Source organism: Phlebotomus papatasi, chromosome 3 (genome assembly GCF_024763615.1).
Source record: "Phlebotomus papatasi isolate M1 chromosome 3, Ppap_2.1, whole genome shotgun sequence".
In the NCBI taxonomy this organism is placed as follows: Eukaryota; Metazoa; Arthropoda; class Insecta; order Diptera; family Psychodidae; genus Phlebotomus; species Phlebotomus papatasi.
In genome coordinates, this window is record NC_077224.1 from 83225232 (window position 1) to 83801947 (window position 576716).

General features: G+C 33.0%; 7 protein-coding genes across 23 annotated transcripts in view; 3 read left to right on the forward strand and 4 right to left on the reverse strand.

Moving 5' to 3' along the window:
* Positions 1 to 10084: 10084 nt before the first annotated feature.
* LOC129806789 (uncharacterized) lies at positions 10085 to 76348 on the forward strand. Its single transcript, XM_055855563.1, has 8 exons — positions 10085 to 10349; positions 20225 to 20977; positions 47224 to 47341; positions 47532 to 47695; positions 50304 to 50414; positions 59734 to 59928; positions 60162 to 60297; positions 69645 to 76348. The coding sequence occupies exons 1-8, from the start codon at positions 10085 to 10087 to the stop codon at positions 69691 to 69693; spliced, it is 1791 nt and encodes a 596-aa protein (XP_055711538.1). The 3' UTR covers positions 69694 to 76348.
* A 17665-nt stretch (positions 76349 to 94013) lies between these two features.
* LOC129806089 (thioredoxin reductase 1, mitochondrial) lies at positions 94014 to 100838 on the reverse strand. 3 transcript variants are annotated; one of them, XM_055854422.1, is made up of 5 exons: positions 100468 to 100838; positions 99174 to 99522; positions 95423 to 95652; positions 94424 to 95183; positions 94014 to 94324 (listed from the first exon to the last, which is right to left on the reverse strand). In XM_055854422.1, exons 1-5 carry the CDS (start codon positions 100481 to 100483, stop codon positions 94195 to 94197), a joined length of 1485 nt encoding a protein of 494 aa, XP_055710397.1. In that variant the 5' UTR covers positions 100484 to 100838; the 3' UTR covers positions 94014 to 94194. The 3 variants fall into 3 exon arrangements, with proteins under 3 accessions (XP_055710397.1, XP_055710395.1, XP_055710396.1); XM_055854420.1 differs by lacking the exon at positions 100468 to 100838 and adding an exon at positions 99915 to 100086; XM_055854421.1 differs by lacking the exon at positions 100468 to 100838 and adding an exon at positions 99625 to 99920.
* Positions 100157 to 117834, forward strand: LOC129806090 (C-factor). The gene is made up of 2 exons (XM_055854423.1): positions 100157 to 100438; positions 111782 to 117834. Exons 1-2 carry the CDS (start codon positions 100310 to 100312, stop codon positions 112397 to 112399), a joined length of 747 nt encoding a protein of 248 aa, XP_055710398.1. The 5' UTR covers positions 100157 to 100309; the 3' UTR covers positions 112400 to 117834.
* Positions 117835 to 121916: 4082 nt separating this feature from the next.
* LOC129806091 (insulin receptor substrate 2-B) lies at positions 121917 to 448188 on the reverse strand. 9 transcript variants are annotated; one of them, XM_055854426.1, is made up of 10 exons: positions 447093 to 448188; positions 376276 to 376809; positions 169623 to 169929; positions 165208 to 165359; positions 163828 to 164007; positions 138720 to 139334; positions 129478 to 129772; positions 126928 to 128540; positions 124833 to 125418; positions 121917 to 124763 (listed from the first exon to the last, which is right to left on the reverse strand). In XM_055854426.1, exons 2-10 carry the CDS (start codon positions 376739 to 376741, stop codon positions 124172 to 124174), a joined length of 4806 nt encoding a protein of 1601 aa, XP_055710401.1. In that variant the 5' UTR covers positions 376742 to 376809; positions 447093 to 448188; the 3' UTR covers positions 121917 to 124171. The 9 variants fall into 9 exon arrangements, with proteins under 9 accessions (XP_055710401.1, XP_055710399.1, XP_055710402.1 ...); XM_055854424.1 differs by lacking the exon at positions 447093 to 448188 and adding an exon at positions 401548 to 403202; XM_055854427.1 differs by lacking the exons at positions 163828 to 164007; positions 447093 to 448188 and adding exons at positions 158228 to 158365; positions 401548 to 403201.
* Positions 448189 to 466110: 17922 nt separating this feature from the next.
* LOC129806092 (protein argonaute-3) lies at positions 466111 to 477568 on the reverse strand. The gene is made up of 4 exons (XM_055854434.1): positions 476637 to 477568; positions 470465 to 471854; positions 466690 to 467086; positions 466111 to 466618 (listed from the first exon to the last, which is right to left on the reverse strand). Exons 1-4 carry the CDS (start codon positions 477478 to 477480, stop codon positions 466532 to 466534), a joined length of 2718 nt encoding a protein of 905 aa, XP_055710409.1. The 5' UTR covers positions 477481 to 477568; the 3' UTR covers positions 466111 to 466531.
* A 189-nt stretch (positions 477569 to 477757) lies between these two features.
* Positions 477758 to 576716, reverse strand: part of LOC129806093 (cGMP-dependent protein kinase, isozyme 2 forms cD4/T1/T3A/T3B) — a 214912-nt gene continuing 115953 nt past the window's right edge. For 3 of the 7 annotated variants that reach the window (XM_055854441.1, XM_055854442.1, XM_055854439.1), the window contains exons 2-9: positions 562425 to 563221; positions 554926 to 555092; positions 494615 to 494834; positions 486656 to 487042; positions 486188 to 486392; positions 485862 to 486064; positions 482188 to 482589; positions 477758 to 478042 (exon numbers count right to left, since the gene is read on the reverse strand). In XM_055854441.1, coding sequence (XP_055710416.1) covers positions 477877 to 478042; positions 482188 to 482589; positions 485862 to 486064; positions 486188 to 486392; positions 486656 to 487042; positions 494615 to 494834; positions 554926 to 555092; positions 562425 to 563059 — 2385 coding nt within the window. In that variant the 5' untranslated portion in view covers positions 563060 to 563221 and the 3' untranslated portion in view covers positions 477758 to 477876. Of the gene's footprint in view, positions 478043 to 482187; positions 482590 to 485861; positions 486065 to 486187; positions 486393 to 486655; positions 487043 to 494614; positions 494835 to 529510; positions 533133 to 537943; positions 539799 to 554925; positions 555093 to 562424; positions 563222 to 576716 lie in introns of those variants that run through there. The other 4 variants (XM_055854437.1, XM_055854438.1, XM_055854435.1 and 1 more) reach the window with 3 other exon arrangements.
* On the forward strand, positions 566524 to 575105 carry LOC129806094 (tektin-3-like). Its single transcript, XM_055854443.1, has 4 exons — positions 566524 to 567642; positions 570379 to 571098; positions 571611 to 572131; positions 574743 to 575105. The coding sequence occupies exons 1-4, from the start codon at positions 567499 to 567501 to the stop codon at positions 574969 to 574971; spliced, it is 1614 nt and encodes a 537-aa protein (XP_055710418.1). The 5' UTR covers positions 566524 to 567498; the 3' UTR covers positions 574972 to 575105.

Here is a 576716-nt window from a genome sequence, read left to right on the forward strand (position 1 = left end):
CGAGAAGAATTCTAGTAATTTTGAAACTTAGTGTGAGTTAATTAGTGTAAACCTTTAAATATTTAATATAAAAAGATCGCTATGTTTGTGTGCAATTTTTGAATCGCGTTATTGACCGTAATGTGCAACAGGGACAGTTCACTTTCTGAGCAGTTTCAGAAAGAATTCTAGTAGTGTTGATATTTAATAATATGACTTTAATAATGGAAACGTATAATAAACATTAAAATAAGATCATTAACTTAGGATGCAATCTACCAATATCATTGTCAACTGCCATAATTTGTTTTGGTAGCACCTTCGAAAAGAATTCTAGTAGTTTTGACATTTAATAATGTGACTTAAAGAGTGTAAATGAGTAAAAATTTGGTCGTTATGTTAGAATGTATTTTTTGAATAGCATTTTTAATGTAAAATTCAACAGGGACAACTTATATTTGAAGCCCTTCCGAGAAGAATTCTAGTAGTATTCAATTTTAATGTGAATAATAGTACAAATGGTTAAGAATATAAAATAAGGAGGTCGCAAAGTTAGAACGCAATCTTTAATTTGCATTATTGAATTAAAATTCAACGGGGAGAATTTATGAGCAATCTCGAGAGGAATTCTAGTAGTTTTGACACTTAACGCCAATTAAATAGTGTAAATATCTAATAATTTGGAAGAAGAGGTCGCTATGTTAGAATACAATCTTATAATTGCATTTTTGAAAGTACATTTCAATACACAATGTACTTTATGAGAAATTTCGGGAAGAATTCTAGTAGTTCCGACGTTTGACGCTAAATAAATAGTGTAAATGTCTAAGTCTAAGAATTAAAAAAAATACGGTCGCAAATTTAGGATGCAATCTTTACATTTCATTTTTGAACGTGCATTTCATCAAAGATAAGTTACTTCTTGACCAATTTCGAGAAGAATTCTAGAAGTTTTGACGTTTGAGGCCAATTTAATAGTGGAAATGTTTAAGAATTCAAATTAAGGATGTCGCAAAGTTAGAATGAAATCTCTGAATCGCTTTTTTAATGTAAAATTCAACAGGGACAATTTATATTTGAAGCACTTTCGAGAAAAATTCTAGTAGTTTTGTGACTTAATGTGACTTAAAATAGTACAAATACCTAATATAAAATAAAGTTATCGCAAAGTATGCAAAGTATTTCGTGAAGAATTCTAGCAGTTTTGAAGTTTGAGGCCAATTAAGTAGTGTAAATGTGTAAGAATTCAAAATAAGCAGACAGCTCTAAGATAATGCTATAAATAGCTCAACAATCGTTAGAATAAGAAGTATTAACGTTTGTTTTATATCACAGATATACATAAAATTTTAGTATTGCGCTATCCCGCTGTGTGGCGCCAGATGCTGTATAACCATATTATCTGTCAAAACAATTTTTTGAACGTAAACAAAGCGAAACCTCATAAAAATTTGAAAATTTCACAATAAGCATTTATTGGGTGTAACTTTACGCACACAATTGAGATCATCTCATAAAATTAATGAGATATTTTATGAAAACCTCATTAAACAAGTGAAAATGATGGTAAACACCAAAAAAAAATGTGCCGAAAATATTAACAACTAGATGATGTAAATATTTATTTTAAAACCACATAAAATATTTCTTGTGATTCTTTTCATGTGATTTGTTGTAAATTGAAAGGGTATATCGTTGAAGAACCTTGACCCAGCTTTACAAATATTTCTTATCTGAGAGAAACCCTTTTTCCGAAGACAAATTTCAGAGCCACAATGATAATTCCTTAGCTCAACAGAAATGTTGCCTATACACAAAGTCCCCATCAAGTCAACAATCATAACCAATCGTCTGGAGATTGTTAAACAAATTGGTAAATAAATTTCAAATCATGTGCTATAAATAAATATTTTTTCTACCCCAAAATGGACAATAAAATGAACAATATATTTATATTGTGCTATAGTTGGAGATTTTTGTGACATTGGCTCCATTTTCTTATCAAACATCATATCTTTCTGTGGTCAAACTACAATTTTATGTGCACACAAATCGCAAAGAAAATATGGGACAGTAATTTGGAGGGGCACAGAGGGGTGCACAGCAAGAAAAAATTGATAATATTAGCCAAGAGTGGAATATTTGTGTGAAAAGTCCTCATTTTGTCAATTTCTCATCATCCAGGAGCTCCTAATATCGCACAGTTTCAATAGAAGAGACATAACTTGATTTTTATGATAACATTCGTTTATATCTATTGGTAGGACTTGCTATAAATTTTGCCATAATTATGGCACAGCTGGAAGTTGTACCCGTTTGTGGTATAAAAGTCAAAGAGATGTAGGGGAACTTTTTCAAAATACCGGACAACTTGCAATACCGGACACTTATTGCCTCTCTAAAGAAAATTGTAACAATGCCAAAGAAACATAAGAGTGTCATCTCTGTAAATGTCATGGAGATAGCTTTGGAAGTGCAATAAACTTCGTGGATTTTGATCTAGCGAAATAGTAGGTCTGCTCTGAGGTAAAGTCTCCTCCATAATAGTTTGCGTAGTTTTTCTGAGGAATATTTCTTCATCCATGCGTTGAACTTGATTATACCATCGGAGTTGTGCTCTTGAACACAAAGAAGTAGCGAAGAAGCGACCCTTAGCTTCTGACGAAGGTTACGTTCCTCCCTCGATCTCAACGAGTGACCCCTTTAGCTTCCGGAAATCTTTTCTTTTCATATGACAGAAGCGAAGAAGCGAAGAACCTTGGCTTCTGACGAACAGTTACGTTCCTCCGTCGATCTATACGAGTGATCCCTTTAGCTGCCCGGAGATCTTCTCTTTCAGTATAGCATAAACGAAGAAGCGACCCTTAGCTTCTTACGAACGGTTGCGTTCCTCCTTCGATCTCAACGAGTGATCCTTTTAGCTGCCCGGAGATCTTCTTTTTCGTATGATAGAAGCGACGAAGCAAACCTTAACTTCTGTCGAACGGCTATGTTCCTTCCTCGATCTTAACGAATGATTCCTTTAGCTGCCCGGAGATCTTCTCTTTTTGTATGGCAGAAGCGAAGAAGCGATCCTTAGCTTCTGACGAACGGTTACGTTCCTCTCTCGATCTCAACGAGTGATCCCTTTAGCTGTCCGGAGATCTTCTCCTTTCGTATCACAGAAGAAGATCTCCGGATCTCCTAGCGAGTTTTCGTATAATAATCCTCTCGTTCAGTAATAACCTTCCCGATTTCAGAGCTCTCTCCGGTTGAGGTTTTTTCTCTACCGATTTGAAGGTATATCAGAGAGAAGTGCTGTTGGCTTTGTTGATGATTGGCAAAGCGCCGAATACAGTAGACTCTCTCAAATTCGGGAATTTGGGACTGAAATGTCAGCCGAATTAAAGAGAAATTTGGGCAGCAAATTGTTTGAAATGCAACAATTTTTTGTTCATCTGCATACCCATATTGAGTTTACATGCTCATTGCTACTATAAATTTCATGAAAACCTCTTAATAATGCAAAATCACATCAAAGCTAAGACAAATCATGGTAGATTTGAGCATATTTGCTTCATTTGATAATCATAATCGAACTTGAAAAATGTCAACAAACTTTTTTCGAATTGAACTGCCGCCCGAATTAAAAAGTAGCCCGATCTTAAAAGAACCGAATTAGCGAGAGTCTACTGTACATGAACTTGTACTTTAGGCTTCCGGTAGAATTTCGAATAGGTTTGGCTTGACTTTGGAGTGACTTTGTCTCTTCGAAAGGTTATTACTTAACGGTACTAATCTTGTATTCACGGGGAAATGTTGTTAGGCCCTCGCCCAACCCCAAGTGATTTGTACCGTTCGTTGGCTTAAAAAGCTATCCTGTTTTTTCGCACTCTTCTTCTTCTTCTTTGCAACATCACACGAAATTTATTTTAGTTCAGTCCAATTTTGAGACTGAAAGAGTGGGATAGACTTATGCAAATCTTTTGAGGAAGAAAGAAGAGTGAATTTTTACTTTATGAAATTTTCCTGGGGTGACATGATAACTTATTTTCGATACTATCGACTGTCGATTCTGGAAAATTTAAATGTTAGCTGCACTTCCTGCAACTAATATAAATGTTAATCAACAGTCTCATTCTTTTACGGATGTGGCAATGAATAACCCAACAATGCGCAAAAAGTCCGTATTCACTTAATCTAACAGATATAGATTTATCGATACTATCGATTCGATAGTGTCGAAAAGTTATCATTCCACCCCTGATTTAAAAGGTGTGACAGAGCTGTCACAAATGGATTTTTTCCTAATGGAAGAGACGTTTGGAAATTTATTAAAAAATAATTTTACACTTCTCATTTCGTCCGCGTGGTGGCTGAAATGCTTCTTGTTCGAATTTCGAAGTCGTTGAAAGTCAAAATGTGTCAGTTTTCACTTTATGGTGAGCATAACAACAAAAGCAACGACTTTTACTATTCATGTTCCATTATCAAATGGCTTTATATGATCACTTGAGGAAGTCTTTTGCCTTGTGCGAAAATTTGAATTCGAAAATTCGAAATTACATTTGAATTTTCGAACATGAACGGTGTTTTTTACAAATAGAGTTTCATTTCTGCTATTTTTTTAAATGAAATAGGATGTCTTTGCCCTTTCTATAGCAACTGTGCGATCTCTTTTTTGCATCTACTTTTTTTCTTCCTTATACATTCTCCTGACACTATTTATTCATCATATTTCAAGGTTTCACATCATAATCTTTCACCATCTACTCCCCTTTTTTTTTGTGCAACAACAAGAGGAAAAAAATCACTCATTTCCACTGCAGGGGGAAAAGATCAAACCAATCCCACATTTTCTCTCAATGAGAAATTTCCACCCATCTTGGCAAGTGCTCCTGACCTCACTTTTGGTGTCGCCTCTTGGAACGGAGAAACAAAAAAGAAAAAGACATTTGAGAAAATGAAAATGTGCCCCATATCAATTCCTTCGCCAACAGAACACTAATTCAATTGACATTATTATTGCAACATTAGGGCTCCCAATACTTTTTTGCAATTTCGCAATTTCGCAATTTTACTTCACGTACAACATATTTCTGGCAGGAAAATGTAACTATATTTTTCTGTTTCCATCAATTAGAATGGCAAAAGGGGAGAGAGATCGATTTTGCATACAGAATATGAGAAGAGCATCTCAAGAACTTTTCTGTCCATGCGAAAAAAAGCTCTCTCACATTTTCTTTAAAAGAAAATCCCTACATGAGTCCATCTACTCGAGGAAATATGACTGAAAATATGTTACTAGAAAATGCCTGTCTTAGAAATTTGAGTAGATCTTTTTTTTGCTATCCTCTATGAAAAGCATATTTTATTTTTTTTCCTTCAAAATATGACTGAACATTTGTCTTCAGAAATATTCACATGCAAGCAACCAAGTGCAAATATTTTACTCAAATATATCGTGCAAAATTTATTCAGTTTATGACAAAAATATTGCTTAATGAGTCAATGGTCATTATCATTAGGCACAAGTATGACCGAAAAAGCGGTGGAATTTTCCGTGAAAGACAACAAGTTTCCAATTTCGTATTCAGAGGTCATTCATTCATTCACAAAGTTTCTTTTTTTTCATCAAAATAACGTCTTAAAGAGCTAGTGAACTTTAGTAAAAGGAAAATAAATAATACTGCTAATACAATTCTCTTCGGAGGGTACAAAGAGAATTTTTCATCAAATTCATGACTTTTCTTATGTACGTAACGTTTCTCAATGCTCCCAAGAATGCTCCCTTTAAGAAAATTATTTAAATCATATTGCAAATCTTGTTAATAGTAGAGTGCTATGAAGAAGATTTCTAAAATTAATAGCTCCATTAATTTGCATAAAACGGAGATAGAACAATCCGAAGGAAAAGCTCTTAGTGATCCCATTTCTCAATCCCATTTCATACAGTTTTCCCTTGAGCAAAGGGCGCGAGTGTATTTGCAGTAATGCATTATTTTAAAACTACTAGAAATTCTAGTACTTTGAAGTACTAGACGCGTCATCTTGTCAATTAAAACCTAATTTTGAATCTGTCAAAAATTGATATATGCAAAAAAATATATTCACTAAATTGTAAAAAATGCACAAAACTGCACTTTAAGTTTCCATTTCAGTAGAAAACACTGATTCTAGCAGTCTAACTGTGTTATCACACTTGCACATTAAAATTTTAATACGATTCACATTAATTGTCGCTGGTGAGAGTCCAAATGTGTAATTTGTGTGTTTGAATCATTTTATATTCAAAATTTGATCTATTTGTTGATAAAAAGGTAGACTTGGCCCGCAAAATTTGATATAAATTGATTTATAGCATTAATGCGAAAAATTAATGCGATTTTCTCTTTAATTTTTTAATGTGAAAAATATTTATGCTTTAGGTAAATTTAAACTTATTTTTGCAGGCCAAGTCCACTTCTTTATCAATAAATAGAAAAACCCCAAAAATTAAGTGACTCAAAGACACAAATAACATATTTGGACGGTCACAAGCGACAATTAATGTGAATCACTTTAAAATTTTAATGTGCAAGTGTGATAACGCCGTAAGAGAAGTTTTTTTTTCAAAAATGAATATTTATATGTAAAGAATTTCGGTCCGATGGGGTGTAGCAAGAATTGACGGAAACACTAGACCTTTCTTGACTTTCGCAATTTTATTCTTTACGACGTTTCGACGTTTCGATACCTGATGAAGAGGACATTCATCCTCGAAACGTCGTAAAGAATAAAATTGCGAAAGTCAAGAAATGTCTAGTGTTTCCGTCAATTCTTGCTGAATATTTATAAACAATTTATAGCCTTCGCATTTCAATTTCAACTACTAGAATGACTCGTGAAAACTACAAGAACCCTAATTACTGTACCATTGTAGAAAATATTTCAGTAAAATGTCAATTAAAATGCAACACTTTCAAATAAGTTTGTTAAATTCTAAAGCAATTAATCATTAGTTATTTCTAGCAGATTTCTAGTCGTATTTTTTTATACTCACAAAGAAATGTTGCTAAATTTCGCAATATTTTTGTTCCATGGGGAGGTTCAAAGGTTTTGTTGTTGATTTTTCAACAGTGATGTTGCGATTTTTGCAACAGAACTGTTGCTAAAACAGCAACAAATTGTTGGTAAAAACAGAAACAAATTTGCGAACAAAGGACGCAAAATTTGTGATACTCTTCATGCGACAATATTTAATGTTTCTTTTTCAGATTTAATTTATTTTAAAAGTGAAGTTCCCTCTCTTCCTTCTGCAAGCACTCGTTTATTATGAATTTTTTTTAAATCCTGAAACCCATTTCTACTGAAGTATAAGTCTTAACTGTAAGACAAAACCCGTTAAATATGGGAACTTCTTCAGACTTTAAAATTGCAATCAGTCAATTGCATTCAGAAATAAGAATTTGGTGGATTTACATCTGAACAAAATTCTGTTAATTATTTAAAAGTACTAGAACGACGTTCCATGTAGAGGAACTAGGCCTTCCCGCAAGCACATCACTTACACAGATTTAGGGTTCGTTGCCCTGTGGAATCAAATGCATTGAGGCTCATTGGATGCACTTTAAACATTTTTCTTGGGTTAGGAATTCTCTGACTCTGTGAACGCTTTACTAGTGAACGATAGTTAAAAGTTCACGATCTTCCCTTCACGACTGCTAGAAAAGTTATTCTGTAACTTTACGTGAAGCGGAGAGGGGAAGTGTGTTGAAATTTTTATTAAATTTAAGATTTTCATCAATATTTCAACAAGCGTAGGAATTCTCTAATTCTGAACGCTTCATTAGTGAAATATTCACGATCTTCAATTCACGACTGCTAGAAAAGTTATTTTTAAAGTTACTACATTTATCAAGACAAAAAAGCCCTGTCCAAATTGTACCATTTATTGTCCAACTTGGACCACTTTACCCTACACCTTTGCAAATGCTTTAGAAGTAAAGATTAATATTCCTAATAAAGAGTGACCATTTTTTTTTTTTTGTTTTGGTAGAGAAGTTCAGTTGTTGATAATGTCAGAGTTCGCTTGTTTGTTTTCCAATTTTTCTCGTAATTGACAAAAATAGGCAATCCGTAGATGATGGACTATTCTCAGGAATCCTGGAACTATTTCCGTCATTTAGTGGGGGTGTCCTTTTCAGATGTCAGCTAAAATTTCGAAAGCTGAAATCCCGAATGGTCAAAATCCTGAAAGGGATGAAATTATACGAAGGATAATATTATATGTGGAATAATTTCACAAAAGAAAGGAAATTTGTCCTTGTGTCCAGGGGGGGAATTCTGTAACCCTGTGAAGTGATCACCTGTCAAAATTGGTGAACGCTTCACTAAAGTGATCGCAAAAGAGATTCTGTAACTGCGATAGCTTCACGTGAAGGGATCACTTTGAGGTTATGTTTTTCACTTGTCAATTTTTCGGTGAAGATGATGTTATCACTCGGTGAAGCCAATGAAATTTTTTTTCATAATCAGCTTGAAAAACAGCACTACATCATTTCTAATACTCAATTCTAGTGTTTTCCATTATTATTTAGTTCAAATATTGATGAAAATCTTAAATTTAATAAAATTTTCAACACATTTCCCCTCTCTGCTTCACGCAAAGTTACAGAATAACTTTTCTAGCAGTCGTGAAGAGAAGCCCGTGAACCTTTCACTAGTGAATCGTTCACTAGTGAAGCGTTCATCGAGTTACAGAATTCCCTCCCAGGAACCACCGGTGAAATCGTGGGAGTATAATTGTGTTGTTTTTCAGAATTTGGAATTTTGGCGTTCAGGATTTAGGTTTTCGTTCGGAGTTTTGACCGGGACCCCTTTTTCCATGTCCCTTACATACTACCAAGGGTCTTTGGTTACTGAAATTGGAAAGTTGTGTTTCTGGCTCGCATTTTAGACCAGGAATATTTCATAAAATACAAATTCACATTTTCTCAAACGTTTTGCATAAGTCTGTCGTACTCTTTCGCTCTCTTCTTCTTCTTCTTTTGAATATCATAACAAATTTAATTTTGTTCAATTGAAACACTGGTAAAAATAAAAGGATCAAATTGATCCAAATTTGATCCTTTTGCAAAGGATGGATCAAATTACGAACTCTGAATGCACATTTATCATAATAGAACATGTTAATATGATCCATCCTTTGCAAAAGGATCACTTTTATCCTTTTATTTTTACCAGTGAAACCTTATTGCCCCGGCACACCTTTTAGATCAAGAAAATTTCATGAAATCAAAATTCACATTCTTTTCTTTCTCATGAACTTTGCGTATGTCTGTCTCATTCTTTGGCACTCCAAATTCGATTGAGCCAAATTGAATTTGGAGTGATGTTTAAAGGAAGAAGAAGAGTGCGAAAGAATGAGATAAACATATTCAAAGTATGTGAGAAAGAAAGGGATTCGAATTTCGATTTAATGAAATTTTACTGCTGTAACGGCGTTATCACATTTGCACATTAAAATTTTAATGTGATTCACATTAATTGTCGCTTGTGAGCGTCCAAATATGTTATTTGTGTCTTTGAGTCACTTAATATTTGGGGTTTTTCTGTTTGTTGATAAAGAAGTGGACTTGGCCTGCAAAAATAAGTTTAAATTTACCTAAAGCATAAATATTTTTCACATTAAAAAATTAAAGAGAAAATCGCATTAATTTTTCGCATTAATGCTATAAATCAATTTATATCAAATTTTGCGGGCCAAGTCTACCTTTTTATCAACAAATAGATCAAATTTTGAATAGAAAATGATTCAAACACACAAATTACACATTTGGACTCTCACCAGCGACAATTAATGTGAATTACATTAAAATTTTAATGTGCAAGTGTGATAACACAGTAAAAGGTGTGCCAGAGGCGTTAGCCTTTTTTTTATGGGAATTCGAATTTATATAGGATCGAACCTAGGTCCCCTGCATTAGAAACAGTATTGTATATCGTTAGGCTACCATGAATATTATGGTACGAATGGGGGTTTTCTTTGAATATTGTTGCATATATTGAGTTGTTTTGGGTTAATATTGTTTAGGTTGTATATATCCATATAGTCCAAAATGTTGTTGCACAAAAAGGTGAGACAATGTATTGCAAAATCCTCTACCTTTCTCATACAAAACATGCAGCAGGAGGAGGATATAGAGCAAATAATCTGTATTCGACGGTCTACATTGGACCATCGTATGTATATGTGGGTCATCCTTTTTCCATAACCTGCACTGTATCGATAAGTGAATCAATTCAGTGGATGAAAGATGGTGAATTAATTGAAAAATACAGCAAGTTATTGGGGCGACATCATGTGAACGAGGAAAATTCCTATGTTCTCACCGAATCTGATATCGAAGGTATAATTTTATTAATTATTTGTTTTTTGTAGAAAGAAAAAATAAGTTAGGCTATTGCTTTACATAACTTGAAATGTTTTCTTTATTTAAAATTCAGTGAATTTGATGAAGAAACCTCAGTGTTTATCAAACCTATATATACCCATGGAGAGAACCAATTAAAATTCAACTCCTGCTTCTCTCAAGTTAAAGACCAATTTTGTGTGGATTATGGTCCAGAAAAGTTGGTTTTAAACTCTATTTATAAATTTATTATCCCACCCTTTTTCCCATCAACAAAATTTTCCCTTTTTTGTGGTTTTATAACACTGAAATATTTCCTCACTCAAATTTATATTACTTATAGTTATTAATATTTTTTTTGGTTAAATTTTATACAACAAAAATTGCAACATGAACAATCTTTCTCTCACAGAATTTTTCCTCTCAAAACAGAATTTATTTAGCAAATATGTTGTCTATTCTGGTATTTTAGCATTAAAAATGCACCAGACGTAAAATGTCGATTTTATTATAATTCACTGTCTGCGGGGATGCTGTATAGGCAAAAGAATTTAAGTATATTCTGATGTAACAGTGTAAAATTGTTGCATGAACAACGATAAAAAAAAATCATGAATGAAAACAGATTAAAAAAAGAAGACTGTTCAAAGAATTTTCTCCTTGAGATTATTCTCATTTTCTCCCGGGTTTTTCATTGTTATCGTCTGTGTTATCTTTTTTTTTCGGAGAAACTCAATGAATGCATTTCTTAAGTGCAAACACAACAAGAAAAAAAAAGAGAGAAAACTTTGCAATAAAATAGTTATGCATTTTTAATTATGTTTACATGAAGTTTAAATCCGCCAGAAATTCTTCTCGATTTTTAATGTATTTTTCCCCAACTATTTTTCATTCACGCAGGCATTGAGATTAAGTTCTCAATTGATAGATAAATGCTTCTGTCTGGCGCGAGGCTTTTTTCCGGGAAAATCTAACAATTCGCATATATCACGTTATGCTTTAGAGCAGGCCTGAGCTAAAAGTGAATTTGGTGGTGCCTGTTGGCATTTTTCGAAATGCCGCGAAAATTCACGTAGAGTAAATGAGAGGTTTTTTACTGTGAAAATTGTTTTAATTCCTTAGAGTTAAGTCATTTTCACAAGAAAATCCTTTAATTAATTTAGTTGAATACAGTTATTTGAGTTAATTGTGAATAATTGTCGATATTACAACAAAAACATTGGGATGAAATTTTGATCTGGAAGATTCATATTCTTTTGAGCTGTCCCAAAATTCAGGATAAGTTTGAGAAAAACCCTTTTGTACAACACTATTTTGATTAATAAGGAATGCAAAAGTATATATTACAAGAAGGGACACGACCTGCTGATAAGGATAAAATAGAGAAGAAAATATTTTGTCATATTTCAAAGATTTTTTGCAACCGCAGCGCCGTCAGACGTTTGTCAAGTGAGTTATTTGTGTCTCTATCTCTCTATTTGCATTTAATTTCTTTGTATTTCTGAAAGATTCAAGTATAAAAGGATGTGTAGTGAACAGCTATCCGTCTTCCGACAAAGATATCAAGAAGATAATTTCTTTCTTTATGTCTTTTTGGCGCAAAAATATTTATCATGGCACCGCGAATGAGCGGGATTAGTGTTACCAGTATGGCTATCTGTAATTTCCATTAAAATTATCAACACAAAATTTCCGATATTACACGACTTTTAACGAGCACAGGTCTGTAAAATCCCTTGTACCCCAGGTACAAAACCTCATTTTGGGTGTGCATAGTCTCAGAAAATTGCTTCGGAAGGATTCCCGGGCAACTTTGGGCAAAATGAGGTTAGCATTTTCTGAAAGTTAGATTAAATTTGAAGGAAAAAAAGCTGTTCAGAAAAGCGTAAAGTAGCGGCTTCATAAGTAGGAGCTTTGATGAATCTCAATAATTTGAAATTTATCTCAAGTAATACACATTATATGAATTACATGACTTTTAACGAGCACAGGTCTGCTTTAGTGAGTAAGATGGGGTAATTTGTAACAACGTCCACTTTGGAATTTTGAAATTTTCTCACTGTTTCAAGTGGTCAAAGGCAAAAAGAAAATCACGAAGAAGTACAAGACCAAAGAGCATTTATCGTTATAAATGAGTAGATATGTCTGATATCTATACGAAAATTATGGCGAAGATTTTATAAATTTCTTCTATAAAACCGTATAAAAGAGGTCCATATTTGGGTGAATGGGGAATTTTTACATCCGAAATATAAAAATTTTTCCTTTTATATATAATCACGGTATTATGTACGGTAAAATATATCGATTATAACTAAATAAAATATAATCACTCTGTCAATATTATAACTATGGACTGAAAAACTGTCATTTCCTTTAAATTCAATTGAGCCAATTGAGCATTAAGATTTCTAGAATTTACTTGAAATTTTTCACAACTAGGACATATTTTGCAAGAAATTTGCTCAATTTTAAATAATGTCGCGAGATTTTTGATTGTGAATGATTCCGAAAAATGTGTGATAGTCCCTAAAATGTCCTATAAGTCACTTATCTGTTATGCAGAAGGATCTACAAAGCCAGAAGAAAGATTTGCCATACAAACAGGAAATTTCTTGGCACAATAATTTCTTTCGACTGGCTCTGGAGGAACTTTGCAAATCGCTCCCGATACTGAAGCTTCACTTCCGTACAAGTTTATCACTAAATCACTGTACTTATCTTATTTTTTGGCCAGAAATAATATTAATTACGAGTAAATAAATTTGATAAGAAAAATTTTCTTCAAAAGACTATACTTGTTTAACTGCAATAAAATAGAAATTAATGAGCAATTTTAACATTTGAATTTTCTGAATTCAAATTAATTTGAGCAATCACATTTATGTAATTTTAACATATTTAAACAAGTTTTTGTGGACCAAGTATTAGCTTATGTTAATAAATAAGTGAAGATCTATCATTTTAATTGGTTTTTAATGTAAAATAACGCATAGGATCAATTCATCTGAAAATTAAATTGAATTTACAAATTGAAAAAATCCTAGTATGATAAAGTTATTATAACCTGAAAAAGTAAGAAATATAGAAGAAAACACGTATGTACATATATTGGTTATTTTATTTACATTATCCCGTGCATTGTATACAAAATATAGATTCTTTATAACAATTCTATCACTACACAAAAAAATATCAAAACACTGAAGGATTATGTTTTTCATGAACTTTTTCTGCATTCTGGGCACTCTTTTTGCAATTTAATTTCACGTCAAATGGTCAGGAAGCTGTTTTATTGCTTGTATTTTCGATACACGGCAATTAAAGACAGAAAATGTTAGCTTTTACAAAGTATTAATTCACTATTTTTCCGTCAATTACACTTACTTTGTCAAATTTAATCCCTTTTATCTATATACTCGATGGTACTGTACACGCTGGCACACTTCAGGATTCTGATTTATGTTAAACGCCACTTTTTTTTTAATCAATTTTGACAATCTGGCAGCATTATTATACAAAAAGAACATAAATTGTGCACAATCTGTGTATTTTACGGAACAAATCCAACTAAAATATATCAGAACACAATGTTCATACAATTTCAAGACATTATGTGAACATAACAGCAAGAATATGTAAGATAAATATATTATCGATATTTTCGACATAGATTTACCCACATTTTCACTCAAAAATGGATTATATTATGACTTGTTTATGGATCTAAAAACATTAGTCATAATTTTAAGTGGAAATACCAATATATTAACTGGAATTCATCAAAGAAAATATATTATTTATATTAATAGAAAATAACTGATATTTTCTATACATTTTTTAGATAAGTTATTTTTGTGGTATACAACACACATAATTTTCAGATAATATACTTCCATTAAATATGTTAGTTTTGAGACTCACATTATTTGGATATGAAATGTCGCTTGGGCGACAGCATTCGAGAGTACTTCTTCGTTGTTGTTCCCTTTTGCCATCTAAAACGTAAAGAAATCTCACCGTTCCAAATTAGACATCATTCCAAATTACCCCATTTTACCCTAATTGAACAATACACGCTTGAGAATTTTCTACTTTGAGTCATTTGAAGTGCATAGTGACAATTTTCTATTTGCACTTAATTTCCAGAATTTGTATTTCGCGACAGAAAACACAGTGGAAAATCCTTCTGTTGAGCTTAAATAATATTTCCAAGACACTTTAGATATTTGCAGATAAGATATGAAGAATATGCCGGAAATTGTAGGCTCAGAAAAGAGGGGAATGTTGTGCCAAAAAAGAATAAAATGAGAAGGGAAATTGCTGGAAAATAGAGGGGTTTCTATTTACTTAAACGGAAAAGAGATCTCTGTAAGTGATAAAGCGAAGAATGCGAATAGCAACCTTGTCTTGCATTTCAAAGCCATTTAATAAATTTACAATCATTTTTAATCTTATTTGCAGCAATGGAACCATGTCAAGTTATTCATTTTTGCAATTTCAATTTAATTTATTATGGTGTGCGCACATTGTTTCCGTTTAATTTAGTTTCAATTTATTAAATTTAAGAATTAATCTATAAATTAATAGTTTAATTGTTAAAATGATGTCCAAAGAGAAAAGGAAAGCCAGGAAGGCATAAAAAAACATAAAATGCGAAATTTTGAGAAGCAATGACAGTGTCCGATATTGCATGCTGTCCGAAATTCGCCCCTATTCCTCAATTTGCAATTTTTATTTTGTTTATTTTTTGTTTTTTTTTTATGAAATTCCGAGAAAAAAATCTTTTGTGGTTTAAAACCTAATTTAAACCTAGTCTTAATAAAAAACACGCAGATTTTGTAAACTGAAAGCTTTTTAAAGACATCATGAAGACTTTTTCTCGAAGTCTAAAAAAAATCTATCAAAATCTTTAACACTGCACCGATTTTGATTATTTTACGGCACATGCAGAAAGCTAGAAAAATTCCCTAAGAGTTCTTCTAAGACAAGATTTCAGCTTTTTCGAGAGAAGTTGATTAAAAGCTTCCTCAAAAGCCCTTCCTTCTATTTTGAAGTTTTTATATTAGATTTTTTGCAACGGTTTTTTTTAATGATAAGAATCGTTTTTTAATGCAAATCAAATGATTTTTTCGGCTCTTTGGAAAGCTTACAAAATTCAACAAAAAAGTAAAGGTGTTTTTTTTTTTTATTTTCTAAAATTGTTCGTAAATGTTTGTGAATTCCCATTCAGAACTTACGAAATGCTTGTAAATCGTGTAATCCACAAAAATGTTCGTAAAAGTTTGTGTTTTTCTCACAAACATTGTTCGTAACATGATCACTTGACGTGCATTCTTTGTTGTTTTACAAACATTTGTTTGTGTATGTTTGTAAAATTTTGTCATTGTTCGTAATACTTTGTCAAACAATGAAAAACGTATGAACAAATGTTTGTAAGAAAAACAAAAATTATTGGTAAAGTGATCACGTTTCGAACAATGTTTGTAAAATTTTGTCATTGTTTGTAATGCTTTGCCAAACAAAGAAAAACGTACGAACAAATGTTTCTAAAAAAAAACAAATTATTGGCAAAGTGGGTCATATTACGAACAATGTTTGTAAAAATTTTGTCATTGTTTGTAATGCTTTGTCAAACAAAGAAATATGTACGAACAAATATTTGTAAAAAAAAAAACAAAAATTATTGGTAAAGTGATCATGTTACGAACATTGTTTGTAAAAATTTTGTCATTGTTTGTAATGCTTTGTCAAACAAAGAAAAATTTACGAACAAATGTTTGTAAAAAAAAAACAAAAATGCTAGTCAAGTGATCACGTTACGAACAGTATTTGTAAAAGAAGTGCATACTTTTACGAACTTTTTTGTAGGAATTCACAAATATTTACGAACAGTTTGACAAAATATTTATTTTCTGCGTGAGATTAGTTAAATATTTGTGTCCTTGAATTATTTTTAAAGATTTACTAAAAGACAATTACGATCGATTTGAAGATATGCGCACACCATAAAGATTTGTTTGCAAAAGTAGTTGCAAATATAGCAGTTTTTTTATTAACTCTTGGAGGATTTTTTTCCTCAAGGAGAAGAACCTGTTCATGTGAAAAATTTCATTCTCGAGAGATTGTAAAATGCAAAAATTTTCACAATATGGCACATTGTGGATACTTTTCACATTATCACATTTATTATTGCAAAGTTTTCTCTGCTTAACGATAATCCCCCAAACGTTATTTGTCTGGAAACAAGGAAGGAAGAAGAAAAAGTGTCTCCAAACACCGACACGTTATTTATTTTCGTCCTTAAGACATCTATTAATAATTTTCAGACATTGAACAAATTCATTCATCCTTTTTTTTGGGAAGATTTTTTACACTTTCTCTTTTCACTCTCGCCACATAGCAGAAGGTGATAGGGTTAGGGAATTTTCAATGACATGGAAATGATTGCCATTCCAATGAAAAGAGTTAAATTATGCTGAGGGTGTGACAGTAGACAAAAAAAAAGAGTATAACCCAAATATCCGGATTTAAAATTTGAATATATTAAATTTCAATCTAATTTAGAACTTAATTGATGTTCAATTTGAATTAATTTGGAGTGAAAATCATGCTGAGGTACAAATAATGTTTTTATTGATCAACAAATTCATTTTTGGTAGAAGAAGGATTTTTAAAAATTGACCAAAAGGGAGGAAACCCTTTTTTGTGTATGGGGTAGAAAAAGTCGTCTACAATGTAAATAATGGGTCAATGGAGGGATTTCCTAGCTTTTGTGCTCGACAATAATTGGTTTTTAGACTCACGGTTGTGCTGAAAAGTGCAAGGATTGTCCATGCGGATTTTAGGGATTGCTATGTGGATTTTATTTTAGCACAGAGAGATGAATATTTAAAATTCTCTATTTTTGTGGTATTAAAATATAAATTTTGTGGTCCAGAATAAAATCTGAATTAATGGTACTATTCTTTTGAAAAAATGAAAAGAGGAAATTTTTTCTCTTGAACATTTTTTTTAGTACATCACTGTTCTCATATGCTTCTGCATTACCGACTTTTCTTTTGGTAGGTTCCTGTCTCGACTGTTTTTCTCAACTCTCGTCGTGTGCTAAATCCACAAAACAGTCGTGACAGGTGCCAATTGAAAGAAATGTCCTGGGTACAGTCATGTACTAAACAGACATGTACCAAAAACAAATGTTCAGGAGAAAGATTTCTTCTTTTTTTTCATTTTTCATAGGAATAGCACTATAGAAGCTTTTTTTGTATGTGCATAATCCCGTCAGGTGCATAATCCCCAGACCTCATGTATAAAAAAATATCATGTTGTTTTTTAGTACAGGATAATGAACTTTGCTTAAAAATGTACTAAAATTATTTTAAAGTCACTTGTGCATAATCCTGTTAAGTCCACAATCCCGAAGGGCATTATCACGGTACCCGTATATAAAATAAGGTCATGTTGTTTTTTAGTACAAGATAACGAACTTTGCTTAAAAATGTACTAAAATTATTTTAAAATCACTCGTGCATGATCCCATTAAGTCCATAATCCCGAAGGGAATAATCCCGGTACCCCGTGTATAAAAATAATGTCATGTTGTTTTTTTAGTACAGGATAATAAACTTGGCTTAAAAATGTAATAAAATTATTTTAAAATCACTCGTGAATGATCCCGTTAGGTCCATAATCCCGAAGGGAATAATCCCGGTACCCCGTCATGTAGTTTTTTAGTACAGGATAATAAACTTTGTTCATAAATGTACTAAAATTATTTAAAAATAACTTAAAGAAATTCAATAAATAAAACAGAATTGCGTTGAGAGCAGTATTAATGGTAATAATAACAAAGAAAAAGAAATTTCCTCAATTTATCCTTTTTATAATCAATGTGAAAGTTCGATGTACTAAAATCTATTTGACACAAAGGATTGAATGTGTCAGGAAGTCTTTTGAACAATAACTCTTATTTTGTTTTTACCCTGCTCATTAAATAAGATTCTCAGGCGAATTGTTATCCTCAGAAAGTTTTATAATTTCGAGTATTTACTTAGAAAAATACTATGTCAAATTTTAGTACAGAGATTGCTAAAACTATCTTCTTTAATTAGAAAAACTTGAAACAATTAAATTCCTTGAAATCTCGTAAAGAATTGATATTTCTTTTTAGGAATTATAAAATGGATTATTGGAATTCGTGTATTGTGTACTAAAATGGATTTAGCTCATTTCTGGCTTCTACATACTAAGATGTCTGTCAATATTTTGCATTATTGGATAAATTTTGACAAATTGATATTCTGACATGATATTTCTAAATATCATTTACTAATTCCCAAATGTGTTCTATTTAGTTTTGATAGCAAATCCGTTTAGTACAAACCAATTCTTTCATTCATTTCAATTCAAACTGTTTGTCCCTCAGATTTTTCAGAAAGGTATTTAAAGAATTTGTTTTAAAACTTCCCATTGTTTTAATCTGATCTAAAAATCATGGTGTATTAAAAGTGTTTTTCAATCAAATTACCTGGTAGTAAATTAATAGAATTATTTCCATAAAATGTTCATCTTTGGAAAAAAATGAGTGACTGTTTTGCTGATTTGTGAAATGTTCTAAAAAGCATTTCCATTACATGTTTTAATTTTTTTGACATGTACTAAATTTTTTTAATGATGAATTTTTTTTTTAAAATATCTTTCTGCAAATTGCAAATTATGATTTGGTGTTTTTTGTAGTGATTTTGGTACAGTATCTGTTTTGTTTGCATAAATTTCGAACATGTACTAAAAAACTACTATGCAATAACCATTACAGTCCCTGATACAGGATTACATGTGACAATTAAATCATTACCGAACATATACTAAACTTTGTTGACTTCTCAAATGTTGTAAAAATGTTTACATTACATGTTCTAATTTTTTTTGATAAAAATTTTTAACATATCTCTTTAGTACACTGTGAGTCCCATCAGTCCTATTTGCATAAATTTCGGACATGTACTAAAAAACTACTATGCAATAACTATTAAAGTCCCTGATACAGGATTACATGTGGCAATTAAATCATTACCGAACATGTACTAAACTTTGTTGACTTTTCAAATGTTCTAAAAAAGTTTACATTACAGGTTCTAAATTTTTTGATGATTTTTTTTAAAAATATCTTTTTAGTACACTATGAGTCCTATGAGTCCTGTTTGCATAAATTTCAAACATGTACTAAAAAACAACTATGCAATAACCATTAAAGTCCGTGATATGGGATTTAATGTGACAATTAAATGATTACCACTTTGCTACCTATTTTGATTCATGATACAGCACTCAGTGGTTTTATCTATTTAAATTTAAGCTATTAATGTAGAGAAGTTGAGCATGGGAAATTGAATGGTTGTAAAATTTGCCGTGTGTGTGTGTGTTTAACTTTATGCTCAGTGAATTTTCATAATAAAATTGAGCGGTAAAGTCCACAGGCCACATGCCTAAAAGTGATGTTGAATTATTTTGAGAGGGAAAAGGGAGGAAAGTACAATTGAGGGAAAGTTTGATGTTGCAAAGTTTTTTGGTTTTTTTTTTTTTTGGAATGGGGTGGGTTCTAGAAGAGGGTGTATTAAGAATATATAGTGTTTTGTGTATTTATCTGCAATATAGCAGAAATTTAACAATAACTAATTGATAAATTTCTCTCTCTCTTCTTCTCTATTGCTGGCAATGTTTATTATTTTTGGATGTTATCCTTTTGTTTCTGTGTATGGGGGATATTTTTGGGGTATAAATGGTTGTGTTGTAATTGAAACTTTTGGTGCGCTCGTCTGTGTCTCTCTGGGATGGAATTATGCGGGTGGTTTTTGGGATGGGGACTGAGAAAGATGGTGAGAATATACTTCAGGCTACGCTGAGTGTAAGTCAGGCTCAGCCATGGCATGAGGGCAAATATCAGTGCAATAGACTCCATCCCAATTATCACTTTTTGGAGGTTGTGGTGAATAGTGAAAGAAAGGATTTGCATAGACATCGCCAGAGGGAGCACCATGGGAAGTTGAAGATGACGACGACGATTGGGGTTGAGATGGATGTCGTGGCGACGGAATTGACGACATTGAGGCCAGAGACGACACAAGATCTGGACAGTGAAGATGGTACCACGAGTGAAATTGGTAATGATGATGTCGACAGTCAAATTGACGCCGGCACGACCACCAAAGCAGATGATGAAGTTGGGGGGGAGAGATGGGCGGAAGAGGGGGAGGAGGACGAGGAGAATGGGGGAAAACTGAAGATGGAGGAGATAGAAGTTGAGGAGACAGTGTACAATGGAATAGACGATGATTTAGTACTTGATATGGATGATGGGAAGAAGAATGAGAGGAAAATTGAGATGGAAAATGTTCAAGTCAATGAATTAGTGGAGCATGGGAATGAGATGGAGACGAGCGTTACAATTGAGGTGGATGAGGATGATTTTGAAGAATTATCGACACTATCCACCACTCATGTTACCGTTCGTGCCAGTGAGAGTGATGTCTGGAAGGTGACAGGAAATGCTGGGGAAATTGGGGCACGTGAGATTTTCACAGAGGCCACTGTTGAAAAAGATAAACAACCGGAGAAAATTGTCAAGGGTGAGAGATTAATCATCATCAAAACAACATCAAATGCATGCATAGGGTATTTTCTGGCTCAGGAATTATTGTGGGTATTTACACAAATGATGGTATGGGGGGGTTTGTCCAAGAACTTAACAGAAAGTTTCTTTAAAGATTTGGAGCTTAGAAGAGCTCTGCACCACTTAAAATATTGCCGTACCGTTTGGGGAAGTTGACATGTTTTGAAAAGCTTTTGAGCTTTGTTTTGTTTGCCATTGGGAAACACTCAAAAGCCGAGTGTTAATAAGGAGAAATGCTATTTAAAAACATTTTCTTCTATACATTGAAAATATCTTTGATAAACCTTTAGCACAGGCATGTACTAAAAAATTATGACAAAAATTGCATTGATGTGAAATTGACAGGAAACTCTTTGTCAGACTTCTTAAATGACTTTATTTTTCACCCTATGTTGTCTGTACTAAATTTCAAGCCAAGAAGGGAGTACTAAAATTATTGTGAGAAGGGCTAAAAAAAACTCAAGTTGAGAAATTCGATCTACTGCCTGATCAATTTGACGTTTTATTGGATATGATTTATATTTTTGGAATTTGAGTAATCTAGAAAAAATACTACAGGAATTATGCAAATTTCTAAGGGAGTACTAAAACTACCCTGAGAAGTACTAAAAATGTCAAAGTGAAAAAATCGGTCTACACCTTTATTCTTCAATTTGACTTTATCTTGGATATGATAAACTGCAGGAATGTGTCAAAGCTGTTTGTGCTAAATCTCAAGTCTGTTCAGTGGTTTACAAAGATGGTAGCTTTTAGTACGAACACATGATTTTTCTTTTCATGATTTTTCTTTACAATCCAGAAAAAAACGACAGAGTTTATGCAAATTTCTGAGGGAGTACTAAAACTACCCTGAGAAGTACTAAAAATGTCAAAGTGAAAAAATCGATCTACAACTTTATCAAAGTGGTTTTTGCTAAATCTCAAGTCTATTCAAAAGGCTTACCAGGATGGTAGTTTTTAGTACAAAGGAAACACATGGCCTCTTTTGAGGACAAACATCATGAAAAAAGTAGAAAAATACTACAGGGTTTATGAATATTTCTGAGGGAGTACTAAAACTACCCTGAGACGTACTAAAAAAACTCAAGTTGCCATTCAGTCTACACATTTATTCTTCAACTTGACTTTCTCTCGGATATGAAAAACTGCAGGAATGTATCAAAGTTGTTTGTGCAAAATCTCCAGTTTATTCAGAGGCTCACCAGGATGTTAGTTTTTAGTACACAGGAAACACATGGCCTCTTTTGAGGACAAACATCATGAAAAAAAAAAACAGGAAAATACTATAGGGTTTGTGGAAATTGCGGAGAGGGTATTAAAAGTATCCCGGGAAGTAATAAAAAAAACTCAAGCTGGAAAATTCGTTGTACACATTTTTGTCTTCAATTTGACTTTATCTCAGATACGATAAACTTCCGGAATGTGGCAATGTCGTTTGTACTAAGCCTGAAGTCTGTTCAGTGCCCCACGTGAGAGGTAGTTTTTAGTATAAAGGAAACACATGGCCTCTTTTGAGGATAAGCATCATGAAGAGAAACAGAAAAAAATACTACAGGGTTTGTAGAAATTTCGGAGGGAGAGCTAAAAGTACCCTAAGAAGTACTAAAAAAACGATCAAAGTGAAAAATTCGGTTTGAGTCTTTGTTCTTCAATTTGACTTGATTTTGCCAACGCTTTTATCCTGAATGGGATGTTTTTCAGGGCATCAAAGTGCTTGAGGCCACAAACGCCAAGGATATGACACAAAATGCAGTACTTCTACTGTAAAGATATTACTGTAATAAGTAGTACGTTTTGTGTTTTCCTTGATGTTTGTTCTCCTAAGCAGTTTAATGCTCTGAAAAAGATCCCCCAGGATTGAAACGTTGGTAAAATAAAATTAGATTGAAGAACAAGGGCGTAGATCGAATATTTCAGTTTGACTGTTTTAGTACTCCTTATGAATTTTAATACTTTCCAGGATCGAGACGTTGGTAAAATAAAGTCAAAGTGAAGAACAAAGGTGTAGATATAATTTCCCAGTTTGACTGTTTTTTTTTAGTACTCCTCAGGAATTTTAGTACTTCTCAGGATCAAAACGTTGGCAAGATAAAGTCAAAATGAAGAATGAAGGCGCAGGCCGATAGAATTTCCCAAGTTGCCTGTTTTTTAGTACTCCTCAGGGATTTTAGTACTGCTCGAGATGGAAACGTTGGCAAGATAAAGTCAAATTGATGAACAAAGGTGTGGATCGAATTTTCCATTTTGATTTTTTAGTACTCCTCAGGAATTTTAGTACTTCCCAGGATAGAAACATTGGCAAGATAAAGTCAAATTGAGGAGCAAATGCGTAGACAGAAATTCCCAGTTTGTCTTTTTTTAGTACTCCTCAAGGATTTTAGTACTTCTGACGATCAAAATGTTAGCAAGACAAAGTCAAATTGAGGAACAAATACGTAGATCAAATTTTCCAGTTTGATTTTTTAGTACTTGTCAAGAATTTTAGTACTTCTTAGATCCCAAACGTTGCCAAGATAAAGTAAAATTGAGGAACAAATGCGTAGACAGAAATTCCCGGAATTGTTTTACAATTATTAACACTAAAATAACAAAGAGAAATATCAATTAAGAAAGTTTTGTTAAACAAATTCACTTGCTCGAAACCAACATGAATTTACCAAATTGGATACTTTAATTGCTTTCTTCTGCAACTTCTTGAGTTACTCAAAGAAGTTTCGCATTTGTTTGAGAAATTCACAAAGATCTATACTCAAAGATTTTGTATCAATCAATTTTCGTCAAAAATTAATTTAGTACATGCATGTGCTAAACAGTAAATTTGACAGAATCCTTTTAGATTAACACTAAATTCCAAATTATTTGGAAAAGAATACTTATTTAGTAAACTTTTAACAAATATTTACTAACATTTTCTGAAAGAATTTTTATCCAAGAAAAATTGAATGTGCGTTGCCCATTAGTTGTAATTCTTCTAAATGGTTGGTATTCTGTTGATGAATTTCTGAGCCAGATCACCCTGTGCATAAGAATATTCCAAGAATATATAGCCGTCTTCCTTGGGAAAAATCATTCCTCACAGAGATTTTTATGAGGGAGAAAAGTGGAAGGCATATGGACATAAAAAAGTGGGATATCATGTGAAACATCATCCATACATTTTATATAATACAAAATTACCCTTCCTCTAACCCCGAAGCTTCTTTTCTCTCTTTTTCTCTCTCTCGATTTTTCCCTTAAGCTCTGTTTTGATTGAGACTTTATTGATTAATTGTGTACATTAGAATGTAAAATGTTCTTTTATGTATAGAATAACTTTTATAATTCCAAAATATCCTTATAAATCATTTTAGTTCTGTATAATGTATTAGTTCTTTTTTCTTGCTGTGGCTACTTTAGCAATTTTTCTTATTATCCTCTCTGTGGACTTTTTTTTTTGTGAAATACAATTTCATTTATAAGATGTATAATGCCTGAAAACTTGCTCATCTAATCAATTTTATATGGTGTAAACGTTTGTGAATTGATTGCTGCAAATACTTTGTGATAATAAATATCAAGTTCATTATTGACCTCTTTCAATTGATTTTAATTGATTTGGAGAGAACATACAAAGTGTTCAATTTAATTTATCATCCCTTCTTCGTTATATTGTGTCTTTCTTTTGTTACCCGAAATGATCGAAAGAGCAATTAAATTATTCTTAGACGTGATGGTAATTGAAATTTTTAGTACTTATTACGAAAAAGCACCTCATGATATTAGTTCGTTTGGTCGTTAGCAGAAATAGTGGCCAAACGGTTAGAGACAGGGACTTGGAGTCATTTAAGGATTGTATCCTCTAGGTGAATTCTGTAACAGTTTGACAATGTCATATGACAAGCTTAAAAATTTTTATGTGATAAATTCCGAAGTACTAATCGAAAATTCGATTCATATCCCCTACTAAGAACTTCATAGAGCTCCTTACAATGGGCATTCGATGCTCATCGGGCTCTAAATATTATTCTGGGATGGAATGATAACTTTTCGACACTATCGAATCGATAGTATCGATAAATCTATATCTGTTAGATTGAGTGAATGTCGACCTTTTAATGTATTGTTGGATTATTCATTGAGACATTCTTAAAAGAATGAAACTTTTGATAAACATCTATATTAGTTACAGGAAGTGCAGCCATCGTTTATATTTCTCAAAATCGATAGTCGATAGTATCGAAAATAAGTTATCATGTCACCCCCTGCTTTCGATTTTATCAAGAAAATTTGTCATGACATTGTCATATTGTTATAGAATTCCACTACTGGTGTGGAATGATAACTTTTAGAGATTATCGAATCGATAGTATCGACAAATCTACAGTTTTTTTTTCTAAAGGGACATTTAGTAATACTTTAATGTCCGTCAACTTACCTTTCTAATTGGTTTTCAAGGTCAAAGGTCCAAAAAAGACATAAAAAGTGCATTTCTTAATTATTTGGTACAGGTTTTAATTTATTTGAAAAGTATCTGAGTCCTATTAAAGCTTGAATCAGCTGTAAAAGAAAATTTAAGATTACACAGGCGGACATTTAACGATTATACGATAATGACCGCTGAGCTTTAATTTTTTAAGGCCAAAGCTTTAAATTAAAACGCGATGTCCCAAAATCCAAAATAAATTATCCCAAAATAGGATTTTGGGACAATTGAACCTCATAATTTCTGATATAAATGGCTAATTGAGGCCTTTTATTCGTAAACCTCATTTATTCGGCCATGTAAATGGCTTCAATGACCCACTTACATCGGGGATCTTTCACGACTGAACTGTCCCAAAATCGGATATTTGGACAACTAAATCTCACCCTAATACGGGTTTCAGACCTAAGGCTTAGCCATATGGCTTAACTTCTCTAATTTCTTATCAATTAAGATTTCTTGGAAAGTTATCACTTCACATTGGATAACATAGGCAAGTGATCCATTAAATTTTGAAAAAGCAACAAAATTGATTACAATTTTGAATTTCGAGATCATCGGGAACTAGGTTAAACCTTAGGTCTGAAGCCGGCCTAATATCAATCAAGTGCAGATTTAGTTTTAATGTAATATCAATCTGGCCTCAATAATCCAATTACATCTGGGATCATATTAGATTGACTTGTCCCAAAATCGGATTTTGGGACTATTCAATCTCATTCAAATGCGGCGATGTAAATAGCGAATTCATGCCATTTTTATACTTTAGAGTAAATAGCATTTACGAGTAAGTGGCCTCAATGAGCCATTTACATCGGGGATCTTCCACGACTGTACTGTCCCAAAATCTAAGTTTTGGACAATTAAATCTCATATGATCCCTGATTTAAATGGGTCATTGAGGCCATTTACTCATGAACGCCATTTACTCGGCTGTGTAAATGGTTTCAATGAGCCATTTATATCGGGGTTCTTTCGATACTGAACTGTCCCAAAATGACATTTTGGGACAATTAAATCTCATATGATCCCCGAATTAAATGGGTCATTGAGGCTATTTACTTGTAAGCACCATTTACTCTGTCATGTAAATGGTTTCAATGAGCCATTAATATCAGGGATATTTCAAGACTGAACTGTCCCAAAATCACATTTCGGGACAATTAAATCTCATATGATCCCCGAATTAAATGGATCATTGAGGCTGTTTACTCGTAAGCGCCATTTACTCGGGTGTGTAAATGTTTTTAATTAGCCCTTTACATCGAGGATCTTTCAGGACTGAAGTGTCCCAAAATCAGATTTTTGGAACAAGTAATTCTCATATGATCCTCGATTTAAATGGGTCATTGAGGCCATTTACTCGTATGCGCCATTTACTCAGCGTTGTAAATGACACCAATAAGCGATTAACACCGGCGATCTTTCGAGACTAAACTGTCCCAAAATCAGATTTTTGGGACAATTTAATCTCAATCTATTGCGGCGATGGAAATAGCTTATTGAGGCCGAGTAAAAACGTTTACACCGCCGAGTGAAAGTACGAGTAGGCGGCTCAAATGAACTATTTACATCTGGGATCTCATGACATTGAATTGTCCCAAAATTGAATTTTGGGACATCTCATTTTAAATTCAGTTCGGTGGTATAAATAGCCTCGATATAAAAACAATTAAAGGTTATCCAGACGGATATCTCGTTGTCTATGTACTGTAATGATCGATAACATGGTTTTGGAGGTCAGTCAAAGGTTAGGAAAGATGTAACGATTCTATTTCTCAGCTGATTGGTATACATTTTATTGCGTCTGAAAGGGTTCTGAATCCTGGATAAATTTGATTTAGCTATGGACAGAAAAAGCAAAATTATCCAGATGAATGACCGCTAACTCTCCCTTATAACAGTTTTCAAGATCAATAGTTAAAAATGGATATAAACAGTGCATTTCTGAACCGATTCGAACAAGTTAGGATTTGTTTGAAAGGTCTTTGAATTCTAGACAATCTTAGATTGTCTTAGATTGTCAGGGCGCCAATTTTGGTGTGATTTCGTTCGATTTCTTCTGAGAATTCATGAGTTCTAGTGTACTGCAAAGTCTTAATCACCCTTTTTCAAAGAAGAAAAGCTGTCGATAGTCATTGAGAAAAAGTTGAATGTTGAAATGGTGCGTGAATGGTAAAGTACATTATAATGTTAAATTTGAGTGAAGTAGATGACTGTAAAGTTCTTGTAAACTAACCCACAAAACAAATGTCCTCCATACTTACTAATCAATCAATCAGTGGGTAATTAATTGATAATGTTCTGTATTAATAAACACCCAATGTGATGGGGGTTTCTCAAATATAGTGGGCTGTATAGATGAAGAAAAGAATTCCTCACAGAGTAACCGGGCAGTAGTGTGTTTGTCTTAAGCATTTGGGATTTATTCTCTGTTTAGGAATGTTAGGAAGAGTTTGAAAAGACATCGACACAAATTCCACTTCATAAACTTGAAGCAGTTTTACTTTTAATTTATGGATATTTTCCAACTCTCTTTCTCTCTCTGTCTACCCTTTTTTCCCAAAGCTCCGTTCATCAGAGTTAATAGAATAGAACCAAGTTTGAAAAGCTTTGCTCTGCTGCTGTATTGAATTTATCGATGGGAAATCTAAAGTGGAAATGGATACATTTCGATGGGAAAGTATGGGAAAAAATGTGACTTTTTCTACATTTTATTTCGTTTCCTGTGACGCAAAGGGATTGCTAGCACTTTTCGCACTATTTAAGTTTATACTTTTTTTCTTCTTTTCATTGACTGTTTCTCTTGTGACTTGCTAAAATTGCAAAAATTTTCAGTGTTGGATGTGTCAAGAGACGTTGCAATCGATGGTTATTGCACTTTTCATTGAATCATTCATTCAGTAGATATGTGAATGGTTTGATCTCAAAACAAGACCTTGAATATCTTACAAATGTTCTACTTTAAACTTAGAGTTATTTCAAGTCGTTTCGCAATGAACAAATTCCTATTTATTTGTGCTAATACTTTAATGAATTTTGCGAAAATGCAAATAAAAAAAGTTAAAGGGGATATATCTTTAATTCTCGGTGCTCGGAGAAAAGTGACCTAGTTCAGTGGAATACTACTGTGTTCACAAAAATACTCAAGTAGTTGCTGGACAAAAAGATTTATTGACATGGATGGACTGAGAAATTTATTGGAAGGAGTTTTTGGAGCAGTTTGATAACGTAAAGAATTAATAAGTTTAGGGGAAGTAATTTGAATGACGTCTCCATTACGTCTCCATTACTTCAATTTGAGTAATTGTAGTTAAGTAACGTAGTAATTCAGTATTTTCTAGTTTAATCAATTTCTTGGTGTTCTAAAAAAATGAATTAAAGAATTAAATGACATTTTAAAGAGTAATTTACATTACTCTTTACGTTAATACATTTTACATTACATTTTACGTTAATATAACGTGAAAATTACCTAAATTACTTTAATTAGTAAATACAGAAGCAATTCAGTAAATTAATAGTAATTTAAATAAATAGAGGAAAAAACGGGGGTGAGATTAACTTTTTTTCCTTATAACTTTAACACTTGTTAGGTGTAAAAATTATGAACATTTTTTAATGTTGATTTTACACTTTTTTAAGGGTAAAATTAACAAAAAAAGGCTGATTTTAACCCCTAATACACCTGAAAAGGGTAATATTTACACCGATTTTGGATCAATACTTCAGGGTAAAATTAACATTTCCGGAATGTTATTTTAACTTTTTCGGATTTCTCTCAGTGATTGCATATAAAGTTGAGCTGTTTCTTAAGGGGTGAGATTTACCAGAAAGCCCAAAATTAACGCGTTTTTCTTGATTTATTTTTGACTTTGCTACTCTGAAAAAAAGTTTAATTGAACGGACAAATGGATCTTGTAGAAGCTTTGTAAAAAAGGATGATATTTACCAATTTGACAAAACTTTTTCTTGTATTTTATATAGAAAAACATTCTTTTGACAAACTTTTAACAAGATTGAATTGATCGATCAAATTGATCAATACGAGATTTTCAGGACTTTAGAAGTCATCAACGATTATAGCTATACAGAAAAAAAAATATTTCGTAAAATAAACAAAAAAAAAATCATAAAAGTTTGTATTTTTTCACAAACGTTGTTCGTAACATAAACAATTGCCGAATATTTTTCTTCGTTTACTTTGTTCATACATTTCTGTTTATGTGACAAAACTTTACGAACAAATAACACAATTTTACGAGCATTTCCGAACAAATATTTGTCAAAAAACAAAAAATGTTCGTGAACTGATCAAATTACGAAAAACCTTTGTGAAAAAAATAAATCTTTTACGAACTTTTTAGTGAGTTAAGCGATTTACGAACATTTTGTAAATCGCCAATAGGAATTCACAAACATTTACAAACAATTTTACGAAATATTTTTTTCACAGTATAATTGGGAAATGAATTTGTTTTGCAATTTTGGCGGCAATTTGATTTTAAAACTGAACGAAAATTTCAATTCAATTGGATAAAAAATACTTAAGGTTTGTAGTTAGTCGCTTTTGAAATGTATTTTCAAGAAAGCGTGTTTAAAGTTTGGTTAGGAATGTGTGGAAAACTGGGTTCTAATCAATCCCCAAAGCCAAAATCCCGAACGCTAAAGTCCTGAAAAGCCAAAATCCCGAAAAAGTTTCATGCCTAAAGGCAAAAACTCCGAATGGGCCAAAATCCCGAAAGCAAAAAAAATAAGACCTGGATTTTGGATTTTGGCTTTTCGGGAATTCGGCTTTTCGGGAATTCGGCTTTTCGGGATTTTGCCTTTTGGAACTTTAGCCCATTCGGGATTTTGGCTTTTCGAGGTTTTGGCTTTTCGAGATTTTGGCTTTCGGGATTCTGGATTTTCGGAGTTTTGGCTTTTCGGGATTTTAGGTTATTCGGAACTTTGACTTTTCGGGATTTTGGTTTTCCGGATTTTAGCTTTTCTGGATTTTGGCTTTTCGGGATTTTGCCTTTTCGGGATTTTGGTTTCCGTGATTTTGGTTTTCCGGATTTTGGCTTTTCGGGATTTTGCCTTTTCGGGATTTTGGTTTCCAGGTTTTTACTTTTTCGGAATTTTGGTTTTTCCAGATATTACCTTTTCTGGGTCTTGGCTTTTCTGGATTTTGGCTTTTCGGGATTTTGGTTTCCCGGATTTTGGCTTTTCGGGATTTTGGTTTTCGTGATTTTGGGTTTTCGGGATTTTCGCTCTCGGGTTTTTGGTTTCCGGGATTTTACCTTTTCGGGATTTTGGTTTTCCGGATTTTGAATTTTCAGGGATTTTGGCTTTTCGGGATTTGGGCTTTTCGAGATTTTGGCTTTCGGGATTTTGGCTTTTCGGGATTTTGGTTTCCGGGATTTTGGCTTTTCGGAATTTGGTTTTCTGGATTTTGGCCTTCCAGGATTTTGCCTTTTCGGAACTTTGATTATCTGTATTTTGGCTTTTCGGGATTTTTCTTTTCTCTAATTTGGCTTTTCTGGATTTTGCTGAATGGAGCAGCTGATGCTTCGTTCGGAGTTGCTTCCAAAATTCATCGTTTTGAGGCACTTGAATTTTTTTCCTACTATATATCATTTTCTACAAAAAAAAAACGATAATTAAAAAATGGCCGGTAGATGTTACCCCTTAAGTGTCCGTCTTTCCAAATCTTTCCATACGTTCAAACTGGAAATGACATAAGAAATTACTAGTCTGAGTTATTTTTTGGTCAGTTTAGGGTAATTTGCTCAAAGTCGGACACGCCGAAGTGAAATTGAGCTGTTTCTTAATTGTTGCCTTTCGAAATTGCACTTCTGTGACAGTATGACAATGTCATATGACAAATTCGAGTAATTCCGGAAGAATTGATCATAAATCCAACTTGTATCAGTTACTAAAAGTTTCATAGAGTTTCTTGCAATTCCCTTTCGATGTTCATCAAGCTTTTTTGTTGTCCTACTCCCGAATTTTACCACGATAAGTCATATGACATTGTCATAGTGTTACAGAATTTCCCTTCTGATAACACAAGAAATCAATACTTTTATATGTGATATTTTCTTATTCTTCTAGAAAAGTAAAAAAAACAGTAATTTTAAGACCCATTTACATAACTTCGTTACTTCATTCATCAAGTAGTAGAAGAACTCTCTTTAATTTACAGTGTACTTGATGAAATGAAAATTAAATTTTTCCATTCAAATTGTGTAGAAGAATTATGTCAAACAATTTGCATGGAAGAGATAATTTTTAAAAAAAAAGAAGAAATTTCTTCCTGGAAGTGACTGTGATTTGAATGTGAGAAATTGTTGGAGAAAAAAAAAGAAAGAATATGCTTTCCAGTTAAGGAACAATTCTGATTTTGCCAAAAGCTTTTCACAATGAATTGTACTTTTCTTCGTACATGAACATTCTACTCTTCATGATTTTTCTTTGTCAAACAGTTAAATTATTCACTGAGCACACGGAGGGATGTCGTCCACGGGAAAAATTGAATAACTATAATAATAAGTTTGTCACATAGTAAAGGAAAGGATATAGGGAAGCCAAAAAGGAGGAGGACAAATTACAAAAGAAAAAGAATTCTTTGAAGAAGTAACAACAAAAAAAATGTTGAACAGAAGAGTTGAAAGTTTTCTTTTACTTTTTTTTTGTCTCTCTGTTTGATAAAATTCCTTGGGACTTTAGTCCTTTTTATCCTCATGACTCATAAGTTGTTGACAAGATCTCAAATTTCCAAAAGCTTCAACCCCTTTAACTGTGTTGTGTCGAAAAGTTAAGGCAGCCAGTGTCTTAAGTGGTTCAAGAAGAAAATGCGGAAAATGGGAGAGAGGAAATGTGCGGGAGATGATTTTTCCGATGTATCCAAATGATTTAGAGATGGGGGAGTATTTTGGAAGTAGGGTAAAATGGGGTAATTTGGAACATTGTCTAATTCGGAACTTTAAGATTTCCTAACAGTTTTCGCTGACAAAAGGAAAAACCAACGAAGAAGTAGTCTCGCACGTAAAGTCTTGCACTTCTTCGTGGATTTCTTTTTCTCTTAGTCCATCTGAAACAGTGAGAAAATCTCAAAAAATTCCAAAATAAACATTGTTCCGAATTACCCCATCTTACCCTAAAAATATTTTGTGCATGCTGAGAATTGCTTGAGAAGAGGGATTGAATTGAATTCACAAGATTAAATTGATGAGAAAAAGTTAATGTGTGACCCATCAATTTGGGGGAAAATCGCCTTGACCAAAATGGAATAGAATTTGGATATAACAACGTATATTTTTGCCCTTTCTTCTTTGAATCCTTTTTTTTTGTGGCCAATTTCAGAGCTATAGTCCACAAATATACAAAATATGCCTCAAGATATAAATTATAACACGAAAATTACGTTTTACGCATCATTATTATGTATTTAGCCAATTATCGCAATAAATAATCCTAAGTTTGTGAGGTAGAAAAAAAGAAAAAAACAAGGAGTCAGAATGTGTTATGGAGAGAATCAAGGAAAAGTGGGTGGAAATGATGAAAGTATTTATCAATTGGGTGTGTATTCGTATTATGTGGTTAAAGGATAATGTCGTTAGCAGGGATGTTAAATTACGTGACTTTCAATTCTGCTTATTTTCTGAGTGTTAAATTTTGACCATGTTGGTCGAGAAAGGAAGCTTTTATCAAGCATTGAAAGCTCATAGAACATATGAGCTTTGTGGGATAATCGTTTGTGGCGCGATAAACAGTTTTGTTTTGGTAGCATAACCTCAAAGATACAAGAATACCCATGTAGCACAACGTGGCGTTAGGTTATGAGAATGTCGTTTAAGGCGGTTCCCCTAGGAGGCCAAATATCAACTGTTTTTCGCGTTTTTTTTTTAAATAGAATGGAACAGCCAAGCTTCATGTGATAAGGTATTTAAATTATTATAACCCAAGGAGCATATATCCCTATAAATGAGTAGAGATGTCTGATATCTATACGAAAATTATGGCGAAGACTTTACAAATTTCTTCAAGCTATGATTTCTTTTGAATTTTTCTTCAAAACTTTCTTAAATATTTTGCTCGAGTCCTCTTTTAGTTTAGATGAAATAAAATCAAGATTTTATAACCTGATAAAGTTAGAAATGCAGAAGAAAATACATCTATATATTTTTGCTATTTTATTTACATTATGTTTACAATACAGATTATTTATATCAATAATATAACTACACAACATCAAGTGTCAAAACAGCGCAAATTTATGATTTTGGTGAACTTTTTGGCATTTTTGGGCACTTTGTGCAATTCAGTTTTACAACAAATGATCAGAAAAGTGTTCTAACGTTTTCACTTCCGCTATTTAGATTTTTTTAGGTAGTCATGGGCCCCTGGAGATAAGCGGTCCAGACTACTAAGTTCACCCACAAAGCCTCTTTCTTCTGGGATAGTCGTTCACGATGTGATTCGTCGTTTGTACACTACCGCAGTCACATTCAGGGGACTTGGTCATTTCCCTGAATTCATTCCCCTGAATTCATTCACATTCCCGTGAATGTGACTGCGGTAGTGTACAAACCACGAATCATATCGTGAACGACTATCCCAGAATAGGCTTTGTGGGTGGACTTAGTAGTCTGGACCGCTTATCCCCAGGGGCCCATGACTACCTAAAAAATCTAGATTTAAGTCTATGACAACTCAGGAAGGCTTATTGTTTCTGTTTTGTAATTTGTCTTATATTATAAATGTATCTGTTGTTTTGTTTTGTCATACGAAAGAAGAAGACTTCCGCTATACACTGCAATTAAAGAAGGAATTTTTTAGCAAACAAATACAGTATTAATTGACTATTTATCCTTGAATTTTCCTTATCTTGCTAAATCTTATCACTTCTAACTCAGTGTTCCACTCTACTGCTGACATTAATGCACTTTCAGACTCTAATTTAGTGTAAAACATAACTTTTTCACAAATTTCAACTCAGGAATGTATCTCTGATTATTAAATAAAGCAGAATTTGACAATCTGACAGGGTTATACAAAAACACCACAAGTTGTATACAAGTTGTCTCCTTTGCGGAACAAATATAACAGAAAAAAAATCAGAACATAATGCTCATATAATTTCACGACATTATGTGAACATAACAGCAAGAATATGTAAGATAAATATACTTTCGATATTTTCGACATAGATTTACACATTTTCACTCAAAAATGGATTATATTATGACTTGTTTATGGATCTAAAAACATTTGTTATAATTTTAAGGGTAAATACCAATATATTAACTGGTATTTATCAAATAAAATGTATTTTTTATATTAATAGAAAACAACTGATATTTTCTATACATTTTTTAGTTAAATTATTTTTCTGGCATACAACGCATATAATTTTCAGATAATATACCTCCATTATGTTGATACATTATATTTTATAGAAATAGCTTGATTACGTTGATAATATGTTGGTTACATTTGAGACATACATTATTTAGATATCAAATGCCGCTTGGGAATTATTATTTTTTAATCTTAAGTGAAGTAAAAAGTCTTGAGTCTTTTCATGCTAAATTTTAAAAATAAAATTAACACAGTTAAGTTTATGCTATATGTGCAATTTTATTTGTTAACTTGTCCATTTTGAAGGTAATTTCATAATTCCACGATCAAAGAAGTTGTCGTCCTTACTGGTGGAAAACTTTACTGGCTCATTTTTAAAAGTCTTTGTTCAGAATAGTTTCGCACCATGAGGGAATTTTTGCAAATGCCCAAATCTGAACTATACGGCGAGTTTGACAGATCCTCCTATCGGAGATTAAAAATGTGTGAGACCTGGCGTTGTCTTGATAAAACACGACATCCTTTCTATTGGCCAATTTTGGGCGCTTCTGGTCGATTACCTCCTTCAATTCTTGTCAGTTTATGACAATAGAGGTCCGAATGGAGCTTTTGGCCATTGGGGATCAGCTTATAGTGGATGATTCCCTTCCAATCCCACCAAACTCATAGCAGAACTTTTTTGGTTGTCAATTCAGGGTCAATTCAAATAATATAAATTATTTTCCATACTATCGACTGTCGCTTCTAAAAACTTTAAACGATCGCTACACTTCCTGTAACTAATATAGATATTTATCAACACTATTATTCTGTTAAAAATGTCCCAATGAATGACCCAACAATCCGTAAAAAGTCGACATTCACGTAATCTAATAGATATAGATTTATCGATACTGTCGATTCGATAGAGTCGAAAAGTTATCATTCCTCTCCAGGCTTGGCGATCGTTTGAACCAGCTAATCACGGTTGGATCATGATTTTTTCCAACTATTGTTCTCGTATGTGAACTCTTTTTCATTGCTAGTTACCATCCGTTTCAAAAATGGGTCGATTTCGTTGCATTTCAGCAAAATAGAAAATCGCAGACATCAAGTTGGTCCGAAAAATTCTTTTGTGACAATTCACGTGGCATCAGATATAATTAAGTTAATAAATTACACTTAGATTTACGTCGTGACGACTAGTAGTTGCTACTTGGGTATCTTTCGTTCTGTTACATTTCGTCTAAATTTGAATATTTTTTAATTAAGCAGGACCTTAGAAGGAAACCCAGCTTCCTTTAGAAGCAGAGTTTTCGATATAGCCCCAGTTCAATGTAGTCTCACCTCTCCATATATTTTATTTCTAATAAATTTGATATTAGAAGAACGTAGTTAGAATCAAATGTAAAGCGGTCTTCAGACTAGAGGTTTAGCCCAGTTCCGGAAGGTCTCAAAATGCTAAATAGCGAGCAATTTTATTGTTTATTGAGAGTCTAATAGGTCATTTATCTTTAATAACCCAATCCTAAGTTTAATTTTTCCAAAAAATTGTGATTGATAAAAAATTAGAACAGTTAAGCCATATAGCTAAGCCTTAGGTCTGAAGCCGGTATGTGATTCTCGTCTGAATAACACAATAGAGTTTTAAGCTGTCGAAAGTTTTAGAACATAACCTCAAACATGAAGTTTTTGACTATTGTCTGTTTCATTTCAACTGTAAATAGCTTACTGACATAAAAACTTACCTGCAATAGTTAAAAGTCAGTAGAATGTGTAAACTTTGTTAGGCTATAATCAGAAACGCTGAAGCTCCAAACACATTTTGAACATAACCTTAAAAAACCTCAATTATTTTTATTCCGGATTCTATTAGTTTGTTTATTCAAGCCTCTAATGAGACTTAAATAAAATACGTGTAAATAAATCAGTATATTATACACGGTCAATGTATTTTATTATCATTGTTTGATGGATTTAGAAACGTTCCTTAATACCCTCATTCTCTCGGTAACATCAAATTTTTCGTGTTGGTATTATATTTGCGGAAAAAAAACTGTAGAGAGAAGGACTTTCCAATGGCCAAACCTGTGAATCACACATTAATTTATATAATACGGAGAATGAACTAAAGGAATAGGATGAGTCAGAGGGTGGCGAAAAAAAAGCCGTCAGCATCGGAAAAACTTTCACACACTAAACCCGTACCACATACAAAAAAAAACTAGTCAGAGGTGTATTGTAACAGAAAAGAGCTAAAAAAGACAGGTGGGTGCGTGCTAACTTCGTGACACACCGATTAAATGAATTTAATTTAGTTTTAGTTGTACGCCAGAGTATTTGAACTCTGTGATGTGGCATTTTTAATGACAACCTGTCCAATTAACGTGGATAATCTATAAAAGTTACGTAAATGACGGGCACACAAAAGTATACGCAGTTAGGAGAGTTAGGTATAGAAAACTTGTAAATAATGCAACTCCATTCAATGTCTTTGATTTTCTAGTCTCAATCCATTCAGCAGCACTTGCAGTTTTTATTGATGCTCAACCTTTTAGCAACAATGTAAATTTATTATTCCAACGTGTCACAGTTTTAGTGCAAAATTGCTCAAGAGTGATGAGATCTCAAAATTTTCACAAAACGTGATGGGAATATGTATAAAGTATTTAGGAAGAACTTCTTCGTATAGCACTTCTGCCAGTACAATGTACTAACATTCAAATATTTTATTTTTAAAAGAAACCGTCACTGTTATGGTAAATATGCCAAATTATGGTCAGATTGCAATTCCGGCCACCTTTTTTGTTCCTCGAATTTCCACAAATTTTTAGTTTTTACAAACTAGAGATTACACAATGCAAAAGAATAATAAAAAATATAGCGTCGATAAACGAGATGACGAGAAAACATTGAAAGAATTCCCGAAGGGCAAGGAATTATGAGAATGAAGGTGTCCGAATTAGGGCACCAAAGCTATGTCTACATTTTTATTCATTTTAAAATATATTAAGAATAATTTTAGACTAACTATATACAATAAACTGTCTACAAGGTTCCAAGGAACACTCCTTGAGAAGAAGGAATAAAAAAATCAATTTGTATTAGAAATATTACATTTCAAACTTGAGACTTTGGCGCTTGCATATAACTATGCCGAAATTTGGCACACTTACCCAATTTTTTGTTAATTTATAATTTAGGTTAAAATGGCAAGTTATAGGAAGTTAAATGAAGGGAAATTGTTCCGACTCAGAGAGTTGATAACAGCATTATAGGTATTCTGATAGTGACCTCATGACTAACTGCTCCAAAAATTCAGAACCAATTGGTTACTGGTCGGGACACAGGCCCGAAATATTACAAAAAGCAAACGCAAAGTGAGAAAAATGGTAAGAATGGTTGGGTATTTTTATTCTGGATTGCATGGCTAAGCATAAGTCCAATCTGATGTCTATTTATTCACTCTCCAAAATAGGTCAGGTTTTTCCCATAATCAGGATTTTTAATGAAGCCTACAAGCTATCTAAATTAAAAATGAGCAAGTATTTTAATTGTTTTAAAAAGTTTTTAATGGTGTTCCTCCATTAAAAAATTAACATTTTTTGGCACTTTACTGTTCTCAAGTGCTTCTGCATTATCGACTTTTCTTTTTGTTGGTTCCTGTCTCGACTATTTGGTGGTTTGGATCATGGCGAGGACTGCGCAAAACAGTCGAGACACGAAGTCGATAATGCAAAAACACATGAGAACAGCCATGTATTTGTTTTAGGAAAAAGATTTCCCCTTTTAATATTTCATTGGAATAGTACCATAAAGGACTTTTCCAATCATTTTAAATGTTTTGATTCGAAAGTTCCAGTTTGAAAAGGAAGTTTTGCTGAAAGAAAAGCACCACAGGGAACACAATAAATTCCATTTGTAACTAAATAAATCCCATCGACTGTGTCTCTACTGACCAAAAAGTTGAATGAAACATTGATGTTTATTGTCGGTCACAAAATCCTCCAGCTCTCCGTCAGTCGATAAGAAAAGTGTGGCAAGAGTGAGATATATGGGCGAAAATGCAATTATGATTATAATTGAAGAGAACCCCAGACAGACATTCACAGAGTAGAAAAGTAATAATAAAAGACATAAGCGAGAGAATTTCTCATTGTGGGAAAAAATGGGTGTATTTTTAGGAGAGTCTGAAGTCATTTGTGGATTTCAAAAAAAAAAAACAACATTTTCCAATCAGCAAAATTAAAACGAGTGAAAAAAGACTAATTCGTGATATTGGAACAAAAAAACGAAAACAGCAACGATAGAAGGGAATATGAGAACAGAGAATTTCGCAATCATTGCAATATCAATTAATATTTGTCAGTTTTCCTCTTAAGCTTTGAATTTCCTCCTCCTACTTAAGACTCCCCCAGAAATTTCCCAAGTAGACTTTTCCCGCCAAAAGTAGCTAGACACAAAGAAAAATGCAAAACTTTCCACGCTCTTACTCAAACACCAGACACTTCCTTCATTGTCTTTGTGATCATATTTTTAAATTTGAGCAAAAATCCAACATCCGACCCACAAATACACACAAAAAAGAGAAAATATTTGGAAATTTACCTCATAAAACAGTTTTTCTTAAGCGGCTTTTCTTTTAGTCTCACCTTTTTTTTATTTCTTCTTTCCAATCTCATCAAAAAAAGCAACAATAACTATCATCAAATGAACTTTAACGATTATAAATAGTTATAAAAAAAAACCAAAGAAATTTCCTTCACAAAGTTTGATTGAAACCCTTTTTCCCCTCATCCCCCCGCCCCCGTCCAACAAAATATTCATAAAATATTGTTGGCAGGAGGAAAGAAGAAAAATGGTGAGTGATGAAAACACTTGTCGGAAGCACTATTAATTTCTATGTCGATTAATTTAAAGAGAGAGGAGACTTCTCACACAGGAGAGTAAATTGTGTTCCCAAACTTTATTAATAAACTTACAAATAGACCAATTAAAATGTTATGTAGAACTCAGTTTTAATTAGAATGATGGCTAAAAACCTTCAACAGCTTCGGGTGCATTTGTTTTTAGCTTTAAAGAGAAATTTCAAGCTCCAGAGAATTTGATATCTAAGAGTTCTTTATTCAAGACATAAACCTATCTCTTGAAGTTGTTGCTGTCATTAAATGAATTATCTTAAAATATCATTAATATGCATTTTTCTGGACTAACTTTAGTCGGAACAACCAGATATTTTTCAGGTGAATAAAAATCGAAAGGAATGTATCAGTATATGATACCTAGATCCCCTAGACTACTCCGTTTCCTAACATCATAACCTCAAAAACATTTACACCTTTAACTGTCAAAGAATTAACAAATTGTTGTGGCGTGGAATATTCGGAAAGCAACCCCTGAGACGACCCGCAAAGTTCCCTGAGGAAAATCCGAGCATTTGGTATCAAAATAGCACATTTGCATCAAAGACTAAAATTCATGCGAGCAACTGATATGCCAGTGAAAGACTTTCAAGCGTTCTGAAAGACAAGAGGAAGCTGAGTTGGGAGTTTAAAGTGACTCATGCTCAATGAGCGCCCTAAATAGGTTGCCGATTGAACAGATACCGTTGGTACACAATCACATCGAACAGACTGGGCTTTTTTACATGGTCATAGCTTTTTTACTCCTTCATTGCTTTTTACACGTGGAAAAAATATTCAAAAAATTGCGGCATCAAACCAATTTTTGCATATCAATTTAAGGGGCAGCCTGCCCCTTAAATTTATGCTTAAATATTTTAGATTTAAGAATATACTTCAGTTGAGATGATATCCTTTTGGCGGATTAGATATGGAATTTCAAAAAGAAATGTCCTTAAGAGTGTTTCGTAATGACATGTGACAAAAAAAGCAAAATAAGTCACCTAAAAAAAATAAAAAATATAAGAAGAAAAAATAAATAAATGAAATATTTTCATATTTACTTTGAAAGAAGTTTAAAAAATCTAATTTTACATTGAATTTTACTCTTTTTCTGAGCATATTATATCAAAAAATTATTATATAAGAAAGAAGTGGCAAAGTGTCGGAGGCTTTGCGAGATGCTCGAACACCCGAAGAAGAGCTCTACTGTAAAATTTTCGAATACATGTCAGTTTAATATTTAATTACCATAAATTTGTCTATAATCAAATAACCATATCAGATTGAAAATTGATCAAGATGAGAACTTTTTCAAAATCATTGACCAGTAACTTTGAAACAGCAATTTGTTCTGAAACAATTTTATAGAACTGTTTTCTTAAAATGAATAGGGGTAATTGAAGATCGGAAGTCGATATCTCTTACCGTTTGAATTTTATATTTGTCAAAAGAGTGAAAAAATGTGAAAAACAATATTTTTAAAATAGGGCTATTACCGTTACTTTATCGATCCATCACCGATTGTGACCTATGCAGTCGGGTTCACAATTAAAAGGGCTTTCAAAAAAGTCCAAATTTGTCCAAATCCGTTGAAAAATAAGCCCTCCAGGGTGGTTGAACTTTGACCTTGAATAATTCAAGATGGCGAATTAACCGATCAAAAGTGTCTAAGAACGAAATGTTCAGACGGACTAACTACAAGATATCTCAGAAAATCATTGAAATCGCTAGGGACAATTTTGAGATAAGTTGAAAAGTCAAGTTTTTGGAGGGCTTGAGAGGGGAAGACCCGAACCGGAAGTCATTATCTCTTACCGTTTAGCAGCCAGGATGGTTAGAATTTGAAAAAAAAATTGTGAAACTGCTCTCTGTTGGAGTTCAAGCATTTAAAATCGTTACACTCAGAAAAATTATCGAGTAAAACTTACTCTAATCGATGTTGAATTGACTCTTTTTCGTTCTGACTTTCGATTAACTATATTTTAGAGTTGATTTTACCTCTATTTAGGTGTAATATTCGAAAGAGTTGTTTTAACTTTTTTTTCTAAAATTTAAGTGACAAAAGAGTGCAAATAACTCTTTTTAAGACTGAAAATGACTCGTTTTAAGAGTTAAAATAACACTTTAAAATCCCAAAAAGGATAGATTTTGCAATTTTATGTTTTTTTTTATTTTATCATTTTCTTTATTAATATTTTCTTGACCTCAAGTTCCCTATGTTTCGTGCGAAGTATCACGTATGATGCACGCACATGTCTTCATGAAATTAGGCAGTATGAAGTTAGGTATATTTCTAGTTGATGTTCCATATCAACTTTGTCACACGAATTTCTCCTTAAGTGTATTCTTAAAACGAAAACACTTAAGCATATACTTCAGTCGAGATGAAATTTTACATCGAAAAAGAGTAATAATTACATCGATATTCGTAGAGTTAATTCAACTCGAACGAAGAGATGTTTCAACTCTATTTACAGTAGAGTCTCTCAATTCTGAATCTCTCAAATTCGAACGCCCGCCGTTTGGATTCAAAATGCCAATTGTGAGGTTATGTTAGAAAGTTCGTATTCTTGGTGAATGAAAATCATATTTATGTGCTTCTTCCTGAGTGTTTACATACATTATGATCGTATAAAATGAAAAGGAATTATGTTACCACTAAGACTTGCGAGAAAGTACGGGAATTTGATTCAAAGTACAATTTAATCTCACACAAATTTCGTTAGTTTTGAAAAAATCTTTCGAATTTGGGAGGTGAGAAATGTCAAAAATACCCCCCAAGCGTTCGAATTTAAGAGACTCTACTGTACTAAAATTTACAACGAAAAAGAGTAACAATTACATCGATCTTCTTAGAGTTAATTCTACTCTGCCATAAGCCATAGAGTTGTTTTAACTTTTTAGGGTTTTTCTTAGTGTAGTAAAGCCAAGGGGTAACTCATTCCAATATTTTCTGACAAGGGTTTCTGGTTTCTTGGGTTGTGCGATACAATTTTTAGGTTTTTTGGGTTTCGCGAAGCGTTTCTCGGACAATTGACAAGGGTTTCTCAATATGAGTTACCCCTTGTAGTAAAGCTCATTATTAGGGATTTATAATTTGTTTGAAATGTTACATGGTCGCTTGAATCAACGATTGTCGTAACTTATTTTGTCATCTAAATCGGCAGCTAGTAAAATCGATGAATTACAGTAGACTCTCACTCAATCGGCTCTTTTTCAATCGGGCGACAAATTCTGTTGACTATTTTTACGTTTAATTATGAAGCTAATTCGCTCAAATTCGCTATAGTTCTTCCTATTTTATCGTGATTCTTTATAATTGAGCGCTTTTTATGGAATTTACAAAGGCTTTGACGCTCAATTCTATCGCTAAACCGGATGACATTTTGCCCCATATTCACGATTGAGAGAGAGTCTACTGTACCTTGTTACTAAATTTTGTGACGAGAATTACAACAATTTGCAGTTTCAGGCAGTTGAGCTACATCTAAGAAATTTTAATTTTTTTTATCAAAGTGCATACAGTTTGGCCTTTTTTATTGCATAAAGGTTCATAGGTTCAGGAAAATATTGTTGTGCATTTGCTTCTGCATTAATATCACTTTATTATTCACTGTTTTTCCAACGAAGTGAATGTGGTAAAAGTGAAATATGTATTCTAGGTGGAAATTCCATTGAAAATTGTGTCTCGCTGAAGGAGAGATAAAATATTTTTCATTAAATTACTATTTCTAGCTATAGAAGCTTCGTTTTTTTTTCATACTCTGTGCAATATTTTAACAAGAATTTGATTTAATTATTTCCTTCATGCAACATTGTTTAGTGAGATATTTAGAAGTCAATTGAGCTTGAGACCTTCTGCAGATTGTGTGCTATATTTTTGTGGTATTAGAAGCTATTTGAAATCTATTTTTCTCTCAAATGGAAAATAATTGATTTTCCTTCAATATGTGCTTGATATATTATTTTGCTCTTTGAGAAAAGTGCGTGTCAATTTGTAAATTCTCATGCGAAATGCAGTAATAGATTGCATCGGTATTGACCTGGATTGTCTTGAATCGACAATTGATTGCTTCTCCTTTCCAAGTTTTTCTTGTTTTAGCTTTAGTTTTTTGAGGAAGGATAGAAAATTCGTGGACATGTAATGAGGAGAAAATCACAATAATTAGCTAGTAGATTCATTCGTTAGCAATATCGTTTGTGGGCACTAAAAACACCAACTGAATGTGAATCAAGTGAGAATGTGTTGGGCAAGCAAGAAAAATAGTAACGAAGATATAGGAAAAGTGCTTTAGTATTTTTTACTTGGTATTAGAGATTCTTCTCAGTTAAGAATGATGTTATTCTTCTTCCACAGAGACTCCATAAAAAATCATTATAGACATCCCACAATGTTTCTGTTTCCTTTCTTTGTTCATTCTCTGTAAAATATTCTTTAATAGCTTTTTGGTGTGAAATATTAAGCTGAAAATACTACATTTTTTAAGAACCACGTCACAATGCTATATTTTTTTGTTTATTCCAGTATTTTGCAGAAAGTTTTATTGGGCTTACTAAGCTCCTCCTTTTTATTACTTTTAGACACGCCCCTTTCTTGATTTTCTGTGTGAAAAGGACAAGGTGCTCCTCCAAATTGAATTGTGGGAGGAGCCTAAAGGTCTTTTTCGTTTACTCTAACGAAACAAGTTTTGTCAAATTAACAAGAAAAGTTTGTCAAAAGGATATCCTTCCATACTTTGCTAAAAAAAAAAAGAATTTTGTTATGTTTACAAATGTCAAAAAGAGGTTATTTCCCAATTTAGCAAAACTTTTTGTCACGTTTTACAAAGAAAAACATCCATTTGACAAACTTTTAACAATAGGAGAGACTGGGGCAAAGAGTCACAAATCGAAAATTTCAAAATTCAATATCTTCCAAAATAAATAAGATAGCGGCTTAAAATTTTTACCACAAATAGCTTCCATAAACCTTCTTCGATGTTGTATGTTACTTCGAATTCGAACAAGAAATTTAGAAAACAAAAAAAACAAAATTTTTAGCCCTGTTTTTAAAATATTTTCCTTGAAGAATATGTCAATTATTACCTACTTATTATTCAAAATTTATGCACTGATGATTATTTCCTTATTGACTTGAATTCTTTGAATACGAAGCCGCTATCTATTTTAGAATTTTGCAAAGATTCTTCACTCAAGAAATGTTTTTTTATTAAAAACGACCACTTGGGGTAAAAAGTAACAAAAGATATGAAGCAAAAAGTAAGAAAACTCGAAACAATTTACGATGTCTCATGGCAAAAAAAACGTCAATGCCATGTGTCGCCGCTTTTTGTTTGCATTGGTCAAACGATTTGCAGTCTTTTGTGTTTTTTTTCTAAAATAGCTTGAAAATCGTTTTTATTGTTCAGTTATGAAAAAATGGTGTTAGTTCAAAAAAAATTATCAAACATAAAGTTTTCAAGAGGACTAGAAAATAAGGGCATAGCATTGCATATCAGGAATGATGGACTCATAGAAAATCAAATATGGATATAATTTGCAAGGCCTTTTCCTATTTACTCAATAAGCCACGCCCCTCATATAAGTTAGTTTAAAATAAAATAACATAGATTCCCCGGAAAAGCTATGCAAGCCATTGTGAGGAGATCTCAACCTCAGGGAACACTTCGGATAAGGTGGCTGAATCAAATTCAGAATCTTTCCTTGGAACACCTTGAGATCGAAACCGAACATATTCCTGAAGTGGCTCATAGATCGGCAAACGTGGGCTGTTAAACTGGATGTCATAGGTCAGCCACTCTAATAGGGATAATAAAATTATCGAACACCTTTTAAATAGTTCCATATATTAAATTCCTTGGAATTAGTAGGGCGATATCATTTAGGCCACGCCTCCTTGGATGCCACTTCAATTTACGTACTGTTTTCTTATAGAAAGTCTCTAGTATTCATCATTTCCTGCGTAAGATTAGTAAAAGTACTGGAAATCTGCATAAGTTTTGGAGTGATTTGCTTGACAGCTTGGTTGTTTTTAGCTTTTGACACTATCATTTAGGCGTGGCCTATTTTTTACTTGGTTGAAAATGATAGATACCTTCGTTTTGTCCCCTTTTTAAACACTGAAAATCGCAAATGTAATTATTAACTCCAATTAAGTCTACTCAAGAAGTACTTGAGCTCGATACAAGCACAAAATTGTTATTACTATGAAAGGGGCGTGGCCACTTTTTATTTGTTTTAAAAATATTAGGTAGCGTAGTTTTATCTCCATTTGTAAACTCTGAATATTGCGAATGTAATTATTAGTCTTAATTATGTTTATTATTCGAGAAGTACTTGGCTTAGATACAAGAACATAAGGGGCGTGGCTTAGTTTTTACTCGGTTTTAAATGGTAGATGGCGTAGTTATATCTCCTTTTAAACACCGGAAACCTCAAATGTAATTATTAATTTAATTAAGTCTACTCAAAAAGTACTAGAATTTGATACAAGGACAAAATTATTATTATCTTTAAAAAGGGCGTGGCGTATTTTAATTTGGTTTAAAAATGATAGATAGCGTAGTTTTATCTCATTTACTAAACTCTGAAAGTCGCAAATGTAATTATTTGCCTTAATTAAGTCTACTCAAGAAGTACTTAAGTTTAATACAACAAAATTATTATTAGTATTAAAAGGGGCGTGGCCTATTTTAATTTTTGAAAATGATAAATAGTGTTGTTTTATCTTCCTTTGTAAACTGAAAATTGCGAATGTAATTATCAGTCTTAATGAAATCTTCTCAAGAGGTACTTTAGTGTGATGCAAGATCATAAGGGTCGGGGCCTATATCTTATTTGGATGAAAATAGTAGATGGCGTAGTTTTATTCCCTTTTTAAACATTGAATTTCACAAATGTAATTATTTGCCTTGATTACTTCTACTCAAAAAGTATTTCAGTTTGACACAAGCTAAAAATTATTATTATTATTATTATTATTAAAAGGGGCGTGGCCTATTTTTATTTGGTTTGAAAATGATAGTTGGCGTAGTTTTATCTCCCTTTGTAAGCCATGAAAATTGCACATGTAATTATTTGCCTTAATTAAGTTTATTCAAGAAATACATGACTTTGATACAAGTACATAAGGGGCGTGGCCTAATTTTTACTTTGTTTAAAAATAATAATTAATTTTTCTTAAGAAGTATTTATTATGCCCATGCTTAATATCCATAAAAAGTTGATAAAAAGTTTACAGCTTTGTATAGTTACGTCCAGTTTTTTCTCAGATTCTTTATTGATAGCTGTCCTTTTAAAGTATTTTAGCTGTGACAATCTTGCTGGAAATATTTGCTAGTTTAGCCCATTTTCTCCAAGTTAGATGAGATTATTTTTCCTATATTCTATTTTAAATTTACATTGCAAAACTTCCTTCTCTACTTCCTCAAAAAACCTTTCCTCTTTTCAATCACACTCTGAAGGAAATATCCAACAAAATCTAATGCGAATTTTGATTTTTCCCTCTTTCAGGTGATGTTATAGTTCCAAATTACGATATTACAGACGCTAAATTAAAAGTATTTGAAATAAAACATCCACTGGTACTGCATTGCAATGTAACAAAACCAGGAAACCACGAGCTTCAATGGTAAGTTTTGTGGCTATAAAAATTTATATAAAAAATCTATATTTTTATTATCCTCTGAGTGAAAAAAAAGTGATATTCAACTCTCCGTGTATTCCAATATTGTGGTATTTTCATTAATGCTGTTTTTTTATTCTTGTTTCTCGCTATTTTCTTTGCTTTCCCCACAATTGCCATTATGGACAATATTTAGGTTCAGAAATGGCACAAGTGTGGAAAATTTAGCAGATTTAAAGGGCAGATACACGATACTTAAGTCTGAACAGAAATTCGTGATTGATCGAACCCAGGAATCCGATGCTGGATTGTATACATGTAGGCTGTCGCCAGAGGAGAGTAAAGAAATAAATGTAGTCGGTAAGTTTTTCAGCTGTTTTTTTTTCTCTTTGTCACTTTGGAGGTTTCATTGGGTAAATGGTCTCAGAGAGAAATGCTATGTATAAATTTAATGATTTACTTTTATGCCATTTCAACCCCTAAGAACTTGGATATTTTGTGGATTTCTTATGACACAATTAAAGTCATCAATTTTTATGTTACAACTCCTAATTTATTTTGGTGTTAAGAATGTGCGACTTTTTTCCTAATACGAAAATAATTGCTAAATTAAATGTGGATGGCGATTGTGAATTTATCTCGACGGGTGAGATGAGGAAAGCTAGATGGAATACATGCACTGAGTGAAAAATCCGAAAAAGTTAAAATAACATTCCGGAAATGTTTATTTTACCCTGCAGAATTGATCCGAAATCGGTGTAAATATTACCCTTTTTAGGTGTATTAGGGGTTAAAGTTACCCTTTTTCATGTAAATTTTACTCTTAAAAAGGTGTAAAATTAACATTAAAAAGTGTTGATATATTTTTACATCTAAAAAGTGTTAAAGTTATGAGGAAAAAACGTTAATCGCACCCCCGTTTTTTTCTCAGTGCGGTGAAGGAGAATTTGAGGTTTATGAAGAGAAATCCGATTTATAAACAAATTTGTGAAGGAACTTTTAGTTAAGAACTCTTTAGCAAGAATTCTCCGAGGAGATTGCTCAGTATTACTGCTTGAACTCCACGGAGAAAACAGTATCAAATCCCTCGATTTTCCCTCAAAATATCCTGGGGACCACTTTTCCCAACAAATCCCTACATTTCAGACGATTTCTGAGAAATGTCGTCCCGGTGTTTGTCTGTCTGTCCGGCTGTCGCCAGCTCTAGAGGCCAAACGGTTAGAGATATAGACTTAGGAACTTCGGGGAACTTCCTCTTAAGTCGATCTTGGGACCATTAAGATGCTCCTCATTTTTTCCCTTTCCCAACTATCTCCTTTCCCTCCAAAAATCATGTTCTTTTGAGATTGCTCGAAAATCTGTTCGTGCGATTTTGTTCATTTCATTTTTGGACATTTCGTCTATGTACGATAATACCCTTGAATCATTCCTAATACCGGTGTTTCAAGGTCAAATGTTAAAAAAAGGCTCAAGAGAGCGCATTTATCAACCGAATGGAGTTATATTTGCGCTCGTTGGCAAGATCTTGGAATTTCTGATAATTCTGAACCGGCTAAAATCGGTTATTAATCGATAATGAACTGGCTCATAACCGATAACTAATTTTGAATTGTTGTATTTTGTGAGACTTTCCATTTAAAACCCTATTTTAAGTGTCTTGGTGGAGTAGAGGCAGTCAAATTGGCATCTGAGTGGTTTCAAAGCGTTATTATGGGAAAAATCAATTTTTTCTCACTTAAACGACAAAATCGGACAGATCGCATTATCTGATCGAAAAATGATGTATGGACGAAATATAGAGACAAATGTTCTCTACAATTATGTCGAAGTAATCATCAAAATCGGTTCAGCGACAGTCGAGATAATTGAGGTTATGTGATATTGAAATTGGTTTTTCGACTGTGGCGCCCCTGGTGTTGGTCCCACGAAGTTCAAGTGTTCTTGGAAGTTGTATCATTTGGTGAGATCTTTCGTTTAAGCCCTCACTCATCAAAATCGGTCATATAGAACCAGAGATATGATTTTTTGAATTTCGTGAACTTTGACCCCACATATCTCCGGTTCTATTGTAGCCACAGCTAACCCACCTCACTTTTTAGACACGTCATAGACTAGACTACAACACTCTAAAATTTGATTAATTTGCACAAAGGAATTTTTGAGAAAAATGAGTTTGAATTTTGACGCTATCGCAGCGCCACCTGTGGTGACTTTTTGAACTTCCATCTGAAAGTGCTCATCGAGACGAAACCAGAAACCCAAAACTTAGCTCAAAATGTTAATTAGGACCGGAGATATAGGCCGGTCAATTTTCTAACTTTGACCCCTTATAGCACGGGTCAGAGGTTATCGATCGACTTAAGTATTTTTTTGTTTGATAGGTATAATCAGCGGCTACAACATACTAAAATTTCAGCCCGATGCACAAAGGAATTTTTGAATTATTTAACAAAAATTGAAAATTTTTCATTTTAACAATTTTGACAATTCTAACAATTTTAACAATTTTACAATTCTGATTGAAAATACTTTGCGAACAAATAAATTGGAAAACCTCGAAAGTTGAGAGTGTTTTTACAATTACCAAGATGCAATACACGGAATGGTAGAACCTGTAGAACTCTTATTCTTTTCTATTTATTGACAAATATCAATATATTGTTGTATTTCTAATAATAATCATATAATCAATTTTGTATCTCGATTTTCGAGATAAATTTAATGAGACAATATTCACAATTGCTATTCTACTATTTGATCTTAAGAATTTGTTTATTGAACCGAGATTGGAGACATTGATATTCGCTTCTCAATATAATAAAATCGTAAAATGAAATGAAAGGACATCTAATGGTACTACTATTCATATCGTTTAATTGAATGCATTTCTCTTGAGATAGAAACTGAGTTCCATTGTCGGAATAACTTAATTATTGGAATTTATCAAATAAATTTGTTTCTTCTGCAGCAAATGTCGCTGTTAAATTACCATCTAATACGGCTGTAGTTGAAGGAGAGAGATTAGCAATTCAATGTGTAGTCGTTGGAACGGATCCAATAATTAATTGGACAATTCTCGGTAAGTAATACTAGTATTTTGTAATTTTGTTTCAGATTCGAAGTTTTATCCTCAAGGAATTACATTTTGGTTTAGATGGAGTATTAAAATTTTAGAAATCTGTAATATACTACGTGAAACTGTCCAAGAACGTTTTTTTTTTTTGAAGAGTGAGATATTAAGAGACAGCTAATTGACTGTCAGAATGCAGTGAAAAAATGGTTTTCCAAGTGTCATAAAAACATGAGTTAGAAAAATAGCATTAAATTGATTTTAAAACGCATGATATCTTTTACAAACGGTTAAAGCAAGTAGATGAAAGTTCCATCTAAACGGCGATGCGCAAATTTTTGTATCCGGTGCAATGTGTCCGGTGAAAATGAATCGTACATAAGTGGAAATAATTTTGTACGAAGCTGAGCAAACCAAGATAATTGGGTAAAAATCGCCGCTACATTTTAATTTTCGTCTAGAGGAAAATCTAAGGATTTCCAGGAGTTTTGTGAGGTGGAATTATGAACCTATTAAAGTAAAATATTGTAAATTTTAGACATAATTATCTAGCCATCCTTATATGCAATACTGTTAAATGCAGTATTTGTCAAGATTTTGGCTAAAACTGTTGATTGGGTTGTCAGAAAGAAAATGTGCGTTAATTATTCATAGAATAATTTGTATTTACCGTGGATGATAGAAGCGTATTAAATGAATGCAACACAATTGCAGAGCTAATAGTTTAACGTGTCAAAATCCCTCTGTAATTTATTAGCGTGGGGAAAATGCGAGTGTAAATTGAATAAATATGAAAATGGGAGGAAAATATAGATATGATCCAACATACTTTGCTTACTTGGGAGTCACAATAAAAATCTCTTTTTATTATTGCCTCTGTGCAGAGTTTCTGTCTGTCTCTGGTTTTATTTTTATTATTATTATTTTTTTTTTGGAAGAATATGGCACTAAAACTATGACTCACTCTGAATATTTCTACGGAATTTTTTTCTCCATGAAGCTTTTATCTGCGCTGGAGAAGCTTATTGTTCATATATAGACAGAGTGTTAATTTAATTGTAGTCCAAGTCCGTCATATCTGCCTCTAACTTATTTGCACAAATAAAGTGACAATAATCTGAGTACGTGCAGTTGTGTAAATAAAATACCCTAAACTCTTGGCTATAAATAAATGAAAGTTAAACCTCTGTTAAACATGATATGAAAAAAATTAATTAGGAAAATGACAGAGTAATCAGTTTTAGCTACAATAAACTAAAATAGGTAATGAGCTTTACAGCTTATAATATTTTTTACTCATCCTAAATCCTCCACTTTGTTTTTAAAGTCTGACTGAGAGACAGTGAAATGATTCTCGCGAAAATACCCTCTGTCCTTCTGCGTGACATTAAAATAATTAAGATGATTGAGATTAAGTGGAAAAATTGCAAAAACTCATTCATCTTCCGAGCTCGGGAAAAATGTGTAAGTTTTCCAGGTCAATCATTCACTATTCTGCTACTGTTATGCTACGAGCTGTAATACCATTTATTTACACGTAATTTATTTAATGGTAAAAATTACAGCTGCGACTTTTTTACAGTTAAAAATAGGTCATAATTATTAATATTTATCTAATGGCAGAAATACATTGACCGTCAAATATTGACACAGATACAAAAATTTCCGTAAGTCGTAATAAATTCGTATAGTTTAGTTGAGACACTAACCTCACATACCGTTTGTCAATTTTATCTTGTGTTTTTATTATAAGTACTAATATATTTTATGAAATTTTATTATGCTGGGAATCTTGAAGATTAAACGAATAATGAAACGAATAATTCTGAGACCAAGATCTTCTTCTTCTTCTTCTATTTTATGTAAGGCTGTCGGACTCACTCGGGTCCATATAGCCAAAGAGAACAAGATCAATATCCAAATTTCAAGCTGTCAAATATTTCCAAAATCAAAATTTCATATTCTTATGCGAAGCATTTATGGAACTTAAAATGTCTTGATAGTTAAGCGGTCTTCAGACTAGAGGCTTAGCCCAGTTCCCGAAAGTCTCAAAATCTTAAATAGCAACCAATTTTATTCCTTTTTGATAGCCTAATAGGTCATTTATCTTTAATAATCTAATCTCAGGTAGATTTTTCCAAAAAATCGTGAGTGATAAAAAATTAGAGCAGTTAAACCATATGGCTAAGCCTTAGGTCTGAAGCCCGTATTAGGAACGAAGATTTCAAAAGATTTTCCACAATAAACGAAACGTCACTTTTGACAAATATCTTCATTTCAAATGAATTATAATAGGACTATTAAAGAATAAGAGACCATAAACGGAATTACAGGAAGTGTAAACTAGATTTGTGACCTGTGATAAACCTTGAAATGCTTATAAAAGATACGATTCTATTGCATGTACTCTCAGCGTAATGTACTTCGATATACTGAGAGAAAACCGAAAAAGTTAAAATAACATTCCGGAAATGTTAATTTTACCTTGCAGTATTAATCCGAAATCGGTGTAAATATTATCCTTTTTAGGTGTATTAGGGGTTAAAGGTACCCTTTTTCATGTTAATTTTACCCTTAAAAAGGTGTAAAATTACCATTAAAAAATGTTGATATATTTTTGCACCTAAAAAGTGTAAAATTTCTGAGAAAAAAGTGTTAGTCGCACCCTCTTTTCTTCTCGGTCTACGAACATTTAGAAAAATGTACCATTTCGATTGAATTACGAGACAAGACACAGTATTTTTCCTAGTAATTCTCTTTTTGTATTACCTCTTATAGAAATACTCCTCAACAGGAACTATTTCCGTATGAAACATCAATTTGTTAGTATCTTGAAAATTCGAATTGGCAACTAGAATTCAAATCAGGAAAGAGGAAAGAGGCCAATTTTAACAAATTGGACGGGATGTCGCATTTGTCGTTCGCCATTTTGAGCAAAAATTTTGCATGACCTTCCACGAAGCGAAAAAAGAACAACAAAATGCATTTCTATCTCTGTCGGACTATTTTTCCCAAGTAATTGAAGAACTAAAGTAACTAAAAATCCATTCCCGACAGCAATTCTGTTAAAAGTTGCTCAGGAATAAATGATCTAAAATCACTCAATTTGCGTATGATGTATAATACCATGGTAAGGAATGGGTTAACTACACAAAAAATCTCTTTTTGCAGCATACGTTTACACACTGTTGTTGACGTTGTTAACGATTGAACTGTCAAGAATACCGAAATTCGAAATGGCAGAACAAACACTGCTAAAGCGGCGAATACATGAACTTGTACTTTAGGCTTCCGGTAGATTTTCGAATAGGTTTGGCTTGGCTTTGTCTCTTCGAAAGGTTATTACTTAACGGAACAAATGTATCTGTTTTTGTTTTATTGTGGGGAAAATCGATGAGAAATGCATAAAGGTATCTGAAAAACTTTGAAGTCGATTTTCTCGGAAATTGTGAGAGAGGGGCCACAAAATTTACATACTTTTAGAGCCTCTGACGTGCTCTAGTGCTCTAGGAGATAAATGCGAAATTTCAATTGCGAATGGATAGAATGGAATTGGTCTTAATATGGTCATAATATAGTCACAATGTAATCATGCAATGTAGTCACATAATGTAGTAATATTGTGGTCATAATGTGTCGTAATATTGAGTCCCGTGAAAATTCACGAAAATTTTGCAACCAACGAAAATCCGCGTAAAATTTCGCGACCCAAGAAAATCCGAGAAAAATTTCGCTACCAGCCAAATTTCCTAAAATCACAATCTTCACCTAACTTGAAATGTCTCGATAAGTCATGGAGAAATCTCCAGTTTTTTAAAGTTGGTATACTGAAGGTAGCGCTACAGCATGAAAATAAAATGGTTCAAGTTGTATAAGCCGATTTCGAGAAAACCCATAAAAACTGGTTTTAAACCGGTTTAGAACCGGTTTTTCCCAACCAGATATATTGTGTACTACGAAAAGATGAAATTGGCTTGCAGCATATGCTGCGGTCCGGAAAGAGTTAATATTCAAGAATTGCATATTAAATGTAAAATAACAGATTCAGCACTTGTCTGTAATTTATATAACTTCAAAATAATTTGAAGCAAACACGCGCAGTTTTGGAAAATGTCTAATATATTTTTTTAGGTTATGTTTGCAACTTTAAAATTTGCTTTACTCTCCCTTTAAGTGAGATAAATTTTAAGCGTTATACAAATTTTGTTCATTAATACAGGTTTTTTTTTAAATGTCTAAAATCATTAAAATTTGCTGAAATTTGAGGTTATATTCCGTTAAAGTATTAGATAGCTTTAGCGTTTCTAGTACACGATGAACTCAGTTTGAACATTTTCCTAACTTTCAGTCATTGAGTAGAAATTTTTGTTTAGTTTAAAATTACCTAATTTTAAGAAAGAAATACTTATTAAAAGAGAATTGCATCTTTGAGGTTATGTTCAAAATATTTCTCTAGATCTAACCTTAAATCTGACTCCTCTGATGAGTTTGAAGCAAAATTGAAATATTCTACCACATTTTAAATATTGAGGTTAGAGTTTTACCTAAAAAGAATTGCGAAATCTAACAGTCAGAACCGTTTTTGAGGTTATATTTTGAGTTCTGATAATTGCGAAACTCTAGAACTTGCAATGAAGCCTAAGCATAGTACGAATGTTAAAATTTTACGTGAATTGCAATTGAGGATAATTTTACAGTCATTTCAATTTGTAAGGTTATGTTAATTTTAGTGACTTACGTTTTCAGTCGTATTAATTTACTTGAAGTAAGAGTTACGTCATAAAATCACCGAGTCAGAAGAATTATTTCTTGGAAAAATTCTTTCAATGAAATGTGGAAGTTTTATTCAGTTGAATATTCTGAAAGATATTATCTGGAAAAAAATATTTCATTTTATGGTTAATCAAGCATTTAAATACACCAACTGCAAAAATTAATAGTCACTATCATGAGGGACTTTATGAGTTTATTTTGAGCATCTGTTTAAAATTAATTAACCGTGATTTATGCAAATTTTAATGACCCAATGAACTCCCTATGCATTTCGCGGGTGAGGTTTTTGGCGATTTTTTTTACAGATCATTTTACCTGCTGCTTTAATAATAATTTTAAATACAATTTACACATCAAATTATTGATTTTGTTCACTATTTCTATTACTACAGATAAGAACTTACATATTCTGGCTGTTTTTGGGTTATTGTGATAGACATAAGGATGTAAAAAATCACATAACCTCAAAATTAAATTTTGAGGTTATCTTTCGCCCAGTGAACTTTTACTGGCCGATTTTAGACAAATTACTGAACAGAAAAGAATTACCAGATAATTTTTTGATTTCATTTTGTGAATTATAATTGAAAAATTGAACACCTTTCCTTTCTGGGTTGAAGCCCGACATTTTAGCTCTCCTTTAACGTCAATTGCTGAATAGATTCCTCGTAAAATCCACCTAGAGCTTTCGACTTTCTTTGTGACGAATTTCATAAAGGTAGATAATCAATGAAATAGAAAGGTGAATTTGGGTCACACACAAGGCATTTCTATTGCAAAAATATGTGTTTATTGGCAGTGAGGAATGGGGAGGGACAATCCACAAAATCATCTTTAATTGCTTAGCTTCGTGATGGGTTTTTTTTGTTGTTGTTGTTTGATTGAAAGAATGGAAAAAGCCAAAATATCCTCAATCACTTTTCGAGTATGTTTTCCTCGTGTTAATCATTAGCTCTGTGCGTAGTTTATTCTGCAAATATCGTCATTGATAAGGCATTGATAATGTCGCGACTGATGGATATATTGAATAGGAATGATTAGTAACTTATTCAGCACATAAACTTGAGCGTCAAATTGCAATAAAAAAAGGACGACACTTAAGACATATTTTCAGATATCCCTTCATATTATTTCTACGAAGTAAATTTCGTGTAACTTAAAGAGAGTGACTAGCCGTACTCACTATGGCGTTGTTATCTCGTAATCTCCGTAATCTGTTATCTTGTTATAATTTTTCAATTATAAAATACATTACGAGAACATAACGAGATAACGAGATAACGATATTACAAGATAACAGCGCCATAGTGAGTACGGCTACTGTATTGATTGCAATAAGTAATTGGAACATTTGCGAATGAACTGATCCATCCCTGATCCAAAAAAAAAAATTCTGACTTAGGGTAAGTGTGCCAAATTCCGGTCAGCTTGCAATTCCGGCCACCTTTTTTTGTCCCTAGAATTTCCATGAATTTTTAGTTTTTACATACTCTAGAGATTATACAATGCAAAAGAATAACAAAAAATGTAGCTTCGACAAATGAGATGACGTGAAAAAAGGCATTGGAAGTATTCCTGAAGGGCAAGGAACTATGAGAATGGAGGTGGCAGAAATAGGGCATCAAAGTTATGTCTACATTTTTATTCATTTTAAAATGTATTAACAATGATTTTAGAGTAAATAAAGACGATAAACTGTCTACAAGGTTCTTAGCAACACTCCTTAAGTAGAAGGAATGAAAAAAATCAATTTCTATTAAAGATATTACATTTCAAACTTGAGACTTTGGCGCTTGCATGCAACTATGCCGAAATTTGGCACACTTACCCTGTTTAGAATGAAACATAACTTAACATAATCGAATAGAATTTATTTAAATCGGTAACACACTCTTTCTTAAAAGATTGATCCTTTGAGACCTCTTTAAACGAAGGTACAGTGCCCGCTCTATAACCCGGATCGGCGTAATCCGGACGAGTTATCGACGGTTACATTTAAAATAATTTTGAGGTTATGTATGCATGTCCGATGTACCGATATTTAACTTAAATTCTATGAAAACCCTTCATAATGCAAAATAACAGCATAACCACGAAAAACCATAGAAAATTTGAGCATATTTGCTTCAATTAGCAAGAATAAACAAATGTGAAAAATGTCAACAAACTTTTTTTCAATTTTACCTGCTGCGCGAATTAAAAAGTAGCCCGATCTTAAAAGAATCGAATTAGCGAGAGTACTGTAATTCATTTAATTGCTTGGTCGAAATTACACTCAAAGTGGCGGAAATATAAAGCTGGCCGAAATTTGGCACACTTACCCTATTATTTAACTACAAGTATTCTTTTGATGATCTTTGTACACTACCTGGTACGTAATATATCCCTATACACTCTAACGTGGTAAAGAGCATCGGCTTAGTGCTGGAATCAATGAAAAGTCTTACTGTCAGTAGAGTGCAAAAGTCACTCTCGGATTGCAAAATCACCCGCAACGACAGCACCTTGTGTTACCCGCGAAGAGCCGATTTATTATTCGTAGAATATTTTAAGGTTATGTTAAAAATCTAGAAGTCTCCGTAGTTTACAATATCTAGAAAGTATAAGCTTTATAGTGACTTTTATTTGACTATTTGACCTTATATCCAGTACAAACGATAGCAGCAGATCTTATTGAACGATTAGGAATTTGAGGTTATAATGCAAAAAGTTTCAGTGATTTAAGTTAAGCAGGAAATTTTTAGGTTATGTTCAATGAATTCAGAGATCTGTGCTCACTTTGAGTAATAAGGGTTTGTTTTATTATTATTTCATGGCAAACTTAAACATTCGAGTGTCTAATTCCGCTCCGGTGTTCCCTATAAACTTATTATGTCACATAAATCGCGTAATTTAGCATCATTGATTGATGAAATTGAAGAGATTTTTATTTCAATGGAACTTATTCAATATCTTCTCCATCATTCAACTTTCTGCAATTTTATCTCCATTGCTTTATACACTAAGAAAAAAACATAAAAAAGTTAAAACAACTCTATGGCAGAGTTTAATTAATTCATCGGATATCGATGTAATTATTCCTCTTTTTCGATGTGAAATATCATCTCGACTGAAGTATATGCTAAAGTGTTTTCTTTTTAAGAATATAATTCAGTCAAGAAGATTTTCGTGTGACAAAGTTCATATGGAACATCAACTAGAAAAATGCCTAAAAGTGTTTCATGAAGACATGTGCGTGCATCATACGTGATACTTCGTTCGGAACATAGGGAACTTGAGGTCAAGAAAATATTAATAAAGAAAATGATAAATTAAAAAAACATAAAATAGCAAAACTTTCATTTTGGGATTTAAAAGAGTTGTTTTAACTCTAAAAAAGATTTTTTTAACACTTGGTATGAGTTATCTTATCTCTTATATTGAATTATTTTCAGTCTTACCGTGGTATCACACTAGAGAATTTTACATTCAAATTTTAATGTGATTCACATTAATTGTTACTGATATGTGTTCTAATGGGCAATTTTTGTCAAGAGCTTTTAGAAATCGATCCATTAAATTAAATAGATTAAAATAGCATAAATACGATTGATAGTTAATGAGCAAATTAAAGTGAATTGAGCAAATTTTTGAGCAAAATTTGCTCATTAAATTTTCATCAGGTACTACTTTATTGCAGTCATTCGGGTAGTTTCTGCACCACAATTTTCTCACCGATTTATTAGGACAAAAGACCTTGAAAAAGATCGGTGCACAGGATAAGTAAGAAAAAAGCTAAAGAAAAATGTGTTAGATCTACATTTTATATTCCTTTATAAACTTCTAGGATTTCGTGGTCAAATAAAATGGTGGTCGAATTAATTGAGGCTGTGCATCAGCCTCACTATGTGGAGGTCGCATTACGAGCCAATCTCTCGCCCACAATCTCCTTCTTCTCGCTTAGCGGGTCCTTTTGCAGGATATAAAAGTAGCGTACAGGAAGAAAACTTCCTCTTCCTCACTAAAATCGCACATTTTCGCTCAAACGACAGAAAAGCTTCAAAAACAAAAACACTCATCTGACAACCCGTGTGCCATCGTGATATTGAGCAATTCTAGCAATTTTAATGAGGAACTTTTCACTTTAACTTTAATGTGAAATTTTCTAGTGTGATAATTCCGCTAAAAAGAGTTATTTACACTCTTGTTATGTAAATTTTAGGGAAAATTTAAAGCAACTTTTCCGATACAGCTAAATAGAAGTAAAATCAACTCCAAAATATAGTTAATCGAAAATCACAATGAAAAAGAGTTATTTCAACATCGATTCGAGTAAGTTTTACTCGATTATTTTTCCGAGTGTAAAATGTATTATTAATTTTTTTTTATTCGGTAAGAAAATAAATCTCTGCGACGGATGAAAAATGAAGATGACGTTACAACAACAACTCTGCGAAAAATTAATGCCATTTGTTGTTCTCAATATTATTCCATCTTGAATTTTTCTTTTGCAGTGTCTCTGGGATTGAAGATATTCAATATCAATTGGTCCTTTTGCATTATTTTTTTCTTGCAGATAATATAACGTCACCTGAAGCAAATAGTGAATATTCATATTTACCAGATGAGAGAAATATTAAAAATGCAATTTTAGTGATTGAGAGTGCCCGACTCACTTATCGTGGGAATTATTCATGTGAAGCAACTAACTTAGCGACATTTCATCGCATTACAAAGCCCGCGGTGGCTGTAACGTTTTTGCGAGTGAAAGGTAAATATTGAAGATATACTTTTATAAATTATTTTTTTAAGATGGAATTTTTGAAAAACAAAAAAAATGTGTTTCCTGTATAAATGTACGTTTTTTTCGAGGGGGGAATGTTTTTGTGTTGTGTATAAATGGAGAAAGAGGAAGAGGATTTGGCATGTGTCTTCCTTTGAAGGAGCAGAATTTCTAATTAAAATCTACATATTTAATGCATCAAATGAATAAATTTTTCACAGGTAAACTCGCCGCACTTTGGCCCTTCCTAGGAATTTGTGCTGAAGTATTCATTCTCTGTGCCATAATTTTAGTCTACGAGAAACGACGAAATAAGGCAGATCCCGATGAGAGTGATACAGATCAGAGTCCTGAACAGTGAGTACAAGAAAATGCCTTTTTTTTGGATTTTTTGCAAAATATATTCTAAAGAAATGGGAAATATTAATTTTTGCACAGTCAAAATTGTGGCGAAATCACTAAAAGTCAAGAAAAGTTTCCTGTAACGAAACATGAGTCATATTCTTTGGGTAAAAGCCTGTCATTTATTTTTCTCTGCCAAATGATTATTTCAAACTATTGTTTTACAACTTTATTCAGTGTTATCTCTTGTAAATTTTCCAAGAAAGCAAAAACCATCTTTTCCCTTAGCGATTTTAACCGTCATTTTGAACTTTTTACTGTTATGTCTTTCTAAAGATTTTCTCCAAAGGAAAAATCTCTTTAAAAAAAAGATTATATTAAACGACGAGTAGGGCATGAGAAAAAAAAATGTGACATAGAACATAGAATATTGATTATTCATCCTACGGATATTACTCAACTTCAACGATGAGTAATCAGATGAAGTATGATTGCAAAAGTGTTCTGTAATAAATAAATTTGCATTTAACTCGATGAAAATGCTGATGGGAAAGTGATCAATTTGATTTTGTGAAATTGTACTCTACAGCAAATTAAAACACTCCTTAAGAGAAGTTAATTCAGAACAGGATTGTTATTTCCAGCATTTTCAAATTGTATGTCCAAATAGAGGAACCTGAGGCAGAACCAAACAGAAAATTCGCATCGTTTGAAGCGTTTGAAGGTTTATGTACGAACTATCCCCATACCAAAAAATTGCGATAGGGATCTAGCGAAGAATTCCTCGGAATTTTCCAGTATTTTTTCCTTGGTAAATTCTCCGTGGTATATTTCCAAGGAAATTTCCGTGGATTTAATGTGGATTTTCCACCTAAATAAAGCATCCCCATAGCGAAAGAAAGCGGAATAGGAATACCAAGCGGAAAATTCCTCGGAATTTTCTTGTATCTTACCTTGAAAAATTCCAAGGAATTTTCCATAATGTATTCCAAGGAAATTTCCGTGGATTTATGGAGGATTTTTCCCGTAGGATACATCCATGGAAATGTTCGTGAAATTTTTGTGGGTTTTTCCATCTAAATAAGGTATCCCCATAGCGAAAGAAAGCGGAATAGGAATATCAAGCGAAAAATTCCTCGGAATTTTCTTGTATCTTTCCTTGAAAAATTCCATAGGAATTTTCTATAATATATTCCAAGGAAATTCCCATGGATTTATAGAGGATTATTCCTGTAGAATACATCCATGGAAATGTTCGTGAAATTTTTGTAGATTTTTCCATCTAAATAAAGCATCTCCATAGCGAAAGAAAGCGGAATAGGAATAACAAGCGAAAAGGTCCTCGGAATTTTCTTGTATCTTTCCTTGAAAAATTCCTTAGGAATTTTCCGTAATGTATTCCAAGGAAATTCCCATGGATTTATAGAGGATTTTTCCTGTGGAATACATCCATGGAAATGGTGGATTTTTCCACCTAAATAAAGCATCCCCATAGCGAAAGAAAGCGGAATAGGAATACCAAGCGAAAAATTCCTCGGAATTTTCCTGTATCTCTCATTGAAAAATTCCATAGAAATATTCCAGAATGTAACTCGATGAAAATTATCATGGAGTTATAGAGGATTTTTCTGTGGAATACTTCCATGAAAATGTTTGTGGATTTTTCCACCTAAATAAAACTGGAGGAAAAATGATAGCTGTCACATGAATCTCATTCGTTTACTTCCAAATATAAAAGAAATAGCAAAGATTACAAGGATTTTAACATGTTTTAATAAACCAACAATAATGAATTACCACTTTGTCTTAGATAATAATAAAAAAAATTATAAAAAAAATAATTCTTCCTAAAATACACGTTAAATGACATAAAAATAATCTTATTTTAGGTTAGCAACCTATTTAATCTAATCACTTCACTATTATATACACGTAACGCAATGTCGCTTAATTAATCTTATTATAATTGTCGCAGGAATCACTAAAAATGTTTTGCGGAATATTTGCTAGACTTTTCAGAAAAATAGTGGAAAAACCATGGAAATCCCTGTGGAAAGACAATGGAATTTTCCATAGGAGTTTTCAGCTTGTCCCGTGGACTATTTATGTCTGATTTTCTCTATAAATGTTCCGTGGAGTTCCGCGGAATTTAACGCTGGAATTCCAGTGGGTCGTATTTGAAATTCCATAGAGAGCTATGATTCCAATGGAATTTCCAACTCCAAATTCCATGGAAAACTTCCTGGAATTTTAGCGTCAAATTCCGCAAATTATTCCAATTTAGACGCTAGCTTCCCACTGGAATTTCCGTGGAATTTTTTTATGGGATTGGAAACAAATTATCCATGTTATCGCAACACAATTTTATTCGATAGACTTTTCAGAAAAATAGTGGAAAAAAACATGGAAATCCCTATGGAAAGACAATGGAATTTTCCATAGGAGTTTTTAGCTTATCCCGCAAACGATTTACGTTTGATTTTCCATATAAATGTTCCGAGGAGTTCCGTGGAATTCCAGTGGCTCGTACTTGAAATTCCATGGAGAGCTATGAATTTTAGCGTCAAATTCCGCGGATTATTCCAATTTATACGCTAGCTTTCCACTGTAATTTTCGTGGAATTTTGTTATGGGGATAATTCATAATATTATAAGTACCACAGAAATCACTAAAAGAGATTTAAAAATTTGCGAGCAAAATAATTCATCTATTTTGTAGCGACACAAACATATTCTAGCGGTAAAGCGAGAAAAAAACGTGTGGAATTTTCTTAGAAAACTAACCGGAAAGATAGTGGAACTTTCCATGGAATTATTTCTTGAATTTTCGCTAGGAAATAAGCAGGATTTTTTTTTTTACAAAATAGAGACCGTGTTGCAGCAAAATCCATGGAAAGTCTGTAGGAAAACTTCTGGATTTAGCCATGGAATTTTCCAGCGAAATCCGCGGATATTTCACATTTGATTTTCCATACAAATCTTCCATGGACTTTCATGGAAATTGACGTTGGATTTCCATTGTATGTTGTTCAAATTCTCCATGGAATGGCCATTTTCCATGGCCTCTCCTAGGAAAAATTCCATGGACGACCTCGCGGAAATTTCTGCGAAAATTTGCTATGGGGTAATTTCTTATTAAGCATTGTCAATGAATTTTAAGAACCTGAAGGAAAAAATTCTTAAAGAAATAAATCACAGGCTAGAATAAGTTCTAAAAGAGACCTGTAAGTAGCTAGCCTTATCAGCAGGAACTAACTTCCCTACCCGTCCACTTTTATTATTCAAATTGCATATACGTTGCTCACATGAATTATAAGCTTAAGGTGAAAAATCATCTTTTTAGCGCAGAATGAATATAAAATTGCGATATTCGGTTTCTGTTAGTGAATTTAAAGAAAAAACAACGTGTTTGAACAATGTTACGTATAAGCATTTGGTTTTGGGCATACTGTGCTTATCTCATGAGTTTCCAATCATCATTCAGATCATTCCTGGTAGCCAATTAATCCAGCAATCGCTGGTAAAGCATTAAAAATTCTAATCTTCAACCATAAATCTGCGTAGAGATTTTCAGTTGGAAAATTCCAATGATATCTTTCCCATGAGAGATATTATTTGCTCTCGAATATTATTGGTCAGAGAATAATCCCATGAGTTCGATTAAAAGTGCAAAATTATTTCTATCACGTTCTATGGAAGCTCTTCAACTCTATGTAATGGGAAAATTCTTGAATGAAAACTGATGGAAACTTTCTCATGTTATATTTATGTTAAATATATAAAATAGAGAAAAATATTTCTCTTCTTTTTTTTGTGTGTTTTAAATGTAATTTTAAGGATATTTGCGTGGCTGTTGAGTGTGCAAAAATTAATAAATTCCCACGAAGCAGATAACGAAGGAAAATGTTGTTTTTGGGGGTGGAGGGGGCAGGGTGGGTGGTAAAGGGTGAGCTTTTTAATTGTTTAATGCGCCAAAGGTGGTAGACATTGTGTGCTGAGAGAGACATTCATAAGAAAAGGAGTTACTTTTGTAAATACTTGATGTATTTGTTGTTGCTTCTCTTATGGGAAAAAGTTTTTCACTCTCACCGATGTTTGATGAATGAGAGTCACGTGCCAATGAAAAGTGTGTATAGTATTTGGGGTTTTTTTTTGCTCTGTTTTATTTCTTCTTCCATTTTGCACCTGATTCAGGGTAGAAAAGTTTGAGGGCATTTTCCAAATGTGCTACAGATCTAATGAAGATGTTTTTAAGGGAGGGTGTTTCTTGGTGTTTTTTTTTTAGAGGAATGGTAGAGAGATAAGGCAATATACTCTTCTATCCATTTGAATGTAGCACTTTGTGGTTTTTGGGAAAAAACACCCAAGAAAGAGGAAGAAGTTGTAAAGTGCAGGAGAAAGAATGATGGAAAAGATGAAGAGTCAGATTAAGGAACAAGTTGTAATGTTTTTTTCCTCCGTCTTTCTCTCTACGCCAAAAACAAAAAGAAAAGAAACAAATAAAAATAAAAGAAAAATAAGGACACTCTCTTGAATGAAAAAGAACCTCAACGTGTGCATTAAAATTCGTTTTGGAAAATATTGAAAAAGAAAAAAAAACAGAAAGAAAAGGAAGAAATAGTGGAAGAAATGAAAAAGAAGAGTTTCACACTGCGTCTTTAATTTGTTCTTCACAAAAACTCATATAGCAATGTCACGTTCTTTTCACAATTTTCTTTCTGCTTTATTGGTTCTGTTTTTTTTTACTCCAACACTGCCTTTTCTCCTTTTCATTTCATTTTTCACCGGTTTTTCCACTGACTCATTCTCGTTCTACATTATTTAAGGTGTATATGTGCCTTTTTTTTAAATCAATTCACAGCTTTTGTGATCCCACAGGAACTGAGTTAATACTTAAATTCATTCGAAAAAAATAGGTTTTTGAAAATGTTTTTGGAAAATACTGCGACTTTCCAGAACATTGTTACTTTACTGAATTTCCGGTAGGGGCGCTGAGGTCGATAAGGAGACTTGTATATTGACATTCAAATAAATCAAGAATCTTCCGGAAACTTGGAGCAAAATGTGGCAGAAATTTTTCCAAAAATCGATCACTTTCAAGACAAATAAGAATGAGGCTTCAAATTTTTACCATATGGGATTTCCTTAAACGAAAAAAAACAGCAAAAACTTAAATTTGGTCAGCAAAAATCAATTTTTTTAAGTAATCACTTCTGTACATCCCCTTCTTTCTCAAATGTTTTCCATTATGTCCATCTCACTCTTTCGTACTCTTCTTCTTCTTTTGAACATCACAACAAATCCAATTTAGCTCAATCGAAATTGTTGTGTGAAAAAAATGAGATAGACATATGGAAAACGTGTAAGAATGAGAGGAATGTGAATTTTGATTTCACCAAATTTTCCTGATCCAAAAGGTGCGCCTGAGTCATAATGGCTCCAGCACACCTTTAAGATCAAGAAAATATCATAAAATCGAAATTCACTTCCCTTTCTTTCATAAAAGTTTAGCATATGTCTATCCTACTCTTTCACACTCTTCTTCTTCTTTTGAACATCACACTAAATCAAATTTAGTTCAGTCCACTTTGGAGTCGAATTAGTAGGATAGACTTATGCAAATATTTTGAGAAAGAAAGGGACGCAAATTTTGATTTCATGAAATTTTATCGATCTAAAAGGTGTGCCGGAGGCATAAAGCTCCTTTTTCCTATACTGAACTGCTCTCTAAATTCACTCAAAAGCGTATTTAAAGTTCCTTCGAATTTTATGTATGACAGAGTAGGATAGATACATACAGTTTGTGGTTATTATGGCTCTGACACACCTTTTAGGTCAGGAAAATTTTATTAAATCAAAATTCAAATCGGTTTTTCATAAACGTTTTGCATATATCCATTCCACTCTTGCGCATCTTTTTTTTTTAAACGTCAAAGCAAATCTCAATTTAGAGTGAGAAAGAGTAGGATGGACACAACCAAAACCATTGAGAGAGAAAAGTTGAATTTTGAATTCGTGAAATTTTCCTAATAGAAAATAAAGTGTCAGAAGCATTAGAAACCTAAATCTTTACGAAAATGGGTTGAATTTGTACAATCAACACTTAATGCGATAGGAGGTAAAATGAAAAACTACTTTTATTTGTCAGAACTTTTATAAGAATTTCACCTCATTCAAAGTTCCAAATTCGGTTACTATTTCAAATTAGATTTTTTGCTGACCTAATTTGACATTTGTACAGTGTCTCCTCAATACTGACATCAATAATAAGTTAAAAATTAGTTTAGTTAAAATATATTTCCAATTTTGAGAGTGTTGTAGACTTTTTACATGATAGATGATGTTATGTTAACCAAAAATCTAATTCAATTTAGATTTGAAGGCAAAAGAGTGATTACTGCCCAATTTTCTGTAACTTTTAGTATTGAATGATAATTTTTTGAAAGAACTCGCAAGTATCTGAAAGAGAGATGGCATAAAGCATATCAACTTTACGGGAATGCTTGAACTCACGAATTAGAGCGCTCTGTGATTCGCGCGGTTTTTTGTCTATAGGGTGGCGGCTTTACTTATGGCCAGTCTATACTTGTGGCCGCCTCTCAGATATCTTCAGTTTTTCCCCACAAATTAATTTCGAGGAACCACAAAATTAGGAATATTTGATGTGCTATCATTAAACGAACATTTTAAATTGATTTAATTTAATATTTCGGTACAATACTAAACAATTTATGGGAAATATTTCACTGATGCGGATGACGATTAAAAATACGTCAAATCGTTAAGAAATTTACTAACGATCTCAAAAATTTTAACAACTAAATATTGTATCTTCAATCGAAAATATTTAGTACTATTTTTCAAAACTTATTTCCTTAATAACTATATGTTCTTTTACTATTAAATTTTAATAAATTTTTTAACAAAAAATATAAAATTTAGATGCGGCCATAAGTTATGTCCAAATTGATAGGATTACGAACTTATGGCCACGGTATTTGACGTGTGTTACTCTCACACCATATGTGTAACTCTTTTGATTTGGAGAGTTGTCAATTGTATTGTTTTTATTCAATAGTTCAGTGTTTTCTGGCAAAAATTTAATTAAATTCTGTATTTTTGTGTGTGATTATCCATCATATGTGGATTTTTCATCATGAAAAACAGGTTGCTGGCCTCAGTGAAGAGAAGAGAGAGAAATTAATAATGTAATGCTACAATCATGAATAAAAACTATAAAAACTTAACAAAAGAATAATAAAACCTTTGAAACTATCTAAAATCCTTTTCTTTTCATTTGCACTAAAAATATTTTGTTTTTTAAGTTTATTTTGCATTATTTTACAATGTGGCCAGTAAGTTCGTAAAAGTGGTCAAAAGTTATGAATTTTACATTGTTGGAAAAATCATACTTTTTCTGGGGCTTAAGAGAATTTTCTACTAAATTACTTGGATATATCGAAAGGAGATACTTTAAAGAAACTACAGTTAAAATTTTATCTTAATTGGTCAAAAAGAAAAGAAGCTGTGAGTAAATATATCCTTAATGTGGCCATAAGTAATGCCGCTACCCTATAAGTTTATTTCTATTTTGCTTTCCGTTCACTATCCAAATTAAAACAAACTGCTTGAAAAATATGCCATTTAAAGTGATTTACGTTTGATCTTTGAAAATAAGCTATTTACCGGTTCCTCGTCGATATATTTCCGTTTTCTTCCGATGCAGTAGGATTGGAAATTTTAAGATATTTCAAAAAGAATCAAAATTTAAACAGTTCGTCAACTGTTCAATGTCGTCATGCTGTTTGTCCGTGTGTTTAACTGTCTGTCCGGCTGTAGACAGCTCTAGTTGTCGGTTATGAGTCGGTTCATAAGCGATAACTAATTTTTATACGAAATTTAATTGTGTAAATGCTTACACGGTAAGAGATATCGACTTCCGGTCTTCGATGACCCCTCCTCAAATGACATTATCTCGTACCCAACCTCTGTACTTCCCCCCACCCCTTTTGTACGTTCCCTATCCCTCAAAAATAGGTCAAAAATGAGGTTTTTCCAATTTTACAAAAAATTGGCCCAAACTTTTTCAATGATTTTTGGATATGTTTTAGAGCTGGTTCTGGCGAACATTTCGCCCAAACATACCTATGACCGGAAAATTCGCCATTTTGAATTATTGAAGATCAAATTTCAACCACTTTGGAAGGCTCATTTTTCAACCGATTTGGTTAAATTTGGATTTTTTGGAGTGGTATTGAAATTTCGAACCCGGCTGCATCGGTCTTCATCGGTAATGAACCGGTTAAGTACCGATTTTTGTATAATTTTACATCCCTAATAATTAATATTCCCTAAAAATAATGTTTTTTCGATTTTTCTCAAAATTGGTCGAAGCTTTTTCAATAATTTTTGGATATGTTTTAGAGCTGTTCCAGGCGAATATTTCGCCCAAACATACCTATGACCGCAAAATTCGCCATTTTGAATTATTGAAGGTCAAAGGTCAAATACTTTGGAAGGCTCATTTTTCTTTTTGGCTAAATTTGGATTTTTTTAAGAAAAGTATTGCAAATTAGAACCCAGCTGCATCGGTCTTCATCGGTAATGAATCGGTTAAGTACCGATTTTTTTGATTTTGAAATGCTTTTGTGATTTATGAATCAATTTGATCTCTAGTAGATCGGTGATTCCAAAAGATTATGCAGAAAAACTAATTCACGGTGAGCTCTATCTCGTGAGTTCGAGCATTCCGCAAAGCTGGGACGCTTTGCCATCTCTTTTTAGGCTATTTTAAATAATTCTACGATAAATGTGGGATCACAATTGTAATTTCTTGATTTTAAATTAATTAAAAAAGAAAGAGAACTAGGAGAAGGTTTTGAGGCCTTGCACGTATTCTGGCTTCGTGGACTTCATATTTTTCTCATATTCTTCGGAAAAGTACGAAGTGTTCGAAGGCAGAGTGTGTGCGTGTGCGAAGCCTGAAGCCTTGTCCTAGAGTTATGCTTCAGATAATCTTAGAGTGTACAATTTATTGTAAATCTCTAAAGAATCACAGCCACTGTAAGCTGATCTAGCTTTCGCACTTTGAGGAAAAACAGCTGGAAAAATGAATGAAAAACTCTAGGGAAATTTACACATTCACATTCGCTTTCTCAATGCATTTACATAATAATTTTTCATCCTCAATTGAGTGTCAAATGGTTTGGTTATTTTATCCTTTTAATTTTTGGATTAATGTCTTTCATCCAAACGAATATGGCCAATATCACTAATTTCTTTCCAAAAAAAGAAAAAACGAACCTAAAATTTATTCAGTTTTCACCCCAAAATTTTTCATTTTGCTTTTTTTTTACTTGCAGAAAACTCGATCCACATGGTAAAGAGTCTGATGTGAGACACAGAAAATAAGAATAAATTATCAAATGAGAGAGAATAAAGAAAAAAACAAATATACATAAAAGTATATGAATAAAATAAAAATCACGCATGAAAAAGAAATAAAGATTAAAAAGCGCGAAATGAAAAGAAGTCACAAGGAAAATCATTTCAGTGAAATAAAATTAAAGACGATGAGATAAAATGTAGAAAGTTAGAAATACATTGAATTAAAAGAAAAAAAGATCCATCAATGATCAGACAAGAAAATAAAAACACTTTAAAAAATAACACTAATAGAAAATTAATATAAGAAATGATAACAAAAAAAATCGAGCGATTGAAAAAAAGTGTAAATTCTTACTTTCTTAGATGAACAGAATATAAAAAAAATTAGTGAGATAGAAACTTTGAAAAAAAAAATCATTTGAGAACAAATTTCGTGAATAAAAAGTGTAATTAAGTAAAAGAAAAATAGATGATTTTAAAAAGATTAGAACCCACGAAACACAATAAAAAAAGGTAAGAATTTCATGTAAAAAAAAGAATATAATTCCTAAAAATTAATAAATTTATCTTTTTTGATTTCTTGTTATTATTTTTAATCTTTCTGTGTTTTCTCTACATGTAAGTCATTAAAAGAAACTATCTAGGAATTAAAAAAAATAAAATTTATTAAAAAAAAAATTGTGAGAAAAGCGAATTGATGAAAGATGAAGAAAAATCACCAGAGCGCTTTGTAAGAATTTTAATAAATATACTTTTTTATAGTAAAAAAAACGCGCCTGATTAATAAAAAAAACTTACATAACTATTAATTATATTCATTATAAAAAAATTATTATATTGCAAATGAAATCCTAATCTTGTTGAATATTTCTTGTTTCTTTCATTACACTAAATACAAAAAAATTGTACACAGCTTTGATCAATTTTTTTTTAATTTTTTTGTATCATACAATTTATTGTACCTAATTAAAAAAAATATTTATCTACCAAAACTGAGAGAAAGAAAAATGAAGAAACAAGAAAAGTTTATTAAAAAAAAGAACTACAGAAAAGTTTTACGTATATATTTAATGTTATAAAAAGAACAAAAAAAAATGAGGAAAATAATGACATGAAGAACAAACCACTAACAATCTGTTAAAAAAAAAGTTCAGCAAATAAAAATCAGACGATCAGAACATTTACACTGAGATTTGGTTAGAATTCAACCTAACCTCAATGTAAACGGAATTCTGAGAAATGTTTTTTCGTGAAATTTTTAATTAATTAAATTTGCAATTGTTGATTGGCTTTTGGAGGAGTTTTAGTGACTAAAAATTAGAGAGAAAAATCGTACTCGTTCTCTCATTTGGCTGTGAGGTTTTGTCATTTCGGAATGTTAGGTTATGTTGGCCATAACCTCGAAATAATCAAGTCAAAAAAACGCTTCGAAGTTTGTTTGAAAAGGACTGGCAAATAGCTTCTCATACCTTTCCAAAAATACTAAGTTGCATCAATTTCTAACCTCAAAAACTTCAAGGATTTTTTTTGGTTAGAGTTTGTGTCATTCTGAAATGCAAATCAAATGGGGATCTTCAATAACAAAAAAAATCAGTAAGCAATTTACTTCAGGATGTAAGGTTATATTGAATCTAACCTCAAAATACCATGATTTTGGGCAATAAATTCCGGACTTGAAAAATCTGGCAGGAAAAGTCAAGAAAAAAAGGTTTTGAATATAATCTGGGAAGGGTTTCTTATGAAATTCTTACAAAAAGATAGTCATGTAGTCTTCGGAGCCACTGAAAACTCTGGGAAGAAAGACTTTATTCTGTTTTGAATTAACATTAAATTCTAACCTAAAAAACCGTTCTAGATATTTTTGAGGTTAGAAATTTTGGAACCTAAAAGGCAAAATCTAGGTTGAAATTGTTAAAAAAGCAAACTAGATAGTGCCCTGAGATACCCCAAAAAATGATAAAGTAATTTCAGAATGTGAGGTTATATTGAATCTAACCTCAAAATGCCTTGACTTTGGACAAAAAATTCCGGACGTGAAAATCTGGCAGGAAAAACCAAAAAGCTTTTGAATATAATCTTCTGGGAAGGGTTTCTTATGCTTATTGCAGTTTTTCAGCTGTTCAGAACGTAAGAAACCGGTAGGACGTGGAAATTCTTACAAAACGATAGCCCTGTTATCGTCGGAGTGACTGAAGTAGGGGCATAGGGCACTGACAATCATCGTACTTCCGTTCTGTAAATCGTGTTCCGCATTTTGAGTCACATCAAATTCTTCTAACTTAAAAAATCATTCAAGATATTTTGAGGTTAGAATTTGTAACAATTTAAGAGACAAAATCTGTATTGAAATTCCTAAGAAAGCAAAGTAAATTGATAATTTTCATAACCAGCCAAAAATGTTCATAATAAACTTATTTCAGAATGTGAGGTTATATTGAATCTAACCTCTAAAATCTGCGAAAGTGAACATTTACGAAGTTTTACACAAACAAAGCTATTTAAGTTTCAGCTGATTATAAACTGGATTGTGCCTTCTTATGGATTAAATTCTAACCTAAAAGGGTAATGAAAATGTTTTAGCGTTAGAATTGTCCGAATTGACACATTTTGATGGATATACAGTCCAGAGCGCAGTCTATGAAAAGTAATCTGGATATCTCTTTTAGTTTTGGTGACTAGTTATTGTAAAAATTAAGGTTATATTGTGCATAACCTCAAAATACTTCACAGAAACAACTGAAATATGGCTCCTTTTGTCAATATGACTTGGATATTTAGATTACAAAGCTATTTGGCTTGCTTTTCTTACAATCTTGAAGACCAGAATCTACCTTGCAGGCTACATGAGTCTTATAACCTAAAATATGAATTAAAGAGCTCTGTAAGAGTAGCAGACGTTACGATAAAGTCTTTTGCAATATAAAATTTTATGAGGACTAAAACTATCGAGGTTTTCCACAAAAATAAGGCTTGATTTGTGAGGTTATGATAAACTTAACCTCACTTTCCAGGTAACCCTTAAGCCAAATGAGGGCACGAGGCCCACTATTTTAAAGACAAAGAAAAGTTATGCAATCGCCTAAAACAACAAATTCTAGATAGAAGTTACTAAAAACAAAATCAACAAAAAAAATAACACACTGGATCAATGTATACATTAATTGGCGTTTGTACTTAACGATTAATTAAAAAAAAGAAACAAGGAGGTGAGTCGTGAGAGCAGAAAAAAGCGAAAAGTGAATTAGATGAAAAAAAAGACATAATTAATTGCTGGGAAGAGGGGACAAGTCCAATTGCTGAATCAACCTTGCAATTCTAATTACTTGTTAATTTCCAGTGTGTACAAAGTTGTAGGTAAAATAGGGATTAAAAAAAACAAATGAAATAAAATTATCTCTAAATTTTTTCTAGGTATTGTTGAATTGTAAAATTGATTAAAATTGAGAAGTAAGACGCAGAGAACTAATTCACCTCCTTTTTTTTCAAGAAAATTTTATGGTTAACAGAAGAGAAATTGTATCTTAATTTTGTGGCGAAGAAAAAGAACCTCTGAGTGAATTCTTTTTTGAAGAAATTAATTTAAATTTACTCTCAGTACTTACAGAAAATTCCGTCAAATTTCTTGGTTTTTGTACTTAATAATGTATTTCAGGTACGATTTGGAAGATGTTTAACTGTTCCTAAAGTGTTCTAAGTCTTTAGAAACTATTTCTAACCTTCAATATTGATTTTTTATTAGTTCTTTGGTCGATTCTTAGTAGAAAGTTTAAGTAAGGTTTCAGAAAACTACATAAAACATGCCAACAGTGTTTTATTTTAAGGTTATATTTGATATAACCTCAAAATATGAAAGATTCTACAAAAAATTGCAGTAGCAAGCAACTTTATAATCAGGTATAGTCATTTTCAGCATTAATATAGAAACCTGACGCATAATTTCAATTTATTGCAATATTTTTAGGTTAGATCTAACATAACCTAAAATTTTACAATAACTTGATACATTTACTAGATTTTCCGAACAAAAACCATTAGGTGTTCGAATTTTTGGAACAAAAATGAAGCCCGATCTACCTTTCTGTCCAGTAAATATCCGTTGATTTTCGATTTACCCTTTACTAATTCGAAAACATAAACTAAAATATTAGAACATCAAAAAGGATTTAGGAAATGCCGGAAAAACTTCATGCGCTCTTCGAAATCACATTAAAGAATTCAAAAGAAATTTCTAAGATTAGTTTGACTTTTATTTTTAGTCAAGTTAATTGTTAAGAACATCAAAAATTTGAGCAAAAGTACAAATAAGTGCTCCAACGGTGAATACGTGAAGCTGCCTATGGATTTCCAAATGATTTTCGAATATTTGTGACATGACAAGCACTTCGAGACTTTATTTAAAAACTCATCGACGTCAATGAAATCCTTTGTCAAAATTCAAACAGTTTATATTCTCTTCGGAATTCTATTTAAAATTCCGAATAGACAATATCAAAATAGAATTTTATGACAAAATGAAAATTTGTTACAGGAAATAAAATATCGTAGAAGTGAAAAGATTGATTACTTGATTTACTCTGTTAATTGACAAGATCATCAAAAATTTGAGAACAAGTACCAATAAATGTTCTAACGGCGAATACGTGAAGTTGTTTTTGGATTTTCGAATATTTGTGACATATCGTTTGTCAAAAATTCAAACAGTTGCCATTCTCTTCGCAATTCCGTTTAAAATTTCGAATAGAACGTACTAAAGGACGGTTCAAATGTTCATATTTGAGGAACTCGACTGTACTTAAGTGTTCTTTTGTTTCTTTAAGTTGTCAAAAATAACAAAGTTTCGAAGCAAACTTCGAAGTAACGAATATGTGAATTTCGACTTCGAATTTCAGTGGAAATTCGATTGGCTCAGTCTTTTTGGAAATTTCTTTGAAGATTATTCACGGAAAATTAGAGGGAAATAGTTCAGAAAACATCGGAAAAATTACAAAGAGCGTTTTGTTGCCTGTCAAATATACGAGTAATATATTCATTCTGTTCGAAAAATCCAAATTGAAAGTACTATCCGCGCTCTAGCGGGCGATACGTCAGGTGTTTGAAGTTCCGTTTTGGTATTTCGAAAATCTAGCCAAAGATGTTATTAGATGTTCGAAATTCCGAATAAAAAGTACTATCAGCGCTCTAGTGACGAATACGTCGATTTGACGTTTGAACCTCCATTTTGACATTTTGAAAATCCACTCAAAGATATTATTCTATATTCGAAAGTTAAAATAGAAAGTACTATTCGCACTCTAGAAGGCGATGCGTCAGGTGTTTGAAGTTCCATTTTGGCATTTTCAAAATCTACTCTAAATCTTATTGGATATTCTAAAGTCTGAATAGAAAAAAACTTACAGTGTTCTAGTGACGAATACGTCGATCTGATATTTGAACCTCCATATTGACATTTCGAAAACCTACTCAAAGTTGGTACTGGATGCTCGAAATTCCGATTAGAAAGTACTATCTGCATTCTAGTGGTGTATACGTCAACTGGGTCTTTAAGACTCCATTTTGACATTTCGAAAATCCACTCAAAATGTTATCGGTATTCGAAAGTCCAAATAGAAAGTACTAAAAGCGTTCTAGTAACGAATACGTCGATTTGATGTTTGAACCTCCATTTTGACATTTTGAAAATCCACTCAAAATGTTATTCGATATTCGAAAGTCCAAATAGACAGTACTAACAGCGCTCTAGCGGGCGATACGTCAGGTATTTAAACCTTCATTTTGACATTTCGAAAATCTTGTTAGACGCAACCATTTCATTTTTTTTTTTCGAATAAAACATCTTCCGAATCGTAGTTTGTGTTCACTTCAATTACCAGTCAAGAGATCATCTTAGTCAGCTTCTTCAAATGTTCAACGTACACCAAATTTATCTCAAGAGGTTGATTGTGCATAAATTATTTTGTTCAGTTTACTAGAAATTCTTAAAGAAGAATTCACTCATGAAAATATATTTGTAGAAAGAGAAATCGACATAGAATTTAACAAAGTAGAAAACTAAACAAAAAGTGATTTAAAAGTCTAATTCACCGTAAAGAGCAATGCTAGGACAATTTTTGCTAAGGAAAAAAGCATCAGCCAATGGGATGGCAGGAACGTTTTCGACTGGAAATGGGCTTTTTCTATTGGCTGATTCGTTTTTTTGTTTGGAAAATTGGTCATTTTGTTGCTGTTTTGCGTGAAAATAAGTATATCCATTTCTTATATTTTTTTCAAGTTAACCAACAGACTTTTTTTTTTGATTATTATCTTAAGATCATTGAAAAGTAGATGAAAAATTTCTAAAAAATAAATTCAAAGTAGATTCTCTCTAGAATGAAAAAAATATGAAACAAATATTAAGGAAAAAGGCGACAAATCTGTATAAAAAAAATCTTTTCAGATCATTTTATTACTTTTTTTTTAAGCATTATCCATCAGAGAAATTTATTTTATTTTCGAAAAAGCTCCAATTGTTTATTGAAAAAAAAATCGATTTTTAGTGGAAGAAAAGAAAGTTAAGAAAACTATAATTGTTAATAAAAGAGCTGTTCTTTTCTTTTGTATAAAAAAAAACATTATATTACCATTATATTCTTTATCAACTTTTTTTTTTGAAGACGTATAAGAAAAAGAAAAGGAAAAATCATACAACAGACTTTTTATTTGATTTTGACCCCTCAATTGATTTTTGTTGGCGAAAAGTAATTTTTTTGTTTTGTTTTAGGTAGTTCTTTTGCAGCTTTTTCCACAATTTTTCACCCAGTTTTTTTTCGGGAGAGGATTTTGTGTGTCTTTTTGTTTGGTTTCATCATCGAAGCATCCTTTCACTCATTCTATTATTTTTACCATCACCAAAAAAAAAAGAAAATTCCTGCACAGGATTTTTATTCACGGTGATTTATTTTCATCGTCGTCAACGTTTTTGTACATTTGAGGAAGATTTTAAAAAAAGAAAAGCCGATGGTTGTTCACGAAGAAGGCACACACACCAGATTGAAGGCAATTTGTAAAGAGATCGTCATCATAAAGTTGCCAAAAACAATTAAAGCCGTGTGCAAAGATAAACATTATAGATTTAAAATAATTATGATGAAAGTGAAAACTTAAAGATAGAGGCGTTGAGGTGCTATTAAGTAATTAACTACGATTAACAAATTAACACTAAATTAAATGCAGACATTATTCTTAAACAACAAAAAAAACAAACGTGGGAATGCTAATTGTGAAGGTGAAAAAACACGCGGAAAAGTCAATCAGACAGAATAAGTGGGGACTTTTTTTCTGGCCAGGGGGCGGGGGGTGGAGAGAGGGATAAAGAGGAAGTTTTTGTAAATGAAATGAATTTATTTTGGCATATTTTAGCTTTTAAGGATTGATAACATTTTTCTCAATACTTTAGGAAATAAATTAATAGGGGCAATTGTACGGGGAAATTTTCACTGATAATGGCAAATTCTATCGTTTCAGTTTTGTGATAAATCCATGAGTCTGATAAGAATGGGAAAATATTCACAATTTACCCTACCTTTGGATCCTTTGAACTGTAGAATCCATTGCATGTTTAGAGAAAGGTTTATCCTCTTGATTTTTCTCCGTAGAATTAAATGTACAAGTAAGTAACTCTCCATTATTATAGGCTGCGCACGGAGCTTTTTCTTTCAATCAGGATTCTATATTGCACTTTTAAGAACGCCTTATAAAAGGGGTGTTTCGAAATGCGTCCCACTGTGATACATCGGTGAATTTCGAAAAATCCCCTGTAGGGGAAATATACTGTAATTTTCGTAGCATTGTGACACATGAGTTCGAAATCTCACAATGCCAATCGAGCTCTTTTTTTTTTTTTAAATATCACAAGAGTTAAAAACGCAATTTTTAATGTTTTTTTTATTCAAAATCACATTTTCGAAAAAAGCTCAACTGAGATTCGAACCTAATTTGTCATATGGCTTTGTCAGAGTTTTACAGAATTCCCCCACTGCTAATGTCATATGACAAGTTCGTTCAAATCTCTAGAGATTTTTCGAAAATATTCCCGTCAAATCATTTCGACAGATATCTTTAAGATTTCTGCAGAAAATATCTACACCTCTGCCGAAAATCTGCCGAGAAATCTGTAGATCAGAGAAGTGCAAGAACGGTTTGAAACTGAAAAAAACGTCAAAAGAAACTTGTACGTCAATGGTCAAAACACTACTTGAACAAACTTATTTTGACGTTTATTCGGTTTCAAACGGTTCTTGCACACCTCTGCTGTAGATATTCCTACAAATTTTATTTGGGCTTGGGACAAAATTCGTCAGAATTTTTCACAGATTTTCTGACGAATCCTGGTGCATACTCTGACGAATTTCTGTAGATATTTTGCCGATTTTCTGTAGATTTTTCTACATTCCAGACTTTCCAGACAGTTGCGTCAGAAAAGATGTAATATTTTTCACTGAAGTTTGCAAAATTCAATAGAGCTATTCTTGGTGATATCACAGTGTTTATATAAAATAAAGAATTCTGTGACGCCGTGTTATAAGTAGAGAATACTGAAGTGAAAACTTTAAGCAGAGTGTCGACCTAAATTTCGTGTTTTTGTATCATTTGATTGGCGATTTTTAAGAAATTAGTATTTTTGCTCGCATCTTTTTAGTTATCTAAAATAATTGGTAGTGCTTGTTGAACAGAGCATACCATTTTCTTTGTAACTTCTACACAGTTTCTTGGTAAATCAACAATATTTTTGTTGAGACAATGGAGACTATGCAGATTTCTTATGCAGAAATTCTGCCGAAAATCTGCAGAATTTCTCTAAATGTAGTAGAATATACCGTTACAATTCAAAAAACCACTGAGTAAAATCGGCAAGTAGAGCAATGATTTGACGGGTTATTCTCTAACAGTGAAATTTCCAGCTCACCTGGCAATAACATAACTAACGTATAGAGTAAGAGCTCACAATTTTGGACAGTTTCTAAATTTAGACACTTTGAGGATAAAATTGGACACTAAAAATAAATCGATTAAAATTATGGATTTTTATTCCAATATTGGATGAATAATGAATTCTATCTAAATATTTGTTCTTTTTGGAAGATTTTAACACTAAATATGTTAAATTTTAAATATGATTTGAGTTGAAATTGCTTTGTTGAAAATTCAGTGTGAGAAATTGCTTACGAGAAACAGGACTTCGTGTTTACTTCAGTCTTATTTAGCCGTGGTGGAGTACTAACAACCTTTACTCGATATTTTTAAGTGATATTATTAAATATTCATTGATGTGTTGATTCACATTTATAGTGACTTGTTGATTTAACCTAAAATGAGATTTGCCTTGTGAATTACGTTTTTCGTGTGAAAAATGGGCAATTCGAAATTTCATGAAGTTTTAACTTTTGTGATGACCAGGTTGTATAAATACCTGGAGAAACAAAGGAGCATCATCTCTACGAACAAGATGTAGTGAGAAAAGCCTTAAAAGACTCCCGGAAAGGCCGGGGAATGCGCCAATCCGCGCGTACTTGGAGTACCGAACTCAACTCACTTTAATGAATGGTATAGCAAATTTCTGGGCTTCTTGTGACATTCTACGGTAACTTTACATAAAACAGAAAGAGGACTTGGTAACATTGGTTCTAGAAATGGAAAACAATGGGCATCTTATTGATGCAGATTAACTGTCCAAAATTACATCGAAAGTGTCCAAATTTACAACCAAGTTGTCCAAAATTAGACTAAAAGTCACCTCTACATATCCATTCATTTTTAAACGTATTTAGACTAATTTTAGTAAAAACAAAGAAGATAAACAGTTTGTCAAGTTTCTAAACAACCCTTCTGAAAAGAGAGTAGCAAAAAAATCAATTAGAATTGAAAATATCGCACTTCAAACGTAGAACATTGATGCTTATAAGCAGACTGTCCAAAATTATGAGCCTTTACCCTAACTTGTGCAATTTCGTACTGAAAATTATGTCCAAGATTTATGATTTTTCACCTTATTAGGTTCATAATTCCACCTCACAAAACTCCTGGAAATCCTTAGATTTTCCTCTGGACGAAAATTAAAATGTAGCGTCGATTTTTACCTAATTATCTTGGTTTGCTCAGCTTCGTACAAAATTATTTCCACTTATGTACGATTTATTTGCACCGAACACATTGCATCGGATACAAAAATTTGCGCATTACCGTTTAGATGGAACGTCATGGTGTTTACAAAATTCAATCAATGACATTATCGGATTCGTATGATAACGACAAAAAAGCTCGATTGTCATTGGTGTTTGTCATTGTGTGGAAAATTACACAATTCCTCTACTGACAACGACTCCTTCATATTATCAATAATAATATGAAGGAGTCGTTGCTACTGATCGTGTTTTGGCAATATACACTTGCGTATTTTCACACAGAATAATAAAAAAATACATTTCAAAAAAGTGGGTGTATTTAAATTGTTGAGAGACATTGTACTTCGAAACAAGTTTGTAACGTTTCGAAATAAAATAGAAAGTCTGCCAGACTTTCTATTTCAGTCGAGACACAAATGGGGGCATTATAACAGCTAACTGAGAGATTTTATTCAGAACACAAACCGTAAGGGAGATTTTCCAAGACGCGTTAGTGCATAGCACAGTATGGTTAATTTCGAAATACCCCCCGTATAGAAGAGGCTTTAGTCACTAAAGTTTTTATCCAAGTTCCACTAAACGTGTTACGTTTTTACTGTTTTTTACATTTTTCCGAGTCTGTATTGCCAGATCATTACTTTAAAACTTTAGAAATAGTTCCAATTAAAAAAGCAATTTTATCTTACAGAGAATTGAGTTATTTCGAAAAAATTTTAATTTTGAGTTTTTTTTACTATTTCAAATTGAGAAAGATAAATAAAAGAGTACTTTGTGCCCTTTCCCATTTGTTAATGTGTAACAATGAGGACATCTTAATGGCACCGGCACACCTTTTAGGTCAGGAAAATTTCATGAAGTCAAAATTCGACTCCCTTTCTCACACGCTTTGCATATGTCTATCTCATTCTCTCGTACTCTTCTTCTTCTTTTAAACATCACACCAAATTCAATTTTGCTCAATCGAACTTGAAGAGCAAAAGAATGAGATAGATATTGCAAAATGTGTGAAAAAGAAAGGGATGCGAATTTCGATTTCACGAAATTTTCCTGATCTAAAAGGTGTGCCGGAGCCATAAAATTCTAAATTTAAATTAGATTCTGTTCAAAATTACCACGTTGCTCCCTATTTTATTCTATTTTGTTTTATCGAAATGTTTGTCAGTTTTACAATTTTTTAAATGCGAAAAAAATATAGAAGCCTAATCTTAAGAAAATGTTATTAGCTCAGAAATATGGGAAAAAATATCCCAAGGATAGGGGGAAGTGGGGCACCTTTAAATACGGGGCAACTTTGAAATTTGGATTTTTCTCCTATTTTTAAATAAAATTGAGCCTTATCATGATATAATTTAGCTGCATAAACAAATTGAGAAGCCCAATTTCATAATCGAATTTGCATAAAAAATATTCCAACTATTCTATAAAATTAAATTATAAAATATACTGAAAAGTAACTTTAAATTATTCATCAAACAATGCTTTCGAAGTACAGTTTCGTTTAACTGAGATCCCGTGTAGTTTTCAGCGTCCACCGCCGTCTTAGCGTTGGTGACCAACCTCCAGAGCAAAACGGTGGAAAAGCTCTTTCTCTTCTTTTTGTAACAATTTCCTTAATCCATTTGACTTGATGCATGTTCTGAGTTAAAACCTTTTTGAAATTTACATGGCTTAAACTTTTCTTTAAAGAGCAATTCCTCATTAATTTCCAAGTCCGAAATGAATTATTTTTCCCTCCTTCAAACTTTGTTTATAAATTTTTAAATATTTTAAACTTTCCCGTATTGACTGTTAAGCAATTTTAAAAGTGTTCTTCGAATCGAAAAGCATCTTTAAAATTTCTCGCAGTCAATTCAATGCTTATTTGCTTTTTTGAATTTTTTTTTTTAATTTTTAGGAAGAAGAATTTGCGTGATAATTTTCCCCCTAGAAGAATGAGAAACGAGATGAATTCAGTGAAGATTTCCATGGGAAATGCCTAAGAAAATTTGCCATACTGCTTCTGCAAAAAAAAAAATATTATCCCATTTTCTTTCTCTTCTCTGTTTTTTTACCATCAAAAAGTAACTAATTGCTATTTCTCTTGCAGGAAGAAGAAAAGGATGATTTCTAAAAATTATGACTGAATGTGTGACTGTCTTGAATGGTTAGTCTGAGGTTATACGAATTAAAATAAAGAAAAAAAAACAAGAAAAATGTGTTAAAATCGCCCACCAAAGAATTAAAGTGGATAAGAGACACATTTTGAGAGAAAAAAACTAAAAAAAAAATAGTTTACAAGAAGGATTTAAAAAAAAAGAGAATTCCCAAAAATTGGGAAGGAATCACGTGATAATTTTTGGGGTTATTTCTTAACAAAAAAATAAATAAATAAATAAAATAAAATTAATTCCTTCTTTCACGAAAAAAAAAACAAATAAAATCGATCGAATCAAGAAGAAAGAGTCACATCAATTTGTGGGATTTTCTTGCAACTGAGGTACGAGCTTGAATGATGGATTAAATGTCGAAGAAATCAACCGTTTTAAGAAAAAAAACCGGGAATAAAATGCTTTAATTTCGTGAGAAAAAAAACTAAATGAAGTCGAAGAAAATCACTCGTAAAAAATAAATTTAAGAATTAATACCAACAAGGAAATAGCATTGCAAAGAGATCTAATCAAATTACAATAAAATGTAATTAACAATCTGAAGAAGGAATATAAGTAAAAAAAAAAGAATTACTCGTACTAGAAATTTAAATAAAAAAAGGGAGTTTAAAGAAGAAAAAAAAGAAACAGAACCTTCGCTATGGAAGATAAAATAGAATATGTAAAGCAAAAAATAAATTATAAATATTACAACTAAAACATAAGTATAGTTTATATTTTTGCTTATTGAACGATACCTAAAAAAAATCTTATAAATAACAATTAATTTAATATTGTACATAAAATATGAAGAATAAAAAAACATGAAAAATTTCTAAGTAATGAGCGAGATTACATGAAGTAAACAAAAGAAATAAATTCTAGAATTATCAACAAGTAAGAATTAGAAAATAATAATTTTACTAGGATGAATGAGAAAATTTTAAAAAATAAAATGAGTAACTAATTTTATCTTCTTCTGACAGAGAAAAGTCGAAAAATAAAATTATTCTTATAAAAAAAAGGAAGATTTGATAAATTGAGAGAGAAAAGTTTTAATTAAATAAAAGTCTTGAGTTAAACTTCTGCGAATTAGGAAAAAAAAATTCCTTGATTTTTAAATAAATTTTCTGTTTAGATAAAAAAAAAAACCAATTTAAATATTGTAATTATTGAAGAGAAAAAAGCAGTGAATAGAAACTTATTCAAGATAGTCATTATGAATAATTATAAAGAAAAACATATTTTAGATGCGCCTTTATTAATTGCGTAATTTAAGAATAATAAAAAAAACAAAGGAGTTTAAGGTTAAAAGAAGAAGAAAATCATTGGAGAAAAAAATGCCGAGTAATCATTAATTGAAAAAAAAATCATCACACCGTATAAATACAAGAAAATCACTTTTAAAAAGTAAAAAAGAAAACTACATTTACACATTATGTAATTATTAAAAAAAAAAGGAAAAATACCAGTGTTCGCTTTAGTGTTTACGAAAACAAAAACAAAAACAGAAACAAACAAAACACATGAAAATAGTCACTGAAAACAAATATTAATATTTCGTGTCATCATAGAACATTGAAAAAACGGCTTAACTTTACTGGTGCTTTTTTTCTTTATTTATTGTTTTTCCTTACGCGTAGACAGTATTAGATGCACAGACAAAGTTCTGTCTATGAAACAATTTAGGCCACGCCCCTTTCGAAACAGTGGCAATCTGAATTTTATACAGTATAATTGTCAATATTCACCACGATGGTAAACATCTCGGGAACAAAATAATAATAATAATAATAATGCTGGCACAATATTCCATGGAGGAACTAGGCCTTCCCGCAAAGGGGATTTCTAGACATGCATTATTATTTTTTTTGTACGGGATAGGGTTGTCGGTCCCATATCCTGTGGAATCAAGTGCAGTGAAGCTCACTGGATGCAATTCGAAATTCGAACCCCTTTAACGCCAGAAAAATTCCTGATGACCTAAAGGGGATTCGAACCCGGGACACTTGCATCATAGAGCGAGTGCTCTACCACTTGACCCATTGAGTGCCCTTCAGGAACAAAAGGCGCCCGCTATTTTAATCTACAGAGGAATTTGAAAAATATAGCCAATAAAAAAGGCCACGCCCCTTACTAGTTCTTTACATTAAAGAGGAGAAAAGGTAAATAAAAAGCAATATTTTTACAAAATGTCCTTCTGTTAGATACTTTTATAATTTACTAACGACAGAAAATAAGATTTTCCGTATAAATTAAATACACAACAGTTAGGCATGGTTTATGTCTGGGCGTAACTAAAATTTTCCTTACGAAGATCTTCTTTACACAGAAGTGGTGTGTGGCTTTTGAAACTGAATATTTTTATTTATTTGTTAAATAGGATCGAAGGAACACCTATTGGTATTTTAAGAAATATTACCATGACCAATTGGTACTCTATTTCGTACCACTTGGGATATGAAATTTGAAATTTAGAAAAAAAGACACAAAAGACTGCAAATCGTTTGACGAATGCAAAGAACAAGCGGCGACACATGGTAATGACGTTTCTTTTCGCAGTGAGACATCAGAAATTTCTTCGCTTTTTTCGGATGAAATTTTGAGCTGGAAGACTCATATTCTTTTGAGCTGTCCCAGAATTCAGGATAGGTTTGAGAAACAATCCTTTTGTACAACACTATTTTGGTTAATAAGGAATGCAAAAGTATATATTACAAGAAGGGACACGACCTCCTAATAAGGATAAAATAGAAAAGAAAATATTTTGTCGCATTTCAGAGATTTTTTGCAACCGCAGCGCCGCCAGACGTTTGTCAAGTGAATTATTTATGTCTTTATCTCTCTCTCACAGTTGGAATTGCGCGCGATTTAAGAACTTTCCATTTTAAGTGATATTTGAATTTAATTTCCTTGTATTTCTGCAAGATTCAAGTAAAAGGATGTGTAGTGAACAACTATCCGTCTTCCGACAAAGATATCAAGAAGACAATTTCTTTCTATATGAGTTTTTATGTCTGTTATGTCTTTTTGGCGCAAAAATATCAATTCAATTTCAATTCAATTCAATTTATTAATAATTCATAGGACAATCTGTCCTCTGTACAAATAAAAAAAATAATAATAATAACAATTACAAAAACAGCTCATGTAGAACACGAGGAATGCGTGGCAACCACTATATCCTTTCTGGATATCAATTATTCTGGTTGGGACGCCTTTGAAATAGAGTTTCTTTCCTCTATTTAAATGAAATTGCACCTTACAACAAGCCTTACTGTGTTATCACACTTGCACATTAAAATTTTAATATGATGCACATTAATTGTCGCTGGTGAGAGTCCAAATGTGTAATTTGTGTGTTTGAATAATTTTATATTCAAATTTTGATCTATTTGTTGATAAAAAGGTAGACTTGGCCCGCAAAACTTGATATAAATTGATTTATAGCATTAATGCGAAAAATTAATGTGATTTTCTCATTAATTTTTTAATGTGAAAAATATTTATGCTTTAGGTAAATTTAAACTTATTTTTGCAGGCCAAGTCCACTTCTTTATCAATAAATAGAAAAACCCCAAATATTAAGTGACTCAAAGACACAAATAACATATTTGGACGCTCACAAGCGACAATTAATGTGAATCACATTAAAATTTTAATGTGCAAGTGTGATAACGCCGTTACCATGATACTGTAATTTAGTTCCATTTTGTGAGACAATTGTGAAGCTAAATTACATTATGATAAGGTTCAGGTTCATTTAAAAATAGATGAGAAGATGCATTATTTCAATGGTGCGCCAATTCAAAGGTACCCGACTTCTCCGAATGCGATTTTTTCTTTCCATTTCTACTGACTGAGAGCATACATCCTTTAAATGATAATTAATTTGTGAAAAGGTAAATTACAAAATTCTGACACCTTTATAGGTTATCGCTAATTTATTTAGATGGCTGTAATGTTGCTTAAAGGGACTAGACCAGAGGCGTGCAAGAACCGTTGAAACCGAATAAACGTCAAATGAAACATGTAAGTCAGTGGTCAAAACGCTACTAGAACAAACTTATTTTGACGTTTATTCGGTTTCAACGGTTTTTGCACACCTCTGGACTAGACCTTTCGTACTGACCTTGTCTAGTCTTGGCGACTCTTCGCCAGATTTCTCTACTTACTTCCATCGTTTCCCAGAGCGTCTTCTCATTCTTGTCCCTTCAGGCTCATTGTTTCCTAATTCAAAGCTTTGAAGTGGGCGTGGCCTATTTTTATGTGGTTTTCGATTTTTTTTTTAGAAGATTTAAATAGTGGGAGTACATCAGGGGAGTCAAAGTATCTCCAATTGAGAAAATTGTCATAAATTAGAGGCGTGGCCTATATTTACCTATGGCTGAATCTTGCCTTGATGCTCAAATACCTACTCCGTGGGAAAAACAAATAAATTTAAAGAGAACCAGTAAAGCAATAGAGTCTCTCGAAAATCATTGCCATTGAAAGTCTCAACTATAAGTCATAACATAAACACTTTAAAAGAAATAGGGTATGCACAATGTGTTTGGTTTTGTAAACATGAGTCTGATGACTAGAACAGAATCCTGAGTCTTTTTACTCAAGTTTCAAAGTATGTTTATTGATCAAAACTAAGTATGTGCTGCTCATTATAGGGTACGCATAATTACTTCTGTTTTATAAATATGTTTGCAAGAACCGATAGGACTTCTGAACTGAGACTAACTTGCTCTTTATGAGCTGTAGAAGGCATGTTTTCGAAACAAAAATTATTCTATATTTTTCATCCTAGGCATAATACGTTTTATTTTGTAAACATGTTTTTAGACATTTAAATGAGAGTGAGTGAAATCTAGAACTAGTCATCTCGCTCACTCTTACAGGTAATTTCAAAAACATGTTTACAAACAAAAGTTGTGCACTGGGAATTATGCCTAGCGCACAATAACTTTTGTTTTGTAAATATGTTTTTGACATTTCAATAAGAGTGAATGAAACTCTCATAAGTAATTTTAAAAACATATTTACAAACAAAATTTATTGTGCGCTGTTCATAATGTTTAATGTACAATAACTTTTGTTTAGCAAACAAGTTTTTGACATTTCAATGAGAATGAGTGAGATCTAGATCTAGTCATCTCGCTCATTCTCATGGGAAATTTCGAAAATATGTTTACAAACAAATATTGTTGCACGCTGGTCATAATAGTTTCCAACGTACAATACCTTTGTTTTGTAAACAAGTGTTTGCACGTTTGACATTTCAATGACAGTGACTGAAATAGTCATCTCGCTCACTCTCACACGAAGTGTCAAAAGAGACATGTTTCCAAGGCAAAATTAATTGTGTGTACGGCTTACTAGCACTACTTACAATTCCTCTTCTTTGCTAAACATGTTTTCGAAATGATTTATATAAACGAAAAGAACAAATTTACATCTTATAGTAAATTCTGTCTTGTGAAAATGTATTTGACATTTCTTTGACAATGAGTGATATCTAGTCATCTCACTCCCTCTCATACGCATTATCGAAAACATGTTTACAAAATAAGTTTTTTTTTATACATGTTTTCTAAACTGTCGCTGTCATTGAAATGTCAAAAGCATGTTTACAAAATTTATTGTGCGTTGGGCATTATGACCAGCGCACAATAACTTTTGTTTTGTAAACATGGTTTTGACATTTCAAGGAGAGTGAATAAAATAGACATCTAGTCATCTCGTTCTCTCTCATGGGAAATTTTGAAAACATGTTTACATACAAAAGTTATTGTGCGCTAGGCATTATTGTGTGTTCCTCATCAAGACCATGTTTACGAAACAAAATCAACTGTGCGTTATTCAAGAAGCTCTGAAAGCGAAGAAACTCGTAGAAAACTGTATTTCTCTTTACTAAATTTCATTGTAAAGGATTAATGAAGAAAAAGATGAAAAAAAACAAGGTTAAATTGAATTTTAACGTGTTCATAGCCTTTCGTATTGCAATAAGTAAATAAAATTTAAAATATTAAAGAGAAATTAAGAAAATAATATTAAAGAAAAACAACTCTTAATTGCCATTAAAAAAAACATAGACACAAGAAAATTAAAAAAAAAACTGAAAAACCTGACATCCCAAAGCCACAAGTAAAAAAAAAATAAAAGTAAAAAAGAAAACCTGAAACTTGAAAACCTTCACAAGAATTTAAGAAACAAAAATCAAGAAAATGATGACCGAGAAAAAGAACTAACAAGCTTTCTAATCCGTTAAACTAATTTTTTGTTACTTAAATGTATAAATAGAAAAAAAAGGAATATTATTTAAGAAAAAAAAATAAAAAGGTCTAATAATAAGATAAAATCTAAAACGTAATTTAAATTTGAAATGAAAAACTAAGAAAAAAAAATCTTTGCACTTCCTCTTTAACATTATATAAAAAAAAGAATGAGAAAAAACTACTATTAAAAAAAAGGTGAAAAAAGTAACATAAAAAATATTATAAAGGGTATATAAAAAAAAAAAAAAAAAATAAAATTAAACGTAAACAAAAAAGGCATTTAGCAGCACCGAATTGTAATAAAAGAGAAATGAGTAAATTTCAGGAGATTACTAATAAAAGTGTAATATGAAAAAACAAGAAAAAAAAGAATAGAAATATTAAAAAAATTCGCATAAATTCCACTAACATGAAAAAACATTACACTCTAACTGAAAAAAATATAGAAGATAATGAATTTTTCATTATCAGTAACACATTAATAAAGAAAAAAACAATTCACTCCCATGAATTAAATTTATATGATAGGAAAAATAAATTAAAAAAAAAGAAACTGAGTGAAGAAAATCTATCCAGTTAGATAATTGTTATCTTTCTTTACCAAAAAAAATCAACTATATATACAAAAAATATATAATTTTTCTCTGTTGTCCAACTCTTTTTTATTTACTTTTTTATTTTTAAAATTGTTATTTAGTCTGTTATTTGTATAGAAAAAAAAGAGAAACAAAGTGAAATATGAGAATGAGTAAAAGAACCTACTTAAAGAGATAAATTAAATGCGGTTTCTAGTAATAAAAAAAAAACAAAGAAAATATCTTGTATTCGAAATAAACGCTAAAAAATAAATAAATGAAACATCCACCAGATTCTTGATGTAAAAAAAAATGAGAAGCGAAAGAACAAAAAAAATCCAAGAACGAGAGTGTTTGAAAATGAAGAACAAACATTTCAATAACTGGGCACTGCATTGATCTAATTTTTTCTTTTCGCAATTCATAAAAAAAAACAAACTCAAAAAAAATTAACAAAAAAATTGTTTTCATTGGATGATCTTATTAGGTTCCATGTAAAAAGATAAGAACTTTTTTATTCGACAGATGAATTGCAAAAAGAACATTTTAAACTTTTGAATTCTCTATTTCGGACCTAATCATAAAATAATTATTGAATTTAAAAAGAGAAAAAAAAAACAAAACAAAAAAATATAATTACCATTTATTGAAGGAAAGGATGAACTATTGATTAGATATTGTTATTCTGTATAATGTTTGACCAATAAAACAGTTGATGAATTGACACTGAAGCTTTTTTATCCATCGCGAAACTTGAGAAACCATCAGAAACCCTTTTCAGATAAAAGTTGGAATGTGCTACCCCTTATAATTTTGAAAAATACCAAAATTTCAATTTTAAAGTCAATATTTTTGCTTTTGATCTGTACCAAGCTTAGCAATCCAGGGTCGATTGAACATCTCTTCGAAAATCAGAATCTCAACATTTATATATATATTTCACATAAGTTTTAAAACATATTGGAAAATGTCAAAAACCAACAAATTAGGCATTTAGTGTTTTAAGTGTAGCCTATCGTCTGGTGTCAATGGATTTTCAATATTTTGTTTAATTAATTTTATACAATTTTTTAGAACCTCACTATAAGATCTCTTTTTTTTTGGAAATTTTTAGAGAAACTCCAATTTTATACTCTGAAGGAGTGGTTTTACAAAGTTTTTTGTATGGCGGATTCCTGATGCACAGCTTTTTTCTTACTTTACTAAAATTTATCACAATTTAATCACGAATAAATTGATGAGAAAATTGTTTCGTAGAAACTACCCGAATGACTGCAATAAAGTAGTATCTGATGAAAATTTAATAAGCAAATTTTGCTCATAAATTTGCTCAATTCTCATTAATTTGCTCATTAAATCAATCGCATTGCTATTTTAAGTTATTTAAAGCAATTTTTGTGACTCGAGTCCACTTTTTTTTATCACTAAATGAATCGATTTCTAAGAGCTCTTCACGAAAATTGTACATTAGGACACGTATCAGCAACAATTAAAATTACACATTAAAATTTTAATGTGAAATACTCTAGTGTAATACCACGGTTAAACTATGTCTTTTGTAATTTATAAGGATCGTTATTTTGTGTGGTATTGGGAAATATCATCACTTTCAAGTTATCCATTGGGAAAGTTTTTTTCACTGATTTTCTGCTTTTTATTAGCAATTTTCTAGCGTAACGGGCTTAAAAACTTTTTGCTACTCGTCTAAGATTGCCATTTGGCGCCCAACACTCACAAAATCGTAATAAATACAATACTCTCGCTCAATCGGCTCTTTTTCAATCGGGCGCAAAATGTTGTTGACAATTTTCACGTTTAATTATGAAGCTAATTTGCTCAAATTTGCTGTAGTTCTTCCTATTTTATCGTGATTCTTTATAATTGAGCGCGTTTTGTGGAATTTACAAAGGCTTTGACGCCCAAATCTATCGATAAACTGGATGACATTTTACCTCAAATGACCAATTGAGTGAGAGTCTACTGTACTGGGTTGGTTCTTTCTCGAGACAATGTTATGTTCAAATGTAGTCTAACTAATTACTTACTGTATTTCTTGTAGCGCTACACTTAAAAAAAAAACTCCATAATTACCTTATTCCATTTGAGAGTAGAAAAGATCATATTGTTGTCGTCGTCAAATCGAGTGGATTGTATTTTTCTTTGTAAATTTGTTTATTTGTCGTCGTCTTTACAGCCGAAGAGACATGGCCAATTTCCGAGTAGATCTAGTAGAACTAATAAGTTTAAATTGATTAAAAGTCGTCGTAATTACTAAATAAATCGTCTTTGTCTTTACCTTATAAGACTTCAATCTTGTTCTGGATATCACCTAGGGGAAACGCTCATAATTTTGTCCAGTTTCTTATTTTGGACACTTTGAGGATAAAATTGGACACTAAAAATAAATTGATTAAAATCATGGATTTTTATTCCAATATTTGATGAATAATGAATTCTATCTAAATATTTGTTCTTTTTGGAAGATTTTAACACTAAATACGTTAAATTTTGAATATGATTTAAGTTAAAATTGCTTTGTTGAAAATTCAGTGTGAGCAATTGCTTACGAGAAATATGACAGAACTTCGTGTTTACTTCAGTCTTATTTAGCTGTGATGAAGTACTAACAATGTTTCTTCGCCTTTTTTAAGTGATATTATTGAATATTCATTGAAAATTGTGTTGATTCACATTAATGGTGACTTGTTGATTTGACCTAAAGTGAGATTTGCCTTGTGAATTACGTTTTTCGTGTGAAAAATGGGCAATCTTCTAAGAGGTTCATCAGTGAGGTGATAATGGACAAATGCCTGGAGAAGCAAAGGAGCATCATCTCTACGAAAGAGATGTAGTGAGAAAAGCCTTGAAAGCCTCCCGGAAAGGTCAAGGAAATCGCTAATCCGCACGTACTTGGAGTACCGAATTCAACTCACTTTAATGAATGATATGGAAAGTTTCCGGGCTTCTTGTGACATTCTACGTTTCCCTTACATGAACAGGAAGAGGACTTGGTAAGATTGGTTCATGAAGTGAAGACCAATGGGCATCCTGTTGAGGCGGATTAGCTGTCCAAATTTACAGCCAAGTTGTCCAAATTAATAGCCAAGTTGTCCAAAATAAGAGTCAAATTCATCTCTACATATCTATTCATTTTTAAACGTATTAAAACTAATTTTAGTAAAAATAAGACGATAAATAGTTTGCTAAGTTTCTAAACAATCCTTCTGAAAAGAGAGTAACAAAAAAACTCAATTAGTATTGATAATATCGCACTTCAAACATGGAACATCGATGCTTATAAGCAGACTGTCCAAAATTATGAGCCCTTACCCTAATATCAATTAAATCCATCTGTCTCTATTTAATCAACCTATCGCAAAGAAAAGAAATACCCTCTCAGATTCAATAGATAACATAATTTTACACTCTTTTTACAACTATACTCGAGAAGATAACTGTTATACGCGTATAATACAATTCTAATGTTTCACATAAGATGTCGCGACCTCCGAGAACGTCGCACTCCTTTGTAATAACTAGGTAGTTTAGTCCCCGTCAAATCATTGCTCTACCTGCCGATTTTACTCGGAGGTTTTTTGAATTTTAACGGTATATTCTAGTACATTCAGAGAAAATCTGCAGATTCTCGGCAGAATTTCTCCCTAGAAAATCTGCATAACCTCCATTACTTCACAAAAATATTGTTGATTTATGAAGAAACTGTAGAAGTTATAAAGAAAATTGTATGCTCTGCTTAACAAGCATTACCGAGTACACATTTTAGATAAGTAAAAAAAACTGCGAGCAAAAATACTAATTTCTTAAAAATCACCAATCGAATGATACAAAAACACGAAATTTTGGTCGACACTCTGTTTAAAGTTTTCACTTCACTTTTCTCTACTTGTAACACGGCGTCGCAGAATTCTTTATTTTATATAAACACCGTGATATCACTAAGAATAACTCTATAGAATTTTGCAAACTTCAGTGAAAAATTTTTCCATCTCTTCTGACACATCTTGTCTGGAAAGTCTGGAATGTAGAAAAAATCTACAGAATATCTACAGAAATTCATCAGAGATTCGTCATAAATCTGCCGAAATATTCTGACGAATTTTGTCCCAAGCCCAAATAAAATTCGTAAGAATATCTACAGAATTTATCTGCAGATATTCTGTAGAGGTGTAGATTTTCTCTACAGAAATCTTAAAGATATCTGCAGATATTATTTGACGGGTCTCTCTTGAGTTGTCGATGTAAATGGACGTGAATAAAGTAGGAGACGAAATTAAAGGGGATTTCACTATAATGGCGTCTGCACATTAGTAGAATTTTTTTAAAAAATGCCTTTTTAAAGAAAATTTCCCCTATCCTTGTAGGCAGAAACTTCAGAATTAAAAAAAGACATTTTTAAAAAAAATTACTAGTGTGTAGACGCCATAAAGGAAGAACCCGAAGTTGCTGTTGAACTCGAGGAGGGACTCAACAATAACCAAAATTCTATAGTCGTCGTCGGTCACGCGTGTCTCGCCATTAAAGCCACAAAACGATAAGACAAAATGTCGGAAGGGCCTAAATTACAATGCCAGAAAATATTATTTCATCAAATTTCCGTCAGATGGCGTTCTGTCTACAACACCATATATCTCCCTATCCTTCTCTATCCTTTCTGTATCGAATGGCTGTGCTACTGTGGAAACTGGTTCTTACAGGTGGGTTGCCTCTGTGAGACCAATCAGTCTGCCATCGATCGTAGCGGAGATCGGTAATGTTCCACAGAAAAAAAATACTTACCAAATTCTCATCAGTCAGAAGGGTGTTTTGGAAAGATCAAACTTAATCAATGGGAATGAATTTTCCTCGTTTCTCAGTTCCCTCAGAAAGAGTCTGGCAATGAAAATTCTTTTCATTTTTTCACTATTTGAATGCATTATTTACAATTGAATGTAATTTTTTTATTGATACATTTTAAAAGCAAAAGGGTTTGATGCCTTTATCTGTCATCACTCTATTTTATTGAATAATTCCATTGAATTATTTGTCGTCGTAAAATGCCTCAAGAAATTGAGCACTTTTTGTGGACACTTCTGCCGCGTCCCTGTAAAATTTGTCTGACAAGAAAAATCAATTGGTAAATCCATCAATGAAATTGAAAGTGGCTCAATAAAGAGAACGGCAAATCGAGTGTGCATTTTTCCCAAAATAAAAACAATTTCATTGATGTGAGTTCCTCCTGTGAAAATGTGTATTTTTCTCTACAAAAAATAATTCTTTTTTACTAACAATACAATAAATTTCCAATTGGTGTGACACTGAGAATCGGTTGAAGGTGTTTTGTGTTCTTCGTGAGTACAATTCTTTTAAGATTACTTCAACGCGAGATGAAAACAAAAATGATTTAACTGCAGCAGGAAGCTGGAGTTGGATCAACTCCTGAGCGTTTCGTGATGTTGAGCCTAGTAAATTCCTCTGCAGTTGTCGGATGAATGCCCACCGTATTCATTAAAATATTCATCGTTAGGCCGGATCTTGAGGGAAAAACAGCAGGAAATAAAAAATAAATTACAGGATTTTCGGAGAGAGTTCCTGAAATTTTTAATGGAAAGGACAAAAAGCCTGAAACCTACTTGACTGCAGCTGCGAATCCCTGAATAACTTCTCCTGCAACTGGCCCAACGTAGTGCAGTCCGAGGACTTTCTGGTCTCCTTCTCTCTTCGCCACGGCCTTCAGATAGCAATACCGGACACTTTTCTGCGGAACGAAGAATTCCGTTGGCTTGTAGTAGGCATGAAATACTTCAACGTTGTCCTCGCCGAATTCCTTCACAGCCGCCTCCTCGCTCATCCCCACGCAACCGTATTCGAGCGGCGTGAAGACCGTCGTGGCCACATCCCTGTAATCCATCAAATCCTTCCCATCCCCAAAGATTCTTCTGGCCAACAAACGACCCGCAAGGATAGCCACTGGAGTCAGTTCTGGCCGTCCATTGATCACATCCCCAACCGCATAGATCCCCGGAACATTTGTCTCTTCAGACTCATTCACCGGGATCTTGCTGTTATCCTCATTCACCTTCACTCCCGCATTCTCCAGCTTCAGATCATCCGTCAGAGCCGTCCGACCAATTGCAAACAGAACAGTGTCAAAGACATCGCTGCCTTCGACCCCTTCACTGTTGCGATACTTCACCAGAAGTCGCCCCTCGGGCGTCTTCTCAACCGAAGTCGGAATTGTTTTGAACAGGAAATTGATTCCCTTCTCAATCATCGAACTGGCCACAATGTCCGCCATTTGCTGATCAAAGCCCCGAAGGACAATCGAACGCACCATCACTGTGGCATCGTATCCAAAACCCTTCAGAAATCCAGCGCATTCCAGGCCAATGTCTATGCCGCAAAACCAGATTAAACATTGCAAAATATCAGTCTTGATCCACATCAATCAAGAAGATATCTCATAAATTTCAATTTGGAAGCAAATATTATCCATAAATTGATAATTACCCTTATCACACTTTTAATGTTCATTGAATTATCAATAAATTGTTACTATCTGAAAGTAGCTGAAGTAGCCTTGATAACGGAAAGCACGCGAGAGAGAACTTTATCATTTTTTCTGTACTTACATCCCGCTCCGACGACGAGCGTCTTTCCAGGAGGCGTTGGCCAGCTGAAGATGTCATCGCTGGTGATTCCGTACTCAAGAGCACCTGGAATGTCTGGATAGCGTGGACGACCACCAACCGCAATCACGATATGTTTAGCATTGAGCACTTTCTCCGTTCCGTTCTTCATCACCGCAACAACATTGTGAGGATCCTTAAAGTACCCTTGTCCGTTCACATATTCCACCTTCCTGCAAACCAATTCCCCATTAATCCTCAACTGCACATTGGAATTCTTATAAGTGTTGATGATATTGGGTTAGCCGGGTGTTTCTATGTTTTGACATTTCAACGGAGACGCACTGCAGAAATCATCGAAAAAAAGTCATCTCGATTTCCGCCAGAGAAAGACTATAAAAAACGCTGTCACAAGAATCCGTTCTCTTTTTTTTCTACAAATCCGCTAGTGATCAAATCAGTTCAGTGAAAATTCCAAATTAGTAAAAAATTATCAAGTAATTAAACAAGTTCAAAGAAATCATTGAAAGTATTTTTTATCAAAGATCAGTAGTAAATCTTAGACGAAGGGAGCTTCCCTAATCGCGATCACTTCAAGTCAGATAGAATAAGGCTTATCAAATCCCTTTCTCATCCCCTCTATCTTTCCCAGGTACAGGAATCTCACAGGAGGCCATTCAGTGCTTCTTTATCACTTATTAGGACAACGGGCTTACCCTTTTATCTTCCCCAGGTAATCAAAATGTCAAGTTTGGTGCAATTATCAAATGTCACTAACAAGAAAATTTGCCTGCATTAACTCTTTCGTCTCCTTTGGGACTCTGGGCGTACCCATGGAAAAAGAAATTTTTTTGGACTATTTAAAATTGAAAAAATCCAATTCAATAAGGATGTCCAAATCTAGGATATTTTTTGCAGGACCCCAATTAACTCCTGAGCTAAGATGTACTTTAGGGCGTTTCAACTAGGAAAAAAATTTTTTGGCACTATTCTCACGGTGCTGTATTTGATGAGACAAGAAAGTTTTTCTTCTACGACCATATGATCAGACGCTGTTTAGAGGTGGCTGAACGACCCTCTCTGTAGTGTAAAATCAGAAATTTGTTCTACAGAGAGGGTCGTTCAGCCACCTCTAAAGAGCGTCGTCTGATCATATGGTCGTCGAAGAAAAACTTTCTTGTCTCATCAAATACACCACCGTGAGAATAGTGCCAAAAAAAATTTTTCCTAGTTGAAACGCCCTAATGTACTTGGCCAAAAATCGAGAATTCTCGATTTTCTGCTTCCTTGCAGATATTCTGACTTTTTTGATATTTCTAGACCAGAATAAGGAAAAACTTCTCGGGGCCAATAAGTATGATAACTAACAATTATAGATTGCATAAATTCAAAAAATAATTTTTTATTAAATTTTCAAAAAAACTTGTTCAAACTTTTTGGGTACGCTCGTCCCCAAAAATCTAGACGTCAAATGTAACGGTTCCCGCCAATTTCCGGCATTTGCTTTTTGACACCCAACCTTGTAACCCCGTCAAATAATTTCGTCAGATATCTTTAAGATTTCTGCAGAAAATATCTACACTTCTGCCGAAAATCTGCTGATAAATCTGTAGATATTCCTACGAATTTTATTTGGGCTTGGGAAAAAATTCATCAGAAAGTTTTTGCAGATTTTCTGACGAATCCTGGACCATACTCTGACGAAATTCTGTGGATATTTTGTAGATTTTTTTTGCAGATTTTTTCTAGGCTAAATGTCCTAATTCAAAACCATTTCCAGACGCTTTGACTTTGACAGAAGGTTCAACACATTAAGTTGATTTTTTTTCTGAAGAGAATTACATAAATTTGCTCCTTGACTCTTCTATAGAATGTTACTGTTTAGTAAAAATTCTTTAGATATAATTTGAAAACTTCTTAAGTACAGGAAAAATACGCGAGCGTTAAATGCTTCTATTGGAAACAAATTAATCCAAATGGAGACAAGGGAAAGTTTCTAATTGGTTGTTTTTGGCTAATTGGCTAGTTTTTGTTCACGAAATAGGTTATTATTTCATTTGAAAACTTTACGTACCGTTAACAATTAACTAAAATTAGCCAGAAATATGACATTAAATGTTAAATAAAACGAATAAACAACAGTTTCATTTTGTTTTTCATTGGAAAACATGGTCGATCGATGAAAAATTCGATAGTGAAAAGGTACACTTTTAATTTTTCTGAGAAATTAACAAATTAAAATTAGTGAATATAAATGCATTTTCACTTAATTTGGAGCAAAATTACCCAAATAATGAAACTGTTGTATAGAAAATTATATAAATATAATAATTTAGTACTGTAATTATCGTGAAACAATGAAGTTTCCATTTGTAGTAGCCGTAGCAAAAAATTTCCATTTGCAGCAGATTTTGAATTAACTTAATTTACCCCACGCTATCGCCAGTCTAAATGTCTAATAAAATTATTTTAGACATAGATAAATAATTCTACATAAAAAGCATGCCAGATTGAGCTAACATAACACCTGATGCGACACAAATTCCACAATGTTCATATGTTTAGTCGGGCACTTTTCTGCATTGGGAAGAAAAATTCCGATAAAACTATTCAAATTTGAAAGAAAATTACGGATTTAAATGTCTTGATAAAAATTTGGATAGAAACAAAGTAGAAACAAGGAAATATGCATGGAAACGCAGAAACACAACTAGAAACGCAAGAAACACAACTGGAAACGAGGAAACACAACTAGAAACAAGAAAACACAACTAGAAACAAGAAAACACAACTAGAAACAAGGAAACCTGGTTAGAAACGCAAGAAACACAACTGGAAACGAGGAAACACAACTAGAAACAAGGAAACCTGGTTAGAAACGAAGAAACATAACTGGAAACGAGGAAACACACCAAGAAACGAGAGAAACACATTTTTTTTTAGCGATAGAAACAGAAACGGAAACGGAGAAACATTTCTCGTGTTTCTGGAAACGGGAAACGCAAGCCAATTTCTTTTCTTATGAGTAACCCCTCGGTTGAATCACTCCTAAAAACGGTTTTTCAAGGTCAAAAGTTAAAAAGGCTCTACAGACCGATTTTCATTCGATTTGTGTCATATTTTGGGCTTGTTGGAAAGGTCTTGGAATTTCCAATAAAATTGGACATCGTTCCAATCGGTTCCAATCAGTTCCAAGCGGTTCTGAAGCAGTTTATGACCAATAACAATTTTTTTTTATTTAAAATTCAATTATATTCCTCTTGAGGTGTACTTTAGGCAATGTTTTGACTGATTTATAAATCGGTTCAAATCGGTTGTGAACCGGTAATTAACCGGTTATGAATAGAAAAGTGTTTTTTGTCCGAAAATCAATTGTATTACTTTTAAAACTATTTTGGGGGGATTTTTGAGTGATTTATGAATCGGTTTGAATTGGTTGCGAACCGGTAAACGGTAAATTATTGCAAAAGTACTTTTGAGGCATTTAACTCACGATTCATTAATTTTAGGCTTACCCTGTTCTTTCAAACGATATGAATATTTATTTTTTTAATTTTTGAGATAAATCCCCCTTCAAATTTCCACTAATCGCGTGAATTGCTCAATGAAATATCAATATTCTGAACCTTCTGAGTATTTCTGAAAGCATTAGCAGATGGAATGTTGCTGATATCGCGTCATAAACTTGCAAATCATGCTTTTTGAATGACGACATCGAGAGCAATCGCCTCAAAATGAAAGATTGTTCACTTACTTGTCCCTCAGATCCACTCTAGTGACCCAATTCACTGACTTGATGTGATTCTGCACGGCTTCTGTGAGGGCTGGCCAGTTGATGGTGCTTCCTGCATTGCTGACATCTGTCCATCCGTAGGCCTGAGCCTCATAAACTCCCTCTCCCAGGAGAGAGGCCTGATGCATGAGCTTCTTGGGAATGCAGCCCACATTGACACATGTACCCCCCAGACCCCACTTTGTGCCCTGCGGAGAGGGTTTCACAAAGTCCAGGACAGCCACTTTAGCCCCATGCCCCACGGCTTCCTTGGCACATGCCAAACCTCCGGATCCTCCTCCAATCACAACAAGATCGTAATCGAATGTTCCTGCAAGGGAAGCATAATTTATCCTCTCAGCTTTTGCAATTGACTCTTTTGGAGGATAAGCAATCTTCCCGGAAATCTCAAGGAATCACTTCCGGAACTTACTGTCATTGACATGGCACTGATTCATTGGCAGGAAATATTGCGAAATTGCACGGTTTGGGAGGGACAGAAGGACAAAAAGCAGACGGAAGGAGATTCCCAGATGGATTTGCCATCTCATCTTTAGGGAATCCTTCAGCCAGGGGCTTAGAACCCGGGGAAAATTGAGGCTTTCCGGACACCTTGCAAATTGCGCAGATTGTTTTTGCGATTTCTCATGCGAAATTTTGAATTAATGGCCAGGAATTTGGACGACACTGATAGCTAATCCCACAGGGAAGGGGTCTACTTACGACTGGAGAGATGTCGGATTAGCGTACATTGGCTACAGGAGGAGATATTTTGGAAAACCGGTCGAAGGAGTTTTGTGGAAAAATTTCTCAAAATCGCCATCTTAGACACACGACTGCAGCGCCCCAAGTGGCTGACAGCTGCAAATTCACCCGGCATTCGTTTTTCTCATTCATCCTCAACAAAAAAATATCTGATTTTCTTGCCAATTTTCCCCGTGATTGGCCATAAATCGCGCATTTTCCGCGAGTGTCCTTTGTGCCCCATTGACCGTGGTGATTGTTCAGGTGCGATAAGAACGCAAAAGAGCCAGCTGAAGCGTGAGAAAGTTCTCTATTTGCTGCCCATCAAGGCCACAAGATATCTCAATTAATTGCGCCACAAAGCCCTCGAAACAATGAATTCCATCCTCATTACCGGGTGCAACAGGGGCCTAGGCCTGGGATTGGTGAAGTGTCTTGTGCGGAATGGTCGGGAAATGCCCAAACACCTCCTGGCCACCGTGAGAAATGCAGAAAAAGCCCAAGTAAGTACATTTCCAGGCATAAAACTTACCATTAATTGGTGCCATTTTACTCCTGTTACACTTATCTTGGTCACTCAGCACTCACTGAACACTTTAACTGAGAAAAATCGAGGAAAATCTGCGAAAAACTGTGCAGAGGAACAAATTAGTTTGATTGATTGCCACCTTTTGTCACTGTGTCGCTATGTTTGATGCTTTTAAACAGTGCTTGCCCCTCCAAACTTGACGAAATTCAGCGTAGTTGAGTGTGTCTTGGCTGAATGACGTCATTGGGAAGAATGCTCCAGAAACGTGACGTAATATTGCTCCAAATTCCTCTGAATTCACAAATTGAAACTCTTTAAGATGATAAAAACACTAAAAACACTTTACCACTTCAGATATTTCTCCTAATCTCGACATGATAAGCAATATAGCAGATAAATTTGATCATCAGAGCTTCAGGTAGATTATCATTCAAATTCCTCAAGAATCTTGCATAACTTCCGGGGATTTCTTCGACAAAAAGTTTAAGCATTTTGGAAAATTAATTTGACGTCATGTACCGCATGGAAATTTCTTGAGGCTCTGAAAAGCAATTCAAGCGACTGGTGATGTAGCTGGAAGGCAGGGTTCTCAAGAAAACAATTGATAAGATAATAATTTTGCAAATCATCAGAAAATTCTGGGCTGAAATCGCTGAAATGTGTGTGGGCTGTTTTTTGCATACATTTAGGGGTTTTAAGGGTATTTTAAGAAAAGGATGTCGAATATTTAAATTTATATTCCGTTTTCGTGAGTGGGATGAATCCAATTTAAATAAGGAAATTTGGTAAAAAAAAACCTTACCAGAAAAAATGGATATATTTCGCGAACTTTGAAAATTTACTATTCAACATAATTAAATAAAAAAAATACAGAAAGAGCAGACTGGACACGGGATATCTCGAGTAATGTTTGATAAAAATTCTAAAGAGATTACATCAATTGCATTGATTACTTTTTGGGGGATCCAAATAATTCTAAAGCACCCACTTAATTTAAAATGAAGCTCTATTTTTTTTTTTAATTTTATCACATTCTTCACTCGAATTCCTTAAAACTTCGGACGTGTAGGAAGGTTCATAAAGGTTATCTACGGTAAAAAAAAAAATTCACAGTCCGCTTCATGGACGATATCTTATCTTGAAGATATTGAATAATGGAATTTTTAACTTGTCACATTTTGCCCCTTTTGCCCCATGTTCCATAACCGATTATACTCTGTCCCGGCATTATGCACTTCGGGATTATGGACCAGACGGAATTATGCACATAAAATGATGCAAGTTTGACTACCATTGGGAGTCAATTTATGAAATCATTTTTGAAATTCGCCTGAATGTATACTAAGGAGCGACGCGGGAAATTTGAAAACAGTAGTGCTTATTTTTCAGAATAAAACTTTAATTTCTATTATTGAGGTAATTTTTTTTTAAAATATTCTAACCATTTATTGAAGAATTCTGGCCAAAAAGTACTGTTTGTTATTGCATTTCTATTAAACAGTTGAATCTTTTTTTTGACTACTTTTAATCCGCGCGAAATTCGTTCTACGGTCGATTTATTCAAAAGAAAGCCCCTACGGGTATGCAAATTTTCTCGATGCGTAATACCATTTCGAGCGTGTTTTTCGGTCCCGAAAATGTGCATAATCGCGGGACTGAGTGTAACTCTTTAAGTGCTTAATAGGTTCTTAACTCAATGACTTAATTAGAATATTTTACCACGAGTAATAAGCTCTCGAAAAAAGTGAATCCGAGAAAGATAGATCATTTCCGTGTACTATATTCATTCATGACCGATTGTGACCGATGCAGTTAGGTTAGAAATTTCAAGCTTTCAAAAAAAAATTAAATTTAAGCAAATCGGTTGAAAAATAGGCTATCCAAAGTGCGGTTAAATCTCGGGTTAAACTTTGATTTTCGAAAATCCGTTATCGAAATGGGTTTGTAACATAGGTGTCCAAGGACGAAATATGTGCCTTGTCTACTTCCAAAACAAATTCGAAAATGAAAGAAATTGTAGGTGTAGTTTTCGAAATAAAACAAAAACCATGGTTTTGGAGTTGAAGGTCGGGGATGGGGGGAAGAGAAAAAAAATAACTGTTGACTTATGGAGGGGTCTTCGGAAAGCGAAAGTCGATATGTTTTACCGTTTGGTCTCTAGTCGTATCACAAGCTTTCGAACAAATAAAAAACATTTGTGTGAAAAAATTCTGAGAAAGTTAATTACGGTTAGTGTGCCGACTCATGGTCATGAACAATAAAGTCCGATGCAGTTGGATCAGAAATTTCAAGATCTTTAACACTTAAAACCCAAAGTGGCATTTTACTCCACTTTTAAGTTTGCAACTTCAGTAGGAATTCTATTAAATATTATGCTAAAGTGATAATACGAATGTATAGAGAATTTAATTAGCTTTCGTTTAGTGAAAAAAAAGTTATTAACTTTTCTATTATTTTAAAAATAGGGAAAAAACAAAAAACGGGCGTAAAATGCGCTACCTTTTTTTATACAGAGATGGCATCCGAAATGGACATTTGAATGGCTCATAACCTAAAAAAGTTAACATTTTTTGAGGTTTGTCACGATTCGAAAAAATCGTAAAAAATACGTGAAAATGAAAAAATAATTATTATAAATTAAGTAATATAAGACCTAGAATTGTTGTAAAGTGGTACTGTGGAGAAAAATTAGGTGAAAATTCAATTATGCCTTGTTTTTCTTTTTCGTATTCCTGTTGGAAGGAATTTCATATATAATTTTCTTAAAAAAAGCGCAAACTATATGAGAATTTGAAACTTTTACAGGAAAATATATTTATATGAGTCCTAAAATCCTTACCAAAATTCTAGGAAAAAGGAAAAGCAATAGAAATTGGCTTTTTGCTACAAAAATCTGTAAAAATTCTAGTTGGCATTTTTTGTAAATTTTCAGAAAATTTGTATAAAAATGACAAGAAAATGAGAAAATATTTAATGGAAAATTAATTTATGAGTCCTCGAACTGCTGTAGAATTCTTAAGGAATGAAAAACTATTGAAAAAATGCTTTTTTATTGATAATATCAGCGCTGGCATTTTATGCCAGTTTGGTATTTTACGTGATTTTTTGGTTCGGGTTTTTAAGTGTTAAAAAAATTAAATTTTAAGCAAATCGGCTGAAAAATAGGTCCTTCTAAGTGGGTTATCTTTGATCTTTAAAAATTCGATATTGGAATGGTTTTCGATATCGATATCGATTTCTTGTTTTCGAACAAGAAAAAGCTTAATTTGTTGACTATACATATGTACCCCGTTCTCCCCTATATCATATTCGTGATCTATTAGTGTCTCGTTCTACGCTTCTTTTCTAACTGGCAACCTCTAACCATAAAAGCAACTCTAATATTGGACAACAAAGAGCCGAGATACAGGGAGTTCCGGCTTAAGTGAAAATGGATTGAAAGAATTTACTACAAATTGACTATTAAGAGCTCTTTTATAAAATAATTTTTAAAATTCTCCTAAATCTATGTAAATTTTTCACTAGGTATATTTGAAATATATTTCTTATGAACTGTTGATGCTGAAAATATGCTGAATCACCCCCCTGGAATGTTCGTTATTTTGGCCAAATTTCTATAGAGAATTCAAATTTGCACCATGAAGGCATGACGCGAGCGACACGCCGCGGTCAAGTCCATAACCGCTTGACAATCGCCGCATTGTTGTGTTTTTATTTTATTGGGAAGGTCCAGAGTTTTGTGAATAAAACAAGTGAAAAAATCAGCAAGTGGTAGAAAAATATAATTTCCAGTGATTACTGAGTGTGTATGAAAATATTCGTGCAGTGAAACGTGTGTAAAATGAAGTGCGCCGTCTCAAATTGCTTCAACTCTAAGCACCGAAATCCCAATGGGGTGACCTTCCACAGGTAAGTTACAATTTTCTTCTTTCTTTTGACGCAGCAATTTTAGTGAAAAATAGTGAGTGAAAGCTTATTTAATTGTGAATGCGTGGGGGTGTAATTTGTTCTAAGCGGCGATTAAGATGAATGGAAAAAAAATCTGAAAAATGTGCATACGGTGAAAATCTTCCCAACCAGCATATTCGACAGGATAGTATTTAGGGGTAATTTTGTCTTGCGAAAAACATCTTCTATTGCTTTTTTTAAATCAGTGAAAAAATTCTTTGAGCTTATAGAAAATGAGTTTTCGAATAAAAACCAACTCAATATTCGTGTATTTAGGTTTGGTGAATTGACGAAGAGGCTATATTGCACATTTCTTCATTTTTTTTTAAATAAAGAAATTAATTTAAACAAAAGATTAGAAACAAGTGGAAAGTGTGTTAAAAGAAAATATGCTAAAGAATATCTCTGACTTGTATTTTTGCAATTTTGTTTTGGAATTATTATTTTTTTTTTAGATTTCCAAGTAACTCGCAGGTTCGGGAAATTTGGGCTACACGTCTAGAGCTCTCTATGTCCCTTGTAGGGAAGGATAAGTACGTTTGCAGCATGCACTTCAGGCAAGAAGATATCAAACAGAAAAATGCTTCTAAAACGCAGCGCTTCAAATATGTGCATTTTTTGGATCCAACTGCTCTTCCGATTGTAAGTAACATTTTTTCCTTATTGCACAAAATTAGCAGAAATTTTATTGAATAAGATAAATGTAAAGATATATAAAGATTTATAACTAATTTTATATGTGGATCTCAGAGGCAAAATGACACATATCCTATGGCTAAAGCATAGGATATGTGTCATTTTGCCTCTGAGCTCCACATATAGTAGTTTATATAATATTTGTTGCTGATTTTTTTGTTGAAAAACATGTCATTAAGAAAAACATAAATCTTACTAATTACCACGTACCTATCAAATTTTGAGAATTTTCTCAGTAATTTTATACTATGGTTAAATTTATGCATATTTCTCTTCATGACGGAAGAAAGTGGTATCTTAGACCTGGACGTAGAACAGTATTGCAAATGTCCTATAGGGTTGTTCTGATTAGAAATCTCTTAGTTCTTTTAGAAGATCATGGACAAAATAAATAAACATTTATTTCTCCTATATTAAATAAATATCATTTTATATTCAAAATAATAAGAAAATGTAGAGTAAATTGCTACTTTTCTTGAATTTCCTTGAAATCGAAGTGAAAAATTACTAGTATAATATCGCATGGTTTTGATTTTTTTGCTTTTTTTTCTAATAAGAGATGATTGCAAAGATTACACTAATATGAATGTTCATCCATAATTCTAACTTATTTATACGATATTTTGTTGTGTTTGAGAGCTACGAGCGTACTTATATACATTCCATTCTTTTCTAAATTGACAGCACTGTAGTTTTTAAACAGCAAGAGATATCAAATTCATGTTATCGATGACCCCCCAGAAATCAATGTATTCTAGAAAATTCAATTTACCAAATTCACACCCCCCATCCCCTCCATCCCTTTCAAAAAATTACGTTTTTACTTTATATTTTGCCCTACGGATTCGGATCATTTTCGGTATATTTCAGAGCTAGTCCGGGCGAATATTTCGACCATAGACACCCAAGTCAGAAAAAATCGCAATCTTGAATTTATTAAGGTCAATGATTTTGGGGGTTTATTTCTCAAACAAATTGGTCGAATTTTGATTTAATTGAAAGGTCTCGAAATCCTAAACCCGGCTACATCGGTCTCAACCGCTAATGAATTGGTAATGTACCGGTTTTTAAAATATTTCAAAAATATATATTATCGCAAATTTTTGTTTATTTTTTAAATTTCAAATTAAACTTATGTTTATTTTTCTATAGACTAGAATAAGTCTAGAAAAGTAAAAGTTGCAATTAACAAACTTGTCTTACCAGTAAATTATTTAATTAAAAGATTAAACATAGGAAAATCAAAATATACTGCACTTTGGTTTGAAAACATTTTGTTGTTCGTCGTAATATCCTATAGAGTCTTAAAGGTTTATATTTATATGAGCAATTTTATCGCAAAATTTTCATTCTGTTACCTAAAAAACATCTTATTTATTTTTAATCTGAATTTTTCTCAATAACTTTACATTGTTTTGTTTTTGCTTTAAAATGTTACCGAGCTCGAAGTACAAAGATTAGAGATATCAATAGAATGACTAGAATGTAGTGAAATTGCATCATAAAATGAGAAATATATCATTTCACTCATTGCGTACCAATTACACAAGATATTCTCCTGAGAAATTCCTGAAATAAATTTCCTGATCATAGGACTTAAGGCAGACACAATCAGATTCTGGTACTCTACTTGATGACAATACACAGCTTGGGATTGGGAGTCATAGTTCGAAAGTCTGTGCTACAATGGTGGAACTCCAAAAATCATCCGTCAGCGACTGCAGTGCCATGGACGATGATTGCGACGAAGTCGAGTTGCTTGAATTCGAAGATGACATGTCGGAGCCATGCAACACGGCCAGTGATTCGATAATGGACTCCATGGACATTGAATCTCATTCAGTTAATGAAAGTGAAGCTGTCAAGATTGCAAAATTAAACGCAAAAATTCTGAAGTTGGAAAGACGGGTAGAGTTTTGGAAGAAAAAATACCATGCAGCAGATATGCGTCTGAGGCGTCGAGATGCAAGGATTGCAAAACTGGAATACCTTTCTTCCTCCAGCGACAAATCCCTTCCTGAATCTTGCGGAAATTGTAAAAATTCTTTTTCACTTGAATCCCTAACTGGAGTGATTCGCTCCATTGTAGAACGCATTCTGGAGAGGGACCAGAAAGAGTTCTTCAATGAAAAATTTGAAGAAGAATTGAAGCATTTTGCCGTGCAACTTCATTTTATATCCCCCAAAGCATATCGATTCCTGAGGAAGGAGTTGGAGAATGTACTCCCCTGCGAAGAGAGCATCCTGAGATGGCTGAGAGTACTAGACTTGGAGCCCGGTTTTTCAGACGAAGCCCTTAAGTCAGTTCAGAGTTATGTGGAGAGCGAAAATCGTCTAATCTGGTGTCAACTTTTGTTTGACGAGATGTATCTTCATCGCCACATCGATATAGTCGGTAATAAAGTCTACGGATTTTCCTTCCTGGGAGATACCTGCACAGACAATGATGCTGTCGTCGGAGATGATGGTGATGATGAGGAGGCAACACAAGCTCTAGTCTTCATGTTAGTCTCTGTAGACATGCAGTGGAAAACTCCCATCGGATATTTTCCCATGAAGAAACTGGCAGCACCGGAGAAGTCGAAGCTCATATCTGAGGCGATATCACTTGCCGAGAAATCCGGAGTTAAAGTTTTGGGGCTCACGTTTGATGGTGCCCCAGTGAACTTTAGTGCAGTGAAAAAACTTGGTTGCGATCTCTCGATGGATGATGAAAGCAACTACACCATTACACATGAAGTGGATTCCAGCACGAGAGAAATTTATATCCACCCCGACCCCTGCCATATGCTAAAGTTGGTTCGCAACAAATTTGCCACTTATACGTTTGTGGACAGGGATGGTAACGAGATAAACTTCAGATTCGTGCGACTCCTTCACGAGTATCAACAAAGTAGTGGTGCCGGAGTCCGGATTAAAGGCAATAAAATTACCAGTGCCCACATCGAGTATGCCCAAAACGCTATGAACGTTGAACTCGCTGTTCAGGTGCTGAGTAATTCAGTGGCTGATGCCATTGATTATTGCAGATATGAGCTTCAACTGCCACAGTTTGTAGGAAGCGAGTCCACCGCAAATTTTTTGCGGATTTGCAATGGTGCATTTGATGTTCTCAACACGCAGAACTGCTCTCACAAAGGGTAAGATCTAATTTCGATTAACTCAGATTTCCGGTTACAATTTATTAGTCTACCTATTATTTGTTTGGGATTGCGCAGGGGTTAGCCCCCAAATGGGTTACTAGAAGTCGTTGGCTCTTCGCGATAATATTTATTTAATTATCTTATTAAACCGATATTCTTTATTATTTGTAATCTGCTATATATAACATCTGTCTAAAACTCATTTACAGGTACAAGGCACCAATTCTGGATGACAACAGGGAAGAAATCATGAATTTCTGTGAAGAGGCATCCGCTTATTTCACAGATCTGCAAGTGTGGCATCATGAAAAGCTGCAGCCAGTCTCCCAATCCCAAATCAAAACCGGGTTTATTGGGTTAAGGGCATGTTTGAGGAATCTTCCTGCCATGAGTCTAAAAATGAAAGAATTTTCCCCTGCAGGATTCCTCACATACCCTTTACTTCAAGATCACCTCGAGTTTTTTTTTGGTGAGATTAGGACGAAACTTGGCTGCAACTCGAATCCCACCGTTTATCAATTTCGTGCCATCTTGAAGAGGCTCCTAATGTGTGTACAGATGGGAAATCTCCTCGAAAACACCAACTGTAAGCCACATATAGGAGTTATCCCAACTCTGAAGATTAAGTCTGGGATGAAGGTATATAATTATTTATATGTTACAAGTTTTTGTAAAATACTGGTTTTCCGCCTCTTCAAGCATATCGTATTAGTCCCATTTTTATATATTTCTAATTAAGTCATTTTATTTACAAATTAGAAGCTTTTGATACATATTGTTTATTTTTTTATTTCTCTAAGAAGCTATAATAAAGGATATACTTTGAGTGCCAAAAAAATGTAATAATAATAATGAGAAAAGTAAAAGTTTTGGCTTATTCATTATGCATAATTATTAAAATGTTCTATGCTGCAAAGAAGTTATATCCATTAATTTTATCACTCATGCCACTTCCTGTTCATTTTTTGGAAAATATGCTTCATTTCCTCGCTGACTTCATACTACTGATTATGCCAGTATATCAACAATGAATGCAGATATTTGGTCCTGTAGCCCGTTTCGTATATACAGTAGAGTCTTTCAAATGTGAACCTCTTAAATTCGAACTCCCGTTGAATTCAAATTGCAAAATTTAAAATTCTGTGATTCATGTCTTATGTGGGAACATTTGTGTGTTGCTTCCTAAGTTTTTTGTATAAAATTGAAAGGAAATTCATCACCACAAATATTTGAGAGAAAGTTGGCTGGTTATAGTTCGTAATTCGTAGGTGACAAATGTCATTTATAACCTCTAATACCTCGGATTTGGAAGACTCTATTGTATTCATTCGTAATTTAATCACTGCAAAAGCTTTTGTTTTTCAATATGAAACAGGTTGAGCAAAGTGGTAATTCAGATCAGGATGATGTCATCATAGAACCAATTTCTGAATCTTCTAATGAAGACGTTTTTGAGGAAGAGATGTCGACAGTCCATATTGACGCAGGCACATTGGTGTCGCGAATGAAGATGGATTGTGAAGTTTGCGTCGCTTTCCATGAAGCAAACCCTTCATTTATTAGAAACCTTGTCGAGGACGTGAGTGTTTTTGGAAACCATTTCTTTTGCCAAAGAATGAAGCAAATTGGCAGGGCTCAGTTTCTCAAAACATACAAGGAAGCCACCTGTGTCACCAACATTATGAACTGCTTCAAAAATTATTCCAGTAAGAAAAATCTGAGTCACTTCATCGAAGAGAAGACCCACTTCAACAATTTCCTTGAGCCGGCTGCAAAATTGTATACAGAAAAGAGAATGCGCGAAGAGCTGAAATTCTTTAACTCTAGGATATCAGAGCGCTCAAAACTTCATCGTCTAACTCACTTTAAGGGTTTTTAAGTTTAACATCGTGATCGCCTTGATGTACAACTAGAGGATTACAATTGAAGACAACCGTCACGATAAAGAACCTGTTTTGGATAGATTAGTAACAAGCGGTAAAAAATGGATTTTGGGAATGATAGAAAGCTTTTTTTGTTGCAAATGATGCAGATGGCTTATACAACCTGAGAAGGAGCATTTCCACCGTTTAGCTCTGGAGGTTGGTCAGCAACGCTAAGACGGCGGTGGCCGCAAATATTGCTTTCTGAATAACTTTTCTATATGTCTCCTTTCAAGAGCACTTGCTCAAAACATGTATTAATATTCAAAATTAAAAAAAAAACTTAAATCATACAACAAAATTCAGCAAGATTTTGGTAAAAAGGAATTGAATATGCCAGTCTTATTAAAATATCTAATCTGTGTTACAAATGAACATGAAAAAGTCATAAATATAATCTTAGTTTAAAAAAAGCTATATATTTTTGTTTTCTTTCTCATCCTAAACGAACTTAATTCATTCAGCCAATGTACCAGAAATACTTGAGATAGAATGTTCATATTTTGGGATTAGTTTCCTACAGGCTAATAAATGATTTTTTTTTGAAAAGAAATAATTTTTATCCATTATAGGGGCGCGGGGAGCCGCTCTCAAACACACGTCTTAACGGTCACTGAATTTAAATTCTGTTCATTAATTCATTACAAACTCTATTGATTTAGATAGAGTATCTATCCAAGAAAACACATTGGCAACCAGAATTCAAATCAGGAAAGAGGAAAGAGGCCAATTTTAACAAATTCGACGGGATGTCGAATTTTCCGTCCGCCATTTTGAGCAAAATTTTTGCATGACTTCACGTGTAGCGAGAAAAGAGCGACAAAACGTATTCCCATCTCTGTCGGGCTATTTTTTCCCAGTAATTGAAGGACTAAAGTAACCAAAAATCCATTCCCGACAGAAACTCGAATATCAATTGCCCCGGAATAAATCATCTAAAATCACTCAATTTGCGTCTGATGTATAATACCATGGTAAGGAATGGGTTAAGATAAAAAAATGTGAAATATTTTAAAATATCTTTCTAAAGCCTGTGTTACAAATAGGCCGAACAAAGCTTTGAAGCATTAAAATTATTTATTTTTAACTAAATTGGAAAAAGTAAGACGGTGGCAAAACGAGTTGACTCTTTTATATATTTTATAACTATTATAATGTAAAAGAGAAATAAACAAGAGAAAAAATATATTTATAATAAAATTAAATTTGCAAAAATGTGTTACCCCTAATTACAACCCTGAAAAGTGACATCTCTTATTGAGAACAGGCACTTTATTGGTATTTGAAAACTAACGGAAATTTTTAAATAGCGAGTAAAAAATCTTTCATGGTGTAACTGTGAAATCCGAGGGGGGTGTGCTGAATAATTGACGCTGAAAGTGTTTTGCATACATCACGGCGTTTCTGTAACTTTTTCCAAAGACCTCTCCTGTGGGTATGCATTTTTTCTGTGGCACTGGAGTGTATTCGCGGGCTTTTCTTCGATCCTGAGAATTTCATTGAAAGCGGAACTTCTTGTATCCTTCCGAACGGAACTTCCCCCTACCTTTTTTACTAATTGATGATTTTAGTTACCTACAGAAATGTTCTTTTCAAAAAATATTTCAGGAACTTCAGCAACTGGCTAAAGAACACTCAAACATCCATATTCTCGAGATTGATCTCACCAATTTCGACGAATACGAAGCCTTTGCGAAGAAAGTGGACAATATTGTGAAGGAAGATGGCTTAAATGTCCTCTTCAACAGCGCTGGATTGGCTCCAAAGTCAACTAGACTACCCCACGCTCAACTGAAAGACTTGAGGGAGTGCTTTGAGGTCAATTCACTGGCTCCGGTGATGATGACCAAGGCAATGCTGCCATTGCTTCAGAGAGCCTCTGCTCTGCATGCAGATCGTCCTATTGGGCCACAGAGAGCGTGTGTGGTCAATATGACGTCAGTGCTGGGATCGATCGGGGCTAATGACAGTGGCGGCCTCTATGCCTATCGCATGTCCAAGGCCGCCCTGAATGCTGCAACCAAGTCCATGAGCTTGGATCTCCGAGGAGATAGCATCATGGCGATTTGCCTTCATCCCGGCTGGGTTAGAACGGACATGGGCGGCCAGAAGGCGCCGTTAGATGTCGAAACGAGTGTTTCAGGGATGGTGAAAGTGATCGACAGCCTACAACCTCAGCACAATGGGAAGTTCTTGCAATTCGATGGGAAGGAAATTGAATGGTGAAGTGATCAAAAGTGTAATGGTTAGTTTTGCATAAATAAAGGCAATTTTACAGGGAAAATGAGAGTTTGATCTTTTTGCCTGCTTTTGGGAGATTGTTAATTTTTCGAGGAAGTTTCTTGAAATTAAAAACCATGAATTTTTTTATAAGGTGATATATTTATAGTCATTTAAAATTTAATTTACAATGTACTTATTATCATTCAATTTTTTTTTATAATTAGGACTTACAATTTAATGTTCTTTTCATTTCTCTTTTTTTTTAATAATCTTAAATACACTTCTTTTTTTTATTCTTTAATAATATTTTCCTCTCACACTTATTTCTCATTTTGACTTACGACAAAGACAAAAATAATAAAATGTAAAATAGTTTCATCAGGAAATAAAATGATAATAAAATTAAATAAATATAAATGACGAATAACATGGCATTATAACAAAATAAAAAGTTAGCTATTTTCTTAATTTCTCATTTTTTTATTTTATTTTTTTTTTGTTTTTTGTTTCTTTTACTTAATAAAATCTTTGTGGAATTAATTTTTCTTCATTCTTTTGTGTGACAAAGTCGTGTTATTTTTCTATTTAGTCAATCTTGTTTTTTTCATTTTTTGTTCTCGATTCTTCCTCAAGGGCAGAAGAGGAAGAATCGATGAAGGAAAATAGAGGAAGTTCTCATGAGGAATCGATGAAATAAATACAACAATTGAACGTCATAATGATTATTTTTTTTAAATTTTTTCTTCAGATGAAAAGAAATTAATCCCTTTTTTGAAATATTTTGTTTTTCTTGCAAAAACAAAAATTATTTTGAGGGATTTCTTGCTTTTCATGCTTTTCCCGGCATTTCTGTACCAAATTTTTCATCTTTATCAATTTTATTTCTTTGTTTTTACATCTAAAAGTAATAATTTATGGATTTATCATAAATACAGTTAATTATAAGATTAGTTTATCAACTAATGTTCATCATGTATAATTGGCTATCTAAATAGAAATCTATTCTTTTTTTTTTTATTTAAACTATCAATTCTTTTTTTAAAGTTTTTTTTAGGAGTTTTTAAAACTTTTTTTTCTCTTTTCTACATGATTTCTATTTTAGTTGTAAAAAAAATCTGCCATTTTTTTGACGAACTTTGAAAAATTTCTCATTTTTTCGAAAAAGGATTTAATAAAACAAAAAATAAACGGAAAAAACAAAAGAAAAACAATTTCACAAAATCATTTTTTTCTTCTCACTACACTTAAGAGTATCTTAGTTTTTTTTTTAAATTTTTCTCTTAATAAAATATTGTTTTTTTTTATTAAAAAATGTTTTTCATTTTATGTATACTTTTTCCTTTTTTTTTTAAATTTATCGCTACTTTCTAAATGATTTTCTTTTCCTTTTTAAAATATTCTTTATCGTTTATAGTTTTTTCTTCACTATTTTTTAGTTATATTTTATTTTTATTTTTTTAGGTAAATCCTTAAATGTTTTTTTTAGTGTATAATGATTTCTTTTCTCTCTTTTTTTCTTTTAAATTATCTTCTTATTTTAATTCCTTATAAAATATAAAGAACACATAATTTCCACATATTTTATCTCTTGTTTTTTCTTTTTTTTTTAAATTTACTTTCTTAATCAATTCATCTCTTTTTTTTTGCTATTTGGTTTTTAATGTTTTCCCGTCTTCTTTAGTGGCTATAATATATTTTTTCCATTTGAAATGTATAATAAAATTGATGGATTATTTACAAATATTCTTTTCAATCGTTTTTTTTTTCTTCTCATTTAACAATCAACTATTTTTTTTTTAAATTTTCGTCTTATTCGCAATAGTGAGTGTAATATGCATTTTTTTTAAATTACAAGGAGGAAATATCTCAACTGTTTTGCATTTTCTTTTTTAAATATGTTCATAGCTGACCAAAAAATATATTTTTTTTACTATTATTTTCCAATATAGAAATTTCTGTTTTATATTTTTTGTCTCTTTTTAAAAAATACACGTTTTCTCCTATTTTTTTCACATTAGGTAAGTTTTTATTTCTGTCTCAGTGTCTTTTACTTTAAATGTTGCATTATTTTTAAAAAACTTTTCACTATTTTAGTAACTAAATTCCATCAATTCCATTATTTTCTTTAGTGTTATTTTCATTTACGATCTATTAGGTTATTTTGACGTTTTAAGTGACAGAACAGTTGATGGCAAAATTTGACGGGTAAATGTTTGACAAGGTGACAGCAATAGTGTCAAAAACTGACAGCTATGTAGAGACGCGTGGAGGAGGCAGTCGGAGAGTACAGAAAAGTCAGTAAGGAAACGCAGAAGTTAAAGAAATAGTCTCTAACACATTTGAGGACATAGAGACGTCAAAGTACGAACAAGCTGAAAGGTCCTTTACTAGGAGCCGGATATTATTGCCACCATTAGAGTACGGTGGCGGCATTACTTTTGGCCTTTGTCTCTACTTATGGTATCTTTGCAAAAAAACACTACAATGTCACAAAATGATTTCGAAAACCCTAAAATTAAAAATATTTGATGTCTTATAATAACACATCGCATATTTTTTGGTTTTTGGAATCATTTTCTAAAAAAAAATGCGATAAGGTCATAAGCAAAAACAGACCACAAGTAATGCCACCACGCTATACGAAATCAGCTAGATTCTACGGGATCAAACACTTAAGCGACGAGGTATGGAACATTTTTGTGAAAAAATGATGGAAGAAAGTAATGAATAGTGTCCTTAAATAGCTGGGGATCCTGTAGTGCTAGAGAGAGTTGGCAACGTTACGACCACTTAAGTTTGACATTTAAAAATGACAGAAACATTGATCAGAAACAATAAAAACGTGGAGGATATGGAGCCGTCAAGATACAGCCCAGAAAATGTACTAAGGAGATGGGAATATGACCTGGAGGGGAATTCAGTAACGCTCTGGCAATGCCATATGACAAATTGGGATCGAATCTTAGGAGAGCTTTTTCGAAAATGCGATTCTGTAGCCGTGACATTGCCATTTCAGGTCACATGGCATTGTCAGAAGTCACATATTTGAGATTTCTGGCAATTCAAATGACAATAAATTTTGTTAAACAAATCAACCAAGACGTACTGTATTTTCATAAAATATCAAGTAAAGGGATTTCATTAAAAACTCAATAAATTGCATTTTCGAACTCATATGATTTTACAAAAAAAGCCTGAATAGCATTGTCAGGTTTCCAACTCACGCATGACAATGCCACGAAAATTATAAAATTTCTCTACTGGAAAGCCCTTTACCAAGAGCCAGACATTAAAGCTACCATTAGAATATACCAGGTCATTTGTTGGTTCCTTCAGGCCATTTGAGACTCGATTCTGTAGGGACGAGAGCGAGAGAACGCTCGAGAAAACGATTAAAAAGACTAAAAACATGGTCTTAAACAGCTGAAAATGCTGATGTGTTAGAGGAAGTTAGCGAGAGCGAGAAGTTGCCAAGATTGAGAGAGAGTGGCACGAGAGGCCCAGTTCGTAAAAGGGGCGCTGCAGTCACCTAAGTTTGACATTTGAAAATGACAGAAGTCAAAATTGCAGACACTGGCATTTAAAAACCACAGGAAAAGTCTTCTTTGTCTTCTTCTATCTAAAGTTCTGCAACAAAGGACGAAAGGATGATTGGCTATGCAAGTTTGACATTTAAAAATGACCGCGAAACCGAAAACTGATTGACAAATTGTTTGACAATCGAAAATGACAGCAAAGGTCTTCTTTCGTTTCCTACTTTTTAAAGTCTTTCAGAGGTCAAATGTTCATTGATATTCAAACACAGCACATTAAAGAACGAAGAGGAGGCTGTCTAAGAAATTTTGATATTTAAAAATGACAGAAGTCAAAAATAAAATAGATACTATTTATTAACTGAAAATGACCGAAAAGGTTTTGTTTTGCTTTCTTATCTTTGAGTTTTTGTTTACAGATCAGATGTCCGTTGATATCTGCACAAAACGCATCAAATGACGAACAGCAGGACTGTCTAAGTTAGTTTGACATTTAAAAATTCAAAAAGAGTCAAAAAATGACAGACACCAAAGAGTCTTATTCTCATTTTTTCTGACAAGGGTTTCCGGTTTCTCGAGTTTCTCGATGCAGAAATTGGGTTTCTCGGGTTTTACAATGCAATTTTTGAGTTTCTCGGGTTTCGCGAAGCAAAAAAAGTGGGTTTCGCGCGATGCACAAATTGGGTTTCTCGGGTTTTGCGATGCACAAATTGGGTTTCTCGGATTTTGCGATGCAGAAATTGGATTTCTCGGGTTTCGCGATGCAAATTTTGGATTTCTCGGACAATTAACAAGGGTTTCCCAATATGAGTTGCCCCTTGACAGGCATTGTTTGAAAATTAAAAATGATAAGGAAGGTATTTCGCGGTTTCTTATTTTTAGGATTTTTAGGGGCCAAATGCCTCTTAGTGGCCGAACTGAATACAGTAAAGGGCTCTATACATTAGGAGAAATTTCTTTAAAAAAATGCTTTTTTTTAAAAGAAAATTGCTGTTTTGTCAATTAAAAATGTCAGGGAGAGGTATTTTTCGTTTTCTTCTCTTGAGAGGTTTCGATAGGACCGAAAGGATCGAAATGATCGAAAGGATGGTTATCTAGGTAAGTTTGACATATAAAAATGACAGTGAAGGTTATCTTTCATTTCTTCTCTCTAAACTCAAAAATGCTGAAAATTAATTTACAACATTTGAAATTTAAAATGACAGATAGAGTTAAAAATTGACATCAAACTGTTTGACATTTAAAAATGCCAACATAACCTAATATATCCATAAGATAATATACTAATTTGTTCTGCAAATAAAAAATATTGAGGATCTTTCTTTCGTTTCTCTTTTTTTTGAAACTTTCAGTTTAAATCGCAATTCAAAAGTGTTTTATTTTTTTAATAAACTATTTTTTGCATGGCCAGAAAAGGAGTAGCCAAATTTTTGAATTCCACATTCGAGCTCATTTCCTTAACCTCAAATTTCTAACCATGCAATTTTACTTTAATTAAACTTTTCTCTGTTTTATCTCTTTTATATTTCCTTCTTTTTTTTTAAATATATAAAATTGGCAGTTTATATGTTAAAATATTTCGATTTCTGTAGCACCATGCAGCGAAAATATACTTTTCTACTTTTTTCTTTTTATTTAAATCGATTTTTTTATCAGTTTAAAAAAAAACAAGAGGTGTCTATAAGTGTTTAATAAAAAAAAAACTTGAGAAAAAATTGCAGGTAAATTGTAAATGTGAATAAATAACGTTCTTTGGGAGGAAAGAGAATGAAGACAAAAATGGTGATTTTTTTTGCATTTGAGAAAGGAATTCAAGAAATATTTTGAGAATGTTGGCTATTTAAATTAAATTAAAACAAAAGAACAATTTATACAAATACATTTGGATTGAGATAAATAAGTTTTTTTAAAAAAAAAGTCTAAAAACTAAAAGAACAATATTATAGAAAATAAATCGCACACGATTTGTTGTGGGAATATTAAAGAAAAATTGAAGAAGAAATCTTTTATTTATTTCTTTTATCCCTTTTTTGTTTTCTTTCTTTTTTTTTTAAAGTTTTCCATTAAGAAATATTACAAAAAAGTTAGTGAATTATTTTGAACACATTTTATGTTTCATTTTCTGCTCTTGTTTCTTTGAAAATTGTTTTTTTTTCTTTAAATTTACCTTTTATCTCCCGCTATATTTTTTTTTTACATATTACACTTCTATATAGTGAAAATTCTTATGACTTTTTTTACACTGAATTATTTTTCTATATTTTCAAAAAAAAAAAGAAAAAAAGTTCTCTTGACTACAAAATCTTCGTGAATGTGAATGAAAGATTCTATTTTTTAAATAGAAAATCTTCTTTTTTTAAATATAAGATTATTGTGTGTATTGAATACACCTGTATTATTTTTATTTATTTTCACTATTTTTACACTTTATCCCTCACTACTTTATATTTCTTTTTCTCAATAAACTAAGTTTCTATTTTCTCAAATATTTTTCTAAATATTTCATTTAATAGTAACGTGATTTTTTTTATTTTTCTTCACTTTCACTTTCTATTTATTTTTCAAAAAAAAACCAAGTTTTTTAATTTTTTTTTAAAAAATTTTCTTAGAGTTAGAGAATTCTTTTTAAATTTAAATTCTTTGATGAAAAATCTACAGTGAAAAAGGATTTCTAAGAGTTATTTATATTAACTTGAAAATTCCTCAGACATTTTCTAAAACATTCAAAAAACAACCTCAGAGAAAAGCAAAAACGAAAAGTTTTTCTTTTTCGGTTAAATAAATTCGATAGTTGAAGGATTTCTATTCCGTCTCAAAGGGACGGAGGTGAAGACTGAAAGGGCTGAATGTATGTAGCTCTGAGTTTTTTCTATTTAATGGTTTTTCTTGCCTGACAAGATTTTCTAAGTGGATCATCTCAATTTGTCTTAAGATCCTGAAGATATTTAGATCGACTGAAAACTTATAAAGCTTATCTTTAATTCTTTAAAAACGAATGGGAAACCGGTGTTCTAAATACTAAAATATTTCTTTTGACTATTTAGAAGACAAAATAGGCAAATAACTAAGGTTTAAAGTATTGAAGTCTTTAAGTTTGAATTTGAATTCCCAAGATTTAAACTTTCACCTTTAACTTACCTTTATCTTACTTTTAAGTAAGATTCATACGGTTCTACCAATGGTTTTGGATTAAATTCAAGAACTTGGAATTAAAATAATAAGAAAATCTGAATAAAATTATTCAGATTTTCATTTTAAGTTAAAAGACTCAGTATCCTGGATTAGGGCTCTTTCGGTTTTAGATTTAACTCAGGATTCCAGGATAAAATAGGATTTTCAAGTACTTAAAAGAAAAACTTCCCAATCCAACTTAATATTTTGAATCTTCAATTTAAGATTCCAAAGCTTTTTTTTAAAATTTGGTTTAACATTTAAGGAAAATGTGGAAATATTTTTAATATTTGAGCATTTTTAATTTTCTCCGTATTCTCAATTTCACTTGAAGTTCTTCAAATGAAGCTTCGATTATAATTATTTGAGTCCTCAATTCGGCTTTAAAATTCCAAATTTAAAACGATGAATCAAAAATGTTTAAAAACATTAAGACAAATTTAAGACCTTTAAGTTTTTAATGGCCTTTTAAAATCCTCATGTTTTTAGCTTTGATTTCAGAACTTTAAAAATGAATAAAGATTCTAAAGTTGATAATGTAAATTCCGGAAGACCAATTAAGTGAGTTTCAACTTAATGAATAAATAACTCAAAATCTTTCAATTACAAAGAACAAATTGAGATTATTGTGGTTCTAATTTAATTCAAGAACACAAAACCTTTAAGTTTCAAAGGCTGAATAAGGACTTCATACTTCTAACTTTAAAAGATCAAAATTTTTAAGCTCCCTAGCCCTAAAAAGAATCCTTAAACCTGAATAGAGATTCCCAAATTTTGACTCAAAAACTTAAGATTCTTATGTTCTTAAGGCTTAATGAGGATTCCATTTTTTTTGACCTTAGAACTCTAAATTCTTTAGTCGCTTAGTCCTCAAATCCCAAAGAGCATTCCTTAATTCTGAATTAAAAACTTGAAACTCTTCAGTTCTTAAAGCTCAATAAGGAATCCCAAACTTTGACTTAAAAACTCGGAATATTTCAGTTCTTAAGGCTCAATAAGAGGTCTCTATCTTTGACTTACAAATCCGGAATCTTCCAGTTCTTAATGTTCAATAAGGGATTCCTACCTTTGACTTAAAAACCTGTATGAGTTTTTAAGCTACAAAAAGGATTCCTTAATTTTGGACTGAAAACTCGAAATCTTTCAGTTCGTAAGGTTTAATAAGGGATCCCTATGTTTGACTTACAAATCGGGATTCCTCCAGTTCTGAAGGTTCAATAAGGGACCTATATCTTGGACTTAACAATCCGGAGTACTTGAGTTTTTGAGGTACAAAAAGATTTCGTTACATTTAACTTTAAAACTCGTGATCAGTAAGTTCTTAAAGCTCAATACGGGATTCCTAATCTTTGACTTGAATATCCGGAATCCTTCAGTTCTTAAGGCTCATAAGGGATCCTAATCTTTGACTTGAAAATAAATCCTTCAGTTTTAAACACTCAAAACTAATTCTTTAATTTTTACTTAAGAATCTGGAATCCTTCAGTTCTTAAGGCTCAATAAGGGATCCCTATCTTTGACTTGAAAATTCTGAATCCTTTAGTTGATAAGGTTCAATAAGGGATCCTTGTATTTGACTTAGAAATCCGGAGTCTTCATGTTCTTAAGGTTCAATAAGGGATTCTTAACTTTAACTTAAGAACTTGGAATCCTTCAGTTCTTAAGGCTCAATAAGGGATCTTTATCTTTGACTTGAAAATTCTAAATCGTTTAGTTCTTAAGGTTCAATAAGGGATCCCTAAATTTGTCTTACAAATCCGGAATCTTCTAGTTCTTAAAGTCCAATAAGGGATCCCTATCTCTGACTTAAGAACCAGGAATCCTTCAGTTCTTAAGGCTCAATAAGGGATCATAATCTTTGATTTTAAAATCCGGAATCTTCCAGTTCTTAAGGCTCAATAAGGGTTTCCTAACTTTGACTTAAAATCCTGAAATCTTTCAGTTCTTAAAGCTCAAAAATGGATCCCTGTCTTTGACTTAAAGATCCGGAATCTTCCAGCTCTTAAAATGCAAAAGGGATTTCTTGAGAAATAGAAATTCTTTAGTATTTACGGCTCAATAAAGATTCCCTATCTTTGACTTAAATATTTGGAATCTTTTAGTCTCTATGTCCTAAAGACAATTCCTTAATTTTGACTCAAAAATCGAAATCCTTATGTTCTTAAGTCCTGAAAACGGAATCTCGTACTCTAACCTGAAAACTCAAATTTAAGTTAATGACTTATTATTATTAAGTTTTGGCTTCTAAATCTAAAATACTTCGATCCTTTAAATCTGAAATTCAATAAAGTATTTTTAGGAGATACCTTTAGAAATTTGACCTCAAGAACTCTAGACTTTTAAATCTTTAAGAAACGTAAAAATTTATAAGAGTTCCTGTTTTTTTTTAAACGTTCAAAATAGTAAACTTTAATGAAAACTTAAAATCTTCAAATTATTAAACCTTAATGAAGATTTTTTTGTCCTGTTCGTTAAACCGTTTTATTCCGGACCTTCGATAGTTTTTATGTTTCCGCAGAATCTCATAACAAATTGCAATTGTCAATTAGAAAACCTTGTCAGAAAACTATTTAAAATTCAAAAAATAAAGGAAAAAGCCCAAAGAAAGTTCGAAAATTGGTTTTTACTCATTTTTTCTGAAACAAACCTGGAAATTCAACAAAAAAATCTCTTAAAATTAAGAGATAAAAAGAAATTGAGAAAAAAACAAAACAATTTTAAAAAATAATGAATATTTCAGTGAAGTAAAATTTTAGTGATATATTCGTTGTTTTTTTTGGGATAACATAAAAAAATATATTAAACGAAAAAGCAAAAAAAGGAGAATATTATATTTCTCAGAGGTTCAACAATTTAAACAAAAAGTTTTCCTAGAAGGAAAAAAATACATTTCCTACATGATTTTTCTTTTTACAATTTTAAATCCTTTTTCTTTTACGTCTTAAGTTTAATATTTTACCATTTTACTTTTAGATTACTACTACTACTTTTTACACTATTTTCCTCTCCTTCTTATTTTTTTATTTAATTGTTGTTTTATTTTAAATCAATTCGAATTAGTCTCTTTGTTAATAGCCACTTTATCGAACACTTTGAATTGTAATTAATTGGTTGGAAATTCTCCTCTTATAATTCTCTATATTCTCGCGATTTCTCAGCTATTCTGCCCATTATTTACATTTTTATTTTTTTAAAAGTTATTCTCCTCAATCTCGTGCATTTTTGCTGTAACTTTTTTCTTTTAAATTACCTCCTTTCAACTTTACTTTTAATCAGTCAATTTATGGATTTATTTTCTTGGCTATTGATAATATTTTTTTGGATTTCATTTCGCGGCAGAATAAATAAATTTTCCGTAGAAATTTTATTTATTTTTTGGTGTTTAAACTAAGCAAAAAAAAACCTCTAAAAGTGCACCTACGCATTATGACAAAAAAAAACCCTTTTTCCTACAATTCCACATTATTTTCCACTAAACAATTTCTATTTATGGTAATATTACTAAGAAAAAATTAAAAAAAAATGATTCATCTTAGAATTAATTTACAATTACGCAATTATTTATAAATTTACCATTTTTTCTTTAAATATTCAATTAATTATAATGATTTTTTAAAGCATTGAAAGAAAATTAAAGCTATAGCTGAAGTTTTTTTCCACGTTATTCTTCTATTACTTAATCCTTGTATTTCCTTAATCATTTCTTTTATTTTTTTCATTCACAAGAAAACAAAAATTGTTTTGTTTTTGTGAAGAAAAACAAAAAGAACAAATCCGACTAAATCCTAAAAAAAATCAACAGAAAAGAAAAATATTTCTTTAGAGAAAAATAAAGAAAAAAAAGAACTAGCAATTCGTACTAAAAGAAAACTTTTGGGAGTGAATCTTTGGTTAGAAGTCCATTCCAATTTGATATTCTTCCAACTTCACACTCTCCAAAAGTCAGCTGTCAAAGAAAAACCTGTCAGTTTCCTTCTGCTGTCAAATCTTTTATCTCTCTTTTTCTCTCCTATCAAAAAAAATCTTTCTATTGGCTGTGAACCATGTTACTTCTTCTTTTTTTCTAGAAAAATTGTGATAAAGTAAAACTATTTTCAATTTATAATTATTTCTAACCTCTCTTTCTACTTCCTTGTGATCTTATGTAACCTTACTTGTTGTTTTTTTTCTCTTGAAAATTCTTCTACATAAATGGCAGTCTTGTGAGTTAAAGGAATCCACAAATGCTGTTTGTCGCTCAATTTTTTAAAAAAATTCCCACTCAAAAAAGTTGATCGGACGTCAAATTTTTTGGCGTTTTGTGTAAATTGTCTACCTGTCAAAAAATCTCCTGTCAAAATATCTTTTTTTATAAGCTTTATTCAGCAATTGATTGGATGCTCTCTAATCTTTGTACAACAACAAAAAAATAATAAATGAACAATTTGAGGGATAAAGTAAATAGGAAGATGGCGGCGGGAAAATTGATTTTACTTTCTTTTTTCCCTCTGCAGTGACTTTACGAGAGGAATTTTTTCATATTTGCAAACAAAAAAAAATTGTGTAAATCAGAGAAACATAAAAAATAACAAAAATATTGTATAAACTGTGAAAATAAATATTTTTTTCATTTTTTTTTAAATATTTAAGTTTAAAAAAAGAGGAGGAATATTGAGTCTTGTCATTTTGACCATTCGTTTAGTTCTATGCTATTTTTCCTTTTTTATGTTTTTTTTCTTAAAGGGGCGTGGGGAAGTCTACAAAATATTTTAATTAAAAGATTTTATACCTCTATCTCTCTCTCTCTCTTTCACTATAATCTATGTGGAGTGGATAGTTGATTTTCTCATCTACGATATTCCTTTGGATTATTCTTAGTTCATCATTATCTCTTGATTTTCTTTCTATAATTGTTTCTTTTCATTTTTCTTTTTTAGTTTTTAAAGTAATCTGGCAGTATTCGTGGGTGTTTTTTTTTTGAGATATCTTCTTCTTCTTCATTATATATTCATTTGAGGAATATTATATGCACGATTTAAGTTTTATAAGAGTATGTAGAGTAAATAAAAGTTGTGTTCTTTTACCTTGTCTTTCAATTTGGTGTAGTGGCCTTGGCGTTTTCACATTTCGTGAAGTCTATTTGAGCATAGTTGAAGGCGACAGCCGGCACTTGGGTAGCCCCCGCAGGAGCAGCATTGGGGCTGGGACTGGCCGATGAGTCACCGGAAAGGGAATTGTTCTTCGAGCTGGCACTCGATGATGACAGTTCTGTGGCTTCTTGACGTGCCAGTGGTGCCACCTGACTGCCAGCATTTGCACTGCACGGTGGCAGATCGAGACTGGCATAGTGAAGCTCTCGCTCAGACGTCACCGATGGCGGCCTCGATGTAGCATCTGTGACAGAATCCGGCCTTGAGGTGGACTCCGTAAAGGACTGAGGACGCATAAGTGTGGCACTGGAGGGACTCTTGCTGCCGCAGAGTGTACTGGAGGATGACGATGAGCCGCACAGTGTTGAAGCGGAGGAGGAAGACGAAATAGGTGGCACGTGGTCGCTATTTGCAGAATTTGGACGATTGAGACTCAAACTGGAGATCTTCGATGTGATCTTGTCACTATTCACCGAATTTGGCCTCGATGCAACACGCAGAGAGTCAAAAGAAGCATCAGATTCCTTACCGTACCTTCAAAAATCCCCCAAAAGCACAAAAGTTAAGATATAATTCTTCCAAAATCCCCTTTCATCAACTTACCAGAAAGGACGCTTCAGGGAAGATGGATTTGCGCTTCGAGGACTCACAACTTTATCCTCCCTGGATGCCTCCTCCTCAGCTTGAGCAATTGGGATGAATCCCTCAAAGTTATTCAGTGAAATCTGACTGGAATTGTTGCTCAATGGGGTTTTCTTGGGTATCCTCTCAACTGTAGTTGCTGGTCTCATCAAAACATAATCACCAGCAACATCTTCAGCACTATTCCTCAGCGGTGAGACAGATGGAGTGATCTTCCGGACACCAACTGGTGTGCAGTTGACATAGTCCGGAACCTCCATTGACAGTCTTCGGATTTTGGTCTGTTGAGCCACTGAATCCACATACCTATTTTCCAGCATCTCTTCAGCGTGGCACTTTCTCACTCCTACCTTCCCCATGGATTCCTCTGCATCCATGGGAACAGGAGTTGTTGGAGTAGCTACTCCGCTACTACCGTGAGAAACTTCTTCCTCGGCTAGCATTAGAGTGCCACTTGTGCCATCTATTAAGCATTTACGGGGTTCTGTATGCTGGAATGGTTTCATGGGACTGCTAGGGCTGAAGGGGAAGATGGCAGCATTGGAGCCTACCCGGAAAAAAATTCTGTGAGCTTTCTGGCAATTAGGCTTGAGTCTTATATTTAGAATGGCTAAACACTTCCAACCGTGATCGTTACACGATTTATGTCACAATTGAGGTGTGCCTTGTACACAGGACTCTGTGCCTTGTAAAGAGGGATAAATATTCTATATTTCCACCTAAAAAGTTTTTCGGAACTCGAAATATAAGCTGAGTTTGGAAGCAATTTATGAGTCGGCTTCAAACAGTCTTTACAGTCCTAACGGACTACATCAATGGCAAGCGAGGTTACCGACATCATGGTGTAATTAAAGGTGACGAACAATTGGTCCTTCTCCTTTGAAAATAGAAAAATGGCGGCATGTGATCGCTTTTCTAGTCGGTTGCTCTCAAATTGACAGCACAAAAGGTAAACAAATGGTGTTGGAATGAAAAATAGTGTTAAATTGGTGAATAATTAAGAAATTTTCGAGTAATATGTGTATTAATTGACTGAAAGTGAGTTTTCTAATGTTCATTGAGACTGCAATTGTCTTTCAAGTGATGAAATTTTATGTTTTATCCTTGGAAATATCCGAAATATCTGTAATATCAAGGCAGCGTTATTTTGGGAAATTTCAAAGAAAACTGGTGATAATCACCCTCAAGATTAAGTGGAAAATCATCTTTATGGAGTCCTCAATGAAGCCCTTTCATTGGATTCGTGAATGTTATGTGCAAAATTGCAAATACAAAATAAGATGCAAATTTAGCTTCCACAGAACACATTTTGTTCCGGATCCGGGACAATAATGATCAGAAGCATCAGCTATCACGATATTATGAGTAGGATAATATATATAATAAATAATTTGTATATATTGTAAATATTTCTATCAAAGTCACTTGGATTTACATAATTTTTTTGTACTGTCCTCTCTTTGTCTTGACAATTTTCTAAGTAAATCGGTGCTTAGAATGTTTTTTTTATATTTTCAGTGATATTTTGGAAAACTTCCAGAGTGACCACAAAGCGACCATCTTCAACGAACAATATTTAAAAAGCAACCACAAGACGCCATTTTACATACTGTCAAAAATTTTCGTCATGAAGCAGAGGACAAGGAACAAACATACAAGTTTGGGGTAGTTTGAATTACCCCAAATCCACATTATTGTTCGTGAAAGTTCAAGGCGTGAGAGCTGTTACTTGTTACACAGCTCAGAAAATCTCAAAAATATCAAATAACTCTATATCTCTTCAAAATTGCTTAAAAACATTACATCGGATAAGATAGATTGGATATTCTTAATGGCTATCCAACAGATATTATATTCAAATAGAGAAATTTCCCGCTAGAGGTCCTAAGCTACTTGGGATTTGCAACCAACTTCATTCCCTTCGAGCTGTCAAATATTACATTAATAAAGAGCACGAGGAGGACGAGTAAAACAGTGTTTCCAATACATTTTTGGTCATTCTGAGCCGGAATAATTAAAATTCTTTACAAAATTTTCTAAAAAAAAAGAATCTTACCTGTTGGCGTAACAATTCCACTATCCTTGGATTCGGACCTATGAGCTGGAGGTTGTGTTGTTGGACCACTTGACAGTGGTAGGAAAGACTGTTGACTTTCACTTTTGCCTGTAAGTGAACTTCTCCCTGTATACAGTGTTTGCTTCCCCTGCTGAATAGCAATGGGCATGGAGGTCATTCTCTGAGTTCCTGCCTCTTTCTTGGTATTCCTCCTTGCCCCTTGGAAGCTCATGTTGATGTATTCGTCAGAAGCCGGCTTCTCTGGGATTGTATTGTTGTTCACTGTTTTGCTGTTCTTTGGCCAGGACATCTCGATGTAGCCTTCAGGTGCACTTGACATTCTTGGCATATCTACATCCATTTTCTCATGAATTCCCTCCACTGGACTCATATTGAGGTAGTCATCGGATGTTGTGGATGTCTTTGGGGATGTGGCGAGCACTGATCCACTGGGAGCTCCTCGTCCCATAACCGGAGACATTTCCACATTGTTGTTGTTCTTGGCCAGAGACCTCAGTGGTACCGTTCGAGGAGACATGTATGACTTCACTGGGGAACTTGAGAGACTGGGACTCTTGGTTACAGCAACAGGTTTCATTTCCACATAACCATCTGTGTTATCTGTTGATGTCCTCGTGAATCCCTCATTGTTAAAATTGCAGGATTCTGAGGATTGGGATGTGGGTACGGGCATTGGCATTGTGGAAGTTGGAGTATCTTCATCGCCCCGCGAGAAGTCAATCTCCATAAAGTCATCCATTAACTCTTGATTTGTTCTTTTGTCCAGCATTGGAGCACTGGAGGACTTCTTTCCACCCTTTCCTGAGCCATTGTTATTGGCTCGATTGGTCTGGACAATGGTGGATTGAGCATGCAAACCACCCTTGTACTGCTCCGAACGTGGAACTTTGGCACGAGAACCGAGAGAGAAGGCACGAGCCCTCAGGCTCGAATTATCTGTATTCAGAAGATCAATCCGAAATTTTCTCTTATTGTGCTCTATTCGGCTACCCACAGAATATGCCCTGATGGGTCGATCTGCTGATGTATTATCCTCCTCATCGGGTGTAAACCTCGCAAAAACCTTTTCCAATGGATAATCCGCAAATCTTGTGTCTGTCGACGGAGTTCCCGATGTAATGCTGGAACTTGATGCAGCTGAACTCATTCCACTCAGTCCCTGATGTCGATGTGATGCATCCATATCCACGTACTGATCATTTTGCGATCCCCCATCGACTCCTTCCTCTGCCAGGCTCGAAGCACGACTGTGCACACCTGAGCTCCCTGTATAAACACCTCGTCCAAAGTCCACACCAGGGGACATTGGAAGGTAACCTGAAGAACCTGTGGGATCCCCTGGGGAACTCCCACACGGACTGTACATCTCGATGTAGCTGCTGCGACCTTCAACTGAACCCACAGGTGGTGCAGGACTACCCTTTCTCTGGCCCTGACTCTGGGTAATTGGCAAAGAAAGGGATGTACCATTCTGACTGATACCCTTCTCTCCAAACCTGTGACTACGATCGTATGTGGTGTGTATCTTTTTGTCACTGTTCCAGTAGTCATCGGAATTCTCTTCCAATATCGCTGATTCCTGGGACATTCCGCTGCAAAGAATATATTATAAATCAGAAATTGGCTCTAGCTACAACAAATTCATTCATTCATTCATTTTCCACTGATTATCCGCTTATCACTATCCGGGTGGCGGACCTAAGACACCCGGGTTAGAAGCCCAGTGTTTTCAGGCGACGAGGGTGCAGGGAGTAGAGCTGTTACCTGTTACACACCTCAGAAAACTTCAAAAATATCAAAAGACTATATCTCTTCAAAATTGTTTAAAAACATTACATCGGATAAGATAGATTGGATATTCTTAATGGCTATCCAACAGACGTTAAATTTAAATTGGAGAAATTTCCCGCTAGAGGTCCTAAGCTATTTGTGACTTGCAGCCAATTTCATTCCCTTCGAGCTGTCAAATATTCCATTAATAAGAGCACGAGGAGGACACGAGTAAAACAGTACTTCCAATACATTTTTGGTCATTCTGAGCCGGAATAATTAAAATTCTTTACAAAGTTTAACTAGGCAAGAGAAAATTAGGTGGCCAGCGAAAAGACCGCTAAGCTCTTCTTCAGGGAACCCTCTATAATTTGTAGCACGAATGCTACAGGTCCCACACTATAACATGCTGTTAATCACTACACACAGAAAAATGGAAAATTCTTAAACAGAAATACCGAGGAATTTAATTTCAAATCCCATCCGATGAATGCCAATGCATAATTCTAAATCCTTGATCATTTAGTTTTAGTTGCAATTTGCAAATCTGTAGACATTTTTCACTTTCCAGCTAATGCAGAACTTAAGTTCCCGATCTCTTAACTTGAAAGAGCTAGGGATTCTAGCCCATTTTTTTGGCTCAGAGCTTCTAAACTTAAACGCCTCGGGGATTCACGTCCAATTTAAGTTCCCAGGATCTTATATATTCTTAAATTTAGAGTCAAAATTTTTCTGTGTGTGCAAATAAAGGAAACTTACCCCATGTATCGCTGGAAGTGATGGCCATATTCGTCCGGCGTGAGCGATTGCCCAAAGCCGTCAGTCTCATCGATGCTGAGCGAGGATCCGTCGCTCTCGGAGCAGGCCCCAGACGGACTCAGCGGGCATGAGTTGACCGGAGGACTGTTACTGTGCCTGTTGTACATGGAGTGAGGTCGATTGGAGGGAATCGACCTCGGTGGTGGCATCGACGTGTTGTTCTGCTGGCTACTCTCGCTAATGGCGCGATTTCGCGACGGGAGACTGTCACATCGCTCCCTCTTCATGGCTGAACCTTGAGAAAGCACCATGAGAACAAGAAAAGTATTAGACCACAATGTCATTTGAGGAAAACCCCGACAGTGTGAAAAAAAAATAAGAGAAGGAGGAATGGGACAAAAGGGATCTCAAAAAAAGCTCAAAGTATATGAAAGGATAAGAGAATGAGACAGAGAGGGAATAAAACCACTGCAATTTTTTTTTCTTTAAGGGAAGGAGGTAGCACATAATTTGAATAATGCCAATGGAATTTCCATGATTTAGTGATAGAATGAAAGTTTATATTGGAAAGAAAGCACTTAATTGAGGTCAATTCACCAAACACACTCTCACACAAAACCAATTTAGCAATAAATCATTTATGGAATTTTTGTATAATAACATAAACATATATTATTCGCATAACATACCGCAAAAAACGAGAATTTTTTGGTTTGAATTTGTTTTTTGTGTGAACCAAACACCATCCCCCTTCACACAGAGGTTAGTCAATATATTGCCATATTTAATTGATCACAATTGCTCTTGTATAATTTTCTGATCAATTATTTTTTAGTTACATGATTAATAACAAACATTATGTTGCTCGCAGACTTTTTTTTCTATTTAAGTGAAGCACAATCGATTGAAATAGGTGCCTTTTACTATATTGATATGCAAAATTTGTGTCGATTTATTAAGTTGAAATTGAAATTCGAAAGGGGAGTTCCGGATATGGCAACACTAATCGATGAATTTTAATTTTGACAGTTATGATACAACTTATTAATAATTTATTGTATTCAAATTGGAGATATCATCTGGCAACCCTAATCGATGATTTTCTCCACTAACAAATTTTAAAACAATTTATTTATTTATTTGTTGTACATTATGCCATATGACAACTTACAAATCTGTTCGAATTTATTGTATAACAATTTCAGATACCATCTGGCAACACTAATTAATGATATTGTGCTTTGATAGCCTAAAATCGAAAAGTTGTGCGTGCAGCATAAGAAAATTCATATAAAAACGCATAATACAGATAATTATGAAATAATGTACAAATTGATTAGATAAGATTTCAGCCAAACAATTAATATGGATTTTCTGTGAAAAGTTCCATTGGAACTTTTCACGTTCAATTACTCCTCAACAACTTTCCCGAAAATCCTTTTCTTGGGAGAAGCAATCAGTAATACTTAAAAGAATGTAATTTCTCATTTGCAGAGCTTTCCCTCAAACCAAACAAAAAAACAAAACCAGAAAAACTTTCCTGTAGCATGACAAAAAGCTCACATACTGCAAAAAAAAGCTCTAGAGTATTTTTGTACGACACTGTCTCAACACAAATCTTATAACGAAGAAGAAAAAACTTAGGAAATGAGAGATTGTTCCTCATTTGAGGATGGGGGTTGAAGAAAAATAAAAATTAATAACTCAATTTCTTAAGGGAGAAGACAAAACTTTCAAGTGAACTTTCTCAAGATTGCGCAGGGGGAAAGGTCGCTTAAAAAGCTCCATATGTTTGTGCAGTACAGAGATAATTTTGTTACAATTTTTTCACCATTTACTTCTTATTGGTTATTCTTTGTTTTCCACAGAGACATCCTCGAATGGGGGGATGAAGTAAGGTTCAAAGAGTAGAATTTTATACTCCCTGACCTCTACTGTTTTTTTTTATTCTCATGGCACTTTTCCCCCGGGGAAAAACTCCAGCAAAAGAAGACAGGATGGGAGGCAGTCGCCCTGATAAGGAAGTCGGGAAGAAACTTGAGATGGAAAACGCATGGAATGAAAAAGTTCAATCTAACGAACGCAATAAAATCAGGAAGAAAAAGTTCAAACACTGGAGATCACTGCATTCAAAAAGTAGTAATGAACTTTAGTCATATTGAATTGATAAAAATAAATGAACATTTGAGGTTATATTGTACATAACCTAAATCAAATTTCCAGCTGGGAAGATGTTAAAGATATTTCAATAGTGAATTTCTCAAAATTGAGGTTATGGCAACTTAAACACTTTATCAAACCATAAGATAATGCTTCGAAATTTAATAATTTTGAGGTTATCCCGGAGGAACAAAACAACACTTCAAGTTTCTCAAATAAGAATAACTGATGAATTCAAATTGTACAAATTTGTTATGTGAAGAAAATTTTGCATAGAGGCTGAATTAGAACCATTTTTCTTTGGTACTTCTTCAATGGTATCCTTACTGTATTAAATTCCCCAACAAATTCCATTAAATAAATAAATAAATAATAATAAATTCTCTAAACTTATTATTCTTAAATTAAGATTATTGAATTTCATGTAAATGCCGTTTATTTTCGAAAATATTGTTCATATGTGCGAATTGTAAAGTGCCACTTACAGGGTAAATTAAGCTAATTCAAAACCTACCCTAAATGGAAATTTTTCGCTACTCCAAATGGATACGTCATTGTTTTTTTTTACTTATTATTTTTCTTATTTTCTTATTATTTTATATGGGAAAGGAGAAAAGACCAAGAATAAGAACAAATCCTGCACTCCTACACTGTTTGTCTCCAATTAGAAACAATCCCCTTGTCTCCATTTGGATTGATTTGTTTCCAATAGAAGCATTTTACGCTCGCGTATTTTTCTTGTATTTATGAAATTTTCAAATTATATCTAAAGAATTTTCACTAAACAGTAACATTCCAGAAGAGTCAAGGAGCAAATTTATGTAATTCTCTTCAGAAAAAATATGAGCTTAATGTGTGGAATCTTTTGTCAAAGTTAAAGCGTCTGGAAATGGTTTTGAATTAGGACATTTATCCTACCCCTTAAACGTTCGTATTTAAGAAACTTTAACTGTATCATTGCCGCTCTGAATAATAAAATATTGAAACTCATTTGACTTTTAAAAGTTAGGTTATGTTTAGTTCTTTTAGAGATTGTAAAAATTATTCCAATAGTTTTCACTAGTTTTTTTTATCACTATTAGGAAATCAATTTCTGAAACTTGAATGTTATTTTCACAGAAGAAAACTTAATAAAATAGCGAAAAATTTGTAATTTGTAAAATTGACGGATAATTGTTTGACATTTAGCGCTTGAAGTCTGACAGAAAATTGTTTTCTGTATGTTTTTTTTATTTCTTAGTAAAATAAAAGTTATTTTAACTTTTTTCAATAGAAAAAAAGGAAAATATTTTTTTAACATACGTACAATTGAATTCGTTACATATTTAAATCGGTTTCTTGCTGTAGTAAAGTATACGAGAAGAAATTTGCTCAAAAGCCCACTTGAGAATTTTTAGTATTTTAAATGCCGACATAACCTAATATTTAGATTTGATAAGTACACTGAGAGAAATCCGAAAAAGTTAAAATAACATTCCGAATATGTTTATTTTACCCTGCAGTATTGATCCGAAATCGGTCTAAATATTATGCTTTTTAGATGTATTGGGGGTAAAAGTTACCCTTTTTCATGTTAATTTCACCTTTAAAAGGGAGTAAAATTAACATTAAAAAATGTTATAAAATGTGTAAACTCCAACAGAATTCTTACTATATTTCGTAACAAAACTGTGAAAAAATAATTTTAACAAATAAATGTCTCTTGTAAGTACAAATTTGCTCTACAAAAATTGTTCCTAAGATAATGTGTTCCAATATTTTGGTCAGTGCTCAAAAGTTTTTACCGTGTACTTCTGCATAATAGAGGTTTTTTATTGGTTCCTGTCACGATTATTTGGTGAATTTAGAACATAGTGAGGACTAGGAAAAGCAATCGAGTCAGGAATCAATTTGAAGAAAAGTCGATAATGCAGAGGCACTTGAGAACAGTGAAGTGCTAAAAATCATGTTCATTTTTTTAAGGGAAAATCTTTCTCCTGGACATTTGTTTAGCACTTCATTGTTCTCAAGATCTCAAGTGCTTCTATATAATCGCATTTTCTTTGCGTTGGTGCCTGTTCTGACTGTTTGATGGTTTTAGAACACAGCAAGGACTATGGACAACAGTTGAGATTGGAACCATTACGAACGAAAGTCGATAATACAGAAGTACTTGAGATTTGAGAACAGTAAAGTACTAAAAAGTACATGTTAATTTTTCATTGAATTTCATTATTCAATTTCAAATTTTCAAATTCAAAAACCGTTAATTAACGAACATGTAAAATGTAAAGTTACCCAGAAATATTCAGAATGCCCTAGTATTCATAAAGAGAACCCCAATCGAAGGGATGGGAAAATTTCTTGACGAGGTGAAATGAACGTTTTTTTTTTCGTATCATTCCACCTCACCAAGTCTTAAGAGAACGAAGAACGAAGCTTTTTTCCTCTTAGCATCTTTTTCTGCAGCCATTAGACCATCACTCACGATAGAGCATAGCAACAATCCTCGAAAACCAATGGATACACCAAGTAATAAGACAAGTAAACAACAATAAGGCGAAACAAATTTGTAAATAGGATGGTAAATAAATACATAAGTGTAAGGAGGTGAATACAAAAGGGGCCAAACAAATTCAAGTGGTGTGTGGCTTTTTTTCTTCTTCTTCTCTTGCACAAGACCCTTGAATTATTTATTGGAGAACACCAGAAAATAACCCTCCTTCTTAGAGATACAGAAAAAAAGCTCTAAAACAGGCAGGAAAAAGAGAGATGGCAAAAACTATAATACAACCAATATTAGAAATATGACGATGGTGCAGAAATCGATTCAAAGTCTTCCATATCAACCCCACAGAAGCCCCAAAAACAGACACCCCTAAAACCACCTCACAATATTGCCTAATATACGACTGGAGATACTCCTTTTTTGCCTCACAAAAATACCCCCCAAAACCCCCCTCAAACCAAGCTGAAAGGACAAAAAAAGCTCACCAAAGTTATGTCATACAAATTGCGGAATCACACAGTGGAAAAATTTCAACAGTCCGTGTTCTAGAGAGAGTGGTATGGGCTTTTTCCTTGTCTTCTGTAAACAACATGAAGTTTATGGTGAAAAGAATTGCTGTATTGGCATAAACTAATGCTATAGAGACACCTTTCAAGTCAAAATTACAACTTTCCTTTTTTTTAAGCAAGATATTTCGTTGCATTTCCCTCATTTTTCCATCAGGAACAGCAGTTTAGTTAATGTTTTGCAAATTGACTTTTACCAAGGAGAAATAGCAAGATAAACACGTGAAAAATACTTGATACAAGCTTTTCTGTAAAATTCAGCAAAGGACTTTATAACCAAGTCGAATGCATTCGATGAACATGTTTATTTTATATATCTCGAAAATTGAAAATAGTTGATAAGTTTTACAGAAAATTCCAATTTGCATCATTTACCCTCCTCTCCCAACTTCAGTATTTGGGTATTTTCATCGTATGGAAACTTGTTGATACTTGGGATTTAAGGGATTACGAGGAATTTGTACATTTTACTCCTTCTCAGACTTATAACATAATTAGATTTTCAGCAATTTTAAGTGGATAAATAGATAGGTATTTGGCAAATATTCTAGATTCACTAAAGACTTGCACAAGACGAGTTTATTAAGTAACAATATTTAAGAAGTTAATAAAACTGGATTGCAATCCAAATCTAAGAATAAATCTCAGGTGGATGACTTATTAAAAGCCTAAGAATGACGGCGGAATCAATGCACGGAAATGTAGATATTGCAGTAGCATTTGAGAACAGTAAAGTACTAAAAAAATTTCATTTTTTCAGTGCAAATCTTTGGTGATATTCCAATGAAAAAACGAGCATGTTTATTTAGCACATTACTGTTCTCAAGTACTAAAAAAGACCATGGCTGTTCCTACATGTTGTTTCAATGAATGTCAGATGGCATTGTGATCGGGTGAAAGCTTAGAGTATTTAGAGAAGAACCTTACATCTTCTCAATCATGATAAAGAAAATGTAGAAAATACTATGAAAGTGAAAACATTAAATTAATCTTGTCGATTTCCCAACCGAAATCCGAATTCGAATATTCCCGCTGCCAAAGAAGCTTTCACCCAATCACAATGGCATCTGACATTAATTGAAATAACAGGTGGAAACAGTCATGGTCTTTTTAGTACCTGAGAACAGTAATGTGCTAAAAAAACATGATCATTTTCTCATTGGAATAGCACTATTTCTCCTGAACATTTTTTTTAGCAATTTAGTGTTCTCAAATGCTGCTATATTATCGACTTTTCTTTGTGTAACTTCTTGTTTCGACTGTTTTCGAAAAGTCGATTACGTAGAACTGATGTGAGTAATACCAGAGTTAAACCAAATAAATCGTCGGTTGCGGCTACCTCTGTCGTATCTGCATTTGTTTTGTATCTACATTTGGTGCAAGCTACAATACAGACGTCCCCTCTTGCGTGAAATGCTGACACAAAAGAAATCTTTCTCCTGAACCATTTTTAGAACTGTTCTCAAATGCATCTGTATTATCGACTTTTCTTTGAATTTGTTCTTGTCCTGATTGCCTTTCCTAGTGCCTTTCCTGATTGCCTCACTGTGTCGAAAATCACCAAATAGTCGCGACAGGAAACAACACAAAATCAGGCTAAAATTTTAGTATGTTTTAGCCATATAGTATACCTATCAAACAAAAAAACTTAAGTCACTCTAAAACTCCTGACCCGAGCTATAACGGGTCAAAGTTCGAAAATTGACCGACCCTTGTCGTCGGTTCTAATTAACATTGTGACTTGCATTATGGTGGTGCAATAGCGTAAAAATTCTAACTAATTTTTCTCGAAAACGCGATTGTACAATTTGATGAAATTTTAGAGTGTTGTAGTCTAGGCTAAGAGGTTTCCAAAAAATGTTGTGGGTTCGTTGTGATTGTAATAGAACCGCAGATATGAGGGATCAAAGTTCACGAAATTGAAAACGTCATATCTCCGGTGATATTTGCCGAATTTGATGAGTGAGGGCTCAAATGAAATATCTTTCAAAATGGTACAATTTTCTAGAATATTTGAACTTCGTGGGACCAACATCAGGGGCGCCACAGGCGAAAAATCAATTTCAATATCACATAACCTCAATTATCTCGACTGTCGCTGAACCGATTTTGATGACTACTTCGACATATTTGCAGAAGACATTTGTTTTTACATTTCGTTTTAGGCTCAGACTACGCTATCTCTCCGATTTTTCCATTTTAGTGTGAAAAATTGATTTTTCTAATAATGGTGCTGAGAAAGTATACAGGTACTGATATGATTGCTTTTATTCAACTATTTCATTTAAAGTGAGTTTAAAATAAAAGGTTTTACAAAATTCAACTATTCTATGATATAATCAAATTTCGTTATATGGACACTAGGGGCGCTAGTCAAAAAATGGGTTCAAAAACAAATAACCTTATTTATAACGGCTCCTGAGCAACCAATAACATCACGTTCTTTGGCAAAATTATTGAAAACATTCTGGTCTATGTTTCACCCATATATCATCTTTCTGCCAGATTATTCAAATCCTTGATAGGGTAATGCCCTAAACACACTTACGACTTAAGCGGAGAGAAGGTTTAACGTAATTATAGTCAAAATAATGATCAGAAAACATTTTCAACAGTTTTTGACTAATCAGTCTCTTGGCTTATGCCGGATTAATTGCTTAGTTAGTGGAAAACTGTTGGGAATTTTGTCAAATCATTATTTTGATTATAATTACGCTAAGAGGTATCTCGACTTAAGTCGTAAGTGTGTCCAGGGCATAAGTGTGCCAAATTTCGGCATAGTTGCATGCAAGCGCCAAAGTCTCAAGTTTGATATGTAATATTCTTAATATAAACTAATTCTTTTTATTCCTTTTTCTTAAGGAGTGTTGCTTGAAACCTTGTAGACAGTTTATCTTCATTTTCTCTAAAATCATTCTTAATACATTTTAAAATTAATAAAAATGTAGACATAACTTTAGTGCCCTATTTCGGCCACCTTCATTCTCATAGTTCCTTGTCCTTCAGGAATTCTTCCAATATCATTTTCAAATATTTTTGTTTCTCGAAGCTACATTTTTTTGTATTTTTTGCATTGTGTAATCTCTAGAGTATGCAAAAACTGAAAATTTATGGAAATCCTAGGAATATAAAGGTGGCCGGAATTGCAAGCTGGTCGGAATTTGATACACTTACCCTATTTTGGTTTAAATACGAAATTTGTATGATTTCACGAATTTGATTCAAGATAACTGAATGGCGTCCCCCAGCTGATAAACTGATCTAGGCTTATCACTAGCTTTTATCATGAGACAGCTCAGTTACTTTTTCGAAAACTTTCGTAGTTATTCTCATGGCTAATTAAGCAGATATTAAAAACTTTTTCGGTGTTAAGAATTTTGAATGATTCAACGGGTTTAAAGAATCTTTTTCTCAATAAATTTATTAAAAATCTATTGAGTTAGTTAAAAGAAGAGTCCTTTTAGGACAATTTAATCTACATTTCCAGCATGTGGTTCATTTCGTAATCATTATTTTTTTACCATTATATCATCATCATCTGAAGAGTTAGTCTGGTGACTGTAAAATGCATCATTTGACACGATTTGAATTGAAAGGTAAGACATAGTAATTAGTGTTCATGTCTATGCAAATCAGTGGAAGGTTTTTTTTGCTCTCCATCGGCATTTGCATATTGATGGCATATCCCATAGATTATTATTCAGATCAAATATTTATGGGTTCATGTTCAGCCAATGAAAATGAACATGTTAATTGTTTTGCTGGTTTACCACTCACTCCTACGAGGTGAGATGATAAAAGCCTCTGGTGTGTGCATTTAATTATGTTTCTAACACCTTTGGCGCAAAGACTTTGCAAGGGATACCAGGGGAGACACAGACTTTTCTTAAGCATTCACACAAACACACGCGCACAACTTCCGGTGGAATTTTTTTTCTTGTTTTTTTTTTTTTTTTTTTAGAAGAAAAACTTATATGTAAATAAATAAGTAATAGGAGAACGAGGAAGAGTGTATGAGATATACGTACTCCTCGTCGAATTACTATTTCTTGCCCGTCGTATCAACAGAGGTGATCCCCCTGAGAATGAGGCCGAAGCTCCGGGGAATTTTCCCGTACTGATCTTCCTTGGTGCAAGATTCTTCACAATTTTCTCCTCACTGGCCTCACTGGCCAATGCCTGATCCTCCACAATACTCTCCATACTTGTCGTGGACATTTGGTGATGATGGTGAAGATGATGATGGAGTATCAGCTGATGATCGCGATTATTGTTCATTTCTGGACAATTGCCACCCGGACATCCAGCCGGTGGCAAGTGATTGTTGTTCATATGGACCCCATCAATACCCACGGGTGTGGCTCCATGTGGAATTCTGTGGGTACAGAGGGAATTTGGAGCCCCATCCGTGGGACAGGAGCAATTGACAACGCGAGTTTCTGGCCTTGGCATCGGCACAACGATGGCCGTCTCCTCAGTCAGTGGCAGGGATCTTGTCCTCTGGTGCACCGGCTGAATGCCTGACACCTTAGATGATGCAGATGCTGTGACAGAGGATGAGGACGGAGCGGCATTGAGCACTGCCGCTGCACATGGCAACGACAGTGCCCTTTGATGGCATGATGTGGACGCCGCAACCGCCGCTGTGAATTGAATAAGAAACGCAAATGTCGCGATTTTAGACAGATAGAGGCATCCCACACAAAATTGTCCTTACAAGAAACAGGACACAATTCCGTGTTAGCCCACAAAAAAACAAGGTAGGAAGAGAACCAGAAAGAAACGAAAACGACAGGACAGTTGGTGTTCAAAAGAAGGTAAAACACATCAACAGTTTCTTTGCAAATAGGAGTTTTCATCTTAGGTGCTCTATAGGGGAGACTTGTATTGGGTTATCTCAAGCACGTGCCTGGATTAGATTTAAATTTATTAGGTTCCATTAATCAATTGACATACGAGGAGAAATTAGTTATTCAAAATGCATTCATTATTATTATTGTACAGGAACCTAGATGGAACTAAGAAATTTCTATAGATCCTAGGTACAAGTAATTCAGATAGAGATTACTAAACATTTACGTAGATTAGGTTCCGTACTGAAACCAGTACAAATAATACTTAACGTTGACCAATAAATTATTCAAATGTGGAACTTAGAAAAACCTTAATCGCCTTATTTGGTTTTTAATACGACTTTGAAGATCATTAATTAATTCTAGGTACACTAAATCTTTACGTAGATGAGGTTCCGTACTGCAGTCAACTAATATTAATAATATTCAAAATGTATTTTGAGAAAATTATTTAAATGTGGAACGTAGAAAAACTTTAATCGCCTTATTCCTCTTTTAATACGATTTTGTGAATTATTCTTCATTTTATGGTCGCTTTTGAAATATGTTCTGTTGAGAAAATGAAATTCGATTTAACTTTTTAAAAGTTGACTCTAGAAAATAGAATCTATGGAAATTGATTAGGTTTCAGATCCCTAGTCTTAATAATTTTCTTTCAAGTCTTCAAGACTACGCTGGGAGACTTGAATGTAGATTCTGAATTCAAAGAAATACAAAACTAAAAACCGGTTATTTTTTAATTAGTTGTTTAGAAGAACCTAAATTATTTTCAAAATTCCTGGAAAAATGTGAAACCACTATTTCCGAATAAATGAATAACTTGAAAGACTTCAAATGGAATACCAAGTCTTAAAACGAATCTAGGTGAGATTTTTCTTAATCATGAATTCTGAAGACCCTATTAATTTCTTGAAAGTATTCTAGGGTCACTGATAAACGTTATTTCAGATCTATTACGTGTTTAGGTTAGGTTCATTTATTTCAATGAACAAATTAAGACAAAAATTCATTAAAAATGCTTCATTTTGTTTATCTTGTTTGTCCTAAACGTATGCTTAGTCTAGGTTGCACTCAATATTCAACAAGGTATATCTTTAAAAAGGGAACATAGAAGAAGCCAGAAGAATAAATGAACGACTAAAAAAATTTAAAGTAGATTCTTTAGCGTTAAACGGGTCCTGGATCGGATGAACCTAATAATTTCCACAGTCCTTGAAGAAAATTCTTTAGACTTATTACGTGCTTAGGCTAGGTTCTTTTCCTCAAAAAACAAATTAGGACAAAATCATTGAAAATACTAAAATACTAAATACTAGGTTCCATTCAATATTCGACAAGTTATATTTTAAAAAGGGGATCCTATAAGACATCAGAAGAATAAATGAACAAGTAGAAGAACTTGAAGATGATTCTTTAGCAATAAAATGGGTCCTGAATCGGTTGAACCTAATGATTTCCACAGTCCTTGATGGAAATTCTTTAGATCTATTACGCGGTTAAGCTAGGTTCTTTACTCAAAAAAAAAAACAAATTAGGACAAAATCATTGAAAGCACTAGCTTTTGTTTTTTTTCCTTGAATTGTCTTGTAATATATTGAAACTAGTGTTCAATCTTAAATATGTGCTTAGTCTAGGTTCCATCCTTTATTCGATAATGAAGACAGGTTATATATTACAAAGAGGAACTTAGAAGAATGTGAATCATTCTCTCGATCATCGAGTTAATTTCAAATTCATAATTCACAGAAAAATCATTGGACCGTTCTAGGGAATTGCATCTAGTTCGAATGTATTTAGGTTAGGTTCCGTATTTCCATTGAAAAGTAATTATAATAACGAGACTTTTTGTTGCTATTTTTCTTGTAGAATGAATTTGGAAGAATCTATATCGTATTTCTAATATTTGTCTCCTAATCCTAAAACCTAGGAAGCACCTAAATGGGAATAAATTCTCCAGCTGTTACTATAATGGTACAACCGTTATTTAGAAGAACATCAAAATATTTTTTTTTCTGGACCTTGGGTAAATTTTAAAACCCCTATTTGCAAATGAACAAATTTCAATAATAGTTTAAATTTTGAAAAAAATACACCACATCTAAGATAAAAGATTTAGAAAAAAGACATTTGATTAAATTGAAAAAACAATTTTGCAAAAACATTTAAAGCCAATTGGTGATTTTATAATGAAAAAAAATATGCAATTTAGATGAATCTGAGATGAATTTTGCCAATGATTTTCCTCCCTAAATATTTAAAGCCAATATGAGTAATAAGGGCGATATACTTATTATGTAAATAAAATATGCCATATAAGATAAATAGAGGCTTATTGCAAGAAGGAATTAGTACTGCAAAACGGCAAAGTATAGCAGCCACTTTAGAGGAAAATAAAACTTGTTACAACTCAGCTAAGAATTTAAATAAAGAGATTAAAATGTTAATAAGATGCCAATGATTGTTATGGAAGTTGTGAGTATGTGTATATGTGGAAAATTGTCCCATAAGAGCAAGATTATGCCTCTGATGAAGTATTTTCTCCATTATTCACTATCTTTTAGAAGCTTTTTTTCCCTTTCAAACTCCTTGGCATGTAGAGAGCTTTTCCCTTCAAATTCGCTTTTATAGAAGATTTTCCGGTAAATATGTATTCCTTTTTGCTCTTTTTTTATTTTCTTTCCTTTAGAGCACGAAAATAAAAGGCATAGAGACCATATTTTACAATATTCCTCCACACATGATTCTCTTTTATATTCCATTGCTGTAATAGCAATAATTTTTAACACATATCTCTAGGAATTATTGGTTCTATACAGAGTAGAATACAATATTGTCTCCCATCTAGCATCTTTTGCTCCAGAAGAAAATATCACAAATGTGAGGAAAATCTCAAGGGACTATTGCACATTTACAGCCTATGCAATTATATAATATATAACATATATTCCCTGTTACATCGATTTTTCTTGAAATGTACACTTAGAAGAAATAAGTGTTAAACTAACACTTTTTTCTGCTCAATTTTACCCCTTGTGAGATAATTCAAAAATCATTTCAACTACCTTTCTTAGCCATATTTATTTTTGAAATAGTCATAAAAGTTAACCTTACATTTGTGTAAAGTATTTTCAGATTTTAGCCCTACAAAAACTTAATTTAACCTCTATCCGGCTACCCGGCTAACAAAGATAAAATGTACCTAACGTAGTGTTGCAATAAAAGGGATTTTTTATGTTATTAAATAAGAGCCTTCATCAAGTGCATAAAATAAGTCCTTAATAAGTACTTATTAAGTACTTAAGTACATAACTTATGAGTTATAGTACCCGGCTAACACAAGGTAAGCTTCTAGCGCAATGCTGTTAATACAGGCATTGCCTATGCTCTTAAATAAAAAGCTTTCTCCAAGTAAACAAAATAAGTCCTTAATAATTTAATTAATCGTACTTAATAAGTACTTATTAAGTACTTAATTGCAAATTTTTTGGGTGACAGTACCTGGTTAACACAAAGTAAGCTATTACTAGCGCAATACTGTTAAACCAGTATTAACTATGCACTTAAAAAAAGGGTCGTGTCCAATCAAACAAAACAAGTCCTTAATAAGAACTTATTAAGTACTTAATTAAAAAAAAATAGCTGACAGTACCCGGTTAACAGAAGGTAAGATGCTATCGCAGTGCTCTTAATACAGGCACTGTATTATTATTATTTTCGGGATTTTGGCTTGTCGGGATTTTGGGCCCTTTCGGAACTTTGACTTTTCGGGATTTTAAAATTCGGGATTTTGACTTTTCAGATTTTTGGCTTTTCGGGATTTTGGCTTTCGGGATTTTGGCCCATTCGAGATTTTGGCTTTCGGGATTTTGTCTTTTCAAGGTTTTGGCTTTTCGGGATTTTGGCGTTCGGGATTTTAGATTTCGGGATTTTGGCGTTCGGGATTTTTGCGTTCGGCATTTTGGCCCATTCGAGATTTTGGCGTTCGGTATTTTGGCTTTCGGAATTTTGGCGTTCGGGATTTTGGCCTATTCGAGATCTTAGCTTCCGGGATTTTAGTTTTCGGGATTTTGACATTCGGAATTTTGGCTTTCGAGATTTTGGCTTTCGTGATTTTTGCTTTCGGAATTTTGACCGGAACCCGTCTAGGGCATTACTCTATCGGATTTCCAACATTATTATTTAAATTTCTGCAGATGGATTTCTAAACCTCATTCGGCACCGGTCGAAGGTACCTCAAAAGGAGTATGCGTGATCGGTTTAATGCAGCAACACGTTGATTTTGACAACGAGACAATTGCGAAAAATGCGAAAATATTTTATATCAGCGAAATAAAACAAATGTACTGAATTAAAAAATGTTTTATAACCTTTAGAGTAACTACTTAAAAATCGCTTGGCAGAAAGACCTTAATTAAGGACTTCTACAAAGGCCTTAATTAAGTACTTAAGGTACTAACTTCAGTTCCTAAGGTGTAGCAGGGTTATTTCAAAATTCATAATTATCCTGTAATCCCGAAAAGGGTAACTTTTACCCTCCTAAAGGGTTATTATAATATTCCTAAGGGAAAAAAATAGAAAATAAAGATAAATTATTTCAATCCATAATTAAGATTGATTGGGATAATTAAGCTGTTAATTCGACATCCTTTTCTTCATAGTGAATATATTGTACATATTTACTTAATTCCTTAGATGTTTTCATAGGAAATTCACAATTCTTTTGATGGCTTTTTTTTTCTTCTGAACTAAAATGTGCCACTTGATAACTAAATCATAATAAAAAAAGAACTATTTTTATGGATGATGCTTGTCCTAAGAGGCTCATTAAGCACTTTAACAATCACTTCAGGCTTATAGTGTGACAATTACACTCTCAGATTAAAAAAAAAAAGACTCACGAACCATTAAAATACTTAAAATGCACAACCATAAAATTGTCAATGAGTCTGATCAAATTTTCAGTATTTCCCTTTTTACGCCATCTAATGTCTTTTTCATTAGCACAGCCCTAATTTCAACATCAAAAAAGAATAAATGAGATCGTTAGGCACATTAATGTTGATATGAGACGGAAATTGTAATATTTCTGACTATTTTAAAATTGTTGAAAGAGGAATTTATTTAATTGCACATTCTCTATTCTTCTATTCGCCTAAAAAAAAGTTAACCAACTCTGTGTAGGGGAAAGAGAGGTATCTTCGGATGACTCATGCTTCGAACAACTCATTTTTTCCTTATGTTTTTAATGAATTTGATCCATTTTAATAGTAGATTTTAATAGCTAGTCCAATGGCTCAAAATTATTGAAAAAAAAATCCGAAGCTTGAATTGTGCGAAGGTAGCGCACGTTCCCCTAAGTCTGTTCATTCTCCTTGCCCCTTCGTAAGTGAAGGAGCATTTGCCAAAAGCAAATAAACAGTGTCTTAATTAACAAAAAGAAGTTAGAAAACCTTTACCATATCAAATTTATGGTAGCGGAAAATTGTGTTAATTCAAATTTTATAATTTCCACACTGAATTTTTCATTAAAGCATATTACATAAATCCACAATCAATTTTCTATCTTTCTTTATTTTTCTAATCTATCATTTTATGCCCCTCCTTTTAAGAGCATCCATTTATTATCTAATTATTTTGTTAATATTTTTCTTCAAAAAAATTTATTCTCAACATAACATTTTCAAGTCATAACATTAGAAGTGGTTCGTTGATTTTAATTAATACAAGAGGAAATAGCTTGAAAAGGAGAACTTTAAGAGGTATTACTCTTATCTTGCAAATTATAAAAGAAAAATAGTATGTATTGCTAATGCACACGCTTATTGAAACATATTTCTCTTGACGCACAGTGATGACGATTTCTTAATAACTTCTGACGCCCGTTAACCCTTTAATTGTTAGTTCCATAAATCATAAATCTAATATAATATTTTAGTAGTTTGAAAGGATAAGATTTTGCCATGGAATATCATAGCTTCGTGCGATCGTCATTAGTCGCGGTGAAGTCGAAAAACGATTTCCGTTATTTTGAATTTAAATTATACTAAAATCCGTAATTGCAATACGGATCAAGTTTTAGGACATTCCAATACCTCTCCCTTTCCTGTGATGGGATAAACTAAATGATACAGTAGACTTTCCCAAATTCGAGTATTTGAGACCGAAATGTCACCCGAATTCAAGAGATTTTTTTTTGTTTTCATACTCAGGGAGCACAGTCAGCTGAAAAATGCAGCGTTTTCGCCAAAAATATGCTGACCGGTCAGCAGTTCTCAAACAAAAAGTTATAAGCAAGTATGTGGAAATGGTACTGCTCAGTTGATTAGGAGGAAGTGCCCAAGTGCCCATACTTCGTACTCTTCCAAGCAAGCTTCGTAATGACTAAATTTTTCCTATGTTTCTCAATAAATGTGATCTATCACATCCATACAGTCGAGTTCCTAAAATTTGAGCTCCTAAAATTTGAACGACGGTTGAGTTCAAAATGTAAAATTTGAGGTTATGTGAAGAAAGTCTTGCGTGGAGTCTGAATTAGAACTATTTTTTTCTGGTGTTTCCTCAATATTATCGTATTACATTAATTTCAGCAACAAATTCTATTTCTTTAACAATAAATTAGGGTAAAGTGGTACAAGTTGGATGATGGTACAATATGGACAGGTCTTTTTGCCTTGATAAATTTAGTACTTCATTTTTATTTGTATATTTTTAATGCTTTAGTTTTATAATTTGGTTACTTGTACTTAAGAACAAATTTTGTACTGTATTTATGAAGATAAAAGCCATGTCCAACTTGTACCGGCGAATTGTCCAACTTGTAACACTAATTCCAAATTATATCACTTTACCCTACATTGATATATTCTCTAAAATTATCTTTCTTAAATTTGGGAAAGTGCATTTCACATGAATTCTGTTACGTTTTTGAAAATATTGTTCAAATTTGAGGAGTGAGAAATGTCATCTATACCCCTCGAAGGTTCAAATTTGAAGAACTCTACTGTATTTTGAAAACTAAGGGAAAGTGTCCAGTTTTTAAAATATATTGCGGTGTCACATTTATTGAGAAACATAGAAAAAAAGTTGAGAAAAAAAACGTTTAAACTTTGTAAAAAAGCAAGAAAATCAATCTTATGTTTCCTTTGAACATAACCTCAAAATTTACTTAATAGTTTTCGATCTATTTGTCACATTTAGTTAAAGTTTAGATTAAATAGAATTGCTTAATTTAGCGATTACCTTCATTACAATTTCCTATAAAGAATATTTAAGGTTAACCTTTTGAGCATAACCTTGCAGGGAAAGGTTTTGAAGTCTGGGATGGCAGAAATATCGTACCACAACATCCGGCATCCGGGATTTTGGTTTTCGAGAATTTTTAACTTTTTTGAATGTTAGACTTTTTGGATTTTGGCTTTCGGAATTTAGAACGTTTTAAGATTTTGGCTTTTTGAAAATTAAGACATTCGGGACTTTGGACTTTTTGGATTTCGGCCGCTTCGGGATTTTGGTCTTACGAGAATTTTGGGTTTGGGAATTTTGGTTTTTCGGGATTTTTGACTTTTCGTGACTTTAAACTTCTTGGATTTTGACGTTCAGGATATTGGGTCTTTTCTCCTTTTTGGTACTCGGGGTTTTGAACTTTTTGGATTTTGGCTTTCGAGATTTTTGCTTTAGGATTTTGGACTTTTCGCATTTTACACTTCTTGAAATTTTGGCATTTGTGATTTTGATTCTCGGAATTTTTGACTTTTTGGATTTTAGCGATCGGGTTTTTGGTTTACGTTATTATGGACTTTTTGAGATTTCGGCCTTTTTGGGATTTTGGTTTTTTCGGGATTTTGGCTATGGGGTATTTGGACTTTTTGCGATTTTACACTTTTTGAGTTTTGGCATTCGGTATTTTGGTTTTCGAAATTTTTGAGTTTTTGGGATTTTGGACTTTTTGGATATTGGCGATCGGGATTTTTGACTTTGAGAATTTCATATTTTGAACTTTGGCGTTTGGTATTTTGGCTTTTCGGGATTTTACACATTTTGAATATTAGCGTTCGGGATTTTGGCTTTTTCGGGATTTTAGCTTTGAATATTTTGGAGTTTTTGCGATTTTACAATTTTTGAATTTCGCCGAGATGATATTGGTTTTCGGAATTTTTGACTTTTTAGATTTTGTCGATCGGGATTTTGGCGTTCGTAATTTTGGTTTTCGGGATTTTTGACTTTGGGAATTTTCGTGCTCGGGACTTTGGCGTTTGGTATTTTGGCTTTTCGTGATTTTGGACTTTTTTGAGATTTCGGCCCTTTCGAGATTTTGGCCTTTTCTTGATTTTCGCTTAGAAGATTTTGGACTTTTTGCGATTTTACACTTTATGAATGTTGACGTTCGGGATATTGGTTTTCGAGATTTTTGACTTTTTGCGATTTTGGCCTTTGGGATTTCTACCCAAGAAGCAAAATAGCTGCCTTATAGAACCGAATATTAAACAAGTTTTTTAGTACACTTTTAAAAGACTTAAAGTGAGAATTTTCTGCTGAAATTCCTATAGAAGCTCTTAAGATCCTTAATAATGCTCCACTTTACTTATAGTAATCTCAGTGATGGAACCAGCAGCGTTATAAGCAAATAAAAAGATTTTTTGTTCTATAATGCCTTACTTGGGGAATTCTACAAGACTATATTGAGAAAAAATTGCTTCTTGGGTAGCCTTTTTGGATTTTGGCGATCGGAATTTTCGCTTTGGGAATTTTGATTGGAACCCGTAATATATATATGTCGTTCAATGCTTCAAAGCTATTTCAATAGGGAAACGTATATACGACAGATCTTTTTGCTCTAAGTTAACGCACACATGGGTCAGATTCTTCAAGAAAAATAGGAGGAATCGAGTGATACAATTATCCTATCATCTGAAACTTAAAAACCTTTCCCCTTACACTATCCAAGTTTCTATCACTCTTCCTAAATTTGCTGATACAGTTTAATAAACAAAAGGACTTCTGTCCATGATACTAAAGGGTTAACAATATTCCTAATCAATTTTTCTGTTGGTTTTCACCTCAGAATCACACACGTAACAATTGAAGGCTGCGTCAACAGTTCTCATGAAAATTGCACTTAAAATTTTCCGCGGAAAAGGTAAATTTCCCCGAACGGCAACTCGTGTGCAATTTGGCGGGAAATGATAAGGTGTTTGGAGGAAGTGTAATAGATATGAAGGGGGATGGATTGGGAAAGATATTGCAATAATTTTTTATTTTTTCAATATATAAAATAAAACCCATATTTTCCCGAGTGAACGCGTGTTGCTCAAGTTGAATTAAAAGTATACATACTTCCCAAGCAAATAATGCGAGTGGAGGAAATTAATAAAGCATTGTGGCGCCTTTTAGGTGTTTGTAAACAACAGCGTGTCAGTCCATGTGTCAGTCAATTTGTTCAGCTCATAATTATATATTGTAGCATGGAAGAATTATAATATTTTTCTCCATATATTCTCGCACTTTTTTTTTTCCTACTTATTATTTCCCTCTCCCATATTTAGCACAAGATTCTTTGGCTTCTTAGCTTATTTTTTTCCCCTTGTACTCTTGTGGCTCCCACTCTTCCTCAAGTACTGCACAAGAACATATTATTTACTCAAACACATCAAATGGAAAAATTATGAGGCATGATGGGAAAAGACGGAGGAAGTTCTTGTGCAGAGAAAAAAAAACAGCAGAAGTATCTCTCATTGAGAAGGGCGAGAATGAATCATTGAAAATAATTCGCGATATGGATCAGAGTTGAGATTTTAGTGCTCTAAAGCTACAGAGAGAACAATGTAATCCCTAAATCTTTCGATATTGGAAATTTAGAGGACAAACGGTGAGTGACATGGACTTGGGGTTTTCAAGAAAGTGTCTCCTTCATCACTAACATAAGCTGAGTTATTGCCTACGTTACACATTTTTTTAGGGACAACTTTGATAAGGTCCTGGAGAGCGTATTTCCTGACCGATTGGGGTAAATTTGAATTTATTAGAAAGGCCTTTAAATCCCGAAGAAAGTTCATTCTGTTTCGAAAGTTATAAAACCGAGGACTAGTTTTTTTTTTTTAAATTAAAAAAAAACATACCAAAACCATAGGAACGTTTCTGGACTGGAATTACAGAAAAATATACAAGGAACATGTAAATATTTCTAGAAATACGGGAATAGGGGAAAGTAGCCTACCTTTGAATTCGACAGCCTTTGAATATTTTAATTTTTCTCTTATTTTGTAAACAAAAACCCTATTCTCTTAACTATAGTCAGTAGAACTAATTATTTTCTATTAACTTCAATTAACAAAATAGATTTTTTTTCTTTGGGAAATAAGAGAAAATAATAAATGTTCAAAGGCTGCCGCAATCAAAATCAGACAACTTTCCCCTACATTTAATAAATACGGAAATTATTTTACTAGAAACCCTGGAATGTGTTTCAAATCCCATAAATACAACTAAAAAAACATAGAAACGTTTCTAGGATCATGGAATGACTTACAAAAAAAACATGTAAACGTTTCTAGAAATGAATAAAGAATTTCAATAAATACCGAAGCGAAATGTCTACGGAAACACTGAAATGTTTATAGAATCACGAAAACTCATACAAAAAACATAGAAACATATATTTAAACAGAAAAAAATATGCAGGAAACACGGAAACTCGTTAAAGAAACATAGAAAAGTTTGTAGAATCGTAGAACAACTTATGAACAACATATTCACGTTTCTGAAAAGGAAGAATGATATTCAATAAACACGGAAACCGCTGAAATGATTCCAGAATCACGGAAGTTCAACCAAGAGACATATGAACGTTCCTAGAATCACGGAACAGCTTACAAAAACTCTGTAAGTGTTTCCAGAAATTAATGAACACAGAAGCGTATATTGGAACGTTGAAACGTTTCTTGAATCATTAAAAAGCATTAAAAAACATCGAAATGTTTCTATAATCAGGGTAACTCTCTTGAGAAACATGTAAACGTTTCTAAAATGACGGTAACTCCTTTGAGAAACATGTAAACGTTTCTAGAATCACGGTAACTCCTCTCAGAAATATGTAAATGTTTATAGAATCACGGTAACTCCTTTGAGAAACACGTAAACGTTTTCAGAATCACGAAATCTCCTCCGAGAATAAACATTTCTAGAATCATAGAACGGCTTACAAAAGAAAACGTTAATGTTTCGAGAAATAAACATGGGAGCGTTAATAGAAACGCCAAAGCGTTCTTTAAATCACGGAATCACATCCAAGAAACATAGAAATGTTTCTAGAAATAGAGAAACTCCTTTGAGAAACATAGAAACGTTCCTAGAATCGAGAAACGCCTTACAAAAAACCGTAAAAGTTTTCAGAAATGAAGAAAGGCATCCAATAAATACTGTGGCGTATACTAAAATGTTGAAATATTTCTTGATTCATAGAAATGAATCTAAGAAACAGAAATATTTATAGAATGTATAGAATCATGGAACGACTTACAAAACAAAATGTGAATGTTTGCAGAAATGACGAAAGCCACTGAATGAACCTGGAAGCATATATTGGAACGCTGAAACATTTCTCGAATTATGCGTTTAAAAAACATAGAATCATGAAACAGCTCACAACCGTAAATATTTCCAGAATGACATTCAATAAACATGGGAGCGTCAATATAAATAGTAACTCCAGCCAAAGCGTTCCTTGAATCACGAAATCTCTTTAAAAAAAACACTGAAATGTTTCTAGAATCACAGAAACTCAACCAAGAGATATAGAAACGATCATAGAATCAGGGAACAGCTTACAAAAATAACCTTAATATTTCTATAAATGAGAAAAAAAAACAATCTAAAATACGGAAGCGTCTATAAAAAGTCTAAAACGTTTCTTGAACAACAGAAATTCATATAAGAAACATAGAAAGATTTCCTAAACTCGTGGAAGCTCAACCTAGAAACAGAAAATGGTTTTCATTCAATCCAGTAGAAATGATAACGCTTATGAAAAAAACTTTTCGAGAATTACTGAATGTTATCCAAGAAATCGTCGGTTGCACCAACTATTGTCGTATCTGCATTTCGTACAAGCGACGATACAAATGTAACCTTTTGCATGAAATGCTGACAAAAAAGAAATACAGCAGCGATGCGCAAAAACGGTTTGAAACCGAATAAACGTCAAAATGAAGTTTGTTCAGGTAGTGTTTTGACCGTTGACGTACAAGTTTCATTTGACGTTTGTTGAGTTTCAAACGGTTCTTGCACATCTCTGAAATACATGTACGAGAACGGTTGATGTAACCGACAAAATGTAATGTTTTTAGAAACGGAGAAATTCACCCAAAATCACAAAAGAAAGTCTAATACAAAAAATATGTTTCAAGAAACGCAGATGACATGTCACTGTTTTTGTATTAGGGTAAAATGGGGTAATTTGGAACCATTTACAATTTGGGACATTTGAGATTTTCTCACCGTTTTAGAAATTCAAAAGGAAGAAAAGCTGTTTCTGTTCTTCTTAGTCGCCTCTTATTTCTCTTTCGCGGTCTTTGTTTTCTCTCTGCTCATATGAAACAATGAGAAAGTCTCAAATGTCCCAAATTATAGGTTCCAAATTGCCTCATTTTACCCTATATGCTGTTTTTTTTTGTAATAAGTCGTTAATTCAAATGAACCGTTCAAATGTAATACCCATCGAGCACAATTAGCTGAAAAAGGCAGCGTTTTCAGCATATTTTTGCTGAATTGCTCAGCAAAAATATGCTAACTGGTCAGCAGTTCTCTAACAAAAAGTGCTAACCAAATGGAAATGGCACTGCCTTGCGAGTGTCGTTTTAAGATCAGCAGAATTGTGACGAGTGTTTTTGGACAAGATAATCTTTTCTTCAATCTAGTGCTTTCGAAAGGTATATTTTTTCCCCAAAAGACCCGATAAGAAATCTCAAGATGAAATTAATATGTGTGTCAAGAGGGAAATCAATTTGCAATCTTGGGAATTGTCTCTTGGCGAAAAAAAAAATCCGAGAAAAACCTCAATTCTCACGCACAAATGATATAAGCAATCAGTGTAAATGCGAGTTGGTAACAAGAAGAGGAAAACACATTGGTGAGATTGGGGTGTGCGAGGGTGGAAATGTCAGGGCTAATTTTGAAGCATGTGAACATATTCACGCAAATGCATCAACAATGTCAGGGTTTCTCTGTTAACTTTTGCAAAGGGAAGGGAAAAATGAAAAATATGATATCCCCCCGCGTCCAGGAAAACTGTGCAATCCATGCCACAGAGTCAGCCACCCAAGAGTGGCATGCTCTAGAATGGTGTGAAGTGCATTAAGTGCATAGAGCTGAGACACAAAATAACAAAACATTGAAATTTATGATGATGACGTTGGAATTGTGACTTTTCCCAACTTAATTATTAACGTCAACATTACTGCTTTTGTGGACAAATGTGCAATTTTTTCCTTCAATGACTTTTCCTTCTCTGCAAATGTTCGCCAAAGTGCGCAAAAAGGGAAAAAGTTTTTAATTTGCCATACAATGGAAATTGCTCATTGAATTGTTTGCTTATTTCTTTTCATTATTAATTGCACTTTATTTGTTTTTCTCTTTGAACCACTTTTTTTTTCTTCCTCTTTTTTCTAACATTTTCTGTCGTCTTTTTTCTTGCCAACCCATGTGCTTCCTCCGAGATTATCAATTTGATATCAAATTCGCATGATACCATAACATCACAGAGTGAGAAAAAAAGATCATCAAAACTTCCGTTGGTAAGTTCAAGGAAAAACTAATGCTTATAAAACTTGCTTCAGCAAAAACCCAGCAAAATTCAGCAAGAAAAGCACCCAAAGGCACTCAAAAACTGATAAGAAAAGGTCATTAAAAGTGCAATTGAAAAATTTTAGAGCAAAGAAACGAGAGAGTAGAGAAATTTTCCCCCCAGAGACAAAGTGTTTGGAGATTATGGGTTTGCCAATATAAATCACTATCGATTTTAATGCAAATGTTTTATGTGAGTTACTGGTTTTGTTTTTCTTCTTTCGCTGCACAAGGGCATAAAATCTCGATAACAGTTCCATTTTTGCATGAAGGTTTTCTTTTTTATTTTCATTTTAAATCCTCCCCCTACTTCCTTCTATAATCAGCATAAAAAACCCCAATTAATTTTTAATGCTATGTTACGCTATGTTCGTGGCAAAAAAATCTGGATGGGGTTTTCACAAAAGTGCATTTGTTGATTTTAAATTTTGATTTCTTGATTATGTGAACCACTGGTAACCAAAATTCCGAAATAGCTAAAATCCCGATATATATTAAAAGTCCAAATTTTTTAACCAAAATAGGGGTTAAAATTACACCGGAATTTAACACGAACCCATATAACTTGAACACATTAATTGAAAAAATAATTTACAAAAAAAATTACTAAAAAAGTAAAGCAATAATTTTTATACTACACTGAGAGAAAGTCTTTAAATAAATTAGGGTCGAAATAAGTGTTGAAATAACTCCACAATGCCGGAATGAGGCTTAATAGGACACTCAATCCCTACACTGAGAGAAACCCGAAAAAGTTAAAATAACATTCCGAAAATGTTAATTTTACCCTGAAATTGATCCGAAAACGGTGTAAATATTACCCTTTTTAGGTGTATTAGGGGTTAAAGTTACCCTTTTTCATGTTATATCTACCCTTAAAAAGGTGTAAAATTAACATTAAAAAATGTTGATATATTTTTACACCTAAAAAGTGTTAAAGTTACGAGGAAAAAAAGTTAATCGCACCCACCTTTTTTTCAGTGAACAGTAACCTCTTTCACTTTGAAAAATATTTTAAAAATAATAAAACAAGTAATTTATAGTTGAAATTCAGTTAGTAAAATCAACAAATATCATATTTAAAAAAAAATCCCATCCAGACTTTTCAGTGTAAATTTGTGTACTATGCCCTGTGTTCCCTTTTTTTCTACAACCATAAAAAAGAACTTGTAGCACACTCTAATTTTCAATATTACATGTTCATTGATGAAATTAAAGATGCTATAAAACTATAATTATCCTTAATTGCTTTTACGACTTAACACATGACAAATCATGGTGGAATAGCCTCATATATTTGTAACAAATTGAGTGATTTTCATTCTTTTCAATTTCTTTTTTTTTTATTTCTTTTATAACTTCTCTGTCATTGATATTCTCCAAATTGGCGCCATCAGACGAAGTTGTAAACATTACAAGAGTCTCTTCATGAGACAACATAGAGTTGTCTAGTATTACTCAAATAAAACAGTAATATTATTTAATTGGGACATTGAGTTGGATTGTAAGAAAGCGCATCTTAATCACACAATTTTGACACATCAAGTGTATATGGATGATGCAAAGTGAATGATAGTGTGGTGAAAGGAATGTTGTAAATATATTCTAATGAAAACAATTTACATCTCTCAAAAAAAAACTTATAATAAATAATGCTCTCGTCCCAGAGTGTATAAAGTGTTAATAAAGCATAAATTTTTGTTTGTGAAAATTGAGTTCAACACTACAAACAAATGCCAATCGGAGAGGTCAAACTTTTCTCCCATTTCATCAATTTACACAGTGTGATTTCTAAGGAAATTTTTCATTATTCTCAGCACATTTTATCCCTCTATTCTCACTGTTGGAGAGTCTTTTATTTTCTAAATTTTTAAAATTAATTAATTAGTAGCTTATTAGTAAAAAAAAAATATTTATAAAAATCTAAAAACATTTTTAAATTCAAGGGAATTAATTTGAAATAAAGGTCTTTTAGTTCGCCATATTGGAAACCTGCTAATTGTTTTGTCCTGTACTAAAACTAGTAAAACTAACCTCAATTCTGAGACCGAGATTAAAAATTTTGAAGTACTAGAAGTACTCAATCTTAACTTAAACTTTCGAAATATTTATTAATTTTTTGTTTTATAAATTTTTCCGAAAAGATTATTTTTTAAGTCAAAATATCTTGGTAATGCTCAATTGTTTTATTTCACTTCATCTCGAATCAGCTAAATTGAAATAAATTATATCAGGAAATCATGTACTAAAAAGCTTTGTACTAAACACTTTTTAACACAAGATATTTAAAGAATTATTCTTATGTTAAGGACTTTAAAAACAGAATTTAGCTAAATATAAATATTTTTAGTACACAGATGTACTAAACCATATAAACAATGTTTCTGCTAAATTGTTGAATGGTTATTGTATTTATCCCTAGCTTTTGTAAAAGTTCAATTTGTTTGTATATTGTTTGAAAAGAAAATTTTGCTAAATATAAATATTTTTAGTACAATATTTCTGCTAGATTGTTGAATCGTTATTACATTTATACCTAGCTCTTGTATATGTTAAAATAATTGTTTGTATGTTGTTTAAAAACTAAATTTCGCTAAATATAAATATTTTTAGCACACAGATGTACTAAACCGTATAATGAATGTTTCTGTTAGACTGTTTAAGTGTTATTATATTTATCCCTGGCTTTTGTAGATGTTAAAATAATGGTTTTTAAGTTATCTAAAAACAAAATTTCGCTAAATGTAAATATATTTAGTACACAGATGTACTAAACTGTGTAAACAATGTTTATGCTATGCCAGATTGCTGAAACGTTATTACATTTATCCTTAGATTTTGCAAAAGTTAAAATAATTGTTTGTACGTTATTTAAAAACAAATTTTCGCTAAATAAAAATATTTTTAGTAAGCAGATGTACTAAACGGTATAAATAATGTTTCTGCCAGATTGTCGAAGTGATATTGTATTTATCTCTAGCTTTTGCAGATGTTAAAAGGATTGTTTATACGTTATTTAAAAACAAAATTTCGCTAAACATAGATATTTTTAGTACACAGATGTACTAAACCGTATAAAAAATTTTGCTTCCAGATTGTTAAAGCTTTATTATATTTATCCCTGGCTTTTGTAGATGTTAAAATAATTGTTTGTATGTTGTTTAGAAACAAAATTCGGCTAAACATAAATATTTTTAGTACACAGATGTACTAAACCGTGTAAACAAAGTTTCTTCCAGATTGTTGAATCATTATTATATTTATCCTTGGCTTTTGTAAAAGTTCAAATAATTGCTTGTATGTTGTTTGTGTTGAAAACTTGGATTCTATTAGTGTATTATTGCTCATGTGACGTTTGTCAAATTTGACACACCAAAGTTATTACAATGACAATACAATGAATGAAATTGTGTATTTATTTTACTTTGCAATGTTTGATAAATTCCTTAAGAAGTCTGTGATCGTAAAACATGAATTTTCTGATAAGAATCTCTACTCTTTTGTACTAATTCATTTTCAATCTCGCGATCTGTACTAAAAAATGGATAGGCAAGTTATCACCTCAGAGCAAACAAGTTCAATATGACTGTAGAATTTAAAGGTTCCACAAATTTGCGACACAAAATTGAACATTTCCAGTATTTTCTTTCTTTTTTAGTACATACGAAAAAAAACTTTGCAAAGCAATGACCCACAGAGGGTTCGCCATAAAATCGTTGGACAGAAATTTCAATTATTTACAGTTTAGCAGTATTAACAAAACTAGGGGAAAGTACTCTTCCTTCGAACGTTCATGCCTTTGAATAATGTGAATTTCCTTTTATTTTTCCTAAGAGATTTACACATTTTTAATAAATATTAGTTAGCTTATCATCAATTATTGATAATTATGTGATAATTGTGTATAAGTCTCTAGTAAAAATAAAAGAAAATTCACATTATTCGAAGGCATGAATGTTCGAAGGGAGAGTACTTTTCCCTATATTTGCTTTTAGTACACTTTAGTACATATGCAGTGAAAATCGTTCACAACATATTATTGAACATTTAGCGGAGTTTTTAGTGGTTGCCGCAGAAATTGAAAATAATTCGACTTCCACAAAGTGTATTTCGGACTGACAATAATGTCTCTAGCATGAATTTCATTAATTCTGCTTTGACAGCCAAATTTTTTATATGTGCATTAATCAATGTTCTGGTGATTTTTTCCTTTCATCGTGCCCTAAAACTAAAATTATATTGAACTTTAGAGGTTTAATTTAGATTTTAAAATTGTAAAATTACATTTGCTGCCCAATAGGGTTTCCAATACGAATCCCTGGATCCTGAAATCTGGATTTCGACCCATTTTAGGATCGGGATTAATTCCGGGAGCGATTCATTGACAAAAGTGGGTTCCTGGGATCCCGAAACTCGGGATTGAAATATTTTATTCTCGCGATCACGAATTTTGAAAAATTCCGGGATTTTGGAACCCCTACTGCCCAGGTAATTTGTATTTATTTTTAGTACATTTTAGTACATGTGCAATAAAAGTTGTTTTAAGCACAGTACTCGAGTTTTTGATGAATTTTTAAGTATTTAGCGTAATTTATTGTGATTTCACGTACCAAATCGATTTAGTACAGGTTCTTCCAGAGAGTTTTTCGTTTATCCATCTGGTTTATTGGTCGTTTTCCGGTAATTTTTCTTAGTGAAAAGTTTTATATCAACACAGAGACTCTCAAACGTGTTAGAACAGAGGGTTAGAAGTGGATATGAGTAACAAAAACAATAAAATTAAGAGATTTGAGTTAAAGAAAAAAAGATATATAAAAGAATGGGTGCTAGAGCAAAATTAATGGTACCTGACACCGAATGACGCCTTTGCGCCATCAAAGGGCGCAATGGGGCTGTCGAGGGATACTGCGGATTGTAAGTAGTTCTTGTTATAGCAGGAGTAGTTGTTGAGATGATAGTAGAGCAATTAGAAGTGGTTGACATGACTGTAAGAAAGCAATGGTTGGTTTTTTTTGGTATTCTCCATCATTCGCATCTCTCTGTTATAAACTTCACCACATTCTTCACAAAAGGAAAGACAATTAAATACAAAATTGAAGCAGGGTTAGAGACAAGGAAAAAATAAATTTAAAAATAGAGGAAAAAAATGCTGAAAATTAATTAAATTTAGGGATAACTACTGAGGATTTTTCTTTCAAAAAAACAATTTCCAAAAAATTTGAATGCAATAAAGATAGTTCCTAAGAAAGTTCTAAAAGAAGAATTTTCTATCTCTGATATCTTTCTCCCTAAAGTTAAATATCTTCAATGTTAGATTTTTTCTGCTATAACTAAGTTATCCAGAGCAAGAGAGGAAGATATAAGGGAAAAACAGCGACCACCTGATGCCCAAATTCAACTGGAGCATCATTTACAAATAGCCAAAAACGAAAATTGGAAAAGTTTTTCACGATATTCCGGGAATAATTTATTTCTTTCATATGTGCCTCACCAACTATATAGCACAAATAAACACATGAGAAATAAATTAATCTTGGCCTTCTTCTAAACTTTCCTCCAATCCCCAATATATATCCGTTCTTATATTTATACCGGGGATTAATAATTCTTTTGCATCACATATGGAACATGGAAAATACTCATTCTCTCACTCTCTAGCCTAAAAAAAAAGCATTTTCACATCGGAATATCCCTATCTGCACATTCTCTCTATAGGGAACAACAAAAAAAAGAGGAATTTAATTTAAAAAGAATTATAAAAACTTAAGATTAAGATAAAGAAGATCATTCTTGGAAAATTTGCATATAAATTTGTAGAAAGCACTTCTTGCATGCACGTGTGTATATGGGATATTCAAGCGAAGTATTGAGTTAATTGCTCAAAATCATGCTAACATTTGTCTTTCTCAGAAAACCAAAAAAAACATCAACAAAAAGAATAAACTTTCTAAAAAAAATATATATGAAACATTTCCTAGACAAAACTCTCTTGGCAATTTCCATGTCAAGAGAGGACAATTTTCCCTTATTTTCCCGCGAAAACACTTTTAAACTATTCAGAAGCTTCTGACAAGAGACACTTGTGACAATATTACCCTGGTGAATTAACATTTTCTCATAGAAATGTGATGTTTAATGTTTAGGCAGTGTCATGTTCTTGTAAGAATTCTACTTGACCCATAATTTAATATTTTATGAGGTAATTCGAAGAAATTTAACCCTCAAAAGCGTACATGAAAAATTTCCGTGGGAAGAACTTCTCAAGAAGACAAGATGTTACACTTTGATTACCATTCAGAACCTCATTCTTCAACACAACACTTTAATTTCTTAGAATGTTCAATGCGAGAAGAGGTTATGTTGAAAATTAACCTCAAAATGACAGTACAGTCGAATTCCGCAAATTTAAACGACGGTTGCATTCAAAATATAAAATATGACGTTATGTAAAAGAAATTTTGCATGGAATCTGAATTAGAACCATTATTCTGTGGTGTTTCCTCAATATTATCGTATTATATTAATTATCTCAACAATTAACACCTATTTAACAAAAAATTCAATTTAAAGAATTCTCTAAAGTTATTTCCTTATGGCTCCGGCATACCTTTTAGATCAGGAAAATTTCATGTAATCGAAATTCACACATCTTTCTTTCTCAAACGTTTTGAATATGTCTGTCCCACTCTTTCAGACTCTTCTTCTTCATTTAAACATTAGATCAATTTGAATTTAGTTCAAACTAATTTTGAGCGCGAAAAAAGAAAAAAGAAAGTGATTCGAATTTTGATTTCATGAAATTTTCTTGGTCTAAAAGTTCTGCCGGACCCATTAATTTAGGAATGGTGAATTTTACATGAATTCCGTTACGTTTTTGAAAATATTGTTCAAATTTGAGGAGTGAGAAGTCATCTATACCCCATAAATGTTCAAATTTGAGGAACTCTACTGTATTTCAATGGTCTAAAACAGAGAAGAACCGTTTGAAACCGAACAAATGTCAAATAGAAATTGTATGTCAATGGTCAAAAAACTACCTCTAGGTGAATTCTGTAACAGTATGACAATGTCATATGACAAATTGCGTTCGAATCTCAGGAGAGGGGAATTTTGTAACCCTGTGAAGTAATAACCTGTCAAAATTGATGAACACCTCACTAAAGTGATAGCAAAAGAGATTCTGTTGGCTATATAGAACCAAGTGAGTCCGACAGCCTTACATAAAATAGAAGAAGAAGAAGAAAAGAGATTCAGTAACTTTCGATAGCTTCACGTGACAGAATCAGTTTGAGGTTATCTGCTTCACTCGTCGATTTTTCGGTGAAGATAATGTTATCACTCGGTGAAGCCAGTGAAAAGTTTTTCCATATTCAGCTTAAAAACCAACACTACATCCTTTCTAATACTCAATTCTACTATTTTCCATAGTTACTTATTTGAAATTTTGATGAAAATCTTAAATTTACTGAAAATTGTAATACACTTTCCCTATCACTTCATGCAAAGTTACAGAATAACTTTTCTAGCAGTCGTGAAGTGGAGCTAGTGAACATTTCACTAGTGAATCGTTCACTAGTGAAGCGTCCTCAGAGTTAGAGAATTCCTACCGAGGGGTTAGATTATGTAAAAATCGTGAAGGTTCACTGGTGAAACGTTCACAAGTGAATGATTCACCGCTCGCGTTCACAACTGCTAGAAAAGTGATTATGAATGAGCGGGGGACTCAGCTGCGGTGAAAAACTTCTAGAGTGAATTCGAAAACGTCAAAACTCATTGATCTTATTCAGTGGTCATGTAGTTTCTCACCAATTTTCTCAATTTTCGACGATTTTTAGCAAAAATAGAGAGAAATTGGTGTTAAAACAATACAAAGTGTAAACAACCCCGTGACCAGTGTCTGTTATAGTAAGTGAGAAATTTTGTGAACACTTTCAATTTGTCCGGAAGTGAATACTCTATACGTGCCACGAAAACAGTGTGTTTCGATAAAGTATAATTTTGGCATTTTTTTGTATCAAATGCTTTATAAACTCAATGATTTCGAGTTACTTCTGGAGAAGTTAAGTTTTGGCATTCTAGCAAAATGCTCTCCATGAATGCAGTCAGTCACTTTTCACTCACAATCTGGGAATCGCAATTCTAGCAGCTGTGAAAAATCGGCCGTAAAATCTTTATTTTGATTTTCTCACTAGTGAGAGTATCACCAAATCTTAGAATTCATCCCCAGGCGTAGTTTTGCAATACGAACTTCTATCCGAAAAGAATTATTGTTCATCTGGCTTGATAAGTTTGTCAAATTTTGAGGTTGTGTGCTAACATAACCTCACTTTTTAAAAATATTTTTCTTTAATACAGGTTAATGTACTGCAAATTGTTGTCTGAAAGATTGTCTTGCTCACGAATATGTCATATGACATTGTCAGATAGTTAGAGAATTCCCCTACAGGATATGCATTCTCTAAAAGTATGATAATGTCATATGACAAGCTTCCCAATTTTTATGATAGAAATTCTGGAAATTCGAAAATCGAATTCATATCAATCATGGACAACTTCAGCTCTTCGTTGAGCTTTAGTCTTCACTGGCCTAAAAAGTTGTAGCGCTCATGAATTTGTCATATACTGAGAGTAATCCGAAAAAGTCAAAATAACATTCCGGAAATGTTAATTTTACCCTGCAATATTGATCCGAAAACGGTGCAAATATTATGCTTTTTAGGTGTATTATGGGTTAAACTTACCCTTTTTCATGTTAATTTTACACTTAAAAAGGTGTAAAATTAACATTAAAAAATGTTGATATATTTTTGCACCTAAAAAGTGTTAAAGTTACGAGAAAAAAAGTTAATCGTACCCTCTTTTTTTCTCAGTGTACGATTTCTTTTATTTTTGGTTATGCTTTGGAGGTAACCGAAATGTATATTTCGATCATAACTGCCTATGATCGAAAACAATGTCATCAGCGAATTTTTCAAGGGCTGATTTTAGCACGAGATCTTTAAGCTTAAGGCTAGATATTAGGCTTGGTATTTAAATTAAACTTGGAACCTTAGTTTAGTTCTTTTAAAAATAAAGCATTAGATCAGAAGAGTGGCAATTGAGCTCTGAAAAATGTAAAGTATAATCATAAAGAATTTTCATCCATCTGGCTTGAAAAGTTTGCCAACTTTTGAGGTTATGTGCTACCATTATCTCCTTTTATAAAGGACATGTGTTTCAATACAAATTAATGCGCTGAAAATTGCATTCGAATTCAGATCAATTTATTAACAGCTTCAGCTCTTCGTTGAGGTTTTAGCGGTTTTAGTGTTGACTGGCCTAAAAAGTTGTCTCGTTCATGAATTTGTCATATGACATTGTCAGATTGTTACAGAATCCACCTTCAGGTGTTCGAAAGGTTGTACATCAAAGTTTCAAGGGTAAAGAGCAGATTGTGAAGAATCTTAGCTAGATATTCAAAATTTTAGGAGTTAGAGCTACGTTACTAATCCTGTAGGGGAATTCTGTAACAATGTGACAATGTCATACGACAAATTTTTGTGATAAATTCGGGGACAGGATAACATTAAAAGCCAGTGAACATCGAATGGCCATTACAAGAAACTCCTTGTAAATTGATATGAATCCGTTTTCAGTTAAGTTTTCCGAATTTTCCACATAAAAAATATTAATTTTGTCATAGGGTGAAAGGAACGTCTATTGACACTTTAAGAACTCGTGTCAGCACCTATTGATACCCTACTCTGTACCATTTGGGATATGAAATTTGAACATCTCTGTTTATATAGTAAAAGGTATATTACAGAAAAAACGTTATATTACTTATATTTTACTAGATACATTAAATAATTTTCAACATTTTGACAAGTGTCAATATGGGTTCCCTGTCGAACAGACGTTCCTCCGACCCTATGACATTGTCATACTGTTACAGAATTCCCCTACTGGATCGTTTTTTACTTATAAATGGCACATTCTTATTAAGTTCTTCCCAAAGAAACTTGAGGGTTAATTTATGTGAATTCCGCTCTTAAGGGCTTTTCTAAAGTCCATTTAAGTCAAGTAGAAAACTTTGAATGATTGTTTAATGAACTAATTGCATGAAATGGCCATATAATGCAGCTAAAGAAGAAGCCTAGAGCGAAAAAAGCATGATTTTCTCGCAATTGCATCCCAAAATTTTCCATTTTGTAGCTGCATTATAAAGCTCTGCACAGAAAATGAGATGAGATTTTATGAAATGGAATGATGGTGATTGTAAATATGATTAAATCAACATTCGCCTCAATCAAATGTATCCAATTAGACAAGTAATTATAATTAAAATAAGGATCAAATGCAACCAATTTTTGTTTTGCCAAATAAAAGACATTAAAAAAATAATTTTGAATAATATGCTTTCTTTTAGAGATAATAAAAATTTTGGAAAATTTTTGTTTTGGCGTACCATCATGTTGACTTAGGATCATGTCCTCCTCGTGACTACAGGTCAGAGGATTCTTATCTGGACTGCCTCCATCGTGGCATGAAAAAGTGTCCTGTTGTGCACTTTTGAAATTCGGGGCCTGAACAACTGTGCAAGCTGAACTACATGTACTAAAAGTAGACGCATTGGCTGGTGGACTTTCTGTAAATTTTACCAAAGATTTTTTGTTTTGTTTTTTTTTGCCACTTTTTTTCACTAAACTCTTATTTAAATTAATTACAACCCTCTTATTGATTATTCCAAAAATATTTTCTAACATTTATCCTAATTTTTTTGGCTCTAAAATCCAATTGAAAAGATTTTCTGTGTGCGAAACTATATTTTCCAAGATAAAAAATTTTGAAAAAAACCAATTAATACTTTTCTAAGTGCCAAAGAGAAGTATAACCTAAAAATTTTCAAACCGTTTCAATTGAAAAAATGACCAAATAACATTCATGAGTTACTCCTTTCTCTTAGAGCAGACAATACAGGAAATTTTGAAAAATAAAAATAATAAAAAAAAATAATCAAAAGGTGCATTCACATTTAAATGAAATTTTTCCTAAAAATGTATTTATGAAAAAAAAAAACTATACAAAAGAAATAAATGGTGAGTTATTTAAAATGAATATAGCGTGAAATAAAAAAATGAAAAATAATTTTTTCAATATATTTTTTTAATCACAAATACGCAAGAAGTATTAAAAAAAACACAGAGAAATCTAACTACTTTCACTTTTGAATTTTTAAAAATAGAAAAATGAAATTTCTAAAAGTTAAACTAATGTAAACCATGTTTTATTTTTACACATAAATTTCAAATTCCAAGTGTTATAATTAACCCTACTTCAACACATCTGTTATTAAATAGATTAATTTTACGCATGACAAATGACTATTCTACTCAAGATACCACAACATAAATTATTCTAAAAAAAATATACAAAAAAGTGAGATAGTTATTTAAAATAAAAAAAAAAAACTAGAGAGAAAAACTATCAAGCAAATTCACATAATTTTATCATTTAACTATTTACACATTAAATTTTAAAACACATTTGCAAAATTTTTATCGGAAATAATGCATAGTTAAAAAAGGGGGATAAATAAAATTTTATTTTGTGATTTTTCATGAATTTGGTGAAAATCTTTACTATTTATAGCACTCATTTTTGGCGGAAATTTACACAAAAGAGCGAATGGAAATAGGCTTTTTTTTTGTTTAGAGGGGTATTGGAGAGCAAATATTCAATGTGGATGTTGATTTTGTTGTTTTTTTTCCCGGAGGGTGGTTAAGGGTGATACATAAATCTTTTTTTTTGGGGAAAAAAGAGGAATGAGTGAAATTGTTTGACTTACCACCCGATGGTGAAAAATTCATTGGTTTCTGACCAACATGTGTTTGACGTCGCATGGTCATTGAAATAGGCTTGGATGCTTCATTGGCCGAGGAGGAACGAGGCCTCACCGGACCCATGTAGTCTTCACGGTTCTTGCAGCTGGCCGATGCACTGAGAGATTTTAAAGAGATCAAATTAATTTAAAAGGCTTCTTTTAACTTTGGTGACTTAAAAAAACTGGAAACTTTAGGTTAATTCTTCTAAAATTTTAGTATTAGCTTAAGTTTTTACTTTGAGCTCTTTCTTGGGGTAGATTTTAGCACGGGATCTCAAGACCTAAGGCTAGATTGTAGCCTTAGTTTTAAAGTAAACTTGGTACCTTAGATTAAGACTTTAAACATCTGAGCATTATACGGGCTTTAGACCTAAGGCTTAGCCATATGGATTAACTGCTCTAATTTCCTATCAATAACGATTTTTTAGAAAAATCTACCTTAGACTTGGATTATTTAAGATAAATGACTTATTAAGTTCTCAAAAAGCTATAAAATTTCTGGCTATTTGATACCTTCGGGAACTGGGCTAAGCCTCTAGTCTGAAGATCGCTTTAGACCACGCTTTTTCGTTAGCTCTTCTCTGGGGTTAATTTTAGCACGAAATCTTGAAATTTAAGACCAGATTTTAGCCGTGGTATTTAGAGCAAAGAGGTAGATTTTAGCACCAGATCTTAAGACCTAAGGCTAGATTTTATCCTTTAATTTTAAAGTATACTTGAGACCTTAAATTAAGACTTTGAACATCTAAGCATTATACTGGCTTTAGACTGAAGGCTTAGCCATATGGCTTAACTGCTCCAATTTCCTATCAATAACGATTTTTTTAATAATCTTCCTTAGGATTCGATTCGATTATTTAAGATAAATGACCTTCTCAAAGAGTAATAAAATTTCTCGCTGATACCTTTGGGAACTGGGCTAAGCCTCTAGTCTGAAGACCGCTTTAGACTAAGCTTTTTTCGTTAGCTCTTCTCTGGGGTTGATTTTAGCACGAAATCTCCAAATTTAAGACCACATTTTAGCCTTGATATTTAGAGGAAACTTGGAAAATTAGCTCAGTTCTTTGAAAATTTGAGCATTTTTAGCATTAAATTAAATTTATCTTACCGGTCTTCTCTAGGGGTAGATTCTAGCACCAGATCTTAAGACCTAAGGCTAGATTTTATCCTTAATTTTAAAGTAAACTTGGGACCTTAAATTAAGACTTTGAACATCTGAGCATTATACTGGCTTTAGACCTAAGGCTTAGCCATATGGCTTAACTGCTCCAATTTCCTATCAATAACGATTTTTTTAATAATCTTCCTTAGGATTCGATTCGATTATTTAAGATAAATGACCTTCTCAAAGAGTAATAAAATTTCTCACTGATACCTTTGTGAACTGAGCTAAGTCTCTAGTCTTAAGATCGCTTTAGACTAAGCTTTTTTCGTTAGCTCTTCTCTGGAGGTAGATTTTAGTACGAAATCTTGAAATTTAAGACCAGATTTTAGCCGTGGTATTTAGAGGAAACTTGGAAAATTAGCTCAGTTCTTTGAAAATTTGAGCATTTTTAGCATTAACTCTTTCGCGTCCATAGGTTAATGTCATGACTCGGGGAAAAAAGTTTTTTTTGGGTATTTACATTAATTGAAATCTATCTGTTCGTGCACGACATCATAATAGAAGGATGTAAGATTCTTGGCTCATTTTCTCAAGACTCCAGTTAGATTTCAATTAATGTAAATAGCCAAAAAGAAACTTTTTTCCCCGGGTCATATATGACCCTATGGACGCGAAAGAGTTAAATTAAATTTATCTTTCCGTTCTTCTCTCGGGGTAGATTATAGGGTAGATTTTAGTACCATATTCCAAGATCTAAGGCTGGATTTTAACCTTGGCTTAAGGTTCTCAGTTTACTTTAAACATAAAGACTTTGAACATTTGAGCATTAAACTACGTTTTTCTTCAGCTCTTCTCTAGAGTAGATTCCGGGGTAGATTTTAGCACAACATCTTAAAGTAAAGGGTTAGACCTTACTCTTGGTATTTTAAGTAAACTTGGACCCTTAGATTAAATCTTTGAACATATCAGGATTAGATTGAGTGTTTCCTTTTAGCTCCTCTCTGGGGGTAGATTTTAACAGGAAATAGACGGAGACACTGAACCTTTCTTGATTTTCACAATTTTATTCTCTACGACGTTTCGAGGATGGATGTCCTCTTCATCAGGTATCGAATATGGCAGGGAAAATCACGTACAGTTTCTGTGTCAGTCAGTCGAATGGTGAACATCACGGATCAATTCGTGATCAAAGTTCAAGTGCAGTGTAACAACTCCCACCTGTACGTGATTTTCCCTGCCATATTCGATACCTGATGAAGAGGACATCCATCCTCGAAACGTCGTAGAGAATAAAATTGTGAAAATCAAGAAAGGTTCAGTGTCTCCGTCTATTTCCTGCTACATTCTGTCGAACCGAAATTCTTCTGGTAGATTTTAACACGAGATCTTAAGACCCTTATGGATAGATTTCAGTCTTGGTATTAAAAGGCATGGGACTGACAACCTCATCCCGTACAAGAAAAAATAATAATGCATGTCTAGACATCTCCTTGCGGAAAGGCCTTGTTCCTTCATGGAATGTTGTGCTAACATTATTATTGTATTATTATTATTATTAAAAACAAACCCTGAAACTTATTTTAATTCGTTTCAAATTTGAGCATTTGATTAAGTTCTTTTTTAGCTCTTTTCTGTGGGTAAATTATAGTGTAGATTTTAGCACTAGATCTTGAGACCCCTAAGGCTAGGTTTTGGCCTTGATATTCGAAGCAAACTCGGAATCTTAGTTTACTTATTTTGAAATTTGAGTATTAAATTAAGTTTTTCTTTAGCAACCAAGCATTAATTGAGGAGAAATATATAAATTGAAATTGAATTTAGTTCTCGTCTGGAGTAGATTATGGGGTAGGTTTTAGCACGAGATCTTAGAGCTGAAGGCAAGATTTTAGGCTTGGTATTTAAAAAGACTTAAAAATACTTGTTGAATTCTTTAAAAAATTGAGCATTGGATTAAGTTTTTCTTCCAGCTTTTCTCTGGAAGTATATTGCGACAGTGGATTTTAAAATGAGATCTTAAGACCCCTGAGGTTAGATTTTAGCCTTGATAATCAGAGCAAATTTGAAACATTCATTAAATTAAATTCCTTTAAAATTTAAGCATAGGGTTAAGTTTTTTCCTTGGCTAGTCTTAGTGGGCAGATTATAGGGTAGATCTTAGCACGAGATCTCAAAGTGTAAGGCTAGATTGTAGTTTTTGAGTTCAAAGAAAACGTGAAATTCTAATAATTGTTTAAAAATTTAAACAATAAATTATGTTTTTCCCGTAGTTCTTTTCAAAGAGTACATTGCGGGGTTCAGTTTTAGTACGAGATCTTAAAGCTTAAGGATAGATTTAACTCTTGTTGCGTAAAGAATATTTTTACACTTATTGCTTTATTTGTAACAAAAATTGTCAGGAATTAATCAAGTTCTTGCTTAAGTAAACTTTTCTTTCCTTACTTTAGAACCTTATTTTCAAAAACTTAAACTATTTCTCTTTAAATTAAAGCATTAGATTAAGTTTTCTTAAGCTCTTCCCTGTGATTATTGTAAGTGGAATATTTGCTATTTTCAAGGCTATTTTTATGGTTACGGTTTAATTTTATCACTGCTGGTATTTAAAGCAAACACTTGTAACATTAGTTAAATAAATTTGAGCATTAGACAAAGCTTTTGTATAAGAAAAATCTGCAATGCTCAAAACATTCTTTTATAAATTTCAATCATTCATTTTGTAGACGTTTTTGCCTTTAATTTTTCTTCGGAGTAGATTTTTGCACAATAACTGAAAATTTGAAGCTAGCTTTAAGCCTTAGTACTTTATTCAAATTTTTACAACGCTGGTTTATTTTTTTTAATAAAAATTCAGGAAATATTGAATTAATGTTTTTGTTCAAGTAAGCTTTAAGTACGTTTAAAGCCCAAGGCTAAATTCTAGCCTTCGTATTCACAGCAAACTTTAACACGAGATCTTAAAGTTTAAGGCTAGATTTAAGGCTAAGTGTATATATTAACTTATATTTTGCTTTTGAAGCTTTAGTTTAAAATCTCAATCTGTTCAGGTTTTTTTTTAATAGATTGAGGGTAAATTTCACACAATACAAGGGTAAAAATTAAGCTTTTCAGGGTATGAGTTTAAAGTGTATTTATTTACTTATTTTTAGTTTTTTAACCTTTAGATTTTAGAATTTCAATATATTCATTTTTGAGGGGTAAGTTTTACACATATTAAGGCTTAAGTTAAGCTTTTTGCAGCTTAAGCTTGAGCTGTGTGCATCTGAAATAAGTTACTAACCTGATAATTGTTTGGTGCATATTCTCAGCTATGAAGGGATCCTGTGTTTCCATCCAGAGCTCCCCAGCCCCAATTGCACTGTGCCGTCCAACTTCCATGTAGAAGAAGCATTGGGTGTTGCCACACCGTCGGATTGTGGTGAGGAGGAATTCAACACTGCCCAGCCTGTGGTCTCCAGTCACAGTTGTAGCTGATCCCACACGCACCAGCGTCAGGGATTTTTCCGTGAGGCACAAATGGTAGTTACCAATAATGCCTTTATCCTCAGCCAGACCCTTGCGTTGAACTTGAACCGACCACGTGTGCTCTGTGAAAGAAAAATTACATTAGAGAGAGAAGCCTCCCTTATCGACCCGACATTTGACGCCAACTTTCGCCCCCCCCCCATCCCCAAAAAGCACTGGAGGATGAGTTTGGTAAAACCCTTGAGGAGAGGCCTTGGAGGAAATCACCCTTAAACACATATTCTTCTTGGGTTGGGTGTGCATGAGAGCTTTTTCTTCCCTTCTATCTTTTTTTGAAACTTTTTGGCAAATCTGATAAAAATTCTTCTCTGAGCTTTTCTCCTTGATGATTTTTTTTTGTCTTCATTCTCCCACAATAAATTGCTAATTTGGCAAATGATAATTTTTATTGGTGGCGAATATAGGGAGGGATTATTTAAATTATTGCCAAATGGCCAAGGAGTGGAGGGTTTTAGTTTTTGGGGATTGCTCGAACTCAAGATCTCCATCCTGAATCATTAAGAGAAATCCGGAAAGTTAAAATAACATCTTGGTAAGGTTAATTTTACCCAGTCTGGTATTAATCTGAAGTCGGTGTAAATATTACCATTTTAGGTGTATTAAGGGTTAAAATTACGCCTGTTCATGGTAATTTTACCCATAAAAACGTGTAAAATTAACACATGGTTATTTTTACATCTAAAACACTTGAAAAATTAACTGCCATGACAAAGAAAAGTTGGTTGTGCCTTAGTACTTGTACTTAAGTTCTACTATTAAAATTTTTCCAAATTTTGTCTTACTTATGAGTTTGAGCAAATACAAAGATCATAAGCTTAAAAGCTCTGTTACAAAAAGTACTAGAAAGTACATCCCGAACTTTTCGATGAAACTCCGATTATAAAGCAACAGTTTCAGTCCGACTTTTTGAATTTTTACCTGACTTTTGAAAACGTGCTGTTTTCTGTCCGACTTTCCAAATGTTATCCTGCTTTATCAAATGAGTTCGAGCAAGTTCAAAGCCGAAAAACTCAAAAAGCTCAATTTGACAATGTACCAGAAAGTAAATCGCGTATTTTTTGCTTCAATTCCAATTATAAAGTAACATCTTCAGTTTGACTTTTTAAATTTTGATCGCCTTTGGAGATCGAGCTGTTTTTTGACCGATTTTCCAAATTTTATCCTACTTTGTCAGCTGAGTTCGAGCAAATTCAAAGCTCAAAAGTTCAAAAACTTCCGATTATAAAGTAACTTCTTTAGTCCGAGTTTCTAAATTTTGTCCGACTTTTGAGATCGTGCTCTTTTCTGTCTGACTTTCCAAATGTTATCCTAATTTATCAGCCAAGTTCGAGGAAATTCGAAACCAAAAAAGTTCAAAAGCTCAATTTTACAATGTATCAGAAAGTAAATCGCGTATTTTTCGCTGAAATTCCGATTGTAAAGTAACTTCTTTAGTCCGATTTTTTAAATTTTGATCGACTTTTTAGATCGTGCTGTTTTCTGTCCGACTTTCCAACTTTTATCCTACTTTATCAGCTAAGTTCGAGCAAATTCATAGCTCAAAAGCTCGAAAAGCTCAATTTTACAATAAATCCCGCACTTTTTGCTGAAATTCCGATTGTAAAGTAACTTCTTTAGTCCGACTTTTCAAATTTTTGAACGACTTTTGAGATCGTGCTGTTTTCTGTCCGACTTTCAAAATTTTATCCTGCTTTATCAGCTGAGTTCGAGCAAATTCAAAGCCCTAAAGCCCAAAAAGCTCAATTTTACAATAAATCCCGCACTTCTTGATGAAATTCCGATTATAAAGTAACTTCTTTAGTCCGAGTTTTTAAATTTTTGATCGACTTTTGAGATCGTGCTGTTTTCTGTCAGACTTTCCAACTCTTATCCTGCTTTATCAGCTGAGTTCGAGCAAATTCAAAGCCCAAAAGCTCAAAAAGCTCAAAAAGCTCCGGTTTTAAAGTAAATTCTTTAGTCCGACTTTTTAGACTTTGATCGACTTTTGAGAACGTGCTGTTTTCTGTCCGATTTTTCAAATTTTATTCTGCTTTATCACCTGAGTTCAAACAAGTTCAAAGCCCAGAAGCTCAAAAATCACAATTTTACAATAAATCCCGCACTTCTTGATGAAGTTCCGATTATAAAGTAACTTCTTTAGTCCGACTTTTTAAATTTCTGATCGACTTTTGAGAACGTTCTGTTTTTTGTCCGCCTTTCCAAATGTTATCCTGCTTTATCAGCTGAGTTCGAGCAAATTCAAAGCCCTAAAGCCCAAAAAGCTCAATTTTACAATAAATCCCGCACTTCTTGATGAAATTCCGATTATAAAGTAACTTCTTTAGTCCGAGTTTTTAAATTTTTGATCGACTTTTGAGATCGTGCTGTTTTCTGTCAGACTTTCCAACTCTTATCCTGCTTTATCAGCTGAGTTCGAGCAAATTCAAAGCCCAAAAGCTCAAAAAGCTCAAAAAGCTCCGGTTTTAAAGTAAATTCTTTAGTCCGACTTTTTAGACTTTGATCGACTTTTGAGAACGTGCTGTTTTCTGTCCGATTTTTCAAATTTTATTCTGCTTTATCACCTGAGTTCAAACAAGTTCAAAGCCCAGAAGCTCAAAAATCACAATTTTACAATAAATCCCGCACTTCTTGATGAAGTTCCGATTATAAAGTAACTTCTTTAGTCCGACTTTTTAAATTTCTGATCGACTTTTGAGAACGTTCTGTTTTTTGTCCGCCTTTCCAAATGTTATCCTGCTTTATCAGCTGAGTTCGAGCAAATTCAAAGCCCAAAAACTCAAAAAGTTCCCATTATAAAGTAACTGGCTTTAGTTCGACTTTTTAAATTTTTGATCGACTTTTGAGAACGTGCTGTTTTCTGGCCGATTTTCCAAACTTTATCCTGCTTTATCACCTGAGTTCGAGCAGGTTCAAAGCCCAAAAGCTCAAAAAGCTCAATTTCACAATAAATCCCGCATTTTCGATGAAATTCCGATTATAAAGTAATTTCTTCAGTACGACTTTTTGAATTTTTGATCGACTTTTGAGAACGTGCTGTTTTCTGGCCGATTTTCCAAACTTTATCCTGCTTTATCACCTGAGTTCGAGCAGGTTCAAAGCCCAAAAGCTCAAAAAGCTCAATTTTACAATAAATCCCGCATTTTCGATGAAATTCCGTTTATAAAGTAACTGCTTTAGTCCAATTTTTTAAAATTTTGATCGACTTTTGAGATCGTGCTGCTTTCTGTCCGACTTTCCAAATTTTATCCTACTTTTCAGTTAAGACCGAGCAAATACAAAGCCCAAAAGCACAAGAAGCTCTGTTTCAAAAAGTATCAGACAGTAAATCCCGCACTTTTCAGCTAGTAATCCAGCTAAGAAGTATAACAATGAAATCATTAGTTTTATTTTTACTCCACCAACGTACTCAATGGAAATTATGCGTGTTTATTTGTTAGAGGTCCTTGAAATGGAAACAAATTCCACGAATTTCTTCCAAATTTTACGATTGAATTCAAATGTCTTGACTTTTCATTGCTCTGCCGCACATATTAATGCTTTTCTGGGTGGTTAAAAATGCGTATACAGCACCACCCAACAATCTCAAAAAAAAAATAAGAGACGAAGTTTAGCAAAAGAAAAAAAACCTCTCAAGAATTGTTCTAAGACAACCCAATTTTCCTATTGATTTTTTTTGTTCATTCCAAGCACAATAAAGGGGAGTGGAAAGTCAAGAAAATGAAATGTTCTAATTTTTGGTAAGAGTAGCAAAAAAAAAAGAATCTTGGTCTGAAATGATGTGAAGAAAATCGAGTGGCTGAAGAAAATATCCACAGAAATGACCAACAATACCAATTTATTTGGTCGTCTGTGCGACAATCTCCTACGAGACGTTGATGTTTTTGAATAAATCGTTTCAGTGGCGATAGAGTGGGGTAAGGAAATGATATCTAGCTCTATATGCTAAAATATTCTTCCTAACCTAGCCTAAGAAAATTCAATTACGTAATCCACAAGACAGTCACACATTTTTCAGCATCTCTCAACAGTTTTTTTTTTCTTTATTCGTTGCCTTCTCGCTCTCGTCAATTTTGACCTTCTTATCACATTCACCATACATACACATCATCTTCAGACCAGACATACTTTTCTTCTATTTCTCTTTGGATTTGAAAACTTTTCCACCCCTTCCCCCCCAAAAAAAAACCGTCGCCCCAAAGAGGAAAAGCAGAAAAAAAGAGCCGGAAATTCAGTAAAAGAGACTATGTTTGGATATCTTGTAAATTTGTTTCCTCCTGACAAAAATGTACCACACACAACTATTCAATTCATAATTTAAATCCCTAAGTGAATATCTTACCCAAAAGAACCATCTTCACCAAGAACAGACACAATTCAGTGAAAATGGAAATTGAAGATTAGATTTCCCACCCTCTACCACCCCATTCCCTAACTCCTTGATTGAGGGTCTAACCCTGTACTAGGATACGAGAGTCAAAAAGCATCATCTTAAGCCACAATCTCATAGATAAAATGCCATTGATAAGGAATTCCATGAGAAAAGCTCGATAGAGGACTTTTTTCTTTCTACTTGTCATCTTCCTCTTTTTTCATCGAGGATAAAATCAATGAAAATAGTTGGGGATCACATGAAATTTTCTTCATTACACTAGCAAACACAACCTCATTTCGTGGAAATATATTAATTTATGCACAACTGAAGCGCACGAAAGCGAAGACTACTCAAGGATTCATTGTACACTGAGAAGAATACCAAATTTAATAAAAAAATCTTTTTTTCTCAAACCGGTAATTTTTTAGTACATGTTCTAAAATTTAGTACTAACAAACACTGAGGTATAAAAATTATTCAAATCTGACAATATCTATTATTGTAAGTCAAAACATTCTCTTTTCACTTGGAAATTGTGTTCTAAACACCTACACTGTACTAAAAAGTTTAATTTCTAAAAATTATTTTTCTCTGAATTCGAACCAGTTTGTAAAGTAATAAGACAAAAATATTATTTGACAATTACTATACTAAAAAAAATACATAATTTTTCCATCGTAACATTCTGGAAAGTGTAGTACTAAAACAAAGTTTGAGAAATGGTAGGAAAGTTATGATTGCAAGTTAGAACTCCGATTCCCAAAATTCAGGAAATGCTCTGTCCTAAAACTTTTCCCTTCAGTTGTAAATTGTGTTCTAAATAAGAATTCGAAAGAGTTTTTGGAGACTTATTGTGCTAAAAGAAAATTCATGATTTTTCAATTTAGCGTTGCATACTGGAAAATTTAGTACTAAATTTCACCAAATTTCAGGAAACGCTCTACCCTAAAACTTTTTCCTTCATTTGAAAATTGTGTTCTAAATACGAACAGTGTACTAAAAAGAATATTTTCATGAATTATTGTCCTACTTATTTGAAAATTTTTAAAATAATAAAGATTTTTGGGGAATTATTGTGCTAAAAGAAAATTCATAATTTTTCATTCATTTTTCAATTTATTGTTGCATACTGGAAAATTTAGTACTAAAACGAAAATTACAAAATTATGACTACAACCCTGTTTTCTAACTTTCAAAAAATACTCTGGCCCAAACTTTTTGCAATAATTATAAATTTTATTTAAATACGTACAGTGTACTAAAGTACTAAAAAACAATATTTTTCTCAAATTATTTTCCTACGAATTTTACCATTCTTTTTTGAATAATGAGTAGAAAAAGTTTTAGAAGATGATCACACTAGAAGTCCTTCATAATTTTCCAATCTTTCATTGTCTGGAAATTTAGTACAAATCTCGATACAAATTTGAATTTCAAATACGAAATAAGAAGAACACACGCAAAATTGGATATCTTTTTTCTTTGCCTTATTCAATTTGCTTAAATTCTGTAAAAAAAAATTAGTACAAGCTTTGTTTTACAGTCATAATTCTCAAAAACCAGGGAGTACTAAATGTAATATTATAGTAACAAAAAGAAAATCACTTAAGTGTTTTTTTTTTTTTGGTGAAACATTTGAACGTTTAATTGTGTTCTAAACGTCCTCATTTAAGACCTCTACACATTTTGAAGAATTTTCGTCAAAAATTGCTTTTTTTAAGAAAATTGTGGAAACGGCAAAATTCTGTCAAGAATGCAATTTTTGACGAACATAGTTTACAATGTGTAGAGGCCTTTATATTAAAGTGTTACATAATTTACAAAAAAAAGTTTAAAAGGTAATGTTTTGCCATGTAAAATTTGTGCCAAGTTTAAGTTTTCTTCTAGCCTTGACTTAGTAAATTTAGTACAAAACATCGTTTCGTAAAAATAATGTAATAATAAGTATTATTTGCATTTAATTTTAAATTAAATAACTCTGAACTTGAGTGTACTAAAAATGTACTAAAGAAATTAAGTATTATTCTTAGTTTGAAAAAGAAAAACAGGTTAGGCTTCATCCAGAATCTGTCGTATCTATAAATTTCCGTTAGAGAAAATTTTAAATGAAATAACTCTGAAGTTTGCTGTACTAAAATTGTACTAAAGAAATTAAGTATTATTTTTAGTTTGAAAAAAAGAGCTTAGGCTTCATCCAGAATCTGTCGTATCTATAAATTTCCGTTAGAGAAAATTTTAAATTAAATAACTCTGAAGTTTGGTGTACTAAAAATATACTGAAAATTAAGTATTGTTTTTAGACTGGAAAAAGAGCATAGGCTTCATCCAGAATCTATCGTATCTATAAATTTCCGCTAGGGAAAATTTAAAATTAAATAACTCTGAACTTTTAGTGTACTAAAAATGTACTAAAAGCTATTTTTAAAGGTACTAAAATGTACTAAAAGGTATTTTTACTTAGATAAAAGAGGTTAGGCTTCATCCAGAGTCTGTCGTATCTAAAGTTTTAGTACACATGTAGAACATTCAGTAAAATCAGCCAAAGTTACACAAAAAAACACTAACTTAAGGAATTTTTCACAGTGTAAATGAGACAGACAACAAAAGTGTTCTTCGGTGAGAGACTGGTGCTTCTCACTTCAGTCTGGAGTGATAAGATTGAGAAAAATTACACTTTTAAATTTTCTAGAACTATATATACTACACATTTGAGTATTTTGCATAAAAATCGATTCTGGGATTAATGCAAAAGGTCACAGCCGAAGACAAAAGTTTTCCGATATTGGAAGACACAAAAAAATTAAGAGACCAAGAGACAAGGAGGAAAAACTTCTGGTGGACATCACTTAAGTGATTAAGATGAGAGAGAAAAGTCATTAGAAAGATTTCTTTTATTTCTCGCCGTGCGAGGTAATTCATTTTCCGCTTTTCTCCCCTAATTGTAGAAGTATAAGGAGGATGGGATGGGAGATTTAGAGAAAACTTCAAGAGTAAGATACCGGATATCAAATAGCGAGGAATAAGGAAGAAAAATTCTCAAGTTTCACGAAGAATGAGCAATTGAGGAGGCTGCATCTTGGCATCTCTTGCATTAATTCATTAGAGTTGAAGGAGGATGTGTGTTGATTTGTGTTGCAAGAGTGTCTCTTCTTGGTGCTCCAGAAAATGCCAGCCTCTTCTGCATCTTCCTGTTTTTGCACATTTTTCACTCATTCTTCATATGAAAACTCTCTTACTTGGAGCATCTTCCGTTTTTTTTTGCTATAATAGGACTAACATGGATATAAATTTCTCAGTATTTCCCTCAATCCACCCAGAGAACCCATCTTCTTGTGTGAACACAAACATTTAACCCAGAAAGACAAAAGGAATAAAATAAGCGACAACATCTCACAACTCAACAGTCTTTTATTATATTGTCTCTCCATCATATACGAAGTAATGCATGAAGTCAGACCATAAGGAATTTCATTCATTTCCTATATCTCGCTTGGAATTATTATCGTCATAATACCTATTTATCGCTTGAGTAAGTCTCAACGTACTTTGTGTGGGATTTTATGGAGTTTGCCAATCATGAAGCACTTCATTTTCTCCTCCATGTGCCTCTCAATCTCATCTCAAAGTCGCTCATTTGCCTAAGATTTACCTTCTTCTTCTTTCCCAATAATATAAAATTTTCAATAATAAAAAAATTCTGACAAGATAAGGGTAAATTAGGCTAATTCAAAACTTGCTCCAAATGGAGATTTTTCGCTACTCTAAATGGAAACGTCATTGTTTTCAGGATAATTCTAGTACTAAATTATTATATTTATATATTTTCTATACCACAGTTTCATTATTTAGTTAATTTTGCTCCAAAGAAAGCCGAAATCCATTCATATTCACAAATTTTAATTTGTTAATTTCTCAGAAATATTAAAGGTGTACCATTTCACCATCGAATTTTTCATCGATCGACCATGTTTTCCAATGAAAAACACAATGAAGTGACTGTTTTTATTCGTTTTATTTAACATTTATGTCATATTTCTGGCTAATTTTAGTTAAATTACAGTAGAGTCTCCTAAATTCGAACGCTCGGGGGGTATTTTTGACATTTCTCACCTCCCAAATTCGAACGATTCTTTGAAAACTAACGAAATTTGTGTAAGATTAAAATGTACTTTGAATCAAATTCCCGTACTTTCTCGCATGTTTTAGTGGTAACATACTTCCTTTTCATTTTACACGACCATAATGTATATAAACATTCAGGAAGAAGCACAAGAAGCACTTGATAAAGTTTCTAGATGCGTCATCGAATGTAGACACTCCAAACTTATTCAGGAATCAAAGACCTTTAAAATCAGACCAAATTTGTTCGAATCCAAAGCATATATCACCCTTAACCTTGAAAATTACATATCTTTTTTCAAATATTTAAAAGAAAAATCGTTATAACCGTTTTCAACCTCAAGGCATTACCATACCTCTCCTTGTAGAGTTCGAGCAAAGGAATCCATCAATTCTAATTGAATAATACGAGTAATTTCTGTTTAGAATGCGACAAGTAATACCACAAATTCCAATGCTGTAAAAAAAACCTAAATTTAAATAATTGTACGCCGTAAAACTAGAGTCATAAATAACGAATTTCCGTACACAATTTTTTTTTGCCTCCCTCATCTGCAGTTTCGAGAGAAAATCTCTGTAGAACAAATTGTGGGCGTTGTTTTGAAGACACATCAACATTTTAGAAATGATTTTTTCAGTCACTGTAATTATGTTTTTTTTCTGCCTTCTTGTGAAGCATTTATATGTTTTTTTTTCTCCAAAATAAATGCTTTGTCACTGTCTTTATCAAGCATACACACGCAGAACATTGGCTCTGAAATCAATGTATTTAGCGCTATATTCGTGCCCCATTGCAAATATAATCCGGAATTCACTAGAAATGCTGAATTACTCATTCGTCTAAATCAGTTTGTTGTTTTTCTCGTTAGTTTATGCGCCACACAATGTTCCTCTTTGCAAAACTACAACGTAGATTTTTTGGACGCAATTTGCTAATAAAGTCCCTTGTTCTTCTTTTTTTCAGAAATTGCATTAGAAGGGTTGCAGTTCACTCTAAATCTAAATTATTTCCAAAGACAAAAAATCATAGGGGAAGGTGGGAAAAGTTCATACAGTAAAATTTGTCATGACAATTTTGGAAGAAAAAGAGAAAAAATGGATTTATTATTTTTATAGCAAGTTTCGAGTTTATAGCAAGTTTCCAGAAAGATTATTTTCTTATGATACCATTGCATTTATTTAAATATTTAGTTTAAAAATATTCGTGAAATAAACTTTAATATGTGAAGTTTAGTATATTTTATAGCAAATTTTTAGGAAGTCAGAACTGGTAAATTATAGGTGAAATGATGTAAAGCTGCGTGATTGCAGCTAAAAGAAGAAAAACTATGAGGAAAATTATGTTCTTTATCAAAGTTCTTTATCTAGTGATTTATAATATTGCAGATTCCTATTTTTATTTTTTACGGGCCATTTCCAATAAGCAATTTTTCGAAAAAAGTTCAATTATGTTGAACTTTTTTTTATGAAAGCTCATAAATAAAAATAGGAAACAGTTTTTCACGCTGTTCCTATCGGGTACAGCGCCATCCAACGAGTATCTTCTGACACATGCCAGTGACTTATCAGCTGAGCGAATTCCCATAAAAAAAACTTGTTTTTTTCACAGTGAAGGTGGTTTTTGTGAGAAAAAGCTCAATTTTGTTGAACTTTTTCGCATAAAAGCATAGAAATAAAAATTGGGAACAGTTTTCTACGCTGTTTCTATCGGGTACAGCGCCATCCAACAAGTATCTTCTGACACTTGCATGCCAGTGACTTGTGAGCTGAGCGAATTCCCATAAAAATCTTGTTTTCATTTCACAGTGAAGGTGTTTTTATGAGAAAAAGCTAAATGATGTTGAACTTTTTCGCATAAAAGTTTAAAAGATAAAAAAATGGGAACAGTGTTCCATGCTGTTCCTATCGGGTACACTGCCATCCAACAAGTATCTTCTGAGACTTGGATGCCAGTGGCTTGTCAGCTGAGTGAATTCTCATAAAAAGCTTGTTTTCATTTCACGGTGAAGGCGTTTTTCCATAAAATTCAAGTAATTGTGGGTTCCTTGGAGGTGAAAATAGAGCTTTCACTGAGAAATTATCCTTTTGTGTAGGATACGGTATGCCCGGAACTTTAATTTACGGTGAAAAACGGGCAGAGTGTCAGAAGTGCGTTAAAAAATTGTCTTTTCTTATTTTAAGTGGAAATTGTTACAATTTCCCCTGATTATCTCTTTTCCTGTCTTAATTTGCATACCAAACGATTAAAGATATCCTTTACCAAAACAATTAAATGTCAACAAGATGTTCTGATTCAAAAATGGGATTTCTTGTGAGTATTTTTTTTTTGTGAATTGATGAGAATTACAAAAATCTGAAATCTTTCTCAATGAAAATGGCTAATGAATTGGATTTATCCAAACATCTAGAATCAATCTGCGTTTTATAGCACATTTATGGAAATATTTTGACTGTAATATGCGGAATTTATTAATATTTTACGCTCGATTTAACAATTCTCTTGCTGTAATTCCGATTTTCTTAACTATAATATTTATATGTTTTATAGCAATTTTATAGCAAAGTTTAGAATAAAAATTCTCAGTTACAGAATAATGTGATGTGGACTATATCTAGAAATTGGCAAAAATTGATATTACCAAATTAATATTTAGACTTCAAATTTAACAATAGGATGGATCCGTATTTTATAACATGTTTATAGGAAGAATTTTATTAATTTTAAATAAAGGGAATTGATTGAAAAATTTTCTTGCTATCAGAATGAATTTTCTTTGGATATATGGCTTACTATAGTATTCATCTATTTTTATAGCAACTCTTATTATAGCAACTCTTTTTCATTGGAATTTTGTGTATTCAAAAAAAAGGTGAAACATGTTTTTTACATGACTGGTATATACAACCTGAGAAAGAGCTTTTCCACCGTTTTGCTTCGGAGGTTGGTTACTAACGCTAAGACGGCGGAGGACGCTGAAAATTACACGGGATCTCAGTTAAACGAAACTGTACTTCGAAAGCATTGTTGATGAATAAATTTATCTATATCTTTATAGCATCGCCTTTTATGCTTAGAATAAGGATTCACAGTATCAGATTAAAAGTATTGTTACAATTTAGGTATCCCTTAGACTTAAATTAATCGACTAGTCATGTTCAAAGTTTCCCACTCTCCCGTTTGACATTCCAAAGAAATTCCCGAACATTTCATGTGTCAATTCAAACGATAAATTTGGATGCTATCTCCGGTAGAATCGAGTGATTTGCAAATGGTAATCCGATCTTTGCATCACAATTTACAACCTCATTTTTAATTCCGCCAAGATCAACATTTTCTTGTTCTTAATCTTAAGATCTCTTACTAATCGTCCGGTGCTTGTTTTTGTGCATACACAATTAGGCACAAAAGTGAAGCACCACATTTCTGAAATTCCAACAAAACACTTTGATGCAGAATCAGATAGTGATCCCCATCTGCAAAAATATGCAACAATTTCAATTTATCTTCTTATTTGCCAAAGTCCTCTCTTCAATGCTTATTCTCCTGTCTCGCCAATGTATTTCTGTATGGAACAGATTACATCCCAAAGTCTAGTTGTAGACAATTTTCCTCCTTGAATACCCCTGGCCTCACCTATATATATTTTTATTTACCATTCGTGGTCGCGTTGAGCAAACACAGATACTCCCAAGAACGACAAATCATCGTGATTAGATGGAATTCAAATACGAGACGTGCACCACAGTAACGTATCTTTTAGCATGAAACGTGAACAATGCAAGATAATCTCCCAACAAGTTTATTTGATTATTGTTTACTTGAAAAATTCCATCTATAATATCCGTACAGTAATTTCCCAATAAAAATCTTTGACATTGTTGAGAACTAATTCTTTTGCCAAATCATTTTCAATTCCGAAGGAAATGGCCACTGGAAAATTACATTTTGTTTACAAGAATTTTTTTTGCAAGAAAAATGACAAAAGAAAAGCTACTAAAGTACAAGAAAATTCAGGAAAAAACTTCCAATTGTCACTTTATTATTATCAATTCTTCAATTGTATTTTAACATTCTCGACACACATTTTCATTGGGAGAAAGAAGAATAAATATAATAGAGAAAAAAACGCTTAGGAATTTTTGTCTCTTCTTTTAAATTAATACAAGTAAAAAAATGTATTTTTCCAGAATTGTAATAAAAGTCGAACAGTATATTTAGTTATGCAGCTTGTGAAATTTACTATCCAATGTCCAGGTAGCAAAATTCACTATCCAACTAGTAAAATTTCCTATCCAGCTATTAGAATCTATTATCCGAGCGAAATTCATTATTCTTCAAGTAGAGTCTAATATCCGGGTAGTTAAATTTATTATCCAGCTAGTAAAGCTTATGATTCGGGCAAGCAAAATTCACTATTCGGATAGTAAAGTTTACGATCCGGTCATTAGAATCTAATATCCAGCTAGTAGAATTATTACAAAGCTAGTAAATTTTACGATCCATCTAGAATCATTCACTATCTGGAAATTAGAATTTAATATCCGGATAGCGAAATTTATTATCCGGATAGTAAAATTTATTAAACATCTATAAGACTCTAATATCCTACTAGCGCTATTTACTATCCAGTAATTGGAATCTAATATCCGGCTAGTAGGATTTGTTATCCAGCTAGCTAACGATCCTGTTAAAGCAATTAGAGTCTAATATCCTGGCAGTAAAATCCACTATTCGGTTATTAGAATTTATTATCCGGCTAGTAAAGTTTACGATCCGGTTATCAGAATCTAATATCCGAACAGCGAAATTCTCTATCTGGTTATCAGAATCTAATATCCGGGTAGCGAAATATCTTATCTGACAATTAGAATTTAATATCCGTCAGGTAGAATTATTGCACAGCTAGTAAAGTTTACGCTGCATATAATAACATTCACTATCCGGTAATTAGAATTTAATATCGGGATAGCGAAATTTATTATCCGGCTAGTAAAATTTATTCAACATCTGTAAGACTCTAATATCCGACTAGCTCTATTTATCAACCAGTAATTGAAATCTTATATCCGGCTAGTAGGATTTGTTATCCAGCTAGCTACCGATCCAGTTAAAAATATTATTTTATCCAGCAATTAGAGTCTAATATCAAGGTAGTAGAATTCACTATCCGGTTATTAGAATTTATTATCCGGCTAGTAAAGTCCACGATCCGGTTATCAGAATCTAATATCCGAACAGCGAAATTTTCTATCCGGTTATCAGAATCTAATGTCCGGCTAGCGAAATATCTTATCTGGCATTTAGAACCTAATATTCAGCTTGTTAAATTTATTTATTATCCAGTCAGTAACGTTTATCATTCAGCTAACGATATTTATTATCCAGCAATTTGAGTCTAATATCCGTCTAGTAAAGTCTACGATATAGCTATCAGAATCTATTATCGGAATAGCCAGATTTTCTATCCAAATAGTAAAATTTACTATCCGACTATGGAAATATAATATTCGGTTTACGAAATTTCTTATCTGACAATTAGAATCTAGTATCCGGATGGTAAAATTTATTATCCAGCTAGTAAAATTCACTATCCGGCTATGAAATTTTAATATTTGGCTAGTGAAATTAGGTATTTGGATAACAGAATCCATCTAAAAGCGTCTAGATCTAGATCCGGATGGTAAAATTTATTATCCAGTTCGTAAAATTTACAATCCGGCTTTGAGAACCTAATATTCGGTTGGCAAAATTAGTTAATAAATTTTACTGTCAGAATGTAATATCCGCCGAACGACATTTACTATCTGGCAGTTACAATCCAATATCCGGCTAGTAAAATTTCCCATCCGACTAACAAAATGTACAATAAAACTATTAGAAATATTTGACTATCGAAAATTCCTATCCGGATAGTAAAATTTATTATCCAGTTTGTAAAATTTACTATCCGGCTATGAGATTCTAATATTTGGATAGTCAAGTTTACTGTTTGGATAAAAGGATCCATCTAAAAGCGTGCATATTCTACAATTTCTTACAATCCTTCAAATATCCCATATGTTGGATGACTTTTTTATTATCCGGATTTATTTATTATCCGGATTTTCTGGAGGAATGTAAATTTCAATGATACTCAATGTGATTTTGTCGTATCTTTTTATAACGATCTACAACAAAATTTAGAATGATAGAAAGTTTAAAGAGTCTTTTAAAGTCCTTCAAACTAGCAACAAAGGGTCCCTCTACTCTACTTCATACGATTAATTCTTGAGAAAGGAATGTTATTCAATTCAATTTTCACTTCGTTTTTTTTTTCAATTTGACACTTCAACTGCAATTCTTTGAATTATAGCAAAACAAAATCACTTTTATAATACAGAAAGACACATATCCCCATAGGAAGAAAATGTTGTTTACAATTGCAAGTGAATGCAAATGAAATTATATGCAGATAAACTAATTGCATAGTATTGAATGCAATTAGGTGAATGGAAAACACCAATTTTCTCGCTTCAGCATTATTTTTTCTTTTTTTTTCAATTTTATCTAGATTTTACTAGGCAGCAAATTCCATTTTATTATAAAACACTGTGTCTCTTGCCTTATAACCTTATTTAAAATTCCCCTAATTTTATATGAAAGACAAACTCATAAATTTACGTAAGAAAATTGTGCTGAGTGATTGAAAAATTAATAATTCATAAATCTATTTGAAAAAAAATAGATATTATATTATATTGCCTGCACCTTTTGGAAAATTATGCTTTTCAATCATAACCAATTTATAGCCCTATTTTATCTTTTTTTTTGGCAAGACTTAAATATTTCAAAGAAAATGCAATTTAAAACTTTTTTTTTAAGAAGTATCCATTACTTCACCCCCTACCACCGTGTCCATGGTATTTTTCCCCAGAACTGTTTAACATCCAAAAAGTGCAATTGATATAAATAACATATGAAAATTGTTGTTATACCCAAAAGTCGTTTTTCCTCAAATATAGGCAACATTAATAAAAATGCCATTAAATTGATAAAGTTCCTGGGAATTTCTCATGGTCGTGGTATCCCACGAAAAATACATTGAGACGATAGGCGCCACATTGGAGGCACCCAAATGCACCCAACAACATATCTATATATATACTGCCCCATTATACACTTGTTATTTTCTTCGTGGCCACGATGAAAACTCCTTTGGAGCTAACCAAAGCCCAGAGGAGACGCCCACATTGCACTTATGGGCGAGAGCAATTTTTACCGTGGTTGCACGCAATCAATATTGCAAGAAAATACATTAAAAATTTTTTTTCACTTTTTCAACTTCCCCCCTTCAAAAAGGAAAAGAAAAGAGGCACCAAAGACAATTCACTAAAAACCACAACGGGAATTTAGGGAGGAAAACAATGAGAAACTTAAGCTCGTTGACAACAAATTTATGAATTAATTACATGTAATTAAGTGTAATAAAATATTTAATTACAGTAGACTTACGATGTGATAGAAAAAGTATAAAAGTAGCTAAAAGCTTTTTCCAACTCGAAATATACTAAAATTTAAATGAATTTAGCAAATATTGTAGAATTTTTGTAAAATTTGAGGTTATGTCAAAATGATAGATTGGTTTTATCATCGCTACAGGTCCAATGTACAGTTTCTATTCAATAAATCCTACAGTCTAACTGCGAAATCATCAAAATCAGACTAATTGAACTCAAAATATATAAATAAAAAACAAATTTTGAGGTTATGTTTAAAAAGACATAGGGGAAGTGTGTCAAATTTCGGCCTGTTTCTAATTTCGGCCACTTTAAGTGTAATTTCGGCATTGGAAATTAATTAAAATTATGTATGTAATCTTCGAATAGTCAATGAATTCATTTTGCTTTTAAATATTTATTCATTTTAGGATGAATTAACACAAAGACCGTTAAATTTTAGGTAATAATTTGAATTTAAATTGCGTTGTAAAAACTACGTGTGGAATGGAAAGAGACTTACAAAAAATCTGACAGATCGCTTGTGTTTCTAGCAGTCTTGTGATTTGTGGTGAAATGCAGAAGGTTTTCCTTCGGTGTTTTTCATGAAAATTTATTAGTTTTCATTAAAGATTCTTTCTGTTTATGATAATAGTGAATCAATCTATAAATTTCGCGTAGAATTTCCCAACTGGATCCTGTATTTCGCGTAGAAAAATAGATACTTTGTGAGCGTCTCTCCGGTGAGATAATGTTTCATATTCCGGCAACATCTTTTGCTTTTCTAAATTTTTTATTCATATTATGTTTTTTTTTTCAATCAGAAATTCAGAAAAATCAATTGAAAATCCCATTCATATCAGTTACTAAAAGCTTCATACAGCTCCTTCACTTAAAGAGAAATCCGAAAAAGTTAAAATAAATTCCGGAAATGTTAATTTTACCCTGCAATATTGATCCGAAATCGGTGTAAATATAACCCATTTTAAGTGTATTAGGGGTTAAAGTTACCCGTTTTTATGTTATTTCCACCCTTAAGAAGGTGTAAAATTAACATAAAAAATGTTGATATATTTTTACACCTAAAAAGTGTTAAAGTTATGAGGAAAAAAAGTTAATCGCACCCCCAATTTTTTCTCAGTGTTGCAATGGCCATTCGACGCTCACTATGCTTTAAAGTTGTCCTGCTTCTGAATTTAAGTACGACAATTTGTCATATGACATTGTCATGTCGCTGCAGAATTCCCCTACAGGAAACTTATAATTTTACTGAAGTCTATTATTTGATTTTGGTTGATGTTCTTAATAAATACAAAAATTGAGGTTATATTGTACATCATAGAGGGTAAGATGTAGTAATTTGGAATCATGTCTAATTTGGAACTTTCATTTCGAGAATATATTTCAAAAAGCTTTTAAGTAATAAAGGCAAGTATTTACTTGCAAAATAATCACAACTGAAAGATTTGAATTGAAGTGGTTTTTAAGGTTTGTTTTGAGGTTATGTTTAAATGTGATAGAATGGCTTTAGCGACACTAAAAGAAACTTTTCTAAAGATAATTTAAAAGCCTCTAGAGAATTCTGAAGAACAAAAGTTAGTATTTGCAAAATAATCAAAATTGAATGATTTTTGCCAAAGTAGCATTTATAAAGTTTGTTTTGAGGTTATGTTTGAGATGATGGTTTGACCTTATCGCTAACAAAGATAACTTGGATATAAATAACTTCAAATGCTCCAAAACTTGTTTATCTGCAAAGTGACTAAAATCAAAAGGTTTTATCTGAAGTAATTTTCCTAAAGTTTGCTTTGAGGTTATGCTTGAAATGATACATTGACTTAAGTACTATTAAACATAACTTTTCAATGGATAACTTTAAATGTTTCAAAAATCAATTAAATAGCACAGACTAGGGTTTGATTGCAAAATCGAAAGATATTGAGCGTAAGTTAAAGTGCCCTGGAGTCGACCGGTTCCTCGACTCGACCGGTGGTCAATATTAGAATGTTTTAATGGATGGTGAATTTCTATAAAATTGTCACTGATTCGTATTTATTTATGGAATAATTAACCTATTAATGTTTGATCATATGCCAAATATTAGTGCAAATATAAATAAATTGAATAAATAACTCTACCGGTCGAATTGAGAAGCCGGTCGACTTGAGGGCACTTTAACTTAGTTGTTCTTTTAAAAAATTGGTTTTGAGGTTATGTTTGAAATGATGCATTGCCTTCAGCGCTATTAAAGATAACTTCTCTATGGGTAATTTCAAATGCTTCAAAAATCTTTTAAGTTACAAAATATAAGTTTTACCTACAAAAGGACAAAAAACCAGAATTTAACTGAATTAATTTTCTTAAAGTTTGTTTTGAGGTTATGTTAGGAATGATGCATTGACCTTATTGCCACTAAAGAAAGCTTATCAATGGGTAACTTCAAATGCTCCAGAAAATTTCTTATGCAACAAAAGCTATTTTTAGGATTAAGATTATCAACAAAAATAAAAAAAAATTCAGCTGAAGCAATAATTAAATGAAAATTTTGGGGTTATGTACAATTTTTTCTGGAATATTGTTTCAACTGTCCCGAAATAATAACTGTAGGATGTTGTACTTCGATCTGTGCTTTATTCTAGTCTAGTGGGACAATCAGATGATTTCTGCTGAAGTTATTAACCAAACGAAAATTTGAGGTTAGGTTCGAATGTTATTTGTCTTCCACTGAACAATCTATATTAAAATATTCTAAGAATTTTACGAACTTTTGTTCAATTGTTAATTGTTTTATGTACAGAGAATCGTCAATCTTCTCACAAGATAACTCAAATTTGACACAAAGCTACATAGATGTATTAGCTCTAGATTCGTGAAAGCAATAGTCCTGATTTTTATTAACAATGCAAAAATAACCACTTAATCGCCATTTTTTACCATTTTTCGTCACCAATGTGTCTAGTGAAAGTTTACTCAGGCGGAATATTTAAAATTTGACTTTCGGTTAGGAAAACCGACATTATTTAAAACTTCTCCATGGAGAAAATATAAATTCTTCATATCAATTAGATGTTTATTTTGTGACTCATCAGACTTATTTTTAAAATACAAAATTAATTGCATAGACAATAGCATGCAATATTGAATGCAGGAAAAAAAACTGCTATGACTTAATATTCAGTTTAATCTGGTGTAAACAATATTTTATTGTGAATATTGCACCTTCTCACATTAACATTTGACGTCAATACCACGATTGACGATAAATTTGCTGAATTGGCGCAAATCGCTATTCTTTGTGCCCAGTCCGATAGTTTGTTTTTCTCTGAAAAACTTCTCTGCCCCAGCTCATTTTTCTTTCACAAAATAATATTATTTTATATCAAACTCGCAAATCATTGACACCAATAAATTAATTTGTGAAAAATAGAAGAATGTGGTGGAAAAATTAAAGTTGTGCGGGAAAAACCCGCTTGGTATAGTATTTTTCTCATTGCACAATTTATCTGTGATGTATATTACGACTTAATAGGCTATTTATGCGATTTTTTTTCATTATAACGAAAATTTGTTAACAAGGAAGAATTCCAGCTTTCTAAAGTTCATGTAAGCTTATCACAAGCTTTTTTATTAAACGGTTAGAGATTGATTTGACGAAAGTAGTAACACTATTAAGGAATAGAGGAAGGTTTTCAGGCTTCGTACATATTGCGTCTAGTTTCGAACACTTCAAACTTTTAGCATTAATTTAATGCATTTTTATACTTAGACTTAGCCTTGTTAGCATCGCTCCAGAAAGCTTTAAGATTCCTCGAATATCCTAGAAGCTATAATCAATTTCTTAATTAAGAAATTATCCTTTAAATTGACAGTAGTTTCGAATTTCGAAAACTTTCGAAATTAGAAATAACATGGTAGGGTAGACTATCCCAATTCCTCTCGTTCAGTTAACCTTACCGATTTGATAGCTCTCACCAGTTGAGGTTTTTTCTTCACCGATTCTAATGTATATCAGAGAGAACTTACCTAAAAATCCGTTGAAAATTCGAACGTGTAAACCGACGAAGTATATAAAAGTGAGCAAGTTCATAAAAAAATTTCTTTTGCAGCAAACATTTACTCATTGTTGTTGACTTTTTTGGCAACTGAAGTGTCAAGAATATCGAAATTCGAAATTTAGCTTGGCTTTGGAATGGCTTTGTCTCTTTGAAAGGTTGTTACTGAGCGGAGCCAATCTGTTCAGGAAATTTGCAACTTAAGACTACACTGAGAAAAAAATGGGGATGCGATTAACTTTTTTTCTTCATAACTTTAACACTTTTTAGGTGTAAAAATATATTAACATTTTTTAATGTTAATTTACACCTTTTTAAGGGTAAAATTAACACGAAAAAGGGTAAATTTAACCCCTAATATACCTAAAAAGCATAATATTTACACCGATTTCGGATCAATACTGCAGGGTAAAATAAACATTTCCGGAATGTTATTTTAACTTTTTCGGATTTCTCTCAGTGTAGCTAAAGGGTAACTGTACCAAATTTCGGCATAGTTTCATGCAAACGTCAAACTCCTGACTTTGAAATGTAATATTTTTAAAATAAATGGTTTTTTTGTTACTACAGTAGACTCTCGCTAATTCGGCTCTTTTAATATCGATCTACTTTTTAATTCGGGCAGCAGTTAAATTTACAAAATGTTTATTGACATTTTTCAAGCTTTCGAATGAAGATAATATTCCCAAATTTGGCATGTTTCGACTTAGTTATGATGTCATTTGGTATTATAAAAGGGGTTTCATGAAATTTACCACAAATATGAATAAGGAAACGTAATATTAATAAGCCAAAGAACAAAAAATAGTTGCATTTCAAACAATTTGATGCCCGAATTTCTCTCTAATTCGGGTAATATTTCGGTCTCAAGTGCCCGAATTTGAGAGAGTCTACTGTACTTCTTTTAAGGAGTCTTGCTTGAAACCTTGTAGACAGTTTATCGTTTTTATTTTACATAAAATCACTCTTAATGCATTTTAAAATGAACAAAAATGTAGACATGGGGGCCTATTCCGGACACCTTCATTGTTCTAGTTCCTTGCCCTTCCGGAATTCCTCCAGAGTTTTTTTCCACATCATTTCCTTCGTCGAAGCGACATTTTTTGTCATTTTTTGCATTGTATAATCTATAAAGTATACAAAAACTAAAAATTCATGGAATTTGGAGGAAGAAAAACAATGGCCGAAATTGAAAGCTGGCCGGAATTGGGTACACTTACTCTATTCCTTATCTATATTTCGGCTATATAGAACATTCTTCTCAAATGTATTTAAAATCTTGTAATACGAGTTCAAAGTGAAAATCAGACACTCATCAAATTTTATAACAGTTTTATAACACTTTCTGACAATGTCATCGCTGATGTACGATTATTTTTTTCCTACAATATTGGAGGTTTATTGACTCCAAAGTATGATAAAAACAATGTGCATAAAAATGCAGAAAAAAAATCTCAATGAAAGAATGTGGTTTAAATGGTTATTGCAAAATCTCAATTAGTCATGAGTTTATTTTTCTTTCACGACTTTTTTTTCTTTTGCTTCTTCTTGTTGTATCCCCCATTGGAATGTTGTGTATTTTGCTGTTTTTTTTTCTCAGTATCACAATCTCTCACACTTATTATACGCGAGTTGTCTTTTGGAAAATTGGTAAGTTTTCAGGTATGAGAAATTGTGGGATCTGACTGTAAAATTAGAAATGCGACATTGTTGCAATCGTCTATCTCTGTGAATGATGATAAATGTTGACAACTGTTGTGTCCATCATCAATTTTATGTTGGGATGTGAGATGAATTGAATCGAAATGAGAGAATGAGGGGGGGGGGAATGCAAGAGGATGAGGATGAAGAGGCTCGTGTCTTGGATTAATGATTAGACAGCGATATAGTGAAGCATTGAGAGATATCTTCCTCTGGACCAAGTGCCACTGTGCATGAAAAAGCTTTTTCATCGTGCTAATTTTCTTATATTTTCAGGCGGGAAAATCTCGTGGATTAATTCCACTGTGTTTTTCTTCTATTAATTCTCACACTTTATGCTTCTTAAGCAATATTGTGTTAAATTACACGATTTTTTACGAATTTACTACGTCTTCTTATTTTGGGTAATTAAATAGATTAAATACGAAAAATTACGTTTATTATATAAAAACGTTTAGGGACCAATTGGTCCATCCTTACAAAGTGCCGAAAATTTGTAGAACACTTTAAATTTTACAAGATGTAGGTGGCGTTGTAGTCGCTAAAGATATTCTGAACATAACCTACACAGTAAAAAAGTTAACACTATTATAGTGTGTAATCTTTCACACCACTATTATGGTGTTAAATTTGAAAAAAATTGTTTAATTTCAAGTTGTTGAATTTAAAAATTGTTGAATTTTTTGTGTAAACACAAAAATTATTGAAGTTTCGTTTCATTTCGAAGATTTTAAGTTTTTTTTTGCCTTTTTAGACATTTCTGATGTTTTTTCTGTACTCTGGATCCCCTATAATCCGAGATTATTACATCTGATGCTTGAATCTTCACGATATATTTATTATGCATATAATTTGATGTTCTGTATGAATTTTCCCCACTGAAAGGTATCTCGACTGAAGTATATGTCTTAAATGGAAATTCAACAATTTTTACACAACTTTCTTTTAAAAATTCAAGAACTTTCGTTGAAATATTCAAAGATTCAGACTATAATAATGTAAAAAATTATGATCAAACTACAATAGTGTAAATTTTTGATCATGTGACAATAAATACTATAAAGTTGTGCATTTTTTTACACCATAATAATGTGAAAAACTGTAATCATACTATAATAGTGGTAATTTTTAGAATTTTTCGACAGTTTTAAATTACAAAACATTGTTGAAAATTTTTCAACTATAATAGTGGTAATTTTTAATCACGTGACAATAAATTACCAAAATGTTGTGCATTTTTTAAACATTTTTAAATTAAACAACTAAAATGGTCGATTTTCACTATTATAGTAGTAAAATTTTACACATTTTTGCTGTGTAACTTCGATTGTTGTTCTTCTACATTGATCACTACACGCGGCCCTTCGTTATCCGGCTGACGTGGGGACAAAATGACATTTAGGTTTCTTGAATTTGGTCAACGGTATTTATATTTTGTACTTTGTGAATTTGTTTTCTGTCGAAAAACAAGAAAGTTTTCTTCGTGAAACGTCTTCGTTTCATTACACTGAGAAAAAAAAGAGGGTGCGATTAACATTTTTTCCTCATAACATTAACACTTTTTAGGTGTAAAAATATATCAACATTTTTTAATGTTAATTTTACACCTTTTTAAGGGTAAAAGGGGTAAAATTAACATGAAAAAAGGATAACTTTAACCCCTAATACACCTAAAAAGGGTATTATTTACACCGATTTCGGATCAATACTGCAGGGTAAAATTAACATTTCTGGAATGTTATTTTAACTTTTTCGGATTTCTCTCAGTGTATGTATCATGATTGTGTAACAAAAACTTTGATAAATTGAAAATAATACATTAAACGCCAGTGTTTGGCAGCTGCCACCCGGATATCGAAGTTCCGGATAACGAATAGCTGAGTGTAAAACATATATGGGTTCAAACACAAGTAGAGTTTGATTCTCCAATAGTGTCTTGGATAAAAGGTATATTCCAATTCTATTTGCACAAAATGTTGATCTTCGAAAAATCAAATTCAATTTCGAATTTTCATACTAAATTTTCGCAGAATGTGGGAAAAATTTGTCATTCATCACACTCATAACCTCGAAAAAGAGTTACTAAGTGATTTTGGAGTAATTAAGTAATGGGACAGAAGCAGTAAGCGTCTTTGTTTTGTGTTTTTCCTACCAAAAAAGTGAAGACCTACAAATTTTGACATATGAGCTCTTCGAAATTCGAACAGGATATAGGGGAAACTGGGGCACCACCAAACACGGGGTAACACCAAACACTCATTTTTATTTCTGAACTATTTGGACTATCTCTATCATTTCTTCAGTGAACAGGCATGTCTATAATGCCTAAAACTTTGTATAAGTTTTGTCCTCTGAAGTCAAATATCCTATTAAAAAAATGCAGTGTTTGGTGCTACCCCGTGTTTGGTGGTGCCCCAGTTTCTCCTACTTCAATCACCTTACGGAATTATCAAGAATTAAGAATGTCTTTTTTTTGTCTTTTCAAGTAGATTTCAAGTAGTAGAGTTAGTATAGAATATCCGAATTCAGAAACTACACAGAAAAAATATTTCGTGAACTTGTTCGTAAATGTTTGTAAATTCCTACTGGGGACTTACAAAGTGTTCGTAAATCGTAAAATCCACTACAAAGTTTGTATTTTTTTAACAAACAATGTTCGTACCATAAGCGTGTAAATCAATAAACGCTTATAACCTAAAATCGACAGTTTCTTATCGATCATTCGGTATTACAGGGGCATATCTCTAGCGTGATATGTATTTTAATTGGAACAACTTAAATTTCTCTCACTATTTTCCTTTTTTTATAGTAAATAAGTGATAAGTTTTTAATCTGTTTCATCCAAAGTCCAATTGTGGTTAGAATTTTGCCCCTGTAATATGAAATGAGCGATATATAGCTCTCTGTTTTCAAGTTCGAGCAATGAAAACAGTAAAAAGAAAAACACAGAAATTTACTGAAGAGGGCGAGAAAAAGCTCTTGCTGTGCGGATGTCTTTTGAATGTGAAAGGTGAAATTATAGCTGTGAGGCTTCTTTGAAAAAAAAAAGGAGAAGAGGAAAAAACATACGCAATAATGCTAAATTCCAAAGAAAATAACATGGTTAGTGGAAATTAAATTAAAATATGTATATATACGAAAAATAACACGAGAGGAAATTTCTTATAAACACTAAAATACAGTTAAATATGAGCTCAATCAATTAACAATGAGAGATTGAGCACGCGGATCATTATAGGTTATACCCATGACAATCCCTTTAATTGCAATTTCTCTCCTCAACATCTTTTCGTGATTTTGAAGAAAAGGCAAATATAGCAGACTTTACGAGTTCTTCTTGCAGTGCAACCCCAGTAAACTTCTTCAGCATTTGAAAACTTCATTATTCATCAAGTGTTTGTTTATTTATGCCCTACATCTTATTCACGTGTCTGTCAATCAAGAAATCAAACACAGTGTGAGTGTGTCTGGAAAATGCACGAAAGTCAGCCAGAAGAAAAATTGTATAAACAATTGGTAAAGACCTAATTTGCCTGCTATCTTTTTCTCTTTCAGATTTTTCATAATGATGTTGTGTTATTTTTTTCGGGTTTGTCTGGTACAGCTCATTTATAGATACTCCGTGGATAAAAAAGAACACCTTGAGACATTCCACATTGTCTCACCACATCCTCTCTAGAAAACTGTTTCAATGACTGAAGCTCTAATACAGCGAATACAACTAATGATAGATAAATGAATTGCGTAGTTAATTTGCAAAGTGCGAAGGAAATCTTCATTACACTTAAACATGGAGGGGCTACGACCGTTCAAGTGACAAAAGTTAGGTGACAGGTGTCAAATTCAAAATTGAAATCGAACATTAAAGGAAATTGTAATCTTGAGAAAATTACACGATGAATTCTCTCTTAATTTACTATGGCAACTTTGATATTCATTGTTATGACAGCTGTCACTTAGAGACTAATCCACCAAAAGACATTTAAATCTGTTATTTTGTTTTTGGAACCATGAAACGTAGTTTTCTTTAAATCAATTCCTAAAATGTTTAAAATTTAAAAAAAAATATTGACATTTCTTTGAGTAGTATTCCGGCCACTAGATCAAGAAAATTTCACGGAATCAAAAATCACATCGCTTTTACAAATGTTTGCATATATTTATCCTACTCTTTTGCACTTAAATCTAAATTGAATTTGATACGACGCTCACTAAAAGAAAAGTTACAAAAAAGTAAAATAGACATAAGGTAAACGTTTGGAAAAAAATGAATACGAATTTTGATTTTATAAAATTTGTCTGATCTAAGAGCTGTGCTTGAGCCATTAGATTAAGAAAATTTCATGAAATCTAAATTCATATCCCTTTCACGAACGTTTCGCATATGTCCATATCATCTTTTCGCGCTCAAAATTAAATCGAACTAAATTGAATTTGTTGTGGTGTTCAAAAGAGGAAGAAGAAGAGTGAGAAAAAGCGAAATAGCGATATATAAAACGTTGTGGCACTGACACACCTTTTAGATCAGGAAAATTGCATGAAGTCTGTTTGGAAGTACAAAAGTAGATGGCTGTACTAATTAAATCTATGTTTTTCTATGTTCATTATGCCTCTGGCATGCCTTTCAGATCGGTATAATTTCATGAAATCAAAATTCGCGTCCTTTTCTTTCTTAAAAGATTTGCATAAGTCTATCACACTCTTTTGGTCTCAAAATTAGATTGACCTAAATTGAATTTGGAGTGATGTTTAAGAGAAGAAGAGTGCAAAAGAGTGGGATAGACATATGCTAAACTTTTATGAAAGAAAAGGATATGAATTTCGACTACACGAAATTTTCCTGATCTAAAAGGTGTGCCGGAGCCATTAAGTTAATGGACAATTCCATTACAAAATCGAAATTCACATCCCTTTTTTTCTCAAACATTTTGTGTATTATTTACTGTCTTATTTTCTCGGACTCTTCTTTTTATTTTGAACATCACACCAAATTTCTTGCCGAATTCAATTTAGTTTAATCGAAATCGAATTTTGAAAAGGATCTGAATTTTGATTTCATGAAATTTTCCTCATCTAAATTCAATAACCTCGAGCAGTCTACGAATTTTTTGTGTCATTTCCATTGGACTTTCTTGTGCGTTCTGGAGATTGTGAATTTTGTATGGGTGTTTTCTGATGAATCTCGACGTTTTTTTCTTCATCTTGGCTTTCAAGTGTCTCCGAAGAGATGGCTAGAAAATTGATTTTGATGCCTTTGAATTTTCTTTGGGTTGTACCTCAAACAAAAAAAAAATACAAAAGGGGCAATATATTGATGTGTTGTCTGTAAGTTTTACTTCAATTCTTCTTGACTCTCCGGTCTTTTTTTTTGCCTTTAACTCGTCTGTGGCCGGTCATCGAACTTATTTTGGACTTCCGCGTAAAATGTAAATAACCAAATGAACAGACGACGAAGTATAGTAAAGTGCATGGAACGCTATAACATCGAACAATTCGACGGTGTTTGTCGTTTCTCTTTTTTTTTCTTTACTGTTCCTAACCAACTCTCTCACACTTGGCAAAATTCCCAAGTTGTCATCAAGTTTTTGGTGTTTGGTCCGTTGTTCTCTAGTTTGGTCTTTTTTATTATGTCACGTTTTTTTTTACCATCTATTCAAATGACACAGAAAGTCGAGATGCTAAAAATGTTACTGAGAAAAGAAAATGTCCTCCAAAACACAAAAAAATTATGAATTTTTATAACTTAGAACAAGATCAGTTGCAAGATTCCGTAGGGAGAATAGAATGGAAAATTATTCCATTCCACTTCAGCCAATTCTCACATGATTATTTGTGAGTCTGTGGAAATATTAATGGAGAGATGTGGAGAGGAAGAAAAATTGACTGTTTTCTGTAATATATCTTGTTTATTATACATAGGAGATAATAATTTCGATGTGACATTTGGAAAATTCCATCAACAATAAGATTGTCGGCTTTTCTGTCTCAATCATCACAACAAATCTCTCACAAGGAGACCTACTTTCTCACAAAACCAACAATAACTGCATTTCAAGCCTCAGGATTTATTTGAAATTTCAAGTTACAATTAAAATTCGAAATTGGGTTTGTTTGAAAAGTGATATTTCGAAAAATGTTTGATGAATACCGAAAATGTCCTTTTACGATCTTCGAAAATCGATTCAAAAACTGATTGAAAATAAATAAAATTAAAATCATGTCGTTTTTTTTTCGAAATTACAGGGATATAACACCAGTAGAGGAATTCTGTAACACTGTGGCAATGCCATTTTGACATATTATCTCGTTCAGTACCCGTCAAATAATTTCGTCAGATATCTTTAAGTTTTCTGCAGAAAATATCTACACCTCTGCCGAAAATCTGCCGAGAAATCTGTAGATATTCCTACGAATTTTATTTGGGCTTGGGACAAAATTCCTCAGAAATGTTTGGAGATTTTCTGACGAACCCTGGTGCATACTCTGACGAATTTCTGTAGATATTTTGCCGATTTTCTGTAGATTTTTCTACATTCCAGACTTTCCAGACAGCTGTGTCTGAAAAGATGGAATATTTTTCACTGAAGTTTATTGCAAAAATCAATAGAGTGATTCTCTTGGTGATTTCACAGTGTTTATATAAAATAAAGAATTCTGCGACGCCGTGTTCTAAGTAGAGAATAGTGAAGTGAAAACTTTAAACAGAGTGTCGACCAAAATTTCGTGTTTTTGTATCATTCGATTGGCGATTTTTAAGAAATTAGTATTTTTTGCTCGCATTTTTTTTTAATTATCTAAAATGTGTACTCGGTAATGCTTGTTAAGCAGAGCATACCATTTTCTTTATAACTTCTATAGTTTCTTCATTAATCAACACTATTTTTGTGAAGTAATGGAGGTTATGCAGATTTTCTGGGGAGAAATTCTGCCGAGAATCTGCAGATTTTCTTGGTTTTCTTGGTTTCTTTTATGGTAAATTTCAGAAGTAGAACAGTATTAAGAGACAGTGACCAATTGAATGTGCAATGAAAAGAGCTCTATTAAACTATGAGTGATTGATACGAATTGCATTTTTGAAAGGTTTTCTAGAATTTACTCAATAAAAATGTTGAAATTTGTCATATGACTTTGTCATACTGCTACAGAATTCCCCAGAAGGACGATATTAAAGGCCGTTGAGTATCGAATGGTCATTGTAAGCACCTCTTTGAACCTCTTAATTGTTGACACGAGTTACATTTTCGAAGTTTTGGCGAATTTACCACATAAAAAATTCTAACTTTGTCATATGACATTGTCATACTGTTACAGAATTCCATTAAACATGATTCTGATCAAGAAATAAACTGCAGACTAAAGCTACTAGTCATGACTAGCAGGACTTGATTATTAGTACCAAAGTTAAGTTTCCTTTTTCCGTTACGATAACTAAAATTTTCAAATCCTCCAAACGTCAAATTTCCTGTCATTCATCAAATGACAGCCGTCAAACGGAAGTAGAAACACAAGTGAACTTTAAAAAGAAGAAAAAAAACAACAAACTGCACACATTTACTCTCAGGGCAAGGTTAACCTATCCAGTTTAAGTTTTATTTACCGAGTTGTGCTTCTTAATACTTCATCATGCACGTGAGAACTCAATGAGACAAGTCATGAGACGCCTTGTTTGTGTTTTGTGTCTTGTTTTCAAATTCATAGAGTGGAAGGAAGGCAAGAGCAGAACCAAGAATGAAGTAACATCCATCGCGCCAATTCTCCACGCTCCCATACACACTTTGTAATAAAAATAGTCATAATAAAAATGTACATACGGCGGCTTTAGTGGCAAGAGAGTGTTAGCGTCTAGTATAAATTAAGAAAAGGAGAATGAGCGGGAAAAATGTGGCGCGAACTTCTTGCCATTCGGTCTAACGAGCTTCCCCATTCAACGCCATGGTCTGTCTCTTCGACGCATTCAATCATAAATTTCAAAATAAAAAACAGACCCCATCGTCTCGAAAACTGCGAATGAATGACGGGTGTGTAAATCATAATCTTTCCCATCCCCTGACATCAATGGTAATTCACAGAGACGCCGAAGATGGACTAAAGAGGCCATTTGAGTGCAAAAGATCCTCCTTTGAGCCATTGACACTCTGCGAAATTCTGATCTTGCCGTCACGGGAACTAAAGTCAGAAGACTATATTAAAAAAGAATTGAAGAAAAAGACCAATTCTATCCCTTCTTGTATTCCACATTGATATTCTGGATTAAACTGTGCTATTAAATTACACATTGGCTTGGGTAAATAAAAACACAAAATGATCGTTAAGATAGAAAGTCGCAAACGGAGTAGTAGCGCTGCAGTTGCTGAAAATTCTGAACATAACCTCAAAAGATGGCTGAAAAATTCTTGGTGACCTAAAGGGAAATTGAATCCGGGACACCTGCATCATAGAACGAGTGCTCTACCACTTGATCATTGACCCCAAATTCTGAAGATAACCTCAAAAAAATGATAAATCATCTTCAACTTCTAAATTCGAATAGTGTTTCTTCCAAAAACTAATATTAAATGTGTATGATAAATAGAACTATGCTATAATGACTACAGTGGCGCCACAGTTACATAAAATTTGTAAACCTAACCTCAAACATTTTCAAACTTCCTCAATTTCAATTATAATTGTCCAGTTTTGATCATTCTTGATTTAAGAAAAGAGTTTGTAAAACATTTAAAATTGTCACAGGACTGGTGAAACCACAATAGCATAAAACAATCAGAACATAACCTCAATCATGCCAAACAAATGACAAATTTTTATTGTCTTTTTGATTTATTTTTGAACTAAGAAATTTAGACTCTGTAGAGCATTTTATGTTTCTTAAATCAAGGAACAAGACTGATGGAGTCACAGTCGTGGGACTATTCTATGGTCGGATTCAGGTATGAAACTCATGCCACTCAATTGAGACTTAATCGTTAGATTCTGGATTTCCGGCATATTCCGGATACATAAATAAAATGCGTTCTCAAACCTTTATGCGCAAAATTATTTTTCTTTCTAGTATCGTGGAGAAATTTCATTTTGTGTTTTTCGTTAAGTCAGTTTGTCGTTTAAAACATCATAAAACGCGACCTGTAGAGAAATTCTGTAACAGTATGACAATGTCGTATGACAAATCTTTTGTAGTAAAATCAGGAGCAGGATAATATTAAAGCCCAGGGTGTATCGATTGGCCATTTGAAGGAGGTGTATGAAGCTTTTAGTAACTCATAATCGGATTTACGATTAGCTCTTTCTAATTTGCCACACAAAAAAGTTAAATTTGTCATATGACATTGTCATACTGTTACAGAATCTCCTTACAGAATACACGATAAGTCATTAACAAAGTACTAAACCAAGAGTAAGCAGGAACCGTTGAAACCGAATAAACGTCAAAATAAGTTTGTGCTGGTAGCGTTTTAACCATTGACGTACTATTTTCATTTGACGTTTGTTCGGTTTCAAACGGTTCTTGCTCACCTCTGCACTAAACCATCGTTTCAACGAGGACTTAGTTAAGTCTTCAATTTTTTGGGCTTAGTCACAATCCGATCCTTTCAGATTATGATTAAATAAAGCGCTAATTCTCAGCCTTAAGTCTCTAGTCTGAAGCCTGTCTAAATATAACCTCAAAAAGTGGTGAATGGAAAAGACCTGTCTTATCTCTTGCAATTTTTATTCTACACGATGTTTCGGGAAACTGTGTAGAACTTTGCCCCAAAGGACTAATCTAAAAATTTCCCGAAACACAGAAAATTTCCCTTTGCCCCAAAGGACGAAACAAAAAATTTCCAAAAAACAGAAAATTTCCCATTGCCCAAAATGACAAAACTAAAAATTTCCCAAAACACAGAAAATTTCCCTTTGCCCCAAAGGACTAAACTAAAAATTTCCCAAAACACAGAAAATTTCCCTTTGCCCCAAAGGACGAAACTAAAAACTGCAAAAAACATCATTGTAATATCATTTTATTTAATAAAATATACTTGTTTAAAATATATGAAAGACAAGATTTCCAAAGACAAACTGGGAAAAACAAAAGTATAACAAAACAAAATGGAAAAAACAAAGTATCTCAACATTTATAACCTCAAAAATAAAACTTATAAACATCAGTAAAAATCGTCCATTTTTCCACTTTATGCCCCAAACTCAGAGGTTATAAGCATTCACAGAGTATTTGTCCTTCATTAGAGTGACACTAGTGGCTCCTGTGTTGCGGAAACCTTCTAATCATAACCTCAAAATTAATAAACTTGCCTAATTTTCGTAGAAATCTTTTATTACATAACTTTTGTTCTAGAACTGCAACCGTTATACTTGTTTTATAAGTAGGATTCTTATCCTTTGACTAATCGTAGTAGTATAATTTGTTACGACACGTAAATTACTCGTGTGATTCCGAATTATTTACACCTTTGGCGTAATTTACCACTACATGACTTAAAACTGCGCTGAAATCTCGCGTTCTGCCATTTCTCGTGTGTGATATGCAAATTGATGTAAAAAAAAAACTCCCGCGCTCTTCAAATTCATTCATAAAACCCAGCTTATTGCACATTGGTTTGTGTTTGGGAGGCAAAAAGCTGCCTTATTCTCTCTTTTACTCTCATCTTCCACCACGGAGATAGTTTTATGGGTTGTTCTTGTATGCAATCGTGTTTATGTTTATGTTTATGCAGTCTCTGTTTTTTTTTCTGGATCTTTTTCCGCGTCTAAAAGACCTTCTTTACAAATTTTTGGGGTGGATTCTCTTTGGAATTTTCCGTGATCAATAGAACTTTCCTTATCCACGCTAAAATATCTTGGAGCACGGGTTTTTGATTGTAGCTTGGGAAATTGAGGAAAATACCAGGAATAAAGGTCAGGAGTGGGTGAAAATTCAAAAAACGCTCTACCATGAGTTGAGAATAAAAACAGCCCCCACACGAAGGCATGAAAAACAAACTTGAACTTCTCAACTTTTCTTCCATTCTGGGTCGAAAGGTCAGGGAAGAGGTTGACGGATATACAAGATATAAAAAAACAGGAATATTTTCCTTCTCTTTACCGCTCTACGCAGTATTATGACTCTTTTTCTTTCCTAGATTTTTTAAAAATATTTTCCAATTTGCGTAGAAAATCATATCATCCACTATACCTTTAAAATTAACAACAACTTATAAAATTTCTTTCGTCATGCTACACATCTCTGATTTTTGCACATTTTCAAGTGCACTGAACCCAAGAATTTTCCAATGTGGAGAACACAAGGTACTGGCGCCCATGTCAGAACCACAATCATTCTTTAAATACACTTGGAGCATCTGCATACATGTACAAAAACCACCTTTCAATGCACAATGATTAGAGGACTGATTTCCCGTTCTCATGCACTGCACGAAAGATATACACACCTGTGTTCTCAAGGTGTAATCAATACCCTTCACTTCACCAGTCGGATTGAAGACAAATTTCTCAGGTAGATTTCAAATTTAAAAAAGATTAAACAGTGACAGATGACAGATAATGATCTTCTGTCATTATGACAGTGATTTGATTGTATGATATTTGAAATTGTTAACTCATCTGTTTGATTTATCTGCCAACTAACATAATGACTATATCTGTTAGAATTAAAATTGACAGATAATCCTAACCGACTTCTGTAGGTGAGATTCTTAACGTGAGCTAACTCGGAATTCATGCAAATTCGATTTAGACCTGAAGTTCGGGGACGCCATTCAATCAAATTCGTGAAATTATACAAATTTTGTATTTAAACCAAAAGATTATTATATAGATTATTTTTAAGAGACTTTGATATAATGATACGTAAAAGAACTTGAAATTTGGTATATTTGCAATAATTGCAATGCAAATATAATACAGTGATATATTTTCTATATTTTTTATCATCATTTAATCAGAAATTAGAGCTAAAGGAAAGTGTTTCAAATAGAAAAGTTGATGAAGAATTATTTAGCTGTTTTTTTTGTATATTTAAGAAGCCATTAAAAACTCCAAAGGTGCAGGAAAAATGAAGGATTTTATGTACTTAATACAAAGGGGTTAAACACATTACGCAAAGAACAAAGTCAAAAAATATATTTTTAAATCAATCTTCAGTAAAAACAATCATAATTTTGCATAAAACCCGCACAGCTTAAGTTTAAAAAGAGGTTGTCACAGAACTGGCACTGGTTCAGCATAAACTGGTTAATATTATGTTCAAATCCTGCACAACTCAAGCTTAAAATGATTTTACTTGTATGCAATACACCCATAGCTTTAACACGAAAAGATTAAAAGTGAAAATAAAGAGCGCACAGTTTCAGAACAAAATGGTTAAAATTGAATATAAAATCTTCAGTTTTCGAACGAAATGTTAAACAATTTAGATTGTTTTTACTCGGATTCTGTGCAGATTTTATTAAAAATAGATACAATATCGTAATTTCGTTGTGAATTTTTGTTTAATACGTTAGTCTCATTTTAATAATAAAGCACGATGGTTTTTAGAATATTATCACAGAAACATTCATTACGACAGAATCAGTGTTAGCAAGGAGACACTGATTCTCTCCATGAACATTGTTTTCTGGAATACGACGTCCTGGACAAGGTATATAGCAAAATCCCCCCAAAAAATTATCGTTATGAAGAGAGTAGGAAATAAATCTTAATTTCAATGATTTTTCCAATATTTATGATTAGCAGAAAGCACGGAACAATTGGAAAATTCCCTGAGGGTGTAGATATAGAAGTCCAAAAATTATTAATCGTTTAGATGGTTACTATTATATTGGTTCAAACGGGTAGTAGAAATTAAATTGATATTGCCAGTAAATTACATCATGCATTTTAGACGACGAGCTTTTTATTTTACTGGTAACAGCCAAATCTTTGATTGAGTAAAAAATAAAAAATAAAATTGAACTTGATATTTGATGAGTATCAATAAATTTTACATTTTCTACATTTTAACTTTACATGTTAAAAATGTAGCACATGTTAAGGGATTTTTTTTACTATGTAAAAAATGATGTAAAATGTAAAAAATTCACCCAACCCTGCCCCTCATATCTCCGGTTCTATTGTAACCACAGCGCACTTACGCCATTTTTTGTAAACCTCATAATCTAGACTTCAACACTGTAAAATTTGATTAACTTGCACAAAGGAGTTTTTGAGAAAAATGAGTTTGAATTTTGATGAATTTTGACGCTATCGCAGCGCCACCTGTGGTGAGTTTTTGAACTTCCATCTGAAAGTGCTCATCGAGACGAAACCAAAAACCCAAAATTTAGATCAAAATGTTCATTAGTACAGGAGATAGAGGTCGGTAAATTTTCGAACTTTGACGCCTTATAGCTCGGGTCAGGGGTTATCGATCGACTTAAGTATTATTTTGTTTGATAGGTATAATCAAGGACTACAACATACTAAAATTTCAGCTCGATGCACAAAGGAATTTTTGAGTTATTTAACTTAGATTAAAAAAAAAAATTCCTTTTAATGATAGTGCCCCTAGCGGTAGTTTTATGAACTTCATGTCGGAGGACATGAAATTTTGTTAGGATTATAGTAGGTGACATTGTGAAGAATCTCACCTAATATTTGAAATTTAAATACCCGGGTTATCATTTTTTTTAAAATATAAAATAAGAGTAGAACAAAGCGCGGTACCTTCGGACAACTAATTTTTTCTATACTCTAACAGATTTGACCCATGATTCTTTGCAGGAAATTTGAAACAAAGAAGTATAGAAGTAAGTATCTTGCAAAATTTGAACGTTAGGGGAGTGTAGGTAGGCTTCGCACGTGTGAGCTTTCGAACGATGCGAACTTTCTCTTTATTTGCAAAGAGTTAGTTCCGCATTTCTTAGCCATAAGTTAAGTATTTGTGAACCTTATCTTCATTGTAAAAATAGGCAGCCAAGCCCTTCTTTCCTAGGTGCTAGGATCACAAATAGAAAATTGACACAAAATAGGTAATTTTGATGGCACACATTTCATTTGATTTCTCATAGTTACACTCATTTCTAAAAAAAGTCACTTACACAGTCGATGAAGAGTATACTTGAGATGATATTTACGTAATAACCTTTTGCATCGGTGGCGGAAAATTCGCAAGTACTACACTGTGTGTGGTTTCAAACACTGAATGTGTGAACTTTCGCACATCCATCAGACAACTCCAGCTTGAAAATCATAACCTCGCTAAAGCTTCATAAGCCACAGTGAGACATTCGTGATCATTTCCTCTTCGACAGGCGTATAGTCTCCTTCCCATCTCCATGAGATGACGGTTATTGACAGTGTGACCCGTTTGAACATGTTCATAGTCGTTTTTTCGATATTCATTTGGAAGAAAAAACAGTGCTCCAGAAAATGTGAAAAAAGGTGTTTTAAACATCTTCTTTTAGTGCACTGATAGTTTCCGCGGGTTCACGGGGGTACAGTATTACAATCGGGAAATAATTTTTAATTGTAGATAAAATTTATTTCCAGGAAAAAAGCAACGACGAACCCAAACGTCAAATTTTTTTTCATTTGCCTGTCCAGGAAAAACCAACAATTCTGTGATAGTGAACTAGGCATGCATAGAAACCTAAAAGATCAGACAACTTTTTGGTGTAGTGCAATTCACTGCCCATTTCACAGTTTAGTCAGAAAAAAGTCCTGAATATAAAGCACGAAAAAATGTGCGAAGGCTGCCTACATTCCCCTATAGGGCTATGAATGACATTTCTCACCTTTCAATTCTAACGATATTTTGAAAAATAAATGAATTTTCATAAGATTAAATTCTACTTTAAATTAAATGTCCTGGAAGTTGAAAACCGATCAACTGTCAAGAAGTTTTAAATATATTATTCATTTATTTATTTATTTATTTATAAGTTCATGTCCCTGTACAAATATTAAGTACTATATGGGGCTGTATAAAATATGGGGCTGTATAAAATATTTCAAAAGAATTCTGTCATTTATCACACATTTTGACAAACGTCATACTGACAGGATTGTATGTGACATGTATTCAAATATTTGAATTTACCGATTTTCTAGATCAAAAACAGTAATAGAACCAAAAAGTGTTTAGTGTGTGGATAAACAAAATAGGCAAGAAATTGCAGTATTGAGGTAAATATTGGTATTATAGTGATTCTTGAACTGTTGTATATTTCCCGCCACAATTCGCTAGACCAAATCAAATATTCCTTCTCACCCACCCCGCCGTTATCGCCCCGCTTGGCTAAGTTCTGGCGTCGGGAATCATCAACGGCACATGCAAAAATGTTTCGCTTTAATTCACTTTGCCCTAAACCCCCCGCACATTGTTGGATCTAAATTACTCCCATGCGGAGGAAAAACGAAGAAGGTAACTGCGGTAAATTACATACCATCAACAATGTTGCACTTATGTGAAGTTAGTGGAATTTGCAGAGGAGAACGATACAGTAAACAATCCAATCAATTTATCGTGACACTTTAGGGAGTAACTTTGGTACGATGAAAAATTACAATGATTCAATTGGAACTTGTCCTAAACGTTACTTCCTTGGCAGAAAAGGGCATTGAATTGTCAAGTACAACCCTTTTTTTCTTTTACAAAGAATTTATTAAAAAAAATATATTGAAAAAAAACGAGGGCAGAAAGAGGAAAGACAACAATAATGAGATAATAAAAACAGTGGAAAAACAGGAAATTCATACATTTATGAGTGAGAGATATAAAAGATGAAAGAGGTCATAATCTCAAATTCCCCACACATCAAACTTTAAGAAGAAAAAAAAATAAACATGACGGAAAATATAATAATAATAATAATATTGTAAATAAATGAGACATCTAAGACTTTGTTATTTGACCATTTAATGCCACTTGGTCACACACGCGCGATTTTTTCCGCTTGCTGAACGAACAATTCTGGCCTTTTTGAGCCATTATTTTTCTCACAAAATTTTCATCATCTTTTTCATCATCGCTCATTGAATAGGAACGTGGGCTATTTTGAAGAAAAAAGTAGGTTTATTTTTTTTTGTAATTTATTGGCACGGTAAATTGAAAAATTTTTTCAATTTAAAAACATTTGTGAAAAAATAGTGATTTTTTCCTGATCTAAAAGCTGTGGAGGAGCCATTAGATTAAGAAAATGTCATGAAATCAAAATTCACATCCCTTTCACAAAAGTTTCGTATATATCCAATCAGAATTAGATCGAACTAAATTGAATTTGTTGTGATGTTCAAAAGAAGAAGAAGAAGAAGAAGAGTGACAAAAAGTGAAATAGCGACATTCAAAACGTTATGACTCTGGCACACCTTTTAGATCAGGAAAATTTTATGTACGGGAAAGTGCTCATGCTTTGAACGGTCTCAAGCTTCATATTGACTAATTTTTTCCCACATTTTTTAATAAATGCAACTCTGCAATATATTATATTTCTAAAACCGGTCACTGTCCTCTAATTCTTAAATATAGGTTCGATGAGTCATATTTTTTGAAAAACATTGGAACAATTTAGTCATTATAAAGCTTGGGACCGTGCAAAGCATGGGCACTTTCCCCTAATCGAAATTCACATCCCTTTCTCTCTTAAACGTTTTGCATATCACTATCAAATTCTTTCGGACTCTTCTTCTTCCTTTGAACATCATAATAAATTAAATTTCGCTCAACCGAATTTGGAGTCCGAAAAACTAATGCAAAACCTTTGAGAAAAAAAGAGATATGGATTTTGATTTCATGAAATTTTCCTGATCTGAAAATTATGCCAGAGCCATTATAATTATCAATTTAGATCGGGAAAATTTCATGCAATCAAAATGTGCATCCCGGTCTTTCTAAAACTAAATCGAATTTATTTGTAATGGCTTCAGCACACCTTTTAGATCAGAAAAAATTTCAAGAAATCAAAATTCGCGTCCCTTTCTTTTTTCAGTGCTTTTGCATAAGTCTATTCCACTTTTATTCATTTTTGTTCTTCTTTTGAACATCACACTAAATTCAATTTAGTTCAATCTAATTTGAGGTGCGAAAGAATAGGAAAGACATATCGGAAACGTTTGAGAAAGAAAGGGATGCGAATTGCGACTTGATGAAATTTTTCTGATCTAAAAGGTGTGCCAGAGGCATAATGTTTAAAAAAGATGAAAAAGAGTTCAAAAGAATACGACAGACACATACAAAACGATTGAAAGAGAAAGAAATGTGAATTTTGATTTCATGAAAATTTCCTGATCTAAAATGTGTGCCAAAATTAAAGACATAAGACTGCCATAAAGACATAAAACTGTCAACTTTCAATTTTGTTCAGTTCGATCAAATTCTGCCAATGAAACCATGATAATTTTAAATTAGGAACAGTGGCCACCGCCATCTAGCGAGCTTTCTTCCGACAGAAAATAAGGATTACCAGTGTCAGCAAATTTTCACCAATTTGCTTTTTTAAATTTTATTTTGAAATGCTTCTTGCTCATTTTCATTTGGATTTAATTTAGACATTTCGGATATTGAGAATTTAGTACTGCAATCAAAACAGTTTTTTGGGTGACAATCCTTTCAAAATTAATTAGGCAAATTGAAAAATATTGAGATACTTAATTCACGTCAAAATTAATGAAAAATAATTTTCAGAATATGCTCATATTCCATTCAGTGATGAAGCTAAAAAATTAACATTTTTTAGTACTTTACTGTTCTCAAGTTCTTCTGCATTATCGACATTTTTTGTATTAGTTCCTGTGACGACTATTTTGCGGTTTTAGAACACAGCGAGGACTATGAGAACACACAAGACAGGAACCAATACGAAGAAAAGTCGATAATACATAAGTTCTTGGAAACAGTAGAGTACTAAAAAAAAACATGTTTCTTTGTCTTTGAAATAGCAGCATTATTAATTTTCAAATAAAAAAAATCATTTATTAAAAAACGAACACGAAACTGCCATGTTCTAAATCACCAAACAGTCGTGACATGAACTAACAGAAAGAAAAGTTGATAATGAAGAAGCATTTAGGAACAGCGATGTCCTAAAACATGTTTAGGACAAAGATTTCTCCTTCTCATTTTTTTTTTGTTAAAGTAGCATAATTTTTTATTGTAATAGCACAATAATGGTGCTACTGCTACTCCAATGAAAAATAATCAGATTTTTTTAGCACATCACTGTTTTCAAGTGCTTCTACATAATCGACTTTCTGTGTGTTGATTCCTGTCATGACTTTTAAGCGGTTTTAGAAGACGGACGGAGGATTAAGGAAAACAGTCATGACATGAATCAAGACAAAGAAAAGTCGATAGTGCAGAAGCACTTGAGAACAGTAAAGTGCTAAAACAAAGTTTAAGGTAAAGATTTCCTATTTTAATTTTTCATTGATTAGCACAATGTTTTATTGGATGCAATAATTGGTACAATAATGATGCTACTCCAAGGAAAAATAAACAGGATTTTTTTTTACTGTTCTCAAGCCTACATAATCGACTTTTTATGTTTTGATTCCTGTGATAACTTTTTAGCGGTTTTAGAACACGGACTGAGGATTAAAGAAAACAGTAAAGTGCTTAACAAGTAAATTGAGAATAGTAAAGTGCTAAAAAGAAATCCTGATTGTTCTTCAATGGAACAGCACCAATTTTCTACTATTCCAATAAAAAATTAAAGAGGAAATCTTTCTTGTAAAATTTTTTTTAGCACTTTACTGTTCTAAAGTGCTTCTGCCTTATCGACTTTTCTTCGTGTTGGTTACTGTCTAGACTGTTTTCGCAGTACTAAAAAAAATAAAATTAATATTTTAAATAAATATAAATAATAAATATTTAAATAAAATAAATTGCAAAAAAATGTTGTCATTTTTCAATATTTATGTAAATTTTTGAATATTTTCATCAGAAATGAAGATTTTGGGTCATTAAAAAAAAAAGTAATTCAGAATTAATGCTACTATCTCTCTCAATGAGCCATTTTATGGTACGAGTCAAAGAAAAATATTCGACATTTCCACTTATTTTATCCACATTTCCATGTTCCAAAAGAACAAACAATATTTTTACCGCCACTTTCCCTCGACCCTCATCAATTCCACCATACCTTCAGCCAATTTAGTCCACCAACTCTGAACAATTTCTGCTGGTCGATGATGGTAACGTGACTTTTGTAATTTTCATCCGGGATTTATTATTTCCATAATTTTGATTAAATGAACATGGCAAAAGTACACAAAAACTTATGAATATACGGAAAGTGTGACGAAGATAGAAGAAGAGGAATTGTGGCGCAGAAAATCGTGGGATAAGTACTTCCTTATTTATTGCAAATACGCCAAAGGTGAATACAATAAATAAAAAAAAAGAAGAGAAAGATATAAAAAAAAGAACCAACGATTCACTTCATTTCACTAGAATAATATCCCAAGAAAAGATTGTAATGCCTTTGGCATAAGAAGAAAAGGGCCACAAGTAACTTTCTGTGAGGATGTTGGATAAAAATAAGTTGTAATACTTGGCCATAGAACCACCACAGAAAAGGTAAAAAAAAAGTATTAAAGAATTTGAGAAAATATTTCTCTACATAAAAAAAACAGCAAAAGGAAAAATTTTTATTTCTCCCTTTCCTATCGTGTTTTTTTTATTATAACTTTGTTTTTCCTTCCTCAAAGACCTCATTCAGTTGATTAACATTTTTCTTTTGCTCTTACTGCTGTAAACTAGGTATAATTTCATCCTTTAGAGAGACAACAAAAAGAAAATTTTTGGTAGCAGTGATTGTTGTTTTGTTTGAGGCGGTGTGTAACCACCTAAAAATAAAATTAAAGAAACGTATATGATGACAGAAAACAAGCATTAGAAACCATAAAAATTGTCACATAAAAGCCATTTAATGATTTTATCTAACAATTCCTCTTCAAAACATCCTACTCTTCTTCGCAATTGTTGCTCTTTGTCGCCTAATGAAACACGATATATCGCAGAATATTGTCCAAATGACAGAGTTGAAGCACAAAAACACTATTAATAAATAGATTTTGGAAAATCTAAGAAGTAAATAGAAATGATTTTGATTTATTTTGTACAGTTTGTTCGTTATATATTACGAAAAAAGGGAAGTTAAATAATTCCGTTACATTTTGAATATTTAAATTATGACAGAACCCAGCGAGCACCAAAATACTAAGCCTTTTCAAATCAGCTGAAAAAATATATATATTTTCAGCTGAGTTCTGCTAACCTTGAAGTGACGCTAGCGATCGCAGCGGCGATTAGTCAAAGTTAGTCTTTTTCCCCATTCGAGTGAGAGACTTTAATGAATTTGGTTTTTGTCTTTGCTGAGGTCGCCGGGATTGAGTAGAAGCTAAATGTAAACCCTTTCCATTATTACAATTTCATGATTCTTACAATAACCACATTTCACAATAAAAAATAAAGCAAAAAAAAAATAGCAAAAATTTTAAAAAATATTATTTATAGTATATTTTGAATAGTTACTATGTACTCTTCAACCTTTTCTGACCAATATAATTTTTGTATTGTTTAATTTTATAAAAAAAATAAATAAATATTATGAATCCATTTACAAAAAAAAATATAATACACCTAAATTAAAATTGCATTGCCAAGAATTCTTGTCCGCTTATTTCAGAAAATTAATAACCAAAGAAATTCTTGGGAATTTTCAAGATATTTTAACATTTCATGAATCCTAAAATCGAGAAATATTGAAAAAACTTCGGTAACTCATTTAAATACTAAAAGACTAATAACATATGAAATTTAGAGCCTATTTCATTTAGTGGTACAGTCGACGCAAAATGATTTCCAATTAATTGGCATATTTTCCTAACTTTAAAGGTATTTAAAATCTCTCTTTTAAAAAATATTAACACGTATCATTTTAATTTAAAAAAAATATATTAACAAATCGAATAAATTTTTTATTTAAAAAAATACGTGCAGTATTAAGAAAAACAATAATTTGTTAATTTGCTATTATACCGCGATAATAAAAGTAATTTTTTTGCACAAAAATGCGCTTCAGAAAATTTATAATCCAAAAATGTTTTATTATACCAATACCAGCATTTGGTCTAATAAAAATTTTTCTAATAGAATTTTTTGTAGTATTTTTAAAACCATCATTGAATTTACTAAGTAGGGGAGCCACATATTTTAAAACGATTTTTAATGCTTCTGCAACTTTATTTACCATAAATAAGTTAAATATGTAAAAAATCCAGTTTCGCGATCAATTACAATAGTTGTGAACGAATGTGAGCATAATACATCGATGGCTATTTCAGGAAAAATGCAAATAATTAATTGCAAAAATTGAGGAAAATAAAAAGAAAAAACATATTTTTCATAAATAATGAATAATTTTATAACCCCTGACTGAATATTTCCTCAGAATAAAATAATTTTTTTTCTCAAGAAAATAATGACGCAATTCACTAAAAAAAATGCATAATTTTTCGTCGGGAATATGTTTAATACTCCTATTTGACCATTCTCTATAGACAGCATACCGCAGCATAATTCCTATAATAATATAAGTAATAAAAATTGTGATTATAATATCCCCCAAGTTGATAAATAATTTCAGAGGAAATTCCAAGTCCATTTTGACATTTTGAGAGAAAAAGAAAAAAAAATGAAAGAGAAAATTTGCTGCTAAATGCTTCCCGGCGCCATCTACCGGCAGTATTTAGTTCTGCCATCATCCACTGCGAGCGATAAACAGTGCCATTTTCATGTATTTGCTTAGCACTTTTTGTTCGTGAGCTGCTGATTGGCCAGCAAACCGATTCAGCAAAAAAATGCTGAAAATCCTATTTTATTCTGCTAACTGTGCTCGCTGGGGTATGACGTCCCAGCGAACACCAAATTCTAATCGATTTCAACTCAGCTGAAAACATATCTCCAAAATGACTCCATGTCAGCAAATAAGCATGGATTCCTCCACTGTGATATCATGGTGTCTTCCTTTCGGATTCCATGTAAACTTTTAGTTGTACTCTGCTAATCTTACTTCAATCTTCTACAACAATTAAATTAATGTTCAAAGAAATTTATAGGAATTCTCGAGAATTTTAGATATTTCGGAATTATAAATTCAGTAAATCTTGAAAAAAACCCAGGGAATAAATTCAAAAACGAAGAAGACGAAGAAAAGTTCTGCTATCATCCGCCGCACTGATCAGTGCCATTTCCATTGTCAGCATTTTTGATTGAGAGCTGCTGACAGGTCAGCTAACCAATTCAGCAAAAAATATTCTGAAAATACTGGTTTTTATTCAGCTGACTGTGCTCGCTGGGATAAACTGTCAGCATTGTCAAACTAATTTTCAAATATTTGAATTAACGAACTGTCAGTAAAAATTTATCAACGAAATTGACAGATAAAACCCATTAAAACGAAATATTATCTTTTTCTCTTTTATTTTGAGAATAAAATAACTTTTCCAGACGATCCATAGGATGATACAATTAATCTTAAATCTACATCTAACACCTACTCAGTCTACGAGCATCTCCTTATTTTCCTCCCAACAGATTTATTATTTTAATTTATGACACCTATAAATTTCCGATGAATTTATTAAGTCGTTAAACGGATTTAACCATCCTTAGAGATTGTCTCTGGTATCTCCAATAAGAGTCAATGTCCAGGAGGAGATGAAGCAGTAAAAAAAAACCAAATAGGAGCAACATCCTAAGATGTTTTTCCGCCGAGGTCAAGGAAATTTTAATGAATATATTCATAGCATATCATACCACCATTTCAGGATGCTAAATTCCGGTTGTAACAAGATTAATTTCACGGTGTGGTGCTAAAAAATCAATATTTAATACATTTTCAATAAATAATTAGCAATTTTATATGGTGCTAAGAGATGGTACAAAAAATATTACACGAGTATCAATATTTATTGTCAAAAAAAAGAATCAATAAATTGATATGCGATAAATCATCATTCAATAGCCAAAATGGAAAGAAAAGCAACTAAGAAATTAACATGAGTCACAATTTTTTTTTGGACAAAAATACAAAAGAAGAAAAATGCAAAAAAAACCGAGAAAACAATGGTCAAAGTGTGAAACAGAAAAAATAAGACTATTGCAGTATTCATTGACCTTTAGCAATTTCAAGATCATTGGCATGTTCCAAAACGTACGAAACCGGCAAAAAAAGAGCTCAAGAGATCGTCGAACGATTTTTTTTTTCTTTTTGGACTCTTGAAGATCATTTTGGGGGGAAAATTGGTTAAATTCACAAGAATAAAAAAGTAAAAGAAATATAGCAAAATCACGCTTCTGAGACACTTTTTGTATCTTGCCAAAAAAGACGCCCCATACTCCGTTGAAAATATATATTTAATATTTAATAGCTTATTTGTTATATGTTCAAATGACTCTGTTGGAAAAATATGTTTCTCCGTGTGTGGTGTTTATTGCCACAAAATGATCTTTTGCGCAAATGTTTAGAACAAATCGTAAAAAAAAAACCAACTAATTTTTATCTTTTAAAACATCTCCCTGGCCCGAAGATTCATTTGGAAGCAGATGTCAATAGCCACTTTTGTGTTAAATTTCAGGAGGCAAAGCCCCCAATAAAAAATGCCCCATCTACACATTATGCGAATATGGTCCCCTTAATCATCAAAAAAAAAACTATGTCATTTCAATTTTGTATTGCAATAAAAAGAAAATTAATGGCAGCGTACAGTTCTTTCAGGAAAGAAAAACGTGTACTACAATTAGAAAAAACATATTGGTACACTGAGAAGAAAAATATCCCTTCTGATATTTGTCAAATTGGATTTTGAAAAATGTTTTGTTAAAATTTTGATAAAATAATTACCGAAAATCCTAGCAAACTAATCTTCTGAGACTGTTCTAAATAAGTATGTTCGATTGTGACCAGGTAAGCACAAATTAAGGCCTAAATTAAGCCTTATTTTTCACATCTTACTTTTAAGTAGTTCCCATGGAAAATACCCCTTACCAAACACATGTGAAGTATATTATTTGACACTCGTAGCGGCGAGCATTGGAACTAATAAAATAGTGTTGCCAGCTATCACAGACAACATTAAGTATTTTCCAAGAGATTTTTTATTTCCAAATTAATTCATTATATTTTTAGTGATTTTTAAAGAATTCTTCGGTAATAACATTAAACAAATTGGAAGCCGAAATTTCGTATTTTGTTTATTTTTCCTGCCGTTTGTTTTTGTAATCTCTATTAGGGGAAGAGCTCATAATTTAGGACAGTTTCTAAATTTGGACACTTTGAGGATAACATCGGACACTAAAAATAAATTGATTAAAAATATGGAATTTTCTTTCAATATTTGAAAGACTTTAACACTAAATTCGTTAAATTTTGAGTAAGATTTGAGTAAAACTGCTGTGTTGAAACTTCAGTGTGAGCATTTGTTTACGATAAATTAGATCTTAATTAGCTGTGGTGGAGTACTAACAATTTTCCTCGATCTTTTTTAGTCATATTTTTAAATATTCATTGAAAATTGTGTTAGTTCACGTTATTGGTGATTTGTACATTTGACCTGAAGTGAGATTTGCCTTGTGAATTACTTTTTTCATGTGAAATACAGTGCTGTCTCTCTATATGCACAGTTTGGATACTTTGTGTGACAGTTCTCTCTCTGAATATGCACAACTTTTTTTGAAATTCCCAACGGTTTTTCGTTCTTTTAATAAATTATCATTTTTTTATTGTTCTAGAATTTCCCGTGTTATTTTAAATATAATATGAGACAGAAAAAATAAAATTAAGAAAATTAAAAACAAGAAAAATTTGTTACCAAGAAAATAATTTTCTTTATTACTTTGTCAAAATGTAAACAAATTGATTTTGAATGCAACCGACACAAAAGCTGTGCATATAGAGAGACAGCACTGTATAGACAATTTTCTCAGAGATTCACCACACTGAGGTGATACTTCTTATTTTGCACAGGTGTTTTTCTCTCGAAATTTCGTGAAGTTTTAGCTTTTATAATGACTAGATTGTATAAATGTTTGGAGAAACAAAGGAGCATCATCTCTACGAACGAAATGTAGTGAAAAAAGCCTTCAAAGGCTCCTGGAAACGCCAGAGAATGCGCGAATCTGTGCGTACTTGGAGTACCGAAGTCAACTCACTTTAATGAATGATACAGAAAATTTCTGGGCTTCTTTTGATATTCTACGACTCACTTACATAAACAGGAAGAGGACTTGGTAAGATAGATGCTTTAAAATGGAGAACAATGGGCATCCTATTGAGGAGGACTTGCTGTCCAAAATTACAAGCAATGTGTCCAAAATTACAGTCAAAATCATCACTAGACATCAATTCATTTTTAAAAGTATTGAAATAATTTTTGAAAAGGCAATGAGGATAAACAGCTTGTCAAGTTTCTAGACAATCCTTCTGAAGAGAGAGTTTCAAAAAAGATCAATTGGTATTGAAAATATTGCACTTCGGACTTTGATGCTTATAAGCACCTTATAGCAAATTATGAAAACTTCCCTTGCAACTTCTAAAAAAGCTCTTTCACAGTTTTGAAATGAAGGTTGGTGACCAACGCTAAGACGTCGGTGGACGACATTGTAAATGTTAAATAAATAAATATTTCCTTGAATCCTACACTCAGAAAAATAATCGAGTAAAACTTACCCAAATCCATGTTGAATTAACTCTTTTTCGTTGTAATTTTCGACTAACTATATTTTAGAGTTGATTTTACTTGTATTTAGGTGTAATATTCGGAAAAATTGTTTTAACTTTTATTTCCTAAAATTTACATGATAAAAGAGAGTTAAAATAACTCTTTCAAATCCCAAAATGGATATGTTTTGCATTTTTATGTTTTTTTTTTTATTTTATCATTTTTTATCATTGTTTTCTTAATAGCAAGTTCCGTATGTTCCGAACGAAATATCACGTATTATGCACGTACATGACTTCATGAAACACTCTTAGGCATATATCTAGTTGATGTTCCATATGAACTTCACACGGAAAGTTTTTTGACTGAAGTATATTGTTAAAACGAAAACACTTAAGCATATACTTCAGTCGAGATACAATTTTACACCAAAAAAGAGTAATAATTACATCGATATCCGACAAATTAATTCAACTCGCACGAAGAGTTGTTTCAACTCTATTTACTTAAATTTACAACGACAAAGAGTAACAATTACATCGATATTCTTCGAGTTAATTCATTTCTACCATAGAGTTATTTTAAGTTTTTAGGTTTTTTCTTAGTAAAAGCTGAAAAGTTAATTTAAATTACTGAAGTTTAGGATGTAATTCAGAATTGAGGAAATTTTTATAAACTTTTCATTTGATAATCTCTTTTATGATCAGTTTAGTAATAAATCAGTAGAGATATCTCTTACTGCAGCAAAAACTGGTCACTTTGTTTATCATTTACTAACAGTTCAGTTGAATTGAAAAAGTTTTTTTTCAATGTTCTTAACGATTTCCTTTATCTTGATCTTTAAAATTTATATAATTATTAATATTCTGAACGATCACTTCTTAATAAATGAGCAGTTTTAGCAGTTTTTTTTATCGATCTCTTTTATTTCAGTAAAACTGATAGCTTTGTCGGTCAGTTACAAATTTTAAAGGATCATTTTAATTTCTGTAAATTGATTTCCTTAATGAGTTACTAATAAAGTGATTTAACTTTTCTATCTTTAGCCTAATTGCTCTAATAAATCTATAGGGTAAATTAAGCTAATTCAAAACCTGCTCAAAATGGAAATTTTTCGCTACTCCAAATGGAAACATCACTGTTTTCACGATAAATACATTACTAAATTATTATATTTATATATTTTCTATACCACAGTTTCATTATTTAGTTAATTTTGCTCCAAATAAAGCGAAAATCCATTCATATTCACAAATTTTAATTTTGTTAATTTCTCAGAAAAATTAAAAGTGTACCTTTTCACCATCGAATTTTTCAACTTAATGTGTTGAATCTTCTGTCAAAGTTAAAGCGTCTGGAAATGGTTTTGAATTAGGACATATCTTTGTATTAAACCATTTACCAATAAATTAGTAGATTCAACAAAACTTCCCTCCCAGTACATCCGCCTGGAGTTTATTTCCATTTGATAGAGCTCCATATCGTAAATTTCTAACGTAATATTGCGTGCCTGTGACCAAATTAGAGGAGAATTTTTGAAGCAATAGTTTGTTCAGCAAACTAGGCATTGTAGATAAAAAAAAGCTGAGAGATGGAGAATGAGATGTTTCATTATTATGATGGTCACAGCATTATTGAATTAAGTTACAAATACTCACGCGCGATTTTTTAATTAATTTAACGCTTCGCTTTTTTTCTTTGCTTTCCCTCCATGTCTCTCCTCTGAAATTGCCCCTGTGCAACCTTAACACCAAACACGAAATTAAATAAATCTCTTTTCTTTATATATCTCCATCCACTTAAAAATTATGAATATTTTTCTCCATAAGAAAAACTTTTCAGTGAAACATTTTTTTTTCTCTTCCTCTATATTTTCATTTATTTTCCTAACAGCCCAAAAAGTCTTCCATATTTTCTAATAAAACGCAATGCTCTCTCATGGAAAGTCCGGTTGAACAACAACAACAACAAAATATTCCACCCAGTATTTTTCCATCATCTACACTTTTGAAAATTTACACGAAAAGCCTTTTCATTAGGATGTCAAGGTACGTTGTATTATTTTTGTATTTGAAACATTCAACCTCGTTGGTTTCTATTTTTTCTTTGTGCACTCACATCTATTGTTTGAATATTTAGGGAATTATACCTCGCTGGTATATGTAAATTACTAAAAATTGAGAGTGGTAAAACAATTTTACAAAATAGTGTATTATTTTTTTCAATGAATTACTGCTCGAACTCAAAGTCAGATCAGTTATATAAACGCCTCTTTTAACTAATTGTCATCGCCTTGCAGCTTAAACGGTAAGAGATATCAACTTTCGGACTTCGATGACTCTCAATAAAAAAATATATATACAGACGTTTTTTTCCCCACCCCTCTCCATCTCTTCCCAATCATATTTTTTTATTTATTTCGATATGTTTTAGAGGTGGTTCAGGCGAACATTTCGTCCAAACATACCTAAACCTAAAAAAATCACCATCTTGAATTTTTGAATTAATGAGTTTAATTACTTTGGAAGACCTATTTTACAACAGATTCGGTTAAATTTGGATTTTTTGGAAAAGTCTTGCAATTTTCGATCCGATTGCATTTGCAGTACACGGTAAAAACTTTTGGACACTGACCAAAATATTGGAACAAGTTTTCCTTGCAAGACATTTTTTTAGAATCAATTTGTAATGAATTTGGCATTATTTGAAATGCCGCGAAAATTCACGTAGAGAAAATGAGACGTTTTATAATGTGAAAATTGTTTAATTCCTTAGAGTTAAGTTATTTTCACAAAAGAAAATCCATTTAATAATTTAGTTGAATACAGTTATTCGGGTTAATTGTGAATAATTGCCGATATTACAACAAAAACATTGGGATGAAATTTTGAGCTAGAAGACTCACATTCTTTTGAGCTGTCCCATAATTCAGGATAAGTTTGAGAAAAACCCTTTTGTACAACACTATTTTGGTTAATAAGGAATGCAAAAGTACATATTACAAGAAGGGACACGACCTGCTAATAAGGGTAAAATAGATAAGAAAATATTTTGTCGCATTTTAGAGATTTTTTGCAACTGCAGCGCCGCCAGACGTGTGTCAAGTGAGTTATTTGTGTCTTTAACTCTCTCTCACAGTTGAATTGCGCGCGATTTAAGAACTTTCCATTTGAAGTGATATTTGCATTTAATTTCTTTGTATTTCTGCAAGATTCAAGTAAAATGGTGTGTAGTGTAGTGAACACTATCCGTCTTCCGACAAAGATATCAAGAAGACAATTTTTTTCTATATGTCTTTTTGGCGCAAAAATATTTATAATAGCACTGTGAATGAGCGGGATTAGTGTTACCAGTATGGCTAGCTGTAATTTCCATTAAAATTATCAACATAAAATTTCTGATATTATACGACTTTTAACGAGCACAGGTCTGCCCTAGAGCTTTGAAGCTTCGTATACTCTCTGGCTAGCTTCGAACACTTCATATTTTCCCTACATTCCTTTAATGAATTTGACCTATCATTAAAGGAATATGGGAAAAAGTATGAAGTGTTCGAAGCTACAGTATGTGCGAAGCTACAAAACCTTCCCGAAAAAACAGATTAAAAAAATTCCCAAGAGAAACTATTCTCATAAGACATCTATTTTCATCTCATACCCACTCCAATAGGAAGGTTAAAGATGTTGTTCTTCAATTCAAAACTTCCTCCATTCCAACTTGGAACATTTTAAATGGAAACAACAATTGTCGAGGGTTTGTGAAGAGAGAAAATTTGCATGCAATTTCTATGCTTTTGAAAATTGTAGACAATGTTTCTGTGTCGGTTTTAACTTAATAAATTACCCACAGTGTAACATCTAATTTCTCAAGACATTCTCACCATTAACTCCTCCTTTTGTCGTCCCCTAAAACACAATTTCTTACTGCAAGAACCCTCTTTAACAAATCCCCCTCTTCCCTAAAGCACCTAAACCTTAAGCCATCTCTCTTAGTTTTTTTTTTCAAATAAATTCTCTGAAATAGTTTTAATTTTGTGAACTAAATTCCCGTGTCCTTTGACTAGTAATAGTTTTAGGAGCGTAGGCCAAAAGTACCCAAAATCACCCAGAACTATTTAATACTCATTTGTCAAAAATTATAACTGGTCATAAATTAGAACGACACTGAGCATCGTGACAAGACAAATGTGTGTTTGTATGAAAATTTTAGTGATGCCATTTATAAAATTGAAAACACAACTCAAAATGTGGCCTCCTCCCAAGTAAACAGCACGCGATATTATCTCTTCTAGACCAAATTATTGCATATGTAAATATCGTCTGGGGAAGATTGAAAAGTGCTTCAGTGTTTATTGGAAGCAACAGAGTTGAACATTGTGAAAAAAAGCTCCCTATATATATGCCAGGAGATTGAGCAACAGCATAGAACTAATCAGACTAAATATTTGATAAATAAATCATAAACAGAATAGAGAGTTTGGGGATTGGAACATGTTTAATGTGATAGATAAAATTCAATTAAAAAGTTTGAGGAGTACTTTAACAAGTTTGATAAGATAAATTCTATTTACACAAGATGATTCTCATCTTGATAATGCTTAAACTAGTCTTAAATCCTTTAAGAATAGCAGAGCACTAGTTTTTGAAAATAATATTTAATTAATAACTGTAATTATTGATACTTTGAAGCCTAAAGACTAGGACGGTAACAGCGTCGCCCTGTAATATTAAGGGGAAAGTACTCAGGCTTCGTAATATCCCAAGCAAGCTTCGTAATGACTAAATTTTTCCTATGTTTCTCAATAAATATGACTCCTCTATATTTAATAAAAAACTTATCACTTTCTCTTATCCGATTTTCATGCCTAAATAGCGGTTTAAATAATTTTTCTACAAAATTAAAAAATAAATAAAACATTCCTAACAAAATTCTCTATAAAAGGGAAAAGAGAGGATGTAAAACACAGTCCTGATTCTCGAGATACCTTCCCTTAAAGTTTTATAACATTCGAGGCTACAGTGCCTCTGGTATCGGTTTCTTGAACTTTATAAGTCCTACAGTAAAGGAAAGCGCGCTACCTTGTCTTGGAACGACTTAAGCTTCAAAAAAACTCAATTTTTCAATATATTTTTTTTTAACACTAAACCTACCGATAGTCAACAAATTTTTCTCGGAGAAGAGGAAAAAATTAAAATTTAAACACTGAAAATTATATTACATGCATATTTTAAGAAATTCATAAAGTTTGATAGCGACATTTTACCGTTTAACTCTTTAAGCACGAGACACTTTTTACGGACCGAAAATCAACAATAAAAATGAAAACGATAAACGAAATTCGTAAAACATCTTACATCTAACCTTGAAAAGTCCGACAGAGTCTGATTTGGCATGTTTTTTGCCTCTATGAACAATAAGGACAAAAATAGCCCAAATAATTTTTCTGACAATACCAATGAATGATAAATTTTGTTGAAATCTTGTTGAGAGATGAAGTTGATCCATTTGATTGAGAGTCATCGAAGACTGGAAGTCGATATCTCTTACCGTTTAACTCCAGAACGGTGACAATTTGAAAAAAGACGACTATATAACTGCTCTCTTTTTGAGTTCTAGCAATAAAATTGAGTTGTCCGTAGCTTGAGTCGTTTAAAGGTAGCGGGCTAAACCCTAGCGGTAGATATTCGTTAAATTCGGTAGATACTACTGTTAAATGCGCTAATCTGACCACTTCGCTATGTCGATCGTTTACGACTACGCTAACTAGATAATCCACTTAAAATAATATTTTCATTTTCATTTCCGTAATATAGTCACTACAGGAACATAATATAACTATTCAACTTTGTGAAAAAGCAAAAATAATATTTTTATCCATTAAAGAAGTGTGTTTAATCGACTAATTACAAACTTGTGCTAAGCTGGGTTCTGTCATAAAAAAAAACTTTCTTCCAAAGATATTTTCGCCAATGACAGCCGGTTGTATTTTAAATCCAAAGGTTTAATTAAAAGTGAAGTGCAATCATTCCCCTACAAGGTGAGTAAAACGATTTTCATGAAATAAAAATATTTTATAAAGAAATTAGTGAATTTTTGGCTGTTTACATTTTGCTCTAAATGGGTTGGTCTGCTACTGGCCAACTTGTTCCTCCAATTGTTGTTCATTAAATGTTAAATGTTAAATGAAATAATTCAATAAAGATTTTAAAAATGTAATAAAAATTATTTTCTGGTTTTAATATGCTTGTAAATTGAGTGATCCAATTAAAAGATCATTTGATCCAATTAGCGAAAAGGCGATCCATTTAATGAACGTTAACTTTTATTTCAGTATTATCATTATTTTATAAATTTTCTTTAATATTTTCAATATTTTTTTTATATTATGTTTATGAATGAAGCAGTGAATAATTCTATGGATTTCGAACAAGTAAAATATAAATTCATTACTCCAAAAATCTGCGTATAAGTAGCACTCTTCGGAAAACGATACAGTTACCGCACCTTACTATACTAAACATTTGTTTTTCTAAAAATCAAAATTTGGTGTGGTACTTTTGCACTTTAACTTCAATAATAAATCAAGTGAAGCATCTCATCTGGTTAAAGAGGTTTACAACGAAGATTAATTTCAAGATTTGGGTGGTCTGATACTTCAGCGTCGAAACGGGATCAAGAAGGCCCGAAATACTTCTGGTTCATTCAGGAATATAGGTCCATTGCTAGTTGAACCATTGAAGCTTAACCCTTTAAGGACGAGAAGGTCAAAAATCGAGGGTCAGATAAAATCATTTTTTCTAACTTTTTAGAGCAAAATACAGCTTTAGAAGGCCGTAGGAAAAATTTCATTTTTGGGTCACGGGTGACCCAATCGTCCTTAAAGGGTTAATGGCACAGCAATTGTGAACTATGCCAAGTCCTAGATTATATCGCTCCTTGGAAATTACAAGGGGCCAACTCAATCTGAGCCATTTTTCAGGAGACGGCATGAAAGATTCAACTTTGTTTAAATAATTATCTCAATTAAGTATGTTAATAAAAATAATTTAATTCTTTTCTATTTGTATGAGCATTATTATAAACATCGAAATATACATATTTTTACCTTTCAAAATATGTTTTTTATGAGTTAGCTCTTTGTCATTCTAAATGATGCGCAAATTTTCATGAAATTAGAATGACACGGGATCAACTTGCTTGAGTTAGTCCCTTGTTTCACAAAAATTTGAACGATAAATCTATTTTGTGCCCCTTGACTTCAAACAAAACCGCGCAAGCAATCATAAAGAGTAAAATTTTGAAAAACTTTTTTAATGACGAAATTTATTGACTCATATCTGAAATTTTATTAAATTCTCTGTCTGAGTGCATTAAAACCTCAAAATCGCCAAACAGTGAGTTGGCCCCTTGTAATTTCCAAGGAGCGATATCTAAAATCCATCACATTGATATTTTGTTAAGAAATCTTTTTGGAGCAGATTCTTAATTAGCCGAATTAGCGGTATCCTATCCGACTTTACTCAATGGAATTGGGAGCAACAATTTAAAGAAAAGAGATCATAAAATTAAGATAAGGTGTTAGTCGATTTAGAAGGGATTCACCAAGGGTTCCAAGTCATCCTCATCAACCGTTTGGCCACTAAGCCCAAATGCTTGTTTCTTGAATTATTTAACCCAAAAAGATTTACCAGAGCAGTAAAGCTAATTTAATTGTAAAAGCCCCCTATTAACATAATTGTAATTTCTCAGAATTTGAGCTCTGTCAATAACCGTTCTTTGCCAAAAATTTCAAGCTAAAGCTCTTGATCCGGCTTAAAAAGCTTTTGATTTAAATAAAACTCCCATAAAAGTATACAGAACCCGTACAAAATGACTCATACCCAGAATCTTTGGGTGTTTACACGAAAAGTCGAGAAAGATTTTTAGTGTCAATATAATTGAGAAATAATGAACTGTTAATGAGATGCTGGAACACCAGAGAATTTGACTACAAATGAGGCGTAAATAGACTGCAATACTACACATTTGGAGTGTAAGAATAGCACTTATAAAAGTTATTTCTTATGTACCACACCCCCATACATATATTTTTGGACTTTGGCTTTCCCACAAAAAAAAACATTCCTCCCAATTTTACCTGCGACAACTTCACGTGACGATGACGCATTTTGAGAGTTGTTGTACGCGGAAAAAAGAGGTTGTGAATTTTCTTTTTTTTTGCGCATTTTCACCAAATTGGTGTGAAACTGTCATTCACCGCAAAGTGTCAATGTAATAATGTTGAGTATAGTATGTATATGAAGTTATTTTTTTTGTTCGGGGGCAGGGCAGACAGAGCTATATAGCTGACGCAACAATGAGGCAAAAGCCAAAGCGCTAAAATGAGTCAGATGATCATTGTACCGAGAGTCACATATCCAATTACGGCTGTTTTGTAAACAATTTGGCTCCAACTGTGCTCTCTTGGCTCTCGCGGTTTGCCTCGTAAGAGTCACTTGGTCCGCCAAATGGAGTGGGACAAACAACTCACAATAAATTGAAATCACGCGCAAAACGCACCATCACCAGGCGCCTCCACTGCCACCCCGCCAGAATTCTTCCCACAGAATTTTTATTGTCTCCAATGGGGCACTCTTTGGACTTCTTACCACAGCTCCATGGAATTCTTATGATTGACACGAGAGAAATAAATTAAGTATTTCGTTGAAATTCAAGTGAATTTTCTCAGAAATATATACAACTCGTGTTTGAAATTGGAATATTTTGGATTTGGAACGGTTTTTACCAGTTATCGCAAGTGTTCTTACACTCAAATTGAAGAATATCAACTGAAGTCACAATATATATCACATATTTTCCATCACTGAGAGAAATCCGAAAAAGCTAAAATAACATTCCCGAAATGTTAATTTTACCCTGCAGTATTGATCCAAAATTGGTGTAAATATTACTCTTTTTAGGTGTATTAGGGGTTAAAATTACCCATTTCATGTTAATTTTACCCTTAAAAATGTGTAAAATTAACATTAAAAAATGTTGCTATATTTTTACACCTAAAAAGTGTTAAATTTCTGAGGAAAAAATGTTAGTCGCACCCTGTTTTTTTCTCGGGAACATACATTTCGGGAAAAAACGTAATCCGAACAGTTTAAAATTTAATAATAAAAATATTGAAATAGTAAAAAACTTTAGATACTTAGGTGTAATTTTAGATGAAAAATTAAACTTTGAAGATCATATTTTCCTAAACAGTTCCTAAGGAAATAAGAGAAATAATTTATTTCTCGCTATGTGAATCCATCCTAAGCTATAGAGCCGAAATTTGGGGCTGTGCTAAAAAAAACGCTTTTAAGAAAAGTCAAAATATCTCAGAATAAATTAGTAAAGGTAATTTTTAAGTATGATAAATACACTATAAGACTAAAAAACTTTATAAAGAACAAGGTTTACTATCATTGCAAAACCTAATAAAACTTCAAAAAATACTGTACATTCATAAAACAAAAAATTAATATGATTCACACACAGAGTAAGTTTGAATTGCATACACAGGAGAGACGAAACAAAGGAAATGTACTGAACCCGAAAGTTAGAACTACAAAATTCGGAATACGTTCTGTAAAATATAAAACAATTATAAATTATAATAGTCTACCACAAAATATTAAAAAAAATTGGGAACACAATAGGTGTTAAAAAACTTAAAAATCTAATTAGGGAAACACTGTAAACTTTTCATCTGTTTGTAAGGGAAGGTCGCAACTGAAAATCTAAGATTAAAAAAAATTGTATCAAATATAGTCTTAAGAAGAGATCTGTAGATCTAAAAGGTATTAAATAAACTGAAATCTAATCTAATCTAATCTAATTGCTAGCCGGGAAAAATTAGCTAGCCGAAACTTTGATATGGCGCCGATTTTGATAATATTTTCTTTCACATCTCTTCCTGATTTGAATTTCGACTAATAAATTTTGTTCTTAGATAGTTACACTATTCAAATAAAGGATAGTTGCAATAGTAAAAGTGTTTTAACAGCAAGATTACAACAAAAAATAGCATTGTCAAATTTTGTCAAATATTTCAAAAATGCTTATTATTTTGGTTTCAATTTGCTTTTGCGTTTGCAATTGCAATGTCACTCGTTCAAATTCATGACTCAGAACCCCAAGTGATCCCAGCCGGAATTTCCCAATCGAAGATCGAAAATTCGGATTTCGAAGATCGGTTTCGAAAGTCAAAGAAAAGAGAAATTTAGTTTTCATACGGTCCGTGTGATGGCTGAAATGTTTCATATTCGAATTTCGAAATGCATCGAGTTTTAATAAGTCTGAATCTTCACTTTGTTGTCAGAAAGATCAAGGGTACGAGGCTTGTAATAATTCTATCACATAGGGGAGACTGGGGCAAAAAGTGAGAAATTGGAAATTTGAAAATTCAATATCTTTCAAAATAAATAAGATAGCGACATAAAATTTTTTCTATGGATAGCCTTCAATGTCGTAAGCTTCTTTGAATTCGAACAAGGAATTTATAAAATACAAAAATATCGAAATTTTTAGCCCTAATTTTGAAATATTTTTACCAATTGACCATTTTTATCAATTATTACCCACTTATTTTTCAAAATAGAATTACTGGTGAATATTTCCTAAACGATTTGAATTCTTTGAATACGAATCCGCTATCTATTTTACAATTTTACAAAGATTCTTTTCTCCAGAAATCTTTTTATTAAGAACGACCACTTGGGGTAAAAAGTAACAAAAGGTATTGAGCAAAAAATAGGAAAAACCGAAGCAATTTCTGATGTCTCACGGCGAAAAGAAACGTCAATGTCATGTGTCGTCGCTTGTTGTTTGCATTGGTCCAACGATTCCCAGTCTCTTGAGTGTGTTTTTTTTTTCTAAAATATCTTGAAAAACGCTTTTATCGTTCAAATAGAGAAAACGGTGTTTTACAAAGGTGTAGAGGAATAAATTTTCTAAGAAAATATGTCCTCTAGGTATTTTTTCAAATTTACGGAAGCCCGTAATGAAGCGAATCATAATATGATAATACCCCATGTTTGGTACAATTTGCCTCAGTATTTTTGAGAATAGTCACAAAATTACCTTTTAGAAATTGGCTCGATAAACGTATTTCCTTACAAAATAGAGAAAAATGACTTTCACAAAGCTGTAGAGCGGTAAATTTCCTATAAAATAGCGCTAATTAGAAATTCTGGGGTGCTCAGGTAGTTTGTAAAAAAATAAAATATCCGTTTTGTGACTTTTTGCCCCAGTGTCCCCTAATGAATATTTTCGTATAATCGCTTAGAGGATGTAGTGCCTTAGATACGTTTACGATTTAACCCAAGAGACGGGTTAACGTAATTGTAAATAAAATAATTATAACGGCGTTATCACACTTGCACATTAAAATTTTAATGTGATTCACATTAATTGTCGCTTGCGAGCGTCCAAATATATTATTTGTGTCTTTGAGTCACTTAATATTTGGGGTTTTTCTATTTATTGATGAAGAAGTGGACTTGGCCTGCAAAAATAAGTTTAAATTTACCTAAAGCATAAATATTTTTCACATTAAAAAATTAAAGAGAAAATCGCATTAATTTTTCGCATTAATGCTATAAATCAATTTATATCAAATTTTGCGGGCCAAGTCTACCTTTTTATCAACAAATAGATGAAATTTTGAATATAAAATGATTCAAACACACAAATTACACATTTGGACTCTCACCAGCGACAATTAATGTGAATCATATTAAAATTTTAATGTGCAAGTGTGATAACACGGTAAGATTATAGTTTCATCAGTTTGTGGGAAAGTAATGGGAATTTAGTCGAAACATTATTTTGATTATAATTACGTTAAGTCGTCTCCCGGCTTAAGTCGTAAAATGAACGGATTCTGGGAACTAAAATGATACTGGGCCTTAACGAAATAGTATGATTTAAATGGACAAAATAATTGTTGATTAAAATAAAATTATTTCTTGCTTACTTTGACTTTGGACAATGTTTTGAGTAATTTATAAATCGGTTTAGAACGGTTTTGAACCGTTTATGAATCGGTTATGAACCGATAAGTTATTTTTGTCCGAAAATCAACTTTATTACTCTTAAAACTGTTTTGTGGAATCTTTTGAGTGATTTAAAATCGGTAGTGAATCGATAAACATTGCGAAAGTACTTTTAAGGTATAGCGTCTAGTCACGACTTTGAGTACTATGTAAATCCTGTCTTTTACATCCCTTTTTTTTAATAATTCACAATTGAACTTGGTCCTTTGAGCCTAAATCATCTGAAATATCTAGTACGGATCCTCCCTCACGTGACTACAAATAAATTTAAAAAAAATGAAAATTCTAAAGGTATGTCCTATGGAGGTAGTTCTTAATTTTCTAAAACCACTCTAAAGAAACTTTTCACTGATGAAGTTCAGAAGGGAGTGTGGTGGCATTTGGTCAAGTTTGAACTATCTCCTGGAACTTAATTTGGTACTTTGGCACATTGGGTGTATCAACAAGTTACTTCAAGTGAATATTTATGGACAAAAAGAACTTCCCACAGGAACTTGGGCAATTCTCAAGGAAGCCAAGGATGCCCTTTCATGAAACTTAGTTGCACACAAAGGGAAGTTTTTGGGGAAGGAAGAGTGGACAGAAACTTTTAGCAAAATACAACATTGTCCTCCTCCTCTCTATATATTTCCCAATCTAAAAACTGAGCTTTTACCCCCCTTAAAAACTTTGAGGGGGTGAGCTTTTGTGTGTTTGCTGTTTGTCTTCCTATATCTCTTCTCACACATATTGCAAAAAGCTATTTGGCCTCTTTTTGAGGGCAATAGAACAGAAAGGCATAGAGACTTCCATTGAATTCCCATATTACTTGGGGCCGTTACTGTGGAGTTTGTACAAAAAACAACAAAAAAAAAATAATAATAAAAAATTATTGTGGAGTGTCTGGGAAGAGAGTGGAGAGAATGTGAGAGAGTGAATGAGAGATGAGTGAAGCAACAAAAGCGGAGGAGTGTATTGGAGCACACACTCTGCATGGATGGATGGAAATGAATGAATGAATTTGCTTTCCGACTTGCAGACCGTATTTCATTCATGATGGCGCTTATGAGCTTCTCTCTCTCTCTCTCTCTCACTTTTACGTTTACTTCCAATGAGAGCCCATACAAATTCACACAAGAGTTGTAGGTGGATATATTGGATGTATGTTTTCATAGTAAAGTTGCCTGCTCCTATTCTGTCTCTTGGTCATTCATTCATTCCTCCCAACATTGATTACTACCGCGCTAATGTTTGGGATTAAATAATAAAAAAAAAGAACCACAATTTACAACATCAACATTGCAACTAATCACACCCTAACCTACAAGCTAAACTACTCTACTTTTGTCCACAAAATTTAAACAAAAGCTTTCATGAACTAGTCAAAGCCCAAAATTGGGAATAAACCTTCTTTCATTGTCGCAATTTTAAATAATTTGCAATTTTTTCAATAGTTACGGCACTCATTGGGTCAAATGGTAAGACACTCACTCTATGCAAGTGTTCTGAGTTCGAATTCCCTTTAGGCCACCAGGATTTTTTTTAGCATTGAATGAATGAATGAGAGATCCTCTACGACATGTACGTTATAGGGCTTCAGGCCTAAGCCTTATGCCCTAGACACACTTACGACTTAAGCAGAGAGACGATTTAGTAGAAGATGATGAAAATGAAGTCTCACCATTATTTCGAATATAATTACGCTAAGCCGTCACTCGGCTAATCCTCAGGTCAGTCAAGGCCCTTATACGGGCTTCAGACCTAAGGCTTAGCCATATGGCTTAACTTCTCTAATATCTTATCAGTCAAGATTTTTTGGAAAATTAGACTTAGGATTGGATTATTAAGGGCAAATGACTTATTACTTTTTGAAAAATCAATAAAATCGATTGCTGTTTAAGGTTTTGCGATCCGCGGGAACTGGGCTAAACCTCTAGTCTGAAGACGGTCTTAGACACAAGGCCAAACTTCTTTAATTTCTTATCAGTCGAAAATTTTTGGAAAATTTTGACTTAGAAATGGAGTATTAAGGGGAATTAAACTGTATTTGAAGAAGAATAAATTAAATTGGTTACTGTTTAGGATTTTGAGACCTTCAGAAACTAGGCTAAACCTGTCGTCTGAAAAGGTCTTATGAATACGAATTGGGGATCTCAGTGGCGCAATAGGCAAAAACCGTTGGCTCTTGGGCAGTGAGATCTCTGACTCGACTCTCACAGCTGTGAGTTTAAACCTTCAGGAGCACTGAAGAAGCATTCACAACGGGTAAGGCGTTCCTGAGCGATCTACGATCAGCAGATTCTTCCAACACGGGGCACATTGTAGATAGATTAATAATAATAATCAAAAACATGTTTACAAAACAAAAGTTATTAAGCATTATTGGACATAATGGCCAACGCACAGTAAATTTTGTTTGTAAACATCTTTTCAAAGTTTCCTATGAGAGAGAGCGAGATAACTAGATTTCTGTTTCATTCACTTTCATTGAAATGTTAAAATTTACAAAACAAAATTTATTGTGCGTTAGGTATAATAATCAAGAGAAGATTGTTTTAAATTCTTTACTGTTCCAAGTCAAAGGGAGAACAGTTAAACGATATCTAATCGATAAGTCCTGGAGCTTAAACGGTAAGAGATATTAACTTCTGGTCTTCGGTCCCTCTCCATCCCCTTCAAAACCATGTTTTTTTGGTATATTAACTGCTCGAACTCCAAGGGAGAGCAATTTTCGCAATTCAATTTCTTTTATTAACACTAAACCTACAGACTATTTTTGGTCGTTTTTCGGTCAAATGACAAACCGTGGTAGAGTAGGATGCTCAACAAATTTGTCTTGGAAAAGAGCAAAAAATTAAAATTTAAACACTGAAAAATATATAACATGAATATTTTAAGAAATTCATAAAATTTGATAGTAACATTGTACCGTTTAAATATGTGTTAATTTTAAACCGGTCAATTTGACCGGTTAAATGCAAATTTGACAGTTTGATAGAAGCAATTGTTAGTTTTTCTAACACAGTAGATTCTCGCTAATTTGGCTTTTTTAAGATCGGGCGGCAGTTAAATTCGAAAAAAAGTTTGTTGACATTTTTTTAAGTTTGACTATGATTATCGAATGAAGCAAATATCCTTAAATTTGCCATGGTTTACCTTATTTATCATGTGATTTTGCATTATTAAGAGATCTTCATGAAATTTACAATAAATATGAGTATGTAAACTTAATACATATGTGAATACAGATGAACAAAAAATCGTTGCAATACAAACAGTTTGACGCCCGAATATCTCTCTAATTCGGGTGACATTTTGGTCCAAAATGCTCGAATTTGAGAGAGTCTACTGTATATATATCTAATCAGCGACATATACGATCACTGATTCGGAGTTTTTTTGACGTTTTCTCCGATGAGATAGGTTGTGAAGTCGGCGGCAGACGCAAATTGGAGTTAAAAAAAATAAATATTATATAAATTATGTTTTTCAAATTGTCAATAAGAGCGAGCGAGACGACTATAGATTTCATTCAATTTCACTGAAATGTCAAAAACATGTTTACAAAACAGAAGCAACTGTGCCTTATGCATAAAGGCCTCTACACATTGGGAGTAAGTGTTATCAAAAAAATGCTTTTTTGAAGGAAATCGCCTGCAGTGCTGTGTGTAGAAACGTCAAATTTCTGTCAAATTTCTGTCAAAAACGCAATTTTTGCCGAAAATTGGTCTGATATGAGTTACCTCATCTTCGAAAAAAGTAATGAATTTATTTAATTAAAACTTTGTGTTAAACCAATTGAGTAAAATGCATTAAAAAGAAAGATTTTTACATAAATTACACGTAATATAAATGTTAGAGTATCTTAACCATTGATTGAATGCAATTATATAGACAGAAGTTTAGAGTGTGTTCAAAAAGAGAAGAAGAATGAGAGGAAATCGCAGTGCAATCCACATACTAAACAGGCCAACAAACCATACACATCGTCGAATAATTCAATTAATTAAAAGTACTATATATCGGTGAGATCATGAAATAAGGAATTTACATACAATTAAAGTTACAACGAACTCGCAATTTTATTGATTACTTTAAATTTATTTTGTGTTTTATTTCTTGTCTTTTTTTGCGTTTTAGTGGTTATACACTTCCCTTTTGAAATTCGCGACAATTTGGCGCGAAAAAAATCCACATGGCCTAAGAATTTTCATCAATATTCAATGAGGAACAATCAAGGCTAATGTGGCTAAAAATAGAAAACTGTGAATAGCTAATTTTTCAAGGAATTTGAATATTCTCATGTTCTATGGGGCTTATCAGGGCAAGGTGCCATGATAAGCTTTTGCAGTAAATACACTCGAAATCACTGATAAAAATAGTTTTGTAGAAAAACAAGCATCAAAAACTATCTCTGCGGGATAAATTCATCAGAGACTCTTGAACTGTTTTCAAAAACGTTCTATAAATGCTATTTTAATACCAAGATAGAGAGGCGAATGTCATATATTTTGTCACGTGCTTGAAATCAAAGAAAAAAAGATAAACATACCAACATTTTACCTTAAAGACATCGAGACACCAATTCTAAAATAAAATCCGTTATGCTATATAGCTAAAAAAATGTGCTGAGAAATTATTGACACATATATTTTAGAAAAAAAAAGTGTAAGTTATTGTGACAATTTCATCATTTGCCAATGTACCACCCCCATAAATTTTACTATTGCTGAATTGTGTCCTATTTTCTATAATTTTCCTCTGACGGCACAGTAGAAGCAAAAGAAAAATAAAAAGAAAAGCGCCGTCATTAGTGCTAAACCTCAATATTTCACATTCTCAAGACCATATTTCAGAAATAGATCGTTAAACTTTCAACTTACAGAGACACTCTCGTGGCACACCCAAGTGTTGGAGGGCAATTAGATTAATTGAAAAGGTGTTATCTTACCTGAAAAGACAAAAAAGCATAAATCAATTAATTGATTCTTTTTTTTCTTTTTACTAAAAGTGAGAAATCATGATTATAATTGTGTGAAAAAAAATCACATTGTTGTCTTGCAATTTTGTGGGAGGAAACAATCATAGAGGAAAATAAGTTAATAATGTTTTGGATGTAAAAGAAGTAAACAATTTTGTTATTTGACGAAGGTCATCGTGTAAATTGAGATGATTCTGTGTCAAGAACTCGCAACATCTTGTAGCATTTTTTGTTTCATTGCTGCGATCTTCTAAAGTTATGCCAGCTAGCGCTCATTCGAAATTACAGGGGCACAATCTCATTTTTTTTCACAGTTATTTGCCTTTAAAACCATTAAAACAGTTTAAAAACAATTCAGTGGCTCTTTGGATAATTTACGTGCAGTGCGTGTTTTATAGCCAGAGGCATATGCGTAGCCCTCCCGAAGTATAAGCTAAAGTGAAAAACCTTGCAATCAAGCCAATATACTTGCATAATGTTTCCCAGAGAGGTGTCCTAATCTATGGCACACCTTAATTAACCAAAAAACAACTCCCTCATATTGGATCAGTGCCCCTATATTACCCCATGAGCGATATATCGAAAAAGAATCGTCTTCATAGTGTGAATTCTTCACGAGTGAAGTCTTCAACGAAAAACAACAACAACAAAAGAAGTCTTTGGCGAGACAGTTGAGCATGTGAATTATTATTGACAACCGTGTTGACTCATCAGCATTTCGAGATGTCCATTTGATCTTATGAAAGATCAGCGAGTGTCTAAAATGGGTCTCTTTCGTGTCTATCTCTTCTTCCTTTTAGTCTTATACAAAATAAAACCCATTTGATAATCACACCATGGCATTCATGAAGAACGCAACTTGCTAATTCCACAATAAAGTGAGAAATGCTAAATATCATAGAAGCCAATTCGCAATCTACCAAACTTCTCACCCAGAAGCTGTCTCTGCAAGATACCCTTCTTTTTTTGCTCCTGCATCACCTCTTCTGCCTTTTGCATCTGACACATCTTGTCACAGAGAGTAACGCCTCCCATGACAAATTTAGATATCAAAATGGCTTTATCATCGTCGACATCATTGCAAGTGCGAATTCCCAAAAGAAGTTCATCATTATGTTGTGTCTGGCTCTTTTGAGAGTTTAGCCTTTGAATGGCACTTTGGATAAGGATTTAAAACTCATTGGATAAAATAGTTGGAGAATATTTCGATTCTATCTCTTAATCATTTCAGTCGAAATCTCGAAACTGATTAGCATTATTATTGGGATAGCTATATAATACGCTCGCTAAAGATTACTGTGATTTATGGATAAAAATGGATAATGACTCCTGAATAGATGCCGAGATTATTACGTTGTGTCTGGCTTTTTAAGTGTTTAAACTCTGAAGGACACTTTGGATAAACTCAAAATGCTATAGATACACTTTGAATAAGTATTTAAAAGTCCTTGAACAAAAAAGTTGGATAATATGTTGATTATTCAAATTTTTCAGTGTTAAACAAAACAAAAAATGTTTGCCCATTTCCTTAAATTTTTCAGTCGAAATCTCGAAGCTGATTTGCATTTTATTATTGGGATAGGAATATAACACGTGCGCTAATTTGCTATGATCTATGGATAAAAATGGATAATGACTCCTGAATAGATGCCGACATTATTACGTTGTCTGTCTTTTTAAGAGTTTAAATTTTGAAGGTCATTTTGGATAAATTCAAAATATCACAGATACACTTTGGATAAGGATTTAAAACTCCTTGGATAAAATAGATAATATTTTGATTCTATCCTTTAATCGTTTCTGTCGAAATCTCGAAGTTGATCTTCATTATTAGTTGGATAACAATGTAACATGCTTCCTACCGATTAGTATGATCTATGGATAAAAGTGGATAATGACACCAGAGTAGGGATTTTCGGACAATGTTTTAATTTTTCATTCTCGACATCGTTGCAAATGCAAATTTCCAAAAGAAATTCATTACTAAAATATGGCAAATGGATTTTGGATAAGGATTTAGAAATCTTCGGATAAAATAGTTGGATAATAGTTTGATTCATATTTTTCGCCGCCAAATAAATCAAAATTTTATATCTATTTTTTTAATGTTTCAATCGAGATCTAAAAATTGCTATGTATTAACAGTGGGATAATGGGGATAATAATGATATGATCAATGGATAAAAGTGGATAATCACTCCCCAGCATTGGATTTTCCATAGTACTCTTATTTTTTTGTTTCATTCAAATCGAGCAACATTTTGTGTTACGGAGTTATCACACTAGAAAGTTTGACATTAGAGTTAAAGTGAAAAGTTGCTCATTAAAAGTTCTAGAATCACTCGAAGTCGCTGATTTAGTCAAGAGTAACTGAAGGACTAAAGTAACTAAAAATCCATTCCCCACAGAAATACGAATATCAACTGCCCTGGAATAAATCATCTAAAATCACTCAATTTGCGTATGATGTATAATACCATGGTAAGGAATGGGTTAAACCAATTTTTGTGACTGGAGTCCACTTTTTTTTATTACTGAATGAATCAATTTCTAAAAGCTCTAGACAAAAATTGTACATTAGGACACATAACAGCAACAATTAATGTGAATCACATTAAAATTTTAATGTGAAGTTATCTAGCTTGATACGACGCGACGGTTAGAATTATCTAATAATGTCAAATATAAGGTTTTTTGGCTAGTTGATTGAAATCAATAACGTTCAACTTGTTGCAGCTCCAAAAATGACCATGGGTTTCTCAGAATGAGTGAGCCCGCAATTGAAGTAGAGCAAAGTGCCCTAACTTGGTAAGATCCCAAGATTTGTATTGACTAAATTTTTCTCACGTTTCTCAGTGAATGTGACCCAGTGCACCCGTATTTTAAAAACCAGGGAAACGGCCCAGTTTAGTCATTACGAAGCTTGCTTGGGATAGTACGATGCTTCAACACTTTCCCGTACAATTGAAAAGTTTATTACTCTGTGTCAATTCTATGTAAATAAATGAACGTATAAATACACAGAGGCCAATGTATTTAAACATTGGTGTTTGGGAGAATGTTTTGAGTGAAATAATTTTGCAAAGAGAGTAGGAGTAAAAGAGAGACAATATTTAGGACTTAAGTATTAAGTTGCATTTTCTAAACTTCTGAGGTGCCAAAAAGTTCGTTCTAGATGGTCGCTTTCAATTTTGCCTTCATGTCACGGTTCCAAGATTGCTGTGAGAGAATGTGTCGCCTCTAATTATATCTTCATCTAAAATGGTACTTTAATGATTGAATGCGATATTTTGTGCGGGTTTATATTTGACAATATAAAATCGAGCAAAACCAACCCATTCATTGATGCTTAACATTTTGTATTTTTGTGTGATATATCTTCTTCAAGACTCGCTAAATGGATCATTTTGTGCTGTAATTTTTATTCTGATTTTCTTTTCTGGTATTTTCAAATGTACAGACAACAGTGTCTATCAACAATGAACGTGTAAATTGGAATGAAAATGATTTTGGCGTAGAGAATACAGAGTGTAAAATTTCGCAATATTCATAAAATGTGACGACACAAATTCCCTTTATACTCTGTCTGTCTCGTGTAAAAATAACTTGCCTTATTTAAGACAATATATATTTTCACGAAATATATTTAAATCCAATAGGTTTCTATTGGACTCTTATACTGGGTCAAAAGTATCCCAAGAGAAAGGGGAAAGGGAAAACGATGTTAGGTGTGATGTTTTTTTTGGGAGGGAAAAGCCGGGGAAAACTTGTCTGTTCTATTTTCCTCAATAGAGATATTCTTTTGAACTAATTTTGGAACAAGGATGGTGGAGCAATTGGGGAGAGTATAAGTGATTTAAAAATACAAATTGATTCCTTAACCACAATTCCCCTAATTTAACGTCTGTGAAACTTGACAAATGTCACAACGATTAACAAAAACACGAAATTTCCACCAAACAAAAAAAAAAATAGGGAAGAAAATGAATTTATTGAGGGGTGAGAATCCCAAAGAAAGGTGATTGAACTCTTCTCGTGTTTTGTTATGAGTTGGATTTTTATTTTATCCAAGTGTTGTCAATGAGGGAGAGAATATACCAAAAGTGAATATATATCTTACCAAAAAAAAAAGAACAACAAACCCATATATATCGGAGAAAATATTAAATGTGTGACAAAAAAAGAGAAACAAGCAAAAGAAGGAAGAAATATGGGACAAAAACCTAGATAAATTACATGAGAAAAAAATTTTCCATGATGGTGGGTGATATGAGAAAAGTCAAAAAGGGTTATTTGTGAGATGTTGAATTATTTCATAACAGCCATAATTTGGGTTTCTTCAGTTCATTAGATGACTTCCTCCATGATTAAATATTTAGATAGAGGCATTCATTGATTTTCTCTACTTCGACTTCCCTAGAAATTTTCCCAAAATAGCCCAGAGCGACCTTTAGGATTGTAATGGATGTGTTTGTTCTATTCGTATTTGCAGACAAACTTTGACAACATGTTATCCAAAACTTTAGATGATTCCCGGGAATGTATCTTGGATTATCCTAAAGTTTTTGACAGCATTATCCAAGAAAAAAATAATTCTCTTAACGGAATATCTGTTCCTGATTTCTAAATCGTCATGATTAAAACTTTATTATATTATCCAAATCCTAAATGTTTTGATAAAATCCTGAGATAAAGCGCTATTTTGATTGGACATTAATGTATTATAAATCATTTAAATTCTCTATCTAAAGCTTTATCCCAAATATCTTCAGTTCTAGATTTATTTCAAATACCTGAAGTTATTGAAAACTTGAACAAAAAGCTCTTATCCTAATAGTACCTTGTATTATCCTAAAGTTTTCGATAGTATTATCCAAATAAGAATAGATTCTCTTAACGGAATATCTGTTCATGATTTTTAAATTATCAGGATTAACGCTATTGGATTATCCAGAATCTAGATGTTTAGATAAAATTCTTAGATAAATCTCTATTCTAATTAGACATAATGCATTATAAGTCATTCAAATTCTCTATCTAAAGCTTTATCCAAAATATCTCCAGTTCTAGATTTATTTTAAATACCTGAAGTGAGTTTGAGAACTTAAAAACTTATTGAAAACTTGAACAAAAAGGTCTTTTAATTCATAGATATAATATCTATAATTATCCTAATAGTACCTTGTATTATCCTAAGGTTTTTGATAGTTTTATACAAATAGAATAGATTCTCTTAACGGAATATCTGTTCCTGATTTTCAATAATTTTCAAATTATCAGGTTTACAACTTTATTAGATTATCCAAAATCTAGATGTTTAGATAAAATCCTTAGATAAAGCTCTATTCTAATTAGACATAATGCATTGTAAGTCGTTCTAATTCTCTATCTAAAGCCTATCCAAATATCTTCAATCTTAAATTTATTTAAAATACCTGAAGTGATTTTGAGAACCTCACCTGGGTAAAAAACTTGGATAAAAAGCATTAATTCATTGATACGATAAGAAATATTTTGTGTAATCTTAATCTTCTGTTATTATTGCACTAAGCCGTATCTCGGGTTATCCTGAAGTTTCTGATAGTATTATTAAATTATTATCCAAGAAAGCTAAAACTCTATCTCAAATACCTTCAGTTTTAAATTTATCTAAAATATTTGATATGATTTGGAGGATTGACAAGTCTAGTTTAAGACTTGGATAAAAAGGTTTTTTTTTTTAAATTCGTATATGAACTTAATTTTCTGGAATTATTGCTCTAAGCCTTATCTTGGATTATCCTGAAGTTTTTGAAACCAATATCCAAATAGACGAAATTATTTTAAATGAATACCTATTTCTGTGGTATTGCATGTTATCCAAAATATTATTTTTTTTAAAGAATGTCGAAACAACACGAGATTTAATGAACAAATATTATCTTGAGTGTCTCGTAAGCCTTGGATAAATGTTATCCAAAAGGTCAAAATTTTTATTGTAGTATAGAACAAACAGAATCAATCTAAAAGAAACAAGAAACATTCAAAATAATCTTCTGAAACAGCCAAGTTCAAGAAGCTCTGAAATCCTTTGGAAGCGTTTAACCTCAAACTCAAAATTTGAGGTTAAGCTCACAGTTTCTACTACTTAATAGATAGTAACTACTACCTAATAGATTTTACACCTTTTTAAGGGTAAAATTAACGTGAAAAAGGGTGATTTTAACCCCTAATACACCTGAAAATGGTAATATTTACACCAATTTTGGATCAATTTCAGGGTAAAATTAACATTTCCGGAATGTTATTTTAACTTTTTCGGATTTCTATCAGTGTACGTACATGAATGAAAACGTGTAATTTAATATTAGGAATCAACAAAAAACCAAAGAACATTTCCACCAAAAACACTTTACTAAAAAATCTTTTCTTTCGTGCAAGCAAAAAAAAGGAAGATAAATAAAATTTTTGAGATAAGACCTCATTTTATCGATGAAGAGAATAAATATTTTTTTTTTTGCTCTGCTGCAGTCGCGACATGTCTTTAGTCTCGCAACACAAACATTTACCTCTAAAAATATCTCACTTGATGTTTGTTGTCATGAAAAGTCCTTAGACACTGAACCATTTTCACCCCAAAAGACGCACAAAATAGCTGCAGAAAAAGGTGCAAAATAAAACACTCAAATTGAATCTCATTCCTTGCATAATTTCAGCTAAAGTCGATAAAATTATTGTACAAAAAAAATAGACGACAATCACCTCAAAGTCTAGTGATTTCCACCAAATACCAAAATTATAGGGGAAAGTGCTCTTCCTTCTGTTGTTTTTCGCAGATTTATATTAAATTATCACGGTATTATCAACAATTGATGATAAGCCAACTAATATTTAAAAGAAATGTATAAGTATCTTCACTGAGAAAAAAAAAGAGGGTGCGATTAACTTTTTTTCCTTGCAACGTTAACACTTTTTAGGTGTAAAAATATACCAACATTTTTTAGTGTTAATTTTACACCTTCTTAAGGGTAAAATAAATATGAAAAAGGGTAACTTTAACCCCTAATACACCTAAAAAGGGTAATATTTACACCAATTTCGGATCAATAATGCAGGGTAAAATTAACATTTCCGGAATGTTATTTTAACTTTTTCGGATTTCTCTCAGTGTTAGAAAAACTAAAAGAAAATTCACATTATTAGAAAGTATGAACGTTCGAAGGGAGAGTACTTTCCCCTATACATCTTCACATTCGTTTTGCATTGTAGATCCAATAATAATGCACAACACCCAAGTGCGTCACATGTTATGACGAGACACTCTTAAAAATAACATGTCACATTAAGTGGCTATTTTTAATCCATCCCAACCAAGAAAGACCCAATCGACTGAATCCTAGTTAAAGAGATATTTTCACTTTAGTGTTTTTCGACCATTTGCACAAATAAAATTACAGGAAAAACTCTTGGTTCTCCCCATTTCATTGCAAAGAGGAAAACCACCATAAATTTAACAATAAAAAATATAAATTGAAAAAAATAAAGAAAAAGGATAAAAATGCAAATATATTAGCTTTAAATAGCGCAGAGATAAAAATAAAAGAGGTATAAAAATTGCACACATCAAAAAATAATGATGAAACACTAATCGATTTAACATGACTTTTGTTAGTTCTCGACCTCTTTTTCCTGTCTGCCTTCTAATGAAAATATCATGAAAATTTTCATCATCGTCTCTGACCCAGATACAATTATACTTTTAATTCGTCAGAGTGTTGTCAAACAAATTACCAACTATCATTAATTAGTACCTTCATGTTCTTGCATTTCTAGAAAAGCCCTTTTTTAGATCTCTGTACGGGAGGGAGAGGCAATTTTGGACATGTAGGACAAATTGTTCAAGCTTCGTGCCGAAAAAAATTTGGAGTTCATTAGCTGTTTTCTGTCATCGTGAAATGAATTAGCAATAAATAGAAATATTAATTAAAAGCCCACTTAATATTGAATAGGCAACCGAAAACCCCAAATTGACAACCTACGTAGTTTTGAAGATATCTCGTGAAATATGTACGAAAGCAGGAAAAAATTTACACTAAAAGTGGTTGCATTTTTCAGAGCTAATGTCACCCCCTTAATCCCAGGTAAGCTTCGTAATGACCAACTGGGCACTTTCCCTTAATTATGAAAATTTATCAAACATGACAGTCTGCAGATTCACCTTAATTTGTAAAACACCCAAACCAGTCTGACACAGCCCCACTATCCCCTACACCACAATTATACTCCATATCAGCAAGTATTTTACATATAATTTCTATAAAGACTACGGAAAATTTCAACAACTGTTTACATGCACATAATTTGATTTTACCTCCTCCCCTCATCCACTACAATTTTATTTTTGTCAAAAGACACGCCAAGAATAGTACATTTAAATATTGTTGTATTACAATTCTATTTTTTTTCGGGATAAAGAGTATCGTCGCATGTTAAATGGAAATTTTTGGGTTATTACAGGGCACTGAATTCTCTTTAATTAGAATGTGGGAAAACAAGTCCGAAAAATGATTATTTACAGAAAAGATTTTCTAGGGGCAGACCAATATAATTGATAAACAAGTCCAAGTAATTAAAAAAATATACAATTTAATCATTGAATAATTATTAAAATTATTTTGGAAATTCTACTAATTTGCATTGTATTTAAATAAAATTTGGTATTTTTTCAATTTCGGTTTGAAAAAAAAAATGTATTCTTCAATATGAAAATTACTAAAATCATTTTGATATTGACAACAGTAGTATAGTAATGGTTACTATGGATTATGGTAAAGAGGTAACATTTCAATAATTCAGTCCGATTTATTGGCATACACACAATAAATATAATACTCTCTATTATATAAAAAATAGAAGTTACTATGTAATATTGCAATTATACTAAGAAATTTCTTCAGGAGCTGTGGAACATTTTTGTCACGAATTCTTGCCATGCAGGGCTTCAGACTTAAGGCTTAGCAATATGAATTAAGGGGGTTACCCTAATTAGGAAGTTAAAAACGATTTTTTTTTCGATGACAAAGAAACACCCACAAAGAAAATTTAGATTCTTACAACACTCATACCACTGGTCACAGCATCTTCATATTTTACATAATGATGGTACATTTTATTAAAATAATCAAATAATCTACATTGGAATGAAAAGAATACTAAAATGGGATAAAATCAATATTGGATTACTCGAAAATCAATATCAAGGGGGGATGAAAATCAATACGAAAAATAGGACGAAGATACCCTAAATTCAATGTAAAAATGTAATCAAATCAATGCCGATATACCCTGAAATCAATACCAAAATGGGATAAGAATAATACCAAAATACCCTTAAGTCAAAACTGTAATGAAATAAAATCAATACAAACGAGGAATTGTTTCTAAAGAATATTTTTAATCAATACCAAAATGGGATAAAATCAATAACGAAATACCCTAAAATCAATACCAAAATGGGATAGAATCAATATCGAAATACCCTAAAATCAATACCAAAATGAGACAGAATCATTATCGAAATACCCTAAAATCAATATCAAAATGGGATAGAATCAATACCGACATAACCTAAAATCAATACCAACAAAATGGGATAGAATCAATACCGACATAACCTAAAATCAATACCAACAAAATGGGATAGAATCAATACCGAAATACCCTAAAATCAATACCAAAATGGGATAGAATCAATACCAACATACCATAAAATCAATATCAAAATGGGATAGAATTTAATACCGAAACACACTAAAATCAATACTGGTTGAGATTAAAAATTAATGAATTTATGGTATTAAACCAATAACAGAGATTTTCTTGAATTTTATCCCAAAATAATAATAATAATAAGTTTATTGGTGCAAGCCCAGGATACAAAAAGTAACATGCAGGACTGTACAATATAATTTAATACTAGAATTTAATACTCTTGTGGTATTGGAGCCTTTTTAATACCAAAAGTATTCCAAAAAGGTTTTGATTCTAGGGTACTTTTTCTCTGTGCACAGGTCTTCAATTCTGGGGGTTAAGTCACGGAGAGGAGCGGAAGGCGATAGCTATCCCGAAATGCTATCAACGCTATCAAAAGATGGTAGAGGAGCACCTATGAGCAAATCGCAGAACCAGCAGCAAGGGAGCGTAGACGGTGAGTGGGAAGTCATAAAGGATACAATCCTCGAGGCCGCTAGCACCAATAGCGGCCCCACCCCGGCTCGCTAAAGGAAACCATGCACTGGTTAAATTGACCCTTTTCAACAAAAATGGATTATATTTGACTCACAATCTCAGTATTCATACCCTGGCTATAAATGTATAATCCATACCCTTGTTTCCCTGTCCCAAAAATTATGACTAAAATTGCAATAATTATAACAAAAATCCCTATAAACATTTGCAGTAATTCGATCATCAATTCATTAGTAACTTTATTTGAGACGAAAAGAGAGCAAGATTTAAGTAAAATCCGATATTGCTTTGCATATAAACAGACCCACTTATGCTAAGAATTTCAACAACAAAAAAATCCACCACGGCAAATACCCCATGAAATAAATATTAGTCGAAAAATGCTGTAAGAAAATGAATGGATAAGCCTCAAAAAATGGCATCATATTATAAAGTAGAGCCGTTTTTTTTATTCCTGCAATGCTATTTGAAGAAGACAAGCATTAAAAAAAAAAAAAGCGACCAAGACATTGAGCAAATAAAAAGAAGTGTAATATAAATATATTTTGCTACTTGGTCGTCTTATCAGTCAGGTTATGTTCATTTTGACTTTATTTATGTAAATTTTCTGTTTCAACCCAGTGAGAGAGAATATTTATTGTGGGCCGGCAATTTTTGCCGCGACACCACGTGAGAAAAACTCCGCCGACAAAAATCTATTTTTCCAACAAATATTTTTATACATTTTCACATAGATATGTGCTATATTATTTCTACATTTAAATTAGATACAAAAATACATATATACAAATAGGCGAATTTTGTGGGAGAAGAGAGGCAAAAGAAAAAGTACAAAAAAAAAAAGAGAATTTATAATGAGAAGAAAACACATTCTATATTGACTATCAAGACATTTCGAAGGTCAGAATGTTTTTTTTTTCTTGTATACTTCTGATAGACAATCGGGATGTTTCTTTCAATTTTTGTGTTTCTCCAACAAACATTTCCTCAATATCAGCGAGGAAATCAAAAACAGCACGAGCTTGTTGGGCGGGAACAGGCTATTTTTGACTTCTTTCAAATTCATTCATTGAAAAATGGGGCGGATTTATCTGAAAAATTGATAAAACAGCTATGGATGGAGGATTATGGGGGTAATCAGAGTGTATAATCCATGCCACTGAGGTCAGAATTCAAATAGAACTAGTTTGTATAAATTGGAATTTGATTCACAAACTAATTACTGATTAAATAAAGTCAAGGATTTAGGTGAATAATCTAGATTTATGCTTAGAATATTACGGGTATTGATAATCTTAAATTTTTAAAAAACATGGGTCCATGCTTCATATTATCCCAAACAAATCACTAATTTTTAAAATTAGGGGAAAGTACCCAGAGTTTGTCATTACGAAGCTTGGTTAGGATAGTACGAAGCTTGACCACTTTTTCCGTGGTGACACGAAATATTCGTAAAGAAACCACAGAGGCGACACACAATATCCCGTGAAGGAAATCCAAGGATTTGGCAATCAAATACAAAAATTGCATTTAAGGTAAAATTCATGCGAGCAACTCATATGCCGGCGATAGACTGAATAGACTGCTCATTGAGCGGGTACCGTTGGTACCCAATCGCATCTCCTCCAGCTGAATAACAGACAGATATTGCAAGAATTGACGGAAACACCAGACCTTTCTCGACTTTCGCAATTTTATTCTTTACGACGTTTCAAGGATGAATGTCCTCTTCATCAGGTATCGAATTTTGTTCGGAAATTCACGTACAGTGAATACACTGTGATATAAATAAGTCTATTGAATTTTCCAAACTTCAGTGAAAAATATTCCATCTAGAGAAAATCGGCAAAATATCTACAGAAATTCGTCAGAGTATTCATCAAAATTCGTCAGAAAATCTGGAAAAATTTTCTGATGAATTTTGTCCCAAGGCCAAATAAAATTCGTAGGAATATTTACAGATTTCTCGACAGATTTTCGGCAGAGGTGTAGATATTTTCTGCAGAAATCTTAAAGATGTCTGACGAAATTATTTGACGGGCCTCCATTTATTTGTGGATGTCTTTTTTTGTAGAAATTTTCTATGAAAATTCAACGTGAATAAATTCTAAGTCGTTGAGTTCCGTAATATTATACCATGGAAACTTCTAAGACCGTTGAACGGAAAATTCCGCGGAGAATTTCGTGGAAATAAAGAGGATTTTCCTGAATTTTTAAATGACTGACTGTCAATTATACCGGTAATAATCTATAGGAAAATACGTGGAAACATTCGTCGGAAAAGTCCATGGAAACTCGCAGACATTTTTTATTAGACGGTCTTATACACAGAGTTCCGCAAACGTCCGTTGGACCTCATTTGCAGAAAGAAACAACTGAGATTAGGGTGCCCTATATCGCCTAAGTCCAACAAAATTGGAATAATTGAGCAATTTTAACAATTTAATTTGCTGAGTTGAAATTAATTTGAGCAACCATATTTATGCTATTTTAGCATATTTAAACCTGTTTTGCTGGACCAAAAATTAGTCTATATCAATAAATAAGCGAAAATCTGAAAATCTATTAATTCAAATGATTTCTAATGCAAAATATCGCATAGGAACAATTAATCTCAAAATTAAATTGAATTTACAAATTGAAAAATCCTAGTGTGATAGCACGGTTAGGGTTAAAGTTACCCTTTTTCATTTTAATTTTACCCTTAAAAAGGTTTAAAATTAACATTAAAAAATGTTGATATATTTTTACACATATAAAGTGTTAAAGTTATGAGAGAAAAAAGGTTAATCGTATCCCCGTTTTTTTCTCAGTGTAGGAGGAAATTTAGAAATTTGCGGATTTTTAGCGGTAAAATCCGTGGACATGGTAGAAAATACTATTGCAAATCCAGTGGAATTGCCGCGGCCATTGGCTATAAGGTCGCAAATGATCGTTTTCACCGTTTTGCTCTGGAGTTTATTTCAATTATTTATTCATTTTTCAGTGCTTCAAAGCAAATAATATCGCTTAACCCTTTAATGACGAGACAGTTTTCTCGGACCAAAGATCAGCAATTAAAATGAAACAGATAAACAAAATCAGTGAAAGGTTTTACATCTAGCTTTAGAAAATCCAACAGAGTCTGATTCGGTGTATTTTTTACCTCTATGAACGATAGGAACAAAAATAGCCCAAAAATTTAAGTAATTTTTCTGACAATACCAATGAATGATAATTTTCACTTTAATGAAAAATATTATGTTTGAGTATTGTAGTTTCTTTTTCCAAAACGGTTTTGCATAAAAAAAATTGGAAACATAAAAAATAATTAAAATTAATTTTCATTAGGGGAATATTGACATGGTTCGCACAGAGTGAACCTTCAAACGATGCGAATTTTCTCTTTGTTTGAAAAGAGCTGACCTACCATTTTTCATCTCGTGTCATGAACTTTATAATGATCTATCTTATGACTAAGAAATGACGAACTAGCTTTTTGCAAACAAAGAGAAAATTTACGTTGTTTGAAGGTTTACTCTGTGCGAATCATGCCAACATTCCCCTATGAGAATTTAAAAATTCGTCATTTTTGAGCTTAAAAATTTACTATATAGCAAATAGCTTTAGACTTGCAAAAAATATACTAGATTCCTTCAACCTTCTACTTTGCAGTTACGTACAAACATAAGAAAAAAATAACTTTAGGTAGTCAGGAAAAATTATTTTCATTATGGGACACTGGTGTCCCAATCGTCCTTAAAGGATTAAAAGTTCTTTTTGGCATAAATTCTCTAAACGAGCTATCTAAATTGATCCATCACATTTTGCAAAATCCCTTTAATTTATCACACGGTTAAATCTTCTGTCTGATCGCTCTGAATTGAACATAAATCAGGATTATTCTCAGCATATAAACGAACTCAAGTAAAAGGTGTTTGGATAGTGTGTCAATTGAGAACCTCTTGACAAAAAAAAAGCTTTTTCGCGGTGTTACTGACCGATAATAGTTAATTCTCCTACTTGAGTTGAACCGTTTTAGCGACAAATTATGTATATTTAAACCCCATAAATATGCACAATCATACTCTGCAATGTTTCCACTATCAGACAGGGCAATAAAATGATACCATTGCTGACAAAAAAAAAGTTCCAACTTTTTGGTCATTCCACTCGGATTAATTATTACCATTTTTTTTGGCATTTAAATTGCGGAAAAGTCTGGTGACTTCTCAATAGTTTTTCGTTGAACAAGAAACTCTCTGAGGTTTTTCTGGCAATTTTTTTTCCTTCCTTACATGTTTTTCAGTCTTGATTTAAAAACTCCTCATATACATGTAACTTCCGTCCTGTGTGGTGTGATTATCAGTCAAATCGAGGGGTGAATAGCATGGAAAAATTGCCCAAAAAAAAGACATATCACGAAATTATTTTTCATGGTGATATCTTCTTCACTCGCAAAGCGCTAATTTAATTTTCAATTCACCCAGGAATTATGAAATATTGTGCTATTTTTTTTTCTTTTTAATTCTCCACCTATCTCTTGCATCAAGAAAACAAAAATTAAATCATGAAAAAAAAACTCTTTTGGAGTGTTCAACGGAATGAGCAATACCACAGAAGTATATAACAATTTTAGTGAAATATTGTCGTGAAACATGCTATAACAATTTTATTCTTCGTTCAGTGAACACCAACCATTCGTTTTCTTCTGCTAAAAAGGACAATTAATAGTTTCAACGTGGAAAAATATGGGAAAGTGATATAGAAAACAAATTAACTTGTTGACACATTTCTTTTACTCTTTTTCTTTCGGGGAAACCCTTTTGACGTCAAAAGAACATAAAATATATAGCTCAAAAAAAGGAAGGAACACCACTAATAAAGTACCAACACCTAAAATTCTTACAAGAAATATTTATGTGATTTTAGGGGAGATATCCTTTGCTGTAAAATACCATTTATAACGCCAAAATTTTAAATATTTCCCTAAATTCATCTGACCATTCGGAAAAAATCGGACCATTCGGTGGGAAATTGCATAAAAAAAATGAACCATTCGACTTGTATTTGGTGAAGAGACGAATAATTTTTTCGAGAGAATTATGCAAATATGGTACAATTTTCTTATTTACATTTGACGTTTTTTTTTTCTCTTGAGTCTCTTCAGAGGAACTAGACAGAGAAAACTACCACAAATATAGCACAAAAAGCCACAAATTGCTAAGCCGCCTAGAGACAAAGAAGTACGAGCTTAGATGTTGAAGAAAAAAAAAAAATATATATATATATATATATATATATATATATATATGAAAGCATAAAATTAGAGAAGGCACGAGAGAGAAAAACACGGACATTTGCGCTACATATCAATTCATGCCAACCCACACTAAAAATGTTACATTTACTAGTATTTTGTGCAAAATAAACTAAAAATATCCATACGACTCATATATATATGTTTATATATATTATATATATATATTTGTGCTTCTCTTGTGATTTTCCGGTCTGCAGTGAAAGAGATAGTTCGCGATTTAAATGTCTCTCACACACCAAAATCATGCCCACAAAATTGGAAGGAGGAAGATCCAATTGGGTAATTAATGGAAATTCACAACATGATCGTTCTTTCCTTCCTTTCTTGCTCCCAATCAAAGAGGAAAAAGGTACGCATTGCTTCTAATATTAAGTACCACGTAGACTTATACGATACGACACGATACAACTGCTCGAAAAATTCCTGTGACTTTGCTGTGATACATTAAAGTTTAGTACAGAATTAGTACAGTTTAGTATATATTCCAAAAATTTCTTTCAAGTATATATTTCTTTTCTACAAAGAAAAAAATACTCTTGAATAGTGAAAATACTCTTTTAAAAATTAGTATAGATTTAGTACATAATCTAGTACAGTGTACAGAATTAGTACAGTTTAGTACACATTTCAAAAATTTCTTTCAAGTATATAGTTCTCTTCTACAAAGAAAAAGTGCTCCTGAATAGTGAAAATACTCCTTCGAAAATTAGTGCAGGTTAAGTACATAACCCAGTACAGAGTACATAATTAGTACAGTTTAGTACATATTCCAAAAATTTCTGTCAAGTATATATTTCCCTTCTACAAAGAAAAAGTACTCTTGAATAGTGAAAATACTCATTCAAAAATTAGTACAGATTTAGTACATAATCTAGTATAGAGTACAGAATTAGTACAGTTTAGTACAAATTTCAAAAATTACTTTCAAGTATATATTTTTCTTCCACAAAGAAAGTGCTCCTGAATAGTGAAAATACTCATTCAAAAATTAGTAGAGACTTAGTACATAATCCAGTACAGAGCACAGAATTGGTACAGTTTAGTATACATTCCAAAAATTTTTTTCAAGTATATATTTCTATTCTACAAAGAAAAAAATACTCTTGAATAGTGAAAATAGTCCTTGAAAAATTAGTACAGATTTAGTACATAATCCAGTACAGAGCACAGAATTAGAACAGTTTAGTACAAATTTAAAAAATTACTTTCAAGTATATATTTCTCTTCTACAAAGAAAAAGTGCTCTTGAATAGTGAAAATACTCATTCAAAAATTAGTGCAGATTTAGTACATAATCCAGTACAGAGCATAGAATTAGCACAGTTTAGTACACATTCCAAAAATTGCTTTCAAGTATATATTTCTCTTCTACAGAGAAAAGGTACTCTTGAATAGTGAAAGCACTCATTCAAAAATTAGTACAGATTTAGTATATAATCCTAACAGTGAGAGTGTTTCGAAGATCCAAAAATCCTAAATTTACTATGCCTCTTATAATACCAATATCGTACCAATATGAATTGTAGCAAATTTCCAATGCTTATATAGGCGTAATAAAAATTAGTACACTTTAGTACTCATACAAAAAAAAATCCTTCATTTGAATATAATTTTATTGCCTAGGTGGAAAAAAAATTTTATTCATAGACAATTTTGTTTACTAGACAGAAGATCTCATAAAATAAATGGTAAATGGTCTGGAAGTAGAAAAGCACTTCTGCAGAAATAAGTACACATTTAGTACTTAGTCTTAACAGTGACATTGTTTTGTAGATTTAAATTTACTATATCATGTCGAATTGAAATTGAATAGAAAACTTAGAGTAAATTTGCAATTCTCATACAGATTTAATAAAACATTTGTACAATTTAGTACATTTACAAAAAAAAAACCTTTTCTTCATAGACAATAGATCTTAAATCCCGAAATTACATGTGACATTGTAATATCAACGTCGATTAAGATTGAATAGAAAAAATTACAATATTTTTTTTCTGCTAATACAAGTTTAGCATAAAATTAGTACATTTTAGTACACATGCAAAAAAGCTTCCTTTATAGACATTTTGTTTACTAGACAGATCTCAGAAATGAATAATGAATGTTCTTGGAGTACAAAAAATACTTTTGCATAAATAAGCACAGATTTAGTACATAATTTGAACAGTGACAGTGTTTCATGGTTCTAAAACCCGAAATTTACGGAGTCATGTTTATCAATTTCGATGATACTGAATAGAAAAATTGTAGAAAATATTCCGTACTAATACAAGTTTAGTAAAAAATAATTAGCACACTTTAGTACTCATAGAAAAAAAATTTCCCTGAAATGCAATTTTCTTGGTTAAGTGGAATATTTGATAAAAGAAAGATTAATGGTCTAGAAGTGATATGCATTTCTGCAGAAGTAAGAACAGATTTAGTACATAATTTGAACAGGGACAGTATTTTATGGATCTAAAAATCCTAAATTGACATTGTCATATGTAATATTATTACCAATTAACACTGTATAGAAATATTGAAGAAAATTTTCTATACTAATACAAGTATTGTAAAAAAAAAATAGTACACTTTAGTACTCAAGCCAAAAACAATCCTTCCTTGAAATGCAATTTTCTTGGCTAAACACACTCTTCCACAGATATTGTAAAGTATAGTAAAGCAAAATTTAGTACAGCTTACAGCAGCATGAAAGTAGATTTCGTGCTTACTTGAAACACAAGCTTGTATTAAATAAATTTAAAATAAAAGACTTCTAGATGTCATTTCCAATAAGATTATGGTTTTCAATAAAAAAGTGTAGCTCCTGTATATTTTAGTACAGAATTAGTACAGCGTTGCATAATGGGCGAAGTAGGGCACCTTTGATTTAGGATACCTTTGAAAATCTACTTTTTCTTCTATTTTTAAAAATAATTAAGGCTTATAATGTAATTTAGCTCCACAAGCGGCAAGGTCCAGTTCCGTTTAAAAAAAGAAGAAACACCCAATTTTTAAAGCTGCCGCAATTCAAAGATGCCCCACTTCTCCCTATTAAGAAAAATTAAAACATTTTCATGTAATATGGACTTTTCTCCACCGAGACAGAACTATTAAACTGAGACATAGAAAGTTTTATATTTTAGTACAGATTTAGTACACATTTTTATATTTGACAGAAATTAAATATAATAAATTTCCATGTGACATTCTGATGAAAGTTTAATTTTCGAAATTACGTTTTTTTTTTAAGTGTTTTAGACAAATTGAAAAATTCAGTTATTAATTTTAATAAAAAAATAATCATTTTTGTATCATTTCCGTTGGAATTATTGCATTTTTCACTAAAAATTGCAAAGCCAAATAGAACTCAATCAAAATAGAGCCATTAAATTTTATTAATTGATTAATAAAATCACTTTTTTACGATTTTATAAAAATATTTTCTCTCAACATTTCAAACATTTTCACCTCATTAAACACATTGTAAATAAAATGTGATTTACAGCTTGGATTAAATACCCGTAGCGAAATAAAACAAGCAAACATATCAATGTTGTCCAATTAATATATACCTCCTCGTTATTTGAACAGTTGATTTTTGGCGTGCTTAATTGCTCAGGTGGAAGGTTTTCTTTTTTTTTCTTTTTTTTTTGAATAAGAAAAATCTTGCGACAGATTCATTTTTCCTCAATGTAATTGTCGCATCATCGAATCGCATCGATGGCAATAGCACTTAAACAACTTCCGGCAATAAAATGTTCTTAGTTCATTCATGAAAATCTCTCCCATCTGCACTAATATGCATTTTATTCATGTGTCCTGTCTAGTCTTGCTGTGTCACATCGACTTATTCATCATTAATTTTAATTTCTTCCCACTGGATTTTCTATAATATGATGTTCTTACCAAGTGTTGAGTAGAATATGCTATTGCTAAACAGATTTTAATGGATGTACACGCGTATCTCAAAAACATTCATCCTCCTCTCTCTCTACCATCATATACAATCAATTGACAAATGGAGTATTTCTTTCAATATCGTCTTCCTCCACATTCGAATTAAATTGAGGGAGAGCGCGAGGAAATTTTCCATCACACATTTTATTGCTCTATTTACACTGGATTTCAAATTGTCACAACAACACAAGATTAATGTTGAGTTGAGAAAAGAGAAACTTTCATTCTTCACTCTATTATACATTTCATTATTACTGATCCACTGATTTTGTCAAATTATTACCAACTCAGTATGAAAATTACTTTCATTTTCGTATATGAAAAAGATAAGACTAAAAGCACATCTTAATTGTGAAAAACAATGAAAAAGTACGTTAAATTGCTTGTACTAAATTCAATTTAGTACTCCTAAATCTTAAACTTCAAATATATTACAAGAGTTTCTATAAAATATAAACCAAAACTGTATTAAAATTCCTGCTCCTGTACTAAATGTGTACTAAAACTGTACTAAAGTTGTATTAAAAACCGAAATTTACGATGCCACATGTAATATCAATCTTGATTGAACTTGCATAGAAAAAATTGCATTAAATTTTATGTGGTAATACAAGTTTAGTACAAAATTAGTACACATGCATAAGTTTCCATCATAGATATTTCTTTACTAGAAAGAAAATCTCAAAAATGAACAATGAATGATTTCAATGAAGAAAGCACATGGAGTTTCAATACAGAAATATGAAATCAAACTGTATTTAAATTCCTGATTTTGTACTAAATCTGTTAGAAAACTGTAGTAAATTTGTACTAAAACCGGAAATTTACAAAGTCACATGTAATATCAATTTAGATTGAGATTGCATAGAAAAAATGCATTTAATTTTCTGTGCTAATACAAGTTTAGTACTATATTAGTACACTTTAGTACACTTGCATAAAAGCTTCCTTTATAGATATTTCTTTACTAGAAAGAAAATCTCAAAAATAAACGATGAATGATCTCAATGCAGAAAGCACTCAAGGAGTTTCTATAAAAAAAAAAATACAAACACAAACTGTATTCAAATTCATGCTTCTGTACTAAATCTGTAATAAAACTGTAGTAAATTTGCACAACAACCCGAAATTCACAAAGTCACATCTAATATCAATTTAGATTGAGATTAAATAGAAAAAAATTGCATTAAATTTTCTGTGCTAATACAAATTTAGTACAAAATTAATACTTTTTTAGTACACATGCAGAAAAAGACACTTTTTTCTAGACCAAAAATTTCAAAAATTTATCGATGAATGATTTCAATGGAGAAAGCACTTAGAGTTTCTATAAAGAAATATGAAATCAAACTGTATTTAAATTCCTGATTTTGTACTAAATCCGTACTAAAATATTACGGTACGATGCCTTCACAACGGCCTCTTCAGTCCCATGGTCTAATTATTGTCATTTCAGAAAGTGCAAGATTTTAGATTGAAGAACAAGGACAAGCATTTTTAGAACAAGAACATGTTGTAGTATCCCAAGAAATGATGTTCCACTTAGAAAAATTCATTCAGCACCTGCAAAAATTTCTTGTTCTAAATTTCAGTTAGTACTCCTAAATCTTAATCTTCGAACGTAAAAAGATTCTATAAATAAAGAAAAAAAAACAATTTTTTTATGAAAATTTCTGCTTTTGTACTAAATCTGTACTAAAATATTATGGTAAGATGTCTGTACAACGGCCTCTTAAATAACATGATCTAACTCTCACCATTTCACAAAATGCAAGATTTTGGATTGAAGAAAAACTCAAACCTTTTTAGTACAAGGACATTTTGAGGAATTTTGAAGAACCTAAGCAACTCAAAATTTCATAAACCCAAGTATATTTTTTCCGTTCGAAAGTAATTTTGACAAAAAGTTGTGCTAAATTAGTACTAAAACTTGCCAAGTTTCTTACTAACCTGCTGACTTGCTAAAACTTGTAGTAAGTTTTGCTTTAGAACAACTTAAATGGAGCTTTTCCCTTAGAATTCTTTTTAAGGCCTTTCAAAATGAAATCAGTCTCAATATTTTCAAACATTGATGTATAATAAAATTATATTGAATATGGTTTAAATTTCAGTTCAATCAGTACAGATTTAGTACATAATCGTAGCAATGACATATAATAGCGATGTAACATATAATAGCAATATCGATTGAGATTGAACAGAAAAATTGTACCAAATTTTCTGTACTAATACAAGTTAAGTAAAAAATTATTAGTACATTTTAGTTCACACGTTAACAGCTTTCTTTGAAATATATCTTTTACTAGACAGAAAATCTCCTAAATGATCTCGATTTTCAGTAATTTTAAAATCCATAATTAAACAGTAAATTAAAAATCCTTAATGTACTAAATATGTACTAAATTGTCGTAGGAAGTTTGTCCTCTAGAATTCTATTTTAAAACCTTTCAAAATGAACTATTCTACTCAGCTTCAAAATTTTCAAACGTTGATACGCAGTAACGTAGTAACATTGTTCTTAGTTTGGGTTAAATTCCAGTTCAATCTGTGTACTAAAATTCATTTAAACTTTACCTAAAACTTTAATATTCCTAAATGTCACTGACTTTGACCGAGGACCGTGAATTCTGCAAATCAACTTAGGGGATCATTTACTTTGTTATACCGCTATTCTTAGAAAATAAATCATTTGATTTTCTTTCAAATTGTTTGTCGAACATTCCGGTGAAATTTTAAATCAGCAAATTGTTAAAAAACATTTACTGGGAAATCTCTATTGGCATGTGATTCTTCTGAGAATTTCTCATCAAAATATCCATCAAATAAATCAGTCTTGATTCCCATTTCGAAGAAAATTTCATTAGCAATGTGGAAAACTATACAAATTTTGCGTCGTAAAGTCATCAGGTCAACATTTTATCACACTAATTGAAATGAATTGAAATGGAAGAGATTTAATTTGGCACAATTTTCTTCATAAGCATCTTGATACAAACATACCGCAGCGTAATACCAGAATAAGGTGAGAAAATGCTATGGTACAGATGACGAAGAAACCATATTAATTAGAGATAAAACAAAGAGTAAACAAATGCATCCATTCATTTAACTATCACACTTTTGTTTCGTCTCGTAAAATGTACTATATATACATAGTATCTTGGATGGTATGATATATTCAGAGTGCAACAATGTTATTGTGGGAAAAAAGTATTGGAAGAATCACTGTGGCATGTTTAACGAGTAGAGAAAGAGCTAGATTATTAGAGATAAAACTTATAGACCTTCACAGTGTGTCTAGCATTGCAATAATAATTTGCATCTGCTCTGGTTATTTCTCACTGTGCATTTTATCAGTACTATAGCCTACAATGGCTATATATCCCATGTACCACCTTCTCACCTTCTTTCACAAAAGATGATATTGTACGGGATATTTAATGCCTAAGCAACACTAAAAATATACAAATGTACAATTTGTGTAACAAAATGACTTCGCGGAATACTGTGTCTAGTGACCTAGGTGTCGTAACCATAACCATAATCGGTTTCGTATAACTCTGATCAAACGTGTAGTAAATGAAGTTTGATAAGCTTCCACGAATTCACTATTGACCGATTCATGACCAATTTTAACCGGTTGTGATGATTTTTGTTAGGAAACGGTTGAATCCTGCTCGTAGTTACTCATTAGTAGGCCCTTAGTTATTGTTATTCATTAGTAGGCCCTCTAATCGATGATTCTAAGCCCTCAGTGTATGACAGTTTTGGATAAATCCTTACTATCAACCTACTCAGGGATAACTCTGTGTTTTTTTGCGACCTAAGGGAGTCTTACCTCTAAGACCTTTACTAATACCCAAATTTGGGGATTATAAGTCCTTAATTGAGTTGTTATTGAAAATGCTTTTCATAACATTTCATATTTCCACTTAAATTTAAATGGGACTTTTTTCCACTCGCGACCGGTACGCTAAATATCTAAAAATTAAGAAGTTTTTTCGTATTGTAAGATCCCTTACCGCGTGGAAGGATAAACATAGGGGAGACCGGGATAGAATTAGCCACCAAATAAATTTTTTCATTGCGTATAATTTGTACAAAAAATGTTTGTATGAGATTGATAAATATTTCAATGAATGGAAGGGATGTATATAATTAAAATTAAAAAGGGCTTTCCTCAATATTCTTTCGTAGGCAAATTATAAGATACCACTATCTATTACTATACGTGGCTAATTCTATCCCGGTGTCCCCTACCAAATTTTTGTTTAAATAATTTTTTCCTCGGAACACTGTGAGCTGAGTCCACGATCAATTTAGGAAATTGTCTTCAAATAGCCCCATATAAAAAAATCAACTTGCCAGGTGATTGCTTTAATATAAACTACTTAATTAAGGACTTTAACTAATAGCTTAATTAAGTACGTAGTATTAAGGCTTAGTAGTTTCTCTACTCGTCACAAAGCTCTGACGTTTGTCTCATTTACATATGTTTTTTAAGTAGTTGTATGTTCTACGACTCCTTAAAATTAAGTTATTGAGTTAAGAACTTATTAAAAACTTAATAAGCCCTTACTCTGTTATCCGGGAAGTAAGGGGTATTTTCCATTAGGGCTTCTTAAAGGTAAGGCGTGAAGGATAGGTCCTATTTCGTACTTCGGTTAAAGGCTACCTGGTCAGACGAATCTTTACGATCTCTTTAACAAATGACCTTGAAAAACCGTTAGAAAGTTTAGTGATGTTAGACGCAATTTGGAAGATGATCGTTGGACTGTATATTGGAGTCAAGAAACACGGTATAAACCTTTTTAAAACTTCTCTATTTCTTCCTCTTACGATGTTTCGGAGATAGATTGGCTCATTCCTCAGGTATGGATAGGTATGAGGAAGCTTTTATTAGGTTTCTGGGGAATTACTTGGACAATTACATACACTTGGACTTTATATATCACTTTCTAGAACGATGTCACCATTTGGATGGTTTGACACAGAATGAATCATTATTATCTTATTATTATTAGTGTCTTGCTTCGAACCGTTTCTAATTTCTTCCTGACATCTAGATCTTTCAGATGAACCCCCGGGTTATCCATGTAGATCTCGGGAAATCGGAAACTCGAGCCACTCAGATTGCTTATGAGTTACCCTTTCCAGTGAATCCTAACTTATCCAATTCCAAAAGGAAATTTGCTCTCACGAACTGTTTAAGTTTTGATGTTGAAATACCTTTTGAAAGAATAATTCACGGTCATTAGAGACGTGTCGTTCGACATGTGCTCGAACTCGTGACTTAGATGTTATACCTCAAAAGTACTTCCTCATTTTTTACCGTTTACTGGTTCTCAACCGTTTTGAACCGATTTATAAATAACTGAAAACTGCCTAAAATACTTTAAAATGCATTAAAAGTAATTTAAATTGAATTTCGGATAAAAATTAGTTATCGGTTATAAACAGGTTCATTACCGGTTCAGAAGCGATTGGAACCGGTTCAGTTTCATTGGGAATGACAATACCTTTCCAACAAAGAAGACATGATACCATTCAGATGAGAAATACGCTCTCTAGAACGTTTTTAACTTTTGATTTTGTAAAACCGTTAGGAATGATTCATTTGTGTTTTCGTATACGGACGGAATGTCCGCCTGGATGTTCTCTAAAGCATATCCAAAAATGAAGGAAAAATCGGGAAAATGAGGATTTAGCCCAGTTCCTGAAGGTCAAATGGCAATGGTAGCTAAAACCGATTTCTATTGGTTGCAAACTGATATTAAATATATTATTTATTTTCAGTGGGAATATATAGGGGCTTAAATAGAACAACTTAGACGAAAGATTTCGAAGGCTTCGGCACTAAGGGAAAGTACTCTTCCGTCGAACGTTCATGCCTTCGAATAATGTGAATGTTTTTTTATTTTTCCTAAGAGATCTACACATTTCTATCTAATATTAGTTAGATTGTCATCAATTATTGAAGATCATGTGATAATTGTGTATAAGTTTCTTAGGAAAAATAAAAGAAAATCCACATTATTCGAAGGCATGAACGTTCGAAGGGAGAGTACTCTCCCCTACTCTGCCCTGTCTCACTGATGCTTTTTCACCTGTGCAAATTGATTTCCACAGTAACACAGCTCCTCAACATAACCGGAACAAGGAATGATAGAGGGAAAACAGAATCCGTATCTATTCTCAAATTAAATAGGAGAAATGCGGGGAAATTTTGTGGGGTTCATCACAGAGTCAAATCGTTATCTCAAACTATTTGACCTACAGTTTTCGTAAAAGAAGGACGAAAATCAACCTCAAAGATTTCAAAGATTTGAAAAACCGAAAGGCTATATCCTGTAATTGACTATGTTCAGTGCTTATATATTATATTATTTTCAGGGGAATGGTTTCAGGGTTCGCACACTCTGGCTTCGAACACTTCATATTCTTCCCGTATTTCTTTAATGAATCTGACCTCAATTGACTGTTAAAATATATTGCCATTGATAGGTCAGATTCATTAAAGGAACATAGGAAAACTATGAAGTGTTCAAAGCTAGAATGTTTGTGTGCGAAGCTTCAAAGACGTCATATACTATTGCTTTCTCAGTATATTTCGAGCAATAGTGCACAAAAGGCCACTTCAACAATAATAAAAATAAAAACCTAAAGACCGCGAATAGATGTTTATTTAGTTAGCAAGCTAAATTGCAACAAACTAATGCACATGATAGTGCAATACATTAGACATTGTGTAAATAAGATGTGTGAGAGAAGATGTTTGTACAAAATTACACTATCTTGTAAATATCACTTTTATTGAGATACTTTTTTTTCTCTCTGGCTTCTTTAGAGCTTCCACATGAGACCTCGTGTGTTTTGTGTCACAAAAAGCAATTAATGTCACATAACTTGCACACGTCGATCAATTGAGATTACCTAGGATTTATGAGAAGTGGCAAAACGCAAGTTAAATAAAATTGCCTTTTCAGTATTTTTTCTTATTTAATTTTTCTTTTGCATGCACTTCCGTCTTCTTTTATCTATTACAATGTATGATGGGAAAATACACACAATATTGATAGAGATCTTGTGCAATATTATTTCTTAGCATTAAACTCTAGAATTTTACGATGTGTATTGAAGAAAAAACAATAAAATGAATTTTAAATATAAATAAAATTTGACCGCTAAAGTTAGCTAAGATTAAAATTGTGCTTTTGGAATTAAAATTGCGAAAGGTTTTGAATTGTTGTTATAGGACAGTAGGGCAGATCTATAAACTTAATTTTCCCCATATCCTAAAGAAGAATGAACAGAAAATAAGGTTTCGAAGTTTAGGAAATTATCTTCCAAAAGCAAATGTATTGATTAAGCGCGAAGCAGTGAGATAGACGTATGAAAAACGTGTGAGAAAAAAGGGTTGTGAATTTTGATTTCATGAAATTTTCCTGGTCTAAAAAAGTCTATCGAAACCATATTCTCCAAGAATCTCAATTATCAAAAATTACTGAAGGTAATTCAGGCGAATTAATCGAAAATCCAAAGTTGCTTCACATAGGTTTGTTGTCTTTGTTGTTGTTATAAATTATAACAGATGCGATATCTGCATTATGGACATTCTACTGACAAAATTAGGGATATTCCCTTCCGAAAAAATTAGTTATCAATGTTCCTTTTCAGAAATTTAAAGACCATTAGAAGTACAATTTTTCACATCCTCAAACATAGAGAATCAAAAGAATATAACAGTTCTGTTATAAAGTCATCTTTGAAACATATTTTTATCTTTAGCTGTTGTGCTAGTAGCTTGATTATCTACATAATATTCAATTCCACTCTCCCAAACTGAAAAATACAGTATAAATTTTATTAAATTGGTCGGCTTTGGGGCACTTTCGTACACCCTGTCATTTGGTATGATTTTTTTTTTACTCTTATCCAGATTGCTGTATGAAACTACCCAAGCCATCCTTAATCATTCAAAAGAGTTTAGTATGAATGGAATGTCTAGTGGTATTCATAGAACATCATTTTCATCTTCTTTGCAGCAATCATCGGTCTCAGCAATGCATTTCAAATGCATCTTCAGTAAATATCTTTTGTTCCTTTTCCTACCCAAGCAAAATTATACACTTAACACTTTCAGCCAAAGCTAATCGATGTGAATTAACATGAAGGTATATCATTTGACGCATGTAATCCATCAGTGTCCATCAACTGAAAAGTCATTTGTATAAATTGACTCAACTTACAATGTTGCAAATGATTCAAGGCAGCATAAGAAAAAGAAATAAGTATATTTCATTTTAACAATAATATTGTAAGAATACCAATTCATTTTGAATACTTTTATTAAGTGAGATTCTTAACATTCTCACTTTAGTTATAGATCTAACAAGATGTCATGTCCTCTGATCATGCTTAAACTTTGCCAAAATGTGTTTTGCAACTCCCTAATTACGAATTGGGGAAAGCTTTCAGGCTTCGCACAGACACACTCTGACTTCGAACACTTCATGATTTTCGCATAATCCTTTAATGAATCTGACCTATCTATAGCAATATATTTCAATAGCTAGTATAAGTCATGTTCGAAGGTAGCCAGAGTGTGTACGAAGCTTTCATTCTTCTTCACGCATTCTTACATTAAGAATCTCGCCTACAATAAGCTGATCTAGGCTTATCACTACTTTCCCTTTTTTCACATCGTCCTTCATCCTTAGGATTTTCGAATGAAGATATGAAAAGAAAACTGCTTATTCATCCCATCCATGGGATTGAGATAAATCGTCAAGTATATTAACCATTACCATGACAGATTTGAGATTTTTGCAAGAAGAGCTTCTCAGAAATGTACCCCACCTTCCTCTAAATACCATCATTTGTATACAATGTACTTACATTGTCAGACCAGGAAGTTTATTCTAGAACACCTTCTGACAATTAACATATTGCACCAGTGGAATACACTTGAATAAGTAACTAAACAAATAAACAATATGCTAATTGAATAATTGAACAAATGCTACATTTCAAACGATGAGACGTTGCATGAGACATCTCATACAATTCAATTGAGCTAAAAAGTCATCGTTTTTTGTCCAAATTACCATTTACAAATTCTTTCCCACCAATTCCTTCTGTTGTACATCAAATAACGTGTCAACAATGTTGTTTATGGCAAAAACAACTCTACCAATCCCTATAACCAATCAATCTGTCAAATAGCATTTGAGGACATTTCTACGTGAGCTTCCATGGAAACTTCCGAGGTATTTCTATTTAAAATTCCCTGGGATTTCCATTCAGTACCAAAAAAAAAAAAAATAAAGTAGTAAAATAAATTAAAAAAAAAAATAAATAAGTCAAGGCTTTGAAGCTTCGCACATACTCTGGCTTCGAACACTTCATATTTTTTCCATATTCCTTTAATGAATCTCACCTATAGTAAAGTGGGGTAACTGGATCGTTTTTCGAAGAGTCCTACTTAAATGTTTGTTTTTGGACTGATGAAATTCTTTTTTACTTCTTCCAAATCCATAGAATTATTCACTGTTTCATTCAGAAACATAATATAAAATAAAATTATCAAAAATGTTAAAGAAAATTTATAAAATAATGATAATACTGAAATAAGTCAGCATGCACTAACTGGGTCACCTTTTCGCTAATTCACTTTTAATTAAAACTTTGGATATAAAATACTTTTTTGACAAGGAAAAAACAATAAACAATAAATAAAATATCATTGTTAGAAAATTTTTAATGAAGAACCCAGCAGGCACAAGATTGAAATAAGTCGATTACTCACTTATTTAATGGATAAAAATATTATTTTTGCTTTTTCTCAAAGCTGAATAGTCATAAACGATCCAGATAGCGAAGCGCCCGGATTAGCACACTTGACTGTATGTTCTTTAAAAACTAGGTGAAATTCATAAAAGAAATACGGTAAGAATATGAAGTGTTCGAAGGCAGAATGTGTGCGAAGCCTCAAAGCCTCCCCCTACGATTTGCTAATGAATGAATAGAATTTGTCGAGGAAATTAATTACGATAATATTAAGAAAGAACCGGAGAAAAATGGTCCTAATTCAGAATCCATACAAAATATTCTTCACATAACCTCAAATTTTATATACTGAAATCTATCATTCTTGATCCTGTTTGAGAAGTTCAGATTTTAGGAACATGACTGTATTCTATTACAAAATTACAATTTAATGTTACTCAAAATAATTTCGCGGTTGCTTTGTGTACCGTTTTCATCATAACGCTATAATTCATGCGAGAAAAATAACCTGCTGTGAGTGATATTTCAGCAGGAGCCTGTATTAGCGATTCGCGGAAGATGCTGTGGAAATTATCCGACTTTATTCTTTAGAAGATTTTCCACCGGTAGAGAAAAATGAGGGCGATTAATAATAATAATTATTATTATTATAATAATGCTGGCACAATATTCCATGAAGGAACAAGGCCTTCCCTCAAGGGGATTTCTAGACATGCATTATTATTTTTTCTTATACAGGGATGGGGATGTCAGTCCCATGCCCGTGGAATCAAGTGCAGTGAAGCTCACTGGATGCAATCTGAACACCTTTAACGCCAGACAAATTCCTGGTGATCTAAAGGGGATTCGAACTCGAGGCTCCTTTCTTGTATTTAATAAGTTTTCAAATTATATCTAAAGAATTTTCACTAAACAGTAACATTCTAGAAGAGTCAAGGAGCAAATTTATGTAATTTTCTTCAGAAAAAATATGAACTTAATGTGTTGAATCTTCTGTCGAAGTTAAAGCGTCTGGAAAGAAAGATAAGACAGCAATGACCGATATGTAAGTCAAAATATGCAAGCTATTGTGAGGAGGCGTCGACCTCAAGGCAGACCTAGAACTAAGTGGTTGAATCAAATTCACGATCTTGCCTGTAAGTGTCTTGGGAGTGACCGTGAACACCTTCCTGAAGTGGTGGAGGATCAGCAGGCATAGGCTACTAACCTAAATAAAACATGCAGTGGACAAATCGTAGGACACTTCCACGGAATTCTCAATGGAATTCCATGGACATTTCTTTTAAGATCTTTTTTTTCAAAATTGATTGGAATTAAAAAAGAAATTTATGACTTTGAAATGAAATTCTCTACTGGAACTTTTAGTAACATAGGAAAAGGTGAAATGTTGGAATTACTCCATGGAGACTTCTGTGGAAGTCATGTGGAAATCACTTGTGGAACGCATTGTAGAATTTTTGGCTGGGATTGATCAAGAGCACAAGTGTCTTAATCGAGATACACTTAGCACATTCTTCCAATACGACTACATTGTAATACAAATACCCCAATACGGTTATTTAATAATAATAAAATCTGCAGATATTGCAGAAGAAGTCATTTAGAATACCAATGGAATTCCACATAGCTTGGTTATTGGGATATTATTTGCCAATGTCTTCATTCATGGAGATGACATTGCATAAAATCCATTGAAAATATAGCAAGGTATAAATGCTGAGATGGAAATTATTGAAATAATATGTATCAAATATACATTTCTTACATGAAATTCCACTCCTTCATATATACTCTATTAATATTCCCAACAGACAACACAGGAAATTTGCCTTTCCTGCCACCTTTTTAGGCGCACGCTTTTCCCTCTTGTTACTTATTCGTTCTTTTTTTCTTTCTTGTACCAATTCCTTACTTCTTATACCGCATTTGTACAAAGAAATTGCAAATTTAATTAGCATCTTACAGTGTTGCTCAGCAATGATTCCAAATACACTCCCAACTCCCGGACATATTCCAAAAAAAAACACAGAGAGAGAGAGATGGAAAATAGTGCTTTAATCCAATTCTTACTCCATATTCGCTGTTTTTTTTCTCCTTTTTTGTGTTATTTATAGTACAAGAATTAAATTATATGTTACATTAATTGCAAAAGTTCACCTGTTCACTCCTCCATAGCACCCCTCACATACGTTATAAAAACACGGACACTCAATAATGATGGTAAACAAAACGTATTATGAAGGAAGAAAAAATAAATAAAATAATAATTAGCTTTGGAATTAAGAGATTCACAACTTTGATTATGCTTGCATGTGACTTTTTTTTTATAGATGCATATATGTAAATATAAATTGCAAATGATGCCCTAGAGTTACACCAAGAAGACACAACGAGAAAAAAAATCTTTCTATGTAGAACCCCCAATTGCGTGATTCTTGTGTTGTCCTCTAGCGATGCTTTTGCAAATAAATTCCACCAAAAACTCTTTTCATGGTGGGCAAATACTTAAACATTTACCTAAGATCGGTAATATGCTTAGTTACTTGATTCTATTAGCAAATTTTGATAATTTCCACATCAAACAGTGTTTTTTGGGCAAATACAAAAGTTTATGAAACATTTAAGGTAGATATGAATAGCTCTAGATGGCGCTGGAGTGCTTATTTTTGACAGAAGAAAATAAATGTCAAATCAAGGCTCGAGTACTCTTAAGAACTTTACTACAATTCTTGTAATTTGAACGTTTGTTTTCTTTATTTCCAAAATAGACAGTGAGACAACTATCATGTAACTACGAATATCAGTGAGTGAGACAACTAGAGTTAGGTTACGCTTACACAAAACTAAATGTCAAATAACGGTTTCGAAAATAAACCTTACTTAAACCTCACTTAATAAAACAATTCAGACCGTGGTGTCACATATAAGATTAATATTAATATTAAGAAAAGCCGGAAAGAGAGATACATACTATGCAAAATTTCAAATGGAATATCACGTGTGTTAGAAAGAATACACTATAGTGGAGTAATACGATGAGTAAGAATTTACTGTTCGTATTAATTGCTTTGTGAATCGTATTACAGGCAAGTCGAGCAATTTTCCACGCGTGCCAACTGTGATTCGGTCAGTTTTCGAGCAGAACACAAGAGAAAGGCAAGATAAAACACTTGCTATCCTTTGTTGGCATTCTCGCAGCTCAGAAAGTATTAATCTTAATATTAATCTTATATGTGAAATGATCAAAAAAAAGCTCATTATGGGTTGCTCAAAATGATTTCTGCATTGAAAACATGTTTTCAAAACTCTAGAAAAACCATCCATATTGAAACGAATATTGAAGAAATTGCGTACACACTAAACAAATTTTCTTCAATAATCCAAAATTATGTCCATATATTTTACTAATATGTAGGCGATTTTCATCAATATTAGATATTGATTGCGAATATTGATGAAATTTTTTCCTAGTGTATAGACAGCTTTAGAGAGTGAGCGAGACGAAAAACTACTAGATGTCACTAACTCCCACTGAAATGTCAAATATTTAGTACTGTATTTGATTTAGTACATATAAGCATTTTCAACACCTCTTGAATTCCGTTTTATTTTGATTTTAACAACAAAAGGCTAATTAATCTATTTTACTTTCAGTTCATCAATTGCTCATTTAGTACAGACATGTGCTAAATACTCCTCTCGAATATGCCTTTTCAAATTAAAAAAAAACTTTTAAATTTTAATAAACTTTAGAAAAAAATAAACTAAACATTTTACATTGAATATCCTTTTCTTCATTATGATTAGTTCATATACAAAGGAATTCACTCGGTCTGTACTAAATACTGATCCGTCTCCTTTCTCAGATGATGTTCAACATTTATTGAAATATTAAATACCAAGATCCTAAACACCCTTGTGACTCCACTCTAAAAGACCAATGAAACTACTTTATTTTTTCGAAATTAATTACGCTTTTAGTACAGACATGTGCTAAATACTCTGCTATAATATTTTTCTTCAAATTAAACAACAAACTTTCGAATTTTAATACACTATAAAAATAATATAAAATTAACATTTTGTATTGAATGCTTTCTCTTCATTACGATTAGTTTATATACAATACGTTTCACTCAGTCTGTACTAAATACGGATATGTTTTCTTTTTCAGATGATGTCTGACATTTAATGAAATATTCAGCAGGAAGATCTTGAATCTTGAAGACTCCTTTTGACTCCACTCCAAAAGACCAATTAAACTACATTATTTTCTCTTCATCAATTCCTCTTTTAGTACAGATGTGTGCTAAATACTCCTCTCGAATATTCTTAATCGAGTAAAAAATCCTACTCAATTTTAATAAACTATGAAAAAATTTAAAATACAAATTTTGTATTGAATATCTGTCTCTTGATCTTTCTCTTCACTATGACTAGTCCAAATACAATGCAGTTCACTGGGTCTGTACTAAAGACTCATCTGTTTTAGCTGAGATTCTCTTTCTTTTTCGGCTGATGTCTGACATTTAATGAAATATTAAGCAGCAAAATCCTCAACACTCTTTCGACTCTACTCTAAAAGACCAGTTAAACCACTTTATTTTCTCTTCATCAATTACTGTTTTTTTTTAGTACAGGCACTCGGTTTATACTAAAGGCGGATACGTTATGTTCTCTCAGATCATGTCTGACATTTATTGAAATATAAAGAAATATACTAAACATTTGCGATTCCTAAAATAATATATTGATTCATTTGATTCGCATTCATTGGTTATTTTAGTACTGCCATGAAAAAATTATTATTCTGTCTTATTTGTAATTTTTAAATATTTAGTTGAAAGTGGCTAAAAAAACGATAATAGTCCAGCATAAAACGCCCACTTCATTTAAATCAGAATCACAAGCAGGAAGTTTCTACGTCAGTTGCACTAAATTAACAGGCGCTAATGTTTCATGTAGTATATTTAATATTTAGTACAGGTATAGGGCAGCATAATTATCCATCTTCTGAGTGTGCTCCCCATCCCCCTGAAAGTTTCTAACACCTAATTGATGTGCTTTAATTTCTATTTATTAACAATTTCTTTAGTACATGTACTAAATTTTTATTTTTCATCGCTATGACATGCAATATTGGGAGTAAATAATTGGCTGCCGTATGTTCACAATACAAGAGTTATTGTGCATTATTTTTTGTAAACTTTATGCCCAAGGCACAATAACTTTTATTTGTTAATATGTTTTCAAATTTTTCAATGAGAGTGAAAGAGATGACTAGTTCTAGATTACATTTACTCTAACTTAAATCTCAAAATGAGGTTTAAAAACCAAGAGTTTTGTAGCAATGGACAATATTGGACAAAAAAAAGGATGTAACTTCCGCTACCTTACGAAAGTATTAAGAAGTAAGAAAGTCTCCTTTTTGGATCTTCAAATAGATTCTCGAATTTTTTAAGATCTACTTCTGTACGGAAAGACTCAATAGTTTTCTTTTGTAAACAAATCATTTGCCTTTATTTTGTAAACATGTTTTTGACATTTCAGTGAGAGTAAGTGAAATATAGAGCTAGTCATCTCGCTCACTCTTACAGGAAGTCTCAATGACATGTTTATAAATCAAAAGATATCGCCCGTTGTGTATAATGCATTATGGCCAGCGCACAATATCTTTTGTTTAGTAAACATGTTTTTGACATTTTAATGAGAGTGAGTAAGATCTAGATCTAGTCATCTCGCTCATTCACATGGGAAATTTTAAAAACATGTTTACAAACAAAAGTTATTGTGCATTGGGCATTACGTAGCATATTACATTTTCAATTAAATTAAAGTTTATTTTGGAAATGAATAAAAACAAATAAATAAATAATTACATGGTCTACTCCACTTGTTTTTCTCAGTAATTGTTTAAAATAACAGTGCAGAAATTGGCCAGAGGTTTCTTCGAAATATTTTTTTTTGCTTTTAAATTACAGGGCTTTTGGTGAGCTTTCAACATCATTGACGAATATTAAAAACGATTAACAACAAAAAAAAGGTTGACTGTCAATTGGAGCATAAGATTGGACAAAAGGGAGACCCTACGGAGAACACAAAGCCCACAGAATGTCCAAGAAGGAAAAACCAAAGCAATTTGACTGTTTTATTGAGTCGATGCTTCAATGAGTTATTTATGCTTGCAGACACAAAATATCACCTGCTTCCGTCACACCTGGAGATTTTCGTCTTCTCCAACCTCTTGCCACAAGACACACACTCTACAATTACGGCTAAAGACCCGGTGAGACCGAAGGTAGCTCTAAAAAAAGCAAATACGGACAACAGACCCTCCCCTAAATCACTCTTTTTACATCTTTGTCACAGCACAAAACTTTCAGCCCAACATTGTATGCACTTTGTTGGAAAATCTCATAAATATTTCAGTGAATCAATTTAGCTTTAGAAAAAAAAAAAACGAAAACAACAACAAAAACAGAGGGAGTTTATTCAACTTTTATGAAGGTTCATCTTCACTTTCAAATGTCAAGTCAAATAAATGGATCATGAGATGACTGAATGCATTACAATGTGGTGTACTTTGGCTCTTAAAAAAGAATCCTTCAGCAGAAACAAGGCAGAACGAGAGAAAAAAAACAAGAAGTAACACAATACTTCTCAAGAATATTCACCTGCCAGCAAATTTCTTGAGACTTTAGCACAGGAAGAAGTTATATAGCGCATAAAGCAAAGAGGAGATTTTCATGCAACAATGTTGTTGGGACAAAATAAAATAAATTGCAAAGCAAACATTCATTCATGTAGACGACAATTCTTTTCATTACAATTTTCCTTCATTTGCATATTACAGGTTTTCTTTTTTTTATTTACAATTATAAACAACTCAAGACTGCGTGGCATTTAGGTAAATACCAAATGGGATATTTACACATTAATGCATCCTGCATTAATGCTGTAGGTTCTGTACTGTATGAGAAATTACACTACTTCATTATGGATTTTAGAAATTGTGGAAACATTTAGTACATGTCTGTACTAAAACAATCTTAGAGAACAACTCAGAAATAAATTGTGAAAATGAATGAATGAATGAATAAATTTGTGAAATCAAAGGAGAATAATGAGGTCTGCGGCTAATATAACGCTATTAATACAAAACAAATATGTTAAATCATTCTAAAATTTTTAGTACATGATTGTACTAGAATAAATTTAGAACAATGCTCTATAGTATTCTCGTAAAATTAGAATATTATGAGTTTTGCATTAGAAAAACACCTATAAAGTGCTAAACTATTAAAATAATATAAAGAAGTGTTAAAAACCTGAAACTTTAGTACATTCTTGTACTAAAACCATTCATGGGTTTCAATTACTTTTCATTATGGATTTAGAGTAGTACAATAACTTCTATGAAAAATGAAACAGTGCTGTCAATACAAAAACAATCAAATATTTCTGAACTCTTAGTTCAAGTCTAGTTTAGTACATGCTTGTACTAAAACCATTTATTGGGAATAATTTACTATTACTTTTCATTATGGATTTAGAGTAGTATAACATCCTTTATGAAAAATGAAACGGTGCTATCAATTCAAAAACAGTAAACAATTTCTGAACTTTTAGCACAAGTCTAGTTTAGTACATGCTTGTACTAAAACAATTTGTGGGTAGTAATTTACAATTACTTTTTTTAGCGATTTAGAATAGTATAACGTCCTTTACGAAAAATGAATTGGTGTTTTTAATACAAAAACAGTAAAATATTTCTGAACTTTTAGCACAAGTCTAGTTTAGTACATGCTTGTACTAAAACATTTTTTGGGTAATAATTTACAATTACTTTTTTTTAGCGATTTAGAGTAGTATAACGTCCTTTATGAAAAATGAATTGGTGTTTTTAATACAAAAACAGTAAAATATTCCTGAACTTTTAGCACAAGTCTAGTTTAGTACATGCTTGTACTACAACCATTTATGGGTAATAATATACAATTACTTTTCTTTATGGATTCAGAGTAGTACAATGACTTCTATGAAAAATAAAACAGTGCTGTCAATACAAAAACAGTGAACAATTTCTGCACTTTTAGCACACGTCTAGTTTAGTAAATGCTTGTACTATAACCATTTAAGGGTCGTAATTTACATTTTTTGTGGATTTAGAATAGTTTATGAGTTTTTGAATAATAAAATACTGCTAGCAATATCAATCGATAAACAATTTCTGAACTTTTAGCACAGGTCGGTACTAAATCAAACTAAGGTGTTTGTTTATAATTTTCATACAAAATTACAATAGTATAATGAGCTTCATAGAAAATACAAAAAAAATTTCAATAGCTTAGCAAAGGGTGAAGCTTTTAGTACAAATCTGTACTAATTCTTAACTTATAATTTTCTGCAAAATATTTAATAATCTTAAAATATTAAAACCTTTCGAAGTGAGTAAAGCTTTTTAAAGAACAGAAAATTCCTTATCATAGCCTGAGGATATTGTTCTAAATTTGAAACATGTTCTAAACAGGCACAACATTGATTGGAAACCCCCAGAGATCCATGGAAAGTACATAAAAATTTATTAGTATCAGCCCAAATTAAAGTGCAATTGCTATATTGTAGCATCTTGAACTTGGAATACATAAATAAATATTTCAAATTTATCTTTCAACAACAAACTTTAGGAGTTTCCTCATATCCCCCGCCTCCCAAAAAAAAGCTCATACAGGAAGGAACGTTTTGAAAAACATTTTCACATTGTTTATGCATCAATTTTCAGACAAAAATCACATTGAAACACGAGGAGGAATCACATGAAAATTTTAATGTATTTTACCTGATAAAATATTTGTTTTATCTGCCAAAATATCTTCGAGATTTCTCATCAATTTTCAATTAAATCCTTCCGTTCAAGGTTTTATCTATATTACTGCGAGTTATCTCAAATTTACATTTGTAGGCTAAAGATTTTATTTGTCTTCTTAAGCATTACACTAATTAACTTTCATAAATGGTTTTCTTTATGGGCAATAGTTGAATCCTTGAAGCTTTTGAGAATGAGAATGAAAATGACCAAGAATCCACGGAGAAGAAAACACTGAACTGCAATCTATTGTAATTTTCCCAAGAAGACACAACATAACACTTGAGACGACATTTGAATCTCTTCTGTTTTTTGTCCACAATTTTCATCCGTATCAGAGTTAAATGGTAATTAGAACACAGATTAGGATCGTTGAACTTAAAGGATTTCTTCAAAAGTTATCACATTGATGAACAAATGATAAATAAATTGTAATACAGGAAGAAATGGGCCTTATGTGAGTTGTACTAAAAGTTGTACTAATGCAGTAATTTTCATATTTTCAACTGAGATTTAGTACAGGTATCAAGATACTGCACACCTTTCTGGCTGCACTCCAGAAGATCTATCAAACTACTTTATTTTCTCTTTTATTACTCTTTTAGTACAGACATGTGCTAAATACTCCTCTCTAACATGCTTCTTCGCATTAAAAAAAAACAACTGGATTTTAATAAACAATGAGAAAATCTAAAATAAATATTTTGTATTGAGTTTCTTTCTCTTTATTATGACTAAATATACAATGCATTTAACTCGGTCTGTACTAAAGACTGATCTGTTTTACCTGAGATTCTTTTTCTTTTTCAGATTATGTCTCACATTTAATGAAGTGCTAAGTAGCAAGATTCTCAACACTCTTTTGACTCCATTTCAAATGACCAATTAAACTATTTTACTTTCTCTTCATTAATTACTATTTTAGCACAGACGTGTGCTAAATATAAATAATCTTCTAAAATATTTTAGAACATTTGAAATCAAGTCTGAGATTAATTGAAATATAAAGAAACATCCTAAACAATTGCAATTCCTAAAATAATATCTGGATTCATTTGATTCACATTCATTGGTTATTTTAGTACAGCCATGAAAAAATGGTTATTCTGTATTATTAATATTTTCTAAATATTTAGTTGTAAGTGGCTAAATAAATAATAATAATTCAGCATAAAACTATTCCATTTAAGTCAGAATCATAACCTAAAACCGTCCACGACAGTTGTACTAAATTAACATAATCCAAAGTTTTATGTATTAGTATTTTTAATTTTTAGTACAGGTATTGAGCAGCATAATTATCCTTTTGATTTTGATAGTTTTCTTCTCAAGAAAGTAACTAGGAAGGGTACTAACAACTGTTTTCGAATATGCTAACTCTTTTGGAACTCGAATATTTCCCGCCAGATCAACAAGCTTTCACTCGTTCACAGCGCCACATGACGTAGAGTCACAATGACGTTAACTATGGTTGGCTACAGATTTTCCTCAGTTTTCAGAGATTCCACAGTTTTTCAGCGAGTGACCAATACAACCAATTAAACTGATTTAATCTAGATTAGCAACTTTTTTAGTACATGTACTAAATTTTAAAGTTTTCCCTACATCTCATACTTTGAAAGGAGCCAATGTGTTGCCTTATGGATACATTTTATTAAAGTTTAATTCTTTGTAGATTTCTAGCCTTTTATGAGAAAGATTGAAGAATGTATAGTTCTAAAATGTGATACATATAATTTTCTACAAGCCGAAATTAAGAAGAAAATGTTTATTTGACAGTTTTGAGACAAAATTCTTCAGTTTTTTATTAAAAACTAATAAATATCAATCATAAGAACATCCCCGATCAATTTTAATCCGTTATAACAGTTATAACAGTTTCAATTATATTTATCATTACGATCTACTTCGAATGATTCTTTTCTCAATGGCCATAAAAACAAACAAAATCAAGGTGTGTGTAGAAAAGTAAAGTTAAAATGTCAATAGTTAATAATAATTTTATATAAATGGTCGCATGAATAAAAGATGTGTTTTCTACAGAAGTGGCAAAATTAATAAAAAAAAAAATGTCTGTGAATTTTAGATTTTTGCGCTACTTGAGAATTTGCACATTATATATAGTTGTGAATTTCCCAAGTGTGAAAGACGCTAATTAATACACCTAGAGGTTATAGAACTTCTCTCAGGGTTACTACTTAAAAGAAATAATAAAAAAAATAAGTCTTATAGGAAGCAACTCTGGTTGTTTTTCTTTTCTTTTCTTTATTTTTGGAGGAAGAAAAGCATCGCGTCAACATGACAGAGGAAGAATTCTCCAGTGTCACAATATTAATATGGTAAATTCTCGCGATTCCAATCACAATGAAAAATTCCCACAAAATACATTGCACCAAAGGGCACTTTAGAATAAGGAACTTGTGACGAGGGGTTTGTGGACTTGTAGGGAAAATAAGAAACTGCTAGAGATTCCTTATGTCCAAGCCAGACAAATAAGCAACAAAAGATTGCTGTAGAAGTCAACCTTCAGCCAAGAGAGATACCGTCGCCTTCGTTAGCTAATGTTGTAGCTGAAGTTTTCCAACAAAAATCCATTTTTGTAATTATTCTTACAGATGTGGTCTTTAGGGCAAGTAGTACACTTTATAGATGACTGTTATAACTGTTATATTCATATGGAGGATTTTTTTGTGATGAGTTTGAGAATATTTCGTCAAAAATCTAATTTTTTACTAGTTTTTTTGTAAGGGGTAACTATTTGTAGGTTCCCCGGGTTCCTTAAAAAATATATGTGTGCCCCATGGGGTCCTTAGGATCTAAATGAATTCGCTGTGTTAGCGATGGATTCTCTAAGGGTCCCCTGGGTTCCCTGGGTCCTACATGGGTCCGCTATGTTAGCACGGGTTTCTTGTGTTCCCCGTAGAGTTCTTGGGTCCCCTGGGTTCTACACGTGTTCGTTAGATTCTCATGTGTTTTCTTCGTTTTCTTAGATACCCTGGGTTCGTCATGCGTTCCCTGGGTTCTCCATGAGTTAGCTGTATTACCCATGAGGCCCCTGGGTTTCCTGAGTTCTACATGGGTTCTCTAACTTATACATAGATTCCCTGGAATCCCCATAAATTCTCCATGGGTCCCGTGGATTCTACATAGGCCTGCTGGGCTTCCATGATTGTTCTATTAGTTCCCTAGGTTCTTCTCTATGAAATCGCTGTGTTACCCTGGGATCTCCATGGGTTTCCTGGGTTCTCCATGGGTTTCCTGGGTTCTCCGGATTCTCCATGGGTTTTCTAGATTTTCCATGGGTTCCGTGGGTACTCCATGGGTTCCCTAGGTTCTCCATGGGTTCCCTGGGGTTCTCTACATCGGTTCTTTAACTCTTACATAAGTACACTGGGTTTCTCATGAGTCCCCTGGATTCTACATAGGCCTGCTGGGCTTCCATGATTTTTTTATGAGTTCCCTAGGTTCTCTATGAGATAACTGTGTTATCCATGGGTTCCCCGGGTTCTCCATAGGTTCCCTGGATTCTTCTTGAGTTCCCTAGGTTCCCCATGGATTCCCGAAGTTCTCCATAGGTTCCCTGGGTTCTCCGTGGGTTAACTGGATTCTCAATTGGTTCCCCGGGTTCTCTATGGGTTCCTTGGTTCATGCATACCTAGGTTCTCCATACGTACTCTGGGTTATTTATGGGTTCCCTGGGTTCTCCATAGGTTCCCTGGGTTCTTTATGGGATCCCTGGATTCTCCATGGGTTTTCTAGGTTCTCTATGGGTTCCCTGGATCCTCAATGGGCTCTTAAGGTTCTCCATAGGTTCCCTGTTCCCTGGGTTCCCTATGGATTCCCTATAGGTTTTCCATGGGTCCCCTGGATTCTACATAGGTCCCTGACCTCCCAAGGTGTAAAAGAATGGTTTAAACCTAAAATTTCATAAACAGAAAAGCCTCCAAAAGTCACTTACGACAGTAGCTGATAGAAGCGACAATATTCAAAATGTACTTCTCCCGTCTCTTGTGGCTTTTCTTGTTTTTTTTTTCCTTCCTTTTTTTTTCTTAAGAGCCAAACAACACAAATACTCTGCAAAAACATCCACTCCCCTTGACATGGTGAAATTACAACCACGCGGCAATTGACTCCACACTTACTGGCATTTGGATAGCCTTGTGACGTGATATCTTACACACGTAATTGCTTGTTATTGTCTACTCACATTTTGCATCGTCATTTTATTGCCATTACACAAGATGCAGTTAAGGAATTAAAACTTTATTAATGTTAGTCGCGCATTTTATACATCGCACCAGAGAATAATGGTGTCTCGTCTACCCAACGTCGGTCGCATGAACTACTCAAAATGCATGTGGATCACTTTTTTTTTCTTCTTCTCTCTCTCTCCTCATTTTGCACCACCATCTTCCTTCAATAGCGGCAAGATTTTATTACTGTCTGCACATGACTTACTTATAGCATCAAAATATTGCCTCAAACAAAAAACAGTGATGTTGAATTACACGATTTTAGAGTTGTAAACAAAGGAATTTAGAACTGTGGCAAGTTTATAGAACATTAAAGTTTTTTCTATGTACCACTAGAGGCGCTGGAATCACTTAAAATGGGTTGAATGCTAATTAGAAAATTCCCAGGAGCACTCTTTTGTTCGTTTTTTTTTAAAAGATTTTGTATTGAAAGAACTGGATGGTCTATTTAGCTGCCTATGATTGCTACCTTACCGGGTAAGTACTTATTAAGTACTTATTAAGTGCTTAATAAGTACTTAATGCACTGGGACCACTTAAAACGTTTGAGTGCAAAGCGCTTATTTTTTCATTTCTGAAAAGGTTGTCTATTGAAAGAACAAAGTTCGTCTATTTGGCTGCCCATCATTGCTACCTTACCGGGTAAGTACTTATTAAGTGCTTAATAAGTACTTAATGCATTGAGACCACTTAAAACGTTTGAGTGTGAAGCGCTTATTTTTTCGTTTCCGGAAAGGTTTTCTATTGAAAGAACAAAGTTTGTCTATTTCGCTGTCCATGATTGCTACCTTATCGGATAAGTACTTATTAAGTACTTAATAAGTAGTTAATATGTTAGCCGGGCTAGGTATTTTCCCGGATGTGGCTTTTATCCGGTGCTTCACTTACTTAACTCTAAACACCTCAATCAGTAAATTGAAACACCTCATTAATCAGGTATTAGACATAACCTCAAATAACCATACATTATTTATTTCTTGTTCTATCTCTCTAATTCCTTGTAAAATTCTTTCCCAAACAAATGAATACCGCGTAGAGAATTTATTATCAAATACTTTAAAAAAAATAACTTCCTTATGATCATAATGTTCTTGACAACGCCATTGTAAAAAATTCATAGACTCCCAAGACATCCGAAATGACAAATAAAACAATTAAATTAATAGTAAGACAAGTGTTTAAAGATAGAAAACTTCATTGGATACGGTTAAGTCGAAGCGACAGAGTCGAAAAATGCCGACAATATCAATTAATAATGATATCCAACCAGGCGTCTTCACTGCCAATAGAGGCGTCTGGCGGTAAACTTCATCTTTCCCCTCCTGAAAAACTCGCGTCCAAATACTTTTATCACTATGCAAAAACCAATTAAATCTTCCACGAGACTGACTGTCGCTCCTAAACACACTTTTTCTTTTTTTACCCATTATTTATATGAGATTGGCACGATTTTCAATAAAAATATACTTTTCACACTTGCTCTTCTGTCATCCCCTACCCCCTTCATCTCTCTATATTATCTTCTCCTAAAATAAACTCACAGGAACTAAACATAGAATTGTCATAATATATCTTTTGCAATTTAATTCTATAGATAATTCGAATTAAATGATCTTTTTCAGAGGAAACACACGAATATGGAAGGTAAATTAATTTAATTTGCTTGAATTTGTCGTGTACTAAATTTTGTACTAAAATTAAAAGTTTTAGCAGTGTATGAGTCTGGAATCTAACCGATCTACGATGTTTAATTTGATTTTCTTTTCGAATTTTCATCCTAATTACTTTTAGTACTTGGTTTTAGAACACATGGATATACTGTAAAAGAGCTAAATGATATCTCTGAGAATATCATAATGTGATGAATATCTTGAGATATGAGCAAGTGACAGAACCACTGGAACTTTGTAATACTAATTTAGTACTAAATCTGTACTAAAATTATTAAACGTAATTGTTCAATAGTATTTGTAAGTGGAATCCCACTAGTTTTCTTTAACTATCACTTTCCCACAGTTCCTAATCAAATTAAATGTAGAACTTATCTTAAATTTAGAACAGAGGTAAGTAAACGTATCCATAATTAATTATTTATGAACATAACAAATAATTTTACTTCATGATTTTCTACAATCATTCTAATCGAACTAACCTAGAAGATTGAAGAGGAACAAAAGATCGAACTATTTGAATTTTGTAATACTAACTCAGTACTAAACCAGTACAAAAATTATTAAATGTGATTTTTCAATAGTATAAATGAGTGGAATTCCACCAGTCTTTCTTTAACTTTCTCTTTTACATGATTCCCAATCAAATTATATTTAGAACTTATATTTAGTACAAGGATTAACATACATAATAAATTATTTGAGAGTATCACAAATAACTTTACAGTATCATTTTCTGCAATATTTCTAAACGGAATAATCTACAAAATTAAAGAGGAACAAGAGATAGAATAATTCGAATTTTATAATATCAACTCTGTACTAAATCTGTACTAAAATTATTAAATGTAACTTTTTCATTTGGTATTTGCGAGTAGAATCCCACCAGTCTATATTTAACTCCGTCTTTTCATGTTTCTCAATCAAAATTTATTTAAAACTTATATTTAGTACAAGTATACCAATTATGAATTATTTGAGAATATCACAAATATTTTGACTGTATCACTTCCTGCAATAATTTTAAACAGAATAATCTAGAAAATTGAAGAGAAACAAGCGACAAAACCACTCGAATTTTGCATTATTAACTTAGTACTAAAACTGTACTAAAATTAAGTGTTATTGTTCAGCAGTATTTGTAAGTGGAATCCTACTAGTCTTTCTTTAAGTTTCTCTTTTTTTATAAATATCAGTCAAATTATATTGAGAACTTACTACTAAGTACTATTTCTGTACTAAAACTGCACTACAATATTTATGAGACTTTTTCTTTCATGAGTTTTTAGAATTGATATTCAGAACAAGTCTTGAGAATTCCAAGATGCAATTGAATTCTTTATATACAGTACTAAAATTCTGTACTAAAACTGTACTAAAATAGTAGTAACTCACAAGTAGTATTTTTTTCTCGAATATGATGGAGGAATCTTTAGAAAATAAATCAGAACAAATGAATTCGCGAAAAGCTTTGTAATTCCTGTACTAAAACACATTAGACCTTTCCTGGAACGTGTATATAAAGGGTTAAATAAATTCCATATGATTTATTTGAGTATTTCAGAAGTGTTTAGTGTCGTTCTCAAACTTTCTGCATCAATTCACAGCGACATGCACGAGAAATTGGATATTGGAAGACGAGATAGGATCCATCGACTTGTCACTAAATTATTCACAAATATCTTACAGTTGAAATTGTTCAAGGAAATCCTTCTTGTGCCACATCTTGAAGTGTTTCAACCTTCTAACTCATCTGAAAAGCTTTATACAATTTGCTTTAAAAATTTCCGTTGTCACTTTATTAAATTTATAAATTTTCTAATTCGAGTGAGCTTTCACCAGGCGTCTCCATATGCATTTTGATGCAGTCCAAATGGAAGTAATGAAATTAAAATGAAAATCAACTAAATATATCCCACCCACGTCACTTTTCATTAAAATCAAATCCATAAACATAATAATTCAGATGCTGTGTATTATTGCAAAATTACCTCTCAGCAAATTGACAATTTTTCGAGATAAGGATGACAACATACAACTTTCAATCCCACCTGGACACACCATTAAAATGAATCTCTCAAAGTAATGCAATTAATGAGTTATATCAAATTGAAATTTATACCTAAAATGCATAATGATGTTGCCATCGTTTCTCAGTATCTTGCATTTAAAATACACGAAAGACACTATATATTTTGCCATTTCTCGTTTGACAACAACATAGTAAGACATACACCAACTGTTTCATACGGATAACCCAATAATTTCTTGACCTTTTTTTTGCTTTTCATTCTGACTTGGCGGTTCGGAGAGACTAACAAAAAAAATGGTTTTTGTACATATATCTTAGAGAGTATAACATTTCTTTTCCTTCTGCATCACATGGTAAATATATCTCTCGTGCAGACTTTATATATGCACTTAATAAACTTTGCATGGCTTTAGACACTGCGACCATTTGCAACATTGTTGCATCGGTTCATAATCAAAAGGCTTGAAACACGCGCAAAATTGATAATGCAATACCGCGACACAGAAAAGAAAACGACATGGTATGAAACAAGAGAATTAAGTGAGCAAATAAGTTCCTCAATCTGCCACCCTTTTATCCTCTTCTTGTCCCTCTCTCTCTCTCTGTTCAGCTGCAAAAGTCATCAAGATAGTAATACACGGTTATCATCACACGACCAAGAAGATGGACCACAAAGGACACACCAATCAACAAAAAAAACCGGATGACAAAGCGACTTAGACTCTGCAGAATACTCAAAATATTGACTTTGATACACTGCTCAAACTCACAGTAATTAACAGTTTATTTTTCAATTTCGATTCCTTAAAATGCTCCAGGAAGATCAATCTGTGACACATTTTGGTAAGTATAGGTCCATTGGAAAGGTCTTGGAATCCGGGATAATTTCGAACCAGTTCCAATCGGTTATGAATCGGAATGAATCGGTAAATTAAAGTATTTGAATTTTACTTGGTTTTGGGTATGTTTTGAGATGGTTAGTTAACCGTAAGCGTTATAATATGTATCGTAATAAACCATCTCAAAACATACCCAAAACCAAGTTAAATTTAGATAATTTGTTTTACCGATTCATAACCGGTATAGGTCCATTGGAAAGGTCTTGGAATCCGAGATAATTTCGAATCAGTTCCAATCGGTTATAAATCGGAATGAATCTCTAAATCACAGTATTTAAATTTTACTTGGTTTTGGGTATGTTTTGAGATGATTTGTTAACCGAAAGTGTTGTAAAACCAAGTGAAATTTAGATAACTTATTTTACCGGTTCACTCCTGATTCATAACCGATTGAAACCGGTTCGAAATTATCCCGGTTTCCAAGACCTTTCAAATGGACCTATACTTACCAAAATGTGTCACAGATTAATCTCTATGGAGCATTTTAAAGAATCGAAAATGAAAAATAAACTATCATGAAAGGAGATGATTCGTACAGACACACCAATCAACAAAAAAAAAAACCGTATGACAAAGTGACCTAGTCTTTGTGAAATACTTAAAATACTGACTTTGATACAATACTCTAACTCATATGATACACATTACAACGCTTACGGTTAAGAAACCATCTCAAAACATACCAAAAACCATGTAAAATATAAATACTTATGATCTACCGATTCATAACCGATTGGGACCGGTTCAGAATTGTCAGGGATTCCAAGGACTTTCGAATCGAAATTGAAAAATTAAATTATTAAGAGATGAACTAGATGATTAGTACACATTACCCTTCCAGTGAGAGTAAAACACACAATTCCCCAGAACGTTGACAGCAACCTGGTCTTCTTCTGAAGACTAAACGGCTTGGTACTTGTCTAAATGGATAATTTAGCGACAAAAATCCGAAAAAAACACCAACTTAGAAGGCGAATTTCATAACAATATGACAATGTCATACTGCAAATTTTAGTCGTTAAATTCGGAAGCAGGACAATACAGGACGTGAACAAGTAATAGCCTAGCCTAGTGAATCGTTAGTGGAAGATTGGCAGATTACGGCGATCAGTGTCTAAGATCGCGTTGATCACGCGATCAGTTTGAAGGAATACATTGATTGCTCAATCAGGCTCCAGGATCGCGCTGATCGCTCGATCAGTCTACAGGATCGTGTTGATAGCGCGCGATCAGTCTCCAAGATCGAGTCGATCGCGCGATCAGTCTAAATGATTACATTGATTGCGCAATCAGGCTCCAGGATCGCGCTGATCGTTCGATCAGTTTACTGGATTGCGTTGATCGCGCGATTAGTCTCCGAGATTGTGCTAATCTTGCGATCACAACAGATTCGCGAGCTGGACTACATTAAAATCCAATAAACATCGAATGACCATTGCTAGGAGCTTCATGAAACTCTTAATAACTGATATGAGTCCGATGTCCGATTTTCGACAGTATGATATTGTCATACTGTTACAAAATTCCCCCACTGGGTTGACTTAAAGCCAGTCTTCCAAATACCCCAATTCAATATCTCTAACAGTTTGGTCTCTGAACATCATAACCTTTTCAATTTTCGAGATACTGACAAAAGCATGATATAATAACCTCCTCAATAAACGTCGAGCAATAAAAACACACGCAAAATACCTCTCCCAAAATGGTTTAAATTGAAAGATGAAATATAACAATGTTAAGGAGCACCCAAGATAAGAGACCCAATATTTAGGGTTGACGCGCACTAAGAATGCAAGTTGGAGGGAACAGAAAAAAAAGGGAAGAGAGAATGCCATGAAAGAATTTCGAAACGGAACACAATAAATCTCTGCACGAACACAAAATGAATTTATATGTAAAGAATGTACTCCATGTTATACACTTTATAACAACAGACCCAGAGAGAGAGAGAGAGACTGAGAGAAACTTCAAAAAGCCATAAGAACTAAAAGACAAAATATACCAGGAAAAACAAAAACAAAAAAAAAAAAAAGAATTCGCCGATCGCCAAGACAAACCAAAAAGAGAGAGAGATGATGTATTTGGTTCTTTCACTGCATTTGTTCAATGCTAAGCACAAATGCCTTAAGAACACTGAGAGAAAATAAAATCATCTATTGAATGATTACACAGTATTAATTTACCCATGATTAATGGACTTTGATGGACTAATCCAATAATGCAGTTACAACTGTTATAACTGTTATAACAGTCAGAACTTTTTTTCTTAATTTACAGGATTGGGTTATACTGTACTAAAAAGTTCTTAAAGTGTTCTAATCTGCAAAAGTTCCATAGTACATTCCGTATACAAAAAGTTAGAACTCAACAATTCAAACTGTTCTAAATCCCTTAATACTTGATATCTTATTAAAAGTAAACAATCTTTAGAACTAATTAATGTGACTTCTGTTAGGACGCATGGAATCGAACTGTTCTAAATCTGTGCTAAAACTATTTTAAAAATAAACTGCGGCGACTTTTATAACAGTAGTTTTAATTAGTTATACTAGCAGTTTTTTTATTTTAATTATTTTAAACTACTCGAATTCCACAGAGAGAGCAGTATGTAAAGCTCTAGATTTTAAGTTGTGTATACATATTAGGCTACTCACTCCTTAAGGGGTTGTATTTTGCTAGAATTCTGGTAATTTGAAATTTAGAGTTTTTTAACGTCACACTGTTTTCCTGTCTGACAGTACGTAACCACCTCTACAGGTCAAACGGTTAGAGATTTGGGACCTTTGGAAGACCCCCAAAAGTCGGCCTTCACATCATTACTATGCCCCTCACTAAGTTGAAAACATTGCCCGTTACAATAAATACTTTCAAAAGGGTTCTAAAAAACTGTTATAATTTCGTTGAGTCAATGAGGAAATTTATACCACCCCATCGGATTAAGATAAAATTGTCTCTAAATAGGTTATAATTGGCTGAATTCATTTGTTATTGCTCATTGTAATTGTTGGGTAGCCCTAATGAGGCCATTTACATCGAAAATTGAGATTGAACTGTTCTAAAATACCATTTTGAGATAATTCAATTTGAATCCAATGCGACGCGATGGTGTGAATTGCTTCAATGTATCGTTAAAAAAATATTCTTGAACAATATCATAAGAGCCCTGTTAGACGAACAATCAAAGACAACTATTCTAGACCTTCGTGATACGCAAAACTGTTATACAAGTCCGAAAACGGTTATATACGCATACTACGAATTTTTAAAGGGCCTCAGTCACAAAAAACATTGCAAAGTCTAAATTTGAATAATAAAAACACCACAATTATCGTAATCTTGAGTCAAATTTACCCCTTTCGAGTACATTTTGAACACTGCCAAAAAGTTAAAATAACATTCCGGAAATGTTAATTTTACCCTGCAATATTGATCCAAAATCGGTGTAAATATTACCCTTTTTAGGTGTATTGGGGGATAAAGTTACCTTTTTTCATGTTAATTTTACCCTTAAAAAGGTGTAAAATTCACACTAAAAAATGTTGATATATTTTTACACCTAAAAAGTGTTAAAGTTATGAAGAAAAACAGTTAATCGCACCCTCTTTTTTCTCAGTGAAGGCTTGTCAGTTACCCCTAAATATTTATTTCTCAAAGTGTTTAATAAAAATCTCAGTGCTATCGAGTAAGAAGACTTCGCAAGGAGATTCTGAAGAAGTGGCGGCAATGGTGGAATCTCGCGCGCAATCTTCAACTTGCACATGATGCCGCATGAGAATTTAAAGAGAGAAAAAAATCCAACGACAACAGGCATTGGAATGAAAGCCAAAAGACAAGAGGCTCCAACCCATAATGCCATGATACAATGTTGCAGAAGAGATTCATGATGTGATATTAGCAATTGTAAAAGGACACCGATAGAGATTCATCTTCGTTTTCTTCATTGGAAGCAGAAAAACACTGTTTAAAATCACAGTGGTTAGATTTAAGCACGATTTTGCAAACAGGAGTAAATTTAAGCACAATATGTGAGAATTATGATTAAGATAGGGAGAAAAATATTGTGCATAAATTTCTCTGTGTTCAATTTTATAAATTTTCACAAGTTAACGTGTTGAATCATCCCATGAATCTCTATCCATGCAAATCATATTTCCTCGCGGTAATTCTTCGTCTGCGTGCAAAATAATTTTCACATAGAATAAATGTTGGCCAAAGGAGTGGGGTTCATATTAAAATGCTTTTGCATAGTTTGAACAGCGGCAGGAGAAAATTTATTGGATCGACAATCACGATATAGTCAGTAACAGAAGAGAAGATATTCGGTATATATGGCAAAGAGAAATTATACATGCACAATATATAATTTCTGGGATGAACGAGAGAAGGCTTGCTGAAAAAAAAACGATATAAATATGTGGCAAGGAAAAGAAAGGTACACCGCGCGAAGAGACAGAGAAATCATCGGAAATTCATATGAAGTAGAAAAGGCAGGAAGAAGTTTGAAGAAGCAAAAGCACAAAAAAAAGCCTTTCGAAAGTCATAAACATGCAAGAAATGCATCCATTCCCGCGCAAATTTTCCACCATGCCTTATTATCACATGTCTTAGTTATATTGGAAGTGTTATGTACGCTATAATGCCCCGACAGTGGCCTTTTTTCTTTACCTCATATTTCAAACAAAAAAAAAAGTTTTGAGAGACCACCAGCGACATCAGGCATTTGGTCGACATGTAGTCATTAGCATTATTCACCTTTAGGAAAGCTTTTCTCTCACATCGACACTCTGACGCGAAAGCTTTCTTTATGCCAGTTAAAAAAAGGATCAAGAAAAGCTCGCGTTATGCTAGAACTCTTTTGAGTTTGAATTCTACGTTGTAACTGGTTTGTAACCGATTTAAACGGTTTTGTACATCAAATTTAAACTTAAGCTGAACTTCCAATGCAGATCCATTACTAGCTTTATTACCTATTCTGTATCAAGTGAGCACGTTTTTGAAGAATTCGGAATTTTAGACGAGCTCCGGAAGTTTAGATGAGTTCCGGAATTTCATAAAGGAAAGCCGAAAGAAGCATAACAACTTGTGGCAGATGGAATTCAAGGCTTAGAGTCGGTATCTCAAATCGTTTTAGCTCTTGACTCAGAACTGGTCGAAAAAGCTGATGATCACCCGACTGGAATATTTGTTTCAATTTCGTCGATCACATTCAAACACTAGGTTTGTTATCTATTCTGAATCAGGTGATAACGTTTTAGACGGTTCCCGGAATTTTATAAGCGAAAGCTGAAAGACGCATAGCAACTTGTGGTAGGAGTTACTCAAGGCTTAGAGTCGGTATCTTAATCCGTTTGGTCTCTTGACTCAGAACTGGTCGAAAAAGCTGACGACCACCCGACTGGAATATTTGTTTGAATTTCGGCCATCACATTGAAACAATAGGTTTGTTACCTATTCGGTATCGGGTGAGAACGTTTAAGACGAGTTAGGATTTTTAGACGAGTTACAGAATTTCGGAAGAATTTTCGGAAGTTCCAGAATTTCCAGAATTCGCTAAGACGGCGGCAGACGCATGGGAGGGTGGGATATGTAGAGTTTGAATAAATTATTATTATTATTATTATTATTATATTATTATTATATTTCATAAATGAAAACAGAAAGAAGCATAGCAACTTGAGGGAGGTGCTACTCAAAGCTTAGAGTCGGTATCTCAATCCGTTTGGTCTCTTGACTCAAAACTGGTCGAAAAAGCTTACGATCACCCGACTAGAATATTTGTTTCAATTTCGCCGATATATGAGATTACTTCAATAAATATTACGAATATTGCTAAGTCTTATAGTTTAGCCTTTTGTACGAAAGCTTTTTTTATGGCAGTTTAAAAATTATCAAAAAAGACTCGCAACATGCTCGAACACATTTGCGTTTGAATTCTACGCTGTAACGATTTGAACAGTTTTTTAAATCACGTCGAAGCTTTATTTGAACTCCAACGTTTGTATGGCGTGAAAACGTTTTAGACAAGTTCGGAATTTTAGACGAGTTGCGGAATTTCATGAACGAAAGATGGAAGAAGCATAGCTATTTATGGTAACTGTTATTCAAGGCTCAGAGCCATATGTCAAACTAGACTCAAAAGTGGTCGAAAAAGCAGACTGGAATAACTGTTTCAATTTTGTCGATCACATCGAAAGTTACACTGAACTTCCAATGTATATCCATTAAAATGTTTTCTTTTAACTTTTCTGTACCGAGTGAGAACGTTTTAGATGATTTCGGATTTTTAGACGAGTTCCAGAATTTCACAAAAGAAACGCGGAATAAGCATATAAACTAATGGTGGGTGCTACTTAAGGCTCAGAGTCGGTATCTCAATCCGTTTGATCTCTTGCCGCTGAACTGGTCGAAAAGGCAGAAAAACACCGATCCGGAATAATTGTTTTAATTTCGTCAATAAGCATTACTCTAAATATCGTTCAGTTTTTAAATTCGACCAACAAAATTAATATCAATCACTTTTCCTTAACAAATAATCGAGTTTTCTGTGACTAAATTCCCATCCTTCAGACCTTAACAAATTTTTATAAATTACCCAATTTATCCAGAAATCCCCTTTTCCCAATCCCAAAGTTCATTTCCCAGTTGAAAGACGAACAAAAAAAAATGAACGAATCACCTTAGAAATTAATACCAATTAATATTGAAAGCTTACCTTCTCACTTTAACAATTCAGAGGAGTCATAGAGAACCCACATTGTGCAAGACAACCCAAAAAAAATCTGTAGCAGATGGTTCACTTACCTAAAATGAGAAACAACAGAACATAGAATTAGAATTTTTTTTATTTTCCCCCCAAAAAGCAATTGAAACAATTAAAAGAAAAAAAACAGATATTAGCGGACCGAACAATTGAGAAAATGTTGTGAGTGAAAAATCAAATGTGTTGTGTTGAACAAGTTGAGGAATGTTAAATCTAATAGTGTGGCTTTTTTCCCCTTCTCCCATGGATGAGATAAAAATATTCACCATTATAGAGTTATCACACTTGATTAGTTTTCTTCATCTCTTAAGCGAGAGTGTTTGTGCGATCAAAAAGAACGTGATGGAACGACAGGTGCGGATTGGAGATTTAAATTTTAATACTACCTCAGCTCTTTATGGCATTGAATGTTTTGATAGAATGCAAAGTGTTTTTTGGTATTTATGAGAAATATTTCAGATTTTAGCCTCAATTCTGAATCTCTATAAAGCTCTCTAATTGATCTTAATGGTTATGTTTGAAGGCCGAATTTTCTTTTGCGTATATGTGAAGATATAGCTATTTAAGCCTGTAGGGGTAGGTTTAACCCCTACACAAAATAAGAATAATAAAATTAATTTAGAGAAAATTTATTGATAGACGATTAGATTAAATATTACTTGGTTTTTGAGAGTATAATGTTTTCATTGTATGGGTTCTTGAACTCATAGGGGTAGCTTTAATCCCTATTCCACTGAATAGGATGGCTTTCACCAACTTTAGCGTGATTATTGAAAAACACCTTGCATTTAATGTAACTTGAACTCTATAAAAGTGAATTCGAATTTCTACACAAAATTACAATGTTCATATTAAATCGTAAGGGCTAGGTTTAACCCCTATTGCACTGGGTATCATAATTTTCCTCAACTGTAGCGTAAATACGGAAAAATACTTGTATTTAATGTAACTTTAACTCTAAAAAAGTATATCAGAATTTCCAAAAAAAATTACAATATTCGTATTAAATTGTACGGGATAGATTTAACCCCTATTGCACTAGGTATCATAATTTTCTTCAACTTTAGCGTAAATACTGAAAAACACCTTGTATTTAATGATACTTTAACTCTAAAAAAGTATATCCGAATTTCTACACAAAATTACAATGTTTATATTAAATTGTAAGGGGTAGGTTCAACCCCTATTGCTCTGGGTATTATAATTTTCTTCAACTTTAGCGTAAATACTGTAAAACATCTTGTATTTAATGTAACTTGAACTAAAAACAAATGAAACCGAACTTCCAAACAAAATTATTATATTCGTATTAAATTGTAAAGGGTAGATTCAACCCCTATTGCACTAGGTATCATAATTTTCTTCAACTTTAGCATAAATAGTGAAAAAACACATTGTATTTAATGTAATTTGAAGTAAAAACAAGAGAAACCGAATTTCCAAACAAAATTACAGTATTCTTATTAAATCGTAAGGGGTAGGTTTAACCCCTATTGCACTGGGTATCATAATTTTCTTCAACTTTATCGTAAATACTGAAAAACACCTTGTATTTAATGTAACTTTAACTCTAAAAAAAGTGAATCCGAATTTGTAAACAAAATTACAATATTCATATTAAATTGTAAGGGGTAGGTTTAATCCCTATTGCACTAGGTATCATAATTTTCTCCAACTTTAGCGTAAATACTAAAAAAAAACATCTCGTACTTAATGTAACTTTAACTCTAAAAAAGTGAATCCGAATTTCTAAACAAAATTACAATATTAATATTAGATTGTAAGGGGTAGGTTTAACCCCTATTGCACTGGGTATCATAATTTTCTTCAACATTAGCGTAAATACTGAAAAACACCTTGTATTTAATGTAATTTTAATTAAAAACAACTGAAACCGAATTTCCAAACAAAGAGTTACCCTAATACTTTGTATATATTTTCTAAGTAGTAGTCTCTAGTAGTATATAGGTAGTAACTTAGTATCTAGTAATTGATGGAATCTCAGGCTAAATATTAATTGCAGTAAACCCTAAATAAATAATGGCTTGTTTGCTTTGACATCCAGAATTTTCAAGCGAAATAATGATAAGAATTTTAAACTTGTAGGGGTAGATCTGACCCTTATCCAGGCATTTAATCAGCATTTATTTAAACTTAAGAACAGCCTTATATAGTCTGTAGATCAGAAATAATTTGACAGTAATATTAATATTTGTAATCCAAATTTTCCAAAAGAATTACTAAAACGTTTTCAATGCACAGGGGTAGATTTGACCCTTAAATTTGCGATTGATACGAATGTCACCTTTGTCTACGAAATTTACACATAAATTCAAGTAGGACCTTTAAATTGTGGGGATGAAATTCAATCCTATTCCTTATGTTTAATTGCATTTTAAAAGTACCAATTACAGAATTTAATACAAGATTGTTGTTCCGGTGTAAACATGATAGTACTTTGTGAGTATGGTGCTCAAGGAAGATATTTGCAGCATTTCAACATTTATTGCAGACAATAATTCTTCAAGGCTTCGCAGTCATCCAGCAAAAGAAACCACTAAAATTGCTATCAAGGTCGAAATTGTTTTTCCAATGATAAATTCTGTAATTGTTAACCCTATTGCCAATCACATATTTTCCCCGCCATTTCTGTATTGCAATAACAACAATAAGAATGAATGGAATGTCGGAATGATCTCTTGTCTTCCTCTCACACTTTAAACCACCAATTGCAATGGTCTTTTTCCTTTCCATTGACACAACACACCATGGTACTTGTTCTTGAGTCTCTCCTCAGGGAAAAACATTTACCACAAGAGAAGCTTTTTTGAGAGAAAAATATATATTATAGATATAAAGAAGACGCTAAAAGTTGGAGAGGAAAGGTAAGAAAACAAACATTCGATGCTGACCAGTTCTTCATCATACAAACGTGATTTCAGTGTTAGTTTTCAATATGATTGTGTTGTCTAAAAGAAGTGAGAAAGAGAGGTACAACAATAACGTTGGAAGATCATCGATCGAAACGACCAAAGAAGAGCTTCTCGGGATGAGATTCAAGAAAGCCCTGATAAGCTTGTGATATCCGATGATTCTCTAATGCTAAACCTGAGTTTGAGAAGAGCAATTCTGTAATAGATATCTAGGCCCTTAAGCGGTCTTCCGAATAGGGGTTTAACCCAATTCCAGGAGGTCTTAAAACCCTAAATAGCAATCAATTTTATTGGTTTTCAGAATTTAATAGGTCATCTGCCTTTTATGATCTAATATTAATAAAGAAATTGTTGCAGTTAAGTCATTGGCTAAGCTTCAGGTCTGAAGTCTATTTAACTCTTTCGCGTCATTAGGGTCATATATGACCCGGGGAAAAAACAATTTTTTTTGACTATTTACATTAATTGAAATCTATCGGTTTGTGCACGACATCATAATAGAAGGATGTAAGATTCTTGGCTAATTTTCTCAAGACTCCAGATATTCAGGAAAAGAAAATATTTGAGATCAAAAATCACTAATTTCGAACTTTGTTAAATGACTTTTCTTTTTCAACATTTTTTATATTAATTTATTTTTTTCAGCAAAAAGTTCTTTAGAAACACAAAATAGAATATCCAAAGATTGTATATTGCATATTTTGATATAATAAACTACTCTCAATTTTCCAGAAAAGCGTGTAGAATTTTCCGGGTCATATATGACCCTATGGTCCCCAAGGGTAACAGTGTTTTCGTCCCAAATCTATAGCGAAATGTAGTTGGGACATTGTTTTTCTTCGTGAAATGCAGGTGGGACATCTTGCTCCTGGACATTTCATCTTATATCTGATGAATTATAATTATAACATATTTTGCAATATTTTAGAGTATTCTGCGAGCGTTTCATATTGTGCAATTGTATTATGTGTGAATAAATATGTGGATAAGTTTATTTTTGCCAAATACCACTCAAAATATTGTGACAGTGACTGTTCAAGGGATTTTCAGGAAGATTCCTTGAACACCAGGAGTACAGTGTTCATCAAAGCAGTACAGTTTGCCATGGTTTTGGCCAAATTAACAACTTTAAGCAAAAAAACTCTTAGAAAGCCCGTGCTATAGATTTTGAAAATGGTAAATACACTTCCCTTGAGGACAACAGGGTCATATATGACCCGGGGTTTTTCCGAGTTTTCACGCAATGGAAATTTTTTTTCCTCTCTGAATTATTATATTTGATCATAAAGCATTAGGAAAAACTCAATTTTACATGAATTCATCTGCTGAATAAAAGTGGGACGCGAAAGAGTTAAAGCATGGAAAGACGATCCCAGAGTTTATACTAAGCTTACAGTGCGATACAAGGTTCCGAAAGTACAGGACTATGATTCTGCTAGTCCTCACATATTCGTCTCATATGCAAGTCCTTGTTAAACAGAATTGCGAACTCTTGGACGAATTTGAGAGGAGAATTCTAGGGATTCCGGAAGGACGATTCCGGACTCCGGAGGTACGATTTCGGATTCGGAAGGATGATTACGAACTCTGGAAGGTCGATTCCGGATTCGGAAGGACGATTCCGAACTCTGAAAGGACGATTCCGGATTTGGAAGGTTGATTCCGGATTTGGAAAGACGACTCCGGATTCTGGAAGGACGACTCCGGATTCTGGAAGGACGATTTTGGATTCCTGAAGTACAACTCAGGATTGTGGAAGGACAATCACGGATTCTGCAAGGGCAATACCGGATTCGGAAAGACGACTCCAGATTCTGAAAGACCGATTTCGGATTCCTGAAGGACAACTCCGGATTCTGGAAGGACGATTTCGGATTCCTGAAGTACGACTCAGGGCTGTGTAAGAACGTTCACAGATTCTGGAAGGACAATACCAGACCCTGGAATAACGGTTCCCGATTCGGAACGACCACTACGGATTCTGGAAGAACGATTCTGGATTCTGGAAGGACGATTCCGGAGCCTATTCAAACATAACGTGTATGAGCGCTACCGAAAGGTACTGTCGTTAGGCAAATATCCCACAATAAGCTCCAATGGGCTCTTCATATAATTCGCAAGGATGATGATGATCCAATCACTGATAGACCGTTAGGATGCTCAGGACACCAGCTCGTTAGGACGGAGGAATTAGGGGATAATTGCGCGTAACAAGTTCAAGTAGCAACGACTCCTGTTCTAAGTCAGCTAGATCAGTAATTGGTTGACGTGTTCGTGAAGTAAGTACCGAGTAAGTTGGTAATGTTATTCACAATAATGAGCTATGGCCGATTCCAGCCGATTCTGTTTCGGATGGACCGACAACATCAAACAAGGTACCAGTTCATTAAGGATACGGAAGAACGAAGCGGTAATCCGTACCAGGATCGAGTGAGAATATAATCGAGTAAGAAGGTTCAACACCTTAATCCAAACGTGGCATACGAAAATCTTAGGAATCCGTCAACAGAAATTAGGAACACTTGCCCAACCAGGTGTAGTCCTATGTGTTTAGTCAACACTCTGGGAACTCCTCAACGAAGATGATAAAGGTTCAAAGTTCAAATCGATCTTGAGGAAGATTTCACACAATCACTTTCCCTTAATCTTTCCTTGACCATGTTGATCCGGCTGATCCTCTTCCTCCTCTCAACTAAATCAAACAACATACTTCCCATCCCTGACCACAAAAGCTGTGATTCAAGTGAAACCCAACAAACTACACCACGAGAAACATATAACCGCATTTTAAACATGAGATTCTCGCGCGCTTTCAATCCCCAAAGCCACCAACTTGCTGAAGAAGTGAAAAACATCGGGATCTTTTTATAAAAAGAGAACGGCGTACGCGCGGAAGAAGGAGAAAAGTGACTCCAAAAGCAATTTTAACCAGAATCATCCATGGGAACTTTATTTCCCAGCTTCAATATTGTTTGTGTTATTTTTCCAATGGAATGTGCTCTATCTACCTTTCTCTTTTCCCCATTCTCTCTTTTATACCTTCAAAAAAAAAAATAAATAAATAAATAAAAAGCGATCTCCTCACACAAAAACGATATGCAAATGACTAAACACGCAAAAATGTCACATAATCATTTGCATTCCTTTATTGTATCTTTCCACAAGAGCTCATGTGAGATACAACTTTTATTGCCATTCTCTGCACAAATCCATCGTGGAAATGATTTAGAAGCTCAAGAAGTCTCTAGGGGAAATATTCGTGTATGGGGGTCACTAAAGATGTCATGTTAATATCTCAAACCGTATCGTCTCAAGCGTCTCAACAGTCTCCACGTTCGGAAAACTTTCGTGTTCTGGAAATTGACCAGAATTGTGCCCTCAGTTTGCTTTCTCTAGAGACTTTTCACATTGTAATTTTGCAATTATTTACGCGATATTTTAAATGGGATTAAAATAGTTTGAGTTCCCAATTTCCAGAAAAAATATGGGTTCCCAATGTATCTGAGTTTTGTCAAATTTTTCCCGGATTCCAAGATATTTCTCGTGTTCGAAATGTAACTCTTGAGATTCTAAATTTTTAAAGCATTCCCGGGATCTTTTTTAAGCGTTCCCTGGATTTTAAAATATTTCCCGAACTCTAAAACGTTCCCCGGGATCCTAAGTGTCTCCCAAGCTTTAAGCATTACTATTTAGCTCCTCGGTCGTCTAAGCAATCCCCTGGGTTTCGAAGCATTCCCTGGGTTCCAAGCGTTTCTATACAGCTCCTCGATCTTCTAAGCAATCTCGGAATTCCAAACCGGATTATCAAGCATTCTCTGGTTACCAACTGTTCCCAAATTTCTAAGTGTTTCCATTGAACTCCCAGGCCTTTTGAGCATTGCTGGGATATTCAAACATTCTCCATGGGTTCCCTGGGTTTCCAGGGTTAGCAAGACTTCTCTCTGAACCCAAATTTTTGTCAAATTCCCAAACATTTCCCTTCTAAGTATTTCAAGAGCTTTAAAGCGGTCTCTAGGTTCCTAAGTATTATTCGTAAATCAAAACGTTTCCGGATTCTAAATAAGCGTTCCCTGAGTTCAAAGGGTAGAGGGTCTCTCAACCGTATCCTGGGTACCTAGGCATATCCCGTGGAGCCTTCGGTCTCTCAAACTGTTCCCAGATTATCAAGCGTTCTCTGGTTACTAACTGTTCCCAAAGTTCTAAGTATTTTCGTTCAAATCCTGAATTTTTTAAGCATTCCTGTGGTATTCAAACATTCTTCATGGGCTTTCTGGCTTCTCAAGAATTCTTCGTTTTTTTTAGATTTTCGAGAACTTTCCCTGAGCTTCCAAAAAACATTTCAAAAGCCTTCCAGCGGTCTCTGGCTTCTCAAATACTTCCTCGATCTTCTAAGCATTCTCGGGAATCCCAAGACTATGATCTCCAAAAAATTCCCCGTATTATCAAGCGTTCTCAGATTCCTAAGCGTATCCCTTAAACTCTTGGATATTTTAGGCTTTCCTAGGTTGCCAAGGATTCTCTGTGTACCCAAAGTTTTCCTAGTTTTCCAAACGTTCCCTTTCTAAGCAATTCAATGGCTTCCAAGCGTTCCCTGGGTTCCCAAGTATTCTTTGTTTCTGGATACTAAGCGTTCCCTGGCTTCAAATGTCGCCCAACCGTTCCCTGGGTACCTAGGCATTCTCCATGAGCTCTCTGGTCTTTCAAACTTTCCCCGGTTTATTAAGCAATCTCTGGTTACTAACTGTTCCCAAATTACTAAGTATTTCCGTTGCACTCCAGGATATTTTGAGCATTGTCGGGGTAATCAAACATTCTTCGTGAGTTCCGAGTTCCCAAGGATTCTCCGTTTTTGTGGATGAGCTCTGATCTGAGTCTCTGGATTCTCATGTACTTCCTCAATCTTTTAAGCATTCTCGGGAATCTCAAGTATTACCCGGGCATCTAGACATTCCTCGTGGGGACTATAATCTCCCAAAAATTCCCCGAATTATCAAACATTCTCAGCGTCCTAAGCGTATCCCTTACACTCCTGGACCTTTTAAGCTTTCCTGGTTTCCCAAGTTTTCTTCGTGAATTAAAACGTTTCCGGATACTAAGCCTTCCCTGGGTTATCAAAGGGTCACGGGTATCCCAGATACCTAGGAATTACCGTGGGGTTTTGGATCCCCAAACATTCCCCGGATTATTAGGATTTCTCAGGTTCCTAAGCGCTCTACAGACATCAGACCTAAGGCTTAGCCATATGGCTTAACTGTTATAATTTCTTACTAGTCAAGATATTTTGGAAACTTTAATTTAGGATTGGATTATTAAGGACAAATGACATATCAGGTTCCGAAAGAGCAGTAAAATTGGTTGCTATTCAGGATTCTGAGACCTTCAGATTCGGAACCTAGGCTAAATCTCTGTTCTGGCTTTCCCCAAGTTCAAAACGTTTCTCTTGAGCTCCCCTATCTTTTAATATTTCCCGATATCTCCAAACATTCCGTATGGGTTCTTAGGGTTCCTGGATTCTCTAGAGTTCTCCTTGTGTTCCCTCGATCTACTAAGCATTTCCAACGCTTCCAAGGGTTACCCGGGTTCCTAGGCATTCCCTGTGAAGTCTCCGGTCTCTCGAACCCTTCCTGATTTATCAAGCCTTCCCCAAGTTCAAAGCTTTTCCCTTAAGCTCCTAAATCTTTTCAGCATTCCCAAGGTCTCCAAACATTTTCCATGGAATCCCCGGGTTCTCAATCAAGCATTCTATAATCACACTGCTTAGAATCCCCCCTCCAAATGCCTCATCCGCCAAAAAAAAATCCAAAGGAATCCCAAATATTTCGCCATTGATACATTTGACAAGATAATTTTGAAATTTGCATATAAGCCAAGAAAGGCCCAAATGATTTATTGCAATGGAACTGTAAAAGTAATCGGAGATGGGTAAAATTTCACACGCCAAAAGCACTTCTCAATGCGTGTTAGTCTATTGGTCAGCAATAGCCACATTCCATCCAATCCAAAGAAAGTAGCAGTAGTTGAAAAAAATGCGCCAAAACGTCATCATACAGTGAACTTTCAGATGGCCCCATTTCTGGCAATTCAAGCAAAACCGAGATAAAGAGACACACTAACCAAATCAAGCCCAATTTAAATTCCACGTGTTCATGCCAATAAATCTCTTGACTTTTGCTGGGGAAAAAATATTTTACCACAGACCTATTGGCTCACAATGAAATCGACAACCTCATAAATCATTTTCACGGAAAAGAGGGTGTAAATTTTTTAACCACGTGGAAAATTGCAATGTCAATTTTTTTTTCACACTATAATTCGCAAAAGAGAATGACTCAATAATCCTCCACCTTAAAATCCTTATTACCACTCGAACAAAAAAATTTATATGTTACAAGATACATTCCCATGTTTTACTGCTGAACCGATGATGTCACACACTAGAACGGTTTCTCTTTTTCTTATACAATTTTTCTTTTCGGTGGATTTTTTATTTTATATTTTATTCTTTTACATGAAAAACAGACAATTTATTGTGAGATTTTATGTGAGTCACCCACACGACTCTCATGTAGCATTCTATGCTGCTGAAAAATCATATGTATGTAATACATCAAGTCCATGTTTGCAAATACCAATTAAAATTTTCATTTTCTTTCATCTTATTGTTTGTGTCCTATTTGGTCAAAGTGGATTAAAACACTGACCACACACTTTTGGTCTCATTTTCATTTATTTACTCTGAGGCTTTTCCTAGTCACAGACAAAATTGGATTATTGCAATAATAGGCTAAAATTGTGGGATTATTTAATTGGAGACATTTTAATGTTAAAATAAGGATGCACTCAAGAAGAATAACTCAAAGAAGTACATACTCAAAAACCTCTTTTTAATTATTATAATTAGTACCCAAGTAGCAAAAACAGACCGAATGAAAAATATACAGGTAAAGTAAGTAAAAAGGGGTGGAAATACGGCCTAGACATTGAGAAGTCCTCAAACTCGTGACTTGGATGCTATACCTCAAAGTAGTTTCGCATCATTTACCGTTTACCGGTCCAAAACCGATTTTAACCGATTTATAAATCACTTATAAGACTGCTAAAAATAGTTTTAAGAGTTTAGTAGATTTTGCGAACCACTTGTATTCTTGACTTAGATTCTATATATCTCAAAGTAGTTTTGCATCGTTTACCGTTTGTCAGTCCTAAACCGATTTAAACAGATTTGAACCGATTTATAAATCACTCAAAAGACTGCCAAAATTAGTTTTAAGAGTAATATAATTGATTTCTTGACAGAAAAGGGTTGGCAAAGCATTCTAGATTTTGCGAACTACTTGTCTTCTTGACTTAGGTGCTATATCTCAAAGGACTTTCGCATCGTTAACCGTTTGTCAGTCCAAAACCGGTTTAAACCGATTTGAACCGATTTATAAATCACTCAAGAGACTGCCAAAATTAGTTTTAAGATAAATATAATTGATTTCCAGATAGAAAAGGGGTGGCAAAGTATTCTAGACTTTGTCAGTCCTAAACCGGTTTAAACCGATTTGAACCGATTTATAAATCACTCAAAAGATTTCCCTAAATAGTTTTGAGAGTAATGTAATTGATTTTCTGACAAAAATTATTTATCAGAGTTCATAACCGGTTCAAAACCGATTTATAAATCACTCAAGAGACTGTCAAAATTAGTTTTAAGAGAAATATAATTGATTTCCCGACAGAAAAAGGGTGGCAAAGCGTCCTAGACTTTGCGAACTACTTGTCTTCTTGACTTAGGTGCTATATCTCAAAGGACTTTCGCATCGTTAACCGTTTGTCAGTCCTAAACCGGTTTAAACCGATTTGAACCGATTTATAAATCACTCAAAAGATTTCCCTAAATAGTTTTGAGAGTAATGTAATTGATTTTCTGACAAAAATTATTTATCAGAGTTCATAACCGGTTCAAAACCGATTTGAACCGATTTATATATCACTCTAAACATCGCCCAAAATATACTTTAAGAGTAATATTTATTCTATTTACTTATTTATTTAAATGAAAAACCACATTTGAAACTGTGTCTTTTTTTAGCAGGAAATTATTTGCGTCCACCGCTGTCACAGCTTTGGTGACCGACCTACTCCGGAGCCAAATGGTGGAAATGTTTCTTCCCCGGACCAAAGGCAAAAAAAAAGCAGTCAAGAGTTACAAAGGCTTGGATTAATTACCGTCTTCTCTCTCTAGGTAATTCATTCCAGAGAGATATACATAATACAAAAAGTGAATTTTGGTGAGTACTTGCATCATAGAACGAGTGCTCTACCACTTGACCCATTGAGTGCCCCAAGAACTTCACAGCTTGAGCATAACTGTCAAAACTGAGTACAAAATCCGCATAGCGCAAGCATAAAATAGTAAAATTTGTGCATAAAACCCGCACGACTTCAGCATAAAGCCTAAGAATTTGCCTCTAAAACCAATGCCGATCAAGAATAAAACCATCTAAGAATAAAACGTGTAGCTTAAGCATAAAGCAGTTAAGAATGCGCTTAAAAACACGCAAAGCTTCACCAAAAAGGTTAAGAATGCACCTAAAAACACGCACAGCTGAATCACAAAATGGTTAAAAATGCGCTTAAAAATACGCACAGCTCAATCATAAAACGATTAGCCGGAGCCATTACAGATTGAAATTGGTTCAGACTTATCAGGAATTTCAATACCTTTCCCATCAGCCTAAACATAATCCGTTCCATTGAAAAATACGCTTTCTAGAGTATTTTTACCCTTTGACTTTGAAAAACCGTTAGTAGTACCGGTAATTAAAAAGTATGCCCGAGCCATTATCGATTCATAACTGATTGGAATCTGTTCAGGCTTGTCAGGAATTCTAAGACCTTTCCTACGAGCCCAAACATGACCCATTCGGTTGAAAAATACGCTCTCTAGAACCTTTTTAACCAATGACTTTGAAAAACAGTTATTAGTACTGGTAAATAAAATGTGTGCCTGAGCTATGATCCACTCATAACCGATTGGAATCGATTCAGACTTCTCAGGAATTGCAAGACCTTTCCTACGAGCCCAAAGATGACCCTTTCGATTGCGACATACGCTTTCTAGAGCCTTTTCAACCTGTGACTTTGAAAAATCGTTATTAGTACCGGTAATTAAAATGTGCGCCCGAGGTATGATCCACTCATAACCGATTGGATTCGATTCAGACTTCTCAGGAATTGCAAGGCCTTTCCCACGAGCCTAAACATAACCCTTTCGATTGCGAAATACGCTTTCTAGAACATTTTTACACTTTGACTATGAAAAACCGTTAGAAGTACCGGTAATTAAAAGGTTTGCATGAGCCATTATCGATTCATAACCGATTGGAATCGGTTGAGGCTTGTTTGGAATTCCAAGACCTTTCCCACGAGCACAAACATGACCCATTCGGTTCAGAAATACGCTCTATAGGGTCTTTTTAACCTTTGACTTTGAAAAACCGTTATTAATACTGGTAATGAGACGGTTCATAACCGATAACTAATTTTTAACCAGACTAGTGAGTCGGTAAACGAAGCCTAGGATGATCTGCCACTTCTTTTCTATGGTAATATCGTAGTAATGACAAAGTAAGCCTTGTTTATAATATTTTATTCATTATTCTTTTAATTTTTTCAATGCAGAAAGTGTCAAAATCCCTTCGACACGTTTAAGGTTAAGTGAGGTTATGTTTTCACGGAAAGAACCTGCCATGTGTTGATGATATTAGCAATAAAGTATCACTAATGCATTCCACAACTTCCGTATGGCAGCTTGAAAGCCCAATAAAACTTGGGGAGTATAAGATTGTCAGTTGCCAGAAGGTCAAAAGGAAAATGAGACCAAAACATTTGATAAACAAGAGAATTCCATCCATTTCGAATGATATAAACATAGACAACGAGCACCAAGACCAATAAGACATTCGAGACAGAAAAGCCTTTTTTTCTTCAAACAAAATACTTCTTAGCAATTAACAAAAAGAAGTCAAAGTCCCAAGAATCCAAGAACCACGATTGAGCAACTCAACTGGCACGAAGTTACGGAGAAATACGCGAAAACTAAGAAAAAAAAGGTGCACAAAAGGAGATACAAGAAACATGGAGAAAAATTTATAATGCTATATGAAACGCCCTTGAATCACTTTACTTTCTTATTCCACCGTCGCTTCAACACCAAAGTACTTACAATGTTGCACATAAGTTCTTGCCATTGCAATATACTCTTTGAAAATTGGCTCCTCTGTCTCTTTTTTTGTGACCATATACACATTCCCTTTGCTCTCAATTCTTTATTCATCCCATGTGGATCTTTATTCTTTACTTGTGGTAGTCCATCTCTATCCTGCATTCCTTTGCAGGAGCCCAAACAACATCCATTCACCTGAACACAGCAACCAAGTGCGAACGAGATATCAAATACGAAAAAATCATTGAACTATTCCCATATCCAGGTGCCTTTTTGGTGAATTTTCGCACTGTGGTAGGCAGAGATGTTAAATTACACGACACGTGTGTAAATTAATGAAAATAGAGTAGAATAGCCTACTTCAGAACATGGTCGAAATGGGAATTTTTCATTTAATGCTCGTAGTAAGCATTTTGGGGATTAATCTAACACTTAAACACCTATCTTAAGTGTTCCCCATGTTTCTTGAATGAATCTGACCTAATTCGAAGCCAGATTGTGTGTAAAACCTCGAAGCCTCTCCCTATTACTCTGAATTAGAATCTTAAAATGTTGGTCATTTTTACGTCAAAACGTAGTTAGAAAAACATTAATGTCAACTCAAGGTACACATTGGGAATTTCAGTTTTTTTGGGTACATCACCACTGGTATTCATAAAAGAACTCCTCTTTGGACAAAGAGTGCAAACAAAAGACCCACTCTTCTGATAAAATGCTACTTGGGTATACAAATATCAATATCTAGTTTGCTTTTGTCTGTGTATCATTTATTGAAACTCGTACTTATTGTAAATTAATAAGGAAACTGTATAATTGCTATTGAAATGTATTTGCGGAATAGTTTTGCTTCTACCAGTGCTTATTTTTACACATGTAGTGTTTGATTTTACCCCAACGTAAATATAAAGGCGTAAATCTTTTTACTCGATTTTGAGTATTGTGTGTAACAATTGGGGTAAGTTGATCAGTTAATGATACTATTCCAATGAAAAATGAATATATTTTTCTAGCACTTTACTAATCTGAAGTGCTTCTGCATTATCGACTTTTCTTTGTGTTGATTGCTGTCACGGCTATTTTCTCCAATCCTCGCTATATATTTATTAATTTCCGTAATTAGCAAAAGTGTCAATACACGAAAATAGTTAAATGGATCATTAATATATCAATTGGCATGTAAAAAAATACCAAATTGTGGTTTGGAAGTTATATATTCAACTAAACATGGAGCACGTCTCTTAACATTCCAATCCGTGGTACACTTCCCTTATTTTGCTTCATTTGTCTATCACTGAAAATACTTATTAGTGCTTAATTTAACACTTGAATATCTTAAAAAAAATAGTACTAATCCTGGGAGGGTAAATAATTGTGTTGCTCAAGGTTCAATCGAATACCGGAATTTTTTGTAAAAATCGTATTATTACACCAATTTTTCGTAAAAAATGTGGCGATCTGCCGATTTCTCACCAGGTCGTGCCGATTTGCTGATTTCTCGGTAAAATAAAAATAAATCAAGGGATAAATAATTGTGTTGCTCAAGGTTCAATCGAATATCGGACTTTGTAAAAATCGTATTGATATTCCATTATTCGTAAAAAGGTGTCGATCTGCCGATTTCTCATCAATTCGTGTCGATTTGCTGATTTCTTGGCAAAATAAAAATAAACCAAAGGGGTAAATAATTGTGTTTCTCAAGGTTAAATCGAATACCGATCTTTGTAAAAATCGTATTAATATGCCAATTTTTCGTAAAAAACGAGGCAATCTGCCGATTTCTCATCAAACCGTGTCGATTTGCTGATTTCTTGCTAAAATTAAATTAAACGAAAGGGGTAAATAATTGTGCTGCTCAAGGTTCAATCGAATACCGGTCTTTTTGTAAAAATCGTATAGTTATGCCATTTTTCGTAAAAAGGTGTCGATCTGACGATTTCTCATCAAACCGTGCCGATTTGCTGATTTCTTGGTGAAATAAAAATAAATCAAGGGATAAATAATTGTGTTGCTCCAGGTTCAATCGAATATCGGTCTTTGTAAAAATCGTATTAATATGCCAATTTTTCGTAAAAAAGGAGGCGATCTGCCGATTTCTTATCAGAAGTGTCGATTTTCTGATTTCTTGGCAAAATAAAAAAAAAACAAGGAGTAAATAATTGTGTTGCTCAAGATTCAATCGAATACCGGACTTTGTAAAAGTCGTATTGATATGCCATTTTTCGTAAAAAAGGATGCGATCTGCCGATTTCTCACCAAGTCGTGTCGATTTGCTGATTTCTTGGCAAAATAAAAATAAATCAAGGGGTAAATAATTGTGTTATTCGAGGATCAATCGAATACCGGCCTTTTGTAAAAATCGTAATAATATGCTAATTTTTCATAAAAAGATGTCGGCCTGCCGATTTCTCATCAAAGAGCGTCGATTTGTTGATTTTTTGACAAAGTAGTGCCTATCTGCCAATTTTTGGTTGCAGATCGGTGTCGATCTGTCGAGTGCAGCTAACAGTTCACTTTGAGAGTCAATTATTCACCCTTTAGTACAAAACCTTTGAAAAACTGACAATTCCGATTGAATTCTAACCCTTTACAGTGCTAGGTTTAAGCATAGTGTTTACTTTTCCATGTGTTAAATTAAGCATGATATGGTTTAACAGTGAATCAATATGGAATTTTTATTACGATTTTAACCCTAGTCCGATCACAGTCCCTAAAATATTTTCAACATAACCTAAAATATCACAAAGACTTACAAAAGTCCAAACCACGCTAGTTACCTTATAAATGCTCAAAGAAGGCGTGTAACAAATTACGTATAAGTACATATAGTGTAGAAAAATATAACCGAATGGTGGGTAGTGTTTCTCTTTTTTATCCCCGCAGCCGTTTTTTCTTTTGCTCACATTCTCCCGTTTGACGCGACTTCTCACGTGGGATCGTCGTCGCGTCCAAAAGTTCAATGTTTCGATGCAAAAATGAGGAATGTGCTTCCAACTCTTGAGAAAACACAAACACCATCTCAATGAGGATCACCAGAGAAATTCCACAGGTATTAAATTGCTTTGCACCATAAGATTCTCTCTTTTCATCTTTCACTGTTCTCAATGTATACATAATACACCAAATGGCCAAAGAGTCCGCGCCAAGCTTCAAATTTGCGCGAAAAACTGATGACGGCTATTGTGAGAACGGACAGAATGATGAAGAAAATGAAGAGGAAGAAGTACGCCAAATTAACCAGAGAGAGAGAGCAGGAAGTCTGGTGAAAGGTTTGCCAAATTAACAAGGAAAAAAAAACGAGGGTAAATTTAAACCCAAAAATTTCTAACTATTACCCTCAAGACCCTGGTCAAGATCAAGAATGTGGGAAAAAAAATATCGCACAGCAATCCTCTCTTACACCAGAGGCTATAAATTACCGTTGGTGTCTGTTTTCATCCCAACAACAGCAAGACAACAAAATTTTCGTGCCCGGATACCACCATGAGCAGGGCTAATGCACTTAATCTCTGTGAGATGTGCCTCACTGAAACCCTCATGCACTTTAAATTTAATCCATTCGCGACCTAATCATGTGTTAAAACAAATGGCGCTGCAGTGATTAATTATTCACTTCTCACGCAGTCAAAACTAATGAGGCCAATTAACCCCAAAAATAAGGCACTCTTTCAGATTCTTTTTCCCCCCAAAAAACAGCCACAGTCAGAACAGTACACACACGAAAAAAAAACAGAGTTTTTGGAGGGAAAACACAGCTTTGGTGAGCGAGAGCATCAAAGAAGAACATTAACCTCAAGCATGATTAAAGGAGTTCGCTGATTCTTCATGTGAGGTATAAGAAATCTTTTAACTCTTTTCGGCACTCTTCTCACACTCCGTCTTTTCGTCTTTCGTGCAACGCACTTTTTATTTTTATATTTTCGGCTGGAGAAACGGAAACTGTGGGAGTTGTATTTGGGTAACACTTGACGAGGGAAACAGATTAGGTTTTTTTTTCCTCCTATTTTAATGCTAGTTGATTAATATAGAAGTTCTTAGGTGTTTTCGTTGGTTGTGCAATTACTGCAATGTTTGTTGACCTGCAATCGTTTGCAATATGACCGACTTCTCGGCATTAGTAACACGTAGGGTCGGAGGAACGTCTGTTCGACAAGGAACCCCTATTGACACTTTTGTCAAAATGTTGAAAATTATTGAATGTATCTAGTAAAATATAAGTAATATAACGTTTTTTCAGTAATATACCTTTTACTAGAAACAGAGATGTTCGAATTTCATATCCCAAATGGTACAGAGTAGGGTGTCAATAGGTGCTGACACGACTTCTTAAAGTGTCAATAGACGTTCCTTTCACCCTATCACTCGTGCTAGTTGTACGTGCTAGTAGTAATGCTGTGTAATTTGAGAGGATCGAAGTGGAAGACTATAAGGACCACTGGGAGGAGGAAGCTCCGGACTATGGAGACTGGGAATTAAATAAGATGCCTAACGACTACAATGTGACCACAATCATCCCAACGATCCCGATATACAAGAAGGGTGACAGACTGAGTTGCAATAACCAGGGGATCGCTATAATCGCAACAGATGCGTAACACATCCAGTCGCTATCGATCGTAACTAAGGGGGAGATATTAGGGTTGGAAGTGGTGTACGGTTGAAAATGAAGTGTTTGGAAGACTTTGGAAGTGGAAGTGCCCGATTATAAAGTATTTCTGCCTTATTCTTTCCGTAGAGAAGTAGATCTTGAAAAATTCGAAAATCTATTTGAAGATCCAAAAAAGAGACTTTCTTACTTCTTGATAATTCCGCAAGGTGGATGATGTACATCCTGTTCGAATTTCGAAGTGCTCAAGTGTCAAAATGTGACGGTCTTCACATTGTTGAGAGGAAAAAAACTGAACAACGACGTTTATTGTTCCTGTCCCATTATTTAATCACTCCATAATCACTGAGTTACTCTTTTACCAGCTTTTTAGTGTGATATTTGATAAATTTTCCCCATCTGGTTCGAAAATTTAGTATGAAAATTCGAAAATGAATTTGAATTCTTCGAACATCAACGACTTTTTGTGTAAATAGAGTTCCATTTACCTTTCATCCAAGACACTATTGGCGAATCAAAATCTACTTGTGATTAGGCTCATTCCGTATTTTTTTTCAGACTACGCTACTTTTAGTTGAGATTTTTAATTCGAGCGGCAGTAAAATTTGAAAAGATCTTTTTTGACATTTTATAAGTTCGGTTATGACAATGAAATGGAGCAAATATGCTCAATTTTCTTACAGCTTAATTTGTGTTGTAGTTTTTCCGAGGAAATATTCAGCTGAACAAAAATTTTCTTTAATTTTTACGGGAATTTCAAATTCATGTAGTTGCTTGCATATAATTACATAGCTATTGCAATTGACTTTGAACCAATTTGATATAATTTTTTTTATAATTTATCGTAAATATGTATATATTAGATGATTCAGAAGAATTTCGGTTCGACAGAATGTAGCAGGAAGCAATTGCTCACACTGAATTTTCAACAAAGCAATTTCAACTCAAATCATATTCAAAATTTAACGTATTTAGTGTTCAAATCTTCCAAAAAGAACAAATATTTAGATAGAATTTATTATTCATCAAATATTGGAATAAAAACCCATCATTTTAATTAATTTATTTTTAGTGTCCAATTTTATCCTCAAAGTGTCCAAAATAAGAAACTGGACAAAATTATGAGCCTTTCACCTATATAAGTCAGATTTTGGAATTTCGGTCTAAAAAAAACTTTCTTGCTCTTCTTTATGTTTTTATTGGCCGAAGTTTCGATCCTTGGTTGGGACCTTCTTCAGGGCCTACATACAATTTTAAAAATATGAATTTGACAGTTCAGAAAACGCATTTTAAATAGATTTTTTACAAACTGACATCAAAAACTGGGAGAAGAATTATTGTAAACATAAATGTAACTATAAATTGTGCTATAAAATCGCAAGTTCATAAATCCAGGCCTATTCGGCTTATATTATATTCTCTATAGTGTTTTTTTGTCGATTTATTGGATTTCCCGAGATTTGGATAGTAAAATACTTTTTTAAGAAACTATAATTTGTGCTATAAAAATTGCAATTTTATAAATAAAGCGCTCCTCTGCGTATATTATATTGTCAATAGTGTTTTTTTTAAAACAATTATTCGAATCCCCAGAGATTTGGAAAGAAAAATATTCTTTTGCGGAACTATAAATTGTGCTATAAAATCGCAAGTTTATAAATCCAGACCTCTTCGGCTTATATTATATTCTCTATAGTGTTTTTCTAGTCGATTTATTGGATTTCCCGAGATTTGGATAGTAAAATACTCTTTTAAGAAACTATAATTTGTGCTATAAAATTGCAATTTCATAAATAAAGCATTCCTCTACGTATATTATATTGTCAACAGTGTTACTTTTTAAACAATTATTCGAATTCCCAAAGATTTGGATAGAGAAATACTCTTTTACGAAACCATAAATTGTGCTATAAAAATCAAAAATTAAATAAATCAAGCAGTGTTTACTTGAAAGAGACGGGGTATTAAAAGCTTCATTGTTTTCAAATTGAAAAATAAAACAGTCACCTGCGCTGTTTATCTTTCAACGAGGAAAATCGTGGAAATTCTTTTGAGATGCACTTAGTAGGATTTTAGCTGGGTGAAGTATTGCTGAAAAAAACGAGAAGAGATTCTCGAGACAGAAAGGAGTGAGATGTTGTTTTGTAAATATTCACCCAAAAGATCTTTGTTGTCTCGTGGTAAATTTGTGATGAAACAAAAAGAATTCAAATTTGGTGGTGAAATAATCAAAATTGTTGTCTGTTGAAGGAGACAAAATTTACGGCATTTATCCTAAATATTTTTCTAAATTTGACAATCATAGCAAATCAATATGCTAATTTGCGCACCTCTTCACCGGGGGAGATCTTCAACGTTGTTAGTACAATTATTGCGTGCTGTGAAGAGGTTCTTCTTCTTTTTTTTTGTGGTTTTCATTGAGAATTTCACGAATTTATGTGTAAATTGTCATAATGACTTTGGAATGGTGTACTTTTGAGCATTGACATGAGGAATTGTTGGTGCAATGGCGCACTAATCGATAAGTTCTGAGATCACTGTATTAAATCATGATACGATCAGCAGCAAGTTTATGCGACTTCTTTTTTATAGAAGTTGAGAGTTATCAGAAATTTATAATATAATTTGTAACATTTGACATGAGAGATCCGCTTTCATTATCAATTTCAATGACACGAAGACCAAGTCTGTGGTGTTTCTTTTTCATAACCCAGGCAAAATAAATCGGGTGTTTTGCGTCTCCGCGAAGCTGTTTTCATTTTAATATTTCATTCATAAATACAATTATAAATACGTGACTCTTGGTATTAATTTCTCTCTCAAATCTTCCAAGTTCAACTCTATTTTTACCCACGCTCGATGCTCCTCTTATTCTCGTATCACTCCAACACAAAAAAAGCTGGCCAACATTTTCATGATTGATATTGGGTGGACACTTCTTTCTTTTCTTTCTTTTTTTTTAATTAATTATTTATTTTTGGCTGTATTTTTATGTTTTTTGTTTTTTTTTTTTATAAAAAGCCTGTTTCCCATTTTTTTTCTCAGGTGCATCAATTAAATTGTAATTTTATTGCACTTTAAATACACCGCTTTTATCATATAACGCAATTAATTCATATCAATTCACTGCTGAGCTTTCACATTCACCACAAAAATCGAGAACACCTGAATGTTGAGGTGTAGATTTTTTTTCTGGTGTGCTTTGCCAGCACAAAACTGGATAAATTCCTGTGATTTTTAATTAAGAATACATACTGTTGCTTTAGGAGATATTCTTTTTCGGCAAAATTCCACAAGATACTGGTTTTATCTGGGAATTGCCAAATGATTTCTGATGGTCAGAGAAAAAATTTCCAGTGGTTCATTATTATTTGGCACAAAATTTGCTAATCGAATTTTATCGACTGTGCAGTTATTGCAATATTTGGCTGTGTGCAAATTATTGCAGTATGACCGTACTTTTGGCATCAACAACAGTTGGAATTTCTGTGGTAAATTTGATGCATTTGGTGATATGGGTAGATTTTATTGATCCTAGGAGACCTCAGTGGATCTTATTTACTTAAGTAAGTAATATTACTTAAATAAATTAATTCTCCATGGAAAACATGGGCTGCTGGTTAAATTGTATGCATGATACCGGTTCTTCAGGCTCGTAGTGAGTCGAAAATGAGTTGAAGTGCACTTGGTAATTGGTTAAGATCAGTGGCAAAGACAATCAGAGCCAATGCCTCTATAGCTCAGTTGGTAGAGCATTCGCCTAGATAGCGAAAGGCTCCCAGTTGAAGCCTTACGTACCAATACGTGGAATTACGTACCAAGCGAACAGTAGTCTGTTCAATCAATGTTGAGAGTCGACCGTTAGGATGATATATGTCAGATTTTGGAATTTCGATCTAAAAAAACTTTCTTGCTTTTCCTTATGTTTTTATTGGCCGAAGTTTCGATCCTTGGTTGGGACCTTCTTCAGGGCCTACAATTTTAAAAACATGAATATGACAGTTCAGAACACACATTTTAAATAGATTTTTTTACAAACTCACATCATGTTTTATTTATTTATAGTTCTGTAAAAGAGTAGTTTTCTATCCAAATCTATGGGAATTCAAATAATTGTTTAAAAAGAAACACTATAGAGTATAGACAATAAAATATACGCAGGTGAGGCCTAGATTCATGAACTTGCGATTTTATAGCACAATTTATAGTTTCTTAAAAGAGTATTTTTCTATCCAAACAAATCTCTAGGAATTCAAATCATTGTTTAAAAAGAAACATTATAAGACAATATAATATACGCAGATGAAGCCTAGATTTATGAACTTGCGATTTTATAGCACAATTTATAGTTCCGCAAAAGAATATTTTTCTTTTCAAATCTCTGTGGATTCAAATAATTGTTTAAAAACAAACACTATTGAGAATATAATATACGCAGAGGAGCGCTTTATAGTTTATAATTGAAATTTTTACAGCAAAATTTATAGTTTCCTGGAAGATACTCTAAAGAGAAACTAAAATAATATTAAGATTCAATTTAATTCCATTTATTAGGACAATATTAAAATATATTAAAATTGATCTAAAAAAGCAAGAGGTAATATTCACAATACAAAAGGACATTAAGAATTTTATATACTGATTTCTGAAAATGTAGTTTGCTATAAAATCCATAAAATCTCAAAGAATCCCATAATTTCTTGAGCAAAGCAAGTACCGATGTGTTAATATAATTGATTGAATTCAAAAGTTTGTTAGCATCGCCTTCGAATGCTAAAAGAATTATATGCATTTACATAAAAATTCCTTTGACTTTTTATAGCATGGTTTACAGTTGTGTCAAAGCATAGCTCAATAGTCTGTGAGATTAATTTACTGAATTTTTAAGATAGGTCAAGAAAAACAATAAACCCCAATACAAGCGAAATTTGTATTTAATGACATACATTTAATTTTTTATAGCACAATTTGTAGTTCTCACAAAAGATACCTGAATGGTTTCTTAGACAAATTTACTTAGTTCTTAAAATCGTTCAGGAAAAACTACAATGACTAATACAAGCGAAATCTGTATTTAATGACAAATTTTTAGTTTTTAAAACTCATTTTGGTAGACAAAGGAAAGAAATTAATTGCTAAAAGCTTACTATAAACTTGCTATAACTTTTATGGCACTTTATTATATTTGCTGAAAATAAAATCTTCGCTTTTCTCGCAAATTTAAAATAGTTCTGCCTTGATTGCGAAAAAAAGATAAACATATTCATTCGCTTCATAGATTTTTTATAGGAAACCTATTCTCAACTCTTGCTTTTCAAACTCAAATATTTAACTGCTTTTTGTACCAATTTCTTTGTAATATTGCTTTTCAACTCATTTTGGTAGGGAAAAGAAAGAATATAAACTGCACGGAGCTTTCTTTATAAACTTGCTATAAGTTTTATGGCACTTTATTATATTTGATGAAAATGGATCATCTCGCCTTTCCAGCAAATTTAAATGATTGGGCTTATCATATTGATCGCAAAAAATTATAAAAACATTAATTAGCTTCATGGATTTTTTTTATAGGAAACCTATTGTCAACTCTTTCTTATCAAACTCAGATATTTATCTACTTTTTGTACCAATTTCTTTGTAATATTGCTTTTCAACTAATTTTGGTATAATTTGCTTGCTATAATTTTTATGGCACTTTATTATATTTGATGGAAATTCCTCTCCTCGCTTTTCCAGCAAATTTAAAATAGTTTTGCTCATCATACTGAGCGTACAAAAGAATGACAAAAATATTTATTCACTTCGTATAGAAATTTTATTTATAGGAAACCCATTCTCAACTGTTTGTTTTCAAACTCAAATATTTATCTTGAATTTAACTTCAAACTGAGTTCTCCCTTTATATGCATCTTGTTAATATTCCATTTCTCATACCAGAAATTTCATTGGGGAAGCAAAAATTTTCCCTATTTTTTTTTTCATTTTTGGCCCACTGAAGCAGAACTTTATCTGAAGAAAAAATAACAATTTCAATTGAATATCTCTCCTGTGATTTCGTTACTTCATAAATCTGCTATTGATGTTGAGAAATGCAAAGCAGCAGAGAAGAAAAAAAACAACACCAATTCGTGAAACATGATCTTTTGCAAAAAGAATCACTTAAAATTTCATCTAACATCAATTTTTTTTCTTCCTACTTGAAATTTTTAACCGGAGAAATTAGCACAAATACTTTCGTGCAAAAAAACCAATCTCCACCATTTGGAGATTACTAATCGCAAAATAACAGAACATTCTTTCACCTATTTCTGCACTTCATGCCAAATTTCCAAATGGCTATTCAATGGACAAGAACCCATTTGAGAGAGTTCAACTTGTTCTCGTCAAAATCTCCCAAATCATTCCCATGCGCTAACATCCCGCCAAAAAGCATTCTCAGAAAAATGGCAAAGCCACAGGCCAAACAACACAAAAAAAAACGACCGAAGACAATCCACAACAAACAGAGAATATTTACCGCGAAAGGCACTTTAAAAATACGCGCACGACAGCCACAAAAAAAAGAGATCCCAAGAAGAGCTGGTGGAGAAAAAAAGCGTTTGTACATTTTTCAAATAATTAATTGAGACGCGCCACAGTATATACACCAAGAAAAAAAAAGCCAAAGAAAAAATAGACGTGTGTGCGCCACAACAGGAGAATCACCAAGGAAGATCAAATGAGTTAGCTGAGGAATTGAAGATGCCGAGAATAGTATCTTGAGCTAGTTATAGCACAACAAAAGTCGCAACATTGTTGCTCATTTTGCGCTGGTATCTCTCCTCCCCCAAAAAAAACTCAAAGATGTATAGGCATGCCTCTTCTTCTTTTTTCTCTACTCTTGCTCCACAATCCCCCCATTATCTCCTTCTTCATGGAAACTTGAACTATAACGCTTATGCCGTGCTGAAAACCAGACGCTGAATCGACAACACAACTCAAATGCCCAAGTGCTGTTGACGTCAGAGGTATGGCCACACTGCAAGTATTTGTACGCAGACAAATATTGCAGCAATTGCCCAAATCCTAGACATCGATCAGCAAAATTTTTACCGGATACATTGTTGAAGTTTTGCATACGATGATCGGTGTACAAAAAAGAGGAAAAAAAACAAGACAGCCTCCTTAAATGAGCATGTTGAGGTTGTGAGAAGAGGCCAAAGTCGTCGGCGGCAGCAATCGATCGACAATCTCTTCAACCCGACTGACCACGATTAAATGGTTTGTAATACTCAATAAGTATGATTTAAGTCGATGGTACGGTCATGTTCAGCTATCGTGAGGATGCGTCACCTCGGGGCGGACCTAGGAAAAGGTAGCAGAATCAAATTCAGCAGGTCCGTGTTCCCCGTGAATAAGTGGCTCTCAGTAAGCAAGGAAGGGACCTCCACGCATATTTAGGGCTTCAATCGGAACTAAATCGGTGCTCCTGGACAGTCCCCAGGGACTGACTGATCCTTTAACTACGAAACTTAAATTCAGTGTCGAAAGAACACGCGTACACCTCAATCTCAGTGAAAACCCTCAGATTTCTATCTTGCGGTAATGACTACACTAAACACAAAAGGTCCTTTCCCGGACCGGCTATTAGTATCATTTCAATGAATATTGTGGGATTATCGACAAGCAAAGAAGATCTTCTTTGTGACGTTTTGTGTAAAATATAAGTGTGATGTCCTTTGTATTTGTCGTACAGTATTCAGTATTCAGTAGATCGGCAAAATAGTGGCGATCTGGTGCTAAAAATCGGTAGAACAGCACTATTTTGTTGAGAAATCGACATATCGACAAAATTCGAGATTGATAGTTCGGCTGATTGATATAAGATCGACAGATCGGCACTCGAGTGAACTATGAGCGACACAATGACTGCTGCGCTTTGGTGTATGTGCATTGGACCCCGGTATATTCTGCGGTCAGATAATAGTCTTTCCGATTACTTATGACCCGGCTGTAGGGTTCTTTTCAATACCCAGGAGTACTGGGTCCCTAACCATATCTTTGTCCCGAGGTCTTGACCGTCCGTTGTAGTCCACAAATTCGTAATATTGTGACGAATGTACCCCTTAAATTACTAGGAGTAGTGAAATATGCAAGACCAACTCCACCCCTATCTCCACAATACGCCCTTGGGTCCCTCATAACCCCAAATACTTGTTTTGGGGCGAAAATCGCGATTTTTACACTTAAGCATATACTTTGGGAGGACAACACATATGCCTTTGAAAGACAATGAAGGAAATATCTATGGAGAAGACAGAAAAAGGAGAGGAGCTTTAAATTGACCCTTTATGCCCCAGGCAATTTATTGCCTGTGGTATGCCAATAACAGTTCATGGAGAAGTCGCCTGCTGTATTAATAGGGAAGCTACTGAGGTTGCAATAGCCGTGCCAACCCTTAAAAGACATAGTTCCTAAACGTTTTGGTCATTTTTTAAGCTTTAACTCTGGTAATTGTTTTTCTAGCTATGTCGTCGTAATCTCCGGCTAAATACGTTTCAATACGTTTACGTTTACAAGAAATAGTAGTAAGACCGTTGGGGCTAAAGGACATAGGAGTATTCACAGGATAAGCTATCCCTAAACGTATTCGAATCGGCTCCTCAGTCGATCTTCTCCGATGAAGCGAGGAGAACGTCAAATTTGTGGGTCACTTGGAATAGGCAATACGGATCAAATCCGGAGAGATAGTTATGAAGAGTGTCCTATTACTTCATTGTGAAAAACAAACCTAATTGCAACGTACTTTCCAGAGAATTCGGTTCAGTTCCCGAGCCTTCATTAGTAATAATAATAATGGTGACACACCGTACCATAGAGGAACTTAGACCTTCCCGTAAGGGGAGTTCGGAACATCCATTATTATTTTTTCTTATACAGAAATGGTGTTGTCAGTCCCACGCCCCATGGAATCAAGGCAGTAAAGCTTACTATATGCAATCCGAACACCGTTAACACCAAAAAAAATTCCTGGTGACCTAAAGAGGATTCGAACCCAGGACACTTGCATCATAGACCGAGTGCTCTACTACTTGACCCAATGAGTTCCCAAAATTAAGAAAATTCCAAGGCGAATTTTATAGTCTTTATTCCGAAACACCGGCCGACTTTCACACTTAAGTCTATACTTCGGGAGGGTAACGCAAATGAACAGAAGTTTATGACTCCTTGTTTCTGTGGATGGATCTTTTACTATGCTTCGCTTGTCCAGTGAGCAATTATGAGGCAGACTGTCAAAGGGATTCTTTAAAGTCAAGAAGCAAGATACTTAAGTGGGTCCTCTGTATTCTGCGGACTATGGAGATGCCCTAGTGACTATCGTCGCAATATTGATAGTTTCGAACGTAGGAGGGTAGACAAGTACGGTCACCGTTAGTATATAATTAGTGACAGATCAGCAGATCGGCGCCGTTTAATCATTAAGATTGGTCTACCGCGCCGAATAGTCCTGACTGACTATATGACTATATGACTGATAGCCCTGTTTACCCCTCATTCCAAGTGCTAACAAATAGTGATAACTTAAATCACTTTTCAATCAACTAAGAATAAACTCTTGGTCAGTTGGGAAAGGCATTTCTTTTTCGGATGGGAACATCCACAAAATGTGCGCAGAATTGTTGCTATACCTTATTATGCTAGACACACACACACGCTGCAAACGGCCAATAAAAAACTTTTAAAATACAAAACAGCCAAACGTGCAAATTCATCAGGTATTTTGCGAAAGGCCTATCGCAAATTCTCATGTGTATTTCCCATACAAAAAAAAACCTTAAATACATTGAAGAAAAGGAAATGACTCAGGAGAAAGAAAAAAAGAGAAGCGATCGAGAAATTTATTTAGGAACAATATATATATAATAAAAAAGAATACTACACACACCTTAAGTACACAGTGAAAACCCGACCAGAAAAAAATACCCATCAATACCAGAACACCTTTCGCAGATTTACCTTTTGCAACGTGAGTCTTGGTGAAATTTCACCGTGGAGACTTCCTCCCAAATAGAAAGGTTAATTTAGGCAAAGAAAAATAATAAAAAAAAGAGTCAAAAAGCTCTAATGTAATTGTAACCTATTGCTCTTTCATCTTCGGGTGGCAGAAAAAGGTCATAAGCCACCTTTTTTGGAGTGTGGGAAAATGTGGAAAATTCACGTGACACTTTTAATTTGTTAACTACAGCTTTTTCAATTTTCACCTTCGTGCTTGCCAACCCTATAGAGAAATACAAAACTCTCCCTTTTTATGCCAAGTGGCCCTTAAAATACATTTTCGGTGGGTACCCTAACAAATTTGTGTTACTTCACTTAGAAAATAAAGGAAACTTTTCAATTTATTTTTCAACCCATCCAACATGCCATGTTACAACAGCATTTACAATTGAGAAATTAGTTCAAAGAGTCCTTGCTGAGAGTGTGCTGCAAAAACTAAAGTGCCATAAATTTTTATAGTACTAGAGATAAATAATTGGGGCTTTTAGATTGCATTTGTAAAAGTGTGCTCAGCATTTAGGCAAAATTATAGGATTAAATTGGGAATTTGTGGAAAAAAATGGATAAATATTGCATTATAGCACATTTTATAGGAATACTTAACAGTGTTTTTTTTGTGGAAGAGTCGGTCAATTCAGAGAAGGTCTGATAGAGATATCTTGAAAAATGCATACAATTACTAAGGAATCGATTGACATCAGAATGGACAAAACCATAAAAATATTCAAATTATAGCATGTTTGACTGATATCAGCTTAGTAATTCAGACCATTCAACATAAAATTCTTTAGTTACAATGTAAAGTTTTAGCTGTAGGTAATACTACGATGGTAAATTAAACTCGCAATCAAAACTCCACAAATATTCCAATAATCTACAATATGCTATAAAAATTATAGCACTATCATCAGAAAATATTTTAATCTTTCCTTTAGAATACTAAAGAATGGTTTACAGACAATAATAAACGCAATATGTTGCACTACTGGCAAGGAATATTGCATGCAAGAAAATTATGGCACATTTTATGGTTGTTTCGGAAAACTTATTCATTCTTAATGCATTTAAACATTTTCATATAATTAAGTAAAATATGTGAATTAATTAAGAGAATTTGTAGATCAGAAAGTAGTCAATATATGCTGCCATAAACTTATATTATGTCCTATAAAATTCCCAAATAACCGTACTAATATGTATTGGCATATAATTTATAAACATTAAGGAAAGTACGCAAAATATCAATTGGAAAATATAAAATAAAATAAGTCTTGTTATAAAAAATTGCAAAAACTTCTTTATGGCCATTAAATCATATTTTATGGTTTTTATAGCAAAATATGTAATGTGATTTAAAAGCAAATGATTTGTTTAATTTGAAGAATTTGTATCTCTTTCAGTAGTTAAATGGTTCTAAACGAAAATAACTGGCCATTGCACTTTCAGAAAATTATGGCAACTCTGCAATTATATATCGTCGCTGGAATTAACAATTGTAGTAACTTTATCATCACCTACATCAGCAATACTTAATTGACTAAATTATTAATACGTGATTTTCCTAAACATAAACGCAGTTTAATTAAGAAAAATTACAGCTAAAAAAGTAAACAATACCTGATACGATAAACTTTTTTTTGTGCTATAACATTCTCAAGTGAATTATAGGAATTTTCAAGGAAGTCACTAAAAAATAAATTGACGCCATGTAATGCCAAACAGTGCTATGATAACAATTTGCAGAAAGTGCTGTATGACCACTAAAAGTAACATTTTATGGTTTTTATAGCAAATTTGTAATGTGGTATAAAAGCAAATGACTTGGTTAATTTGAAGAATTTGTATTTCTTTCAATTTTTAACAAATGGTTCTAAATGAAAATAACACGCCATTGTACTTTCAAAAAATTATGGCAACTCTGCAATTTCATATCGTCGCTTGAATCAACAATTTTCGCAACTTCATAAACACCTATATCGGTAATTTTTCTTTGCCTAAATTCTTAATAAGTAATTATTGTAAACGCAGATAACTAAGAGAAATTCCATCTCAAAGAGTAAACAGTAGCTGCGGCTATAAACTTACATTTTGTCCTATAAAATTCTCATGTAATTATAGCAATATTTATAAATTTATTTATAAATGTTCAAGGGAGCCACTAAATAATAATTTGACATAATATAATTCCAAAGAGTGCTATGCTATGAATTTGCAGAAAGTACTGTACGATCATGAGGTGACATTTTATGGTCTTTATAGTAAATTTGTAATGCGGTTCAAAAGCAAATGATTTGATTAATTTGAAGAATTTGCATCTCTTTTAGAAGTTGACTTATGGTTCTAAATGAAAATAACATGCCATTGGGCTTTCACAGAATTATGGCAACTCTGTAATTACATATCGTCGTTTGGATCGACAATTGTCGTAACTTCATCACCGTCTATATCAGTAATTCTTAATTGTCTGAATTCTTAATACGCAATTGTCCTAGACTTAAACGTAGTTTAAATTAGAAAAATTACAACTCAAGAAGTAATCAATAGCTGTTACAGTAAACTTATCTTTTGTGCCATAAAATTCTCAAGTAGTCATAGAAATGTTCAAGGAAGTTAAGGAAGTTGGATAATATGTAACAACAGTGTTATGGTAACAATTTCCTGAAAGTGCTGTATGGCTATTACATCTCTTTCAGTAGTTAGAAAATGTTTCTAAATGAAAATAAGATGCCATTGTACTTTCCCAAAATTATGGCAACTCTGAAATTACATATCGTCGGTCACCTGAAAAAGCAAATTGTTGTACTTTCATCATCACTTATATCAGTAATTCTTCGAAATACTATAAGGTAAAGGCCCTGTAGTCGGCCGGTTCCTCTATTCGGCAAGTGAGGTTATGTATACAATTTATTAGATTTGCTATAATATGGTCTAATATAATGGTTTTATAGCATCATTCTATTATGTTTTCCCACATTGTGTAACATCCAGGTAATTTTTAATGAAGCTTTCCTGGATAAATCCAAATCACTTGAAGAATTTGAAAGTTTTCATGAATTTTCCCATAAAATTTTATGGTACTTTGAATATTTCGTTAATTCACCCATTGAATTTCTTCACCAAATAAATATTCCTAATTACCAGGCTGTTTTTGGTATTTTTTAATTAATTATTTTGCATTATAAAGCAAACACAGCACACCTAACCCACACATTTATTGCCTATTCACCAGAAGCAATTTTTTTCCATGCCTCATGAGCATCCTACATGTGGCACTCTTTGAAAATTTCGTGATATCTTCCCATTTGTATGCAAAGTACATTTATTAACAATCAATTATATAAAACCATATTAACATTTCCTCTCAAAAATAAAATCATCATTGACATTGTATACTGGGAAATTCCATTGAATGGATGGTAACATCAAAAGAAATTGCACTTTGAATTTGTTGAAAAATTATTTTAGTGAATTTTGTATCAAAGATAGAGTCTAATTACTCAATGATGTTGTTTATGTGTACTCGTGAGAAATGTTATTTTGTATTGAATATATCTTGTTTGAAAAACAACAAACATCTTTTAGTGATTCACATATACTGACTCATTCATTTTTGCCATTATGTCAGCAATTTTTGGTGGGAAGAAGTCACAAAATATATAAAGTGCTAAGAGTCATTTGAATTTGCTAAAGAATATTTTTTGAGTTTGCGTCCTACAACATACCAAAAAAAATAGAGCAATCCGGAAAATTCAGTGACACAGCAACACAGTGACATACAAACCAAAAATAGCACAGTTTTCTTTTTGTTTTATACTTTTTTGAGATCTCAACATCGGAAAAATACAAAAAAACATGAAAAGTCGAGGAGAATAATAACTTAATTAAATGTGGAGGAGGTGCAAATCGATAATACACCACTCCTCTTGGGTTATCAAAGAAAACAAAAGTCAAGAGAAATCCCCACAAATTGGAGCATGTTGAGTGGAAAACAATTTTCAGCACAGTTAGATGTGTTTATGAAAAGAATAAAAATAATGTTACTTTTCCTCTTTCACCTTAGAAAACACAAAAAAAGGAAAAAAAAAGAATCTTCAACAATAGCTTAAAGAAATCCCTAATGGAAAATGCCATTTTCATCTCTAACAATAAATGAAAACACGGAGTTAGGTGACAAAAGGTGAAAGGAGAAAGCAAATGAACACAAAAAGAAATAGTACTTGTCTCAAGGTTATGCTACCACCTACTCATACAAGCTTTCTTCTTGAGCCTGAGACAGCGAGTTAAAGCGCCCCGAAAAAAAACATTAAATCCTGTAAAAAAATGTTGAAGCATCAACCAAGAGAGTTATGAAAACATTCTTAGTCAAAACGATTAAGAAAGTTGTCTGAATTTATTATTTCACTTTTTTCTCCTTCTCACCGATATTTCAAACATCCGAAAAAAAAATTAACGTCTCAGACATTTGTGATTAGCTGATGGAAATACCTTTTATTTAATTTGCCTCAAAAACACCCAAAACGAGAAATTAAAGAAAAATCCACCGGCACGTAGGGAATATCACTTGAATCTAATATCGATAAGATAAAACATATTTTCTAAAGACTCTTGGGGCCACGATGTTGAAGTGGAGATTTCATAGAGGAATGTCCACCACCCAAAAGATTAGGAAATCCGCGACTCAAAGTTCATCACGCAGAGATAAAGTAAACTGTATTCCTTTTTTTTTGCGCGGAGAGAGAAACATCATGTTTTGCCCTCGCAATCTCAAGAGCTAATCTCCACTGATAAATGTCGCTTCTATTCCCCCATTGAAACACCTTCGAAAAGTACAGGAGACTTGAAGGTTGTAAAATTGCCAAAAAGCAGATCTAAACATCAAAATAGAAGGCTTCTTATTTCAAATTTAGGGTCATCTTTCAGTCCTTTTGTCAATCTTTCACATTGATTACATTTCATATGCTCAGACACGCTAGAGAGACGTTTTTTCTCCTTAAGGATATAATTCATGCGCGTAAGATATATGCAAAATCAACCATATCGCTTCTGGGAAATTAGAAGGGACAAACTTAGGTCTAGGTCAGATTCATCAAAGGAATACGACAAAGTCGAGTAGAAGCAGTCAAATTAGCATCTGAGTGGTTTCAAAGCGTTATTATGGGAAAAATCGGTTTTATCACACTAAAACGACAATATCAGACAGATGGCATTGTCTGACAAAAATGATGCTTGGACGAAATATAGATATAAATGTCCTTTACAATTATGCCAAAGTGGGGATGTCAGTGGCGCAATAGGCAAGACCGTTGGCTCTTGCGCGGTGAGATCTCTGACTCGACTCTCACAGCTGTGAGTTCGAGTCCCGGCCGGTGCAATCAACTAAATGTCGAGAAAAAGACATTTTTCACTGAGATAAAACATAATAAAATGCACCGTATCTGCTCACAAACCTTCAGGAGCATGGAAGAAGCATTCACTACGGGAAAGGCGTTTCTGAGCGATCTACGATCAGAAAATTCTTCTAGCATGAGGCACCCTATAATGATAACATTGTAATACCAAGTAAAGTGTCTCGATACGATTACAGTAGACTCTCGCTCAATCGCCTCTTTTTTAATCGGGCGAAAAATTTTGTTGACAATTTTCACGTTTAATTACGAAGCTAATTTGCTCAAATTCGCTGTAGTTCTTCCTATTTTATCGTGCTTTAGAATTGAGCAATTTTTTGTGTAATTTACAAAGGCCTTGATGTCCAAATCTATCGATAAACTGGATGACATTTTGCCCCAAATGCCCAATTGAGAGAGAATCTACTGTAATAATAATACCGAAGTAATCATCAAGATCGGTTAAACACGTGTCGAAATAATTGAGGTTATGTGTTATGTAAATAAGTTTTTCGACCATGGTGCCCCTAGCGTTAGTCCAACGAAGTTCAAATGTTCTAGAAAGTTGCAGAGCTTTACAATATCTTTAATTTGCAAGATCTTTAAATAATGAAGTTTTATGTTTGTCTGATAGGTAAAGAGCTTAAAATTTCATATACAACTTAAAAATAATAAGAAAAAAATATTTAGAGTATTTTTGATGTGTCCAAAAATACCCATATTATGTCCCAAAAAGCACCTTGTCCAGAAATACCACACGTTACCCTATGGCTAAACCTTAAATTCGGTTTATTTCTCGGTTGAAATAAGAAGAAAATGTAAACGAATCCTTTCAAAAATTTAATGTCAAGTAATACTGAAAGCTTACCTTATCACTTTAAGAATTCAGAGAGTTATAGAGAACCCACATTGTGCAAGACAACCACAGAAACAGTAGTAGATGGTACACTTACCTAAAATGAGAAGAAAAAACAGAACATGGAATTAAAATTTTATTTATTTTTTTCATCAGAGAAGTTTTGTGGAAAACTCTAATAGGTTTCTGAAGGAAACTGAAGGAAAAACCATTTGGGAAGCAAAAATTCGCTAGTACCCTATCAAGGATCCCCACAAAGAGCTAACGCGGAACCTACCGGGAACCAAATTCATTAAGAACATAAATAAAAATGAATTGTCCGAAGGTAGAGCGGAGCTCGTACGAAGGTAGCACTGCTTCTCCTACTAATAAATTTTCAGAATTTTCTAAAGCCAGACAGAGTTGTACCTAGGGGCCCATCAAATCTAATAAAAAGTGAAGCTATTTTTCACATTTCCTTGTAAAAATCTTGCAGATATTGCACCGCGACTTAAACAAATTTCCTGGTAGTTCTTGTATTATTTCGGCGAACATTATGAAATATGTTTTTAGATAGCTTTCAATGCACAATTTCGAAATATATCAGACTGATTAGTCAATTCTCTTTAGGAAAAAACTTGCCAATAGTCTTCAGTGCATCTATACAAAAAGCGTATGGAAAAATGAAATGTCGAGAGGCCCTTGGTTGTACGTTTTGAGTTTCCAACTATGAAAATTTTGATGTTCATCTGAAGATTTTGAGTGAGAAAGTGATGAGCAAGCTGATGAGTGAATTATCTAGATTTTGGCACCAAAATCCCAATAGAAAAATGAAAGCTCTGTTTTTTGAAAATTGCGGAAATTGTCCTAAAAATTGAAGCACCATCACTTCTTGGCGCCAATGCATCACTTTGAGGTAATTTGCGTGAAATTGCATTTACAACAGCTCTTCAGATCTCACCGTAACAAATCATCCCTATAGAAACGCATAAACTTTTAACAACGTCCAATGAAATATTACTTCTTTTTCGTTTTGTTTTTTTAGAAGAAGAAGAAAAATGTGCAACTTGGCACAATTTATCTTTTGCCTTATTTGTGCAAAAGAAAAAAGTGCTGAATGAAATGGCTGAAAAACACCATTTATCGTCATCAACAACATCATCATAATCGTCGTCATATTTATTGCCTAATTCACATATTCGAGACACCTGTTCAAAGTGATCTTACCAACCCCCACTCGACATCCCGCAATACCCATCGTCTGCCATCCGATTTAATAAATGAGAAAATGCAAACAGTAAATTGTTACAATATCTAGTTCTAATTGGATTTTCGAGAGTGTTATTTTTCATCATTTAAATCATCTCAATGGTTTCGCAGTGTCTGCATTTTTGATGTGCCGCTCTCTCCTTATTTATTGTCGCGACATCAACCACTCAAGACGCCTTATGAGTGGCGCGTAATAAAATGTGAATCAATATGACAAATTGATGGACTCTGTCAACAACAGAAAAAAAAACATACATATTGCTTTTCTTAGAAAATTATATCCACCAATTCGCACTATTTTGGGGTAAAATTGCATAAATAGTAAATACTTCTCCTCTTTTTTTGTGTGTGTCTATACACAAAACGAGAGTGGAAAGCTTCTGAAGGCTCTATGTGAATTTCATGTGATGTCTGAGACTAAAACTAATGACCTATTTTCACCCGAGATATTTTCTCACAATATAGTCACGATTGTGAGAAAGGCGTCACAAAGGCCATTGGAAAATTTGCAGAATTTATCAAATTAAATTGAAAATATCGTTAAATTGAATAAATTGTCAAGCTGTGTGACGTTACGTACTGTCAAATTTATGCAATCTTGTCAAAAATGTTAGGTTAGGAAGGATGAAAAATTAATAATCTCTTAACCCTTTAAGGACGATTGGAACACCAGTGTCCCATAAGGAAAATAATTTTTCCTAACTACCTAAAGTTATTTTTTTCTTATGTTTATACGTAATTGTAAAGTAGAAGGTTGAAGGAATCTAGGACATTCTTTTCAAGTCTCCACCTATTTGCTATATGATAAATATTTAAACTTAAAAATGACGAATTTTTAAGTTCTCATATAGAAAATTAATTTTAATTATTTTTTATACTTCCAGTTTTTTTCAAGCAAAACCGTTTTGGAAGAGGAAACTATAATACTCAAACATAATATTTTTCATTAGAGTGAAAATTATGATTCATTGGTATCGTCAGAAAAATTACTTAAATTTTTAGGCTATTTTTGTCCCTATCGTTCATAGAGACAAAAAATACACTAAATCAGACTCTGTTTGCTTTTCGAAGGTTAGATGTAAGACGTTTTACAAGTTTTGTTTATTGGTTTCATTTTTATTGCTGATTTTCGGTTAGCGAAAATTGTCTCGTCGTTAAAGGGTTAAAAAGGGTGGTAAAGAATCGTCTAAAATCCCGAATATACCAAAATCTTGAATGAACGAAAATCCTGAATGGGCTAAAATACCGAATGAGACAAAAGCCCGAATGGGTCAAAATCCAGAATGAAAAAATCCCGAAAAGTCAAAAACCTGAATTTGACAAAATCCCGAATAAACCAAAATCCTGAATGGGCTAAAATCCTAAATTGGGCCAAAATCCCGAATTGGTCAAAATCCCGAATCGTCCAAAATCCTGAATGAACCAAAATCCAGAATGAAGCAAAATCCTGAATTGGCCAATATCTTGAATAGGTTAAAATCCCGGATCGGCCAAAATCCTGAATGAACCAAGATCCCGAATGGGTCAAAATCCTGAATTGTTCTAAATCTCAAATGGGTCAAAATCTCGAATGGGCCAAACACCCGAATAAACCAAAATCCTGAATCGGCCAAAATTTCGAATAGGTCAAAATCCTGAATGGATCAAAATCCCGAATAAATCAAAATTCCGAATCGTCCAAAATCCTAAATGGGCCAAAATCCCGAATGAGTCAAAATCCAGAATAGGACAAAATCACGAAAAACCTAATCGTGAAAAGCCGAAATCCCGAAATTCTCGTAAAACGATTGGGTCGTAATCCCGAATGAGTCAAAATCCAGAATGGGTCAAAAACCCGAAAAACCAAAATCCCGAAAAGTCAAAATCCCGAAAAACGAAGATTCTGAAAATCCAAAACCCCGAAAAGCCAAAATGCCGAAAGTCAAAATCCCATTTAACCCTTTAAGAACGAATGGGACACCAGTGTCCCAAAAATGAAAACTATTTTTTTGACTATTTAGAGAACGAAATGATTTTCCATAGTAAAAAAAAAATTGTTTTTGTTCTTGGGGCATCGGTTCGGTGTCCCATTCGTTCTTTAATGGTTAATACAGTCTCGGTTTCCCTTGCATAAATTTTCAAAGTAAAACTGTAACTTGTAACTCTGTCTAGAGCATTAGGGCTTAAGTTAGGGAAATCGAACTAGTGCTTTAGCTGTGCTGCCCATAAACTCGTTTTTGGCGATTAATTTAGGACTGAGTTAACTTAATCTGTTTTGCTCTCCTTCTCCTGAGCTTTTCTATGTTTATTTATTTCGCATTTTTTCGTTACGCTAACACGATTTTCGGATGTGAAAACCGTTGTACTTTTACTATAATATCATACTGTATGATTTTTTTTGATATGACATTTCGATTCTTTCAATTTCTATGATTTAGTCATTGAATTCTAACCTATCACATATGTTCATACTGTGTCTGTGCTAAGTGTATGCTATAAAATACATTAGTCAATGTGAGTCATTTTCAATTTTCCTTCAGTCTTACCCAGTCCATCAACAAGAAGAGGGTAAAATGCGAAATGTAGAAAAAAATACAGAGTCACAATTCACCGCCACAATGTGTATCAAAAGCAACTTTTCTATGATTAGATTAGAAGCCACGACACAAAAACTTAAACAAACAAACAAACAAAAATGTGGCGCCCAGCTTCTATATAAATAAAATTAAATAAATAAATAAGTAGTGGCAGTGCAATTTATGTAATCACCTTTTTCGCACCACACATAATCTTTTGCCATGCCTCAAAATCCCCTTAATACACCAGTCCAATTTTGCATCCCATGTTGCCACATATAAGATCCCCAACTTGGCATTCAAAAGTCAAAAAGGAAAAGCGCGAGCATAAGAAGAAACTCTCTGCGACAGATTACTAACTTATCACTCATTCCTCCCAATGTCTACCAAGTGTATTATTAGGTGAGATTCTTAACAATCTCACCTACTATAATCCTAACAAAATTTCATGTCCTCCGATCGCGCTCAAACTTGGCCAAAATGTGTTTCGCCACTTCCTGATCACGAATATATGGGGGGCTAAGTTACGTTCCCGGCCGGCCGGCCGGCCGGCTGGCCGTCCGGCCGGCCGGCCGTCCGGCCGCTCTTTGGAGCTTAATAGCTCCTAAACTAAAAAAGATATCGACTTGAGGTTTTCGGCAAAGGTTAAATATCGTATGAAAATTGCAACATGGTGCATTGACCCCTCACCCCCCACCCCTCCTTCCGCCATTTTGAAGACCCCCCTTTTTTTGTTTTCTCAATAGCTCCGGCCCTATGGCATCGAGCGGGCTCAAATTTTAGTATGTTATAGCTGGGCCTTAGAGCTTTCCATCAATACCAAACTTAAGGTCCCCCGACCCCCCTGACCCGAGCTATAAGGGTCCAAAAAATTTTTCTTAAAATGGCCATAACTCCGGTTCTAATTGTCAGAATTTAAAAAATGAGGGCTTTTTGGAAAGCCCTCGTGAAATGCCACTTCCTCTTCTAACATCGCAAGTTCATAAAACCACCGCTAGGGGCGCTATTATTAAAAAGAAAATTTTTAAATCTTAAAAGTTAAATAACTCAAAAATTCCTTATGCAATCGGGCTGAAATTTTAGTATGTTGTAGCCGTTGATTATACCTATCAAACAAAAAAAACCTTAAGTCGATCCATAACCCCTGACCCGAGCTATAAGGGGTCAAAGTTCGAACATTGACCGGCCTCTATCTCCGGTTCTAATTCACATAGCGACATAAATTTTACCTTTTTGGTTTCGTATCGATGAGCACTTTCAGATGGAAGTTCAAAAAGTCACCACAGGTGGCGCTGTGATAGCGTCAAAATTCATCGAAATTCAAAGTCACTTTTCTCAAAAACGGCATTGTGCAAGTTAATGAAATTTTAGTATGTTGTAGTCCAGTCTAGGTCGTTTCCAAAATGGTGCGTATGTGCGCTGTGGTTTCGATAGAACCGGAGATATGAGGGGTCAAAGTTCACAAAATTTAAAAAATCATATCTCCGGTTCTATGTGACCGATTTTGATGAATGAGGGCTTAAACGAAAGATCTCACCAAATACTACAACTTTCTAGAACATTTGAACTTCGTGGGACCAACACCAGGGGCGCCACAGTCAAAAAACGAATTTCAATATCACATAACCTCAATTATCTCGACTGTCGCTGAACCGATTTTGATGATTACTTCGACACAATTGTAGAACACATTTATCTCTACATTTCGTCCATACATCATTTTCCGCTCAGACTACGCTATCACTCCGATTTTGCCGTTTAAGTGTGAAAAATTGATTTTTCCCATAATAACGCTTTGAAATCACTCAGATGCCAATTTGACTGCCTCTACTCCACCAAGACACTTAAAATAGGGTTTTAAATGGAAAGTCCCACAAAATACAACAATTCTTTGATATAGTTGAAGTTCAACAAATGACTACTTGGGGCACTCTGTTGGATGAAAAAACGAGTTAAGAAACAAAAAACCTCGATTATCTTGGCTTCTGAGTAATCGATGAGATCATGTTCTATGAAAAAATTATAGAGAACATTCTGGTCTACATTTCACCCATATAACACTTTTCAGTCAGTTCATCCAAATCCTTGATATTTTGGTTTAAATACAAAATTTGTATAATTTCACGAATTTTATTCAAGATAACTGAATGGCGTCTCCCAACTTCAGCTCTAAATCAAATTTGCATGCACTCCGAGTTAGCTCACGTTAAGAATCTCACCTACATAAGCCGGTTAGGATTATCTGTCCCTTTCAGAATGTGCAAAAATTTCCTGTGCATAGCAGATTGTCTGTGAGAGTATGTATACTTCGAAATAGCAATAAAAATTGTGTGCTTAAGTAAAAATTTGCAGACAAAACAATTTTATTATCTCACTGCCAGTCTCTCTCCCTCTTAAACCAAGTTCTTCGAGTACAGAAAATGGCAAAAAACAACACAAAAAAAAAATTACACAAAAATAAAAAGTGTTTTTACCCATCATGTTTCCCTTCATTTATATCATCCACACAAATGATGTGCATATATTTCGTTATTTATATTAATAACCATAAATAAAAGTAAAAGATATAGGGAGTCAAGATGCCATAACTCGAAAATTAACGATGATTTAATTAAAGACTCTGCATTTTGTAGAAATGACCATAAAATTCGCTCAAAGCAATCCACCTCCGAAAGGTAATAATAAGGAGTTGCATACCAGAATTTTATGTGAATCTCCCAGGTATTTTTCATAAGAATTCTCTCTTTTACACGTTAGCCATCAAAACAATTTGAGTGGTTATATTGGCAATACCGTCGTTGCGGGTGACTTTGCACGTTTTTTCGCTGTTTTTCAACTTTACCCTCTAAAAGTAGACAGTTAAAGTGAAGGGAGGGGGGTTAATGGGTAAAATTATTTGTATTCAGTTGTTAATGAATGGATTTTGTGCCACTAACATTAATTTTATAAAATTTTACTATGTTTAAAAAATCAAGAAAAAAAGGCTTGCACTGGGGTTAAGGTGCGGGTGACTTTGCACTTTTTAATAAATACTAAAAAATCAACAACTTCTGATAATAAACGACAATGAAGATCTTCAGTTCTAAGGGTAAGATGCACGAGATCTACAAGATGACGTGGTCGCCATCTTGATTTGACGTTTCTGTCCGCCATTTCGTATAACTGTCAAATCCTAAAACTAGTCCGATTGGGTTGAAATTTTAGTATGTTGTAGCTGACGTCAAGACCTTTTCAAAACGTATCTATGTTCCAGTCTACGTTAAGTATTTACCTAGATGCAGAGGCTCAAAGTTTTAAATTTTGTAATACTCATATTTTGGTGGTCTTTATTTTTTAATATTCAATATTTGAAATCTAAACGACATGCCTCTGTAACTATTAAAAATGGTTGAGACTTTTATTTTATATATTTATTTACTCTAACATAATTGAAAAAAATAAACGAAAAGCGCATTTAATTAATTTTTTATTTTTCATCTTTGCGAAAACAGTTTTTAAGATTCTCAAATAATGCACTGTTATAAACAAAAACATTACTTTTCTTATTGTTTGTTTGTTAGATCTCATCGCCTAACGATAGCGCTGTCTTTTTTGTGATGGTTTTGATAAAAGAAGCTCCATGTAGTTCTGTATTCATGAAAATATCAAAATTTTGAACTTGGAGCCCCTATATCCAGACAATCACTTGACCTAGGTCGGATTTTATATATGTTCTGAAAAGGCCTTGACATCAGCTAGAACATACTAAAATTTCAGAACAATCGGATGAGATTTTTGTTTTGACAGTTATTCAAAATGGCGGATAGAAACGTCAACTCAAGATGGAGACCATACCATTTTGTAGATCTCGGTCACTTTATATTAAATTCCCAAAAAATTGGATAATTTTTAACCAAATACTTCTATAATAAAGCTTTAGAAAGACCATTATATGAATTTTATAACATAAATCATGCGTTCTTAGGAAGATAATAGAGAAAAAAAAATTTTAATAGAAATAATCCACAAAATCGAAGTGGATTATTCTAGCCAGATAAATTTAGATTGGATTTGGGCAATTTACTACTCTGAAATCGATTTCGGAATTGCACATTCAGATAACTTTTTCACGGAGCCGTTTTTTGACAAAATACCTATATTTGCATTTCATTGGCTATTACTGAAACTACAAGAATCCTTTTAGGGATCATTGTACCTTACTTGGTACATAACATATCCCTATATACTTTGACATGGTAGACCGGATCGGCGAAGACCATCAATAAATGCTAGAATTTATTAAAGTCTTACGGACAGCAGAGTGCAAAGTCACCCCCCGAGTGCAAAGTCACCCGCAACGACGGTACATAAATGAACAGACGAACACTATAAAATGCATTTCAAAGTCATAAAAATTGAGATATTCAGTGAAAAATATGATTAAATTATGTTTTCAGGCACTTTTACTGCTCCCCAACTCCAAAGAAAGAGTAAGAAGTCATCTCTTCATTTTGTTCACTCCCCAAAATATTCACCTTCCACTCCCCTTGCAGATGATCCGTCTCGCCATTGTCCAGTCTACAGGCCAAACGGGTAGAGATAGTAACTTGGAACTTTCGGTGACCCCCCCCCCCCCCAAAAAAAGTCGTCGTCTGCATCTTTAACATACTGTTGCGGATTTGACCGTGATCACGACGGCAGGGAGGAAAACAAAGGCCAAGAGTTAAACTCGTGCAGCTTAAAAGAGCACAGAAGAGGGATTCGCGCTCTAGAGTGATAGGGTGAAAGCTGCGCAAGTAGGATAGATGCAGCAAGCTTATTCACTCAATCGAGCGCAGATGATAAACCCAAGCTTAAACTAAATCATGAAAGCACAAGTACTCGAAGTTCATTGCGAGTATGAGTTGCTCCCATGAATTATAGGGGTTACTGCAAAATTCAATAACGCAAGGCACCTAATCCGTACAAAGCGCCGCGCAACATCCCCCAGGCAGGGTATGCCTCAAAGCAGGTTCGCAACAATACTTTAGTTGCCAAAACGGATATTTTGTCCATGCACGAAAAGACCATTGTATCATCCCAAATAACAGTTTTTCAATTTCAACGTTTTAAGAGCCTCTAGAAGGCGTATTTCGCAACCGAATATGATCATATCTAGGTTCGTTGGAAAGGTCTTGGATTTCTTGACAAGTCTAAACCGATTCCAAAATGCTTAAACCGGTAATAAATCGATGGAACCGATAAGTAATTTTTCCTTAACATCCGTTCTAGACCTACCGATCATTGCAGAAAAATGAATTAATAACTTTAATTACATCCAATTTTTGGTAGCCTCTAGATTCGTAGAGAATGTCCGAATTTCCCCTTCCGTACTATTTCTTCCAAGTATAAACGTCACATAAAATTGACATAAAAGGTCCGAATCGCTTAAACCAAAAACAGGCTATTTTAATAGAAAAATACCTATACGATAGGCCCATTTTGTTGTGTCCGTCTAAAATATTAGTAAAGTGCAAAAAATACAACCACGCCTCTTTTAAGCCCCGCCCCTTATTAACCTAATTACCGTCCACTTATTGAATACTATCATTCCGAGGAGTCTCATTATTATCAAGATTAATTTTTTAGTTTTCTTTACTTTCCTCCCGCCCAAAGTTTACTTTCCTTTCATCTTCCGCTGTTGTATATTTTGTAAAAGGGTTGCACCCTATTTTTCACGTAAGGTAAAGTGCCCTGGAGTCGACCGGTGGTCAAAGTTTGAATGTTTTAATGGTAAATTTCTATAAAATTGTCACTGATTCGTATTTATTTATGGAATAATTGACCTATTAATGTTAGATCATACGCTAAATATTAGTGTAAAAGGGACAGATAATCCTAACCGGCTTATGTAGGTGAGATTCTTAACGTGAGCTAACTCGGAATGCATGCAAATTCGATTTAGAGCTGAAGTTGGGGGACGCCATTCAGTTATCTTAATTAAAACCAAAATATCAAGGATTTGGATGAACTGGCACAAAAGTGATATATGGGTGAAACATAGACCAGAAAGTTCTCTATAATTTTGCCATAGAACATGATCTCATCGATTACTCAGAAGCCAAGATAAGCGCGGTTTTTTGTTTCTGAACTCGTTTTTTCGACCAGATCGCCCCTAGTGTTCATTTGATGAACTTCAACTATATCAAAGAATTGTTGTATTTTGTGAGACTTTCCATTTAAAACCCTATTTTAAGTGTCTTGGTGGAATAGAGGCAGTCAAATTGGCAACTGAGTGACTTTAAAGCGTTATTATGGGAAAAATTAATTTTTTCACACTTAAACGGCAAAATCGGAGTGATAGCGTAGTCTGAGTGGAAAATGATGTATGGACGAAATATAGAGACAAATATCCTCTACAAGTATGTCGAAGTAATCTTTAAAATCGGTTAAGCACGTGTCGAGATAATTGAGGTTATGTGATATTGAAATTGGTTTTTTGACTGTAGCGCCCCTGGTGTTGGTCCTACGAAGTTCAAATGTTCTAGAAAGTTGTAGCATTTGGTTAATTATATTTAGCATTTGGAACATGAAATTTTGTTAGGATTATAGTAGGTGAGATTGTTAAGAATCTCACCTAATATTAAATAAAGAAATAAATTAGATTTTAATCTTGAGATATACAATTAGGTTCGTTGCGTATACAATTTATAGCAGCGATGTGCAAGAACCAGGGTTGTGCCTTTACATAGAAAATAATATTTTTTACATTTTACTTTTTAAAAAGTATGTAAAAATGTAAAAAATACGTAAAATTAAGCATTTTTAAATCTTTTAAATATTTCCTGTAAGCAAGATCAATATTTATAATTGCTTTCGAGGAATATTAATAAAACATTCTTGGGAAAGCAATGAACAAAATTTAGCACAACTTAAGCTTAAAATGACTTCACTTGTATGTAATACACCCATAGCTTCAACACGAAAATGTTAAAATTGAAAATAAAGAGCGCACAGCTTCAGCACAAAACGGTTAAAATTGAATGTAAAATCCACACAGCTTTCAAACGAAATGTTTAGCAATTTAGATCGTTTTTACTCGGATTCTGTGCAGAAATCTGTGTGAATTTTTGTTTAATACGTTAGTCTCATTTTAGTAATAAAACGCGATGGTGTTTTAGAATATTATCACAGAAACATTCATTACCACAGAATCAGTGTTAGCAAGGAGACACTGATTCTCTTCATGAACATTGTTTTCTGGAATGTGACGTCTTGGACAAGGTATATAGCAAATATGATTTTTACAATATTGTTGATTAGCAGAAACCACAGAACAATTGGAAAACTCCCTGAGCATGTAGATATAGAAGTTCAAAAATTATTAATCGTTTAGATGGTTACTATTATATTGGTTCAACTGGGTAGTAGAAAATTTTAATTGGGATTGTCAGTAAATTTCATCATGCATTTTAGACAAGCTTTACAGCTAAAAGCCGCAAAATATTTTACTGAACTTGTAAAATATTTTCGAACTTGTCATTTGATGGGTATCAATCAGTTTTATACTTTTAAATTCTAACTTTACATGTTAAAAATGTAGCATATGTTAAATGCTTTTTTTACTATGTAAAAAATTATGTAAAATGTAAAAAATTCGCCCAACCCTGACAAGAACCGTTAAAAACCGAATAAACGTCAAAACAAGTTTGTCCAGGTAGCGTTTTCGCCATTGACGTACAAATTTAATTTGACGTTTGTTCGGTTTCAAACGGTTTTTTGCACATCTCTTATCTATAGGGTAATATAGGGTAATTTGGAACAATGTCTACTTTGGAATTTTGAGATTTTCTCACTGTCTCAGATTGTCAAAGAGAAAAAGAAAACCACGAAGAAGTACAAGACCTTACATTCAAGAGCACTTCTTCGTTCTTTTCTCCTTTTGCCATCTAAAACTCTTAGGAAAACTCAAAGTTCCAAATTAGAGATCATTCCAAATTACCCCATCTTACCCTATGTCATTAATGATTGGGAAATGAGCGAATAATCTAATATATTTTGAATAAAAATAGCATAATAGAGACCTTAATCATGCTGATTTGTTTTCTCATCCAATGATTGGGAAGCTCAATAGTATTTTAGAAAATTGAGTGAGATGGTTCTCGTATAAAATCGAGGAGATGTTTGTTTTAGAAAATGTTGTGGGTGGAAAAACGTGATTTTCTTCAGAGGAAATATCACTTTTTCCCGCCTCCAGAGACACAAAACTTTTTTTTGTTGTTGTTTCTTTACCACTGACAAAGCGGTTAGCTTAAGAAAAAAATCTGAGAGAATTTCAATTAACACCAATTGATGTTCTAGTCGAGCGATTTTTTTTGTGTCGTCTAAAGTTAATTAGGACGGAGTTTTGAAGCCTTGAATTGTTTTGATTTCACTGGGCAATTTCACAAAACAGTATACAGAAGAAGAAGTAAAAAAAAATAAAGAAATATGAGAGTCATGGTAAAGTGATCAATTGAGCAAACAAATCAGTGGATAATGACAAAATGGCAATTGGAAAAAATCATATCTCTCATTGATTAATGAATGAGAAAATCGCACCCCAATTTTGCCTCTTGGATATTTGTGCCGTTTAAATGGTCAATTACAGAAATAACAACGTGTGTGGCTTTTTAAAATTGCACTCCATATATACCTATTAAATTGTTTACCAATATCAATCACTTACGGGAATACTTTTGTATCTCTTATGCCAACTCTGAGAATGGGAGAAACAAGCATTTATACAGAGAGATGTATGATCAAATGTGAGGGGAAATTCGAGCCTCGAAGCTATAATTATAAAAAGCAAAATGCGTGAATGAGATAGAGGACTTGGTGGATGGATTCATAGGAAAAATATGCGAAGAATTTGTCGTTTTATATTTGTTTACTATTTGTTCCTATTAAATTGCAAATTACAATTAACTATTATGTAAAAGGTATAAGCAGTTTTATGTGATATGTGTGTACTGATCTACTTTGTTAATTGAATGATTTTACTCTGGAATGCATATTACAATTTGCATAATTAAATCATTGGACACACATAACTTTGATCAATTGCTCTCGATGGCTCAAAATGTTGATTGACAATTTTTTTTTTATCTTGTATTAATTTTCTTAATACTTTAACAAGGAGGAATTCATAGAAGGATTAGAGATTTTAGTAACGAATAACAAAACCACAAAGAAGTAGACGACTTTACATTCATGAGTACTTCTTCACAAACCGGTGTAACTTGTTAGAAAATCCATTCACCTTATTTTAAATATCTCTTACCGTTTGGCCTCTATATCGGTAAAAGACTAACGGCGTTATCACACTTGCACATTAAAATTTTAATGTGATTCACATTAATTGTCGTTTCTGAGCGTTCAAATATGTTATTTGTGTCTTTGAGTCACTTAATATTTGGGGTTTTTCTATTTATTGATAAAGAAGTGGACTTGGCCTGCAAAAATAAGTTTAAATTTACCTAAAGCATAAATATTTTTCACATTAAAAAATTAAAGGGAAAATCGCATTAATGCTATAAATCAATTCATATCAAATTTTGCGGGCCAAGTCTACCTTTTTATCAACAAATAGATCAAATTTTGAATATAAAATGATTCAAACACACATATTACACATTTGGACTCTCACCAGCGACAATTAATGCGAATCACATTAAAATTTTAATGTGCAAGTGTGATAACACAGTAAGAGACAGACGAAAGAAAACGAATAAATAAACGTGTAACTTGGTCACCAACGCTAAGACGGCGGTGAACGCAAATACCTCTTGTCTGTAATTTCGCCTCTAATGGCCCCGGCACAACTTTTTGTTCAGTAGAATTTCATAAAATCAAAATTCGTGTCTCTTTTTTTCTTAAAAGTTTTGTAAAAGTCTATCCCACTCTTTCGGACTCAAAATAGGACTGAACTAAGTTTAATTTGGTGTGATGTTCAAGAGAAGAAGAAGAGTGCGAAAGAATGAGACAGACATATGCAAAACGTGTGAGAAAGAGAAGGATTTGTATTCAAACTTCATGAAATTTTCCTGATCTAGAAGGTGTGCTGGAGTCATAAAGTCTAAAATAGACATAGGGATCGGCTTAGGGATCAGTTCGAATAGGTATAATTAGAAGGAATCACACATAAAAATGAGGATGGATGTCAGCCCGAAATTTGGGAGATCAAGCTGAGCTTCTAAATTCATAAGGTTTAGCAAAAATTTCCGAGAATTAGCGACATCAGAGCCAGTAGCAAAAATATGAAACTTTACTTTGGGTGTTTTTGGGTATTTTTCAAAATATCAATTTGGGTGAAAAAAAGATGGCCAGTAAGATAACGTAAAATGGGGTAATTTGGAATCATGTCTATTTTGGAATTTTGAGATTTTCTCACTGTCTAACATAGGGTGAAAGGAACACCTATAGACACTTTAAGAACTCGTGGCTGGACCCTTTGACACCTTACTCTGTACCACTTGGAATACAAAATTTGAACACTTACCCTTATCGAAAAACGTAAATAAATAAAAATAACGGATTTTCAGAGTTGAAGGTTAGAAAGGCGTTACACAGGCTGTTTCTCAAACGGATGGTATAAAGTTCAGGCTCGATGGAAAGGTCTTGGAATTTCCGTTACAACTGAACCGGTTCCAATCTAATTTTCCTTCAAATTTTAAATATGTATATTGCACCTGGTGTGTATTCTGGTCAATATTTTGAGTAATATATAGAGCGGTTGAAAACGGTTCTAAACCGGTAATGAACCGGTTATGAGTGACAAGTAATTTTCGTTCGAAAGCCGTTCTATTACATTTAAAATAATTTTGTGGGATCTTTTCGAGGAACCGGTAAACGGTAATATAGTTTTGAGGTAGGGGAGACTGGGGCAAATTTTGTCAAATCGAGACTTCAAATTTTTATCATAGATTGCCTTCGTTAGCCTCAATAAACGTCAAAGGTTTCAAGGAATTCGACTTAGTAAAATACAAGATAAAAATATTGAAATTTTGAGTCCTGGTTTTAAAATATTTGCTATTCAAGAGATATCAATTTTCATCGACTTACTTTCCAAAATTTTTTAAATAATCTGTGCTTGCTGAATAATTCGGATCTGCTGAACACGGATCTGTTTTTCGTTTGTGAATTTTCCAAACCGATTTTTTCTCCAGAAGTAGTTTTTTTTTTTTTTAAATGAACACTCGGGGTAAAATTTGTCAGAAGGCATGGGGCAAATATTGTCAAGAAACTAAGAATGTCGATATTCCACACGGCGAATAGGAATAACCTGTCAATGGTTCTAATACAAAGAAATTAATTGCAAATATCACTTCAAATGGAAAGTTCTTAAATCGCGCGCAATTCAACTGTGAGAGAGAGATAGAGACACAAATAACTCACTTGACAAACGTCTGGCGGCGCTGCGGTTGCAAAAAATCTCTAAAATGGGACAAAATATTTTCTTCTCTATTTTATCCTTATTAGCAGGTCGTGTCCGTTCTTGTAATACGTACTTTTGCATTCCTTATTAACCAAAATAGTGTTGTACAAAAGGGTTTTTCTCAAACCTATCCTGAATTTTGGGACAGCTCAAAAGAATATGAGTCTTCCAGATCAAAATCTCATCCCAATGTTTTTGTTGTAATATCGACAATTATTCACAATTAACTAAAATAACTGTATTCAATTAATTTATTAAAAGTATTTTCTTGGGAAAATGACTTAACTCTAAGTAATTAAAAAATTTTCACATTAAAAAACCTCTCATTTTCTCTGCGTGAATTTTCGCGGCATTTCGAAGAATACAAACAGGCTCACCAAATTCACTTCTGCTTTTCTTTTAGCTCAGGCCTGTTTTAGAAAATTGCTCAGAAATTACATTTCTTTTTGAGTTAGATCAAAATAACGTTGGGAAAGTTGTAGAGCGGTAAATTGTCTATATGAATATGCTCCCTTATAGCATCTGAGTTACGAGTTCGAACACTTCGCAAAGCCTGGGACTCTTTCTCTTGTGACACTGATATTTCCCGCAAGGTGCGCTGAAGCTGATTTTTAAATTTAAATTTCCGTTAACAACTAAAAGAAACAGGACACATACAATCTACATTACGGATTTTATGACACTTGTGACATTTGTGACATATGTGACTGTCTGGCATAGTTTAGTTAGTCCTTATGCATCTATGTCATCCACATGGTAACCCTATGCGTCAATTTTGCAAAAACGTACAAATTCACCATCGAGATAAATCCACAATGACCTTTTCTAATGGTGATTCAGCGATCACACGAGAAATGGATTATTCTTGGCTATATCGATGACTTATCCCACCACTATTTTCACTCCCAATGAATAATTTAATTACGCAAATTTTCCCATGTAAACCATCGACTGAGGCCAAACTTAAACGCGAAGGCAATAAACGCCACCACGCTTTTTTGCATACAAAATAGTGTACTTTTTTTATGTGTGCTTCTCTCTTCAAACATAACTCTGTAACTGCCTCTTTTTTGTTCTTCCTGCACCCACCACCTCAATATGTATTTTGTTATGAGGCCAAACACCTCCTCTGGGAAGTTTAGAAGCACAATTTTGAGGCATGACACACGCGAATCTGGCCTTTTTTTCTGCACAAAAGTCTTTTTGGTTCTCTCTCTCAGAAAAAAACCAACACCCAATTTATTTTTGTGAAACACAAAAATGAAAAACATTATCATCACACATGTTACTCAAAAAAAACAATGTTGGCAAATTAATTTCACTCGTGGAAACATATTAAATATTTTCTAGTATTATTGACAATTCATATTAAAGCATATGAACCACAAAATTTAAAAATTCCATCAATAACAATTTTTTTATTTGTACAATATCTCCATGTGCGACAAGATATATATAAAATAGACATTCCACGCGTAAGAAAAAAGTTACACGTGTTTAATACCGAAAATGAAAATATAGAGAAAAGCCCAATCAAGGTGTGAGAAAATGTTTTACACTTTGTCCATATTGACCAAAAAAAAATATGCCACCTTCTGTACCCATGACAATTTACCCATAAATTGTTTATGGAGACTCGTTTAGAATTTTTTATGTGACTCTTCCAACATGTACATATTTCATAGAATTCCCCATAAAACACCCAAAAGTCTCTCTCTCATCTTCCTCCAATGGAAAATTCATAAAGACAAACCACTAAAAATGAATAAGAAACAAAAAAATTTACCAAGCACATAATCTTCTTATGCGCCTTTCTATAGATCTCAATTTCATCACAATGACCCCCAATTAGGCATCAAGGTCACATGTGACAGCATCATATCATAACCCACAAAAGACATAGAAAAGACTATGTAACAGAGATAATCTCGACATTATCAAATTTCCTTGGACAATGTGTCTTAAATTGGGTGAAAGAGCCGCAAAAGAAAAAGACCAAGACACATCGCTGAATAAGAACATTAAAAACATTATGCTTTAATTCAAAAGAGGTGTCTTTTGACAGTTATTGTATGATGCTATTTTGGGGTCGTGTCATATCACGCAAAAACACAATCCATTCAGAAAATTTTCTTCTCACAGCAAGTTCTATCCCAAGTAACACATGTTGATTGTTTTCAAGGGTTACGAAAACCGTTAAGGCTCAAATAAATTCAGGGTGATCCTCCACACTACTGAGAGGAATACGAAAAAGTTAAAATAACATTCCGGAAATGTTTATTTTACCCTACAGTATTGATCCGAAATCGGTGTAAATATTATGCTTTTTCGGCATATTAGGGGTTAAAGTTACACTTTTCCACGTTATCTTTACCCTTAAAAAGGTGTAAAATTAACATTAAAAATGTTGATATATTTTTACACCTAAATAGTGTTAAAGTTAAGAGGAAAAAAAGTTAATCGCTGAGAAAAAAGGGGGTGTGATTAACTTTTTTCCTCGTTACTTTAACACATTTTAGGTGTAAAAATATATTAACATTTTTTAATGTTAATTTTACACCTTTTTAATGTTAATTTTACGCTTTTTTTTAAGTATTTTAACTATGCCTTAGAAAATATGCTTAGGGGCCAATCCATCTCAAAACGACCGAAAAAATCGCAAATCGAGGGGTCATGGTCTTAGATGTTTTTGAATTTTACATATGTTAAAGTACACGATAAAATAATATACCCCTATTTTTTTTTCGTCTGAAAAAAATTCCTGGCCGGAGATACATGGCGTCAAAGATGGCGCCTCGCGCTTCATTTCTCAATTGTGATTTTTAGCAAATATTTTAAAATGCTCTATTTCGGGAACGGGTTGAGATTTCTTCTTACTCTTTTTTTTATTTGAAAGATAATTTTATACTCTTTAAAACGATATACTTGATTTTGCATTATCTGCTTAAGTTTTTTTGTAACGGTCTTTTAAAAAATTTTCAAAAAAAATTAAAAATTAATTTTTCTCAAAAACCCCATTCTAAAAAATTTTGATTTTTTTACTGTTGATCAGTAACATTGAGTACTACATTCCCTGAAAAGGCGAGCTTCCACTTTTGCACTTACTTTTTTTTAAAAATATTTGAAAAATTACCATATTTTCAAAATAAAAAATAACCAGCTAAACTCAAAATTTTGAGTTCAACTTTTCAGGGAATATAGTACTCCACAATACTTATAAACAGCCAAAAAATCAAAATTTTTCGAAATCAAGTTTTTGAAAAAAAAATTTTTTTTTGAGTTTTAAATAAAAATGTCTTTTATTGACAAAAATCAAACTTTAAGATACATTTGATACATGTGTCAATATGTAGATTTTTTTTAAACCGAATTTCAAAAAAATTTTTTTTTTTAATTTTTTCAAAAATAATCCAAAAAAATTTCCAATTTTTTTTTTTTGAAAAACTAAAAGAAAACAAAAAACATAATTAGTACATGTGTTTAATATGATTTAAAGGCTTATTTTTGTCAATAAAAGACATTTTTATTTAAAACTCAAAAAAAAATTTTTTTTTCAAAAACTTGGTTTCGAAAAATTTTGATTTTTTGGCTGTTTATAAGTATTGTGGTGTACTATATTCCCTGAAAAGTTGAACTCAAAATTTTGAGTTTAACTGGTTATTTTTAATTTTGAAAATATGGTAATTTTTCAAATAATTTTAAAAAAAAGTAAGTGCAAAAGTGGAAGCTCGCCTTTTCAGGGAATGTAGTACTCAATGTTACTGATCAACAGTAAAAAAAATCAAAATTTTTGAGAATGGGGTTTTTGAGAAAAATTATTTTTTAAATTTTTTCAAATTTTTTTTTAAAATACCGTTACAAAAAAACTTAAGCAGATAATGCAAAATCAAGTATATCGTTTTAAAGAGTATAAAATTATCTTTCAAATAAAAAAAAGAGTAAGAAGAAATCTCAACCCGTTCCCGAAATAGAGCATTTTAAAATATTTGCTAAAAATCACAATTGAGGAATGAAGCGCGAGGCGCCATCTTTGACGCCATGTATCTCCGGCCAGGAATTTTTTTCGGACGAAAAAAAAATAGGGGTATATTATTTTATCGTGTACTTTAACATATGTAAAATTCAGAAACATCTAAGACCATGAAGGGTACCCCTATGGTCGTCTTGAGATGGATTGGCCCTTAGGCATTCCATTAAGGCATGTCCACGATAAAATTGTTCCAAATGATTTGATATTTTTATGACAGATGTCACTAGCTCCTCATTTTCGTTGTATGTAAACATTGTAACACGTGTTTTTACCTTTCTTTTGATGAAACTATCATCAAATTCTGTTCATTTTTCACTGAGATACGAATTAATAATGGAAAAGATAAGAAAACTGATCGTATACATGTATCTAAGTATGTATGACTCGATAAGTACTTATTAAGGACTTATTTTATGCACTTGGACGAAGACCTTTTCTAAGAGCATGGACAATACTTTTAATTATAGCATTGCGTTAGTAACAGCTTACCTTGTGTTAGAGCCCAAATTGACTTAAACTGATCCTTGAGAATATTTAGCCTGTAATATTTGGCAGTAAAGATTTAACCTAAATTTTCATACATTGAGGGTTTTAGATAATGGATTAGAGGTCCTTTGCATAAATTTCCTTGATCTAACCCCTCAATTAAGGGTTTAAATGGTTTAAATAGTTTAAATTGAATTATGGCTAGGTCCAGGGAAAAAATTATATAACTGCTCTCTCTTTGAGTTTGAGCAGTAATATCGTTTTCAAGTAGGTCATAAATGCGTAAAGCTACTTACGACATTTTTTTGGTGAAAAATATTACTTAAGAATAACGTAATTTCGATCTCATTATCACGAACGCAGGGAATATAATGGTGCTAAGTAAAATAGTGTGATAGCGCCATCTGTGAGGGTTTCTTCTGACACTTGCATTCCAGTGAGTTTCCTGCGCTGTCAGCTGAGCTAATTCCCATAAAAAAAACTTGTTTTCATTTACAGTGAAAGTGTTTTAGATGAAATGCAACGCATCGTGGGTTTTTTTGGAGGCGTACAGTCGAGAAAAATCCCTGTGTGTGGGATAAGGTTTCTCCAGAAATCTTCCCCAGAACTTCGCTTTAGGGTTAAAAGCAGACAAAGTGTCAGAAGTGCGTCGTAAAAATGTATTGTTGCCTATCCCCCGGCGAAGTGTTTTTTTTTTTATATGGAGCTGTTTGAAGCCAACTCACAAATTTATTAGAAACTCAGCTTACACTGCTCAGAACAAGACCGCATTTAAACAGATATATAGTATATTTATCCCTCTTTACAAGGACCAGTGTCTTGTATACAAGACACACTTCAATTTTGACATATATCGTGTAACCGTCACAAGTACAGAAAAATTCCCATGCGCATTTGTATGTGAAAGTAAGAAATTGGCTTCAACTTTGAAGGCCACTCGCCGGGGACTAGATTGTTACTGTTTTGAAGTGGTAATGGTTACAACTTTCTCTCGTTATCTCTCTCACTGCTTCAATTCGCATATCAAACGAATAAAAATATCCTTTAGCAAGGATTGCACGAAGGTTCTGTTTGTTCTTATTAATATTTACCAAGAAACTGATTTAAAACAGCCACATGTCCACGAGATATTCGGATTCAAAAGTGGGCTTTTTGAGAGCTTTTCTAAATTGAATTTCCCTGAGTTTTTAAAATATAATTGCGATGGGTTACATTAATTGAGAAACATAGAAAATAAATTAATTATTACGAAGTTTGGGATCGTACGAAGCATGGCACTTTCTTCTGGACCTTTAAAACCAATTAGGAAACTAAATTAAAATTTAATAAGGCTCAATTTCTTTTAAAAATATGAGAAGAAAGACCAATTTTAGAAGTAGGGGGAAGTGGGGCAGCTTAGAAATTGGGTTTTGAAATTTTGATATAGATTTGAGCTTTATCACGATGTATTTTAGCTTCTCAAGTGGTTTATAAAGCTAAGTTATATCATGGTAAGGTCCAGTTTCATTTAAAAATAGGATAAAAACATTTATTTTAAAGCTGTCCCTATCAAAGGAACCCCAATTGCTTCTGCCCCAATTCAGATGTGCCCCACTTTCCCCTATCCCTGCATTTGTGAATGACTGCAGAGGAACAGATTACCTATATAATGCGCCCTATAGGGTATCTCATACCACCTAATACTTGTTTTGTGGCAAAAATTTCAGTATCTTGGCTTGAGAGCGACTTTTACGCTTACGCCTTATACTTCGGGAGGGCAATGCGTATGCATTGGAATAACAGGAAGCCCACACTCTTGAAGATAGAGAAGAAGCCATAAAGCAGTATCTAAAAATTGGTTATAAATTAGTGATTTTTACGTCATAATTTCGTCATTATGTATAAAATGTCAATTTCATCAAATTGTGCAAGTTTGCGTCACTTATTAAGTCTCAAAGTTCTCTCAGTCAGCATCTTTATTGTTCTTGTGAAGTCCAAATGTGCAAATGGGGTGTTAATATTTGAGAGATTGCGGTGTAAATTTATTGCGCGACTTCCTTTCACACTCCCAAGTATCGTGAGTTTTAGAAGTGAAGAACTTTAGTCACAACTTTTTAACACTGCTGTTGTCTGCCATACAAATAATTTTTTTTTCGCCACAATATATATCTACATAATATAAGTACAATCAAAATACAAAAGATATTGAAACGTTTGCCGTTTTGTCGACGAACTTTACTGCCGGATGTGGATTGTTATTGCGTCGAAAAAATATGTGTGTATAAATTGTCAAGTTTTCTCTGAGTGCGCACAAAATTCTAACACTCTGGCGCATCCATTAATTCATAATAATACCATTTTATTTATATTTATTATTTTACAAGAAATTTTTGTACAGAAAAATGGTGGAAAACAACGAAAAATTGCGTCAATAGCAGAGGAAATGTACAAGAAATTATTTAATTTTGGCAATTGATGCAATTTTTTTTCTCGGTATTATCTGTCGTTATTAATAATTTTTCATATCATTAAAAAGATGGAGGGGGAAAAAAGAAAAACAAGACCCATCCAGAGTGCCTAGTAAAGAAAAACTCACACACAAATCACTTCTCTCTTGTACAAATTCACATGGCAGTCAGAGGCTATACACAACACATGTACGGGCAATTTTGTGAATGAAATTCCTTTCTCGAATGCGGAGAAAGAGTAAAAACAGCATAAAACAAAAATAAATAAAAATAAAGTGAAAACCAATTACACACACGGACAAACAGCACAACTATTGAGAGTTTACTGTACATAGTGCAGATATATCATCGTACATATGTAACATCCGTCTGAACTATGAAAAAAAAATGTGTTACACAAAACGGAACAAATAATTTAATGATTCATAATTTCTAATTAGATTTTATGTTTTTGATTGACGGGAAATTGATGTTATTTTCCTTGTTTTATTCTACCCAAATTGCCTTTGCCCACCTCCCCCTGCCTTTTGTCACTTCCACCTTGAGCTCTACGCAGTATTTTGTCTAGAATAGTACCACATACCAAAAAAAAAGATCATTATAATGGTAAAGTTTACCGGGGAAAAAAACAACCTACAACATTTCTTGAAAGTACCCCAATTAAGAGATAATTTGACATTTTTGTCACTTTCCATTAAGAAAATGGTATACTCAGGCAAACAAAAAGATTACACTGCTTTATTTTAATGTTCTGTACTTCATTAGACTCAAAAATTACGGTTTTGTTACGAAATAAAAAAGTAATGCGATTTTAAACTATAAGAACAGGCTGTATTGACATAAGCACTCTCATCTGACTGTTACTAACACAATGCTGTAATTTAAGGCATTGTTCAAAGCACAAAGTAAGTCCTTATAATAAGTACTTATTAAGTACTTACTTAATTAAGAATTTTCTGGGCGACTAGCGACACCTCGGTCACGGTTTTTTCGGGTTTTCCACGATTCCGCGAGTGAATTCAACAGAAGTAACAAAAATTTCAATAATGTATATATTGATTTGAGAAGGTTCCTGAGAGTATTTCTGGATGCGAAATACAGAAAACGCTTAGTATTACTGTGTAACCACACTTGCACATTAAAATTTTAATATGATTCACATTAATTGTCGCTGGTGACAGTCCAAATGTGTAATTTGTGTGTTTGAACCATTTTATAATCAAAATTTGGTCTATTTGTTGATAAAAAGATAGACTTGGCCCGCAAAATTTGATATAAATTGATTTATAGCATTAATGCGAAAAATTAATGTGATTTTCTCTTTAATTTTTTAATGTGAAAAATATGTATGCTTTAGGTAAATTTAAACTTATTTTTGCAGGCCAAGTCCACTTCTTTATCAATAAATAGAAAAACCCCAAATATTAAGTAACTCAAAGACACAAATAACATATTTGGACGCTCACAAGCGACAATTAATGTGAATCACATTATAATTTTAAAGTGCAAGTGTGATAACGCCGTTACTCCATGTGAATTCAGAGACTCTCCCTTTAGTCGGACTACCTTGTAATCCGAAAAAGTTCTTCCGCCCCTAAGTACTCCAAAATCTGTTGTACCTTTTCTTTCTTAACTTGAGATACGGAAGCGTAAATTTCCAACAAGATTCCGAAATTATCATGAATATTTTCTCTATTGCCCCCAAAAAAAATGATGAATTAATAACATGTTTCAAGGGCATTAGGGTAACTACTTAAAAAGTACTTAGCTGAAAGTTCTTAATTAAGTACTTAGCGAAAATACTTTTGACGTCCTTAATAGAAAGTACTTAATTAAGGCCTTTTACCAGTATTAGGGCTCTCCTCATAAAAGAGAAAATCTATAAAAAGAGTCTATAAAGGCCCGTCAAACGGGCTGGACTGCGATATTTGTCGTGTGTGTTCTGACTGTGTCCATGGCCAGTATCGATTAAAAAAACTGACTTTGTTGTGAATGGCAATCGCTGGAGGGCCCGACGGGCAACCACGACTTTAATCGGCCACTGTTTGAAGAAACATCTGAATAATGTAGCGCTACAATTAAAAAAAAAACTCTCCATAATTTCCTTATCTTATTTGGGAGTAGATAAAGATCATATATTATCTCCCTTTCCTTCTCTATCCTGTCTGTATCGAGTGGCTGTGCTACTGTGGAAACTGGTACTGATAGGTGGGTTGCCTCTGTGAGACCGGTCAGAGTGACACTAATCGTTCCAGAGACCGGTGGTATTCCATAAAAGTTCCGGTCATTTCCAAAATACGCTTTCGCTTCCGCCACAATAACATTGGCATCCAATGCGATCCAATGTTCAGAGGATGTAATGAGGCTAAGGATATGGTCGTACACTTTGTGTGTGACTGCCTCAGTTTATGTAATTTGAGCCGGAAGCTGCATGGTAAGGCGGTACTGCCTCAAAGAGAATTATCAAGGATAGAGCCGGCCGGTTTTATGGAATTTATCCGTAAAACGGGCTTAACGGGTGAATAGACCCGATAGAGTGGCCTGGGTACAGCGATCACCTTTGACCGCCCCCACTTTTAACCCTTTAAGGACGATTGGGACACCGGTGTCCCATAAAGAAAATAATTTTTCCTGACTACCCAAAGTTATTTTTTTCTTATGTCTGTACATAATTGTAAAGTAGAAGGTTGAAGAAATCTAGAATATTTTTTACAAGTCTCTAGCTATTTGCTATGTAGTAAATATTAAAGATCAAAAAATTGCGAATTTTTAAATTCTCAAATTCATAATTGATTTTATTTATATTTTATAATTATATTATATTTGGGCTATTTTTGTCCCTATATCGTTCATAGAAGCACAATATACACGGAATCAGACTCTGTTGGACTTTCCAAGGTTAGATGTAAGACTTATCATTGATTATGTTTCTCAGTTTAATTTTTATTGTTGATTTTTAGTCCGTAAAAAGTGTCTCGTCGTTAAAGGGTTAAATCTAAATCTAAATCTAAAGCCCTCTACAAAGGCCTTAATTAAGTACTTAGTGTTAGGGCAGAGTTATGCCATATTAGTTTTGGTATTCACCACAAACAACTTAATGTGTACCGGGATAGTCAATAAATATAGTAGAATATTAATTTTAAAATTTGTAATTCAAAAATTAAAATTTCCGTAAATTGCAGCCTGTTTGCTAATCAGTGAGTAATAGGAAGTAGATAACTTTAGTATAACTTAGAAAACTCCAATTCATACAAATAATTTATTTAAATTAGCAAAAAAGCCACTGGTTATTTCTCAGTTATTTTTACGTTATGTTTACCACATTTTATATTGGAATTTGTAAACGCATAATTTCAATATGGATTTTCTTTTTGGGTTTCCTGGTAGGTCTGATGAAAGCCTGGAGACCAAGCCAAAAAATCTAGAGACAATTAATGTATTCCCAGTACTTCCGAACTTCCTATTGTGGCTATTTCAACATTTCGATTCCAAAGTATTTTGATTTTTTCTTTAAACTCTACCTACCATATTTAGTTATTTTGTGGTGATTTTTACGTCACGATTACAACTCTTTCTTATTTAAAAATAAATTTACGTAACTTCGTAATTATAGACATTTCTTAGTCCAAAAATCCAACTTTATTTAGAAATTATATCGTCGCAATATCATTTCAGTAACCTCTATCTGCAATAACACAAAAATTCCCAGAAATAAAATCAAATGTATTTATCTAACGACACCGATGACTTCAATTTGGGAATCCCCCATGAAAACTTGCACATATGAAAGCATTTCAAGGGAATTTCGTAGCAAATATTTTGCGCAAAAAAAAACAAAACAAAATTGCCGTGATAAAAGAAAAAAAAAATGAGATGAAATATTTATCAAATGTGCTCGAGCAAACAATTATCATTCTTTCCTTTACCCACCTAACACTCAATTGCGTTCAATAATTGTTGACTATTGTTTCACATTCCGACAAATTGATTTTACGACAGCAAAAAAAAAGAGTAAAAGCAATTAAATAAATAAGGGAGAAAAAATGTTGTTAGCGCCGCTTATGAATTCAATACAAGGAATTGCGATAGAAACAATAACAAACGTAAGAGTTTGAAATCACGTATTCACATAACCATATGACTAAATATCGCTCATTTGGATAAAATTTACACTAAAATTCTACGTCAATTGTGGGCATACACTTTGCGTCATTGCAAGAAAGCACAAGAAAATACGCCAATAATGTCATAATTGAGGTATTATATTGACAAAATACAGAATATTTCAACATTTGGAATTCCCTTTTCCTGTTGAATTCTCTCAAATTATAGTATTTTTATTAAAAATTCCAATTTCAAGAAATTTAGTACATGTACTAAATATTGTTTTCGGTACAAAATATCTTTAAAAATTCATTAAAAACAGTAATAGATTGAAACGATGAAAACTTGACGAAAGAAGACATAGTGTATTTCAATTTTTTTAACTCCATATCTCAAATTTAGTACAAAATATGAAATTACATCAGTACAGCTATTAACGTGTAAGGTTCCCGTCTTTGTTATTTATTGTTTTTCCACAGTATTTGTCAGATAATGATTTTATAAATTGATGATTTTGGTATCTATTTCTATGGATGTTTTTAGTTTTTTTTTTCATAGGATACTGGTCAAAATAGGCCTAAAGGCCTAAGACTTCTTGGTAAGGAGGGAAAAATGATATTACATCCTTAAGGCAACCGTGTGATTTTTATTCATTAAGTATTTTAAAAAAATACAGCATTTCAGCTAAAATGAGTTTAACCATTATTTTTGACAAGTTTGGAAGTTTTAGTACACGCATGTACTAAAATGTTATTTCCCTTAAAGAAGTATTGAATATTTCCGGATTAAAAACTCCAATGTATTTCAACACATATTGATAATTAAAATGACCGAATTTTACTATTTTTCAATTTAATTTAATTTAGTACAACAAAAATTGTTAGAAATATATTTTTTCGCTTTCTAAAGATTTGAGAGCTTACGAAATACAAGCAAATACGAAATATTTTTTTAAAACAAACATAAAATGTAAACTAACTTGTTTTGAACGAGTCAGAAGTTTTAGAACATTCATGTACTAAAATTAGAACTCCATTCAGAATGACTTCAAGTGGATATAAATTTGACAAAAAGCAACAAGCCCGACAAATCAAATTACAAGTTGACTTTCAATACTCTGTTTAAAAAATTTAGTACAGATTTAAAGTTAGATTTACAACTCAACATTTTCAACTGTTTCCAAAAACATAATTTAAAAAAATCAAGTACAGTAAGTATGAAAATTTACTTGGGGGACCTATTGCGCTTTAGAGGGCTAAAAGGGGACGCAAAAAACAACCGAATCGGGAGTTCTCTTTTAACACGTATACGAATTTACCTTCAGATGAAATTTTAGTACAACTATGACAAAGTAAATCAAAGAAATTTTAAATTGTGATTTTTCTGATAGTACTTGCGAGGATGTATTGCGCTTTAGAGGGTTAAAAGGAAGCACAAAGAAAAACCGAATCGGGAGTTCTCATTTAGCACCTGTACGAATTTACTTTCAGAAGAAATTTTAGTACAACTATGACTAAGTACATCAAAGAAATTTCAAATTATGATTTTTCCTATGGCAGCTTGCTGGATCTATTGCGTTTTAGAGGGTAAACAGGGGACACAGAAAAACCGAATAGGGATTTTTCTTTTAGGACTCGTACGAATTTAGTACAAATGTAAAGTTGTATCCGTAACCCAGTTTAGTCATTTAATGTTTTTTTTCTAAGTCAAAAGCAATTCATAACTTTTTTTTACGATAAAGTATACAAGCGGCATGTTTCTAACAACAGAATGAGGGTTTAATACATGTCTGTACTAAAAGCCTTTGTTTGTTTCATGAATTCTAAATGCAACATCATTCTGAAGAGAATTAAAACAAAATGCAAGAAAGTTTCTCTTTCCGAAAGACCTGGGTAGAGTTTAGTACAGTTTTAGTACACAACAAAAAAGGATATAGCTAGTCGCTTTTTTAGTTAATTATACTATTTTTCGTACTATTTTATTAGAATAAGGTGCATTGCTGTTCTAAATTCGATTAGTACATGCTTGGTATAATGGATTCTCACAAAGATTTTCAATGATACAGTTCCGTAATAATATCTCAGAAGATGTCAGTCTATCTAACAATTTTCTGCCGTGTATTTTTGCCAAATAACCCAAAGAATAGGGAGACAATGACACATTCACACATTCTGGGCGTTTGTGGCCAGACTCCGACAAAAAGTCGTCTGATTTTCATCACAATCATCATGATCATCAACATTGTTGGCTTTGTCGTAATCAACAGTGTATATAACACAAACATACCATGAGTTCCACTGTAGATTTCCGATGAAAACATGTGACTCTCACACTCCACAAGGCACAGGGAAAAAAAAGCTCCACAATATGTAATTTCTTTGTACATATCTCTTATCAACAGCAACAAAAGTATCAAGTGTGAGAGAGATATAGACGCAATTTGGAGTGCGTAAATATGATTACCAACATTTTCCGACTGTTTTCTTCAATACTAAGTCTATCTCTCTCCCTCTCTTATATTTAGGAATGAGAAAAGTGCGCGCTAGGGATATAGAGAAAAAAAATGGCGCCACAATTACACTACATTATCTTATTATTCTGTCACCTTATCGTAAATATTGTTATTTTTCTGCACATTTTACCATCCTCATCAAGATCACTTCATTGCCATTTGAAGTGTCAAAATTATGACAAAATTCCACCGTTTTTTTTTTCCTTCTTCTTTCTCAATTTTCAGAAGAACCCCCCAGAAAGAAAAAACAAAACATCAATTGTGACCGACACATTTTCTCACATGATCAGAAAGCAGCACAAACACGTGTTTTACTCAAAAGAACATTAAAATAGAGGTTATATCCCACCAAAAACACAAAAAAGCATAATTTCGCATAAAGCTCACACGAAGGCACTTTCGAAAATGGGCGCACACAAAAAAAAGCCCAGCCACAAGTAAGAAAAATCTATTATAAAGCGATGAGGTAAAAACCCAGAGATAAGTAACAAAAAATTCGCAATTTCTTTTGCATACAATTTAAATTTCTTCTTTTTTTTCTTTTCTACAACTCATCCATCCTCAGAGAAGATGAGAAAAAAATCAAATGATGCCTCCTCTTACATTTTATCCACCTATATCTCTCTTGTGAGCATTCCAATGATTTTGGCATCTCTTATGAGAGCCACATTCAATAATTTTTCACTCTTTCAACTTTGTTGCGAGAGGAGTATAAGTAGCAATTTGAGGTGTTAGAACCGTTACAAAATGATATTTTTGGTTTGACAGTTGATAAATTTTAAAGTGACAGATGTCACATTGTAAAATCACTGACAGATGTCAATGTTGTGTTGTTGAATTATTGACAGTACTTCAAATAAGATAGTTTCTAAACTGAAAACATCGTACGACATGTCAGTAGCATTTATGTTACTATGCTATGATATAAATGCCAATAAATGTTACGTACAACCCGTAAGACTGTCAATTTTAGAACACTAAGAAACCTTGAACACTATGATTGGTAATTTTAGTACTAAATTTAGTACATCGTTCCAAATTGAAAAGTTTCTCCTCGAAAATTGCACAATTCAATGATTTTCTTCCATATATCAACTTTTCTTAGCTATGATTTGCAATTTTAGTACAATAAGAATTTTAGAACAGCTTATTGATAGTTGGTAGAAAATCAAGTGTTTGCTAGAATTTCAAGACTATCTCTTCTGAATTTGAAATCCGTGATAGAATTCTTTGATTTTATTTTACATGTCAATTTTTGTTAAGTATGATTTGAAATTTTAGTACAATAGGTCATTTAGAACAGTCCATTGATAGTTAGCAGATAATCTAGTGTTCGCTAGAATTTCAAAAGTATCTCAAATCAAAAGTAAATATGTAATTTCTTGATAAATGAGATTTGATATTTTAGTACAGTAAGTCATTTAGAACATGATAGTTACAGCTGACAGATAATCAAGTGTTCGCTAGAATATCAAGAGTATCTTTTCTGAATTTGAAATCCATGACACAATTCTCTGATTTGATTCCACACGTCAATTTTTGTTAAGTATGATTTAATATTTTAGTACAGTAAGTCATTTAGAACATGATATTTACAGCTAACAGATAATCAAGTGTTTGCTAGAATTTCAAGAGTATCTCTTCTGAATTTGATATCCATGACACAATTCTCTAATTTGATTGCACATGTTAATTCTTGACAAGTATGATTTGACATTTTAGTACAATAAGGCATTTAGAACATAATATTGATAGACGACTGATAGTTAAGTGTCAGAAATTCAAACGCTTCCTTCTATCATTGGAATTAATAACGCAATCCCTTGAATTTCTTCCATATATCAACTGATAAAGGGTATGATTGGTAAATTTAGTACAATAAAAAATTAGAACATTGCATTGACAGTGACAATTAAGTTTTGATTAGATATTCAAAGATTTTGTTCAATATTTGGCATTAGTAAGGCAATCCCTTGATTGATAACAATGCTAATTGGGTGCAATTGGTAATTTTAGTACAATAAAAAATTTAGAACATCATATGGATAGTTGACAGATGATCCTTAGGTGGGTGATCGACAAAAAATTCAAAAGTTATTCTTCTACATTTGACAGCAATAAGATTATTCTTTTGATGTTCTTATCAAATTGTCTTGATTTCAACTCTTATTAGGCGTTATAAAGCATTTTAGAACATCAAGAAATTTAGAACATGCAATTTACAGTTGAGAAATGAACAAGTAATCGTTATATATTCAAACTTTTCCTTCTGTTCAAGTCAAACAGAAAATTCTTCGATTTTATTCAATATGTCAACTCTTGTTGTATTTCATTTGTAATTTTAGTACAATAAGAAATTTAGAACATAGTAGTGACAGTTGATGGACAATCAACTAAAGTGCTCATTGCAAATTGAAATATTTCTTTAAAATTTCAATTTTTATCAGCAACGACTCTTAATTTTAGAACAATAAAAAAATTAGAGCTCTCCGTTTGAAAGCTGACAGATGAAAACACCGCCGTTAGATATTCGAAATTTACTTTCGAATTTGACAGATATTGTAAATCAGACCGAGCACGTTTCAGAAGTATGAATGACATCATACCATCATCATAACATCATTTCCAAACCAGTTGTAACTTTAAGACTTAAATAATTTCAAACGATAACAGATATAATGTGTATTTCATTTCTATAGTGTATATATCTTATATTTAGTACAAAAGAAAAATTGAACCAATAACTTAAGATAGCGATTTCTGTTTATCGGTTCATCCTTAAGAAAAAAACATATGCATAATCCTAGCAAAAAGGACTGTAATCAAGTTTGTTGTTGACAAGCACAGAAGTTTTAGTACACGCATGTGCTAAAAAAAATTTGTCTTTAGGATTATGCGCAATATTCTCAAACTAAGTGCATCATTTGGCTATTACAAAGCGATGAGGTAAAAATCCAGAATTAATAATTCCTAATTTTAGTACGTTCTGCATGAAAGTTAACACAAATAATAAGGTGGACGTCAGATTTTCAAAAATTGCTTTCGAATTTAAGAGGTACCCCAGAGAGTACCAAATGCTAACCTATTTCAATTCAGCTGAAAATATTTGTATTTTCAGCTGAATTCTGCTAACCTTAGACGAAAATTCGTGAATCAGTACCATTTCATTATATTTGGTTAGCACTTTTTGTTCGGCGACTGCTGATCGGTCAGCACATTTTTGCTGATCAATTCAGCAAAAATATGCTGAAACCGGTAACTTTTTCGGCTGATTGCACTCGCTGGGACAGTAGATATCAAACCGAACACGTTTATAGCATTATTATTATTACTTTCTTGAAATGGTACTAGAAATAAATGGCCTATAAGAAATTAGTCTTTGACAGTTGACAAATCTTTTGCCACAGATCTGACAGTGACAGATGTCAAATTGAAGAAATAACCTATGATATATTTTAGGGTTACCATTCAAATTAGTGTGAGAATTCTAATGATACCACCCGGTTTTTGCACTTGACAATTCTACAATATTGACAGGTGTCATCTTTCAAATTCAAATCACTGAAACGTTATTATCTAACGTGCAAAATTCTGCCTTTCAACCGTAAGCTAACCAATTACACAATGTATTTTCTATTTACTTATTTTTTTTATGTTCAAATTATACTTTGCTTTCTAACCCCTTCTCTTGTGCAAATTCTCCTGCTTCACATCATCACTCACAGAGAGTATTGAATAAATATTCACAGTGATTTTGCATGGATGAGGAGCAAAAAGCTTGATATATCCAACAACTTTGCCGAAAACTTTCTTTCACGAAGCGAAAGTAGATTTCTGGAGGACATGACTGACAAACAAAAAAATAAATTAGCAAAATTTCAATAGATGCAAATATTACATTTGACATTCAAAAAATTTCTGTTTATTTTTTCTTCTTGTTTTGTTTACTACTCGTTGACTATCTCTTTTTTTTATCATAACTTTGGGTATTACTTAAGAGATTAATGGGAGTCACAGTGTGAGGACAGAAAAGGTGTCAGAGATTATGATTTAATGTTATTTGTCTGTTATCTTAGTGAATGCACTGTTGATAGACAATTTTTTTTTTAAAAGGCATGAGTTGAGGAAATTTTGTGGAATTTTTTTTTCTTCTTTCCACAAAAGTCTGATAAAGTATTTCTTGTTGCATAGGAAATTCCTATTTCACTGGAATTTTCCCTCTTGTCCCAACTCAAATTTCATTGACGCAATTTTCCTTTATATGAGCTCTTCTTCTTTTTATTCCATACCAAGCCCCCTCATCGTCACCCACTCACTCCTTCAACCATCATTAAGGCATGGAAAATACCACCCATTGAAGAACTTTTGTGTATCTCTATGTTTCTTGTGGGTGGCTTTTGGCGAAATGGTTGGTATTATTTTTAGAATTAATACAATCTATTTGTGATATCTAATTTTAGACATATTAGTTCTTTTATATTCTTCCTCCTTATCTCCAACACTTCTTTTTTTTGTATTCTACAAACTTTATTTGAAAGGTACCTCTATCTCTCCGTGAGCACAACATTCTTTGGTTGTGCTATTTACACAAATAATTAGAGCAAATTTTATACACAAATAGACCCATGAGTCTCTGACATATTGCACACAAAATTGCGTATTTAGCCTCAATTGCCTTCATTTCTTTTATGCTGCCCAATATTTAATGACGAAGTTCTTCTTGTTTTCCTGCCATCGGAATTAATGAAACTACGCATAATGTTTATTTCATTGCCATCACTATATCGATAAATTCATTTAACATCCACACAATTTCATTATCATGTGTTAGTCAGACAAAATAGAAATTACATCGAATAGTTCAGGGATTCTCAATGGAAATTGACTGGGCTGACAGTTGACAGATACTAAAATGACAGATGTCAAACCTTAAAGTGACAGATGTCATATTTCAAAGTAATCTTGCTTATCAGTGAAAACAGTTTCTTTTATTAAAATCGTATTCAAAACTGGTCGAAAAAAATTGAGATAAATGTGAGTATAGACATATAATCTATTTCTCAGATAACTTTTTTCAAACGTCAAATATACAGTCAAACTTAGTTATAATCTTGGTTATAATTATGAAAATTTTGTTTAGCGACTAAATAACGTCAGAATTTATATACAATCGGTTTTCTAATGACATCTCTAGCCTTTTGTTTGCTATTTGAACTATTTCATTTGACAGAAATAAAATGACAGATGTCATATTTTGCAGTGACAGATGTCAGATTTATAAAGAATCCCAAAATCTTATCATAAAAAAAGAGCTGAAATTGTATTGAAAAGTAATCCAAAAGAGAAGAGACAGTTATAAGATAAGACATATTTCTGTCTTTTAAGTAATTCTTTTCAAACGTCAAATTAATGATCAGTCTCAGTTTAAAAATACGAAAATTTTTTTGAGTGATAAAATAAAGCCAGAATTTATCTAATATCAGTTTTCCAAATGAAATTTGAAGACTTTTAAGAGATCAATATGGAAAGTCCATCATTTGAATGATTACATTTGACAGAATTTAATGACAGATGTCAAATATTGAAGTTACAGATGACAGATTGAAAAAGAATCCTGCTAGCTAATCATAGAAATGAATATTTTAACTGAAATCGTATTAAAAACTTGTAGAAAAGAGCAGAGAGTTATAACCTTAGACATATTTCTGTCTTTTAGATAATTCTGTTTAAACGTCAAATTAATGATCAATCTCAGTTTGAAAATTATGAAAATTTTATTTAGCGATAAAGCCAGAACTTACTCAAAATCAGTTTTTCCAATAAAATTTGTCGCCTTTTGAGAGATAAATGCAATTTACTAGTTGAGCTGTCTCAATTATCAAATAAAATGACAGATGTCATATACCGAAGTGACAGATGTCAGATTTAAAACGAATCCAATTAGCTTATCATAGAAAAAAGTATTTTAACTGAAATCGTAATGAAAACTGGTGGAAAATAAAAGAGAAACCTATAACTTTGGATATATTTCTGTCACTCAAATAATTCTTTTCAAACGTCAAATTAATGGTTAATTTGAGTATAAAATTACGAAAATCTTAATGAGGGTTAAAATAAAGCTAGAATGTTCTTAGTATCAGTTTTTCCAATGATAATTTCTGGACTTTTGAGAAATAAATACAATTTACTTCTTAAACGATTTCATTTGACAGAAATAAAGTGACAGATGTCAAATTTGAATTGACAATTTTATTTTATTTTATTTACTTGACAGATTTAACCCTTTAAGGACGAGAAGGTCAAAAATTGAGGGTCAGAAAAACTAATTTTCTTTAATTTTTTAGAGCAAAATACAACTTTAGAAGGCCGTAGCAAAAGTTTCATTTTTGGGTCACCGGTGACCCAATCGTCCTTAAAGGGTTAAATGACAGATGTCAATAATTAAATATAATTAATATTTCAAATCCTAAAACTATTATTTACCGAATAGGACATCAAAGAAACTTAGTAATCCTTAACAAGTATAAAAGCTCCTCTAAAGCACAATTATTTTCCAACTATCAAAGCTCAAGAACTAAATAGAAATTCTTCGATATAGTTTTCCACTGAGAAAACAACTCTCTTGTGAGCATTTGGAAAATATTGTTGTGAAGAAGTGTGATAAAACAAGCATCTATTTGTAATATTTCGACTTCAAATACGTCGCAAGTTTGTCTTCTCAAGAGAGCTTTTTCCCTCCCTCTTCGATTTCCAAGTACAGAAAACTAAATTTCAATACAATTACCAGCATGATCTTACTTGTTTGTAGCCTCGAAAAGGAATATGAATGTGTTTATTGTATTTATTTCTCTCAAATGACTTCTTGTGAAGCTTTTATTTGTTCTTGTTAGAAAGCTCATGAAACAAAAGTATACAACTCCCAAGAGCAAAGCTCATGAACAAAACTATGACAACGCGGTGAAATTTATATTTATTGTGTCGTAATAAAACATTTAAAAATTGATTAAGAAATCTTGAGAGCTTTTATGAGCTTTTTTAATGGTCAAATATTTTAATACCTCTGTCCCTGACATAATGCTGCAAATTTCTCTAATTCCTAAGAAATAAATTGAAATCAAACAAATAATTTTACCATAAAACAAGAGCAATATTTTTGGGTGATTTACGTAAGGAAAAGCCCGAGGAAAGCAGCGAGGGAAAATTCTGTCCTAACAGCAAGATCATCCAATTTTTGGGAGATAATTTTCTCCACCACAAAAGCTCTCTCGCTCTCTTTTGCCAAGCTTTTCTTCGGAAGTGCCTGGTATGTGTTTGGCCCAAACTACCAACAAAAGTTATACCATCCCAAAAAGTATGTACTCTCTTACTTTATTATCATCGCTGTCGTTGTCATCAACTTGCACTGCGACATCAAATTTATAATAGTGTCCTTCTTACTCTCCATGAAAATGGATGGGAAAACATAGATTATTGTGTACCCTTCCCTTATGCTCTTCAAGCATTTTAAATATTATGCTTTTGCCCCTTTTGCCACCTCATTCACAAGTCGTCGCTTCAATTAGCAAATGTCAGAAGGAAATATATAAATCCAAATCAAAGATCCTCTTTGGACTGGGAAATTGGAGGAAGACCCATACCAAGGGTCGAAAGCTTTGGAGAAAAATTATAGTTTTTAATTGAGGAAAAGAAGTTACCCTTGACGAACACCGGAAGATCTGAATACAGTACAATCCGCCAGATACCCTAATAGTCAGGGACCTCTCGACATTTCATTTTTCCATACGTTTTTGCATAGAGACACTGAAGACTATTGGCAAGCTTTTTCCTAAAGAGAATTGATTTATCAGTCTGATATATTTCGAAATCGTGCACTAAAATCTATCGAAAAATACATATTTCATAATGTTCGCCGAAATAATACAAGAACTATGAGCAAATTTGTTTAAGTTACTGTGCAATAGCTGCAAAATTTCTACAAGAAAAATTGAAAAATAGCTTCACATTATATTAGGCTTGATACGCCTCTGCTAATAGTAAAGTGGACGTTTCACTTGGGTTTCGAATTGATAAAACATGACTTTGTGAAAAACAAATAAAAATAACTTTTTTTTTGGTTATTTTTAACATATTTTCAGAGCTATTTTATCATGTTTTCCAATTTCCGCCAACGCTGTCAATTCTAGTTGGAATCTCTCTGGTCTTCAGGAATGGCGTGAAAATGTAATAGGGGCAAAGCTTTCAAACTTAGCACATTTTCTATGCATTCTACCTTAAAACACTTCATATTCTTCCCATATTCCTTTAATGAATCAGGTCAGATTGTTGGAACATGGGAAAAATATAAAGTGTTCGAAGCCAGAGTCGGTGTGTGCGAAACTTGAAAGCCTTCCTCTATAACTTTTTTGTCTCATTTTACCCCAGGTTCCCTTATAGCCTACCTTTTCTGCTTGAATGATTTTTATTACTTCTAAAATAAATAGGTCAATTAACCATTTTTACTGCTCGAACGTCAGTAGGGGAAATCGGGGTAGAATTAACCAGCAAATGAAATTTTTCATTGCGTATAATTCGTAGAAAAAATATATCAGGCTGATAAATATTTAATTAAATAGGAAAGAAGATATCTTATTCGAATAAAATAATGGCTTCCTAAATATTCCATCTACACGGTAAAAACTTTTGGACACTGACCAAAATATTGGAACAAGTTTTCCTTGGAACAAATATTTTTGGAATCAATTTGTACCTAGAGAAGTTATTTGTTTGTTCCAAAAAGCTTTCTTTACAGTTTTGTTACGAAATATAGTTACAATTTTGTTAGAGTTTTCTTTTGGAACCGTTTTGATACAGTGGAATGTCTACAAATTTGAGTTGATTTCGTTTTATACAAATTTGTTCCTGAAAATTGGAATAGAATTTGTTGCACTCGGCTGTTCTGTTCCCACTCTCAGGAAAAAATTGATACATTTGCTTTATAACAATATTATTCCTACATCTGTAATGAGGTAATTTTTGGAACGAAATTGTTACTCATAGGGGAATCTTTTTGTTCCCATTGTCGGGAACAAATTCGTGTAAGTGATGTCGTCTTACAGTTAAGGCTTATACTTCAGTCGAGATGGATTTCGGCGGCGAAAGTTCATAAGGAACATCAAATAAAAATCAACTTAAGAGTGTTTTATACAGACGCGTGCATGACGAAATCATATGCGAGTGCTGGCAGCAGGAGGGGGAAGGGAATCTCGAATTAGAAAAGTGAAACCATGTAGCACGAAAATTGCCATAGATTTGGCGTCCTCTTCGCTTCGGTGACGGCTGACTGAGTGAGCGGAGGGATACGATTTTATACTAGACGAGCTATTTTTGGAACAAATTCCTTACTAACATTAGGTATCTTTATGTTTCTCCTAGAAGATACAAATTTAGTCCAAAACTTTTCGGTGTCCCTGGACGAGCAACTTTTTGAAACGAATTCGTTACTAATATTGATTATCTTTTTGAGTCTCATAAAATAAACAAGATTGTGCCAAAAATTATGGTGTCCGTGGACGAACTAATTTTTGGAACAAATATGTGCCGAAATTTTTTACCGTGTAAGGCAAACTATAACATGCCACTATTTCTAATCCTATCCGTGGCTAATTCTGCCCCGGTGTCCCCTATATATAATCTTTCTTTTACGCTGCCCGTCTGTCCATTCAGCTGTTGCCAGCTCTAGAAGCCAAACGGCTAAAGATAGTGACTTGGGACCTTCGAGGGACCCCCCCCCCCCCCATAAGTCGACTCAAGTATCGTTAACATGCCCCTTATTTTTCTCCCATCCCTCCTCTTCCCCTCCAAAACCCATATTTTTTGGGATTGCTCGAACACGTTTCGTTCCATTTTTTTTTCATTTTTGAATATATTTTAGAGACTACCCAGGTGGACATTTCGTCCTTAGGCGAAAATACCGTTGAATCATTCCCAAAAGTTTTTCAAGGTCAAAGGTTAAAAAGGTTCCAGAGAGCGTATTTCTCATCCAAATGGTATCATGTTTAAGCTCGTTGGAAAGGACTTGGAATTTCCGACAAAACTGAACCGGTTCCAATTGGTTTCGAACCGGTAATGAACCGGTTCATAACCGATGACTAGTTTTTATTCGAAATTCAATTAAATAATCCCGAGGTGTATTTTGGGCAATATTTTGAATGATTCATAAATCGGTTCAAATAGATTGTGTACCGGTAATGAACCGATTATAAGCCGATAAATATTTTTTATCCGAAAATCATTTTCATTAGTCTTTTAAACTATTTTTATAGAATCTTTTGACCTTTTTTAAAAATCGGTTTAAATCGGTTCAGAATCGGGAAACAATTTATTGTTATAAACCAATTTGTTAATAAAATGTCCAAGTACCGTAAGTTTCTCAAGCTTCGGACATCCAACTGGGCTGAAGCTAGGACAACTAAGAAAAAAAAACGAGCATGCATTCTCATATTTTTTTCTCCAGAGAATGTCCAAATGTGATAAAGCTTGGCAAAGTACCCGGCGTCCGCATTGGCCAACAAGAAGTTGGAAAATACCATTCTGGGAAGAAAATGTTTAGTTAGCCCATAAATTTATTCTCAAGTAAATTTTCACATTTTCCCAACTGCTGTGCCTCTTCATTGCATTCAAGTGTACTGTACAATAATGCAAAAATCTCTCATAAATATCATTGGAAAAAGAGAAAGAAAAGGGAGGAAAGGGCCTTGTAAGGGGCCAAGAAAAATGGATAAAAGGATCCAGAGGGATGTTAAACATATAAAAACAAAAAATAAATAAACATTACTGATTTATTAATGACGCATTGCCTTGAAAAGTCCAACTATTCACTCTCCAAGAGTGTTATTGATGCCCTTTTTGGCGCATTCTGCAACTTTTGTCCCTAAATATTCCTCTATTTTTCCTTTACTTAAATCACCCACCACAGGGCCATTTTCCCGCCAATCTCCCACTCCCTTTTCCCCCTTGTCGTCTTATGCGAAAATATATGGGGTAGAACTTTTATGTAATAAGCCATTTTTGAAGCAATAAAATTCACTCACAGTGGCTTTTCGCATTTCGCCTGCAAGAGAAGTCATTAAAATGCGAGTAACAATTAATAAATTGTAAGTAATTTCGGCAAAGAAGAATTTATTGCACCACGAGCATAGCCAAAAATAGCCTAATTTACAATTAAGAGTTTCTGGAATGAAATTATAATCAAAGATGGGCAAAGAAAGACAACAACTAATAAACAAAAAAAAAACAACAAAAACTAAAAAAATAAACATTTCAGATAGCATCAAGTGGAAAAAAAAGTTGGCACGTTGGAGGGGAATCTCAGATGAGACAAATTATTAATTTAATTTTTGTGATTCATGCTCAAATGAATTTGGACAAGTTTACCGACAAAAGGGATGGCAAAGTATCCCAAGCTTTGTGAAATGTTCGAACACGTGACTTAGATGGTGTACCTTAAAAGTACTTTGGCGTCATTTACCGTTTACCGGTTCACAACCGATTTAAACCGATTTATAAATCACTCAAAAGCTCCCCAAGAAATTTCTCAGTTGTCCTAGCTTCAGCCCACTTGAATGTCCGAAGCTTGAGAAACTTACGATACTTGGACATTTTATTAAAAAAAATTGTTAATAAAAATAAATTGTTTCCCGATTCTGAACCGATTTAAACCGATTCTTAAAAAAAGGTCAAAAGATTCCATAAAAATAATTTATAAGAATAATAAAAATGATTTTCGGATAAAAATTATTTATCGGTTTTTAATCGGTTCATTACCGGTTCACAACCGATTTGAACAGATTTGTAAATCACTTAAAAGAGCCCCAAGAAATTTCTGGCAATTCTAATCGATGAGATCGTGTTTTCAAGTAATGTCAAAATAAACTTAGGGGAATGTCGGCACGGTTCGCATAGAGTGAACCTTCAAACAACGCAAGTTTTCTCTTTGTTTGCAAAAAACTAGTTCGTCACTTCTTAGCGATATGATAGATAATTATTAAGCTCATGAAACGAGATGAGAAATGGTAAGTCAGCTCTTTGAAAACAAAGAGAAAATTCGCATCGCTTGAAGGTTCACTCTGTGCGAACCATGCCTACATTCCCCTAGAATGTTGCATTTGACTGAAGAATTTATTTTTCCTCAAATTGTTTCTCAATCACTCATAGGGTAAATGTCCTAATTCCAAACCATTTCCAGACGCTTTAACTTTGACAGAAGATTCAAAACATTAAGTTCATATTTTTTCTGAAGAGAATTACATAAATTTGCTCCTTGACTCTTCTAGAATGTGACTGTTTAGTGAAAATTCTTTAGATGTAATTTGAAAACTTCTTAAATACAAGAAAAATACGCGAGCGTAAAATGCTTCTATTGGAAACAAATTAATCCAAATGGAGACAAGGGAAAGTTTCTAATTGGAGACAAACATTGTAAGTGAAACCGCGACGAAAGGCTTCCAAAACCTTGTTGAGTTGCTCCTGAGTGCAGGATTTGTTCTTATTCCTGGTCTTTTCTCCTTTCCCATCTAAAACAATAAGAAAATCTCCCCAAAAATATCATATTTCCGGGGTTTCCTATTGAAGCATTTGCAGACACTTGAGAAAAACCTTTTCTGTTCACGAAATAGGTAATTATTTCATTTAAAAACTTCACGTACCGTTAACAATGAAGATTAGTACTTAATTTAACTCAAATTACTCAGAAATATGACGTTAAATATTAAAGCAAACGAATAAACAACAGTCACTTTATTGTGATTTTAATTGGAAAACATGGTCGATCGATGAAAAATTCGATAGTGAAAAGGTACACTTTTAATTTTTTAAGAAATTAACAAATTAAAATTTGTGAATATGAATGGATTTTCGCTTTATTTGGAGCAAGATTAACTAAATAATGAAACTGTGGTATAGAAAATATATAAATATAATAATTTAGTACTGTATTTATCATGAAAACAATGACGTCTCCATTTGGAGTAGCGAAAAATTTCCATTTGGAGCAGGTTTTGAATTTGCTTAATTTACCCTAGTTTGAATGAACAATATAGAATGTTTAGCAAGTTTTCGCTTCTTAATCGTTTCACTAGGATTTTTCTTCTTGAATAATTCCAGTCATTTTCCAAAATTCTCCTGGTAATCCTAATCGACGAGTAAGTGTTTTGAAGGCAATGAAGCAGAAAAATCTTGAGTAAGACTTTTTATTAAAATTATTCCTCTAAATCACTCATTTTTTTTTCAATTTTTACATTAAAATTTCAGATATCCCCTGGCAACCCTAATCGATGAATTGACAGTTTTTTTTATGAGAATTTTACTGCTGAAAGAAATAGTTTTGCTAATGTTCACTTCACAAAATTGAAAATGTTTACACGAAGCTATAAAAATCGTTTTTTCCAGGATACATTGGGTTATTTGTTTAGGTTACCTAATTGAAGTACAGTGGCCGTTTCATTATTCGAATGATTTGGAGACAATATGACAGATGTCCGCTTCGTTATCAGGATGAAATTTCTGAATTTGTTCAACGTCTCGATAATATAATACAAGGTTTTTTGTAGAATTATAATAAAAGTTATAAAGAAGACTAAAAAGATATAAATAGAGAATTCTATGCTATTATACTTCATTAATTAAACAAAAAAATCACAGGATAATTCATTTTCATTGTTGAACAGACATGCATACATAACCTCAAAATTATTTTATATGTAACCGTCGAGAACTCGTACGGATTACGCCGATCCGGATTAGATAGCGGGCACTGTATAAAGTGAAGTTAGATGTAAGTGAAATTGCCGTAAGGTGGCGTCGCTGTAAAGCAAGAAGCATTAAGATCCATTACCTCGAATCAAAGTTAGGTTATATTTAAACTATTTTACTGAATAAGGTTACAATAAGTAGAGTGGTTAGCTTATAATTTGACAACGTCAAGTCTTAAGTTAAGTCATTAAATTCTATTAGTTTTTTTTTTTGGTTAAGTACCTTGGGAGAGTCAAGTTACATTAGGCAATACTTAACCCGTGTAAAGCTTTTTTGGTTAATTTAGCATTGAAGGCACTGAAGTGAATTAATGTTTCTCGCGTACAATACTAATAATTTGCAAGTGAAGTTCAACTGAGCCAAAAATTCACGCACTTTTAATGGAAAAATAATTGACATATCTTTTTTTCACTTATACTTCCCATTTCTAGTTCTCCCCTTAGTCATTTTAACCTCATCCACCTGTAATTTTATCTTCCCAACCTTCAGGCACGTGTGCCTATGTGAGCATAAGAGAATCACATGACCGAGAAAAAGTAATAACAGAAAATTCCCATAGAGAAAGGTCACCGGGAGCCCAAATTAAAATAGATTTTTGTGCCATTGTCTATCATAATAATGTTAGGGAAAAACACATAAATGTAAGGAGGAAAACATGGGTGAATTTCTGTGAAAATATCATCAAAAATGGTAATTGATACAATTTTCCTTCATTTCCCAGAATTCTCCAATAATTGACTCTAAAAACTGTATTGACAGGCCATAACCCATTGAATCCCAGCTAGTGAATGGTTGTAGTAAATTTAATTGACACACGGTATTTCCTTCATAACTTATTGACGTTGATGGTCTTTTTAGGTTTTACTATTGCGCCCTTTCACGTGGTTAAAATATTGAGGGGTTTTCACTATTATCGACTTCCATATGAACGAATAAATAGAATTATTTTAGATTAGGTCAACTATTTGAATATTAAATTAAATGTTGTTTGTAAACTTTTAAAAAATATTATGAAGTTATTCATAATTAAAATGAATACAATGCTTTATATGACCGTTGGCATTCATTACAAATTTATTTCTAAAATTTATTAATTTTTTATCACTTAAAACAGATGAAACTTATTGATCCAGAAATAATTTAATAAAATATTACGGATTATTGAAAATTAATAATTCAAAATAAATAAAATAAAAATGGGGTGGCAGGGCGTCCCAGGCTTTGCAAAGTGCTCCAACTTGTAACTTAAACACTCAATGACAAGATACTTTAGCTCTTTAGCATCATTTACGGTTTACCGGTTTGCAACCGATTTTAACAGATTCATAAATCATTCAAGAGATCCCCAAAATAGTTTTAAAAGTAATATAATTGAATTTGGATTAAAAATTACTTAAAGGTTATGAACCGGATCATTACCGATTCCGGACCGATTGGAACCGCTTCAGTTTTATCATAAATTCCAAGACCGTTCCAACGAGCTTAAACATGATACCATTTGGATGAGAAATACGCTCTCTAGAATCTTTTTAACCTTTGACCTTGAAAAACCTTTGGTATGAACGGCGTTTTCGCTTAAGGACGAAATCCTAGATAATCTCTAAGACATTCAAAAAAGAATCACACGACCCGTTTTCAAATAATCCCGGAAAAACATGGCATTTGGAGGGGAAAGGGGGAGTTAGGGGAATGAGGAGCATATTAAAGATCGGGAGCCCCCCGTAAGCCCCAATTTGCTATCTCTTACCGTTTCGCCTGTAGAGCTAGCGACAATCGGACGGACAAACAGAATGACGGAGGGATTTTAGAACTATCCCGTCTGTGAACTTCGAGCGGCAATAAATAATGACAGTTATACGGCCTTTAGACCTTAGGCTTAGCCATCTGGTTTAAGTCCTCTAATTCCTTATCAGGCACGATTTTTAGGAAATTGTTGATTAGGATTGGATATTGATGGCAAATGTAGCATTTGATTTTTAAAAATCAATAAAATTGCTAGTTACTTAGATTTTTGAGACCTTCGAGAACTGGGCTAAACCTCCAGTCTGAAGCAGACATTACTTAACCTAATTCTAAATTAAACTTTGTCTTCTTTAAGTTACTTTTCATTTCGTGATTTTAATTAAATAATTTGCACTGCAATTCAACAGTAAACCTGTTCCGAAACAAGAAGCCAAACGGAACGAAATATCGACTTTCGGTTTTCAGTAACCCCCCCCCCCCAATGGAACTTTATACAGAACTTTCGACATCGAATTTTCTAAGTGCAAACAACAAACATTCTGGAGGGCCTATTTCTTTCGCTTTTCTTACATTTGGATTTTTTGGAAAGGTTTTGCTATTCTCATTCCATCTCCATAGGTTAAAATCGGTAAAAAATTAAACATTTAAGCATATACTTCAGTCGAGATGCAAATTAGACGCAAAATAGGTTTCTTTTGTTATCATAGATGCTTCATTTTCTTAATCCTTAAAATATTATGACTAGTTTTCTGAATTCAACTTTGTAACTGATAAAGGTCAAATTCATCGATTCGGGTTGCCAGAGTATATATGAAATTTCTACACAATCTTTTAAAAACAATTTGAAAATATCTAAGAAGCATAAATATCTTAAAATTTCCATGTTTTTCACTTCATTGCATTTTTCGGAGATCGTTTTTTTTTAACAAAGCACAATTGATCGATTCAGTGTTGCCAGAAGCTATTAGCAATTTCAAAATTAAAATTTTAATTGAAAAACAATCTGTGAGTGTTAAAGGAGAAGAAATGGATTTATAATTTTTCTCTTCAGATAATGTGATAATTTATCACATTTACCACTGACAAAATAAAGTTTTTGCTTTTTCTTCCCTTTTTAGCTGTCAAAAGACAAATTTATCGATTAGGGTTGCCAGAAGATATAAGCAATTTCCAACCAATTATTCTAATTTTAAAGAATCTGAGAGGGTATAAGGGTCATAAATGGACTTATAATTTTCCTTCCTCAATGTGATAGCATCTTTTTGAATTTGTTTTGTCTCCAAAAGATAAATTCATCGATTGGGGTTGCCAGAGTATATCTTATATCTAAATATAATCTTTCAAAGGCAATCAGAATATCTCTAAGAGGTAGGAATATCTTAAAATCTTCCTATTTTTTTCACGATGTTGCAATTTCCAGAGATGGATTTTGTTTGACAGACACTAAAGTGCAATTGACCGATTAGGGGTTGCCAGAAGACATTTGCAATTTCAAAATTATAATTTTAATTGAAAAACAATCTGTGAGTCTTAAAGAAGTAAAAATGGATTTATAAGGTTTATAATTTTTCTCTTCAGAGATTATGATAAAATAACGTTTTTGCTTTTTCTTGCCTTCTTAGACGTCAAAAGACAAATTCATCGATTAGGGTTGCCAGAATATATAAGATATTTCCAAATAAATAATTTCAACTCATAAAAGATCTGTGAATGTTTAAGAAGTATAAATGAGCTTATGATTTTCCCTCTTCACCGCTATAACATTTTCTGAGGTTGTTTTACCTTCATAGCTGTCAAAAGACAAATTCATCGATGAGGGTTGCCAGAAGACATTTGCAATTTCAAAATTGTAATTTTAATTCAAAAATGGGCTTTTAATTTTCCTCTTTTCGTAATATGATATCACTTTTTGAAATTGTTTTGCTTTCATAGCTGTCAAAAGGCAAATTCATCGATTAGGGTTGCCAGAATTTATCTTCAATTTCAAAATAATCCTTCAAAGGCAATCTGAAAATGTTTTACAATTTCCCTTAGTTTTTTACTGCGTTGTATTTTCCGGAGATTGTTTTTGTTCAAGAAGCGTTAAAGCGGAATTCATCGATTAGGGTTACCAGATGACATTTGAAGGTTTTTGTCAGATTTTAATCTCGATTTGATAGGAATATTGGAACTCAATCCTTAAAAAATCGATAAAAGTCAATCGATATTTTAAAAAAGTGTTCCAGTGAAAAAATAAAAAAAATACATTTTTTATATTAACCACGAATTTCTTTTTTCCTTCAAAGGGCTTGCATTCTTAATGAGTCTTGACACAAATTTCCAAATTACCCCTTAACCACAAATTCCAGTGCTTGCTTTACTTTTAGCTAACTAATATTTAATTTCCCTTCCTAAGTCCTAGCCCCTATAGGGGTTGTTCGAAGAAAAAGTTAATTTCGATATTCAGTAAGAAAAATTCATGCAGCTGACACGAATTTCCTTCAATTGTATGTTATTAATTTCCCCACTTGGACTCTTAAGTAAACATTCCCTAATTTATGGGAAGGATTCAATCACCTGTTTTCTCTATTTTTTTTCGGTGCTTTTGAAGGTGGAAATTGAAAAATTAAAGAGTCAGGGTAAAGAAATAGAGGAGTTTGTGCTGGGAAACAGGAAAAAAGGGGTCACAGTAGCTTCCGGAACAATTTAATACATATTTTATTGATGGTTATTCCCATCATCTAAAACTCATACAAAACAACATTGTAAGACTAATACAATCGTAGTTTCGATAGAAACAAGCGCAACATTAAATGGATTTGTAGTACGTGAGTGTGTAACGTAAGTTTTAATAGTAAAGTTGTAAATGGAGTGAATGAATGAGGCAACAAAAACAATCACAAAATGTGCCTCTTTTTGCACATCTTTCCTTTACAAACTCTCTTCATGTGACTCGTTTATTTTTTCATTTTATTTCTTTTTTTTTAAATTGTTTTTTTTTTTTTATTGGAGGGAACAGAAACGAAAATGATTTAGCGGTCTTGGAACGTTTTTTTTCACATGGATCTTTGGGTTCTTCCAGTGATGTTCCTCATTCTCAATTCTCATTTTTAAACCTCATGTTCTTCCCAATCTTTTCAAAGTTTTTTTTCTCGGTTTTAGAACCATCATCCCATCTCATTCACTTCACTAAAACACATTCCCTACGCGACCATTGACATTTACGCAAGAATTTTCATGGAAGATACTGATTAATCATCAAGTTTGTGATTTTGTCATAAAAATTCCTGATAATCTACTAAACGCGATTCTTCAAAAACAAAAAAAAATCAAAAAACACACTGAACATATTTTTTTTTTCGAAAAACCCCCCAAACTGAAAGATTGATATTAAGTAAGAAGCAAAAAAAAACCTTCACCTCACCTGTGTTGAGAATTTTGTTTACATACAGCACAACAAGGAAAAATATTGCGAGAAAGCTTCACTTGTTTTTTTTTGCCTTAACTTCTTACTTCACATTCTTGTTTGTTCAATGGAATTTGGCCTTTTTTTATGCCTGTACATTTATTATTGTTTTTTATTGACTACTCTCCCCAAGCGACAAAAAAATAATACCCAAATATTATTTACGATAGATATTCAAGAGTGACATCAAAAGATATGGATTGAAATCTCACCCAGATATTAAAATACATATTTCACCGGTATTTATGTGGAATTTTCTACATGTTGTGTAATTCCAATTGTGTAAACTCATTGTGTAAAATAATATATGAAGTTCTTTAACCATAATTTTGATGCAAATTTACAAAAATGTGTATTTTTTTGTACTGCTACACACAGTATTTTACACAAAATGTGTAATAATTGTGTGATATATACACAAAGAAAGGAATACTTAGTCAAAGATCGAACGATTTTTTAGGATTCTTTTTACAAGCTGTGGTACTCAAATAGTGTAAAAACATATAGAGCATTATACAAAATGTATAATTTCTGTGTACTGCTACACACAGTGTTTTACACAGAATGTGTAATAATTGTTTAAAATATACACACAGTGAAAAGAATACTTATCCAAAGACCGAACGATTTTTAAGGATTTTTTTTACAAGTTGTGTAACTCAAAAAGAGTAAACACATAAAGAGTATTACGCAAATGTGTAATTTTTGTGTACTGCTACACACATGGCTTTACACAAAATATGTAATAATTGCGTGAATAATATACACAGAGAAAGGAATACTTAGCCAAAGACCAAAGGGTTTTTAAGGATTTTTTTTTACAAATTGTGTAACTTAAATAACGTAAACATCTATAGAGTATCACACAGATGTATAATTTTTGTGTACTACTACACACTGTGCTTTACACAAAATGTATAATAATTGCGTGAATAATATACACAGAGAAAAGAATACTTAGCCAAAGTCTGGACGGTTTTTAAGGATTTTTTTTAAAAGCTGTGTAACTCAAAAAGAGTAAAAACCTATAGAACATTATACAAAATGTGTAATTTCTGTGTACTGCTACACACAGTATTTTTTTTCACGAAATAGGTAATAATTGCGTGAATAATACACACAGTGAAAAGAATACTCAGCCAAAGATCGAACGGTTTTTTAGGATTTTTTTTACAAGCTGTGTAACTCAAAAAGAGTAAAAACCTATAGAACATTATACAAAATGTGTAATTTCTGTGTACTGCTACACACAGTGTTTTTTTTTCACGAAATGGGTAATAATTGCGTGAATAATACACACAAAGAAAAGAATACTTAGCTAAAGACCGAACGATTTTCAAGGAGTCTTTTTTACAAGTTGTGTAACTCAAATAGTGTCAAAACCTATCTAGAGAATTATACAAATGTGTAATTTTTGTGTACTGTTACATACAAAGTATTTTACACAGAATATGCAATAACTCTGTAGTTGAAAATTTTCCGCGAGGTAGAAAAACATGGCATAATAAAACAGCCAAAGATAGGACAATTTCTGAGAGATTTCCTTACCTTTTGTCTCACTCTAATTGTGTAAACACATTTAGAGCACGGTAAGAAAAACTATTGGCGATTTTATCATAATTTTCGTAACACAGTTTCCATGAGGGTCTAATTTTTGCGTACAGTCACACACAAAATGTCCCGCAAAAAATGTGTAATAACTGTGTAAAAAATACACACAACTTTGTAATTGGAATTTTTTCTGCAAGGTAGAAAGACAGTAAAAAAACAAAAAGAAATTATTTACGTATTGTGTGACTTTAATTAAGTAAACACATTTAAAGAACGGAAAAAAATTGGCTCTTTCATCATGAATGTACAATGTACAAAGCAAATCGACATAAATGTGTATGAGAACTGCTATACACAAAGTGTTTTGCACAAAATGTGTAATAATTGTGTAAAAAAAACATACACAACTGTGTAGTTGAAAGTTTTACCACAAATATGATGATTCGTTAGCAGTCCTCGAATAAAAAGTGCTAACCAAAAGGAAATGGCCCTCGATCGCGAGTGTCGTTTTTGGTTTAACCGAGTTCAGCTGAAAATACGTGTTTTCAACCGAATTGAATTCGCTTAGCTTCTGGTGCTCGCTGTGTAAGTGCATTTGAATGCTTATTCATGTCAAAGCCGAGCTAGGTTTTTCATTAATTCAGCAAATTATTGAAAAAACATTTTCATTGTATTCTAAATCAAGGGTGAGCAATAACCTTTTGAAACCGAATAAACGCCAAAATAAGTTAGTCTAAAAACTCAAACTAAAATGAAAAAAACCAAAAATAAAAATGCTTTTGACATTTGAGGTTATGTTTTTGACGTTTGTCAAATTTCAGCGCCACTAGCGGTATTTTACCAAAGCTTCATCTTGAAAAACTTTCATTTAAAGCCCACGAATTATCAATATTTGTAAATTACATTAAGCAATTTTTTACACGTAAATTTCTCTAGACCTACAGCGTAAAATAATGCACCCCCGCGTAGTTTAACATCAGTGCTCAGCAGTAAAATTAAACAAATAAATTTTCCCAAAGTACAATCAAACTCAGGAGCACAATTGATTTAATATTGAGCAAATAATTTTTATCGCGTCAACCACGAAAACACCTCTATTTGGATTTATTCTTTCCACTTTCTTTTGCAGTCAATTTTTTTTTAGGCACAAGGTGACCAATAAAATAAGATATACCCAGAAGATATCATAAAAAAAGTCACTATAATGAAGAATTTCATTGAAATCTCGGATCTTTTTTTTATTAAGTCGATCATAAAAAAAAAACTGCACTACTTTCAACTTTTTTTTTTACAACTATGGCCTATTGTACAAAAAAAAAGTTGAAATTAGAGCATTTTATCTTAATTAAAATACTCATAATTTTTTTTCTGCTACATCTTGGGCCCAAAGAAGCCTCATTTGAAATTTCCTGTGAGAAATATTTGTCACACATCCCCGACTTTTAGCAATTAATAAATTACCTTCAATTTGAAAAGGTACAAAAAAAAAACATAATTAAGACACTGACAAATTAATCACTCAAGATACATTTAAATTTATGTTTGTCGGCATTGCCAAACTAAAAAAAAAGCATATTTACATCATCCCAAATGTAAATTTTTGTCCAGAACACCATGTGAAAGAAGGCGGGAAAGTTCTTATACTCTTTTTTTTTGCTATATCCCGGGATGGAGTTAAGTGTTTGATATAGCAATAAAATGTCGTTTAGCATTTACGACTCTCCTCTCGTTTTTTTATGTGTTTGTATCACTTAAAACTTACTTCCTTATGCATATAAATGTCAATTTTATCCAGTGTAAGACGCGTGTCACACAAAATTGCCAAGTGAATGGATAACACACAAGTGTCACAAGTGAAATGGTCGTGCAAAACCCTCCAAAAAAAAACAGCCAAGTCCCACCCCCTTAGAACACTGAATTGTTATTCATTCAGAATGCCACAGATAAAACCGAGGGCTATTCGATGAGAGAATGATGCACACTAATGCTGCGGGATATTAAACTCGCAAGAAATCCGTAAAAAGAGAGAGCAGACATTTTAGTACAAATTTAGTACAACGTATTTTTACATCTGACAACCAGGAAATTATAATGATTACTGAAAAAATGTATTAAAAATACTTTAAATTGCCCTTTGGGGGTTCAAAAACTTTTAGTACATCTTTTAGTACACTCGGTTTTTCCGCCTAATTTAGATATCAGACTAAAATAAGTTTCTGAAGTTGCTAAAAACGCAATACAATCTTCATTTTCTCCCTCTAAATATTTAAATCGGAGTTTTCGATATTTTTAGTACTCCTTTGAGTACATCTCTGCGTTTCTTTACAAAAAATAAATAAATAAATCAAAAACATTACATATTTAAAATATCATTTCGTGAGATTTTCTTGAATAGAATGAACAATTTAAAAATGATTTAAGGAACATAGAAATATTTAGTACTATTTTTAGTACACTCGATTTTTCTACCTAATTCAGAAATCAGATATTAAATTAATTGATCAAATTGCTAAGAACGCAATGCAAACTTCCCTTTTTCCCTCTAAATGTCTAAATCAGGTTTTTCGGTATTTTTAGTACTCCCTTGAAATAAATATATTCGCATTTCTAAAAAAAAAAAAAGCAGAAACAAAAAATATTGCTTTCTTAAGTAATATTGAACTTCCCTTTGAATAAAATCAATTATTTTAAATTGATTTTTGTGAAGTCAGAAAGATTTAGTACTATTATTAGTACTCTTTTAGATTTGTCTTTTTGGGATAAAATCAGAACCATAAAATTTGCTGAAGAGTTTGCTCAAATTACTTATAAATTCAACGAGTAAATGTTCTAAATTTGACACTCTTTTGCGCATATTCTTCAAATAAATGTAATTGATATTAGACGTCTGATAATTGTACTAAAATATTTTTTAATTTGAACTCACGTTCTTTTTTCAGAAAATCGATGTTTAGGAAAACATTCAACTTCAAATATTAAATTAATCTTATCTATATACTTTTAATAAAATTTGGTACATGTTTTTAGTACTGTTTCATATTAAAATTTCCCAGGAAAAGGACATAAAAACCAAAGAACTGAAAAAAAAACATATTTAAACGTATGATAAACTTGAAATTCTCTTGTCGGCTAGTACCGTATAAGAATTTAAAAATGTTTTAAAAAAATATTTTAGCACAGTTTTAGTACACTACGGCGTTTTCAAGTAAAAGGTGTATATTGGGAAATATAAACAAGAAATATAAACAACTATCGTAACTAAAATATACTCCTTAAAATTTTTAGTACATTTTAGTACAACATTTTAGTACACCACTGCGGTTTCAAATATCAGCCGTATACTTGGAAATATAAACTAGAAATATGAACATCTACCAGTAACTAAAAAATACTTCCTAAAATTTTTAGTACATTTTAGTACAAACATAAAATTATTGATGACCAATTTCATAAAGTGATTGCTTTTTGTAAAAAAAATTTGGATTATATTAGTCACTTAAATATAATTTTAAATATATTTAGTTACATATCTTTTAGAACTGTTTCATAGTAAAATTCTCAGGAAGAGGACATTAAAGCCAAAGAGCTAAAAAACCATATTTAAACTTATAATAAACTTGAAATTCTCTTGTCAACTAGTACCGCTTAAGAATTTAAGAATGCAAAAAGAATTTAGTACAGTTTTAGTACACCATGGCGAATTCAAGTAAAAGGTGTATATTGGGAAATATAAACTAGAAATATGAACAACTATCAGTAACTAAAAAATACTTCTTAAAATTTTTAGTACATTTTAGTACAATATTTTACTACTAATATCAAATTATTAATGAACGATTTAATAAACAAAAATTGAAGTGATTCACTTTTTGAAGAAAAAAAAAGTGTAGGATTATATTAGTCGCTTAAATATCATTTTAAATATATTTAGCACATATCTTTTAGTACTGTTTCAAATTGAAATTCTCAGGAAAAGGACATAAAAGCCAAAGAACTAAAAAACCATATTTAAACGCATGATAAACTTGAAATTTTCTTATCAGCTAGTTTCGCTTCAAAATTTAAAAATTTTTAAAAATACATATATTTTAGTACAGTTTTAGTACATCACTGCGATTTCAAATAGAAGCAGTATATTCAGAAATATAAACTAGAAATATGAACAACTATCAATAACTAAAATATACTTCTAAAAATTTTTAGTACATTTTAGTACAAACATCACATTACTGATGAACAAAAATGATGAACTTTATTACTGATGAACTTTTTTTTGCAAAAAAAAAAACGTAAGATTTTATAAGCAATTTGAGTATAATTCTAAAAATATTTAGTACCTGTTTTAGTACTGTTTTCGATGGAAATTCTAAGTAAAAAGATAAACTTAGAATTCTCTTTTCACTTAGTACAGATTAAGAATTTCAAAATGGCAAAAAATATTTTAGTACACTTTTAATACTTAATCGTGTTTTCAAGTAGAAGCAATGTATTCGGAAATATGAACTTGAAATATGAACATCAACAAATCATTAAAATATACCTCTTTAAATATTTAGTACATTTTAGTACACTTTCCGAATTTTAGATGAAAAGTTCTTCTTTTTTGAAGGAAACAAACATTGAATGATTGATGACCAATTTCCTAACAAAAAGGCAAAGTGATTGACCCCTTATAGAAAATTCTGTGCGTCAGAGTCGCATCTACATCATCATCATCTTATCATTTTCCATGAGTAACCCTTCCCATCCGGTCCGCCGAGAGTCATAATGTTGCGAATGGGTGAGAGCAATAAAAGGGGGCGCTAGATAGAGGGAAAGGGTAGAAAATGTTTCACTCACCGAAATTGGGCCTCGGTGGGTCACCCGTTGAATCATCTCCGCGCTGCTGCGCCAGCAGGTTCCTCAGCCACGTGTTGAGATCCTGCTCATTGTCAAAGACAATGCAGAAACAGTCATCCTTGGTATAGAGGGCCACCACCCATTTGTGCTTCGTATCCGTGCGTCGATTGATATTGAAGCACGTGCGCAGAACTATTGTGCGCTTGGGATGGCCAAAATTCGTCTTAAACTTCTTCTCACTGTCATAGTACTCAAGGCGTGCCGAACGTTCTTTTGTATCACTGTACAGCACAAAGTACTTCTTTTTCATCGTCTTGAGCTTACGATAGTAGCCCTGAAGGACGATGCCGGCATTGGCCTTTGGATCATTCGTTGAGGCCGTCATTGGTGATGATGATGATGACAGAGCACTAGCCGCTGTCGACGCCACCAGCGTCGACATTCTGTTCTGAAAGGACGTGGACATCGCGGCGGTGAGTTTCCGCCACGGTGGCCCATGAGAACCTGTCGATACGAATGCGGTCGTGGCTACCACTGCAAAATAACCAGCAATGGAAGTTTGGTTAGATAAAAACAACCTTTTAAACGAGAAAAGGTTAAAAAGAACACTGAAAGTGAGGTTAGGTTCTGACATAACCTAAATTTTTTGTTAAAAACTAATCATAAGAAGGTTCCTTCAATTTGTAACATTTTATTTCTATTTATTTTGACGTACTGGTGCTATTCCTGCCATTTTGTACATTGTCAGTTTACAATGTTTCGTGAAAAATGTCTATTCATACGCTTCAATCATTTGCACCGGGCAGTACTCGAACTCACAACTTTGACAGTCAAATCAAGTGTCTCCGAACGCTCCGAAATAAGATCCGAACACTCTTACCAATTGTACCACGGACCCCCTCAATTTGTAATAAAAAAAAGAATGAGATTATGTAAGAACAACACCTATATTTTCTACATAACCTCTTAATTATGTACGATTTTTTTCATAATCTCAAAATTTTTATTTTGAAACTAGTTTTTCCTCAAAACTTTTCTGAGAATCTTGAATTCCTTTTTCGCGCTTTAATACTCACTTTTATAGGTTATGTACTAAAATTGTACTAAAAGTACATCTACTTTTCCTATACCAACATAGCAGTGTAACATTTCAAAATTTTTTTTGTGCAAAAACTTGGTGATACTCACAAACTTCTTCAAAAATACTAATGTAAGAATATACAATAAGAAGCAAGGTTATATTATTCTACAACTTCTTGCAATTAAACCCTTAAAATAAATTATTCAAGTTTTAAAAGAATTAATTTCCATAGAAACATTTTTTTATTAAGATTACATTTCCAAAATACCAATTAATTAAGAAAAATCCTGTATTAAAAAAATTCAAACTGAATCTTGAATAACCAAACGATTAACCAAAAAGAACTTCCAAAAAAATTCCATAAAATTGTTTTTTAGAAACAGAAAGAAAAACCTTGGAAATCTTGCTCGTAACAAGGTTACTCCAGAATTTGAGGTTATGTACGACCTAAACTCAAAAAAACTAGCTCGTATTTTTACAGGAAATTTATAACTTTTATTTAATAAAAAAAAATCTTTTTCTTTCACTTAAAAAAAGGTCTTTGAAATAATAATTTCAGTTTAGTAACAAAATTAAGGTTAGAATATAATTTATTTAAAATTTGAATAATCTTTAGCCATTTTCTATGTCATGTGTATGAAAATATATAAAAGAATAACCCTTCATGGTACCCTAATGCATAATATTTCGAAAAAAAGATTTCAAGTCTAAAGTACTTTAGGTTAAGATCAATATAACCCAACACTTTTTTGAGTTTGTCGGAAAAAAGTCAGAGTCACTATATCAAACCATTTCGCATACGGACTAAATTAAATTAAAACTATTTTTATTTAATTCTGTACTAAAAAGTAAACTGTACTAATATATTCTGTATTAAAAATATCTTGTACTAAAAAGTAAAGCTTTATGGTGCTATTGCAGTTAAAAGATAAAAAGGGAAATCCTTTTCCTTAACACTTTTGTTTTTAGTACATGACTGTTCCAATGTGCTTTTGCGCTATCAACTTTTCTTTGTGTGAATTCCTGTCACGACGATTTGATGGTTTTAGTACACGGTGAAGACTGAGGAAAACTGTCGTGATTCAAACCAATACATAGAAAAAATTATCATACTGGACTATATAAAATTAGACATGTACTAAAAAATGTTCTGAAGAAAGATTTCTCATTTTTATATTATTCCTCGCCGTAAATATGTTACTCCAGAGAAAAATAGAAAGGGAAATCCTCCTCATGAACATGTTTTTTTTAGTACGTGGCTGTTCTTATGTGCTTCTGTGTTGTTGACTTTTCTTTGTGTAAGTCCGTAGTATGACTATTTTTTCCAGTCCACGTCATGTTCCGGAAGCACTAAAGGATTCGTTGGGACAAAAACCATGTACTAAAAAAAAAATAAGGAAAAAGATTTCCCCTTACCATTTTTCATGGGAATAGCACCATAAAGCTTTAGTCTTTTTTAGTACCGGATAGTTTTTAGTACACATTAGTTTTAGTACTGATTAGTTTTAGTACAGAATATTTTTAGCATAGAATATTTTTTAGTACAGAACATTTTTTAGTACAGAACAGTTTTTTTAGTACAGAACTTTTTGTAGTACAGAATTTAAACTTTTTCTAGTATAGAATATCAATTGAGTCCGCAAACGAAATGGTTGAAAAGTGGCAGAGGCTCAATAAGTACGATTAGTGAGTGACTTTTGTGTGACAAATCGCCTAATCGGCGCCGAGTAGTCTCCATAATCATTGCCGACTGATTGCCGATAGATACTTGGTTGTTCCTATGTCAAAATAAAAAAAAACAGTCATAATAAGAACCAACATAAAGAAAAGTCTACTATGCAGAAGCGCTTCTCAAAAGCCATGTACTAAAAAAAAATTCAGGTGAAACATTTCCCCTTATCATTTTTCATAGGAATAGCACCATAAAGGTTTAACTTTTTGTTACAGGATAGCTTTTAGTACAGAACATTTTTTAGTACACAACAGTTTTTTAGTACAGAATTTAAAAAGATGTTTCAATTCAGTCCGCAGACGAAATGGTTGAAAACAGACAGAGGCTCAATAAGTACGGTTACTGAGTGACTTTTGCGTAACAGATCGGCTAATCGGCGCCGATTAGTCTCTTAATCGGCTGATCGTAGACAATCAATCTTTGTTTGAGAACCAGGAGCCTCTCAAAACTTTAAGACATCTTAAAGTTTGCATTTTCAATTAGTGAAAACAATATAAGAGCGTTGAAAGTTCAAAATTTAACAAGTTCAAATATCGAACTTATCCTCAAGTAGTCATATCCTAGCCAATTTCATATCAATCAATTCAATTCCTTATTGACTACTTGAGCATTTCAACTAACTTTTCTTCGCACAAAATTCCCCTCTCTTTCTCGCCCAAAAACTCGTTCAATCTCATCGTATTTTCAGTCAATTTTCCTCCACATTGGAAAATTCACCCAAGCAAATTTGATGAGGAAATCATTCAGCAGCGAATAACTTTGCAGCACTATTATGTATTCATGAGCGAAATATTCGGAATTGGAAAGAAGATGAGAGCTTCTTTATCTTTGGCCAGATTTCTTCGTCACACTCATACATTCCCGCCCATTTTTACCAATCGAATTTCTTACGCAAATAATAAAAATTCTTGTCCAAAGAGCCAATTCCACATAAATATTCAGCGCTATGGCCAAAAAAAACAAGTTTTTCCTTTTCTTTGGCATCTTTCTCGCACATTCCAATATCATTTGGAATTTTCAGTTTTCCAAACAATTTTTTTTTCTCCAACCTCTAACACAAAATTGCATATTGATTGCATTAACATTCAACACAAATCTTTTCCCGATAAATTCAATTTACACCGAAAGTGAGAGACACTGTGTCTATCTTAGGCCTAAGGCAAAAAAAAGCAACATTTTAAATATTAAAGAAGCACCTTTTTAGTGTGAGATCTCACAAATTATTCAATTTGGTAACACCAATCAACATTATCATTCGATAGGCAAACATATTGAATGCTTATTTGCAATATTAATCCATTTATCAACCTTTCAGTAGGATTTTTATGATCTCATCAGATTCATTTAAGCCTCCTTTCGATTTCTTTATGAATGATCCAAGTCAAAATGGACAATCTCTTTTCAGCACATCATCTCACGGTGATGTTTCCCATTTTTTTTTCTTCTGCAAAACAATAAATTTTATAGCTGCACTTCTATCGTGTCAATTATTTATTTTTAGTTTGTTGAAAAACATAAGAAGTCAAATGTCACACACGCAAAACCATTTAGAGATCAATTGATATTCTGATGCTCAATTTGTTTACGAAGCTTTTTCTATTCAGTAAAATACTGTTCCAGGGAACAGATATTGGTTTTAGTACTATTTTTTTTAGTACATGACATTTTTTAGAACAGAGATTTCTTGAATGTTATATTTCAAAATGTAGAAAAAAGACTCAAAATTTTCCAAGAAATTAGCAAGGTTTATACAAATAATTTTTTTTAGTACACGTAGAAGGCTGTTATTGAAGACATAAACAAATACTTTGATAAAAAGAATCGTTTCGAGTATTGTTGGAGAACAATTTAAAGATAAAATGTATAATTTAGTACAGAATTTCTTTGAGTACACTTCTATTGTTTTAGTACAACAGAAACATTTAGCACAAAACTTATCGAGAATCGAAAGCTATTACCGAAAAAAAGATAAGAATCTCACGAAGGGTTAACAGAGACCTATGTCTTTTAGTACAAAACTCATTAAACCCAGCTTTTACAGAGATAAAATCAATTGAAAGGTTTCGCACAGATCTGAAGTGGATTGTTAAGTTTTCGATACTATCGAATCGATTGTATAGATAAATTTGAATCAGTTACATTAAGTGAATAAATTTAGTACAGAACTTATTGAGAACCGAACACTCTTGTTTTATTATTATTATTCATAACTCAGAGTTTACATTTTAGTACTTAAAATATCAAGCACGAAAACCAATAAGAATCCCTCGAAGAGTTTAGTACAGACCTGTTTCTTTTAGCACAGAAATCAGTAAACTTAGTTCCAATTAGGTTTTAGTGAGTAAATACAATTTAGCACAGAATTTAGAACGGAGCAGCAAATGTGAAGTTCCACACAGATTTGCAGTACGACTCAAATAGTTTCAAAGCGTTTAGTTCTTCTATTCCTGCAGATTTATGAATTATTATTTGTATTCGTTTAAAATAATTCAGAATCAACAGTCAATACTATCGAAAAGAAGTTATCATGTCCTCCCTTCTTATTTAGTACAGAATGCTCTGTAAACTTCTTTGATAAACAGTACGACTCTAATCGTACTAACGTGTTTAGTTCTTGTATTCATGCAGTGAAAGCCGAAGAGGAAAATTTCAAGCAGAAATACTAGGAAGTTGCAAAATCACAACATGAGATACTTAGCAGTCAAGAGTAGTGTGTACATCAATGACTAAGCACTTTAGTACAAGTGTTTAGAATTTTGAAAGAAAGCACAAATTTCCTAAATAAATGATAATCTGAACACTAAAGGCTATAAAACATTGAAAAGAGGATATTTTTCTCCTGGATAATTTCTTTTAGTACAAAACTGACCAAGCACTTTAGTAGAAGTGTTTATATTATGAACGAAAGCATGAATTTCTTAAACAAACGATAATCCACACACTAAATGCAGTAAAACAGTGAAAAGGGGAAATGTTTCTCCTGGGCATTTTCTTTTAGTACATAACTGACTAAGCACTTTAGTACAAGTGTTCGTATTATGAACAAAAGCATGAACTACCTAAATAAATGATAATCTGAACACTAAAGGCTATAAAACAGTGATAAGAGGATATCTATCTCCTGAATAATTCTTTTAGTACAAAACTGACTATGCACTTTAGTACAGTGTTTAGAATTTTGAACGAAAGCATGAATTTCTGAAATAAATGATAATAATCTACACACTAAGTGCTGTAAAACAGTGAAAAAAGGATATTTTTTTTCCTGAGTAGTTTCTTTTAGTACACAACTGACTAAACAGTTTAGTACAAGTGTTTAGAATTTTGAACGAAAGCATGAATTATCTAAATAAATGATAATCTGAACACTAAAGTCTATAAAACAGTGAAAAGAGGATATTTTTCTCCTGAATAATTTCTTTTAGTACAAAACTGAATAAGCACTTTAGTACAAGTGTTTGTAATTTTGAACGAAAGCACAAATTTCCTAAATTATCGATAATCTAAACACTAAAAACTATCATACAGTGAAATAGAATGAATTGTGCTATTCCAATGACAAAGAGAATCGTTCTGCTGATAATTTTTTAGAACATAACTGTTCTCAAGTGCTTCTCCGACTATTTTGTGGTTTTGAAACATAACGAGGACTAGGGAAAGCAATCGTAACAGGAACCAACAGAAGGAAAAGTTAATTACGCAGAACCACATGAGAGCAATCCTGTACTTAACAAAAAGCGTTCAAGAGAAATATTTCCCCTTTTCATTTTTCATCGGAATAGCACTATAGAGAACTTTTTTTTACTAAAGAAGTACATGATATTTTTTTTTAGTTCAGAATTATTTTTAATACAGAATATTATTAGTACAGAACAGTTTTAGTACACAATATTTTTTAGTACTGAACATTTTAGCACGGATTATTTTCGCAACTCCATATTTGTGGAGGATGTCCTTCTCTGGAACGCTTTGCCAAGAGAGCGAAAGAGTGGGCTTATCTTGAGTCATGTGGCCTTCATTAACAGCGTGTACTAATTTTTTGTAAGGGAAAAGCACCCCGGATTGGAATGTTAAAAGACATGCTCGATATTTAGTTGAAAATATAAGCCTCAAAATACTATTTTGTATTTTTGTGTTATGCTAATCGGTATATTAGTGATCCATTTAACTATATCTGTGCGTTTGCACCTTAAAATATTACAATAAATTAATAAAAAAAAAAGATGTAATTGCTACTGTGTACGCTGTACCTCGGATCGTCACGAATTTAATCAGGTGTCTCACGGAAAATAGGTTTTATAAATTAAATCTATACTAATGCACTGTATTCTTGTAAGAATTAAATGATAAAAAGTAGCTAATAATTTTTAAAAGTTCATTTTAATTGGTGCAATAATTTGGCAATAAATTGACGATCCGAGGAAAACTGCCGATCGCTGGTGCTCTTCCCTTAGTTTGTACTTTGTTCAGTGGACAGTTTGTCCTAAAGATTTTGAAATAAATTGAATTGAATTGAATATTTTTAGTACTATCTATCTATCTATCTATCATATTTAGTACAGAACATTTTTTAGTACAGAACATTTTTTTTTAGTACAGAACTTTTTTAGTACATAATTTAAAAAAAAAAACGCGGTAGACGAAATGGTTCGACATAGCGACTTTGATTTTTCGGAAAACCCCTTTATTGCGTCAATGCCCAGTTCATCAACAAAACCTCCATCCACTCCCCCTTTTGCATAATCCCGAGACACATAAGTTATTCAAATTTTCAGCCGACAATTTTCTTAATGTAACTCACGCTTCGGTGGCGGTTTGTGCGAAAAGAAAGATTTGCCGGTTGACCTTTTCAAGTCAATATCTTTCGTGGAAGGCTGGGATGTTGTTTGGTTTTTAAAATGTGCTTGAAAATCTTCTCTCTCGCTCTCACACAGATTCTGCCGAATATTTATTTATTGCTTGGTACCAAAGAAGAAGAAGAAGAAGTAGCACAAAAAAACGTTCAAAACCATGTCTTTTTTTTACTGCCGCAATCCCTCAGCATTTCATATGTAATACCAGAATATTTTTGTGCCAAAAATAAAGAAAGAAAAAAAACATCTCCAGCTCTAGCTCATGGACAAATGTGCTCTATGTGTGTGCAATTTCGTGGAAGAAAAAGCCGATGAAAACACCTTGCTAGAGGCAAATCAATCAGGGCAAAAAACTTAGGTGATTCTTACTGAAAAATTCGTGGAATTGACCTAAGCAAAAATCCTCCCATTGAGACATTAGTGCAAAAATATTCGTCGTAGTTTCAATTACCTTGAATTTTTGCGACGGAAAGGGGGGCAAGAATAAAGAGTGATTAGTGTTCAAAAACAGAGGTGTATACACTCAGAAAAATACAAACAAGGCATGGCGTTGAGATAAGTCAAAGACTCTGCGGGGAAAACACATTCAAATACAAAACATCATACTCTTCATCTCTAAACAATAAAAAAAATTTCGGGAAATTTTTCCAAACAGAGAGAAAGAGAAAGAAGAAGAAGAAAAAATTACACAATTTCTCTTCCTCAACTCAAATTTCATTTAAACACCTCATCACAATTTTCTTTGGCTTGCCTCTAAACTTTTTGGCGCATACCTATTTTGACCATTTTAGAGATTCTTTTTTGTGGCCAACATAAAATTCGCAATCTCAGAAATATTTCCGTGAGAAAGAGATAATTGCGAGAGGAAAATCCAGTTTAATACTCTACTATTGCAATTCTTTTGAAGGGGGAAATATCTTAAGAGACTTAAATGTCTCAGAGCATTTAATTACGCATGTAAATAATGTGGTGTAATAAAATATAGTGGACATGTCAATCAAATTGATGAGATAAATTCATTAAAATTTAACAAAGTTCCCATTCACAGCTGTGTTTTGTTTCTCCAATATTTTTGCTGAGTCGATCAGCAAAAGTATGCTGACCGGTCAGCAGTTCTCGAACAAAAAGTGCTAAAACCATACATATATAAATGCCACTGCCTCGTCAGTATCGTTTTAAACTTAGCAGAATTCAGCTGATTGTTCTTCATAACAAAGGACAAACACACATTTTGACATTCGAAACATTTCGAAATTCGAACAGGAAGTATTTCAGACACCATGCGGATGAAACGAGAAGTAAAAGTGTCTTTTCTTTTTCTTTGTCGAAAGCCGTCTTCGATTCTAACTGTGTGAATTAAGCAAGGGTGTCATTGACGGTCAAAAAATCCAACATATTTGAGTTTTCGTACTAAAAATTGCGCAAGGGTAGAAAAAAATACAAAGTACCACAGTAAGAAGATATTGAAAGAGGTAATCAGCGTTTACGAACCGTTTTAATAATGGACCAAGTCAAGGGGAATTCTGTAACTTTTTGAAATGATCGCCTGTCAAAATTTGCTTACGGATTCATTAAAGTGACAACAAAAGAGATTCGTAACTTGTGAAAGCTTCACAAAGAAACGATCACTTTATTATACTCTGTGAAGCTAGAGAAAAATCTTTCCAAATTCTGTTACAAAAAAACTCCACTACATCCTTTCTAATAGGCAATTCTATAGTGTTTCTTCAGAGTTATTAAGTTGAAATATAGGTTACAATTTTAAACTTGCCATATCGCTTCACGCACAGTTATACAACAATTTTTCTAACATTCGTGATAGGAAGGTCGTGAGTCATTCAACCAATTGTGAAGCCTGCACATCGTTTAAAGTTAGCGAATTTCTACCCAGGAATATTTTGAGGTTCCTTGCTCTGATTTTCCCCACAACAATGAAGATTGACAACTAGTCATCGAAGCAATTCGAAATTCGAACAGTGAATATTTTAGGGCACTGTATAAATGAGCAGTAAAAAGTTAAAATTGAGCAGTAACAAAAAAATTGAAAGAGTGATATTATCGTCCAAATTTTGGAAAAGGGAAAATAAGCGTTAAATATATAAATTAGACCTATTTTTGTAAAGATTTGAGTTTTTTACTGACCATAATTAGATATTTTACTGCTCATATTTAATTTTTTACTGCCCATTTTGAATTTTTTACTGCTCGTTTGTTTTTTTTTCCATATTTTAGCCACCACGCAGACGAAGTCAGAAGTAAAAATGTGTTTGGCATTCGAAGCCAATCCTTGTCGAATACCTTTTCTCTAGAGGAAACTCCTGCTGCGAGCAGTCGGAATGACATTTAATAAACTGTGTAGTGAAATTCGTTTTACATAGTTTTATCCTTGAGCTCGAAAGCAAAGCTAAGACGGCGATTGACGCATTGAAAAGAAGCCATTATAATGACTTAACAAGTAGAGGAAACTTTAGCAGTAGTAAACATTGGGTAGTTGCAAACACTGTTCGAATTCATAGATACTATAGAGCGGTCTTCAGATTAAAGGGATAGTCCAGTTTCCGCAGAACTAGATTTTCTAGTCTTAAGTCTAAAGCCCATATAAGCATCCTTGTAACTCATTTCGAAGAACTCCAGTCAATCTGACCAAGGAATCCACGAGCAACCCAGGGAATCCACACATTTTTTTCAGGCAACCCTGGGAAATTATATGTAGATTTCTTAGACTCGTACACATTTTTCAGGAAACTTTCAAGAAACCCAGGGAACCCATAGAATTTTAGAGAACTCACGGGGAAACCACAGATATTGTCGAAAAAAGAGACACTGAGAGAAATCCGAAAAAGTTAAAATAATATTCCGGAAATGTTTATTTTACCCTGCAGTATTGATCCGAAATTGGTGTAAATATTAGGCTTTTTAGGTGTATTAGGGGTTGAAATTACCCTTTTTATGTTAATTTTACCCCAAAAAAGGTGTAAAATTAACATTAAAAATGTTAATATATTTTTACACTTACAAAGTGTTTATGGCCACATTGTGCCGATCTGTCAATTTCTTAGTAAAATATGACCGATTTGTCGATTTTTAGCTCCAGATTGGCACTCTGTCGATTTCTTTTAAAAATGGTGCCGATTTCTTGATAATCTGCAAATCTTATACCAATCCTTGGATTCATGGCCACATTGTGCAGATTTGTCAATTTCTTAGGAAAATATTGCCAATTTTTAGCTCTGTTTTGCACTATTTTGCCAAACACCGCTTATGGTTCACTCTGAAACCTTCTTGTTCATCCCTTCTATCAAGCATTCGAGTAAAATAAAATAAACTAGTAGAACTAAAATGTAGCAAGGCTTGGTGAAATTTAGTAGTTCAGTGTAATCCAAGAGGTAATGCACTCAGTCTCTTCCTTTCAATTGTTATGTTTACTTTCAAGAGGGTTAAATGCCAGGTAGGCATCGATACATTTTATCAGCATGAGATCAATGAACAAGGGATATAGTTCTTTTACAGAGGGTTGAGCGAGGGGATAACAACCCCTTCCTTTCAAACTAAAAGTATGCCGAAAAAGCTGCTGAACAGGAATTTGAAGGGACAATTATGAGAGGACGTTCCAGAAAACGAAGGCAAGAAATACGGGAAGTCTTTCAGGTTTCGTAAACACTCTACCTTCGAAAACCTTCACTGAGAAAAAAAGAGGGTGCGATTAACTTTTTTTCCTCAGAACTTTAACACTTTTTAGGTGTAAAAATACATCAATATTTTTTAATGTTAAATTTACACCTTTTTAATGGTAAAATTAACATAAAAAAGGTAACTTTAACCCCTAATACACTTAAAAAGGGTAATATTTACACCGATGTTGGATCAATACTGCAGGGTAAAATAAACATTTCCGGAATATTATTTTAACTTTTTCGGATTTCTCTCAGTGTTCTTACTTTTCTTATAGTCCTTTGATGATTTTGACACATTTCTTGCAAAACTTTGGTTCAATTTATTAAAGGAATACGGGAAAAGTATGAAATGTTCGAAGTCAGAGTGTGTACGAAGCCTTAAAGTCTCCCCTACTACAGAGTACGTCAGTAGGATTTTCAACTTATTGCAGATATCAACCCCTTGATTGTACTTCTGTCCAAAACTTTTATCTTTTGCCGAAACTTTACGCCAAATCTCTTACGTTAAAATGTTATAAAAGGCAGTGAACCAGTAAATTTCTACCTTTCATCTGTTCATTCTGTTCCCACAGTCCAAAAAATCTCTCTGCACCGCACGTTTCCTCAAAAAAAAAAATTGATGAATGAGGAACAAGTTGGTGAAAAAGTGATTTCTTGCTTTTGCAAAAAAAAAATAATAATAATTTGCCACACACAATTTATTGAAGTGAAAAATCTCTCAGAAAACCTTTTTTTGTTTTTAAACCAAAACGTAAATCACCAACCAAAATAAGAAGAGACAAGGAAACTAACGCATTTTAGAAGAAAGATTTGTACTAATTAGATTAGACATGTAAACAAAGTGGAGAAAAAAACATAAATTACGTCTTTTGCTATTTTTCTGTTCTTTAATATGTTTGCAATATTTGGAAGAAATAAAAACAGAAATTTTTCTTCTATTACGGTAAGATGGGGTAATTTGTAATGATGTCTAATTTGGAACTTTGAAATTTCCTAACAGTTTTAGATGACAAGAAGAGCTATTCGTTTTTGCATGATTTTTGGTTAGATATCGCTTTAATACCGATTTGATTAATTGATAAATAAAAAAAAAATCCAAAATAAGAAATTCCATAAAAAAGTAAATTCTGGAACAAAAAAAAATCCGAGAAAGATTGAGTCCGATGCAGTTAGGTTGGAAATTTCAAGATCTTTAAAAAAAATCAAATTTTAAGCAAATCGGTTGAAAAATATGTCCTCCAGTGTTAAACTTTAATCTTCGAAAATTTGATGTCGTAATGGTTTTCGAAAATAGGTGTCCAAATACGAAATGATAGGGGAAGGGGGAAGGGGACGAAGGATAAGGGTAGGGGAAAAAACAGACTATCTTAAATTATATTGACTTATGGGGGAGGGGGGTCGTCGAAGATCGGGAGTTTATATCTCTTACCGTTTGGCCTCTAGCCGTGCAATAAGTTGAAAAAAAGTGGATTAGGGGAAAGGCTCATAATTTTGCATAGTCTGCTTAGAAGCATCAATATTCTGAGTGTTATGGCCTCTACACACTAGGCAAATTTATGTCCATATTGAAGAGTTTTTCCTACATATGTGTAAGGAATTTGCTTCAATATGGACATAAATTTCTCTAGTGTGTAGAGGCCATTAAATACGATATTTTCAATACTAATTTTTTCTTGTTACTTGTTATGTGTTTCAGTACGCGACATGCAATGTTGTCATAATTATTTTAATATTTTTGGCAAACTTTATTGAGTAGTTATGTTAATTGTGATCCATAATGAAGAGATCGAGGACAAGTACCACAATCGCAAAAGAAAGTGGAAGCCGTCGAGCAATTTCAATACTAAAAGTCGTTAATAATTTTAAAAAATTACATGGACTATAGTGCGACCCAAGTGTCAAATCTGGAACCAAATATGGACTATAGCGAGGCTCTACTGTATCACCTCTCTAGTGAATCTTTAAGAAAATTCCCCATTTTTCACACGATATACGTAATTCACGAGGTAAATCTTACTTCAGATCAATTGTACAAATTATCATTAAAGTGAATCAACACAATATCAAATGAATATTTAATAATATCACTCAAAAAAGGGGGAAAAATTGTGAGTAGTTCACCACAACTAAATAAGACTGAAGTAAATACGAAGTTCTGTCATATTTCTCGTAAGCAATTGCTCACACTGAAGTTTCAACAAAGCAATTTTACTCAAATCTTATTCAAAATTTAACGAATTAAGTGTTAAAGCCTTCCAAACAAATATTTAGATAGAATTCATTATTCATCAAATTAATTTACATTTAGTGTCCAATTTTATCTTCAGAGTGTCCAAATTTAGAAACCGTCCGAAGTTATGAGCTCTTCCCCTATATAACTGCTCTTAATTTTTGTATTATTTCGGTGAACATTATGAAATATGTATTTTTAGATAGCTTTTAATGAACGATTTCGAAATATATCAGACTGATAAGTCAATTCTCTTTAGGAAAAAACTTGCCAATAGTCTTCACTGCGTCTATGCAAAAACGTATGGAAAAATGAAATGCCGAGAGGTTTCTAGAATAAGTACTCCACTGAGAGAAATCCGAAAGAGTTAAGATAACATTCCGGAAATGTTAATTTTATCCTGCAGTATTGATCCGAAATCGGTGTAAATATTACCCTTTTTAGGTGTATTGGGGTTTAAAGTTAACCTTTTCATGTTAATTTTATTCTTAAAAAGGTTTAAAATAACATAAAAATGTTGATATATTTTTACACCTAAAAAGTGTTAAAGTTACGAGGAAAAAAAGTTAATCGCACCCCGGTTTTTTTTCTCAGTGTCTTGAGTGTAAAATCTTGTACTTCTTCGTGGTTTTCTTCTCTTTGAAAATCTGACACAGTGAGAAAATGTCAAAATTCCAAAGCAGACATCGTTCCGAAATACCCCATCTTACCCTACTCACTCTTTCAGTGATTTTCATATTATAAAAATAGTTCTTTTACTTGTTTTTTTTCCTGCAACTTCCTTGACTGCTAATTAAACCCCGTGGGGATTAATTAAAGTCAATGATTATGTTTGTGCTAGAACTATCATTAAAAAATATTATTTATTTTTATTTCCAGAGAGAGAGAGAGAGAAAAAAAATCCGTATTTATCTATTTCGATTTTATTGGTGAGCACAAGTAATAAATTTTGCAATTAAACATTTTATTTGCATTTGGCCATTATGCAATGATTGGCTTGGGTGTTAAACATCCTTTAACACAAGTAGTGTGTGAAATCAACACGTGACGCATTAACTCTGTGGGTAAAACATTTAATGTTTTATAGCTCCCGTAGCCACTCGGCTTGGCAGCAAGGTCAAAAATTCCAGTGACATTGAACCCTTTTTCCACATAGTGAAACAATTTGTGCTGTTTTTTTATCACCCAAAAGCCGTCTAAGCTAAGACACTCTAAACAAATTCACCAGCAATTGCCTCTTAATTTACCTCCACTCTTGACTAAACAACCTCAACACCGTGTACACTATTTTCTTTTCTTATTCCTCTCTCTCTCTCTCACTCACTCAGTATATTGCAGACGTCTAGAACACTTTTTGGCTTCATCGTGCAAATTTTTCCACCAAATATTTGTCAGCTTCATCCCAACCATACAGACACGGGGAAAATCTACGCACACAGAAACGCACTTTGACTTATCTTTTCAAAATTCAAAGTGAACCAACCAAGAACAACAACAGAGAACCAACCAGGGAGACAAAAAGAGTGATAGAACAAGAAAATATCGTCCCAAAAGTGCGTCTCGAGAGTGAGTGTGATGGCTTAGAATAAATTCTGATAAAAATAGATAAAATGCGTAGTTTTTTTTCCTTCCTTTCCAAATGAGATGCGAATGTAATTTGTATATGGTAGATCTCAATCAAAAATACACCGTTTAATTTACTCACAGATGACCTATCCCGGGCTAAATTACGCCACTTTTATTTTAGTACAAGTCTCTTTACGCTGTGTACTAAAAAGCATTTCATTGCTTAATTTGCATAAAACCTAAGCAAAAGCTTTCTTTTGAAAACTAAACGATTTGATACAGCCACTCTGAACTGATACATCGTAAACGTAACCGCAAACTTCAATTTTTAGAACAATTTTAGACCAATGTGTAAGATTTCGGTTTTATCTCATTGCGTTGATGATTACTCAAAACCAGAAGAATCAAGAACTTCCTATACAATAATTCGTGAGCAACACTTATCAATTGCAAATTTTATTACATTTTTTTACGCTGAAAATCGTGTACTAAAAACATTTAATTACATAATTTGTATTAAATCCAAACAAAAGCTTTCTTTTGAATACTAAAAGGTTTGATACAGACACTCGGAGTACTGATACATCGTAAAGGTAACCCCAAACTTGAATTTTTGGAACACTTTTAGACCTTTGTGTAAAATTTCGGTTTTATCTCATTACGTTAATGATTACTCAATACCAAAAGAATCAAGAACTTCCTCTACAATAATTCATAAGAAAAACTTATCAATTGCAATTTTAGTACACTTTTTACGCTGAAAATCGTGTACTAAAAACATTTCATTACATAATTTGTATCAAATCCAAACAAAAGCTTTCTTATGAATACTAAAAGGTTTGATACGGGCACTCTGAGTACTGATACATCATAAGCAAAACCTCAAAGCTCGACGTTACACTTTTAGACCCATGTGTAAAATTTCGGTTTCATCTGATTACGTTAATGATTACTCAATTCCAAAAGAATCAAGAACTTTCTATAGAACAATTTTTGTAAACAACACTTATAAAATTGAAAATTTTAGTACATTTCTTTATGTAGGAAATCCTGTACTAAAAAAATTTTATTACATAATTTGTATAAATCCAAAGAAAAGCTTTCTTATGAATATTAAAATGTTTGATACAGACACTCTGAGTACTAAAACATCGTAAACATAACCTCAAAGTTCGACGTTTAGAACACTTTTAGAACTATATGTAAAATCTTGGTTTTATTGCATTTCGTTCACAACTCTATACCAAAAGAATTAAGAATCTTCAAAGCGGTAAATCTTGTGAGCAACACTTATCAATTGAAAATTTCAGTACAATTTTTTATGCTGAAGATCATGTACTAAAAACATTTTATTACCTAATATGCGTCAAATTAAAAAAAAAAAGCTTTCTTTTGAATACTGGACGGTTTATAGAAGTATATTGGTTACTGAAAGATCGTAAACATAACCTCAAACTTCAATGTTTAGTACACTTTTAGACCTAGAAGTAAAGTGATAATTTTATCTCAAAGTTCAGCAATTATTCAATACTAAAAGAATCAAGAATTTTCAATACAACAATTCTTGTAACAATTGCAAATCTTAGTACACTTGCTTATACTGAAAATCGTGTACCAAAAAGCATTTCGTTACCAAATTTGCGTAGAATCGAAATAAAAGCTTTTAATCAATGATAAAAGTTTGATATTGGGATTTGCTTACTGAAATACCGTAAGCATAACTCAAAGTTTCATGTTTAGAACACTTTTAGATCTGGATGTAAAATCTTGGTTTTGTACTAAAAATCATTTCATTACCAAATTTGCATAAAATCAAAATAAAAGCTTTCTTTTCAATAGTAAAAGGTTTGAAGTTTGAATAGGGGTTTTGCTTACTAAGACACCGTAAGCATAACCTCAAACTTCAATATTTAGAACACTTTTAGATATAAAAACGTGACATTTTGGATTTTCTCTTATACACTTTTAATATTAAGTGTATGAAAAAATTCCAAACTTCATTTTAAAACCATTTTTCCCCTTAAGTTCTTGTGACAAACGCATATGCAATTGCAAATTTTTAGTACAATACATTACGTTGAAAATCAAGTACTAAAACAGCATGTGATTACTAGATTTGGATTAAATCTATTAACAGCCATTCAATCCTAAATTGTAAATGATTAGAATATGAATTTTGTAAAATAGAAGCGCTTTAGTTACTGAAACATCTTAAACATAACCTCAAAGCTTGATATATAGATCATTTTTAGAACCTGATGCCGTTCTACCTTCGACTGATGCGCGGACCTGTCTCCGATTTCCCTTCCTAAACTAAGTGAGATTATTTGCGTTTATTTTACTGATTTTACTAATGCTGAATTTTGTTATATTGAATTCATTTGTACTTAATCTATCCCTATGCCATATACGGTCAGAGAACCAGAGTTTCTACCGTTTAACTGGGGAGACCGGTTGTGAAGTAGGTCGGCAGCCGCAACACAGTTGATTGAAATAAATTTAAATCAAATGGAATTGAATTGAAACACTGTAAATATAATCTCAACATTTTATAATTCCTTTAAAACTCACTTTTCGCCTTAAGGCTATAATTCTTGTGAGCAACACTAATACAACTGCGAATATATGCAAATGTGACTTTCATCAAATTTTCGAGATTTTTTGTACAAATTTAACTTAGGACTAAAGCATTGAGGGCAATAACCTATTATATCCTGGAAACCCAATAAAATTTATTGCTATTTTGGATTTTGAATCCCACGGGAACTGGGCTTTGCCTCTAGTCTGAAGACCGCTTTAGTCAATATCCCAATTGGCCTTATACTATCAAAATCAATAATCATAAATCAACATTAAATAATTATATATGAATATTTTCAAGAATAATAAACAGAGAAAACATTTAAATCAAACCATTAAATTAAACCAGAACATTATATCTTCAAAAAAGAAAAAAAAAAGAAATTCTAAAATTTAAAATCTCCTCATTTATGACTTGTATTTGAATATAGTCAAAACATAAAAGTCTAGTTACGCACGTCATCAGATCAACTTTTTCGTCAAACTTGTCATTTTTATTTCCCTGGATCAAACAATAAAACATATGACAAAATTGGTTTGTTGAGACTTTTATGCCTCAATTGAAATTCTAACAACTCAACATTGACCTCGAAATAATTTCAAATTTGGCTTGAATCTCCTCAATCCACTATCTAATCTCGCATGTTTGATACTTTGCATTCTTTTTTTTTTAAAGTTCTCCCTCTTCGAATTAAAATGTCACATGTGTTGACCTCAAACCCCCTTCCACCCACCCGGGTTTTTTTTTGTTATGAGAATGTCGCCACAGATTTGTCTGAGTGCAAAAAATCGTCCTAGTTAATTGTCCTGACCATCTCAAGGGGAAAAAGTGTGAGTCAAGGAAAAAGCTCTAGCAGTAGCTCTGAAAGCACTCTCTCGAGTGCTTTTTCCTCATCTCTTCGCCAGCCAAAAAAAAAGTTGAAGTCGTGTGGTGAGAAGAGGCAGGAAAATGTCAGTGACAGAGACACAAAGAGCCACGAATATTGCGATCATGATAAAATCAATTTTATTCGGGTGTTGCTGACTGCGAAAGTTGGTTGACTTTCAGGCACTTTGATCGTGTTATTGTTTATGCTTTATGTGTTATTAACGTTGAGGTTTAGTGAAGTAGAGTAGAGAGAAAAAAAAGGCAACAGCTATATATTTCCTGGTATAGTTTAAAAGAACGCTCAATACTTAATGATTGAACTAAACCCAAGTACAATATCAATTTTCCATAAGGAAAAGGACATCGGAAGGATAGGGGAGGGTAGGGATGATTCATGCATGGATTTCGAAGTAGACTGAGACTAACTACCTAGCCAGACCCATTCGAAAATCTACCGAAAGCCTAAAGTGCAAATTCACGTACTCGCCGCTTTAGCGCTGATTGCTCTGTCATTTCAAATTTCGGTATTCTTGACATATCAAACGTCAAAAATGTCAACAACAGTGTGTAAACGTTTGCTGCAAAGATCGAATTTTTATGTAGTTTAAAATAAATATCCTTTTCATGAACTTGCTCACTTTTGTGTAATTCGTCGGTCTAAACCGTTTAAACGTTCGAACTTCCAAAGGATTTTCAGGTAAATTTTCTCTGATATACCTTCGAGTGGGTGCCTTGAGAAAAAAAACGGGAGCGCGATTAACTTATTTTCCTCAGAACTTTAACACTTTTTAGGTGTAAAAATATATCAACATTTTTCAATGTTAATTTTACACCTTTTTAAGGGTAAAATTAACACGAAAAAGGGTAACTTTAACCCCTGATACACCTAAAAAGCATAGTATTTACACCGATTTCGGATCAATACTGCAGAGTAAAATAAACATTTCCGGAATATTATTTTAACTTTTTCGGATTTCTCTCAGTGTACAGAAAAAACTCAACAGGAGAGAGCTCTTAAATCGGGAAGGCTATTACTCAACTAGTGAACTGAGCTCGGCAAACTTAGGGCTTAAGCCGAGAAACGGTTTAACGTAATTATAATCAAAATAATGATTACACTACCCAGCGAGCACCAAATGAATACTTCTAACCTCAAAACAAAACTTGCGAAGCAGTACCATTTTCTTTTGGTTAGCACTTTTTGTTCGAGAACGAAAAGTTATCTGCAATTTAAGGTTAATTACCGCTTTTAGCACAGTTTTTGTGATTCCAAATAATGTTTTGCTGTAAATTTGTCGCTTATTATAATTCAATTTTAATAATTCTTAATGCAAGTAAACCCCCGTTGCAAGTATTTATGATTATAAAAGTATTAAATCGAAGTTGCATTTTTAAGTATAACAGTTTACTGACTATTCCAAATTCTGGAAAGTATGTCTCTTTTAAATTACCATTTATTACAATATCTGAAAAACTCAATATCTAAATTAAATATTCTTTAAATCGTTCTAAACATTATATTAATCAAAAAGACCATTAGGAAGCTTGAGATATTTATTGTATTTTAGTATAACAGTTTAAGAATACCATTTCCTATCCAGGATTCTGAATATATTCAAGAGTAAACTAATTTTGGGGCTTTAATCATTGTGATAATTTTCACAAGTAATTCATATTGATATTTTCGAGTTTTCCATCTAATTATAAATGTAGAAAAGGTTAATATATTTAGAATGTTTCTCAGATACACTTTGATCTTAGCCGTTAGGCCGAGAAGCGATAGAATGTTTCTCGTTTATTGCTAAATTTCTACAATTTTAGTGTAAATGAAATATATTTAAAAACGTTTAAAATATAAAGCAGTTTTTTAATATCATTATAAAAGTCATAACAGTTTACTAGTAACATTTTAAAACCTAGAATTTTAAAAATATTCAGATAAATAGTGATTTGTGGGCTTAAATAACTCAAATAATTTTCACTTTACACTTTGAAACTGATATTTTTGTGTATAACAGTTCAGTATTTTAATATAAATGCAGAAAAGTTAAATACATTTATGAATATTTCCCAATTATTTCTAAATTTTAATAATTTTCAATGTCAATGATGGGTTTGGAAATCATTTCAAATATTCTCTATTTAAAAAAATTATTATTTAAAACGAGTTATTTAAAACGTTCAAATAATTCATTTTTTTTAGCTGTAAATAGAAAACTAGATAATTTTTATAAGCCGTCAAAAAGTCTTTAAAAATATTTTTGAATTTTTTCATTATTTAAAATATCTGTTTTATTAAATATTTTGCATTTTTATGCAAAAAAGTCTAAGGTAAGCTTTCAAATTAAAAGCATTATTAATTCAATGACTTCAGTGGACATAGGGCTTGGCATTCCTTAAAGATATCTACACAGAGCGAGCAATTTTCGTCAAAAATAGCATTTTGACAGAATTTTTGACATAATTTTTGACATTTCCACTAGTAACAGTGCAGACGATTTCCTTCAAAAAAGCAATTCTTGACGAAAATTGTCCCCATTTGCGTAGAGGCCTCATGTAGCATGAAAGCTCATCCTTCTCAAAGGAACAGAAAAAAAACCGCGAAAGATAAAACTACCCCTTCGTGAAACTGTCCTATCCTCCCCTAAAGATTGATGGTGGTGAAAAGCACCTCCCTAAAAATCGATACACCTTATCTATATTAATTCAGTGAAGAGAAAACACTAAGAAAGTCGTCTCAAATTCCGCCTATATCCTTGAAAAGCTTCAACACATTTTTGTCACGTGTCACACCATCGAAACACGTCTCTCCGGAGAAGAACATTTTGGAAAATATGGAGTTGGCGCAAAAGGGTGTGAATTCGGTTTGGTGCCAAAAAGCTCAGCATGGAATTGTAGTCCCAACAAAAGAACCACTCACACATAGTGCAAAAATAAAGCATAAAAACTTCGACCGAAAAAAAAAGCTGGCAGGGAAAGTTTTGTGTGTGGGGGACAGACACAAGAAGGGAGAATTTTCGTGAGATAGTTTGTATGTTAACCAACAGTCCTCCACTAATTGATTTCTTTTGCTATCTTCTGCCCCTATTCGAACTATTTTCATTAGTTGCAATTAAGCTCATTAGTTCAATTCCACTTGAGTCTCACAACACTGGTGTCAGGTGTGGGATTCCATATTGCATTAGGATTTTGAGTATGAACACTACAAGACGTGCCTTGATAAGGATTAAATCAGATTGACCGTTAAGAGGGTTTTGGTAGATTCTGCAAAGGATATTGATATATTCGATATAATTCAAGATTTTGATATTTTTCTCTATTGAGAAACGATTTTTCGCGTTAAGGATATAATTCATGTGAGCAACATAAATGCATCTGCAACTATAAAGGAGTGAAATACTTCGTTCAGCAGATTGCGAATAAGGATCCGATTTTCAAGCAAACATAATATTTTTGAACTAATTTCTTTCTGATAACCCTGAAATTAAGGGATGCATCAAGGCAGCAAAGGGCATAGGGGAAAGTACTCTCCCTTCGAACGTTCATGCCTTCGAATAATGTGATTTTTCTTTAAGTTTTCCTAAGAGACTTAAACATTTCTATTAAATATTAGCTAGCTTATTATCAATTATTGATAATTATGTGACAATCATGTGGAAATCTCTTAGGAAAGGTAAAAGAAATTCACATTATTCGAAGGCATGAACGTTCGAAGGGAAAGTACTTTCCCCTACAGACAAGAGGAATTGCAAGTCTAGAAGCTTATCCTGTCTTCTCTCCGGTCAATATAACCTATTGAGCGCAATAATATCTATGATATCCCCGCTCAATCACAAGATGTTTGGTTACCCCTTGGCAACATGGACTTTAAAGTTATATGATCGTTTTCTGCAGAAAGCTTATCGACGCTTAATTTAAATCTAGTTTGGGAGAAATAAAGAAAAACGGTAGAGAAATTTACCTACGTGTTTTTAAACAGTTTGTGAGAACACCTTTAGAAGAATCTTGTACGAGAACTTGGTGGATTCGGTTCGAATCTACTTCCTGACAAGTGGCCTTCAAAGTTGAAGCCACTTTCTCACATTCACATACAGATTCATATGGAAATTTTTCTACACTCGTGACCGTTACACGATATATGTCACAATTGAGGTGTGCCTTGTACACAGGACTCTGTGCCTTGTAAAGAGGGATAAATATTCTACATTTCCATCAAAAAACTTCTTCGGAACTAGAAGTATAAGATCAGTTTGAAAGTAATTTATGAGTTGGCTTCAAAAAGCTCCATATAAAAAAACTTTTGCCAGGGGGTAGGTTCTAATAAAACTTATTTTACAAGATTTTACAAGATTGTTTACAAGATGTTTTTTGAGAATATTTCAGTATTAGGAAGGATCGTTGCATCGAGCGCATGCAGTCGCAAAGAAGTTTTAAACTTAAAAAACGTAAAAAAAAAATACTTGAACAAGTCCAATACAACCCCAAGTTTCGAATAGGATTAGATTTAAACTGTCCTAGTCATCCCAAAGGATAACGAAAGGTGTGCGAAAAGGAATTCAAATTGATTCATAAATCACAAAGGCATTTCAAAATCGAAAATTAGTAAACAAATGATCAATTTAGAATGTTCTGGTATGAGTTACAAGCACATAGACAAACAAAAAATGTAGACACGAGAAGGACAAAGTCATTCTCGAATATATAACCGATTCATTACTAATTTCCAGACCAGTTAAATTTTGACTTTCAAAAATTCAAGGGGTTTTCCGTAGGTACACCGAGAGAAATCCGAAAAAGTTAAAATAACATTCCGGAAATGTTAATTTTACCCTGCAGTATTGATCCGAAATTGGTGTAAATATTACCCTTTTGAGGTGTATTAGGGGTTAAATCTACCCCTTTTCATGTTAATTTTACCCTTAAAAAGGTGTAAAATTAACATTAAAAAATGTTGATATATTTTTACACCTAAAGAGTGTTAAAGTTATGAGGAAAAAAAAGTTAATCGCACCTTCTTTTTTTTCTCAGTGTAGTGCATTTTCTGAATGGGTAGAGTGTCTCTGGTATTAGCGAAACTCAGATTGTAAAACATCTTAGCTAAAAAATAAATTATCCTACAGCATAGTGTGGTAAAGACCTTTCATTTGGGACTTAAACGATCAAAATCATTTCAGACTGGACAGCTGTAGATTAATATGCCGACATATCGGTCTGAAATTCATTTAAAAGAAAATCCAAAACAGGTTGCGGAAAAATAGGGGAGTTCAAAATGGACCCAATTGAATTCCTGATTCCAGCGGCTTCGAAAAAGAAAACCGATCAGTAACGTTTTAAATTGCACGAACTTCTTCAGGTATTACTACAAACACGTTGGAGTAAATAGCGCAAAAAGATAATTATTGCCTGATTACGAGTAACGTAGTAATTACGTTCCGTAGATGCTAGTAACGTCCTACTGCTCGTAAGCTTTTCTTTAATTCCAGGATTTAAGGATGACCTTTACAGACCGGACATGATCTGTAAAATCTCTTAAATCTTATAATTAAAGAGAAACTTAAGGGAAACAGGGCCGCATTCATTCCCGGAGAGCAAACACTGAGAGAAAAACAGGTGTGCGATTAACATTTTTCCTCATAACTTTAACACTTTTAAGGTGTAAAAATATATCAACATTTTTAATGTTAATTTTACACATTTTTAAGGGTAAAATTAACATGAAAAGGGTAACTTTAACCCCTAATACACCTAAAAAGGGTAATATTTACAGCGATTTTGGATCAATACTGCAGAGTAAAATAAACACTTTCAGATGGTCAAACAGAAAAGAAAACCTTTTAGGAAATCTCAAACTTCCAAATTAGACATCATTCCAAATTACCCCATCATACCCTACTACTTCAAACCGATCCTGCGATGCAATAAAAATAAGATCCACCTGTTCCGACACTTAAGTCGACTTAGAGTACCCCTCCCCCAGAGTCAAAAGAAATGCTCACCTCTTGAGTGCAAAATAATAGAATTAGTGAGTGTATCGAGTTGAGGTGAAGCCGTAACAAAATACTCAAAATGATACTAATTTACCCTTGGTTAGGAGGCGCCAAACACAATAAAAAACAAGCACAAGAGTGATAAAAAACAATTTTTTTTTCCAGGTTATTTAGATGACCCCATTCTCTCATGGGCCCATACATTGCCTTCTAACAAGAGTGGAAAAAAAAGAGAAGCTAGGTGTCGAAATTGGGCGGGAGTTGGTTGAACTAAAAGGGCACCAATTGCGTCTTAGAAAAAAAAAACAAAATAGAGTTAATCTCATCTAGTAGAATCGCGCGTACTTTTCCATTTTCACACGCCAGAAAGCACCTGAGATTGGTGTTTAAGATGGAGTTTCAAGAGAAAAAAAAATCTGCACACATGTCTCAAGGACTTTGGGATGACCACAAGATGTGTGTGCGCGAGAAACGCAAAGAAATCAAGACAAAGAGAAGGCAAAACAGCATATTTATAACAAAAAAAAAACACTCAAACAAATTCACCTATAAGGTTAGGAATCTCCGATGGTTTAAAAATAGACAATATTTTACACAAATAAAAAAACCGAAGACACCCAGCATCAACAACAAAAAGGAATCACAACGATGGAAGAAAAAGCATACCATATAAAATTAATTCGTAGAAAATAAAATATCACCTTTGATTTGTGTTGCAAATTTAAAATGGGATCCAGGTGAAGATTCACTGTGGTTTATCACTTTACTTTTTTATTTATTTATTTCTCTTCACTGCTTCTTCACTTTGTTGTTGGTTTTACTGGACTTTTGGATCCACTAACACGAAGGTAAGTTGATTTTTCACTTCAGATTTTCACTCAGATGGACTTGACACCTTCACAAATCCCATATTGAGCACTTTTAAAAATACAGGGGTAACCCTAAGCCCTCAAGGGTTAGAATCAACACTTAGTTTTAAAAAAAAGCCCCTCTCTGAGAACTTCTGACTGGCTTTTGGTGAATCAGAATAACAAATTTTCAATGAAACACACATAAATTAGTTTCTTTTTCTTTCTGTGGCTTTTCTTCTTTTTTTTTCCACGAAAAAAAAAATTGTAGAAAAAATATTTATAGGTTTTTCGTGTGTTGTATGTTAATAAAATAAACACGAAAAAAAATTATGAATTTTTCTTCAAAGCTTTTTTGGATTTTTCGCCTTTTTCTCTTCACTTTTCACTGCCTATGAAAACACTTTTTTTCGTTTGCAAAAAAGAGAAAAACTGAGAATTTTCCGTGGGGAAAACTTCAATGTTCCACAATAATTGTCACATGTGAAACATTAATTAGCCACTGATAGCACTGCAAGAAGTAGGACCACTTGACAATGTGATGCCTTTAAGCTCTCCTTTTTAGCACTTGATTGGGGAGTAGCACGTGTTGCATTAACTTTAAAAAAAACACACTGCAAATCACTCACGAACAAGTGCAATAAGACAACAATGTTACAAATGCAAACAACACGGTCTCATCGACTGCCACTGCAATCACTGTGATTTTGCGGATAATGCTCTATGGAGCATTGGGCTACACGAGGTACAAGACAGCCTACACTTTCAATTCATTCACAAAATTTACAGATTTTAGGCCATTTGGATGAAAAAGTAAAACAAAAACAATTTCAAAACCGTCTGTCTGACACTATTCTCTTTTGGATCATCAATCCATGTGGAAAAAGAATTTTTGGCAGTTATCGTTAACATTTAAAAAACTGTCACTGTTGAAAACAGGGATAAATTCACCGCAATTCACAATTTTTCTTCTTCTTCTTTTCTTTTATTTTTTCTCAGAAATTGTAATGAAAACCTTTTGCGTCGTAAGAAATAACACTCGCAATTATTATGTATTGCCACTGAGACGATCGGTAACTGACTGAACGATACTACCACATCATCGAAATACTCGAGTGGCCTCAAGATGGAATGACGATGTCTGCACATATATTTTCCCACACACAACATACAAACATTAGAAGGCGCGCAATATAGAGTTGGGAGTGTGGGAAAGAGAGAAAATGAAATTATTTGCGTGTATTTGATGTTTAATTCTTTTTTATCTCCCCTTTTCTCCCTCTCCCAAAATACCACCATCTCCCTCTAACCACTGTCCACCATCATTGCATCCATCTCCCTCCAACATATCCCTCATCCTCTCACTCTCTGTCTCTCTGTCTCATCGGTTTCTTTTTCCGCTTATGCCTCCACTACATTATCACCCCAAAACAACGCACACACACGGCATAAACACGCAAAATATCAAGCCCAAGTACACATCAAACCACCAAACAAAAAAAAAAACAATCACCACCACATCCATCTGGCAACACCACCATCAACCCAAAAGGCACGTGTGTACGACACTATATCGGTGTTCAACGATCCCTCGCGCTCAAACAAAATAATTATCATGGTATGTTTGTCTCTCATCAGCTTCTTCCAAGACTAGCAACCTTTGGTGATTTAAAAGAAGCAACAACAACAAAAAAACCTAATAATATAATATAACGTAACCAGAGAATTATATTTCTCTCTCTCAGCAATCATGAAATACAATCTCACATTCATCAGCAAAAAATTGTAGTAAACAAAACACACACATACACATACCCCTCTCTGCGGGAAGTACAACAGAAAAAAAACAACATCAAAACAAGAAACCATTTGGGGTTAGTTGCCGCATACCACTGATTTTTCGCAGTGTAAATTAGGGGGGTTCACAGCAAACTTTTTTCTCCGAGTGCAGTGGCGCCTATATCCAAATAAAAAAAAAAACAGATATACCCAGAGAAACTACCTCACCAATTAATATGTAGTCCGAATTGTCTTTTAACGATGTGACAAGATATTCTCTCACTGAACGTGATGCACATTATTTAACATTTTACAGCTTTTCGGAGTCACTGGACCGAGAATTATGACAATTTTCACCAACTCCAAATTAGATATATTACCAAAAATTTGCACTGAGAAAAATATGGGATGTAGAACGGATTTCTATCAAACCAAATATTCAAAATCGGTTCGAATTAGACACTGAGAGATTTTCGAAAAAGTCAAACTAACATTCCGGAAATGTTTAATTTACCCTGCACTATTGATCCGAAATCGGTGTAAATATTATGCTTTTTAGGTGTATTAGGGGTTAAAGTTACCCTTTTCATGTTAAATTTACCCTTAAAAAGGTGTAAAATTAACATTAAAAAATTTTGATATAGTTTTAGACCTAAAAAGTCTTAGAGTTACGAAGAAAAAAAGTTAATCGTAAGTAAACCCCTTTTCTTTCTCAATGAGGATTTCAAGACCTTTCCAACAACGCCAAAGGACAATGGGCAGAAATGTATGGGAGCTGGTCTAACCCTTCGCCAGAGATAGGAATAGGTCCATAGATATTGGTGTATGACTTAACATTTACCGAGACCAAAGTAAAAAAGGACTGTCAGTCCTTGGGAAATTAATGATATCCTTCGGAAAATTCACAACTTTGACAATTGATTACTCGAAAACGACTTAACCGATCTTAATGAAATTCGGGACAAAGTCGATGTATGACTTAAGCTTTAAATAAATATTTTTAATTTTTCCCTCTGATTGCTCCATCTGGTAGCTCCCATACAAACTAGCCATGTTTTGAAGCCATCGCACATTACAGGGCAACAAAACGAAAACTTTTTTTTCGTTTAATGGCAAATCACAGGTATTTTCGGAGTTCTCGGTGTATCTTGAACTACCCCCTGGTAAGTAATTTTTTGCAAAATTATTATTCAAAAATTAATTTTAAAAATATATTATATAGTAGTGGCCAAAATAATAGGACCACTTTGTAAAGCTTATTTTTGTTTTAATTTTTGTACCTTTTTCCAACTTGTTGCCATAACTTTGATGTAGAAATCTTCAAATTATTAACATCGTAGAATAAAAGTTGTTTTGTCCGCTAGAGGTTTCTATATTGCGCAGAATACATAAATACTGAAATTCAATTCGGACAATAAAATAGGAAAATTGTCATTTATAGTTTCTAAATATAGCTTTAGTTCCACTTATTCGATGTATAGGTTACATTCATTTATTTAAATGAAAGTGGTCCTATTACGTTGTTAAAACAGAATTTCACTATTGACATATTCTGTGAAAAATAGAGACCTCTTGCGGCCAAAACAATATGTATTCGGCGTAAAGTAATTATTTGAACATTTCTACATCAAAATTATTTGAACAAATTGGAATAAAAAAGAAGGCAAAAGAAAAAATAATGGTTTTTGCAGGTGTGGTCTTTTTATTTTGGCCACCACTGTATATAGAAACAGCCTTGTCTACAATATCGGACAAAGAGCTCCACTCTCAAAAAGAACTCATGCAAAGAGTTTTCCACAGCATTTCATTCGTAGGAGGTACATTTTTTCGTATCTTTAGCATTGTATAACTCTAAAAAAAAATTAAGGACTTTGCTAAACGCTAAAAAAAAAATAAATGTCCGATATTGCAGGCTGTCCGAAATTAGGAACATTTTCTAGTAAAAAAAGCGTAAATTTCTGTTTTCAGTGAAAGAAATATTCGATATTGTTCTCTTGGTTAAAATATTACTGAAAACAAGACTGAAGCCCAGGGGCGTAGGAACGAAATTTGCTCACGGGTTAGGGGGGCAAAAATTTTCTTTTTTGCTTTTCAAATTTTTGAAAATATACTCATCCTTAATGGCCTCTACACACTAGAGAAATTTATGTCCATATTAAAGAGTTTTTCCTACAAAAGCGTAGGGAATTTGCTCCAATATGAACATAAATTTCTTTAGTCTGTAGAGGCCATAAGGAGAAGTGTAAATTAGAAGATCAAAAGTGGTCTATATTTTTTTATTGTTTAAATCGATAGATAAACTATCTTAGAATATACCATAAATATTTCAGAAACTTATCCGAAGTATATTTGAAGTAACAGAGGCGAAAGCAAATGAGCGCCGATCAGAATAAGCATGCGCTCGTGCGCACATCCAAAAATTTGAGACGTGTTTTCTCCACTTCTCATTTTTAAAATTTTGTCGAATTTGCGGGAAAGATTAAGAAAAAACTTATAGACCAAATGAAATGAATAAAGACTTTAGCATTAAATTCTCTTCTAGTTGAACTAAAAGAATTTATGAAAACTTATTCTTCATTTTTTTTTAGAACATGTGAAAGTCAAAATTATGTCCCAAAAACCTATCTTTTTTCAAAAACCTTGAAAAAAAAGTTCCGATTTAACGATTTTCTTCGGGTTTTCTTAGTTAAACTATTAAATACACTAATGGAAATTGATTTTTTTCTCAGATAAAAATTACGAACTATAGATTTTCCTGAAATAAGGGAGTAGTGCGTCGAGGCACTCAAGAAAAATTCAAGAATCTTGACCGTTTCCTTCTCCCCCAAAGAAAAAATCCGAAAAACAGCAAAGTTTTGGCTTTCTAATTGACACTCACCCCTTACTTCACAATGCATTAGGGGGGAGTCTAAATTAGGAGACTAAAAATTAACGTTTTTCTTTTTTTGATTTTACGCGATTTTTTCGCGATTTTTTCATACGAGAAGGACACAATCAAGTCTCTATTTTTTTCGAAAACAAAATATTACAAAATGGCTGTCTAAAGTACTTCACTAGAGCGTCTTGTCGCAGCACTCCATAATTAATGTGAAATGTGCCTGATAATTCTTATATTACTAATAAATAAATAATATTATAAAATTAAAATAATTTTCGATTTTCATAAGTTTGTTTCATATGTACAACCAATAAAAACTAGAAAAAATCTTGAAATCACGTGCTTCAAAATTTTTGATGTTTGCTCAAGTACATGCAAATTTACTCGACAGTCTTTGGCTTTCGTCTCTGTATTTTTGAAAATACAATCATTTTTATTAGACATAAGTTCATTAACAACGGTTCAAAAATCGGTTTTAATAAAAAAAAGAACGAAACCAAAAGGCTTCATAAATGTTTAAGAGTTGATCCTGATTTCAAATTGCAAAAATGTGTTATTGTACTACTCAAAGTTAAAATCTCTTGATGAATCTTGTATAGTTTTGATTAAAAAATATATATATATCAAATTTTTTTAAGAGTAAATGTGGCAATATTTTACCGAGTTTTGATTTTGCAGAAGAACAATGAACAATTTTAGCAAATTTTTAAACAGAGATTGGCCTTCCCTAAGGGGCGGGGGCAGAGACCGGTTGGGGGGGGGCAATGTACCACTGCCCCTCCCCGTTGTTACGCCCCTGCTCAAGCCCCTAAAACCCCAAGTCGCTGTCTCAAACCGTCTGGTTTCTTGCTTTCGTGACGACCTGGCTTTCTAATTCATAAAAATAACAAAAAAAATGTGCCCCATGGGGTGAAAAGTGAAAATGTTGAGGGGTCATAAAAATAATAAAGATTACTCTCTCTCTGTGGAATTCGGGCTATAAAATTAACTTATTTGTAAATATTACACACGCAACGCTTATGCAAATAAATATAAAAAGGAATACAAAACGAATAGTTGCCTGATAATAAGTCAGGTTATCAGAAATAATGAATTTTAAATGATTCGAAGCCAAAGTGCGTGCGAAGTGTAAAAGCTTTCCCCTAAATTTAATTTTTAATTTTTCTCCATCCAAACTCATTTTAAAGTTCAAAATACCTGATTTAAAATATCAAAACATTATTTTATATTCGAGAGCTTCATATCAAAAAGCACTCTTGCTAAAACAAAAATTCAACCAAACTTTCACTTAAAAGCTTTGCTTTATTTTTCTCACGTAATTCCCAAAAAATTCACGCAAGAAACTTATTCCCGGACAAACTTGGTGAATCTTGATTAATTTCCCTCCAAAAACATTCCCAGGAGCTTTTACCACCCCCTCACCCACATCCCACATCCAACCAAGTTCACCCGCCAAAATATTGAGCTTTACTTTCCACACACAGACACCAGTCTGGATTTTCCGCAATAAATCCGCTCCTTCTGGAGTGGCATCTGGAACATCCTAATTTTTTGGGAACGGAAAAGTGTTTCATATTCTCAGAGTGAATTTTTAATGTCCGAGAGTCAAATTGACGACACAGAGTGGACAGACCGGGGAAAAACTTTCAAGTACGTGCTGAAGATATACGGAAAAAAACGCAGCAGCCAAATAAAAGTTTTGACATAGAATTGACAAACACACCAGCAAAAACCTGCAAATTTAAGCTCCATCGTCGGGAATATTTTTTCTTTTTCTTTTTTTTTCGAAGGATGGTTGGAAAATCGCTCCCATTTTCTAACTCCCCCCACCAACTCTCTCACATATGGTTTGGTTGTGGAAGCAAACAAATGACAAGGATGGGGGATTTCATTAGAAAACTTCAAGACTACGTGTTTCGAATTTAAGGAATCTTCTCCCAGTGAAAATTTTCTATAAGAGAAAAATTCACACAATTCGCCTCCACAACACTTTTCAAACCCCCATCTTTCTCACATAGGGAAGACCGGGACAGAATTAGTCAGGGGTAGCATTAAACCGTGAAGTGTAAATGATCTCAAGAAAGCATATTGAGCAAATTACTATAGTTATTCAAAGTAATTAATGTAAGTAGTCTACTCTATAATAACACTGACTTTGGAAATTTTGAAATTTTACACTGATTTTGGATCAATTCTGCAGGGTAAAATTAACATTTTCGGAATGTTATTTTAACTTTTTGGGATTTCTCTCAGTGAAGGAAATCTAATAGGGACACTGAGAGAAATCCGAAAAAGTTAAAATAACATTCCGAAAATGTCAATTTTACCTTGCAGTATTGATTCGAAATCGGTGTAAATATTATGCTTTTTAGATGTATCAGGGGTTAAAATTACCCTTTTCATGTTAATTTTACCCTTAACCCTTTAACGACGAGACACTTTTTACGGACTGAAAATCAACAATAAAAATTAAACTGGGAAACATAATCAATGATAAGTTTTACATCTAACCTTGGAAAGTCCAACAGAATTTGATTCGGTGTATTTTAAGCTTCTATGGACGATAGGGACAAAAATAGCCCAAAAATTTAAGTAATTTTTCCGACAATACCAACGAATAATTTTTTCGCTTTAATGAAAAATATTACGTATGAGTATTGTAGTTTTTATTGCCAAAAGGGTTTTGCTGCAAAAAAATTGGAAGTATGAAAAATAAATAAAATCAATTATGAATTCGAGAATTTAAAAATTCGCCATTTTTTAGCTTAAATATTTACTACATAGCAAATAGCTAGAGACTTGCAAAAAATACATATTGTAGATCCCTTCAACCTCCTAGTTTACAATTATGTACAGACATAAGAAAAAAATAACATTGGGTAGTCAGGAAAAGTTATTTTCTTTATGGGACACCGGTGTTCCAATCGTCCTTAAAGGGTTAAAAAGGTGTAAAATTAACATTGAAAAATGTTGATATATTTTTACACCTAAAAAGTGTTAAAGTTACGAGGAAAAAAGGTTAATCGCACTCCCGTTTTTTTCTCAATGAATAGAGACATAATATTTCAAAATTTGCGTAAAAAATTTATAGGGCAGACTGGGGCAAAATTAGTCACGGATGGTACTAGTCATTGGGATGTTTCAGTTTGCCTTACAAAGAAATTTAAAGGAAACCATATTTTTATTGAAGAAAACACCTCCCTTGCTATTCTTTAAAATTCCTTCATTTGCTGAATAATTTTTCCCCTAGTCCCCGCTAGGGTACAACGGGGTAATTCTGAACAGAGTCTAATTTAGAATATTAATATTTCTTCATTTTTTTTTCAAATTAGTAAAAGTCCAAAAGTACAAAGAAGTGTTCTACTTTTCCTCTTCACCATCTGAAACACTGAGAAAATGTCAAAATTCAAATTTAGATTCTGTCCCAAATTACCCCACAGCACCACAATCAATAAAGAAAAAAAAACAATCGAGAGCTTAGAAAAACTTTCTCAGAGTTTTATTCACTCTACCCGAACTTTTTAAGCAAAAACTTTGCATAGGAAAAATTAAGAACAGTTGCGAGCGCCATCTATTGAGTTTTTTTTTATATAAGTGGCTTGCAATGAATTTCCCATTTGAGTGAAACGCAGACAATTTACTCTACATAGTCAGAAAATTGGGAAAAGCTATTAAGAAAAGGATCGCTGCTGTCAGTGGATTTTCGGTTAATTACACAGGTCTACAATTTTTTTTTTTTAATTCTTAAGAATTATTAGTTGATTATTATGCTATTGGGTGTTCTGATTTATAAAATGACTTTAATTTTTTTCAATCACATCGCAATTCTGACAATTTATTTTTTTTGCCATTTAGCTGTTTTGTTTTACTTTATTAATTATATCTCCGGTTCTAGTGAACGGAATTTAAATTTTAGATATCCGTTGGAAAGGTAAAGAGTGACCCTACAATATTATATTAGTACATGAAATCTGTAAAACCGCCCATTGAGGGTGATATAATGAGGTTTTCCTAAAAAATCTCCAAAAAAATGCTTTGGACTGAGGTTTTAAAAAAATATTATATAACAAACTAAACCCGATATTTCGGTGCTCTCTTTGGGAGAACATAGAGGGTCCTTGGGGGTATATATTTGACCATAGAGACGCCTCCTGTGAATTCTCTTAATGTCTCATTTATTGAACTTAGTTATTTTTGAAAATACAAAAATTCTGTCTTATAGCAAATTGTTCTAGGGATTTTTGAGATTCGATTCTTTAGAGTCGGAAAATTAATTATGATCAGACCAGGTAAAAGAGGAGTTAAAAACGACGCCTAGATTGTGTGCCCGATCAACAAATGGGATGGGTTGCCCATAGATAGTGAGAGGAACTGAAGGAGCTGCTAAGGGCTTCTTAGAAATTAAAAGAGCCTGAGACTTTTTGGGATTGAGAGCTTAACCATTAGAGAAGTCCAATTTCCGACACAAAGGAGATTGCTGTTCACATGAGCCAATACAGCCTGAAAGTCGCGGAAGGGTCCCCAGCAGCATAAATTCGCATATCATCAGCGTAAAGATGATACGAGCATTGAAGCAAAACTGAAGGCAGATCATTCATAATCATTTATAAATTTTTCTATAACACAGTTTCATTATTTAGTTGATTTTGCTCCAAATAAAGCGAAAATCTATTGATATTCACAAATTTTAATTTGTTAATTTCTCAGAAAATTAAAAATGTACCTTTTCACCATCGAATTTTTCATTGATCGACTATGTTTTCCAATTAAAAATACAATAAAGTGACTGTTGTTTATTCGTTTTGTTTAACATTTATGTCATATTTCTGGCTAATTTTAGTTAAATTAAGTGCTAATCTTTATTGTTAACGGTACGTGAAGTTTTCAAATGAAATAATTACCTATTTCGTGAACAAAAAGGGTTTTTCTGAAGTGTCTGCAAATACTTCAATAGGAAACACTGGAAATATGATTTTTCTAAAGAGATTTTCTTATTGTTTTAGATGGGAAAAGAGAAAAGACCAGGAATAAGAACAAATCCTGCACTCAAGAGCAACTCAACAAGGTTTTGAAAATTGAAAGCCTTTCGTCGCGGTTTCACTTACATTGTTTGTCTCCAATTAGAAAGTTTCTCTTGTCTCCATTTGGATTAATATGTTTCCAATAACAGCATTTTGCACTCGTGTACTTTTCTTGTATTTAAGAAGTTTTAAAATTATATTTAAAAAATTTTCACTAAACAGTAGCATTCTAGAAGAGTCAAGGAGCAAATTTATGCAATTTTCTTCAGAAAAAAATTGAACTCAATGTGTTGAATCTTCTGTTAAAGTTAAAGCGTCTGGAAATGTTTTTGAATTAGGACATTTACCCTAGGAAAAAATATAAAAGTTTAAAAAATATAAGCTTTGCAAAGTGATTCTATTATTTTGACCGCCACTGTATCTTGTGGATAAACTTTAACTAGGTCCTTGCAACTAAAGATAAAATTCGCATTGTTTAAAGGTTTACTGTATACGGACCATGCCTACATTCCCATAATACTCGTATCGTAATGAATTCTATTAACAAGATCAAAAAAATTTCTCTAAAAATAAGTCTAAGTTTCCCCACCCTACCCTATATATAAAGCTCATTATTTTAGTAGATGTAGTAGATGTTAAGGCAGAAAAATTCAAGACTAAACCCTTATTTAATCCACCCCCAGAAATTCCATAAGGTTCTCCCTCGTGAGACACATTAAAATTCAATAAATAGAATGCAATATTAAGTGAAATTGATATACCCAAAAGCGACATACATAAAAATGTTACGTAATTTGGAGAAAACGGAGAAAATGTGAGACGCAGAAAAGTGTTATAGCGTCGGAGAAAAAGTGCAAGAACAGAAAATGTTAATAAAAAGCGAGAAATTACGCGTTTTCGTCTCTTGGGAGAAAAGAAAAAACCTCCAAGACATCCACATTTTCAGACACCAAAGGATACATTGTCTAAGGATTAAAAATAATTCTTGAAAATTTTTTGTGGAAAATGGGTAGAGGGAAATTTTTTTTTAAATAATAATATTTTTTTTAATACGTAATAAAAATCTCACTTACAGACGCCACACAACTCCTTTTTCTCCTCCACCTTCTTTTCGTGCTTTTTGCGTCGCTATATATGCCACAGGGATTTTCCCCCCAAAAAAGTGGAAAAGCTCTCTCTCACACTTCCCCCGCTTTTTGATGTAAAATCCCCAAATGTCTAGCACACAGGGATTTTCCCTTCACAATACACCAAACCCTTTTTGGCCAAAAATTTTATCAATGAATTTACGCAACACTTCCAATTTTCACCAAAAATTTTCACCACATTTTCCAGTATTTCGCGGAAAAAAATATGGCTCTCAATGGAGCTTCTCTGCTATTCTTTTCCCCCGAAAAAAAACGTATTTGAGTCTTCTTTTTCTCAGCAATATTGCTTTGATGAAGAAAAGCGTGGGCTTTTGTATTTTTCACCCATTAATAAATCTAACACGGAAATTTTCTCACTTTTCTACTTTTAAAATCACTTTTTCAAACACTTTTTACTATCTTTTTCACCGTTTTCTGCAAGTTTTTTCAGATATTTTGAGGTTATTTTTGTGTGAATTTGAGAGACAGCCAAGTGAAATACGTTCGACGCCTTCGAGGAGCTTTTCACGTAGAACGGCATGGAAATCACATTGGGTCTCACAACAAAAACATCGCCCCCATAATGGTGACGCGCCACACATTTTCGGGCGTTGCGATTTGTTGTGATATGCGCGATAGAGTTCTCTCGTACCAAAACATAACCTCAAAATGCGCATGAGCATAAACGTACACTATTGTGACGCTTCAGCCTCGACTGTATCCCCCCGATCCCCTACCATTCCCTCAAAGTGGTATGAGCAAAAGCTCTACCATCCACCCCATATCCCTCCCCCCCCTCCCAACATCCCCTCCCGTCCCCCTTCGTCTCACCATCGTGACGTTGTCGTCTTGTTTTGACTATGGATTCGCGCGCCACGAAAAGCTCCCAACACCGACACAAACTTCTGCATTAGTATTTGTAGTCAGATCCTGCATCAACTCCCAGTCTCTCCCCAATTGAGCTTTTCACCCCATTTACCATCCACCCCCCACCCCCTTCTCAAAGCTCTCCCCAAACTCGTAAATACGACAAGGAGGCGGCAGTTGTGGCAAAACGAAATTCTACACTACAATTATGCCACACATACACAAATACTTGGACTAAATTACACTACTACGCCTCTATTGAGTAACCCCCCCCTTGCCACCATTTCTCCCCTGGTACATCGTAAAAAAAGCTCACTTCCTGTTTGTAGTGAAATTGAATACGGGTAGAGGTACAATAATAAAAAAAACGTGGGTGAATGCTTTTTCTGCTTCCTTTGCATTTTCACAACACTCCTTTTCATCTCACTTTTCACGCGGCTAAAGGTGTGGATACTATTGCAAAATAGTACGCTTTTCATTGTCCTTTTGGATTACTCTCATAGAGCTTTTTTCTTCTAATTTGGCAATGGAAATCTAAGTGGGATTCGATCTCGCACAACTGCAAAAGTCAAGCCAGTAGGGGAATTCTGTAACGATATGACAATGTCATATGACAAATTTTCATGGTGAATTCTGAAGTAGAAAAACGTTCAGGCCCAGTGACTTTGATATCAGCTCTGTGAAGCTCAAAATCGGATTTTCAATTAGTTCTTCTGAAACTTAACACATAAAAAAATTCAAATGTCATATGACATTGTCATACTGTCCCCATAAAAAATCCTCCCGAAGGAAACTTCAACATCGGATTCCCTATAGAAATTTCACCAGGTACCAAAGGCATTTTCTCCTACATGTCTCCAAGATTACCTATCATAAGGACTTCGAGTGGAATTGCTCTAGAAATTACCCACTAAAGAGTGGAAATTTCCTAAATAGATCGTAGGGGTTTCCATTGGAATTTTCTTCTTTCGGAAAACATGGTAACTTCCTAAAGAATTCCAATGGAATTCCTAGAGAAATTTCTATGTTCAATTTCGATTATCGTTCTCTAAGATTTCCCATCGAAATTTCAATATTTCCGTCAGGATTTTTCTCCCTAAAATCTCCGACGATTTCAACGACGAGAATTAGGGTGCAATCTGGAAAAATTACTCCGTCGAGGTGTCGACATTTTCCCTGAAAAAATTCCCTCAGAAAGTTTGGCTGGCTCCCAGTGAATTCTCGATGAATTCAAAGGGAAATTCTATGGGGAAGTATCTACCGGAATTATTGGGGATTTAAAGGGGAAACTTCCTGCTAGTGATTAGGAAAATTCCCTGGCCATTCCTAGAGGATTACGCCCAAATTTTCCAAGGAAAAGTTTTCGAATTTTCCAGATCATTCCCGAAGAGTTTCCAAGGAAATCGAGGGGAAAATTGTCCTTGGAAGAGGAAAATTCCTTCCGCAGATATACATATGACAATTCCGGGGCGAGTTCAGAGGAAATTCTGTAAAAGTTAAGCTTATACTTCGGGCGAGATAATTTTCTGGTTGCAAAGTAGGGAAATTCAAGCAGCCGTGTGAGGGAGCACCATACATATGAATCATCAACTGTGTAACAAAAAGGATAAGGTAAAAGAGGCAAAAAATTTAAGAAACCTAAAAGAAAAATATATAGGGTCGAAGGAACACCTCTTCGACAGAGAACACCTATTGACACTTTTATCAAAATGTTGAAATTATTTAATATGTCTAATAAAATGTAAGTAGTATGACGTTTTTTCTGTAGTATACCTATTCCTATAAAGAGAAATCTTCGAATTTCATATCCTAAATGGTAAAAAGTAAGGTTCCAATAGGTCCTGACACGAGTTCTTAAAGTGTCAATAGGTGTCCCTTTCACTCTACAAAGATAAGAAATAATTAAAGAAAAAACAAAAAGGAAAGAAAAAAATGCGGAGATTTTTTTTATGGTTTTTCCTAAGAATTATCCTCAAGTCTTTCCGATATTTCCCGAAGAGTTCCCAAGGATTTCTTTGCGAAAAGTCCCCTAGTTTTTCCGATCCCTGACTTCTTCAGGGGAGTTCATGGGTATATTCCTGGGTAAAATCTCTCAGATTTCCTTACTATTCTTGTAAAGTTTCCCAGGATTTCCTTAAGAAAAATCCCCGTTTTCCTGTGCCATATTACTGGGGATTTCTCAAGGACAGCCTGAGGAATCTTCCCCTTCGAGGTAGGGAAGATTCCCTAGGAAGTTGCGTTACATGCCAATTCAGCTTTGTTACTTGGCCTCTCCCTACTATTCCCTAAATACCCGTTGGAGAATTTTCGGTGACACTTCTTGAGAATTTTCCTATGAAATGGTGCACATTTTTTAAGTAAGTGTTATAGAATACCCTACCAAGGATCTGTTCACTCAAGAGCAAACGGTCTTAACAATTACACATTAACCCCCAAAAAACAAATATAAAACGCATTAAATTTGATACTATATATACCCCTAGCAACTTTAGAACGATACGAACCATAGTTATCTATAATTTTTTTAGGAGGCAACTCAGTCAAGTGGTAGAGTGAGTAGACTACTAGCTCTATGATACAACTGTCCCAGTTTCGAATCCCCTTTAGGTCATCTGCATTTTTAGAATTAAGTATTCCAATTGTATCCAAAGAGCTAATACTGCACTTCATTCCACAGAACATGAAACTAAAAACCCCATCCCTGTATGAGAAAACAATAACAATGGATATTCTGAACTCCCCTTGCGGGAAGCCCTAAGTTCCTTTATTGAACGTTGTATCAGCGTTGTTGTTCCGTTGAACGATTTCCCTAATTCCCTTGCTATTCTAATGCATACGCGTTGCCCTCCCGAAGTATAATACTTAACCGTAAAAGTTGTACTCAAGCCAATATACTGGATTTTTCGCCCCAGAATAAGTATTTGCAGCTATTGTGTAGGTAATCTGTTCGTCTGTCGTGAATATTTCACTACCCCTAGATATTTAAGGGGTGAATTCGTCACAATATTCTTATCGCAATTCTCTAACTCGTTCACAAATTCAGAAACAGTGGAAAATGGGGCACATTTGAACTGGGGTATCTAGGGAGAAGTTGGACACTTTTGACCGTGGGACAGCGTTGAAATTGATAGTTTAGCTTCTCAAAAAGGAATATTTGAGAAGAATAAATCATTTACGATTACTTGACCAATTTATTACCGATTAAGACTAATATAATCGGATAAGAAAAGTCAAAACCTTTCCAAAAATTCCAAGTTCAACCAAATCAGTTGCAAAATTTTGCCTTCTAAAGTGATTGACCTTTGATTATGAGTAATTCAAAATGACGGATTTTCCGGTCATATGTATGTTCCGACAAAATATTGGCCTAGGGTACCACTAAAGCTATGTTTTCGGATTCCGAAAATCATTGAAAAAGGTTGTTTCAATTTTGAGAAAAGTCAAAAAACAAGGTTTTGGTGGGTTTCCGGGGGTGATGTCAGGGGGAAAAGGACAAAAGATCGTCCAAGTTAATATCCACTTCTGGGGGGTCATCGAAAACCAGAAGTCGATATCTCTTACCGTTTGACCTCTAGCTCGGGCACAAGCATAAGGCCAAGTAAAAAAATAATTTCCGAAACAAAATTATTCAAAAATTGGTATTTAACTGATTCATTACCGATGAAGACCGATGCAGCCTGGTTGTCAACTACTGAAGATAATGCTTTACAATATTAGCTTTTGTGATTTCGTCAGATCGCGCCCAAATTTTGGATTTACACGTTTTGACTACTCTTTATTTTATTGGGGTCACCGAAGACCGGAAGTTGATATCTTTTGCCGTTTAAGCTCCACAACGAAACTGTTCCACGCTTTACAGATGGTACTACAATAGACTCTCGGTTATCCTTGGACTCTTCATCCGGATAACATAAAATAATCCATGAGACAGTTGAATATTCAAAATTTTGTTGACATATGGTTCATGTTTTGAAGGTTTTGTTAAGGCAAATGTGCTCTAATCTACAATGTTGCTTTCTAACTATGTCTTTTTAGGAACGTACGCGTACTCAGGGAGAATGTTGCTTCGGTCAGATAAGGATTCAGGTTAGGTCCCGCTCTTACGGATAAGGGAGAATCTACTGTATCTCAATATCATATGAATGTGTCCAACAGTGGCGCCATCTATTGACATAAGAGAGACCGTGGCAAAATTATTTAAGGGTAGAATTATACAGTGGAAAGTTATTAGTTATCCTTAGAATGAAAATTGAGTAAACTACCATTCATTCAGAGTGAATAACTCCCCCTCCCGCTATTCATTGAAATATTTATCAGTCTGGCTAATTCTGTCCCGAACTCCCCTATAAACCTTTTTTCTGGAATAGTTTCAAATTTTTGGAAGCGTTGTGTGGCACTTAGCTGCAATAAAGTAGTCTGCGAAAAGTTGGACTGTAGAAAGTCGGACAGTTAAATGTCGGACACATTGAGAGTCGTTCTATGAAAGATGCAATCGTAACAAATAACGCATTGTTGCGCGTCAGTAGCAAAAAAATGCTGACATAAAGCAAACACACTTAGAACAGTCTCATTTTGAAGAAAAAAATTGCTTATGGCCCCGGCACACCTTTTAGATCAGGAAAATTTCATGAAGTCGAAATTCGAATTCCTTTCTTTCTCGCATCCAATATGTCTATCTCATTCTCTTGTACTCTTCTTCTTCTTTTAAACATCACAATAAATTCAATTTAGCTCAATCGAATTTGGCATGCGAAAGAATGAGATAGTCATATGCAAAAGATGTGAGAAAGAAAGGGATTCGAATTTCGAATTTATGAAATTTTCCTGATCTAAAAGGTGTGCTGGAGGAGTCATTATAAAATCGAGATGTATCATAAGTGTCCGCCTTTCCAAATTTTACAAAGATGGCCAAAAAGTGGGAAAAAGTGGCAGATAAGTGGAAAATCTTAACCAAAACAAGATATTTTTTAATCAATTTACCCATTTAACTATCAGTAACGCATTAAAATAAGCTTCCGGGAAATTTAAGTCCACATAGAATGTTTGCATACTTCCAGTTTCCAAAATATTTGATTAATCCACATAGAGCAAGTATCATTTATCGTAAAAAGTCTGAGCAGAGTTTCTAAATTCACAAAAGACATAAAAAGGACCCCCGACGCCCCATAAACAATTCATAGACTATAAAAAAAATTGTCAGACTGCAGTAGTTTTCTGCTCCGAATATCCCTTGAGAAATTTTCTAGAGAGAGAGAGATGAGAGGGAGAAAGGGAGAAGGGGAGAGGAAAATCATGAGATACGAGAGTTGTGCAGCAAAAGTTGAGTGATAAATTCAATTTTGATTATTGAATGCATCTCAAAAATGTAGACACTTTCCCCCCTCTCAGATCTGGCACTCTGTTTTTTTTTTTTTTTGGCAAATCGAATCTCTCCCCAATATCAGGAGTAGATTCCCTCCAAATGCTCTCAACTACATTGACAGTGTCCCCAACACGGTGTGTGGGACTGTCTTTTTCCTGTGGATTCTGGCCTTACGACGGGGGCGCTAGAGCGAGATGTGAGAGACCTACTAATACACCTCCATTGTCCCCAATTATTTTTCACCATAGCACCATCTCACTCCGGCACTAGAGCCCCCTTTTTTTTTACTTCAAATGTTCCCATCATCATCAAAAGTCTCTTCGTAGGAGAACCCAAAGTGTCGCTGTATTTGAACGTGCATGCGCTCTTATGAGAATCTTTCTCTCAGTTCAGAAAAAAAACAACACTACACACATATATACTACACCCATGCATTAGTAAATACTACATTGAGCTACCACACTCTCTACCGCTTTACGTCTTGCTGTTCCCTCGCCCTAAATTCCCCACGACGGCGAGTGGTCGCATTCCAGGTCAATGAAAACTAGGGTTGATCAATAATAATGTAATTGCGTAGTGTTATTAAATAACACAACACACACAGTGCTACAATTACCTGAAGGTGTAACAAAAGTCGTTATCAAATTGACATTTTTTACACCTCATTCAGTCCACTTTTGAGATTGACAGCTGGTCATTTCCTCTCTGTATCGTACGAATTCTCCCACCCCTTCCTCCACATGTCACATCCTCAATTCCTCTACATCCTCCACGGAGCTTTCCCATGCTTCTCTACTTCCTATTAGAATTATTTATTTATTTTCTGAAAATCTCATTTGAAACATCTTTAGTTTTTTTTGTTGTTATGCAAAATCCACAAAACGGTTAGAGTTAACGATTTCAGATTTTCGAGGGACCCCCTATAAAGTTGACCTTTGCATTTGCATGACTAAGGCGACCTTCACCTTTCTCCTACAATCTTATTTTCAATTCTATAAAGCGGTGTGCAGACTAGACGTTTAGCCCAGTTCCCGAAGGTCTTAAAATCTTAAATAGCGAACAATTTTATTGCTCTTTGAGAGCCTAATAGGTCATTTGTCTTTAATAATCCAGTTAAATTTTTAAGTTAAATTTTTCAAAATATTGTGATTGATAGGAAAATAGAGTAGTTGAGCCTTATGCCGAAAATAGACACAGGCTGATCCTGGAGAATACTCAGCTCGAAAAATTTTGCGGTAAAGGATCAACCCAAATTATCATGCACTGAAGATTTTGGATCAAGGATTAGCGTTTACAGCGTAAATTTCTATTAAATGTGCACACTTTGATCGCTTGAAGACTTCTTAAGTGCAATGTCAAGGATTTTTTTTCGTACAGAAAAGAGCACTCTGACCTTCGTATTACTCCAATTTTAATGCATTTTTAGATTTTGCAACATTGCGTACCATTACTCTATCCCTGTGTCTATTTTCGGCTTTAGGTCTGAAGCCCGTATAAGCCTCACTGACTGGAAGTAACACACAAATCGTCAATCCCTGCGAGAATAGAGCAGGAAACATTGCTAACTTCTTCCAGGATTAAACCAGGGACCTCACCCTACCTTGACGAATGCACCGGAACTGCATTGACGACTTGGAACGTTACTGTAACGCATTGCGTTCATGCTCATTATGTTGCTCTTGCCTTAAAGGGTAAAACTTGAAATTCCGGACAAATCAATCTAAAGTTCAAGCCTTAATAATCTAGTTAAAAATCAAGATAATTTCCTCTGCTTTAACAGTGGTCCATTCGAGATTTTGGTAATTTCGAGATTTTAGCTGTTGTGGATTTTACTCATTGGAAATCTTGGCTTTCCGAATAATGGCCTGTTCGGAATTATGACTTTCCGGGTTTTAGCCCAATTGGAATTTTGGTTTTACGGGACTTTGACCTTTCGAAATATTGACCCATTCAGGATTTTGAGTTCCCGGGATTTTTTCCCATTCGGAAATTTGATTTATTGAAGATTTTGGTCCATTTGGGATTTTGGCTATTCGGGATTGTGACTTTTCGGGATTTTGACCGATTCGGTATATTACAGCTTATCAGGATTTTGGTACATTCAGAATTTAGGCTATTTGAAATTTTAGCTATTCAGGATTTTACCTATTGCGCATTTTGACTTATTCGAAATTTTACATTTCCGGAAAATCGACCGTTCGAAATAAGAGCTTTTCGGAGTTTTGGCCTTTTCGGAATTCTTACTTTTCGGGTTTTGGCCCAATTGGAATTTTGGTTTTACGGGACTTTGATTTTTCGGTATTTTGGCCCATTCAGAATTTTGACATTTCGGGGTTTCAGCCCATTAATAATTTTTGGTCCTTCCGGAATTTCGGCTCATTCAGGATTTTGACTTCACGATATTTTGGCCCGTTCGGGATACTACAGCTCATCGGGATTATGAGCCATTTGGAATTCTGACTCTTCGGGATTCAGGGTTTAGTCCATTCAGGCTTTGGATTTTTTAACTTTGAACCATTCAGAATTTTTGTTTTTCAGAATTTTTGATTCATTCGGGATATTGTCAAATTGAGAATATTGGCTATTCGGAATTTTCATCTAATCGGGATTTTAGTCCGTTCGGGATTTCAGCTTCTAAGGATTTTGGCTCATTCAGCATTTTGGATTTTTGGAGAATTTTGACTTTTCGTGATTTTAGTCTATTTGGGATTATGGCTCATTCGGGATTATGGCGCATTTGGGATTATGGCCCATTTGGGATTTTAGGATAGTGCCATTTCTGGATTTAAACGATTCGGGATATTACAGCTTATTGGAATTTTGTTTTATTCAGAATTTGGGCTATTTGAAATTTTAGCTATTCAGGATTTTGGTTCGTTAGGGATTTCATCCATTTAGAATTTTGTGTATTCGGGATTTTGGCTTTTCTGGTTTTTGGCCCATTCATAATTTTGCCCTTTCAGGATTTTGGCCCTTTCGGAATTTTGACTTTTCGGTAATTTCGCCCGTTCGAAATATTACATTTTACCGGGATTTTGGTCTATTCCGGATTTTGACTTTTCAGGATTTTGGTTCATTCCGGATTTCGACTTTTCGAGTTTTTGGCCCATTTGGAATTTTGGCTTCTGGGGATTTTGACTTTTAGGATAATGGACCATTTGGCATTTTGGCTTCAAAAACTTTGGTCTTTTACGGATTTCACCCTTTTTGGGATTTTGACCGTCATTTTGTAGGAATTATGCAATTCTAGAATATTTTGAATGATAATAGATATTTTTTTCAAGTTTTGAGAGACTTTTCAGGACCCTAAATTGGTTTATGTGGAATTGCATTAACATTGTCCAGAATTCTAAATTTTATTCTACAATTTATGAAAAAGTTATTGCATCAATGTAGTTTGGAGGTTGGTTAGCAACGCTACAACGGCGGTGAACGGCATTGATTTCACTTTTCAATTTGTTCTCACACTTTCGAAAAGAAAGTGTAAATCTTCTGAAAGATTTAGAAAATATGTCTAAAACGATAGCTTCACCAAATGTGCTTTCAAGGTCAAGTCTTTAAAAAGCTCTATTAAGCCTATTACTTAACCGATTTGAATGATTATGGATTCACTTGATGGGCCTTGGATTCCTAGACACATTTTAACCGGTACAAATGTTTACAGTTTTCGAAGTTCGTTAATTTCGTTCTTTTACGAATTAAAATTTTGATTGAGCGGATCGACTTAAAATATCTTTCAATCCTGAATAAGTCCGAAGAATTTCAAATTGGTTATAAACCGGTAAAATCGTAAAAGTTTATTGCAATAAAATAGTGAATTATTCCAGGTTAAGAAGAAATTGATAAATGAACCATTTTGGTAACTTGAATTACGTTAAACGTTATTTTTGATCATAATTACACTATTTACTGATCGAAATGAAATTTTTCATTGTCAATTTCAACTTTTATAACAAACCATTAATCCTTTTCAAACTTTTATTGAATTTCTTATCATCAATGTTCATTAAATTTAGCTCAATATATTATATTTTTTTAAATATAGCTCTTGCTATAGTTTATGTTAAAAATTAAGTTTAATTGATAGTAAAAATATTTAAAACCATTAGAACAAAATGATTTTCTCATAGATTCACACATGACTCCGTACTTAAAGAGTCAATACTCTTTCGCATGTGAGAATAGTAAATGTAAGTACGTATAAACTTTAAAGCATATAAAACAAATTATTGTTCTTCCCAGTATCATTCTCTTCTTGGGAAATTCAGCCTTCAAGTGTTATGATTTACACGTGTTGTGATATATAAAATTCCTTCAATTTCATGTACTTCGACAGTAGAAAAAAAAAAGAATTTTCAAGAATGCCTTTATCATGCTTGACTTTATCAAATGTTATCACCTGAAGAAAATTTACGATTCCATTGAATTTTTTCCCCTTCCAAATAAAAAACCCAAACAACAAAATGAGCTTTATATCAATTTTTTTCTTACTTCTAAACTCACTATCGCCAAATTCTTGTCACTCTGCTTCTGCGACAAAGTGTCGAGAAGACAAGCTGTGGACAGGAAGTTATGATGATTTGCGTTGACGTCAACTTTTTTTTTTCGAGGAATCCCCCCGCGCATTTGTATTTAGCGCTAGAATTCCTTCTGGCACTGTTGATAAAAACATCCCGGAAAATATGAAAAAATGCCACAAGTGTGCAGTTTTCTCTTCATTGCTCAAAGTCAATGGGAATAGCAATATATAATATATAATCTCTCTAAGGTAAGAAACCTATTGACAAAACGGTTTCAGATAGCGACTTGAGGTTTTCGAAGGACCCACCCCTTCTATTCCATTGGTAAACTTGACTTTCATTTCCCCTCCTCACTAAATCAGAGACTGGAAAAATTCCTGCCTTAGAACAGAACTGGGGACTTATCGCCATCTATACCGATCGACTGTACAAAAGTAATTGTTACAAGTCAACTGCTAAAGTGCATCATTTCTTCTCACTGACTTTCCTTGTTTTCAAATTTTCCAGTTAAACAATTCATTCATAAACGGCATTTCCGTTGAATTATGCCTTCTACCGTTCTTTTTTTTCAAAGTCAAAGATCAAAAACGCTCTCCAGAGGGTATTTCTTAACCGATTTAGACAAATTTTGATTCATTTGAAAGGTCTTGAAATTTCGGTCAAAAATAAACCAGTGCCAGTGGAAACTGAGTATGTTCCGATCTGGAACCACTCATCAAAAGCCAAAAAAAACATGTAAGCAGTAATGTAATAGAAATGGTCACTTAAAAAACCCAATTTGGTCAGTAAAGTCATTATGAGCCGTAAAACATTTGATAAACAATAAATAAAACTGGATAAATAAAAAAATATGCCACGTCAGTAAAAAAAATTAAACACGACCAATAAAAATATTCAATTTTGTCAGTAAAAAATTGTAAAATGGTCAGTATAAAATTAAAAATAGTCAGTAAAATATTACAAACGATCAGTAAATTATTACAAATGAGCAGTGAAATAATATTAGATTAGATTAGATTAGATTATGGTAAAACGGGATAATGATACCTAGGCTTGTTGAGCCCTTTGTATCTCCCGTGCATCTTCCTTATTTAGAACCAATTAGATTTATGAATATAATTCAGAATCGTCTTGGGCAATTGACAATTGAGCAATGAAATATTACAAATTAGCAGTAAAATATTAAAGAAATGAGCAGTAATATATTACAAATGAGCACTAAAAATACTAAAATTTGACAACCAAAACTTGAAAAATGATGAGTAATTAAAAATGAGCAGTAAAAAATTAAAATGAGCAGAAAAATATTAAAACTGAGCAGTAAATTATTACAAATTTCCAGTAAAATATTACAAATGAGCAGTAAAATATTGCAAGTGAGCAGTAAGAATATTAAATTTTGTCAACGAAAAATTGAGAAGTGATCAGCAAAAAATTGAAAATGAGCAGTAAAAAATATAAAATAGTAAATTAGAAAATATTACAAATGAGCAGTGAATTATTACAAACGAGCAGTGAAATTTTACAAATTGCCAGTAAAATATTACAGAAAAGAGCAGTAAAATATTACAAATGAGCAGTAAAAATATTAAAAATTTCTCTATCAAAAATTGAGAAATGGTGAACAATTAAAAATGAGCAGTAAAAAAATTAAAATGATCAGAAATATATTAAAACTGAGCAGTTAAATATTACAAATTTCCAGTAAAATATTATAAATGAGCAGTAAAATATTACAAGTGAGCAGTAAGCATATTCATTTTGTCACTGAACATTTTAAAAGCTGTTCGCAAAAACGAGCAGTAAAATATTAAAACTGAGCGGTAAAATATTACATGTGAGCAGTAAGAATATTAAATTTTGCCAACGAAAAATTGAGAAATGATCAGCAAAAAATTGAAAATCAGCAGTAAAAAATTGAAAAAAAAGTCAGTAAAATATTACAAATGAGCAGTAAAATATTAAAACGAGCGGTAAAATATTACAAGTGAGCAGTGAAAATATTCAATTTTGTCAGCAAAAAATTAAAAATTGGCTGTAAAAAAAATGAACAGAAAAGTATTAAATCTCAGCAGTAAAATATTACAAATGAGCAGTAAAAATATCTCGTGAGTAGAAAGAATATACAATTTTGTCACTGAAAAATTGAAAAGTGATTTGCAAAAAAATGAGCAGTAAAGTATTAAGAAACAGCTATAAAATATTAAAACTGAGCAATAAATTATTACAAATGAGCAGTAAAATATTAAAACTGAGCAGTAAATTATTACAAATGAGCAGTAAAATTTTAAATTTTGTCGATCAAAAATTTAGAAATGATCAACAATTGCAAATGAGCAGTAAAATATTACAAGTGGAAAATAAGAATAATCATTTTGTCACTGAAAAATTAAAAAGTGGTTCGCAAAAAATGCGCAGTAAAGTATCTAAAAAGCGCAGTAAAATATTGAAACTAAGCAATAAATTATTACAAATGAACAGTAAAACATTTTTATACGCAGAAAGAATATTTAACTTTGTGAAATTAAAAATGAGCAGTAAAATGTTGAAAAAAGAGCACTAAAATATTACAAATGAGCAGAAAGAATATTCAATTACGTCAACGAATAAATAAAAATTGAGCATTAAAAAATTAAAAATGAGCAGTAAAATATTTCAAACACAGAAAAAAAACGAGGGTGCGATTAACTGTTTTTCCTTATAACTTCAACACTTTTTTCTGTAAAAATATAGGGGAAAGTGCCTATGCTTGATACCATTGGAAGCTTCGTAATGACTAAATTTTTCCTATGTTTCTCGATAAACGTGACTCCGCAATATATTTTAAAAACTGGCCACTTTCCCATAGTTTTTAAAATATGGTTTCGATGAGTCATATACATATTGTGAAACATAGAAAATTTAGTCATTACGAAGCTTCTAATGGTATCAAGCATGGGCACTTTCCCCTATCAACATTTTTAATGTTAATTTTACACCTTTTTAAGGGTAGAAATAACATGAAAAAGGGTAACTTTAACCCCTAATACACCTAAAAAGCATAATATTTACACCGATTTCGGATCAATACTGCAGGGTAAAATTAACATTTCCGAAATGTTATGGTAACTTTTTCGGATTTCTCTCAGTGAATGAGCATTAATTTGGTCTATAAGTAGTAAAATACAATTTGGTCAGTGAAAAGTTCGAGTTCAGTGAGTAAAAATTAAAAACAAGTTAGAAAATTTGAACTGTCATATTTTACTTGTCAAAAAATTAACCTGCTTAGCTAATATGAGGTAAGCTGTTACTAGCGCCACGCTATAATTAAATGCATTAACTCTGCTCTTGGAGAAGGTCTTTGTCTTAGTGTATAAAATAAGTCCTTAATATGTACTTATTAATGACTTAATTAAGGCGTTTTTTGGGAGATAGATTTTTCAGGCAAGAAGTGGAAACTAGAATGGAGAAAACTACTTAAGGACTTCTTAATCGAAAGTCCTTAATTAAAAACTTAGTGTTAAGGCTAGTCATTGAGTAAAAAACTGAACAGCAAAATATTAAAACTGAGCAGTAAAATATTACAAATGAGCAGTAAAATATTACAAGTGAGCAGTAAGAATACACTGAAAAATTGAAAAGTGGTTCACAAAAAATGAGCAGTAAAATATTACAAATGACCAATAAAATATTACAAATGAGCAGTAAAATATTAAAACTGAGCAGTAAAATATTACAAGTGAGCAGTAAGAATACACTGAAAAATTTAAAAGTGGTTCACAAAAAATGAGCAGTAAAATATTACAAATCAGCAATAAAATATTACAAATGAGCAGTAAAATATTACAAGTGAGCAGTAAGAATACACTGAAAAATTGAAAAGTGGTTCACAAAAAATGAGCAGTAAAATATTACAAATGACCAATAAAATATTACAAATGAGCAGTAAAATATTAAAACTGAGCAGTAAAATATTACAAGTGAGCAGTAAGAATACACTGAAAAATTTAAAAGTGGTTCACAAAAAATGAGCAGTAAAATATTACAAATCAGCAATAAAATATTACAAATGAGCAGTAAAATATTACAAGTGAGCAGTAAGAATACACTGAAAAATTGAAAAGTGGTTCACAAAAAATGAGCAGTAAAATATTACAAATGACCAATAAAATATTACAAATGAGCAGTAAAATATTAAAACTGAGCAGTAAAATATTACAAGTGAGCAGTAAGAATACACTGAAAAATTTAAAAGTGGTTCACAAAAAATGAGCAGTAAAATATTACAAATCAGCAATAAAATATTACAAATGAGCAGTAAAATATTACAAGTGAGCAGTAAGAATATACAATTTTGTCCACGAAAAATTGAGAAGTTATCAGCAAAAAATTGAAAATGGCAGTAAAAAATGAAAATGAACAGAAAAGTATTACAACTGAGCAGTAAAATATTACAAATGAGCAGTAATTTACTACTTAATAAGTACTTAATATGTTGGATCGGTATAATCAACTTTGAGTTTCAAGAAACCGTTTTCGAAAATTCGGATGACAGCTGTCAAACATTCGAAAAATTCAAAAAATCCCCCTTGTGATTTTCATTATCTGTCAATATCAGTCCCTGTCATTCGGATATCATAGAGCTGAGTGTATTAGACTAACCCCAGCAACCCAAATTAAATTCCAATTTCAAGCATTCCGCAAGGTTTTGGTGCTTTGTCCCGACTCCCTAGCACAATTCTAACGATAGTGTGAAAAAAAGCATTGATTGTGAAACTTCAACGGTGCTTGACAGCATCAGAACTCTTCTTTCCGCACAACCGGAAGCAAAAGATAAAAGCTCACCCATTCCCTGCCAAAACTTTCTCCATTCTGCATCATATACATAGCACATGGAGAGAGTAAAAAAAAAGGCACAAAAGACAGCGGAAAGAAGTGAATTTTCCAAATGTTGTCTCTTTTCTCTGGGGTCTTTTTTTTTTCCTTTGCTCTCCCCATCTCTTGTCATTCCTCCTGAGAATTTTCCACACACTACAATTTTCCCATTAATATCTCAAGAGAGTCAAAGCACAACCAGGAGCAGAGTATGAGGCTGAAAAAGCGCCAAAAGGGGCACCACTTTAGAAAAGGAACCAGTCACGGAATTTCTGGTTTTTTTTTTGCTTCTCCTTCAGAGTTAAATGGATTGAAACGGAAAATGAAGGGAAACAAATTAGCTCTCTTGTAAACATTTTCCTTTTACATCACTTCCAATAGAGTTGAGAATGATAAATAGGAATCTCATTTGGAAAGATAGTGGAAACATCTTAATTTTTAATAGGAGCCTTTATGTTCACCAATTCAAAGCGGTAAACTTTAAGTTGAACTAAATTTTGATCAACCGAAACCACAAATTTTTGTCGCATTTAATTAAATTCGTAGAAATACAAATACGAAAAAGAACTCAAAAAGAACTTCTAAGAGCTCAAACGGTAAGGGATATCAACTTAAGGATCTTTCACAACTCCCAGTAAAAATAATTATCTTCACATGCTTTATTTTCCTTGGTTTTAGAGGTAGTACAGGTAAACATTGCGTCCATAGATTGATACCTACCGAAAAACTTTTCGACATCGAATTTTCGAAAATCAAAGTTCAATCACTGAGTTAGGGCCTATTTCTCGACCGATTTGCTTAAATTTGGATTATTTGGAAAGGTCTTGAAATTCTCAATCTGGTTCTATCGGTTTAAATCTGCAATAAATAGGTATTCTTTTATATTTGTACGAAAATTTATTACCGGACCAGAGGACAAACTAAGGTCAAACTAACTAACTTAACTATGTCGAGACTTGTTTCTCCTTCAAAACCATGTTTTTGATTAATTTCGAAAACCGCTTCTAGGATCTCCTTTATTTTCGGATATTTATTCAGTACTTGGCCATTCTTCTTTCCTTTTCTTCCCTATTTTATTTACCCTCGAAGTTCTAATTTATTTTTTCTTTTATAAACAAAGTATCCGTAATTGATTTGTGTTTTAAATAGTTTCTCATGCCTACAGTTTAAACGGTAAGATAAATCGACTTCCGATCCTTCGATAATACTCCTAAGTCGATTCTCGAGGCTTTTTTCTTTTTCAATTAGTTCTACCTTCCCCTCCAAAACCATACTTTTTATTGATTTCGAAAACAGCTTCTAGGACTTCTTTTTTATTTTTGAATAGTTTTTAAGATTGCACAGGTGAATGTTTTTTTTGTTGTTCCCTCCCCCGTCCCTCATGCAAGGTCTGAAGCCAATTGGCTTATTTTGACCAAAAACCTAATAACACACTAACTAACACGTACATTCCGTCTTTTAAATAAAAATAACACTAACTAAATAACTAATAAATAATAACTAACTACAGGTGAATGTATCGACCTAAAAATTTTTAACATACATTTTTAAAGTTCAAAACGTAACCACTTCTACTCTTTTTTACTGCTCGGACTCAAGGAGAGAGCAGTTATATAACCAACCTTTTTTTTTAACTTGTCACCGTCCTAGAGCATAAACGATAGGAGATATCAAGTTCCGGTATTCGGTGAGCTCCAATAAAAAACGATATTTCTAGACTTTCCAAATTTTTTTTCTCCAAAACCATGTTTCTTTTGTTTTTCTCGAAAACTGCTCCTACGATTTCTTTTATTTTTGGATATGTTTTGGGGGTGGTCCAGGCGAACATTTCATTCAAACATACCTATGACCTAAAAAAATCGCCATCTTGGATTTTGAAGGTCAAAGGTCAAACCACTTTGGAGGGCCTATTTTTCAACCGATTTGGTTAAATTTCGTTTTTTTGGAAAGGTCTTGAAATTTTCAATTCGATTGCATCAGTTACTTGTTACTCAACTAGAGGCGAAACGGTAAGAGATGCGAACTTCGGATTTTCGGAGGACCCCACCATAAGTCGATTCAATGAACATTATTATGGTTTTTATTTTCCCCCCACCCTTCTCTATCCCCACCAAAACCATGTTTTTCGATTTTCTCGAAAACCGGCCCGTAAGCGATAGCTAATTTTTGAAAAAGTTTTGAGTAATTTATAAATCGGTACAAAATGGTTCTGAACCGGTAATCAATAAACCGATAAGTAAGTTTCGTCTGAAAATCAATTATATATTACTCTCAAAACTATTTTGTGCGATCTTTTGAGTGATTTATGAATGGGTTTAAATCAGCTGACAACTGGTTCGGGCACAACATGAGTTCGGGCACCTAAGACTTAGTCATATGACTAAGCCCTAGATTAAGCCCTTTTTATTCTAAATTTTCCTGTTAAATTTTTCTTCAGAAGTCCCGTCCATAAGTGAATTTAGGTAACGCCCTTTTAATAAATAATATTTAAATAAACTTTAGTTTTCTAGAAAACAAAAGTGTAAAAACAAAACAGAAAAAAAAAACAAAGATTCCGCAAACCAGTAAATCCAGACCTTCGGGAACTAGACTAAGACGGGCTTCAGACATAAGGCTTAGCCATATGGCTTAACTGCTCTAATTTCTTATCAGTCAAGTTTTTCTGGAAAAATTTAACTAGGATTCGAGGCCAAATGATCTATATGATTCTGAAAAATCAATTGAATTGGTTGCTATTTCGGTTTTTGAGACCTACGGAAACTGGGCTAAGCCTCTAGTCTGAAGACCGCTTAAGCTTCTAGTCAGAGGCCACTTTCACTGCAACGCCCTCTTGCTATTGAGGCTATTGGGGGCGTGGTCTAAAGTTTAGTAAGCAATATCTTACGGGTTTCATCCATAACTGAATTTTTACGATTTTTTTTTAAGTTTTCGTTATAATGAATACATGGTGACTTAAGTCCTAACACTGAGAAAAATAGCGGTGCGATTAACTTTTTTTCCTCATAACTTTAACACTTTTTAGGTGTAAAAATATATCAAAATTTTTTTAACGAATGAAATGAAATAATGAAAACGGGTAACTTTAACCCCTAATACACCTAAGAAGGGTAATATTTACACCGATTTCGGATCAATACTGCAGGGTAACATAAAAATTTCCGGAATGTTATTTTAGCTTTCTCGGATTTCTCTCAGTGAAGGCACTCGTTCTATGTGACAAGTGTCATGTATAGTATTTCTGTAACCGTATGACATTGTCATATGACAAATTTAGAATTTTAATGTGGTGACTTCGGAAAAAACTATTTGAAAATGCGATTTATATCAATTACTGAGTGCTTAACAGATCTCTTGACCTTTATCTTTCGAAATTTCCCATCAAAATTTGTGATATGACATTGTCATTTGTTACAGAATCCCCCATACTCTTTTCGAATCTTTTTTAGTTCTCCAGAAATTTTCCAGTATTCCTGAAGAAATAATACCGCAAATATTGAAATTAAGCTTTTCTAACCTTGTTTTAAGTGATTTTTAGCCCTTTGTATGGCATTAGTCACCAAACCACCTACAATCCACAATCTGTTTAAGCATAAATATCAGTCTGACGCTGTAAGTCTCTCCTGAGAAAAGTTCATTTTCTCATTTAGACTTGTTTTTCTTCCTCTCCACCCAAGTGTATAGCCCCCCCTAATAAACACTTCAAAGTCAATCTTATTCATACACAAAACCTTATGTTGGGGCTTTGGATTGTTTTCATTGCACTCTCGCAAGTATTTCATCATTTTTCTTCTCTCACTCTCTGTTTTTGTTTTGCTTATGAATCAACCAACCCACTTTTCCTGCACACAACACCAAATGAAAGATAGACGCAGAAAATATGTAACGCAATATTGCGTCTGTCTACAAATACACATTATTTTTCTTTTTAACTTCTAGATGGTGGGCATTATAAAAATGAATCAGAGGAAATGCTTAAGAAATTTATTGCAGAAAGAATTCTTTTAGCTAAATACAAGTGAAAAAGAGTGGGAAAAATCAGTGTAGAAATCGGTTTTTCGGAATTGGTTCACCTTCTCTGACGTCCTTGCTCGGTGTATTTTTCATATATTATTCCTATTATTTTGTTTTCCCCCTGCAAATGATACATTTTTCTGCTATATAGCTATATTTCTGTGTCTGCTTCATGTCCTAAAAATATCATTTCACTGACACTTCCTGTTCCACATTTTTTCCGCAATTGTTACCCCCCAGGGCTCTCCCAATCTATAAATGTCTCAACGACCAAAAAAAAACCGAAGTGTTCGATAAATGTTTGATGAATTTTCCGGCTCTGTCGAAAGATTATCTCATTCACTTGTCTGCCTTTTTTGCACTTTCTTTTGCTTTGGTGCGGAATCACCGAGGAAAATTGTCAATCCCATTTCCGGTGTGGATTTTGAGTGAAAAATCCACCTTCGAGATTTTGGTAACCTAATTCTCAGACTGCGATGTAATATAGATGCTACCGAGATACTAATAGCTAAAAATTTTCCCCAAATACCGAAGAGAAAATTACTAATGCTGCTTGCACATTTTTATTTACTAAACAGTTCCTATATTTTCCCATAAAATTTTGATTATTTTTCTCTTTTGATCATACTATGGCAAGAAATCGTGAAAAAACGTACAGATATGTGACGAAATCGATAAGTTGTTTTCTGACAGCTGTCAAACAAAAGCGATCCCAAGGAAATCTAATAGGGAGAGGTCTTGGTAGCTCAATAAACAAAGTGTTGAGTTTGTGACGCAGAGGCCCTTGATTCGATCCTTGATCGAAGCGCATACGGTGAATAATTGGAAAACACTTTTTCACCGTCTTTAAAAGCCAAATGAAAAGAAGAGATGAGAGGAGCAAACTTAACGTAAAAAGGAAGAAGAAGAAGAAATTCAGTAAGGCGTGTACGTTAGCTTTTCTATGTTTCTGAATTTTCGTATCAGAATTGTCAAAATCATGTTTACAAGACAAAAGAATCTTCCAATCTTGATTAATTTAAATAAAAGCTAGCGATTAATAAAATGCAAGAAAATCTTTAAAAAAAAACGCACTAAATTAATTTTGTTTTAAAAATTTTGTTATAGATAAGGCTTGAGAATTTCGATTAATAGGCTGCACACAGATAACTATTAAATTATTATAGAAAGCTTTTTCAAAATTGGTAAATTTAGAATTTATTTTAAAATTCTTCTGATTATCTGAGATTAAAAAACCCTTTTGACGTATTTTTGAGAGATAGGGAACGCACGAAATAGGAGAAGGAAGAATAAATGGAGATAATGTCATTTGAGTAGGGGTCATCGAAGACCGGAAGTTGATATCTCCTGCCGTTTGAATTTTATATGGGTCAAAAGACTGAAAAAATACGAAAAACAGTATTTTCAAAATGAATGTATTACCGCGACTTTCCCGATCCATCACCGATTATGACCGATGCAGTCGCGTTCATAATTATAAGATCTTTTTAATAAATCCAAATTCAAGTAAATCCGTTAAAAATTAGGCCCTCCAGGGTGACTGAACTTTAAAGTTCAATAATTCAAGATGGCGATTTTTCCGGTGAAAGGTGTCAAAGGACAATATGTTCAGCTAGACTACCTCCAAGACATATCCAAAAATGAACGAAATCGGCCGGGCCAATTTTGAGGAAAATCAAAAAAGCATGTTTCCCTACACAGTAAAAAAAAAAGTGTAAAATTTTACTACTATAATAGTACAAAATCGACCATTTTAGTTGTTTAATTTAAAAATGTTTAAAAAAAAATGCACAATAATTTGGTAATTTATTGTCACGTGATTGAAAATTACCACTATTATAGTTGAAAAATTTTCAACAACGTTGTTTAATTTGAAAATGTGTAAAATTTTAACACTATAATAGTGTCAAATCGGATAAATTAATTTTTTAATTGCGATCTGTGTAAAATTTCTCACTATTATAGTCATACAAAATTTTCAACAATGTTTTGTGATTTAAAATTGTTGAAAAATTCTAAAAATTACCACTATTATTGTATGATTATAGTTTTTCACATTATTATAGTGTGAAAAAATACACAACTTTATGGTATTTTTTGTCACATGATCAAAAATTAACACTATTATAGTTTGATCATAATATTTCACACTATTATAGCGTGAAGCCTTGTGTATTTCAACCAAAGTTGTGGAATTTTTAAACAAAAGTTGTGTAAAAATTGTTGAATTTCCATTTAAGACATATACTTCAGTCGAGATGCTTTTCATTGGGCAAAAATCATATAGAACATCAAATATTTATATGCATAATAAGTATATCGTGAAGATCCGAGCATCAGATGGAATTATCTCGCATTAGGGAGGATCCCTAGTACAGGAAAAAACATTACAAATGTCTTAAAAGGCAAAAAAATTAAAATAAATGAAATGAAAGAAAATTCAACAAGTTTTAAATTAAACAATTTAAAATTAAACATTTTTTCCAAATTTAACACTATAATAGTAGTGTGAAAGATTACACACTATAATAGTGTTCATTTTTTTTACTGAGTAGTTCCTAGGCAATTCATATCAAATTCTTTCAGTCCGTTTTCACTCAAACCGGAACTACCTGTATCCGAATAAGAAAGAAGGCACTGTAAACCCAAATTATTTTAAATTATCAAATGAGTGACGTGTTGGGAATCTCAGCAGTCTGTGGTGCAATAGGCAAGACCGGTGGCTCTTGAACGGACGAGAAATCTGACTCGACTCTCTCAGTTGTGAGTTCGAGTCCCGCCCGGTGCAAGCAACTTACCGTGGTGTCACATATAAGATTAATATTAATATTAATAAAAGCCGGAAAGAGAGGTATATAGTATGCAAAATTTCAAATGGAATACCACGTATGTTAGAAAGAGTACACTGTAGTGGAGTAATACGATAAGATATTATGTTCGTATTAATTGTTTTCTGAATCGTACTACAGGCAATTCGAGCAATTTTCCATGCGTGCCAACTGTGATTCGGTCAGTTTCCGAGCGAAACACAAGAGAAAGGCAAGATAAAACACTTGCTATCCTTTGTTGGCACTCAGTGGGTCAAGTGGTAGAGCACTAGCTCTATGATGCAAGCGTCCCGGGTTCGAATCCCCTTTAGGTCACCAGGAATTTCTCTGGCGTTAAAGGTATTCGAATTGCATCCAGTGAGCTTCACTGCTCTTGATTTCACGGGCATGGGACTGACAATCCCATCCCTGTATAAGGAAAAATAATAATGGATGTCCCGAACTCCCCTTGTGGGAAGGCCTAGTTCCTCTATGGAACGTTGTGCCACCATTATTATTTATATTATTATCCTTTGTTGGCATTCTCGCAGTTCAGAAAGTATTAATCTTAATTATTAATCTTATATGTGACATACGATGATATACGATCTACAATTAACAGATTCTTCCAAAACGCGATATACGACACTGTAACATGATTGAGTTGTAACAAACGTATCACAATACGTTTAATAAAATGGCACATTTTTGACATTTAAGGTTAAGTGAACAGAGTCGAGTTATAGCTGTCTCTCTCACTCACATGTACAGTTTCAAAAACATGTTTTCAAAATTCCCTGTAAGAGTGAGCGAGATGACTAGAACCTAGATTTCACTCTCACTGAAATGTCAAATGCTTGTTTACGAAATAAAAGTAATTGTGCATATGCCATAACTTGTAGAAAGTGTTTTTCTTGATCAATTCGTCGAGCTTCATTCCCTTATATCGTGGAAGGGTTAAGAGTTTTTTCGAAGGAGTTCTAGCCACAAAATTACGACGTCATTTATTGAACTTTTGAGTAATTTCTTCTACTCTCTCTCTCTCTCTCTCTGTCTCCCTCAACTCCACAAAACCTATTATTTTTCAACAATTCTCTCTCATTCCTCCTGTATCACTCCCTTACCTCTCCCATTGCACTATTCCAAACTCTCTCTGTTTACTACTTCTTTTTACACATCACCATCTATCTCTCTCACACTTTCACTCTCTCTCTCTCTCTCCCTCTGTCGTCAATAGAAAAACAACACCATTTTCCCGAGTGTCTGTATGAGTGAAAATGCATTTTTAAGTGCGCAATTGAAATTGGTACAAGTGCATGAGGTTAGATATTCCTGCATTATTTCTCATCCAACGCTATCTGACTCTCTCACTTGCATAACTTCTGCGGACTTTTTTTTTTGCAGCCTCCCATCCCACTTCTGATTTCGTAATCCTCCCTAAATTTTTTTTTACACTTTTTCTTCTCCAAATTCAAGGCACAATCGTAAAATTGAGCTACAAAAAAAAAGACCAACATAAAATAAAATCCATCCCCGGGAAAAATCTTTTCCCAAACTCTTTCATGTGATTTTTTCACATTTCCCGCAATGAAAAATCTACCTCAATCAATTGTAAAACCAAACAACAACAACAAAACATTGTCTGATGGAAATTGTATTTGGAAGTAGGGAAAAAAAGTTATTGTTCTATATAAAAAAAATAATAATATAGGAATAAAGAAAAAAATCTCATAAAACAGATGGAAAAAAATATATTTTGAAGCACAAGAAATTCCATTGAAATTCAGAGTATGAGATATTCAACTTGATAAATGAGACCGAAAATAGATGATTCAATGGACCAAGAGTGAGGTTAGGTGAAAAATCAACGTAAAATGGGATTAGCAACCTTACTAAAAAAAAAAAAAAAGAAAAATGCCATCGCGGGCCATTTTCCCCATTTACCAAACACTGTGAGAACTCTGACACAATTTTCCACAACCCCCAAAATCAATAAGTTTCATTTGCAGGAAATTCAAACCAAGATTGACAATCGCGTGGGATTTTTATTTCACTGGAAACTTCACCCTTAATTAACCAACAAATTTCGTGGAATTTCCCACAAGACTTCCTCTTCAACCAGGATAAATTAATCACCATTCAACTGACACCAGTCATTTCCTTTGAACCATACAAAACAAAAATTGGATTACAATTCATGAGAACTCTTTTACTTGAAAAAAAACATACTTAATATCAAGAACATTTTGAAAAAAAAATGATAAACACTCTCTCTTCATGTTTATTGCGGGAGTTCCCGATGAATTCTATCAAATTCCCATAAATTCACCCACTTCGGCTTTTTTTTTTTTGTTTGATAAACCTTCAGAAACAATGAATAAAAGAAAATCTCTAAGCTTTTGCACCCACCTGACTTGGTTTTATGTCAAAAACAAAGAATTCACCAATTTGTTCTCCTTATCTCTTCCAGGCGTCATTGACAAATCTTTGAGCTTTCTCAGAATTATATTTTTAAATAAATATAGGAAATTCTTCAGATAGTAGACATTCCTAAAATTACGCTATGGTAGCAAATAATTTTTACTGTTCTTATTTTGATTGATTTAGAAGTGGTCATGACAAGGTACACAGAGCTTAACACATGAAAAGCATTTATATCGCTCGATCTCTTTTTAAACTCACAAAAACCATTTAAATTTTTCCTAAACAAAAGTTTAAAAAGCTATTTAGAAAATTCCAAATGTGAAATGAATGAAATGTAATGGGACCGATACCTAAATTAACATTATGAAAAATTACAAATGATAGTCAACGTATTCACACTGTATTTAAACCGATTCATAGATCACTCAAAAGATCCCTCAAAATAGTCTTAAGAAGTAATAGAATTATTTTCAGTACAAAAATTACTTATCGGTTTATAACCGGTCCATAACCGATTGAAACCAGAACAATGACTTGCTTCTGTATCTATTTACTCAAAACAAGGGTGCCAAAGCGTTTCATGCTTGGCGAAAAGATCGAACTCATGACTTAGATACTTTCCCTCAAAAGCACTTCCTCATCATTTACCGTTCACCGGTTCACAACCGATTTAAACCGATTCATAAATCACTCAAAAGATCCCTCAAAATAGTCTTAAGAAGCATTATAATTGATTTTTGTACAAAAATTACTTATCGGTTTATAACTGGTTCATAACCGATTGGAACTAGAACAATGACTTGCTTCTGTATCCATTTACTCAAAAGAGGGTGCCAAAGCGTTTCATGCTTGGCGAAATGATCGAACTCGTGACTTAGATACTTTCCCTCAAAAGAACTTTAGCATCATTTACCGATTACCGGTTCTCAACGGATTTCAACCGATTCATAAATCACTCAAAAAATCCCTCAAAATAGTCCTAAGAAGCATTTGAATTGATTTTCAGACGAAAATTACTTATCGGTTTATAATCAGTACATAACCGATTGGAACCGAAACATCCTTATCAGAAATTCCAAGGCCTTTCCATCGGGCACAAATGGGACGAAATTCTGTTGAGAAACACAGTCTCCAGACCTCTAGAGCCTTTTCAATTCCGGATTACGTTATCGGTTATGAAGTACTTCATAACCGGTTCACAACCGATTGAACCCAGTTAAGTTTCATCAGAAATTCCAGCTCAAGTATGACACTATTCGGTTGAGAAATATGCTCTCTAGAACCTTTTAAACTTTGACCTTGAAAATCCGCTATTAGGAATAATTCAATGGTATTTTCGTATAAGGGCGAAATGTCAGCATAGGTAATCCCTTAACGCTTGAATGACGAGTGGGTCAAAAATTGGGGGTCAGAAAAAAATCGCTTTTTCTAACTTCTTAGAGAAAAACATAACTTTAGAAGGCCGTAGTAAAAACAAATTTTGGGAACAGCAGTGTCCCTTTCATCGTTAAAGGGTTAAACCTACAGAGAGTCCCGGGATTACGCACATTTTCGGAACCAAAAAGAAAACCGCGTAATTTACACGCAGGAGATTTCTCTCGAATAAACTACAAAAACGCAGCCGTAATGTATTTCTTCACGATCTATTTTGGAGATCTCGGTGGCGCAGTAGGCAAGACCGTTGGCACATGGGCGGATCGATCCTGGGCTTGACTCAGTGTTATGAGTTCGAGTACCGCCTGGTGCAAAGATCTGAAAATGTGAAAATGTCTAGAAAAAGACATTTTCACTGTGATAAAACGTGATAAAAAATACACCGCCTTTGCCCAAAAAAAACTCCAGGAACATGGAAGAACCATCCACATTACGGAGAAGGCGGTCCTGGGCAAACTACGATCAGCAGATTCTTCCAACACGAGCACTTTGTTAAGATTACATTGTAATAGAAATAAAGTGTCTCGATACGATTAATAATAATAATGATCTATTTTTAGCGCCAATGGTTCATAAGAAATCATTTTTTTTTTTTCAAATTTACCGCCCCAAAATATTTGCATACAATTAGGGGTATTTCAAAAATCCCAGGACCGCTCTTATTCAAAAATGAAAAAAAGGTCATACGACGCGTTTTCGATCAATTCCAAAAAATATGGTTTTGGAGGGGAAGGGGAGGGTTAGAGTAAAATTGAAGGACATGTTATTGACCCAAGGGTCGACTTATGAGGGGGTCCCTCGAAGGTCCCGAAGTCTATCTCTAACCGTACGAGCTGTAGGTGTGGTAACAGCCGAACGGACAGACGGGCAAGCAGCGTGTCAAAAAACTGGAACTCTCGGCTTAAGAGCAGAATCACATTGAGAGTAAAATCCTCAGCATATTTCGTTAATTTACGCATTTTCATTGCAATTCTTACGCAAATTCTCGATTACCGTATTACCTTATCTCATATTCGATGGCACTAGGTTAAAATAATTATAAGAAATAGAAGAAATAAAACGAAAATGCGATAAACGGTGAGCAAAAAAACTGTACGATTAACTTCCCTTATAGTTTTTTTTGCTCACCGGTTAAAATCCCGAAACCAAAATTAAACAAAGTCTAAATACTATCTATTCGATTTTCAGCTTAAAAACAAATGTAGCATACAAGAACGAAAAAAAGGTTGTGGCCTGGTTTTCACAACATTTAAGTTGACCTATATTTCCGATTTTTTGAAAAGTTTTATAATAAGGATTTCTTATTAGAATGTTTGTAGAAGTCCCAAAGGCAGTTATCAATGCGTCATTTTGTTTACTAAGTGCCACAGCGATCTTAAAAGAAATGATTCAAGGGATACAAGAAGAGATGGCAGGAAAAGCTTTTTGTTAACTGCTAAGGATCTTCAGATCAGAGGTGTAGACCAGTACCCGAAAATCTCCAATTTTTAAACAGATAATTACCGATATTTTCACACAAAAAAAAACCTTACTCACATTTCCAGTAAAACATTTATAAAAATTTTCATTTCTTTTAAATCTCTGATAAGCACAGAAGCTATGAAGAGCATCTCATTATAAGTAGCTTTAAAAGGTATTTCCTTAAATTCTGCTTCAATATCGAACAAAGGCACCGACCTATCCCAATCATTTCCAAAAGCACATTCTTCTCCAAAATACTGAGCTTTTCTCCAAAGACACCATTATTGAAAGCCAAAAAGAAAAGTGCTTTTATCGCTCATAAAACCCACTCGTGAGCAACAAAGCTTTTTTCACCACCCAGAGAATTGCACAACAAGTTCAATTGAGGGTGAAAAATTGTTAAAAATTCACACAAATTGCCAACATCCTCAGCAGTCGAGATGTTTATTTTACTTTCCATCCAGGTTTTTGCATTTAAAATATCGCAAAAATATCCTGTAATTAAGATATTCACGACAAAAGTTCTAATTAACCGAACTTATCAAGCTTCTTTAAACCTGATTAGGGGAAGGTACTCTCCCTTCGAACGTTCCTGCCTTCGAATAATGTGAATTTCTTTTATCTGCCCTAAAACATTTATACATAATTATCACGTAATTATCAATAATTCACGATGAGAACTAATAATTAAAAGAAATGTGTAAGTCTCTTAGGAAAAATAAAAGAAAGCTCACATTATTCGAAGGCATAATTGTTCAAAGGGAGAGTACTTTCCTCTAGATATTTTAAAATCTTAAGGTTTTAGAAACCACGGAATCGAATTATCCTCAGTCCTGTAACGGCCATCATAAATTCAACACAGAGAGAATTTTCGCACTATCGAGATGCAATACCAATGGAATTGATACCAATGCCATATATTCAATCCCATACCAATCCCAAAAGCATCTTAAAATTTGAAAACCTAGTTAAAATCTCAATTTCTAAAACTTGTGGGAATGGTTTTAATACCTTAAAAAAAACATTTTCTAGCAAATCAATGCATTAAATGCCTTAGAAAACAATCCCAGAACGTGCTAAAGTGAATCCCACAATATTTAAACACTGATTCTCACAGTGTCTTAATCTTATCCTGCCATGATATTTTTTAAATCAATCCCACATTGACCTAAAACCATTGGGATTGAATCCCACTAGCAATTCAATCATTTGAATCCCACAATAAATTAAAATAAACTAAACTCACAATGTACTAAAAAGAAATCAATGCTATGATGTTTTAGAATTCAATCCCAAATTGTCGTAAAATATATAACATGATTTGCAAAGAATTAACTCTATAATGCCTGAAAACCAATGTATTAATGCACTGGAAAGCTATCCTAGACTGCTCTAAGCTCAATGCCACGATGTTTTGGAAATTAAGCCCATAATATCACAACGCTATCCCAGCAATACGGTAAAAATCAACATCGTAATGCCATAAAATCTATGCAAGTATAAGCTAAAAACCAATCCCACATTACTAAAGTCAATCCCATAGTACTAAATTCAATCCCATACTACTAAACTCAATGCCACATATTAAAAAAAAAGTCCCACAAGTCCTTCTATGTACTTTAATAAATCCTACATATTATCCTATAATTAATACCAATACATTGATGCACTTCAAAGCAATCCCAGACTACTTTAATTTCAATACCACAACGTTTTAGAAATCAGTCCCATAATATCCTTAAGTGATCCTAACAATATGCTAAAAATCAACATCATAACGTCATAAAATCAATGCAAGTATAAACCAAAAAGCAATACCACACTACTAAAATCAATCCCACATATACAAAAAACCAATCCCACAAATCCTTCTATGTTCCTAAATAAATCGCAAAGTAGATAAAAAATAAACTATCTACTACTTAAAGAATCTATTATATGATTTTCTAAAATTCAATCCCAGAATAGCCAGAATGTTTTATAAATTCAGTACCACATCCTTAAAAAAATTGATTGAATACAATCATTCTCAAAAACCTATGACCAAGACCCGACGAGTGGCCTAGAGCACTATAAAGGTACCCTTTTTTTGTTAGTCTAAAGGAAATGGTACGAATGGTACCAAAAATCGTTAACATGCCCCTCATTTTCCCCCAACCCTCCTTTTCCCTTCCAATACCATGTTTTTTTAGGATTGCTCGAAAACGTGTCGTGCGATTCTTTTCATTTTTGGATATGATTCAGAGATTACCCAGGCGAACAATTGACCATGTGCCAAAACACCGTTAAATCATTCCTATTAGTAATAACGATTTTTCAAAGTCAAAAGCTAAAGAAAAACCCTAGAGAGCACATTTATCAAACGAATAATTGGGCTCTTTGGAAAGATCTTTTAATTTCTGACAAAACTGATCCAGTCCCAATCGGTTTTGAATCGGTAATGAACCGGTTCATAACTGATAACTAATTTTTATATGAAATTCAATTGAATTACTCTTGAGGTCAATTTTGAGAAATACTTTGAGTGATTTATAAATCGGTTCAGATCGGTTCTGAACCGGTAATGAACCGCTTATAAACCGATAAATAATTTTTGTCCAAAAATGAATTTTTAGTACTCTTTAAACTATTTTGTGGAATCTTTTGTCTGTTTAATGGATCGGTTTAATTGAGTGCAGAACCGGTAAACGGTTCCCCCTTTTTATTGAAATAGCATAATCAGTGCATTATTTTTCTCTATGAACGATATAAAATCTGTTCATTAGAACTTCAAAACGAGGGTACGGCTCCTGCCGACTTAGCATTATCGACCCCATCTAGAAAATTGCAAAGCACTCTCAAATCATGTAATAAACAATTAATGTTAATTAATGTTAATAAACAATAACAACAACGTCAGACACAAGTACTTTTGCTGTATATTTCTTTAATTCAATATGATTTTGCGACATTTTAAGTGCACTAACCCAATATTTTGACGTTGCATCACTGAAAATTGCAGCCCAATCTCTTTAGTGGTTAGCCCTTCTGAAGGCGACGAACACATGTCACCCCGGGCACAAGAAAAGACGAAAAAAAAGAACAATTCACCTTCGAGGAGAGCAAAATTCTCGAGACGGGGAAAATAGAACAAAAGTGTGTGTCTTACGAGACGGCGGGAAAAAAGAGGGTGAAAGACCTGAGACTTTAGTTAGGAGACTGGGAGAAGGGATATCCAGACAAAAACACAAAAAGGGGTTCACAACCTAAGCAGCAGAACCCATAGTACCACTTCCTCTACCCTCCTTCTGCAAGTCCAGACAAGCCACTGTCTCTTCCGGAGACCTTGGGACATTCGCATTCAAAATAAACTAAAGTCTTCGCACAACTTTTTCATTGGCCCTTTTAATACAATAAACAATTGCGTCGGAAAATATCAGGCAGCACTTCATGCAGAACTTTTTTTTTCTTTTTTTTTTTCAAAACAACCAATTTGAGAAAGTAGATAAATATCGCGAAGGTCGACTGTAAACAACAACAAACGGAAAATTTATAGTGAATTTATGGAAGAATTCCAATTAATTGTTTCTGTCTTTGGAGCTTTCGAAAATGTTTTCTAGTTATGCAGGGATATTTTGTACAATGGAAAGTTTAAATATTTAATTTGGTAAAGACTGAAAAGAAGAATTTTAAAGATACATTTAAAATTTTTGAAGATTTCAAAATCTAGAGATCTTGAAAAAACTTGCAAATCTTACGAAATTTAACAGAGTTTGTTTAAAATTTGTTTTATTTTTTTTTTAAGTTTGGAATACTGCATTTATCTAGATATGAATCTAATTTTCAGACTTTTACTTGAAGACTTTTGAAGTACTTCTAAAATTACCATATTGCTTTCAAAATATTTTAAAAATAATTTTTAAACAAAATCCTTAACTTTCAAACTCGGAAAATACTGAATTCACCTTGAAAATCTTATAGTCTGAAATACTGTTAACAATTTTATTTTCTCTACGTATCAAGAACAAGATCAATATTTCAAGCTGACAAATGTTTTCAAGATTAAAATTACATAGGGTGGAATCACCACTTCTCGCCAGTGCCCCACTTTTCGCCACTTATATTGAAATCGCTTTTTTTCGCGATTTATGAAATAAATTAGCCCCAAAGTTATTTATATTTTTACTTACGTATAGAAGAGTCGAAAAATAATAGTTATTCCTTTTGGATTTACGATTTTGAGCATATTTTAGAGCAATATTTTAAGCAAGTGCGTCGAATAACTAAATATACTAAGTGTCATCAAATTTTCATCATGCAAAATGTACTTCTTTGGATAAATAATTCGTCAATTGAATATTTAATTACCCTTGTGAAATAAATAAAATTTGTATTTAGTTAATTAATATTGCATTTAATATTATTTTTATATAAAAATGAGGCATTGCGAAAAATGGTAATATTCTGCAAATCATTTTACCACTTGGAAATTTAGGAAAAACTAAAGAAAATTCACATCATTCGAAGCTACCCCCTGCCAAGAGGCCTTCAAAGTTGAAGCCACTTTCTCACATTCACATAGAGATTTGTATGGAATTTTTTCTGCACTCGTGACCGTTACACGATATATGTCACAATTGAGGTAGGCCTTGTACACAGGACTCTGTGCCTTGTAAAGAGGAATAAATATTCTATATTTCCGTATTAAAAGTTTTTCGTAATTCGAAGTGTAAGGTGAGTTTGGAAGCAATTTATGAGTTGGCTTCAAACAGCTCCATATAAAAAACCTTTAGCCAGGGACTACATTGGGACGTTCGAATGAAGAGTACTTTCCCTAGGGGGAGGTAGGGCTACATCGGAACCGTTACTTTTTCGGACATTTCTAAAGAAAGCTGAACCTGGCCATAAATTAATTTAGATCCACAATTGTTTTGTCTGTCCAAAATTCATTGCGTTAAACCCCAGCTTAGAAATAATCCAAAAAATAGTGCTTTCAATGTAGGCTTAGGTAAATGTAGCCAGACCTGCTCCAAATGCCACATGATGTCAATTTTAAATTTAAATTAATATATTTTTTTACTTGTCAATGTATACATTTAATCCTTTTAACTCTTTTCGCACAGTAAAATGTCCAACAGCCTAATTTAAGAATTTTTTGAACAAAAATATCTTTTAACTTTAATATCTTTTAACCAAACCTTTGAATAAAAAATTCTTGTATTAAATAATCCTTTTAGTTTCTAATGATCTACAAGAATCGAAGTTTTACGACTTTATCGGTTCTAAATAATTAAAAAAAATGCTTGTTTTTCTTAGATTAGGGAAGACTATGGCAAAAAGTCACAAAACAGATATTTTATTTTTTTACAAACTACTCGAGCGCTTCAAAAATTTCTAATTAGCGCAGTTTTATAGGAAATTTACCGCTCTACAACTTTGTGAAAGTCATTTTCCTCTATTTTGTAAGTAAATACGTTTATCGAGCCAATTTCTAAAAGGTAATTTTGTGACTATTCTCAAAAATGCTGGGGCAAATAGTACCAGACATTGGATATTTTCATATAAATACCTAGAGGACATATTTTCATAGAAAATTTATTCATCTACACCTTTGTAAAACACTGTTCTCTCTACGAGAAAAGTGAGAAAACCAGAAAAGCGCTTTTCGAGCTATTTTAGAAAAAAAAAAACACGCAAAAGACTGCAAATCGTTTGACCAATGCAAGCAACAAGCGGCGAAACAATGACGTTTCTTTTCGCCGTGAGACATCAGAAATTGCTTCGCTTTTTTATTACTTTTTTCTCTATACCTTTTGTTACTTTTTACCCCAAGTGGCCATTTTTAATAAAAGGATTTCTGGAGAAAAGAACTTCTGTGAAATTCTAAAATAGATAGCGGATTCGTATTCAAAAAATCCAAATTATTTAGAAAATATTCACCAGTGCATCAAATTTTGGAAAATAAGTAAGTAATAATTGTTATCTTCTGCAAGGAAAATATTTCAAAAATAGGGCTAAAAATTTCGATATTTTTTATTTTCTAAATTCCTTGTTCAAATTCTAAGAAACTTACGACATTGAAGAAGGTCTATGGAGGCTATCTATAGAAAAAAAAATTGAGCCGCTATCTTTTTTATCTTGGAAGATATTGAATTTTGAATTTTTCGATTTGTGACTTTTTGCCCCAGTCTCCCTTCCCTAGAGTATATTTTTCATTGAATACCTAGCAACCTAAGAACAGTAACTATAAAAACTTCACCTTTCCTTTCTAAACTTTTAGCTATTTTTGGGTTGTCTTATTAGGTTCTTTTTTGATTTTTTAAATACCTTTAAACTCCTTCCAATAAGAAGTTTATTTTCTTTTATGATTTTTATAGGTCTTCCTGTAAAAATGTCTTCAGCGGACTAAAAGTCTAGGCCAGTTTCCGAAGGTCATTTGCCTTTAATAATCAAATTCTAAGATTACGTTTTTCAAAAAATCTTGTTTGAGAAGGAATTAGAAAAGTTAGAGCCAATAATGGGGTAAGCCTTATGCCCTAGATACACTTACGACTTAACCTGAGAAACGATTTAACGTAATTTCAATCCGTTTCTGACTAATCCGTCTGTCAACTTAAGTCGTAAGTGCGTCTAGGGCATTTTAAAATTTTTTTTTATTATTATCTTATAGAACCCTCTTCGAAAATTTACTGGAAAATCACGTCAGTTAAATATATTTTGTTTTCTCATGAATTTTAGCTATTCTCAAGGTATTTTTTGGTCTTCCTACCTGAATATCTTTTTTAAAAAGGAACTTTTTTTTTAATATTTTTCCTATATTAAGGGAATTATTTAACTAATCGAAATCTAAATTGAATAAAGGTTTTTGACTTACCGTTCAATCTTCTGGTTTCGATGGGTATTTTCAGTGAGTCTGCCACTTTATTTCTTTTGTGGCGTGTGCTAAAAAGAAATCTCTTGGCCTTCTGTCGTCTTGTGGATCTCTCTCCCTTCGTTGTTGTCTCAGTGTGCTGTCCACTGTCTCATTGGTGGCTTCCCTGCGTGCATCCCAAGTTCACTGAACATGTGTGCGAGAACTGGAGGAGGCAACTGACGAGTCCAGGCCAAACTCCAGACACGCCACCACGGACAATAGCCCCAGACGGCGGAAATGGCGCACTGGCTTTTGGATCTTCCGTCGCACTTCTTCGTTCCCGATCAAAACAAACGCACGCACAATCCAGGGACGGCACCAGGAAGTCTCTTACACGCACTTTCCCACTTCCCCCAAATCCGGACCACTTGCTGCTGGATTCCCAGAATCCTCAAAGATTCACAGGACCTTCACAGCAAAGTTTTCAATCACAATTTTCTCTTTTTTCACAAATTTTCACTCAGGAAATTTTGTCACCACCCGAATGAGACACTCACGGAAAAACAATTGCTTAGGAAAAGCATAGATTACTGGGAAAATTCTCACATTCACGCACTTTCTCGGGGGAGAGAGCAGGAAAAGTCCCAAAAGTGTCCCGATTTTCACAGAAATACCAACAATTTGTGAGTATTTAACACAATAGAGTCACTCTTAGTTGATTTTCTTGACAATTTTCACGGTTTTTCGCACAGAAATCACAGTGTTTTGCTTTTTTCCCAACAAGAAGAAAAAGGCGTGCTCACTCAAAACAAAACAACGACGCAAATGCCTTGCTCTTCCGCTCTCGTGTGAGACAGTGTGTGTAGATGGCGTGCACAACACCACGCCAAAGAGAGAGAGAGAGATGATTGTTTTTCACGTTTTTCACCACCAATTTTCACCCATTTTCCACATTCCACACAAAAAATTCCACAAAAAGTCCCTTCAACACATCCCTAGGCAGCACTACAGCTCAATTTTTCGTGATTTTTCCAGCGAAAACTGTGTCTTTTGATAGTTTTTATTTGCTCTAACAACTCTCATCACTTTTGCCTGTGCGAACGCAAGAGAAGACTCACACCACTCACACTGTCGAACTGTCAAAGGCATCCCCGGATATCTCTCTCTCTCTCAGCTGCGCCAAACGCTGCGCAGTGAGAGAGAATTCTCGCGCCATTTTTTGGGGGGAGCAATGTCGTGAGAGAATGAGAGAGAATTTGAGAAATTCAAAACAAAACCCATACATTGACAACTGCGCGCCAGAATTACAAGCAATTCTTGGAATTCTTGCTATTCTATCAATAAACCCATGTTTTTATTCAGAAAAATCCAGCAATTTGCAATCCCTCAAGCAGAAAATAAGACAATTCTGCTAAAAAAAATTTAAGACAAAAAAATCCAATTGTCACCCCATTTGCAGAACTCTCAACAAAAATGCTCCCCTTTCTCTTATTTTTGGCGGTGTTATCTAATAAAAGATTAAAATGAAATGGAAAAGACTTCGCAGAATGCGCGAAAACGAGATTTTTTCCTTGGTTTAAAAAATATATATATTATTATATTTTTCTTTTCAAATAAAATCCTAGGTCAAACTCTACGAACATTCAGAAAGAAATCAATTTCGGTTTTAAAAATTAAAGAAAAAACAAAATTTATTTAATTAAATAAAATTAAGTAAGAAAATCCAGGGTTGGGCGAATTTTTTACATTTTACATCATTTTTTACATAGTACAAAAAACTTTAACATGTGCTACATTTTTAACATGTTAAGTTAAAATATAAAAAATGTAAAATTGATGGAGCAAAAAGTCACAAATCGAAAAATTCAAAATTCAATATCTTCCAAGGTAAAAAAGATAGCGGCTCAAATTTTTTTCTATAGATAGTCTCCATAGGCCTTCTTCAATGTCGTAAGTTTCTTAAAATTCGAACAAGGAATTTAGAAAATAAAAAAATATTGAAATTTTTAGCCCTATTTTTGAAATATTTTCCTTGCAGAAGATAACAATTATTACCTACTTATTTTCCAAAATTGATGCACTGGTGAATATTTTCTAAATAATTTGGATTCTTTGAATACGAATCCGCTATCTATTTTAGAATTTCACAAAAGTTCTTTTCTCCAGAAATCCTTTTATTAAAAATGGCCACTTGGGGTAAAAAGTAACAAAAGGTATAGAGAAAAAAGTAATAAAAAAGCGAAGAAATTTCTGATGTCTCACGGCGAAAAGAGACGTCATTACCATGTCTCGCCGCTTGTTGTTTGCATTGGTCAAACGATTTGCAGTCTTTTGTGTGTTTTTTTTATAAAATAGCTTGAAAAGCGCTTTTCTCGTTTTCTCACTTTTCTCGCAGAGAAAACGGTGTTTTACAAAGGTGTAGATGCATAAATTTTCTATGAAAATATGTTCTCTAGGTATTTTTCAAATTTACGAAAGCCTGTAATGAAGCGAATCAAAATATGATAATACACAATGTCTGGTACTATTTGCCCCAACATTTTTGAGAATAGTCACAAAATTACCTTTTTGAAATTGGCTCGATAAACGTATTTCCTTATAAAATAGAGGAAAATTACTTTCACAAAGTTGTAGAGCGGTAAATTTCCTATAAACCCCGCTAATTAGAAATAATTGAAGCGCTCGAGTAGCTTGTAAAAAAATAAAATATCCGTTTTGTGACTTTTTGTCCCAGTCTCCCCTATTGACAAATTCTTAAACAGAAAATTTCCCATTGTCCTAACAGTGAAACATTTTAACATTTTTTGATTTCTTTACCTACCAATTTCTTTTACTTTACCATTTTAAATTTTCTTACTTACCATTTTAGATATTTTTACTCACCATTTTAATTTTTTCTACTTAACAGTTTTGATTTATTTCTCACCATTTTCGATCTTTCAAAATTGACATCCTTTTCCTTCTGAAACGTTTTGCATATGTATATCTCATTCTTTTCCACTCCAAATTCGGCCAAGCTAAATTTAATTTGTTATGATGTTTAAAAGAAGAAGAATACGAAAGACTAGGATATACATAATGCAAAACTTTTATGAAAGAAAGGAATGTGAATTTTGACTTTATGAAATTTTTTTGATCTAAAAGGTGTGCAGAAGCCATTAAAACAAATAATTCTCCTTATTAAAGAAATCAATTTCGTATAATCAAAAATCAAATTTTGTCAGTAAAAAAGAATGAATCTTTGTTAGTAGAAAGTTCAATTTTGTTCAATAAAAATATAATTTAGGTCTTATAATAGGAAAAGATTTTAACTTCAGAACAGTAAAAATCGATTTAGGTCAATGCCAATACTTTTCAGATCGGTAAAATTTCATGAAATCAAAATTCGCGTTCCTTTCTTTCTCAAAAGATTTGCATAAGTCTATACCACTTTTCCGGACTCAAAATTAGATTGAACTAAATTGAATTTCACATGACGTTTGAAAGAAGATAAAGAGTCCGAAAGAGTGGGATAGGCTTATGCAAATCTTTTAAGTTGAAAAGGGATGTGAATTTCGATTACATGAAATATTCCTGACCTAAAAGATGTGCCAGAACCAAGAAACATTTTTGATCATTAATTAATTAATTTTGGTCAGCAAAAAGTCGAATTACTTCTTTATGGGTCTAGAACACCTTTTAGATTGGCAAAATTTCATGTAATCAAAATTCACAACTTTCTTTCTCAAACGTTTTTGTATATGTCTATCTTATTCTTTTGCACTCCAAATTCGATTGAGCTAAATTAAATTTGTTGTGATGTTTAATGGGTTGGAGATAGAAAGTGATGCGAATTTCGACTTTATAAAATTTTCCTGAACTAAAAGGTGGCTGCAGCCATTAAACAATAGGTTTCATACATTTAAAAAATAATTTCGATTTAGTGAAAAATTGTTCTTTTTTGTTAACGAAAACAAATCTCAGTTATAAAAAAAAATTCTGCATATAAAAAAATTGTTTGGTCTGTAAAACGATTTTGGTCAGTACTAGAATCAAGTGCAACCAGTACAAAAAACCATGTAGTTCATTTAAAAAATAATAATATTCCTCAGTAACAATGTCGATTAATTTCGTAAAAGAGTAGTAAATAAAAAGAATCTGCTGCGAAAAAATAAATATTTCAGTTACTGAAAAATCAAACAATATTTTTGATCACTAAAAGAATAATTCATAAAAAAATATTGTTTTAGTCAATTGCCGCCAACAATTTTGCATATTTTATGGCGTTCCTGTAACTTATTATAGTGAAATATCCTAAGCATATGCTCATTTACTGAAACATAAAGCCATTTCACGCGAGTTATCTTGGTCCCGAAAATGTTCATAACCCCGGGACCCAGGTAGTGAAAAATTGATTTTTGTTGGTAAAAAAAACAAATTGAATTTTTGTTAATTGAACATTTTTAATTGGAATAAAAGTCTATTTCGATCATTAAAGTGTATTTTTGATTAGTAAAATATAAATTTTGATCAGCGAAAATTCCAATAGGTTCTTAAAAATAGTTTCAATGAATAGAAAAATAGATTTTGGCCTGTAAAAAATATCGATTTCAATTTTTTCAGTAAAAAGTTCAAGTTTAGCCAGTAAAACAAAATTCAGCTATATGGCTCCGACACACCTTTTAGACCAGGAAAATTTCATAAAATTGAAATTCACATCCCTTTTTTTCTTAAAAGCTTATTCTTTCGTGATCTTCTTCTTCTTCTTTTGAAAATCACACCAAATTAAATTTAGTTAAGTCCAATTTGGAGTCGAAAGAGTAGGATAGACTTACGCAAATGTTTATTTTAAATGCATTTTTTTAAGAATGGTACAAAATGATCCAATAAGGTTTAAAAATCCGTTTTATTGATATTATCAATTCGATAGTGTCGAAAAGTTTTCATTCAATTCCTGTATTCGGTAATTTTCTCTAATTAATTTTTAATTCTAATAAAAGGAATAACATTAAGCAAAATTGAGGTTCTATTAGATCATGAATATTCCACATTCGACTTACAAACATTTCTCGAAGGCCTCAAGTTGCTATCCCTCACCGTTTGGCTTTTGTAAGTTTCTTTTACAGATACCTCCTAAGAAGGAAAAGCATCATCGTTGAATTACATATCAAATTGCTTTCTTTTCGACTTCGAGCAAAGAAAAGGGAAAACCACCCTCCTGAAGTGCCTCAAAAATATTAACCAGCCTCCCACCCACGCATGAAAGCGTCAAAATTCCGCGTGTCACATCAACAAATTAACGGGAATTTATGCGAATGTCGCGGGGTGGAAAATTCAACGAGGCCTCTTCGTGACAAATTCCCCAAATTTTCTTCTATCTTTCAAATGGGGGCCATAGGGAGAAGGTTTTGGCAGAAAAAATCCACAGAGCATCCGATGTGACCTTCTTGGGCTACATTTTTTTTCCTTCGGAATGTGCGGGGGATGCTGGATGTGTTTCGAATAAATTTGGTGCGAGATCTCATGGCGGAAAATAAATTTTCGCGTGGCAGCTTTATCAGGCAGTTGTCAGGGATCGGCGGGAACCGGGAACGGGGGCTTTAAAGGAGGACAGAAAAGATTACGGAAAGGGTTTGAGGTTAGGGATTATAGAGAAGTATGAAGAGATTATTGTACGTATTGTACCAGTTTCTTTCGGTTCCATAATTTTTATGGTTACCGGTTCATAACCGTTTCAAACCGATTCACTGACAATCTCAGAATTTGATGACAATTCCATATAATCAGAATTCGAACTTCCAAATCTATTTGTCCGGATACCACATTTACCGGAACTGTAAAATTTTACAGTCTCAAAAATTAAATTCTGGACGGAAATTAATTATCGGTTTAAAAATGGTTAAGTATCAATCTGAACCGGTTCCGATTGATCCGAAATTCCAAGACCTTTCCAGCAAACCTAAATTTACCCCAATCGGTTAAGTAATACCCTATCTAGACTCTCTTAAATCGTTGACTTTAAAAAAAACCATTATCAAGATTAATTCAAGGGCATTAAGGGCATAACGTCTTCTAGACCACAATTTTTTTCTGTTCTAAAATTGAAAATATCTTCAAAACTGTTGTTTTTTCAAACCATCTTTTAAAAGCTTATAAAATAATTTAGAACATCTTTCTAAATTTGGCTTTTGAAAACTTTGAAAAAGTCAACATTCAGCACTTTACCGTTTTTTTTTTTGACTAAAGCGAATCAAGCGGTGTCTCGAGAAATGGGGAGAAAATGTGGAAATGGCATAGACATAATCTTGAAAAATTGTTGGCTATTAGCCACTTTTGTGTGTTGCTGAGTGTGAAAACTTCCTAAATTTGTTTTCACACCCTCTTTCATTTTCTCCAACCCCATTGGTATTCCCACCCAAAAATTGATGTGATGAAAAAAACAGTCATTGGAGAAGAATGAGAATTTTCTCAAGTCAATTTTCCAAAAAGACACTGCATAAATTTTGGGTGGGAAAACACTTGCAGTTTCTTATTGCCATTGTCGTTATTTTTATTGTCCAAATACTCACATTTGCCACTCAGAATTTCTCTATCGAATTTATATATCTCTGTGCTTTGTAAGGGAATGGGGTGTGATGTCTGGGTCTCTTCCTCCGAGAGACTCACCCCCTTTTGTTGAAGATTGCTGCGTAAATGGGAGGACTGTCTGGAAAAAATGGGGGAGAAAGAATGTCTCAAGATGGGGAGATATTCTCTCTCAATGTTCCCTGTAATATCTCTGCTGGGGATATTTGGATATTGTCTCGACTTTTCCAGCTGTCAAAGTTGTCACAACTGTCAGATTTCTCTTCAAATAACAGCAAAATCCAGGATTTTGACCAGTTGACCTCATAAATTTAATTACTTCCCCATGTAATTATTTTTGTAACCTTCATGGAGATTTATTTACTTGCTATTTGACAGCTGTCAAAGTGGTCAGAAGCGTAAGATTTAATTTAAAATACAGTTCCCGCTCTCTAATCAGGATCGCGGTAATCCGGACGAGTTATCGACGGTTACATTTAAAATAATTTTGAGGTTATGTATGCACGAGTATTCAGCAATGAAAATGAATTATCCTTTGATATTTTTGTTTAATAAATGAAGCATAATAGCATAGAATTCTCTAATTATGTCTTTTTAAACTTAATTAAAAACTTTTATTCTAATTCTAGAAAAAACCTTGTATTATATTTTTGAGACGTTGAACAAATTCAAAAAATCCATCCGGATTACGAAGCGGGCACTGTAGCTTCAAATCCTAGATTTCAGCCAAATTACGTCCTGCATTTTCTTAATTTTCTTTGGAAATATATTTAAGGGAAAGTGCGCTACTTTCGGACGATTTATGCTTCGCACAAATAATTTTTTTCAATGTGTTATAAATGAATTTGGCCCATTAAAATATTATTTTTTAATAGCTAGTCTAATACCTCAAATTTTCAGAAAAGAGCTTTGGGTGAAATCCATAAGAAACATAGAGAAAAAAATTGAAGAGAAAAGCTTGAGTCGTCCGACCGAAGGTAGCGCACTTTCCCCTAAAGTCTTTTTTAACTAATTAATTTTGGTATTATTCTTTAAAATAAGATTTACTGGTCTTTTTTGACAGCTGTCAAACATATTGGATCTATCAGATTGCACTTAATTTAATGGAGAATTTTAAACTACGCGAATAGCTCCCAAATAATTTTATAAATTTTTATGTTGTTTTATTATATTATTCTCAATATGACTTTTTATTACTTTTTCGTTATTTTTAAATATTTACTTGTCTTTTTGACATCTGTCAAAGAATAAGATTTTAGGCAAATTACGTCCTGAATTTTCTAAATTTTAGTTGGAAATACATATATTTATAGTCTTTTTTAACTAATTAATTTTGATATTATTCTTCAAAATGAGATTTACTGGCATTTTTGACAGCCGTTAAAGGTATTAGATCTATCAGATTGCACTTAATCTAATGAAACATTTTAAACTATGCGAATAACTCCCAAATAACCTTATAAATTTTTGTTACTCTTCAATATCATTTTTTATTACTTTTTCGTTATTTTTAAAAGTTTACTTGCGTTTTTGACAGCTGCCAAAGTTATTAGATTTGTGAATTTGCACTACATTTAATTAAAAATTTTAAACTGTTCGAATTACTCCCAAAGAACCTTACAAATTTTTATGTTATTCCTCAAAATTATTTTTATTCCTTTTTAGTCATTTTTAAATGTTTACTTGTCGTTTTTACAGTTGTCAAAGAATAACATCTGTCACATTGTACGTACTTTATTCTTGAATTCGAAATTTTAGGCAAATTACGTCCTGCATTTTCTCAATTTTCTTTGGAAATATATTTATTGTCTTTTTTAACTAATTAATTTTGACATTATTCCTTAAAATGAAATTTAATGGCCTTTTTCGACAACTGTCAAAGGTATTAGATCTGTCAGTTTACACTACATTTAATTGAAAATTTTAAACTGTTCGAATAACTCCCAAATAACCTTATAAATTTCTATGTTACTCCTCAATATGATTTTTATTGCTTTTTCGTAATTTTTAAATGTTTACTTGCCTTTTTGACAGCTGTCAAAGAATAAAATTTTAGTCAAATTACGTCCTGCATTTTCTTAATTTTCTTTGAAAATATATTTATTGTCTTTTTAACTCATTAATTTTGATCTTTTTCTTCAAAATTAGATTTACTGGCCTTTTTTGACAGCTGTCAAAGGTATTAGGTCTGTGAGTTTGAACTACATTTAATTAAAAATTTTAAACTCCCAATAACCTTATAAATTTTTATTGTATTCCTCAAAATGATTTTTATAAGATAAGATCTGTCACATTTCACGACTAATATCCTCGAATCCAAAATTTTAGCCAAATTACGTTCTGAATTTTCTGTATCATCTTTGGAAATGGCTTTATTGCCTTTTTGACAGATGTCAGAATAATCTAAATCTAAAAACTCTGTTAAATTTCATTTTTCCCTCAAAATAATTTTATTACCTTTTTGGTGATCCGTATAGATTTACTTACCTTTTTGACATCTGTCAAAAAAATAAGATCTGTCAGATTGCACGACTTATATCCTCGAATCCTAAATTTTAGCCAAATTACGTTCTGAATTTTCTATATCTCCTTTGGAACAGTCAATATAGTCTATTGACTTTTCATGTCAGAATGATCAGAATAATCAAGTGTCAGATTGCACTTCATTTAATTGAAAATTTTAGACTTCTGTGAATAGTTCCTAAATAAACATATAAATGATTTATATTTTTTCTTCAAAATTATTTCAAGTCAAGTGTGCTAATCCGGGCGCTTTGCTATCTGGATCCTTTATGACTAATCCATTTAAAATAATATTTTTATTTTTATTTCCGTAATATAGTCACTACAGTAACATAATATAACTATTTACGTTTAAGAAGAAGCAAAAATAATATTTTTATCCATTAAATAAGTGAGTGTAATGTAATCGACTCATTTCAATCTTGTGCCATCTGGGTTCTTCACTAAAAATTTTCTAGCAGTGATATTTTCGCTAATGACAGCTCGTTGATTGAAAACATTTATTATTTATCCTTGTGAAAAAAGTATTTCAATAAAGGTTTAATTAAAAGTGAATTAGCGAAAAGTAATTCAAAGTAATCAAAGCTTAATTTTAAAGCAAGCATTATTATTTTATCGTTTCATCTCCAATTACTTTTTTATTAACCCTTGATAATTTTAAGATTATCTGGTGTTTTTGACAGCTGTCAAAGTAGTTCGAACTCTCGTATAAGAACAGATATAACCGCACATTCTAGATTATGGTTAAATAATCCCATATAATATTTTTTATAGACAAAAATATCTTAATTTTCCCCAATATTTTGGATTTGGATAGATGTCATTGCTGTCAACATAGTGAGACCTGTCAGATTGCATTTCACATTAAATCTAATCATAGATGTGGATTTTGGACAAATCAGCTCATAAATTCTAATATGTTTCTCTCTGGGAATCCTCACTTTCGCCCATTAATCTTCCCACCTCCGCATTTGAATCTCTTTCCAAATACAATTTGACCCCAAAATCACGCCCCAAAAGGCTGAAAGGCAATGGGAAAATTTGATGGAAAATACGCCTCCAATTGACCTCAATTAATGGTTAAATTCAGCACCACTCGAGGATCGTATAAATCCCATAAACACGAGGAATGGCGGGGGGACAGCATTTGGGGCATGGGGGGCAGATGTTTTGATATGGGAAGGCGGTAGCCAGGGAAAAAAGGAGCATTTTCATAGACATGCTGAATTATTTCATTTTAATTTACTACAGTGGAGGCGCCTGGTGGCCAAACCCTCTCTCAATGACCCCACACACCCTTACCCCATTACCCTGCCCCTCTGGCCGGTCCCCTCACCCCCCCCCCCCCCCGCTCCCCCCAACACGTCATAGAGACACATATTTTACAACTGCGCTGACTGACGACCCGATTTATCCGTTACTACGTCGTAGAATTCCCGCCAGGAGCTTCGACGGGGGGACGGGGGGAGATTGGGGATGAAATGGGTGGTGGGTGGCAGTGTTTGCTGTCGATTCAAATGGCGTCCTCGCCCTTACACAAACACACGAACCTGGGGTAGAAGAAAAAGCCACCCTCAACATTGTCTCTGTGCGCCTGTGTTGCCGTTGCCACCCTCTGAGAATTCTCACCCTTCTCCCCATTCCCATCCCGGGAACCTAGTATACCCCCTACCTCTCCATCCCCTTTCCCCTTCCCACGGAAAAGCTTTCAGTGCGGAAAGGAGACGGAATACAGAATGCTGTCGGGAGACTCTCTCTCTGAAGCTTTCTCAGTCCAACAATTGATAGCGACGCTCCCCGGAATAAGTTCCACAAGACAACCCGACTGGCCAGTAGTAAAAGGTTCATTTTAAATTACTCACCTAGATTTAGTTAACTCTTTCACGTCATTAGGGTCACATATGACCCGGGGAAACTTTTTTGACTATTTACAATTGAAATCTATCTGTTTGTGCACGGCATCATAATAGAAGGATGTAACATTCTTGGCTAATTTTCTCAAGACTCCAGATATTCAGGAAAAGAAAATATTTGAGATCAAAAATCACGAATTTCGAACTTTGTGAAATAACTTATCTTTTTCAAAATTTTTATATTCATATATTTTTTTCAGCAAAAAGTTCTTTAGAAACACAAAATAGAATATCCAAAGATTGTATATTGCATATTTTGATAATATAGTCATTCGAGGAGAGATGGAACACCTTTTTTATATTTAATATTGTGGATACGTTTTGAATGCGAGACAAAGACGAATCTCACTAGTTTATCATTTGAAGACTCTAAATTTAAGATATCAATATTAGAAATGCCTAGATGAAAATAGTCACTTCGAAAAATAGGATTTAAAAAAAGGTGCATTTTGAGGCACTCAAAAAAAATGCGTGTAAAATGGAACACCCCCAATTTTAGCAAAATATTTATAGTTCATTTTATGAATATTTAGAATAGGAGGGAAGGGATTTTAGACATGAACACTATTTCATTGAATTTATTGAAGTTTATTATATTTTTTCAGTATAAATGATTTATTTTGTGGAATATGTGGCTCATATACTCTGATGGCAATTTCGCTAACTGTATCAAGTCAGTCTTACCAGAAATTTAGGGAAAATAATATTTAAGATTTACTTGAAAAGATTTTGAAGAACATTGACCAAAATTCACACCGGAAGTGTTGCCAAAACTATTAAGTTCCATCTCTCCTCGATCCCTAAACACACGTATTCTTATGGCGAAATAAAAATTTTTGCATTAGCATTACAAAGCATTAGCAAAAACTCAGTTCAGCATGAATTCACGTGCTGAATAAAAGTATGACACGAAAAAGTTAATGAATGTATTCAAAAACTGGAATAAAATTGATTGATCGATAAAAGAATTAACAAAACATGCGTGTTGATGAGGATAAACTTCAGGATTTGAGATTATTTTAAATGCAATCTGTTTTTGATAGGGTAAGAGCCCATAATTTTGGACAGTTTCTAAATTTGGGCACTTTGAGGATAAAATTGGACACTATAAATAAATTGATAAAAAATATGGATTTTTATTCCAATATTTGATGAATAATGAATTCTATCTTAATTTTTGTTCTTTTTGGAAGATTTTAACACTAAATACGTTAAATTTTTATTATGATTTGAGTTAAAATTGCTTTGTTGAAAATTCAGTGTGAGCAATTGCTTACGAGAAATATGACAGAACTTTATGTTTACTTCAGTCTTATTTAGCTGTGGTGAAGTACTAACAATGTTTCTTCGCTTTTTTGAGTGATATTATTAAATATTCGTTGAATATTGTGTTGACTTTTAGTGATTTGTTGATTTGACCTCAAGTTAGATTTGCCTTGTGAATTAGATTTTTCGTGTAAAAAATGGGAAATTTTCTAAGAGATTCACCAATTAGGTGATACTCCTTATTTTGGACCAATGCTTAGAGAAACAAAGATTACTCGCTTCGCGGAGTAATGCTTTCTCTTTATGACGTCATACTCAGAAATGTTGACATTACACAGATTTTGATAATATTTTTTTTTCTCAATAATTGTCTTAATTTGAATTCTGGGTGACAAGTTCTTTTTTCAGATAATGCGTGTGTGTGAAACGCTTGATGTAGACAGTCGTAAGGCTTTGGGTTGGGGCTTCGAGTGGGTCAGTGGATAGAGTAGTAGCTCTATGACTGCGAAGTCTGGGGTTCAAAGCTGAGCAGCAGCAGAAAAAGATTTCTCATGCCATATCGGCTTTGAATTCGTCCAGTGAATGAATGAATAGTAATGTCAATGGTGCATATTGACAAAAAAGTGAACCGCCTAAACAATAGAGGCTGGTACGAGAACGAGTTTCGATGTGAAAGTGGTACTTCAATCGATACAAATATTCGCTGTCACTGATCCCAAACACACACCGAGAAGGGATGCTGTGACATAGTAACGGCACTGACTGCTCACAGAGCTGTGATATAGAGCGGCTACCCGTATCGGGAAATAAGATAGAATAGGAGTGGGGAAGCATAAGGGGCCCAATTGGTGGCCTGGATGCATCGGAATATCCGAAATGGAGAACTGACCCCTGGCAAAATCTTATCTTAAGGCTTTGGGTTTTGTTTTTTTCGTCGGCATCGTTTCAAAAGAATTTAATTAGCTTTCTTTTGGAGAAATTCTTGTTAAAAAATATTGAATTTTGACAAAGTAATCACACCTAAATATACGTACGAGTTATCTATCTTAGTACTGGGTTAATATTAACGGTAACCTATAATAATTTCTAAATATATTTTTATTATGTTCGGTACTTTATGGAGGTTTCCTCGCTCTTTAGACAGCTGTCATAGAAGTCAGATTTGTCAAATTATCTTTTACACAAACTAAAATCCTATATTTTAACTAATACATCATGTCATGTATTTTACTGTCGTTTTCTGGAAATATATTTATAACATTATGGTGATTTTATTGAACAATTCACTTTGTTTATAATTGACTAATCTACTGGGATGGAGTAGGTGCTTTTGACTACTTTAAGCTTTTATCAGTAGCCTTGAAAAAGATTTGATACAGTGTCTCTATGAATATTTAATAGCCTAGAATTTTTAAAATAGGGCTTTTGGCTCTTGTTTTCAGATGGAACTGGGCTTTACCATGAGATAATTTTGCTAGATAAACAAATTGTAAAGCTCAATTACATTGTAATAAGCTTCAATTCCTTTTAAAAACGGGGGAAAAACCCCCAATTTCAAAAGTTTTCCAATTCAAAGGTGTCCCACTTCCCCTATTAATCAATTGGTGTAGGAGATTTTTCATTGCTTTAATCCTGAAAATGGGAATCGAAATTATGAAAGCGATAGCTGTATAAGGGATGAGATAGCAATTAATATAGAACGTCTGAAAATTATAACGTTAAGATACTTCCCTTAAAATTTTTTTTGATCATTGCATAAAAGTTGAAAATAAGAGATAACGAATAGTTATTACGAAACCAGTTTTTCAAATTGGTGGTGGGTGACTTGTGGTCAGCCGGGAAGCTTTGAGCTTTTCAAAGCATCTTACTAGACGCGGGAAAAAGGAGAAAGAGACAGAAGATGTCTATTTCTGCGAAAGAACATACCAAACAGAGGGAGAAGGATGATTTTTATCGAGGAGGGAAAATCCAAATAGAGCTTTAGTTCCACAATACATTCCACAAAGCTTATTTTGCGTCTTTAAATCATAATCCCTCTGGAGAAGCCTCTTCTTCCCCCTCAGATGCGCATCCCTGAGTTTTTTTTTTGATAAGATAAATTCCACAATCCTGAAGGAGACACTTGCAGTCCCCTCGGAAAGAGAGGAAAATTCAGGAAGACCCAACCCTCTGGCCAAAGGTGTGGAAACGTGTGTGGAATATGAATGAAAATTTGAAATTTACACTCTCACTCCTCTTCAGCGCCTCAAAAGCAATTTTTCTCCCAATCCCAGAAAAAAAAGTCTTGATTTATGAGACTTGAGGATCAAATCGATAGAGGATTTCCCGGGGAAAAATTTCCCCATACCCCATCTCTTTCTCTATTTCTTAAACATTTAATTCCAATTTGTTTACCCTCTCAGCATCTCGTCAATTTTCCATCAATTTCTCAATAGTTTTATTATGGTTTTCTTCTCATCTTTTTTTTTTCAACACACATTTTTATTGGGACGTGCTTGATTTCTTGACGACGTGATTAGCTCACGTCTTTGGCACAAATTTCCCCACAAATTTTCCTCTTGAGCACCCTCACAAGATTTCCTTGAGAGAGCTTTTCCGCTCAAAGTCACCGACAATCCACACAGTGAAGGAGGAAAGAAAAATCTCATTTTTGGTGAAGAATGAACAAGCCATTTTGCCAATATTTACTCAATTGACTTCCTCCGTGAGGATTATTAACACCCAGCAAAGGGATTACTACACTGTTGGTTTTGAGAATTAATTCAAGATTTAATGGGTAATTTTTATGGAGTTTGAGCGTTTTGAAATATTTTTTTAGAGGTATGGGAGGTATGGCGGCTTTAGAGGAGTCTTTTATAGTGTTTCTCTGCCCATTTTATAGGATCTCGTGCTGATCATTTTTATGCACCGGTTTAACCATACTCTGTTTTCGAGATACCCCGAGAGAACGCGATCTTAAGCTGTCTACACACTAGGCAAATTATTGCAATAATAACATTTCAAGTGACATTGAAATAAAACTTCAATATTGAAACCAATATTTCAATATTTGCCTACACACTGAACAAATTAACTTCAATATACAGTCGAGTTCCTCAAATTTGAACGACGCGACGGTTGCATTCAAAATGTAAAATATGAGGTTAAGCAAAAGAAATTTTGCATTGGAGTCTGAAAACTATTTTTCTCCGGTGCTTCCTCAATATAGTCGTATTATATTAATTTCCTCAACAAATTCCACCTATTTAACAACAAATTCAATTAATAAAATTCGCTAAAATTATTTTGCTAAATTTACGAAAAGTGAACTTTATATGAATTCCGTTACGTTTTTGAAAATATTGTTCCAATTTGAGGAGTGACAAATGTCATCTATACCCCCTACTAAATGTTCAAATTTGAGGAACTCTACTGTAAATACTTCAATATTACAACTTACTAAAATACCATTCTAGTCAGAGATTCAGTTCATTTCAAACATTGAAAAACTCTTGGAATTAGCATGTTTATGAACAGGAAGACATCTCAGAATATCATCGTAGACAGGACCAGATTCTGCTGTATATCCTGCTCATTTCTTCCCAGAAACCTACTTTCACAGGAGTCCTCCCCTACTTCCTCCAGAAAATCTCAGATCTTCTGGGATTTTCTTCTGTATTTTGTCAAGAACACCAGAAATACCCAAGTTGGTCAGAGGATTTCTCCTGGTTTCTCCAGAAAATCACAGATCTTCTGGGATTTTCTTCTGTATTTTGTCAAGAACACCAGAAATACCCAAGTTGGTCAGAGGATTTCTCCTGGTTTCTCCAGAAAATCACAGATCTTCTGGGATTTTCTTCTGTATTTTGTCAAGAACACCAGAAATACCCAAGTTGGTCAGAGGATTTCTCCTGGTTTCTCCAGAAAATCACAGATCTTCTGGGATTTTCTTCTGTATTTTGTCAAGAACGCCTAAAATACCCAAGTTGGTCAGAAGATTTCCCTTGGTTCCTCAAGGAAATCACAGATCTTCTGAGATTTTCTTATGTATTTTGTTAAGTATACACCCAAAATTTCCGAGTTGGTCAGAAGACTCCTTCTGGTTTCTCGCATGTCAAGTTCTGCCACTTTATCACATCCTATAGTCTTTATTATCCTCCTTTTGGTCCTACTCGTGTTATAGCGCTGCTTGATGTTTTCCTGGTGAGGTAAAGTGATCAGCACCTCATTGACAAATTTGGTTAACAAAATGTCCCACACATCTCAGACCACGATCTAATTTATATTTCTCTTAATATTCCAGTAACACGTCAACCGCTTGAATACACTCAAGTTCGTTCTCTTCGCAAAACCGATTGGGATGCACTGCTCCTAGATGCTACGCAGGTTGATTGGAGCCTTTTATATTTCATTCCTAATCTATCTGAATGTTTAAACGTCTGAACGTTTCCCTAATTACTGATCTTTATAACAAACATGTTCCTACTATTAGGACTCTTGTGCCTCCTAAATCTTCGCCATGGTTAAACTAAGGTATCATTACTAAAGCTCGCGAGCGCGATAGGTACTATAAAAGATGGCGTCGCTCTCACCAAGAGCATCACCTTCGTAGGTATCGATCTTTGCGGCGAGCAGTTCAAACAATGATAAAATCTTCTAAAAAATCATTCTTCGCGCGTCAGCTTTATTCAAACCTTCCTTCAAAGCTTTGGAAAAATATAAATAAGCTTGGAATTACAGCGAAAGGCGCCACTGAAACGGCTTCTAATCTTACTACAAACGCGTTAAATACTTTGAGTGTTGGATGCTGATGTTGATGCTGCACACTTTTCCTTCAGGTGCGTTGAGCCCAATGAAGTGTGTGTACATGGTAAAAACTTTTGGACACTGACCAAAATATTGGAACAAGTTTTCCTTGGAACAATTTTTTTTTGGAATCAACTTGTACCTAGAGAAGATATTTGTTTGTTCCAAAAAATTTTCTTTACAGTTTCGTTACAATATACAGTTACAATTTTGTTAGTTTTCTTTTGGAACCGTTTTGATACAGTGGAATGTCTACAAATTTGAGTTGATTTCGTTTTATACAAATTTGTTCCCGAAATTTGGAACAGAATTTGTTGCACTCGGCTGTTTTGTTCCCACTCTCAGGAACAAATTGGTACATATTTTTTATAACAATATTATTCCTACATCTGTAACATATTTGTTCCAAAAATTTTTGATGTCCGTGGACGAGGTAATTTTTGGAACCAAATTGTTACTCATAAGGGGAATCTTTTTGTTCTCATTGTCGGGAACAAATGATGTTAGTGACTTTCGACCTATCAGCATTCTACCCTGCCTTTCCAAGCCTTTTGAGCACCTTACTAAATCTAAAGTCGAGGAACACTTGAATCAGGAGAACCTACTTTCTGATTTGCAATCTGGTTTCCGGAAGTTTCATAGCACTATCTAACTATTAACTATGACATTCGTATCAAGCTTGATCAAAAATATTTTGCCCAATTAATTCTTCTTGATCTCTAGATATTTTGATAGCATAAACAACTCTGGTACGACATAAGTCGCCACCTATCGGCAATTCTTTTATAGCAACATTATGGATGTCATCAGACAACACCACCGGAAGTCAATTCTTCTTTGTGTCAGCGTCACGTCAAGGAAGAAAAAGCAAAAGTCAGTCTGAATTCAATCATCGTTTAATCCGAAAAAATCTAAATAATCTGTTGAGTTTGTTACAAATAAATTAGTTGAATTTAAGCAATACGTGTTTGTCATCGTTGGATCAAGCAGAGAGAAGAAGGCGGTCCTTTTTCGCCAGGATAAGACCACTTTCTCTCTTTTGCAGGTACGGTAAAACCATTAGGGTATGATCTACCAGCTTTTGTGGGATCTCTTGCATAATACATTGTACTTTTAGGTACACTAGAGCCATCAGGGCATTTCCTAATTCTCTGTATTAAGATCTTATGAGCAATCCGTTATACTTTTAGATAAGAGATTCTCCTGACCAAACTCACTTTTTCTTTTTAAACTCCATTTCCTTTATTTTTTTTCGTCTAGCTTAAAATTTCTAGAATTCTACTTTGTTGATCAGACCTGTTAAATTTAACAGTGAATGTCCGGAACTTTGTCACTATCTAGGGCTATTGGACAAGGTTCAGTATTAGACCCTCTCTTTTTTTCTATTTATATAAATGATTTAGCTTCAACTCTGAATAATAACAATATTAATTTTCATTTTTATGCAGATGATCTGCAGATCTATTGCACCGGTGATCCTATTGCACCTGATTCATGCTCTAGTCAAGCGAATGAGATACTTCATTTGATTTATCAGTGGGCTATGAATAATGATCTTCTTCTCAATCCAGGTAAATCTCAAGCTTTGCTAATCACAAGTGGGAGACACCGTCCTGATCCACTTCTTCTTTACCTCAATGTTGAGGTTATACCTTACGTCCATAAAACTAAAAATCTTGGAATTATTTTCAATGATTCTTTGGCTTGGGACGACCATATTTCCTACATAAATAAAAGAGTTAACTTTTCCCTTTATACTCTTAGAAGGCATCAGTACTTCACCCCTCAAGATATTCGGATGATATTAGTTCGTGCCCTGCTCCTTCCCCTTTTTCCCATGGTGCTGAAATCTTTTTTTCTTGTGATGCAGCCTCAATAAAAAATAAAACGGTGACTAAACTTATTTTCCCTCTGAAAGCTATCACATCAAGAACTATCAAGTTCTGTAATAGATTATCGACTTTGTGGAACCAAAGAAAATAAAACAATTTTTTTGTTTAACTTCATTTTTATTACTAATTCAGATCTTTAGTATCAAAAGTAGAAAAAAAATATCAAGTGAGATTGTTAAGGACCTCACCTATTTCAAGGCACATCTCAGAGATCACTCTTCCTTTTTGTTAATGCAAAAGTAATACAAATGCAAAATTCTATCACATTTTGTCAAAACATTGGTTCATTATTTGGCTCATTGTAATTCATCTGTTCGTCATGGTAATAAAAAAAACTTAATTCAAAAAATAATGAAAAACTCCTTATCTTCAGAAATTAAAAATGAAAAAAAAATGGAATGAAATTTAAGAACTCTCCGTTGGAACTTCATTTAGAGTTCAAGCATAATACGAGAAAAAGAAACACTTCAGATGACAATCTTACCTTTTGAAAGATTTTTGTACTCCTTTCTGCGTTCTACAGATAGAACAACTTATCCTGAAGTTTGTTCGAAGGCTCCCTCTTCACATGCTCCCCAATCAGGTAAGCCAGTTTGTGAGCGTACTGCAAAAGAATTTTCAAGTGGAATAGGTTCTCTTGGATTTCTACCGAAAAGAAAGACAGATAAAATGTACCTGGCAGCAAGCAGGCACTCGAATTGTTCCTGGCCAGTTGTAATACATAAATGTCAACTTGTAGGCCAGTTTCTGGACGACGTCTGCTGACAAATTGGCAGAATCCCAAACAACGATGTAGTGCGACGGTGTCACCGTTCCCTGACGAACATTCTGGGAGATCAGGAAGAAGTCCTTGAAGTAGCGCCGAGTAACTGAGTGATCGACAACAGTTCCCGGTGCTGGATTGTCAATTTGTGACCTTGCACGGAAGAAGCGCGTATTGATACGCTTCTGGGTCACAACGTATGTCAATTTCGGTGGTTCCTGATTGGGATAGATCACCTTGGCAGCTTCAATAAGCTGCGGTACCTCAAATTGTTCGCACAACGGAAGTTGACCATCGCCTACTCCGTCACTGCCAATGCGAATTACACAAAAGAATTAATGTTAGAGAAAGATCCTGACCACTAGACAGTTACGGCAATTTGTGAAAAATTGAAGAAAACAGTTTATTGGGGTCGCGGAGTTAGGACATCTAGGTTAACAGCCTACGCTTGCCGACCTAGACGTGCTAACCTGGGTTGTCCTAGGTCTACCTCGAGGTCGATGCCTTCTCACAATGCATAGCTTGCTTCTGCATCTATTTTCTCAAAAGGATGCCAAAGCGTCGTATTACTGTTTACCGGTTCCCAACCGATTTAAACCGATTTACAATCACTCAAAAGATCCCCTAAAATAGTTTAAAGAGTAATGGGAATTGATTTTCGGACAAAAAATTACTCATCGCTTTTTAACCGGTTTATAACCGATTGGAACCGGTACGGCGTTATCATAAATTCCAAGGCCTCTTCAATGAGCCCAATCGGGACAAAATTCGATTGAGAAATATTCTTTAGAGCCTTTTCAATTGCGGATAAAAATTAGTTATCCGTTACGAATTGCTTCATTACCGGTTCATAACCGATTTGAATCGGTTCAAGTCTGTCAACAAGTCTGAAAGTGGAGAGGAAGTTGATAACCTGCACGTATTTCAAAACTCACGCAATTTGCATTTTCGGCATTTGTAGTGCCGGCATGCGTTGGAGACTATAAGAGTAGTTTCGTTTTCATTCTAAAGGAAAGACTATCCCAGGGTAACCAATGTCAACAGTCAACGCCGCAACACGGCAACAAGAAAAAAAATGAGAAGGAATTTCAAGACCTTTCCATCGAGCCTAACATAACACTATTTGATTGAGAAATACGCTTTCTAGAGCTTTTTGAATCTTCGTATATGGAAAGAATCTTCACGAAAGTCCACGGAGAAGAACCCCTCAACTGAGACAAAGGCAGAACAGAGAACAGAGAAACAGAGACCAGAAAATACCTGGAGAGAAGTAGATTTCCTGCCCCCCTCTCCTTGAGATTGAGAGTGTGCGGCGGGAAGATATTGGAGTCTCTGGAGAGCAACAGATAGGGATCGTCTCATCACAGGAAGAACGTTAAGGCCAGAGAGAACGCCCTAAATCCTCAATATCCTTGGCATCTCCAAGAATTGGAAATAAACGCTTCTAAAAGGGTACCGAAAGATCGGGTGACTTTGACACCCCCCTGTTCGCAAGTTTTTTTTTTATTTCTAGAACTTAATGATGGTCTTTATTACCGATCAGACATGGTAGATCGGATCGGTAAAGACCATTCTTAAGTTCTAGAAATAATAAAAAGCTTACGAACAGGATGGTGGAAGCATGGAAGGAACCTGAACGCGTATTTAGGGCTTTAATTGGAACTAAATCAGTGCTCCTGGACTGTCAGGGGGGTGTCAAAGTCACCCGTACTAAAGGTAACCTCACTCTTTTACTTTCGTTTTGTTTCTATCTTTTCTTGAGAGGGTTATAAGTCTACCAGGGTGCAATAGTTACACGGGTGAGGGCTTCATTACCTTCATTACCTATATTAGCAACAAAATATTTTCGGATAGCAAGGCCGCGATTCGCAAAGTACATGGTGGCATCGTCAGCAGCAACTCCGGCAACATCCACGGAGAGCATCGGTCAAACAGGGTTCACGATGGGGGACTACAACTTTGAAGTTGTCAACTCTTTTGTGTACCTTGGGTCAACAATTACAGCCGACGACAACAACATCTCAACAGAAGTCCGCGCATGGCTGCTGAAAGCCAACAAGGCCTATTTCAGTCTATCAAGAGTTTTCCGGTCCAGAACCTTAAGCATAAAGACTAAGCTACTGCTGTATAGGACTATGATCCTGCCAGTCCTCACGTATTCGTCTGAGACGTAGGTCCTCAGACGAATGAACCGACAGATGGACCGACGGCGAGGACCAGGACGCCAGCTCATTAGGGGTGCGGAATTGGAGAACAGTGGCGCGTAACAGGCTCAAGTGGCGACAAGTCCTAAGTAAGTAAGTAAGGTCGCGATTCGAACACGCGGTCCACTTTTGTTTCCGAATGCTAGGTGCTATTGCATTCGTCCTTATAGATATTTGAGCTTGGACTATACTGGGTACCTGGACCTGGACACAGTAGAATTGCAGGCAATGAGGAAGCAGACCGCTTCGCTGTTGCGGGAGCTAGGATTGCTTTTATTGGATCTGAACCAGAGAAGACATGTGAAAGGCGCATCAAACGGACTGGACCCTGACAACATACTGGACGCGGACAACGGAATGGACCCTGACAACAGACTGGACCTTGACAAAAGACTGGACGCGGACACTGGACTGGACCCTGACAACAGACTGGACCATGACAACAAACTGGACCCTGACAACATACTGGACGCGGACAACAGACTGGACCATGACAACAGACTGGACCCTGACAACGGACTGTTTGGAAAATATGTTTGAAGCAACAGGTCTGTAACCTCTACAGCAGAGCCCGTGTAGGCACCGCTAGGTGTTTTCAGCATCCCAAGCCGTTCAGAACCTACTGGACCTCCTAGTACTCTGCCTTAAAAGATGAAGTTCCTTAGGAAGTGCATTCCGTTTTGCTTTAACTAAACCAGTAGTCAATGGATAAGCCTTTTCGTATGCTGTAAGCAAGACCGAGTTCAGTCTGTTGACTGAACGATTGATCAAAGATTGACCAGTCAGTTTTACGAGGATTGCGGTATGGTCTTGGTCCAGTGGTCGTAGCCTGGCATCCAATGCGATCCAATGTGCACAAGATGCAATAAGATTGAGGAAACGATCATACACCCTTTGGGACCGCCTCAGTTATGTAATTTGAGGCGGTAGCTCCTTGGTAAAGCGGTACTGCCTCAAAGTGAATTATCAGGGATACAGCCGGCCTGTTTGATCAAGTTTATGGTCCCAAAAGAGAAGCCTAGGTGCAGTACTCACCTTTGACCGACCCCTCTTCGAAATCTTAATCTAAGTCACATATATCTATTATACGAAAACGATCTTCTATCTCCAACAAAAACGTAAAATTAACGTAAGATTTTCGTAAGTAACCTTACTTTTTGTAATTCATTTGGGGAAATTGTAAGAAAAATGGTATTTTCTTTCTTGGAAACTTTTTCGAAAGGACAATGTGTCCTTGCTTACTCCACTTACCTGTCAAGCGTACATATAACCTGATGACCAAGAAGAGAAAGGTTTCCAGGCATCGAACATACTCTGCCTTCGAAAACTCCGTATTTTTCCCATTTTCCTTTAATGAAGCTGACCTATCATTAGAGGAATATGGGAAATATATAAAGTGTTCAAAGCTACAGTATGTGCGAAGCCTTAAACCCTTCCTCAAGTAATCCTGAAAGAAAATAGTGAAAAAGCAAAAGAAACTCACCGGAAGATGACAATCCTCTCGGGAAGAGTTCCATTGGCCTTCCTATAGGCCATCAGGGCGTCCTTTACGGCATTCCCAAGGCTCCTGCTCACTTCCTCCCGGATATTCTGGATGATGACCGTACTGAACCATGTTGTGAAGTATTTATTGGTTGATGCCACAAATCCCGTGACTGAAGAAGCCTTCTGCGCTGGATCATGGTAAGCATCTATACCACAAATCATCGTTCCAGCCATTGGGATATTGACACTCCATAGTGTCCCTCCCACTTTGCAGTTCATCTGCAGCAGAATCTTCATAACAATCGACCTCACCTTGGACTCATTCCTCTGATTCAGTGTCCTGGCCATAACGACCTGGGACGGAATGGGAATCTGAAAGCAACAGATCTTCTTCACGCAGGCATACAAATCCGCCCTCTGGGACGGAGAAATGACAACGATGAGGGAAAAATTGGGATTCTGCGTAAGGGTTTCGGTGATACGACGCTGAAATTCAATTGTTGCATCTTGCTGCAGGACAACATGCTGCGGCTGAAGAATATTCATGCCCAAATTTGGAGCATTCCTCTGCATATTATCCAGGAAAGTTCTTGCTTCCTCCCGATTCCTCTGCACATAGAAGATAGCCCAATCTGTCAGTGGCACAGCCGTTAGGACTCTCTTATTTGTGGCATCCCTGGAAAAATCCGCCGAAACCCCTGCTGATCCCTGATACCCATCGAAATTCACCGTCTCCAAGCCCAATTCCCTGGCTTCCAGTGCCAGAACATCCGGTGCCAACTCCAAACCCCATTCCTCCAGCACCTTCCTGGCAGCTTCGCATTCCTGCACATTTGCCAGGAACTTCCTCAGTCCCTCAACACGATGCTGCGGTGACACTTGAACGTACGTTATCAAATCCCTCTTCAAATTCTGATTATTCATCTGCTCATCAGTCAGACCCGTCAAATAGCACAGTTCCGGAATTAGACTCGAAGTCCTTTCTTGCTTCTTCGTCTGCCCTGCCACGAGGACTTCCTTGAAATTCATCAGCAACGGCTGATTCTCATCCCTAATCGTTATATTGTAATTCCTCCTGTAGTACTCAACAAAATCAATCTCTTCCCCGTTTCGATTGAAAGTGTGCTTTGGCGAGAGATTGAAGTCTACATCGTGGATGCAGTAGGTCTGATTGTTGTAGCGCGTCAGAACAACCTTCCCCACGAGAGTCTCTTTGACTTTTTTGTGGAAATTCTGGGGATGGGCTTGATGGATGTCTCGCATGAGTTCAAGTACGGTCATCGTCGACAGACGACGATGGGACACGTCCAAGGACAGCATAAGGCCACCCTCGAACGTATCAACAGCTGTAACATAACCTGGCCAGATCTCCAGCTTGTGCTGGGGCACTGATGGCCAGAAACAAAAGGACTTGTCAATAAAACCTTGATCAAAAGCTGTTTCCAAATAAATTTTGACTCATTAAAGTACAGTAGAGTATCTCAAATCTGAATCTCTCAAATTCGAACGACGATTGGATTCAAAATGTCAATTGTGAGGATATGTAATAAAAATCGTATTCTGAATGAATGAAAATCGTATTTATGTGCTTCTTCCTGAATGTTTACATACATTATGATTGTATAAAATGAAAAGGAAGTATGTTACTACTAAGACTTGTGCGAAAGTACGGGAATTTGATTCAAAGCACTATTTAATCTCACATAAATTTCGTTAGTTTTGAAAAAATCGTTCGAATTTGGGAGGTCAGAAATGTAAAAAATACCCCCCGAGCGTTCGAATTCAGGAGACTCTAGTGTATTTTAATCGTTTTGACGTTTATAGAGAGAGACCCTATAAAAAAATGTCCCCATCGTTTCGTATGAAATTCCCTAGAAAAATTTAAAGAATGTGACTCATGTCCCCGGGTAAAAAATCCAATTCTCGTACCCGGTGAAATCTTTAGGTCACCGGATCACCTGCAACGGAGTGTTACGGACTATCCCTAGGTACAGTTCCCATTCTGAGGGAAAACATTTCATAAATTTTCGCTAGTAATCTTTCTAATATTTCCGTAAAACTGTGAGATATTTTTTAGTCGTTGAATCTTTTCCGCTTTTCCGAAGAAATTTTCTATAGATTTTCTGGAGAAATCTCGAAAAGACAACCAGAAAACTGGGGAATTTTTCCAAGGGATATTCCTATTCGGAAAAGTTGATGAACTTTTTCCCGATTTTCTAGGGAAATTTAAGTAAAAAATTTTAGTGAAATTCCTGAAAAACTCTATGAGGCCATTTATACCGCCGCATTGGATTGAGATTGAATTGTCCCAAAATCGGTTTTTGGGACAATTCAGTCAAAGTCTAATACGACAGTCTAAATGACCTCAATGAAATCGTTTAGATTGCGACTTAATTATTCGAAATCCGATTTTGGAACAGTTCAATTCCAATCTAATGCGGCGGTGTAAATAGCCTCTATGATTTGTTCCACAAATATGGATTTGGGTATATTTGTGGAACAAATCATAGTTTTTCAGTAATTTTACTAAAATTTTTTACTGAAATTTCCCTAGAAAATCGGGAAAAAGTTCATCAACCTTTGCGAATTGGATTATCCCTTGGAAAAATTCCCCAGTTTTCTGGTTGTGTTTTCGAGATTTCTCCAGAATTCATATTTGGACCCGGGAATGTCTGATAAATTATCCCAAATTTTCCCGAAAAATTTGGTCCTAATGTAGGATAAAATGAGGGATGATCTTTCCCAATTAAATCTCCAGGAAAGGCTTCTGAATTTTATGCACCTCCTGGAATTTTGCCTCCTTCCCTGGCAATTCCAATGGTAAATTTATTTGAATTCTTTTTATTATAATTTTTTTTATTTGTTGTTTTCTTCCTTTTTTTTAAATTCTTTTGCATTTATTTTATTTTTTTATATTCATTTATCTTTTAATTTACCTTTTTTCTATTTCTAATTTTGATTTTCTACGCAAGACTATATGGAGATATTTCCTGTACTTCTTGCTAAATTCCCTGCTTGAAATATTATATCCATATATTACTCTTCGAAGTTCTATATAAACTCAAAAAAACACATCTCGGCTGAAGTATGTCCTAAAGTGAAAATTAATTTCATATGGATTTCTTGGAGAAAACCTATTGAATTTTCCCCGTCTTTATTGGGAATTTTTTACGAATTTTCCCAAATTTTTCTCTACAACATTTTACTACTTTCACGAGAGTATTCGATGTTCTAATATGATTTTTTTTCCCAATAAAAATATCTCGACTGAAGTATATTCTAAAGTGAAAATAAATTTCATACAGATTTATCGGAGAAAACCTATTGAATTTTTTCTATTTCTCTTGGGAATATTCTATGAATCTACCCAGACTTTTTTCTACAAAATTTTACTATTTTCAATTGAGTATTCGATGTTCTGTATGATTTTTTTCTAATAAAAAGCTCTCGACTGAAGTATATTCTTAAGTAAAAAATTATTTCCCATGCTTTTTTCCATGAAATTTTTAAGAAATTTCTTTTTTCTATATAACTTTTCTTTATTAAACTCATATCGACTGAAGTATATGTAAAGTGGAAATAAATTCTCCACAGACAGAGTAGTGAATTTTTCATAGCTTCTCCGTAGGAAATTTCCTAAAGATTTCCCCAAGAAATTTTGAAGATACTTTGGAAAGTCTGAAAAAACGAAGGGAATATTTCCCATTTAAATTCTCAGGGACCTTCTTAATAAATTTCCAAAGTTTACCAAGGGCATTTCAATACTGATTCCACTTAAATTTCTAATGATAGAAAATATTTGGAGAATACTAAGGGAAAATTCTTGAATTCAACATAGAATGTTCTGTAGGAAAGTTCAGGAAATTCTTTAGAAAATTACCTGAGAAAATTTCAACCAGAAATCTTCAAAAATTCTCTAGGAAATTACCGAGTTTTCCGAAGCTGCAAATGGTCTTGGGAAATATACCTCTCCGCTAAGCGAGGTAATTTCTCCAGTGATTTCATGCATATTTTCATATGTGGATTCCACACTGTGGAATCTTCTGGGATTTTTAGAACAAAATTCCATACATGAATAATGAAATTACTGTTGAAAATCTTGAGGAATTTTAGAGGAAACAATTAGTGGAAAATTCTCAAAGAATTCTTTGGAAATTCCGTGGGAATTCTAATTACGAAAATTCGAACGGATTTTTCTGTGATCTCGTTGAGAAATTTCCACATCCCACAAAGGCAATTTCTTCAGTTATTCTCCTCAAATTTCCAATAAGGGAATTCTTGCAGATATTTCATCACAAAAAACATTGACAATTCTGGGGCAAATCCAGAGAAATTCCTGAGGAAGTAACCCACAGAAATTTCTCTAGGTATTCCCTCTACAAACTAGTAGAATTTTTTTTAAATACCTTTTTTAAAAAATTCTGACGTTTCTGCCTACAAGCCCTGTAGCCGATCGGGCGCAAAGTTGCACAGTAACAGAAAATTCCCTGGAATTTATCTTCTATTTTTCCGCGAGAGTTTCCGTGGAAATAAACGCTAATATTCCGCTTGGAATTCTGCGGAGTTATCAGCTTTATTCGCGTGGGTTTCCTAAAAAAAAAAGTCCGAGGAATTTTCTTGCAACATATCTGAGAGCATTCCCTGGAAATTGATTCAAAATTTCTTTTCAATATTCCGAGTATATTTTCTGATATCTTTCCGACCAAGACTCCATGGAAGTAAGCGTGAAAATTCTGCAATTATTTTTCGCCCTAACGCTATAATTCTTGCGAGCTAAACATACTAAAATGAACGATATGGTAGCAATATTTTCAATTCAAAAATAGAACAATTGAGTGTTCGTCTGATAGATGAACACTCTCCAAGTTCTAAGCTACCATTTGGCACTGATGTTCATATTTGTGGATGTTTTTTTCTGGAAATTCTCTATGAAAGTTCCACGAAATTTTTAATCAATTTTTGGAATTATTTTTAAGATAAATATATTTAAAAAATCAACTGGAAAAGTCGTGGAATTCCGTAATATTAAACCACGGAAGCCACTAAGGCCATTGCATGGAAATTTCCTCGGATAATTTCGTGGAAATATAGAGAATTTTTCTGAATTTTTAAAGGGCTGACTGCCGATTATACGCTAATAATCCATAGGAAAAGCCGTGGAAATATTCGTTAGAGAAAAGTCGTTTGCGAGAAAAGAGGTTTGCGGAGTTCCGCAAACGTCCATGGAACACTAGGAAGAAATTTAGCGTCAAATTCCATCTCGGAAGCTTACGAGGATTTTCAGCGGTAAAATCCAGGGAATTCCATGCGGGTTTTTAGCGGTAAAATCAGCGGACATGGCAGAAAAGGCTGCTGGAAATCCAGTGGAATCGCTGCTGCCGTTGGCTATAGGGTTTTGAGAAAGCGATGTCAATTTTGACTTTAAGAAATTTTCCTGATCTAAAAGGTGTACCGCGGAGCCATTACCCATAAAATTCAATTCAAAACCGAATTTTTAAGAATTTTGAGTTAAGCTCACTTTAAAGAATCTCGGCTACCATAATTTTATCCGGGCTTATCAAATAAAAAAAAAATTCACAGAAATATCTTTGAATAATTTCTAATATCGATTTTTTTCAAAGTCTGAGATGAAAAAGATTCTAGAGAGCGTATTTCCCAACCGATCTTAGCAAGTTTATCTTTGTTGGAAAGGTCTTGGAATCCCAGACAAGACTGAATCGGTTTGAATCGGTTGTGAACCGGTAATTTCATCTGAATGTATTTATTTTTATTTTTTCATCTGTCAAAGTGCAGTTTTTCATATTTCTTTAATAAATCTGACCTATTTTTTCAGGAAATATGGAATATTATGGAATTTTTCTCACATTTTTCTGACCTTTGCCAGAGTTTTTTATTTCATTCTTCCCTCTTGATCAGGGAATGTCAAAAAAAAAGAAAAACTCTGAATTTACTAGGAAATAATCCAATAAAACCGGATTAACCAGAATTCCCGAATATTCTTTCAATAATGATCAATTTGAAAGGAAAAAAAAACAATCATAGCTGCATTGAGTGAAACAAATTTGTGCTTCTCCGTTATTTCTTGTGCAATGCAGAATGAATTGCTGAGTCAAAGGAGGCTCTGCAATTGCCAACGATGCAGTAAAAAAAATGCAAAAGAGAGTACTCACCGAGTTTGGCCTTCGTGGGATCAAATTGCTTCCTTTTGTGGCGGACAAACTTGAGTGCCCTCATGACTTTGTTGAAGAGATTGTTGAGGAATGGGGAGAGTTCCTCCTCGGGCTTCTGTTTCACCAATTTTATGGTGACTTTGATGGTATCCTGGGTAGCTGCCAGAGTGGTTTTATAGGTGGAGATTGGTTCGAGCTTCCTGGTCAGGAAGATATTGTAGCCCGTGGAGACGAAGATGCCAATTTGGGGCTGAAGTTGCTGGATTATCTTCATCCTGAGGTGAATGCTATCGATTGGGGGCTCAAATTGGACGACATATTCGTAGATCCTTTGATTGCCTCGCCATTTCAGGGGCAAATAGTTTGTCATGACCTTGACGGTGGATCCTTTGGAGCCTCGATAGCTCACGATGTCTTTGGGAGACTCAGGGGATTGTTCTTCGAGGGACAAGGCAGACATCTGGCTCCTGGTCTTCTCCGGAGAGCCATGGTACTGCCTGAGTGTCTCCATGGCCCTCTTCATCGCTTCCCTGCTCCCGGATCCCCGGGAAGTGCTGCAATCCTCTTCCTCCGAAGACTTCTGCTGCTCCCTCAGTCTCTCCGTGGCCAGTCTCATCATTCGCCCACGGCCCAGGGAGGAAGTTCCCATTGAATCCTCCCCGGAATCCTGAGTGAGCTTCGTCTTCTCAGACGGCTTTTTCTCCTCGGACGTTCCATGTGACTTGTCCGTCGTCTGAATCCCACTTTCAGCACTTCCACTGTCTGTGATTGACGTGGGCTGCTCCCTGGCACTCCTGGCCATCGCAGCAATCAATTCCATTTGCCTTCCGCGTCCAAAACTCATTTTTCACCACTTTTTTTTCACTAATTTTCACCTGAACACGATTTTTCACGTCTTACCTCTTTCAATTCCGGAACAAAAATGACAGAGAGAGACAACCGAGAGAGCGAAGAGAGCAATTTTCTTACCAACCGGTGGTAAATTTCCGAAAAAAGAAGTCATACCAATGTCCACCGCTAGATGGCACCACTCATCAGATTGTTGAATTTAACGGTTCCCTCAATCTCGAATCATCAAGATCTTTATTCCTTTCCTTCTCCCAAAAGAATAAATAAAGACATAAAATATACGAAAAATTTAATTCATTTTAACACTATGAATGTACACAAATTACAACGAGCATAGTAGTGAAACAGACAAGACGTCAAATTGTCTAATTTGTGTGTTTTGGGGCGCTCCTCAGAAGTCATTGTCCCATCCTGTGAGGTCATCCGGAGGCGGTCCGTCGGGATCTGGTGGGTAGACATCGAAGTTCGTGGTGTCCGTGACGCTCTTCACTTCCGGCCGGATCGGAGGTGTCAAGGTGCGACTCCGCAGGCCTTCCCAATAGAATCCGTCGAACCACCTGGAACAGAAAAAAAAACAGATCAGAGAGATTAATAGGATGAACCCCCTAGACAGTGACATGCTCCACTTTATCTTCAAAATATACTAATTTTATTTAAATTTATTCCTATTTATTTTGTCTGAAAATTATGCCCAGCGCAAAATAACTTTTGTTTGAAAACATGTTTTCAAAATTGCCTATGAGAGTGAGCAAGATAACTAGATATAGGTTTCATTCACTCTCGTTGAAATCTTAAAAACATGTTTACAAAACAAAAGTTATTGTGCGCTGAGCATTATCTGGAAAGACCCAAAGAAAAAATTATTTTGTTGCAGATTCAGCTTTAGACTTGGCAATTTCAAGAATTTTTTTGATCTTGAAGGGTAATTATGATTCATAATTTACCCCTGATATGCCTGAGATTTAAAAAACCTAAAAATTTAAAAAGAATGTAATGTTTTTCCTGGTTTTATTGAAAGACTACCCAAGTAGCATTTTCTGACCAAATTAAGTAGAAACTTAACACTCCGTAGAACCCTAACTAAAAGTGTCACGGAGGGACCAAGTGGTAGCCGCTGCCTTTGCTCGGATTTTACAAAATATTTTAACATTTTTAACTATATTTTAACATTCGGAGCCTCAGTTAGTTCTTTCATGGTGTCTGAATGAGAAATTTCATTTCCTTGGTCACTGTATCTAAGAATTTCTAACCATTCGATGTTTTTATCTTCATCAGAATCATAGAAGAATGCTTTTTCATCGAACATTTTACGACCCCAATAATTTACTGAATTTTCATTTTTTTTTTCTTCTCAATAATTTGCAAAAAACACTTTCAAATTGTTCTTTTAACGCTTTTACACATTAATAATCAAGAAAATTCCATCTGCAAAACGTCAAACTCCCACATAAAATGCATATGGCAGCAAAAGCCAATTGGTTCTTCCGAGCGAAGTTTTTTTGTTTTTGCAATATATTTACATTAATATTTAAATTTTATTAAAAATTTTACAACGAAAAAATAGCCAGATAAATTCTCCACGCATTCAATCGGGCCTCCTGGCGAAATGATATATTCTTCATTATAAAATTGAAAACAAAATTGGCTGCAGCTGCCACTAGGGTCCTTCCAAGTGTTAAAGAGAAAGGTAATTTTTGAGTTATAAAAATTATTTTCAGCCCAGGTAAGTCTTGTTATCAAACGATTGTTAGTTAGTTACTATATTAGGCAATATTTTTATTTTTATTTATCAAATTAAAGGGTGGCTTAATTACTTATGGCCAGTCTTTACTTGTGGCCTCTTCGCAGAAATGTTCAATTTTTTTTCATAAAATGATTTCGAAGAACCACAAAATTAGGAATATGTGATGTCATATCATTAAATGTAACTTTAATAATAATAATAATAATGCCGGCACAGCATTCCATGAAGGAACAAGGCCTTCCCGCAAGGGGATTTCTAGACATGCATTATTATTTTTTCTTGTACAGGATGAGGTTGTCAGTCCCATGCCCGTGGAATCAAGTGCAGTGAAGCTCATTGGATGCAATCCGAACTTCCGAACACCATTAACGCCAGAAAAATTCCTGGTAACCTAAAGGGGATTCGAACCCGGGACACTTGCATCACAGAGCGAGTGCTCTATCACTTGACCCATTGAGTGCCAAAATGTAACTTTACCACTGACTTAATTTAATATTTCGTAAGGATATTAATTGATATTTATGCAAAATATTTCACAAATTTACTAACGATCTCCAAACTTTTAATAACCAAATTTTATATCTTCAATCGAAAACATTTAGTATTATCCTTCAAAAATTAGTTCCTTAGTATTTATATTTTCCTCTGCAACTCAATTTTAATAACTTTTTTTTATCAATTACTATAAAATAAAGACACGATCATAAGTTATAACCAATTTTATGGGTTTACGAACTTATAGCCGCGATATTTGATACATCACGTCCTCATACAAAATACATTACTATTTAATTTGGATAGTTGTCACAAGTCTTATTTTGATTAATTGATTCAGCCTTTTCAGGCAAAAATATCTTAAAATTTGATAGTAAGTGTTGAAATCCAAATATAAAATTGTTTATAAATAAGTATTGTGTATGATCACAGATCAAAACCATTTAAAATGTAGATTTATCACCCCCTGAATATTATATCTGCATTACATTATATTATATTTTCTTATGTTGTATGCCAGAAAAATAACTAAATAATGAAAGGAAAATATCAGTTATTTTCTATTATTATAAAAAATACATTTTATTTCTTAAATTCCAGTTAATATATTGGTATTTTCCCCTAAAGGTACGACCGAATGTTTTTAGATCCATAAATAAGTTATAATATAATCTATTTTTGAGGGAAAATCTCTAAATCTATGTAGAAAATATCGAAAGTATATTTATCTTACATATTCTTGCTGTTATGTTCACATAATGTCGTAAAATTCTATGAACATTATATTCTGATATATTTTAGTTACATTTGTTCCATAAAGGAGACAAGTTATATACAACTTGTGTTCTTTTTATATAACGCTGCCAGATTGTCAAATTCTGCTTTGTTTACTTCGAGTAAAAATTTGCAAAAAAAGTGGAGTTTAACATAAATTAGAGTCCTGAAGTGTGCCAGCGTGTGCAGTAGAATCGAGTATATAGATAAAAGGGATTAAATTTTACAAAGTAAGTGTAATCTATGGAAAAATAGTGAATTATTACTTTGTTTGTGAAACCTAACATTTTCTTTCTTTAATTGCAGTGTAACAAAATGCGACAAAATATTTTCTTCTCTATTTTATGCTTATTAGCAGGTCGTGTACCTTCTTGTAATATATACTTTTGCATTCCTTATTAACCAAAATAGTATTGTACAAAAGGGTTTTTCTCAAACCTATCCTGAATCTTGAGACACCTCAAAAGAATATGAGCCTTTTTCAGCTTAAAATTTCAACCAAATGCTTTTGTTGTAATATCGACAATTATTGACAATTAAACTAAATAACAATATTCAACTAAATTATTAAAAGGCTTTTCTTGTGAAAATGACTTAACTCTAAGGAATTAATCAATTTTCACATTAAAAAACTTCCCATTTTCTCTTATTATTTACCCACATTCCCATATTTACTTACCCATATTCACCCGAATATGGATCTTTTTATACGGCTATGTGGAAGAAATTTTGTAAAGTCTTCGCCATTGTTTTCGTATAGATGTCAGATATCTCTACTCATTTATAGCAATAAATTCTCCTTGGGATTATTCGTTTTAGATAGAAGAAGCTTTTTTTTTAATTTACGTATCTTATACTAATTTTGCTACTTGGGTATTTATATTTAATAGTCTTTTTAGGACTACTTTAAAAATGAAAGACAGCTTAAATGTTAATAAAGATAAAATGGAAAATGAGATCAAATCTTCCCATTCAAAAAATACATAACCCTATACGTTTCTAACCTCAAATTAGCTGATTTAACGTTATTAACGAAGACTTAAAATATTCTAATCGATTTTGATTATTAACAAAAAGCAAAAAATGGTCAAAATAACCAAAATATCGAAATACTAAGCTTTAAAATCATTCATATGAATTTCTAACCTCAAATTTCTTGTTTTAATTGAACAATCTAGCACTAGAGGCGCTTTAAATAGCGGTATATTCTTTTAGAATCACAGCTTTTTCTTTTTCAATCAATTTTTAATCTCTATAACGTTCTCTGATTGGCTTTTTAAATACCTTCAAGCTCTCTAGCTAGCTAATCAGGAAATGCGATACAATAAATACAGCTGACTGCTTAACCTTAACCAATTATTTTGCAAGATTTTACAGATAAAACTTTCTCATTTTTAAAATTTAAAAGAAATAAAAAAGATCTTTGACGATTTCATTCAAGAAGAAGTCAATTTTATTCCCATGATCATTAAAATTGAAAAATAGTTAGTTCTTCTGGAATAATTAAAAGCACATTAACTCTCTTGTGCAACTATCAACAAGATAATAGAATTAATTGTTAATTCAATTTAATCCTCTAATCTTCAATTTACGATAATTGCAGTGAAGATAGAGTGATCATGCTTCCGGCTTGGTAACTTCTAAGATTGTAACAAACTCAAGAAAAAATGAGCAAATAAAATTTCTTACTTGTGCTTCTGGATCTCACTGATTCCTCCCCTTTGATAGCCGAGTCTCTCGGCTGGATTGTCGCGACAGAGCTTCTTGATGAGAGCACTGGCGTTCCGGGTGATATTCCTTGGGAATTCGATTGCATCGATTCCCTTCAGGATGATATTGTAGGTCCTCATGGGATCTGATCCCGTGAAGGGCGGAGTTCCGGTTAGAAGCTCAAACATTAACACTCCTAGAGACCAATAATCAGCACTGATGTCATGACCGCGATTGAGGATTACTTCTGGAGCCACGTACTCCGGAGTTCCGCAGAAAGTCCAAGTTTTTCGACCACTCTGGAGCTTCTTGGCAAATCCAAAGTCCACCAGCTTCACGTATCCCTGAACATCCAACAGCAGATTCTCCGGCTTAAGATCTCTACAATTTCAAGATAGCAATCATTCAAATCGTTCTAAATTCGAAATTTTGCAAAGATATCGATCACTCCTACAAATATCTAGAACATTGAAAAATTCTAAAAAGATTCCTTGTGACTTATTTTTCAATTTGAATTGTTTTCTATTTCTTAGATTTAAAAATGATGACTTTAGTGCTTTCTCGTGCAATTCCAAAGGACTGTGAACTTTTAAAAGCTCTGATAAAAGACCTAAAAACTTCTAAATTAATGCCGAATTTTTTTTTTAATTGTTCTTTTGTATTTTTCAAATTCAAATTTATTATATTCACCAGAATTAAACGTCAATAAATTGAGTATTTTTTAATCAATTTCAATAAACAAGAAATTTGCAAGAAAGCTCTTTAAAAGCTCTCCAAACATTAAAAATAGAGCAAAATTCTTGCGGTAGTTCTTCAGAGTAATTTTTAAATTTTAGTGGTATTATATTACTTGGATTTAAAAAATCATAACTACTGTTTTTTACCTGCGATTTTAATAAAAATAAGTTTATTAAAGAGCTTAGAAAAGCTTTATCAAAATGATTATATTTATTCTGTATTCTTTTTAATTTATGACTATTTTTAATAAAATTAGAAAATCCATAACTTTGTTTTTTCAAAGAGATTCTTAAAATAACATTGTAATTAAAATTAAATTAAAATTGAAATTTTAGGAATCTCTTTAGAAAAATCGAAGTTATGATCTTTTAAACTTATTGAAGAATTTATTAATTTAAAAAATATAATAAAAAATAAAAATAGTAGTAATTTCTATTAAGCGCTTTCAAGTTTTTTTTAAAACTTATTTTTGTTAAAATTGTATAAAAAGAACAGTATTTATTATTTTTTAAATTTAAGAAATTGATTATTTTTAATTCTAAACGAGAAAGATGAGTTTTCAAGTTTAATTTTTAATTTTAAAAATTGTATTTTGTTTATTGCATTAAAATATTTTTGGTTTTTATTGAATACTTCGAAGTAATTGCTCTTTTAAAAATGTTTTTTTTTATATTTTTTTTTCTCAATACGGTTTCAATCTCTAGATTATTGTTGCTAAATTTAAAAAAAAAGAAAGTATTTAGAAACTGATTTTATAAAATTAAAATTTACTTTTAGTAATATAGTTAATTTAAAAATGATACTATGGCCTGGATTTAAAATTCTTCTTTTTTTACTCTTTTAAACTATTTTTATGTTTTTCAAATCTTTTAAATTTCAAAGTCATTAAAAAATCCTTAGATTACTGTTCAGTTTAATTTTTCAATTAAAAAAAAAAGGATTATTTCCTAGATTTCAAAAATATGTTAACTTGTTTTTAAGATTTTTTAGGTTTTTTAGATTTAAGAAATTAAAACTTTTAAAATATTTAATTGATGTATTTGAATTTTAAATCCTTTTTTTCAAAATTCAGGATATTAGAAATTTGGCGAATTATTACTTAGTTTATTTTCCCAATTTGAAAAAGTAATTTGTAAAATTAAACAAATTATAACTTGATTTAAAAATATAAAAAATATTCTTCAATCCCCTGGAGTCCTTTTTTATATCTTTTAAAAATTCAATTTGAAAAAAAAATCTGAATTAAGAAAAAATAAACTTATTTTTAAAATTTTTATACAATGCATTGGAATTTGGAATCTTTTCTTTTTTCAAAATTCAAGACATTGAAAATTTGATGATTTTTGTTTTTTAATTTAATTTTTCAATTTGGAAAAATATTTCCCAAATAAAAAAATTGTAACTTGTTTTTAAAATATTTCTGAACGCCTTTGGAATCTTGTTTTATTTTTTTTTCAAAATTCAGAATATAGAAAATATGGAGAATTTTTCTGTAGTTTATTTTTTCAATTTGAAAAAAAAAAATATTTCCAGGATTTAAGAAAATTTTAACTTATTTTTAAAATATTCCTCAATGCCTTGGAATTGAAATTCTTTTATTAGTTTTTTTCAAAATTCAGAATATTGAAAAATTCATGAATTATTATTTAGTTTAATTTTCTGATTTAAAAAAAGTATTTTCTAGATTTAAAAAATGATAACTTGTTTTCTAAAATATTTTAGAATGTACTGAAATCTCTTTCTATATTTTCCAAAATTCAGAACATTGAAAATTTGATGAATTTTTGTTTAGTTTATTTTTTTCAATTTGAAAAAATAAATATTTCCAGGATTTAAGGAAATTTTACCTTAATTTTAAAATATTCCTCAATGCCTTGGAATTGGAATTCTTTATTATTTTTTTTTGTTTTCAAAATTCAGAATATTGAGAAAATCATGAATTTTTATTTGGTTTAGTTTTCTGATTTAAAATATTTCATAGATTTTAAAAGTGATACCTAGTTTTCTAAAATATTTTAGAATGCACTGAAATCTTTTTCTATATCTTTCAAAATTCAGAACATTGAAAATTTGATGAATTATTGTTTAGTTTTTTTTCATTTTGAAAAAAAATATTTCCAGGATTTAAAAAAAAAATTAACTTGTTTTTAAAATATTTCTCAATGCCTTGGAATTGGAATTTTTTATTTATTATTTTCAAATTTCAGAATATTGAAAAATTCATGAATTATAATTTGGTTTAATTTTCCGATTTAAAAAAAAGTATTTCCTAGATTTAGAAAATGATAATTTGACTTTTCAGTTCACTGAAATCCTTTTCTATATTTTTCAAATTTGAGAATATTAAAAATTTGATAATTTATTATTTAGTTTAATTTTTCGATTTGAAAAAAGCATGTCCTAGATTTAAAACAATGATAACTTGTTTTCAAAATATTATTCAATGCATTGGGATCATTTTTTTTTATTTATTTTTTTAAATTGAGAATATTGAAAAAATTGTTTAGCTTAATTTTTCAATTTGAAAAATAGTTTTTTCTGGATTAAAAAAAAACATTTTAATATATTTCTTTATTTATTGGGAAGCTTTTTAAAGTCTTGTTTATTTTATTTTTGAAAAATTGGCACTTTTTCATTCTTAAAGTTTTTGTTTTACTTCTAAACTGGTTAACTCCGGGAACCGTTGAGTAATTGTATAAGTGGTATAAGTACTGACGTGAGAAAAGGTATTGGAGATAGGAAGATGAAACTTCCTCCGGTCAGGATAAGACAACTCTGACGCAACCGGAGGAAGTTACATCTTCCTATTTCTAATTATTTCTAAAACGTTTAAAGCGGTGCAAAATTTATCATTCTATAAAGTTTCCGTATTTAATTAAGCAATAAAGATCTTTGGCAAGAAATATTTAACAAACCTGTAAATGATGTTCCGGGAATGAAGATAGTCAAATGCCTCGACCACACAGGCCGTGTAGAAGCGCGTTGTGGCATCATCAAAGTGTCCTCGATCCCTCAAGATCGTCCACAGCTCGCCACCCAGGCAGCTCTCCATCAGCATGTACAGATACTTGCGATCCTTGAACGTTTTGAAGAGCTTCACGATAAAGTCAGAGTTTGCCTGAGAAATCGTTAAAAGCAATTTAATTAATTATTTACTCCTCTTTTTTTCAAACTAATAAACATGTTCAGTTTGATTGAATAAAGATCATTAGACATCGCATGGGAAAAATTATTCTCTCACCTCAACCATGATCTCTTTTTCCGACATAATATGTTGCTGCTGACGCGTCTCAACGATCTGGGCTTTCTTCATCTGCTTCAGGGCGTACGATCGCGACTGATCACCATTTAGCTGGACAAGTTCTACTCGACCAAAACCCCCAACTCCCAGAGTTGCGATCACACGCAAGTCTGTCAACTTTATATCCCGGAATTCTTCATTGATTCTGCAAAATAGGATTTTTGAAGATCAATGATCGTTAATTTTCAAGCAATCCCTATAAAAATTTGGCAAAAGCTTAGGGTTTCCCGTGGAGAATTTTAGAAAATTCTCAATCATTGTTGTGCAATTTTTTTATAAGGACATTTTCAAAAGTTATTCATTAAATTCTTTACCGGATGAAATCCATTTTCAAAGTTAGCAAGAAATAAATTATTTGTAAGATATTATGAAATTTTTAAAAAATAGAAAATTGAAGTGAATGCTCACCTTTCCCTCTCGAGCGTTCCTTCATCATCGTATCTGTGTCTAATTTCCTCCAAGTTGGATATGAGCTGATTGAAGGTTTCGCGATCAATCACAAGGCACGTGACTCCATCGGGAGAGTCACAGATAATATTAGCTGTCCGGAGATCATCTCCCTGGAGGGCTTTCTCCCCAAAGAAGTCCCCTTTGCCCAGCAATCTGATAAATTTCTCCTCCTGCCCATCCGGCTGCCGAATAGTCACCCTTACCTGACCCTTGGAAATGATAAAGAAGGTATCTCCACGGGCACCCTGACGCACAATGTAGTCCCCCTTCTGGTAGTAGGTCTCCTCCAGTACGTCTGAGATCTTGATCAATGTGTCCTCGGGCAGATTCTTGAAGATGGGCACACTGCAAAATTATACCCAATTAGTGGATCTGCATCATCAGTTTCACGATCGCTCAAATGACTTCCTAATTGAATATTCTCTGCCGTCAGCACAATTTAATTGACTGACTGAGAGATTAAAAAAAAAGTCACAAAAATGCCCATTAAAGACTTTTATGCAAGAAAAGGGTGAAAGTCTGGCCATTAGTGAATGGAGAAGAAGACACTCCTCCACTCCCGATTGATCTTTCTGCATAATCAACCAATGTCAAGCTCAATCTTGTGGCCTCTTGCTCCATCGGCACTTTCCCTTTCTTCTGGGAATTTATCTCGATCGACAGCTTGTAACTTTTTCGGAATGCAATTTGTATTCATGAGGATAGCATGACAAGTGGGCGCGTGATCATTAAGTACTCGGTTACCAAGGAATTTCTTGCGTGATTTTATCTAATACTTTTTTTTATAAATTGAAAAATTAAAAATACTTTGATACAAATAGACGTGCTCACATTTTTTCTGTCAAATAAATACAACTTCATTTCACTTGCAACAATTTAATAAATAATTCACCTTGCCTGAAATACTCAACTGGATTAAATTTTAAATCCAAAAATTTTAAAAGTTTAGCCTTTAAAAGACATGCTCACAATTTTGCTATGAAATAAATGCAATTTTAATTTTAAAAATTGTTTTTTTGTTTATTGCATTAAAATATTTCTGGTCTTTATTGAATATTTCGAAATAATTGCAGTTTTAATATTTTGTTAAATTTTTTTTTCAATACGGTTTCAATCTTTAGATTATTGTTGTTAAATTTAAAAAAAGTTAACATTTAAATGAGTATTTGGTCATATAGGGTAAGTGTGCCAAATTCCGGCCAGCTTCCAATTCCGGCCACATTTTTTGTTCCTCGAATTTCCATGAATTTTTAATTTTTACATTTACATACTCTAGAGATTATACAATGCAAAAGAATAATAAAAAATATAACTTCGACAAACGAGATGACTTGAAAAAGATATTGGAAGAATTCCCGAAGGGTAAGAAACTATGAGAATGAAGGTGGCCGAAATAGGGCACCAAAGCTATGTCTACATTTTTATTCATTTTAAAATGTATTAGGAATAATTTTAAAGTAAATAAAGACAATAAACTGTCCACAAGGTTCTAAGCAACACTCCTAAAGTAGAAGGAATGAAAAAAAAATCAATTTCTATTAAAGATATTACATTTCAAACTTGAGACTTTGGCGCTTGCATGCAACTATGCCGAAATTTGGCACACTTACCCTATTTTTTAATAAAAATAAATAAAATAATTTCATAAATTTGAAAAAAAAACATAGAAAGTATTAAGAAACTGATCTTATAGAATTAAAATTTACTTTTAATAATACAGTAATTTATAATAAATTTATTTTTCAATTTAAAAATGAAACTATTGCCTGGATTTAAAATTATTTTTTACCCTTTTAAACTATTTTGATATTTTTTGAAGCTTTTAAATTTCAAGGCATTACAAAATCCTTTGAATATTGTTCAGTTTAATTTTTCAGTTTGAAAAAAAAAAGAATATCTCCTATATTTCAAAAATATGTTAACTTGTTTTAAAAATTCCGAATATTTAAAAAATACTGGACTATTTTTCAATTTAAAAAAAGTAATTTCTAGATTAAAAAGAAAATAAACTTGTTTTTAAAATAAGCCTTAATGCATTGAAATCGTTTCTTTTGAAATGCAGAATATTGAAAAATTGGTGAATAACTGTAAATGCAATTTTAATTTATTTTAAATAGTTTAATAAGTAATTTATCGGGTTCAAAGTACTCATTTGGATAAAGTATGTTTAATAAAAATACGGTTTTAACCAATTGCACTAAGCACTTCAATCGATTATTGTCGAGGTTACGAGATTTGGAAGCGTTATCGTACGTCTACAATAATTTTTTTTTTGACATGGCATTTTATTGTTTCTTTCTTAACCAATAATTGAAGTCAAACTTCAATTATATTTATTTAAGAAATGATCCTCATTCTGCCATTGCAGATATAACTGTGTTATCACATTTGCACATTAAAATTTTAATATGATTCACATTAATTGTCGCAGGTGAGAGTTCAAATGTGTAATTTGTGTGTTTGAATCATTTTATATTCAAAATTTGATCTATTTGTTGATAAAAACATAGACTTGGCCCGCAAAATTTGATATAAATCGATTTATAGCATTAATGCGAAAAATTAATGCGATTTTCTCTTTAATTTTTTAATGTGAAAAATTTTTATGCTTTAGGTAAATTTAAACTTATTTTTGCAGATCAAGTCCACTTCCTTATCAATAAATAGAAAAACCCCAAATATTAAGTGACTCAAAGACACAAATAACATATTTGGACGCTCACAAACGACAATTAATGTGAATCACATTAAAATTTTAATGTACAAGTGTGATAATGCCGTAAAAGTGAATTTTAAAATTGAATTTCAATTTTTAAAAAATTGAACAAGATACAAAACCTATAAAAAGTAAAGTATAAAGCAAGTTAAATCTACAAAACAAAAGATTTCGCTTGAACCATGAAGATGAATATGAGTCAGCAGAGATTCTTTACTTTTTTTAAATTTTACAGCAACAAAATACTTTAGATTTAAAAAGAAAATAATTAATTTTTTTTAATGAATTTTAATTATTTACTGTGTCTAATATTTGATTGGATTAAGTAGATTAAACGTGATTCGAAAATCGGTTTCGAAGTTCAGAGAAATGTAATTTTTGTTCATGCTACTGCAAACTCTTCAAACGGGCTAATTCTTGTTCGAATTTTGAAGTGTCATGAATGTCAAAAAGCGACTGTATGTTTCCCATTCTTAGGGAATTGACATACTTGAGGATTAGCCGAGAGATGGCTTAGTGTAACTATATTCGAGATAATGGTTTTGAAGTCCATTACTCCTTCTATTTCGAAGTAATCTTTTCGAACTTGTTTGAAATATTTATTTAAATTTCGCTCGAAAATGCTCTAAAGTCTCGAAAATAATTGCCTAATCAGTAATTGCTGCAAATTTCGAAATTACACCATACTTGTTTTTATCGTTTTTATGAATGAATGAGACTAAAAGAAGTAATATTCCCATAAAGATCAACAGTACATTTAATTATGAAGCTTCTTTTAACGGAAAATATTTCCATAAAGACCATTGCGTAAGATCATTAAAGACCTCACTAAATGATATTGTCTTGAGAAGATAATTAAAAAGAAAAATACGACTGAGAAAAGTGCAAAAACTTACAAATTGACCTCAGTATTAATGTGGAAAAATTTATTAAAAAAACCATCGCGATCTGGATGATCATGCGATCGCGTGTGATCGCGAAGATGAGTAGTGATCGTAAAGGGCAAATTTCACATCAACTTGCCGCCTCATTTGCATTTCAAGAAATAGAAAAGATACCAAAAAAATAAAACCAAAAAAACTCAGGGAAAGATCACACTGACTTGGTTGGAGAATTTAATTTGCTCTCTTGGCCATTTAATTTTATCGCTCACGATCACTAACACAGGAAACAATAATTTCTCAATTTAGCTCCTATCTTGTCGTCGAAACGATCTCATAGCATTTTCTGTGGTCTCTTCCTCACTTTGCCAATCTCTTGGCTGCAATTTCTTCGAAAAGATAAGAAAAAAAAGAAAAATAACAATTTGCGCAATGCATTTAGCTGCTCCAGACACTCTTATGTCCTGTGTTCCTATCCACATTGCGATCACTCAATTTAATGGCCAATGTGCGACATAGTCCATCACTGAAAATTAACTGTGAGAAGCTCAGACAGGCCAGAGACTGTGTTGCAAGTGAGGAAAATTCATTGCTTCACACTTTCGAGTTCAATGGTCCATGAATCTCACTCTCGACAGCCTCGATCGAGCCTCTTTCGAGCAGCAAAACAGCAATCTGCACAAGAAGTGTCTTAACTTCTTTTTTTTTGCCATATACCATGCACTCGTGCTAATCTGTATTCCCTTTGTATGGAAATGGATGAAGATGAGGAAAAAGAGCCCCCCCACAGTGTTTCCCCAACATTATGAAATATGTGTGAAGTGCTACTCATTTTGTTTCTTTTTTTTTTTTTGGAAGAAAGATCCTCCTCTGGTGATCTATTTCGTCTATTTCGTGGTTTATTGCTCTATCGTTATTTTTCCAAAATGGTGAAATTCGAAATCAATTTTTATGATTTTATTGTAGTTTTATGGAGAAATTTTTAAGTGATGATCTTCAAATTTTAATTTATTCGCATAAAGTGTTTCTCTGCATTTGATTTTGCAATTTAAATTCGATAAGCAATTGTTTACCGAAATATATTACGATTGTTTGGAAATGATTATTTATTAGAAAATTGTATTGAGGATTAATCAATTTAACGTGATTTCGAACTAGCCCCGTGGAACCGTTTTTCGAAAAAAAAACTGAAAGTCTAAAGTTGAAGTTCCAGTGTTCAACTCTTAAAGCGCTCTTTCAGCGTTTCCTTTTCGAATTTTCGAAAATTGACAACTCACCACCAAGCTTTTGAATTATAGAGTTACTGAACTCTGTTCGAACTTTCGATGATTCTGTTAAATTTCAGAATGCTGAAATAAAGAATTTGCCACTTTTATGATGTTTCTTGAATTCATTTATTAATTTTACTTACTTTCTATAAAGTAAAATTAAATATTGCACATTTTTCAGCATTCTGTTCAAAATTTTATTCCTTATTTGTTTCGAATTACTCTTAAATAGACTTTCGAAAACCTAAACCCAAGCCAAAACTATTCGAAGATCTATCGAAAGCCCAAAGTTGAAGTTTCTTCGTAATTTTTATTCGAACTTATGATATTTTTAACAGTGAGAGAATATTTAGACAAGGAAGATTTTATTCTTAGGGTACTTCTTCAGTCCATTTTTCGAATGTGTAATTATCCTCAACGAAAAAACAGCATTCAGTAAGGGCATTTAGTAACATTTGTGGAATTGTCACACGTAAGTTCGAAACCTGGAAATGCCAATCGAGCTTTCTTTCCCATATCATATGAGTTCGAAAATATTATTCTTTGAATTTTTTTTGATAAACTTCATTGTCATTTGGCTACATGATCAGATTTTCGAAAAATCTCTTCGGAGTTTGAACGAAAGTTTGTGATACGACATTGCCAGAGTGTTACAAAATTACCTTGCAGGTTAGATTCTTATTGAAATTATTATTTGTTACACCTTTCTTTAAAACTTCGAAAAACAAACTGTTTTTAACGAGGGCAGACTTTTTATGATGTGCCTCGGAATCGGCATAGCACGCTCAATCGGAATGAGCTCGTGACTCTTGAAAACGTTTGACTGAACAAGTTCCTGATTAGCAATCGACGCTTTACGATCAGCTGATAAAAATTTAACCAAGAATAGGATCATCAAAATTTCCAAATTCGAACTCAAAACACCAATCAATGAATCGGAATAAAATAGAACAGAAAAACAAGTTTTATTCAAATAAAATTAATTTTGCATGACTTCTAAATTGCTAATTGTATGCTGTTGTCTTTTCTGCAATTAAAGATTCTGTTTTTCTATATCGAAAGTGCTTTTCGAAATTTTTACCCAAATATGTCATTGTAAAACATTCAATTTCAAACTTTACCTAATACAAATCCATGTTGTTTGAGAAAAATAGTAAATAGTTTTCATTTCGAAAGTAAACATGTGATTTTTTGATTCTTTTCGAAGAAGGATTTGTAATTTCGGGATTTCAAGATTTTCCATTGAATCCAAATTCGCAGTTAAATTTCATTTTATAAGAAATTCATGGAAATTAAAAATTATAAGAAAATTGAAATTTTCGAATTCGAAATTTCGAAATTGAAAAATTAATTTTTTTTGAGAGGAACTTTAACAAGATGATTCTATTTTTCCGAAATCAAATAAAACGCTTTAATACTTTTTCGAAAATCTTTAAAAGAGGAATTCCACTGCTTTTCCACTACAATTGCACTGGAATTCAGCGGGATTTCCACTGGATTTCCACTAAATAGAATTGCATTGGAATTGCACTGAATTCCGCAGGATTTCACTGGACTTCTACTGGAATTCCACTGGAATTCCAATAGAATTCTTCTGGATTTTCCACTGGATTTTTACTGGAATGCCAATGGATTTCCAATAGGGATTTCCACTGGTTTTCCACTGGATTTAATTGCACTTCCAATGGATTTTTACTGGAATTACACTGGAATTTAACTGAAATTTCAATGAAATTCCACTGAATTTCCACTATTATTTCACTGGAATTCCACTGGATTTCATTGGACTTCCCCTGTACTTCCACTGGACTTCCACTGGATTTTTACTGGAATTCCACTGGAATTCCACTGAAATTTCAATGGAATTATACTGAATTTCCACTATTAATTCACTGGAATTCCACTGGATTTTATTGGACTTCCACTGGACTTCAACTGTACTTCCACTGGAAGTAACACTGGAATTCCACTGGAATTTAACTGAAATTTCAATAGAATTCCACTGAATTTCCACTATTATTTCACTGGAATTCCACTGGATTTCATTGGACTTCCACTGCACTTCCACTGGATTTTTACTGGAATTACACTGGAATTTAACTGAATTTTCAATGGAATTCCACTGAATTTCCACTATTATATCACTGGAATTGCACTGGATTTCCACTTTCCATTTTCCATTTCTTGCTCATTTTTTCATTACATTTGTTCATCGTATTAAATATGTTTTTTTTTTTTAATTTTATACAAAAGTCTTAGTAATCAAGTAGAAGAGAATGTACTTTTGTCAGATAAAAATGTTCATAGGTAGTTCCCAGTAGCTAAATTCGAACTCGAAAAGTGAATTATCAAGTTTCCGAAAATAATACAAAGTGATGTTTATCTTTAACAAAAAATGTGAGCACATATCAAACAAGTAAAATATTTTTGTTTTACAAACATCCAAAAAGAAAACAAGACATTTACAAATTCCAAAAAAAAAATGTTCCCATCTTCATTAAACTTTCATAACGTGGAAGTATGAGGTGCACAATCTCTGAGATAAAAGACCTCGATAGCTTTTAAGATTTCTCCCACGTTTCACTGCAAGACAAATATTAATAAATCACCTTATTAATCGGAAAAGATCTTCTAGGAAAAATCATAAAACCTAGACATTATTCAGGTTTTTACATATAGCAAGAAAAAATCAGATAGCATTTGACATGGCACTGTGAGTCATTTAGATTTAGAAGATGTTGCATAAATTGAAACACCTTCTGCTTTTAAATGCTGCCCATTACGTCTCAAGGATGTGACCTTCTGTACAAACAAAAATTGAATCAGAATGTCCAGAAAGTGCTTCAATTGCTGTGGTTAAATTAATTTGTCACAAGAGAGGTATTTCGCTATTTGAAATTAGTTCACAAGGTTGAGTGGCAAAAGCACGTTTGGGAGATTGAGTAAGAGTTTGAGGGGTATTGCTGCAAGAAGTCGAAGTTGTCCAAAAAATGCAATAAAATGGCTAAATTGTGCTAAGATAAGATACAAAATTGTGTCTTAAGGGTCTCACCTTTTGAGGAAATCTGTGTACTCGGTCTGGCGAATGAGGCCAGTCCTCATCATAATTGTCTGGAAACATTGTCGCTCAATAGCCCAGAGTTTGCAATCGTTAACGGCGGTTATTGTGGCTGTTCGTTGGCAATTGTAGAGAATTGCAAGTTCACCAAGTACTTTAGCTCCGGACAGTGTAGACAGGTATTTTCCCTCGCGTGACACCTCAACACGTCCCTCTGAAAAGGCAAGAATGAATAGCTGTTTAGGAAAAGGTTCAATGTTTGAAAATTTAAAAAATCGATTTTCGAAAATTCAAATATTGCTTATCTGAAAAAATTGTCTCTACGTCGAAAATAGAAAGAAAACACACTGTAGTACTTGTTTTTAAATTATATTCAACTGAGAATTGCATTTTTTAAGAAAAGAGCTCTATCTACACAGAATTCGGAAATTATCTTTTCGAAAATTTAAATTCTGTCTGCCGAAAAGTTTGTGAAACATATAGAGCAGGAAATATCCAGCAGCACGTACAGAACTTGCGCAGTTTGACAAAATAAATGGAATGTTCGAAAATTACAATTATATTTTCGAACAATTAAATTTAAATTCTGTCGGTCGAAAGATTTGTGAAACATCTTAAACAGGAAATATTCAGCAGGACGTACATTGACTTGAGAACTGCAACAGTTTGAGAAAACAACTGGAATTTCGAAAATTAGAATTATATTTTTGAACATTTAAATTCTGTCTGCCGAAAAGAATGTGAAACATCCAAAGCAGGAAATATTCAGCAGCTTCTACATTGACTTAAGTACTTCAATAATTTGACAAAACAACTGCAATGTTCGAAAATTCAAAATTATATTTTCGAACATTGAAATTCTTAGTGTCAAAAAGTTTGTCAATTGACAAAAATACGAAGGAAACCCTTTAGAAAGGCTCCAATTCTTGAAGATTTAAAATCTTTTCTTGACCTAAAGCTTAGCTATATTGCTTAACTGCTGTAATTACTTATCAGTCAAGATTTTTGGAAAAAATTTACTTAGAATTGAATTATTAAGGGCAAATAATCAACAAGATTCTGAAAAACTAATAAAATTTCTTGCTATTTGGGACTTTTAGACCTTCGGGAACTAGGCTAAGCCTGTGGTCTGAAAACCATTATATTTAAATTTAGCATCTACGTTGGTTTGTCGAACTGAATTATATCACTATAAAGTTCAGTTCTATTTCAAAATTGGAGAAAAAAGACCGCACCTCGAAGGTGATCCACTTTCCCCTATTCGAAAACTCAGTATTCGAAAAGTGACCTAATATTCGAAAACCCAAATTCTACCTGTAAAGAGAGATTTTGAAATATTCAAAGTGGATAATAAATTGATATTTAAGTTCAGTTGAGAAATTTAAAAATTGAAGTAACATGTCATATCTTCGAAAATTCAAAGTTCTTTTTTTCGAAAATTGAAATTCTGTTTCCTGAAAGGTTTGTTGAAAGGGAAACTAAGAAATAAACTGAGCGACATTTACATCTTCTGTTGCGGAACAACATATATTATTATTATATTATTTTATGCTATTATTTTTATGATATTGTTCCCGATTCTGTCCCCCTCTGTACAGCGCTATTCTTATTCGGGTCAGCAGAACCCATAAGTAGCCGCGCTATCGACAGAATCGGGAAGTTGGACGGGAATTTTAGACAATAAATGTCTTTAAAATGAAGCTAGCGTTTTAAAGTAAGCTTCACTTTAACTGATGACTTCAGAAAACACTAAAAAAAACAGCTTTAATTTTATAAATTCCGAAATCTTGTTTTCGAATATCGAATTTATTCAGTCAATATTACAATTGGAGATTGATTCTCTAACTGTGTTTTGGATAAAAGGTAATAGAACAGTAATTACAGAACATGTTTTTGAACTTCGACGAATTCAAACCTAATTTCGAATTTACAAACTAACTTTTCGAACAAGCTTGGGAAAATTTGTGAAATGTTAAAGGTGTCAAGAGACTCAGTGATTGTGAGGGGAATTATAATGGTCATAATTTTGCTTTATCTTTCAAAAAAGCAAGAACTGGCTGTCAAGACACTTCGAAATTCGAACAGAAAATATCTCAACCACCACGCGGACGAAACGAAAAGTAAATGGGCTTTTATTTGATTTTCTAAAACCGATCTTCAAATCTTTTCAACTCCAGCTGAAGTTGAAGGGTTGAATTTGAATCAAGCATATTCTGTTGAGAACTGTTACTGCAATTTTCGAAAATTCAAAACTCTTATTTCGAAAATTTAAATTTTACCCGTCAAAAACCTTGTAAAACCCTCAAAATACAGATTAAATCTCCTCGATAACCGCTTAAATTACACGGAAAAAGAAGAAATAAATGTCATGTGAATTTATATCAATTTCCGACAAGTGAATTCACTTTAATTTGCAACCGACAGATTGACGAAGAGGTGAAAGAGCCAGCTTAGAAAAAAAACCGACAAGTCATGCTTCTTCTTTTCTCTGTGTCACCGCGATTTCTTTTTCTTCCAATCTTTCTCTTTAGTTCTTCGACAAGATAACTCACACATTGTGCATAATCCACGAACTAGTTCCATTCCTCGCACCTGCATAGAGCGCATCTTATATCAGTGAAAGATGAAGACACGGTGCATACTTAAAAAAAAAAGCCTGAACCTATTGCACCGCGACACAAATCACTAACTATAAATAATTCATGATGAAGAACATATAAGAAAAAAAGACAGAAAAGTTTGTTTTCCTCGTGGGTTTTAGCAAAAATGTCAATACCGCTAAGATAATTGCAAAGTATTTGGATTTATTAACTTCCTATCCTCATCTAATTGGCCACAGTGAGATATTTTTGTCCAACTGTCGGAAATACCATACCACAATTCGTGATGGCTTTCCCCGTGCAATTGCAAATTGTCCACAAGATCCATTGGCGGTTTTTTCACACATCAAACTGCGGTTTGAATTCTTATGATTCTTTCGAAGAAGTCAAAAGAAAAAAATCCTGTGGTGGATTAGAAATGATTTCCGCATGTTTAATTGACAAAAAGAATTTAAAATTTCAATATAAAAAGACTTATTGTAATTGTGCATTCGGAGAATGCTTTCGGTTGATTTTTCGAAGTTCTTTCGGTATCGAAAACACTATAAGTGAACGATTAGAAATAAATCACCAATACTTATTCCCAATGTACTTCTCTTAATTCTTAAGTAAACTCGTTTGAATGTTCTTTTTGGGCAATTTGAACGAAAATCATCAAAAACTAATTTCGAAGCCGTTGAAAGTTCGAAATTTTGAATCTGTATACGAGACGTAAGACAATAAATGAGAAAGAGATAACTATCAACTTTTGAGTGGAAGATATTCAAATCCACAATAACAATTATCAATTTAATAGATTTTCGAACGTTTTCGAATGTCTGAAATTTGATGTTGGATGAAAATAAATTAAAACGTTACTGTTCTTCGTTTACTAAATACTTAGTCTATAAATCAATTTGAAATAAAACTTCAATGAAACAACTTCGAAAAATCTATTGGTATCTATTGATATTCGATATCGAAGGTGTATTTTCGAATGATCAGAAATTATTACTAAACAAAATCTTAATGGCATTAATGACACGAAACATAAAAATCTATTTAAAGAAATCCCTCGAACTTCGAAAATTATTTTTTTCAAAAAAACCTTTTGATTTTTAATAGAATTTTAATGTCGAAAGTGCTTTTTCTAACGGCTAGAAATCACTTTTGAATAAAACTTTAATAAAAACAACTTTGAAAAATCTTTGGTAATACTTCGAATTTCGAAATTTAAAAAAGCATATTTTTGACATATTCACCTTGTCAATTTTGCTGATATTCGATTTCGAAAGTCTTTTTTCGAACGATCAGAAATCATTACTAAACAAAATTTTAATGGCACAATTAGCACAAATAATATAAATCGAATTTTTCAAGCCTTTCGAATTATCACGGTATTTCAGAATCGAAAGTATTTTTTCCATCGACTAGAAATAACCATTGATCAAAACTTTATTAAAAAATCTTCTTGATAATCTTCTTGTTAATTTTTCCGATATTCAATTTCGAAAGTTCTTTTTTGAAACCAGAAGTCAGCAATAAAGAAAATTTTAATGGAATAAATAACAAGAAGCAATCTGAAGAATTATTTTTAATTTCGAAATTTAATTTTGTGCTTTTCTCCAACGACCAGAAATAACTAATAAACTAAGCTTTTAAGAAATAACAGTAATCCTTTCGACTTCGAAATTTGAAAAAGATATATTTTTTCTTTCCAAACAACCTTTCGAATTTTATTGTAATTCGATGTCGAAAATACTTTCCCAGATGATAATAATCTAATGAAAAAAAAAACTATTGAAAATCTATTTAAATAATCTCTTGAATTTTGATATTTATTTTTTCATATAAGCTTTCCAAATTTTTAAGATATCTCAAAAATTTTCAATAATCCTTAAAACTTCGAAATTAAAAAAAATATAATTTTTCATATAGTCTTTCAAATTTTAGTAATATTCAATATCGAAAGTGTTTTTTTAGAATCATAAAAATATTATTGCTTAAAATTTTTATGAAATTAAGGTGCAAGTATATAGGTTTATATAGGAATTCTTCTTGGAAACATTTAATAAAAGACACAACAAAGATGTTTGCCATTTAAAAATGATTTTGAATGATCATTCGAACTTTTAATAGCTTTTCGGTAGTGAAGGAATTTTGTCGAAGAGCAATAAAATCAATAAAAAAAGATATTTATTTTATTTGTATAGACTTATTTTCAAAGGGTCTCGGTCAAAATCCCGAATGCCAAAATCCCGAAAGCTAAAATCCCGAACGCCAAATTCCCGAAAGCCAAAATCCCGAAAGCCAAAATCCCGAATTCTTAAAAGTGTCACAGCTACTCCCACGATTGTACCCGCGCTTGCTGGAGGCAAAGGGAAATCTTCTGTGTTTTAGGAAATTATTCTAAACATTTTCCTCCATATAATTTCATCCCTTTCAGAATTTTGAAAATTCGGGATTTTGGCTTTCGGGATTTTGGCTGCCACCGATTTTCAAAATATTAACAAATACCTTAGAAAAACATTGGTCTGTTCAGTAATAACCTTTCGAAGAGACAAAGATGCTCCAAAGCCAAGCCAAATTCGAAAATCTACCGAAAGCCTAGAGTGCAAGTTCACGTACTCGTCATTTCGAATTTCGGTATTCATGACACTCTAATTGTCAATAATGTCAGCAACAGAGTGTAAATGTAAATGTTTGCTGCAAAAAGTGAATTTTTGTGTAGTTCTGTGGAATTGTGTAACTCGTCGGTTTAGACTTTCGAAATTCCAACGGATTTTTAGGTAAGTTCTCCCTGATTACCTTTGAATCGGTACAGAAAAAACCTCAACCGGAGAGGGCTCTCAAATCGGGAAGGTTACTGAACGAGAGGTTTCATTCGAATTCGAATTTCGAGTAATATTTTCGAAATCGAATTATTGAATTCGAATTTTGAGTTCTTTTTCGGCATTAAACTTACTCTTTCGGTTTTTTTTTTATTTTTAATAAAACAAGTTAGGAAAATGCGCTTCAATGAAGCTCTGGGCAATTTCCTCAAAATTTTCCCCACATAGTACCTCTATTTCGTTATCTAATACCAATATTTCAAGCTTGAAAAAATAATTGTAAATATCATAGAGCACATTTCAAAATGTCGAGTTCAATTTTCAATTACATTTTTCTTTCCACTCTTCACTGAACACTGTAAAATTGGATTTAAAATTCCAGTGACTCATAAATCATAATTTTCTTTCACCTTTTTGTCGATTTGCTCTCTTAGTCATGCTAATGGCTTGGATAAAAACAATCAGTAAATACCATCGTCATACTTCTCAGCTTTTCACTCAAAAGCCATGTTCCATCTTCTCTCCCAGAAAGTAAAAGAACACGATGTTTGTCCCATGAGTACATCATTAGGTCTTATGTGAAAAAGTGTTACAACTTCTGTTTTTAGCAGTCATTTGACGTGTTTATTTCTTCGTCTTCGCACCTCAAAGTAAAAGTGAAAATCGCTCCAAAGCGTCTCTTAATGATCTTCTTTAGGTGACCCCAAAAAATTCTTGTCCAATTGTGGGAAACATCATGCTCGAGAGATAAACAAACCCATTATTGATTTAAATTTGAGTAAATTGCGTGGATTAGAGGAATAAAAAGAAGTAATATTAACTGCAAATGTATGCCTTGCAAAATTAAAACCATGAAAACAAAAGAAATTGAGGTAGAATTTAAATTGTTTTTTTTTTGGGTAATTCTCTACACTTGAAAAAATCTTCATTTAGACAATTTAACTGTTCTGCATTTGTGTCTTAATTGAAGTAATTTCTCCGTCTTTTTGTTAGAAATTTAAATAATTATCAAGAACGTAGAGTATTTTGCAAGATTTACAACTCAGGTATTTATTGTTGTTTAACGGAAATAATTCAATTCAGTTAGTTTCGGATTTTTTTTTGTTTACAAAGTGCGGTTTTATGGTTCTTCCTAAATTGGCATTTTCTTGGTAGGTCGAGGGAAAAATAGTCCAAAATAAACATAAAGCGAAAAATGATGAAATATGCATAAAATGCAGCAACTGTGAAGTTCAGCAAAAACAAGATCAAGCAATAATGTCGAGTGATCTTTAAGTCATTCGACCAATAAATCACTCTTTGATGTCTTTTGGAGGGTTTTCTTCTTGAATCAATCAGCAATTCAGATGACTTGTTAACCAGTTTTCAGTTGAAATATACAGAAATAATTGGTAGTTTTTGTCGGTTTTGTCAGAAATGTCTCCCTTGAGAATCCCACGCCTGACACCAGTGCACACTGGGGTTGTCTTAAACGAGTTTTAGTAATAATAATTGTAAGCACATTTTGCCATAGAAGAACAAAACACAGACGTTTTTGTAGGCGGGATTATTAGACATACATTTATTATTTATTCTTGTGGAGAGAAATTGTAGTTAACAATTGGCTGCTATTTGAAGAGTTTCCCGTGTTAAAAAATTGTGATGGCATGTAGAAGGAGCTAACCCGGGAGATTTGCATAACTTAGAAAGCACAGGATAGAGGGAGCTAGGGAGTGAGTGAATCGTGGCAGATCGGCAGATCGCGCCGATCATTCTCCAGGATCGCGCTGATTATAAGATCAGTCTTTAAGATCGTATTGAAAACGCAGATCAGTCTACCTGATTACGTGATCGCGACGTGCAGTCTACTTGATTAGATTGATCGCACTTATCGCGACGATCACTCTTCAATATCACACTCATGGCGCTGATCGCGCCGATCATTTTCCAGAATCGCGGTGACTGTATGATCAGTCTTCCAGATGGAACTGAAAGTGCAACTATATCTCCTTGATTGCATTGAATGCGACGATCAGTCTCTATGATCAAACCATCGCTCTGATAGCGACGACCATTTTTCAAGATCGCACTCATCGCTCTGATCGCGCTGATCATTTTTTTTGAATTGCACTGTGTAACGACACTCGTGAAATATTATACAAATCAAAGTGCTTTTACTCGTTGAATACGCTACAAACTGATTGTGAGATCAGTCTCCAGTTAAGATTAGTCTCCAGGATCGTGCTGATCCCGCTTATTAGTCTCAAAGATCGCACTGATTGCGAGATCAGTCTTCAAGATCGTACTGAAAGCACAGATCAGTCTCCCTGATTACGTTGATCACGAAACGCAGCCTACTGAATTGTATTGATCACACTGATCTCGACGATTAGTTTTCAAGATCGCACTCATCGCACTGAACGCGTCGAATTTTTTTCAGAATCGCGGAAATTGTGAGATCAGTCTTTAAGATCACACTGATCGCGACAATTAGTCTCTAAGATCGTGCTGATCGTATTTATTAATGAAATGAAACCGCAGACCAGTCAACTGCTTGCGTTGATCGCGGTGATCAGTTTTCATGATTGTACTGATCACACTGACCACTACGGCCAGTCTTCACGTTCGCACTGATCGCACTGATCTCGCCGATCATTCTCCATAATCGCGCTGATTGTGAGATCAATCTTCAAGATCTTGATCGCAACGATTAGTCTCCAGTGTAAGGATTCTGAGAGTGAAGATCGGTTCACATGTATTTTGAATTGATAAATTTCTAAATTTTGTTAAAAACATTAAAATTATTAATTTTTAACGCATTTTCAGAGGTATTCTTACAGTTTTTTCGGTTAAATAAGATATCATACTATTTTAGTCAACTTGGTGGATCGTTCACTTTCCTGGTGAATCGATCACTTCACTTACAGAATCCCTACCCAGGATCGTGCTGATCCCGCTTATTAGTCTCAAAGATCGCACTGATTGCGAGATCAGTCTTCAAGATCGTACTGAAAGCACAGATCAGTCTCCCTGATTACGTTGATCACGAAACGCAGCCTACTGAATTGTATTGATCACACTGATCTCGACGATTAGTTTTCAAGATCGCACTCATCGCACTAAACGCGTCGAATTTTTTTCAGAATCGCGGAAATTGTGAGATCAGTCTTTAAGATCACACTGATCGCGACAATTAGTCTCTAAGATCGTGCTGATCGTATTTATTAATGAAATGAAACCGCAGACCAGTCAACTGCTTGCGTTGATCGCGGTGATCAGTTTTCATGATTGTACTGATCACACTGACCACTACGGCCAGTCTTCACGTTCGCACTGATCGCACTGATCTCGCCGATCATTCTCCATAATCGCGCTGATTGTGAGATCAATCTTCAAGATCTTGATCGCAACGATTAGTCTCCAGTGTAAGGATTCTGAGAGTGAAGATCGGTTCACATGTATTTTGAATTGATAAATTTCTAAATTTTGTTAAAAACATTAAAATTATTAATTTTTAACGCATTTTCAGAGGTATTCTTACAGTTTTTTCGGTTAAATAAGATATCATACTATTTTAGTCAACTTGGTGGATCGTTCACTTTCCTGGTGAATCGATCACTTCACTTACAGAATCCCTACCCAGGATCGTGCTGATCCCGCTTATTAGTCTCAAAGATCGCACTGATTGCGAGATCAGTCTTCAAGATCGTACTGAAAGCACAGATCAGTCTCCCTGATTACGTTGATCACGAAACGCAGCCTACTGAATTGTATTGATCACACTGATCTCGACGATTAGTTTTCAAGATCGCACTCATCGCACTAAACGCGTCGAATTTTTTTCAGAATCGCGGAAATTGTGAGATCAGTCTTTAAGATCACACTGATCGCGACAATTAGTCTCTAAGATCGTGCTGATCGTATTTATTAATGAAATGAAACCGCAGACCAGTCAACTGCTTGCGTTGATCGCGGTGATCAGTTTTCATGATTGTACTGATCACACTGACCACTACGGCCAGTCTTCACGTTCGCACTGATCGCACTGATCTCGCCGATCATTCTCCATAATCGCGCTGATTGTGAGATCAATCTTCAAGATCTTGATCGCAACGATTAGTCTCCAGTGTAAGGATTCTGAGAGTGAAGATCGGTTCACATGTATTTTGAATTGATAAATTTCTAAATTTTGTTAAAAACATTAAAATTATTAATTTTTAACGCATTTTCAGAGGTATTCTTACAGTTTTTTCGGTTAAATAAGATATCATACTATTTTAGTCAACTTGGTGGATCGTTCACTTTCCTGGTGAATCGATCACTTCACTTACAGAATCCCTACCCAGGATCGTGCTGATCGCGTTTATTAGTCTCCAAGATCACGTTGATTGTAAGATCAGTATTCAAGACCGAACTGAATGCGCAGATCAGTCTCCCTGATTGCGTTGATCGCGATGATCAGTCTTCATGATTGTACTGATCACACAGACCACGACAACCAGTCTTCATGTTCGCCATGATCGCACTAATTTTGCCGATTATTCTCCAGAATGATCGGACAGTGATTGAGCATGCAGATCGCGCTTATTGCGCGATTAGTCTTCAAGAAAAAACTGAGAGTGCAAATCAGTGTCTCTGATTGCACTGATCACAATGAACAATTTTCATGATTGTACTGATCATACAGACCACGACCACCAGTCTTCTAGTTCGCACTGATTGCACTGATCGCGACGATCAGTCTTCAAGATGATACTCATTGAACTGATCGCGCTGATTGTAAAATCAGTCTTCAAGATCGAACTGAGAGCACAGATCATTCTTTCTGATTGCAGTAATCATGCCAATAATTTTCCAGAATTGTGCTGATTGTCAGATCAATCTTTAAGATCACCGTGATCAGGACGATTGGTTTCCAGAATCGTGCAGATCGCGCTCATTGAGAGATCAGTCTTCAAAATCAAACTGAATGCGAAGATCAGTGCAATCAGATACTGATTGCACTGATCGCACTGATTTCACCGATAGTTCTCCAAGATTACGCTGATCGCGATATCAGTCTTAAAAATCACATTGATCGCGGTGATCGCCACCTAAGGTGTACTGTTGAGTGGTAAGCCTGGGTTGGAATGATAACTTTTCGATGCTATCGAAACTATAGTATCGATAAATCTGCAGTTGCTAGATTTAGTGAATGATGGCTTTCTACCCTTTCTACACATTATTGGGCCATTAATATTGTACCATTATTGACAAAAAGTTATAACATTTATCATGCCAGTTCTATGTACCATCGGGAGGAAGCTCATAAGTCTGAATCAGATGGTCGAAATTTTGCTATTTATCGCGTCTTTTTTTACAAGAATGAAACTATTAATCTTAATGAAATTTTTGGTGTTTTGACAAATACAACTTTACCAGTGAGGTTATGTTCATAATATCGTCCACTTGTTTTAATTGTATAATTTCTACTAACTTGCACTTTTTTTTAATTTTTGCCTTCAATATCCAAAGAAAATGCTGCAGAAAAAGCCGTGAAAGCGTTCCAGAAGGGTAAGAGAGTGGTGTACGATATTTCACACCAGGTGGACGAAATTACATTTTTATATAACAAAATGTCCGATAAACTAACTGAAGTAATTTCTATATTTTTTCATTATTTAATGCACATTTGGAGCATTATTTTGTAGTAAGGAATTATGATGAAACTGTTTTTTCAAGGTTCTAAAATCTAAACAACCCACTGAAGACATAGTCAGAAAAGCTATTTCATGGGCGTTTTTCTACAGAGATGTTTACATAATTTGGGTGTATATTGGTTGTCGTTTTATTAATCTTTGGAATAGAGGAACTACAACGGAATTTGATATTTCCCAGCGAGCACAGTTAGCTGAAAAAAGCTGCATTTTCAGCATATTTTTGCTGAATACGGTCAGCAGTTCTCGAACAAAAAGTGCTAACCAAATATATGGAAATGGCACTGCCCTTTCGAATTTTCGTTTAAGCTTAGCAGAATTCAGCTAAATATTTTTTTTTGGGCTTCCATTTATTATTACAATCTGTATTCTAATACAATAAGTAATTTTTATGACCAATGCAGAAAAATTGCAAAAAAAAATCCATGAGGGGCACTTACCCAGTGGCAAGTCCCCTTAAATACTGGATTCACATACATAAATCTCACAAATTAACAAAATCTAAAATCCTTTCTCTTTTGAGTCGCCTTCTGGCTCTAACTTTAATCAAATTTGAATCAGCTGAAAATAAAATTATTTTCAGCTGAATTGAAATTGGTTAGCATTTCGTTCTCGCTGAGTTACTTGAATCTAATTCGAGAAGATTTTTTTAAGGTTATGTTCAGTATAACCTCAAACTGATAAATTTCTTATTAACGAAATAAGAGAATAAAGCTCATTTAGGTATGTTCCAATTAGATAAATTCCTGTAGTTATGAATATTAGAAAATATAATTCTTTTTTAGCTTTTAAAGACCATTTTTGACAGAACGGACATAACCTCAATTTTCAAAATCCACTTTGAACTAAAAATAAATTGTTTTTAAGCATGTTTAGTGCCCTTTTCACAATCATTTCAACTCAATACTAAAGTCAAATGATGCATTTAGTTCTTGTATCACTTCTTTCAAATGATAAGTCGACCAAGGTGTCTTCTGACCTGCTCCAATGTGCAATTTCTAAGCAATAATTCTCAATGATTAGCCTTTTTTCCAAGCAATTTCTTTCAAGATGAGATTAAACCGCGAAATAATACAATTGAGACATTTTTGCAACAAGAGAGATGAAGAAAATTGCATAGGAAGGTGGAAAATTTTGCTCTAAATACAGTGAAATTGCAATTGAAGCTGCTCCAATAGAATCTCCAATGTAAATCATAATTTCGCAAGTCACTACAAAACAACAAAAGACATTGTTCCTTAAGAGCAAAAAATTAAGATGTAAAAATCCTCAACCGGAAAACTCGCAAGTCATCATCCATGAGTTATTAAATATGAATTAGTGATAATTTTTTATCACTTGTAGATTTATTAGGTAGATTGCAATCGCATTGGAATCATGTAAATCACCGTCTTTTCACCACAAAACTTTCTCATTGAGCTGGATGGAGGATTATTGTTGAGAAGTGTTGTGCAATCTTCTCTGTGAAGAAACCTTTTAAAGGCTTTTTTTTTTGTGAGTATTAGCTCTTTTCATATACCTTTTATGACATGTGTAATTTTTAACCATGATACTTCCTTCCGTCTCATGGTCTTCTCTATTAAAATAATTGCTCCAGGAGATAGATACACCATCCGAATAATCCACACCTCAACAATAAGAAACATCATCAGGAAATTGTAAATTTTCTAACAAGATAGGCGAAGAAAGAGAAGATCGAAAACCTAATGAAGTTGAATGTGAAACTAATTGGGTTTTATGTAATTTTTCCACATGGATTGTTCATGGGATTAAAACTCTGCAGACTTCTTTATTGCACGGCTGTTTTAGCAAACATCCAAAAAAAAAAGAAGTCTGCCTGTCTCAAGTCTCAAGGTGTTGTACTTCTTCAGACTTTTATAGTCAATAATATTAATAAAGAATAAATTGCCTGAAGCATGAGATTGAAGATATATCCACATGAGATATTAAATTACACTGTAAAAAATTAGTACTAATAACTAGAAATGTAATTAAAAGAACGCCTCTGCTTTTTCCCAATGCATTAAAAACGGTTTTACCGTGCTATTTCAATAAAAAGGTCAAATCTTTCTCCTGAACATTTTTTTTAGTACATGACTGTTCTAATGTGCTTCTATCTAATCGAATTTTCTTTGTGATGGTTCTTGTCATGACTATTTGGTGGTTTTGGAACACGAAGCACTTGAGAACAGTCATGTACTAAAAAAAAGTCTTCAGGAAAAATATTTCTTCTTTTCATTTTTCAATTGAATAGCACCTTTGTGATAAAGGAGAAGGCGAAATCTTTGTTCTAAAATTGTTTTTTGTACATGGCTGTTTATGCTACTGCATAATCGACTTTTCTCTGCATTAGTTCCTGTCACTAATGTTTTATCCAGTAAATCGTGGTATTCCAATCCAAAACCATCAAACCATCGTGACAGGAATCAATACAAAGAACCGATTATGTAGAACCACTTGAGAACAGTCATGTACTAAAAAAAAAAGTGTACAGGAAAAAATTTTTTTTTTTCATTTTTCAATTGAATAGCACTTTTGTGATAAAGACAGGAGAAGAGGAAATCTTTGTTCTAAAATTGGTTTTAGTACATTTATGTACAGCCCTACTATTGTACTAATATTTGTACAGGGACATGAATCTGAAATATATTATTATTATTATTACATGGCTGTTTATGCTTCTGCATAATTGACTTTTCTTTGCATTAGTTCCTGTCACGAATGTTTTGTCCAAAACCATCAAACCATCATGACAGGAATCAACACAAAGAAAAGTCGATAACGCAGAAGTAGACTAGAACAGCCATGTACTAAAAACTGTTCACTATATTTTCCCTTTTTATGTTTCATCAAAATAGCACCATAAAGCAAGAAATTTGCATAGTTTCTTCCTTAATTTGTACATTGTACATTTATACAACATTTTAGTACATAATCTGTCTGGGAGGTTTAATCTTGTATAGACTTAATTCTAATTGAGAGATTATGCATATTTTAAAAACATTATGGGAGCTAGTAATAAGAATATCATCTACTTGGATTATTTGAACTCGAGTATTTAGTACAGAGAAGATCTCAGTGGAGCAATAGGCAAGATCCTTGGCTCTTGGGCGGATCAATCCCGGGTTTTACTCACAGTTGTGAGCTCGAGTCCCACCCGGTGCGAAGATCTGAATGTCTAGTATAAGACATTTTCACGGTGATAAAAATTTAGTACAGAACTCAAAATACCATTAACTCACGCATAGTTAACTCCTAGATATATTTATTTCGCTTAATTTCTACAAGATTGTAGGACTATTGTTAAAATTTAAATTAATCTGAATCATTTTATTTATTATAGGAATTATGTTATATGAGCAGATGCCTCCTGAGTATTTAGTACAAAAGTTCAAATGACTATTTCAGGTATATTATATTTTAAGAATAATATCTTGCCCAATTCGTTCAGAGTATTTAATTTAGACTCTGTAACAATTGAGCTAAACGGGTTAAAGTCTTTTGAGTATTTTAGTACAAAACTGTATTCATGTATTTTCAATTGCAATAAAACCATCTCCTCATTATGTGATTACTTTAAAGATGTAGATAAACTCATCACTATGGCGTATTATTCTTCATTATATTTGTTCTAAAATCTTTAGGTATGCGAAAATATTTAGTACAAAATCATAAATATTCAAATCCGTCTGGATTTTAATTCCCACAGAACTTTGTGTCTGGCAGCAAAATTAACAAGAAACCTGTCATAAAAGATTTAGTACTCAAATAGAACACTGCAGGTCTTTCGAGTGGTAACTGACGTTATGTAGAATTTTAAAGATTCAGGGAGATCACCTCCTTCCGGGGGCGTCAGTAGTGTTTCTCTTTTCAGGGACACGAATCCTGTGTGGCAAAGAATCCTGTGTTTGTCCCTGAAAAGAGAAACACTACTGACGCCCCCGGAAGGAGGTGATCTCCCTGAATCTTTAAAACTGCAGGTCTTTTATCACAATAAAATTATATGGAATATTATATCAGTATCTTATGTATTGTTAATTGGATTAGAATTAAACTTGCTAATTTTGTGATTGTGATAAAAAGGAAATAAAAAAGATCTTCAGTTTTCTGGAGTATTCAAACTGTGTTAGACTTGTTCTAATATCACTACATCTGCGAAAGCATTTAGTACAAGAACTAAAAGCATTCAAATTCACCTAAATTTGATAAGTCTTTTGCCAGAAGTGTTTGTATTTGAAGCATTTTTAATCAGTTTTAGTACATTTCATATTGTCTTATATGGCGATAACAGCGGTGAAATTATTGATATTTTCTTACCATAATCTCAAATATGTTTTATTAAATTTTTGAGTTAAGGTAAAAGTATTTTTTAAATTCAAAATCGTGACGATCTCGAAGTTAAATCGTACTTGTTCCAATTTCAAGGCTTTAGTACAGATTAAAATTTTGAAGAAATTTATCTATTTCTATGGTATATTTCTGATCAGCTTAGGTTAAAAATAAAGGCGAAATACATTATCGGAAATATGTGTTCTAAATTGTCCAAAAAATATTTAGAACATAACCTTAAACAATTTATAATGATGTAAATATTTTAATGTTGTTCGCCACGAGATTTTTTTTCTGAAATGATAGTCTGTAAGTACTAAAGTTTTATATGGCCTTTAGTACTTAAGATGTGCTAGAGTTCTAATAGTAGTAAACATAACCTTAAGCCAAGGTTATACCCAAAGGTTAAACGTAACCATTCAGTCAAATAAATCTTTATGGCTCCAGCACACATTTTAGACCAGGAAAATTTCCAGAAATCAAAATTCATATTCCTATCGTTCTCACGCTTTTTGCATTAAGTCTATTTTATTCTTTCGCACTTCAAATTCAATTAAGATAAATTGAATTTGTTGTGATGTTTAAAAGAAGAAGAAGAGCGCGAAAGAATGAAATAGATATATACAAAACGTGTGAGAAAAAAGAGATTCAAATTTCGACTTTATGAAATTTTCCTGATCTAAAAGTTTGTGCCAAAACCATTATGAATGCGATTTAATTTCATCAAAATTATCCAGTACTAATAACACAGGTATACAATGAAAAAAATTCTTAGGAAGTATTAGTTGATTATTATGCTATTGGGTATGCTGTTTTAGAAAATGACTTTAATTTTTTTCAATCACATCGCAATTCTGAGAATTTAATTTTTTTGCATTTTAGCTGTTTTGTTTTACTTTATTAATTATATCTCCGGTTCTAGAGAATGAAATTTAAATTTTAGATATCCGTTGGAAAGCTGAAGAGTTGCCCTACAACTTTATATTAATACATGAAATCTGTAAAAGTACCCCTTGAGGGTGAAATAATGAGGTTTTCTTTAAAAATCTCCAAAAAATGCTTTGGAATGAGAATTTAAAAAATCATATATAACAAACTAAACCCGATATTTCGGTGCTCTTTTCGGGAGAACATAGAGGGTCCTTGGGGGTATGTATTTGACCATAGAGACGTCTCCTGTGAATTCTCTTAATGTCTCATTTATTGATCTTAGTAATTTTTGAAAATACAAAAATTCTATCTTACAGCAAATTGTTCTAGGGTTTTTTGAGATTCGATTCTTTACCCACCGAAAAGAAGCCTCAAAGTTGTCCTTCTTTATCTCGGAATAATCCCAATACCCAATCTCGACTCACAAAAAACTTCGCGCCTAAATTTGTCGTTCATTCAGAAACTCTATTAAAAATTCAGAAGATAGAATGTTTAGATTTTGGAAATATTTTCGTACAGAGATGACTTTTTTGTAAAGTAATAAAAAAAACATATTAGGTGAGATGCTTAACAATCTCACCTACTATTTATTTATATGACGCGAGGAGCTCTCAGTCTAGCCATATGCATAAAATTATATGTGCTCAAAATTTATATTATTTCAAAAGGTATAGGGAAATATCATAAAAATGCACTTGAATGTAGTGTGAACGTGTGTTTCATAGGTGTCTCAAGTCTAGGTCTCTAAGGTTTTAATAAGTCTCTATGGTCTTAAGTCGAAAATTAGGTCCTAACGGCTGGATTTTGAAAATGTTTCAATGAACATTGCAGAAAAAATCTTATATGGCCTCTACAGAGATTATAAAGTATATGACCATATTGAAGGAAATTTCTTATGCTTTTGTAGGAGAAACTCTTCAATATGAACATAAACTTCTCTAGTAGTTAGAGGTCATTATGCTGTAATTTATGTGTATGATTAATAAAAAATCCCTAGAACAATTTGCTGTAAAATAGAATTTTTGTATTTTCAAAAATTACTAAGATCAATAAATGAGACATTAAGAGAATTCACAGGAGACGTCTCTATGGTCAAATACATACCCCCAAGGACCCTCTATGTTCTCCCGAAGAGAGCACCGAAATATCGGGTTTAGTTTGTTATATATGATTTTTTAAATTCTCATTCCAAAGCATTTTTTGGAGATTTTTAAAGAAAACCTCATTATTTCACCCTCAAGGGGTGCTTTTACAGATTTCATGTATTAATATAAAGTTGTAGGACAACTCTTCAGCTTTCCAACGGATATCTAAAATTTAAATTCCGTTCTCTAGAACCGGAGATATAATCAATAAAGTAAAACAAAACAGCTAAAATGCAAAAAAATTAAATTCTCAGAATTGCGATGTGATTGAAAAAAATTAAAGTCATTTTCTAAAACAGCATACCCAATAGCAAAATAATCAACTAATACTTCTTAAGAATTTTTTAAAAAGATAAATTTTGTAGACCTGTGTAATTATTTAGAACTCAAGTAGAACCTAACCTCATTCTTTGATTATTACACGTATGTGTAGATAATTCAGTGTATAAAACTTAGGTGTATTTAAACATAACTCAAAGGTGATACAGCGGATGAAGAGGTCAATGCCAATCCAAAACCGAACCATCTGCAACACGAAGACTTTGGTTAAATTGAGCGAGAAAAACTTTCCTCCAGAAGAAGTGAAAGATTGAATTACTCAAAAAAAACGTCATCTTTCAAGATTTTTTCACACTGATGTGACTCTGACATCCTTATCCTCTGTCGTGCAAATCCTCAGCATTGTTGGTGAAAAATATTTGAGAGAAAGTCACGAAGATTCCCAAGGTGATAACACCACTTTCGTGACCATCAACCACACACAAATTCTTAGAGTAAATCTTTTCCCAAAAGGTATTCAAAAGAAATCCATATCAATGCCCAGGCAATTTCTCTACAAACTTCCTAAAGACTCTCAATTATCACATTAATTTTTGTTTGGAAAAACACCTCAGAGCATGACATTCTCCATCAACATCTTAACACCTTTTGGATTTGTGGGAATAAGACATCTTTCACCCTGAGGCCTGGACGATGGAAAAGAGACTTTTGAAAGATGCTGATCAATTGATGAATTTCTACAAGTCTTTCAACAGCTCTCAATCACAATCCTCACCCATTGCATACCACATAAATCATAATAATACCTTATTAGATTGGATCGCGAGGGGAGTTTCTCATGCTGAGAATTTGCAATATTTTTGCATCATATCTTTGAAAAAAAAAGATTCCTCGGAGCTTTTCGCCATGGAGCTAATCCATGCAAATTGTGAGGCTTTTGTGTACAGACGGATTTGCTCTCAGAAAAATATATAACTCGTGATTTATTCAAAAGATAGGGAGTTGAAATGCCAAAACAACTTGTATTTGTCTTTCTCCATTTGCCGCTCATCTTCGCAATGATTAGAGTTGAGGAAGTTATAGATAGTAGATTAAGAAGGAAATGCTTACCTTACAGTCTTTTATTACGTAAAATTAAGTGATACGGAATAGTAGTCAGACAGCTAAAACAATCCTTAAAATCGATAAGAGATTTAAATTATTTTTTAAAGAAAACACCTTGGAAAACCAAAATAGTGTGGTCAACGGACAGGACGAACGATATTTAGAATAACAGCCGCAAGAGGGCAATTGGGAAAGATGGGAAAAACGAGCGGGGGCAGACTTGGACTGGACGCCTAAGAGAGTGCATGTGAATAAAAAAAGATAAGGTAATTTTGAGTATTTAAGTTCAAAATAAATTGAGTCTACAATAGTAAAGTATTCATAACCTTAAAAAGCCTCGAAGAAATAGAGTTTGTAAAATGGTTCAATTTCAAATACTATTGAGGAATGATGATTTAAACCACTTTTACACACTATAATTGCAAGTTAAGAAAAGAATTTTCAATTGAAATTTGGTTTTCTTAAAAAAAATTATTTATGACCTAACCTAACAATTAGTAGAATACAGTAGAGCCTCGCTACAGTTCATATTTAGTTCCAGATTTGACACTTCGTCGGTTGCGTCTACCTCTGTCGTATCTGCATTTCTTTTGTGTCAGCATTTCACGCAAGAGGAGACGTCTGTATTGTAGCTTACACTGAATGCAGATACAAAACAAATGCAAATACGGCAGAGGTAGACCCAATCGACGATTTGGGTCGCACTATAGTCCATGTCATTTTTTAAAGTTATCAACGACTTTTAGTATTGAAATTGCTCGACGGCTTCCACTTTCTTTGCGAATGTGGTACTTGTCCTCGCTCTTTTCATTATGGATCACAATTATCACAACTACTCAATAAAGTTTGCCAAAAATATTAAAATAATTATAACAACATTGCATGTCGCGTACTAAAAAACATAACCTAACTTAAAATCAGTGTTTTTAAATCAACGGTCGACAAACTGTGGACTATAGAACGATGGCCTATAGCGGGGTTCTACTGTAATGCGATTTTCACGCAAAATGTTTAACCTTACTGACATTTTTATTCTCATTTTAGCAATCTAAAATAAAATTTTCACTAAAAGCTTGACTAATTATCAAAATATGAAATTTAAATCCGGATACTAAAGCTTCAGTTTTCAAGAGGCTTATAAGCCATTAAATAATTTAGTGGAAAATAAAAAAGGTAAGGAAAATTTGTAATGAATAAGGAATTACTGTAGATTTTTTTGTTATTAAACGTTACAGTGATTTGAAACAGAGTTGAAATTATGGTATTTGAAACTAATTTACCTAAAAACCATATGAATTAAAAAATCGTCAAATGACATTTTTGTTATTTAGAAGACAAGAAGGATTTCCTAGTGGTGTACAGGAGGAACATGGCAGAGAATTAAGCTTCCAAAACCCGGAGAAAATCTGATGAACTTAAAGATTACCAGTACAAAATCAAAACAGCTAACATGCTTATGGCACAGAATTGTAAGAACTTGAGCAAGGCTGCCTTAAGACGAGAGCTTCTTCTCAGGGTCGGGCACGTTGTTTCCACTCTGATACTCTCAGACCATGATTCTCTTGAAAGGTTGATTAATGGTTTTAATTATATTATATTAATATAACTACAAGCTAAATATCCAAATATTGAAGTTCACACTTAAGCTGGAATAAATCAATCTGGAACTTCTTGACATCGAGAAACTAGGAAAAATCGAGAAAAGCACTGGGAATCTTTTGATAAACGAAAACAAATAACAAGCGGCGACTTTTTGAGAATGACGTTTCTCTTCGCCGTGCAAAACATTCGTTTTTTGCCAAATTTTGCCCCATTCCTTCTGACAAATTTTACCCCGAGTGCTCTTTTTTAATAAAAGTATTTTTAGAAAGAAGACTTTAAAAAAAAAAGTTTAAACTGATAACAGATTCATGTTGAGCGGGTTCAAATTATCATGAAAACACACTAATGAAGAAATTTTGGAAAACAAGTCAATGAAAATTGATATCTCCTGAAGGGAAAATATATTAAAAACAGGCCTCAATATTTCAATAATTTTTATTTTCTATATTTCTTACTCAAATTCTTAAAAAAAAAATTGGACGTTTGAAGGACGTTATGCAGGCTATCTGTGGTAAAATTTTTAAGTTTTGATCTCTTTTGTCTTGAAAGATATCGAATATAAAAATTTTAGATTTGATAATTTTTGCCCCAGTCTCCCCTATTTCAAGATTTTATTATTGAAATTTTTAATGATGATCTTGATATTTATTTTGTTTTTACAATTGAAGCGAATCATCGTGTGGCTTATTTATATCTCTCTGTATGATTCTCTGGGGTTATGTTCAATATGATTCTGTGTTACTTGATACAATATTGCACAAATTCTGGAGATAAATTATCTTACAGAGTTCAACAATTTTCCAGTTTAAATTGAAGATCAAAATTATTAAAACTTAACTTTTAGCACAAGGAATACAGTTTTTGAGGTTATATTTACAGTGCTCGCTTTGTAATCCGGATGATTGGGGGACAATATGACAGATGTCCGCTTCGTAATCCGAATGGATTTTTTGTATTTCTTCAACGTCTCGAAAATATAATACAAGATTTTTTTGTAGAATTAGAATAAAAGTTTTAAAGAAGATTAAAAAGACATAATTAGAGAATTCTATGCTATTATACTCATTATACTTCATTTATTAAACAAAAACATCACAGGATAATTCATTTTCATTGGTGAAGACACTTGCATATATGACCTCAAAATTATTTTAAATGTAACCGTCGATAAATCGTCCGGATTACGCCGATCCGGATTAGAGAGCGGGCACTGTACTATGTTTTCGCGGGCATAAGATCAATTATGTTATTTTAATAAATTTTAAGTAAAGTTTTTTTTTTTATTCAAATTATTCAAAATAAATATGTGTAAATGGGGAAGGTGCAAAATATTGTAAATTTTGAGGTTAAGTTCGAGAATTTTACATTGAGATAGGTGCAATTTTTAGAGGCTTGATCATATTATATTTTCATCAGTTTCTGACTAATCTGTCACTCTCCTTAAGCCGAGAAACGTCTTAGTTTGTGAAAAACTAATGGGAATTTAGTCAACTCATTATTTTGATTATAACTACGTTAAGCCGTGTCTCGGCTTAAGACGTAAGTGTGCCTAGGGCATAAAACTATATTAATTGTTTTAAATTTGCATTCGATCACAATTGTTAAGTTTTCATTGCAAATATCAACTTTATAAATTTCTTTCCACATTTTTTTCTCTATCATTAATCTTTATCTAGAAAGGTTCCCCTGTCAATCACTCTCAACTCTGTGCATCAAGAAATTGTAATTCACAGCGAGACACCTCAATGTCGTTGCAATTAACTCTAAAAAGAGGTAGGAAAAGAAATTACAAGAATGCCGTAAAAGTCTCTGTGGTGCAAGACTTTAGTTAAAAATTTCTCTTCAATAGACATTTGTGGCAAAAACTATATCACTCTAAACATTCCACAAGAAAAATCTCTGGGTGCTTTTCTAATTTTTCTTGTGACCTCGTGTTGGCAGGATTTCCCTCAAATTTGTCAATCTCTCGGCTGGTTTCTTTTTTTTTCTTTGCTGTGTTTGGACAAGGTGCGTGAAAATTTTGTGTGCATTTTCCACGCAAAGTTATCACAGGAAAATTACATTTGATGGCAAAACAGTTACAGAAATATTCACCTGAAATTGCGCGTGACAAAAAAAGGTGAGAAATAGAAGGAAGAGATGTTGATTTAAAAGGTTTTTTTTAGAGAATTATTTCTTTGTTCGACTGCCTCATTTTGCGGTTTAATGAGATTTTGCAAAAGAATAGAATAAAAATAAAAAAAAGGAAGTTTAGCACACCTCGTTGACTTCTTGAGAGACTTCTGAGTCAAGATTTAATTTTTGATGCCAAAAATAAAATGTGACACGCTGAAAACCTGAGACAAAATGCCAAGGTGTTTTATTATAAACAATGTCTAAACGATTTCAACGTTTTTGGCTCTGGCGATGAAAGAATTCGTGGGCGTTTAGTCAGCAAATGAAAGACTTCAATTCTCGCGCGAAAAACGAACTTTCAGGGAGAGAAAGTTGGGAATTGTTCTTCATTTAAAGAAGTCACCAGAAAAAAAAATCCTCTATACACTTTTTAAGCCTTGTCAATTGATTCGTTAAATCTTTCTCTTCTAAATTGTTTATTCTTTCCTCCAGTGCCTTTTATCGCGCTCAATTATTTTCATGACCCAAATTCAATTGTAACTCCGACGCATCTTCTTTTTCTTTTTGCTCCAAGTACTTCAGCGGAAAAAAAATGATGAATGAGTCAATTGAATTTAAATAGAGGGGTCACGAATGCTCCCAAATTTACTCAATGATGACATTAAATAAGGAAATTCCCCAAATAGCAAACTCAAAGCCAAATAAAACGTGAATAATGAACAATTTGGGAAATGTTCAGTAACGTACATATTTAGCACCATTTATCGGCTTTATCGCAATTTCCGATCGTAATTTCCAGTGAAAAAGCACACACGACCGCAGATAATGATCACATTTGCGATAATGATAAAATAAATGCTTATTTACCAAGTGCAAATAATAAAAAAAGGAAATAAATAAAAATGTAGTGTCAATTACGGACCTCTCTACTAAAGATTCTAAACATAACCTCAAATATTTTTTTGTAGATTTTCTTTTTGAAAGTCTCCTTTGAGGATCAGTTTAGAATCGAAAGGAAGGTTTATCAAAATACTGTGCCCGCTCTTTAATCCGGATCGGTGTAATCCGAACGAGTTCTCGACGGTTACATTTAAAATAATTTTGAGGTTATGTATGCATATCTATTCACCAATGAAAATGAATTATCTTGTGAAGTTTTATTTAATAAATAAAGTATAATAGCATAGAATTCTCTAATTATGCATTTTTAATCTTTTTAAAAGCTTTTATACTAATTCTACAAAAAAACATCTTGTATTATATTTTCGAAACGTTGAACAAATTCAAAAAATTCATCCGGGAAGCGGACATCTGTCATATTGTCTTCCAATCATCTAGATTGCAAAGCGGGCATTGTATCGCTCTTTATTTAATCTATATTTTGTAGATTTTAGATGCACTATAATTTTGTCAAAAAACATTTAAAGATAACATAAAAGTTTTCTTATTTTTTATATTTCCATTTTTAATCGTTATTCTGTTAGTTAATTTCGTTTCAAATGAATAATTTTGTATTATCGCACATTTTAATGCTCATTTTTTTATGATCAACGTTTCTACACTAGAGATTTTTAACATAACCTCAAAAGTAATATAACCTCAAACAGGACAAGAGGTTTGCAGCCTCTTGATCCTGATCTTGATCATTTGCAATTCAAATGAACGTGTTTATAAATATTAATTACACTTCTTTATAATATTTATAATATTATAATAATTTTAACATAACCGCAAAGGTGCCTAATTTTAAAATTTCAATTTGAAATAGTTTGATTTTGATCAATTCGAAATCAAATGAAATCTTTTCTATTGTAGTATTTTTCAATACTTGATTTTTCATGAACAGAAGGTTCTAGAATTTACCTGACTTAACCTCAAAATTAATATAACCTCAAACATGACAAGAGGTTTGTTTTGAATTGCAGACTCTTGATTCTGATCTTGATCATAAATATTACTTATACTTCTTAATAATATTTATTCTTTGCTTTGTTAAACTTAAATACGCCTTATATCTGAAATAAAACTTCTGACATAACCTCAAAGGCGTTTCAGTTCTTAAATTTTCATTTGCAATTGTTTAAGTTTGATTAATTCCACATCAAATGAAACCATTTCTATTGCACTATTTTTTATTACTTGATTTTTGATGACCAGGGCTGGAAATTTTTAACTTAACCTCAAAATTAATATAACCTCAAACAGTACAAGAAGTTCCTTTCGATTTGCGGCCTAGTGATTCTGATCTTGATAATTTTCATTTGAAATGAAACTTCCCATACAACGCTTATTCTTTACTTTGTTGGAATCAATCAGATGTGCTATAATTTTGAAATAAAGCTTCGAACATAACCTCTAAAAGGTCTCATATTTCTTAAATTTTCCATTTGAAATAGTTTGGTTTTGATTAATTCCAATTCAAATGAAATTTTTTATGCCAAATACTTTTAAATACTCGATTTTTGATGATCAATGCTGGAGATTTTTAAATTAATCTCAAATTTAATATAACCTCAAACGAAGCAAGATCTTTATTAGCTGAGATTTTAATTTGCAGCATCCAGAATCGTATCATGATCATTTTCATTGCAATTGAATATTTCCTTAAATATTGTAATCACTTTATAATATTTATTCTTTGCGTTATTTAAGTTAGACGCTCTATAATTCCGAAATAAAGCTCCGAACATAACCTAAAAGGTGACTTATTTATTAAATTTTCATTTGCAATAGTTAGGTTTTAATTAATTTCGAATAAATGAAATGTCTTTTTATTAACTAAATATATTTTAAGACATGATTCTTGGTGATCAATCCTAGAGTTTTTTTAACTTAACCTCAAAATTACCATAACCTCAAACAAGGACAGAGCTTTATTTCGAATTACAGTCTTCCAGGCTTGATAATTTTCTGAGCAAATGCAAGTTTTAATTATTATCATACATCATTAAAGCATTTATTCTTGATTTGGTTATCCGGAAAGACAATGTACATAACCTCAAAATCTAGTATTTTCAATTATTTTGAATGTTTCTAACTGCAGTCATTCAATCTCTTTCACCGAACACATCACGATTAAATATAAAATTATATAGACTGATAATGTCCCCTAAAATATCTGTTAATTGTTGAATGCACAACATTCTCACGAGAATTGCGAACATAACCTCAAAGGTTATTGTTTTTCTTTATATTCTGAAGAAGTAGACTGATAAAAATTGTTAAAAACGGGGTCTTTTACTGAAATTAACAATTTCCCTAATTATTTGAATCTTTCTAATAAGAAATCTCAGTGCAGAAACCTCAAAAATATGAAAAAAACATAACCTCAAAGTGACTGGATACACTGGATACACATAACATAACTGGATGTACAAATTATCCGAATTTGATTGCTTGTGTTCCAAATAAAAGTTCAAAAAATTAAACATCATATTTTTGTCTAGCTTTCGTATATATCAAAACGATTTCCGACTTTCAAAATATTTTCAACATAACCTTCAAACATTGCAATAATGTGTGATTGATTGCATTAAACTAATTTCATTTGTATGCCTATAGTGAAAATTCTAATCCTCCTGATACAATTAATACTAAATCTCTGTCGAGATAAAGAAATGCACAATGGAATCTCTGTATCAATTAAGCATAACCTTAATATTTAAAGTACGTAGTATTTCTAATAAGTTTGTCTGTATTTAATAATAGTTCAGAGTCTGAACGTAAATTTAATAAACCAATCAACGTTTTAGAATATTTAAAATTTTTTGAGGTGGTATTGAATAATGGATAATAAGGACAAAAAATGCAGGAAATTAATAAACATAACCTCAAAACCCTATTTTTCTTGTAAATCTATTTACAATTTTTCTATTTATTATGAACTCAATTGGAAGAAGCCAGTAGAACTATTAATGTTTGTTTAATGAACGTTTTTGGTATGATAATATCATAGACATTATGAACATAACCTCAAAATCTGTCTGTCTTTTTCGTAATCAGCCTCTCGCAATTTGAGCATTGTGAGCTCAATTGAATGAAGTCAGAATAGTTATTAATATTTGTTCAATGAATGCTTTTTATGAGAATATTATAAAAATTATGAACATAACCTCAAAAACTTATCTTTTTCGTGTTCTACCTTTCAGACGTTGATCATTACAAGCTCAATTGGTAGAAGTTAAAATAATTATTAATATTAATATTTGTGTAATGAATGCTCTTTATGAGATTATTGTAAAAAAATTATGAACATAACCTCAAAAACCTACCATTTCGTATTCTATCTCTCATACATTGATCATTGGGAGCTCAATTGGAAGAAATTAGAAGAACTATTAATATTAATATTTATTCAATGAACGCTTTTTATAAGAATATTATAAAATTATGAACATAACCTCAAAAACCTATGTTTTTCGTGTTCTGCCTTTCAGACGTTGATCATTACAAGCTCAATTGGAAGGAGTCAGTTGAACTATTAATTTATTTAATATTATTTGTTCAATGAACGCTTTTTTATGACAACATCATAAACCAGAGGAGAGCAAAACGTTACCTGGACGAACTTAATTTGACGTTAATTCGGTTTCAAAAGGTTGTTAGCTCATCCCTGTCATAGACATTATAAACATAACCTCAAAAACATAACTTTTTCGTATTTTTCCTCTCAGACATTGATAATTATGAGTTCAATTGGAAAAAGTCAGTAGAACTATCAAAGCTTGTTCAATGAACGTTTTTTTTATGAGAATATCATTGGCATTATGAACATAACCTCATAATCCCATGAAAACAGTAAGTAAAACAAATTAAAATGTGATTTAAAATAACAAAGTCGTATAGCAACGTTCTTGTATGTAGCTAATTATATTTTTTGCAATAATTATTTTCTTATTCCACATAAAATTAGCAAGTAAATAAAATTAATTTTACTATAAGTACACATGAAAGGAAATTGTTAGCATGTTATTCCAATTGATATGAGAATTGATTGGAAAATTGTGAATAAAAATCAGGCAAAAATTGAAAATAAAACTTACAAAAGAATGTCCATTAAGACCTGTAATTTGTAATTGAGTAGCTTTCAATTGCATGTTCTGCACGATAACACTAAATTACTTTGGAGGCATAATTAAGATAAGGAGCAATATAAATTTTCTGCGGAGTATCGCGTTTTTTTAATGCCATTTATTGATTTAAAATCAATTTTCCGAGTGTTTAGAAACTGAAAAGAGGAGGGAAAAGCAGTAAATCTATCATTTCCTCGCATGATCATCATTTCCCACGGCTAATCATTAATTCAGTTGAAGAAATATAAAATTTCCTGAGCAATTTTTCACTAGATTTAAATATTTTTTTTTAAAAAGTATAAATTTTACCATCTTCATCACCCGCAAAAACAATAATTCCAATAATCTTGATGCCGATCAAAATATATTTTCGCATTAGGAGAAATCATTTGACTGAATAATTTATTATTTTCACCTCGAGGCTTCTATTTTTTCCCCATTCATTTGACGATCTTTTATTTTTCTTTTATCTTTGGGATGGCCAGAAAGTGAAATTAATATGCACCTCAACTCTTCAGAGACTGAACATTTTGAAACAACATTGGAATGCTCATTTAGAGTTTAGTAGAAAAAGCATGGCGAAAAATTGACTATTATCATTCACAATCAATTCATATAAATCATAAATGGAAGAGCATAGAAACATGATTGATTGACATTTAAACCTGCAGAGCATATCTTTGGGTTTTTTTCTTATTTTTTTTAATTAAAAGGCACTTTGTTGGAGCTCAGCATTAAACGATAAATTACATTTTGAGCATTTTGACAATTCTCTCACAGGAAGTACGATGGATCGGCCAAAAAGACACCAAAGAGGAAAATGTTTTTATCAAAATATTTTCATTTTGTAGTCGGAAATGCTTAGAAAGGTGGAAGAAGTGGGGCAAATAAATTAGAGAATGACAGCATGTAGCATTTTTAAATTTGCATTTTTGCCATATTACTAGTTGTGATCTTATTTGTTGGGCTCTCATTTCAATTTGTCAGCTATAATTCTTTCACAGACTATATTTAGCATTTTGTAAAAGACAACAAATAATTTCGCGAAACAATAAATTATGCCTTTTTCTTGCTTTTTATGAAAGTCAAGTAAATTTATTCATTATTGAAAGATACAGAAGAGATCATAAAAATTTTACTTCTTGAAAACGATTATGCCTTTAGGTTTTCTAAAAAAGGATAAGTTAAAACCTTTGTAGAATAATTTTTCTTTTGCTTTATTTATTTTCGAAATTAAATATGACAGGGGAATAATCAAATTATTACTAGATCATTAAAGTACGAATTGCCAAAATAGTTTATTCGAAATTCCACGTTGTCCGAAATTTTAAATTTTTTCGAAAACCAGAGCAGTAAAGAACAAGAAACATTATTGCTCGATAATTAAAAAAATCGTTAACATTTTCGAAAGTCAAGCATTGATATTTCTCTTTAATATGCTATGTCAACAAGAAATAACAACAACAGCAATAACAATGGTGGCACAACGTTTCATAGAGGAACTTGGGCCTTCCCGAAAAGACAGCTCGGTACATCCATTATTATTTTTTTTCTTAAAGGAATGGGGTTATATATTGCATCAGCTCACTGGATACAATTCGAACATCATTAACGACAGTAAAATTCTTGGTAACTTAAAAGAGATTCGAGCCCAGAACACTTGTATCATAGAGTCAGAAAAAATAAAAATAAAAGAATTATTAAAAAAATTGATTTTAGATTCTTGATACATCTTCGAAATTCTAAAAGAAATTATTTAAGCCACCACGCGGACGAAACGAGAAGTAAAATATCTTTTCTTCGGTTTTCGAAAACCGATCTACGATTTTTTTTACTTCAGCTGTGATTGAATCAAGCTGGGCACTCAATGGGCCAAAGGGTTATTATTTTTATTTTACAATTTTTTTTAAAATTAATTTTAAATGGAAATTTCTCCTTTCGCATCGGTTTAAATTCATCCTAAAAGCGGTATACCTTTCCAAATCGGTTTGAAGGGTTTGAAGTTTATCCTATAGGACAGTTGTACCTCTTCGAAACTGACTAAAATTCTTCGTAAATCAATAATTTATTGATTTAAAAAGGATCATTTTTTCGAAAACGGTTAATGTTTATCGGAAAAATATGTTTTACCTTTTCGAAACTTTATAAAATTCTTCATTGCGCAATGTTTTAATATTTTTAAATTGATTTGTCAAAAGGTGTCTAAATATTAGGAGCAATTTTCGTTAAAAAATGCATTTTTGACAGAACTTTGACGTTTCCACCTACAGCACTGCAAGAAATTTCCTTCCAAAATGCAATTTTTGACGAAAATTGCTCCCAATGTGTAGAAGAGGCTTTAAATCAACGATTTATCATTTAAAAAATATTGATTTTCTCATTTCAAAATCGTTTCAAATACGTTTTGAGAAATAAGTTTCATTTTTTTCGAAAATGATTAATGATCTTGGTAAAGGAATGTTTTACCTTTTTGAAACTGTCTAAAATCTTTCATAGCACAATGCTTTAATATTTTTAAATTGATTTGTCTAAAATTTGTCTTAAAATTGATATTTCACGCTCAGTAATTGGTTTAAGTTCGCCCCCTAAAAGCTTATATTTCGAAATTGGTTAAAGTCCTTCCTGGAAGTTAATCTAGTCTTTTTCGAAACTGGCTATAGAGTCTCCTAAATCAAGTTTTTATTATTTAAAAATTACATAAAGTTCTTCTTAAATCTATGAATCTTATTTCGAAATTATAAAAAGTTCTTCTCAAAGACAAGTTTTACCTTTTCAAAATTTACATTTCTATCGTTTAGTCCTGTAGGGGAATTCTGTAATTTTCGGGGCATTATTACGCGTGAGTTCGAAACCTGACAATGCCATTCGAGCTTTTTTTTTGTTATATCATATGAGTTCGAAAATGCAATTCATTGATTTTTTTAATGAAATCCCTTTACTTGATGATTTTATAAAAATACAGTACGTCTTGGTTGATTTGTTTAACAAAATTCATTGTCATTTTAATTGCGAGAAATGTAAAATATGTGACTTCTGACAATGCCACGTGAGCTGAAATGGCAATGTCACGGCTACAGAATCGCATTTTCGAAAAAGCTCTTCTAAGATTCGAACCCAATTTGTCATATGGCATTGCCAGAGCGTTACAGAATACCCCTCCTGGAGGCTGAAATCAACGGACGGTGATGTAAATTTAGTTTTCTATTTTCATACTCGAAAACTTGAATTTATTTTTGTCGTAGTTTTCGAAAATAACTTTAAAAATTATCTCTTAAGAACAAAAAGTTCTACTTGTTATATCCTAAAGCAACTAATTCACTTTCGAAAAAGACTAGAGTTTTTTTATATTTGCATTTGTTAATTATTTCACTTGGTTTAGAAGAGACTTCATAACAGAAGAAGAAAAAACATAATTAAAAAACTTAATGAAACATAAACATTCTTTTTAAATTAATTCACTGATTAATGTGTAAACATTTAAAATGACTTGTAATCCCCGTGGAGAAAATCTACGTGAAAACCAGTGAGGAATGCAGGTTCAGCAAAAAAAGGTTGTTTTGGTGAGGAAGTTTGCAAAATGTTTAAGTCGAAAAAAAAGGTTTAAAGAATCATTTGCTAAGACGATTTCAGCCAAGTGACAGTGAAAGTTAACACATTTGATCATGGTGTGAAGGTAAAGAGTGAAGAAATAATAAAAATAATAAAAAAAAGTACGAGGAAAGATGGCGATTAATCCACATTAATTAAATTCATGCAATGGGGAGCAAAAATGAAATTTATTCACTTGAGATGTAAAACTCTCTCAATTTTCCACGGGTTTGGCGGGAAAAAGAGCGCGATAAATGATGAAAAAGAATGCAAGGAGATTAGACAAAAAAAAGAAAGAGTTTATTGGCTCGAAAGCAAATGCATAATCTATTTTAGTTCCAACGATAAATTGCACTTAGTGTTTGGATAATGTAACTACTAATTGTGTTCGAAATGTGGAGAAAAGTTCGAAAGTCGAGTTCGAAAGTGAAAAACATCGAATGGGTGGACAGATTGGAGGAATTGTGATTGAGAAATACGATCGATATGTTAGATCATTGGGCAAGATGCTAATACAACCAATCCAACTCCGATTTTCCCCTTGAAGTCTGTGGGAAATTGAAAGAACACAGAAAAAAACATGCGAGAGAACTTAAGAAAAATAAAATAAGTAAACTCCATGGAGAAATACCCACCAATCACGCCAACTCATGCCAATTAATAATTTTCTTCTTTTGTTGGTCAAAGTTATTTTTATAGTGAAAATATATGAAGTATTAAATTCAACCTCTTGCACCAACAATATTAATTATCAGTGAATATGAAAGAAAGAAAAAAAAAGCCACGAGATATATTAGTTAATCATAATTTCTCATATAATGTGAAATCAGATGGATTTTGTGCGATCCACTTCTTCAAATATCGTGACTTGTTTCTCATATTGTTTCACAACATATTGCTGTGTCAATTAACCAACAAAATAGAAGATAGCATAGGAATGCTTCATTGCTCTCTTGCTTCATTCTTCTTCTGTTATGTTTGCCCATCACATTCGCACAAGACGAGGAAGATTGTCTTAAGATGCATTCAATCAAGTGCAGAAGAATCTTATTGCAGGTTGAAACACCTGAGACAATTTATTATGGGATTTTTGAATATATTTTTGTATTATTTAAAAAAAAAAAAGTTTTTGCATAAGCAGATCACTTGAGATCTATGCTTTCCATCTACAAGTAGATCTTGAAAAATTCGAAAATCTATTTGAAGATCCAAAAACGAGACTTTATTACTTCGTGATAATTCCGCAAGATGGCTGAGGTACATCTTGTTCGAATTTCAAAGCTAGGAAGTGTTAAAATGTAACGGTCTTCACATTGTTATGAGGAAAAAACATAACTATGACACTTGCTGTTCTTGTCCCATTATTTAATCACTCCATTATCACTGAGTAACTCTTTTGTCAGATTTTTAGTGCGATATTTGAGAAATCTTCCCCACCTTGTTCGAAAATTCAGTATGAAAATTCAAAATTGAATTTGAATTCTTCGAACATCAAAGACTTTTGTTCAAATAGAGTTCCATTTACCTTTTATCCAAGACACTATTGGAGAGTTAAAATCTACTTGTGTTTGAGCTCATTGAAAATCTTACAAAGTATTCAGTTTATCAATAATGATACAATACATCATTAGTTAAAATCAAAAATCTTAGCCATGGAAGAAGATTCGTTATACTTAAAATATACTTGTAAAATACTTGATAAAAGGTAATTTTGAAATAATAAACAAATGATTTAGAAAGAACTAATAGCCAGTTTCGAAAAGGTAAAACTTCTCTTCACGAAGAACTTTAATCGTTTTCGAAAAAATGAAAATTTTCTTGTAACGAGATTGAATCGATTTTGAAGTGATAAATATCAATTGAGGAACAATGTCAATTAATTCTGAAATGATAAAATATTAAATTAGAAGAAATTGAAGCCTTTTCGAAAATGTAAAACTTCCCTTCAAGAAGAACTTTAAGCGTTTTCGAAGAATGAAACTATTTCTAAAACTCGATTTTGAAATGATAAATATAATTTTGGGCACAACGCTAATCAATTTTGAAATAATAAAACCTTGGTTTAGACGAATCTTAAGCCAGTTTCGAAAAGGTACAAATACTTTTTACCAAGAACTTTAGCCGCATTAAAAAAAAATGAAATTTTATCTTGGAACGAATTTGAATCAATTTTGAAATGAGAAATGTCAATTTAGGAACGACGTCAATCAATTAAGAAATGATAAAACCTTGATTTAGAAGGAACTTTAGCCGATTTCGAAAAGGTAAGACTTCCCTTCACGAAGAACTTTAAGCGTTTTCGATCAATTTTGAAATGATAAAATTTTGATTGAGAAGGAACTTTAGCCAATTTCGAAAAGTAAAATTTCCTTTTAAGAACTTTAACCGTTTAATAAAAATGAAACTTTTTCTAGAACAGTTTTGAGGAGATTTTGAGAACCAAATCAATTTAATCAATTTTGAAAAAATGTGTGCCATGTTTAGATAGTTTAACCAGTTTAACTCGGTTTTGCCTGGCTTAACCAGTTTTAAACCAATTTTGACCGATTTTGAAGTGAAACATATTGATTTAGAATCAACTCTAATTAGTTTCGAAATGATAAAACACTGAGCATCCAAACGATCATTTATGTAAATGTGTGAACCAATTTCGTCACCTGGATCAGCAATTCTCGTAACTTACTCATCACCTGGATCAGGAATTTTTGTACAGGTTGTGAGTAAAGTTTTATATCTTTAGAGGAATTCCTGAAATGGGTGATGATACATTTCCGATAATTCCTGGATCAAGCCACGATTTTCGAAGATGTCAGGAGTTCGAATATTTTAAATTTCTTCAAAAATGATTTCATTTTGCAATGAAAGAACTTAGAATTTGGTAAAATAAATTTATTATCAATTGGATGCATTTAACGATCATGAAAGATCACAAATTAATTGTGTCCTTTTTCGAAGATTGTGAATTCCGACTTTTCTTTAGTTTTCACAGGAAGTAAATTCATTTATTGATTGTGAGAAAAAAAGAGGGTGCGATTAACCTTTTTCCTCGTAACTTTAACACTTTTTAGGTGTAAAAATATATCAACATTTTTTAATGTTAATTTTACACTTCTTTAAGGGTAAAATTAACATCAAAAAGGATAACTTTAACCACTAATATACCTAAAAAGGGTAATATTTACACAGATTTCGGATCAATACTGCAGGGTAAAATAAACATTTCCGGAATGTTATTTTAACTTTTTCGGATTTCTCACTTTGTAATTTCATGACCTTTTCGATCAATTTTAGTGATCGTAATGATCTTTGTATAACAATTTAACAAGCTTCTCTGCACATCCTAGTTTCTTCCGTAATATTATTGCAAATGACCATCACTTGCAAGAGGAATAATTTTTCCACTGGAAGATCATTTTAGAAAAGCAGATCATTCAGGTGATCAACGATCTCTTAAAGAGAGATCATCTTTTTTTTTAGAGTGATTTTATGTCAGTTCAAGAAAGCATGTAGCATCTCAATGAGACTCTACCCATTTCTAAAACTTTTATTATAAATTCAGTTGCAATAAAAGTGTACGAGATCAAGAGAGGATCGGTTTGAGATCTTCTGTAGCAGTGTGAAATTTTTAAAAGATATTCTACCTTTGGTGGACTCTTTTCGGTGATCACCCACTGGATCGAGATCCTTGCTGCTGACCAAGTTCCCAGTTCGCCTTTTTCGAGCATAAGTATGCACGGGAACGATGAGTCTGGGCCGTGGAATACTGAAAGGATCGTCCTGGGACTGTTCCTGTGGCTTCTGGGTCTCTTCAATGAGAGGAGGACTCCTTCTGAGTGGTAGGAGGGGTCTGGATCTCCTGCCTCCGAGGGAGATTGTGTTGAATTTGGAGGAACTGGAGGAGAATGATGAAGATTCACTTTCACTCTTTGAGGATTTTCCCTTGGCAGTTGGATTGCTCAGAGTACGTTCGATTGTCTTGGGAATGGGATTGATCCTCACACTTTTAGCCCGGATTATGCCTAGGAAACCCTTTTTGGTGGGTTTCTCTTCGGGTTTCTCCTCCTTGGCGGTGGTTTTTCCTCTGCCCGTGAAGTCAATGACCTCGTAGTCATGGTAGGTATCACAATTGACCTTGGGCTGTTCTGAAATCTTGGGAACGGCTTTCTTCTGACGCCTCCGGAAGATATCTTTGATATCCAGAGTTCCGCAGAAGGGAAGATGCTGGGTTGGAGCACAAACTGTTGGGGATCTCTTAAGCTTCTCATTGCGTTTGGTGTTCATGTAGATACTTTCCCCGCTGTCCTGGGAGTCTCTGTCCTCGCTGGTTGCATGTCCGGACGAGCCATCACTGCCAGAAAAATGCCTAATGATAGGTCTGGGTTGTTCCAGGACTTCCTCCCATTCTGGATATTTTTTATTCTTCCTCCGTAGAGTCGATGGACGATACCCATTGAGTTCCCGGATAGTCCTCGTGATGTTGGCATCTTTGGCCTCGCGAGCTTTTATCTGCTCCAGGGTCATCTGATACTTGCCCAACGATGAGATTCCATCGGTACATTCCGGAGGCTGGCAGCGATTAACCTTGCGGATGGTCTCTTGCGTGTGCAGCCAATTTGCCTCATACAGAGCCCCCATGGCATTACTCCTCTCCAGCGACAGACTCACATCCACTGCCTTTCCCGGATAGGCCCGAATCTTCCCATCGCGGCCACTCTTGAAATTCCCCTCCACAATCACCATCTTTCACTGTTCCTCAACACAGATCATCATCTAAGAAATCACCAGTGAATAATCATCCACAAGATTATACAACTCTTTCTTTTTTTTTCTTCCTCCTCCAGCAAATTCCCGCCCAAGACAAAAAAAAACAGCCAACATAATTTCTTATTACGGTTCTATGTCTAAATTTATCTCTCGAATAGAAATCGATGCCCCGATTCATGAGAGATGCTCAGTTATTCCGAGCGTCAGCAGAATAATCTCCTTGTTTACTTGACATATGGAAGATCATGGGTTTTGGAAAATGGGAAAATACAAAGAACATCATGTTATCGCGGGGCTTTCTTTCGTCAATTGCGAAATAATGTGGAATTTTTATTTGCTCCAAATCTTCCTGCATTTTGTATCAATAATACGAAGTCTATTCGTGGCATTCTATTGAGGGGTGTATCATATTGGTATATATTGTACAACACTTATCAAAGATGACCTGAATAAGTTTCTAAAAGCAAAAGTTTAGTCAAATTTTGTTTGTAATTGACTCATGGTTTGACGAAAAGTTCCAAAAATTCAACATAAATTTCAAAAAATGTTTTAGTACAGAATTAGTACTAAAACAGGAAAGAGTTTTTCTTAAATATTTCGAATGGAAGGTCTTAAGAAAAGCAGCAGGTTTGATAATCTTCAATTATCATCAAATTTCAATGGTTTAGAATCAAAAATCTGGATTTTAGTACATAAATTGTACTAAAAAATTAATCTCGGGCCAGCAAGTATGCTGTCTGTTGTAGTAGTTACAATAAAACTCCCAAATAACGAAATAAGTTTGAGAAAGATTAGCTTTTTTAATAAATTACGAGGCATTGAATTGAATATTAAGTTTCTAAAAGCAAAAGCTTAGTCAGATTTTGTTTATAATTGATTTCGATCCTTTGAAAAGTATCAAAAGCTTTTTGAATTACATGTTTTAGACAAGATTTCATTAATTAATCTACTTAAGCTTGATTTTATGCGTTCAAAACACCTTCATTTACTATTTAAAAGGCAGTAAATCTAAACCTAACCTCAAAAACCGCCTATTTGAAGGTTATAAATTTATATAACACCAATTTGGGTAACTAAGAGACCAATAAATGCATTTGATAAGTTTTTTTCTTAAAAATAAAATGAAATGCACACTCAGAAACTTTAAATGATACACTAGTTTTAAGAAACTTGTAAATCTGAGAAATCTTAACCTCAAAATCCACTTTTAAAGATAGAACTATTTAAACGTCCTATTAAATCGAGATTAAACGTGTTAGAAATCACTATAAGAGGAAACCAAATCGTTTTATTTTTCACGAAATAGTCAAAATAGCTGAAATGAAGGTCCTTTAGGGGAAAGTGGGGCACCTTTGATAGTGGTACACCTTTGAAATTGGGATTTTCCACCTACATTTAAGTGAAACTGAGCCATATCTTAATGTAATTTAGTTTCTTAACCTGTTTGTGCAGCTAAATTATATCATGATAAGGCTCAATTTTCTTTAAAAATAGGTAAAAAAAAATCCCAATTTCAAAGGTGCACCATTTCCCCCTAAAAGAAAATTTTTGGAGTTTTTCATCTAAACGTTGCGATCTTTCTTAGGTTGGATCAAAATCAGGTTAACATTTAAGAAAACAATCTAAAAATAAATATTTTAAAGAAAAAAAAGCTGAAGATTTGACGCCTATCACTCTAATGGGTTATAAATTATTTTTATCAGAATATTTTTACAAGATTCAAGTTATAGGTTATGTTTCTAGGGGTAACATAACCTAAAATGAGTTTGAAATATTCAAAAAGACAAAAATTAAATTATAAATACAGACTTTAAATGAGAACTTTGATCTCTCGGCAAGGTATATTTTATGTTTAAAGGAGGTTGGGGCAGTTTCACGAACGCATTATTTCCGAAAATACATATTTTTGGGATAATCAATGATCATCTAGGCATAGTGCTATATATTTTTAGATAGCCAATATCCCAGAGGAATTTATTTAATTTATTTGAGTATGGGCCTTTCTCTTATGGGTATTATTATTCTCTATGGGTATTCAAATCTGTAGAAATTTTTCGTTTAAAACATAACCACAAAGTAGTATAATTCCTCAAATTTTTAGGAATTGAAATGTTGCAAATTGAAGGGGGAATTTATTTAATTCTCACTGAAATGAATATACGGAGAATTATCCTATTTATTTGAATGTAATTTCTGTTTAGTTTGATTGATATTTTGACAAAAAGATTTTACAAATTAACAAGAAAAGTTTGTCAAAAAGAAGTTCTTCTATATGGGGAAGTTTTGTCAAATTAGCGACCAATGGGGTTGCCGTGCTAAAAGTTTGTCAAAAGGATGTTTTTCATTACAAAATCTGAAGAAAAGTTCTGTCAACTGAACAGCATTATTTTGGCAAAACTTTAACAATATATATTTTTCGACTTAGCAAAATTCTTTTCAGAGGTTATAGGTTAGGGTGTAACCTCGAAATTAGTTCTCAAACCCATTTTTTAAGGGCACTGACTGTATTTTGTAAAGCTAGAAGGATGTTTTTTATTACAAAATATCAGAGAAAGATTTGTCATATTAGTAAAGAATATCATTTTGGCAAAATTTTAAGAATATCCATTTAGGTTGGGTTCTAACCTCAAAATTAGTTCTCAAACCCAATTCTAAAGGGAACAGACTATAGTTTTTAAAGTCAATAAGATGTTTTTTATTACAAAATGTCAGAAAATTATTTATTACATTGGAATATAACATCCTCTTGACAAAATTTGAACGAGATCCATTTAGATTGGGCTCTAACCTCAAAATTAGTTGTCAAACGCATTTTTAAAGGGCACATATTGTATTTTTTTTAAGTCAAAAGAATTGTTTGTCATCACAAAATGTTAGAAACAGATTTGACATTTTGTTAATAAACATCCTTTTGTCAAAATTTTAACAAGATTTCTTTAGGTTAGGTTATAGCCTCAAAATTAGTTCTCAAACTCATTTTTGAAGGGCACAGACTGTAGTTTTTAAAGTAAAAAGAATGTTTTTCATTACAATATGTCTGAAAAAGATTTATCAAATTGGAATATAACATCCTCTTGACAAAATTTGAACGAGATCCATTTGGCTTAGGTTCTAACCTCAAAATTAATTCTCAAATTCTTTTCTAAAGGGCACAGACTGTATTTTTAAAGTCAAATGATGTTTTTCATTACAAAATTTGAGAAAAAGTTTTTTCAAATTGGTAAACAATTTCTTTGTGACAAAATTTTAAGAATATCCATTTAGATTAGGTTCTAACCTCAAAATTAGTTCTCAAACTCATTTCTAAAGGGCACAGATTCTTTTCAAGTCAAAAAGAGTTTTCTCGTGCAAAATGTGAGAAGAAGATTTGTCAAATTGAGAAGTAACATCCTTTTGACAAAAAATTCACAAAATCTATTTGTCTGCTTAATCAAACTCTTTCCAGAGGTTCGAAGTTAGGTTCTAACCTCAAAAATAGTTCTCAAATTTATTTTTAAAGGCTTAGATTGTATTTTTTTTAAAGTCGAAAGAATCTTTTTCATTACAAAGTTTGGGAAAAGTTTTTTACATTGCTAAAAAATATCCTTTTGACAAAATTTTGGCAAGATCCATTTGTCCACTTGACAAAACCTTTTTCAAAGATTATAGGTTAGGTTCTAACCTCAAAATTAGTTCTGAAATTAATTTCTAAAGGACACAGACTAGATTGTTGTGCGAAACCATGGAAGTTATTAAATGTATCTGAAATGCGGCCGCCGGCGACTTAATACAATCGACCTCACTTTCAAAAATTAATCCTACTTTATAAATCGTATTCCTTAAGCCAATTTTTTCTGATCATATGATTTAAATCTTTAAGAATCTGAGAAAAAACACCACATAATTGTTGTTCTCAGACATTTCTGACCATTTTCAAGACCTTTCCATTCACACTACTCGTGCGTTTTTGCATTTGCATGTCTACTTTCCATTTTCACGTTCAATCCCGCAATCTTATCATGCAGTTCGACAATTAAGTTTTTACTTTCGAAATTTTTGCAGCACTGCTGCACCTGCTTCTGTGTACAGCCCAAAATGATCCTCATGGATAAATTGATCTTAATTGCGGAGCCCCTTTTGCAGTTCCCAACTCCCTCTTTTGCGATCGTGAGTCAGAGAATGGGGCAAGAGTGTCTTGAAAGGAGGTACAAAAACCGGCTCTTTGGTCATGTCTAGAGCATAGCACTAAAAGCCAAAGAGAAACATGCAAATGCTTCACAGTGTGACGCAATTGCCTCGAATCCGCTTCCCGGAGGAATTGAAAATTCTTGCTCGTGGGGTCATCAATTCAAACCCATCTACCCATTTAAATCGTCCAACTAACTGAGATTTTCTCGAGTCGGCTTTTTTCTTTTGCATAATTCTCCTTCCCATTTGATTTCCGAGTGAAATTGGGACACAACAGCGGATTTTTCCATATCGTTTGAAAAGTATTTTTTTTTTGCATCAAATGTTGTGCAAAGCACCACTCAATGGATTGTCAACTCTCCAAGTCAAATGCACTAAGTGTGTGCTAAATGTGATCACCTTCTATTGAGAGTGATTTCTCAGGTGTGTAATTTGCACACAGGCACAATTTTAATGAGACACGGAAAGTCTACATAAAAAAAAGTCTTATGTTGATTTCTTCATTTATACAGTGTATGATATTAAATTGAGAAAAGGGAAGGTCATTCGGGTGTCTTTTTTCTTTATTTTACTTAATGTTTGTTGTGTGCAAAAATGCGAGCTTTTTAGCTGCGTTCGTGATACATGAAAACAAAAAAAAATTATTAAAATCCAAACAGAGGGGAAGATATTTGCGAAAGAGACACTCCTTAAGAAGAACCGCGATGATGTAAAAGAATTGGATGGAGAATTTTAGTTACTGCAATTTCCCGTCTTGCAGACAAAAAAACACCCATATAGGCAGACTTTTGTGTATTGAACATTGTGCAAAAGCCCGGAAAGCTTTCGAGTGAAGAACAAATATCTCGGTAGACTTGAAGACCCCATTAAGTCCTAAACAAAGAGATAGTTCAACCGTTGAGCATCTCAGAGATCATCATCTTTCGCCTTTGTAATTTCCTCATAGTTTAACGAAAAACCCCGAGACTAAACATACCATTAATAGCTTCAAAAATGAATTTAGTACAGAATTAGTACTAAAGTGGAAAAGAGTTCATATTGTGTATTTGCAATGGAAGGGTCTTGAAAAAGGCAAGAAGTAACATAATCTTTAATTGCTATCCAATTTCAGTTACTTTGAATAAAAAATCTGCATTTTAGTACATAATTTGTCCTAAAAAATTATATTCAGGCCATCAAGTGTGCAGTTTGCTATACTAGTTGCAATTAAAGTCTCAAATTATGCATCAATCATAATGCCTTATGCATGTAATCAGAAGTATTATATTTTAGTACAGGATTTTAATAATTGACGTAAAGACGTGTACTGTCCTTACGTTTATTCCACATTATTTCTTCGATTTAAGAAAATTTCACAGAAATGCCACAAATAACTATAATTTTAACTTATTATCAAATTACGGTATCATCATTTTAAAATTTCATATTTTAATTGTTATCCAATTTCAGTTATTTAGAATCAAAAATCTGCATTTTAGTACATAATTTGTACTAAAAAAAATTTCCAGACCATTAAGTGTACAGTTTGCTATAGTAGTTGCAATTGAAGTCTCAAATTATGCATCAATCATAATGCATAATGCATGTAGTCAGAAGCATTATATTTTAGTACAGGATTCTAATAATTGACGTAACAGACGTGTACTGTGCTTACATTAGTTCCACATTATTTCATCGATTTAAGAAAATTTCGCAGAAATGCCACACATAACTTTATTATTAACTCATTATCAAATTACGATATCCTCATTTTGAAATTTTATATTTTAGAACCTGAATTGTACTAATATTAATACAAATGCTGACATGTCTTTTTAATTTCTGGACAATTTGAAGATCAAGCAAATGTCACAACACCTTATAAGAATTCATTTATAACTAAATTATGACACATATCATTTTAGTACACGGGTTCTAATAACAGACGTAACGGACCTATTCCAAACCTTGTTCTATATTATTTCTTAGATTTAGAAAAACCTCACATAAATGCCACAAATAGCTATAACTTTTCAGGAATAAAATAATTCTTTTTAATTTTTGAAGTTGAATTATAAGTTAAAATAATGCAGCGGGTCTTTTAGTACAAACGCTGTACTGAAATCTACAAATTCAATTTACACATGTCTAGTTCTAGTTTCAAGTTTTTAATTGGGTCAAATCCAACAAATTTTTAAGAAATCCCTATGCCAGTATGGTGATTTTGACTTTTAGTACAGATAACCTAAAACTAAATTTCTGCTCGGTTTTAAATTTTAATAATTCTTACAGGATTTTAATTCAATGAGCGGAATTGATAAAATTATTTCAGCTTCTAAAGAGCAAAAAAAGAAGTCAAAAGTCTATTTTGGAGTCCGAAATAGAAGAGTGTACTAAAATGTTGGACCTTGTTTTAAAATAATTTGCAAAAATCTTATTTTCCTCTAATAAGGAAGTATTGAAGGTGGACTTGTAGCCTCAGTTCAGCATTTTCTTTAATGCAAAGTTCAAGTGAAAATAATACACGTTTTTTTTAGTACACAATAATTTCAAGCATAATTTACATGTTTTTCTGCATCCAGATCGTCAATTTGTACAATATTTGACAAGAATAGCTAACCTCTTCATTCTAGTTTCTTCAGATCACTAAATTTGCCGCCAATTTTTTTTAGTACACATAACCTTTAAACATTTCCAGTTCCTGTGCAAATATTTAGGTGAGCAAAAAAGCTTGAAATAACCACGCTCGGATCATTAATAAAACATGGTTGTGACATTTCCTTGTCTTCGGCCGAGCTAACAATTCTGCAATAAAGCAAAACTCTGTGCCTTGAGAGTGACTTTAAAAAGAATCTCAACACCTGAGTGTGAATGTTGGAGCAAATAATTCCACACCCATTAATTTTTCTTCAATACAGAACATCAAACTAAATGGGATTCGTGCAGAGATCGACATGAAAATTCACCATGTTAAATAGTTAGAGAAAAGGTTCATTGAATTTTGCAATAATTATCCCTTGGGCGCGTTGTTTTGGGCTAAAAGATCTTGGGTGCTGAATTTGTCTGGGAGGAAAAATTTCCTGTTCTTTTGGCTCCATTTGCCTTCTGCAGCTAAATCCAAAAGGCACCCAGAGCCAAATGGAAAGGTCACATTAGGCACTCACTTCACGTAACTTTGTTGAGGTTGAACAAAAGTAACATACAAAACTTGCTCAAAAAAGTCTTGCGCGATCTTTTTTTTTTTTTGTTCCACTCGTGATTTTATTTCAATATTATATCTTGCTGGTAAGTTGAATTAAATCACTTTCACGTACAATTTACACTCTTTTTCTTGCTTTTTTTTTTAATGTTTTATTTTTTGTTAAATGTCTTGCCTATCTTCGATTTTTTTTTTAGCCAAGACAAGAGTATTAAATTTCTGTGACACAATTTTCCCCATGGATGATCTTTGATGAACTGACTTTGCTGATCCTCAAGTGATCTTGGCTTCTTTTTCTCATGATCTCTTACACTCCCTCTCGTGTCAATAAACCAATCGAGAAATCACCAAGAAAAATATTTAAAATCTCAAGGAAATTTCATTGTTCACTCGCGCCATCAATTGTCCCACAAAACAGCCCGATATCGAAGCTCTTTGGGAAGAGCACCGTGATCACTGAAGCTCCGGCAGCGACTGATCGCAAGTACTAGTTCATAAAGCTTGGACACCTTGTGCCTCCATATTCAACATTTGCACATTTTTACCCACAGTCTTGTGTGTATTTTTCATCGTACAATTTTCATGTGTAGCAAACTGGAAACGAAATCGCATCTTACGACTTTCGTCTCTGTATTTGCCACTGACAAGCATCACCGGGGGGTCAGCAGCTGACTACTTTCCTCAGAAGATTGTCTTTTTTACATAAGTAACATTACTGTTAATTAATTAACATTTGGTTGTTGGTGGAACAACAATTGGACCGATTAGCGAGTTCCAATTGACCGTTGATTTCAATCTAAGTAGAAAAACACTGTAAGCTTTTTAGTACGTGTACTAAAAACATTAGCTTTAATCGTACTGTAAATTTAGTTGTTGGTGAAATAACAATTAGACCGATTAGTGAGTTCCAATTGACCGTTGATTCGAAATGAAGTAGAAAAACACAGCAAATTTTTTAGAACATGCACTAAAAACATCTAGCTTTAATCATGCTGCGAATTGGCTTGTTAGTGGAACAACAATTGGACCGATTAGTGAGTTCCAATTGACCGTTGATTTGAATATAAGTAGAAAAACACAGCAAGCTTTTTAGTACATGTACTAAAAACGACAGAAAAACAACGCAGAAAAAACGCAGAAAAACACTGTAAGTTTTTTAGTGCATGTACTAAAAATGACTAGCCTTGATGGTACCATAGCTGTGGGTGATTTTGCGCTCCGGATGTGACTCTAGCATTGCTTATCGCAAGCTTTGCTTTAATCCTGTGACTCAAAGATAGTTCAGTGATCACAAAGCGGCACTGAATGGGTCAAGTGGTAGGGCACTCGCTCTATGATGCAAGTTTCCTGGGTTCGAATCCCCTTTAGGTCACCAGGAATTCTTCTGGCGTTAAATGTGTTCGAATTGCATCCAGTGACCTTCACGTGACATGGGACTGATAATCTCATCCCGTATAAGAAAAAAATAATAATGGATGCTCAGAACTTCCCTTGCCGGAAGGCCTAAGTTCCTCTACGGAATGTTGCCACGATTATTATTATTTATTTTATCTAAGGATGAGAGTAGGCTGATCTAGTTTGTCTTATAAAATATGTAGCAAACTTCTATTTAATCAGAGTTGATTTTATACGCAAAAACGATTTTTATACACAAGAACTACTTCAATCGCTGGTACAGTTAACCCCTGTCTCCCCTAGTACTTTAAGCTTTTTTAAGGCTTTATTTATTATTTTTTCATTTCAATCCATTTCTCCTCAGTTAATACTTGATTGCGGCTACCGCCAACTTACCATGACTGATCTCATCAGGTAAACGGCAAAAGCCCTGAATCATAGATCGTATATGTCAACAATTTGTAGCATTTATTTATCGCATTTATTTATTAGCATTTGTATTTATCGATTGATCTCGATGTGAAAGAAAAATTTGTTTATTTTAAGGATGACCTTTCACTTAAAACATAAGAAACTTTTGTAAATTTAGGAGAAGATCATACTTTTGAAAACATTTAAAGAAACCGCATTACAAATCTTAATATTTGAAGTATTTCTTTCTTGATTAACTATTACTGAAGAAAACCTTTAAATTGGAATCACAAGATTTTATATTCAACATTTACAATGAGAGAGCTTTTAGTACATGTACTAAAATCTATCTGAGCCCCCACGAGCTAATAGAGAATCTCTGATTTTTCTTACTAAATTTCTCAGTTAAATAAAACCACTTATATTTCTTGGATCCTGCCTTATTTATCCCCTATTCCGTCAAATTCATAAAATAAAAATTTTAGTACACATAACTTAAGATACAAAATTACGATGCAGGTGATATGAGTAAAATCAGCTTAAAGTTTTGTTTGTACTAAAATGATTTGTAGCATTTCACAAAGAGATATTTTGATAACAAAATAAAAAGAACTTACGTAGGGGGAAGTGGGGCCCCTTTGAAAGTGGGGCACCTTTGAAAGTGGAATTTTTCACCTATTTTTAAATAAAATTAAGCCTTATCGTGATATAATTTAGCTGCATATTGAGAATCCAAAATATATCCCGATAAGGCTCAATTTTATTTAAAAATATGTGAAAAATCCCAATTTCAAAGGTGCCTCACTTCCCCCTATTTGTATCAAAATGTTGTCAAGACACAAAACTTTCTTCCGGTTTGGCAGAATATTTTCGTACAAATGCATATTAGAAGACATTTTAGGTATTTAGATATTTATTTAAGTAATTATTTGTAAATTTTAAATGCAAATCATCTTTTCAGAAAAAGTGAAAAATCTATGATAAAATCTTAAAAAAAATAAGACCAATTTTAGTACAAATAATACTCACGCAGTTGTACTAAATCTTTTATTTACATTTAGAACTAGTGTCTTTTATAAATTATTACCTTTTTTAAATTATAATTTACCTCGTTTAGGGACCAAAGTAACATGCATCTTAAGACGAGCTTTAGTACAAATGACTTTATGTATTCCAAGCGTAGTGTAAGCTTCATATTATATTTTAACTCTGTTTCTTTACGAGTAATTTTTCTCATAATACGTCATCTGCTTTCTTCAATTTCATTAAGCCGTTTTTAGTATATGTGAAATACAAAATAAATTTATCATTACGTCACTTTTAGTACTAATTTTTCTACATTTGTTTTTTTTTAATATCGATTGAGTAATAATTTCTGAATGCGGTGATGTCACAAACTTAGAATACCTAGTTCTAAAAATTTCAGATCTTGTACTAAAAATTTCCCTCCCTGTCTAGACTGTGTAGGTGCTATTTTGCACTTATCAAGTGACATTTTTCAGTAATTTTCTAATATATTATGATAAATTCTCCCAATCAATCAGCATAATTGATGCAATTGTTAGAAAGAACAGTCAGAAGTCCTCCACCTGCCGCAACATTAAAAAAAAGGTCTTTCCAGCCTTCCCAATGAGACTTGGAGGGAATGATCAGCAACAAAAAAAAAGTTCAGTGGGTGGATGATGGAGAGATTGTAGTTCTTTGGTGTGTCTCTTTGTTTCATACACAACAATTTTCATTATAATAGCATGAGCTAATATCGCATACAATGTCTTTCTTCTCCACAAACACCGACTTCATGCGATTTTGTGGTACAAGAAAATTTATTATTATTATTCCAGCATATCTCTCTCTTGTGTCTCTTTTTCGAAGGCATTGGCGTTGTATAAGAATAAGAAAATTTGCCGGGGCAAATCGACAATATAACCAATGTTTCACTCGCAAATTTATTGCAAGATAATTTTAGCTATGTGAATATTAGATGAATAATTGTCTTGTGGTGCTTGCCACATCGTCTGCATTTGGAGGGAAAATGTAGGTGAGAGGTATACGGTATTTATTGAATAGTATCACCCGCTATAGTGACAACTAAACACACCAAAAATTAAATGCCAAGCAATGCCATTTACTTGATAAGATAGCGATTTCCCATTCACATTTCCAATATACACAACACTTTTTGTCTGTCTCTACCAGCCTTTGAATGCACTTCTATTCTGCGATTCAATATCAGGTGATATTGTTACCAACCTTACTACAATTGGAATCGTAATAATACTTTATGTCATCAGAATGGGCTAAAACTTTGCCAGAGTTTTGTAGAATATTCGATATCGAATTTTCGATATTTGATCTTTCGATTTTAGCGACCCTAGTGGAGCTTGTACGAAGTTGTAATTTTCATCAAAACTAATCAAATTCTGACAACTAGAACGTGAGTAAACCTGCAAAAAAAACTTTTCGATCGTTTTCTCCGGAGGTTGGTCACCAACGCTAAGACGGCGGTGGATACTTGTGGCTTCATTTACCTTTCCCACGCTACCACACTATGCTTTCAAGAGATTTGTGTCTCAAAAATAAATTAAATTAAATAAAAATTAAGAGAACAAATATATTCAATCAGTGAAAATTCGAAATTTACTTCGAATTTTTCGAACATTTTAGTCAATTTTTCATTTACATTTTAGTCGAGACACTTCCGGAGAAATGGCATTTTGGTCTGTCAGCATATGAATAGGTGTTCAGTAGGGGAATTCTGTACAAGCCTGCCAACCCAAGCAGCAATTTTTTCTCAGTCTTATAGAATTCCCTAAGTAAGGCACTATAGAACCAAAAACCTATTTATTTACTTATAACGCACTTGCTTCCATCACTGAGATTACTATAAGTAAAGTGGCACACTCTTAAGGATCTTAAGAGCTGCTATAGGAATTTCAACAGAAAATTTTCACTTTAAGACTTTTAAAAGTGCACTAAAAGACTTGTCTAATACTTGGTTCTATAAGGCAGCTATTTTGATTTTTGGGAATGTCGTACGGCAAATTGTCGTAGTAAAAATTCTGGAGCAGGACAATATTAAAAGACCGGATTTACTAGCCCACGCTAATCGATCCTCCACCACTTCTGGAAGATCTTCGGGTTCGATCTCAAGGCGTTCTAAGGCAAAATCCTGAATTTGATTCAGTCACCTTGTCCTAAGTCTGCCCTGAGGTCTAGGTTTTCTCACAATGGGTCACAATTCACAATAGCTCTTCTGGGGAATCTTTTTCATCCAGGCGGACATTTCGTCCTTATACGAAAATTCCGTTGAACCATTCCTTAACCCTTTAACGACGAGACAGTTTTCGCGGACCGAAAATCAGCAATAAATATGAAACCGATAAACAAAATCAGTAACAGGTCTTATCTCTAACCTTAGAAAATCCAAAAGAGTCTGATTCGGTGTATTTTTACCTCTATGAGCGATAGGGACAAAAATAGCCTAAAAATTTAAGTAATTTTTCTGACAATACCAATGAACGATAATTTTCACTCTAATGAAAAATATGTTTGAGTATTGTAGTTCCTTTTTCCAAAACGGTTTTGCTTAACCCTATAAGGACGATTGGGTCACCGGTAACCCAGAAATAGAATTTTTCCTTCAACTTTCTCAACCTATGTTTTGGTCTAAAAAGTCAGAAAAAGTGATTTTTTCAGACCCTCATTTTTTGACCTTCACGTCCTTAAAGGGTTAAAAAAATGAAAGTATAAAAAATATTTAAAATTAATTTTCATTATGAGAATTTAAAAATTCGTCATTTTTGAGCATAAAAATTTACTATTATAACAAATACCTGGTGACTTGCAAAAAATATCCTAAATTCATTCAACCTTATACCTTGCAAAAACGTACAAAAATAAAGAAAAAATAACTCAGTAGGTAACTCATAAGGTAGTCAGTAAAAAAATGATTTTCTTTATAGGACACCGGTGTTGCAATCGTCCTTAAAGGGTTAATAACGTTTTTTTCAAGATCAAAGATTAAATAGGCTCTAGAGAGCGTATTTCTGAACCAAATGGCATCATGCTCGTTGGAAAGGTCTTGGAATTTCCGATGTAACTGAACTGGTTTCAATTACTTCTGAAACGGTAATAAACGGGTTATGAATCGCTAAGTTTTTTTTATTCAAATTATATTTTTATTCAATTATATTACTCCTCAGGTGTATTTTAGGAAGTTTTGAGTTATTTTTAAATCGGTCAAATCGCATGTGAACCGGTCAAATCGCATGTGTGAGGTAGGGGAAAGTATTATCCTTTCGAAAGTTCATGCCTTCGAATAAAATGCATTTTCTTTTGGTCTTTCTTTTGGTTCTTTTGGTTCTTTTGGTGCGTAGGTTTCTTTCTTAAAGAAACCTACGCATAATTATCACGTAATTATCAATAACAATTGATGGGGATCTCAGTGGCACAATAGGAAAGACCGTTGGGTCTTGGGCGGATGAAATCTCTGACTCGACTCGATTTGCAAAGTTCTGAGTTCGAGTCCCGCCCGGTGCAAGCAACTGAATATTTAGAAAAAGACATTTTCGCTGTGATATATTGTACTAAAAAACGCACCGCCTCTGCCCAAACACTCCGGGGGCACGGAATCCACATTGTGGGGAAGGCACTCCTGGGTGGTCTACAATGGACTTAGTACATTATTCCATCATGGGATATACGACTTTGCACCATGATTACATTGTAAAAAATATATCCCGATACGATTAATAATAATAATAATTGATAAGCTAACTAATAATTAATAGAAATGTGCCAGTCCCTTGGGAAAAATAAAAGAAAATTCATATTATTCGAAGGCATGAACGTTCGAAAGTAGAGCACTTTCCCCTAGACCAGGCGAACGTTTCGTCCAAACATACCTATTACCGGAAAATTCGCTATTTTGAATTATTGAAGGTAAAGGTGAATCATTTTGGAGGGTTCATTTTTCAACCGATTTGGTTGAATTTGGATTTTTTGGATAGGTATTGAAATTTCGAACCTGGCCGCATCGGTCTTCATCGGTAATGAATCGGTTATGTACCGACTTTTTTTTGTTTTTTAGATGCTTTTGTGAGTTATGAATGATTTGATCTCTAGTAGACCAGTAAAATGGGTTTCAGGCCTAAGGTTTTGCCATATGGCTTAACTGCTATAATTTCCTATCAATCACGATTTTTTGGGAAAATTTCTCAAAGGTTCTCAAAAAGTAATAAAATTGCTCGTTATTCAGGATTTTGAGACCTTTGGGAACTGGGTTTATTCTCTAGTCTGAAGACCGCATAAGTATCAAAAGATCACGCAAAAAACTAATTCCCGTAGAGCTCTATTTCGTGATTTTAATCAAAATTAGCTCAAATTAAGAATCTCATCCTCCACAAGTTTATCTAGACTCCCTCGTTGACTTTTCTATTACCTTTTTTTGAGGCTACGAGATAGACAATGATCAAGAAGCACTTGTATATACCATGAGATTAATTCTCTGAAGGAGAAATGATCGTGAGTTTATGGTTACTACTTTATTTGATCATCTTTATTGATTTTTCCCGCCATTCTCTTCGTTTCAATCGTGATAGATTACTGGGTAAGTTAAAATAATTCAATATTTTCACCCTTTTTCTCTCTTACCATCAAATTACCATAATTGAGAAATCTAAGATTGAAAATAACAAAATTGCTCATTGTGCATAAACCAACAAAAAAAAATTAGAATGGATTTCTAACGCAAAAATCATCTCCTTGACTTTCATCTCTTCCAAAAAAAATCTCTTACCCATTTATTTCTCGTCTCTCCTGGGTAAAGTTAGAAAAAAACGGACCATTGAATAACATTTCGTGATGGGTTAATAAAGAACTGTCGCTCAAGATGATTAAAAAAATAAATCTTTCGTAGTTTGTCGTCAATAAGTTGGTCTCGTGAGGTCAAGAAAAAAACCCATCCAGAAAAATAAAGCTTCTTTTGATAAATTAGCAGATACTTGGCATATCGATTGTATATATTGATAATAATAAAACGACTATGCCGGAGAAAAAAATCTATTTAAATAGCTGATTTTATTGTATCTGGCTTTTCCAGTCACAAGCGTGCACTTTATCAATTTTTTTTTATTATTAACAATACAACTTCAAAAGCTTTTCTTAGCTTGAGAAATATAGGAATTTCTTATGTAATCCTTTCATTTGATATTAATCATCATTTATTTGCTATTGTAATAGAGTTAATAAATTGATGAGTAGAATAAAAATCTAACTGAGAGAATAAGTTACTGTTAAATATTAATTAAATTATGAAGGTAGAGAATTAAGGGAAGGCTTTCAGGCTTCGAACACATTCTGGCTTCGAATACTGATCTACCAATGGCAATATTTTAAAAGCTAGCTATAAGTTACACATTAATTTATTTTAGGTCAGATTGAGTAAAGGAATAATGGAAAAATATGAAGTGTTCGAAGCCAGCCAGAATTTGTACGAAGCTTCAAAGCCTTCCTCTACTGAGCTATTTTTGCCATTTTGTGCATTGTTCAGTATACAAATTTTGTTCGGTTTACAATGTTTAGTACGAAATATATAGTAAGAAAAGGAATACAGTCTGTGCGAACCTTCAAAGACTTCCCCTACTAAGTTTTATCACTTTATACAAAAATTTTATTGCAAAATATTCATCAAATATTGGACGTCAAATTTGCCAAGGAAATCTCTTCGCAAAACATCAAACAATTCAAAAATCTGTGATATTATTGATGGATTTCTATCAGACAAACTTTCGGCATCAGTCCAAAAGTTTGCTCAATTAACAGTCACTTGTTCTGGAATTTGCTGTGAAAACAGTATAAGAGTCAGCAATGAAAGAACCTTCGGTATCTTATTTAAATTAACAATGCCGAAAGTTGCAAAATATTTGAGAACCACAATTAGACTGAAGGAGGCCAATGATTTAGTAACACAATTTAAGAAGTAAATAACAGAGGATTATAAAAAAAGATTGTTAAAATGAGTCGATTTTATTGATAATCTGATCAAGTTGATGAATCAAATAAAGCCAAGTATTTTCTGGTTAGTAATACTTTTTTTTGAAAATAAAGGATCCTTTAAAAATCTAAAGGTCAGTAAAGTATTTTTTATCAAATGTGATTGATTGATATTAACAATGTAATATGCAATTAATATGTAATTAACAATTATTTATTAACAATGTATAGATTCTTCGGGATCCCTGCGAGCTTTTCAAAAATTTTATGAGTTCTCAGGTTTCTAAAAAATTGTATGGGTCCCTAGGTTCCCCGGGTTCCATGAAGAACGTATGGTTCCGAAAAAATGTACAGGTTCTCCGGTGTCCTTGAAATATTTGATTCCCCAAGTGTTCAGTGGGTTTTCCGAAGAATTGTATGGGTACCCATCAGGTTTCTCGTGGGTTCCCTGAAAAATTATAGAGTTCCCGGGATTTTATGAACAGTGCATGAATGCTTTGGGTTCTCCGTAACCTCCTCGACAATTGAATGCGTACCCAGGTTCTCCAGGTACTCGGAAAAATGTGTGGATTACTCGGATACCCATTGGATTTTTAAAAGAATACTTAGGTCCCTGGCTTCCCTAAAAATGTCTGGGTTCCGCGTAAGCTCCCCGAAAAATTGCAAGGGACCCTAGGTTGCCCGGGTTCCAAAAAACCTATGAGTTCCTGTCGATTTCCAGAAATAATGTACAGGTTTTCCGGAGTCCCTGAAATATTTAATTTCCCAAGTGTCCTTTGGGTTTTCCGATAAATTGCATGGGTGGGTGTGGGTACCCATCAAGTTTTTCCGTGAGTTCCCCGACTTTCATGAGAGCTCCTCGAAAAATTGTATAAGTTCCCAGGTTTCCCAAAAAATTGTATGGGTTCCCAGGTTCCCCGGGTTCTATGAAAAACGTATGAGTTCCTGACGGTTTCCGGCATTTCCGGAAAAAAATGTACGGGTTCTCCGGAGTTCCTGAAATATTAGACTATCGAAGTTTCCTGTAGGTTTCCCGAAGAATTCCGAAACCCATGAACAGGGTATGGATTCCTCGGGATCCCCGAGAGCTCTTCTAAATTTTAAGGATTTCCAGGTTCCCCGGATTACTTGAAAAACCTGTGGATTCCTCGGATTCCCGAAAGGTTTTTTAAAACAATACAAAGGTCCTCGATGCTCCGAGAAAATCTGAGGGTTCCTCGTGAGGTCCTTGAAAAATTGTATGGGTCCCCAGGTTCCCCAGGTTCCTTGAAAAACATATGCGTTCCTGAATGTTTCCGAAAAGAATGTATAGGTCCTCCGGAATTCCTGAAATATTTTACTTTTCAAGTTTCCCATGAGATTTTCGAAAAATTGTATGGGTACCTATCAGGTCTACCCGTGGGTTCCCCGAAAAACTGTTGAATGCTCCGACTTCCGTGTCCTTCGGGATCTCTGTAACCCCTTGAAAATTTTATGGGTTTGCAGGTTTTTCGGGTTCCCTGAATAATGTGTGGATCCCTCGGATTCCCAAACGGTTTTTTTTTTTAAAGAATACATGGGTCCCCGATTTTCCTTTAAAAAAATCTGAAGGCTTCAGATTCCCTGTGAACTTTTGGTAAAATTTATATAGGTCCCTAGGTCTTCATGGGAGGTATCCTCATGGGTTCTCCGTAGGTTCTCTGCGTTCTTTGGGTTCTCTGGGTTTCCTGGGTTCCCAGGGTTCCCTGGGTTCCTTGGCTTCCCTGGTTTTCCTGGTTTCCTTGGGTTCCTTGGCTTCCCTGGGTTCCCTAGGTTCCTTGGGTTCCCTGGGTTGCCTAGGTTCCCTGGGTTCCTTGGGTTTCCTGGGTTCCTTGGGTTCCCTGGGTTCCTTAGGTTTCCTGGGTTCTCTAGGTGCACTGGGTTCCTTGGGTTCTTTGACTTCCCTGGGTTCCCTGGCTTCACTGGGTTCCTTGGGTTCCCTGGGTTCCTTGGGTTCCTTGGCTTTCCTGTGTTCCCTGGTTTCCTTGGGTTCCCTGGGTTCCTTGGGTTCCTTGGCTTCCCTGGGTTCCCTAGGTGCCTTGGGTTCCTTAGGTTTCCTGGGTTCTCTAGGTGCCCTGGGTTCCCTAGGTTCCCTGGCTTCCCTGTAGGTTTCCAAGCCAGATTGAGTAGTGTTCCCAGAAATGAATCACCCTCTGTTTGATATCAAGCAACTTGATCTTCTCGCAATGCAAAACCTTTTCGGAAATTTTCTGTGGACCTAAAGAGGATTCGAATCAGGTACACTTGTATCAAAGAGCGAGCATTCTACCGATTATACCAATTGATCAATATCAACAAGGTTCTTATTGATCTAAAACAAGCTCGTTATCTATTTTTCTTTCCAGACTTCTCAGTCCTGCAACAAAGATGTATCCAGCAGATCTTTGATCCTGTCTTTAATATATTTTTTTTAATAACTTTAAAGGCACTCTTAAGCGTCCAATGCTCCAAAGAATCCAATCAAATAAAATACTGTGAATATTGAGTGAATTTCCAGACTAAACCCAACAGTACAAAAGATCCAATTAAGCCAATTGAGTCATGGAAAAAACATGTGTTAAATAAACACTTGAAAAAAAGCTCTTTTTTCCCGCGAAAGCCATTTGATTGGATTCTACAACAATCTCTTGGTCAATGACACAAATATTCTCTCACATTCTGTATATTCCGTTTAAGTTTAAGTATCTTTTTTTTGGGAAAGTGAACGTCATTTGTGAATCAAAAAGATCACAGATGCGAGAAAAAAATACAAGAAGTCATAAAAGAATGCAAATTTGTGGAGTTACATCATGAACAAGCCATATTCCATGGACACCTCTTTTTTACAGCGAATCACCGGGTTATTGGACATTCTGGTTATTTTTTGGCTTTGAATTGATGGATGGGAAGTGAATTAAAGCGGAAAGTTGAGAAAGTATCGTTGTTGTTTGGTTTTCTTTGGACGGAAAGCATGGGCATAAAAGGAAAATTTCGCGGGTCGTGCAATGAGTGATTGTTGTTTTTTATTGTCTTCTGGGCAGAAGAGAATTGCACAAGTGATTGCAAATCACTCTCACCTGTCCTATAAAATATCCAACTGTATTCATGATCATTTTGTTCAAAAGCACCAAATTGATTTCCCTGCCAAATATCTTGCCATTTGATGGTGGACTTTCAAGTGGAATCCTGGGAAGAAATATTGCACTTCAAGTTTTGTGTCTCTTTGAAGGTGCATTTGAGAAATTTTATTGGTGAAAATTTGTCTTAAGCAATTTTACCTCGTAGTGCATCATCAAATGAGGAACGCACAACTTTCGCACAAAACTCGGAATGTGCACGCCATATGAAGTGAAAAACCTGAAAACACGCTTTCCCTCCACCATTTTTTCCAAATGCTGACCATATTGGTGAAAAATGCAAATTTCATTTTCATCTCCAATGTCGCTTTTTAAATTACAAAAAAGCCTCTCACTCTCACCCGTTCAATCGGTTTCTGCTGATCTTCCAACTTAAAACCTGGGAGAGTGTCACAAGGAGTGAGAATTGGCTGAAAGATTGCACCTTTTCTGTGTCACGAAAACATGTTTTTCACCCAGGCACAAATCAAATTCAAACGGAAGGAAAGTGAAATTATCGAGGGGTCACCACAATACTCGTTTCCACCTTTAAATTACCATTCAATTAATTTGGAAAGTATTTGTTGTGCCCTTAAGATAAGTTTGACTAATAAATCGATAGAGAAAGATATTAGTTCTGGAAACTCGTTTTCAAATCATTTTATTAAAATGTTAGGCTAAATTTGGCCTAGCCTAAAGATACATTCAGCCAATTAGAAAAGCTGATTGATAGGCCTAAAGATATTGTGGCATTGATATTTAGTGTTTTGTAGCATTGATTTTAAGACATCGTATTATTCATTTTCATAGTGTTGTGGGATTACGTAACAACGTCGTGGGATTGGTTCCCAGAAAGTTGTGGTATTGGATTCTGAATATTTAAGGATTGCTGATTAGTGATTTCTAGAAAATCGTGGTATTGGCATTGTGGGATTGATTTACGAAACGCCATTGTAGAATTGATTTCTAGGAAGTTGTGGTATTACAGAATGTAGTGGGATTGCATCCTAGAAAATTCTGGTATTGGGTTTTGAATATTGTAGGACTGCTAACTTTTTGCGTGTCATTGAATTGATTTTAGAACATTGTGGGATTCGCGTTACTACGTTGTGGGACTGATTTTTTTTTTTAGAAAATCGTGGTATTGAGTTTAGGGCATTGTGGGATTGATTTTAAAAATGCCATAGTAGAATTGATTTCTAGGAAGTTGTGGTATTACTGAATGTAATACCATTGCATTCTAGAAAATTCTGGTATTGAGTTTTGAATATTGTAGGACTACTGCTTTTTGTGTATCATTGAATTAATTTTAGAATATTGTGCGATGTACGTTACAACATTGTGAGATTTATTTTTCTTTTTAGAAAATCGTGGTATTGAGTTTATGACATTGTGGGATTGATTTAAAAAATTCCATTGTAGAATTGATTTCTAGAAAGTTGAGATATTACTGAATATTGTGCCATTACATCCTAGAAAATTCTGGTATTGGGTTTTCAATATTGTAGGACTGCTACTTATTGCGTATCATTGAATTGATTTTAGAACATTGTGGGATTTATGTTACGACATCGTAGGACTGATTTTTCTTTTTAGAAAATCGTGGTAATGAGTTTAGAATGATGTGGGATTTCATTTCCTTGTTTTGTAGCATTAGTTTTAGGACATTTTCGAATTGTTTTACGTAACGCCATTATGGGGTTGATTTCTAGAAAATTGTGGTATTGGGTACTGAATATTTTTGAATTGAGACATTGTCCGACTCATTCCTAAAAAAATGTAATATTGATTTTAGAACATTGTTGATTGGTTTTTAGCATATTGTGGGATTTATTTAATGCCATTGTGGGATTGAATTCTAAAAAATGATGGTATTGAATATTGTATAATTCAATTTAAATTTAGAAGATTGTAAAATTTCTATTTAATACCTCATTGTATTGATTTTCATCGTATTGCTGAATTTATTTAAATACATTGTGGGATTCATTGCTAGAAAACTGTGGTATTGACTTTTGAATATTGTGGAGTCGCTGTTTAATGTATTCCTGGATTAATTTCAGGGCTATGTAGAATAAATTTTTAGTTTATTGTGGGATTCACTAAACGACATTGTGGGATTGATTTTTAGAAAACTGTGGTATTGGGCTCTGAATATTGTGGGATTATCTTAACTACAATGTGGGATTAATTTCTAGACAAATTATAGTATTGTGGGATTCATTTTTAGCGCATTGTGAGATTTATTTAATGACATTGTGGGCCTCATACTTAGATATTGTATTGAATTTAGAATATTAAAGTAATGCTGTGTTTAGCGTATCGTTTCAATAATTTTACATACAATTTTACAATACATTTTACTTAACGACATTCTGGGATTAATTTTTAGAAAATTAATTATGGGATTGAGTTTAGAACATTGTGGGATTAGTTTTTGGTATTATGGGATTGATTTTTAGAAAATTGTGGTATTGAGTTTGGTGGGATAGTGCGGGATTCCTATATAGTGTATTGTCGAATTGATTTTAGCACAATTTGGGATTGATTTTAAGCTAATTGTACGACTGACATAAAGACATCGTGGTATGGGTTTCTAGAATTCTAGAAATTTGTGGTATTGGGTTTTGAATATTGTGGGATTGCTATTTAGTATATCATTGAATTAATTTTAAAACATTATGGGATTGCTATTTAGTGGGATTTATTTTTCGTATTGTGGGATTTACATAATAAAATTGTGGGATTGATAATTTAAAAAAAATTGTATTGAGTTTAGGATATTGTAGGATTGCTGTTTAATGTATTGTAGCACTGATTTTAGGATAATGTGAGATGGATTTTAAGCTAACTATGGGATTAACGTAATTATAATGTGGTATTGGATTTATAGGAAATTGTTGAATTGGATTTCATCGTATTATCGGTTTTATGTAAAAACATTGTGAGAAAGATTTCTGAAAAATTGTGGTATTGAGTTTAGAACATTGTGGGATTTATTTTTAGTGTATTGTGGGATTTATTCAACGGCGTTTTGAGATTGGATTCTAAAAAATTCTGGTTTTGAGCTTAGGATATTTTGGGATTGCTACTTAGTGTTTTGTAGCACTGATTTTATATCAATGGGATGAATTTTAAGCTAACTATGGGATTGACTTAAAGATAATGTAGTATTGACTTTTAAAAAGTAGTGGTATTGGGTTCTGAATATGGTGGGATTGCTTTTTAGAGTATCGTTAAATAGATTTTTATCATATTGTGGGAGTAACGTAACAACATTTTGGGATTGATTTCTTGAAAATTGTGGTATTCAGTTTAGGATATTATAGGATTGTTATTTAGTGGATTGTAGCACTGATTTAGAACAATTGAATGGATTTTAAGCTAACTGTCGGATTGACGTGACGATATTGTGGTATTGGGTTCTAGAAAATTGTGGTATTGAGTTTAGGATATTGTGGGATTGCTGTGAATCGTTGAGTAGATTTCAGAACATTGTCAGATTGACTTTTATCGAATTGGGATTATGTTGCTGTTAATATTGTTAATATTGCTGTTTAATGTACCATTTTATTAATTTAAGGACTTTGTGGGACTAATTTCTAAGGCATTGTGGGATTGATATCATATTTGGGGATTTATTTAAGGACTTTAGGAAACCGATTTCTATAGCATTGTGGTATTCGGTTTAGAACATTATGGGATTGTTCAGAATGTTAAGGGACTTTTTAAAACGAATACCACACTGCTAAAATGAATCCCACGATATTTAGAATTTGACTAAAAATAGTATTGATAATTTTAAACATAGTAAATCATTTTAAATTCATTTTAATTCGGTTATTCATTGATTTCCTCTTCAATGTAAAAATTAATACAATGAGCAGGAAGCGTAAGATTTTCTTATATCGTCCGTGGTTGAGTGTTTTTGTTTTTAAAAAATATTCGAACAATTTATGCCATTTATGAATATTACTTTTTGGGAAAGCTCATAATTTCTAATGAATAAATATTACATAATAAATACATAAATTAAACTAAGTATTTTTAAAATTCTGCGGAATTTTTTAAGACACAATGTGAAGATGTTAAGAGCATTTGCCTCTTATAAAAGTATTTTGATTTAGAGCTTAACCTTCCAATCAATCCAAATTATTGCCCCTATTTCTACCACCTTAAACCAAATAGAAGCAAAATAAGTTCATCCTTCGAATATTAATTGTAGCAATTTTTTTATTAAAAATAGTTGTAAACAGCGTGTTTTTAAAAGGTGAAATTTTCAAATGAATTGCAATTGATAAGAATCACAATTGCAAACACCTTTAGAAGGTTATCTAACAATCTCCCATCTCTAATTTCAGCTCGAAAAAAAAAATTAAATGAAAGCTCGTTACTTTCTACAGCTACTTAAAATGGTTGTTTTGCCGAAAAATTTAATTTATCCGGTAAACATCTTTTATTGCTGGTTAAAACATGGAATAATTTGCAAAAGATTGAGATGCAGTCCCCTTGGAAATCAATAATGCACTTTAAGCCGTAGGAGAATACAAAATAAAGTGAAATGTTGAATTTGTTAGCCAAAAGGTCACCACTTTCAGCAACTTCTCATCCACTTTTTCACGCGATCTCTCAGCACTTTGCCAATCTTGCAAATTACCAAGAGATCGAAATGTAGCAGCTTTTGCTATGCTATTTTTTCCAAAGAGTGCAAATTTTGCCGATAACGAAAGTATTTATGCGAAGAAAGTTCAAATGTGTCACGAAATTTGTCTATAATATCAATAATCTCGGTAAGTTTTCACTTTTGTCCGTTGCGATCGAGAGATTAAAAGAACGATTTTAAAATTCGCACTGTTTTACCTTCAAAGTTACCTGTAAGGCAGAGCTTTTATAAGCTTCAAGTAAAAGTGAAAGTGATCGCGCTTTGCATAGGCAAAGGCGCTTTTGATACGATCACCTCTTAATTTAAAAGAATACATTGAGAATATTGCGAATATTTTTGAAATGTAACGGAAATTGCGGAATGTTCACTTACCTTCCATAACATAAACGATACTCCCAACATCTCCTTCTTTGATGATTAAACTTCCAGCCGCATATTGCACGGGATACATACAGTCGACGATCTCCTTGATCTGGATCATTTCCAGATTCTTCATGAAGTCATTGTCCAGAATGGCGGATTTTATGAGCTCGCGCGATCTGAAAAAAGCCCAAAACAGAAGGAAATGGTCAAATTGACTTCCAAAACTCAATATAGATCATATACTGGTAAATATTGTAACTTCCCACAGATTAATATTTTATTTTATTGATTGATCATTAAGAGAATATATTTTCCTTTTTAAAGAACCTCCTATTAAGATACTAAGTTTTATTTTTATCAAATTTACTAAAATTAACTGACAAAATTACTCTAGACAAAAGTTCGCTTAATACAGAATTCGTATTTGTTCGTATAATACAGGAATTACCATTTTCGATGTTGGAAATATCGAAATTCTAAACTTAGGCTCTGGCACACCTTTTAGATCGGGAAAATTTCATAAGATCAAAATTCACATCCCTTTCTTTCTTAAAAGTTTAGCATATGTCTATCCGACTCTTTTGCACTCTTCTTCTTCTTCTTCTTTTGAATATAACACCGAATTAAATTGACTTCAGTCTAATTTTGAATCCAAAAGAATGAGATAGACATATGCAAAGCTTTTGAGAAAGAAAGGGATGCGAATTTCGATTTGATGAAATTTTGTCGATCTAAAAGATGTGCTGGAGGCATTAACTAAGTTCGCGTTTCGCGTATTTGCCGCTTGAGCGCTGACAAAATCATTGTATATTAAATTTTTAAAAAACTAGAGGAAGTGTTTCTTGTTTTTAAAATATATTGCAGGATCAGATTTATTTAGAAACATATAAAAAAAATTAGTAACTATGCAGCTTGGAACCGTGTAAAGCCTGGATACTTTCCCCTAGTTGTTTCGAAAATTCATTCGAAGATCAATTCTGACTAAGTTGAAATTTATAGATTTAGCGATTCAATGCTCATGATCTTTTTTGTTCGAATTTTCAAAATTTCTGAAAAATGACAGGATAGGGTAAGATGGAGTAATTTAAAATAATGCCTATTTTTGAATTTTGAGATTTTCTCACTGTCTCAGATAGTCAAAGAAATAAATAAACCAGGAAGAAGTACAAGACTTTATATTCGATAGTACGTTTTGTTTTTTTTTCCAAAAATTCCAAAATTCGAAATTAGACATGATTCCAAATTACTCCGTCTTACCCTAATTTGGTGGATTTTTCATTGTTACAGTGAAGAAGTTTTATATTTAATTTCTTTCACAAGTAAAGAAATCACATTTGTCAGCAACCGTTACAGGTTTTCTTTAGAATTCGTAGAAATTTAAATTTTCGAACTTAACGAATTTAAAGAAATATTCATCGAATTACCTCCGAAACAGAGACTTCCACGCAAACATAAGAATTTTATTAAAAAAAAGACTTAATAAAGAATAATAAATTAATATTTTTGCCAAAAGAGTAGGATAATCTTTATTACCAAATATGATTAGAAAAATATATACAAAAAATTATAATTGAAAAACTATACTTCTGTTTTCTAGAGTCTTCTAGTTTGCCATCAAAATATTTTGCAGCATATTTATTTAAAAATTAAATATTACAAATTTTGCTAAAATGAAGAATTACTTGAGCAAATTTAATAAAAATATATAAAATATATTACATTACACAAAATAATTATTTTAATTTCATTAATGTATTACAAATCCCAAAGATATTATTTTGCTCGACATGCCCAGATGGCGTGACGAATGATTTTCACTTTTTTACAAGAGTTTAGAATTCAATTTTGGAAGTTTAGAATTTCGAAGCCGAATAGCGTCGGGCATTTGGGACCGAAATGCGAGCCGAAATGTAATCCAAAATATAGAGAAATTCGGGTATCAAACCGAAATTCTCTATCAAATTTGAAATGCAACGATTTTTTGTTCATTTGCGCACTTATATTAAGTTTAGTTACTCGTACTTATTGTGAATTGCATTAAATCTTCTTATTAATGCATAATCACATCAAAACTAAGACAAACCGTGGAAAATTTGGGCATATTTGCCTAATTCGATAATCATAATAAAACCTTAACAAACTTTTTTTCAAATTTAACTGGCGCCCGAATTAAAAAGTAGCCCGATCTTAAAAGAGCCGAATTAGCGAGAGTCTACTGTATCAACTATCAATGGCAGAACTTGATTAACACATCCAATAACAAATACCGAATTGTAGTTTATTCGATCGTCGTCGATCTGTCAATTTTTAATAAAAATCGTACATATCGGAAAATTTTTCACAAAGATAAGAGCGATCTACCAATCTATAAAAACGCATCGATTTCACGAATAGATGCAAACACAAGTAGATTTTGATCCCAAAGCGAAGTATATTTTGATTCTCCAATAGTGTCTTGGATAAAAGGTAAATGGAACTCTATTCGCACAAAAAGTCGTTGAAGTTCGAAGAATTCAAATTCAATTTCGAATTTTCATACTAAGTGCTCAAGTTTAAAAATGTGACGGTCTTCATATCGTTGTGAGGAAAACAACAGAACAACGACGTTTACTGTTCTTTCCCCAGTATTTAATCACTACATAATCACTGAGTAACTCTTTTGCGAGCTTTTTAGTGTGATGCTTAATAAATTTTTCCCACCTTGTTCGAAAATTTAGTGTGAAAATTCGAATTTCATTTTTAGTTCTTCGAACATCGACGACTTTTTGTGCAAATAGAGTTCCATTTACCTTTTATCCAAAACACTTTTGGAGAATCAAACTCTACTTGTGTTTACACCCAGTTTGATATATTAATACCTACAAGAATCTTATAGATATGATAATAACTAGTCTTACTGATTTGTCAATTTAGCACGTACAATTCGAGACACTTTCTTACATTTTCAATAAAGATGCGAATTTTTCCATTATATTTTTTTAATTGGAAGTTGACTCTATTGAGACTTTTAAAAATAATTTCGAAGAACTACAGATTTCAGAATATTTGATAAGCTTTGATAGAACTTTTAGATTTCTGCGAGAAGTCCATAAGTATGAATAGGCCATAAAAATAATGCCGTAATCCTTCTAAAACTTCTGAACGTGATTTATTGTTAAAAATACATCAATATCCTTTAGTATCTGTAGCGTCCCTACAGATGGCGTTTAGTATCTGAATTTTACTGTTTAGAATTTCGATTCGGGTTTAGAAAATATCCAACTTCTGAAATCTGTGGGACATCAATGAGATAGAAAAAGTAATTTATTGTTCATTCGCACGTGTCTAGACTGTGGATAATTTGCATTGAGGAGGAGAAAGATCTCCAATGGGGCAATCCATTTAACCCATTTGCGATTTATTTCACACCACGACACAGTGATTATTTTTCTCCCACACCGTTGGACAATTTGATTGATATGCTGTTCAAGTACTAAGTCTTTCAAAGCATAGGCCAGAGAGATCGCGTGCTTTTGAAGGTGCGCAAGAGATCAATTAAATTCCTTCAAGAGTGATATCTTACGTTGGTGTTCCTCCTAATTAATTACTGAATCACATTTGAGAGCGATGACACTCATCACATGTGTTCTGGAATCGCGAAAATGGATGATGATGTGAAAAGTTGATTGTGCGATCTAGAGCACGATCACCTTTGCAAAATTAACAAAAAAAGAAAAAAAGAAAATAAAGCAAAAGAGAGAAGAACTTTTCACCATGGATATATTGCTGGGAATTTCTTCAATTTTCCATCCTTTTAGATTTGTGCACAAAGTCTGGGCTGGAGATCTCTTACGACTTGGAGACGATTTATTGCCCAACGATCGGACGATCTCTCAATGAAATGCTTAATGCCATTAATCTGTGTTGTCGCTGTCTCTTTCATTTACTGCCGACAACATTGCGTACAAAGTCGACTGTCTATAATTATTACAACATCTTACATTGACTTCTTATTTACCCATTTCAGCACACTGACTCCGGGATTGTATGGAACTTTTTTTCTAACAAATCTTCTGACAGTCAAAAGTGACAATTAGGGCGCAAACATATTGATCGTTAAAGACATTTTACAAAGTTACTTAGAGACTAATTGATCACAAGTATTGTAATTTTAATTGACAGCCAAATAGAACATGTTGAGAGTGAATGAGAATGAAAGGTTCTTGACTTTTAATCCTTTACTTCATGCTGTCACTGTGTTCATTGAAGAGTAATGCCTTGATCATTATTGCAATTTTTTACATATTTATGAAATGTATTAAAACTGATTGAGCCCAAACACAAGTAGATTTTGATTCTCCAATAGTGTCTTGGATAAAAGGTGAATGGAACTCTATTTGCACAAAAAGTCGTTGAAGTTCGAAGAATTCAAATTCAATTTCGAATTTTCATACTGAATTTTCGAACAAGGTGGGGAAAATTTATCAAATTTCACACTAGAAAGCTGACAAAAGAGTTACTCAGTGCGATTATGTAGTGATTAAATAATGGAACAAGAACAGTAAGCGTCGTTGTTCTGTTTTTTCCTAATAATAATGTAAAGACCGACACATTTTGACACTTGAGTACTTCGAAATTCGAACAGGATGTAACTTCCGCCACCTTGCGCAAGTATAAAGAAGTATTTTTTGGATCTTCAAATAGATTTTCGAATTTTTCAAGATCTACTTGTGGATGGTAAGATTAGGGTGAAAGGAACGTCTATTGACACTTTAAGAACTCGTGTCAGCATCTATTGACACACTACTCCATACCATTTTCAATATGAAAATTGAACATCTCTGTTTATAGTATAAAGTATGTTACAGAAAAAAACGTTATATTACTTATATTTTACTAGATACATTAAATAATTTTCAACATTTTGACAAAAGTGTCAATAGGGGTTCCCTGTCGAACAGACGTTCCTCCGACCCTAAATCATTTTTGCAACAACTAGAATTGGTGTGCGAGATATGCTGCAAAAATCGTTGTAGGGCTAAGTGTCTTAGCTAAATTGACAGAAGAGCTATAAAACAAGAATATTTCAAAAATTCTAAGTTATTGACTCCAGCACACCTTTTAGATCAGGAAAATTTCATGAAGTCGAAATTCGAATCCCTTTCTTTCTCACATGTTTTGCATATGACTATCTCATTCTTTCGCATACCAAATTCGATTGAGCTAAATTGAATTTGGAGTGATGTTTAAAAGAAGAAGAAGAGTACAAGAGAATGAGATAGACATATTCAAAGCATGTGAGAAAGAAAGGAATTCGAATTTCGACTTCATGAAATTTTCCTGATCTAAAAGGTGTGCCGGAGTCATAAGATTCGAAAATCGGGATACAAATGCATAAATCTGTAAATCTTGAATTACAAAGTTTGTATGTGCTAAAAATGGTTTGGTACTTTAAAATGCAATGGCTCTGACACACCTTTTAGATCAGGAAATTTTCGTAAATTCGAAATTCGAATCTCTTTTTTTCTCATACGCTTTGCATATGACTATGTCGTTCTTCCTTGCTCCAAATTTGATTGAGCTAAATTGAATTTGTTGTAATGTTTAAAAGAAAAAGAAGAGTGCCGAAGAATGGGATAGACTGATGCAATAAGTTTGAGAAAGAAAGGGATTCGAATTTCGACTTCATGAAATTTTCCTGATCTAAAAGGTGCCCAGGAGTCACAATAACTTAAAAATACAAAGTTTATGCTTGAAATAACTATCTTTTATACTAAAAAAATATGCTAACCGGTATTTGAATGCATAAACTTTATGACTTTATTAAGTTTGTATTTGGAACAATACAATTTTTTAGACTAAAATTTTCTTTCTAAATTTTAAATAAGAATACTGGAAGTTGAAGCAAAAAAAACGTAGAACAGTTTCATGCATGTATGACTTTCGAAAATAAGAAAATTTCGAATAATATCTTAGTGTATGACAAATGACATATATGTTTTTAAATAGCTCATATTTGAAAGAGAATAAGTAGATTTAGTTAGATTGAATAAAGCTCATAAACATTTGCCAAATGAATCCTAAAAACAAACATCAGGCTCATAAAACTATCTCAGACTCCCCTCAATTATCTTTCGAAATTGAATTTCGAAAATCAGGATATGACTACACAAGCTTCAAAGCTTTAAATTACAATTATTTTTAGTAGAAAAGATTTGGTTTCAGACTTCAAAATAAATCTTTTGAACTTCAAAATTTGAAATAAGAACGTTTGAAATAAAAATAATAGTTTTTCGAAGTTGGGATTTTGAATTTGGGATATGATTGCACAGACTTCTAAATTAGAAGTTATTAAGCTGGAGTGAGATTTGAGAATTGGTATTAGACAATTTGGATTTAGGGACTAAATGTCCAAAAATAAAAATTGTATTTCTAAAATATATATCTTTTAGAATGTAAATTCGAAAATCCTATAATGAATGCACAATCTTCTAGATTTGAAATTTAGCAGGAAAATTTAATTTTAAGGGCTTTGATCTATCGGGTTTATAAATGTTCACAAAATTTTGAACTAAAAACTCGGATGCTTGATCTTGCAATGAAAAATTTTCGAAATTGAAATATCAAAATCCGGATATGAACGCTTAAATCCAAAAATTTCAAATTAAAATATTTGCAATAAGTTTTTTTTTGAATTTTAATTGAAATTAAAAAAAAAATAAACTTCTAAAATTTACTTGTAAACTTTAAATACGAAAATTCTTGGTTTTTGAAAAAAAAACAAGAATTGAAATTCGAGAATTAGGTGAAAGTACTCTCCCTTCGAACGTTCATGCCTTCGAATAATATAAATTTTCTATTAGTTTTCCTAAGAGATTTGCACATATCTTTAAAATATTAGTTGGCTTATCATCATTTGTTGATAATTCCGTGATAATTTTGTGCAAATTTCTTACGAAAAAGATATGAAACTTTACATTATTCGAAGGCATGAACGTTCGAAGGGAGAGCACTTTTCCCTAGTAATCTTTAGAAAAAATAATTCTTCCCAAAGCTTTCGGCTTAGACTCCAAGCCTTCCTTAGTCTGAGGAGTCTAAGCCGAAAGCTTTGGGAAGAATCAATTTTTTCTTAGCTGCCAAATCCCCCGACGCTTACCTGAATTGATAATACTTAAATCAATCGTTAGAAAACACCAATAAAGGGTAATCTTTAGAGGTTTAGATTCACTTGAAGAATTTACTAATTTTAAGCTAGGAATTTCTTAAACATTTGCCATGAAATATTAATTTGATGGATTTCAAATTGAAAGTCGACTTTTCGAAAATTTTTAGCATGTTTATCGATCAATATGCCTGCGCCTTAAACTTCTGGTTTTCTATGCAAATTTGCATTTTAAATTATTATCCACTATAATACTTCAACTTTACTCATCAATTATCTATGGCAATGGGAAAAATATTGTGAAGTGTGTCCAATCATGCGATGCTAATCTATGTGCATCTCACTAAAACTCTACAATTTTTCTTACTGGTGGGTTTTTGGGATCTTCACCAAGTCCCCTTCGACTCCGGTGAAGGACGATAGAGGCTCAGCACTGATGGCAGTCCTCTTGATCCTCGGTTCAAGCAGGGACATCACCCTGGTGGACTCAACACCAGGATTCCATTGATCGTATGCCCCTTCCGATCTCCTATTTTCGATGATCTTCTGCGTGAGTGGTCGGACAACCTGACGGAATTTATCGATCTCATTCTGAAGTTCTGTGATCTCTTCTTGCTTCGTGGTCACCCCATCCTGACACTGAGTCAGCTGCCTGGACAGTCGCATAACTGTCTCATTGAGATCGGCAATCACGCGATCACGATCTTCAAGCTCAGCTTGCATTCGCGATATCACATCGTCACTCTTCCAGGCATCCGAGGAACACTTAACCGTACAATTGTGGCCAATTCTGTCACCAGATCGCACCCGATGATCACGGAGATCCCTCAGTTGATCATTCTCACACTTCAGCACTCGCACATCGCGCTCCAGGAGCACCAATTGATCATTCTTATCCCGCAGATTCTCATACAAAACCCGCAGTTCGCATCGCAGTGAGAGAATTGTATCCTCGAGGGATCTCCTCTCACCTTTCAACACCGTCATCTCACACTTTTCCATCGTTTTTCGCAAAGAAAAAAAAAACAGTCAATTTCTCAACACCTCAAACGAATTACTCTATTTAGTCATTCACTTTGCGTGAGATTTCATTTTTCACTCTTTATCAGTCTCTTGCCGTTTAGTTTCCTTGTGCTTTTCGTCGGATTGCCGTGGGAGACACCGCTAAAAGCCCAGCAATATTTCAACCAAGATTAGTTCACTCTTTCAATGATATTTTGAGCAAATTTTCAGGTAATACTCAAAGTGGATGAGTTATTAAGAGAATAAAATGCAGGTGATAAATGTGATTGATCTTCGAGGTTCAAAAATTAAGTTTCAACACTTTTTTAAATGTACTTTCAGAAATGATATAGGGTAAAATGAGGTAATTTAGAACCATTTACAATTTGGAACATTTTAGATTTTCTCACTGTTTTACAAATTCAAAAGAAAAACATCTGTCCTTTTTTGTTCTTAATCGTCTTTTTCAGGGGGTGACATTAGCTTTGAAAAATGCGACCGGATTTAGTGTAATTTTTTCCTATTTTCGTACACATTTCACGAGATATCGCCAAAACTACGTAGGTTGCAAATTTAAGGTTTTCGGTTGCCTCTTCGTTATTAAATTGGCTTTTATCTTGTATTAGTATTTTTTGCTAATTCATTCTACAATGACAGAAAACAGCTAATAAACTCAAAAGCTTTTTCGGCTCGCAATAAATATATTTGAAACATAGGAAATGCCGTCTTTTTCTTCTAATTTGGCGGTCTTTGTTTTCTCTTTGTTCATCTGAAACAATGAGAAAATCTCAAGTGTCCCAAATTGTAAATGGTTCCAAATTACCTCATTTTACCCTACGAAATAGGTATAAGAGATTCTTAAATTTAATTAAACCTTTTAGACTTTATCTTATATTTGTCCCAATACTTTGCCTTCAAAGTTTAAATTCTTTTTAAAAAGTTAAAGTGAAAAAAACTTAAATAAAAAAATCATTTTGGATTCTTTTAGAAAGAATTAAATAATTTTACGTTCTACAAATTCTTAAGCCTTCGTAAGAAGCGGACTAATTAAAATAGAATATAAAGCGGTCTAGAGGGTACAGATTTAGCCCAGTTCCCGAAGGGCTCAAAATTCTAAATAGCAAAAAATATTACTTTTCATGTGATAGATCGTTTACCCTTAATAACCCAATCCTAAGTAAAATATTTCCAAAAAAAATCATGAGCGATAAGAAATTAGAGCAGTTAAATCATATGGCTAAATCTAAAGTTTTAAAGCCCCTACAAGTAATGCTATAAAAAACTACAAGAACGGCAATAATTCGTTCTAACTTGAATACCCAAAGGAACCGAGGTTATGGGTTGGATACACCTACGACTTAAGCCGAGAGACGGCTGAACGTGACCATAATCAAAATTATTATTAGACTACATTAACATTACTTGCCTACTAAGCCATCTCTCGACTTAAACCATAAGTCTGTCCAGGGCATTACATAAAAAAATAAAAACTTCCAATCGAAAGAACATTTAAACCTTTCAACATGAATTTTATTTCTGGAGGAAAGGCATAATGCTCACTAATTCGCGTTTTATTTTCATTGAGCTGTTTTTTTTTAAATGTTTACCGGTTCACAGACCAATTTCAACGATTCATAAATTATTTAAAATATTAACCAAGATATTGACCAAGATAGACCTCCATGTATTGGAGGTAACACAGGTGAAAATATGAGTTAAAATTTGATTTAGCTGTGGTGAACCGTGAACTACTAACAATTTTTCCTAGCTGTTTTTCAGTGATATTATTAAATATTCATTGAATATTGTATTGATTCACATTAATGGTGACTTGTACCTTTGACCTGAAGTGAGATTTTCCTTGTAAATTACGTTTTTCGTGTAAAATGGGCAATTTTCTAAGAGGTTCACCAGTGCGGTGATAGTTCTTATTTTAGACATGTGTTTTTCTCTCGAAATTTCGTGAAGTTTTAGTTTTTGTGATGACTAGGTTGTATAAATGACTAGAGAAACAAAGGAGCATCATCTCTACGAACAAGATGTAGTGAGAAAAGCCTTAAAAGACTCCCGGAAAGGCCAGGGAATGCGCGAATCCGCGCGTACTTGGAGTACCGAAGTCAATTCACTTTAATGAATGATATAGCAAATTTCTGGGCTTCTTGTGACATTCTACGGTTTTCTTACATAAACAGTAACAGAATTTGGTAAGGTTAGTTCTTGAAATGTAGAACAATGGACATCCTTTTGAGGCGAATTAGCTATCCAAATATACAACCAAGTTGTCCAAAATTTGAGTCAAATTCACTTAGACATATCAATTCATTTTTAAACGTATTAAAACTAATTTTAGTAAAACAAAGACGATAAATAGCTTGCCAAGTTACTAAACAACTCTTATAAAAGAGAGTAACAAAAAAAAATCAATTAGTATTTAAAATATCGCACTTCAAACTGAGAACATCGATGCTTATAAGTAGACTGTCAAAAATTATGTGCCTTTACCCTAAGTGGCACAATAAGTCAGAGCGTTTGGCTCTTAAATGAATAAAACGACTATAAAGGAACTTTTCAGGCTTTGCACATACTCTGGCTTCAAATATTTCATATTTCTCCGAATTTATATGCAATTTTACGCAAGAAAACAATTTTTTCGCTTTTATGTTATAATTCTTGCGACCAACGCATATACAATCGCAATAAGTGTGAATTATTGAAGGTTAAGTTGAGTAAACTTTCGGGATCTGCCCCTGCTTGTCCGTGGGCGATCCCTGAAAGAGCCACCCCGGTTCGTCCGTGGGTGTTCTTGTGTGGGAGAACCTCCTTGTCTTCAGTATTTTAAACGCTCCATCTGGCTCCCGGGAATTAAAGAGATATTAAAGTAAAATGTAGTGAAGTTAAATAAAAGTCTACCAGAGGAACTCCAATGTATTTCTTGGACCTGAGACCTCATCTTGCCATCCCTTATCAAACATAATCAATGATAAGTCTTACAGCTAACCTTGGAAAGTCCAATAGAGTCTAATTCGGTGTATTTTGTGCTTCTATGAAAGATAGGGACAAAAATATCCCAAAAATTTGAGTAATTTTTCGTAAGGTAAATATTACGTACGAGTATTGTAGATTTTATTGCAAAAAGTGTTTTGCTTAAAAAAAAATTGGAAGTAAAAAAAAATAAATAAAATCAATTATGAATTTGAGAATTTAAAAATTCGCCATTCTTGAACTTAAATATTTACTACATAAAAAATAGCTACAGACTTGCAATAAATATTCTAGATTTCTTCAACGTCCTACTTTACAATTATGTACAGACATAAGAAAAAAATAACTTTCGGTAGTCAGGAAAAATTATTTTTTTTGACACCGGTGTTCCAATCGTCCTTAAAGGGTTAAAGGTTATTGTGTAGCCATGGATAGGTCAGGTAACATAAACCCACCCTACATCAAAAATAAATCAAATATTTTTCAGAAACGAAAAGTGAAAACTTCCAAAGTTTCAAAGCCTAACTAAGGACTCTTGAGAAGTTTTACACGTGTTAATGCGAGCCAGTTAAAGTTGTTTTACTCCGCTTTTTATCAAACTTTCTGACAGTATTCGATAAAAAATTTTTTGTGCTGCATTTTAAAGCGAATTTCAAGATTTATTGCACCCAGAAATACATTTAATTAATAAGCCAATTAGGGAACAATATCGAAAACCAATTTTGGCGCGAGAAATTGATCTTGCTGCAGAGATGAAATCAATCATTTAGCAAATTAAACTGGTAGCAAGAGAGAGGAGTAACTTATTAATTTGGCTAAATGATACTGAAATTTATAGCTGTCTTCTCAACAAGGATATTAAGTTACAGAGGGTATTAAAAGAGACATGTTTTAGATTGTAATTGGTTTCGTGATAAATTGTGTGTCACGATCAAAAGGTTTCTGCAGGGTTTTCCCTTGAAGGGAAAATCAATAGGGTGATAAGTGGAAAGAAAACCCACAGAGTGTCCTATTTATCACCTTTTTGGTGAATTGTGTGTGAAAAATCTGCGTGCTGGAAGTTTAATCAATAGCAGCAGCAGTTAAAATTGTCTTGGCAACTGACAAAACATTGTACCTCATCGAATAAATTCCATCACATTCGCCAGCAATTCCTTCGAACACTTCGAGTCTGCAAAGTGCAAGAAGTCGAATTTCTTCAGAGTTTCAAGAAAATCAAGTGATTTTGAGTGGAAATTTTTTTGTTGTGAAAGTGTAAATTATGCTGTGCTGGAAATATGACGACAATCTTCTCAATAAAATGTATCCCTATCCCTTTGCACCGGATCATACATCGAGTGTATCCAAAATGAACTCGAGCATCCCACTTGTGAGACTTTTGTGAAGATTTATCAATTTTGAGGCTTAGAATATTAAGGATTTGTTTCTGGGAGCTTTTGGAGCACAAAAAAGTGACGATGAAGTGGCAAGCGACTTCCTTTCTTGAAAATCGTATCTTTGATTGTCGCCTCGTGAAGGATAATTTGATCAATAATCGATGGAATATTAGTTCATTGACGACTCATCAGCGATGCAACTACAGAGCTTTTCAGGAGACTTATGTAATCTATCGCGAGCTTTATCTTTGCTTTGAATTCATTGGCTTCACTATCATTGACTCATTAATAAAATCAGAATTAGAAGATGATCATTTAGAATCCTTCGAAATTTCATGCAATTCATCATCATAAATCGCACGCCATTACTGTATCAGTTACAGAACAGGAGGTTTAACCTCATATTTGTTAGCAGTTAAAAGAATTTTTAAGTTTTTCTTAAACGAGGGTATTTCGAAATCACTATTGCACCAGTGTGTCTCGGGAAATCCCCTCTAGTGTGTCCTGGATAAAATAGAAAGTCTACCAAATTTACTACTCCCTCCGTTCACAAAATCGTTCAGTTTAAAAACGTTGTAAAATTAACACATGTTGAAACGGTCCAATATCGCTATCTAATTTTATGAAATTATTAAAATATGCGTATAATATATTTTTCATTGTTTAATTCCAATTGATGTTTCCTGTTTTTCAAGAAAAAATTGTAGAGTATCCTGCCGAAAAATGATCAAAAACGGTCAGAATTAGTATTAATGTAAATCAAGGATGAGCAAGAAGAATTTGAAACCGAATAAATGTTAAAATAAGTTTGCTCTGGTAGCGTTTTGACCATTGACGTACAATTTTCATTTGACGTTTATTCGATTTCAAACGGTTTTTGCTTACTTCTGATGTAAAAGTTCATGCCCAATTAAATGCTTCGTGAACATGTTTAAGATCCAGTTTTTTCCCAAAAGGACGATTTTTTTCGGAACGAAGGAGTATTTTATTTCGAAATACTTCGAATTTCGAAAATGAGTTACGCGGTATTTTACAAACAAAAATTGAAATTTTGAGGGTTACGAAATCAATAACTATCCCTAGTATACTAGTACTATTATTTTTAAAAACAATAATAATAAAACTGATTTAGACTATCGAAGAAAAGATTTTTACTATTATTAGAAAGGTCTCATAATATACTTACAACTTATAAAAATTTAATGGGAATCAATAAATGAAAATTTCTAGATATTCGACATAGAATTTCGAAAGCTATTTTTAAAGTTTAGCGCTTCTAGTGGTAAATGTGGGAAGTTGGAGTACTTTGAAGAGTTATAGCATGTCACAAGACCTTTTAAATATTTATACAAATTCATTTAATTCATTTAATTGTGTAGTTTTTCTACACAGAAAAGATCATTTCGTGAAATTGTTCGTAAGTGTTTATAAATTCCTATTGCAGATTTAGGAAATGTTCGTAAATCGTATAACCCACAAAAAAGTTAGTAAAAGTTTGTACCTTTTTTACAAACATTGTTTGTAACACGATCACTTGACGAGTATTTTTGGTTCCTTTACAAACATTGCTTGTGCATTTTTGTCTGAAAAAATTTTACGAAAGAATGACAAAATTTTGCAAATGTTTTTCTGTGTGACAAAGAATATTTGCGAACAAATATTTATAAGAGAACAAAAATTTTCGTCGAGTGATACTGTTACAATGTTCGTAATCACCCAGAAAGTATTTGTAAAATTTTGTCTTTTTTTCGTAAAGTTTTGTCAGACAAACAAAAATGTACGAACAATATTCGTGAAGGAACGAAAGATGCTCATCAAGCGATCATGTTAGAACACTGAGAAGAAACGGGGGTGCGATTAACATTTTTTCTTCATAACTTTAACACTTTTTAGGTGTAAAAATATATCAACATTTTTTAATGTTAATTTTACACTTTCTAAGGGTAAAATTAACATGAAAAAGGGTAACTTTAACCCCTAATACACCTAAAAAGCGTAATATTTACATTGATTTCGGATTAATACTGCAGAGTAAAATAAACATTTCCGGAATGTTATTTTAACTTTTTCGGATTTCTTTCAGTGAAACAATGTATGTGAAAAAATACAAACTTTTACGAACTTCCTAGGGAGTTATACGATTTACGAGATCTTCTTAAGTCTCCAGTAGCAATTCACAAACATTTACAAACAATTTTACGAAATATTTTTTTCTGTGTAACATTAGAAGTTGGTTTAATTGTACACTACTGGGAGAAATCCGAAAAAATCAAAATAACATTCCGGAAATGTTTATTTTACCCTGCAATATTGATCCGAAATCGGTGTAAATATTACACTTTTTAGGTGTATTAGGGGTTAAAGTTACCCTCTTTTCATGTTGATTTTTACCCTCAAAAGGTGTAAAATTAACATTAAGATATGTTGATATATTTTTACACCCGAAAAGTGTTAAAGTTATGACGAAAAAAAGTTAATCGTAGCCTCTTTTTTTGTCAGTGTAGAAGATCTTTATCGTTCATAATGAATTGGATTTTCTTGAGAAAGACTTAAATGATTCAATAAAGCAGTTAAGGTTTATTAAATTATATTCTTCAAATAAAAATGTTTTATTAGTCGTAATTTATTAAAAACACTGCGACGAATAGAAAGACAATCATGTGCCTCATAAATTCACAAAAACTCATCTAATCACTGCTCCTCATTCATCAGTCACTTCATTCATCACCAAAAGCTTATTAGCAACATACTTATGCTCCATGTAGGGGAAGGCTTTGAAGCTTCGTACATACTCTGGCTTCGAACACTTCATATTTTTTCCGTATTCCTTTAACGAATCTGACCTAGTGGCAATTAAGGAATATGCAAAAATATGAGGTGTTCGAAGTTAGAGTGTGTGCGAAGCTTGAAAGATTTCCCAAGAAACTTTTTCAATTGGGCAATTTTTTATTTTAAATTCAGCCCTGGAGCTCAACGAGTGGTCCTGACCAGAGGAATGAAAGTGGAGTACCGCAGAAGATTGGGAGCTATTACCAGACACCTCGACCTCATCCTTGGAGGCCAACAATGGGCTATGAAACCATTGAATTGGCCCCAATTGCTGAGCATCCCTTAACTAATCAACTGGTTCATCCTAATTACACCCCTCCTTCCCTGACCTCTGAGCCCCTGTCGTTCCCTAATCTCGTGACAGGGTATGAGAAGAACCCCCAGCATGCTGCCAGATCTGCTCTGTACACTCGATATACCCCATCCGAGTGGATAAACTCCTGCATCACGACTTATGCTGATGCTGATGTCAATCGTCATCAGTCTGAACGCCTCAGGAGTGAAGCCCTGCGGATCATGAGGGAGACAGATGAGAAGACAAGCCAGGGCCAGAGGGAAGCTGGTCGGAGAATTGGCGAGAGGATTACAGATGTGACTTTCTGGCGCAATGAACTCAACACGGAATTGGAGAAATTGATTGCCGAATCTGCCATTCTGGCTGAATGCAAGAGATCAGTCCAGAAGGCCCTTGAGGACACAGAACCACCCCTAAATGTCGCCCAGGAATGCCTGTATCACCGCGAGGGCAGAATGTCCATTGAGAAGGTTCATGATCATGTGGAAAAGAGTCTCCTCGTGGAAATAGACAATCTACGCAATTCGCAGGAGAAGCTAAAAGCCCTCCATGATAAAGTAAGTGAATGGCTAATCTGCAATTCAGTGACAGTGAATAATGGGCGGACTCTCGATGCAATCTATTCTGCAGAATGGATGTAATTTGTAAGTCAGAGCCACTCATTTTGAATTTTATGGCTAGTCGTGATCGAGAAAACCTTCTTGGGGGTATTAATCTCCCCCTCCATTTCAGACAAAAAGCTGTGGGAAGATCATTTGTGTTGGCAATAAACGTTTTGATTAATTTCATTAAGTGCAACTATAGAAGGTTTGATGACTTACATCGACTTATTTCTTGTACATGACAAATAAGCAATATCACTGCGATAGGTTTAATGCAATTGCGAGGTGATGGCATTAAACACCTCTAACGGTGGTCAAACAAACTTGTGATACTTGTACTCTTTTCCAAGACCTTTCATTTGAGCTACTAAGGATGAAATTCTATCAAGTAGAACCTGAATTATACCCATTTTAGTTAAAAAGTGAGAAAAATTTTGATTAGAGATGCCCAAAACCTTTCATTGCAGATTTGCAAGCAACTTTCCGACTGCAGAGCCGCACAATTTGCCCTGGAGGACGATATTGCCCATAAGGAATCCACCCTAGGGATTGATACAGTTTGCCATCAACTGAGCAACTCAAGCCGAGGGATCAACTACTACGGGGGCATTGAGAAGTACGACCCAACGGTCAGTACTGCAGAGACTTGGTCCTCGGCCAGCAGCCACAGGATCAATCGCTCCCAAATGGAACGTGGGAAATCCTCGCAACTGAGGAGCGATGCAGAAGCCATGATGAATGCCGTGGCAACAGCGGTCTGGGACTGCTGGAGCAATTCCAACAATTCCCTCAACAAAAGAGCCTCCGAGATGATGGAGGCAAAGAATCGTGTCCAGCTGCATCTGCACAAGACGCAGCAGGAGATCTTTGACATTGAGAAGAACATTGAATTGCTAAGAAAGGCAGTTCAGGACAAGTCTAATCCTCTGAAAGTGGCTCAGACTCGTCTCGAAGCAAGAAGCCATAGAAATGGATTGGAGATGTGCAAGTGAGTATTTGAAGATAGAAGGTTAGAATAATCGGATAAAGTGGTGCTGTATCTTGGCAAATTTTTTTTGGTCAGTAAAAAATAAAATATTTGTCAATAAAAAATCGAGTTTGGTTAGTAAAAAATCAAATTTGGTCAGTAAAAAATCAAATTTGGTCAGTAAAAAATCAAATATGGTCAGTAGAAAACTTAAGAAAATCCAGAAAATCAGTAAAAAATTAATGGTCTGTAAAAAATCAAATTTGGTCAGTAAAAAATCAAATTTGATCAGTAAAAAATTAAATTTGGTCGGTAAAAAGTCAAATTTGGTCAGAAAAAAATAAAATTTGGTCGGTGAAAAGTGAACTTTTTTACTTTTCACAGACCAAATATGAATTTTTACAGACCAAATTTGATTTTTTACAGACCGAATCTTATTTTTTACTGACCAATATATTTGCTGATAAAATATAATTTTTTACTGACCAGATTCTTAATTTTTTACTGAACATAATTTATATATTACCGATCAAATTTAATTTTTTACTAACCAGATTTTTTTACTGACCAAATTTTATTTTTCACCGATCAAATTTTATTTTTCATCGATAAAATTTGATTTTTCACTGACCAAACTTGATTTTTTACCGATCAGATTATTTTTTACTGAACATATTTTATATTTTACCGACCAAATTTGATATTTTTATCCTTATCAAATTTGACTTTTCACCGACCAAATTTTATTTTTCACCGACAAAGTTTGGTTTTTCACAGACTAAATTTGATTTTTTACTGACCAAATTTTTCTTTTTACCGACCAAATTTGATTTTTCACTGACCAAATTTGATTTTTTTATTGACCAAAATATTTGCTGACAAAATATGATTTTTTACTGGTCAGATTCTTTATTTTTTACTGAACATATTTTATATTTTACCGATCAAATTTGATTTTTTTACTGATCAAATTTGACTTTTCAATGACCAAATTTTATTTTGCACCGATAAAATTTGATTTTTCATTGACCAAATCTGACTTTTCACCGACCAAATTTGATTTTTCTCCGACCGAATTTGATTTTTCACTCACCAAATTTGATGTTTTTATTGACCAAAATATTTGCTAATAAAATTTTGTTTTATACTAACCAAATTTGATTTTTTATTGACCAAAATATTTGCTGATAAAATTTTATTTTTTACTGATCAGATTATTTATTTTTTACTGACCATATTTAATTTTTTACTGACCATATTTTATTTTTAACTGACCACATTTGATTTTTTACTAACCAAATTTAATTTTTTTTCTGACCGAATTTTATTTTTACTGACCAAATTTTATTTCATACTGACCAAATTTTATTTTTTACTGACCAAAAAGTCGCAGCCCTGTGTCTTGGATAAAGTTTCAAAACGATAATCATCATTTTACTGAAATTATTTAATCGAAAATCGCCAAAAAGAACTAAGTTTGAAACAGTAATTTCGAAATTATTGAAAATATTTAGCTAAGACACTTACCAATAGCCATAAAAATCGTTATGTGAAAGCTTCAAAACGTTTTCATAATTTTTATTTATGAGACAAGTTCTTGTATTTCGTTAAATAACTTTCCAAAAGACATTATTTTAACCTGAATGTAGACGATAGTAATTTAGGGTGTGAGGGTTCTCAGTAAAAGAAACATTTAGCTAAGACACATTCACGTAGCTGTAAAATCTTCATGGGAGAGCTCTGATTTTTTTCCATAAAAATGATTTTTAAATCGTAATATAGATTTTTGTATTTTGTTTTACAAGTTTTCAAAAGACTTTCAAAACTATTTGAAATTTTATTTATACTGCATTTATTTAAGGTGGATATCTTGACTAATAAATCACATTTTTGAAAAAAATTAAAGGTAGAGTTCTGACAGTTGTGGTGAATATTTGACGGACGCTGCGTTCTACTTCTATAATTCATGACATTTCCGCTTCTATATCACAGAGAATTTATTTTCAAAAATAAAGTAAAATAAAGGTATCCTGGCTAAAATTCAAAAGTTCTTGGAAATCTTATCTTGGGAATCTTAATAAATCTTAATAAATCTTAATGTAAATCAACTCAGAACTAGAAGACATGATCTGTCAAATCTATTCCTGTAAGAACCTTAGCCTTAATTTTTAGCGACTTTAAGATATTTTTTACTAGCTAGGACATCTACCTTAAATTATAATGTGATCTAAATTATATTTTAAATATTTTTCAAAGTCATTTGAAAAGTTGTAGAGCAAAATGCAAAACTTTATGTTACTAATGAAAAATATATTAATAGAATTGTTTCAGAGCTCTCCCATGAAGATCTTTATGGCTACTGGTTTGTGTCTTGGCTTAAAGTTTAAGTACTAATTTAGAATCTGTTTTAGAACAATGTTTTACTTTATTTATAGAGAATTTAAAATTTATAAAGTCTTGGGTAAATAGACAGGGGACTATCCGGTGATGGGCATAATGTCTTTTTTTTGTGAAGTGACTTGACTGGCCATCACTGGAGAGTCCCCTATCTTTTAAGTTCTTCTAAATTGAAACATTCAAATTAAAACTTCCTCTTACGACCCTATATAATTTTCTGAATTTTCTTCCCAAGGGATATGGCTCATGTGCGCCTCGTGCAAGAAGTCTGTGACATCCAGGATTCGGTGACAACCCTTCACAGAAAGCTACAAGAGGCTGAGACGCAGCATCAGCAATTGCTGAAGACACGTGCAAATCTGGAGAATGACTTGAAGAACAAGACAAATGCCTTATTTATCGATCGTGAAAAATGCATGGGCATCAGACGATCTTTTCCGGTGCACAATCTCATCAAGTACTGAAGAAAAACAACCCATCAATTCACTTTATCGATTCGGACCGAGATCTCCTCAGCACAAGACCACTCTGCCCTGGAGAGTGCAGAAGAATGCCGCACTTTGTAAAAGCATCGTGTTTTTTAGTCAATAATAAAAATTCCGACAAATAAAAGCACAGTTTCATTTATATTTGGTTTTCGGTGAATCTCTTAAAGACCTTCTCTTTTATTGCTCGAGCTCTGTAGAGAGAGAAATTTATTGTAATCTATCGATTTTGGATGCTAAACGTTTAGAGTTATTGACTTAGGGTTTTCAGACGACCCTTCACCGCTTCATAAATTTTCCCTGAGACTAATCAATTGAGCCTTATTCTTTCAATGAGTTTTAAGTTTGTCGAGACAAATATTTTGTTCATAAGATAATGACAGCTAATCCGTTACTTTGAAGTTTGTTTTTTTCAAAATTTTTCTTATAAAAGCTGTTGGAAAGCGTATTTCTCGGCCGATTGGGACCAAATTGTATTTATCAGAAAGGTCTTTGAATTCTGAATGAAATTAGACATGTTCCTCCTAATTAGAAACGGCAGAGCTGTACTGTTCTGTAGGAAAATTCAGTAAGGATATGACATTGTCATATGACAAATTTTTGTAGTAAATTCAGGAGCATTTGGATAGCGTCCAAGGCCATTGAACATCAAATGGCCATTGCAAAGAGCTCTGTGAAGCTCTCCGAAACTGATATGAATTTTACCTTCAATTAAATTATCTGAATTTATCATACAAAATTTTCAAAATTTGTCATATGACATTGTCATACTGTTACAGAATTTCCCTACAGGACAAGTAAATTTTAAAGTAGCCAAGGAAGAAATAACGCAACTTTCTTGCGTTCTGTTGCAATTTTAATGAAAAATAAAAAGGGGATATCTGTATCCTGAAATTTTGTTTTTAGTACATGGCTGTTCTAATGTACATCTGCGTTACTGAATTTTCTTTGTGTAAATTCCTGTCACGATGGTTTAATGGTCTTGGAATACCATGATTACTTTGCAAAGCTGTCGTGACAGGTATCGAAACAAAGAAAAGGCTATTATGCAGAAGCACATCAAAACAGACATGTACTAAAAAAATATTCAAAATAAAAATTTCCCCCTTTTTATATCCTTTCACCGTAAAGGTGCTATACTATTGAAAAATGAAAACGGGAAATCTTTTTATTGAACACTTTTTTTTAGTACATGAGTACTCTCTGCGTTATCGACATTTTTGTGTTGGTTCCTGCCTTGCTTGTTTTCTCTAGTCTTTCTTATGTTCTGAAACGATCAAACAGATGTGATAGGAACCAAGCCAAAGAAAAGTTATTAACGCAGAAGTAGATTAGAGCAGTCATGTACTAAAATATTTTCAGAAGAAAGATTTCCCCATTTTATTTTTTTTTTCACCGTAAAAGTGCTATTCCAATGAAATATGAAAATGGAAAATATTTTTCATGTACACTTCTTTTAGTACATGACTGCTTTCATGTGCTTCTGTGTTGCCGATTTTTCTATCTATGGATTCTGGTCTTCACTCTGTTCTCCAGTCTTCGACATGTTCTAAAATAATCAAACAGTCGTGTCAGGATCAAACTAAGAAAAGTCAATAACGAAGAAGCAGATTACAACAGCCATGTACTAAAAAAAAATTTCAGAAGATTTTCCCTTTTTTATTTCACTGTTAAAGTGATATTTCAATTAAATATGACAATGGGAAATCTCTTTCATGTACACT

Excerpts from the sequence above, each read along its gene's own strand:
- LOC129806789 (XM_055855563.1), top strand. The coding sequence starts at position 10,085 with ATGTATTGCAAAATCCTCTACCTTTCTCATACAAAACATGCAGCAGGA. Across the intron at positions 10,350-20,224 it reads CACCGAATCTGATATCGAAG|ATGGTGAGAATATACTTCAG; the intron begins GTATAATTTTAT and ends GGACTGAGAAAG. Across the intron at positions 59,929-60,161 it reads AACGTTTTTGCGAGTGAAAG|GTAAACTCGCCGCACTTTGG; the intron begins GTAAATATTGAA and ends AATTTTTCACAG.
- LOC129806089 (XM_055854420.1), bottom strand. The coding sequence starts at position 100,071 with ATGCCGGGTGAATTTGCAGCTGTCAGCCACTTGGGGCGCTGCAGTCGT. Across the intron at positions 99,523-99,914 it reads AATCCGACATCTCTCCAGTC|GAACATTCGATTACGATCTT; the intron begins GTAAGTAGACCC and ends CTTCCCTTGCAG. Across the intron at positions 95,184-95,422 it reads GCTCGTCGTCGGAGCGGGAT|ACATTGGCCTGGAATGCGCT; the intron begins GTAAGTACAGAA and ends TTTGCGGCATAG.
- LOC129806090 (XM_055854423.1), top strand. The coding sequence starts at position 100,310 with ATGAATTCCATCCTCATTACCGGGTGCAACAGGGGCCTAGGCCTGGGA. Across the intron at positions 100,439-111,781 it reads GAAATGCAGAAAAAGCCCAA|GAACTTCAGCAACTGGCTAA; the intron begins GTAAGTACATTT and ends AAAATATTTCAG.
- LOC129806091 (XM_055854426.1), bottom strand. The coding sequence starts at position 376,741 with ATGTCCACGTCCTTTCAGAACAGAATGTCGACGCTGGTGGCGTCGACA. Across the intron at positions 164,008-165,207 it reads GAATTTTTCACCATCGGGTG|AAAGTCCACCAGCCAATGCG; the intron begins GTAAGTCAAACA and ends TAAAATTTACAG. Across the intron at positions 124,764-124,832 it reads TCCCTGAAGCGTCCTTTCTG|GTACGGTAAGGAATCTGATG; the intron begins GTAAGTTGATGA and ends GGATTTTTGAAG.
- LOC129806092 (XM_055854434.1), bottom strand. The coding sequence starts at position 477,480 with ATGAGTTTTGGACGCGGAAGGCAAATGGAATTGATTGCTGCGATGGCC. Across the intron at positions 471,855-476,636 it reads TCCCACGAAGGCCAAACTCG|TGCCCCAGCACAAGCTGGAG; the intron begins GTGAGTACTCTC and ends TCTGGCCATCAG. Across the intron at positions 466,619-466,689 it reads GAGTGCCTGCTTGCTGCCAG|TACGCTCACAAACTGGCTTA; the intron begins GTACATTTTATC and ends ATTCTTTTGCAG.
- LOC129806094 (XM_055854443.1), top strand. The coding sequence starts at position 567,499 with ATGAAGTGGCAAGCGACTTCCTTTCTTGAAAATCGTATCTTTGATTGT. Across the intron at positions 571,099-571,610 it reads TAAAAGCCCTCCATGATAAA|ATTTGCAAGCAACTTTCCGA; the intron begins GTAAGTGAATGG and ends CTTTCATTGCAG. Across the intron at positions 572,132-574,742 it reads AATGGATTGGAGATGTGCAA|GGATATGGCTCATGTGCGCC; the intron begins GTGAGTATTTGA and ends TTTCTTCCCAAG.